The following is a 576716-nucleotide window of genomic DNA, read 5'->3' on the forward strand; positions in this document are numbered from 1 at the left end:
GCAAGACCGTTCACCTCCAGCCGTGGCCCCAAAGCAAACATAAAAATGTTTTAGAGGGAGGGGGGGCACCCTCATCTATGAGCTGAGGGCTCTGGACCTCGGATGGGGTGGTTCCGGGTGGGGCCCAAACCTAAGACTCTGATTCACAAGAGGGGGAGACACAGACCATCCACGCTAATGGAGACACTGGAGTCCTCAGGCCGAGAATGTTTTTATTCTACCCACCACATCTCATAGAACGGGAGGTGAATAGTAAAAAGTGCATTTTTTTTAAAAAAAGCAGGATTCTAAGAAGTAAGCTAAGACCCCGCCTGTTGCGGGAACAAGAGGTCCTCAACTGTGGTTTCCGCAAGCGGTAACAAGTGCCCTCGACACTTGGGGACGTGGGGGAGTAGGACCTTGCGGATAAAGCCAGGATCCCCTCCCCTCTTTTCCCCGGGAGGGGATTCCAAACCAGAAGGTCACTTTCTCCGTGCCGCTGGCTCCCTCCCAACATTCAGGCCACAGAGCGGTCCCAGAGGAAGGCTGGGCACCTGCACGGGGTCAGGGAGTTGGGGGTGTGATTCAGGGCAGACGCTGACGGGCACCGGGTCCCTGCATGAATCCCGAAGCAAAGGGGCGATGCGACGTGGGCTGTGTGGGAAGTCGATGCCTAGTCTTTCCGGAAGCAGAGGACGCAGAGGAAGGGGTGTGTGTGTTTGTGCTGGGAACGGGGGTCCTGTATTGCTGGTGATGCCGGTCGCCTTGCCCCCCCAAAGGGGGACGAGGGGAGCCCCATCTGGCCACCTGGGCGGGGACCGTGGAGGAGAGAGCCACCAAGGGTGCCGTCCCGCGGAGAGCCTGGCAGGCCCGCCCCGTGGCGTCCAGCCGCCGCGTGTCCCCTAGAGCTCCTGGGCCTGCGGCCCCACCGCCTGCTCCTCCACGGGCTGCACGGCCTCCTGCACGTAGACGATGAACTCCGAGGCCTCCCCGCCCTGAGTGTAGACGGTCACCGTCTCGATGCCCTCCACGTCGTCAGAGGACACCACGAGGTGGTGCTCCTCAGCCAGCTCCACGGAGGCCTGCTGGAGGGTCTCCTGGATCATGACCGTGTGGTTGGAGCTGGGCTCCTCGTCCGTGACCTGTGTGAGGGCAAGAGAAAGGTCACACGGGTCCTGCTTCCGGGTCGAGCCACGACAACAGAATCACAACTACTGTTGACAGAGCGTCTGGTAGGTTCCAGGAGCTCGTCCCCACCGCTTGCTCCCGTCCCTGCTTTATGGACGAAGAGAGGGAGGCTCCACGCCGCAGAGCGACACGGCCAGAGGCCCCAGCAGCGGCAGGTGGCAGAGCCCGAGCTGACACCCAAAGTCCAGGCTCTTCTCTTGACGCCAAGCTGCCTCCCAGGGGCGCGGGGGCGGCCAAGGGTGTGCGGGTTGGAGGGCAGCGCACAGATTATGCACTGCAACCGTGTCGAGGGTTGGGTGGGCGGCTCCTGGAAATTCAAAGCTGGGCCATTTGGAGCTGAGAAAGGGGCCTAGGTTTATCCCGGGTTTTCTGGCTTTCCACACACTGTGGGAGCCCAGCCCCCTGTACTGCAGATCAGTCTCGCACTGGGAAAAAGGAGATGTTCCTGCAAGACTGATTCCCCCCAGATGCAGTCCACCAACACCAATGCCTTAGCTATCCGGGGGAGGTGGCCGGTGGAGGTAGCCCCCGCCCCCCGGGGCTGGGCAGGAGAGTCTGTGGGGACATCTGTCAGTGGAGGGCACCTGAATTGTACAGCCAGGCCACTGTCCGGAGCTCCAAGCAGGCGGGTTCCAGACAGAGCCAATTCCGGTAGTGCTGATGCCCAGCGTCCCTGACCCTGCGGGCTCTGGCCTGCTTTAAATAACAACCGTCTTTGATCTCGGGAAGAAAAGTCATTGAAAGAACACGGGGAAGGTTTAGGAGGAGCTGGGAGCCTGAGGCCGCAAAAATAAGGGAAGGGTTGGAAGAGAAGGAGGGTATGGGGTTGCTCTCTAAGGGAATCGGAGTCCTCAGACGTGTGCAGGGATGTGAGGCAGGGGCTGGTGTCCGAACGGCAAGGCCAAAGGAGTCCCTTGGTCAACACGGCCCTTTGTCCTGCGCTAAGCGGGGCTCGAACGGCTGCTCGCCATGATTAGCTGTGAGGCCACACACCTACCCTACAACCCTCAGTTTTCTCATCTGTGAACAGGGGACTAATGCCCACTTCAGGGGGCTGGAGGAAAGATAAAGGACATTCTACACGCGAAGTGGGTGTTTAACCACACCACGGCCCTTCCGGCACCCGCAGTATTCGTCGGACATGACTTTCGTAAACACCGGCTGCCTGAAAGGTACTGCGGCCTGTCCGTCACTTGTGACTTCCTCCCCTCCTCCAAACCTCTGTCCTCTTCCCACACCCCGCCAGACCACGCTGCGCTCCGTGCGGGCAGGGGCTGCGGAGTCCAGGCACAGCTCTCCCCCGGGGCCAAGCTGGATGATTGGCACACACGAGTACGTATTTGCTGAGCGATGCCCCACCAGGTACCAGAGGCCGTGACAGGCGCGGTGGAAAACCACAGCCCAGCGGGGCAGACACAGGGGCCGAGGGGCCGGCAGAGCCTGGGGGGTGGGAGGGGCCGGTGGCCAGGGAACACTCTGGAGGAGAAACGGGGAGGGACGCCAGGCAGGGCGGGTGGAAGAAGCAGTGACTCCAGGGACTGACGGGAAAGGCGGGTGCGCTCAGGTGGCCTCCGGGGGCTCCCAGTCACGGCACCTGACTCCTCTCCCAGCTGGTGTCTAGAGAAGCCACCTTCTCCCTGCCCGTCCGTCTGCAACAACCACGACTCCATGCTCCCCTGGGACTGACCCAAGTGGCTTCCGGGGGTCCCCCTGCGGCCCTGTGACAGTACTGTACCCTGTGAGCAGGTAGGGCTGTGTCAACAGGGGGATCGATTATGTTGCACTTAGAGGAACGGGAAGGCCTTTCTGGGGAGGGCACCACACGAAGCTACGATCAGGAGGAACTGCTAATGCGGACTGGAAGAATTCACCAGAAGCAGAGACCTATCCTGAGTGGAAACTCTTAACACATTTAGCCCGATTTGTTTTTCTAGAGTGAATCACGACCTTTTCTTTTTTTTTTCTTTTAGTGTTTGCTTCCATTTCATTTAAATGGGAAAATGTACTGTGCACCCAGACTTTAGAAGCAAATATTGATTTATTTCACACTGAAAGAGAGTGCCTGGCAGAAGGCTGGGGAAAGGAGGGGAACAACAAATGCTTTTTTCCCCCTTAACTGTCAGGAAATTCTACACAAAGGAAGAGGTGCAGGGGCGGGGTGATCCGTGCTGAGGGCCTGGGACCTTCCACGTGCCAAGTAAGCCTGCTGCACCTCAGGTAAACGGATGATGCGATAAAAATGTTGAGATCAACCAGCACACGAGCTCTGAGACACACACACTCCTGGGCACGGGAGACGCGAGGCAGTCACAACAGCGAGTTTCCACTGGCTAAAAACGCCTGTCCCTGTGAACGACGCGGACACCGCGACGGCCCCGTACTGACGAGGGCCGCAACCGGGGCCGTGGACACGGGGAACCCTGCCCCCGCGTAGGCCGCAGCCTCCCGCGTCCATGATAGTGGGGTTCTCCGGAGCCAGCCCAGGAGGAGGGGCAGGTCCCGAGATGACCCAGACACGGCCTCTGCCCACAGACGTGGGGAGGAAGACAGGCAGAGACCAAGTGAGGCCGCCGTGCTTGGAATAACGGTAAACCAAGTGCTTATTACCGTCGCGTGGGGGCCCGGGGGCTGCGTCGTGGAGGGTGGTGCTGTCTGCGGTGGCGGCAAAAGGCTTCGCAGACAGAGAGGGGCTAGTGAGCATCTCCCAACCAGCAGACCCACCAGGCAGAGTTGTCTTCACCTTTCCAGAAGGCTCTGCGCCATCCCACATTGCTGAGCCAACCTCAGCTTTACTCACTGGGACACCCTCTTTGCTGCTTCCACACCCTCACCTGGGCTCTGTTCTGAGCCCTCTCGCACACTCCAGGCTCCCCGTCCTCGGCCTCTGCTCTGGACCCCTCTCTGCATCGAGGCTCTGCTCCCGGCTGAGCCAGAGGCGCCGGGCCCCACCCTGAGTTGCAGGCCACGGGGCCATCTGCCTGTGGGAGGCCCTCCGGGGGCATCTGTCCAACGTGCCAAAGTCACAGGACGGAGAGAGCACTGGGAAGGAGCGGCAGCGAGGTTCACGGTCGGGTCCGGAAGGGCTTCCCTCAGCTGAGGGACTAAGACTTCGTTTTACAAAGGAAGGCACGAACAGTCTTCCAAGAAGGGCCAGCATCACCCCATCTATGAAACCCCACCAATCAAAACTTGCCTAACGTGAGAGGTCAAGACTCCCTGAGTGTTACACTTGTCTCACTGTCCCTTTACATGTATACGTGCATTTGTTTGTATCGTCTTCTCGAAGGATGAAGTCTGTCCAAAGACAACCCTTTTTCCTTCCTGTTTCTGTTTTGTTTCTTCAGTTTTCAGCTCCAGGGTTTTGTGCGACACAATCACCATTCACTCCATCCACTGCTAATGGTGAGAGCACACAGTACACCTTCCCAACACGGGCTTTCGGGCTTAATTCACCAGGGAGAGAGATGGCGACGAAGGTAAATGTGACTTTTGCAGGAGTCCTGCAAAGAGCGTCCTTCTGGGGGGGGCACAGGCGTAAGAGGGTCCGCGTGCCGCTGCTCCATCACCTTACCGAGTCCCGAAACCTAACTCACGACGGCCACGGTTCCCGAAGCCTGCCTGGGTCTGCTGCAGGGCAGTGTTAATGTTTTCAGGAGCCTTTGTGAGCCAGGGGCCCTGCCAGCCCAGCTGTCATTGACCTACAGCTGATCCAGGAACGGAACACAGCGGAGGGAGCCCCTCTCCACTCTCCACGTCCCACATTTCATGTTCGTGCAAACCGTGGACCTTCCGCGTCCCATGGGGCCCGGCGTCCAGCTGGCCGGCCCTGGACGCACAGTGCCTCGTGCTGGGGCCTTTCTGAATGAAATCTTCAGTAGCCCAGTGACTCACCGGGGGTCAAACAGCTGGAAGGCAGCAAGAGCTGGACCTCGGTCTGGGTGACCCCCCCTGGCCAGAGACCTTCCTCGGCTGGTGTGGTGTGACAGCGACTAATGGGATTCCGTGTCACCGATCAATCGGGTTACATGATTACCTTCCACAACCCAAAGGCCTTACAGCTGCCCATAGAGCCCTCAACCATTTCCTCCATTCAGAATCATCTCTCGTAGCTTCAACTATTAGCGCAGGCTTAAAATTGTTCCCCACGGTAGACATAATATGGCTTCACAATGTCATTATCCCCTGAGATGGGTTTCCCCAATTCCGTATCTAACACATCTTCCAGCTAAATTATTAGCAGCAGAGATAGCTTAATAGAAAAGCTTAACCCACGGGACTGTACAAATTACTCACTAAGTCAGGCTCCGAGTTCTGCAGCTCTAGGATCTACACCAGCTGGCTGTCTGCTGGGCTCTACTCCTGCCAAGGACGCTCTTCCCGCCGAGGCCCAGTGCTCCTGTGGCCGCCAGCCCCCTCATCCGCTCGAGGGCAAGCGCTGATGGGGATGGGGTGGGCCAGCAGCCCAGCTGCCCCACTGTCTCGCTTTCTCCCTATCCCCCTGCCTGCCCTGTGTGCTCCCTTTGCTCCTGGTCCCCCGTCCGCTTTTCTCTGTAAAAACCGTTACGGGCAGGTTGTCCGTTCTCATTCCCAACGTTCGAAAAGCGGCCCCAGCTGGGGGAGCCCTCAAGGGAGAGGGGTTCCCTGTGCTCACACGCGCCATACGGAGCCTGTGCAGAGCCCTCACCCGGCTCTGTATCACAGCCCGTCCTGCACAGATCTCCCCGATGTGCCCGCAGCTTCTGGAGAGCAGGGACGGGCTCCCGCGTCCCAGCCCGGCACCACGGTCTGAGCGGACACACGGGGGGCGCCGGTGCCACCTACAGAACTATCCGGGGGTAGAACCTGGAAGCCATCGCAGAGAGAACAGCTTGGAGCTGCCACCACCCCCAGGCCAGGCCACTGCTGGCCCTGGTGTCTGTCTGACGGGAGCCCTCCCAGACCACAGGGAGGCTCAGAGGCAAACTGTCCACACAGGGATCCCCTTTGGCTCCGCAAGTCCTGAAGGTCCACCCCCTTATTTTACGGGAGAGGGGCAGGCTCAGAGGGGAAGGAAGCTGCCCAGGTCTTCTGACTCTTGGTCTGAAAACTCTCCAGCCTACACGAGGTGGCCTCACACCGGCCACGACGCGGGGGTGGTTCCTGGGAGAACACGGTCGGCCCGTCTAGCCTGGGGCCCGGGCCACGGGTGAACACCGCAGACACGTAACAGAGTGAGGACACACATGAAAACAGCTCTGCGGCTCCCGGATTCGGCTGCCGCTCACCGCCAAGGGCGGTCCCAGCAGTCTGTGCAGGGGCGGGGGGAGGGGCACGCGCGGATGCCGCGGGAAGGATTTTGCTTCTGCCGTAGCGGCCGGTTGTCACAACACCTTCGAGGATTCAGTGCCCAGCTCCAGAGGCGCGTGGGGCTCAAGGGAGGCGGAGAGCTCTCTCTCAGGGCTCTGCCCCCGCGCTCTGCCCCCTCCCACACCCACGCGCTTGGACGCCAGGCCAGGAGATACTTCGGTCCGGGCCACACAGCGGCCCCCCGGGCTGCCACGCCTTTGACGGGCAGACAGATGATTGGGGCTCCTCACCCATGGCTCGGGACCGCCCCTCTTCCTGGTTCTCCCGCTGGCCTCCCACGTCCAACCCTGGCATCATCCATTTTCACAGCTCCATTTCCGCTTTGAAAAGAACATACCGACGGGCTCCTCTGTCAGAGTGTCCCCACGCCTCAGACATAGATGCTCCCAAGAACGCCCCTGGGGGACAGTGACGGCAAGGACACCTTGTCCTCAGGAATCCCTGACACTGGCCAGGAGAAGTACGTGGAGGCGGCTGTCTTGCCAGACGGGAAGGCGTCCGGGAAAGCGGTGTCCCGTGGGGAAGCCTGCCCCGGAACAGCACGTCACCTCTGTGCACAGCCTTCCGTGCCCTGGAACACGTGCCCAGCACACGCCGTCCTGTGCCATGCACCGCACCGACCACAACGCCCCCGGGGCACCAGAAGAGCCCAGAGACTTTCAAGGACATCATATGACAAACAAAGGCCAATGAAGGGAAGAAAGAGCTGTGCCTCACGGCTGAATCCCACAGAAGCAGCAGTGAGAAAAAAGGGAAAGCTGTTACTAGCTGGGTATTTAAACACACCATTTCTAAACACGGCTGGCGGATTATAATACACAACACGCGTGCATCACGCCTCCCACCCAGAGCTTTCAGAACAGCGTGGATAACTTCCTGGTGCCCGAGTCGGCCATGAGCTCGTGCGGAGGGGCTCCAGCCCACAAAACCCCTCAGAAGCTCAATCAGACCTCTGCAATTTCAGTCCTGGCGGGCACCGGAATTTCCAGGCAACAGTCGGGCTCCGTCGAAACCTAGCGCCTTACTTAAACTTGGCTCCAAGCTCAGAAATAAACGATGAGTAACCAAAGGTAGGTTTAAAACCTCTGCTGGCCCTAGAATGAAAAGAGTTCAGAACCATACCTGTCGGGCTGGCATTGCTTTAGTGTCTATTCGCTTCATAACCCTTTGGAATGAAAATCGCACCAAAGCACCTCCATCAGGATGCGGCCCACATGCCATCGCTGTCCCACAAGCTTACTGCCCCCGGCGGGTGTGGGGAAAATACTAAACACCTTCACGTGGGAGATTCTGGTCTGAATGTCTCCATGACAGGGATCTTCCTTCACGTTTTCAGGGGGAAGAAAGCCCTCGGTCACCTCTGCCGCTGCAGGGAGATGGCTTCAGGCCTCCTTCACACCTCCATCCACGTCCCCATATGCTGAACCAAGTTCCTATTTATTACACTGAGTCTCCGGGGGCACAGCCGTTGAAAGGGAGACCCCCAGGGCTGCAGGCCAGGAAATGAACGGGGGAGCCCCACCCACTCTCCTCCTGTTGGTGCCTCGGTCATTCTCAGGACCGGCCGAGAGCCGGCCTCACCACCGGCCCACGGTGGTGCAGGGGAGGCAGACAGGACTCAGACGCCATCGGGAGGGCAGAGCCACCGTCCAGAGCATCGACTCACAGAATGGAATGATCGCCCGTGATGGGCAGGCGGAATGAGGCCAGGCATGGGAGACACGAAGAACCCAGAACAACAGCTGGACTGCCACAAGGAGGCAAACTGGAGGTGTGTCGTAAGTGTGTGTGTGTGTGTGTGTGTGTACGTGAGCATGTGGGCGTTGGTATGCATACGTCTGTGCATGCATGTACAAGCACATGTGTATGTATGAGTGTGGGCATGTGTGTGTGTGGTTGTGTGTGCACGTGCACACGAGCATGGGCACGGGGGCAGAAAGGCTGCCACACAGAGGAGCCTAAACTCACGCTGCGCCACTTCTCTGTCCTTCCCCACCTTCCTTTTCATACCTCCTCAGTCTGCATCTTCCGACACCACTTGCTTCCTTGCACCACCGTCCCTTCGCCCTGTGACCTTGCGGGCAGCCCCTCCACCCCACCCCCCCCGCCAGTTTACAGAGTGTTCCCACACTCCTGACCTGATGCTATTGAGATCCCACAGCCAGTAACAGGGGATTCTGGAAGGCGAGGCCAGGTGAGACCCTCCAAGGCCTACAGTCCTTCTAACTGCCTCCGTCTACTACTGGGTGGTAGCCTTGCGGATGAAGCCCAGCCCCCCAGTGGGAGGGACAAGAATCTTCCCGCCCCGGTCCCTGCCTCCCCCATGCTCGGCTCTGCACCCTGACCACACACGTGTTCTTTCCTGCCCCTGAACTCCTGTCCTTGCTGCCCTGCTTGCCTGCACACCCACCCCACCCCCTTTCCTTTGAGAATCGGGTCTATGCCCTGTCATCCCGGGAGCCCCCCGCGCCCTGAGCTAGCATGCCCAGCACTGGCCCCCATCACACCTGGCAGACAGTAAACAGTGAGTGCCTCCTTCTTGGATGAATCACTGAGAAAAATGAATGCAGAGGAGAACTCTTAAGAAATGTGCTACCCTTGCTCAGAACCCACCAAAGACAGCAGAGCTGAGACCGTGCAGGTGCCACAGTCAGATGGTGCCAGTCATGAAGAGGAGTCACCTGCGACCGCGGCAGAGGCCCCTTAGAAGCCTGTGTCTCCAAATGCATGAGGTCACCAAGGGTACTCACCGTAGCCCCTGTGCTTTAGGCCACATCGTGTGGCATTAAAGGAGACCTTTCATTACAGAGCCAGGGCTAGTACCCGCGGGTTTGCGCTCTGTTTAGGGGAAGGAGGCAGGCGGGGCACTCATCCTGGACCTCTGGGGGCAGAGCAGGAGGTTTCCTGAAGGACAGGGCCCTGGTCCTGAACACTATGGGATACCCAGACTGCGAACACCTTTCCAGGGTCCCTTCTGCCGCAGGAATTCGCAGATTTCACGGCAAGGTAAGAGAGGGCTGCAGATAGAGATCCAAATACAAGCAAACAACAGGAATGATCCCAATACAACCAAACGACAAGAGTGATAACACTGCAGTCTGTTCTTGTAGGTGAAACAGTCCCCTGCGTATGTTTAAGCTCTGAGGAAGGAGCCTCATTTTTCCCAGTAATTAGGGTTTCACCCACTGCTGAACGTATAACCGAGCGAGAGCTTACAGGTGGGGCTGGCAGACCCATGTCCCAAGGTTAGCAAGCGAGCACGTTTGCCGTCGATTAGGTGTGGTGCTGTAAATGTCAGAAACAAAGGGAGGATGGTAAATACCATACCAAATTTATAGAGGAAAGAAGAGGTATAAATGAATGTGGTTTGTTAAAAAAGTATCGTAAATTTCCAACTCTAGAAATATGTATGTATATACAGGACCGAAATAAGGATATTACGAGCAAGGAACTTGTAGAAACATCAAAAGATATTCACAGGCAGGGAGAAACCATTTCGTGCATCAATGAAGATTTAAAGCCTTTCAAAAAGGACAAAACGCCCAGCAAGTGAGCAAGGCCGTGACTCATCCTTCCTGGGGAGACTGCATAATGCCTCCCCTCCGCCCTACTTTTCTCTTGGTTGTAAATAGACAGTACTCTTTCTTTTCTGAAAATATTGATCCTATAAACAGTCCAAAGCCCAGGTTATAAAGACTGCTCACTACAGGCGGTCACTGCCATCCCCAATCAAGTCCCGGCGCTTGGGGGTGCTGTGGGGTCTGGCCGGTCAACACGGCAGCCTGGTTCCTAGACCCCAGGGCCTGGTGAGCCCTCCTGCATGGAGCAGACTTGTCCACAGGGTCCCGAGGGCCGGTCTGCGCAGAAGGGAGGGGCCAACTCCCTTCGCTGTGAGAGATGTCTGGAAACAGAAAGACGCCCCCCTACTGGCCCTGCGTCCATCACAGAACAAGGGTAAGAAGGTTTGCGTGTGGGCCAAATTCACTCAGCCGGTGGAGGGGGGTTAGAGACAGATGCTCGGGCAGCAAAAAGGGCTAAGACATCTGATGTGTCTCGAATTTCTCAAGAGTCCAAGAGCAGTTCAGTGTGGTCTCAACAATCAACTGAGGAAGAAAGAATCCTTGTCTTGGAAACTGTGGTAGAATGGGGTGGACAGAGTGGTCTCTCTTCGCACATGTGAGGAGTGATGACGGGGCTGGTGCAGGGCAGGTGGTCACACGCGGTGCTCATGACCGCCAGCAGGTGCCCTCCCCTCCAAGGGCAGGTATCTGATGCCCTGACCCCACTGCCCCGCCACGTCCCCCTTGTAGACCGTGCCCACATGGCAGCTGGCTTACAGCAGGTGCTCGATACCCATCTGAACGGAATTATTCAGGAGATATTTTTAAAGCTGAACTCAAACAGAAGCAGAGCACATGCACCGTGACAGGGAAGGAGGAAGGAGTCTGGAAACAGAAAGAAGCTGGAAACAGCTTCTTACTGGCTAGGAATATCTTTTGCTATTTAGACAAGTTTATTGTCCATAATGCTTTACTTCCTTGGCCTTTAAGCACACAGGTACTGAACTTCTGTTTAGTGCCAGGTGCTGGCGGGGGGGGGGCTGTGCAGCCCCGTAGGGCACCTCGCACGGGAGACATGTTTCTCCCTACAAGCCTCACCCCTGCCTGGGAACCCGTCCACAGACGGCAGCTCTCAGGGTCATTCTTCTCACCGAAGCCCCCGTGCTGCACTCTGAGAACATTTTCCTCGGCACGCTGCTCAGGAGAGAAGTCCTCCACCCTCGTGGACTTTTCTCAAAATCACCCCAAGTGACCACCCTTGCAGCCCCCGGCCTTTTTCAGTGCTGACCTGACAGACTCGATGTTAATCTACACGATGCAACTACCCGTTTATCTGTCTGGACCAAGCAACAAACTCTCCTATGAAACCCTGGGACTCCTAACGCCAAGCGCAGGCCCTGGATAGCTGTGTTAGTACCTGTTTGCTGAACAGAAACTTCCAGAAGCAGAAACTGCTATGGCTGAATTCCACAGGCACAGAAAGGGGACAAGGAGCTATGTCACTCCTATGGCAGCAGCTAAGATTTATTGAGGACTTAATCACGAGCCAGGCACTGCTAGCTGCTTCATTTGCATAATCACGCAATCTGTACGTTAGCCCCACGCAGTAGGTTCTATTACTGTCCATTTTACAGATAAGGAAACAAGTTCAAAGAGGAAAAGTGCTTGGGGCGCCTGGGTGGCTCAGTCCATTGAGGGTCCGATTCTTGATCTCAGCTCACATCATGATCCCAGGGTTGAGGGATCAAATCCTGCTCTGGGCTCCGGGCTGAGTGTGGAGCCTGCTTGGGATTCTCTCTCTGCCTCTCTGTCTGCCCCTCCCCTACCTGCTCACTCTCTCTTTCTAAAATACAAAACAAACAAACAAACAAAAAAACAAAGAGAAGTGCTTTGTTCCGGGTCACATACCGTTAGGTGACGGATGTGAGTTCAAGCCCACATAGGCTGACTCCCTTTTAGGCACTTGCTCCCTTCCCGGCTGTGCCACGGGCTCCTTCTCCACCTACTTGACATGGCCTGGGGTGACCGTGCTGTGTGTCTAGGGAGGCCTGCAGCTCCCCGGGCTGGGCACCCACGGCAGCTGCAGCCCACGGCGAAGGGAGCCCGAGCCCGCCCGGCTCAGATGCGTGCCATCCGATCCTCGATTCCTGATGCCGGGCACGAGGGAAGCCTCCAAACACGGCAGGCCCCAAGCTAAGAGCTGGAGACCCCACAGAAGAAGGAGAGCAAACCCCACTCTCAGCGAGCCCCCATTTGATGGGGAAGGCAGAGGTGAGTCCAGGCACACTAGGGTGTGGTCTGTGACAAGGGCCCAAGGACACTCGTGAGAGGGGCACACCCCCATCCCACCTCCTCCCATTTCCTCCGCTGCCGGAGGACAGAGAGCTTTGACTCAGCCCGTGTCCTACCCCTTCCTACTGTCCTGACTGGGGAGGAGGCCCCCGTTCTGCCCACAGATGCAGGTGACGGCCCCTGACAAGCCCACAGGCTGGGCTTCCTCTGCGAGCGTCTGCCCCCAGGAAGCCGTTTCCCCCAGCCCTCCCGCTTCCCACGGCCGCTGTGGGCAGAGCAGGATGGCCACTTCCTTGCAGTTACAAATAGCAGGGGTGGGCGTGGACCCGGAAGCAAGAAGGCCCCCAAAGCCTCCAGGCCTCCACTCTGCCCAGAGGCCCGCACGGTGCGGCCGGCCTGCCTGACGGTAACAAAGGGGTGCTCCGCTTCTCATCTGGGTTCGGTGGCTGGGCTCGCTTCCGATTTCTGCCCAAGAGATGACCACAAGCGAAGTGGCTGAAGACACAAAGACACAAATGCTTCTGCTTCTCATCTCGCCGACGTCTGCCACCAGGTGAGGAAGTTCTCTGCTTTCAAGGGCTCACGGACTAGACACGGCCCGACCTGGCTACTCTTCCGATGTCAAGGTCAACTGCACCACCTAATGACACAGCCCGAGGAGGACCGCTCATCCCATCCACGGGTTCCGGAGAAGGCCCGACGTGGCCCGGAGAGCTCGAGAGCGGGCCTGACGGAGAGCGTGGCCCTGCAGCTGACCCCGCGCGACAGAAGTGAGCCCCGTAAAGGCTGGTGATGAGTGACCATTCTGGGCAGAGGGCGCGAAGGTGCGAAAAGAGGACCAGCAGGTCGCCCAGCGGGCGGACGCACTATAAGCAGGGGGCAGAGGGAGGCAGGGGCGCCAGACTGCTGTGGGGAAGTCCTATTCCCAGTTTACTGAACACTTTCTAAGTTACCGGAGGGTTTTAAGTGAGGGGTGCTGGAATCCTTAGAGCAGCAGGAGGGAAGGTAAGGACATCAGTGAAGAGAAGGTCTGTAAACCAGGGTGGGGAGACCAACAGTTTAGAGCAGAGCTTCTCGGACTCGGCCACGCACACAAATCAGTGGGGACCAGGGACGGTGCTACGTGCCGCCTGACTTGGGGGGTCTGGGGTGCAGCCAGACACTCTGAGCTTCTAACAAGCTCCCTGAGACTGATGCCACTGGTCCAGAGACCACGTCTGGAGTAGCAGCTGCCTAGATGGAGCGGGCGGCTGTTGGACACGGGGACACGTGAGGTGTGTTGTGGGGGCAGATGCCACAGCAAGGGGAGGACATGCTGACAATCACACGTGGGGGTGACACGTGAGGACCCCCTGGTTTCGGGCTGAGCACTGGAGTGGAGAGTGGGCATTCACGGCTAGGGAAGCTAACGGGGATGGGGAGGGAGGGCTGTGGAGTCCCCAGCGCTGGGTTAGGGGAACTCCTCAGAGCAGGACAGAGGGGACTGCTCCTGGGGGGGAGGGGGGGATGCAAAGTGGAACCAGCTGGCCGCAGCCCTGCCCCGGGGCAAACTCAAGGAAGGCCAAGAGCACATATCCTTCAGATGGGGCCCACGGCTGTGGCTCCCTCCTATCAGGGCTGTTGCGGGGCGAGCTGCAGAGACAGGAGGAGGCCGATGAAACCCACCTGCCCCAGCCCAGGCTGTGGATCAGGAAACAGGCCCCCAGGAGCAGTGAGAAAACCCAACAATACTGAAACTCAAAGTGGGATTCTGCAAACAGTACCAGCCAAGCCACAGCTTCCGGGGGCCCAACGGTAGGAAAATCAGGGCTCAGGGAAAAGGGAGAGAAAAGAGGAGAAAAGTTCAACAGACTGACATCCCCAGGCTAGCGAAAGATGCTTTATATGAACAAGAGGGCCGGAATGAGATCGGGAAACCTTTATCCTCTATTTTTTCAGACAATTTCCCACATGGCCACAGAGAGATCATGGCACTGATTTTTACTTTAAAATCTCGCAAAGAAGTGGAATTTTCCATCACTGCCAGGGGATGAAGGAGCTCAGCAAGTAATAAGAGAGGTGGGAACAAGGATGCAATTCTTCAAGTCATCCTCCCGAAATCACAGCAGACACCGAGGTCTCTGAAGGAAGTTTTATTTAAAACAAAGATAAAGATTCACAGGGCAAGGGAGCACTAAGGAAGGCTCACAAAGGACAGGAGTTGGCATTAGGTGACAAGGGAGCATAACCCACTGCCAAGACCCTGAATGAATGTTTTGAATCTGGATCGACATCGTGAAGGTCGCCCTGCAGCAGCGGTAGAACAACATTCTAGAAGGAACCGTAAGTCCAAAAGCATTGGAAGAGGCTACCTGTGTGTATAATTAGGAGCCTGACAGAATTAAAACTGGCAGGGCCCCAGGATCAAATAAATGGTACCATAAAGTTCTTTAGGCGAGAGCCAAACCTCACTACCCAAGACGTGTAGCTGGCAACCAACCCGTTCTCATAGTACGGGATACGGTAAGGGGAAAACAGAGAAAGTCATCAGTGAACTTCGTGCTTCTATAAAGCTCAAAAGGACTGGGAATAAAAGGAGATGTCTATCTGGATTGCAGGCATCCATCAGGGCCCTAACAGAGAGGCCGGTGTTAGACCCTCCCCCACCAGCCCCCGCCAAGAGTTGGGAAGCAGTCACACATATGCCCTCGGCCCCTGCAACATGCAATGCATTCGGTCGCCTGCAAAAGACCCATGACTCCCCTGCGTGGGCCCTTCCAGGAGGCACGGGACACACAGGACATTCCCACCACGCGAGGAGGAACAGAACACGCGAGCAGCTGCACATACTATCAGCTCTTTTAAAGTCATGTATGCCTTTTCCCAATCTTCTGGAAAGACGAACGACAACCATGGCAAAACCACCACAATGGCAAAGGAGAATAAACAACAGAACTGAAGACGCCAGTGTTTTATCGTGGTGTAAGAGGAAACGCTGCAATCGTGATGTCTCCCGCACTCAGGCAAGTGCTCTGAAGACAAAGGGGGTCCCGGAGGGGAGAGGAGAACAGAGAGGAAGCGTGAGAGGCGCTCCTGTTATTGCCACGCTGTGGGTGGTGCTGGGAGTCAGGGACAGGTCTGCTCACCGCATGAGTTAAAAAGTACCTCCTGCGGGAACAAGAAAAGTCCATCAACTCACCAGTTATTTGAACTTAAGTGGAAAACAAAACAGAAAGGGCTTCTCCTGGTCCCTTTTGTGGGCGGGATAAGGGGACAGATCTCGACTCGGTCCAGCTTTATGACAACGCAGATGGCCAGGATCTTCTCTGACCTCTTAAGGATTGCAAGAGTCTCCAGGCCAATGCGATTCTGCCGCCAGGTCTCTTGCCGTGCAGTTGAACAATCATATTAATAGAATGCAGTGACTGTTTTAAAAGAACACTGAAAACAGAGTTTGAAGCCTCACACAAGTCACCTTCCAGATCCCTGTCCCCCTTATTTTGCCACAAGTATCATGAAACGCTCAACATCCACCCCCAGAGGAGGCGGCCCACTCCGAGCTCTCCTTCCAGCAGGATCGCACGGCGTGAGGCTTCTCCCAGCCACGGCTGCGCTTGAGAAGCACCTTCTGCAGAACAGCGTCTCCTACCAGATGCCCTTGGACACACGGACAGCACAAAAGGGCATCAGGAGACCGGATGACTCAGGGCCTTCAATTAAAAACAGGACAGGCTGCACCTGCACTTTCTCGCAAGCAGGCAAATGGTATACGTGGTCAGCCATAGACATGGACTGCGTTTCCTTGCAAAAATAATGAACTGCAAACAACAAGCAACAACTCTAGCGTTGGCTGGCAACCAACACACGTACTACCCCCCGAACTGCTACCAAAACTGCCTCTCAGACTGAGCGCTGCACACCGAGCCCAGGGGGGCTCTGCGCGCCCCTCTCCCCCAGACTAACACATCAACTTCACCCTCTGGCTCCATCCGCCACAGGTGACCCGCCAAGAGATGGCAAAGGGCGTGGGAAAGCAGCTGGCAGAAGATGGGTTGCTTTGGGCAAATATGGGATTTCTGCTTTTGTTTGTTTGTTTTTCAAATCAGCAGTGAAAGCATGTGGTAAGAGCATTTGGGATTCTGAACAAGAAGGTGGCAGCGTAATTCTGCACCGTGCCAGCGGAGGGTCTGCATGAGGGAAGTAGGCAGGGTGCCTGCAGGTCAGAGACCGTCTTATTAATTGCTCCTTTCAGCTGCTCCCTGCCGCGGGGGCCCTGGCTGACAGCTGGGAAGCGCCCAGCACATCCAGGGAAAATCGTGAACAGAAGAGTGGCAACTCTAGGGTTGTAGAGAACCAGGAATAACGAGTGGGTGCACCACCCCTGATCTGGGAGCGTGACTCCTTAGCTGTAAGCAAGATGCACGGTGTGGACAGATCGGGCCCTGCCAACAGAGTATTGCTAATCACAGTCACCAGTGAAATAGTCACTCAGCGGGCAGAGGTACAGTAACAACGATCTAATTGCTCTTGACCTGGCAACTGAGGTAGAATATTTATGTTCAGTCGATGACCCCCACCCTGGGGCTGGTGTGGTTCTGCTGGCCTCTCCTCAACTGTGACCCCCTCAAGAATCTGCAGGATGGGAGCTCATTCCTGAGCCTTGAACTGAAACATCAACTGTGAGAGACATGTACATCTACCAAAATATGTATGCTTTCCGGAAGCTGCCCAAACTCTCTGAAATCTGTAAATCAAAGTCATTTCTGTGACAACTGGGTATTTCACTAAATAACTGCCTGGAGCAAACAATGACCTTCGGCTGACACTGTGAAATGCACACAGACATGTGTGATGGTTAATTTCATGCGTCAACTACACTGGGTCACCAGATGCCCAGATATTTGGTCAAACATTATTCTCGATGGTTTGTGTGAAGGTGTTTATGGATAAAATTAACATTTAATGTAAAGGACCCACAACTATTTGGTCAACTAATCTTCAACAAAGCAGGAAAGAATATCCTACGGAAAAAAGACAGTCTCTTCGGGGCACCTGGGTGGCTCAGTCAATTGGGCATCCAACTTCGGCTCAGGTCATGATCTCACAGTTCGTGAGTTCGAGCCCCGCGTTGGGCTCTGTGCTGACAGCTCGGAGTCTGGAGCCTGCTTCAGATTCTGTGTCTTCCTCTCTCTCTGTCTCTCTGCCCCTACCCCACTCACTCACTCACTCTCTCTCTCTCTCTCTCAAAAATAAACAAACAAACAAACAAAAAGATAATCTCTTCAACAAATGTGTTGGGAAAACTGGACAGCAACATGCAGAAGAATGAAACTGGACCATTTTCTTATACTATACACAAAAATAAATTCAAAATGGATGAAAGACCTAAATGTGAGACAGGAAACCATCAAAATCTAGAGGAGAATACAGGCAGCAACCTCTCTGACCTCTGCTGCAGCAACTTCTTACTAGACACTCTGCCGGAGGAAAGGGAAACAAAAAGAAAAATGAACTATTGAGACTTCATCAAGATAAAAAGCTTCTGCACAGTGAAGGAAACAATCAACAAAACTAAAGGCAACCGACGGAACGGGAGAAGATATTTGCAAATGACATATCCTATAAAGGGCTGGTATCCAAAATCTATAAAGGATTTACCAAACACAGCACCCAAAAAACAAATAATCCAGCGAAGAAATGGGCATAAGACATGGATAGACACTTTTCCAAAGAAGACATCCAGATACCTGACAGACACATGAAAAGATGCTCAACATCACTCATCATCAGGGAAATATAAATCAAAACCACAATGAGATACCACCTCATACCTGTCAGAATAGCTAAAATTAACAACACAGGAAACAACAGGTGTTGGTGAGGATGTGGAGAAAGGGGAACCCTCGTGCACGGTTGGTGGGAATGCAAACTGGTGCAGTCTCTCTGGAGAACAGTATGGCGGTTCCTCAAAAAATTAAAAATAGAACTACCCTACAATCCAGCAACTGCATTATTAGGTATTTACCCACAGGATACAAAACTACAGATCCGAAGGGGTCCATGTACCCTGATGTTTATAGCGACACTATCAACAATGGCCAAACTATGGAGACTGGGCAACGGATAAAGAAGATGGGATATACACATACAACGGAGTATTACTCGGCCATCAAAAACAAGAAAATCTTGCCGTTTGCAACGACTTGGATGGAGCTAGAGTGTATTACGATAATTGAAATAAGTCAGTAGGAGAAAGACAACTAGCATATGATTTCACTCGTATGTGGAATTTATGAAACAAACAGATAAACATATGGGAAAGGGAAGAGGAACAGAAGAGAGGGAAACAAACCACGAGAGACTCTTAACCAGAGAAAACAAACTGAGGGTTGATGGAGGGAGGTGGGGGGGGGGAGGGCGAGATGGATGACGGGGATTAAGGAGGACACTGGTTGGGATGAGCACTGGGTGTTGTATGTAAGTGACGAATCACTGAATTCTACTCCTGAAACCGATACTGCACTGTATACTAACTAGAATTTAAGTAAAAACCTGCAAAGGAAAAAAGAAAAAAACAAAAACATTTAAAGTAAAGGACTAAGTAAAGCAGACTGCCCTCCTAGTGTGAGTGGGCCTCACCCAATCAGCCAAAGCCTGGACACAGCCAAAAGGCTGGCTCTCCTTGAAGGAGAAAATTTCTCCTGCCTGCTTACCCTGGAGATTGAACACTGGGTTTTCTCCCTGCCTTTGGACTCCAGCTCTTCCCAGGTTTTGAGCTTCCTGGCTTTCAGACTGGAACATCAGTTCTCCTGGTGCCCCGGCCTTCAGACGCAGGTGAACTACACTGTCAGCGCCTGGGGCTCCACCTTACAGAGAGTACATCTTGGGACCTGTCAGCCTCCATACCTGGTGAGCCAATTCCTTATAATTAGTCTCTGTATACATGCAGATATACACGCGTGCACACGCACCCACATACACACATACACACACCATTGGTTCTGTTTCTCGGGACAACACTAATACAACGTGCTTTTTCATCAAATCTCAGCAGAAATGGTAACTGAGTCACAGAGAAGCGAGCTTGGCAAAGTGCATGCCCCCTGGACAGCCTTGCCTGGACTAACCCTGTGACAGGTCAGTCCCTGGGTGCAGGGAAATGCTCCAGACAGGCCACAAATACCACATGGACCCTGAAAGGCTTCTGGATTTTAAAAGCAAACAGATGAATGAATAATACACATCCACTCCACCTGCAGCTCAGAGGTCCTTTCCCAGACAGATACCCCCCCGCCCCAGAGGGTGATGCCCCGCAATGCACCCACCCTCCCCAACTGCTGTCTAGGGGTCACCCTCAACAGTAATAAGCAACACGCTTTTTTTTTTAAACTCAAAAAGACCCATATCATAAAAACCACCTGTTCAGTCATCCTGACCTTCTTAAAAGGAAAATGCTGAGTGATTATAAAGTCTCCTTACTATTCAGAAACATGGAAGAAAGGGGTGTGGTGCACGTGCTGGCCTGGGGACCAGGCTCTGAGGCCATGCCCAGGGTCAGTGACAGTATCAGAGAGGACAAGGGGTTCCTCTGATCATCAAATGGCAGGAATGCTCAGAGCAGATTCACTGCTTGGGTTCTGTGACTGAATGGAAAAACCTGGAAACTATGATTTGTCAAAAATGCCAACATGCCTTCAAGAGGGGTAACACAGGTCAAGAAGCCCATGGAGAAAGGACATCTGGCTCCGAGAAGTGACAGGAAGCTGTGGGCTGTCTGGACTCAGGCTTTCTTCGCTGGCCTTTGAGCAGTGGGAAGGGACAGTGAAGGGAGAGACCAGGCTGAGGTCCTTCTGGGCAGTGACTCCTCTGTCACCACTTGGTGCTTGCAAGAGGGCCCATCATTCAACTGAAGTGGGGCCCCGCCTGCCCCCGCCCCCTGTATCCAGTCACCCAGCACTGACCACCAGCTCCTGCTCTCTCCTCTGCCCGGAGCCCCGTGCCCACCCAACTCCCTGCTACCGTCCAGAACTCCCTTCGGGCATCATGGCGTCCATGAAGCCCTTTCTGCCCAACACGTGCCCCTATCCCAGACCCAGGTTCAAGGTGGGCAGCCCCCTGGTGCTCCCACAGCACCCATGGGGCACTGGCTGACATCCCCAAGGCGTTCATTACTCTCGGGTAGAGCTGCCTGTTTAAGGTCCGCATTTTTCAGACCTCTTGAATTCTGCTGGTTCTATTTTCCCCTTTCACCTCCAACATACCATGTTATTTATCGTACATGTACCCATTAGCTATCTCCCTCAATTACAAGGTATGTTCCTCGGGGGGCCTGGGGGGGCAGGGTTCAGTCGGTTGAGCATCAGACTCTTGGTTTCAGCTCAGGTCATGATCTTACGGTTCAGGAGTTCGAGCCCCACGCTGGGCTCCATGCTGGGATTCTCTCTCTTCCTCTCTCTCTCTGCCCCTGTCCCGCTTGTGTTTCCATTACCACCCAAAATAAATAAATTAAAAAAAAAAAAGAAAGAAAGAAAGAAAGTAAGCTCAAGCGTACCATTCGTTTGTTTTGTTCAGTGAAACAGCCAAGAACAGCACCAGGCTGGTCGAAGCAGCTCAGGGGTGCTTGCTGAATAAAAGAGCGAATCATTTCCTTCACTAGGTTTATCTGCCTCTTGAGAGCAGGACCTATCTTAACCTCAGAACCCAGCATGGTAGACAGACTAACGCGCCCCCACCTCAAAGAGGTCCATGCCCTAATCCCCAGAATTGAAGAATGTTACCTTGCAGGACAAAGGGGACTTTGCAGATGTGATTAAGTCAAGGGCCTTGAGATAGGGAGATTATCCCGGATTATCTGGGAGGACCTAATGTAATCACGAGGGTCCTTATGAGACGGAGGCAGGAGGGCCTGACTGAGCGAAAGCAACGAGGCGAGAAAGCAGAGGCCAGAGCGATGGGGTGTGAGAAGGCTCGCTCTGCCCTTGCTGGCCCTGTAGGTGGAGGAAGGGAGCCTCAGGTCGGGGATGCCGGGGCCTCTAGACGCTGGAAAAGGCAAGAGAGAGAATCCTTCCCAGGAGGAACGCAGCTGTCGAAGCCTTGATTCTGGCCCAGTGAAATCCATTTTAGACTTCTGACCTCCAGAATTATTCGGTAATACATTTGTGCAGTCTGAAGCCACTCACTCGGGGGCCATTTGTCGCAGCAGCAGCCAGAGGAGCGAGGGAACCATGATGCCGCACACGGTGACGGGTGCACGGCAGATGGGCCGTCTGCTAAGCGGATGCTGTACATCAGTACATAAAATGTTAGCTTTCAGTCTCGAACATACATTTTGATCCAGAGAAACAGCAAACGGGCATTTAAGCCATGAGCCACAGAGGTGGTGGTGGTGCATCTGTTTTTTCTTTAAGTAACTGACTGACTCAGAGATGCTTATGCTAATATTTCCTGTGCCGGCAGGTCTCACCCTTCATCTACTGAAGGCAGTTTTATTAATCAAAGATAAATTTCCTCCTCATAAAACCCTAAATCAAGATTTAACAAAAGGCGGCGGGGGGGTGGGGGGGGGAGAAACCAATTTATTTATCGAAAGCTGTCTGGTCTTCACAAATGCAATTAGTTGCACTAAAAGCTCTCGAGCATCTCCCCGGGCCCGGCTGGTGCGGTACGCGTAAGGACTGGTCCTCCTGAACACTTCGAGACACTCGATCCCCGTGAATCTGTTTCTAATGCTGACACTTGAGAAAAAAGATGTGACAGGAAATCGTTGAGGACATGTTTCTGTGTCCAACTGAAAATTTAAACGGTCTGAATTATGGGCGAAGTCTTTTCCATGTCTCATTTAAGAACAAGAAGAAAGCAACCCAAGAAACCATTTTTTCTTAGCTCTTTGCTTCCAATACCCCCAGCCTACCCACCAAGCCTGCCGGTATTTTCAACCCAGAAACTGAAAACCCAAAAAGACTGGAAATTAACCACTTTCAATGATCGCTGATTCACTTTCATATAGAAAAGATCCTTTCTGGGGCGCCTGGGTGGCTAGGTCGGTTAGGTGTCCAACTTTGGCTCAGGTCATGATCTCACAGTTCGTGGGTTTGAGCCCCGCATCGGGGTCTGTGCTGACAGCTCAGAGCCTGGAGCCTGCTTCAGATTCTGTGTCTCCCTCTCTTTCAGCCTCTCTCTCTCTCTCTCTCAAAAATAAATAAATGTTAAAAAAAAATTGTAAAGAAAAGATCGTTTCAATCAACATTAATAAACTGGGAAAAAATAAAATTAGGAACAGAGCATATAACTATTTTTTCACGTGGGAAAGAAATCTTGAGATTTTTAAACCTCCAGAATCTATTCACACACAACCCGGAATGTTTTTGGCCCTGTGGAAGATATGTATAAAACTGGAAAGCTGAAAAAGATCTCAAAATAAGCTATCCAGTAGCAACCTGAAAACCTTTTTTTCTGCAACACATGCCATGCACTTTACTGACAAGGTGATCTTGCTTTTTCCTTTCCAGTACTGTTCTACGGGATATAATTCAAAAGGTGAAAACCAGAGCTCCCTCCATCCCACTTAATAAACATACACTGAGCAACTACTACGTGTGTTATTATTTTGGGTTGCAGCAGGACGAAATCCCCAGCACCGAGGTCCCCTGCACGGGGAAGGAAGGGAATATTTTATGCCAACAGGTACGCTAGAGTCCACACCGCGGTGGTGCAAGCATACTCGTCATGCAGAGGTAATTCCTCTGCTGAAAAATCCTAGACCAGAGTTTCAGAAAAGAAGAAAAATATCACACCAATTTCTCTACTAAAAACAGCCATCTCGACATTTCAATGATAGGATAACTGAGTTCAGAGGGCATTCTTGAACACACTGCCACCCCTTTGCCAAAGGAGGGGGTGTTTGCTGTCCGCTCACCGGTCCATCCGTCCATCCTCCACCCATTAAGTAGCAACAGCCCCAGCCAGCGAGGTCCCAGGCCAGACAGGCAGGATGGTGACGAGGACACACACTCTTGGGGAACATTTCCAAACGCAGCTGCTCCAGACCGTGCAGGACACGGATGCTCCTCCTCGCCCTGAGTTTCCAAAAAACCACAAGATTCTCTAAAGGATGTGACTGTTTTCTGCCACCAAAACACACTGTACCTGTTTACACTGGTCGGACCGGAGGCTTATCTGCCTCATCCCACGTGGTGCTGGCAGCCTGACGCCTTGAAGCACATCTAAGCTGTATCCCACACTGCCTGCGACGCTCCATACATCGCGTCCCGGAGCAGTGGCAAATCACCGTCGGGAGCACCTTCCTATAATTCTCAAAAGAATTTGGCAGGGAAACCGGCCAGACCCTTCCTGAAGCGCCAGGCCCAGCTGAGGACTCCACAGGTCACGGTGCGGAAAACCAGTTTCAGAAAAGCTATAGTAAGACAGTCGGAAGACAGCGACCTAGTAAATACAAAAGGAAGCTAACAGAGTGGTTAGCAACAAGGCGTGCGGGTCTGTTCCCAACCCACCGGCGCCAGGGCCCTGCAGACCGAAACGCCACATCCCACTGCGCGACTTCTGTGCAGGATCTTGTTGAGAGAAACCACACCAACCGAGGAGCGTTTCTGGGATACGCGGTCCACACGTTCACCTAGACATGCTGAGTTTTGTCTGCAGGTCAGGAAAGCCGGAGTCGAACCAGAACGTACTAACTCCACAGAGAATTCTGCCACCTGGGTTTCATGCTTTGCATTGTGGCCTGGGCACACTTGGGGGCACCGGCGTGGAGACAGCTCGGGAAGCATACTTCCCATTTATCAAAGGGAGGCTGCTGGGGGCACGGCACCCACGGGTCCTCGTGTCAGAGCCGCACTAAGAAACATCTTTATTTGTCTGTGCCAAGAAAACCCACTCCTTCTATGAAGTTCGTGTTGCCTGTTTCCTGCTTTACCGTTCTACGATTCAGTACCAAATTCACAGTCTAACATGCATACCTCCCATAACACACGCCTCTCCCAGGGCTCTGCTCAAACATCAGCAATCTACCCGACAGTCCTTTCTAAATAGCCCCCAAGCACACTCCTGGGCCCACAGGCCTCCTCCTCCCTTTACTTTCCTCCTCCGCACTTATTCGCCATCTGACACCCTTTGTGTCTCACTCGTTCATGTGTGTCTTACTTTTTTCCCACGAGAGAGTAACCATGTTGATGGCAGGCACTGGTTCTCCCCTGGAACCCCAGGCATGCTGCCCAGTGAGAGGGGGGTGTTTACGAAGTACCTCCTGAATGAACGGCTACAGGAACGGTTACCTGCATAAAACTCTACAGTGTGCATTTCACCTTACTCCGTGAACTTGAACTTTGCCCGAGTCTGATGTGTTTATTGTTGTTTTGCTTTTTTTAAGTGCTTGGGTAAGCTGGACTAAATCTTTTGTAAAACAAAGCAAGAGGCAGTAGAGAGATAGGTACAGACAGAACAAAAGGATGATCTAATTCCCAAACACACTGCATTTTAACAGCTGGTAAGGTCTCTGGGGGTGGAAATGAGCCAAACTGTTTAACTGTCAATTAAGGAGAGTCACCGTGATTCAAAAACGGATGATTTCCTTCCCATTGGCTCAGCCATCGGCCAGGTGACGCCGCATATATAATATGGCCAGTCCGTGGTCCATGGGGTCCACGGGGAAGCCCTCCTGGCTTCTCTGCCTGTCCCCACGGTCCCCACGGTCCCTACTCATTCTGCTCGCTGGTGCCTTTGGCACCGAAGGCTGCTTTTCGTGACAGATGTGTCCAAGTGTGTCCACATCTGCTCATTTTCACTCTGGGATTCTCTGAAGAGAGATGAATGAAGTTTCCACAATTTTAAAAACTGTATTATTCCTCTCCCCTAAAACATACCTCCACACACGGAGCTCCTGAAGACACGAGCCCATAATAATCGGAGGCAGAGTAAGAAATGCGTGAGACTGAGCTCTCTCTTTCCAAACCCCACTGTAGGTAAATTACGCCTTGAAAACCCACGGGGAAGGAGAGAGAGAGGGCGTGTGGCGGTGTGAGGGGATGACACTTAAGAGGCAGGGGAGGGTCCTTACCTGTTTCACGACAGTCACTGTCCCTGGAGCCATGGCAACCACCGAGGCCACAGCGGTGGCATCATGGGCCTCGGTGCCCAGCTCGATGATCTGCTGGAGGATGTTCACAGCCGTGGGGTCAAGTCGGTCCCCTTACAAGGAAGAAACAAACAGGACACCATTAAGCCCAGGGGCACTGGAGGGCACTGAGTGCAAAACTAGACCTTAACAGAGGCCATTCTTGGGTGGTGTCTTCTTCGGGGGAGGCATGGGTTCTCAGCAATCGCTCGCTCTAACAACAGAATAATCCGTGTGGTCCTTGATAGCTTTAAAGCACTTTCTATAAGAACATCTCAAAACCCCAAACGATCCTGTGGGGAGATGACATTGTGATGAGACACCCACATTTCGTGGATTGGTTACCTCTGCACAAGAAAGACAGGAGACTTGCCTGGGGTCACTGGGTCAGTCACAGCCCAAAGCCAGAGCTGAAGCCCAGATGCTCTGAATCCACACTTGGTGACACAAGCCTGCTTCTCCAAACAGACCCCTGAGAAGTCCCAGCCCGCACAGCAAACGCAAACAGGGTCCCGTGAGCACACGCACAGCAGGTGGCCAAGAGAGCGTGCCAAATAAATCACACACGCTAGGACAGAACATCCAAGGATGTCTCAATTATTGAAACCGGTAGGCTTCAGAATGCCAAACCAGTTTAAGCTTGGGGTTCTATTTTAATCATCTCAGAAGATTGGAATCCGTATCATCAGGGCAGCTACGAGTATAGACCCTGCCTGCTCTCACCATCTGCTTGGCCATCTGTGACTCTTCTGAACACGGCACTCTGACCCTGATCGCTAACTCACTAAAAGGGAAATTACCGCATGATCTCTGTGTTAGCATCATGTTACCAAGTCTCCGCGCACGTCTGCATCCCCGTGGACCCATTTTCCTTGGGCCACGGCCCAATGTGAGTCCGTCAGTAAGAGACGGAGGAGGGGAACGTGATGTGTGCTATGTGGAGGGCAGGCACTGGCATGGGACTGGGGCGATGACAGCGTCAGCGACTTGTATGTATTCACATTGCACCACCCTGGCGTTCCCCTACACACACACACACACACACGCACACACATGTGCATGCAAAGACACCAGCACAGACACACACAGACACACGTGCACACACACTCTCTGCTTAAGGGAAATGTATCAACTGTGCCTTGCAGCCAGCCAGTCTGAACATCCAAAGACTAAACAAAACATTTACCCGAAAACCTTACTGAGCTAGAGTAAGGTTTAATTCCTCATGCGCTTGCTCCCTCAGTGACCATTTATCAAGCCTGTCACCAGGAGCGTGGCTCCCAGCAGGGAATCGGCCTCCATCTAACACTCTCTCCCCTCCTCCCGGGATTCACGGGCTCCTGAGACAGATTTGTAAGCAAATTATCACCACACCAGGTTGGTCCTGTATTGGGGGGCAATCAGGGAACACAGCAGAAACGTTGCATGGGTCCCGAGCAGGCGACATATGATCTGAACACTGAAGGTGCAGGCAGGTGGCCAGAAAAACCATGCAGGGAACAGAGTTCACACAGGGCGGTGCACAGAGGAAGGCCGTGCCTGCACAGCCCATGCAGGACAGCAGGCACAGAGACAGGAGGCAGGCGACACAGGGCAGGGCGCCAGGACCCAGAGCGGCCCAGCCTGGCTGCATGGGTGCAAAGTCTGAGCTTTAGTCCAAGTGCCAGGAAGAAACCCCAGAGAGGCTTTAGAAGGGGTGTGTGTGTGTGTGTGTGTGTGTGTGTGTGTGCATGCGTCAGGGATGACGACAGACAGGCCAAGGCCAGAGCTTGAACAACTGCTGAAGTCACCAAACACGAAAGCACAAGTTCAGGCCGGGCCTCCGCTCTGGATGCCCCATTTATCAGCCAGGGCCGGGCCACCCTGTCTGCTGTCTCCTGAGTCCCCGCGAGCTTGGCGGCCCAGTGAGCACAGCCCCGAAGCAACAGCCCCAAGGAGTGTTCCGCACAGGCTTCCTACAACCTGCTCTTCAGGGCTTTAAGAACTGGGAAAAAATGGCAATTTCCCATCCTGCCTCTACTTAATGCCTTCCTCCGAATGCAAATCGGGCTATGGTCACACATTAACTGGGGTTCGTGTGCTAGACAGGGCGCTAGGAAAACATCTCTAAGCTTCATGCCCCAATCACCACCAGGCTGGCAGAGTGGTTTGAACTTAAAACTGATCTGGCATTTCAGAGTGATGACTGTTGACACAGAAATCCTGCTTCGGGGCTTTTCAGGTGGCTGGGAAGCAGGCAATGCTGGGCTCGGAGCTCTGCAGGGCGGCCCTGGCGAGGCCGCCGCTGCCCCTGGAGCTGGAACCAGCCCCCTGGGAGACAGGCCCACGAGGCAGCCAAGGATGGGACAGAAACCCAGACGGCAGGCCCAGCTCCGGGGCTCAGCCGGCCACTTACAGCAAAGCCCTCTTCTCACGGTACGTGCGGAGGCCTGGCCGCACGGCCATCAAGTTCTGCCTCTGCTGAGCTTCCTGGGCTCCTATCAGGGGGCGGAGGCCTCCCGGTCTGACGGCGGGGCCCCCTGCGGTCCAAATGGTGGGCCAAGGATGCTGAAGGGGACCGATTCACGGACACCGCTCCCTCACAGATTCACTCACTCCGCCTGCCTGCTGCAGACCAGCTGGAAGGCAGCTCGAAGGTGCGCAAGGGGACCGAGCGCGAGCTCTCACCGCTCTCGGAAGTGTATCTCAGATCCTGGAGCGCCGCCACGGCTGCCTGCGTGCCCTGAACGTCCTCTTCGGCTTCTGTGATGTGCACGTACTGGGTGGAGGGCTCCTCGGGGGCTTCTGTTGCTGGCTAAACGAAAACAGATCATCTGAGTGATCCAGAAGGCCACCTGTTACTTACCCACAAGCCCCAGGGTAACGTACTGAGACCAAATCAATACGCACGAGGAGCCCCTGTGGCACCTCATGCACCTGGCGTCCCTGAGAAATCCGCTGTTCGATAAAAACATACTTCCCAAAAAGGAAACTTCTCCTTGCAAATACCAAGACGATTTTATTATTTCATTTTATTTATTTTGTTTTATTTAACGTTTATTTATTCTTGAGAGAGAGAGAGAGAGAACGAGCAAGCAGCGGAGGAACAGGGAAGAGAGAACCACAGAATCCGAAGCAGGCTCCAGGCTCTGAGCTGTCAGCACAGCGTCCAACGCAGGGCTCGAAATCATGAACCGTGAGCTCATCACCTGAACAGAAGTCAGACGCTAAACCGACTGAGCCACCCAGGTGACCCACCAAGACGCTGTGAAACGGAGTGTGCTGTTCGTATTTAGAGATTAGACATGCGCGGAGAGTCTTGTACGTGCCGTTGTCTCCTCCCACTGCTGTCAGTGCTGCCGGAACCTGCTTGGGCCCGGGGCCTTGAGCCATCAGGCTGACGGAACACGTGCTGGCACCCAGCGCTCAGGGAGCCTCGGCTATTCGGGCCACTCTCATTTTCATATGAAGGATACGATAAACAACAGACCACGGGAAATGTACCTGCAAAATCAGGAGTCGCGAGGGTGGGAGGGGCTGGAGTGACATTCACAGGTACCTTGTGCCCCAAGGAGAGAAGAGGAGGAACAGAATTTCCACAAGAAATCTGCATCAATAACGCTCTCTTTCTGGAAGAGGTGGGGAGTGTGGGTGAGCTAGAAGGCAGGAAACACGAACGGCACCAAAAAAGAAGAACAAAAGGGAGGGCCTTGCACAAAATTTATAGGAGCTGAAGTTCCCATGCTCCGTGAGCACTTCGTGGTAACTGATACAGCTCAGAATGCCAGGTGGTTATTCCTTTCCAGGCAAGGGGCCAAGTTCATGTCAGGGTTTCCAGCCTGACCTGTAGCAGACACCCAATAAGTATGTGTTGAATGCACAGATGAACAAAATAAAAAAAGCCTACTTCCTTTACCGGTAAGCCACGTGTTGCCTGACAATGGCTAGATCCAAGCAACGTCTTAGCCTGTGAAAAACAGGACCCATGCACGATGGCTTCTTTCTCATGGGGGGAGGGGGGTTCTGCGTCCCAACCACAAGTGGGGAGGACCCGACCAGTGGCATAGGCAGCTCGTCACCCCACAGGTAACCCAGCACCTGAGACCGGCTTCTTGGCTGCTCTTCTGTCTTGCTTCTGGAGTCGAGTACGTGGCTTTGTGCCAACGAGCTGTGTCGGATTCGACGCTCTGCGTAACGTGTTGGCATCTGCAAGAAGCACGGCCTTCGGAGCAGAGGGCCATGACCACGCGTACTTATGGAAGCACTAACTGACCAGGAGACGTGGGTTTTAGGTCAAGAAATGGCATTCCAATCCCTATGAACAGAGAGCAAATCCTTGCGGCATGAACTTGAAACACCAGAGGACTATACGTTCTCCCCTCGATGAGGATGTGAGGTTGGCCACACATGCCACCACCCCCACCAATAACCACAGTAGCTGCCGAACCCTGGGGGCCTCCCAGGGACCAGATACAGACCTCAGCGTTTTGAATATCTTGTCTTTCAATCCTTTTGACCTGCTGGGTATTACCAGCCTCACTGCATGGATAAGGGCACTGAGGCCACTGAGATCAAGTAAATAACGGTTCACGGTCCAGCCATTTATTTATACGGGATGGCACCAGGGTTCGACATCAAGTCTGCCAGACTGCAGTGCACACACACCCTACGTGTTCTCACAGGAAATTTCAAACATACACAACAACAGAGGGATGAGCCTTCCGTGCACACGTCACCCAACGTGAATGATCATCAATTCACGACCGGCCTTATCTCCCCTCCGTGCCAACACACTCCACACTCTTCAACTGGATTATTTTGAAGCAAACGCAGGGGTCACAGCATGTTATCTACAAATATTTTAGAACGTATCCCTGGAACACGAAACTCTTTGAAGACATAAGCACAACGCCACTGGGACACTCCAACACCCAATGGTAAGTCCTTAACATGACCACACATCCAGGCCGTGTCCTCAACCTCCCCAGTCGCCACATTTCTTAAAACTTACTCTTCAAACCAAATGTGAGTTACTGAATCCGTGGATTAGAACTGACTGACACGTCTCCTAAGACTTCAATTTCTAGGTTCTCCCTCCATTCCAACTGCCCACCCCCCCCCCCACCACCATTTATAGTTCTGTTGGGGGAAGCGGGCCATTTGTCTCCAGACCTTCCAACGGTCTGGACTTCGCTGATCACACCACCATGGAATCCCTGAATGTGCTCTTCTGTCCACCGTGTCTCCTGCCCGTTGGCAGATGTGGAAACTCAATCGGATACCGGTTTCCTTTGGAGCAGGAACGCTTCGAGGGTTGTGTTGTCCGCTTCCCGCAGGAGACACGTGATGCCTGGGTGTCTCTACTACTTCTGTGATGTCAGTAGGCAGCGGTCAGCCACTTGCTGGATCCGTGACATCACGAGAGGATTGCAAAATGGTGATCTTGTCAATCTTCGTTTGTTAGCTGGAAAATTTATAAATAGGAGCTTCTCCTCATCAAATGTGTGGTTATGCTGAGGTATATAGTTTGTTCAGAAAATGGTTAAAATAATTGGACTCTTGGTCTTTACTTACCAAATTGATGCCCTAATATCCTACAAGGTGCCTGAGCGTCTGGCCCAGGATCAGTATAAACCCACGGACTGAGATACGCTGGATGTGCTTCGCTGTAGTTACTAAATACCAGCAAAAGCCTCAGAGTAATAGTATCAACCCTCCCCCAACAACAAATAATTGAACAGAGTAAGTGTTTCTGCAGCTCTTTTCGCCTTAGCTTATGCCCCACGAGGGAGGAGCGAACTCCTGCCTTAAAAGACTGCTGAATAGTTCCTCTGTGTAGCTATGCCACCGTTTTCATATACAGTTAGAAGCATTTATTTCCCTTTACTCTCAACGTTTAAGGTCTGCATTTTTTAAACGTTATTTTTTTTTAATATTATATAAAATACATCCACGGTTTCAGAATCAAATCTGCACAAGTGGATGTGCTAAGAGGAATCTGGCTGATTTCTTTGTCCTCTCCATCTTGGTGTGTCCCTACCCTTCCACAAAAGATCCCCCCCTTTGTTTTGACTATTCTATTTTGAATTATTTTTGACTTCCAGAAGAGTGCCCATACACCTTTGCCCCAGCCTCCCCTCGCATTAACATCTGACACAACCACAGGACGATTACCAAAGCCGACAAGTAACGCTGGTATGGTAAATACTATGAACCGCAGACTTCAGGCAGTTTTCTCCTTGGTGTCCCGGTTCTGTCCCAGGACCCAGTGCCGGATCACAGTCTCCTCCGACTGGTGACAGCTCTCCAGTCTCCCCTTGTCTTTCGTGACCATGATACTTTGAGGAGTACTGGTCAGGTGTATGACCATACACATCAGCAACATCATTTGGATACGTGACAGTTGCTCATGATTGGATGGAGGCTGAGGCTTTTCTGAAGAATGAGCGTCCTTCTCATCATCACATCCGGGGGCACACGAGGTCACCATGACTCCTGAGGATGCGAACTTCCGGGTGCATGGTTAGCCCCGGGTCTGCCAGATGCCTCTACTGTACAGACACTACTTTTCCCTCTGTGATCTAGTAAATACTTGGGGGCAGAGATTCTGAGGCTATGTAGTCTGTTTTTCCTTAAGTTGTGTCTACTAGTTGTAGCGTTCATGGATGGGTTTGTCTGCAGCAATGATTACTGCAGTGTTCTAAGGGGAATTCCACTTCCCTCATTCCTTCTACATGTATTGTTCAGAATTCTCCCATGTGGAACAAGAGCTCCTTCCCCACCATCCATTTATATCAGTATGGACTCACAGATATTATCTTATCTGTTGGGTTGTAGCACAACGCTACCGTTGTTTGCTTTGTTATTCAAGTTGTTCCCACTCTGGCCATTGGTGGTCTCTTGTCCTTTGACATGCCTCCACCTTTCTGGGGGGTTGGGAAAGATGCAAGATGCTACTTTCTAGGACCACAAAATACTCTAGGATCAGCTTATATATTTTCTGCCTCGGCCCTGGAATCAACCACTTTTCAAAGGACCCTGGTTCCTTTTATTGGAGAATCCTATCAGAAACCGAGATCTAGGTCCCCATGTGCTCACGGCCACGGGGTGCCACTGCTTCTGGGCTCTCTCAGCACAAAAGGCTTCTAAGGAGCACAGGTATGTAAACTAGCTGTGTGTGGGCACATGTCTGGAATCGGCTCTGAATCTATCTGTTGGTGTGTATACAAACACACGCAATCTATTCATTTATCTGGACCTACGATGTATAACAGGACTGCAGTAAACAACCTTGTGCAGACAGACACCTTTTCTCTTTTTTGTCAGTATTACTTTCGGGTAGTTTTCTAGCAGTGGAATTGTTTAGTTAATGGATAAAGAAATGCACAAGTGATTTTACTAGATATTGCTAATTTCCCCTCCGTAGAGGTAGTAATATTTTGCATTCCCACCAGCAACGCGTGAGAGTGCATTTTCCCCTCAGCCTCTCCAACAGACAGGATGTCAAATTCTGGATTCTAATAGGTAAGAAATTCTCTCTCCAGTTTTTTTTTTAAGTTTTTAAAATTTATTTATTTTGAGAGAGAGAGCGTGAGAGAGCGAGCACAGGAGGAACAGAGAGGGAGGGAAAGAGAGAATATCCCAAGCAGGTTCCACGATGTCAGTACAGAGCCCGACGCAGAGCTCAAACCCACAAACTGTGAGATCATGACCTGAGCCGAAACCAAGAGTCAGATGCTTAACCGACTGAGCTGCCCAGGCATCCTGTTCCAGTTTTAATTAACATGCCTTATGTGTGAGATTGATCACATTTTCAGATATTGAAGGTCATTTGCATTTCTTTTTCTATGAACCTTTATCTCTTGCCTACTGGGTTGTTGATCACTATTTTTTAAAAAGATTTCATAATGTAAAAGCACTTGTCCTTTTTCCACGGTATGATTGAAAATATTTTCTTTCGTTGTTATCTGTCGGTCTCTTCGCCTTGTTCATGAGTTCTTTTCCATAAGTCTTTTTAAAATTTTTTCATGTGGCCAATTGTTCTTAATCTCTCCCTGTAGTGAATCTGGATTCTGAGGCATAGTTAGGAAAGCCCTCCACACCCTGAACTTACAAATGAATTCATTCACTCAGGTTCTTCTTCTGGTATTCCTAAAATATCACCGTCTTTTTATTTTTATTTTTTTTAACGTTTATTTATTATTGAGAGACAGAGAGAGACAGAGCATGAGCAGGGGAGGGGCAGAGAGAGAGGGAGACACAGAATCGGAAGCAGGCTCCAGGCTCCGAGCTGTCAGCACAGAGCCCGACGCAGGGTTAGAACTCACAAACCGTGAGATCATGGCCTGAGCCGAAGTCGGCCGCTTAACCGACTGAGCCATGCAGGCGCCCCCAAATCTCACTGTTTTTACATTTAAATCTCAAATCTTTTTGCTCTTGCCTCTCTCTACATGCAAGCTATTCATTATTTTATGTTTATGGTTCGATCTGATGCTTATTGTGTGCAGTAGTCTTTCATTCACTCTTTTGGATTTTCCAAAAACAGAATCCTGTCATCTTCAGATACAGGTAACTTGATTTCTTCTCTTCCAATTCTTAATGTCACCATTTACTTTGTCTTGTCCAACACACTGGCTGATGCATCCCAACTGACGTTAAAGACTTGGTGACCTAAGTCCCAGAGCTTCTGGGACATCCTTGTCTTCTTCCTGATTCAACCAAGAAACCCTCCAGTGTTTTCTCACCAAGTAAGAAGACACCGGCTTTGGGACTGAGATGCATGTATAGACTGTTTTTGTCTTAAGGATGTACCCAGCCAATTGTACTTTATTGACTATTTTTAATCAGCAGAGGCTTGATTTCGTCAAGTGCCTTTTCTGAATATGTGAAGATAATCATTTCATTTTTCTCCCTAGTTTTATTTTATGATGGATTATATTAAAAGATTCCCTCCTATCGAACTATCGTTCCCTTGCATTCTGGAATGTTTCACACATTGTCATGACGTATGATTTTTTTTTCAAAGCCCTTACTCTTAGCCCCTGGATACTCTGATGGTCCTCCAGAAAGTCCTTTGATAAGTGGTTTTCATGTGGGGGTGACTTTGACTTCCAGGGACATTGACAATGTCCATGACGTTTTTGGTTGTCAAAACGGGGGATGCCACTGACATCTGGTGTGTGGAGGTCCATGATGCCACCAAACATCCCGACATGCACAGAACAGTCTCTATATACAAGTGATGATACTGTGGAAGACCATAATGTCAGCAGTGCTGAGATCAGGAAACCCCGCCTTAGGGAGAGACTGCAATAAGTCCGTGGTCGTGACACTTGGTACTTGAAAAGAGAGCTACTGGCTTTGAGAACACAGATGTGTTTCCAGCCAGTGACTGGTTCTAACCCCGAGGGTAAAACAAAGATGGCGGGAGGGAGCACAGGCCTTCAGGAACAGGACAGTAGGGCCTAGATTCAGAAGACGGAGACCTTCCTGGTTCTCCTGGTGAGGACTCACAACATATTCCTTGCCTTGCGCTCTTTTTTCAGATGCAATAGTTGAAACTCTGGATTGGTGAGTCACAGAAGTGAAAGTGCCAGTGACACCAACACAGACATTCACAAAATGGTCTAAACTCAACTCCGGGCACGAATTTAACATGCACAGCCCAGGTCTCACCCCTCAGGCAGGAGACGGGATTCGAAAAGACTTCCTAGCTTCCCGACCAGAAAACCCCATCCTCTGAGAAGGACCCACGCCTGCTCCATCTGTCATGCGCATCTGGAAATGTCAAGATCAATACCGTACTTTAAAAAGTTACCTCCCACTTGGGATCTCCTTCGTTTTCCACCAACTTCAGGCCATGCTTGTTCTTCAAGTGTCTGTTGAACTCCCACTTGGTGCCATACACAAAGCTGCACACAGGGCACTTCAAACCACCTGAAGGCACAGAGGAAAGAGGAGCGTTCGCAGCACATAAAAGGGCCCCAGGGCGCCTCCCTCCCGCCCCTCAACTCCAGGGAACACACTGTTTGTCTCCAGTACTTACATCCAGTCCCAGCTCCCCTCCGTACTAGAACAGAACAGCGACAGCACAGATGTTTTTCAGGGCAGACATTTCTAAAGCTTAACGTACTTCTTTTCATTTTCCAACGAGCATTGCAGAAAGTCTAATATAGACGTCATATTTTCGGTGCCGGAGGAACAGAATTCCTGTGGCCAAGTGAGTAGGTGGCCTCAACCATTCTTTCATTTTTGTTTTCATTTGAAAATAACAAGTTACTGAAGGACAAGGCTGCTTTCCTCAACCGCCTGTGTCCCAAAACATGAACCAAGAGCCAGGCTCCTTCACACCAAAAGCTGAGCCATTTGTATAAATCCCCATTTGGATTTCCCAGTAAAGACCAAGTGAAACGCCGCTATAAAATCTTACACGTGTTGTGGGAGGCGCGGATGCTTTAAGAGCATGTACAGCTCTAGGTAAAAAGACATACAACAGAAAAACCCCTCAGAGTGACACAAAAGACTATCTTTCTAAAATTCTATCAAGAGCAGCAACTAAATTAGTGACTGGACAAAAATCACTTTTCACAGGCTGTGAATTCAGAAGCAAACTCTAGGGGCGCCTGGGTGGTTCAGTCACGTAAGCGTCCGACTTCGGCTCAGCTCATGATCACACAGTTCGTGAGTCTAAGCCCCGCATCAGGCTCTGCGCTGACAGCTCGGAGCCTGGAGCCTGCTTCAGATTCTGTGTCTCCCTCTCTCTCTACCCCTCCCCTGCTCACGCTCTGTCTCTCCGTCTCTCCCCAAAATAAACATTTTTTAAAAGTTTTAAAAAAAAGAAAAAAGAAGCAAACTCTAGCCTCAGGAACTCTAGCCTCAGAGGGAGTTGTCCCGGCACCAGGTCTCCAAATCCACACAAACGATTAGCAGGATTAGCAGGCCAGAGTCAGGGTACCCACTGGCACCATCAGGCCAGCACCCCAAGCCAAGCCGGGGTGGCGTCGTGGGCACAGCTGGTCTTCCTGCAGCCACCGTCGGTCTAGTCTCCACCCCGCACACAGAACGGGCTTTTGAATTTTTTTAAGGTTTATTTTTGAGAGAGAGAAAGTGAGAGAGTGTGGGGGAGGGGCAGAGAGAGAGGGAGACAGAGAATCCCAAGCAGGCCCTGTGCTGACAGCAGAGAGCCTGATGTGGGGCTCGAACCCACAAACCGTGAGATCATGACCTGAGCCGAAGCTGGGACGCTTAACTGACTGAGCCATCCAGGTGCCCACAGAATGGGCTTTTTTTTTTTTAATTTATTTTTTAACACTTATTTATTTTTGAGACAGAGAGAGACAGAGCATGAACGGGGGAGGGTCAGAAAGAGGGAGACACAGAATCTGAAACAGATTCCAGGCTCTCAGCTGTCAGCACAGAGCCCGACGCAGGGCTCGAACTCACGGACCGCAAGATCATGACCTGAGCCGAAGTCGGCTGCTTAACCGACTGAGCCACCCAGGCGCCCCCAGAATGGGCTTTTAAAAATAAACTAAATCACATCCCTCATAGGTATAGAACCTTCCATCAGACCCAGAATAAAATGCCAGCTCCAAGAGGTAGCCTGCACGACTTTACTGTCACCCCTGTGACACTGATCACCCCTGTGTGATCTTATTCCTGCCTTCTCTCTGGCCTTGTCTCCTCCCCACCCTTCCCGCAGTCTCTCCTTTCTCTGTCTCTGGCATTGACCAAGCTCATTCCCTTCTTGGCAAACCTGGTGTCATGGGGTCTACGGCCAGTCCTTCTGCTGTCTCTGTCCCTGTCTCCATCAGACTTGCTGTGCTCTCCTGCACCCGCCCAGGGTCAGAGATTTATTTCTTGCTCACTGGGGTACTGAGGAGGGAGAAGAGGAATTCTGTACTGATGACGAGGCTGTCTTGACAAATTGCATAATAACAGGCAAATCTCATGAAGACGCGGAACGTAATTGAAGCATCTCCCAGACGCAAGTATGATGTGCTTGATTTTCGGAATCAATTCCAAGTCAGTGGAATCTGACAGTGTACTCTTCTGTAACTGGGGCTTCCTGTATACAACCTGAGGTGGTGCGTTGATTCCCCACACAGTCATGGGCAGAAAAGGAGGCCAACCCAGATGGCCAACAGCACGTCCCCTCGCGCCTTCAACTCACTGCTTTACAGCCTCGCCACGCTGGGAGGGCGCAGGAGAGCACAGCAGGCCCAACAGAGACAGGACAGAATCAGCAGAAAGACTGGCAACACCAAATTATAAACTTCCAGAACACTCTACAGAGGAGGCAGCTCAAACAGGGGCTTATGTTTTCCAAAACTTATACGTTGTGCACTCTTTTTTTAGGCCAAACGAAATGGGCTTATTCTTTCCTACCTAGCTGAGAATTAACTTAGATTTTAGCTTCCTTTGTTATCACTTATTAATCATCTAAAATGATGTATTTTCCTAGGATCACCTTTTTTAAAGCTCTCCAAGATGTGAGGACCTCTGCCTTTTTTCAGTTGGTTCAAGTGAGATAGGTCCTCCTGTAGAGACTTAGCAAGAGGCAGCAAACAAAAGCGACCTAAATGGAATTAAAGACTCCTTTCGGGGTGCTCTTAAATGGAAACTAATTTAAGGAGAAAAAACATCCTTATATTATGTTTAAATTAAAATTAATATGCTAATGCCCCGCATTAATTAAAACCTCAACCTTTGCCACACTGCCCTTAATTAAAGAACAATACATTGGAAGCATGTGACCCAGACTAAATGCAGAATGCGACCACTTAATTGGCATCAAAGCCGAGAGAAATTAATTTCCAGTTCAATTCATTACGTTCTTAGGCAATGCACAATAAAGGTCATGGGAGATGTGGCGAATTTACTTGTGGCCCTGGTGTATAAAGTGCACACCATGAGAACGGCCAACCCCAAAATTGCAGTTTCCTCAGAAGGCGTGATGAACCAGGCAAGAGCACAGGACGTTAGGAACGATTTTAAAAATCGATCATGGCACCTTTGCTCTTTTTGGAATGCAATGTATTCTGGAAGAGTCTTAGGCATTAAAATATCTGCGCTCCTTTGTGGTGGGTGACCTTACTGAAAATTCAATTTCATCTCCAATAACATTACTCCCAGGGTGGTGCGGAACGTGAGGCTGGGCAGTCAGGTACCTGGAGCTGGCACTGACATGACCCAGGAGCCACTTCCTGAAACTCCGGGCCTTTGTTTCCTCTAAGATGAAATGCTAAAGCTCGTAACTTTAACAAAGGCACTCCAGTAGACAGAATAATGGACGCCCAGAGATATTCACATCCTGGAGGGAAGGGGATCCTTGTGCACTACTGGTGGGAATGTAAACTCCGCCACGTTGGAAAGCAGTGTGGAGGTTCCTCAAAAAGTTAAAAATACAACCACCCTATGATACAGCCATCCCGCTGCTGGGTTTGTATGGAAAGGTAATGAGAACAGAGTATCAAAGCAGTATCTGCAATCTCATGTTCACTGCAGCATTATTTACAATAGCCAAGATATGACCACAACCTGTGCCCATCAGTAGACACGTGGGTAAAGAAGATGTAGTGTGTATACACACACACACACACACACAGGAGTATTAGTAAGCCATGAGAAGGAAGGAAACCCTGCCAGTTTTGACAACACGGATGGACCCTGAGGGTATTACGCTAAGTGAAATGAGTCAGACAGAGAAAGATAAATACTGTACGATTTCACTTATAGGGGGAATCAAAAACAAAAACCAAAAAAGTCACACTCATAGAAACACACTAGAAAAGGGGTTGCCAGGAGCGGGGGACCACGGGAGACAGGGAGAGGCTGGTAAGAGAGTGCGCACTGGCAGTTATAAGATGATTAAGGTCTGAGGGTCGGATGTGAAATGCGGTAACCACAGCTGATAGCTGAAGCTTGCTAAGAGGGTAGAACTAACACATTCTCAACAAGAGCCAAAGGATTAGTGTGTGAGGTGATGAATGTGTCAGCCGACTGGATGATGAGAATCCTAAATATCTTACAGCTTTGTGAACGATACCTCAGTAAAGCTGGAAAAAAAAAAAAAAAGCAGTGGGGACCTGTCTGTAAACTGGATTAGGCCCTAGGGGCACGTGAGCCCACACTAAACAGGTGGGGGTCCTGGCCCCCAGGAGCTGACGGTCTGGAATGGAATGTGCCCGGATACACAACAAAGACAGGTGTGTGAGGTTTTCATTACCATGAAAAATAAATAAACACAGAGAAAGAAAAAAGAAAGGTTCACATCCTGATCCCTGCAACATGGGAGGGTCACCTCGTGTGGCAAGAAGGGACTTTGAGGTCGTGATTCATCAAGGCTCCTGAGACGGGGAGATCGGCGTGGATTATTCAGGCGGGACTAATGTAATCACAAGGGTCCTCCTGTAGAAGAGGCACAAGGAAGGTCACAGAGAAGCCTCTACTGTCACTGGCGGCCGTGATAGTGGAAGAAGGAAGGGGCTGAGGCAAGGAATGTGAGCCGCCTCTAGAGGCTGGAACAGGCAAGAGAACAGGCTTTCCTCTGGAGACTCCAGAAGGAATACATACGTGTTAGCAAACTCGACCTGAGCCTGTGACACCCGTCTTGGACTCTAACCTTCAGAACCTTAAGATAATCAATCTGTGTTGCTTTAACCCACCAGCAAGTTTGTGTCCATTTGTCACAGCTGCGGTAAGAAACTGATACAAGCAGCTAGACAGTAACTGTGACAAATGAGCTTAATTATCAAAGGAAACTGGATACAGAGCAATGTGATGGTACAATATTAGGAAGCAAAATGTGGACCCGGACTTTGTTAAAATCCCCACTTCTTGCTGTCTCTTAATCCAGTGCCTGTCCTGAGACCCGGCAGAGCCCCAGCCCAGAACGAGGAAACGCGCCCAGGACAGCAATCTAGTGGAAATCCTATGCAAGCATGATGTGGAGGCCCCTGGTCACACAGCATGCTGTCAGAACACTACCTGGATCTCTCTCAAACCCCAGATCAGCAGATCAGCAGCTAGATCAGCAACTAGACCTGGAGACAAAAAAACTCAAAGTAAACGGCAGCCTGTGTGTGCGAGACCCTCTGACACAGGATCATGTGACCACTATGGAATGCGAGCCAATCACTGTCCCAGAACAGGACCATATGCTTCCTCCTCCTCTTCCTCCCTAACAAGTGCAAATGTGAGACAAGCTTCAGGGGGGACCAGCTGGGCCCTCGCCCACTCTGTGGCCTGGGCTGACCACTCTCCCACCCGTGTTTCCTCTCTTGAAAACAGGAATGACGACGCCGACCTCACAGGGCCTCTGAGAGAGAAAGGAACGCAGAGCAATAACACGGTGCGATGACATCACATCACTGGAAGCACCTGCCAGTCAGGTATGGAATCCGGGCCCTAATAAAAACAATTTTAAAATTAAAATGTCTCCAAATCAAATCAATGACTTTTGTGTAACCTGGTAGTTTCTGGATTTTCTTCTGTGCTCTTTGCCCTGGATTTGGTGTGAAAAGCCAAGGTATGGATCTCTATCCAAGGTGCGTATGCACATACTTTTACACTCTTCTATTAGGGTAGTTCAAAATCACGCCAAGATTTTAGCAGATGCTGCAAACGCAGCCTTCTCCTCGAGCCCTGCTCTTCCCGCTGCCCCTCATCCCAATCGCCACCCCAGCCTCAATGACCCTCGAACAGTGGGGCCGGGGAGAAGGGTCAGCACCACAGAGAAGCAGCGAACTCTCCTCCTGTGAGCAGCGTGGGTAACTGTTGGAAGGAACACGCATTCTGTTACAGCCAGAACACGGGGCCTTGGAGGAGCTTCCCAGCCTTCGTCCGCAGCCCAGGCCACAACACCATAAAGGCCACCACATCCCAGGGTCCAGCACAATGTTGGGCACACTAGGAGCACAAGAGACACATGGTGACCAAGGAACGTGGGAATAAACACGACAGTCAATCTGAACCATTTATCAAGCACTACGTGTCAGGCACCTCCTGGGACCTTAGAGAGTGAGATCTAATCTCTACAACTGCTGTTGAGCAGTATCAGCACCTCGTCTTCGAAGACACGTAACACGACGTTCAGAGAAGTTAAGCGAGTCGTCCCAGCGCCACGGCGATCGGCCACCCCGGCTCCGGGCCCCGGACTCCCATGCCTGTGCTCACGCCAATAACCTGGAGTGACCTGGAGTGACCTGCGGGGCCGCTCTGAGGTCACTGGGAAGTAGGCAGCCTGCCAGTCCCACCTGTGTCCTGCGGTGAGCTCAGGACGGAGCTAACGGCCTGTGAAGCGAAGCCAGCCCCCAGGCCGAGACCTAGGGAAGCGGCCCCTGAGCTACTAACTCAGGCAGATTCCGAGAGGAAACAGGGCCGGGCCCGCTGCAGCCACACGACGTGAAAACGTGTGTTTGTGTGGGAAAATGCCTCACGCCCATATTAACGAACAAGCGACGGGCTAAGAAAATTAGCAAGAGATTGTCCAATCTGCCTTCGAAGTATCAGAAGAACACCAAATATAAGCAGGGAGTAGTAACACATCGACACGGCCTTCCGGGCAAGTCTCATTACCGAAACGCACCAGAGTTCTCAGGGGACTGTGGGTCCCAAAGGGGTGCCATCGTCACCCCTGTGCCCTGGGGACCAGTGGCGGGCGGGAGCCAGCTGCCACCAGCTCGCAAGCCGCTGTGCGCATCTCCGTCCAGTTCAGTGACATCACACTGATAGCTTAAAATTGGCCACAGCACAACCATTTCCACTACAGAAGCTGGCGAACGCTGTAAACCAGCTTCCCTTCTCCCTGCCCCTGAGACAGCCCGTTGGTAAACATTTACAGAACACGACGGGTGGACGCCTGAGCAGCCGCCACTCCAGAGGCCTTCGGGAGCCCACTGAAAATCACCCCGACTCCACGGAGACCACCGGGGAACCTTCCCCCAGAAACCGGCAAGGAACAGAAAAGTCTGACCTGGAAACATCTCTGCCTTTTAGGCCTTCCTCCCTACCTCCTGCACAGTGCCACGCGTGGACATCCTTCCCAAATCCCTGAGCATCGTAGGTAAGAGAACCTTTGCCCACAGCTGATGGCTTTGCCTGTGTCAGAGCATGGCACTGCTTACGCTGGGCTGATGGACAAGGAGTCCCTTCCCCTGTGGGGAAGCCGTAACACCACTCTGAGAAGGGTACATTTTGTTCACAGCTTGTTGTCACGTTACTCTAACACATATTTCTCTATACCAAAACAAGAAGTTAGTAAGTCCCATGAAGATATTTTTTGATGAGGGACTAGAAGAGAAAAACAAAACCAAGTGTGGGGGGTGGGGAGAGGTTGGGGAGAATTCTGTGAAATTAATCAAAAGAAGACGAAAATTTCCAGTGGTACCCAAGCACCCAGCGTTCCGAACACAGCAACTGTGTGCATCCCATGTTGTCCCTCCATTTTCCTGCCTGCTCTCAGACAGAGGAACAGTGGGAGCATCGTGCTCTTAAAGATCCTAACCTGTGTTCATACTCAACCAGCTGTCTCATTTCAGAGACTATTCTCCCGCCAAAATACAATGGTGTAATGTCTCTTATGAGCCAAGAGAGGCATCTAGTTGTTTCCTTCCTCAGTTTGTCCCTTGAAGGGGGCACTGGAAATATGTGTGTGTGTGTGTGTACATATGTACGCGTGTATATATATACACATACACATATATACATATACGCATGTATATGTATACATGAAGACACCAAAAATGCCCCTGCGAAGATAAAAATTAAAACCCGGCAGACCCTGTCAGGGAATGCCAACGGATGACAGAGCGTCTTAGAAAGGTAACTGAAAACGTAGGGCAGGAAACAGTTCGGCACCGGCACATTCTCCGCAAGGCGATGATGAAAGTTTGGAAGCAGAGAGCAGTGATAGTGTCATCAATCAGAGCCCCATGCCTGTCCCAACAGCCGCAGTAAAGGTCTATTTCCTGCCAATCCAACCCAACAGCGCGAAGGATAATAAAAGGAATGTCTAGCCTGCTTCTCGAGCAATCTGCTGTGACTCTAAGGCAATCGGTTCTCTCCTCTGTGATTCCTGGACCGGGGCAGGAGGGGCGGGGTGGGGGGCAGGGGGCATCAAAAATGATGCAATGGCTCTAGAGCTCTAGAGGGCGTAGATGTTTTCAGGAAAAAGGAAACAAGTACGAAAATGTATTGCGGGCCACTCAGGTGCTCGCTCAGGTAACCCCGTCCGCCACCAGGAGAGAAGGCTGCTATTGACTCCATTGTCAGGCGAAGGGCCTGAGCTGGAGAGGCTGGTTAACGTGCCCCGATGGCACCACTCAAGGAGCAGAGAGCACAGACTCGAGCCAGGGCCCCTGCACCCCCCACGGCACCATCCCGGTCTTCAGCTCTACGAAACGGTCATTAAAACACGAGGCACACACTCCCCGTTACCCCTGATGGATGGCTCTAAAATTATCCTGAGTTTTTATGCCGTTATCTACCTCCATACATCAGCCCTGTCACTGAAAGTGCTGAAGGATTCGGTCAATTCATTTGTTTTATATGAAGATTCATTCAAGGCAATCCCAGCGAGCGGGGACTTCACGCCGCACCGGAAACCTCGGAGCGCCCGCACCTGCAGCCGGGAGTGCCAGCCCGCATCTCTGTTCACTGGGGGCAGGTTTCTAAAACAGTCTCTGGCTTCAAAGAGTCACAGGACTCAGGAAGTAGTAAAAACTGATGGACTGTATGCGGCAATCATTTTTTTAGTTGAATTACTGAGGCACGGATATAAATACAGCAGCACTTCTCTGTATGGCAACAGCTCATGAGCTCAACCTTCTCAAGTGGGAATATGCGATCATTTACTGAAAAAAGCAGCAAAAAAAAAAAAAAAAAAAAACAACAACAACAACAAAAAAAAACACCTCTCAGGCTTTTCAAGAATATGAGAGGTTTGCATCCATTCTGTTCAGTTTAAATGCTCTAAATGGTTTATCCTTTTCAGGATGAATAAGCAATCTGAGCACTCAATAAATATTTCTGGATAATCTAAAGAAGCTCACCTACAAATATGCTTGCCACGGCATGATTCATAATTGCCACAAAAGAGGAATCTGGAAACCCTACCATGTCCAACAGGAGCAGGGCAAAACAAAATGGGCCGGCCACCTGATGCTGGACCACAAACAGCCCTTGGGAGTTACACTGAGGGAGACAACAGAATGTACACATGAGCAGGAACTTTCATGCAGGAGGAAGGTACACGGGCCAAGAACACAAGGCAGCCAGCGCTGGCAAGTGAACGTCGTGGGGAGGGTGGTAAATTAGGATTCCTCATCCTGGATTTCCATGGAGGCAGCAAGTAACGCTGAGACATACCAACGGGGGACGTGGAGCACAGTCATGACGACAGGGAACTAACAAAATGCTCAGGGGTCAGGGCTGAGCTGCAAGACGTCCCAGCTCCTCTCAAGGGGCACACTGCCTACCTTGCTGGACGAGTGCGTCGGCCGCCAGCTCCCCGGTGCCCACGTTGGCGTATTCCTCGTTGGGGTGCTTCCTGTTGTAGTGCCGTTTCAGGGAGCCGGATATGTTACAGGAGTAATGGCAATGGGCACAGCGGAAGGGCTGTAGGGACAAGGACTGAAGGTGAGCCCCAGGGGAGGTCGAGCCCCAAGCGGAAGTGGCGCAACTTGCCCCAATGTCCTCCTCCACCGACCCCCCACCCCGGGGTGTCTGACACCCCCAAAGCCTGATGAGCAGGCTGCCCCCTAGGATGCGCTCCAGGGAAAAACGCAACGTCGGGATGCTGAGTCCTGCCTCGGCGGGGACCAAGCAAGTCATTGCACAAGGTGTCCCCTGGGTAGGAAGGGTCTGTGCTCAATGTGGTCGCTTTCATTTCTCATTTTGTCCACTTCTTGTCCAAGAAGAAAATAACATAAGAGGAACACAGCAATCTATCATTTTCCTTTTTTTTTTTTTTTTAAAGTGAATGTCTTCCGGGGCACCTGGGTGGCTCATTTGGTTGAGCATCTGACTCTTGATTTTGGTTCAGGTCATGATCTCACGGTTGTAAGATCGAGGCTTGTGTCGGGCTCTGTGTGCGGAGCTTGAAGTCTGCCTGCTATTCTCTTTCTCCTTCTCTGCCCCTCCCCTGTCTGTGCTTTCTCTCTCTCTCTCTCATAAATAAACATTTATTTTTTTTAATTTTTTTAAATGTTTGTTTATTTTTGAGAGAAACAGAATACGAGGATGGGAGGGGCCGAGAGACAGAGACACAGAATCTGAAGCAGGCTCCAGGCTCCGAACTGTCAGCACAGAGCCTGACACGGGGCTCGAACTCACGAGCCGTGAGATCATGACCTGAGCTGAGGTCGGACGCTTAACCGACTGAGCCACCCAGGCACCCCAAAATAAACAAACATTTAAAAAATAAAATACAATAAAATAAAGTAAATGTCTTTCAAAGTAGCTCCCCTCACAATTAATTCCCTGTTGTACCTGCTTCTCCAAGTCACTTTCTCCACAGGACTCACCTGCAAGCCTGTGCACAGACACAGGCATCAACCCACAGCTGTCCCCCATTATGGAAATCCACCTGGTAAATGTATTTCCAGCCCCCACCTGGGCAGGATAAGGCACTTTCAAGATAAGGACGCAAGGGGTCATGCGGCCTGGCTCCCACCTTGCATACTGCTTTGAGGGGTCCAGAATGAGCGGTGAGGAGAAAGGGGTGCCTGCTCAAGCCCCTTAGGGAACCCAGTGAGGCCATGCCATCGGCTGAGTGAAGGATGGACGTCTGGATCACTGTTCCATCCCCCGCCCTGATGCACAGGCAAGACAGTATCAGTATCCCTCTGAACCGTGAGCCCTACAACTGTCCAGCAGAATGCCATGTGAATCCCCAATGTGCATTCAGGGCCCATCTGGGAACACAAGCAGCTCGCTGGCCTGGCAGAAACAGGAGAGAGAGAGCAGCCCATGGTGGTAGGAGCTCTGGGAATAGTCCGGGGGAGCTGGATGGGACAACGGGAAATGCCGGCTTTCTCTGAGCTCTGTCCAGGGCCTGTCTGCTCTCCTGCGGTAGACCCAGTGATCAGTCTGACAGCGTGATATATATCCTGTTGCGATTGCGCCCAAACCACAAACAGGGATGTCCAACTGTCTTCCCGGTTATCTCTATGGGGATGCTCTGCAGGCACCTCAGAATAAACGCACACAATTTCAGACTCTTCTTTCTGCAAAATCAGCTCATCACCCAAAGGCAAACCCCTGAGTGTCACTCTAGACTTTTTCTTTTCTCTTACTATTCGCCTAATTACTGAGTCTTGTCCAGGCTTCCTCGGAAACCTCTCCAGAATTCGCTCCTGCTCCTTTCTGTCCCAGCAGCACATAGGAAGGGGCCATCCCGGCCTATAAAGCAAATGCTGTTACCCCCAGGAGGGCCATTCTTGGAGAGAAAGACCCACGGAAGTCAATCCAGTGAGAAAACCTGAAATGTTCCCTCCACCCTACGCAAGGCCACTCTGTGGTCATAGGATGCTCTGGGCCACACTGCATGTGCTACATTCAGTCCCTTGTGCAAGAAAACCCCGTGGCTTGGCCCACAAGGATTTATTAAACAAAAAGACCCAGAAAAAAGGCAAAAATTAGCCAGGCTCTCTCATCCGTCTACTGAGCAGAGAACAAGCAATCTAAAATGCCACTGTGTCATTATTTGCAGAGTTAAAATAGAAGCTAAAACATTTTCAAATGCTTTCATCTCCTAAATATGCAAACGTTATAAAATTACTTTTGGAACACTAGCACTTACATAGAAATCAGAAAGAATAGAAAAATACTCCATTACCAGGGCTGAGTGGTCAGTGGGCATAAGAGGCAGGAAGGGGCAACTACAGAAATGGTCCTGTGGACCTAACTCCATGCCCTAGAGCCAATTTCGCCCTTCGTGGGGCCAAGCGGGTTAACTTCCCCGTGAGAGTTTCAACTTGTATTCCCATGCCCACTCCTCGACAGAACTGCGAATGAGGAGAAAAACTGCCAAGATGTGAGCAGACAGGCCAAAAAATGTACAGGTAGGCCCACCTGTGACTGACTGACCACCAATTTCTACCCAAAATCTTCAATTCTTAAAGCTGAAAGAGACGCTTTCAGAGGCTAACCAACCTTCACTCCACGAGGGCACGTTCTCCTGTGGCCTCTGGCAGGCCGTGATCGTAGCCGCTGGAAGATGCGGGGAGGTGAGAAGCCGCTCAGCTGCTCGACGGCACCAGGGGTTTAGAAAGATCTGTCCCCCTGCGGCCTCTTACCCTCAGTGCCCTTGCACTGTGTCAGGCCCCCCGCAACCTCTCAGTGACATCAATCACCAGTGAACCTCCGTTCGGCATCTTCTCCCTACAACTGCGGTCACTGGGCCGCAGCTGGGCCCTTCCAACAAAGCAAGTTCAGACCTATGAGGAGGTGCTGCCGCTTGTCAGCAGGGCGTTCTGCTGGGGCTGTCGCAGGGCTGGGGACAAAGGCGGAGGAGAGGGCACGTGACATCTCTACGTCCACGGCCAGACACCAAGTCCGACTGCATTACTAATATTCCAAGTCTTGAGGTTTCAGTGGTGAAGCATGTACTCACTGACCGCCTTTGGGGAGCAGGTGGAACTGTGCTCCACCCTGGACAGAGAGTGATGGACAGAGAGATCTGTGATCCTCTGAATCCACATGAGTTCGGAGACATAGATGCTATCTGGGCAAGAAAATCAGAAAACTCGGGGTCTAAGTCAGACGTTGGTAGTTGGCAAGGGACAGTAGATCTTCAAAGGGAAGTTCTTTATCGAGAGCTTTCGGGCCCAAAGACGCCCCAAAGTCAGGAGGAACATAGAAGCAGCTACAGCAGCGGAGTTCGTGTAAAACAAAACATCCACGTTCTTACTGTGGCCAAAAACTAAACTGAATCACCAGCGAGGCATTCCTGCTATTCAGGGTTACACTGGAGTTATTAAGAAACGCAATCAAGCATAAAAATTATTACAGTTTTACCTGCCACAGGCCAGGTAGTTCTCAGTGTTTTGCAGGGATTAATTCCTAGAAGTCTCAGAACCAACTAATATGCTAGGTACAATTATTATCCCCATCTTACAGATAAGGAAACTGCAGTCCAGTTACGGAATCCACCAAAAGTGTCACACGTTCCCAGCCTGACCAGTTGGTCTGCACTGGATTTGGGGATCCAGGCCCCGCCAGCAACAAAGAGATGACCTGACTTCCCATTTGCCATTATTTCCTGAAGAACCAGGTCCCCTGGGAGCTCCATCAGGGAAGGCATGGATCTCCCAGACATAAAAAAGCCCAGAGCTAACCAACAACTCCTAAAAACGAGGAGCACCCAGTGGGCTGGGAGAACTGTAGGCAGTTCCTGGAGCACCATAATGGGGGAGGGACTGCTGGGGGTTGAGAAGACGGCAGGAGACAGTCGCCAGATCACAGGGGGACATGCCAGCAACGTGGCTTCAGGAACACAGGTCTCCACCAGGTTTCTTCACACCTAGAATTAACCATTCTGGAAACTGATGGAAGGTGGATTTGAAAGGAACAAGACTGGAGGCAGGGAACACATGTCCAGTTGTGGCTAGAGGTGCACACAAGAGACACAGACACATCTATAACACACACATATGGATTATAGATTATGTGTCTTTACACAGGTAGGTATGTATATTACAGATAAATGATACAGATATTTGTATAAGCCCTAAAATGAGAGCATGGCACAAGAAAGTGAAGAGAGGCTTTAAGAGAGATGGGGGAGGTAAAACCAGCCAGACCCAGTGACTCAGAAGCAGTGTGAAAAAAGGAAGGTGGGCCCCCAGGATGACCCCAAGTCTCCAGCAAGGAAGACACAAGAGGAAGGCATTGCGCCAGCTGTGGAGGGAGTTCTACGGATGAGGAGAAAGAGGGGTGTGAGTACAGAACTCTGGATACCCAAGAGGGCATTTCCAGAAAGAGGCTGGAGAATGAGTCCTAACTCAGAGGAGAGTTCTGGGCTGTAGACACAGATCTGAGCACAGGCGAGTAGCAGAGGCCCACAGATGGAACGCACCCATCATGAGAGGGTGTGTGAGGTGAAGAGGGCAGCAGCATGAGGGTGGCATCTGGAACAGGAGAGACAGACCAGAGGATGAGCTCACGAAGAAGGACGAGAAAGAGTGACAGCAGAGGAACCAGGCGTGGGTGGAGTCACAGGATCTATGGAACAATGCCCTTCACGGAGGCAGGGATGGCAGGGACAACACACTAAGAAACCCGGTAAGGTAAGGCCTAACGGGTGTCCACGGGACCGGGCCGTGGCCCCGGTGGCTGTACTAAGAAGAATTCCAGTAACATGGCCAGTCAAGGAGAGAAGGCGAAGAGCAGAAGCTGGGTTTGGGGCCATGTTTCAATGATGTTTTAAAAGTCTTTCTCAAAGGGTGCACCAAAGATCAGCCATCTGAGTTGAAAGACAAAGGGCGGTTGACTTGGTGGAGGCTGAAATCGATGTTCTCAGACTTACATCAGGGAAGTAGGTAAAAGACACTTTTTCACAACTGGAGGATTTATGGCTCTGGTTCCTCAAACAGACAGGGACAGGAAGTCCCATCTCACTTGTGAAACTGGGCTTGGAGAAACTGATTAGAAGGCATCTAACTGCATGCAAGTGAGGCCAATCCAACTTCCCGTCAGCACCAAGAGGAATGTTTTAAAACAGATGAGAAGTTGGCGATGAGGCGATGTCCCAGGTGGTAACACTGGTAACCAGCTGCAAAGCCCAGGATAGCTTTCGGGTGGAGTAGAGGGTGCCCTGCTGGCCCGGCAGGCAGGAAGGCCCTCGCCACTCGAGCTCCCGCTGTGGTCTGGGTAACCATGGACGGCAGATGGCCGTGCAGCTATGTCAAAAGGCTCAGGGATGGAGATGTGAGCCTGGCCCTTGAGTTGGGCCCACCCCTCTCTGGAGAGAATGGAAAAAGATAATGACCTGGGAGAAGGTTCTGGATAACTATTGGGGTGAAACCTACAACCACCAGTGAAGACTTTATAACCTTAATTTAAAAAACCAGCTAAGGTAGAGACAGAAACAAAGACGAGGTAAAGAAGGAGACAAACCACAAGTCTAACTGATACCCAAGTGACTTTGGATTCCAACTGCAGGAAGAGACAGTACGACTGTTACAACCCCTAATATATGGACTGGTTGGTACAAGGCAGTTTCGACAATGCTTGATGGAGACCAGGCTATCTGAACGTGGACACCTTTGTGGCGCAAAGGCCCTCGTAATGACCCAATAGCATTTTACATCAAGCGTAGGTCGAAGCGTGGAGTCAGAAAGCATGAATGAACCAGGAGCTAGGGGATTGAGGTTCAGGTGCTGGGCACACCACTGATTGGCTGGGATACCCCAGCTAAGACATCATCTGTGAAATGGAAAAAAAAAAAACTTTCCCTATTTACCTGACAGGGTTTAAATGATGTATCAAGAAAGAGTATGAGTCTGCTTTGAGAAATAAGGCACATCAGGCCTCATGACTGTTACACTTAATTAGTACGTTAACATTTGTTACTATCATCCTCTGAAGCACCTCCTGGTGGGGGTCACCCCTCTTTCCCTCCTTCCCTCTTACAGAAGCCTCCTCCTTGGTGCAGCCTGTGACCCTCCCACGGTGCCTGGTCATAGAGGGGATGCATCCAGGAGAGCCCGGGGCTCGAGGCTGGCCCCCCACCATAAGGGTTTTGTGAATGTTAACTATTATTATCTCTAAGATCATTTTCAGAGTCAAATGTTATAGCGTAAAATAACAGAAATAAATCAGAAAACTGACCATAAAAAATAAACACTAGCAACAAGAAAAAACAACCTCCCAGGGGTTACAAAGAACAATTAAGTTTTAGTTACACAGGCAAAGAAGAAATGCTGAAGAGAGTTGCATTTCTGTCTTTTGAGGCCAGGTTACGTGGGGCAAGTGCACTACACTCCCATTGCTTCCCTTCTGGGGGACTGCCCAACCAGGGACACCAGGTCGACAGCAGGCCAAGGGAAGCTCCGTGAAAGTAGCAGTGGGGCCACAGAATGCAGCCGTGGCCAAACTGCAGAGGGAGGAAGACATGGCTTCGGAAAATGTTCTGAGCACGAGGAGGGTAAGGCGGTAGGAGGCACTCCTGACGTTGGCCCTCAGCCAAGAGCTAAAACAACCACTGTCTCTAAACGCCAACCAAGGTTGAGCGAGTACCAGTCGTCAACAAAAGCTGTGGCTAGGACAGCCGTGTCCACCTCCTCACTACACAAGGGCCACCATCAACTAGCCATGTGGCCTCAGGCATAGACCTGAACTTCCGGCGTCTCGGTTTACTCCTCAGAAATTGGGACTGGGAAGACAATGACAGCACAGAATTACTGGGTGGGACCAAAGAAGTTATACAGATGAAAGGGTGAGTAAATGTTCAAAATATCTGCTCCATCATCACCATCACCATCATCATCACCATCACCATAAACATCATCATCACCATCACCATCACCATAAACATCATCATCACCATCACCATCAACATCACCATTGCCATCACCATCATCATCACCATCACCATAAATATCATCATCGCCATCACCATCACCATCATCATCACCATAAACATCATCATCACCATCACCATCAATGTCATCATCGCCATCACCATCATCATCGCCATCACCATCAACATCACCATTGCCATCACCATCATCATCACCATCATCATCACCATCACCATAAACATCATCATCACCATCACCATCAACATCACCATCGCCATCACCATCATCATCACCATAAACATCACCATCGCCATCACCATCATCATCACCATCGCCATCACCATAAACATCACCATCACCATTGCCATCACCATAAACATCATCGCCATCACCACCGCCACTGCCACCATGCAGAGATGCTATAGTATCAGAGCTCCACTGTGTGGAGCTCTCAGAAAAGATCCACAGAAGGGTAGGCTAACCCACCTGCACCCCAGGCTCTCCCAGATGCGTGCCCCTTTGAAGGTCTATGCAACCTGAGGTCAAAGAGGTCATGGTCAGATGTCACTGTTCCTGTGAGGCCTCCTCTCTCTGTCCCCGGCGCCCCTTACAGCTTTGAGCTGGTTTGCATTTTATGGCACTGATTACCTTCTAATAGAAGACAGGATTTACTTACTTATTCTGCTTATTGTCTATTCCCTCCGTGAGAATATAAACCCCAGGAGGGCAGAATTCTTTTGTTGCTTTTTGGTCTGTTTTGATCATTGTTACTACAGCACCTAGAACGGTGCCCGCAAGCAGTAAGCTCAGTACTAACTGAATTTAGCTGACCTGGGAACACTCCCTCTAGACCAGCTCTTTATGTTGAAGGCTCCCAAGTCTAGATTCCTGTAGACCCGGGGGAGACAGGAAGGAAATACCGAGGGGCGAGCAGCAGACACTAGTAGGCTATGGAGACTTCATAAATTTCGATGTTTTCTAGGATTTCTAGAATAGAATGCATGTTTTAAGTAATTAGAGACACGTAAATGGGAAGTTAAATAGATTAAAAAAAAAAAAAAAAAAAAAAACTGGCCCAGGCCCTGAGCTTGACTTTGGCCCAAGACTCAGTGAGTGTCAATGGCTCGAGGCCTAAGTCTGGGGACCTTGTTTCCTGCCAAATCCCACGAGATGGGAAGTGACAGCTTCTTCCAACTGAGGCCCTACCTGGATTTTACTTCTGGAAAGCAATAATCACAACTGATGCTTCCCCACCATGTGCTTTGGAGAGCTCTGGGGCCCAGGACCTTTCTCACCACCACCTTGGAGTGGCAGGGCTTTCTGGAGCCAGACACACCTGCGCTCAGTCGCGGTTCCGCTGCCGAACATTTGGGTACCTTGGGCACGCTTCTTCATTTTCTCGCAAGGAGGAGTGATCACGCGAAAAGAACAGCCTGCGTGGAGATGCTCATCGAATTGTTATCATCGACTGTTCTGACACCGAAACTCTGGGCACACCGCATCATTCAAAGGAAAGGTAGGAGTGGTGTTCCTGTTTGCACGTGGGATTTTAGAATCTCCATGTTAGGGGCGCCTGGGTGGCGCAGTCGGTTAAGCATCCGACTTCAGCCAGGTCACGATCTCGCAGTCTGTGAGTTCGAGCCCCGCGTCGGGCTCTGGGCTGATGGCTCAGAGCCTGGAGCCTGTTTCCGATTCTGTGTCTCCTCTCTCTCTGCCCTTCCCCCGTTCATGCTCTGTCTCTCTCTGTCCCAAAAATAAATAAAAAACGTTGAAAAAAAAAAATTAAAAAAAAAAAAGAATCTCCATGTTTGCCTTTGGAACAACGGAAGACCGGAGCGAGGAGGCGCACCAGAATGCACTGGCGACGAAGACTGTGACCCCTGGGTCTCTACCATACGCCTCACAACCGCCTTGGGAAGACACGTCGATTCTCTCCTTACAGCTGGGGACGCAAAGGCCTGGGAGGGTAAGCGGTTTGCTCCCCGGCAAAAACCAGGGTGTGAGCTAAGGTAGGTCTGACTCCAAAGCCCAGGTGCCCACCACTCTCCTCAGCACAGCTGGTGCCCTGCCCACCGCAGGCCTGCAGCAAACACCACTTCTGGGCAGTCTCCCTGCTGATGGACTGGATGGATGGTTTCTGCAACTTTTCCTCTGAGATTTTCAGTGTGGCAAAGGACTTTGGTTCCGCTCACAGGATCAACAAGGTGATGCTGTTTTCAGGGTAGGATTTGCAGCACACGAAGTTCTGGTGGCACAAACCACTCACCTTGTCTTGCCCTGGCCTCCCATCGGTCCTGCCTCAGGGCCCTGGCTCTGCACAGTCTGCAGTGTGGACAGCCCGCGGGACTGCCCGCTAGCAGCTACCTCCGAAACTACAGGGTAGACCCAGTTGAGAGCCACTGTGCCTGTATTTCCACAGATTTCTAAAATGCACACCAGATACCCACACTCCCTCTGAACGGAATCTCCACTGAGAGATTTCTTGAACATAATACAATAATGAAGCAAGGCTTTCTGTGCCCTACATAAGAAAACATTTACAGATATTAAATCTGCTCTTTGCTAAAAGAACAACTCCTGACAGGCTGCGCGGAACCTCCCCGTCGTACAGGGCCTGATTCACAGCAGCGGGCCTACGGCCTCGGGCGAATGTAAAAAATCCTCTGCCCTTGGGACCATGCTGGGCTTCCCCGGGACTGAGCATCTCAGTGCTAAAGCACGTACACGTGTTGTGCCCCTTCTTGGATTCACTGGCCCTCACGACACTGAGAGAAGGAGAGCCCCGTGGGCTGGAGGCCAGGCAGTGAACTCAGGACAGAGTGAGGACCCGAGCTGGGCTGGCCCAGCAATGCAAGAGCCGTTAAGCCCCGTGTCTCCGTGGCTACGAGCCTTCAAAGGAGCTCAGAGTTCCACCTCCACCTTGCTGTCTTCCATGATGCAGCTATTACACCGAAGTTCCATAGCATTTGTTATTTGCTCACTGGTTCGCTCAACAGATATTTGTTAAGGGCTGCCTACGTGCCGAGAACAGAACAAAAACTAAAACACGGGGCCTCCCGGGGCTCGCATTCTAGCATCACAAGCAAGTCACACGTGACCTGCCAGATCAAGCATCACGGAGGGAAGCAAAGCAGGTGAACCCGGCCTGGGAGGAGGTGAGCGAGTCGCACGGCCTTCTGGGAGAAGAGCAGTGGGAAGACGAGGAGCAGGTGTGAAGCCGGGCGAGGCGACGGGGTGCAGGGCAAGGTGTGCAGCAGAGACAGGTGGGGAGCGTGGGGGGGGATGGGGCAGGCAGGGAGGCGCACGGAGCCCTCTGGAAGATCTGAGCTCCACCTCGCAGTGGGCTCAGAAGCCGCAGAAGTGGCAGGGACTGGCCGGGGACATCGTGGCTTTTTTTTTTTTTTTTTACTTCCGGAGTCTCTGATAACCAGTATTAACCAAGTCGTTCCATAAAACCCAAATGCTGGGAGGTACAATGGGGATAGAAAAAAAGAGAAGGGGGTTCTGTGATCAAATAAGTTTTGTTTGTTTTTTTCAAGTTATTTATTTTGAGAGAGAGCGAGCGAGCAAGCAGGGGAGGGGTAGGGAGAGAAAGAAAGAGAGAATTGCAAGCAGGCTCTGCACTGTCAGCACAGAGCTCGATGTGGGGCTCAAACTCATGAACCAAGAGATCATGACCTGAGCCGAAACCATGAGTCAGACGTTTAATTGACTGAGCTGCCCAGGTGCCCCGGTCAAATAAGTTTAAGAATCGCTGCATGCCATATCCTGTCCACACGACACCTAAAGGATCCCAAGGAAGGAGTGTCCCAAGGCGCACACTCCGGAAAACCGTGTTTATGCCACCCTCCACCCTCCACTCTCCAATGGTAGCTGGCGTCACCTCCCAGGCTGACCGTGAGCTCCCCAAGTTCAGGTGCCGGGGCGTACATCCTTCCATTTCTGTTGGGTCGCCCACTACAACCAACGAGAGTACTGGGTCCCCCAGACTCGCAAAACAAAGCATGCAAAAGCAGAAGCCTCTGACTGGACGGCTGCCGACTTAAACTCCCTACCCAGTGGTAAATGTGCCCGTGAGAAACTTTCTACTCAGAGAAACTTCATCGCTTGGAATCTATAAACTGCCAAGTCCCATTACCCGCACAGGGTCATCCAGCAAAGCTAGTGGCCCTTCAAGAACCTTCTGGATGATGACGCGGGCTGGGAGACTGAAATGTTTCATACGTACGCAAAGACGTGCCCACAGACTGCTCTGGGGGTCATTCCAGCCGAGCCACGTGCAGGCCCCTCTCCCTGCAGCAAGAGAAACACCGGGAGGGACCATCACCGAAGACTGCACCTGCACCTGGGAGTGGGAAGTGAGCCACTCAACAGGAAAAAGACGCAAACTCGTAAGAAAAAGGAGCAAGACTGGCCAGCACAAGACACGTGCGATGTTTATAAGGGAAATGCCCAAAGAGCATTTGCCCCCAGACTGACACACACACAAAGAGCCTACCGATGCACGGTCACAGGGGACGCACACAAGGGCGAAAAGAAACACGGAGGCGGAAGTGAAGACACACACACCAGAAAGGAAAAGGCTGCTCCCCAAGGAGCAGGCAGCCTTCCACGGGCTTCTGTCCCTGACGGGCAGCCTCTAAAGAGGTTTGTAGCAGGGATTTCAAAGCGACGCTGTCTGTGCGAATGAGAGTATGGCGCCCTCTCCTCGTCCCGCGGGCGGCACACAATCCTGGCCGACTGGGTACTCCGCCCATGGCCTGCAGTCTGAAGCTGCAGGCAAGGCCGCCCTGCTCCGCCTGTGCAGGAGAGAAGAGTCCTGTGATCTCTGTCTCCGTCCCCATCTCTCCAGGATTTACGGGCCTGAGCGCACGAGGTTGGAACTTCATTCCAGGCTCAGCCGTGACAGGGACAAAACCAAGCCTGGGCTTGAGGAGCCGGAGAGAAGACAGCCAGGTCATCACATCCGTTAAGAAGCGTGAAGCCATCTCTGTTATAAAATGAGGCCAGAGATAAATTAAACAATTTAAAAGAATAAATGTTTCTAAACCGTGGGGTACCACAAGTTCAAGAAAGGCTTGCGCTGAGGCAATTACCTCATCACAATAAATAACAGTAAATCAATCCACACTAATTGCTTTTCTTGCCAGAGCTTAGAAGACTCTTCAGCGTTCTTGGATTATTGATTTTTTTGTAATCGCTTGTGCTGTCAAAAATGTAATATTTCCAAAGAATATACCGCTCACTGCTAGACAGACAGAATTTTAATTTAACGTAAGACAACCCAATTTCCATTTTTTCCCCCCGAAGTGCTTAAAAAATCTAAAATACCAGGAAGCTGAAGAGAGCATTACAGGTTTTCAGCAGAGACATTTCAGCTCAAACAAGTTAATAAATGGCTGACCGCCCCCCTCCTCGTCTTGGACCTTCCTCCTCCTCACACACCTACACACACACACACACACACACACACACGCACGCACGCACACACATACAAAACTGCTTAAAGAAAAAAAAAAAGAGAGTAATCCCAGATTCTTCACTTTCATGCAAATTAAGAACTAAAAAGCAAAACAAACACCAGAACAGAAACCCTACCCTTCACTTCGTGCCTTCTTGATCCCACGGGTTTGGCAATTGCCACTGAATGTGGGAAACGTTCCGCCTCCTAAATTTGTACTCGGTCAGCACCTTGCTCACAGATCTTAAGTTCTGACAGCTACAACACAGAGCTACAGGCTTATATAATCAGAGCAGTGAGGGCAAAAAAGGACAAGGGGGCAAAAATGTCCCTCTGCTTGGGATGACAACGAGAAAGGCGTAGAGTCCTGGACAAGAGCAGCTTTGTCTACCAAGAGGCAGCTTCACTACTTACTACTGCGTCACTCTTGAGTGTGTTACTGAGCTGGACTCAGGCCTCAGTTTCCACATCTGTGAAATGGGAATATCATTCCTACACTATAGGAGTTCTGGGGCAAAATAAAGTAACTTTTATGTATAAATTTTATGTCTGTTACATAAAATACTGCTGTAATGCCCAGCACATGACTATTATAAAAGGGACCAGTCCACCTGCCTTCTTTATTCTGCCCCTAGATACTTAACTAAACATGCCAACTTCTGCTGGAAATTTCTACAGAAAGGTGAAACCATCTCCCGGGTAAGAGAAGTTATAGTAGAAAGAAAGCCACGAAGCCATAAGCAATGCCAGATGACTCAGCATTCTGAAGGACACTGAGAATTTCAGACTGAGGACCGATTTGGACTCTGTAAATGTGTGGTTCTGAACATTCAGCCTGTTTGAGATCATTTCCATACTTTTACTCCCTTGCTCACGAAGTTTAGACTGGAATCTGGGAGTAAATTACTTACATAGCCACATCCTGGCTGACCTCATCCAAACACCACTTTTGTTCAAGTTAGCATCTAAGCCCCTTATGGATTCTGTGGTCTCAGCTGCCTGGTGTCCTCTTCTGGCTTCAAATGGACACACTGTGAACATGTCTGGGACTCATCCCATTATCGGGAATGCAACATAGGATTACACTATCTCCCTCTGACTTGTGGATATCAGGGAACTTTCTGGTTGCTACAGGTTTTCAAAGCGATAGGTTTTATATAACACGACGATACTATATGAACGCCATTGAATCATGGCTTTTACAAAATGACAGAATTGGAATAATTAGCTGCTCTTCAGGGCTCTCACGGCACTTAGTACATAACTTTCTCGTAGAGGTTAATACACTTGCTGCTGCTTTTTATACACATTGGGCTCTCCACAGACTTGTGAGCCTGGCAGACAGAGGCCTGGCTTCATCCTGACATCCCCCGCCCCTGGCATAATGCCTGGCACAGAGTGGGTTAAAGAAATGTCTAAGGGGCGCCTGGGTGGCACAGTTGGTTAAGTGTCCAACTTCAGCTCAGGTCATGATCTCGTGGTTTGTGAGTTTGAGCCCCGCGTCGGGCTCTGTGCTGACAGCTCAGAGCCTGCAGCCTACTTTAGATTCTGTGTCTCCCCCTCTCTCTGCCCCTGCTCTGCTCATGTCCTATGTCTCTCTGTCTCTCAATAATAAATAAACGTTAAAAAAAAACGTAAAAGAAATGAGTAAACATTTCAGGTTTTGCATCAAAGATTCAGATGAAGTTTAGTACGTTTCATACTTCCTGTCTCTTCAAACTCTGTGTGTTAAATTGTGAGGTGATGTCCTCCTCAAGGAATCCTGAGGGAAAGCTCATCAGTGATAACAATATCAGCCCTTGAAATCTTCCTTACTCCTCAAGAGTTTTGTGAAAGTACCTTGGTTATGCAGATTTCAATTTCACAATAGACCGGCCCTTCCTCAGGCTTTTCATAACACAATTTTTTTAGGATTCAACTGGCTTTAGATTCCTATCAAATATCGATGAAGTTGAATAGTGTCTTTTCAAGATAACGATCTGGCTGGTTCCTGTTTAAAAGAACATACTGGTGGGGCACCTGGGTGGCGCAGTCGGTTAAGCGTCCGACTTCAGCCAGGTCACGATCTCATGGTCCGTGAGTTCGAGCCCCATGTCAGGCTCTGGGCTGATGGCTCGGAGCCTGGAGGCTGCTTCTGATTCTGTGTCTCCCTCTCTCTCTGCCCCTCCCCCGTTCATGCTCTGTCTCTCTCTGTTCCAAAAATAAATAAAAACATTGAAAAAAAAATTAAAAAAATAAAAAAAATAAAAGAACATACTGGTTAGGCCTGAAGGTCCTCTGGCCGCAGGAGAGAGGGCCAGCCCTCACCTTCGGAAGGCCAGGGCAGAGGAATGACCACAGCCATTTGTCAGACTACCCAAGGCCGTGTTTCAGGAACGAGAGCGTCTAAAGTGAGAAGGAAGGGTCAGTAGTAAGTCACACTGAATGGTTTCCAAACTGTGCAGATAGTGAAAACTGCTGATTTCAGACTAATTTTTTTTTTCTTTGCAGACGTGGCAAATTCATGCACCAAGTGTTTCACTTGCTTTTCAGAAGTCAGAAATCCTTGGTGCACTTGAAGCCACACAGAGCAAAGACCCAAAGGAAAAGCTCCCTCTAGCATGGGGCCCCGTGACGTGGCTCGGTGTAATGCAAAAAGTGGGTGGGCCCCACGTTCGGGGAAGTCAGGCTCCGTGAAAGCTTGGACGGGTCTGGCAGTGCAGGGCAGCACCATCCAGGAGAGACGCTCACTCTGCCAGCAGGGGAACGTATGAATAACTCTACTCGGGAAATGCACCTGCTAAAAGGTTCTCTGTGCTAACTGAGGTATCCATGTGGCCAAGTGTGTTTTAAAGGAATGTACCAGGGGCGCCTGGGTGGCTCAGTCGGATGAGAGTCCAACTTCAGTTCAGGTCATGATCTCACAGTTCGTGGGTTCGAGCCCCACGTCGGGCTCTGTGCTGACAGCTCGGAGCCTGGAGCCTGCTTCAGATTCTGTGTCTCCCTCCCTCTCTGCCCCTTCCCTGCCTCTCAAAAATAAATAAACATTAAAAAAAATGTTTTAAGAGTAAATAAAAAATAAAGGAATGTACCGAACCAGGGGAATTAGGCAACTGGACACTGAATTAGGCAAACTGAATTAGGCAAACGGAACACATCACAGGCACCAAGAATCTTAAACGAAGTATGATAAAGAGGACGACACTGTGCACATACGACAATCTTCAGATGAAAAGAGACAGGAAGAAAACTGGGACGGAGTCTGGGCAGAAGGAACATTGGAGAACAGTGCCTCAAGCCCTCCAGGAAGCCTGCAACTAGCACTCACAACCTGTAAGTGACAAGAGGCACTGCCTCATCACCACGTTACCGGGAAGTTACAGGGGCGCCTGGGTGGCTCAGTCGGTTAAGCATCCAACTTTTGGTTTCCGCGCAGGTCAAGACCTCACAGTTCATGAGTCTGAGCCCTGCATCAGGCTCTGTGCTGGGAGCACAGAGTCTGCTTGGGAGTCTCTCTCTCTCTCTCTCTCTCTCTCTCTCTCTCTCTCTCTCTCTCAAAGTAAATTAAAAAAAAAAAAAAAAAAAAAAAAAAAAAAGAAGCTACAGAGGTTAGGTGTCTTGCCCAAGGCCACACAGGTAGTAAGTGGCAAGTCTGGATTCTAAGAGCGTCTGACCACAAAGCCGTGACGCATAAAGTCAAACTAGAAAGTGCTTAAGCTGCAAGGCAGGGGCTTGTGCCGAAGCTGCCTGCCGTTGTTTCTCCCACTGACACGCTTCCAAGGGTCTGAGAAGCCCCGAGGTCTCCCCGGGCCTACTTGTGAGTGATGATGTGTGGAGAAAACCCTCGCCCGAAGCAGGCAGAGCTCCTGGTGACTGTGACTCCACTTAGATTACTCGTGACAGCAGCAGTCGGCCGCCTCACACACCCTCCTGGCTCCAGACTTCCAGCAAACTCCCACACATCCAGGGTGCGTGGGGGAGGGAGCCGACAGCCACGCTTACTGGGCACCTGCTCTGTGCACTGTCACAATCACACGGTGGGGCGTTCCTGCTTCCAGTCAGGGTGTCGAAAACCACAAGGGGCTGTTGCTCCCACGCAAACAACGTCAGACTGTCGGGGCACGAAGAGACGTAAGTGAACCAAATTCCAGAAGTGAGCAGACACTGCCTAGGAGAGAAGAGCCCGGTGGCTGCTCTCATCCCCGTGACCTACTCACCTCTTCCCTGTGGAATGGGGAGCTTCAGCAGGTACAACAAGGGAGCAGAGCAGGAGAGGAGGGAGAGAACCCACCCCAGCCCTCAGGGACTGGGTCTCACACATGGCAGTGAGGACCCCTGGCCCAAAGCAGGTGAGGGGAGGGGAAGTCCAGCACCACCCTTACGAAAGTGCAAAAGCCTTCACCGGGTACCCTGGCTCTCCCGAGGCTGGGCCGGGCAGAGAGGGGAGAGAGCTTCCCCAAGGAGAATGCTGGAGAGAAACAGGATCATCCCAGCACCTCGAAAAGCTGGCAGCCTGCCTGTAAAGCTGATAGGGAGCCCACGCGGTTTGGAAAGCCAGCAGCTGTGCTGTGAAACAGAAAGCGAATCCTGGAGCCTCTCGCTGTGCTCAGATGCCCAGCCTTGCTGAAAGGAAAGACCCGAACCTTTTCCCAAAACATCTGACGACAGTGGAGAGCCGGCTCTGGAACTGCGACAGACTAGATTTATTCACTCCTGTGCTAGGAGAGACCCAAGACCACCCCCACGTTCCATGATTGGGTAGGAGGGCTCACAGGGCTCAGCATACAGATACTCACTGCTATCATTCCTTACAGCCAAAGGATGCAAAGCAAAATTTGCAAAGGGAAAAGGCACGCAGAGTCCAAGGGAAACCAGGCATAAGTTTCCAAGAGTCCTCTCCCAGCAGAGTCCCACCGGGCAGCCGAAATTCCCTTGCAACGAGCTGTCACAACACGTGTGAAATGGGACCAGCCCGGTAAGTTCATTAGAAGCTCCGTGCCAGGGGGGCGCCTGGGTGGCGCAGTCGGTTAAGCGTCCGACTTCAGCCAGGTCACGATCTCGCGGTCCGGGAGTTCGAGCCCCGCGTCAGGCTCTGGGCTGATGGCTCAGAGCCTGGAGCCTGTTTCCGATTCTGTGTCTCCCTCTCTCTCTGCCCCTCCCCCGTTCCTGCTCTGTCTCTCTCTGTCCCAAAAATAAATAAACGTTGAAAAAAAAAGAAGCTCCGTGCCAGGGTTTTATGGGGAACTAATCACATGGGCAACTCTCTGCCTAGCACATACCAACACTCCAGACTCCCGGAAGGAAGCAGATATTCGGCGTGCACGATGCCATCTGGACAGGTTAGGCACAGGAAACTTCTCCTGTCAATGAGGGTTATGGGAAACCTTCCTATGTCCAAGGTCCAGATGCCAGCCAAGGGCCAAGCTTGTGAGCACACCTTTCACAGGCAGCAGTGAGGTCTGCCTGTCAGCTATCTTCTGGACAGCCCCCCACACTACTGTCCTGGTGTGAAAAGAGGCCAATTATTACTTAGCTCAGTCTCTAATGCTGTTTCACAACCTATCATTCACTTGAAAATGATGAGACAGGCAAAGAAGAAAATGTGATCCCAAATCAAAAAAAAAAGTCAACAGAAACTGATGCTCAGATAGCTCAGATACTTACATTTTTAGAAATAAATATTTAAATAATGATGACAAATGTGTTCAAGGCTCAAATGAAAAACATGTGTGACCAGTTGATAAATCTTAGCAGAGAGACAAAAACTATAAGAACCCAATGAAAATGCTAGAAATTAAAAAAAAAAAACAGAAATGAATAATTTGAGTATCTAGCAGATTTGAGTATCGGGAAAAGGATAAGTAATCTTGAAAAAAGATCAGTAGAGATCATATAAACTGAGGGATACCTGGGTGGCTCAATCGGTTAAGTATCCAACTCTTGATTTCGTCTCATGGTCATGAGATCAAGCCCCAAACAGGCTCCATGCTAGGCATGGAGCCTGCTTAACATTCTATCTCTTAAAAAAAAAAAAAGGGGGGGGGCGGCGTCTGGGTGGCTCAGTCGGTTGGGCGTCCGACGTCAGCTCAGGTCACGATCTCACAGTCCGTGAGTTCGAGCCCCGCGTCGGGCTCTGGGCTGATGGCCCGGAGCCTGGGGCCTGCTTCCGGTTCTGTGTCTCCCTCTCTCTCTGCCCCTCCCCCGTTCATGCTCTGTCTCTCTCTGTCTCAAGAATAAATAAACGTTAAAAAAAATTAAAAAAAAAAAAAAAGAAGAAGAAGAAGAAGAAGACTTAAAGAAATCATATAAACCGAAACACAAAAAGAAGATTTAAAGAGAGAGAGAGATCATTTGAATGCTGTGACATATCTAACAGGTTAATATATGATGTGTTATCATCCTGGAGGAGGGAACACAAATAGAGAGGAAGTAATAATAAAGAGATAATGGCTGAGAAGAGAATGGTCTGAAACTGATGAACCATATCGATCCACAAGATCCAAACCTCAACAAACCCAAGCAAAGTAAACACTAGGAAGCCATACCTAAACTTACTGATGTTAATATGATGAAAACCAAAGGAAGAGAGGAAAGTCTTAAAACCAGAGAAAAAAGGGCCCATTAAATATGGGGAGAAATGCTGAGGATTAGAAATAGCGAAGGACAAAACATAACAGAACAACATCTTTAGAGTGATGTCCCCCTACAAATCTACAGTCATCAAAATATTCTTCAAAAATGAACACGAAGATTTTCTAAACAGACAAAAGCTGAGATCATTTAACTCCAGAAAAAAGCATATAACAAATGCTAGAAGTTCTCCAAACTAAAGGAAAGATAATCAGATGGAAGTCTAGGCCTGCAAGAAAATATATAAAAAAAAATAAAGAACACCAGGGGCGCCTGAGCGGCTCAGTAGGTTGAGCGTCTGACTTCAGCTCAGGTCATGATCTCACGGTTCATGAGTTCGAGCCCTGCATCAGGCTCGGTGCTGACAGCTCAGAACCTGGAGCCTGCTTCAAATTCTGTGTCTCCCTCTCTCTCTCTCCCCTTGCCTTCCCCTTCCTCAAAAATAAATAAAAACATTAAAAAATTTAAAAGAACACCAGAAAACTAAATATATAAGGAAATATAAGACATTTTTAAAATTATATTTCCACATATATATTTTCAATATAACTGTATAAAGCAAAGAATGATAAAGCTGTATGGAATTTATAACAAGTAGGAGTAACATACATGACCACCAGAGCACAAAAGGTAGGAGGGAAATGATACGAATGACAGTGTTGCATGCTTCTTACACTGTTCATGAAATAGTGTATCTGGAGCTAGCTAGAATGTATTACAATATAGATGCATAATATGATGTGTTTAGCAACCGCTTAAAAGAAAATAAATTGTAGCTAAATACCAAGATGGCACTTTTCAAGTGAGATATGTCAAAACTTACATTAAATGTAAATGGACTAAGCACTCCAATGAAAGGGCAGGAATTGTCAGACTGGTCGTGTGCGCACACACACACACATACACACACACACACACACACACACACACACACACACACAGGCACAAACCAAGATCCAGCTATACGCTATTTACAGGAACACACTTTAAATACGCAGATTCAGACAGGACGTTTGCTTCCGAGTTCAAAAGCCAGCGAGGTGGCTGGTGGATTATGGTCCATGGACCCCCTGCACCACAACCACATGAAAATGTACTGCATTTGAGGATGCCTGCTGGACTCCAGGCTCAGTGAGACTATCTCCTGGGCTTGGGACCGTTATCTGCACATTTGTCAAGGTCTCAAGGTGGTCATGATATGGAGTAAAGAACTAATCTGGTAGGAAGGGTGGCCAGAGGCCAGAACTGGCCGTTAACAAAAGAGCAAGCCTGAGATCCTCCAGCAACACCCGCCCGCCTCGTGCTGGCCAGCACAGGGCTGATGGGCCAGGTCTGCCCCAAGCCATGAGGACACAGCCATTCTGGTCTCCTCCTTCAAATCAACCCCTCCTTCTGAAAGTAGCCTTTGAAATAATGACATCACTGTTCCCATTTTCCAAATAAGGAGGCAGTGGCCCTAGAAGGCAAGGGATCAAAATCCCGAGAGGTCATCTAGTTAGTAAGTAGCGGCCATCAAGATTTTAATCCTTCTCTGCCACTCCAAAGCCACAAATAACAACAATGGAAATAAAATAACATCAACATCCAAAGATACATACGAAGAAAACATAATACCTAGAAAATGTTTAGAATAAATGACTTGCAAGCATAAATTTAAGCTCACTAAAAGGAAAATAAACCAAGATCAGGCTGGGTTTTGTTGTTGTTGTTGTTTGGCTTATAGTTTTTTTTTTAGAAACTGGGGTCATTTTTAAAGACAGGGAAGGGGAAAAGAACCAACATTTTATCATCCACCATGCACCATACCCACTACTCATAAAACAGTATCACTTTTAGCATCTCCAACACCAGGGAAAGATATTACTGTCAGCACTTTTAAGACAAGAGAATTATACAGAGAAGTTAAATTAAACAGACTGTAAGTGGTACAGCCAGGATTTGAACCTGAGTCTGTCTGGTTCTAAATCCTGGGTTTTTCTGCAATACCTCAGTGCTCTTGGAGATTTTCAAGACCAAAACAGAATCTCAATGCACTACCAAAGAGCAATCTGTCACTGCCTTCCCAAGACAATGTGAGGGTGACGAGCAGGGTTACCATTCTGCTTTGACACTGGGTCATTTCTAAAAGATCATTTTTATTTAAAGGTTTGCTTCTTACTTAAATTTACTGAACAGGCAAAACATTCAGTTCACCCAGTTCAAACATTACACACAGGGAAAAGTCCCACCTTGAGCCTCGGCCTCCCATCTACCCAGTCCCAGCCCTCCCTACCCAACCACACAGTTTCTTTATTTTGTGCATAAGCCTTAAGAAGCTTTAAAGTAGACATAAATAAATACAAATACATCTTTGCCCTTTCTTACCTCAAAGGCAGCATTACTATGTCATTCTAAAGCTTGCTTTTTCTACTTTGTTATATAATATCTTTCCAGGGAAGGAAGTCAAGGGCCTCCTTATACTGTTTTTGTAGCTGTGCAGCATTCTGTTGTTTGGATGTGCCCCTGTTTATTTAAGTCTTACTCTATCCACAAACGTTTCACTTATCTTCAATGAATAATACCACGTAGCCATCATTTCGGGACGTCAGCAAGTGCATCCGTAAGATCAGATCGCTTCTTACAAGAGGCAAGACAACAGCTTACGCCACCTGCAGCTGGGACCCTTTACAGCCCCAATGGCAAGGCATGAGAAAGGCTCTCTCCTCACGGCCTTACCAACAGACTCCGCTATCAAACCTGGGAATGTATACTCATCTGATAAGCAAATCGATGGTATCTTAGTATGCTTTCACTTTATTATATATTTTTTTTATTATCAGTGATGTTAGACACCTTATCACATACCCAAGAGCTATTTGACCTGTTCTCTTTACCTATTTTTCAACTGGGCTTCCTGGAGCAGTTTATTTTTAATATGAGACAATCACTGATACAAGTAAGACAAACATTATAAGGCCAATTATCATTAGAACTCCAGGTGCTCGGGGCACCTGGGTGGCTCAGTTGGTTGGGCGTCCAACTTCAGCTCAGGTCATGATCTCACAGTTCATGGGTTCAAGCACCGTGTCGGGCTCTGTGCTGACAGCTCAGAGCCCGGAGCCTGCTTCGGATTCTGTGTCTCCCTCTCTCTGTGTCCCTCCCCTGCTCATTCTTTGTCACTCTCTGTCTCTCAAAAATAAATAAACATTAAAAAAAAATTAAAAAAAAAAAAAGAACTCCAGGTGCTCAATCAATATTTTCCTTCTTGGGTTTGGAAAAATACTACCTTCAAGAACCATTCTCTGGCTTTGATAGCTAACAAGTGCACTGAGAAAAATCAGGAATAATTTCCTAGAATGAATGGGTGAGTCAACTAGGATAGCAAACAAGCCAGGGAGAGAAGAGTGACCCCAAACCAGCTAAAATAGTGGATTTGTGGCACCATTTTTATACAGGGTTGTGATGCAAGCCCCAGCCTGCCTTTCCTCTGACACTCATCTAGCCATTTCCTTCCTCCTCCGTCTCCTGTCTCTCCTCCCTCTCTCTCCCTCCCTCCCTCTCTCTCTCTCTCTCCCTCCTCCCTCCCTCCCTCATCAGCACCTCCACCCCAACCTCAACATCTTTCACAACAGGAAAGAAAATAGCACAACTCTGCTTTTTAGAATCAGTAATTACAATCCAATTTCAGAGGCTCCATGAATGCCAGCATGTAACTCTCAAGTGCAGCACATAATGCTACATACAGGGCTAGCAAAAACAAGCATCCTCTTTAAATAAGTATCCCTTTAAACAAAAAGGTAAAACTTTATTTAAAAATAAAGTTATTCAACAGAATGAAGAGATGAGCTGCAGACTAAGAGAAAATATTTGCAAAGAAGTATCTGATAAAGGACTGTTTTCCAAAGTACATAAACTCTTACAACTTGGCAATAAGAAAATGGACAACCCGAGTAAAAAATGAGCGAAAAGCCTGAACAGACCCATCACTAGAGCAGATAAACAGATGACGAGCAAGCACAGGGAAGATGCACCACTGTGTATGTCACCAGGGAAATACAAATTAAAGCAAGACTGAGGTGATACACCTCACAGCTGTCAGAGTGGCCCAAGTCCAGAACACTGACAACACCAAATGCTGGTAAAGACGTGGAGCAACAGGAACTCTCACGCACTGTTAGAGGGGATGCAAAACGGTACAGTCACTTTGGAGGACAGTGTGGCCGTTTCTCGCAGAGCTAAACATACTCCTACCACACGATCCAGCAATCACAGCCCTTAGTGTTTACCTAAAGGAGTTAGGAAATTATGTCTGCACACACTGTTTAAGCAGTTCTATTCACAACTGCCAAAACTTAGAAGCAACCAAGATGTTCTTCAGGAGATGAGTGGGTAAACGAACTGTGGCCCGTCCAGATAATGGAATATTACTCAGCACTAAAAAGAAATGAACTCTCAAGTCATGAAAAGATATGAAGAAACCTTCAATGTATATTACTGAGTGAAAAAGCCAGTCTGAAAAGGCTACAGACTGTATGATTCCAACTCTAGGACATTCCGGAATAGGCAAAACTGCGGAGACAGTAAAAGAGTTCGTGGTTGCCAGGGCAGAAGGGAGAGGGAGGGATGAAGGGAAGAGCACAGAGGACTTTCAACGCAGCGAGATCACTCTGCATGAGAACCTTAATGGTGGATACGTGTCATGATACATCAGTCAAAACCGAAAGAGAACACCAACGCTGAGCCTTAATGTAGAGTATGGCCTTGGGTGAGCATGATGTATCACTATAGATTCATCCACTGTGACAAGTGTACCAGTCTGGTGGGGATGCTGGAAATGGGGGAGGCTGTATGTGGGGAGCAGGGCCAGACAGTATATGGGAACTCTCTGTACTTTCCTCTCAATGGTGCTGTGAATCTAACACTACTTTAAAAATACTTTATTAATTAAGAAAGAAAGAAGACTGGTAAAATCGAACTGAGGCCTGCAGTTTAGTTTATAGTAGGATACCAAAGTCCATTTCCCAGTTTTGACAGCAGTCTATGGTTAAAGAAGACATTATCATCGAGGGAGAGGTGGGGATAGGTACCTGGGAAATCCGCCAGACTTTAGGGGAGTCTAAAGTTATTTTAGGAGCGCCTGGGTGGCTCCATCAGTTGAGCATCTGATTCTTGATTTCGGCTCAGGTCACGATCCCGGGGTCGTGGGATCAAGCCCTGCGTCAGGCTCGCCACTGAGTGTGGAGCCTACCTGAGATACTCTCTCTCTCTCTCTCTCTGTCTCCCTCTCTGTGTCTCTATTTCTCTCTGTCTCTCTCTCCCTCTGCCCCTCTCCCCTACTCTCTCTCTAAAATAAAATTAAAAGTAAATAAATAATTTTAAAATAAAACTTTTTAAATGAAATAAAGTCACTTGTTATCACGTGTAAGGAGATCACCACTGGGTCACCTAGCCCCATCATTGAGAACATTTCTCTCAACAGAGTTGTGGGTTCACGCAGCTCAACGGAGAGAGAGAAAACTGAACGAGGGGAGTCCAGCCCGTGATCGCATCGCCTTACTGGGCAGCATGCCGGCTTACTTATTTGCAAGGAAGCAAAGAGTTGAGCAGCTAGAGGGAGGGAACGAGCCCATTTTGTTTGGAGGCCCCTGGCTCCATGGCAGCCCCACCCCAGTGCAGGCATCTTCCTGGGCAAATGCTTAGGACTGACAGTGTCGGTTCCACCCCTGGGAATGCATTTTAATTACAGCTGCAAGAAGCACATGTAACACCCTGGCTGCCTATGAATTCTCAGTGGTCTGATGGGCTTCGTGCCATGTTTTACAGTCCTTTCGATATCACGATGACCTGGAAATGCTTTCGGCATGAAGACGTCCATCGTGGAGTTACTTTTAACGGCAAAAACTGGAAACAACCAAACTGTCCAGTTACAAGGGGAATGGGTAATTAAACTGTGACACTCATCTTTAAGCAGCCGTTAAAAGTAGTTTTACAGTAAGTATATTTTCATAAAATGGGAAAATGCCTATGAAGTGATAATTTAAAAAAGGCAATATTTATAATGTCCTAATCAGGCAGGCTCTCCAGCCCTGCCTTCGACTGGGAGGCTATTCTAACTCAAACGCAAAGTATTCTTAGCAAACCATCTGGCCACTCATTTAAGCTGCATTCTCTAATAGAGCTTTATCGGCGGCAAAGCTGATGTTTTAATCTCCACCCAAAAATGCTCATTTACAGTAAGACCTCAATTACGTCTAAAAAAATTAATATATCCAAAAATTCTACAAAGAAAGGGAACGAAAAGCACTTTCCAAATCTTATTTAGTGAACACATATTATTCTTAAAATAAATAAATAACAACATGCAATTTTAAAAGGCAATACAAGAGTTTGCCCTTATTACAGTGTTTCCTGACACAAATTATATATTGCAAATTATACATCTAGATCTAGAAAACCAAATTGGTTTCCTTTTGAAAGTCAACTGCAATAGATTAGTAGTGTCTGCACAAAGGCTTTGAGGCCCCATCGAGGACTGATAAAACAGAGGGGCCTGATTTCTTAGTAATGTTTGCCACTGGTAAGGCAGAGGGAGTGTGCGACCACACATACTGTGTATTTTTGGATTTTGATAGAAATCTGCCAGGGAGCAGATGCGAAAGGAAGGAAACAGAGCAGGGCGGGGCGGGATACAGCGGGGGGAATAATGCCTCTGCAAAGATGTCCAAGTCCTGATGTCTGAAAGCTTGCACGACAAAGAGAAGTTAAGACCACAGGTAGGGCTGAGACTGTTAATCATCTGACCTTAAGGTATAGACCTTCTCCTGGGCCATCCACGTGGACCCACAGGTGAAAGGTCCTCACAGGTGAAAGGCGGAAGGGAGGCAGAAGAGAGTCAGAGCAGAGGTGGGATGCTGTGTTGCTGGCTTTCAAGATGGAGGGCTGAGGCCAGGAGCCGAGGAGTGCAGGTGGCCTCCAGAAGCCAGAAAAAGCACGGGGATGGATTTTCTCCAAGAGCCTCCCGGAAGAACGCGGCCCTGCCGTCACCTGGCCGTTCGGTGAGACCCGTGCTGGAATTCGGAACTGCACGATAATGCCCGGTGGTGTTCGGCTGCCAAGTTGGAGGTGTGGGTTAGAGCAGTGACAGAAAACTATGATAGTGACCAAAGGGAAGGGTGATAACCTGTCAGCGTGAATAAGGGTGGCTGGCGGGAACCAGCTTCATTTTGCTTTGTCAGTCCCAGTCTCGTGAGAAACACCAGAGAACCCAGCCCGGAGGAGGAGAGAGACCAAGGTCTGAGCGGTTCTCGCTCCAGCGGGGGGAAGGGCACCTGAAGCCCCAGGAAGCCCGTAGGAACCGGAGTTGACCCCAAGGCCAGCTTGGCCCCGTGACTCCCGAGGTCCCAGCAGCGCATGGTAGCTGTGTGACATCCAGAAACAGTTGAGAACTACATAGGAAGGGACACCTGAGCTCAAACGATCCTCAAGTCCACTTCCTCTGCACACAAGCCAAAGACGCTACAAAGCTGAGAAAGAAAGCAGTGAGGATTCCGGGGCAGAGAGACCGTCCAGCTGCACCTGCTTGGTGAGGGAAAAGGTTCCGCACTGAGAACCAAGGAACAAATGAAAAATCTGGTTCCAATCCTGGGAGAGTGAGGACGGTAAATAACCTTGCCTGGTCCAACTTTCTTGTCTCCAGAGCGAGGGCCACCCCAGCGATCTGTTCCCAGCACCCAAACTGCGCTGTCTACGACAGCCCAGGGTCCCCCAGAGAAACACATCTGCGGCTGTGAAACCTGAGATGACACTCTTCACTTTAATCCTGTTCAAAATCTGCAGGACGCTCATGAACCTCCTGCCACCCCCACAAGTTGATGTGCCAGTCCTGCCTGTGAAACACAGGTCCACTGAGGCCACAGTAGAGTAGCTAGGCAGGCTACAGGTGCGGGGCCCTCACGGTTTCCTGTGTGCCCCCCCCACCGAAGAGAATTACTGAGAAGACACGGTGGGAGAACCCCATGCCTTGGACTCGGAGGCCAAGTGCAAGTTCTGGCTCCTTCACTTCCTGGATGTTTAATGCACAAAAGCCCATAACCCCTCTGAGCCACTGGGTTTCTTAACTAAATGAGGCAAGATCCTGAGAACTCCTCTCTCGCAGGGCTGTTCTGAGCATCAGAAGAGTTTGCCAGTCAAAGGGAGGGGGGAGGGGGCGGGTCCTCGTCCCCTCAGAGCGGTCACGACACAGGTAGGTCAGTCTGACAACAGTGACTGACATCTGCAGATACGGGCACGGCAGACAAGCCTGACAGGTGATCGCATACCTTCTCTGGGTGGGGTTCTATCAAACAGGGATGATAGTGCCCTCTGTCGGGGAGGTGCGAGCTGATGCAGAGCGCAGGCATACAGTAGAGGCTCAGTAAACGCAGCCTGCCGGTGTGGCGGCCCACAGCCCCTCCCACGTGCTACATTCTCCGGGTGTCGGGGTGCACGGTCTCCACAAACGTTTCAGGGCGCCCTGTTTTCCATCACCATGCGTACATGCGGGAGTGGCAGCGGTTTTCAGGTTGAGTTGCCAGTGCTGAGCAGAAGTCTCTATGGGACAAGTTCACCGGACCGCAGTTCTTGTGGCCGTAACCGTGGCACGAGCAGCGGCAAGGTGGAAATCAGCGGGCACAGTAAAGAGATATCAGCTACAGCTATGAAACGAGCCCCAGAGCCGCGGCGACCCGCCGGGCACCGCGTGGACACCGAGTCTAGCTCCCCGGGGGGGGCACCGTCACACCTGCTGTGCCGGGGACACACGGGAGGCCAGCCAGGACCTGAAGCAGCCCTCCTTACAGCGCACATCCTCTCCTCTAAAGCGCTGTGGGTCCCCACAGTGAGAGCAGGCCTCTTCCCCGGCCTTTGCAGCCTCACACGCGGTCCCTCCCTGGACCTGGTCTCCAAGGGGCACAGAAATGCCACACTTCTGGAAGGGGGGGGGGCACACCATGACATGAGTTCTGCCCCAGGCTCCACGTGTACGAGCTACGGGGGCCCGGGAGCGAGGGGAACCCCCAAAGAGTGACTTCTCCACTCTGCTGCGCGACGTACTCGCAGCGTGAGCACGGGCCCCACGTGCCGAGTCCTCTCACCTTGAAGGAGGCGTGCTGTTCCATGTGCCGCAGCAGCTGGGGCTTCTGGGCTGCCGTGTAGTCGCACACCGTGCACTTGAACTGCTTCCCTGGAAACAAGGGAGGACAAGGTGAGCGAGTGCGTCAAGGGCCAGGCACGGAACCAGGTGCGCGAGGATGCCCCTTGCCGTGTGGGTAGTCCAGAACCTCCGTGGGGACAGCCTGCACGAGCACAGACACAAGGCAGCACAGCACACTCTGTTCTCACAAGTGGCAACGCAGAGGGGCTGGCCGTGGAGGGAGGAAAACAGCCGGCCGTGCCTGGGGCGGGGCGGGGGGGGAACCCCACGAGCAACGACATCTGAGCAGGCTCCTAAAGGGAAGGTAAGGTGTCTAAGGTGTGTCCGGCCGACTAGAGAAAAGAGGTGCACACGGCGAGCACAGACGTGGGGACCCTGGGTGCCCAGGACACCGGAATAGCTGGGTCTTCCTTCCAGGACCTAAAGCGCAAGGTCTACGGTGGGGCAAGCGCTGGCCCCGGAGAGGCTGTGGGGCCGGAGCACCGAGGGCCTGTGGCACGTGACCGAGAGCGTCGCACCGTCCCCAAGAGCCAGGAGAATGCAGAGCCCCTGAGCGAGGCAGCAAGACGTGTGTCTGGAACCCCTACCTTGGTGGGGACATGAAAGGCAGGTCTGGGGGGATGCTAGAAAGAAACTGCACAGAAGCAGAAAACACTGCTCTTTGGGCGATAACGCAGGCATTCGTTACTGGGGTGAACCAGCCCACAATTTATTTGTGAAGACAAATGAATGGATATACGGGCACACTACCTTTTTTTACCCCTGGTTAGCAGAAGTAAAAACAGTGGCACAGACGCACAACCCAATATAAACCTGACCTGCTTCTGGTGGCGGTCAGTTGCTCACCCAGCGGTTTCTAAGGGCACGAGCCCATCGGGGAGCCAGGAGCACAGCCACGCCACGTGGTAGCACAGAGCCACCGGCCCCTCCCAGGAGCCCGGCGCTTCTCTCCTTCTCAGACGAGCCGGGTGAGGGTTCCCTCCCCCTGCAGCCTGCAGCCTCCCGTCCGATGCTCTCTCAAACCAAGTGAAAATGCCTCACGGCACCAGTCACCGGAAAGCCGTTCTCACCAAGGAAAACCCGTGATGCCCAGCCAGTGGCGGGTCTCAGTCCATCGGACTGGACTCTGCTAACAGGCCAGCATCCTCGGTGTCGGCGGCGAGGCATTCTCTCCCAACCACGCCTTTTACACACCCGCATTCCACAACAACGCTCTGGCCCACGCTCCACTCTCCTGCTACAAGCGTCCCTGCGTAGAACCTTCCCCTGTGGACTTCTGCAAACCTTTAATGCCAAAATCTGTACCTTCCACTCTGACTCTTCTTCATTCTTCTGCGTCTTCGACCCTTCCCCGATCTTGAGACCTGAGTATCCAACTGTCTGCCGGACTACTGCTTAGCTGACCCAAAGGTGCTAAATTGGACATATTCTCTTCCCCATCAACTGGGTCCTATCTCCAGCCTCCGTAGTTCCTCGCCGTCACCCCACCCCCTACACCGATCACTAAGTCAGAGGCCTGGTAGCCTTCCACAACATCTCCGTGACCCCAGCTGCGCTCACCTCAGTTTTTCAGCCCTGATCTCACCTCCTAAATATTCCTATTTCTCTGGTGCGATACCTCCACACTGGTGGAGGCCCTCCTCATTTCTTCCCTGAACAAGGGAAAAGCCTCTAACCCGGTGTCCTTGCCTTCAGGCAACTCTCCCGTCCATCTGTCATCCACCCATCCAGCTATCCATCAATTAACCGCTCCTCCCCCCACCTACCCAGCCTTCCTCCTCCTCCCTCCGTCCGACATCCATCCAGATGATCTCGCACATAAGCTCTCCCACAGCCCTTCCTGCATACCCACCAATGACTCCGAAAGGCAGAACAAATTTGAAGTTTCAGACCGCGGCCCAGAAGACCCCACAGAACCGAACTAACTTCCCGGACCTGACCCTTCTCTCTGACTTCCACCCTGCATGTTAGGAAGTCTTTCTGTTCTGGTAATGTTCTGCCGAGCCTTTGCTAGCGATTTCCGTGCCTGGGGTGCACTGCCTCTCGGCATCTGGCCATTCTCCACTGTAACTCACAACTCAAGTTGAACAACATCTCTGGCAACGGGGCTAGGAGTGAGCTCCCCGCCTCCTTCTCCCACACACCCTCTCCACATCCACATGCTCCTGTCCGTGCCCGACTCTGTGCATCGGCACTGCCTGGCCACAAGCCTGGGGCTGCCTTGGCTGCCCCCAGGGACCGTGTCTTCTCCATCCCGGCACCCCCAGGGCCTGAGTGCACGGCACACAGCAAACATATTCTGTGCGTTTTACTGAACTGAACCGGACAAGGAACAAAAAGGAAATTTTGTGTATCTTATGTGAGCAACACAGCAGAAACGGCAAAAGGAAACAATACTATAAACAGGTGAATATAATTACAACCTCATTCCAGGGGAACGCACCTCAAATTCTAGATTCCGCTAATGTTGCAAGTCCTCAGTGTGGGGAAAACCTTTCCACATGACAGGCAGACAAGTCATAATCAGAGACCAATGGCTACTTGTTCTTAAATGTAGCATCATCTTTTTTCAAACACAGAGACGCCCATTTCTACACACCTTGGATAGAACCTCAGCCACACATCCTTCCACGCGGACTCGTGACTCACATAAATGCATCATTACTGTGCTCAGGCAGCCTGCGCAAAATGGTGCCGGGTTCCCCACTGCCACAGAAGCGGGAGGAAAGATGATACAGCCATTCTCCAAAGTGATAAATATTTTCACTCATTACCAATACACTTGGCTCCAAGAGTAAAAGATTAAGTGGTAAAAAGATGCTCTGCAATGAATAAATGGAATAATCACCTCACTTGGGATCAAGAGTCAGCCTTTTATGGATATACTCCCAGGGCTCTGCGAGAGACAAGAAAGAAGGTGGCTCCTCAAGCCAGCCCTACAGAAGTCTCGGAGTCTGGGAAGCAGTTACGACGAGTGTTTCAGCAGTCCCTCACACCCCGACCCACAGGCCTGGGAGAGCACTTGACATAATCTTTTGCTGCCTAATTAAAATAATGCAGTGTAGATCCATGACTAATCACGAAAGAGCAATGCTTTGAGACTATCTTGTTTTCGGTCAAGATACTCCTGAGAGCTGCAGGGAGAGTCGGCCGGAAAACGTAGTATTTACCCGAGGCTAGAGTGACCTCGAAGGGCCGGCGGTGAGACGGCTGTATCGGGCTCACACCACAGCCCAGGAAAAGAAAAGACTGATGACACAGAAAGAAAGAGGTTGCTTGCGTAAGACGTTAATTCGTTCTTCCCACGAGTACTGGCAAGGTCTACCCACTGGGCCACTGTCCATCAGCAGCTGTGCTGGGACTTGATGTCTGTGATCTCAGCCGGGCACCCCAAAACCTGGGGAGGCAGGCAGTGCTAACCTCTCTCCGGGACGAAGAACTGGGATCAAGAATCTGAGCAACTTGCCGGGTTATCAGACCTATCCCCGGATTGTCCCAGAGAACGCCGGTGAGGCCAAAGTGATAGGACCAGAGTCGCTCTGGAACGGCCATCCCGAGCGGCCGAGGTGGGGCAGGGCCTGCTGCCGGCCGCCTGCGTGGACCCTCAGACTCATCTCGTCGGGGCGGCTTTTCAGGCGTTTGCCACCCAGCGTCCGAGTCCATCCTCGGAGCAGACAGGAGTCATCTCCCAGCCCGGATTTGGATCCCAAGGACCCCATTTAGAGCCACATAACAATCTTTCAGCTAATGCGGGCAGGACACAGATTCCCCAAAAGGCACAGAATTTTTAACAGCAACGGACACGTCTGCACCATAAAGGCCATGGCACAGGATGGTGGTCCGTTAGAAAGGGGTGCCCAAGAAGGGTCAGTGGAAGGCAAGAACATTCTTTCTGGCTCTGCCCAGCTCGCCCTGTGTGACCCTGGGCTCTTTCTTCTCTGCCACTCGGTGGCTTCATTAGAAGCATGGGGAGGTAACCCCTGCCCGCTCCGAGGACGGACTCAGGCACTGGGCTGCTATTTTCACATCTCGATCGTGCTACGCCATATCTCGTTTATTCACGTCGCTTCACGACAGTGGAACCTTTCAGCTTCTGTCCGTTGTTCTTGTATCGTCCACTGCTGCATCCCAGTGGCTCATCGAACCTTCTCTGGCTGGTCTGGCTGGTCTGCTGGCCCCCTCGCCGGTTGTGGGTACTCTGAGGACAGGGACGGTGTGGCAGTGAGCACATCCTGGCTGTAGGGCCAGCAGCGAGTTACAACAAAGCCCCAACAGGGTGTCAGCTCAGCCATGCTCCCTGTCTCCCCACAACAGACACCACGAAATGGAACGGAACGGAATGAAAACAGGTTTCTGTGAGGAAGTGACAGTCAAGCTAAGCCAGGAAGATGAGGCGGACCAAACAAACCACATGAGGAGGAGGTGAAGTCAGTTCTGGGAAGAAGTCACCAAACACGCAGAGACCTCAGTCTCTACAAGATCCCTCGGTACCATTACAACAAAGGCCCCTTTTCCGCTTCAGCGACCTCGAGTGCAACCGGTAGAGTCCCAACAAACGTGGCTGCCGAATGAAATCAGTGAATGCAGGAACCTAGAACGCCGAGACTCCAGAAAGCAAACAGATGAAAACAGGACGTGAGCAAACAATTCATCAAGAGGGGATTACTTCATTTCCTTTATCAAAGGAAGGCCCACTAATATCAAACACATCTAGCACCACGAACCAGCCAATGTTCTAAACGCTTCCTGCAGAGCAACTGACTCCGTCCATTTAATCCTCCAGTTTACCTGTTCAATTCTGGGTTACCAAATAATTGAAAATTACAGTAACATGGTAAGATCTGACACACATTAATCCAAGAAACGGACCATTTCCAACAACATGGGGAACTAGCCTGGGAGGGCTGAGCCAGAACACTGCCTTATTTCTGGCACAATGCTTTGAAAGCATTAAGTGGGCAGTGTGATGCACCGTTAAAACACCCGAGACACAACAGCCATCCCGTTCCCAGAAATGAGTCTTAAGGAATTAGGTCAAAAGAAGGAAAAGTTCACATGCGAGAAAGGGTTTCTTGCCACCTAAGTTCTAGTGGGGAGAAAGCGGAAAATGCTGCCCTGTCCAAAAACAAGGGACGGTTATGCCGCTCACGGATCACCCACCACCTTCCTGGGACATCACACACCCCCTCACTGTGCCACTCATGGACTCTGCAGCCACAAACAATAATTACAATTATTAATTTTAAAGCCATAAGCACGGTGTTTATACTGTACCAACTATGTTCCATAAGAATGTGAGAAATGATTGGAAAAGAATTTTTAAAAGAGTAATTTATTTATGAGGTGACTGAATTCGGAGCACACGTGCAGGAAAGGGCTAGATCTTTGGGGCTGTTGTTTCCGTGTCTGCTGTACAACGGAAGAGCATTTCGGATAAATTAGCAGCCATCTCTGAAAGGCCATCAACTATGACACACGATTTCAGAAGACAGACCTTTCGACGTGGAACCTTTACGGCATCGGCGGTTCCGAACCTGAAGTTCTAGAGAGTTCGCTGTCTTTTAAAACATCACCTGGGCCCTGCTGGGCTGAAAAAGGCAGTGGCCTAATTTTGCCAATAATCCCAGGCCACTTCTTGTCTGCTGAGGCGGCATTTAACTTCTGTAAACAGTCAAAAGTCATTCTGAGCCAAGTCCTGTCAACGAGGAGGGCACAAGAAAGCGGAGTCCTGCCACCTTCTGGAGAAACACTCGGGAGGAGGGCTTGCCCGGCTTCCTGACAAGAACAAATACCACAGCGGAAAGGGGAAAACCGCAGGGGCAAAGTTACAGTCTACGGAATTTAGAATCTCAGCTACGCAGGAGTTCCTTCCTATCTGACCCAGAGGCCCAGATGTTAAAGGTCGAAATCCCAACAACCCAGATGAACCTCACAAATAATGTTGAAGGGAAGAAGCCAGACACGAAAGCGCACGTATTAAATGAACTAGTCCACACAAAGTTCAAGGACGGGCCAGATCCAGCACAGAGTTACAAGTGCGGCCGGTTGCTACCTTGAGGAGGAAGCAGGGGATGGCCGCGGGGGAGGGCAGAGGCCTTCTGAGGGACTGGCAACGTCCTGGGTCTTATCCTGGGATGTGGTCACTTGGCCAAGCCACCTGCGATAGCCCAGTGCGCCGTACCCTTACAAAGCACGCACTTTTGTGCACGGGTATCGTACCTTAGTTTTAAAAAGTTAAGGGGGGAAAAAAAAGCACCACAACAAGAACAAAATAGGGTACTTCCCCCAGGAGGGACTTGGGAACGGGCACCAGATGAGTTCAAGAAAGAGAGAAAAGATGTGTCGGGCGGCTCAAAGATGAAGTCTGAGGGCAGCAGGACCGTCTGTGGATGATGCTGGCGGCCGCTGCAGGGGGTAAGAAAAAAGACACCGTCAGCACGACTCACCCCTGTGACCTTCGGTTCGGCATCTTTGCGAGCGCCGGGCTGGCGGGAGGTTTCCTCTGCAGACCCCGCAGCTCGCTCTGGAAGCACGACGTTTTACCACCGGCTCCCATTTCCCTCAGAAGGTGCGATCTGGTACCACTCCCCTTCAGAGATGGGAGCGTGGGGGTACAAACGTCACCTCCACTGCTTCTGTTCAGCCCTCTGGGTTTCCGTTAGGAGGAGTCTCCTAACACGAGCTCCTCAGCCGGCAATCCACGGCCGACTGGCTGACGGAACAAAGCTGACCACTGACCTGGGGGGCGCTGGCTGGGCCTGGTGACAGGACGTGGACAGAACTCAAGTGCCACCGGGCAGTAAAGGAAAGCACAGGGTCTGGTGTCCGGTGATCCTGGGAACTGCCCTTTACTCAGGCCTTACTCAGCGTGTCATGTCAGGACAGAGGGGACAGGATTTAGCGGTAGGGAGGGGGAAGGAAGGAACAGAAATCCGTTCTCGCCTGGCGTTAGACAAAGAGAGATCCCCCCGCCCCAAGGGATCTGGGAGTGCCCTCCGGCCGAAGTCCTTTCTGCTGTGGGGGAAAGATGAACGTGCAAGACAGAGGGCAGGACAGCCGGTGGAACGGCTGCCTGGCTGTGCACCCCGTGCTCAAGTAGGAGGCTCTCCCAAGTAGAGGGGAGCAGCAGGAACCCCGCACTTGCTGGCAGCTGGGGCGAGGGACTCACTCCAGGATGGATGTCACCCCCGCCAGGTGACCAGCACCTAGAAAACACACTGGTGAGGGAGCGCCTGGGTGGCTCAGTCGGTTAAGCGTCCGACTTCAGCTCAGGTCACGATCTCGTGGTCCGTGAGTTCGAGCCCCGCGTCGGGCTCTGGGCTGACGGCCCAGAGCCTGGAGCCTGCTTCCGATTCTGTGTCTCCCTCTCTCTCTGCCCCTCCCCCGTTCATGCTCTGTCTCTCTCTGTCTCAAAAATAAATAAACGTTAAAAAAACACACACACACTGGTGAGGATATGGGGGAAAGGGCACGCTGGTGTCCTGTTGGTGGGAATATAAATTGGCTCAACCACTATGGAAAACAACATGGAGGCTCCTCAAGAAATTAAAGATGGCTCTACTAAACCATCTACAATCTAGCAGCCAACGTACACACCCGGAAGAAGGAGCAGGATTTCCAAGAGCTATCTGGGTCATCAGAGCATTATTCACAGCAGTCAAGGCACAGACGGGCCAAATGCGATCAACGGGTGAGTGGATAATAAAGATGGGGTACACACAAACAACAGGATATTATTCAGCCGCGAGAAAGGAGAATATCTTGCCACTTTCAACATGGACGGACCCTGAGGGCATTATGCTAAGTGAGCTAAGTCAGAGGGACAAAGGCAAGCACCGTCTGCACTTCTATGAGGAATCTAAAACTGTCAAACTTGAAAGAAAAAAAAAAAACAGAGTAAAATGGTGGTTAGCAAGGGAAGAGGGGGATAGAGACTGACGTTGCTGAAGGGTTCAAACCTGCAGTGAGGATTAAATAAGCCACGGCGAGCTAGTGCACAAGAGGATGGATACAGAAACAATACTGTACTGAACGATGCAATGTGATAAACACTGCGACAATGGCAACACATCACAGCCATGTAGCAAACTCTCTGAACACCTTAATTTTACACAAGGCTGTGTGTTAAATACATCCAATAAAATAAGAATCCTAACAAAAAAACTATGTGATGTGATCGACATTAACTGAACTACTGCGGTAAACGTTTCACAATATACACAACACGCCAAATCCGTGTTGTACGCCTGAAACCGATACAGTGTTACACGTCAGTTACGTCTCAGTAAGACTGGAAAAATACGCTTAAAAAAAAAAAAGGAAAAGAATACAGGCACAGCACCTGTCAGCTTCCTTTGTCTCTTACTCCACCCTCGTCTGTTTGACGGGCTTCCCTGAGGATGGCTCCAGCTGCTTAGTCACTTTAAATAGAGCTCTATAGAAAACCAGGGAGAGGTGGAGTGGTAGAAAAATCTAAACCATCGGGTGAAAATAAGACCATGCCCTGTCTCCTGGCATTTGGAGTCCATCGGCACACAAAGGAGACAAGCGATGGAAAATTCCTTCCGATTTAAGGCACTTTGCTTGAAATACCTGTTAAGTCACTGCTGCCTAATCAAATTTTATGTGGGCCCCTCAAACTTGAAGAGGCACTAAAATACTTAAATATTACAAACCAGACTATTAGTAGTAATAATATCTAGAGGCATGAAGGTGAAAACACCTGATTATGACTGTTTATCCAGTCTTACTGCGAAAGGTGATATTTTGCATAAGTAAATTTATCAGAACACTGACTTTACCTTTTTCAACACTGATACTCTTTAAATATTAACTATTGCACCGTGCCATCCTAATGAGAGAATATCTGAGAGAAGAGAAATGTGATCTTTCCTAAATGACAGAGATGGTGCAGATTAAGCATTACAAATAGCCATCCCTATGCTGTGTCCAGAGTTACTGAGAATATGAGGACACTGACCGCCAGGGGAACAGGTATATCTACCCAACATTTAGAATGAACTGACACACTTAATAGGAACCCAAGTAATCTTCCCATAGCCCACAGTGGGAGGTAATGCCCTCCCCCAAACATATCTGGGTCCCGATCCCCAGAGCCTATTACCTTCCATGGCAGAAGGGATTTTGCAAATGTGACCCAGTTAAGGATCTTGAGATCAATTATCCTGTACCATTCAGGGGGGCTCAGTGAAATCGCAAGGGTCCCTATGGCAGACAGGCAGGAGGGTCAGGGTCACAGAGGAGCTATGATCGTGGAAGCAGAGGGACAGACAGATTGGCAGGGCTCTGCTGCTGCCCTTGAACGTGAAGGCAGGGGCTCATGAGCCAAAGGATACCGACAGACTCTAGAAGCTGCAAAGTCTAGAGAAACAGATTCTCCCCTCCAGCCTCCAGAAAGAATGCAGCCCCTACTTGCTGACAACTTGATTTTAGATTTCTGAGCCCCACAACTGTCATGTAATAAATCTGTGTAGATTTAAGCCACTAAATTTGTGCTTGTTTGTCACTGTGGCCACAGGAAACTACCAGGGCTGTGAAGACCGGTTCACGGTCACACAGGCGGGATGTCGTTCCAACCTGGGTCTGCCCTCCGGAGTCCACCATTGCACCCACTCTGCCTACTGCCTCTCCACACAGCCTGGCCCATGGGGGTGTGCTGCCTAATACAAGAAAAGCTCCCTGGAGCGCCTGGGTGGCTCAGTCGGTTGAGCATCTGACTCGTTTTCGGCTCAGGTAATGGTCCCAGGGTCATGGGATTAAGCCCTGCACTGGGCTCTATGCTGAGTATGGAGCCTGCTTAAGATTCTCTCCCTCCCTCCCTCTCCCCCCGCCCCGCCCCGCCACCTTCTGCCCCTTCCCCCACTGTGTGTGCACACACTCTCTCTCTCTAAAAGAAAAAAGAAAAAAACAATTTAAAAGGCAGCACAGCACACTCTGCAGCAGGCATGTCGCAGAGCGCTGTCCCCACAGTCCCAGCATCGGCAGTAATCTAGGCAGTGGCAACTCAGAACAGAAACAGCTACCGCGACAAAAATACGGTTTAAAGAAGTCTCTGTACTTTTAAGACTGAACTTCAGGCAACTGCAGACTGAAGAGACGGATGGCTCTCTGTAATTAGCACATCAGTTCCGATACAAGGAGGGATGGGTCAGCGTTAGACATGGAAAGAAACGGAGGGCGGCACAGAGCCAGAGAAAAGAGCAGGAACGGGCAGGGCGCCACAACTGGGTTGAAGTTCCAGATGCTTTGCCAGGGATTTGCAATTTGTGGCTTGAGAACCCTGTACCCTGGTGAGGTTTTAGGTAACCAAGCCTTATTCAACAGTTAAATCTGTGTATTAGTCTAAGCTAACTATTCAGTGAGCTGTCTGGTGCATTTTATTCTACGGGCTGTTACTCCTATGGTTTATAAAAAGCTGAGAGAAAGTGTTTCGGGTGCACCCAGGCAGGGTGCACATATAAAAAGGCACCGCAGTCGGTCCTCCCTCTGTGGCCCGTCACCCAGACACAGGCCAGTAAAGGCCACAGAAACCCACCGAGCCCATGCCCACCCCTGGCCCTTAACCTTTAACTCCAGGGTGAGCTGGTGAAAGGGTAAGAGTGACGAGGATACTGTGCAGGGACCAGTCGCAGTGGAGCCTAGGACATGAACTTGGAGGGATCAACCAGCCCGTTGCTCAGGCACCACTTTCCATTGGTTACCTTCCTGGCTCCAGAGTGTATGTTTTTAGAAGTAAAGAGACCCCGGATAAGCGGGGCTACTTTATCCTACGATGATTCCGCCGTTAGAGGAAAGACGAGAAAAGGCAAGTGCACACTCACATCTCCCAGAATATCTCCGCGTGTAGCCATGGCATCTCTTATTATCAGCTGAAGGAGCGAGGGGAAAAATGCTACGTCCTCCACTCAGACCTAAGTTCCACACTCGACTCTCCACTTGTCTAATTACGACACATACAAGAGTGCTTGAAGCTCGGATAATTCCTCTTTGTAAGTTTTGCCAGAAAACTTCTTAACTCAAGTGCATGAGGGCAGGTCAGATGGGGCGGGGGAAGGGGGGGGTACCCGAAGGAATTAGCATGGAGCTTCAAAGAGCTTTTTATTTCATGATTAGAGGATTCCTGTTTGATTACCTAACAGTAAGGCGCTGCCCCATTTCACCTTCCCCATCTGCTAGGGGAGGCGGAATCCTGTAAGAGCCTCTAGACCGCACATGTGTAGGCCGCCTTCAAAGTCAAAAGGGAGGAAATATGCTACGGCATGATTTTTGCATTAACTTCTTTCATACCGTTGGCCTACACGCAAAGGGCTTAATAAGGCCCTTCACAGATCAGTGTCCCTCTTTGTACATACTGACCGGCAAACCTTTCTAACTGAGACCTGCACCCACCCTGACCTATCCCTTCTGAGGCACAGTAATGAGCCCCTCTGGGAAACAAGAATGAATAAACAGGGACACATCACTTTAAAGAAGCCAATAAATGTGAAAAATTGGCCTTGCAAGCAGGTAACAGGAGAGGGTAACTACTCAATTCCTTTTCACTGAAAGATACCCAAAAAGATTCATTTAATGGTGAGTTCCTCTACAGTGTTTTAAAACATCCAATTCACAAGCACTTGATTTAATAGAACTATCCAAGAGAAAACATGGGGGAAATAACACACTGAGTGCTTCTGTATGCCAAGCACGGTATGCCAGGTACTTTACATTTTTTTCACTCATTCAACCAACAAACATTTATTGAGCACCTACTACACACACACACACACACACACACACACACACGCACGCACGCCAGGCACTGGTTTAGGTGCCAGGGCTACAAAACAAAGCAGATGTAAAAGGTCAAAACTCCTGGGGCACCTGGGTGGCTCAGTTGGTTAGGCATGCGACTTCGGTTCAGGTCATGATCTCACGGTTCATGGGTTTGAGCCCCGCATTGGGCTCTGTGCTGACAGCTTGGAGCCTGGAGCCTGTTTCGGATTCTGTGTCTCCCTCTCTCTCTGCCCCTCCCCCACTCATGCTCTTTCTCCCTCTGTCTCAAAAATACACATTAAAAAAAGTTGTTTTTTTTTTAAAAAAAGGTCAAAAATCCCTGCTAGAGCAGCTTACAGTCCAATGGAAGACACAGCAAGTCGAGAATAAGGAAATTACAATGCACGTTAGAGACAGAGGACAGTAAGAGACACAGAAGAGGGGTACCTGGGTGGCTCAGCTGGTTGGGCGTCCAACTTCAGCTCAGGTCATGATCTCACAGCTTGTGGGTTTAAGCCCCACATCAGGCTCTGTGCTGACGGTTCAGAGCCTGGAGCCTGCTTTGGATTCTATGTCTCCCTCTCTCTCTGCCGTTCCCCCACTCACGCTCTGTCTCTCTCTGTCTCAAAAATAAATAAACATTAAAAAAAAAAAAGAAAAGAAACACACAAGAAAGTACGAAGGAACTGGGAAGAGTTCAAGCGGCAGAGACAAACACATGTTCGTCACAGAAACGACACAGGACACCTGAGACAGAGAAGGCAAGAAGAGGCACCTCAGGGCCAGGAGGGCTCTGAAGGATCTGGTGGGCTGCTGGGGTTTGACACACACCCAGAAACTGGGAAGCCTTCCACATAAACGGTTGGAAGCACGGGGAGACCGGGAGACGCCCCAGGAACAAGTGCGGAAATCTGTGGATTGAGCACTGTGAACTCCCAAGAGGGAGAAGTCAGCGCGAAGGTGGCCCCAGGAAAGCAGACCGAGAAGGAGCAGCGAGACAGCAGGTGAAGCGCAGGTAAGTGGGCGCTCCTCTGTCATCTGATCCCCAAGGCCATCAGGCACGGGGGTGTAATCATCCCCATTCTACTGCTGAGGAAACGGAGGCTCAGGGAAGTAACGTGACCCAGGCCACGCCAAGAGGCGGTGGGAGAGGAGAGCGGCTCGGGCCTCCACAGCCCTGCCTACCCCACATAGCTTCTCTGTGAGACAAGCTACTGGATCGCCACCGACACAACAGAGTAAAAACCGAGTCATTCCAGGCAGGTCTTAAACGTCTGTTTCCAAATAAAGAGCTGGGGCGCCAGGGTGGCTCAGTCGGTTAAGTGTCCCACTTCAGCTCAGGTCATGATCTCACGGGGTTCATGGGTTCGAGCCCTGTGTCGGGCTCTGTGCTGACAACTCAGAGCCTGGAGCCTGTTTCGGACTCTGCGTCTCCTCTCTCTCTGCCCCTCCCCTGCTCATTCTTTCTCTCTCTCTCTCTCTCTCTCTCTCTCTCTCTCAGATATAAATAAACATTAAAAATAAATAAATAAGGAGCTAATTCTAGGGTTACAGGCTGACAGCCTCATCAAAGCAGCCAAACCCCTGATCCCAGCACTTCTCCCTGAGGAATTCAAAGCACGTGTCATGTTGTCACATGGCTCCCAAGGGCATCCCTGGGGAGGGAGAGAGTGTCCTTCTTTGGTGGAGGGTAGGTTATTTTTCTTAATTTGACCAATCAGTTTCAAAACTTATCCAAAAGGATAATAACTGAGAAAAGCTAAGAGATGTCCAGAAAAAAAGAAAAAGGAATAACATATGTGTGCATACAATGATTTATAAAAATAGCACCTTATAAAACCATACTCTAGACACAGATTATCCAAACAGACAAAAATCTCAGAACATGCCCAGCATCTTGAGAAATTCAAATTTCAAAACAAAATGAAAAGAACAGATTTCTCTGTAAATATGTTAATTGATAACTGTTAAAAAAAAAAAAAAGATCCCTATCACACACCACACACCAAAATAAATTTCAAGAATATTACATTTAAAAAAACATTATAAACCCCCAAAATAAAACTTGAAGAAAATACAAAAGAATTTTCCCCTAATACGTGGAGGGTTTCTTTCAACACAGAGAAATCATGAAGAAAAAAATAAAGGAAAAGACGGATAAATTTACATATGCAAAGTTATTTTACCTCTGTACATAAAAAACCGTGACAAACAAAATGTCAGTGCAAATGGTAAGCTGGAGGGAAATGTTTGCACCATTATGACAAACCACTGATATGCAAAGAGCTTTCAAAATTCATCAAGATGCGAGTGCCACGGAAAAAGTGGGTAGGAGATGGAACTAAACTTTTTTCAAAGCTTTTTTACAATTGCAAAGAAAAAGAAGTGCCTATAGTTTGATCACAGGTACAGAGCAGACTGTCCATGAAGCTGGGACATCTGGCCTGTGATCCAGCAATCCACACATCAAGCTGGCCTTCAAGACAACACGAGACTGGAAGCCCTCGGGAAGAAAAGACCGGCCCAGACTCAGACTGGGTGAAGCTACCCTGCCCCACGGAGTTCCAGATCTTCACCAGCCACCTGCCTCTGGCCTCACAGAGCACAGAGGCGGAGAGGGACCCAGGAAGTGTGACGGTCTCATGTCCTTGTCCTGACGCACCAAACTCGGGCCCAGGTGGGGCAGACAGCTGGTGCACTTCAGGAAGGCTGTCTTCCTGCTTTCACTAGACGGCACCTTTGCCTCTCCAAATTCCCTTTCCTGCTGAAGAGCTCGGGGAAGCAAGTGACGTGACACGTGTCCTAAGCTGAGTATGTCACTGCCATGCCCGCCCTGACACGCTGCCCACTCCAGCGGTCCCCTCCGCATCTGACGGTGGTCGGTCCACAGCCCCTGATTAGACACGCCCCACCTCCCCAAAGCCTTTCAGGCCAGAACCCAGACCTCAGAGCCCTGCATGAGGCCACAGTGTCCCTCCCTGGCCCCAAGAGTGCACCCCCAGACCCTGACACCACAGCCCCGTGGACACCCCAGACCTCCCGGCACTGAGGACGGCCGCTCCTCATTAGTGACACTGTGTTATTAGGCATTTCAGTGACTTGGGTGCTTCCATGTCAAAAAATAACAGAGGCACAGAACTCATGAATAATTACATGACTTAATGCTTTCATTACTCAGGATAAGACTGCTTTACTGTCACTGCATTTTTAATTATTTTGCTTATGGATTTTCTTATTTATAGCACAGTGCTGAAGTCTGAATAGTTATGGCTCTGGCCTCCACTGAGCCTTGGGCAAGCCCTGGATCTTGAACTCTAACGAAGCCTCGCTGAGCATGCGGCCTCTCCACAATCCCCCAGCTCACCCAGATGCACACACACACCAGCATGGGTTCCCTGGAACATTCTACAATGAAGGTGTCACCTAATGGCTGTATCGCTCTCGAAAAGTAACTGTTGAAATCACTCTGATTGTTACGGTGAACTCCAGTTTTTGTATATGATTGTGCTTCAATACCCATATACTTATAAACATGGTTTGTAATCTTGTTGCATGGAATAGTCACAACACCCTGCGACAACTGGGGTTTTTAAAGGAAAATAAATAAAGGTTAAAGGCCTTTGTGGTTTAGCTGCCTGGCTTCCTATAATGATTCTGCATGTCTTCCCTCTATCCCGCCCCTCTCGGGGAGACTCTCCTGGACACTGTGACCACTGCCCACCACATGTCCTGCCCACGGCGACTCACACCCTCCTCCTGGGGCTGCGAGCCGCCTTCCATCACCGCATCCACCTTCAGCACAGCTGTGTGTGGTTCTCCCCCCACCCCCACCCCCCCCACCCCCACGCTGGGCTATAAACTCCCCAGGGCCGGAGGTTGCTCCTTACTGACCCTACACCCCAGGCACAGCTGGACCGGAGGAAGAACTCGATCCATGGTTCTTACTGAAGGAATGAAAGTAGAAATCCACTGAAGTGTATACTTCACCAAGGTCAGATTTGCCCAAGCATTGTGTGTATTTTAAACTGAGCCCCCAATTTGGGGCTGAATATCAACCCCTGCAGTGGCTTAGCTGATATGCATCCACTTGAGTGTGAATCAAGTGGACCAGGTGTGATCAGGTCGAGTGTGATCGTGAGCGTGGCTGCCACTCAAGGTCCTCAGGCTCAGGTGGGGGTGGAGGGCTGAAGAAGGTTCCAACTTTGAGATCAAGGCCTCCCGAGGGTGCCTTGTTCCCTGAAGCAGCGTCCCCTCCACATTCACTGCCCTATGTATACACACGAGTGTGTGTGAGCGTGCGCACACACATTATGCACACACACACACACACACACACACACACACACACACACACACACACAAGGTTCAGCAAGCACTGGTGGAGGTCAGGCAAGCCTCCGACACCGAACCCAGGGAAAATGAGGAAGCAGGTGAGTTCTGTCCTCTCTCTCCCAGGACTGAAATTCTATAAGACACAGCTCTGTCTTGCCTGTAGGCAACACATCCACAGTTTCTGCTGAACTTAGAATGTCAGCTTCAAGCCACACTTTTGGGTGTTTGTGGGGTTTTTTGAGAGACAGAGAGAGCACGTGTTGCCAGACACGGGGCCCCATCCCGCTGACCGTAAGATCACGGCCAGAGCCGAAATCAAGAGTCAGGCGTTTAACCCACTGAGCCACCCAGGCGCCCCTCAAACCACACTTTCAAGAGGGAAACAAACTCACTGTGGTACAGAGTCCTGGACTCACCGTCAGCAGTGTGAAGCAGCTTGTGACTCTTCAACGTCCCTTTTGATTTGAATTTCTTGCCACACATGTCACACAGGTGGGTTTTCTCAGTGCTGTGACGGTTCATGTGAGCCTTGAGGTTACTCTTGCTGCGAGTTGCATACTCGCACAAAGAACATTTGAAGGGTTTCACACCTACCAGAGGAGGGGAAAAAAACACACAGAATCACACACACACACGCGCACGCACCCCTATCTGCATCTGTGTGTGCATCCCAAGGATACATGCGCACATCCACTTTGAACAAAGCAGTGCACCCGCCTGTCCCTAAATGTGGCGCACACCTGCCTCGCCCTGCTCCTCCACACCGTTCCTTCGGCCCGCCACACCCTTCCTCCCGGCTCTGCCAGGGCCTCCCCTGGGCGGTCTCCTCTGGCCCGCCCAAGCGAATGTCCTGGACCCCTCCGCTAGCTGTACTGCTACAGTGCATCACAAGTCGTTCACACTGCCGCTCCCCGCGGTCTGGGAACCCCCTGAGGGCACGGACCCCGGGCAGTCCCTGCAGCACACGTTCACTCAATCCAACGGGACTGAGGTGAGCTGACAAAAATTCAAGGAAACAAGGGTCTGTGTGCAAAACCCAACGTGCTCGGGCACCTAGGATCAGATGTGAAAGCACATTTTCATACACCAAACAGAACCCTGACATCAGCTGGTGTTGGGCTAATGGCCTGGACTGTGGGGCATCCTGGCTGCTCTCCCTTCACTCAGCAAACACCTGCTGAGGACCTGCTCCGTAGCAAGCGTGGGGGGGGGGGGGGGGGGGAGGGTTCTCTGAAGCGGAGAAGCCCCTGCCCCTGCGGCCTCTGTCCGGGGGGGAATGTAAAGTGAAACAGGCTGCGACACCTGGTGCCATGTGCATGGGGAAAGGGACGCTGTTCCCGACACCGAGCGCAGGGGGAACCTGCCACACTGCGCGCCCGGCAGATTCAGCCCCTGTCTACGAGGCCTGAGACTTGGCAGTGGAGGAACCTGAGGCTTCAGGGAGGCTGCAAGGTGTGCCCGGGGCGCAGAGCTGGGGTGCACCCGTGCCGGTAAACAAACGCACCTCCCCCACCGCGGCTTTGACCTCAGCTCCTTCTGCCTGGCGTGGGCCCTGCTGCATCGCTGACCAACCCGACCGCCTCTCCCTTCCTGACAGCACTTCCCCCGAGGCCTGAGAGCAGGTGCTTCTGGCCACGCGGTAGAAACTCTTCATCCTCCGTCCTCCCCAGGAGCCCTCTTGTTTTCCTGCCCACAGCTTCCCAGTTTGCTAATTCACAGGCAGGACCTCTGCAAACATCCAGAAGGGCTCCCCCTGTCCCCACCACCGAGCCTCACCCCCAGGAGAGCCACATCCCTACAGTGGGAGGCAAAGTTGGTGTCCCACTGTCTCTGGCAGTCTCCCGACCTCCAACTGCCCAAAGCCCCAGAGTGTGCTCTCCGTTCCTCCCCTCCTAGGCAAGCACCCCAAAAGCACAGCCTGTGTTCCTCCCGCCTCCTGGATTCTTCCTCCACGATGCTGGGACCAGACGACGTTCTGCTGTCCTCTTCGCCTTTGCTCATCCGTGCAACACCAACACTTCCTCAGCACCTACCGAGCCAGCGCACCACGGCGGCCACCAGTCACCTCCGTGACTGAGACAGTGCTGTTCCTGTCCTCCTGAAGCCCGCTGCCTAGTGCAGGGGTCGTGCGGATTTATTTCGCTGCAATCCCAACGAAAGCTACAAAGAACTGCATGCCTCTGCTCACCGCACTTGCCACTGAACAGGCAGTGACTGAAATCACGGAGCTCAGCTGGATTCTGCACACGTTTCTGGGTAAGTGGAAGAAAGTCTAACTGCAGGGCGCATGGCGACACGGCTTCCCCCTAAAGCACTCCCGCGTGAAGCTCAGAAGCACGACATTGAGAGGATGCTCCATCCTGAGAGATGAGTACTCACCTTCATGAGCCCAAATATGACGCTGAAGGTCTGAGCCGTTCTTCATGAAATAGAAATCACAATACGGGCACTTCATGGCTCTCTTTCCAATCAGCCCTTTCAGCTGAACCCTCCTCCCGAGAACCTCAGAAATAGTGCTCATGGAGACCTCTAGATGAAAAGCAGGGTGATCATCAGAAGCCAAAGGAGATCAGCTCATGGAAGATGGACGTGAACCTCATGACAGTGCCCGAACCCCAGCACTAACGTGACAAATCCAGATGTGCCCCATGGAGTCCAGCAATAGAATTTCGGCCTAAAAGTTAAACCAGAATCTACAAGTCTCAGATCTAAATATCTGTGAGCATAAAACGTGAGGGACAGAGAAACAATGCCACAAGGCACCGTCACACAAATGCAGGACGTGAAATCATCTACAGGAGAAGTGACCCGGTCCCTCCAACAAATTGATGTCACGGGAACAAAAGTGGGCTGGGGTGTCCCACAGAATACAAGACACTCGAGTGACGGGACAACTAAAAACAAAATGCCTGAGTCTTGATTCAAACAATCTTCGGTGGACTCGGGAAATTTTAAATGAACTAATGGTAGGTAATGATAAGGAATTACCATTAATTCGGTTTGTTTTACCTGATTTTACTTTTGTTTTTATTTCACGTTTTTATTTCAATTCTAGTTGGCTAGGGGCGCCTGGGTGGCTCAGTCGGTTCAGCGTCCGACTTCGCCTCAGGTCATGATCTCACGGTCCGTGACTTCGAGCCCCGCGTCGGGCCCTGTGCTGACCGGCTCGGAGCCTGGAGCCTGCTTCGGATCCTGTGTCTCCCTCTCTCTGCCCCTAACCCACTCGCATTCTGTCTCTGTCTCTCTCAAAAATAAACGTTAAAAAAAAAATTTAAAAAAAGATTCTAGTTGGCTCACATAGAGGGTAGAATTGGTTTCAGATTTAGAATGTAACACATAGCACCCAGTGCTCCTCATAACAAGTCTGTTTTAATGGCGACCCAGTGGCTGTGTTCAGAAGACGCCCTTACTTGCTACAGATGCATCCTAAGTTCTTTTACGGGGAAATGGCACGCGTGTGGGACGAACTTGAAGATATTCTAGGACAAAAGTCTGGAGGGTCAGTACAGGAAACAAATCTGATAAAGTGCACGTGGGTGCAGAGGCCAGGCTGTTACGGATCCTTGGGGTCCCTCCCGTTACCCTGTTTTGTAGACATCTGAAGTTTCAGCCAAAGAGAAAGAACAGCTCACACATGTTCATGAGCAAAGGTTGGGCATTTGTTTTTTTTGTTTTTTTTTTTTTTTTTAACGTTTATTTATTTTTGAGACAGAGAGAGACAGAGCATGAATGGGGGAGGGGCAGAGAGAGAGGGAGACACAGAATCGGAAGCAGGCTCCAGGCTCTGAGCCATCAGCCCAGAGCCCGACGCGGGGCTCGAACTCACGGACCGCGAGATCGTGACCTGAGCTGAAGTCGGACGCTTAACCGACGGAGCCACCCAGGCGCCCCAAAGGTTGGGCGGTTTAAATGAGCATCCCCGGCTCACACCGGATGCGGGTGACACGGGACACAGGCCGACACGGGGAGGGCAGGACGAGGCCACCAGGACACCACGGGTGAAGGCCTAGGGCTCCATCTGCTCCCGGACAGAACGTGAGAGTTCGTGAACTCTGTGATCTCTCTTTTCCCCATTATCATCGGTAATCAGGCAGTCGGTGCTCGAAGACAAGAGCGGACACAAAACAAAGAGAAAAGGGACAGGGACGCAGGGGAAGTGCACCGGCTTACCTGTCCCTCACTTCTGCCACACACAGCACCCACGTCAGCACCCACGCCTGTGCCCCCGGGCCTGCCCGTGTGACACCCAGATCTGGGGATGGGCCTTAACGGTGGCAGCCCTACCCCAAGGCTCTCACGGGGTGGCAAGGAGGTGGCAATGACCTGAACACAAGGGGTCAGCGTCCCCAGCCAGGGACCCCTCACATCCTCCCCAAGGAAGAACACAGAGAACAAACAGGAATTAACGGGGCAGAATGGAGGAAATGTGTCCCGGTTGGCGAGAACAGAAGTGTGGCAGGCAGTGGCCAGGTGGCTCGTGCTCACACCTCTAAGTGGCTAAGGAAACCAGTGTGAGGAGACCCAGGGTGACAGTCACCCCGACTCGCCAAGGCTCCTCAGTCTGGGAGTGCACACCCGTCATGAACCACCCTGCTGGGGAACAAGTGTTTCACAGGGGCCAGGCACCGGCTTCCAGGGAGTGGAGTCTAGGGCAGACCTGCATTGTAAGTGACCCATCTGAAGGCATTCAAAGTGCACCTGAAAAGGGGGGAGGGAGATGACAGTGTGGGGAGAGTATCCGGAGGCCAGATGAAAGGATAAAATGAAGTAAATGGTTATAAATTCCCAACCTTAAATAAAGGTAATCATATCCCTTAAATTTACTCATACCTCCGGCCCTCTTTATTTCCATTTAGCGCAGTTGACACGCAATGCTGTGTTTTAAAATAAACATAAGCATTTTAGGGGTGCCTGGGTGGCTCAGTCAGTTAGGGGTCCAACTTGGGCTCAGGTCACGATCTCACGGTTCAGGAGCTCAAGGCCCGTGTTTGGCTCAGAGCCCGCTTTGGATCCTGGTTCCCCTTTCCCTCTACCCCTCCCCCGCTCAGCACTTTCTCGAAAATAAATTAAAAACGCATTAAAAATAAAGGAATGAATGAACGAATAAATGAATGAAACATAAGCATCTTAAAGTTAATTTCCTCTCCAAAATGCATAACCTTACCAGGATGGTTGGTCTTGATGTGCGACTTGATCAATCGATCTTCTGAAAAAGACTTTTCACACACAGGACAAGAATAACTCCTTTTGTCCTTAACAGAAAGAGAGCACAGTCAATTGAGCGTCCCACTTAAACCTCGGCTCCATGGAACGTCCACCACCACCGTCACCACCACCGCCACCACGGCCAGACCACAGTGCACCTTTGCAAACGTGTGACATGCCCCTGCACCTGGCCCTCACAGCCCGGGAACAGTAGCGGCTCCGCGTCAGAAGGGAGGGACGGGGCTTACAGACGAGGGTCCGGTGAAGGTGGCCGGGCCAGCAGAGGGCAGGGCTGGGCCTCGAGGTCTACCACGCAGACCGGCGCTGCTCCGCGACCCAATGCGTATTATGTCCTCCAATGCTCTCTGCGTGGTGTGGGGGGGTTTCACAGAGTTATTTTACTGGGACTCACAACCACTCTCAGTGGACAGGCATTACTGTGCTCACATTGCAGATGAAGAAACCGAGGCCCAGAGGGATGAGCCCCGAGTCTGAGAGGAAGAGCTGGCGTCTGAACCTGAACGCACACAGGCCCACCCGGCCGCTCCTGCTACTCCCCAGGCCGCGTCCCACGGAGGTTCATGCTCCTCGCTTCGTGGATCCAGCTCCCACGAAAGGAGAAACGCTTGTGAATGATGAGGCTCTAGCTCTGCTCATCTGCCTTTTCCCTCGGCTCACTATTGGGCTAGTTCATGGGCCAACTGTCCCCGGAGGGTGGGTGTTATGGGTTAAACCGTGTCTCCTGCAAAATCCACGTAGTGAAGTCCTAACCCCCCAGTACTTCGGAATGAAACCTCATTTGGAAAGAGGGTCACTGCAGCTGTAACTAGCTAAGAAGAAGTCATCAGGGCGGACCGCCAACCAACAGGTCTGGTGTTTGGACAGGGACATGCACACAGGGGGATCCCACGTGGAGACGAAGGCAGAAATCCAGGTGGTGAGTCTACAAGCCAAGAAACGACAAAGATTGCTGGCGAAACGCTGGAAGCTCAGAGGGAGGCAGAGAACAGACTCTCGCCCATGGCCCTCAGGAGGAAGTAACCTCGCTGACACCTTGGTCTCGGAACGCTAGCCTCCAGAACTGCGCGACCAGAAACATCGGTTGTTCATGCCACTCGGTGGTACAGGGGCTCGAGGGACGAGCGCGAGGGGTAAGCCGAGGAAGGGAAAGGTCGGCCTCCGGACTCCACCTGCTCTGCAGGGGCTCCAGACAGGTGGGAGAGGCAGCCAGACAACAGAGAGCCATGCGTACGGGTCTCACTCGTGCTCCCACCCTCGGCGCCCCTGGCAGGAAAGACGACCGAGTGAGGCTGCACACGAATCACTCGGAGAAACGCCCGCAAAAACCCACGAGAAGCTTCAGAAGCGTGACCTGTGTGAACAAACTTCACAAGCCTGCGAGAGCCGCAGGAGTCGTGACCGCAAGGATAGTTCCAGAAGGTGTTCCCAGTCCGCGCTCACTTGCATTTACAGAACGAACCCCCACCATTTGTTGAGCACCTGCTAGGAGCTCAGCATCCAACCAAGTGCTCTCATGTCTTAGTAAACGAACACAATCCTCAGAGCCACCCAGAAACACAGTCAACTCAGACTAATAACAGCAGCAGCAACAGCGACCATTTCTTCCAACCTTCCTCGTCCAGAGTGCTGTGTGTTACATGCCACGACCTACGGGGCATTTAGAGCCGCCCAAGGCCACACTCCCCGGAGGGCAGAGATGGGTGTCCAAAGCAGACCCCTGTAGTCCAGAGTTCCTGCTCCTATAAGACAGTGACCAAGAGCACAGACTCAGGACTCACAGACCACCCCGAGCTCAAATCCTGGTTTCACCACTTAGCTCGGGAACCCTGGGCCAGTGGCTTAACCGTCCGTGCCTTGGTTTCCTCATTTGTAAAATGGCAATAAAAACCGCCTGTTGCTAGGAGGAAAAATGAAATTACAAACACATAAAGCAGACTCGCAATTTCTAGTCCAGCACGGGAGAGGCTCAGACGTTTCTACTCCATCCTAACAATAGATGAATACGCTGAGAAAGGAACAACCCTTCTTAACCCTTAAGACACGTGACGTCACAGGGGCAAGCCAGTGCCCCCCAACCTGAAGAGAAGGCAGAGAATCACAACTTACTGGAGCAAAATCCCACAGGCAGACACCCCCCCCCCCCCCCGAAAACCAGGACCAGAGTAGAGCAACCAAGACTGGAATTGATAAGCTGCTGGAAATTCACCAGGGCCAAGTAGGAAAGTTCAGCATTCCAGGGGCACCCACTTTTGTGAGTTTTACCCCTAGGGCCTCCACCCTGTACTCACAGTGAGCTTCAGAGAAAAACCCATACTTCTGGCAGGGAGAAGGGAAAAGGAACCATTCTGAAACACGCTGGAACATTCTATCCTTGACAACACCTGCCCCCCAGAGGAAACCAGTTCACCAGAGCCTAGCTTGCCAGGGTATTATTGGAGACTAAGCTACCTGGAGGAGGAGAAGTACCCAATTCCGGCCCCCTACAGCCTTCCACATGGGAGAAAGGACAGACCCAAACCCGGCCCACTTTAGCCATCCTTACCCACCTCAGGGAGTTGAAAAAAAAAAAAAATGAGGAACACTGGTGAAGTTCATGTCCATAGGCAGAGGCTCCTGAGAGACTGAGCCCTAATCACAGGGTTACGGAATGAGTCTCCTCCCCCACACCTTACCAATACATTCCTACACGCCTATTTACGGCCAGTCCTTGTACCCAGTACATCCTGTCCAGCTATGAAGGAAGAATAATATCACAAGACTCACGAAAAGGCAAAAAGCACAGTTTGAAGAGACAGAGCAAGCGTCAAAAGCAGATTCAGATATGGCAAGGATTTGGGGATTCTGAGACCAAGCATTTAAAACAACTTGGATGTACACACTAAGAGTAAGAGCTGTACTGGACAAAGCAGACGGCACGTAAGGGAGAGGGGGCAATGGAAGCAGAGGCGAAAATTCTCAGAACCAACAAAGAGATGCTAGAGATCGAAACCACTGTGGCCGAAATGAAGAAAGCCTTTGATGGGCATGTTAGACTGGATACAGCTCAATCTCGGAGTCTACGGATATCTCAAAAGAAGCCTCTAAAACTGAAAAGCAAGGGGCGCCTGGGTGGCTCGGTCGGTTAAGCGTCCGACTTCAGCTCAGGGCATGATCTCGCAGTTTGTGAGCTGGAGCCCCTCGTCGGGCTCTGTGCTGACAGCTCAGAGCCTGCAGCCTGCTTCAGATTCTGTGTTTCCCTTTCTCTCTGCCCCTCCCCCGCTCGCTTGCTTGCTCACTCTTCTCTCTCAAAAATAAATAAATATAAAAAAGAATTTTTAAACTGAAAAGCAGCAGAAAGATTGATGAACACAGAACAGAGTATCAAAGGGACGTGTGTGTAGTAGGAATATGAGAAGAAAGAGATAAAGAAAACAAAGAAATACCTACACCAATAATGATTGAGAACTTCTGTAATATGATGTCAAACACCAAGCCACAGATCCCAAAAACTCAGAGAACATCCAGTAAGAATGATACCAAATAAACTACACCCATCATTTTCAAACTACAGAAAACCAAAGATAAAGAAAAAATACTGAAAGAAGGCAGAGGTAAAAAATAAAACCAAACAAAAAAACACCTTGCCTATAGAGGAACAAAGATAAGAATTGCACCCAACTTCTCAGAAACTACACAAGCAAGAAGAGAATGGAGTGAAATGTTTACATAAAGGAAAAAACACCAACTCAGAATTCTGTACCCTGCAAAACTACCCTTCAAACATGAAGGAGGGGCACCTGGGTGGCTAGTTGTTTACACGTCTGACTCTTGATTTTGGCTCAGGTCATGATCTCAGAGTTGTGAGATCAAACCCCTCATCATGTCAGTGCAAAGCCCGCTTAAGATTCTCTCTCTCCCCTTCCCTCTGCCTCTCCCCAGCTCACCCATGTGTGCTCTGTCTTGCTCGTTCTCTCTCAAAAAAAAAAAAAAATAAAATAAAAAATAAAGAAAGGGGAAAAAAATGAAGGAAAATACTTTCTCAGACAAACAAAATTGAAGGAATTTGTTACCACTAAGACCTGTCTTACAAGAAATATTAAAGCAAGATAAAGTTAAAAAAAAAAAGCAAAGAGGAAAAAGTCAAAAGTTGATCTTCATAAAGAAAGAGCACTAGAGAAGGAAGAAGTAAAGGTAAAATAAAAGCTTTTACTTATCTTAATCTTCATTGATCTAACAGAAAGTTTGTTCAAAATAGCAACTGCAACAATGTATTCAATACACATATATGTGCTTATATACAAGTGAATGAATACCGGCACCGATACACAGGGTATGAACAAGGAATTAGGATTATTGTGTTACTACAAGATACTGACACTATCCACAGTGTAGAACAGTGCTATCTGAAAGCTAACTTGGATTCTATGTAAATGTATGCTGCAAGTTCTAGGGTAAACACTAGCAAAAGTTAAAAAAAAAAAAATTGTAAGTGATATGCTAAGAAAGGAAAGAAAATGAAACCATATAAAATGCCCAGTTAAAACTACAAAAGGGGGGCGCCTGGGTGGCGCAGTCGGTTAAGCGTCCGACTTCAGCCAGGTCATGATCTCGCGGTCCGCGAGTTCGAGCCCCGCGTCGGGCTCTGGGCTGACGGCTCGGAGCCTGGAGCCTGTTTCCGATTCTGTGTCTCCCTCTCTCTCTGCCCCTCCCCCGTTCATGTTCTGTCTCTCTCTGTCCCAAAAATAAATAAACGTTGGAAAAAAAACAAACAAACAAACAAACAAAAAACTACAAAAGGCAGAAAAGAACAAGAGTAGAAGACAAGAAACAGAAAACAAGGGCAACAAACAGAAAACAGTAACAAATATGGTAACTATTAATTCAACTGCATCAATAATCACTTTGGACATCAATGATCTAAAATGCACCAATTAAGAGATTACCAAACTGGGGTGCCTGGGTGGCTCCGTCGGTTAAGCGTCCGACTTCGGCTCAGGTCACGATCTCACGGTTCGTGGGTTTGAGCCCCGCGTCGGGCTCTGCGCTGACAGCTCAGAGCCTAGAGCCTGCTTTGGATTCTGTGTCTCCCTCTCTCCCTGTTTTCCCTCTGCTCGTTCTCTGTCTCTCAAAAATAAATGAACATTAAAAAAAAATTAAAAAAAAAAAAAAGAGATTACCAAACCGGATCAAAAAACAAGATTCAGCTATATGTTGGCTCTACAAAGCCCACCTTAAATTTAAAGACACATACAGATTAAAAGAAAATAGACGGAGAAAGATATACCATGCTAACACTCATCAAAAGAAACGGGAAGTAGCTTACTAATTTAAGAGAGAGCAGACTTCAGAGATGGTTATCAGTGATAAAAAGGGGCATCACCTAATGTTGAAGGAATCAATTCTCTAAGAAGACAGAATCATCCTTAACATGTGTGCATCTAACAAGAGAGTCAAAAAGCATGAGGCAAAAAATGGTAGAATGGCAAAAGGAGAAAGAAACAAACCTACTGTCTTAGCTGGAGACGTCAACACCCCTCTCTCAGAAACGGACAGAGCCAGCAGGCAGAAAGTCAGTGAGGACATGGCTGGACTCAACGACACAGTTGAATTCAATCAATCAACTGGGTAAACTGACATCCATAGACTACTTTATTTAACAACAGCAGAATACACGTTCTCCTCAAGGTCACATAGAACGATCACCAAAACAGACCACATTCTAGACCGTAAAACAGCCCTCAACGAATTCAAAAGAACAGAAACCATATGGTGTTTGCTCAGAATGGGCTAAACTAGTAATCAATAAAGACAGCTAAGACTATATCAAAATATGTACATATTAAATAATATACTTTTAATAACACGAGTTAAAGAAGAAATCGCAAGAAAAAAATTTTTTTAATATTTTAAACTAAATGAAAATGAGAACACAACTTCTCAAAATATATGGAAAGCAATGAAAGCTGCACTTGGAGGGAAATCTATATAGCACTGAATGCATAATATTAGAAAAGAAGATCTAAAATCAATCATTTAAACTTCCACCTTAGGAAAGTAGAAAAGATGACTAAATTAAACCCAGGTTAAGCATAAGAAAAAAATATGAAAAATCAGAGCAGAAACCAATTAAATTAAAAACAGGAAATCAATAGAGAAAAATCAACAAGACCAAAAGTTGGTTCTTTGAAAAGATCAATAAAATCATTAAGCCTCTAGCCAGTCTAACTAGGCAAAAGGGAGGGCAGAAGCCACTAACATCAGAAATGAAAAAGGGGACATACTACAGATCCCATGAACATTACAAAGGCAGTAAAGGGATACCATAAACAATTTTATGCCCACAAATTTGGCAACCTAGATGAAACAAACCAATTCCTTAAAAGACACAATCTGCCAAAATTCATCCCAAAAGAAATAATCATAATAGGCCTATCTCTACTGAAGAAACTGAATCAATAATTAATAATTTTCCAACAGAAAAAGCATCAAGACTAGATGTGTCTACCAAACACATAAGGCACAAATTATACCAGTTCTCTACAATCTCTTTTAGAAAACAGAAGCGAGGAATTACTTCCTAACTCATTCTATGAGGCCAGCATTACCCTAATAGCAAAAATAGACAAAAACATTGTAAGAAAAGTAAATTACAGACCAATATCTCTCATGAACAGAGAGGCAAAAATCCTCACCAAACCTTAGCACATCAAACCCAACAATGTATAATAAGATCTGTATACCCCAAATGGGATGGGGAGCCCAGGTAGCTCAGTCAGTTAAGCATCTGACTCTCTGATTTCAGCTCAGGTCATGATCTCCTAGTTTATGAGTTCAAGCCTCACATCAGGCTCTGCACTGACAGCATAAAGCCTTCCTGGGATTCTCTCTCTTCCTCTCTCTCTGCCCCTCCCCTGCTCATGCTCTCCCTCATTCTCTCTCAAAATACATAAACTTTAAAAACAACAACAAAAGAACTATACACCACAACCAAGTGGGATTTATCCCTGGTAGGCAAGGCTGACTCAACATTCTAAAATCAAATAATATAATCTATCACACCAACAGGCTAAGAAATAAAAATCACATGCTCATATCAATAGTAGCAGAAAAAGAATTTCATAAAATGCAACACCCATTCATGACAATCTCAGTAAACTAGGAAGAGGGAGGAACTTCCTCAACTTTAGACAAAGATTACCTACAAAACACTTACAGCTAACATCATACTTAACAGTGAGTGGAACTGGATGCCTTCCCACTATGATTAGATTAGATTAAGGCAAGAATGCCATCTGCCAATACTCCTTTCAACACTGTACTGAAGTCCTAGCTAAAGCAATAAGGCAAGAAAAGGAAATAAAGACATACACGTCAGGAAAAAAGAGATAAAACTGTCTTTGTTTGCAGATGACATAATCATCTATGTAGAAAGTCTGGAAGAATAGATAAAAAAAAAAAAAAAAAAAAAAAAAAAAACAACTCCTGGAACTAATAAGCAATCATTACAGCAAGGTTACAAGATAAAAAGTTAATGCACAAAAGTCAATTGCTATTCTATATACCAGCAATGAATAAGTGGAATCTGGAATTAAAAATGATACCATTTATATGAGCACCACGCACAACTGAAATGCTTAGGTATAAATGTAACAAAATATGTACAAGATCTATATGAGAAAAACTACAAAATGCTGATGAAAGAAATTAAAGAAAAAAAAAAGTAGAACGCTATCCCATGTTCATGGACAGGAAGACTCGATATGGTTAAGATGTCAGTTCTTCACAACTGGCTCTATATATAGATTCAATGCATCCCCAACCAAAATCCCAGCAAGTTATTCTATGGTTATGGACAAATTGCCTGTAAAGCTTATACAGAGAGGCAAAAACAAAAACAGAATAGCCAACACAATATTGGAGGAGAAAAACAAAGTTGGAAGATTGACACTACTCAACTTCATGATTTATCATAAAGCAACAATGATGAAGACAGTGTGGCACTGGTAAAAAAAAAAAAAAAAAAAAAAAATAGACAGCAGATCAGTGAAAGAGAATAGAGCCCAGTCAACTGATCTTTGACACAGCAGCAAATACTATACAAGTGAGCAAGGACAGTTTTCTCAACAAATGATGCCAGAACAACTGGACAGCCAAAATGACAGACACACATCTTACAGTCTTCCACAAATATTAACTCGTTGTGGATCACAGACCTAAATGTAAAACACAAAACTATAAAACTCCTAGAATGCACACAAGCAAACCTAGTTGGGGGCGCCTGGGTGCCTGGGTGACTCAGGTCATGATCTCACAGTTTGTGAGTTCAAGCCCCGTGTCAGACTCTGTGCTGACAGCTCAGAGCCTGGAGCCTGCTTCGGATTCTGTGTCTCCCTCTCTCTCTCTGCCCCTCCCCTGCTCACACTCTGTGTCTCTCTGTCTCTCAATAACAAATAAACATTAAAAAAAATTTTTTTTAAAGAAAAAAAAAAAAACCTAGATGGCCTTGAATATGATAACGACTTGTTAGATACAACAAAAGGCACAATCCATGAAAGACTGAATCGATAAACTGGGCTTCATTAAAATTAAATTTTCTGCTCTATGAAAGATGGTGTCGAGAGAAGAAAAAAAAAGTCACAGAATGAGAGAAAATATTTGCCAAAGATATATCTGATAAAGGACTCTTAGCCAAAATATGCAAAGAACTCTTAAAAGTCAACAATAAAAAAAAAAAAATTTTTAAACAAGCCAAAGACCTAGACAGCTCACCAAAGTAAGTAAATGAGAAGACGCTCCACATCGTATGTCATCAGGAAATGCAAATTAAAGCAAGAATGAGATACTACTATAGACCTGTTAGAATGGCCCAAATCCATAATACTGACAAACAGATACACTGTGGTACAACCAAACAATGGAATACACTCAGGACTAAAAAGAAATGAGCCTTCACGCCATGAAAAGATGGGGAAGAAAGTTAAATGCGTGTAACTAAGTGAAAGAAGGCAGTGTGAAAGGCCACATGCTATAGGATTCCAACTGTATGACATTCTGGAAAAAGAACGATGGAGAAAGTCAAAGGGTCCACAGTGGCCAGAATGCAGGGGGAAGGGAGGGATGAACAGGCGGGCAAGGAGAATTTTAGGTGAGTGAAACTACTCTGCATGGTGGACACACGTCATGATCCATTTGTCCAAACCCTCCGAATGTACAGCACCAAGAGGGAGCCTTAATGTAATTAACTGCAGACTCTGGGTGTGACTAGTGTGTCAATGCCCGTTCACTGATTACCACAAAGGTACCACTGTGGTATGGAATGTCAATCGTGGGGAAGGTAGTGCACGTTTGGGGACAGAGAAACCTCTGCACTTTCCGCTCAATTTGCAGTGAACCTAAAACCGTTCTAAACAATACAGTTTGAGGCAACACACATAGAGTGCTTAGAACAGAGCCTGGCCTATGCTGAGCACTCAATAAATCTGAAAGACTCTGCCGCTGTGGCTGCAGCATTGCTATCAATGCAACTCAGCCTCAGACACCAGACCTTCTTGGGGGCTAACGCAGCCTGGGAGTCTCCAAGAGGGAACTGAGCCAGCACCCTCCCAAATTCCTTTGTGGTTTAGTCGCTGCCATTGCAGAACCTCTCCTGAGGGTGGTGCTCCCCAGAGCACACTCAGGAGAAGGGTATTTAAAAACAAAAACAGAACCTAATAAAGTCCCCCTGAACCACCGAAAGGTCTGGATGCACTTCCCGCAAAACACCTGGGTTCCAAGTAATGTCTGCCAAGCTCAGGGGTCCCAGGGGTCCAGGCAGCTCTAGGGAAGCTGCCCTGAGCTTTGCACACAGCCAGTGCCACAGACTTCCACGCAGGCTACATCGTGGGCTCAGGGCTGCTCGGGATGTTTCTGTCACTGTCCTCCTCTGCCCTTGACCCTTCCAGGTCACTCCATCACCCCCTGGGTCTGCACACAGGAACTCGTGCTCACAGACTGTTTGGAAAGACGCCACTGGGCCTGGTGCACGTCCTGGAGGAGGCCTGTCAGCTGCCCCCAGTGCCCTCATCAGCAGAGATGATAGAGGCGTTCAGAAGGGCTTTGAAGGAGTTTACAGTGATCTCCCCTGAGTCCTTGCTATTTGATTTTTTTTTTCTTTTAATCTCTGATAGTCTGAAAGCAATTTATCTTAGAGCTTATCAGGGCCCCTCATTTCTTGATGTCTTTGAAGATTGTCAGAAGGACACAGGCGGTGGGAAAGGGTGCTGGGAGGAGGGCGCACTCTTAGGACTCATTTATTTCTTTTTTCGACCTCAGTTCCGTGCCGGAGATGAAAACCAAAACTGACACAGCAAACTTAAAAAGAGCGGTTGTTAAAAGAGTTCCCGGCAGAGGCGGAGAGGGAGAGGCCCATGCGGTAATAATGACGGTCAAGGAGCCCAGACCTCGGAGTTTGTTTGCTCTGGTGGAAACGGCTTTCAAAGCAACACAGGACCCTTTGAAAGAGGAAAGGCATCAGCTAGAGTCTGTGGCCACAGTGTGGAGCGCAGGAGTAGCCCCAGGGCTTGGGCGTAGGCTCAGGCCCTGGCTCTCTGCCTGGGTGAACTTCACCTTGGTCAACAGCTCTACAGCAGGTGCCCTGGCCCCCAGAGCAACTGGGCAGTTCTCAAGTCTGAAACTAGCAGTGGGTGGAGAACAGCAAACCTGCCCCTGCCACCAAGGGAATTCACTATCGCATAACTACCACTCCTATAAAATATCTGACATCGGGACGCCTGGGTGGTTCAGTCGGTTACGTGCCCGACTTGATTTCAGCTCAGGTCATGATCTCAGGGTTTGTGGGTCGAGCCCTACTTGGGATTCTCTCTTTCTCTCTCTCAAAATAAATAAATAAGCTTTTAAAAAAGAACAAAAACTAAAATAAAATATTTGATATCAAGTTCAAAAAATAAGGTGGGAGACTGCACTCTGACCAATTTCTCAGGAATAAAAGGCTATGGTTATGGGATCTGCTGTCCTCCATGGACTCACTCGTTCATTCCTCAGACGTTCCAAGGGCCCCTGTTACGTGCCAGGCCTTGCGTGGAGGACAGAGGTGTGAGGCACTGGCCCTGGTCTCAAGGGGCCCGTGAGCCACTGAGAACTGCCAACACACAGAGGCAGAAGGTATGACAAAGGCAGAAAAGGTGACCCTGAAATGGGGACTGATTTGAACAAGCTAGATAAAAGCCCCAAACGTGCTCCATTTAGAAGTTTGACTCCAGGATCACCCTGTCCGCTGAAAGCAGTTCTGTTGTGCCAGGCCATGCCCTCCAATTCTGCACACTGGCCTTGCTCACGGAAGCTGCGTTTTCCACCCAGGAAGCTCTGCCAGCCCTAGGTCCCCAGGGCTGCGGATAAATGCCCAAACACGGCGACACAGAAACAAACGGTCCGCGATCACAGAGGAAAAGTCCATCTGGCTCCCGGCCCTTGGAAAAGGAAAACCTCATATCCAATCGCTTTAGTTCAATAATATTTTCCTCCACTAAAAAAAAAAAAAAAAAAAAAAAATGATAAATCCATTTATTTCCAGAAAGATCCAGAGGGTGGGTTCCTCTACTTTCTCTGTGTTTTCTTGACAAGATATTATTTTACCTTACCTCCAGCAAGTACATGCAAGATGTTTTAAACATGTGTACCCTTGTAGCCAAAAACAGACCAAGCACTTTTCAAAGACCGGGCAAGCACTCATTTCAAACATGTGCCAAGAGACCACCACGCCCTGGATGGATGGACGGATGCGTCCTCCACCGGCCCAATACTACCGCTCTCCTCCTCCTGCTACTGGGAAGGACGAGCTAGCTCAGACCCGCCTCTCCCCTGGACACCCGGACCCGTGCCGCAGCCCTCACATCCGTCATCCCCGAGTCCCCACAGCAAGCCTGGTGCGCTTCGCAGAAGCGAACTCTCAGAGAAGTTCGGAAGCGAAGCCACAGCCTTGCGAGGGGCTGAGTCAGCACGTGACACCAAAACGTGCCAGTTCCCAAGGGCGGGCGGGCGTGTGGCTGCCACAGCGCCCTCAGATCGGCTGGATACCTGTGAGGCATTCTTGGAGAGCGCCCAAGCTGGAGATAAAGGGAAGAGACTGACATATTCTGAGCAGTCACCATCTGCTCTGTTTCCTGCCATTTCAAACGTGTCCATCAGGAGGGACTGAAGGCACAGATTCCCAGGTCCCCCTCAAATTACAGTGGGGGCAAGAGCCCGGCGACCTCTCACCCCATGTGATTCTGATTCAGGGTGTCATGAGTTACAACAGCTGGGTCAGCAACTTACCAACTTCTTTCCTGGGACCCACGGGGGGCCACCCGTTTGGCAACGTGGAAACAAAGGCCTCAGAAAACAAAACTTAACCCTGGGTCAGGGTGACTAAGACTGGTGATTTCTATTTTATTCTACCAAACTTCATTCTTAAGATATGCTCACTAGTTGTGCTCCACTTACTACTTGAAATCCACTGATTTCACAACTATCCAAATGGACCATGACCTAGGGACTGAAAAAACTGACCTGAGTGTTCTACATGCATAAATACTTTTTCAAGTTTATTTATTTTGAGAGAGAGAGAGCCATGGGAGGGGCAGAGAGAGAGGGAAAGAGAGAGAGTGAGAATCCCAAGCAGGCTCTACACTGTCACAGTGCAGAGACTGATGCGGGGCTTGAACTCACGAACTGTGAGATCGTGACCTGTGCCGAAATCAAGAGCCACCCAGCACCCCTACATATATTTTCTAATTTACTCGCCACAACCCCAAGGGGCAGGAGATGGTACCTAATTTTCACGTTACAGCTGGCTCGGCAAACGCCCCAGATCACAGGGGTGGATACGAGGTCTGAACTACAGCACATCACAACCCAAAGCCCGTGGCACTTCATCACCGCCGGGTTCTCCTAAGTCTCCCCTGCACAAAGTCTGCACAGTGCCGTAAAAAGTGGGCTTGCTCCGGCAGCATCATTAACTGCCTCCCCTGACTGGCTCTCCACACGACCTGGATGCCAATACATCCTGGATGCTAAGTCACACCATCTGGTTGCTCAAGAGAAGGAGGGTCTGCAAGGAGAGCTAAGAAATAGTGGAGAGTAGGGGCGGCCGGGTGGCCCAGTCGGCTGAGCGTTCAACTTCGGCTCAGGGCTCAGGTCATGATCTCGCGGTTCGTGGGCTCCACCCCGCGTTGGGCTCTGAGCTGTCAGTTCGGAGCCTGCAGCCTGCTTCGGATTCTGTGTCTCCCTCTCTCTCTGCCCCTCCCCCACTCTCACTCTGTCTCTGTCTTTCGAAAAATGAATAAACATTAAAAAAAATGAAAAAAGAAAAAAAAAGAAATGGTGGAGAGTCACAGAAATAGGAACTCAGCCAAACTATCCCAGACTCCTACTACAACTGGGATGGACCCGGATGGAGGCCCATTTGCGGGGGCAGGGGGTCAATCTGAAATCTCCTTAATTTTGCACCGCATGGGAATCTGTGTTGAAAATGCATAAGTGTTGGGTCAAATGCAAAAGCCCAACCAGACTCTTGACACACCTGGCCCATCTGGGTCACAGGTAAGGGAACCAAGCCCCAGGCCGAGGTGAGGTCACACAACACCACTCTCCCAACTCAGGTAGACCCTTCCCTGACCAGAGTCCTTGGCTCGGCACCTTTACATCACGAAGCTCACTTGTGCTATCTTGTGGGACCCTCACCGCGACCCTGAGAAAGCACGTATGTTTATATATATGCAAAGTGCCAGCCAGGCCGAGCCACAAACATCGAAAGCAGATTAGTGGCTGCCTAGGGCTTGGGGAAGGCAAGGAAGCAGTGCAAGCTAATGGAAGATCTCCCCACCAGGGCAACGTTGGCCTCATTACAGAAATAATTTACAGGCTCAAAAGACAAATGGTGTCTACAATCAAGATACTGGAGCCCGTTTTCATACATGATGCCATCTGACCACATCGGCAATATAGTCCCAGTGATTCACGGGAAACGCTGTCAATATGCTGGTGGGAATACAGAAGGCTTCCCCTTGGCGTGTGCTGCCTCTCTGCTTGCCTCTCTCGTGGCCAAAGCCTGCTCATCGAGCTCGGAACCCCTCCTCCGGGCAGCCCTCTACCTCGGCCGGGACCTCGCTGGGGCGGAGTGGGAGGAGGAGGGCGCTCTGTGTTCGCCTCACTTCCCTCCCTCATTGCCCTACCGCCATTACTGTCCCCTTGCTTGTCCTCCCGTGCAACATAGAGCACCTTGAAGACAGACCCCGGGTCTCACTCACGACCGAAGCCCCAGCGCCCGGCACGTAGACTGCGGCGCCTCTGACCTGTGTCGCGAGCTTCAGAGCAGCAGTAGCACATTTACCTCCAAAAGTGTCTCAAACGGGGGCTCCCATGAGGCTTAGTTGGTCGAGCATCTGGCTCTTGACTTCAGCTCAGGTCATCGACTCACGGTTCGTGGGATCGAGCCCCGTGTCTGGCTCTGTGCTGACGGCGTGGAGCCTGCTTGGCATTCTCTCTCTCCCTTCTCTCTCTGCCCCACCCCTGCTCGCACACTCTCTCTCTAAACAAATAAACATTTTTTAAAAAGTGTCTCAAATGGAAGAACTGCAAATACTGGGGGGGAGGGAATGAGATCAAACATCGACAACATCTAAGAAAACACGAGTGTTCATGAGAATCACGAGAACACGCTGTTTTTATAAGGTCAACAGAGCCACGCTCCCTTACTCCCGCTCCTCTCTTGCAGTAACGTTCAGGGATGTTTCGTTGTTGTGGCACAAGACACAGCACGGATAGTATCAACACAGCCCCCGCTCTGATGGGACAAAGTGTACCCCCACCACGTTCCTTCCAACGGTGTGCAAGTGTCCCAGGGGCCCCTCAGAAGGAGGTGGCTGCCGTTCATGACCCACCATGCAGCGTGGGCAGTGACAGGAGCGTGGCTCACAGATAAGCACGCAGGCCTGAGCTCCGCCCACCCTGACGGCCAGCGTGATGGGGGCAAGCTACCGAATGACCCCGCAGAGAGGGCTCCTGATCCGCCCCGGGGAGGAAAGAATCCCACCTCCCGGAAGAGGTATGAGAGTAAAGATTCGAGGGTCCAGACCACAGGACGAAAACAGAAACCGTTCCTTCCCTTCCCCAGCACCCACTTCCCCAGCTGCCTCAGGTGTCCACAGTAGAGAGAGAAGCCTCTCAGAAGGAAGAGTCGCAACCACAGGGAGTTGGAAAGAGAAGCTTCTCTAAGTGCAGGATTATCAAGATAAAGGAAAGCACGTGATATTGGGGCTTAAGATCTCAGGACATGTTCCCGACATGGCCCTGCTGACCCTGAGGACCAGGGATGTGGCCAGAAGGCTGAGTACCAGCATCCAGAGGCAAGAAAAGCCTGGGCTGGACCTGGGTCCCTGTGACACACGCGACAGGCAAGGAAAATGGGCACAGGATAAACAGGCGGCCGCACACACTGCCGAGCTCTTTCCCAGCCTCCTCCTCGGGGTCGACCTTCAGCCTCCATTTCAAAGTCTCTCAGGGCAGAACGACAAGACCCAACATGATAATTACAGTAAGTAATAGCAATTGTTAACACTCAACGGCACGCGGTGCTTACTCCACGTCAGGCATTGTTCTAAAACGTTTACGCATGTTCTCTCACTTCACCTTCCCCTGAGGATGGGTAAACCGAGGCATGGGGCAGTTACATGACTCATCCTGAAGTCGGATGCACGGTACATGGGGGAGCCAGAGTTGAAAACACACGGTCTGGTTCCTGGTCTCCACTGCTACCCTCCAAGGCTGCCCCCAGCACCCTGTCCTCACGTCGCCCTCACTCAGCTCCTGGCTTCATGTGCGTTTCTAGCAAAGTCATAGCCACGATTTCTGCCACCCCGGTTTTCTCCACCCTAAGATGGTACAGGAATCAACACCAATCTGACGGCTATTCTGGAAGGAAACAGAAGGGCGTGCCTTCATGCCCTATCCAGAAAGAGGGACAGAGAACATGTGCTAAGAGGTCCCAGGTCACATGTAGTAGCGAGCACACAGTCAACAGCACAATCACTGCTCCAGGTTCTTGCTCCAGAACTTTCCACGTTATCCTCCCAGTAACCCTAGGAGATCTATATACATACACAAACACGTGCGTACATCTGTGCTCTGCATTTGCAGGCGTGTGTAATACACACACGTATACGTGTGCGAGTTTAACACGTGCAGTCTGTGCACGTACGTGTATGCACGCATGTGCGTGTGTGTGTATAAAATGGACATACACTGGGGCGCCCGGGTGGCTCAGTCAGTTAAGCATCCAACTTCAGCTCAGGTCACGATCTCGCGGTTCATGAGTTCAAGCCCCGCATCGGGCTCTGTGCTGACAGCTCGGAGCCTGGAGCCTGCTTCGGATTCTGTCTCTCTCTCTCTCTCTCTCTCTCTCTCTCTCTCTGCCCCTCCCCACCTCGCACTCTGTCCCTCTCTGTCTCTCAAAAATGGATAAACGTTAAAAAAATTATTTTTTAAATGGACATATACTTTTTCACAGGTATTTTATACAGAAAGGCTACCAAATCTCAGAAAGGACAAGTGACTTGTCCCAATACCCACAGCCAGTGTGAGTGCTGGAGACAGTGTCGGAAGCCAGGCATCTAACCCTAAAGCATGGGCTCTGACCCACCCACTATACCTACAGCACCCTGACTTCACCCTTAGTGACCAACTGCTACAGCATGGGAGATCTTTGTGCCCGAACAGAGTGGAAGCAGGCCCAGCTTCTGAAGCCTCCTTCTGAGCCAAGCCGTCCATGATATAAAAAGGAAAGCCATTAACGCGGAACCACGCCTGAGGCCAGCTGTGCCTCCTTTATCACGTGAACAAGATCAAACCACACTCGGGTGTCAGCCCCTTGAGTTACATGAGAATTTGCAAAACTAAACAGTCATTCATTGTGTTACGTCACTTTCCACCGAAGAATTAAACACACTTCACCATTATGAATCTGGACAGCATCTTGGCTTAAATGATCGCCTTTCTGTTTTTAAATAAGAGCGCTTCACAGACAATCCCTCACAGAGAGTCGACAACAAGTAACACAAGAGGACACCAGCGTCATCGACATTTACTGCGCTCTCCCCGTGAACCAGACACTGCCCCCCGCCCCACAGGCACCACGGCATGTAACCTCTCAACGGCCAGGGGCAGCCCTTCCTACTGCCACTTCTGTTGCTGATGATTCTTTACGATGTCACTTAAGAAAGCCTTGCTTGGGGCGCCTGGGTGGCGCAGTCGGTTAAGCGTCCGACTTCAGCCAGGTCACGATCTCGCGGTCCGTGAGTTCGAGCCCCGCGTCGGGCTCTGGGCTGATGGCTCGGAGCCTGGAGCCTGTTTCCGATTCTGTGTCTCCCTCTCTCTCTGCCCCTCCCCTGTTCATGCTCTGTCTCTCTCTGTCCCAAAAATAAATAAACGTTGAAAAAAAAAATTAAAAAAAAAAAAAAAAAAAGAAGAAAGCCTTGCTTTAGTTCCACGCTGTAGCTCTTCCTTCTGGAGATTTTCTCTGATGCTGAACAGTGGGCCCAGAAAGCAAATCTGTTCCGCCTCATCATTTTGCAACGTATCTGAGACTCTGCCTGCGAAGGGGGTCCCGGGGCGAAGCCTCCTGGGAAGGACGCTCGCGTGCAGGGCTCACGGGGAAGCGGGGCACCTTCCCATGCGCACAAAGGTTAGAAAGCAGGGGGCAGCGGGGGCAGACAAGCTGCTGCCCGGGCTTACTACTTACCAGTTCCGTGTGAACTTTAAGATGTGCCTGCAGCTTGTATTTATCTGGAGTTGAGTAGTTGCAGCCATCGGTGGGACACTTCAGCAGGACGTTACTGTGTTTCTGAATAACGTGGCGTTTAAGGCAGTTTTTGGTGATGGAGGAATAATGGCACTGGGAGCAGTGATACAGGTGCTCCCGGGTGTGGGTGCGCACGTGCATGTCAAAGTGCACTTGGTACCAAAAAAGTTTGCCTAAAAAAATATCGTCACGTGAGAACAAGGAAGTTTCTTTCAGACTGAATTTGATTTTCTCATTATTATTTTTTTACTACTATATTTGTCTCCCTCTCCGGCCTGTCCGGGTCACCCTTCACGCTTTCCTCACTTCTGCCTGGAAATTGCTTTTTAGAGGCGGGAGGCTGTAAACTTTAAGGGTGCTACGCTGTTTGCGGGACATCAGAGCTAGGACAGGAAGAAACAAATGTTTCTTGAGGACCAATTACGGCACCAGATGCTGACTGTGCACTCGCCTAAATCAGAGTCTCTGACCCCTGCCGACACCTGGGCCAGAGCTGGGCTCTCCCACCACCCGCACTGCCAGCTCTCGGGGAGCCTCAGGGGCCGTGCCTGCACGGAGAGCTGCGAGGGCTCCAATCGGGACTCTCTACAAGGAGCTGCAGGAAGAACAGGGCCACGACTCAAGCTACACTTTGAACTTGTCACGTGCCAAAAGAACCATTCTTCTTGGTTCAAGTTCCAGCAGCAGCCGTGAGAGAGACCACTGCGCGTGCCTGCCCCAGCTAGCGTGGCTACCTGCCCCGCCATCCTGGCCACCTCCACAAATACGCCATATGCTAAACTGTGACACAGGTGGCCGCCTCCTACTGTCTACAAATGATGAAGGACAGCTCGTTGACGAGTGGTTCTTTGCAAAGAGACACGAGCTCAAGCCAAACACGAGGTGACCCAAAGCAGGCTGGGGACGGGCGGGGCTGTAGCGAACGAGCGCTCAGCCAGCTGCTCGCCCAGTGCCGCCCTCCTTACCGCAGTATTCACACTCCAGGTCCCCGTACACCTTCCGGATCCTCTCGCACAAGCCGGTGTTCATCCGTCTCTTCTGTAAGCCGTCCAGGATCTTCATGAACGCACTGATGCCGGCCCGGTGCTCGGAGGCCGGACTGCAAGAGTCAGGCTGGGGCGGGGCCACGTCCCCTCCACCTGCTACCGGAGGAAGGTCCGAGGCCTCGCCTGGGTTTGACCTGAGACACCTACTAGGATCCGGTCCCTCGGACGGGAGGGCAGCCATTTTCTGCCCTGCCTCTGGGGGGCTCTCGGCCCCCCGCGCGTCCAGGTTCGCTCCCGCACTTCCGGCCTTGGATGGCAGTGATGGGACTTCTTCACCCTGAGTCTGGGAGGAGGCTCCGCGCCGGGCGTCCAAGGTCTCCTCGGGGGCGGTGCGAGCCTCAGCAGAGGAGGGATCATTTTTCAGTAAAAACTCCGCGGAGACCACCGCCTGCGAAGGAAGGTCCGAGGCGTCGGCGGCGGCTTCCAGCCCACAGGGTGGCAGGGCGGCCCCCTGGGCCTGGGGGACGGCCAAGTGCGCGGGCGGGGCGGGCTCCTGCGCGGCGGCCTCCGGCTCCTTCCCGGCCCCCTCCTCGGCCCCCTCCTCGGGCCCAGCGTCTGCGGGGCGGGCCGCCCCCTTGGGCGCATTCACGCCCGGGAACACGAACTCCTCCTCCGCCAGCTGCGGCTGGCCCCCCAGCGCTTCCTGCTGGATGTCCCCGCCCGGCTCCAGGAGGCAAAAGCTCTGGTTGATGGAGCTGGTGAAGAGCCCGCCCTCCTGCGCCGCGCCGTGCGCCTCCCTGATGTGCGAGCGCAGCCGGATGGAGCTGACGAACTTCTTGAGGCACAGCGCGCACACGTACACAAACGGGTGCTTCCGCACGTGCAGCTCCAGCGCCTGGTACTTGGTGGCCCCGTGGCCGCACAGCTCGCAGGCGAAGGGCCACTTGTCCCCGTGCACCAGCATGTGGCGGTCGCGGTCCAGCTCGTTCTTGAACTTGCGCTCGCAGATGTGGCAGTCGTACAGCAGCTGCCGCTTGCCCTCCCTGGTGAGCAGGCAGAGCTCGTCCAGGGCCTCCTGCACCTTCCGGTCCTGCGGGTCGTGCGCGTGCCGGACGTGCTTGATGAGGTTCTTGACGTCGGAGTACTTCTTCTTGCAGAAGCGGCAGTGCTGCTTGACCTTCTTGTGCACGCGCTCCACGTGCACCTTCAGGTGCCCTTTGCTCAGGCAGGTGAAGGCACAGTAGTCGCAGGCGAACTTCTCGCCCGTGTGCTTGCGCAGGTGCACGTTCAGGTTGGCCTTGATGGCGCTGGCGTAGCTGCACTGGGGGCACTTGTACGGCTTCTCGTTGGTGTGGATCCTCAGGTGCGCCTGCAGCGAGTGCTTGAACTTGAACACCTTGTTGCAGTACTCGCAGGTGAAGATCTTGAGCTGGGTGGGCCCTAGCCTGGAAACAGACGACAGCACCGTTACCCTTGGAGACGCCGCACCTCCCTAAGGACCGTGAACTCCTTCTTGGGAACCGAAGGACAAAGGCTCAAAGTGACCCAAACGGCCCTGAGGCTGGACGGAGGCATTCATTCGGCAACAAGCGGGACCGACCGGAGGGCCGAGTATGGACCAGGCGCGTACAGAGACTGGAGCTCACGGTCTGGGGGAGGGGAGACAGGTGAGCACATGCTTGCACGACAGTGGGGCAAGTGTCCATGGGAACATGTGCGGGGTGCCGGGGTGGGGGGGGGGGAGGGGGGAGGAGAGAGAAAGAGACATCTAACCTGGATTCAGGTAGTTGGGAAACTTGCTAAACAGGAGATGTCTGAGTTGAGGCTTGCAGAACGAGAAGAGGGAGGCAAGAGGAGAAAGAGGGAAGAGGGATGTGTCACTCACAACGTACACAACAACCAGCTGTGCTCCAAAGCTGACCTGTACGTCTTCTGGCTACATGACCCGTCATTAACGGAACGAGCTCCGTCGGCTCCGTGAGACCAGATACAATCTGCTTGGGTTTGTCCACCAGCTTCAACAAGCCAGACTTGCTTGTTCATTCAACCAGGTCATCCCTTGCTGCCACCCGTCAGTGAAAAGACTCGCGTCCCTATGTCCTCCCAGGGCAAGTGAACGGGCCTATCTGACTGGTCACCTGGACCTCATGAGCTGAGCTCCAACTTTCCCCTTCTGGCAAGGACGGTCTGCCCGTGAACAGCAAGTGGTACAGTGAGTACTCAGCTAGGTGGGCATGCGTGGGTCTGGCCAGCAGCGGTCAAGGACTGCAGGTGAGGCAGGTGCCCAGGAACGGGAAGCCCCGTGCTGATGAGCACCACGCCGTGCCCCCCGCAACTCCATCAGTAACAGAGATGACGCTCCAGTCTCCATCGCCCTCCTCCTTTACGACGGCTAATTTAGAGCTGAGACGGGGAAAAGAGGGCTGCTGTTCAACTGCCGTTTATTAACCTCATGAATAATTTATTAATGCTTGTCATTTATGAATACCTGCCAGTGTGTTTCAAGCGCTGTGTCAGATTTTGTGTGTGTGACGGAGAATAAAAGCATGGTCTGCCTCATGGATCCTTTCTCTTTCAATATGGCCATGTGTATGAGATGGTAATAACAGCTATTAATAATCACTAAGGATGTGTGAACTGCCCAACCCTACACTAACTATATTTATTTCTAGCCTTGTTACACCCATTTTGCAGATGACAAAACTGAGTCTGTGCCCAAGATCATACAGTTAGTAAGCGGTGACACCAGGATTTGACCCCAAGCAGACTGTCTGCCTCTAGAGCCTGCGTGTTCCTCCTCCTCCTCCTCTATAATGCCAGCAAACACCACATACACCAGTCCCCCTCCCCAAAGTAATTGTATACACAGAGAAAGTCCCCTGTACGGGACTTCCAGTGCCGTTGGAATAGCCCTGCCTTGTTTCTGAAGTCAGTGAATGATGGCCACTAAAGTACTATAGTATGCACCAGGGACAGGAATTGACAGATGACACACAGGCAGGTGAGGCCTCCTCTCCTCTCTACCTATACTCCTGCTGGACAGTATGTCGAGGTTGTCCATGAAGGTCCTCAGAAACACTGATAATCTCACTCAATGCTCTTGACCAGAGCCCATTAAGCTGTATCCACAGGAACTGCAAAGTCTGTATATATGGAACTACCCATTCAACTATGCTTGATCAACATAGGTTGCCTTGTCTTTAAATTAAAAATATTTAAATCGATTGTAGTTCATAAACACCAGAGGGTACAATTCACATAATGTAATTAAAATATTCAAATGTGAAAGTTAGCACTCTGCCTGCATGCTAAACCCAAGGCTAATGTCAGGAAACTAATTTGGATCTTTCTCAAATGACAAAGAAATCCAGAAGGTGATAGATTTTATTGGTATCAAGAACACTGGAGAAAGAAACCCAAGATTCAAAACGTTAATTAAATAAACAAATCACAGTACTTTCTCCTCTAATGCAAGATCTAAATGGTCTTAGGAGAATCTTTGGCTCTTTTTTTTTTTTTTGTATTATTACACAGAAACCTGATAAAGCCCTCCGTGCCCTGTTTCCTGCCAAGGGGAATGAATCTGATGAAGATTCCAAGGAGCCTACGTCAGACTCTCAAGCGCAAGCCTTACTCACTAGGACTGTGAACTGACACACAGGGCCGCAGTGTCCATATGACTGTTTTTAAATTACTTCACTCCAAATGTTCCCCGTGCTGGGAGAGAAAAACTCTTACCAGTGCATTTTAGAAAGTTATTCACTTCTGGGAATCAATTAAAGGAAAGAATACAAAAGGTACTCGAACAAAGGTGCTCACAGTGAAAAGCTGCTTGAAGGTCCCAACATAGGGAACTAGTTTCTTAGCACATCTGTTTTTTTCATTCATCCATTCATTCATTCATTCATTCATTCATTCAAAACAAGTATTCCAGGCACTGGGGACACAAGAGGGACAAAAACAAACACAACTCATTCTCTCCTGCAGCTCACTTTGTGGAGGAGGTGACAGGCCAGACTAGCAACCATGAAAAGGAGCAGATAAAGACTACGGCTCCCTGGTGTGATGGGAAAAGGCAGGATGCTCCATGAGCCCAGATCAGGGCCCACTCCAGGCAGGCTGTCCCGAGCACTGGGCACTTGAGCAGAGAGCTGAGGGGGGAACAGGATAACCAAACCAGGGAAAGGGGAGGCATCCGAAATGAGGAAGAGGCATTTGCAAGGAGAGGTCAAGGAAGTACAAAGGGCCCAGATGGCTGGAACACCTGCTGGGGCCCAGAGGCCACAGGGAGCACACGAGAGGACAAGTCTAGAGAAGAGGCAGCCATGGAAGGCCCTGTAGCCAAGTTCTTCTAACATCTGTGAGGTCTTACAGGATACAATCAGATGGACCATTTTACCAGGTCTTATTCGCTTTGATGTGAAGAGCTGAGGAGATTACAGAACATCCTCATGACGTTATAGCGCCGTCACCACAAAATAATTTGTGAATAACGTGAGTAACGGAGGAAAGTAATAAGTACAGTGAGTAGGTCTCAAAGCCAGATATAAAATTGCATATGAAATATAAACTCCATTTTATAAAACATACGGGCCCAAAAAAAGGCTGGAAGGAAACACATTAAAAATATTAACAGTGGTGGGGCGCCTGGGTGGCTCAGTCGGTTAAGCAGCCGACTTCAGTCCAGGTCACGATCTCACAGTTTGTGAGTTTGAGCCCTGCGTCGGGTTCCTTGCTGACAGCTCAGCCTGGAGCCTGCTTCAGATTCTGTGTCTTCCTTTCTCTCTGTCCCTCCCCAGTCGTGCTGTCTCTCTCTCTCTCAAAAATAAACATTAAAAAAAATATATACATGTATATATATGTGTATATATGTATCTATATAGATACTTATCTATGTATCTATATACATATATATGTATACATATATATATGTATATACATATCTATGTATCTACATACATATATATATATGTATATATATATAAACAGTGGTTATAGTACAGTAGTGTGATTACAAATGATGTTTTTTCTTACAGTTTTCTGGACTTCAAAAATTTTCTACAGCAAGCACCAGTGTCATATTTGTGTGAAAACCTAACTGATCTCTTGGTGTAACCTAGAAGTTTGTGTCTATATTTTACAAAGCAACATCATCATGCCAAAAAAAAAAAAAAAAGCCTCTTTCATAACAATTTTGTAATTTGTGCTACACTACTAGAATGCATGACAGCTGAAATACAGCCAAAACCTGTTGATTAAATATTGCATAGATTTGCTGGCTAACTAGATGACCAGTTAGCTGAACCCCTCCCCAGCAGATTTTGAAAGAGCGTGAAAATAATTAGCTAGGGTCTACAAATCAACTTAAGTTGACACCAGAATGTTCTTCAAACTTAATTCCATGACAGTTTTGCCAAAGGAATGAGTATTTTTACAACTTCATCAATAAATTCAGTTGCCCACAGCTGCAAGCACAGAGGAATGAGGCTACGAATCAATGAAGCATCCCACATGACACCATGTTCATATGGTTTATCATTTATTCTCACCACTAAACTAAGTCAGATTGTACTAGACGATCTTACGGCTGGAATAACAGAGGCTCAGAGGCACATCCACTTGAGTCAAATACAACAGAGCAAAGGCTTCCTCCACGCAACAGGGCGTCTGTCCTGTTCTCTCTCATCCCCAGTGCCTGGCACATAACGGGCGTTTAATCTGTCGAGCTGACCCGTGGAAGAAAAGTCTAGAGCCAGCCCAGGTCTGTTTGGCACTAAAAGCGATGCTCTCTTCAAGAACGCCTCATTTCCCCTCTTCTAGAAACAGAGGAAACCCACTGGCAACTGGCATTTTCTTTGTCTTTCGTCTCGGCTGGAAAAATGCTTGCAGAGCTCAGGTGCAGTTTGCTAACCCCCCACCCCCACCCCAGCAGGTACCTATCACAGGTGGTGAGACCGAGACCCTGGGGAGGGTATAGAAAAGGCACCTGGGCATTCACTAAGGGTTGTCAACTGACCCAATGTGTGTGGAGGACGGTTTTCAATGTTGGTTACAGTTATAAGTTCTCTACTATTTGAGACAGCAATTTCAATGCTAGCAATTCACCCCACAGGAAGTCGTGAAGAAGAACCGAAAGACGAAGGTCCGAGACCCTTGAGCACAGCATTGCCCATCAAGCAAAACCTGGCTACACAAACTACAGTGCACCCTATTCAACAGCAGATACTTTTTTAAAACTATGTATCAAAAACATTTTTTAAGGTGTGGTAAGTTTTGTGCTTTTTTTTTTTAATGTTTATTTTTGGGACAGAAAGACAAAGTGTGAGTGGGGGAGGGGCAGAGAGAGAGGGAGACACAGAATCAGAAGCAGCCTCCAGGCTCTGAGCTGTCAGCACAGAGCCCGACGCGGGGCTCGAACTCACGGACCACGAGATCATGACCTGAGCCAAAGTCAGACATTTAACAAACTGAGCCACCCAGGTGTCCCTAAGGTGTGGTTAAGTTTTAAAAAAAAAAAAGTTGATAACAATGCACTTGGTATTTTGTATTAGAAAAAAGTAACATAATTAAAGCACTATGTTTTAGTATATCATGAAAAAATTACAGTGGCAACAGTAGTTGCCTCTAGAAGAAGAACGATGGGTTACTTTGATTAACTACATCATCCAGGGTGAAGGAACTTTCCACAAGAAAATAACAAGTGTTACTTTTTTTTAATTAAAAAAAAATTTTTAATGTTTATTTTTGAGAGAGAGACAGAGTGTGAGCACGGGGAGGGGCAGAGAGAGAGGGAGACCCAGAATCCAAGGCAGGCTCCAGGCTCTGAGCTGTCAGCACAGAGCTCGACACGGGGCTCTAACTCACAAACCGTGAGATCAGGACCTGGGCCAAAGTCGGACACTTAACCAACTGAGCCACCCAGGCGCCCCAACAAGTGTTACTTTTGAAAATGGGGAGGGAATAAAGATTTTTTTTTTTTCATTATAATATGTGCAACTTTAAAAATCAGCAAACGTGGGGCGCCTCGGTGGCTCAGTCCATTGCCTGACTCTTGATTTCAGCTCAGGTCATGATCTCACGGTTCGTGAGTTCAAGCCCCACATGAGTGCAGAGCATGCTTGGGAGTCTCTGCCCCTCCCCCCGACCTGTGCACATGTGCGCACATGTTCTCTCTCACTTTCAAAATAAATAAAAACCTTAAAAAAAATTTTTTTTAATAAATAAATAAAAATCAGCAAACGTACTAAGTAAGGCCTTACTTACACCTCTTTTTATTAAGGTCAAACATACGTCTGACGTAAGTAAACTGCTCCCCCTTCATTAAGCCAGTCGGTGCTCAGGTCCTAGAGCAAGTGGATGTGCCACGCATTTCCCAGAAGCAACCCGGGCTCAGTCAACACACAGGCACCGTAACGGAGAGTCCAACTCCTGGGTTACGTCAAGGAACCCATGTCCTCTACAACCCAGTCTGCAAGCACAGTCCTGGGACGCTAACATGCTGGTCCTCTAGCCCCCACAGCCATCACCAGAATCCAGCTCTGGCTGAGGTCACACGGGACACACACTTTACCTGCTGGACTTCATGGGCTGCTCGTACGGCGTCTGCTGGATGGCGTACTCCTGGTACCCTCTCCGAGGCACCAGGTCGGCCGGGGTGGCCTCGGGGTTTGCAGTGCCCGTCTCCGGGGGCCCGGCCTCCACTGGAACGATCTTGGTGGCACCTGACATGAAGCACAAGGCACCACACATTGAAGGGGCACCGCGGAGGTCCCGGATCCCACCCCTTACGGGAGTGGAGCCCCAGAAGTGTTTCCTCACTGTATACAGCACCCTTACCAGGTACTGGTTTTCCTGCAGTTCACACGTTTAACGTGTGTGTGTGCGTGTGTGTGTTGGGTGGGAAGGGCAAGTTTCCTAATAATCTACCAGAACACCTTTCTGAGGTAATTCCCTGTGATCTATGAAAAAGACAAAAACATGTAAGACGGGGACATACATACGTATGTGTTTACCTATCGGGTTTTATACGGGACCACCTGTAAGCGGTCCTGTATAAAGTAAATAAGGTAAATCCCGTATAAAGGCAAATAAGCGTAAAACCGCACCAAGACAGTATGGAGCAGTGGCATCGGCCGTGAACAGGAATCCGAGCTGCCAAGGGTCCAGTCCCAAACGTGGCATGACCTTACCATCAGCCTCCGTTTCCACCCTAGCAAATGACGGGTCTGGAGTGGAAAACCTCAAGGGTCCCTCTGCTCGTGCAATTCCGTGACGCGAAATGATCAAAGACCTTGCACAGCAGTGGACACGTCACACGTATGTGGACGCACGCACACGCACGTATCCAGTGCAGTGAAGAAAAGGCTCCAATCCATCCCTGGATCTAGAACAGCAAACATCCATCACACTTCTACCCCCCTTGCAGAAATCTTGAAAGCCTGCCGCCAATTTTAAAGACGTTACTGTGGGAACTTCGTCTAGAGACGGCTGAGAACAGGAGCCACCCCTCTCCGAGGTTTCTCTTCCCAGACTGACACTGCTCTGAAGCAGGCTGGCGCAGATGAGGTGAGCTTCCAGAAGGTTCCTCTCACCCAGTGTTTTTATTTCCTAATGATCATCGTACTCCGCATCGAAGTGTAAAGAGGCACTTATCTGGCCTTTTCACCTTAAATAAGGAGTTACTATTTCCACTGGAAAGGACTGTTTAAATGGCTGCAGCTGCTCTTAAAATCCTACACTCGATTTTAAAATACATTTGACAACTAGCCCCCGAAATGGATAGGGAAAAAACCATTATTATACTTTAGAACCTACTATCACATCATACTGCTTTTTGTCTGAAGTATCCCTTCCTGAAAGAGGCCTTTTTTAAAAAAAGGTACTGTAATATCTCCACAGGCTGCTTTATGTGAAAGGAAATGCAGACAGAAATCTCCAGCATTATAAAACATTTGATGGAGACACTAAAATGCAGGACAGAAGTTAGGCGGAGGGAACCGGAGAACATGGGTTCCCGGGAGCGGGCTGCGTCCCTCTGGTCTCGGGAGGTCTGTCTCACACGGGGGACGCACCGCTCAACACAGTGAGCAGGGGGGGGGGGGGGGGGCACACCCAGGACAGGGACTGGGCCAGGGGAGCAAAGGAAAGACACGCTCCGTGGCCGCTGCTCCTCTGACCGTGTCTGCGGCAGCGACAGCAGCAGCCCCTGCCCGGGACCACGGGGTCCAAGCAGTGAGACTGCCCAGTATGGACTCAGCACAGCATTCCTCTCTGGCCCCGTCCCGCTTGCTGTGCTCACCTGGAATAGCTTCGTGCGCCGTTAAAACCACACTTATGATGGGCTTCTTCACTCCGGAAACCTGCCCGGCCTCCTTTCCCGAGGAGATCTTCTGGACTTTCTCCGTCCTCTGTGTCCGCGGCCTCCTTGGAGTCTTTTCTCGATCATCCTCCTTATACTTCCTTTCCAGTTCAAGGTCAGATTCATCACCTGAAGGTCAAATAATACCGAGATGTATAAAATACCCTTTTATATCAGTGATAGAATTGGAGCGCGCACATAACCTTTTTATGCGACAGTAAAAGAAATATATGTGTGTGATCTATACACTTGGGTCCTCACTGCTACGCAGGCCTCTCCAACACATCGTCTTTGAGTCTTCAGTCTCTCACCTGACTCAGTAAATTCGGCACTGAGGCCACAGGCCACCATCGAGGCACTGGGGATACAGTGTTGATAAAGCGGGCATGACCCCTCACCTTGTTTGCATGACGCCTACCAGACTTCAGAGTCATTAAGGAAGATAGAGTCTCCCAAGATTTATAGCCCAGGAAGAAATCATTCAAGCTACAATTACTAGGTACCGTCCGTGGGGGATACGAAGACCAGCAAGCCACAGACCCAGACCCTGCCCTCAAATGCCCTGCAGTCTGGTGGGGGCCGGGGGTGCGGGAGGGGGGCAGTCAGCCGCGCGCCAAGTGAAATGAGAAGGGATGGTAGGATCCACTCGAGAAGTCAGGAAAGGCTTTCTGGGGAACCAACCCTTCCGTTAACTGTAAACACAAGCGTCTGTGAAGTGATGGGAACGCTGGGGAACAGGTCACGCAAAAAGGGTGTGAAACAAAGGAGTGGGTATGGTAATAAAAATGGCGACATCCCATGGGGCGCCTGGGTGGCTCAGTCGGTTAGGCGTCCGACTTCGGCTCGGGTCATGGTCTCACGGTCCGTGGGTTCGAGCCCCGCGTCGGGCTCTGTGCTGACAGCTTGGAGCCTGAAGCCTGTTTCGGATTCTGTGTCTCCCTCTTTTTCTGACCCTCCCCTGTTCATGCTCTGTCTCTCTCTGTCTCAAAAATAAATAAATGTTAAAAAAAATTTAAAAAAAAATGGCAACATCTCATTGTAACAAAAGACAGCAAAGACAAGCAGGAAACCATTAGCTTAGTGTGCGTGCTGTGTGGCTATAGCTCAATGGAGAAGCAGGGAGGTGGAAATAAAACCAGTGGAGGGAGTGAAAGTTAGGTTCCAGAGGGCCCGAAGGCCCCCGAGAGGTCTGGGACCCTCCTTCAGGGAGAGCAGCGCAGGAAACTCCAGTGCCCACGGATGCCAGTCTAGCGGTGTGGTCAAGGGAAGCCGCCAAGCAGGACTCGGGTGACGGAGCACAGGCCCCAGCTGCGGCTGGGGCCACCCTGTCAGGTCTTAGGACAAGGTCATCAAATCTTTGGGCTGTTCAGAAAGAGACCGGGAATTCCAATTTTTTACATGAAATCTTTAGATGCTTCAAGGTCGGCCCTAATCTAAAAGATCTTAAGACAATGGGAGAGCCAAGAGAAACACGTTTGCGGCCACATTTCACCCACAGCACCCCCCTGCCACCGAGGAAGGCAACGGTGAGCCACAGTTTATGTGGGAGGAGGGCTAACCCGTATCTGTGCTTTAAACATCTGCCGCCACTGGGGAGGGTGAACTGGGTGGGTTCAAAGGACACTTAAACCCACTGAAGAACGGAGACGGCAGCCACAGAAGGAACGGCGGCCGACATCGCACGGCGACACTTGGCAGTAGCCTGAGGGGGAAGAAAGACTTCAACACCAAAGTGAGGAATAAAAGGACGCGTGATCGCTGGAATGCATGCGGTTCCGGATTCCAGAGGAGATACAGGAGGGAAGGGGAAGAGTTTTCGGTCTTGGAATCACACACAGACCTGAACGAACCTGCCCGAGAATCCCTTCTTCGGGACGTCATGACAAGTGGAAGGAACACAGCCCTTTGGCAGAGACGCACGCGGGGCGGGTGCATGGCTGCAGGACAGACGCACAGGCGGACGGACAGTAGGGCCCCGGAAAGCGCTGGCATGGGGCATCACGCAGGTGAGGTCGGAACCGTGCAGTGATAAGGCAGAAGCTGGAGAAAACGGGAGAAACCAAAGGGGAGACGGCCTGAGGCAGCTCCGTACGTCCCTGCTTCCCATGATGCAGGTCGGCCAACAGCCAGCCCGCACATAAATGTAGCAACCAACGGGACAAGATACAATGCGGAGACACAAACTCTTGGGGAAGGCTGCTGGGGGGAGGAAAGCGCTCCCAAGATGACGCCAGGAAAAAAAACGTGGCTAATAGGGCAGACTGATCAAGACAAACACTTAACATTTGTCCCCACAGACCGAGTACTTGGAACATGTTTCAACCTGGTGGAGGCAGTCTTAGGGAATTTAATGGACCGGAGCAGGTCCTTAGTCACGTAATTAGTGTCGGTACCAAGCCTGTTAACATTGAAGCGAAGAGAAAAACCAGCAGATGAGATCGTGAATCACACAGACTGTGCATTACTCTCCAAGGCCAAAGGGGAGAAGTCAAGGACCATCATACAGGTCCACCCCTTGAAGAGCATGACGACCCCTGAGGAGCAGAAGAAACAGGGCAAAACGAGTGACCTGCGAAGTCACTGCCAGTGCTTACATCCTGTGACGTCTGACCTGCATCAGGCCTGACGGGCATGTTTTTAGATCATTTTTTAGTGGCTGTATTAAAAACATTTCAAAGAGCCTAAAGTTGCCTGCGTCACAGTCACGTGGGTGGCACGTGTGCATAAGCAACAGGAGAATATACTGGATGCTATGAAGAGGCAAGAACGATTTACCGAGGGGCTGTTTGCATTTAAAATCATGCTTCACTTTATAAACAGACTCACCAAGGGACACAATTCAATTCATGAGCGGCACAGCAGGAAGAGATATGTTCACATACGACGACAACAAGAGCAGCACCCTGTGAATTTGAGCCTGCCATAAGCAGAACCCGGGTTAACAGCACGAATCAACTTAAAAAACCAAAAGTACGCACACAGCGTGGGCCCGCACAAGCAGAAGGGAGCTCCTGGCTGTGCCCCGGATGAGCTAGATCCTGACTCTGCTGTCGGCATCCTACGTTGGAACGCACTGCAGAGCTGAGCACCATGAGGATGGTGGACGGAGCACATAAGGATCTGGAAGAGGCTGGGTTGGCCCAGGGGGAGGAGGGGAGAGGGTAAGAATTTCACCTCCCCCATCAGTGCCCTCGCTCTGGCCACCAGACCCACCCCCGGTGCCCGTGCCTGCCTCAAGGGCAGTGCCCCTCCCGCTCCGGGGACAGCCACCCGGCCGCTGGGGCTACAGGACCTCAGTGTGGTGAAGGGGGTCTGGGGGAGAGGCTGCCAGGGGGCTTCTGGGAGCAGCTTTCTTCCCTAAGAAGAAAGAAACGTCCCTCTTCTTCGGCCAGGCATTGCCGTGTGCACTGCTTGGAAAAGAGGTAAACACCCAGGAACTACAGGAGAGCAAGCGAAAGACGGGTCGATGCCTCGAGGATATCAAAGGGAAACACGGCCCCTGAGACTGTGATGGCAGCTGAGCCCGCCCTGGAACCACTGGTCCCCAGATGCCTCTTTACCCCAATGAACAGCCGTCCTCATCCTCAAACACGTCTTCAGTTGGTGCCTCTGCTAAAAGTCATCTTGACTGACACACCTCCAAACCATTCTCCTTCCTGATCCCAGAGTGAATCGCTTCAAAATCCACATCTGTCCCTGTCACTGACCCCCCCTTCAAACCCTTCCGTGGTTTCCCTCCCGTCTGCACTAGGAGAAAGTACTAGATAAAGCACTCCAAGATCTGCCATGAATCTTCTCTCCCGCGACCCCTGAACCCTCAAGGCCATGACTCAAATACACCCCCACACGAGTACTTACTGCTCACCCCTTTGGGCTACAATACTGGGTGACAAGTTGACCAAATACCCCTCTGTACCTTGCACACAGGTAACACACAACACCCCCACGCCACATCCTCTGCTTGTCCGAATGGCAAACTGAAAGGCACACACACGCACACACATAACCAACATACCACTACAGCAATGGCTGGACTTCCCACACTGCTTTGCGATTTTCTATTCAGATGCCTCACTGTGCTGCGACTCTCCTGCAGGATGGGTCCATGCCTCCTTATTTTATGAGCCTGACGTAGGCCTGTAGCAGAGAAAGGGCCTACCCCAGGGGACAAAGGAGACCTGCACTGCTGTGCTCCAAAAAGCCAGGCGAGAACCAGTGGGTACAAGTCAGCAACAGATTTCAGCAGAAGAGAGAAATTTCCAGCAGTCAGAGCTGTCCAACAAGGAAAGGGTGGTTTTTGGTGATGCATTTCCGATGACGGTTTTCAAGGAAGCTTCAGATACCATTTGTCACACTGTGGGGAAGAGTCTGCAACACCTGGGAAATCAGACTAGGCAACGTTTGCATCTCTAAACTCGAAGCCCCTCCCAGGGAGATAGAGCCTTTCCTTGAGGAGCATGGCTGTGGAAAGGAGGCGCCAGGGAGAAAAGGGGGTGGAGGAATGAGCAACATGGGGCAGCGAAAGAAAAATATGAGTAAGACAGTGGGGGACGGAACACTACGCACCCTCCTCCCTCTTGGACGGACGCCAGAGACCAGTTTGTGCTCTGGGCGAGTTCTGGTTCCCTGACTGAAATGCCAGTGGGGCTCTCGCTGTGTCCCCTTGGCCCACACCTGACCCTGGCAGCAGCTACAGAGGGCAGCTCACACTCACCTGGTCTTCCAGCCTCCCACCTCTGCTGCACAGGTGTCCTTTAGGCGTCCTAGCTGAGCCCCTGCAGCCCAGAAGTGAAGACGGTTCAATATGGCGGAGGGCAACCCTCAACCAATGAGGGATGGGAGCCAACACGTGACCACTCTGGGCTCCTGACTTGGGTGGACAATTCTGGACGCCATGTGAAGCTTCAAGATTCTGGAAGAGCCGAGGTTTCACTGACTGAAGGAGTGAGCCCAACAACAAACCCTTGGCTCTCTTCCGTCCCTATGGCACCTCCCCACTCCCTCACTTCTGCTGCCTGGGATCACCATCCCATAAACTGTCCACAGCCAAGGCTGCATCTGGGGGAACAGATGCTAAGATACTCCCCATTGAAGACATCCCCAAATGCACATCCTTTATCAATTCTCTGTGGCCTCACCCAACATGGAACCACAGCCCATTCAACTACATTCCATTCTTGAGAGCTTCCAAAGACTCTTTTCCCATGGACTCGGGCACCACACGGTGAGCACTGTCCTCAGCAGCCTTGGGAATGATTCTTGGGGATGATGTGACATGATCCCTTGGGCACTGGAGCACTATGGAAAGAACAAGGCTCCCACAGAAAAAGCAGCATGTGCATTCAGGGAGGAGCAAATAACTCCAGGTAAAACACCATGCATGAGAGGGGCAAGCCGGTAGGCTGAATAAAGACCGGCAGACACAGGCCACAACCCTGGACGCTACCCAGAGATTCCGGGCTACGAACACAGATGTCTACACGGAGAAATCCTGGGTTGTCTGTGGCGTCCCCGGAAGCCATGCGTCTTTCAGCCCCCAGCCCGGCTCTATCATGGCCGGCACTACCACCTAGTTTTCATTCCCAGCCACAGCTCTGGCACACAGTAGGTGCTCACCTTTTATCTGCGGAAAGTGGCACTAGGCACGTCTGAGGGTCTCCCCACTTCCTCCCCTGCCGCCTGCTTCTCAAGTCTCCCTCCATCCAGTCTCCTGTTGTTTCTGGATGTGACGTGTAGCATTTGTGCAGCATGGCGGGGGCGGGGGGGGGGGGGGTCCTGGTTCCCAGTCTCTGGCGGTAAAATCATAGGCGGGCCCTACGGCCGACATCACGGGTCCTCTGGGAGTCGAGAGAGGAGAGAGCTCCAAGACCTCACGAGGAAACTTCCCTGAGAAGTCCCGGCTCTCAGCCCACATTCGCCACCCAGTCTCCCAGCACCGTCCTTCCTTCAGGCACAAGCTTGGAGACACTCGCTCCAGACCCAGCATGTCTGGAAGCCGAGGCAAATTAAACCACCAGGCTCCATGGACACGTTCACTTTTATTTTCAGGACTCCACCTGGCTGTGGACTTGGGAGGGTCAAGTCAACCTTGGCCTGACTTCAAAGCCTGTCTCTTCAGTTTCTCTGCCTGCTTCCTAGTTACCCTCTCCTCACTCTGGTTAAGTATTCATGTCAAACACTGCTCTTCTGAAAACAGAATTTCTATCTCTAATAGCAAGTTCAACAATAATTTTCTACCACTTAATAAAACATTCTCTTTGGAAGCTGACTTCTTCTCGTTCTCCTCCTGTTTCCAGATTTTCTCCGTGTCTGTGCTTCTTAAACAAAACATCATTTATGCGCAAAAGAAATAAGTAGTTCCTTGGAATTATCAAAGGACTACAGAATGTATTTGTTCTTTACGAGCCAACAGTTCACTCCACGGATAATTATGGAGAGCCGCGCGCTGTCCTAGGCATTTGGGACACTGTGTGTACGGAACAGAGAAAGACCCCTGCCTCCTGGAGTTTACGGCTAGTGGGGACACTCAGGATATTGAAGACTTGACAAATAGGTATATCACAGAGTAAGCTAGAAGGCAATCAGGCACGCGGGAGCTGGGCAGGTCCACAGCGTGGAGTCTAGTGAGCTAGTTCTGATCTAACAAACACCACTCACACAACCATTTCCTACCAGTGAGGACGGTCACTGTGACACGGCTCATTTATTTGCTTGTCTGCCCACCCCTCCCCAGGGATCTAAGCACAATGAGCACGGCAGGATTTAGCCCATTGTGCAGGAAGCCTATCAGTGCCTGACACGCTGCAGGGACTCGATAAAGTAGAGAGAGGGCAGGGCCTCACGCTTCACAAGGCAGCAGAGTCGGCCATTTGTTAAGCAGAGAACAACAGAGGGCCCCTTGGGGGCCTGGCCCTGTGCCAGGCTCCGGGGACCCGAGAAGAACCAGGCCCGTTCCTACCCGCAGAGAGCTCCGAGGCTCACCCACTCGACAGGTGAGCCAACACTGACCAGCGCCCCCGCCCTCAGCATGCTACACTGTCATCACCGTCTTTGGTCCTCGGCCCCTCATGAAGCTGCTGGGTCCCTAAGCCCATCATAAAGACAAGGCTCGGGGCGCCTGGCTGGCTCAGTCGGCTGAGCGTCCGACTTCAGCTCAGGTCATGATCTCGCAGTCCGTGAGTTCGAGCCCCGCATCGGGCTCTGTGCTGACAGCTAAGAGCCTGGAGCCTGCTTTGGATTCTGTGTCTCCTTCTCTCTCTGTCCCTCCCCTGCTCATGCTCTGTCTCTCTCTGTCTCAAAAATTAAAAAAAATAAAAAAATAAATAAATAAATAAAAAGAATTAAAAAATAAAAAAGACAAGGCTCAGTGAGGGGGAGAGGTGACAGGACCAAGAGACCCTCCCCCATTAGGAGGCAAACCCATTATCATCCCTGAGTCTGTCTGCAACAGAGTGAGGCCTTCTCCCTGCCCTCTCCTGCCCCTGATAGAGCACATGGACAGAAACCAACCAAACAGCCGGGCCCCACAGTGGCCAATGTTGTCTTCAGATGGCCGTGAAGGACACACAGGCCTGGCCCTCTCTCTGCTCTCTCCTTGGAGAAAGTGCTTGGCTTATAGGCGCTCACGGACCACGGCACCCGAACACCGCCCTTAAACAACCTCTTTCCCCCCAGCCCATTTCCCTCTAATGGGGGCCTGGCCCATCTGTGTGGAAGGCTAAGGGGGGAAGTAAAGGCTGGCACTTGCTCAGTGTGCCCTCGGTCGAGTCCCCATCAGCGGTTCAGAGGCCTTGTGCTCCCCATCACTTCCCACGCCCCCTGCCAATCTGCCGGCCACACTAAGGCACACGGCGCATTCAGCCGCACAGCTGGAGACCCTAGCACAACAGGCTGCCGGGCCAGCCTCTGCACCCGGGGCCCGGCATCGAAGATCCCATCCCAGCTCGTGGGGGGCATGCCCAGCTCCTCCGCTCTGCAGCCAAGCTCCTCGTTGGGAAAAGGCCATTCTTGGTAAGCAAGGAAGGCAAGAGTTTCAGCACTGCTCGCGCAGGTAAAGGTCTGTCTCCCCTGCACTGAGACAGACTGAAGTCTCTGACGGCAAACGAGGCACTAACAGTGGCTCTTCTGAGACAGAGACACTCAGGGAAGCCCAGCTGCCAGCAGGGCGCCCAGCCTGACACCAAGGGGTAATCTGGGATCGTTTACTCACCCTTGTTTCAGAGAATGCCCAGCTCACCCCCTGGGCCTCCGCAGGGTGCCTGACAAGGAATGGCTGGAAAATCGATGTCTCTTAATAAATAGCATCCAGTGTGGGAAATAAAGACACTGATTGGGGGCTGGGGGAAGGAAGTACCCAGGTTACACCCCAAGCTTCCTGATGCTGCTTTTAAGGTGAACCACCTTCCAAACGGCCTGCTTTGTACACAGGTGTTAATTACACAATTCACCGTAAGGTCATATTTTACCTTCAAATTGCACAAGATGTCTAAGATATCTTCACCGAGCTGTTTCAGAAAACACACTTGATCTAACAGAAAACAGGATGTAATTTTAGTGAGATCGATAGCTGAAATCTGCCCGAGGTGCGTAAAAGGCAGACTGCACTGGCTCCCATCAAACCCCAGCGGGTCTTGGGGGGAGGCCAGCCAGGCCGCGGGAGGAAAGGTCAGCACTGACCCCATCAGCAGCACTGGGGCTCGGACGGAAACATCTCACGGTGGTCTGTGTCTGTCTGATAGTTTTCCTCCGGTCAACAATCTGGAGAGACAGAGAAACTACACCGGTACTTAGATAAGACCACCTCATCTTCCGCGTGGTACTTTACAGTGTGCAAAGCGCTTTCCTGAGCATTAACTTAACGAGCACCTGTAACTCGACTACCGTATGCGCCGTGTGCCCCTGTAGCCAATCTTTTTATGTTTCACTTTTTGCTCCAAGGCTCTAATGACCGTGCTCTTCCGGAACATGAGGCCCTCAGTTGAGGGGCCCCTGTCCGTCAAATTCACACCACGCTGTGTAGACATTCACTGTCTGAATCCCAGCATGACTCTCACTGCAGCAGGAAGGTGCTCATCAAGGGTGTCCAGCGGCAGGACCACTGTCAGGTGAATTATTTAAGCAATTTCAATGTAAACAGTCAGCAAAGGGGCGTGATTTCTCTGGCTGAAACGGGTGGGGTCCCCCTCGCCACCTCCCACACCAGCGCCCCCACCCGTCCACCCTGAGCCACTAGCACCTCTGCAGGGCCCTGAAAACACCTTGAAAACGAGCGGATGAGGACGCACACGGAAGGGCTGTGCCAAGTACCACTTCGACGACGGTCGTTGCCCTGAATGGCCAGGGCGGAGGGCGCGGGGCGTGAATGACACTCTGTCTTTCAGCTGCATAGGTCGGGAGCTCTCTAAACTTACGGTCTGTGCGTGCAAAGCGAATCACTGTTCAAGCAAGGGAAAGGCTGCACAGTGAAGCACGCACAGCCGTCCCTCTGGCCACGCGTGCTGCCGTGGGGCTGGTGCCCGTACGTACCCACCCCCGGTCTGGGGCCGGGACGCCCAGTCCCCGTGGTTCCGTTGGGTCTGTGCTAACACAAGAGAGCTGCAGCGGGAGCGTGCCTCACCTGCCCCCCCGGCCCAGTGTGCCCTGTCGAGTCACTGACGTTCCGGGAACTATAACTTCTAATTTCCTGACATCTGTGCCTTATAGCTCTTCAACCCCAGCACATTGGCGTAATTCTTTATATTTCATTTCCTTTTGAAAAGACGGTGTTTAAAAGAGCTATGGCACAGTGCAAGGTGGAATGCGAAACCTAATGTGGAAGCAGATGTTCCCAGAAGGGTGTGCACGCCCACAGTGCTGAGACCCACCCCCCACGGCAGGGCCTGGTGCCCTCGCACGCAGGGGGGCGCTCTGACTACAAACCTGAGGCAGGGAGCAGACACCCAGCATGGGTCCCATTTTAAGAGTAATGAGCGGGGTGCCTAGGTGGCTCAGTCGGTTTAGTGTCCAACTCTTGATTTTGGCTCAGGTCATGACCTCATAATTCGTGAGATCTCATCAAGCTCTGTGCAGAGCCTGCTTGGGATTCTCTCTCTGCCTCTCTCTCTCTCTCCCTCTCTCTGTCCCTTCCCCCATTCACTATCTCAAAAACAAACTTAAAAAAAAAAAAAGGGTAATGGGCAAAACTCCAGTGTCCCCATGTTCTAGAAAGTTCCCATTTGCCCCTCCAGGCCCACCCTCTGTCCTTCACCCAGGGGGTCCACTGCCCTCTGGCTTCCCGCTGGGTTTGGCCAATGGAGGAGGCAATGGCAGGAGATCTGGGCTCCCTCCTGGTCACCAGCTTGTCTGAGGTTGCTTCCTTGGCCACAGACTGGCCTTGGAGTTCAGGGGCCACTCTCCCCCTCTGTCTCTATACCTGGGGCGTAAACAGCACCCCACTACTGAGCTATCCACAGTCTCCCCCATGACCACACTTTGATGGGGAATCCCTTTATTAAACCCTCAGGTTGCCAATTCAAGTGTGGCACCTGCTTCCTGGCCATGTCCCACCAGCTCCCCGCAGAGATCCTTTCAGTCACCCTAGATGGCTCCTCTTTCTGGCCCCATGTCACCTTCATGTCGGCATGAGCTACACTCCTCAGACCCAAGAACAATGGCCTCTATCCCAGCTTCATCTCATTTCGTCTCCCTGCCTCACCTATCATCGCTGACCCGTCCTCCTCTCCCTTAGAAGTGGCCTTCCTCAGGAACTTCCGCCCAGTCCCCTGATGACCGTCCACTTGTGCCCTCATAGGCTGATGGCCCCAGGGCTAGGGCTCCAGCCCAGCCTCCTGCCGGCTCCACGGCCAGGTAGATAACATCCCCTGGGACACCCACCGTCTGCCAAACTCAATGGGTGACCACGAGGAACCTGTCCTCTCTCCCCCAAACCTGCTTCTCCCTGGGGTTCTCAGGTTGGCAGGGCCCGTCCTCCACCCTAGCACCCAAGCCAAGACCCAGGCCACCGCCCACTCACTCCCTCTTGCCTCTCGCCCTTTCCAACCTCTACCAGGCCCTGGGAATCCCATTTCCGCCGGAGCTCTGGACTCTGTCCCCTTCTTGCCACTCCCACGGCCACTGCTGAATTCGGATACTGTAGACCCTCATCGGGACTCCCCCACACCCTCTCCCACTGACTCCTCTGAGCTCCCTCCAGACCCCGTGTGACCTCGGTGGGTGCTCCTCACGCGTACCTCCAAGTGCCGGTCTGGTTCTCCGCCCGCACCACCGAACTCTGAGCAACTTTCCTGCGCGAACGCTGTTCTCTCGCCATCGCATCACCGGCAACAACCCTCACAGCGCCCCCTGCGTGTGGTAAGACTCACACCAGGCAGATTGACTTGGCAAAGGGCAGATGAAGAGTTAAGCGTGCTTGCAATCACACATTTGAAGAAATTAGCTCATAGGCACTCATGTATAATTAACACCGCACTAATATTCCAAAGTACCTGTTCTAAATTGCCCAAGAACTAATTAAATCTCAGAACACCCCAGAGAGTAAGTGTTATCAGCCACATTAATAAAAAGCTCAGAACAGTCGTCAGAACAGCAGACTGATAAGGGATTATATTCTGGGACTCTGGCACCAATTCGCTCCACGCTGCTAAGACAGCAGTTTAAGGAACTTATTAGCCCACGACAATTCCATCGGACCTGCTGAATACGCATCACTCTCGCTTCTGTTCTTCCCCTCAGGCTTTCTCGCATCTTCCCGGCTGTCTGGCTCCGGAGGAAAGCCAGGCAGGCGCCTGCTTCCAGCAGCGGCCCCGTGCAGTGACAGCCGTGAGAAGCAGCACAGGAAGGGCAGGAGGCCTCTGTCTTCCCCGTGACCCCGGTTCCCGCTATGTTACCGCACCCGCAGGCTTGTGCTGGAGCCACAGGAAAGGAAATGCCTGTCTCACCTCCTCTCCGCACACATAAACGCCAGGTCATCCTCAGACATGGAGCTCATGGCCCCCTCCTCAGGAAGCCCTCCAGGATGTACGCCACAGACATGTGGTCCTGCCCTGCCCTGCCTCTGCTTTAGCCAGAAGCACCAGACTCAGCCCCCTGCTTTAGCCAGAAGCACCAGGCCCAGCCCCCTGCTTTAGCCAGAAGCACCAGGCCCAGCAGTAAGTCTGGCCACCCATCCCACGACTTCTCAGCCATTGGGGGTTTTCCCGGGAGAGACCGAGCTCCTGTTCATACGGGGTCACAAGGCACAACAGCTCCTTGTCTTGGGAAAAAGCATTAAGTAGCAGGAAAGCCCAGGTGCCGCGGCCTCCATCACACCCTCTCAAGTCCCTCCACGCCAGGACACAGCGGGCAGCCCACCGAACTTCACACATCAAGACACAGTGGGCTGTGCCCTTGGCCCTGACACAGGAGAACCGGCTTCCCCAGCACAGTCACTCGCAGCCAGCACGGCCCCAGGAGGCCGCCAAGGTGCTGAACAAGAACGCCTCCCTTCAAAAGTCCCGGCATAACGTCCCTCTTAGGTGGGATTGTGTGTTCCTCCTCTGCTCTCTCCTCCCACCGCAAGAAAAGGCACTGAGCACCCCTGGTTTGCCCAAGAGACACAGCAAGTCAGGAGGAGGGATTGCGGGGTACCTGGCGTCAGCCCTACTTTGTCTCACACCTGGAGACTTCATTCCCACAGGACCGGAGGTCTGAATTCAGGTGACTCTGGGCCAGGGCAGGGTGGCGAGTCGGAGGGCCAGCATCCCAGAAGATAGCTTGATCCACATGACCAGAGCTTGAGGTCAGAAGTCTAAGGGATTCAGGTAATCACCAGCTGGCCTTGGACAACTCCCTCCAGGTGGCAAAGCCTCTTTTTCTTCATCTGCAGTGAGATGGTTGCCCTACCCTGGCGTCTAGCAGGAGGATTAGAACAGATGCTCAGGGCCCTGGCAGCGGCTGGGCGCGGCAAGACGAGGCACCTCCGTGGAGCCCAGCCGGGGCCAGTGAGCATCACGGGCCCGCTCACCTGGGTGTGTCTGCTACTGACCAGTGGAAGCTCTGGACTAGCTCGCCTCTGGAAATTCTGTGAGCATGTAAACACGCATCTGTAGAATTTCCCAGCCTGATTCACACTCGTTGCTGGGGCCCGACAGAGCTCCCCATGGGCTCCCAGCTATAGGTCTCATGCTTTCTTCCTCCCCTAAAGCAGTCTGATCACCTACCCATCTGAACTTTATTTAAAAGCTACCAGAAGCTACCAGAGTAATGAAGGTCACACTCAGGTATTTTCACTGGGCAGCTGTTTACCAGCTGCTGGCCCTGAAGAGAGAGAGCTGGCGGGCTCAGGGGGTGGAGGGGGCTCCCTAAAAAGAAAACGGTGCCTGCACCAAAGGAGCCAGGAGACAAGTAGGCACAAGTGTGCAGAGCGGTGGTCCAGATGCAGCATCTAATCTCAGGGCAGGGGGGAGACCCCTCCTCGCAGGGACAGGGAGGCCACAGAGGGATGCTCAACAAGAAAGCAACGGGTCACCCTCGTGCTGGGCACTGCTCTGTGGAGGGGCGGGGTTAGGGGGCCAGTGGAGATGTGGAGCCACCGATCCAAAGGCTGTGGCTGACAGTAGCTGGGAGGTCCCACGGGCACCTGACTCCGAAGATCCAGAACAGCGCTTGGATCAGGGTGGGAAGGGAACCCCAAACCCCACAGGGGCAGATTTGAGTCTGTGCCTGCCCCCCATCTTCTCCCCGCACCCTCCTCACCTTCCCTCCAGCCCAACTTTTCTCCAGACTGTTTCTTGTTTCATGACTGTAAACACAGTGCCTTATTTTGTTAATAATAAGATAACGATGAGTAACTTAAACAGCACACTTGTGTTCAGAAAGAAAGAAAGAAAAGAAAGAAAGACAAAGAGGAAGGTAGACCTGGGGCAGGGAGGAAGGTCAGGAAAGAGACTGGGGGCCCCAGGGTGGCTCGGGGGGGGGGGGGGGGGAAGGGGGCGCACAAAAGCCAGCAAGGCTCAATGACAGTGCAGTCTGGGGTGAGATTAGAGGAGGAATTAAGCGCAACTCAGGTTTCTAGTTCAGAAGACTGGGAAGCACCAGCAAGTGAGAGGTAACTTTCCCAGGCAACCATCAAATATAGGTGAGAAAAATGAGAGATGAAACCCAAAGTGTAAAGAACACAGAGTCCAGAAATGACCATTAGCAGGTGCGCTGGCCAGGCAGCCAGCAGCACGTACTGGGGCCGATCCAGGTCACCTGGCCCACACCACGTAGAAACGTACAGAGAAGTTAGAAAAACTAACTTTGAGTTTCCTGCTCATTAGAGACTTTGTAGTTCCTGTTTGTGCTCTAAAGGATCCGTGCATTTACTGAGCACTTTGTGTGTACCAGGAACCATTCTGAACACTGGAGACAGAGTAACGAAATGACATACCCACACGACGTACGTAACACAGTCTTCCTTATGCCAAATCCATAATGGAGCAGAGTTTGGCTCTAGATTTTGGCAAAGAAAGGACAGTGATGAGTGACTCCATGCCATGTGCAGGGCACCAGGCCCTGGGACAGCACGAGATCCTGTCTGCTGAGCTATCAGCACGTGGGGATATAAACACACATACGACACTCCTAACACGAGGAGACACGCATGGCACGGGGTGAGCAGCCTGGGCTGCCGGGAGGCAGAGGCTGAGGACAAGGACGGGCACGCTGAGCCAGCCTGAGACAGCAGTGAGGCCAGGAGCTGCAGGAGGGTGGGCATCTGCTGGCACACAAACACCAGACGGCCCTGGCGTCCCAGAGAAGGGATGGGCGTGCAAAGACAGAGGGATGGGCAAGCGCCTGGGGCCAGAGGCGAGTGTGGCTACTCAGAAGGCGGAGGGGAGGGGGCCATTCCACAGGCAAAGGGAACAACGTACAAGCGACAAGCGTGTAGGGTACTGGCACCACCAGAAGTCTGTTACAGAGTCATACACGGGCAACATGGGAGGGGGTCGGGGCGGCGGGGGGGCAGCTGTCAGGCTGTGCAGAAACAACCCAGCAGGCTCATGAGGAGCTCGGACTGTCTGAACAGCAGCAGGGAGAGCTAGCCGGTCCTCGGGGGACGGACGCGAGCAGCGTGCACTTGGCCCCAGCGGCAGGGAGAGCCAGAGTGCACGCACCCAGGGCGTGTCTAAAACAATCCACTGAAATCCGGGGAGAACATGGGAGAACTCCTCTTTCCCTTTCTTACCGCATCCTTGCGAATTTTATACTTTACGTGTGTTTTACAACAACCATAAACACGTTCTTACAGCAAATGGGGATGTGAGCAAAATGCCTGGGCTCCCATCCCAGGCCCACCACTTACTACGGGGTAACACTGGAGAGGGTGCTTGTCTCAGTTTCCGAATCTGTGAAACGGGGACAAAATCAGTAAGTACCTCATGGGGTTTTTAATGAAGAGGAAATCAATTAATATTTCTAAGACACTCAGTACAGTGGTGGGCCTACAGTAAGGATGCTGTAGTTAGTTTTTTAATTTTAAAAATGCAATTTATTGGTAAAAAATGAATATTTATCAGGGACGTGTATGCAAATCACTGGTCGACACAGAGCGTGGATGGGAGTAGGGCACAGACCAGAGCCATCAAAGAGTCTGTGGAGGGAATGATGGGGCCTGATCCACACGAACGTCAGCCGGATAGAGAGGAGGACTGGAGAAATATCTCACAGGAAAAGTCAACTGACCATGATAAATGACCAATGTGAGAGGTGACATCTGGATGGTGGGGCCAGTCACCAAGTCAGAATATGGGGGGACCATTTATAAGGAGCTAGTCAGTGAGCTCAGCACCAAACAAGCCCACAGCTCAAGCCACCGGTGGGTCACCCGAACGGATCTGGAGCCCAGGACGGGGTGGGGGCAAGGAGGGCGTCTGCAGGTCACAGAGCACAGCTGGGGGGTGAGTCCAAGGAAGTGGATGGGAGCCATGCAGCAGTCACTAGTGACAGTCATCAAACACCTCCAGCTCTCCCCCACCCCAGGCACTTTCTGGCCCCTTGGAGTCGGTGGGCCACGACATCAGCTCTGGCCAACGAAATGCACGGGCAGAAATGACGGGTGTCACTTCGAGGCAGGGCTCTCCTCCCCTCCTGCACAGCGACCAGCCACGTTCGGGGCGGGGGACTGCTCTCTCAGTCCAGGACCCCGAGTGAGCAGAGCCCCTGAGGACCGGCAGCAGGTATGGAGTCCGAAGGAGAACGCGAGCTTGCTTCTTCCGTTAGGCCACTGCAGTTTGGGAGAGGCCTGTTGTAAGGGTGTGGCCTGGCCTCCGCTGACTGACAGACATGGGGACAGTGACGGGGCGGGGGGGGGGTGACGTGATGAGAGGAGGAACAGGAGCTCACCGAGCAGGCGGGGCAGGAGCAGCTGGAGAGAAGCGGGGGAGCTGGGAGCACAAGGTGTCACCGCGAGGGAATATTCACAGTGCGAGGACACACGGCCACACTTCCCAGCAGGCCGAAGGCTGGGTGTGCCTGGAGACATGACCTCCAGGCTTCCAGTCACCTGATCGGTGCACGGGTGAAACCAGGGTTTACAGGCAGCAAGAGGAACCAGCCGTTACCATTACTCAGCTTTCCACGGAGAAAAATGTTCCATTCGAGAGACTGACGCTGCTCCGCCTTGCCACCTGCAAAGTTTCAAACACAGCTCACCCAAAACCGTTTTCGGTCAGAGCAGCCATTACGGAGTCAGCGTTTTGCTAACACAAACGCAGTAGAAGGCACTTGAAACATTGTTACAAAAAATCTCCATGAAGATTACAGGGGCATCTTGGGGAATATCTTAAAATAAATGCCTTGTCTTCTCGAGGACAGATTTAACAAGAGTTAAGAGCCCATTTCTGCAACTCTCCTTGCAGAAAATGACCCCAGAAATAACAAGCTAAGACAGGTTCAGAAGTCACTTTTATAAAGTTGACATATTGATTTCTGTAGGCCGCAAACTGTTTTTTCAAAAACACCAGCTGCTCCACATAATGGCATTAAAAAAAAACATCTCTTTTCCTGGTTTCTTTTACTATTCAAATGCAGAATAAAATAAACAAACGTTGAATACACATCAAAAGTATTATTTTAACTTGCTGTGGTTCAGGGAAGGGAAGGGCTTGTTTTGTTTTCTTGTAATTGTTTTAGCAAGCTAAAGAGTCAAGGTCAACTGTTTGAAATGTCACTAATCTGCTCTTTGCAGACCGTGTATTAAAACAATTATGCAAGAATTTTCCAAATTGTAACGTTGTGCTTGGCAAACTAGGATCCGGAGCAGTCACACGGACACATGGACGGCAGCCACAAGCCAGTTGGGCAGAAGGTCATTTCTGCATATTTCAGCAGCTTCGACAGGGGCCAGAAAGGGAAAGACTCCCAGAACTTCTACCTTTCCGTTTGGTATTTGTTAACTTAAAGTCCTTTTAGGTCATTCAAATCAATGGAACACGAGTCCAGTTTCTCTACGGCTATTACTGGAGGCCGCTGATAATCTTATTAGAAAGGACTGCTCAAGTCTGCCATTGTAGGAGACGTGGCTGAACTAATTACAGAGCAGAAGATAAACATGAACCTCGCAGGGTGGAGCCTTCATTTCTTATAAGATTAGAGACAAAGCTCACAAAGGTATGCTGAAATGAATAAAATCTGCCTCCATGGAGTGGAAATGAGACCGGTTCCAAGACACGGCCGTGGCACAGCAGGCTGGCCAACGGGTGGGGGTCAGGAGGTGTGGGACGGCACCCCAACCCTACCTCGGACGAGGTGTGGGGCTCCGCCTGATCATCATCACTTCTGGACTCAACTTCCTCACCTATAAAATTATGAAAGTGAGGCTGGAAAGGGGGTTTTCCAAGCCAATCTTAAACAGTCACACACCATGTGATTCAACTGATAGAAGATCCTCAAATGACCAAACTACAGAGCTGGAGGACAGACCTGTGGTTGCCCGGGGTGGGGGTGGGTTGACATGTCTACCCCTGTGACACGTGACACGGAACTACCCACACACGTCATCTCACTGTCCACGTCCCCATCCTGACGTCATGCGTGAACCTCTACACGATCCTTAGGGGAAACAGGGTCAAGGGCACGAGACTTCTCTAGACAATCTTGGCAACTTCCTATAAATGCGCAATTATTTTCAAAATACGAAGTTTTACTCTTTTAAAGTATTTCTTAGACGTTGCACCAGACCCTTATTCTTTCCTCTGTGGACCCTTTGATGTGAAATAGCTTGTCTACCAAACTGCATTTATTAAGCAGAATTCTTTTGCCCATGTTTAGTGATCAAATACATAACTGTCTTACTTTAAACTTTTTACAAAAATACAATTTCCAGATGGATCAAAGACACAGGTAACCAATACAACCGTACAAAAATAACAGAGAACTACATAGGAGCACGTCTTTTATTATTTGGGGGTAGAGGTAAGTGTTCTAAGCCATGAAGAAAAGGGCAAGAAATTCAAAAGGAACATGTAGTGACAATACAGACATCTGAAACTCCAGCAAAGTGCGAAAGAAAACAAAGCAAGGCTGCAAACGACAAGACAGTGATAAACGTGGAAAATGCCCTCGGCACATATGTGTCTGGGAAGTATCCGACAGATGCTGCCTACGGGGCGCCTTGGCAACAGGCGTATGTGTCAAAAGGTAAACTGTACCCTTATTAGCCGAGCAATTACATTGCTGGTATCCATCGAAGATAATAATAGCATAAGTGCAACTAATAAAATTAATATGCATGCTCAAGACCACTCACCTGTGGACTGTCGTTGTTATTGTTTAAGTAGGCTTCAAGCCTGGTGCAGAGTTCGGTGCAGGGCCTGAACTCACAACCCTGAGATCGAGATTTGGGCTGAGATCGAGAATCAGTCAGATGGCTGGGGCACCTGGGTGGCTCCGTCAGCTAAGCGTCCACCTCCTGATTTTGGCTCAGGTCTTGATCTCAGGGTCTTGAGCTCAAGCCCTGTGTCCAGCTGTGAGCTGACAGCACGGAGCCTGCTTGGGATTCTCTCTCTCCCTCTCTCTCTGCCCCTTCCCCATGAGCACTCGCTCTCAGAATAAATAAACAAACATTAAAAAAAAAAAAAAAAAAGAGTTGGACACTTCACTGACTCAGACGCCCTGAGTAGTGGTTTTCTTTTTTGTAATCAGGGAGAAAAATGAAAAGCAATCTTGGATGTCAATCAACTGGAAACCGATGAAGGAAAATATATGGCCCACACATACGATGAAATGCTGGGTGTCCTTTAAAAATGACAAAAATCCGCATTTACTGAGTAGTTTGGTCAGGAAGCATAGCACAGCTGCCACACCGCGGTGGGTTCAGAACCCAGACCCACCACATACAGGCTGTGTGATCTAAGCAAACTCCTGAACCTCTCTGTGCCTCAGTATCCTCTCCTATAAAATGAGAGTAACAATAATGCCTACTTCTTCAGGTTGCTATGAGAATTACGGGAGCTAGCAGCAGTAAACACGGAGTATCCAGAAAGTGCTACGAAACAGCTTGTTAAACAAAAAAATATTAACATGAAAAATGTTATCGGCTATATTGGTGAGTAAAAAAAGAAATCACAGAACATGATACATGACCCCATTTCTAAAAAACATGTGTACACAGAATGGAGAAGGATTTTCCTTCTCTTTCTTACACGGTATAGTAGTCAATACACCTAGGCAGTGAAATTCTGGATTATTGTTACTTTCCTCTTAGTACTTTCTGCATCATTTCAGGTATTTAAAAAGAAAAACAAGATAGGTACTGTGAGACACTTCTGGAACCTGAACTGGTGTGAGCTTTTGGTGGGGAGGGGGAATTCGGCAACATGTAATATACATCCTGACCCAGCAATTACACTTGTGTAGGAATTTATCCTATGAAAGTAACAACGTAAGTCCACAAATACATGTGTGCCCAGGCACATATGCACGCACGTACATACATATACGCCTGCACACAGAAGTATTTATGAAAGCAATATTTACAACAGCGAAAGACTGGCAACGACCCTAAATTTGCTCAGCTGACAACAATACGACACAGAAAAACAATGCTGTAGAGCTCCGTGGAAAGATCTTTTTGGAAAGATCTTTTTGGAAAGATCTTTTTGGAAAGATCTTTTTGGAAAGATCTTTTTGGAAAGATCTTTTTGGAAAGATCTTTTTGGAAAGATCTTTTTGGAAAGATCTTAAGGGCCTTCAATGCCCAGGAGACGACTTGGCACTTGACTCTGAAGGGGAGACACTGAAAAACTTTGTTTTAGGAAGAAAACCCTGAGGGCAATGCAGACAATCCACAGACCCGACTGAACTCCTCAGGCTGCATCCAACTTAGATCCAGGTCTGACATCTGAAGGAAGCAGCAGCAGGAAGGTTTTGCAAAGGAGAACCCTGAGTTCCAGCCGTAATCGCACAGAAAGCCCAGGGGTCTCTCAGGAGGAGACTGGCGGGATAAATCACGTGAAGGCACAAAAACAAACCAGGTCCTCAAGAAGACAGCACTGAATGACCCCAAAGATTCAAATTCTCGGGACTCGGGCAGGTACACACAGGGCTCTCTTAACGCTACAGCCGGCCCCACTCATTAAGAGGCAAGGGCCACGGGGAACGCAAACTGGTGCGGCCCCTCTGGAAAATGGTATGGAGGGTCCTCAAAAAGTTACAGACAGAACTACCCTGTGATGCAGGAATCACACTGCTGGGTATTTACCCAAACGATACAAAAACACTAATTCAAAGGGACACATGCCCCCCCTACGTTTATAGCAGCATTTCCACAATAGTCAAACTACGGAAGCAGCCCAAGCGTCCATCAACTGGTGACTGGATCAAGAGCTGGTGTGGTGTGTGTGTGTGTGTGTGTGTGTGTGCGTGTGCATGCATGGACACATACGTGTATGTGCAGTGGAATATCAGTCAACCATAAAGAAAATGAAATCTTGCCATTTGCAATGACATGGATGGAGCTAGAGGGTATAACACTAAGTGAAATAAGTCAGAGAAAGACAAATACCATCTGATTTCACTCTTAGGTGAAATTTAAGAAACAAAACAAGCAAAGGAAAAAAAGAGAGAAACAAACCAAGAAACAGACTCTTAACTACAGAGAACACACCGATGGCTACCCGAGGGGAGGCGGCTGGGGGGATGCCATTGAGGGCTGCACTTGTGATGAGCACCGGGTGACATGTGGATGTGCTGAATCACTACACTGTGTGCCTGAAACTAGGAACACTATACAGGGATTAAAGTAAAACACTTAGGGGCGCCTGGGTGGCTCAGTCGGTTAAGCGTTCTACTTCAGCTCAGGTCACGATCTCACGGTCCGTGAGTTCGAGCCCCGCGTCGGGCTCTGGGCTGATGGCCCAGAGCCTGGAGCCTGCTTCCAATTCTGTGTCTCCCTCTCTCTCTGTCCCTCCCCCGTTCATGCTCTGTCTCTGTCTCAAAAATAAATAAACGTTAAAATAAATAAATAAATAAATAAATAAATAAATAAATAAATAAAGTAAAAAACTTAACGAACAAATAAACAACATGCAACCACCATTAACTATTTGTGTGAGAAAAAGAGAGTGGGGGTGTGCAGGGGGTGGGGGCGGGGGGGGGACAACCCATAACCCAGGGCCAGTGGTTGACAAATGCACCAGAAATCAGCACTTTATGGGCAGGGAGGTGCATTCTAATCCTTCCTCCCTCAACCATCTCAGTTCTAGAAGTATCTTTATTTGCCAAAAGGGCATCAGGCTCTGAAACAGGAGGCCAATGGCTCTGAAACCACAGCACTCCCGGCCTACGTGCCTCCCACAGCAATGACGTGCCCTCCGCTTCGGGACAGGTGTCTTCCCAGTGGCCTATCCTGTTTGAGCGCTAGTCCATTATTGGCATTAGCCCATGCAGCCTAGAAAGTCACCTCGAGAGCCGTCCTTCAAAGGAAAGAACGTTTTATATTTTCTACAGTTTGCGCAGATGTTGGCAATGAGCCTTGGCCACCAACCTAGATGTCTGGTAAATATCAGTTACTCAGTTACTCAGTTACGCCCCCGATCTGCGCTAGGGTCTTGCTTCCCGGTTGGGAGGTGTTTACCGTAAAGGGACTTGAGGACTGAGGTTCAGAGGCTAGGCTCCCTTGCTGACTAAAGAACCCTGGACAAACACCTGATTGCCCAGTCTAGCTATCCTTACGTACACAACAGGAAGGAAGACAACAGTACTGCTCCCACACTGCTACGAATAAGTTGTAGCTAATGTTTGCTGAGTCTGAGCACTTCAAAAGTCCTGCCTTATTCAATCCTCAAAGCAACCATATGAGATAGTGCTGTGTTTTATTCCCATTTTAAAGATACGGAAACTGAGGCAGAAGGAAGCTATTAAGGCCTGGAGGAGCTGGGATTCAAACCCTGGCTGCCATATTCCAAAGCCTATGTTTTGACCAGAACTGGTTACTCCCATGTAACAAGCTTAGCACAGTACAAAACACAATGAGAACTCAAAGTCTTGGGCAAAGTCTGAAGACTTGACAAGCGGTACAAGAACCAGACAAGAGCAGGGCCCACAGCAGAGGCCCTCCCCTCTCCAGTGCAGTCCTGCTAGTTCATTCCTCCCACAGGGTCACCCCCGAGACCTGCCCCACCACAGAGACAGCACTCCTTGCTCACCTTCACTGAACCTCCTTCAGCCTCTTTTAGAAGTTACTTCAGGCGCAAAGTCAGCGAAGCGCCCAACTTCAGCTCAGGTCATGGTCTCACGGCACGAGTTGGAGCCCCACATCGGGCTTCGGAACTCTATCTCCCTCTCTCGCTGCCCCTCCTCCACGTCCCCCCCTCACTCTCAAAATTAAGCAACTATTTTTTAAAAAGCAAGTTACTTCAGATGAAGCTTAGCCAGGAACATCAGTGGAGGAAGCACCAGTGTTCTTTCCTTTCTTCCAGAATGCCTGCCACAACCTAGCCCCCCAGCCACTGCTGGCTCAGCAGGTGCCTCACAGGGGCCCCGAGCACCCTAACGTCTGCACTTCTGCCCACACCTCCCTCCATTAATGCCAATGTCACACACACCATGACTCCAGGCTCCCTCCTGACCCCCCCGTCAGAAGGCCGCCTCCCCTCCAAGGGTACGTTCCCTGTTAACATCTCGTGATGCACAACCCTGTTGTCCTACCCAGGACGCAAGCTCACCGAGGGGACGCTGTGTTTTACCCTCTCTGCAGAGCCCAGAGCTCCCGTGGACGTGCCCCCGTGACTCGCACTCCGTGGGCACCGCCTACCGGACATGTCACCGACAGTAACAGTCATCGGTTCCCAAACACAGACTTTTCCAGATAGGTAGGCCGCATATAAAAGCGCTCGATCTCCATGCAGTAACTGACCCAAGGCAAACGGATGTCTGCAGTTACACGTCTTCGCGAGAAACTGGCGCGTCCAGCCCTTGGGCAACGTACCTGCGTCTCCATCCTCCTCACCCCAGTTCAGCACGATGATGCAGACGTGCTTCCTCAGCTGGCGCGGGTTAGAGAACTTTCGACGGCACTGGCCACACTCCAAGCTGCCCGGAGCCAGGCTGCTCCCCTCCTCTGGGGCCGGCGGACTGCCCTCCTGCGGACTGACGACGCTCTCTGCCAGCTCCTCCTCGCCGCTGGGCTTCTTCGTGGACCCCTTCGGCCTGCCTCTCTTCCTCTTCATGACCGAAAACTCTACCAAGGAAATAAGAGGGCACAACGGAGTCACAGGAGGCGACAGTGCACAGCACGCACTCAACTTCCAAATGTGGAAATGTGTTCAGTTTCGGGTTTTATGAAAAACAGAAAGTCTGAAGCCGTTCCAGAAATTAACAGCTGCAGACGTACCTTTAGTGCTCAGTTTTGCATCCACATGCCAACGTACAACCAGTTTTCTAATACTCTCCTTTAAAAATACTATGCGATCAAACCTTGGCACAGGCTTCCTCCGTAAAGTAGGGACGATTTTGAACTGTGACCGGCAGCCGCCCGGTTCACAAATCAGACTCCTAGTGAAGCAAGCAGCAGATCCATTTATACCCAGTTCTCGGAAAAGTGCTTAAGGACTTCTTTGCAAAGGATTCTCAAAGGCCGCTTAGCCTTTCGTGCTCATAATGAGCTGCACAACTATTCAGATTATTTCAAGACGTCATAATTATTACAGCCAAATTGTTCTGATAAAACAGGGAAAAAAGAATTACAATCTCAATCTACCAATTACAGGACTAAAGACAAGAGCAACGTGCTTCAAGTTTCCAGGCGACCTAGCGGGTTGGATGGCATGCTCAGAGCCGCTCTGGAGCAAGCTTCAAATCATTTGTCAACTTGTAACTCTGGTTAATTGGCGCTCGTGTTTAAGGCAGTCACCTCCAGAATGCGGGTAGGAAGTGAGACTGGCGAGCGGGGTCGGGGAGCATCCTGCTGTTGCTCGTGTGAAGGTGGAGGGGCGCGGGCTCAGGTGATGTCACATGACAGGTACCCTGAGAGACGCCAAGCAGGAAGCCAGCACAGTGTGGCCGGAGCCCCAGGGCCAGGCGCCTGCAGGGCGCCATCCTCTCTGACTCTGAGCAGCGGAGGAGGGGAGGGGTCCTAGGCTCCAGCAGCCACCCTGGGAAAATGGTCACGTACCGAGCAGTGAGGTCTTCGGGGCCCCTCCTGCTCTCTCCAAGGCTATCGCCCTGCACAGGAAAGCGTCACCCACCCGCCCTCGGCCACCCCCATGAGGACCCGTGAAATGGGCTGCGGTGCTCCCAAGTCAGGCAGGGAGACCACAGGGGAGAGGAGGGCAGGACGGTTCTGGGGCAGAATCTGCCAGGAACCAGCGAGCGGCTTGACAACGTGGGCCCTGGACAGAGGAGACTGCTCCGACGCGGGGTCCCCAAGAACTCGAGGAGACGGAGCACTGGAACGGGGGAAGAGCTGCGGGGGGAGCCCTTGCAGGGGCAGGGCTTCTGTGGAGCTGCAGGGCCGGGCTGGGTCGGCCCCAACCGAGAGCCACAGCGGAGCCCTCGTCGGCCAGGGCCACAGGGAGGCATATAATCCCTGCCTTCCCACTCTGTCCGGGGTGTGTTGGAGACGGGGGGGCCGGGGAGGGAGCACTTTACAACAGGCAGGCAAAGGCAGAGACCAGGTGGCACGAACGAGGGCACAGGACGCTTCGATCCTGTGGCCCACACCACGTTTTACCGAGCAGAACAGCTGTGTAGACACAAGGCCCAGCCGACGTGTATGGGAGGCCGGAGGGGGCAGCGAGGGAAGGAATGTACACAGTAAGGACAGAACTGTTTACCTCACGGTCATGAGAACAGTTCTCCTTGTTTTCCGTCACCATGGCATGATCTTGTGCAAGTTACTGAAGCGGCAAGGAACAGCAGAGAAAGACTGGCGGGGAGGCTATGAAACACGCACCGCGTGTCACGTCGGCTGAGCTGCAGAAACGTGTCTCGTGACAGTTACGGACGTCTGTGGCCCGGGCGCAACACCGAAGAGGGACCCTGAACCCTGCCATGCAGACGGCCTGATGCTCCTCTCTGAAATGCCCTATGAGGGACGCAGCCATGTAGACAAGACGTCTGGCCTCTGCCCCTGGCTACTGGGGGGGACCTCCAGGCCCTCAGGAGGTCCTGCCCGACAGGGGTGCCTGTATGCCTGGTCTAACAACGTGATTTATGACGGGCCCGGTGACAAGTCGGACCGGCCCTGACCTCTGGAGGAACCGGAGAACAAACGTCTTCATCTGAACCTACAGGACGAGCATGGGACCAACGGCCAGCCACGTAGGCAGTGGGTCACCAAGCCCCCCATAAAACCTCTGGACACCGAAGGCTGGGGTGAGCATCCCTGGCTGGAAGTTCTTGGGTCCTGTCATGTAAGACAGCTGGAAGAAGGCAAGGCATCCAGGACTCCACAGGGGGAGGAGGGTGACCAAAAGGTCCACACCTCAAAGCCTCCAACCCCAGACTCGGCCCCTGCATCTCTCCCTTTGGCTGGTTCTGACTCACACACATTTTATAGAAAATGGTAATCGTGGTATGCTGCTTTCCCGAGTTCTGTGAGTCATTCCAACAAACCACGGAAGCTGAGAGAGCCCTTGGGGTCCCCCGGATTCGTAGCTAGCTGGTCCCGGGGATCCCCAAACTTACGGCTGGGGCCAGCAGTCTTGTGGGCAACCGTGCCCCTCACCCGGGGTTCAGCACGCTCACGGCGGCAGGGCACCCCACCTTCCCTCCTCGGAGACAAGCCGGAACACGTGCCACAGTGCCACGGGGTGCAGGGCTCTGCCTGCCGCGGTCTGTGCACAGGGGACTCATGGCCCTGGTCCTGACTGCCTGTTGCCCCCCCAACACCTAACCTGGTATCCCGCAGGGCCGGCAGGCACTGATAAATCCCAGTGAATTAAACTGGTGAGTGGTGCATAATCTGGCTGTCAAGGGAGAGACACAAAATCAGCCCTGAGAGCCTTGGAAAACCTCTAACACGACGGTGACAAAACTCATCTTACATCTTGCCACATCCATAATGCAGATGCTCAAGACCAATTAGTTAGCAAAAAATGAAATATTCATAAGTGAACTTGGAATAACTGAAGAGCACTGGGAACAGGGGCAACCACGGACGCCCCGCAGAAGTGCTGAGAACCCGGGCCCCAGGCAAGCGAGGTCCTAGAACGCCGCGGTCCAGACCTCGGCATGGGCTTCCTTTCCGTCCCCTTCCTCCTCCGTGGGTCCCTCTGTCCGGTGTCTCTGTGATCTGTCCCAAAGACATCTGCCCACAGAACCCCCTCTCCATTCCCTGTCACCTAGATCCCTTCACACGGCCTCCAGCCTCCTGCTCCCGCCCTCCTCCGCCTCCACCCCTTGTCTCACTGCTGTGCCCTTGCTCTGGAACTTTCCATTGTTTACAACACTCAGACCTGACTTTCTAGGTCCTTTCTCACAAGGCTCAACACACACACACACACACACACACACACACACAGAGCTGTGCTCTCTCCCTGCTGCTCGGCAATGTTCTAGACCTCCCGAAATCTGCACAGGTAAGCCCAGTCTCTTTTCTTATACCCGCACTTTGCCCCCTGCCTGTGCCCACCTCCTGCACCCCAGGCCCCAATTCAAACCCTCAGAGCCTCCTCCACGAGGCCGCCCCAGCTGGTCTCACGCTGACAGTATGAGACACACGTAGCATGTAAGTCACTGACACAGCCTCCGACTGCATGTGTCCCTTTCTCCCCACCTCTGTCACACATCCCAAGGTTGAATCCCCAGGGCCCACAGGATCGCAGACAGAGCTGGAGATGTCGCAGCCACCGAATAAGTAAATACACGTCCATCAGTTGTTTGATGACAGGAGGCCATTTCCTGTGTCCACAGTTTCCCAAAGGAAGAAAGGGGTGAGCCAGCATGCATCATTTCAACCCTGTCCCAAAGCTGTAGTTGGGGGACAGCTTCCTCACAGTCAGAAGATCCAAGGCCAAAACGAGCAAGGGACAGGAAGCCTCTGCCAAGGGTTTTTAAATTCAATCAGAAGACAACATGGGCACCATGAAAAAAAACAGCTCCACGCTACTAAAAATCTAATAACGTGAGCCCTTTATTTGTACATCACTCAAGTGTGCGAGGCACTTTCCCAGTTATTATCTCATTTCATCCTCATAAAAACCTTAAGAGATGGATGTAGCAAATGTAATTTCCTCAATAGGAAGAGAAATGAGGGACTCAAAGGTTCGAGGCACTCAGCACATTTTCCAGAGCCTGCTGCTGAGCTCAGAGCCAGGATCCAGGTTTCCTTCTCCCCGGCCCAGATCTTTCCACTGAGTCACGTACCCCTCGGGAGGGTGCTCAGCATGTTCAAGGCACCAGTGTGTGTGGTGCAGAGAACACCAGCTGGGAGACAGGCCGCCTTGAGTTCAATCCCCGGAGCTTCCATTTCCAATATGAAGAATAAACACAAGACTGTTTTATGGTCACTTATAAATAAAAGCAACCCATTAAGATGTTGAGCGTAGTACTTAGAAGGTGATGGATAAGTGACAGCTGCTTATTACTACGGCCCTGCTCATTAATATTCTGACATGGACAGTCTCCCTGAAGGAACTATCAGCCTCCCAGCCAGGCCACCATCACATCACGTGATTCGTCAATGCACACCCGTTCTTGTTCATTACTGCACTTTTCCCTTGATTTCTTCATTTAGAGTTTCTCACACAGCAAGAAAGCCAGGGCAGAATTCGGGGCATCCACATTTCGCTGTGCTGAAGACTAAGGAGAAAGCCAGCACCCTCACTCCGTGGCTTAATCGTGTCACTCCAACTCAAGAATTTAGGAAAATCCTGAAACTCTTCACACAGTTGGGCCTGACACTCAGTCTCTGACATTTACTTCCAACGAGCCCAGGAAGCAATGGGAAGACGATGAATTATTTATCAGAAGCGCGGGAGTGTGAGCCTTCTAGGCTTATGGGGAACGTGGCGTCCCCTTCACGGGACAGACTACGGCTGGCCCTGGAACACGAGGCACCGGGGAGGCAAGGCACCCCAAGCCTGCTCCCCGTGGACTTCCCAGCAATGATGCGGAAATGTCATGCGAACAACGGCAACAACCAGCGATCATTAAGCACGTACAGCTCAGCATCGCGCAGAGCACTTCACATGCATTTCCCCATCAAATGTCTGGGAACCACTGGTGTTATTCCCATTCTTCAGAAAAAGATGCTGAGGTTTAAGAAGATTGCTCAATTTGCCGCAAGACACAGAAGAGATGAGTGGCAGAGCAAGGCTTTAAACCCACTGTTTGCCTCTGAGTCCGTGAGCTTCACTCCTGTGTCGGCTCAGTTCATTCCCGAGCGCAGAAATAATACGATCTGACCTGTTCTCTGCACTCTGCAGGAAAGTGATGACAGTGTCACCCAGCTACAAGCCTTGGAGCGCTCTGACTCCGGGGCCGTGAAGTGCTTCGTGCACTCACCACGTACTAAGGCATTAGGTATTAACGTGTATTTATCCCATAACCTCTTCAAAAATAAAGGCCGGCATCTTATCTCCCTGTGACAGATGCCGAGAGCCACTCCCGTAGGCCAGCAGCAGGGCCTCCGCAGCTGTGCCCGCAGAGGGCAGGCGGGGGGCCGATCCCTGGGCCATGCTCCTCGAGGCAGGTGGGCACTGCGCACGGGCTGCATCAGCCCTGATCACGGTTTCGGCTGGTTCGCCCAGAAAGCAAGCCTGCTACCTCTAACTCACCAGCCCAGAACGGGGGCGCCTTTTCGTAATCTGCACAAAAGCAGGCTGTGGGCCACGGCAGCCATGGCTGTCACGTGACCAGTCCACAACTGGAACGAGTCTATCCGAGGTGGGTGCTCTTTAACCACCCCCATGCTGCCTACCAGAGCAGAAGAGAGGGCTCAGGTTTCGGTGGCTTCTGGAACAGCAAGTGCAACACGCCTACGGACACTCAGCGCGACCTTATGGCGGCAGCTGTCCAGAAGAGACGACACAGACATTTAAATTTAGATGCCAACTTCCTGTGGGAAGCTTCCTCTCACCCTCAAACTAGACTGTGTGACCCCCTCTTTAGCAGCCTGCACTTGGGCCCAGAGAAGTGCTTTCCCCACTGCACTGCACAACCGCCTCTCTGCCCACCAGCCACCCACCAGCCAGGAGGCGGACCCACAGGAACAGCGCCCCCTGCGTCCGGCACCCTGCCCCCAGCACGGCACCCAGGCAGGTAACAGGTGCACAGCTACTGAATAAAGAAGCGAGAGGCACCTGGGTGGCTCAGCTGGTTAAGTGTCTTGACTTCGGCTCAGGTCATGATGTCACGGGCTCTGTGCTGACGGCTCGGAGCCTGGAGCCTGCTTCAGATTCTGTGTCTCCCTGTCTCTCTGCCCCTCCTCCTCCACTTGTGCTCTCTCTCAAAGATGAATAAACATTAAAAAAAAAAAGAAGCAGGATGGGAGGGAAGGAAGAGATAAGAAGGAGAAGAGTTTCTATGGAAGGTCTGAAAGAGGAACAAGATAAAAGAGCTCAAACAAGGCTCTCTGGTGACCCGCTTGAGTTCCAGCTCCAGGAAGCCCGCCTGCCCCAGGCGCCATCAGGACGAAGAGATGTGGGCACACACATGCTCACCCATCACTGACGCCCAAACACACACCCACACACATTCACCGACACAACCACACACTCACACACGCACACGTTCTCTCCACGAGGCAGTTTTTTCCTGGACCACAGCCAGAGACTTGATTAGGAAGAGGGGAGAAAATGAAAGGTTCTAATGCAGACCACTTCCTACATGAGCAAAAAAGATTAAAAGGCTATAAAATAAACCAAAGGATTTAGGAACCTTCATGTTATAAAGGGAGACCAAAATAATAAATCAATTACTGCTCAGTTAAAGGTTTAATTAAACCATTTCAAGTATCTCTCAACTTAAAATGAATTGTGAAGGTTAAGCCTGAATAGAAATCATTAGAGAGAAACTAAGCTTCTAGAAGCCTCAAATAGTATGGACTCGCACAGAGAGAAAAAAGAAAGACTCGGAGTTCTTAATGAAAGACTTTTGAAGAAATTTGCTCGTATTAAGAATCCGAGTTTAATTAAAGTCTTAAATACTTTTAAAAATTAAACTGTACAGGCAACTAATCTTCCAGTATACATACACCAAAAAAGAGAGAGAGAAAACGTGTTCAAGAAAAATTTAGGTCGAAGGTAAATTCGTTAACAAAAGAAAATAATTCCTTTTTTCTTTAAGTTTTTATTTATTTATTTTGAGAGAGGGCAAGTGTGCACATGAAAACATGCAGATCGGGGAGGGGCAGAGAGGGAGGGAGGGAGAGAATCCCAAGTAGGCGCTATGTCAGCACGGAGCCCAACGTGGGGATCGAACCCACAAACCATGAGATCATGACCTGAGCCAAAACCCAGAGTCGCCTAACCAATTGAGCCACTCAGGTGCCCTGGAAAATAATTCTTAAAGCAGCTTCACAGTAAGAATTTGATTATACCCACATCAGTGTAAGAACAAGCAAATGCCACCAGGGCAGCTGGGTCCAATCCCACTCTCCCACCTACTGACCAGGTAACCTTGAGGGTGTTGTCATAATTCCCCCAGTCTCTGAGCACATATTCCTCAATTATAAAATCTGAGCATCAGCAAGGAGATGGAAGACGTGGACCGCACTGTAAAAACAAAGCCTTAACACCACCATCAGCGGAACATAAATTCTTCTCAATTGCACGTGGAACGTTCTCCAGGACAGACCACATGTTAGGCCATAAATCAAGTCTCAATAAATGTACAGAGACTGAAATCATACAAAGTATGTGGACGGAAATTAGAAATAAAAAAATCACACACGTGAATAACAAAAAACAACAAAAAAACCCGATTAAAAAACGCACAGAGGACCTGAGCAGACATTTTTCCAAAGAAGACCTATAGATGGCCAACAAGACACACGAAAAGATGCTCAACATCACTCATCATCAGGGAAGTGCAAAGTCAAAACTACACCTCACGCCCGTCAGAATGGCTAAAATCAAAAACACAAGAAACAGGCGAGGATGTGGAGAAAAAGGAACCCTCGTGCACTGCTGGTGGGAATGCAAACTGGTGCAGCCACTGTGGAGGGCAATATGGGGTTTCCTCAGAAAGTCAAAAAAAGAACTACCCTATGATCTGCCAGTTCCACTTCTAGGTACCGAAGAAAACAAAAGTACTAATTTGAAAAGATACATGCATATCTACGTTCCCTGCAACAGTATTTACAATACCCAAGATACGGAAGCAACCAAAGTGTCCATCAATAGATGAATGGATAAAAAAGATGTGGGGTGGGGGTGTGTGTGTACATATATATGTATATATACGCACATGTGTATACATATGTATACACACACAATGCACACACACATACACACACACACACACACACACAGACATTAGAATATTACCTAGCCATAAAAAGAGAATGAAATCTTGCCATTCACAACAACACAGACAGACCCAGAGGGCATCATGCTAAGTAAAATAAGTCTGAAAGAAAAAGATAAATATATATGATTTCACTTATATACGGATTCTAAAAAACAAAAGAACAAACAGAACAGAAAGACTCATTGTTACAGAGAACAAACTGGTGGTTGCCAGAGAGAGACAGCTGGGGAGACAGGTTAAATACATGAAGGGGATTAAAAGGCACAGACTTCCAGGGACAAAGTAAATAAGTCACGGGGATGAAAAGTATGGCATAGAAAATATAATCAATAATATTGTAATAACTTCAATACAGCCACAGATAGTGACGGAGAGTAACCAGAGCCATCATGGTGATCACTTCCTAATGTATAAAAATACAGAATAACCATCTTCTTACATACTGCATCTAATGTAGTAATGTATGTGAATTAAAATTGAATTTAAAAAAGGACGGAAAGAAATTTGAAAAACTCATAAATACATGGAAATTAAATGGCACCCCTACGTAACCCATGGGTCAAAGACGATATCAGAAGGGAAACTAGGAAATACACTGAGATGATCAAAAGGAAAACACAACATGCGAGCATTCATGGGACGCAGTGCAAACAGGCTTCGCAAGGCAGTTTATAGCTGTAAAGGCCTATGTGAAATACAGAAAGATCTCAAATCAGTGGCCTACTCTTCCAACTCAAGAAACCAGAGAAAACAGAAGCAAACCAAATACACAGCGAGCAGGAAAAGAAAAAATAAAATGAAAATTAAGAGTGTAAAGAGGTGAGACAGAAAAACAAAAGATAAAAAAAAAAAAAAAAAAAAAAACCTGACAAACTTTTAGCTAAACTCACCAAGAAAAGAGAGGGAAGACTTAAATAGCTAAAATCAAGAATGAAAGATGGACAATTAGTATTAATCTTACCAAAAAAAGGTTTTTATAATTCTAAAGGAATACTATGAACAATTAATTATATGCCAACAAATGAGATAACTTTGAGGAAATGGAAAATTTCCTAGAAAGACACAAACTACCGAAAAGAATTCAAGAAGAAACAGAAAATATTCGTACACCTATCACAAGCAAAAAAACGGAATCAGTAATCAAAAATCTTCCCACCAAAAACGAAAAGCCCAGAATTAAAGGGCTTCGCTGGTGAATTCTATCAAACATTTCAGAAGAACGGACACTAACACTTCAAAAATCTTCCAAAAAAAAAAAAAAAAAAAACAATGAACAAAACAAAAAACAAAAGAGAAGGGAACACTTCCCAGCTCATTCTGTGAGGCCACAAACCATTTTGATTCCCAAACCAAAGACATCAGAGAAACGATCCTACCGTTATCTCTGCATCTAAACATAAATGTCTTCATCAAAATAGTAGCAGACCAACTCCAGCAGCATATTAAAAAGGACTATGCGGCGTCACCAAGCGGGGTGTATCCCAGGAAGTGACTCTGGGTATGCAAATCCATCCATCCAAATCACCACATTCAGAGAATGAAAGGGAAAAAGAACCACACGGTCATCCCCACAGAGTGATGGACCACGACTGCAGAGCAGGTAAGAGGGGGAACACGGGCCTGGTGGGCTGGCTGTCAGGGAGACGAACAGGAAGAGGGATCCCTAGGAAGAGGGGGGCCCGGGATGGCCTCCCAAGCAAACAGTCATCTCTTTCACTAATATCAGTAACGAGGGCAAGGGTGGTGGAAATCAGCACACGTGTGTGTTATAAAACACTGACACGCAGAGTTCCAGAAGATCTGTTCTCTGATCGTTTATTCATTATTTAGAAATGAAATGAAAAATTCAGATTCTTTTACCTCATTCACATTTCATTTTAGTGGAAAGAAAATCTTAATAAGCAAAGCTGAATAAAAATAGAATTAAGGGTTTGTAACAAGCTTTCTCAAAGTTCTCGACATGTTAACCCACGTGACTTCTCTCTGCCATATGAATTTTACAGAAGAGTTTATCCATTCTTCTGAGTCTATAGATGTTCAACCCCAGAGACAGGGGTTCTGATTAAATCAGTTCCTGAGTAAAGTTTTGGTTCCATCTGTCCGTTAAGCTACACTCCTTGGAAAGCCAAAGCGTCTTCTTCTTTCTTAAAGTTTATTTTCTTTATTTTTGAGAGAGAGCGAGAGAATGGCAGAGAGAGAGGCAGAGAGAGAATCCCAAGCAGGCCCCATGCTCAGCGCAGAGCCCAATGCAGGGCTCAAACCCACAACCCATGAGACTATGACCTGAGATGAAATCAAGAGTCAGGTGCTCAACTGACTGAGCCACGTGGGCTCCCCAAGCCAAGGCATCTTAACTGCTCAACAGGAAGGCAGCCGTGGGGAATGTGGAAGTCATCAGGGATCCTCCAGTGAGGTCTGGAAGGATGAGCCTTACTCACTCCCAGGCTGGGTGGCAGAGGGAGGCGTGGCTGAACTGTGAAGGCCTTAGCATTAGGCAGATTCTTTTTTCTTTTTTTTTTTCCAGCTTTACTAAGGCATGATTGATAGCCAAAAATTGCATATACTTAGATTACACAATATGTTTTCTTCAAGGTGTACAAGATGATTTAATGTCCATAATACCCTGTGAAATGCTCACCACAATCAACGATAGTAACCATTTTTCTTCTTTTGATGAGAACACTTAAGATTACTCTGTCTGCAAACTTCAAGTATACAATACAATGTTGTTTGCTGCACCTTAGATCCCTGGGACTTATTCATCTCAAAGTTTGTGCCTTCTAGACTATCATCTCTCCATCCCCCACTGCCCGAGAGCCACTTTTCTATTCTCTCATTCTATGAATTCACCTCTTTTGGATTCCACATCTACGTGCGATCATACAGGATTTGTCTTTCTGGGTCTAGCTTATTTCACTTAGGATAGTGTCTTCCAGATTTGTCCATGTTGCAAATGGCAGGACCTTCTCCTTTTTTATGGCTGGATAATATTCCTCTGTGTGTGTGTGTGTGTGTGTGTGTGTGTGTGTGTGTGTGTGTGATTTTCTGTATCCATTCATCTGTTGACAGATACTTAGACTGTCCATTGTGAATAATGCTGCAATGAACACGGGAGTGTGCATATCTCTTCAAGATCCTTCATTTCTTTTGGATGTATTTCCAGAAGTGAGATTGCTGGATCATATACTAATTCCACCTTTACTTTTGTGAGGAACCCCCAAAGCGTTTTCCATAGTGGCTGCACCAATTTACATTCCCACCGACAGGACCCGAGGGTTCCCTTTTCTCCCCATCCTTGCCAGCACCTGTTGTCTTCCTGAGGGCAGCCATTCCGAGGGCCGTGAGGTGATACCTCACTGTGGTTTTAACCTGCCCCTCCCGGATGGGTGGTGACATTGAGCATCTTTCCATGCACCTGTTGGTCGTCTGTATGCCTTCTTTGGGAAAATGTCTGTTCAGGTCTTTTGCATGTTTTTAATCAAGCTATTGGGTAGATTCTTAATGACAAATTGACTTCCCTCCCCCTCCTCGTCCCCAAAGCAAAGAGAATCAAACGTGCGCTATCGGCTGAGATGTGATCATGTGTGACTTCCCACCTCAGTCCTGCTTTCTCGAAGTGGAAAGAGCTCACGAGGCCAGTGATGGAGCTGAAACACCGTGAACACAGCACTACCGGCTGCCGGTGACGAGGACACAAATTCTCCTGCTCCTCCTCATTCGCCATCACCAGTTTCAGGTGCTGGGTTCTCTTGGTTTCATCTTCCGCCACTAACAGTGACTAGCAGAACTTCCCTTAACTTCTCAACAACTTATTCCTCTGTCAGGTGTATTCCTCTGAGCTCCCTGGGAACGGCCAGAGGGACTCATTAACCAAAACATTTTTTTGTCTGGACTCTCTCCTTGTTAACGACGCCAGACAGATGATCAATAAGCCAGTCTATTTAGAAATGCCAGCCTGAATATTCCCAGGAAAGAGCAGTCGGTTATCAGTGTGGCTAATGAATCCTGTGATGGAACACTGATGGCCACAGAGTGCACTTCTGCACAGGCGACTGGCCGTTGTCCCTCATCGTATAAAAATAGTTTTGTGGGCTTTTTTTCCCCACTGTCGTTTGCAGCTACTCTTACTGGGCTACACATTGTCTTTGTCTGTGGGGACCTAATTACGGGGCCTAGATGGTTTCTCTAATCCATCCACCTGCCCCATCTGACGCCATTCAGTGGGAGATGTCTGGACGCTGCAGACAAGACGTATCTCACTTCACACACCGACTGTGAACCTGATGGAGTCCGTGCGAACCAAAGCTTTGCAATTTGGATCCTTGTTCCAGGGTTACAAGCTCAGTCCAGAAACGCGGGGTCTCAGATTATATGTTCTTACACATTCATCACGTATGTTGTCACAGCTTCCCTTCATTGTCTCCTGTGCCAGGCGTCACCCAATCCTCAGCGCCCACCCGGTGACAGGCCTGTTCTCTTCATTTGTCAGGGGAGCACGGTGAGGCTCAGAGAAGCCATCTCATCTGCCTCAGGTAATGCAACTGGTAGGTCCTAGAGCTGGCTGGGACCCCCACTCGTCCGACAATAAGCTCACGGTTCGTTTGTTTTTTTTACGCTGTTGGACACTATCCCCGCCTTTCATTCACTCAATCATTCATTCGTTCCTTCGTTCATTCTTCCTTCCAAAGCCAGAGAAGCACCTGCAGAGGCCAGGTACAGTGAATTCAAAACCACAACCTTATTTTGAACGGACCTACAACTGGACAACTGTTAACTGTTGGAGACGGGAACCTTCCGGGTTTCTATGCCCAGCAAACAGAAACCCCGCCTCGAAGGGCTGGCAGGCAAATCACAGCCATCGTCACCAGCAGGCACATCCGTGGCCGTGGCCCCTCACCCGGCACCCCGGGCCCCTTACCATCTCCGCTTTTGTGTGGGTTGGTGGGTTCAGGAGTGCTCAGAGGCCTGAGGGGAATGATGATCTCGTCCGCACTAACCCCTTCTCCTGCGTGCTTCTCAGAGACGTGGGAGAGGAGCTCCGACTGATTTGGTGAGAAAAGGTTACAGCATTTGCACATGAAGATGGCCGTGTTCTCTGTGGGGGGGGGGGGGGGGGGGGAGAAAAAGCAAACTGCGTTATTTCCTCTGAACAAAAACAATGATTACTTCCAGTCGCCAAAGGAAAGTATTGAAGGCTGCCCTTTTGAGCAACGGCCAGCCTCCACCTGACTGCGTCCCTCTCGTGGATACCTCCACACCAGGCAGCTCACTTCTAACTTCAGGGGGCCCCAATTGCCAGAAAATTCTTTCTTCCGAAATTCAAAACCACCGCCCTTCCGGATAGCATCTGATACGGACTCCCCCCTTACCAAAGCCTACCGGACAGCCCAGATTCCGGCATCGACGTGGCAACACGAAAGAACGAAACCCAGCCTTCAAATGAATGCACCGCACTGACAGCAATGAAGTGCTCCAGCGAGGCTCTCTCCAGTTAGGTACCAGGAAAAATTTGATCAAAATAGCATTTCTCAAGAGCCGAGACACCTTGCACTGGCCGGCACAGGGACTGGAAACCAGAAGAATGGGAATCTTTTGATTTTTTTAAGCTACTTAATTCCTATTTGAAAGCAGTACCACCATTCACAAATATTTACTAATAGTCTATTAGAGTTCATCCCAATATACTAGGCAGGAAGACATAACGGGAAAACGCTCATTTTTAGTCGGATAAGATAACTGTAGGTACACATAGGAATATTAAATTTAGGATCAAAAAATAATTAGAAGCTGGAATTTGTTTAACGACAAGAAGAACTGGTACAATGGAAAGGACAATGGCTTTGAAGCCACAGGGACCCAGATTACATGCCCAGCTCAGCCCGTGAGTGCTGTAAAGCTGGGCGAACTCCGAGGAGTAGTGAGAACCCCTCGGTCGCTGGTACGAAACAGGACACACAGCTCACGTGCCCACTCAGCGGTGGGAACACAGCAGGCACTCAGGAAACCACAGCACTCCACCGACCACGTGCCCGCGCCCACGTCACCCACACGGCTGGGCCGTCACCATCACTAGCCCCCCGGGGCCTCTCCGTGCCGCCTGGCAGGCACACACGCTCCAGGCCACATGCTCTCCGTGGAGGCTGGACGGATCTACAGCGATCCTAGGCGATCTCTTGGCCACCTGCTCTCCGTGGATGGTGAACAAATGTCTCAGACCCCTCCATTCCCACCGCCCATCCTCACGCGTGGCCGCTGACCTTGGTTCCTATTTCACGTGTAGCCACCGGAAGACGGCTTCCAAGGGCTTCCTCCGCCACACCTGCCCACCCACCTGCACCTTCACCCACCCACCCACCCGGCCTGACTCCTGCTGGTATGAAGGCTGGCACCAGCAGTGGCACAGAATGGGGGGGGGGGGAAGGGGACCCATGGGAGTGGGCTACCCCAGTGCAGGCAATATCTTTACCACTGACACTGTTTAGAATTGGTGGATCAGGGAGATAGCAAAACAAAAAAGGAGACCAACACTTAAATGCTATGACGTCTGGGGCGCCTGGGTGGCTGGGTCGGTTAAGCATCCAACTTCGGCTCAGGTCATGATCTCAAAGTTCATGAGTTCGAGCCCCATGTCGGGCTCTGTGCTGACAGCTCAGAGCCTGGACCCTGCTTCAGATTCTGTCTCTCTCTCTCTCTCTCTCTCTCTGCCCCTTCCCTGCTTGCACTCTCTCTCAGAATAATTAAACTTTTTAAAAAATGTTGTCACTGCTTTAAAATTCTCCAAAGACAGTGCATCCTTACAGGTGCCTGCACCTGGTAAGAGGGTGCCACAGCCCACCCTGGAAGATCACTGGACAGAGGGGCAAGGCAACGGCCCCTCCCGCCCAGTGACCGAGTTCCAGTAACTTCTTTCTCCAGCACACCAATCCTTCCTCTCTGCCACTTGCCATATGCTTACTTCTCCCATCTTAACCCCAGACTCTCTCCTGCTCTCCACCCCCTTGCCCTCCCCCACCCCTATTTTCCTCCTCCTTCTCCTCACAGCAAGACTCCCCCCCCCAGAAGGAGGAGACAGGAAAGGAAGGCATTGAGCCTGCTGGCCACCGCCACAGTGAGGACGGAAGCCCGCCAGGCACCGGAGCTGCACAAGTAACCCCCTCTGGATCCAAAGGAAGGGCTTCTCCACGAACGAGCAGGAGGGGTGGCGGCCTAAGAGAACTGCCCCCGACCAAACAGCACCAGAAACAGAAACGTAACAAAGCAGAACACTGCTTCTTCGATGGCACTCTCGTCAATAGTGTCAATCGATATTTTTTTTTTCCAAGAAATGCTTTATTCCTAAGGAACCCAAAATGCTTCCCATTCAAAGAGGAAGAGATTACAGCAACACTTCTTGTCTCTCTACGAGGCCACGTTGTTTTCAACACGCTTCCTGCTGACCCAACAGCGATCTCATGACTCAGGCAGAAAAGGGTTTGCAATCCCCCTCCCACCGGTGAGGAAACCGAGGCTGAGAGAGGACAAGCAGGCTGCCCGAGTCACGGTCCGCAGGAAGGAGACACCAGACAGACTCTCTGCGACCCGCTTCTGACGTGAGCTGGTTCGGCTACACCCCGTGAGTGGAGTTCCTTCAAGTCAGGCTAAAATCATCACCGTTGTAACCAACAGCGTCTGAACTGAAAGTCATTCCAAAGAGCATAATCCCCAAACCACTGATCAAGTTCTTCCTTGTTCACTGTAGTACGTCCTGAGCAGCAGGCACAGGTGCGCCCCCTGCAGGCCCCGGGGCAGAGAGGACTCTGGCGGGAGCCCCCCAAGGAGCAGGCCCCAGCTGCCCAGGGGAGGTGGACACGTCAGGGAACAGGTGCATCTCACGGTTTTTACGAAACTACTACCCAACAGACCTGTACATATTACTGGTTTCTGTGATGCTTTCAGGAGAAAGGGAATTCTGTGACATTTCACGCAGCAGAACTTTCAGGGACCACAGAGTTATGGGGAGCGGTCTCCACTCACAGGCATACCAGGCACTGTCTAGAGACCAAACAAATAAGACTACTTTTGCATCTATGTCTGGCAAGTGCTGGAGGCTGCTGCAAGTCAGCCACCACCATCGCTTAGCGGTCGGGCAAGTCTGCCGCACTGTAAGGCTGGCACCTGACCTCGGCTGCCTGCTGTCAAGGAGCACGCTCGTGCTTCCCCAGAGCCTGCTGCATGTCCGCTCCACGAGGCGGGTGGAGGCTAGACCTGGAGATCCCAAGGTGTGGGCAGAGGTAAGGACACGTGACCCAGGAGGTTCAGAGAGGCTGCCCTCCCCTCGGCCACCCAGCCAGGGAAGCGCAGAGTCAAGGTGGAATGCAGCCTTACCTGACCTGGGCCCGGGGTCTCCCGGAAGCCACGTGGCCCTGCCAAGGTCGGCACCGCTAAGGAACGCAGCTGTGGAACAGCCCACAGGCCCACGCGACTGCCCCGAGCTGCACCAGCGGGCGGGCTCTATTTTGCCACCGACCAGGCAACCTTGAGTTTTTTTTTAAGATTTTCTTTTTAAGTAATCTCTACACCCAACGTGGAGCTCAAAGTCACAACCCCGAGACTACAAGTCGCACGCTCTACAGACTGAGCCGGTCAGGTGCCCCGATTCAACCCTGGATTTAAGAGTGGCTGCTTCCAGAAGCCCAGAGAGAACACACCGTGCTCCCTCTTGAACGCCCCACAGGCCTCTGAGAAGGAGGGAAACTGTGCCCTCCGTAAAGATGCTCACAAAGCAAAATGCCAACACGTGGGAAGAGAGTGGCACATCAGACTGCCTCCCCCCAAACATGGAGAACTGCTATCCCACCAAAATAACAACAGGGGAGCTATTTTCATTTTTTATAGTGGACGAATATGAAAAAATGTATCTTATACCCTGAAAAACAATCATAATTATGTTGTCAGCTCATTCTGATGAAGATGCTATAATTTGGATGCATTTTTAGGTCCAATTACTGTGCACTCCTCCTCAACAAAAGGATTCAGAGAGAAAATCACATGTTCGACACAAAGAAAATCACAGAAGTTTGGGGTTTGAGTGTTCAATTTCTATGAAGTATTTGCCAGTTTTGGCCAACTACTCTATACTATTAAGAAGGAAAATCTCAAAATAATTGCATAAGCAAGTCCCCATTTCTAAACTCTGATGTGCAAACACTCCAAGCCAGGAAGAGCCACATCCTGTCTGTGACCTCTGACTCCACCTGCTTACCACCACCCTGTCTGGGGACCTTGGATAAGCAAGCCTCTGACCCCACTCCTTGAAGAAGGTCATGAAGTAGAATGGGCTTGTAGGTCCTGGGAGGTTGGTTAGGCCCCTGGGACGCCGGGAAGGGTCACTGGGAGCTAACAGGTCCCACCTCTTACTCTGGCCACAGGCAACACACGGGTGAGCTAAAGCTGGCCTGCTCCCAAGGGGACTTCCCCACAAATCTCAGGCCCTTGAGTAAACAGTCTGTTCAGCCTTGAGCTGAAGTCACATGCTCCAGCCAGCTCACAGGCTGCTCCGGCCCCAGCACACAATCAAGGGCAGGCTGTCCCTTTTGCTGCTGTCCTTTGTAAGTCCATCTCCTCTGGGACACTCAAGGTGGGATGACCAGAGCAGGACAGCATTCAGGCATCCCAGGTCCCCTGGTCCTACAACAGAGTTTTTCATTTCATTTCATTTCATTTCATTTCATTTCATTTCATTTATATTATTATTATTGTTATTATTATTATTGCTATCACCATCATCATCGTAATACAGCTAAATAGTACAGAGCCCTGTAGAACAGAGACAGCCCCCTTATCTTCCCCTTGAGGATAACGGCATCACTGAGCAGTTTGCTGTGCATCACAGGAGACAGAGAGACAAAGAAACATCATGCACGCCTATCCTTTCCCTCCCCTCAGGGGCCCTAATGCCCTGGCCCCTCCACCCCGGTCCCTCTCCCAGCACTGAGCTCAGGACGACAGCCACCCTACAACAGCCAAAGCCCATAGACCACACTGCTGCCCACTCCCATCCCTGTGGGCAAAGGCCAAGCAGGAAGTCAAGACTTCCACCCGGACCAGGCAATTAAGGAAGCACCCCTCCCACTCCCTGCTGGGCTGGGGTCAGAGGAGGCCCCGCGGGGAGCCTGAACCCCCATCCTGCCCAGCAGTACTGGGGCACATCTTCCCGCAGGCATCAACGGAGGCCGAGGAGGGAGCCTGGAGTTCTACCTACCCTCCCTGGCAGTGACGAAGCAATACCCCAAGTCTGCACCAGAGCAGTGTCAGGGGGCCTGCTAAAACAGAAGATTCGGAGAGGATCCAGACTCTCATTAACTCGTAAAATGCTCAGAGTTCAAGAAAAAGTCATTCCTCATAATTTTTCAAGCATCAACACAGAATGGAAAAGACAGAAGAAAGAAATCGAGGACCTCAAAGAAGGAGCAAGGAAAAGCACACAATCTGATTAACAGGGCAAACAGACTGAAAAACCTGAACGGGGCCTCAGGGAAGTGTGGGACTATAACTGAAGATCTAACCTGTGTGGCACCAGGGTCCCAAAAGAGGAGAAAGACAGTGGGGCTGGGAAAGGATTCGGGGAAATAGTGGCTGAGAATTTCCCAACTCTGACAAAAGACATAAACCCACACGTTCAAGAAGGCCAGCAAATCCCAAACAGGATAAACCCAAAGAAATCTACGCCAAGGCACATGATAATCAAAACTTCTGAAAACTGGAGACCGGGGGGGGGGGGGGGGACCCCAGAGAACAGCTTCCCATGTGGGAAACTATCTGAGTGACAGCAGATTTCCCAACACACACAACGCGGGCCAGAAGGAAGTGGCACTTGTTCGAGTGCAGCAAGGAAGCAAGTGATCACCTCGATTCTACATCCAGCAAAAACGTCCTTCAGAAATAAAGGGGAAACCGAGACATTCCCAGAGGAAGGAAAACTAAAAACGCTGTCCAGCAGACTTAACTTCTAAGAATGGCCAAAGGGAGTTCCCTGAATAGAAAGAAAATGATAAAACAACGAATCTTGGGACATCAAAAGGGAAAAAAGTACAAAGGAACGTGTAAAAATACGGGCAAATGCATCAGATTTTCCTTTTTCTTTTAGTTTCCTGAAGCATTTTTGACAGTTGAAGCAAAAAGCAGAAGTCTGTCTGATGTGGTTCTCAATGTATGCAGAAGAAACATTTGCGACAATGACAAGCGGAGGGTAAAGAGGGTATACAGGGCGGTAACATCTCTACTCACGCACGCCGGCAAAATGTCAACCCGACTTCTGCCTGTGGACTGAGGGGGTGGCTACACGAACCCACACACGTGATACGAAGGGACCAGAACTATGCACGCACATCGTACCACACCAACTCCTTGCTCTGATATTGCACAAGAGTTACATAAGACGTGACTCGGGTGGGGTTGAGCTGATGGAAAGCTCTGGAGCTGCACAGTGGTGATGGCTGCACAGCACTGTCAGTGTCCTTAAAGCCACTAAGCTGTATTGCTAAAAATGGTCAAGATGATAAATTTCACGCTATGTATATTTTATCAAAAAACAAATGGAGTAAATCAGGTAAAGGGTATACGAGACTTCTCAGTACTATCTTTGAAACCTCCCAGAAGGTATTTCAAAATACAAAGTTAAACAAATAAAAAGTGAGGCGCCTGGGTGGCTCAGTCGGTTGAGCGTCCCACTTGGGCTCAGGTCACGATCTCACGGCTCGTGAGTTCAAGCCCCGCATCAGGCTCTGTGCTGACAGCTCGGAGCCCGGAGCCTGCTTCGGATTCTGTGCCTCCCTCCCTCTCTCTGCCCCTCCCCTGCTCGCTCTCTGTCTCTCTCTCTCCCTTCTCTCTCAAAAATAAATAGACATTAAAAAAAATTTTTTTAATAAACATAAAAAAATAAATAAAAAGTACCGTGGCAGACAAAACAGACCTCTGCCTACCAGTGTGGATCCTCCAGAAAGGACATTGAACTTGAGAAGCGGCGTGTATCCTGCCTGACGTATCCACAACCCCATCCAATCGCAAACACCCTATGAGAAATCTAGGGCTCAGGAGGGTGGGGTGAGGTGGCTGGGCAGAAAGGGGTCAGTCCAGGTCCCTGTGCCCACCTCTGTGGGATAGCGGAGTGATACGGGCTCTGAAGGGCTGGCATCCCACGTCTATGTCAAGTACCTTCCGCCCCCGGAGCCCCCATTCCCTGTAGCCAGAGCCCCACCCAGCCCAACGCCGTCCATCTTACCCTCAGCAACGATGCCGCTGGGGACACAGTAGGCACTCAATAAATGTGAGATGAACTGATGATTCTAAACATGCTTAAACATTTATCAATGCTCACAAGAAGACAAAATGCTACATTACCAGACTATTAGATTACTCTATTTAAAAGCTTTAGTTTAAAAAAAAAAAATCTCTTTCCTCTTCTGGGTTAGTATAAATCACCCTCTGCTTTGTAACTATCTTCTACTCAGATTGATGAACTTCAAAGAGAGTTCAACAGCCAAAGCTCAGATCCTATTAAATTATCTATCTTATGAAAACAGTAGGGCTGGCAAATTCTTTCAGAGTTAAATATTTTTGTTTTCTTGTTTTTCACTCGCCCTTAAGTTATTAAATTCGTAAGAGCTGGCAGCTTTCCAATAAGAGTGGAAATATTTTAACAACATAAAGCCAGATTGCTGTCACAGCCAATGTGACGAAAAAGGCTCATTGCGCAGCTTCGTACAATCAAAAATACCTCTTCCTTTTATCTTCAGGAAAAGAGGCTTGGGTCAGGACACGACATTCTCTCCCATTTAGTTTATTTTACAGAACCTTCCACCAGCTGTGGATGCGCCACATACATCATCATCGTCACCACGATGACCGGGAACTTGCGGTAACCAAACACACAGGCGATTCGATGAGGAAGAAGGAAAAGACCAGGGAGCTAAAATCAATTAAACCCTCGCCACCAGCCGCACCACGCAAGGCTCACGCTACACTTAATCTTACAGCCATCCTAAGAAGTGGGTTCTATTATTGTATTTCCTCAAATCGAAGACAACACCCATTTTAAGAGGCACTGATACTTTACATTTCCACTAAAAAAGATGAAAACGCTGCCAAATAAACTAAGACACACTGGTTTCTTATCACACAGGCTGTAAGACAGCTCCTGATTTTAGCGATGCTACAACGCGAGTCTTTGAGTCAACGGGACTCGGTAACACTTCCAGATTCCCACGGAAGCGCAGCTCGGTCTCAGTGCCGGGAGGGAGGGAGGGTGTGAGCCCAGGAGAGCCTGACTCGAGCCTCGCTCTTGTCCCAGCACCCCCAACACACCCTGGGGTTGGGGGCTCCACTTCCGGGCTTACTTCCGTGACAGTATCTGAAACCCTGCTTTCCAGAAAGAAGACAAGACAAACATTTTCTGAATGCCAGCACTTTCACACTCCGTCGCGTGTGATCCTGACAAGCAGGGCTGTCGCTAACAGACGCCTCCAGGAGAAAGGGGGGAAATGTACCCCTTCCTCAAGACGCTAGCTCCCCCTGTCAGAAAGTGGTCACAATATACCGATTTTCTTGAAACGTGACACTTTCCTACCATTTGCAGAAAGGTGCCATAAGGAATACACAAATATATGAGGTGAATGAGTCCCCTTAGATGTGTTGCCCTGGTGCAGTGTGCAATCGACACAGCTGTACAAGGCGGTCCTGCTACGTGAAGACATCACTATCCCCTGTGACAGATAAGAATGCTATCACTTGTACGAGAGGATCAAATTCAGACCTACGTGGTTCCAAAGCCACTCGGTCAGTGCAAAAGAACCGGACAAATTAGGAAGGAACACATCTTGTACATGCATGCATGTGGGCATGTGTCTATACAGGAACATACTAACCACACGCCACAGGAAAGCACGTGGAGGAAGACTTCGCGGGAGGGGAGGCAGAGCTGGCCCAGGAGATGGTAGGACAGCGTGAGGCAGGAGAAGGGAGCTGCCACAAACGAGGACTAGAAGCCAGCCGACAGGGGCAGAGCACAACCCTTGAAAAGCCTTCAGAGTAGAGAGGGGGGGAACAAATCCAAGGTAGGGAGGCACAGGAGGGTGCCTTTGGAGGCGGACAGCAAGTCCTGGTCCTCGGAAAACCCACCTGGGAAGCCTGCCCAGGAGTGGCGAGGCCACCGGCCTCCACGACAGGAGGCCCGTCCCGAGGGAGGCAGGAGCAGCGAGGCACACAGGACGGCTGCCCCATCAGAAGGGGGCCACCTCCCAGCTCGAAGGGGGCCAAAAAGCTGAATCTGTATTTGGAATTTCTGGGGTTTTAAACACTGGCAAGTGGATGAGATTTTCCTGCAAAAACAAAACAAAACCCAACCTGTGCAGGCCAAACAGATCACGTCCGTGGGTTAGGCCTGTCCGGAGGGCTTCCAAATGCAACCTCTGAGAAGAGGTTTTTCCGTGCGGGTGACCTGAGGGCTGCAGCCAGCCTGCCGGGGAAAGCCGGGGAGCCCTGTCCGAGGAAACAGAGACGGACAGACGGAGGCAGAGTGCGGGCTGCAGACTCTCTTCCTAACCAGCCAGCCCCCAGTACCCAGGAACACTTCCTGGCTCTGGGCAGGCAGATTCGAAGGCCGGTTACCCTTCGTTTCAGAGATCTCCACAGTCGTGATCACACGGGTGAGCATCCGAGAAAGAAACGAAATTTTAAAAGCCCACTTAGATGGGTATTAGAAATAAAGGGATAGCAAGGGACAAAATAAGGTCTCCCTCTTGGGGGGAGGTAGACATTGACCCCAGGCAGTTTGGGCCAAACACTGGCTGGAAGCAGCAGTGAGGCCACAGCTGCGGACACTGAGCCGGAGACACAGGCTCTGGACACGGGATAAAACGTTTCCCACGGCTGATGATCTGTCGATATTTCTCTCTGAGGTGACTAGACACGTGGCTGGCCAGGCAAGGGTAGACGAGACGTTATGCCTTATGCCTCTCTGCCATTCTCTCCAAATGAAACGTTAGGATGACAAAGAAAAGCGCACAGTATTCAGATAACAAAAAAGAAGAAAGAAGGAAAACAAAAAAAAAGAGGAAATTGGTTTAACCAGCAGAGCAAGACAGATTCCGATTCAAAATCAGTAAGAAAAAGGCATTCTCTCCACAAGAGTTATACCCAGCACAACACGATGCCTGGTGGGTGTGGACAGCCCAGCCTTGAAGTGCCACATTCCAGAACCACACATGGGCGGGCCAGGTGAGCAGAGGGCCCGGGATCAGGGGAGGCCAGGCAGAAAAAGGCACCAGAGCTCCCAAAGCTGGGGGTTTGAGGAAAGTCCTCACGTCAGCCATGAGAGGGGAGACACGAAGACTTCGTGGCCCAAAGTAGCACCCTCAACCTTCCCTGCCCAACCCAGCCACAGAATAATATTATACCGCCTCCTTCGCTCACACAGAGCTTCATGTCTGTGGGCCCTTGATCCTCCCCACCCACCCGTGAGGGAGCGAAGTCGATGCTCCCACCCCAATCGTCATCACCCTCATCATCCTCCTCCCCATCATCATCCCAATTTATGGAGGAGAAAGCAAGGGCTCAGAGAAGTTAGCGAGTTGCCAAGGAAACCAGCCCGATAAATCACAAGGTCAAAACTTGACCCACACCTTCCAACGGGCCACTCGCCTGGTGGCCAACATGTGCCGGGACAGCACGTTATTTCCTGTAACACGACAGCAGGTCACTGCGAGGAGCCCAAGCCCCGGTCCCCCACCCACAGCCCGCATCAAGGTTAGAGAGACACTTCCAACCGCTAATTACAACTAAGAAGAGGAGCTACACCAAAAGCGGGGACTTTGCCCTCTGCGTGTCTGTCATAATTTACTACAGCAATTCACTCCAGGGAGCGGCGAGCTGGAAAATGAGAGCTCCAGACGTGGGTGCTGCCCACCCAGACCACACACTGAGTAAGCGTGTCCACTGCACGGCTTGGCAAGAGGTCTAGAACTAGGAAACAGAGGGCCACCACATACAGGACAAACAGCTTTGTTAGCAAATCACAAAACAGAAAACAAAAACATGGGTTGTTACCAACAGGCAGGAAACGAGTGGCCGCCATACACGTGCTAGCAGCACCCTCTGGTGGCCGATCAGGGCACTACAGCCTCCGTTCACAGGACGGAAGAAGTTGGCCATAATGAAAACGTGGCTAGCATTTACTGATCCCTAATTCTGCCAGGCGCCGTGGTTTGCCCGTCACCCACTTAACCTGCACATCAATCCAGGGAGGGAGGGGCTGCTGTCCCCACTTTAGATGCACAAACTGGGCCTAGGGAGGTGACCACAAGGCAGGCGGCAGGTGAGCACACGGCAGAAGCAGAGCTCACCCCCACCCTAACCCCAGGCCGAGTGCCCATCCTACGTGACTCCCCATGTGACACTGCTGGTTGTCCAGTGGGGGCTGGGTCCATCCTGGTAGCCCAGCAGGTGAATCAGACCCAACTGCAGCCAGCCACGGATTCTCTGTCCTCATCACCATCAGCCACTGCCCACCCAATTCTGAATCTGCACAAAAGTTATTCTCATGTCTTACGGTGCCTTCCCATTTACAGCCACGTTTCTGTGCAGCACTGATGCTGAGCCAGAGAAGCCGGACTCCGAGGACAGGCGAGCCTCCGGTCACACGAAGTAGAAAAGCAACATGATTCCTTCCTCGCACTCTCTGAGTCAGGCTGGGGTCACCCTTACTCGAGGTCCTGGGGTCGAGGCTTCTGGGGTATGGCGGGGTTCTGTTTGGGCACACGGCGAATTCAGTCTGTGAACATTTCCTGGAACTGTTTGTCTATTCCGGACATACCTTTCTACAGGGTGCTATACATCAACTTAAAAAATTTACACAGCACATTTTAAAGGTAAAGACGTAAGGTAAAACGTAGACTCTGATTCACAAGTGAATCTCTTATTTAAAATGACACGAGGGGTGCATGGGTGGCTCAGTTGGTTAAGCATCCGACTTCGGCTCAGGTTATGATCTCACAGTCTGTGGGTTCGAGCCCCGCGTCGGGCTCTGCGCTGACAGCTCGGAGCCTGGAGCCTGCTTCAGATTCTGGGTCCCACCCCCCCTGCTCCCGCACCTCTCTCTCTCTCTGTGTCTCTCAAAAATAAACATTTAAGGGGCATCTGATTGGCTCAGTTGGTTGAGTATTTGACCTCGGCTCATGTCACAATCTCACAGTTCGTGGGTTCGAGCCCCGTATTGGGCTCTGTGCTGACAGCTCAGAGCCCAGAGCCTGCTTCGGCTTCTGCGTCCCCCCTCTCCCTCTGCCCCTCCCCCGCACATGCTCCGTCTCTCAAAAAGTGAATAAAGATTAAAACAATTAAAAAAATAAACATTGACAAAAAATGTCTTTAATTAACAAAAGAGAATAAAATAAAATAAAATAAAATAAAATAAAATAACACATGAAATGAGAGAGAAGGGCAGCCATGAAGCCCAGACCTAGACGTGAACCCACCTCTGCCCAAGCAGCCACGTGACCCTGGCCCCTGTGTGTACTTGGGCCAGTTGGGCTTCTGTCTCCTCGTCTGCTGTGGAGGGACCACCTCCACATGCCTCCACCATGAAGGCAATGTGCCCAGCTCGGTGACCGATACCTCGGTGACCAGCACAGCCCAGACCGATACCTCCAAGGGCGGCAGAAAGGGCAGCAGGCTAGTCAGGGCCTGCGTCCCCCAGCCCCTAACGGGCTCCCACCTCCAATATGACAGGTTCTGTGTAAGTCTCTGAATCTCTACAGGCTCGAAACAGAAGTGGCCTTCAAATGTTTTAAAGTGAAACCTGGTCTTCAAGCCTCCTCTGAAGGCTAATGTGCAGAGAGCCAGCCAGAGTCACCAGCCACCGGGGCCACAGTCACCAGCCACGGGGGCCAGAGCCAGGGAGGAGACAGCCCCGCCCAGCGACTGCCTCCACTAGGCAGGCCCGCCACACCCACAGATGATCTCCAAGGTGCCCTCCCAGCCCTGAGGGTCGGACGGCTGAAGCTCCCAGCCGCGCAGGCGCTAATTTGTGGCATTATCGTCACGCGTCTCATAAAATGCTGATGAACACACCAGCTTCTGTGACTCACAAAGTTAACGTTTTTATTCAATGCAAGGGAGAAATCCCATGGGTGTTCCTTTGCTGAAAGTGGATTAACAAAATAAAATGAGAAATGCTCCAGATCAGCTATAATTAACGTTGGGCCAACAGTTGCTCTGTAATTTTATGCGTCCACATTTCTTCCATGTTGAAACTTGGCAGAATTTTTTTTAAGCTATTTTTAAGCACTCTCCAAGGGAGAGCCTTGGGCAATAGAGTATACGTGCACTGAACATAATCCTATGTGAAGAGCTGGGCCCCTTCCTCAGGACGGCATCACGAATAATGTATGTGAGCGGGAACCGCCCCCCATCGCCCAGTTCCCCACCTCCAGGTCGCAGCGCTATCCCCACCCCAGCGGATGGGTGGGAAGCTCTGGGGAGGTGGGGAGTCCCCCGCAAATGACCAAGGCGGCTCGGGAACTCTCAGGCCACGCCCCGAAGGTGACCGTGTCTCTGGGATCGTTTCCACGTGAAAAACAAAATGTGCAAAATCTCACAGCGTGTTACAGTACATTTGAGCACAGTGATGCCCGCGGCCACCGCCTACCAGGCCTCTGACTTTCCGGTGTTTGGTTTTTTGTTGTGTTAGTTTATTTTGGTTCCTTTGTGTGTCTGAGGAGCCTTGTACCTAACTTGTGAAGGGAAAGGGCTGCCTTAGGCCAGCTTTCAGCACTGGGCCTCAGGTCTGAAACTCTGGATTCAAACCCCACATCTCAGCGCAGCTTCAGAGTGGGTAGAGGCCCCTTCACTTCTAAAACCTGCAGGCACTCAGGGAGAAAGGGAGACAATCGAAGCTTCCTGGTGACCTCGTAAGGACAATATGGGGGTGGGGGATGCGATCATGGGGTAAACAGTGGGAAAAGGGTTTTGTCGACAGCTAAACGGTGCAAATGCAGAACAGAACGGGCATCTCTTAAGTCCAGGGAAGTCTGGCTGGTTGGCTGAATTTACCGACCATGTTGTTGCTTGCTCTGCTATCCACCTACCACTGGCAGTATCTGGTAAAGAGAAGCCAGTGTGGGGGTCCTACATACACACACACATGCACGCACAAATGCACACGTGTGCATAATGTGTGTGCACATACACACATACAAGCACAAATATGCATGTGTGCTTAACATGCACACATGCATACACACACATGCATGAATGGAAACGTGTGCATAATATATGTGCACATAAACACATAACACGCAGGCACAAATGTGCGTGCATATACACATAACATATGTGCACAAGTGCACACGTATGCGTAACACACATGTGCATATACGCACATGCATGCACAAATGCACAGGTGTGCATAACATGCATGTGCATACACACATAACATACAGGCGCAAATGCACGTATGGGTAGCATGTGCGTGCAATGTGCACACATATACACACATAAGATACATGCACAAATGCATGTGCACGCATAATACGTGCACATACACACATTACACACGTACATACGTACCACACACACACACACACACACACACGCGCTTCCCGTAGGGAAAGAAAAGACAGGCCATTCAGAAGTGTTCCGAGGAATGGATATAAACGCCCCAGCAGGAATGAGGACAGCGAGCAGAAAGCCAGGCTCTGAGAAGAGAAAGCACCACAAGGAAGGGGAGAAGGAAGGTGGGGAAACAGGGGAAGAAAGCGGAGCCAGAGTGTGAGACAGGCTGGCACTTGGGGGAGCAACGGGGGGCCCTGGGCGGCAGGAGCCCAGCCGGGGCTTCGGTTCCCACAAGAAGATCGCAGACCCAGCTGTGGAGGGACCACTTACTCGGAGGCCCCCAGACTCATCCCTCTCCAACAGGGGTTCAAATTCTCCCCACACTTCCCACAGTGTCTTCCTGCCGCACCCCAAGTCCTCAGGGGAAGGAAGAGCCAGGGCCCCAGGGATGGGGTGATGCCAGGTCACCGTAGCCAGTGTATCATGACCGGACCTGTTTGTTTGGGTTTTTTTTATTTATTTTGAGAGACAGACAGACAGACAGACAGAGAGAAACATGCGCACAGGCATACAAGCGGATGAGGGACATAGAGAAAATCCCAAGCAGGATCCACACTGTCAGTGCAGAGCCTGACGTGGGGCTCACACCCACAAAGTGTGAGATCATGACCTGGGCCGAAATCGAAAGCCAGATGCTCAATGATGGAGCCCCCCCAGGGGCTGTTTATTAACTGGGCATGGCCAGCCCCTGTCTCCTCACTCTGCCGCCCTGGTTATTTTAATTTTTTTTTTAACATTTATTCACATTTTGAGAGACAGAGTGTAAGTGGGGGAGGGGCAGAGAGACAGAGGGAGACACAGAATCCGAAGAAGGCTCCAGGCTCTGAACTGACAGCACAGAGCCCGACGCGGGGCTCGAACCCACGGACCGCGAGATCATGACCTGAGCTGAAGTCGGACGCTTCACCGACTGAGCCCCCCAGGCACCCCCGCCCTGGTTATTTTAAACACTGACTCAGTTCCTTCGGACATCGCTCCAAGGGTGCCGCCTGGCACACCACGGTGGAGATGCCACCAGCCCGGTCCCCAGTTCTGCAGTCTAGTCACACACCCCATGACGAGCAAACCAGGCAAAAACAAAGCCCTTAGAAAAGCTGGTGCTCGCCCACCCCTTCTCCTGACTGGGCACGGTTTCGATTGAACACACACGTGATGCGCACCTGCCTGCACAAAGCGGGGTACGAGCGGCCGGGAGGGAGAGAGGCACGGAGCAGCTCTTCCAGGGCTCAAGCCGGACAATCGCGGGGGACAAGCAGGCCTGTATAAGCATGACCTCTTGGGCAGGCAGACGTGGCTCGGTGCACACACTCTGTGCCTACAACGTGTCGGGCACATTTCCCGCCCAAGGAGCTCTGGGATGGACCGCCACTCAGCCGCCAGGGCTCAAGACGCCCAACCAAGCCCACACTGTCCTGCAGAAACAGGGCCACTGGCAGGATCTCAAATTCTCCAGCAGCCACGGTGAAACAGAAAGAAACAAGTGAAATCAATTCTCACGTGTCTTCTGTAATACAGTCTATCCAAAATACTACCGTTTTACTTACAATCCATTTTTAAAAGAGCAATGAGAAATTTCACATTCTTTCGTTTTTTCTTTTTGCACCACACCGTCGTAACCCAGTGTGTATTTTCCACTTACAGCAGACCGAAGTTTGCACTAGCCACGGATCCAGTATTCTCTCTGTTTCCAGAACACCAGGCAACTTTCCCACTGCAGGTCAGAGAACTGTGGCATGCATGCTCTACTCCCCCACGTCCAGGGGAACTATAGACGGCCTCCACCACTCCCCGCAAAATCCTTGGAACCCACCGAGTTAGGAAAATCGACACAAGGAATTGGAAAATCTAGGCCTTGCCAAACAGCATCCCTGTCCACATCTTTACGGGAGAGGGAGAAGACAGAGGGACGTTTTCATCACTGTCACAGGCTGCTCCAAGCTCCTGAGGTCGCAGAACCGGAGGCAGATGTGGGAAACATGCAAATTCAACTTCAAACTTTTTTTTTTTTACATTTACTTATTTTTGAGACAAAGAGAGACAGAGCGTGAGCAGGGGAGGGGCAGAGAGAGGGGGAGACACAGAATCAGAAGCAGGCTCCAGGCTCCGAGCCATCAGCACAGAACCTGACGCGGGACTCGAACTCACGGACCACGAGACCATGACCTGAGCTGAAATCGGACGCTGAACCGACTGAGCCACCCAGGCGCCCCTTAACTTCAAATTTTAAACGTCTGCTTTACGTAATATGAAAGCCTGAGACCGGTTTCAGTTATGAAGTACTCTAAACCTGAAGATGAATTCTAGGAGAAAGAACTACCCTCCAATTCCCAGACGGGTTCAAGGTGTTTTCGAATTTCAGAACAGAGCTTTACATGAGGCAGGAAGAGCCAATGGGAAAAGAATTCTCCAAACCCCACCAGCTACCCACCCCAGCCTACCAGAATGACCTGCCCCACTGTTCCTAGTAACTAAGACATGAAATTCTCCAAATGCCTGGGCCATTGTGGGGGAAAGTAATTGTAACTTACATTCATTACCTTCATAATACAATATTCAGTAAGTGCCTAATACATGTGACATACTATTCTAGGCACGTGTAGAAAGGAGTAAGGTACAGACCCTCCCATTTTGTTCACGAGAGAATAATTTAAAGTGACTGTGGTTTTATATTTGTGTGGCCTAATCGCAAAGAGTCTTGCCTTGGAAGGGACAGGGAGGTGCCTACATTCAGCTCCCCAGCCAGTGTCCAGGAGACAGACAGCCCCACCTGACCCTACCCCTCAGCGTCTGGGCAGCTACCACTTATGTTTAGACAGCTGGGAACTTTAAGAAGTCAAGCAACTTCTTCCCAGCCTGGCTTCAGGTGGTGCAGCCTCAGGGTGACCCTGGCAAGGCCAGCCCCTCTGGCTAGATCTGAACAGGCCGTCAGATGTCCCCGAGGTCCTCTCCCCCGCAAGCCTGGGATCCCAGTCCTTCAGCCATACCGGATGGGTCCCCAAGCTTGGCCGTGGCCAGGCTGGTCCTGCCCACGGCCCCAGGGTCTCTTAAACCACCTGCCGCAAGTCCAAACACACACGTGTCCCCTAGGGGGCGATAACGAGCAAAGGAGAACTCTGGCCTCCAAGAGCCGGTTCAGCGATGTGAGCTGCACATTCTACAAAGCGCAAAGAGCTGGCAGGTGCCTGGGATCTCGTCAGCAAACTGGTTTTGGTTCAAGAACCTCATTCTTCAAGTCTCAGCTCCAACCTCACTTTCTCAGACAGACTTTTCTTAAATCCCCTTCAATATAAATTAGGTCTCTGTTACTTTCTCTTGCCCTCCCTGTATTCATTCACCTTAGCAGCAATTACCACAATGCGTAATCATGTATTCAATGGTGTGTTTGTTTAACTTCTGTCTCCCCTAATAGACTGTATTTCATTCAAAATACAGTTAAAAGCTTAAAAAGAACAAAGATCTCTACCTAGAAACAGAGAAATGCTACATCTCCTTTGTTGTGAGGGCTAGAACATTCCAGAGTGCTCACTTAGGAAGGCCTGAGAACAATGTTAACCGAGTCATTCTTCACTCACGCTTCCCAACAGAACGAGTCAGACCTTGTGCCAGGGAAGCAAGGCGAGCTCTGGGTGGGACAGACACCAGCCCACCCCTACCCCTCCGGGGGAAAGCACTTTGCTTCTCTGGTCCTCCGACTCTGTAAAATGGGAACAAATGCAGCATTTGGAATGGTGGCCTTGAGAGAAACCAGACCCAGACAAAGGGCCTGGGAGTGAGATGCCCAGGGAAAGGCAGAAGAGTCCAGACAGGTGCGGAGCACCCCACATCCACCAAAAAAAAAAAAAAAAAGCAGAACTCGGTCCTTGTATTGAAATACAAGAAATACACGCAACCCAAAAGTTCACACACTTAAAGTAGGAAAACAAATAAGCAAGTATGGGGATCATCCCTCAAATGAAATACAAACAAATGAATGGAAGCAAACTTTAAATGAGCAACTATAACTACGCGGAAGTGGGAGGGAAGAGCGGGGAGGGCGAACCCAAATCACCTGGGAAGCCAGTGTTCCCACGGTATGCCTCAGGTCAACGGGAAACAGATCTAATTAAATACTGAACTCGAGTTAGTAGGCTTCTTTCCCAGAGACACAGGTTAGCAATTCGGAAACTATTTTTTGTATATCCTAGGATTGAGATAAGTAACTTGCTGTGGGTACTGGGAGGCAGTGTCTCGGAAGGGGCAGGTGCCGCTGGGTTGGAACTGGAAAGATCCGCAGATATGGACGTGTGCCGGCCATGTGTGAACTCCTGCGTGTCTGCATGCTGCGTGTGCAGGTGTGCGCCCATTTCCCTGCTGTGAAGCGGAGACACTCCAGCAATAATGAGCTCGCCTAGTCCCACATCTCCTTTTCCAAATACCAGTCGCCACCTCAACCGTCATTCTCCTCTAGAAATAGCTGATTCCAGAGCCAGAAAAGGAATACCTCATCGGACAGAAACCAAGGAGGTTCTCAAAGAAAGAGGGGGCATGTCAAAGAGGCTTCAACCAGCCAAATATGGGGAAATGAGATCAAAATAATGGTAAAGGACTGCAAACCACTGAAGAAAGAACTCATGAGTCCACAGTAATACAGATAGACAGATTTATTTAAAAAAGGAACTCTTGGGGCGCCTGGGTGGCACAGTCGGTTAAGCGTCCGACTTCAGCCAGGTCACGATCTCGCGGTCCGTGAGTTCGAGCCCCGCGTCGGGCTCTGGGCTGATGGCTCAGAGCCTGGAGCCTGTTTCCGATTCTGTGTCTCCCTCTCTCTCTGCCCCTCCCCCGTTCATGCTCTGTCTCTCTCTGTCCCAAAAATAAATAAACGTTGAAAAAAAAAATTTTTTTAAACAAAAAAGGAACTCTTGCTCGCATAGAAAGACAACTAGTAAATGTGGAAGAAACGCTGGCATTAGAAACTCATCATCCGGCAACCATCAGTGATCACGGATTCTGGCAAGAAATCATCAACGGATGCTAACACCACGAGCGAGGGAAGTTTGAGGAAGGAAGAGTAACACAGTAAGTATGCAGTCTCAAAATGTCTCATCACGAGACGATTACCAAGGAGAAGAATAGTAACTGTATCTCGAAAGAACCCGACCCCCTCAAATGGGCGTCACACACCCCCCCTCAAATGGGCATCCTGTCCTCCCGACAGGAGGGCTGAGAATCGGGCTCCCCTGCTGTGGCATCCCCCGTGACCCCCGTGCCCGAACTGCAGGATCTGAATGGAATCATGGCGAAACACGGCCCAAGGGAGGGACACAGGTTACAGAACAAGTGCCCCGCACCCTACAGTGTCGTGGGACACAAAGACGGAAGAGCCATCTTTAAAGGGTAAAGGGACACAAGGACTGAACGCAGGGCCTAAGGCAGGGCTTCCTTTTGCTTCTATTGAAAATTACCGGAACTGGTGAGCCTGAATTTCAGTCTGTGAAATCTGCACTATAAGCATCGTGTTCTCACTTTGATAATCGTGAGGTGCTTGTGTGGGAGACTGACCTTGTTTTTAGAAAACAAACACTGGAAATCTTCAGGAGTGGGTGAAAGGGCACTATGTCTGCCACCCGGTTTCCAGTGTTCTAGAGAGAAGGCAGAGGGACAGGGCGGGGGGAGGCTCATGACAGGCTCTGAGACGTCCTCAGTCAAGAAACACCAGTGATATTCACACGGCCGGTCCTGAACCACAGAACCCTCATTTCACAGCCGCCCTCTCGCCAGCTCAGACAGCACACGCCGGGCACAGTTCGGGAGCCACGGGGATGAGGCGTCACCAGGGCCCGTCAGGAACACACGCAGACAGTCGCCCGACTAATGGCAGTAGTGCAAGAAAAGGCAGAGAAAGTGGGAGCGATGGAGAGCAGCCCCAGGAGGGGCAGCGGAGGGGAACAGGGCGCGATGCTCAGACCCACAGAGCAGGTGTGCTGAGGAATCTGTTTAAGATAGAAACAACAGGGGCGCCCAGTGGCTGATTCGGGTAAGCGTCCCACTTCGGCTCAGGCCATGATCTCACGGTTTGTGAGTTCGAGCCCCGCGTCGGGCTCTGTGCTGACCGTGCTCCTGCTCTCAACAGCAGCAGCAAAGAATGCCCTGATCACAACTGTGCACCTCACGGCCAACAATTCCAGACATCAAACATCCGCCCAACTCTCTCCTTCCTTGAGCCACTCTGGCCAGAGCCCCCGAAGGTCAATGGGACCATCGTGTCCAGCCCAGGACTCTTCTCCCACCCAACAGGACCGGCCTCCTGAGGGCCGCCAGGGGTCAAGGGCACAGCGCCCTCCTGCCTACCCACTTACCCCAGACCTCGGCCCGGGACTCCAGCCAGGAAGCAGTCCCCATCCCTTCCTCCCGGCCCCTGCTACAAAAGCTCTCCTCCCGACCCGTGCCCCTCACCTGAGCACCTCTCACATGGCCTCCGACTAAGAAAGCAAGACTCGGGAAAATTCAAAAGGAAAATTAGAGCATGATGACTTGGTTTCCTTCTAAAAACTGACAAGAGGAAGAAAGAGGGGGAGGGGGGAGAGACAGACAGGAGAAAAGCAGAGTCAGAGCCTGGTGTTCAGGGCTCCTGGCACCTCGGCGTCCAGAACCCCACAACCTTCCCTAAAGTCCAGGCCCCTGACGCGGCCCCCCGCCCCTGGCCCCGCAGGGCGCAGAGGAAAGCGAGGACAAAAGCTGGGTCTGCCGGAGCGCAGGGCACACCCACCCCAGGGCAAACCGCAAAATCTGGCAGGCAACGGGTTAAACGCCCGCCTAAGGATGCTTCTAGACTCTGCCAGAAAAGCAGGAGGACCCAGACTAGGAGGACCACGGTTCCCCTGCAGAGAGCGAGGCTGCGAAGCGCTTCTCACAGTGCCGGGACCGTAGCGGGGGGGGGGGGGGGGAGCAGTCGTCCAAGGTGAGGTTCGGGTCCAGCCGTCACACAGCCAAGGTGGCAGTCGGGTGGCAAACGGAGGACCAGGGACAGCCTCTGAGGGTGGAGGCCAGCAGCACAGCCAGCTGGTATTAAGGAGGGGCTTCCCTGAGTCTCTGCTGAGCCCCTCGAGCCCCCCCCCCACCCCGTGCTCGGCTGGGCTTGCTTGCTCGGTGAGTCCTCAGGGCCCCCCCGAAAGCCCCGGAGTCAGCACCAGCCTCAGACCTCCCCCCTCATCGGACTCCACCCTCCAGACAATAAACTCCTGGTGGATGTTGAGCTCCCCCGGGTCACCCAAGTGCCGACGGAGGCTCCAAGGAGTCCAAAGAACTGTCACACGATGGGGTGGAAAATTCGAAGCCAGGTCTCTGAGACTGCAAAGCCGGTGCTGTTCTCCAGAGCCTACATTTCCAGGGGACCTCAAGGCCACCCAAGCCGGTGGCCAGGCAACGGGATGGGGACCCCAGATTCAGGCAGCGGACAGGCAGGGCCAGGGAAGGCTGTCCGGGCTCAGCGCTCAAGCCTGGCCCCGGACCCCGAAGGCACGAGGCTGTGGAGGGTCAGCGAGGAGGGAGGGCAGAGGCTGTTCACCTTGCTGGGCTCCTTCATGCCCCCCTGCCTTCACCCCTGCTCTACACTCCCACTGTCCTGGCCACGCCTCCAACATCACCCTCAAGGCTTTCTGGAGCCCCTCACCCAACCCCAGGCAGCAGCGACCATAGCGCTGTCCCCTCCATCTACCCTGTACAACCTGTAGCACTCCCGGGGCCCTGCACAACTCAGTGACTTTATTTATTTTTGAAGGAGAGAGAGGGAGAGACAGAGTGCGAGCCGGAGAGGGGCAGAGAGAGAGGAAGACACAGAATCGGAAGCAGGCTCCAGGTTCTGGGCTGTCAGCACAGAGCCTAAAGTGGCTCGAACCCAAGAGCTGTGAGATCACGACCTGAGCCTGAGTCGGATGCTCAACTGACTGAGCCAGCCAGGCGCCCCCCCAACTCCGTGACTTTAAACACGTGCACGCGGGTGTGTAACCATCACCACAATCCAGACACAGAACAAAGTTCCCCCAGGACTCCGCGGTCAATCCCTCTCCCTGACAGCTCCCGGTAACCGCGGGTTGTTTCCTGTCCCTGGCGTTCTGCGTTTCCTACAATTTCTGAAACTTAGAATCACGCTCTCTTTCAATCGTGGTAAAATAACATAAAATTTATCATCTTAGCCATTTCTAAGAGTACCGTTCAGTGGCCTTAAGTACATTCACACTGATGTGCAACCACCCCTACCGTCTGTCTCCAGAGTTTTTCATCTTCCCCCAATGAACCTCTATTCCCATAGAGACTAACTCCCCAGTCCAACCTCCTCCGCGCCCCTGGCAACCACGATTCTACGGAACGTCTCTACGGATCTGACAACCCCATGTACCTCACACAAGTGGAATCACACTATCCAGTATTTATCTTTCTGTGACTTGCTTAGTTCGCTTAGCATAGTCTTCAAGGTTCATCCAAGTCGTAAGGATGTGTAAGAATTTCCTTCCCTTTTTGAGAATGAGGGGCACCCGGATGGCTCAGTTAAGCTTCTGACTTTGGCTCAGGTCATGATCTCGCGGTTCGTGGGTTCGAGCCCTGCATCGGGCTCTGTACTGACAGGTCAGAGCCTGGAGCCTACTTCCGATTCTGTGTCTCCCTCTCTCTCTCTGCCCCTCCCCTGCTCACACTCTGTCTCTGTCTCTCAAAAAAATAGATAAATGTGGAAAAAAATTTTTAAGAATGAATAGATTGCCTAACGTTTCCTTCTGTAAACACATCGTAATTTATTAACCATTACGTTAGCTAACATTTTGCTGCCCTAAACAACTGTAATAAACATCTTTTAACACACACACACACACACACACACACACACACACACACACAGAATGAACAATATCCCGTTGTACGTACAGACCACATTCGGTTTAGTTATTCATCGGTCAATGGACGTTCGGGTTGTTTCTGTCTCTAGGCTACTGCCAATAATGCTGCTGTGAACATGCTGCACACACAACTTTCACTTTGAGTCCTTGAGTTCAATTATTTCAGGCATTACACAGAAACAGAATTGCTGGATCATAGGCTGGTCCCATTTCTTAATTTTTTGAGGACCCTCCATACTGTCGTCCGGCGTGATGGCCACCCCACCAACAGAACGCGAGGGCTCCAATTTCTCCTGGTCCTCGCAGTAGGTGGTCTTTTGTGTCTGACTTCCTTCGCTTAACAGGCTTTTGCTTTGCTTTGTTTTGTTTTAAGATTTTATTCTTAAATAAGCTCTACCCCCACGTGGGGCTCGAACCTACAACCCTGAGATCAAGAGCTGCATGCTTTAAATTTTTTTTTTTTAACGTTTATTTATTTTTGAGACAGAGAGAGACAGAGCATGAACAGAGGAGGGGCAGAGAGAGAGGGAGACACAGAATCCGAAGCAGGCTCCAGGCTCTGAGCTGTCAGCACAGAGCCCGACACAGGGTTCGAAATCACGGACTGTGAGATCGTGACCTGAGCCGAAGTCGGATGCTTAACCGACCGAGCCACCCAGGCGCCCCAAGAGCTGCACACTTTAACAACTGAGCCGGCCAGCATCCCTCGCTTAACACGTTTTGGGGATTAAGCAGGTTGTTGCCTGCATCAGTAGTTCCCTCACGGACGAGCAGTATTCCATTGGACGGCTCTACCGCAGGAGGTTTAGTTATCCATCATTTGATGAGCATTTGGGGGTGGCTCCAGTTGGCAGCTACCAGCAATAAAGCATGCGTGTGGCACGTATGTCCGTGTTCGTGCCACGTGGACACACGTTTCGCTTATCTTGGGTGATCACCCAGGAGCGGAACCGCGGAGCCACCCGGCAAGCGGATGCCTGACGTTGTCAGAAACCCCCGTTCTCCTTCCAAGGCGGCTGCCCCGTCCTGCATCCCCAGCGGCGACGCGTGAGTGTTCGAGGCGCTCTGCTTTCTTACCCGCCCGTGGTAATGTCAGTCTTCTTAGTTTCGGCCACTCTGGTGGACGTGCAGCGGTACCTTGTTGTGGCTTTAAGCTGCGTGTCCCCAGTGATGGTGACATCCAGCGTCTTTTCCCAAGCTTCCTGGACACCTGTATCACTTCCTCCGTAAAGTCTCCCGCAAACCTTTTGCCCATTTTGTAATTGATTTCATCTTCTCCATGGCTGGAGCTCCCTGAGAATAGGACTCTCGGGGCCCCTCGAGGCCCAGCTTCCGGGGGCATCACACCAGAGCCCAGTGGGGACAGTCAAAGGTGCATGCCTCAGCTGCTGCACCCAGCCCAGCCAGGGCCACGTGCACACAGTAGGACTGCATACGTGTCAGCAGTTGCAGGAAGAGGTTCCTCTTCTCTCTGGTGACCCAGATCTCCCCCAGCTGCCAGGCCTAAAGAGCAGACCCCGGACCTTCACCCACAGCCTGGCCCAGGCCCACGTTCTGGAAGTAGGCAAGGTCCTAACAGAGCACCTGGAAGGAGACTCTCCAAGGGGTCACAGGCCCAAAGTATGCCCTGCTGCTGGTCCAAATGCTGGGTTACCCACTCAGCTCCCCCTAACAAGCCTGGGCCTCTACTTCCTCGTTTGCAAAGCAGAGAGAACGCGGCCGCTTCGCATGGCTTTTGTGCAGAAAAACTGTATCAGAGATGTGAAGCACCTGACTGAGCAGGTCTGCAGAAATGACTGTTATCGTTACCAGATCCCATCTTATTCCCCCAGCAACTGCACGATTAATAGAGGATCAAGCCACTGTATCATGTTTTATTGTGGATTATTACACAAATATTACAAACCCCTCTCGTTATGCATTTAATTCTCAATGACACTATTGGAACGTACAAGCCGCTCAGGGGAAGAAGGTGAGGCTTGAGAGAGGAAGAGTGGAATGGAAAACGAGGAGAGAGGGAAAGAACGAAAAGATGGATGGTGGAAGAAAGGAAAGCAACCTGCCGTACGCCAGGCGTGTTCCCAAACCTTCACGACAGGAACCACGTTTATACAAAGAGACAGGGGCTCAGTGACTTGCCAGGCTCCCTGTCCCTTGAAGAGCAGGGAAGGACTTCCACTCACTTCAATCCCAGTGCCCCCACTCCCTGCATTACCGAGCCTGGCTCCCCGCCTGTGGCCAGGGGAGGAATGGCGGGGGCAGGGGGCAGGGCTCACTCCCGGGCAGGACAGAGTCCCAGAGCCCCCAGAGGCTCCCAACACAGAGCCACAGGGCCCTCCTAGGGCAGAGCAACCAGGGCTGCACGTGACAGTCTGCCTCAGGGGACTCTTCAAAGTGGGGGGAGCAGGGACTCAGTCCCCAGGAAGGGTCTGCACCAGCTCTGCACCAGCCCCCCGGCCCAACTCAGAAATAAAAACAGGGAGAATTCAAAAGGCCTTCTCTGCACCACCACAGGAAGGAACTGAAAATCATGAACCAGCACTGCACGTACAAAGCCTGGGAAGTTTCACATCCCTATGCCTGGTAGGTTCTTTACTCCTCCTTCCCTAAAAGCAAACACAGAAGGAAGGCTTATTGGTCTCAAAGGTAAAACCTAATCAATCACCAGTCCCAAAGGTTTTCCCTCTCAGCTATTTCGCTGACCTGCCCTAACCTCTATTCCCACAGCCACTGCCTTGGGGTGAATGAGTGTCATCAACCCTGGGCCTCACGACAAGGGCACCTAATGACGGGTCTCGCTCTGGCCTGCATTTGACCCTCCAAAATGTCCTCCTTTATATTCTTTCTAACTTCAAAAATTGCTATACAGCTATGGTAATCCAGACAGTGTGGTACTAATGGAAAAGACCAGAGAGCTCAGAGATGGAACCACATATGATTTTCAACAAAGGAACCAAAATAATCCAATGGAGAAAAAAAAGTCTCTTCTAACAAAGGAGTCTGGAAACACTGCACATCCACAGTGGGAGGGGGAACCGGGGGATCAGGATCCCTGCCTCACACCATACACAAACTAATCTGAGATAGACGGTACACCTAAACCTAAAAGAAGTATAAAGCTTTAAAAAAAGATAAATAAACAAACACACCTAGGAGAATATCTTCATGATCTTAAAGGAGGAGAACATTTCTCAGAGAGGATACAAACAGTACTCCCTATAAAGCAAAAATAATGGTAACTCAGACTTTATTAAGATTACAAGCTTATGCTGAACAAAAGATAGTATTGAGATTAATAAGCAAGCAGAGCTTGGGAGAAAATATTCACAACACATACGTAAGACAAAGGACTCATTCAAACTCCCACAAGTCAACAATTAAAAAGACAAGCAACCCAATGCTTGAAATGGGCAAAAGATTTAAACAGACATTTCTTCAAAGAGGGTATACAAATGGCGGATAAGCACAGAAAGAAAAAAAAAAGTACTCAGTTATTACTGATCATCAAGGAAATGCAAGTTAAATGAGATGTTACTGCACACCCTCTAAAATAGATCAAAGGAAAAAAAATTAAACACTGAATGTGGCTGAGCCTGTGCAGCAGGCGTATTTCTCCTACACCTGCGGACAGGGGTGCAAAATGGCACAATTCCAGGAGGCTATTTGGACATTTCTTAAAAAGTTAGATATACCTCTGCCCTACAAGCCGGCCGCTCCACTACCCAAAAGAAATGCAAATCTGCGTCTACAAGAAACCTTATAGAAGAATGCCCGTGGCAGCTTTTTCCCAACAACCGAAAACTGGAAATGAGCTCAGACGGTGATCCTATAAACAGGCCGTGGCACATCCGTACGACGGAATGCTAGCGGAAAACAGAAAGAGACAAAGCCCTGGGTCTCAGAAACTTTATGCTGAGTTGAAAGACACCAGATACCAAAGAATTCTCGCATGTGCTTCAAAAAGTAGTTTATCTCTGGCAACATTACTCAGACCAGTGATTGCTTGGGGTGAAGGGCAGGAATCGGGTGGGAAGGGGCAAACGGCAACTTTCTGGGGTGAGGGAAAAGTTCCGGATGTTGTCAGGGGCGCGGGTAACATGGGTGGTCACAGCGCACACTTAAGGTCTGTGTGTTCACTGTGTATTTCTGCACCTCAAAAACACTGACCTCAGGCGGCTGTTAACAGGCAAACCGGCAGGCCCCCTTTGGCTCTCATTCTCCAAAGTTTCCACCGTCAAGTCCCAACAGCTTTCTGCCCCTCCAAAGACCATCACCACAGACCTCAAGCACCCGCACCCCGGGCTCCGGCCCCGGTGCTCACCTAGTCACCCAGAGCACGCCTGTGGCTGGGTCACATCTGTGTCTCTGTACCACACAGCCCTCTGCGGAACCCCTCCGCTCACCCGGAAAGTTGCAGCTCAGGCACCTCCTCCTTCAGGAAGCCCTCCCAGAATCCCCTGGCTGGGCCGGGGGCACCCCTTCTGAAGCCCTGATTCTTGGGGCTCGCTTCCGTCGTAGCACCTGGCACTTTCTCCTAAGGGAACGGGTTTTCCAACTGCTAGGACTGCGTGAGAGCCTCAGAAGGAAACAGTGTGTCATACTTTACGTCCCCAGCTCCTGGCACAAAGTTGGGCACAAACATCTAAGTGGACCCAGGAATCCCCTGGGCAGGAAAAGAATTTTTAATTTTTTTAAATTAAAAAAAAAAGAAGGAGAAAAAAAAAAGGGGGGGGTGGAAGGAAAAGAAAAGGTCCTAAGGGGCAGAGAAGCAAAGAGAAGGTCTGACACAGAGAAGGAAGCCATATGGAAGGCACCCTACGAGGTGCCAGGACATCCAAGACCCCATTTCCAGAACGCTGCTCCCAAAGCCTTCTGCTCCTTCTTTCCAGGGGTCGTGGCTGAGCGCCCCCCCCGCCCCCCCTCCCCCCCGCCCCCCCCCTCCCCCCTGCCCCCCGCCAGCAGCAGCTCCAAAGCCAGGCCCCCACCCTGCCCACCCCGCCTCAGCCCGGAGCCAGTCTGGGCACCCAGGGGCCAGATTCCAGAGTCCAAGGCTTTGCAGCTCCAGTTGTTACACGATGTGAAAGAACAAAGAAAAGTCTGTTACCAGATTTGAAATCCTTTTTACGTTAATATGCCGAGTGTGATCTTTTCACCAGCAAATCTGAGTATATACTTTATGTTCACTGACAAAAAGAGAGGGACTTCAAATCTGTAATAAATGGTTAATATATCTATGGGCTTCACTCGCAGATTATTTTTTTCCTTTTATTTTTTTTAAGTTTTTTTTTTAATGTTTATTTATTTTTGAGAGAGAGACAGAGCATGAGCGGGGAGGACCACAGAGAGAGGGAGACACAGAATCCGAAGCAGGCTCCAGGTTCCAAGCTGTCAGCACAGAGCCCGACGCGGGGCTCGAACTCATGAACTGTGAGATCATAACCTGAGCCAAAGTCGCATGCCTAACCAACTGAGCCACCCAGGTGCCCCACTTTTTTTTTGTCCTTTAAAAATCAATCAAGGGTGCCTGGGTGGCTCAGCCGGTTAAGTGTCCAACTTTGGCTCGGGTCACGATCTCGCGGTTTGTGAGTTCAAGACTCACATGGGGCTCTGTGCTGACAGCTCAGAGCCTGGAGCCTGCTTTGGATTGTGTCTCCCTCTCTGCCCCTCCCCTGCTGGTGGGCTTTCTCTCTCTCTCTCTCTCAACAACAAACATTAACAAAATAGATTTAAAAAGTTAAAGCCTACTGGGCCTTTCCAACCACAAGTGTTGTCAAGCAGCAAGGAGATAACAAACAACACGCTAGGCTTTACAAGGGAGAGATGGGGTCTGGGTTGAAAAGGGATAAATACCAGAGTTCCACCAGCAGCCACAAGGCACCAGGCCCTGAGCAGGGGACAGGATTAAGTCTCCTTTTGCAGGAGGAGGGACAGCACAGGGGTTCCGAGAGTCGTGTGACTTCCCTCAGGTCAGGAATCTGGCGACTGACAGATCTCGGGACTCTGTTCTTCCCACCCTCCCAATGGTTCCCGCTCCTAAAGTTGACACCTGCCCTTGAAAATTTTCAAAGACAGTGAAATTTTAACAGGATAAACAGCTGAGAATAAAGAGAAAACTTAACTCTAAGCTAAGTCCCTTCTACCTAATTAAATTGGCCCAGCTTGATGGGGAGATTTTCAGAGGTGGCAAGGATGAAACTATAAAAGGAAATGCAATTAAGGAGAGTCTTTTTCGATATACCTAATTCTTGGACTGCCCTTGCCCTAGGCAGAAACTTAATTCTACTTAAGGACAGCTATCTTTGAAAAGTTGTTACGTAAATTATAAGGTAAGGGGAGAAAAGAAACAGGAACCATTTTACCAGGTAAATGAGAAAGGCTGAGAAGGGAGCGATGTGTAATAGATCTGCAATTGACCGCGATGACAATCTCAGCGGGTGTACACCAAAAGCCTGCCCAGATCACAGGCAAGTCCATCCTGGTATGCATCCTGCTATCATTTATTGTACTGCTTCCCCTAAATTAACCTAAAAACCAGGCAAAACAGGAAACTCTCTTCAGAAATTAGCTGATCATGAGGCGCCCGGGTGGCTCAGTCTGTTGAGCGTGTGACTTCAGCTCAGCTCATGATCTCAGGGTTCATGAGTTCAATCCCTGCATCAGGCTCTGCGCTGACAGCTTGGAGCCTGGAGCCTGCTTTGGATTCTGTCTCTGCCTCTGTCTCTGCCCTTCTCCCCTGCTTGCCTACTCACGCACTCTCTCTCTCCCTCTCTCTCTCTCTCTGTCAAAAATAAATAAAACAATTTTAAAAAATTTTTAAAAGAAATTAACTGATCACTAGTTGACATTGATACATTTATAAACATGATCTCCTCTGTTTATTACAGCTGGAAATTGAAGGAAACTGCAACAGAGGCCCAGGTTTCTTTTCAAAGACTGTTAGGTCAACTCCAAAACAGGAGACGGGCAGTTCGTTCTGTGCATCAGCCCAAGCGGAATTATTTGGGAGGTGACAAACCAAGCTGTCATCAGGTTAAGAAAGCATGCAGGCGCAGTTCGGGGGGGCCTGACCCCACCACTCACTCTGGGTCCACTGCACACACCCCAGGATCTGACACAACTACAGGATGAGGAGGGGACCAAGGGTCTACGGCTCTCTACCCAACCCTGGCATGCAGAGAGTGGTGCCATGCAAGGCTCTGGCTTCAACCGAAGAAGCCCGGTAGAGTGCCCCGGGGTGCTGGCGGAGCGGACCCCACGGCCAGCACACATAAGCTCGGGTGTCTTCTCCAGCCTCAGCTGGGGACGCTCACTACAGATGCTTCCGTACGAGCGGCCAGGCTCTGATGAAGCCAAGAGGGGACAGTTGTGGAGCGTAAGCCCCTCGCCATTTCCGAAAGGTCACCGGGCTCCGCAAGGAAACAGGACTGGAAGAGGCAGATCTGTTGGCTCATTGGCTAAGTGCGGCCGGAGCACGGACCGGAGGCCAAGCACCGATGGGGGGACGGAAGTACAGCCTGGCAGGCACGCAGGAGTCTGGATTGCATCCCAAACTGGAGGAAGAGGACTTTTTTAAGGCCTCAACTCTGTCATTCTCAAGCTGTATGCAGTTGACCTCTCTGATCCTTTGTCCCTCATCGGCAAATGACACACGAATTAGAACTGCCCGGAGAACCGAGCAGCAAAAAGCCTGAGGTCAGCGCCGGCGTGTGGACCATGTTGTTAACCACAGGTGCTCAAGGTTAAGGGTCTCGTTAGATCCGACACCTACCGGGGCCAGTCTGCGGAGAGGCTGGTCCGGCGGCGAAGCCACAGAGGGCTGCCTGGAGGAGGTGGCAATGGAGTTTAACTTCAGAGGGTGAGGAACAGGGCCCCTCAGGAGCTGGGCGGCAGGTAGCGGGCAAAGGATAATCTATCACTGCCTGCCACACCGCTACCAGCCGCAACAACGCTACTCCCTGGCGTTTACGGCTCCCTCTAGAGGGCACAAAGCTTTCCTGCAGCAGCTCGGTCGAACCCTGTCTCTACGTGGGTCTAAAGGAGCTACCCATTTCACAGGGGAGGAAACTGAGGCCCGGCAAGAAGGAGGCCCCAGCCAGGCGCCGCTGGCCAGAGTTGACAGGCCGGGATTCGAACCTCCCGCCAGACAGGACGCCTGCGCTCCGTCTCCGGGGCGCGCGCCTGGCCCTCCCCGTTGCCCTGGAAACGGCCTCTCGCGCGCGCGCGCGCAGTTTCCCCTCGCTCGCTCTCCGGCTGGCTCTCTCGCGACTTTTTCTAAATAAAACCCCGAGGCGGCGGGATACCACCAACGACTGAACGTGCTGTCGAAGCACGCCGCTACGTCCGCTCTCCGCCCTGGGCCGCGGATCCCTCCGCCGCCCGGCGGCCCGCGCGCTTCTTCCCGACTCCAAACTCGAAACGGCTTCCCGCGCGCCGCGCCGTGCCCCACCCCCACCTCATCCCCACCCCAACCCCCAGCCCGGCTCACCTGCCGCCCGCGTCTCCATGGCAACGCCCCCACCGCGGAGGAAAAAAAAGCCTCGGGCTCTTCCGGGCCCCCTCCCGCGCCGACCGAGAAGGCGGGGCGCCCCGCTGATGCTTCGCTTTTTATTTTTATTTTTTTAAGAAAAGAGCCGGCGAGGTTATGGCGAATCTGCGGCATCCAACATGGCGGATGGAGTCTTCGCCCTCCTCTTCACGGGGCGCTGACGCCGGCGTAGCGGACGTCAGCCTCGGGTGACCCTCCCCCAGCGCGGAGCGCGTCTAGGCTGGGCCGGGCCAGTGCGCATGCTCCGGGCCGGCGGCCGCGCTTGGCGCCCCGCTCCGCGGATTCCACCGCTCCGCTTTTTGAGCCATTCCTGGGAAGGAGCTAACGAGAGGCCTGGAGTGCGGATCGCAGGATTGGGAGTCTTCCCATTTGTGCCGGGAGCCAGCAGATCTACCTGCTTGTGCATCCTTGGACTCACCTGACGTGGAGCCACCGGGCTAGACGTGCAAGGAGAGTTCTGGGTTCCTGTCCCCGTTCTGCCCTTTACTAACTAATCTGGGACAGCGGCTTAACTTCCCTGGGTGAGAGTTTACTAAATTGTCAGTCGGGGAGGTTACAGCCTGCCTCCCTCTCCAGGCTTGCTTGCAGTGTCCCCGTAGCAGAGCTGGATGCTCTCCGCTGGGGGTACCCGGCTCCACTTAGTCCGGGTGGTGCAGCCAGAATTCAGCACCCTGGAGCCACCTCGGGAAAGCGACTGCCCTCCGACCTGAGCGTCCCGCACAAAGTCTCAGTTGCGTGTGAGCACGCCTCGCTCCCGTTCCCGAGTCTGGCGCGCAGCCTTCCTTCTGCAAGCAGCCTGTCTGCTTGAGATGTGATGACCTTGTTTTCGGTTTCTGATGCGGAGGGGACCCGCTCTGCCGCTTGCCTCGGATCAGTGCTCCGGTGACATCTCCACGGGGGCCCTCCCCGACCACCCCGTCCAAAGTAACCATCCTAAGTCCCTGTTTTCTACATAGCAATGTCACTGCCTGACATGAACTTAACCTCCATCTCGCCTAGGTCGCCCCTTGGGCTCCGGAAACTAGAAAAGACCCTGACAGTTCTTTATCTGTCCGTGAGCTACACCAGGTGCACAGAGGCCACTCGGAGCGCTCTCTCTCTCTCTCTCTTTCTCTCTCTCTCTCATGCTGGTTTCCCAGCTCCTACTGCACAGTAGTATTGAATGAGCAACACATTCGTTCCCAGGGTCACCTGCGTTTCAGTAGTAAAACTCCCAGGGACCTTGAGCTTTAGGGTGACGCATCAAATTTCTCCGGAACCATGTGTCTTGCTCCTTAACCCTGTTCTTGAGAGATCAAGAGTCCTTATGAGACCCCACATTCATTTGCCCAGTCCATTAAATACATGTTCAGAGATATCTCCTTCCCCCACCCTTTTCTTTCATCATTATAACAACCAGGGATGTTAAATTGGACAGACATGATTATTGTTCTTTTCTAGGTGAGGAAAGCAACGCTCAGAGAGGTTATGTGGCTTTTTGAGAGCACACAGCAAGCCAGTGAAGACCCAGGTGGGGAACTAGTCTCTCCCCACCCGGTGTTCTTCCCATTCTACCACGTCACCACCAGAGGCGTGCCCGAACTACCCACCGTGCCCCCAAAGGGTCAATTCCAAGACTCTTGGAAGGTTACTGCTCTTCCAAGGTTGCTGCAACACACCCATCGCATCCTACCTCACAAATAAATGGCTAGGTGGAGCCCATCACCGATTTCATTTGGAATCTCAACACGCTGCATTGATGAGCTTTTCCGTTTAGAACTATAAATATTTACAATAATCGCTATTTTGCTGTGAATCAATGTCTGTCAGGAAACTAGGGTTGTTCTGGTTGCTGACAATATTGGTTTCGCGCTGGGTTGCTTTCTTGCAGGTGCATTTAAATGTCAGTTATTGATTAGAAGATGGATTGTTCCTGGATGTTGTGACCAAAATGAATTTTGGAAATGAAGCAATTTAGAATTTATCTGAAAACCAAGTTGCCTCAGAATATTAACAATGTCAAAATAAAATAAAAAAAAAAAAAAAAGAAGAAGAAGAAGTTGTGAGTTACGGGTGACGGTCCCGAGTTCATTATTTGGACAGCTACGATTTTCTCTATTATTCTCATGGCATTTTCTTCCGTCTCTATCCAAAGAAAATTCACTGAACATGTATCATTACTGAAAACTGGCCTGGCCACAAGCATATGGAAACAACAAAGACTCCCCTTTCTATGGGACCAGATTTGCAAGTGGAGAAATCAGTCCATCCCAGCAAAACCATCACTCTGCTGGATTTGCACATTTTCAACGAGCAAACATCTTTATTCTTCTCATTTGCCAGTAATATCTCAAAATGGCTTCAATTATTGAAGAAACACTAGTAGAATTAAGTATAAATTGCTCAAAATTATATAATTAATGGCACCCTACTTCCACAATGGTTCCCAGAGGCGATTAGCTTCCCAGCTGGCCCTTTGGTGGCAATCAGCCCCTCGAGGCTGGCACGTGAAAGAATTTGTGTCAAGAAGTTTATCAGCGAACATGAAATGGCTTTTAGTTACATAATAAGTAATCTCTGTAATTGAATATATTTGTGTCAATTTTATAATTATATCTCATATCTACATGACAAATATCCATTTACATGAAAAGAGAATATATACACAATTTTATGAGACGCTTCTTGAAAGCAGGGTTAGATAAAGGATACATACAGGTGACCTCCAAATAATGGGCCTTGAGGCACACAGCAATGATAAAATCAGAGCTGGGGATAATCACAGTCTGAGTGACGTATTAAAAATCTAAATAGGCACGCCGTAGAGAAAAATCCATTTAAAATTGTATAAAAGAAAAGGGGGTAGTAATATTTAGAACGATATGAGCAGTCTCAGCGTGAACAAAATTATGACCTTAGGAACATGTTTTCTGAGTTCTGCCTTTTCCGTGGCCATCGGGTGCTGCCCCCTCACCAGTCAGCCTGTACCCTCAGCCCCTAAATATTGATCTCAGTATTTTTCATTAGCAGTAGCCAGGGCTCCCTCAAAGAAGCTGAGTCTGCGTTTGGGAGCAGGGAAAATTGGAACGTCCTGAAACACCATGCTATCGCCAGAAAACCAGGATGCCGCAAAAAGTGTGCTGGGCTCTTGCTGAAAGGCAGCGGTCAGCTCAGAGAACGAGGTGGTCCCTCTTCCCTGCACGTCACAAAAAGGAGCCAGGTCTATGGTGGTTGACCTACGAGAACAAGTTGAGCCTATGAAAGGCGTGAGACTCTAATGATAAAAAAGGAAAAGTCAGGTGTAATTACAAAATGTGTTATAATTCAAGAAAGGGTAAAAATAGAACAGTTTCATAAGTGGGTGCATTTGGCATATATGGGGTTCTGTTCTTACTTGAAGTTCTCCACATCTGTTTATGAAGTGATACATCTGTATAAGCAGGTAAGTTTACTACGAGTGTGTTAAAAATTTCCAGAAAGAGTCAAAACTGTACCCAAACCAGGAAGGGCTTAGTCAAGGCCAGCGAGTCAGTGATTGGTGTCGCACGTTAATGGATTAGGCAAATGTCCTAGGAGAACGGCTAACAGATTCTGCTGCTATGTGGCCCTACCCAGTACATCGAAATGCTAAGGATTCGTAATGAAGTTAGCTGTAAACTGAGGCAGAACATGATGGATCTGAGATTTTCCGTACATGAAGATCTACTGTGCAAGAACTGGCTGGCAAGTCCTGCTGACATGACAGTTGAACCTGATCTGAGAGAGGGCACCCCAACCAGCAAACACCTGCTCCCCTTTGAGCCACCTTGAAGGATTCTGTGTTCCAATTAAAAATCCCAACAGTCAGGGACCCCAAAGCTGTGATTTCAATGCACCTGGGAAAGAGATAACCTCTCTTGGGTCTGATATCGCCATCCTGGAAAAGTACAAAAATAAGTTTGATAGCAATAAAAACAACAACAAGAAAAATCAGTCAAATAAATCATCACGATTTTTACAAATAGGCCGAGGGTACAGTAAAAACTTTTGTGTTCAAAGCATTCAAGAGAAGTTACATGAGACTTATATTAGAAGTTATACTGAAATGGTAATGTGGCTAAATGTGTGCATGTTTAAGGAGATACGATTTGTAAGGTTTTAAGTTTTTATCCGTTGTGCTTGAACAGTTTACAAAAAAAGTCAAAGGCTGGATAAGTATAATAAACATCCTTCCAGCCACCCACAAGCAGCAGTAACTGGGCCATGTAGAAGACGGGGGTATGTGTGGCCCTGGATCCCAGCAACAAGAAGGGAAAGCAGGAGCACTGCCACAGGCTAACAGAGTGCCAGGCTCATCACAGGGGCCCAATAAACAGCTGTGGAGTGAAGGGAAGGGACTGGGGGGAGGGGTGCACACTGGGGGTGGCCCCAGGAGGTGAAGCAAAGGAACAATGCATAATTAAACCCTTCTTTTGTGGCTGTGGTGTGAGCAGCACTGTTGTAGATGTTTAGAAGAGAGAAAAAAGAGATTCTGAAGAAGCACAGGCATCTTCGTGTCCTTGACTACAGAGCTGGCTTACCCAACATGGAAACACTGTTTCAAAGAATGAAAGAAGAGAGAGAGAGAGAGAGATGGGTAAGGGGTGCCCTCCGAGATACACCACTGAGTGAAAATCAGCGTGCAGGACGGTGTGTGGACCAGGCTACCATTTGTGAACAGTTTCGGTAAGATCTGCATGAACACGATGACACATGCATAGAGAATCTCTGCAAATACGGCAAAGAAACCGGATGCAGCGGACAGCGTCGCGAGGATGTCTGTGCCTAGGGATCTGGGCTCACTGGGAGACTTAGTTTCCACTGAACATTCCTCTGAACCAGTTTGCATGTCCGTCCATGTGAACAGAATGCTTTTTTAGGGAAGAAAGGAGAGGGAGGAGATTTGGAGGCCCAGCTCTAAGTTCCGGTCCTAGCTGTGTCAGACAGGAGCTGTAGGACTTGGGACACATTTGCGCCGTGCTGTCCTTCTCTGGGCAGCAGAGGTGTTGATCCCACATCGGAAAATTGTGAGAGGCAAATGAGGCAAAGGTCCGGAAGTGCCGTGAGCACCGTGGTGGCTGTGCTGGGCCAAGTAGCTTCGGTCCATCTGGGACAAAAGAAAAAGCAACACCAGGCACCGGGCATACAGAGGAACGCACTGGACAGAGCGTCAGGGGCTGGGGTGGTGATCCAGGCGTTGCCACCAACCCACTGTGTCACTTAAGGTCTGTGGATTTCAGCTCCCTCGCCTGTTACATGGCGGTGCTGGGGGACCAGGGATTAACTAGATGGCTTCTCGGGCCCACGTCAGCAACAACGACGAAAGATCCTAATACTGTTTTGAAACTCCTCATAACTGAGGCCTGAAAAAGCCCCCGGAGGAGGTTCCGGTACACAGCCATCACTTCCAGCCGCAAATGTGCAGAACGTCTTTGTAGAGGGGCTGGCCCTTTGTGCAAGGTCTTGTGGGGAGGAAAGTGTAGCAAGGAACCACCGAGGCTAAGCCACCAGACCCTGGAGCCACACAGATATGCACTGTTTTCACTGTTCTTGTAAAGGCCCAACAGAAAGGACACTTGTAGAGTGTCTGTGGGAAGTCCTCCAACAGTGGCCCCCAATGAACCATGCCTCCCTGCAATCACATGCTCGTGTGACCCCCTCCCACACTGACTTTGGGATTGGCCTTGTGACTTGCTTTGACCCACGGGACACAAGCGAAGGCCTGATCGGCACTTGCCCACCGGGTCTCCCTGGATGCCAGCCACCAGGCTGCAAGGAAGCTCATGCTAGAATACCAGACCCGGAGGTCACGTGGCGAGAAAAGCCAGAGGACAAGAGACTCTGCTGGACATTTGAGTCCCAGCTGCACCCCAGCCAATGCAACCACGTGAGGGACGTTGGCTACTGCACGTGGCACAGAAGAACCACTGGCTGGGCCTAGTCAGCCCACGAAATTGTGAGAAACTGGAGGTTTTGCCGGACAGCAATAGATTACAGACGTGGGACATCACCCACCTTTGCCTGAGGTGGGGCGCAGAGCTTGCTTCTCAGAAGCAGAAGGGGAATGAGAGAGATAGGCCTCTGGCTGGGCTCCGGGCTGTCTTCCAACCAAGGGGGGCTTATTGACGAAGAAAGAAGGAAACTGGCAAAGGCCTTCATGGTGACTGAAATCTGGATCAGAGCAGACAGGCCAGGAGGCAGCTCCAGAAGCAGCAGCAGGAGCAAACGACACCAAGAAGGACGAGCCAGGGAGGGTCTGACCGCAGAGGGCATCACGCAGGGGCCCCTGGAGGTGGAAGGAAGCAGGTGTTCCCCCAAGCATCCCAGAGTCAAATATTCCGTGCAGGCCTTCGTCCCGGTGGTCCGTGCGCCTCTCAGACCACACGCGCCCTTTGGGGCTGTTAACCTTACAAGTAAGACGGCCTTTTTTACCAGCGAAAATGGTTTGTTCAGGAATAGCAGAGAATTGCAGTTCGGGATGAGCAAGCTCCGGCCAGACCACAGGCAAGTGCCACAAACGGAGGAGAGGAATGTTATTTTTCGGAGAAGAAGGAGGAAGTTGGGAGGGGTCTTTCTGAAGGAAGGTCCACGGGAGGAAGGCAGGGGGTTCAGGGCTCGTGAGGGTCTCTCAGGGCCGCGTTGAAGCCGTGGCCGATCTCCCGTGGGAGACCATGCGGTCTTTCCCTGTAACTGACACTCCTTTGTAACCGACGTTGACCTGTGTGGCTCCCCCTTCCTTGCCCCCCCCCCCAGTCCCCTTTAGTGACCCTTCTCGATATCAACTTTCACGAGCCCCGGAAAATATGATCACCAGGGGGACGCGCTGTGGACGTGAAGCTTCTAGCTGCTGCCAGAATGGTGGGAATGAAACCAAGTAAATGCTGGTGACAACATGGGCCCGATCTTCTAGAATTTCCTAAGCCCTCTGAGGTTTATGTCTCACGCAGCCTTCACCACCCTCGTAGGGCGCAGGGAGACAACAGTGAACAAAGCGTTAAAGGACTTCCACAGTGTCGTCTCAGGATTGGAAACAGGGCCTTGCAAGTATCCCAGGCCTTTCTGCATGGCCTCTCCATCATCCCCTTCGGCTTCTTCTTTTTTTTTTTTTTTAATTTTTTTAATGTTTATTCATCTTTGAGAAACAGAGAGCGCAAGTGGGGGAGGGGCCCAGAGAGAGGGAGACACCGGATGCGAAGCACGTTCCAGGCTCCGAGCCATCAGCACAGAGCCGGCCCCGGGGCTCGAACTCACAAACCGCAAGATCATGACCCGACCCGAAGCCGGACACTTAACCGACTGAGCCCCCCAGGCGCCCCCTCTTTAGCTTCCAAAGGACTCTCCAGGGAACAAGTGCCCAGCAGCGTCGGACGGGGAGAAGCCGTCGTTCATCTGAGTCCCCGCGGAGTGGACAGAGCGGGCCGGGCGGGACGAGAAGCAGTGGGCTATGTGTTTAGCCCGCAGTGTGGCGCGAGCGGCAGTGGGAGAGGAAACCTAATTAGTGAAAGGTCAAGGCTGGAGCCGCCCCGCCCAGAGCTTCGCTGTGAGAGGCCACATTCCACTGACTCTGCCGGCCTGAGCGACCCCGGGGCTCTCGCCGAGGCCCCACGGTTTCGCACAGCATCCGCGGGGCGGGCTGCGGAGAGCCACGGCCCCACTGGAAGCGGCTGGCTGCTTCTCTGTGAACGCTGAGCCCAAGTTCAAGTGCCAGGACTAGGGCCGCCAGCTCTCTGCCTTGCCTCACTGGACGCTGGAGGGAGAGGAGGAGACAGGAGACTCCCCGCTCTGATACGGTTCTCTCCATTTCTCACGGGCACCTTTTCAGCCGCAAACCCAGGCTGGTTGCTCACAGGCTCACAGCTCACGTGCTGGTGGAACGGGAGGCCCCAGAGGGAGGGGTGGAGGTCCCCCCAGTGCACCTGTCGTTTCGGTACAAGCGACCACTTCATGTCACACAGGACCAGCTTCACCTCACCTAACCAGTCACCACTGTGCTTTCCGTTTCATTCATTTATTTCGAGAGAGAGAGAGAGAGGGCAAGCAGAGTAGGGTCAGAGAGCGGGAGAGAGAGAACCCCAAGCAGGCTCCGAACTGTCAGCACAGGGCCTGACTCGGGGCCCGATCTCACGAACCGTGAGATTCCGACCTGAGCCGAAGTTGGACACTTAACCGACTGAGCCACCCAGGCGCCACCACCCCCACCCTCCCGCCAACTCGCCATTTCTTAAGGAAGCCAGGCCTCTTTAGAACTCTCTCAGGCCTTTGTAAATGTCTAGAATAGTTTCCCCACATTTCTCCACCCGTTGGACTCCTTTACATCCTTCAAAACCCTGACCAAATATCCCCTGCTCTGTGAAGCCTTCCTTACTCCGCAGGCAGAGTTAGCGACTCTCACAGCCCTTTGCCATGATTCTTACGTGTTGTGCCATACCTGCTAAGGCACCTGTCTTCCCTGTGGAACAGGGCACTCGCACAGGCCAGCCGCAGGGCCTGACTCACCTCTGTCCACCTGCCCCGCCCCTCCCCGCCCATCATCCCCCCGTCAGAGGATGATCTGAGCCCACGTGGCTAAACCAGTCGGTAGCGCACCGACCATTTATCGTAACGAAGTGAAAGGGCTGTCAGGATGGTTGCTGAGTAACACTTGGGAGGAATTCGTCATGAAAAAATGGTCTGTTCCTTCGTTCACTCCTAAAGCATTTATGGGGTGCTCGCCAGTGGCCAAAAGTGTTCTCTAAGGGCACACGCAAGACGTCACGGCGTCATTCCTCCAGAATGTCATAACCCGGAAGAGGGAACGGTGCCTAAGGAGGGGAGCATGGTACGTGCAGCGCGCGGAAGAGAGAAGAGCTTGGGACTAACAGCCAGGAGGACGCAACCCAGCGAGAGGCGTCACAGAAGACCACGAGAAGGCGTGACTCAAGGGGAGTTGGGGTGTTCAGCCGGCAGACTGCTCCAGGCAGAAGGAACAGCCTGGGCAAAAGGCGGAAGGGCAGGAAACAGCAAGGCTAGACACGCGATCGTGTGGTCGTGATGAGAGACGAGAACAGAGGGAGATGGGGGTCGCCCTGTTCCACTCAGAGCTAACTCTCCCGGACCACTCTCACCAGGTGGCTGTTTTGGGTCGTCCCTCCGTAGCTCCAAGCAAAGGTGAAAGGTGACCCACGCACAAGCTCTCACCTGGCCAGGCCCCTGGGACCGGCAGCTGCTTGGATCCTGAGATGGAGCATGGCCGTCCCCAAAGGCAAACAGGAGAAGGGCAGGATGTCACCTCGTCCCCTCTAGAGGACTGATACAGGCTGAGAGCCCTCCCCCACCCTGCAGAGGAGGGATCTCCGGGGGAAGGGACTGGCTTCAGATGACTCAGCAAAAGATAAGCAGGAATTGGGCACCTGGGCACACGGAGCTTCAAGGACGCCGTCCCTGACCTGAAGGGGCTTACAGCCTCTCATGGGCTGAATTGTGTCCCCCCGAAATTCATATGTGGAATCCCTAACCCCCAGGTACCTCAGAATGTGACTGTATTTGGAGACTAGTCTTTTAAGAGGTAAAGTAAAATGATGTCATAGGGGGGGCCCTAATTCAAGAGGGCTGGTGTCTTTTTTTTTTTTTTAAGTTTATTTTTGAGAGAGAGAGCACGAGCAGGGGAGGGGCAGAGAGAGAGAGAGAGAGAGGGAGACACAGAATCGGAAGCAGGCTCCAGGCTCGGAGTTGTCAGCACAGAGCCCCACAGGGGGGTTGAACTCACAAACCAGGAGATCATGACCCGAGCTGAAGTCGGACGCTTAACCGACTGGGCCACCCAGGTGCCCCAGTGGCTGGTCTCTTTAAAAGGAGACTAAGACAGGGGCGCCTGGGTGGCTCAGTCGGTTGGGTGGGCGTCTGACTTCAGCTCAGGTCACGATCACAGTCTGTGAGTTCGAGCCCCACGTCGGGCTCTGTGCTGACAGCTCGGAGCCTGAAGCCTGCTTCGGATTCTGTGTCTCCCTCTCTCTCTGCCCCTCCCCTGCTCGTGCTCTCTCTCTGTCTCAAAAATAAATTAAAAAAATGTTTTTAATTAAAAAAAAAAAAAGAGGAGACTGAGACACAGACACCCGCAGAGGGGAGACAAGGTGAAGACGTAGGTGGAGAAGATGCCACCTACAAGCCAGGGAGAGGAGGGCAGCCCCAGAATGAAACCAACCGTGCCAACAGCTTGATCTTGCTTCTACCTCCAGAGCTGAGAACAAATGAGTTCCTGTTGCTTCCGCTGCCCGCTCTGTGGCACTTTCTCGAGGTGGCCCTTGCGGACTCGGCTGCCACCCTGGGGAAGCCGGGCATGGACACTGCTCATTAGCTCCTGGAGTGACAGCGGTTCTGACCGAGCTAAATGGTGCTGTGCAGGCGTCATCACAGACACGCCCCGTAGCCCTTCGGAGCACCTGTCCCCCCACACCTGTCCCCCCCTCTACAGCTCAGCTCCTTAGCAGTCAGGCCCCCAGCAGGACTGGGTAGCACCCTCAAAACGGGAAATTTAAGGACAATCTAATAAAGGGACTCTTTACAAAGGTGTGGGCAGGGCTTAAGGGGGTAGGAGAGAGACCGCGAAGCGCCTCAGGCCCCCCTCCCTCGAGCCTGCAGGCACAGGGGACGAAGTAGCAATGGAACGGCCAGGAGACAGCACCTCTGGAAAGTCCACGTCCTGATTGCGTGGCCACAGGTGGCGACATCGCCAACCCTCTACAACAAAACAGAGGAGACAGAATAAATGCCCAGATCTTCCTCTCCTCGCCCCCTCCCGATCTGCGGGGGTGTCCCCTCGGCTGAACCTAACCTGAAGTCTCCCCTTGACTGTGCCTTCACTGTACTGGGAGAGCCGTGGGTCCCAGGGGGCTTTGGGATGATCACCCCCCCCCCCAACCCCACACACACGGAGGAGGTCAACAAATGCGTATTTCCCCGTGTAATGGCAGGTGCACAAGCAAACCTCCTCCTCGGAGCACGTTCGTAGAGTTCCCGCAGCGACTGGTTAGAGAGAGATGCGGAGAGAAAACCAGTAAGCCTGAAAGAACAGTGGCCGTGAGCACCCCAAATATCGCCAATTGGTAAAAACCAAAGTGCGACCTAAAAGAGGCGGCTGGTTGCCCTTTTCAACGTGCTGCCTCGAGCCGCCCAGGAAGAGGAACCACGGGGTCGCTCCCAAACTCATTTACAACCTGGCTTTGTTCACTTCCATTCCGAGGAGTCAGGGGCTAACATTTGCTGGACTTCACGAGGTGGAGACTCTCAGTTTCCATCGCTAGGCTCAGGCCACATCCTGGTGGGCACTCCAGAGGGAGGACAGTGAAGGACCCTCTGGGCTGCGCCCTGTTCGCCATCTTTGACTATCACCCTGCCCCCCCATACCCGGCCCACTAGGAGAGACAACAGCGGCTCTACAAATTGGTAGGCACGCATCTTGACAGGCAGGGGAGGGGCAGCGAGCTCCAGGCCTCACCAAGCCGTCGCAGAAGGCGGGACAACAAAACCATTTGTCGATACCTACAGCGTGGGCACTGGCCAATCTGAGAGAATGCCCCTGCTGTGCCAAGGTCACCCCTTTAGTTCTGGGGTTCAAGGGATCAGGTCCTGGGGAATGCTGGGCAGGCAAGCTGGGCCGACAGAGATGTGGGGACTCGGCACAGGGGCTCAGGGGACCGTTATCTCCCAAGCCACTAAGAATGGAAATATTTCATACTTTTTTTTAAGTTTATTTATTTTTGAGAGAGAGAGAGAGAGTTGGGCAGAGACAGGCGGAGAGAAAGGATCTTAAGCAGGCTCTGTCCACACCGCCCCCGGAGAGCCCCAAAGAAGGGCTCGAACTCACAGACGGTGCGATCGTGACCTGAGCTGAAGTCGGATGCTTGACCAACTGAGCCACCCAGGCGCCCCAAGAAGTATTTCATTCTTTTAAGAACCACCGTGGCCTCTGGTGTGCAGGGCTCCAAGGGGCAGGTTGAACAACTAGTCCCGATTGGTCGGGGACCTTCCTGGTGTTTGCCGGGCGGGACCCGCGGCCCAGGGACCTCCTCTGTCCGGACCTGTGTGTTCCCAGGAGATAGCTGCAAACCGGAACGAGAGCTGTCTCTGCCAAGGGCAGGCGCTGCCTTCCTTCCCCTGCTGCGACCGCCCCGCGTGGAGGGGTCGGAGCAGAGCCAGATCCGCAGGGGCTCACAGGGTGTCTGTCACCCCACGCTCCCCTTGGCTGGCCGAAGGCTGCACCCTCCAGGGCCCTCCGGAGAGCCTGGGGGACAGGACTCGCCCACTCCCCACTAGCACTGGCCTCAAACGCTGTGGCGAAGGCCTTTCTGAAGTTCCTCAGGTACCACCGCGCTCCCCCGCTGGGGAGGACCGTCCCCTACCTGTCCCTGCACTGCCGCTTACATTTTTCCCACCCTTCAGGCCTCTGGTTGGAAGTCCCCCTCTCAGAGGCGGCTCCCCACGCGGGCAGGTGAGGCGAGGTGTCCTTCCCGAGTGTTTCCTGGGCACGCTGGACGGCCCCTTGGCACACGCAGTTCTTACGGGTTTAGTGACTTTCTCCCCCTGAACCGTAAGTTTCCTGAGGGCACAGGCTCTAGTGCCCGGCCAATAGCGGACATCCCCCAAATTGATAGGAGGTAAAGAAAATGATTAGGCTGTGAATAGCTGTCCCCTCAGCCTTTGCCTTGATTCTCTGCACTGTGAGCCTCAGCAGGTGGGGACAGGAGCAGAGACCTAGGACTTAGTAATTGTCATGTGACTGCTAATTGCCCATTAATTCACTCCACATCCTTTCCCTTTGGGACCCAGGATGTGCATAAGGGCACATGATGAGTGAGACACACGTGTCCTTCTCTCCTGGTGTTTGGAGTGGAGATCATTTCAATTAAGGAGTGATGTAAAGAAAATAAAACAAGGGGTGATGTTTTCTAGGGTGTGTGTGTGTTCGCATGTGCGTGAGTGTGTGTGTGCATGTGTGTGTTTTGGGAGTAGGGAGAGGACAGTCAGGAACGTCTTCCCAAGGAGGTGACAGTTGACCTGAAACCTGAGTGAGGAGTAGGAACCACCCTGGTTCCTGAGGGAAAAGTCCGTGCAAAGGTCCTGAGGTCAGAACAAAGCTGGCGTGTTTAAGCAGCAGAAAAGGGCAGAATAGGCAATGGGGCAGGTTTTTTTCTGAGACAGAGGACAGGGCCTTGTTGCTACTTCATTCCCTGTCTTCTCCCACTGCTTCCTCTTCTTTTGATCATCACAAGACCCCTCCTCCCCTCTTCTCGGTGATGTGTCTTCCTTTGGGTTTTCTATAAACTCTGAGGTTTAACACCAAATGAAAAAATAACGCCAACAAAATATGCTTTTTTTTTAAGTTTATTTATATTGAGAGAGAGACAGAGAGAGAGAGAGAGAGAGAGACAGAGAGAGAGAGAGAGAGAGAGAGAGAGAATCCCAAGCAGGCTCCACACTGTCAGTGCAGAGCCCAACAGGGGGCTCGATCCCACGAACCGTGAGATCATGACCTGAGCCAAAATCAAGAGTCAGACGCTTAATCAACTGAGCCACCCAGGAGCTCCCAGAACGCTCCTAAAAGTGCCACTCATTTTAGAACTGATAAAAAACACAAGGCAAGCCAGTCCCATGACTTCAAAGTGAATGGGAGTTTTTTGAGAAAGTAGCATGACCAGAAACTGAAGCTGTCTGTGTCAGGGGTCAGCAAGCTTTCTGCAAGGGGCCAGAGAGTTACGATTTGGGACTTTGCAGGCCACGGGGTGTTTGCCACGGCCACTCTGCTCTGCAGCTTGTGAGAACGGACACAGGCAGTACGTGAAGGAATGAGCAGGACCATGTTTTGGTAAAATTCTGTTGACAAAAACAGGCAGCAGGGGGATTTGGCTCCTGACCCCTGATCTACTTCATGATGATAAATATCATTAATCAAAAACACATTGTCATTTTAGCTCTAACTGTGGGCCATGCGGTCGGGACTCTTTTTCGGTGCTCCTGTCTCCCGGTACTAAGCAGACACGCTGTACCGGGCACAGCGATGAGCAACAGACCCCGAGTGCCTGAAATGTGCCCCATCTGTGTCTAGGGGTGCAATTCTATTAAATTTGGTATTACAGTAGTAACATGTTTTTTTAATTACAAAATATTTCTCCTAGGGCCAAGCCTAAACCAGTTTGGCTTTTTTTTTTTTTTAATGTTTATGTTTAATGTATTTTTGAGAGAGAGAGAGAGAGAGAGAGAGCGAGCATGTGTGTGTGTGTGGGGGGGGGGTGTGGGTGTGAGAGAGAGCAAGAGCGGGGGAGGGGCAGAAAGAGAAGAAGACACAGAATCTGAAGCAGTCTCCAGGCTCCGAGCTGTCAGCACGGAGCCCGGGGCTCGAACCTACAAACTGTGGGATCATGATTTGAGCCGAAGTTGGACGCTTAACTGACTGAGCCACCCAGGTGCGCCTCTACCGAAATATTTTTAAGTAAATTATACATATCACATACTTCTCTCTTACTGAATTTGTGATTCTTAAAAGTTAATTCCATTTTTCCAGTTACTTATTTCGGATTTTATTAAATGGGAGGTAAAATAAAATACATGACTTTTATTTTCCATTTTGAAATCGTAGAATCCATGAATTTTTATACACCAATAGTCATATTTAAAAGTTTAAGACAGGAGCGCCTGGGTGGCTCAGTCGGTTAAGCGTCCGACTTCAACTCGGGTCATGATCACAGTCTGTGAGTTTGAGCCCCGCTTCGGGCTCTGTGCCGACAGCTCGGAGCCTGGAGCCTGCTTCGGATTCTGTGTCTCCCTCTCTCTCTGCCCCTCCCCTGCTCATGCTCTGTCTCTCTCTGTCTCAAAAATAAATAAAAACATTAAAAAAAATTAAAAGTTTAAGACAATCCTTAAACACTTTTCTTAGGAGAACTCTATTATAAGAAAAGAAAACCTGTCTGTTCCATCTAAGAGCTCCATTGCAGCTAATATCTTTGTAAGGAATGATGACCTACAATTTACAGACAATTGCAAACACAAATGCAGGAGATGGACTGACCGCAAGCAGTCTTTCTATCACAGCAAAATCAGGACATGGGCTTAACCAGAATGTAGGGCATATGAAAACTGAGAAACAGAAAAGAGAAAGTTTGCCATGTTGCAAAGCCTGTTTGCACAAAATTGAAATGTATGTCGAACAGTTTGGGTGGATCGGGTCGCAAACTGGGGAGCAGATGACTTATTTTTACCGAACGAAAGCGGTCAAGGTGGTGACACCGATTTATTGAACCGAATACGTGTGTGCAACGCTCTGCAAGAGATGCCAAAGAACACCTGACCCAGTTAGACTTTGCTGCATACAAACAGCCCAACGCTCAGTGGCTTCAAGAAACAGCCATTTGCCGTGATAGCCCCGCGCTGGGCAGGGGCAGGGGGGTGGGAGGGTTCTGAGGGGCAGGATGCTCTGCTCGTGCATATACGGGGTGGATGGGGACTCTGCTCTGGGCTGAGCCTGGCTGGGACGTTAGCCGTGTCCGCTCTGCTTCTTGTGGCTTTCACCTGCCTACGGGGACAGTGGGTTAGCCGAAGCAACGGCCTCTCAGGCAGATGGCAGAAGCCAGAAGGGTAAGTAGAAGCATAAGTGCTTTTTCAAGTCTATCCTTCCATCCCATCGACGGAGGCAAATTATAAGGCCAAACCCAGAATCAACAGGTAGGGCAACATACTCTGGTCTTTGGGGAGAGAAGGTAAAGTCACAGGACAAAGAGAAGAATTGGGACCGTTGATGCAATCCATTGTTCATACCGTCGTGAACCCAGAAAAAAGCACTAAGTATGCCCCGAGAATTTGCTTGTTTTCTTTTAAAAAAATTTGTTTTTAATTTTTATTTATTTTTGAGACAGAGAGAGAGCACGAGCAGGGGAGGAGCAGAGAGAGAGGGAGACACAGAATCCCAAGCAGGCTCCAGGCTCCAAGCTGTCAGCACAGAGCCCGACGCGGGGCTCTGACCCACGAACTGCGAGATCATGACCTGAGCTGAGGTCGGACGTTCGACCGACTGAGCCACCCAGGCGCCCCGAATTTGCTTGTTTTCTAAATCACTGACCAATTGCGTGCCTGGCTGAGTGAGAAGGAGAGAAGGCTCTCTCTCAGTCAAGGTTTGGTATAAAATGATGATATCCCTTCCACCCTGGCCTTCGAAGTAAGGTGGATTGGAGTTCGGGTTTGATCCTGCCATTCGTTGGCTATGTGACCTCGGGCAAGTTGCATTTGCTCCCTGGTGGGTCCCTTCTCCTGGTGACGGCATCCTGCTTCTTCTCAGGAAACTTCCTTGTCCTCTGGAGTGATTTTTTTTTTCTATCGCTATTATTGACATTATAATTGGCATCGGTGTGCTCGGTGACCCCGAGGCACTCGTTTCTGGGCCCCTCGGTAAAACCGGAGGAGAGTTAGATTAGAGAGCTCACCATTCCAGCACCAGAGTCGGCCAAGCTGCCGTGCCTTGGGTTCTCAACCTGCTAGTGTAGGTTTTCCGGAAAACCTCAAGCCCTTTTGTTCGGCTTACAGTGGCGTCGTGATGGAGAGGGTGCCTCTAGGGGTAGACTGCCTGAGTCTGTGGTCCTGGCCCCACTCTCACAAGCGGGAGCCCCCGGGCAAGTCCTAAAACTTTCTGTGCCTTGGTTTCCCCACTTGCCAAGCGAGGCGTGCATCACCGCTGCATGGGCCTGTCGTGAGGCTCAAATAAAGTAACACACGATACCAGGTTTTCTCCTAAAATATTCAAAGCGGCGTTTCTACGAGGCTCCGAGAAACGGGACATCTCACAAACGTAATCGGCATCTTTATTTTCTCCTCCCTGCCTTCGCACTGTGACAGCGTTTGGGTCAGTGAAATTAGGCTGGTCTCTGCACGGTGGAAATTTTAGAGGATTCCCGCCATCCAGACCTGCTGACCTGCCCTTTGGTCCTCACACGCTAGTGACACTTACGTCAGAGAGAAGGCAGAACGACTAGTAGTGGCCTGGGAATTATTTGCTGCAACCGAAGTGAGTCCTGAGAATGTTGAGGGGTGAACCTGCTGCCCCCTGGCTCCGGAGGGAGCGATGCCCTGGCCACATCTCCCAGTGACCGAACACAGGGTCAGCTCCTCTCTTCCTCCAGCCACGAGCGATGTTCGTCAGCATCGACATGTCCCACGACTCTTGTCTTTTTCTAGTGCATGTGGGACAGTTACAGCCTCCCGTGGACGCTGCAGGGTCCCCCGGACACACAGTCCTCTCCCCCCTCCAGCTTCCTGTCCGACCTGTCTGTAGCAGGACAGACCGGGGGCCGCCCTGCCATCCCGAACTCCCTTCTGCAGCGCCGGGAACATCCTTGGCACTCAGGAACTACTAGTTGGAAGAAGGAGGAATTGGATGAATAAATGTCTCCGTTCTCTACTGTGAGCAGATACATGTTAACAGGCACTTTTGGGGTCCAGATCCCTGATCTGAAATCGCTGTGGGCATCTCTGCAAGAGTTCGTTCCCAAGATTACATTTAGCACAGAACACTGGAGTTAAAATGACTTCAAAGATCCTTTTTTTTTCCTAAAAACTTTTATTTATTTGAGAGAGACAGAGACAGCGTGCAAAGGGGCAGAGAGAAGGAGACAGAATCCCAAGCAGGCACCGCACAGTCAGCACAGAGCCCGACGCGGGGCTCGAACTCAAGACATAGTGGGGTCATGACCTGAGCCAAAACTGCTGCCTTTGAAACATCTGACGGGGAACGGTATGGAGAAGAGCTTCTTAAGGGAGCAAAGGTGTCCAAGGTGGAGTAGGAGTAGGTGGCCCTAGACGCCGTGAGTGCTGTGTCACTGGAGATGTCAAGCACAGGCCGAGATGTACCTGACGGGGGGGGGGGGGGGGGGGGGGGGTGGGGGGGGTGGCGCGTCAACACAGGGGCGGAGAGAACGGCCAAAACGACAAAGGCGGGGGAAACCCAGTGTTGAGAAGACGGGGAGAAACTGGAACTCTCAGACGCAGCCACTGGCAGAGGTAACGGTACGACCACTTTGGAAAACGGGTTGGCCGTTCTCACTGAGGTTACTCTTACGGCTACCCTGTGATCTAACAAATTCACTGCTAGGAACGGACTCAACAGAAGCGCACGTGCACACGTTTCACCAGAAGACGGACATGAGACGTTCACAGAGGATTATTCATAATAACCCCGAATTAGAAACCAGAAAACTTTTCTAGAAAGAGAGAGAGAGAGAGCGTGCACGCGGATGGAGCGCAAGCGGGGGTGGGGCAGAGGGCGGGGGGTGGGGATGGGTGGAAACAGAGAGAGACAGAGAGAGAACCTCAAGCTGGCTCAATGCTCAGCACGGAACACGGCTCGGGGCTCAAACTCAACGACCTTGGCATCGTGACCTGAGCCGAAATCGAGAGTCAGATGCTCAACCGACTGAGCCACCCAGGAGCCCCAGAAACCACAAAACCTCTTCCCAGTGAAATGAACGAGTACACAGCGGGATGCCCTACAGAAGGGCTCAGAAAACTTCTTCTGTGAAGGGCCAGATAGTATATTCAGCTTTACAGACCGTGCGGTCTCCATCTCAAGTTCTGTCACAGTGGCGTGGCTCAGCCACGGGCTTCTACGGAAACGAGCGGGCACGGCTGGGTTTTAAACAAAAACTTTACTTGCGAAAACAGATGGAAGGTTGCGTTTGGCTTGCCGGCCCTTGAACGCCAACTGCTGCACTACAGTAATGAGAACGGACAACCTGGAACCACAGGTAACGATACAGGTGAATCTCACAAGCACGGTGTTGGGCAAAAGGAGCCAGACCCCCGAATCCGAACTGCACGATTCCCTTTATATAAGGCCCCCTGCAGGGGAAGGGACTGGAAGGTGCAGTGAGGAGGCTTCTGGGATGCCATCTCTTATCTGGGCCCTGAGGACACAGCATATTCAGCTTTTAATAATTCGTCAAGGTGCACAGTTGTGATATGGGTGCCGAGTGTATAGAAAACGATTTTCAATTTTTAAGAAAGGTTTGCAATAAAAAAGTTTACAAATAAACAGGAGCAAGGCCGCCGTTGGCTTGTCAGCCTCTGATTTAGCACTAGCCCCTGGTCACAAAGTTAGATAACAACACTGGGGTTGAAACCCAGGTCCCCAGCTCCCAGTGAGGAGGAGGAATTGATTCTTAGTGAATGTTTCCTATGGGCAAGGCGCATATAAACATTCAATCCTTGGAGTAACTCTCAGAGAAGGAATGATTGCGTTCATTTCTGGTATGAATTTAACTAAGATCATACAGCTAGCTGCTGGGAACACAGATGTCATCTGGGCCCCGGGCCTGTCTGACTCTGAGCCCGTGTTCTTAAGTTTTTCCACAGGCTTTACATGCAAACACGGTTCTTCTTACATGAGCATTGCAGGAGCGTAAAAATAAACTATACGCCCCGCACTAAGAAATATTATCCAGTTATCACCGGCTTCGGCCAGTTATCACTGGCCAGGGCTGCCAAATCTTATTAGGGGATGGCCGTGCTGGCTGCTTCTGGCCATGGGTATAGCCGAGAGGACACCGACCCGGCCTCCCAGGGCGTTTTCTCTGAAGCAAGCAGGAGGAGGTTGTGGTGGGGAGAGGACGGGGCGAGGGAAGGGCGACATGCTGGGTAAGGTGAGGGCCCAGAAGCTGGAGGGGTTTGTCTCCAGCCCTGTGAGCTGGAAACCACAAGCCACGCACCCTGCATGAGCCACCTGCCTCTCGCTCGCGCTTAGTTCTTATTGGAGATGATCCTCTCCCTCGCCTCCGCGCCTTGCCTCCAAAACCGGCTATAAAAGGCCGGAGGCAGGTATATTCCTCATCCAAGGAAGAGAATGAGATAGGGTGAAGGGCTGCCTTGCAGTATTTTGTGACGATTTCAATTCAGTCTCAATAGTTGAGCGCTGGGAGTTACACGAAGGAAACTTAGATGCGTGAGGCTAAGTGGAAGGAGCCAGTCTGAAAAGGCTACATAGTGTGTGGTTTGGTTCCCACTGTAGGACACCCTGGAGAGGAACAAAGGCAGGAGAAGATTGCTGGCGGGTAGTGAGGAGGGACAGGCAGCGCACACTGGAGTTTTAGGGCCGGGGCAGGGCTCTGGAGAATGCTGTTCTGGTAAACACAGGTCGTGATTCATTTGTCCAAACCCACAGAACGAGCAGGCCCGTCATTGTAACAAATGAGCTCACCGCGTCCATTAATAAAGGGGGAAACTGTGGGGCAACGGCAAGGGAGTCTCCGGGAACTCCCTGTACTTTCTGCTCCATTTTTCTGTCACCTAAAACCACTCCAAGAAATAAAGGCCATTATTATTTTTCCTTTTTTTGTGTTTTTTTTTTTAAGAAAAGAAGTAGGTAGGTCTATGGAGAATTCTGGATTTCTGGCTTCATTGGGAAAATCTGGGAACATGGAGACTGCATTGCTGGGTCTGCCAGTCGCTTCACGGAAGAAACACAGCTTCTTTTCTGGGGCTCCCTCCATTAGAACACCCCCAATTTTGCCACAGCCAGAAGGAGCCCCTGTCACCCTTTAATGTTGTCCATCTGGCCTCTGGGGTCACTGGCGTCTGGGATCCCTAGGGGAAGATCCGCAATTCAGTGCCACGGTTTTCCAACTGGGTTCCTCAGGGCCCCTCCTCCCCGGGGTGTTGGGACCCGGGAGGAGCACTGGGCTCCTGACGGCTCCTTCCCCTTATCTGCGGGAACTCCTGGACTCTCTGAACTCCAGTAAAGTGGAACTAAAAGAAAACAAAAGCCTAACAAACAGCAGGTCTGCAAGATGCGTTTGGAAAACGAGACCCCTGCACCAAAACCTTCAACTTTCTGGCGCTCGCTCCAGTGAGAGAGTGTGGGAAGGCAGACGGGGCCCCCTGGGCACCTTCCTGCTTCAGGAAGCCATGCGGGGATTGTGCTGCAAAGCGGCTGTCAGGGCTCAGGTCCCAGGCCCCGGGCACTCTGGCCTGCAGGTGGGCCATCTGCGTCCTGCTTTGGTTGCTTCCGCATCTGGCGGCTCCCACCGCCGTAGGCCGCTCGTAGAGCCTTGTGACTCATCTCCATCTTCAGGAAAGATGTTCTCATGAAATCGGTGCCTCTCCAGAGGGTCTTGTCCCCTCTGTGTGTCCTGTAGCGATCGCTGTCTTTCGGTGGGTTGGCCATGTGTCGTCCGGCGGTAGGTAGCGTCCCATAAACGTTTACGAGCAATCGTGACATGCCAGACACTGTGCAGGAAGCTGGTCTTTGTCCTCAGGAAGCTCGTTCTCCGGGTGGAGGTGACTGTGAACCAACAGCTGCGGGACAGCGTGGCGCGCACAGAGGGCGGGGTGAGCATGGGGCCCGAGGGCGCGGGAGGGAGCGGTGGACCCGGAAAGAGGGATGGCGGCTCGGGGTTGAGACTGAGCGGACTCTGTGACCCGCAGGCGGGGCGTCCTGGCAGAGATCAGGGCGCGGGCCCGGGGGGCAAGACCACGGCATGTTCGCCCGAGAGGCTGTTGGCCCCGGGGCGCTGGCCCGCGGCTACTGCCTGGACGGAGAGACGGTTTCCAACCGAGAAGGAGTGAGCTGGTGCAGCTGCTTAGTCTGAGGGCATTAGGGGTGGAGGAGGGAGGAGAAACCTAATCCTCTTATCAGATCAGCAAAGCCCCGTCTGGCCTCCACTTCTGTCTGCTAGTCCTTCTCGGGTTTGTCGGCAGCTCCCCGTGCGGGCGCGTGAGCCGCACCTGCCATTTGTTCCCTGCTGGAGCGAAGTCACGTGGGTACAGCATGTCCATATCACCTGTCCCTACTCTATGATTTATGAGGGAAGGCTGTCTGACTCGCCTCTCCACACCTTCGGTGTCGGGGCTGGAAAGACTTTCAGAGCAAGAGTTTTGTTTTGTTTCCCCAGACCCATAGTTTTGGGGGATAGACGCATGTTGCAAAATTATACCGTGTTATGCCCAAAGTATGGGTGGGCATCTTTCCTAGGGAAAGGCTCCCAAGCTTTCATCAGAGCAGGTAAGGTTAAGGCCCAGCCATACCTTCTAGAAGGAAACAGAGATGTCAGGAAGCTGTAAAAGCAGGCTGAGGAGTAGAGATCAAGACTGCTGACCTCAGACCTCAGAGTTGAAGTTATTAAGCTGTGGGGGTGGGGGGGAGGGTGACAGTGTTGGGCACAGCCCCGGGGCCCCAGGTACTAAAATGGGAACATCAGAGAAGGGAGAGAAGAATTTAAAATCAGCACATTCCAGCAACCTACTGCAGGTGGCCTTGTTTGCGTATCCCTTCCACTGCTGACCGGTCCTTCCTTCATGAGTCACAAACTGACCCCTGTGACCACTGTCCACATGCAAAAGTAGACAGCTTCGCATACTGGACGTTTGGGGGGCCACAAGCAAACATTTCAGGGTATGCCACGGTGGTCCCGCACGCTGTGTTTCTCGGACAGCTCAGTTTCAAGAGGGTCGACAACTTTGCTGTTCCAACCTGGCCGCCTGCGGGATTAAGTGATTATCTGCGAGTGGTCTCCTTCCCCCGAAACCCTCCACCACCAGCGGCACTGGCCTCACAGGCCTCTATCCTGAGGCTCTCTGTAAGATTTCATTTGAAGAAAAGGCTTTGCTGTTACATGTTGTTGTTGTTGTTGTTGTTTTAATTTAAAAACACAGTCCCATTGTACTTTTCCATAATTATGTCATGAAAACGAGTGGAGAAGGATAATGACAGCACTGGCCCTGATCATAGGCAGCTCAAAGCAGCAGATTCTTAAGCCAAAGACGGACCGTCTTCAGACTTAAGCCCGGGCTCTGTGTTCCATCACCAGGAAACACCAAAGTTAGATACGAAAAGCTGCTGGGGGCGGGGGGGGGTCACCTGCATAGACCCAGGGGGTTTGCAACGTGCAGATAGCTACTAGAAAATTACTCTCACCTGTTCATCACCTCACCTTATCACTGGTCAAAAAAAAAGGAGACAAGTACGAAGCCTCTCCAGCCTGGGGGTCAAGGTGAGTTAGGTGTGTGTGCTCTGCATGCCGTGCAGTCAGGGCAGCAAGCCTCGGACGGAGAGGAGAGTCGTCGGCAGCATGAGAAGAAAGAGCATCTGGAATTGGGAGGTCCGAGTCTGCCGTAACCTACAGCGGGTCGCGGCCCCCCCCTGCGCCTCGGTCTCTTGATCTGGAGGGTAAGAGCAATCTCACCCTGGGGGCGTTGCGAGGGGCAGAGTCACAGCATCCTCCACTCCTGGGAGCCCGACCACACCCTCCGGTGAGGTACGGAGCTCAAGGGTCCAGCCTCTGCCCTAAGGGGGGCTCACAGTCCGGGAGGTAGGCAATTACAGACAGTGTGATGGGCAGGGATCGCGGGGACACTGCATCACGGGGACACGGCATCACGCACGATGGGGCTGTCGAGGAGGCTGGAGAGCAAAGCAGAGGCTGCAGACTCCACAGCCACGGGGTGTGTCCCTGCCCTTGTCCAGCTCTTCCCACACTGCCTGCCCTCCTCCGCCCACTGGAGCCCACTGCTCCTGGCAGGTGGGAAGGAGGAAGGGCCGGTGCCTCCCAGGCAGCTCGCAACCCAGAAATGACAGCGGCGTGGTGGTAACAAAGAGCTGCCTTGTGCCCTGGCTGGGGAACTCGCGGGCGAGCATCCTGCCTGTTTCTCGGAATTTCCCTGCGAGACAAGGCCGGTTGCCCACATGGTGACTGCCCAGGCTTTTCTCCCTCTGTTGACTCCTTCCATTACCAACACTTCCCGGGATTATTTCCCAAAAACTCCTTGACACTCAGACCCTGGTCTGGGCGCCTGCTTCCGAGGAAGCCCGCTGTAAGATGGTAGGCACCCAATCCCGCCAAGCGAGAGCCGGGAGACCAGGTCTCCTGGAAGAAGAGGTATCCGAACGGAGCTCTGAGCCCCGCAAACGCAAAGCAGCTGGCCACCCCTAAGTGCGGGGCCTGTGCGAGGACTCAGGACTAGTGTCATCGTTACTAGGGGAAATGGGCCACAGCGTGGTTCTCAAACCAGAGCCGCTCCAGGAGTCATTTGCTACTGGTCCAAAGACGGAAACGACGGTGGCATCAGGCTATGGCATGTTAGAAAACAAAACAAGCAAACCTTGACTTCAGATAGTCCGAAGTACACGCTCAGAATGCCTCGTTCCCTTTCTTACCCACGTCTTTTCCGTTTGTTGTAGCCCTCAGGGCAGGTCAACCTTGAGAGAAAATGAAGCACAGGGCCCCTTGCCTGGAAGCCAGCCTCAGGCCCCCGGAACCATGGGATGCCCACGGGGCTCTGGAAGGACCTCCTCCAGCCCCCAGCTTCACAAGGACTCGCGCCCACGCGCTGCCCCTCAGGAGGGCTGGGGGGCTGCCTCTGCACAGCCTAGTCATCACCCTTCGCACGGCCAACCAACAAGGTCTGAGAAGCCAACTAGTGGAAATGGCGCCTAGGAAGACTGAGCGACAAATCGCATCGGGTGAAAGAGAAGGCGGTATTGCACCTACCAGAGCCAGCTTGTCAGCAAAATTTTGAACGTATTTCTAGGAATAGGCTGCAACATCCTTGAACTTGACATGCAACCTCTCTCCTCACCACCCGTCCCCACAACCCCTGGATAAGGGCCACCATAGCATAGTCCGGGGTCTGCCACACAGTAGGTGCTCAAGCAAATGTTGAAGGGCGTAAGTGGAAAATATGTTATGATTTATAGTTTGAGCCCCGTGCCTCTCCTATATTGGCTCCTTCCCATCAGAATTCAAACCCCAGTTCCCACCTCCCCCAAATCACAAGCCCCCACTTGGTTCTTCCTCCTCCTCCCCATCTCGCTCCTGTGCCTCATAGACAGAGTTCTTGAAAGCATGAGCCACTATCCTTACTTAGTATTACCTTTACCCCTCAAATCGCCCGGCTCTGGCTCCCATCCCAATCTTCCTGTGCAGGTGCTCTGACCGACGTGTCCAACAACCTTCTCAAACCTGTATCACACTTGCCTCCTCCGCCCTGTTCAATACTTACTGACACCCCCTATTCTCTCCGATGTTCCTTGGCTCTCATGACGTCACCTCTGTGGGCTTTGCCAGTCTCCCTTTTCTGGCTGTTTCATCAGCGTAGGTTTTCCAGGATTCTTTCCCAGGTCTTCTGTTGTTTCTATACACACGGTGATGGAAACATTTATCACAGATTCGATTACTATCTATATGCTGATGGCTCCTGAAGTCATGTCCCAGTCTGAACTACTGTTCTTAACTCTAGACTCAGAAGCTTCTAGGTCTAGACTAGTAGGGAGGGTGTATGGGTCTAGAGCTAAGAGCCTGCTTCTCCTTGACCTCGACATGATGGTGATGGTAATGGAATCCACCAACCACCTCCTACTCGAGAGGCGCCTGAGGAGGTATGCCTGCCAAAATTTAGATGGCCTTTCCTTTCTGGGCAAAGAGGGACATTGGGTTTTTAATTGCAATGTGACAGAAAACGCAGGCTATCAAGAAAAACTGACAGGGATGAGCCAAAAGCATTTCTTGTTCCTGCGTTAGTTTTCTGGGCCTACAGAACATATGACGATGAATTCAGTGACTTCAGCTAATGCAAATGTGTTACCTTCCGCATTTGTAGATCAGAAGTCTCGGGGGTGTGGGTTAACTGGGATCGCTGTCAGGGTCTCACCAGGCTCAAATCAAGGTACTGGCTGGCTGGGGACCCATCTGAGGCTCCAGATATTCTGTGATTCTGGATGCTGGCGGGATTCACACGCTTGTGAGTTGGGGACTTTAAGTCTTTTTCAACTATACAGATGTCAAGATCCTCTCAATCCTGAATCTTGTGTTGCCGAACCTTTTTAGCCTACTGACTTCCATCGTGTTTTAGTCCTCTTCTGGAATGCATTTAAATCCCTTTACGTGTGAGTCTCCAATGTAATGGAAAAGCACTTCTAGTTCTGGGTCATCTGTGTAGTTGATAAGTACGTTTTCTTCCTCTTCACCCAGATATTAATCAAGGCTTTAAGGGACAGGCTGACGAATTGAGGTCTCTGAGGTTGGCATGGCAATTTCAGTAATCTGACCGTTTTTAAAACCTTATTAACTTAATTGAACTAGCACCCATGCCTTGTGAAAACTGAGATATGGTATGTCTGTGACATCTTCTTTATCCAGAACCTAGTGATTCTCTGAAAAATGGAAATGAGATTAATGAGAAATAATCTTTCCTTAGGAAAACCATGCTGATCCTTAGTCATTACTAATGATCACAAACTGTCCGCTAAATTCATAGCCTAGTGTTTTCTGGGGGAATTGATGCTATTATAATTGTTCCTGGAACACCTTCTCCTTCCTAAAGATCTTTAGAGCGTTTGGAAACTTTGTTTGAGTATCCTTTCTGGGGACGCCAGGGTGGCTCACTTCCCTGAGCATCCGACTCTTGATTTCGGCTCAGATCATGATGTCACGGTTCATGAGCCTGAGCCCCAGGTCGGGCTCTGCGCTGAGAGTGTGGGACCTGTTTGGGACTCTCTCCACCCCTCCCCTGCTTGTGCATGCGCTCTTTCTCTCTCAAAATAAATAAATAACCTTAAAGAAAAAAAAAAAAAAAGGATCCTTTCTGAAGTCTCATTTATGTAAATAATTGACTTATATGAATACTCTTCCTCACAGATTTTCTAAAAAATTTACCACTTCTCCAAAACGGCAAATCAGCAAGGTCCTAACAACGTTCCCAGCTACTATTATTTATAACTCACATGCCTGCAGAAGATAGCTAAATATACCAAGCTTGTGAAATACATTTATGGAACGTGTAACTGTGAAGAACAAAGACAGGTAAATCATGACCTCTGGGTCAGCGGCAGCGATGGAAACGAGGCCACCTGCTTTTCTTTGTTCTTATTTTGAGGCAATCTTTTCCTCACCTTTTCAGAAGCCCCTGGAATTTCGTGGTCCTGCTTCCATTTTTATTCTACTGAACGCCTCTTCATTATGGTAAGGTCTGAGCAGCCCAAAGGAGATGCAAATGAATCTGAAGCATCTCTGGTCTCTGGTGCTGGGTGAAAGCCCTTTGGGCTTTGGTCTCGATGAAGACCGGAATTAACGAAATGTAAATCACAGGAATCAGAGCTTATTTCTGATAATAAATGTGCACCGTCTGTTTGAATAGTTAGATCTGTCCGTTTCATTTCAGTATCAAATATTCATTGCATCTTAGAAATATCTGGGGTTTGAGTTAGTTTTTTTTTTTAATGTAAAATATAAAGCAATTTTTGGGGTGCCTGGGTGGCTCGGTCAGTTAAGCGTCTGACTTCGGCTCAGGTCATGATCTCGCGGTATGTGGGTTCAAGCCCTGCTCGGGCTCTGTGCTGACAGCTCAGAGCCTAGAGTCTGATTCGGATTCGATCTCCCTTTTTCTCGGCCCTCCCCCTCACACTCTGTCTCTGTCTCTGTCTCCCTCTCAAAAATAAACATTTAAAACACTAAAAAGTAAAAAACAAAAAATAAAACAGAAAGCAATGTTTAAGTTACGAAGCAGTTTTAACATAAAATACATTATGTAGACAAGGTTAACAAAGGGTTGCAAAGTAAATACCCATCCATCATGCCCCGGGGCCAAGAAACAGCCCGCAGACAGTCCCCCAGAAAGTCCCCTCAGTGCTCTTTACCAGTAACAGCCCCTCCCTGCTCTGGCGAGTGACCACTTTTCCTTTTATAGCTTTTCTAATTTCCTCGATTTCCCTTGTAGTTGTACTGCCTGTGGATGCATCCCTGGTTTTACCTGTTTCTAAACCGTTTGAAAATGGAGCTCTATTGTATTTTTCTAGGTGACTTGCTTTTTTTTTGCTCAACACTGCAAGATTCATCACATTGTTACATGTATCTAAAATACTCCTTTTCTTGCTGTATGTGCACTATACGGTGAGCGTTTCGTTTTCTTCTGTTTCTTGGTAATCGTGAAGCACATTGTTATGGACATTCTTTGATTTTATCTTCATGCACACAATTGTGCAGATCTCATGGGAACATGTCCTAGATAATGCAACATCGGTTTTCCAAAGCATTTGCACCAACTTACCTTCTTGTCAGGGGTATAAGTTTCTGCATCTCCACATCCTCGCCAACTCTTAGTATCGCTAGTTTTTCCATTTTACCAATCATGTTGGTGTGTAACTCTATCTCATTGTAATTTTATTATTATTTTTACATGTTTGTTTATTTTGAGAGAGAGAGAGAGAGAGAGAGAGAGAGCATGAGTATAAGAGGGGCAGAGAGAGGGGGCGGACAGAGAATCCCAAGCAGGCTCCACGCTGTCAGCAGCGAGCCTGAAGTGGGGCTTGAACTCACGAATTGTGAGGTCATGACCTGAGCTGAAGTCAGACACTTAGCCAAGTGAGCCACCCAGGCACCCCAATAAATAAACATTAACAAAAAATAGTTTCTCATAGGGACACCTGGCTGGCTCAGTCAGTGGAGTGTGCAATTCTTGACCTTGGGGTTGTGAGTTTGAGCCCCAGGTTGGGTATAGAGATTATTTAAAAATAAAATCTTAAAAAAAAGACATTTTCCTATAGTATCTTTGGAAAGCTTAGTATTTGGCCTTCCATATTAGTTCTTTAAGCCACCTGGAACTGATTTGACATACAGCATGAGAAAGGGGTATAATCTCAATTTTTTTCCCAATATGAAGATCTTCCTCTCCCATCACCATCCACTGAAACACTGCCCATTCCTACTGTCACCTCTCCCACAAACAAGCCCAGGCATGTGAGGTCTGTTGCTAAGTTCTCTGTTCTCTTTCACTGGCTAGTTTTTTATCTTTGTATAAATGCCACACCATCTTGTTCACTAAAATACTATAATGTCTTGATTCAGATTTAAAAAAAAAAAAAAAAAAAAAAACCTCTTACATTTTTCTTTTTCTTCAAAAAGCAGCTTGTCAACTTCTACAAAATAAATGTACGGAGATTTTGATTGGGATTGCACTGAGCCTGTAGCTCAGTGTGGGAGGAACTGACATTTTGAAAATATTGATTTTGTTCAATCCAAGAACATAGCATAGCTGCCCTTTAAACATTGCTCAGTATTTCTCGGCGAGCTTCATGTTTTTACTTTCAGAATCCTTGCACGTCTTTCCTAGATTTGCTCCTTAAGTAATTGATGCTTTTAAAATCATACTTTAATTCATATCCTTAAAAATTCTATTTTTAACTGTTTTCTGCTAACATAGAGAAATATAATGATTATTATGTTCTTTTTTTTCATTCAGTAAAGGGTTTAAGACCCTTTAGGATTTTTTTTATGTACACATGATGGTCTTTGAGAAAAATGACAGGGTTTTTTTTTTTCCCCCTTACAATCTATGTGCCTTTTGTTTCTTTGTCTTCCTTGTTGCTCTGCTGGGACCTTGCATATACTTCAAGTGCAGACTCGCTCCTTCTCTTAAAAGGGAAATCTTCTAATGTTTTACCATTTAGCGTAAGGTTTTGTTGTTGATTTGGTGTGGATTGACTTTAACAAATTAAGCCTGGGAAAGCTCAATCCTCAGAAGAGGCAGGGGCACAATTTGGAGCTCATGTCTGGAAACAACAAATGTGTTGCTTGGTCCAGTCCGTCTACACTGGCTCCTCCCAGAGGAAGCAGCACTCACTCAACAGCAGCTCTTCTAGTTGGGACCCCTGCCTCCTGATCCTGCTCACACTCTTCGAGAGTGCATGCTAAATGTCAGACCATGTTACTCCTCTCTAGAAACCTTCCAAATACCAGGCTCATGGGTCCAATGTCAAAGTCCTGAATCTGACAGAGAAGGTCCTTCATGCTCTGGGCTCTTTCCACCTCTGGAGTCCCCCCATCCGGTGACTTCCCACACACAGCACCCTCACCCTTGAATCATCTTGAACCACTTAGAGTTCCCCAAATGTCCCTGTTGACCTTTATTTCCTACTAAATAGGCATGTTTATAGGGCTGTCATGAGAAGTCCATAAAATATGATGTAGAACCATAATGAATTCCAGATGACCTGTTTATTGTCTATCAACATTACAGATGTTAAGACTGATGGAGGCTGAGTGTATCAGTTGGCTTGGGCTGTTATAACAAAATACCGTAACTTGGGTGGTTTAAACAACAGAATTGTTTTTCTCATAGTTCTGGAGGCTGGGAAGTCTAAGACCAAGGTACTGGCCAGTTCAATTCCTGGTGAGGGCCTTCTTCCTGGCTTGCAAATGGCTCTTTCTTTCTTTCTTTCTTTCTTTCTTTCTTTCTTTTCTTTCTTTTTTCCTTTCCTTTCCTTTCCTTTCACACGACATTTTCTTGCTGTGTCCTCACGTGGCACAAAAAGATGGAAGGAGGGAGAGAGAGGGAAGGATAAGGGGAGAACGGGAGAAAGGTCTCTGCTGTCTTCTTATAAGGACATGAATCCCACCATAAGGACCCCATCCTCATGACCTCATCAAAATGCAATCACATCCCAATGGCCCCACCTCCATCACATTTGGGGTAAGGGTTTCAGCATATGAATTTGGCGGGACGCCATCCAGTCCACAGCACTGAGCAAAGAGGGTAACGATTTATAATGGATCTTTGTCCATGTGTCCGGCATTCTGCTGCCATATGGCACCCACGAGAGCAGAAGTTTTATGTGCAAATCAAGATATCCTGCACATAAAACACTAGTATCTACACTTTGGGCCGAAGTGAGGGAGATGGAAAGTAGGGAAAGGTTAAGAAATGATGGGGAGAGACAGGAAATTCATGGAAGGGTCCTGTATTTAAAAAAAAAAAAAGTATGGATTTTATCTTTTGAATGAGCAGGATCGAGAGAAAACAGATGCAATGAAACATTCACACACAGTTGGCTGTTAGCTTTAAGAGCTATAAAAATGCTCAGCCTAATGATCCCATTTGGGGAATTTATCCTAAGAAAATAATCCAAAAGATAGAGAAAGGTATATGCATAGAGATATCCATTCCATTATGTACAATAATAAAACCGGGGAGAAACCCACAGAGGAATACTTAAGTAGTTATTAAATAAATGTTTGTTGAATGAACCAACAAATACTGACTGCATATAAAGCAGCAATTAAAACAGGGAAGTCCAGGTTAATAGCGTGGAAAAATCATTGAAGTAAGCAACAGAAACAAAATATAATATTATAACTATGCAACACTATAACTCTATAAATACAGTGACCAAAGATGGACCAAAGTAGATGCAAATACAGATAAAAAGGACAACAGATGACTTCTTAGGTTGGTGCAATTATTTGCCATCGACATATCATGTTTACAGAAGACACTGCCATTTTACAAACAAAAAACGACCAGTAAAAGGTAATCTGGCTCCCTGCCCTCACAGTCTCACAAAGTAGCTTTTGTGTGTAGCCAGCCTGAAAAAAAAAACACTTGGCTTTCAGTGACAGTGAATGGATGAAATATTTGGGATCAATATAGTGGAAAGCAGTATTTGTTTTACTGCAAAGCACGGAACAATGGTAACTTGGGGGAGCAGGGTAAAAGAGGAAAAGGATTTGGCCTGTTAGACGAACCACACGCTTGCGGCCAGAGCGGCCGTGATCTCCGACGCAGGATGGGAAATGGGGCCCTCGTGCTAATAGGCCAAAGGGACCCTGAACAGTACGGCGATGTCTGAGCAGACCTGTGCTTATTCGCACGTGAAACAAATACTCAAAAGAGAATGAGGTACTCGGCAATAGGTATGCCGTTACTGGTTTTGCCATTATAGTTCACCTGGAAATATGTTCTTCAAGGTAGAGTCGTCGAACCTCAGAGCTGGATGAAGAGAAGAGGTTGAGGGTGTGAGGTGATTCAGCCGACGTATGCAGTTGGTGTGCAAGAGAAATGCAGCCTTCAGTCATGTGGCCCAAGTCTCCACCTCCAGAACCACCACTTTCCAGCCGTGTCTCAATCACGCATTCCCTCAAATGACAATTAAGAGAGTGTGTGTCCTTGAACAAGTTACCGAGTCCTGCCTGGCACCCATCTTCTCACCTCTACAGTGTGGTGAAGGCCTCTGGCGTCACGTGTGGGTTTTGCTGCTCAGTGTCTGCGCACTCGACCTTCCTCGTAACTGCTCGCTCCCGAAGGACCGTCTATTTCCAGCTCCTTAGTCCTCGACTCTGTGTAGGCCCCGGGTCCTCGGGCACATCAGGTTCTCCCAGACGTGGGTTCGGAGTAGGGAGGGAGTGTGACCCATGAGAGGTGCTGAGGGGGGAGGTCTGGGCAGGAATGGAGGGCGAAGTGACGCAGGTCCTCTCCCACCCAGTGGGTGGAAGCTGGGAAGGAAAGGCTTGAGCTGCCGCCATCTTGGCCGACACATACACACCGAGAGCAAAGCCAGTGATGTGGGAGGCTGCGCTGTGAGATGGAAAACAGAGAAACTGGGTCTTGGAGACACCATTTAAGCCCCAGAATCAAGCAGTTCTTGAAGCCAGCCCTTCCTTCTGGTTTTTGGGCCAATACATTCCTCGTGCTTTTGTTCTTGTTGGTTTGTTTGGCTTTATTTAGTTTGAGTTCTCGTTCGCTTAAGATAGTTTGACTTGGATTTTCTTTCACTTGCTATCCAGCCTCTCCTAACAGAACAACCTCTCTTGCCGAGAGAGAATGTAGACAGAAGGCCAAGCATAGCACCCGGCCCCGAGTAGCTGGTTTAACAAGTGTTGGATTCACTCTCCTCTCTTGCCTACTCATTCCATCTCTTCCTTCTTCCCTCTTTCCTTTCCTCCCCATGTTTCCTCCTCCCTTTGGGGCCCTATCCCTACAAGTCCTCTTTGGCTTGAAGCACAGGAACAAGGGGCACCCTCCTCCGCCTCCTCATAAAACTCGGCCACCCAAAAGTCTGGCAAAAGCCTCAGTGAGCTCCACCCTAGAACTCACGTCTGTCGTGCATTTCTTTCAAGTAGGACCATGTGAATGGTGACGCCTCACATTTGTACAATTCTATCATGGGCTCTCCCATCCAGATTTTCACCTGATTCAACTTTAGCTGCGTGCAGTGGCAAGATGTTCTTACGATCATGCCCATTCCTCAAATACAGAATCAAAAGTTCACAAAGGGGAAATAACGTCAACACAGTAAGTACACGAAGCTGGACACAAACAGTGAAACCCACTGTTTTTCCATCTTCCAGCTATTTCCTTTACTTAAAGTAAAATGTTCACGTGTGTGGATCCCGTGGCACTCCTCTGCAGGGTCTATGCAACTGACGCTGGAGACATTGGTGCTGATTGACAGCCATGTCCCTGGCTGGGAATTGCTATCAGGAGCAGGGACTGCCCCACCCAAGGTCACAGTGCCCATGGCCACTGACTGGCCTCCTTGCTCCAGTTTGGAACAAGTGAAAGGCCACTACAGCTCCCGAGCTCCCTGTAGGATCCTGAAATCTGCCAGGATTAAGAGGGTCAGAGTAAGAGGCCAGTTTCTGTGCAAGTGGCCCTTAACTCGGGCCACAGAAACCAGTCAATCTGAAGGTGCTTAGAGCACGTGTGGCGGGTAGGGGTGCCGGGTGGATGGAGCCTTTGGGTCGGCTGAGGCTTGTGACAGCCACATCCCAGGCCAGCTTCTCCCTCCGCCCACTCCTGTCCTCCTTATGGGAATCTCCAACACCTTCCCCAACAGACTTTGGACATGCAGCTCTCTGTCTCAGAGTCTATTTGCAGGGATCTCCATCTAAGCCAGCTGGTACTGGAGGTGGTCCTAGGAAGCAGACTCTAAGATGGGATTTTAGAGCTGGAGCAGTCGTTGGCCGGCTGGCAACGAGAACCCCTTCACTGGTGGGGGCGCGGGGAGTACCGACAGCCCTTGGCGTGTTTTCCTGGCGCACCTGGGAAAAATGTCAGTGGCGGTGAGTGGGGATGGGATCCCAGTGACGGGGGCCACACTCCTGGTGTGTTATTTCCAGCACTAGAGAAGCAGGAGGAAAACGGGAATTCAAAGGACAGTGGACTTGGTGGCTGTCGCAGAACACTACTGATTTGGCGCATAGAAATGACAGGCTCAGGATGGAATAAAGGGCTGGAGCTACGTTGGTGGCTGCTTCCTAATTTTGCTGGTCTCCCTTGTGACCAGGACAGTAGTACTGAGGCTCCACAACAGAGAGTTCAGGGCAACAGCTGTGGCTTTGGTTACTGTCCCTGGAAACTCACCCGGACCTATTTCTTCAGCATTCCCAGCACGTCCACAACCGAATGCTGGTCAATTCCAACCTAAGCCTGTCTGATTTCAAAGCCCACGTTCTGTGCTCAACACCACATGGTGACTAGGAAGACCAAGGTGCAATTCCCTAAAATGAATTAAATTGAGAGAAGAACGAATAGCTGGAGGGAGCTGAAGGGAGAAAGGAGCTCAGCTTCAGGCCCAAGGAAGCTGGCGAACTTAGTGGAACCAATGGGACCACCCAGCAGAAATCTGAGGGTGAAGGGACACACGCTTACTACATGCAGATCCTGGGGCGAGAAATGTCGATTTTTGAATTCCGTCCTAGAAGGGATGATTTCCCTAACAAGCATTCTTTGTCACTCTCCATATCCTTACTATGCCTTATTATTTTCTATGGCACTCATTGATTGATTGACTGCCACGTTTATTTATTTAGCGACTTGAATAGAACTTTACTAGCGTGTAAGCTCCACGGGGCAGGGATTTTGATACACTGGCTACTATATCCTTATGCCTAAAACAGTGACTGGCACATAGAAGTTGCCTCTATAATTCTCTGTTGAATGAGCACATAAACGTATGAATGAATGGTCCTTGAAGCAGCCACATGAGTCACATGAGCCACATGAGCTATTTTCCCCTTTTATGACTGAGGAAACGGGAGCTTGGGAATGTCCAGCAGCTTTTCTCAGCGTTATAGCTAGTTAATGGCCCTGTACCTTTCTAATCTATCTTACTCTATTAAGCCACACCTGGCCTAAGAGCTAGGCCATAGTGCGCCATGTCCTGGCTACGTGGCAAATTTTCTGGGTGACCTTGGGCAAATTAGGAAACTTGCATTTTCTAGGCCTTATCATTCTGATCATGCGATTAAAGGCAAAGGGTTTTCTTAAACCACCCAGGTTCTTACCAGCCTTCCCTTTACTTACATAGAAAATAATTCACACTTGTAAGTTAATCAAGTAATAATTGGAACCTGTGCTTCTTGCCTTAAAACAAAGACTGCAGGAGAGAGTGAGCCTGATGGGGTTGTGCAGCCCCGTGATCTCACACTCACCAGCAAAGTGCGCGCCGACCTTTCTTCTCCCCGGCAGCACACCAGGTGACTCCTGTGTTTTCTGGGCAGCTGCTGTCCTTGTCCTTGCAAAGCCCTCCCCTCTTGGGCAAAACACTTGGCCTCTCCAAACTTCAAATCTTATTTTGTGAAGATTAAGTGCAATAGTATACATACGACAGAGTTGAAATGGCTTGTTTCTCTGCAGCCGTTATAACAAATACTGCCGACACACAAACGGGCCATCCTGGTTTTAAGCTTTGGTGACTGCTCTGTGTAGCACCTACACTGAAAATATTGCTTATCTATAGAAATACACTAAACACAGGATCCATGTAGTTTTTCTGGAAAATGTATCATTTAAACACGCAACCTTGCACAGTTCATTAAAGGCAGGAAGAATACAATCTTGAATACCACCCATAAAATTAGCATAGCTTTTGCTGGCCAGGGATAAGAAAAGAGACCGAGTGGCAAGTACCGTGTTAGGTGCTTGTAGATATACTATTATTCCATTTAATGCTCAATAAGTATATTTTTTAAATGTTTATTTTTTTGAGGGGGGAGGGGCAGAGAGAGAAAGAGAGAGAGAATCTCAAGCAAGCTCCATGCTCAGCAAGGAGCCCAAGGTGGGGCTCAATCTCATGACCGTGAGCCGAAATCAAGAGTGAGACATTTAACCAACTGAGCCACCCAGGCGCCCCTACTGCTCAATAAATATTGTCGACACAAGAAATCCCTCCCTTCCATGGGCAGCCATCCAAATATATCTGGTGGACACTTTTTTAGTTGTACATCCTGGGGAAAAAACTCTACTGTTTTGTATGCATTTAAATGAATAGAATTGTGCTATAAATCTCATTCTGCTATTACTTTTTATCACTCAGCATTACGCTTTTATGATCGGTCCCCGTCCCAGGAGAGACGCCTTGCTGCTGCTTCACGCGCTGTGGTATCACAGTGTCCAGCCACATCGTACTTCTCCGGTGATGTGCCTGGTCAGAGGACCATGGGAACCCTCAGATATGGCTGCTGGGAAGCCGAGTCGATGTGGCCATTCTGGGGAACAATCTGGCAGTGTTCTTGGTCACATTCCAGTCATATGTCCTGTGATGTGGGTATATATCCTGGAGAAATCTGCTCATTGCAGTGTTGTCTGCGAAATCCTAGGTGCTGGAAAGGGGCAGTTGTATGCTGGAAACTGGTACGTCCAGTTCATGAGGAATTTCAGGAATGTGGTGAGCTGGTTTCCATATTCAGCCATTATTAAAATCAAATTATATACATTAATATACTGTATTTGTTTTAGAAACAAAAGAAATAGATACTTACAGCTCACCATTTCCTATTATTTCACTATTGTTTTTTTTTCCTAAAGTTTATTTATTTATGTTTGAGAGAGAGGTCAAGTTGGGGAGAGTTGGACAGAGAGGAGAGAGAGGGGAGAGAGAGAGAGGGAGAGAGAGAGAATCCCAAGCAGGCTCTGCACCACCCGTGCAGGGCCCGATGCGGGGCTCAAACCCATGAACCGTGAGATCATGACCTGAGCCAAAGTTGGCCGCTTAACCGACAGCCATCTATCTCACTATGATTTACCATTACCCGGGCCCCAGAGGTCACTGACATCTAAAACACCTGCAGGCGGGACTACTCTTTAATGGTGTGCTACTTCTGCACATTTCTTCCTTACTCTGTGTCCAAGGACACAGCACTGGCACCTGGAAATAGGCCATCGTGGGAATAATTACATCATGGACGTCAGCAAACGCTACAAATGAAGGTTATTCCCCCCCCCCCCCCCCGCCCCCCGAAGAACCAACTGTTAAACATTTACCGGTTCGCTGGAGACTGATATTAACTCCCTTTTACAAATGAGGAAAATGAGGCTCAGGCAGGTTATAAAACTTGCCGAAAAGCATACAATGTACAATCTCTGTCTCAGACCTTGTACTCGGACACTCGGATGGAAGTTAGAAGTTGTACCACCCGGACTATACTGGTGTACCAACACCAGTACTCATGCGTTTTGTTAAAAAAAAAAAAAAAAAAGAAAAAGAAAAAAGAAAAAAAAATCTGTTGGCTGCCAGCACCTGGGTACAATCAAGACAAGCACAGTTTTTAGAAACATCTGTTTACCGAGTGAGCTTCATTAACTGCTCTTGAGGGCCGTGTCCCGAAGCAGTGTGAATAACAAGATAAGCTGCGTTTTCGTGAGGCCACGCACACCGATCAGGAAGCAGGACAGCTAACGTATTTTAGCCACCGTGTGACTTCACAACACTCATTATAGATCATGCTGTGTGGCACCCTGAAGGTCTTGACCTTGTCTCTGCCCGTGTCGCAAGCCCTGGCGTGCGTTTACTTCCATGTAACTGTGTAGCTCTGCTATTTCCTAAACATTTCTTGGAAAGCGAGTTGAAATTCAGCCACATTTTCTTCTACCAAAAATCTATTTTCTTGGGGCGCCTGGGTGGCTCAGTCGGTTAAGCGTCCGACTTCGGCTCAGGTCATGGTCTCGCGGTTCGTGGGTTTGAGCCCCGCGTCGGGCTCTGTGCTGACAGCTGGGAGCCCAGAGCTGCTTCGGATTCTGTGTCTCCCTCTCTCTCTGCCCCTCCCCTGCTCATGCTCAGTCTCTGTCTCTCAAAAATGAATAAAGGCAAAAAAAAATTTTTTTTTAATCTATTTTCTCACTTGTTCCATCCTACAGTTAGTTATTGATGAACATTTATAAAGCCCCTAACTGTGTACAGGACACAGGAGAAATAAGGTTGGGTAAACTATGTCCCTGACTTCCAGAAGCTAATAGGGCAGCACGAGAAGTACAGTTGAAACACGGATTCTGGCTGAGGCCCACATTAAGGCGTGTACAAAGGCCAGGGGCATGTCTTAGTCCATTTGGGCCGCCATAACAAAGTACCACCTACTGCTTATAGACGCCGGAAACTTACTTCTCACAGTTCTGGAGGCTGGGGAGTCCAAGATCGGGGCACCAGTGTGGTGGGGGGCCAGCGAAGGGCAGCTTCTGGGTTTCTGGGCTTCTCGCCGGGTCCTCGTGTGGCGTAGGGAAGCCACAGGACGTCACACTGCTCCCCCGAAGCCCTAACTTCTCATCTGGAGTTTCCACGCTAGAATTGCTCCTGACCTGGTTTTCCCAAGATCAACGAATAGGCATTTTTCTTAGAACACCATTCAGGTGGTCCACCCTCCCCTAAACAAAACAACAATTTACTCAAAGCCACATTCTGATACCTTTTTGTAATTTTGCCACGTCAAGATCCCTTGCCTTCTTTTCTTCTTCTTTCAACTATGATTCATCAAGGTTTCACTAAGTGTCCTGAACAAGATTATACCCTCTGAGAGTGTTTACACTTAACTAATTTTGTTCTGATTAATTAGCTTATGTGAAGTGTTTGATACAGCGACTAGCAGAGAGGTTACTATGAATATTCATTTCTTCATTTACTCATACAGCCACACACAGTAGGTTGGACAGGCACTATTAATCAGATCTGGCGCATGAACAAGCCGAAGGACAGAGGGGTCGCCTTTCCTCAGCAGTTCCGTAAGATCCACTCCAGCATGAGGTCTCCTGGCTCGTGCTGGTGCAAACGAACCAAATCTTGCAATTCTGTGGGTGTATGCAACCTTTCTTCCTAGAGAAGGAGCTGGTTTGCTCAGCTTGCGCTGTGCTGGCCTGACTCCATTGGTCTGGAGGAAGCAAGGGAGGCAGAGATAGGTCTTAGGACAAACATCGTCTGGAGAGGCTTCTGCCTCGGGTGGTCTCTACAGTGCCTGCCAGCAGGGAAAACCCCTCTTCTTCCCCCAGGAGGTAGGAGGGCGCAGCCTCTTGGGGCGTTCAGGGGAATCTGTGTTCAAGGTTCTCAGGTCCGTCCGTCCAAATCTCCCGGTCCCACATCTCAAGGTCTCCAGTTTCCTTATCTGGGCCTGGACTCTGACATCAGAGATGGTGAAGGCTTGTATTCATTCTCCTCGCCAGCTCTCCTGCATTCACAAGGAAGCCCTAACACGGAGTGTCAGCAGCCTCGGCTGGCTGTGGGAAGAGGGGAGGCTTCCCTAGGCTCTGAAAGAGCACTTCTTGAGGCCGGTAGTTGGCTAACCGAGGCTGCCACTTTCTCTTCCTTTTACAAGACTTCTCAAGCCCAGTAACCAAACTCAGCTAGTTCTATGTTCCTTAGAGCGAACACTGACCACATACTTTTTGTTACCACGAGCACGGAAGCCAAAGCTTCCTTCCGCCTACATCCTTCCTCTCACCACTGGGGAACATCTCAGTGACTGTGACGCTATCGCATGCCAGGGTTGACATCACTCCACTTAGCAGCATTCACGGGATCCCAACCCCTGACTGATCCAATAGCGGAATCCATCGGGAAAGCGTGTGCAGGGCTGAGGGTGGTATCCAGTGTCTTAGCTTGGGTACCTAAGTAGTGGGGTTCAGAGAGGTACTTGCATGAAGAACTTACTTTGGGATATGATCCCACGGAAAAAGAACAGGGCCAGGGAAGAGTAAAACAGGGAAGGAGACCAATCCAGGTCAAGGGCCCTTTATTGAACTGACCACGGCTTACAGAAATCGGGGTGTTACTTTGTCGGGACTCTCTGAGGAGGCACGTGGAATGAGCCACTTGAGGGTGGATGTGGTGGATATTTTTCTACTGGCTCTCATCTCCTAGCGGGTAAGGGTTGCCAACAGGATTTTAATGTTACAATCTCTGTGTTTGTAGACTTATGTATTTCTCCTTGTGGATGTTATCGATTTTTGCTTCATGTATTTCGAAGACCTATTATTAGTAGACACAAATCTACAGTTTGTATATTCTGCTGGTGATTTGGACTTTTTATCATTACAAAGTGACCTTCCTTATTCTCAGTAATGCCTTTTGCCTTAAATTATATTTTGTGATAATACCTGCGTTATAACTTAATTCCATTATTTTACTTTCAAACTATCAGCATTCATGTGTTTTTGAGGTGTCTCTTGTAAACAGCTTACACTTTGATTTTTTTATTTTTATTTTTTATTATTTTTTAATGTTTGTTTATTGGCGAGAGAAGGGATAGACAGAGAGAGCAGGGGAGGGACAGAGAGAAAGGGAGAGGAGAGAGAATCCCAGGCAGGCTCCATTCTGTCGGCACAGAATCTGACGCGGGGCTCAAACCCACAAACTGTGAGATCATGACCTGAGCTGAAACCAAGAGTGAGACACTTAACCAACGGAGCCACCCAGGCACCCCAACACTTAGATTTTTTTTTTAAATTCAGTCTTACAATCCTTGTTTTGTAACTGCTGAAGCATTCGTTCCACTTACATTTGATATAAATGATATATTTCTATTGAAATCCACTCTTATGAAGCGCATTTCCTGTCTCACTTATGTTCCACCACCCTCTAGACTTTTGCCCTTTTCAATCATTCCATTTTGGGCTATTAGTTAGAAGCAATACAATCTTTATCCTTGTAGTGGTCATGTGGAAGTTAGACATGCACTGTTGACTTATCAGAGTCTAATGTGAATCCATACCCTTACTGTCTTCTCAGTACATAGACATTAGGACACTTTTAACTTCATTTACCTTCTTCCTGATTTGTATCCCAGTGCTGTAATGTATTTTAGCTCTCTCTAAATACTTTTAACTCCATATTAAATTTATCAATTCCCTGTTTTTATCAATTTCTCTGTTCTTCATTCATACATCGCTAACCTTCAATCACTATGGAGATCATTAGAATTTCCTTTGTGCAGGTTTATCTGTGATAAATTCTCTTGGTTTTCTCATCGGAAAATGTCTTTATTTCTCCTTCACCCTCGAAGGGTATTTTTGTTAAGTGTTGAATGCGACTTTGGCAATTAATGTCTTTTGACCCGTGTCCACTGTCTGTTGGTTTCTCTTATTGCTGTTGAGATATCTACTTCTCATATTTAAAATTTTTCTAATGTTAATTTTTGAGAGACAGACAGACAGCGCATGAGTGGGGAAGGGACAGAGAGAGAGGCAGACACAGAATCCAAAGCAGGCTACAGGCTCTGGGCTGTCAGCATAGAGCCCGACGCGGGGCTTGAACTCATGAGCTGTGAGATCATGACCTGAGTCAAAATCAAGAGTCAGATGCTTAACGGGCTAAGCCACCCAGGCGCCCCTATTTCTCATTTTTTAAAAGATAAGTTCTCTTCTGTCTGCCTTTAAGATTTTCTCATTGCTTTTTGTTTTCTACAATTTCATTCTGTCATGGATTTCTTTTTATCTTGCATAAGTCCTGAGCATTGACTCTGTACCGGTAGCCCCAGAATGCCAAGAATATTTACCTGTTACTTTCAGCTTCCTCTTTAGGTTGGCAAATACTCCTAAGACAAAAGCAATGATGAATGCTAAGCTTATCATTCTAAAGTTTGCACCTTTTCCTGGATCTCAGCTGGCAATCCCTTGCTGTCGTATTCGTTCTTTTTCATTTTAAAACATTATTTTGTTCCAGATTTTTTGCTTGTCTTCTCTAGGAAGATCGGTCTAAATCATTGAGTCTTCCATTAGCAAAAGAAGAGAATCCCTCCATCATTCTTCTTCTCCTTCTCCTTCTTCACTTCCTCCCAGTGTACTAGATGGTTAAAATCATTGAATAAAGAACTGTTCTCTATGCCAAACAAAATAACAACAACTACACATCAGAGTACACATGTCCAACACTAAGGGCAGCAACAGGAAATGGAAGGATCCTGCAAGAAAGGATGGCCTGCAAGAAAGAGATGCTAGACTGTAGACTCAGCTTGTTCTGCCATCTTTATCGTTATGATAAGGTAGCCAAAGCTATAACCTGAAGAAAGCATTTGGTTAAAAAACATTTTCCAATAAAACAGAAATTCGAAGATCTTTAAACCAACCCCTCCTACTCTTGATAACACTACCCCCTTCTCTGCTGTGGAGAGATCACACTTCCTGATCTTCTATGAATGTGTTCTAGTTCCTTCTCAGATTGCTGCTCTGTCTCCTTACACAAAACACAAGTTCCCCTGTCCATATACTGTCTGACCTAATACGCTCAACAACACCGTGTGGTATTCGGATCCTCCTTGTACAGAGAAGGGAAGTGAGGCTTCAAGTAGCAGACTGCTTCTGTGGCCTTTCGAATCCAGTGTTCTTCCCATTCTGCCATTTGACTTGCTCACTTCGGGCAAACCATTTTCAGGCTCACCCTCCTCCTCCAGCTTAATTTTATTAACGAAGAATGAGGAAATGACACCACAGAGCCATTACAGTCCCCCTCCTATTCTGGCATCTTCCGGAAACGTTCGCCCTGTTCAGCTGATGGACTTTTGTAGCAGTTGTGTAAGAAGTCATAGGGAGAAAAGTGGGCCGGAAGCTCTCTTTCAGGGTGGAATTCTAAGCCTTCTCTCTCTGCTGTGCCAAGGACCACCCTCATATCATTTGGAACAAATAATGATGGTTTAACCACTTGGATGTGTTCTTCTACACCCATGCGTGGAATGTTTTCGAGAGTGGTATCGGCACATCCAGATAATTACAGCAGGATATGGAGCAGCTTGTGAGTGCCTAATATGTTTCATCCCTTGCAAGGATAAGCTGGTCTTGAGAGAAGAAAAGAAACAAATGGAGCTCTGGAGAGTGAAATCTTCTACATCCTTAGAGAAAAATCACACATGTTCTCACTTGAGGATATAACGGAGAGTCTCTGGAATCAGGAATTCTGGACTTAGTTAAAATTCCTCTGTTGTTAATTAGATATGCGACTTTGGGTAAGTCACAAAGCTACTCGGAGTTTAATTTTCTCTGTTGTAAGATGAGGACGAAAAGAGACATCACAGACTCTTAAACTCTTCAATTACTATTCAAATGTACGTTATCGTCTTTTTCTAACATCAAGCTTGGCACTGAACAGTGAAGGGGGAGCCAGGGATACAGGTCTTCTCATCCGCTCTAAAGGAGAAAGAATGAAAAGGCAAGAGAGGAGGACATGACCACCTCAGGGCACTCCCTTTGCATTTACTTGCAATAGCCAGATTTCTTACTGCATGGCCCGTGCACAATGAAAAGTGGAAAGAAAGTAAGAGACTTAGGTCGGGTGAACCTACCTGGGCCAACCCCTATCTGAGCCACATGCTGTGTAGGTGGTATAATGGCCTAAGCCCTCCAAGACTGTTATCTTTTTCTGTAAAGTGGAGAGAGCTTTTCAGGTTAATTGTGAGCATTTCCTGAGATACCTTGTGAAAAGGTGCCTAACAGTGTTTTGGACATGGCAGGTGCTCAATACATGCGTGTTCTATTCTCTCTCTTATCGAGGGGAATTGCTTGTGTTTCTGAATTTAATTCTGCTAATCGTTTATCGAGCGTTCACGGAGGCTCACTGCTGGAATTACATATGGAAAAGAAAAACTTCAGTAGGAAACCTCCATAGAACGTTGTGCTCTGCCATAATTACCTGAGAGAAGTTAACGTGCCAACTAAGCTATAAGGAAAGGAAGCTTAGATATTATCTAAAAGTGATTTTGAAAATGTTAGGCAATAAAATTATATTAAGTAATATTGCTACCAATTCATTCCAGTCCATGTTTTATTGACTCTCACCATCTTGCAGCACTTAAATGTAAAACACTCTTCCTTTCAAGGATATGGTTTGCTGTTTAAAAGAAAAAATAAAAGCAAGCAAAACCAAGCATCACTGGCCTTCTTCCTGGCAGCTTTTAAATTACCCCCATTTAACCTCAGAACAATCCACAGAGTGGTTCCCTTAGCTGAAATTTCAGCTTCAATGTTTCTATAGCTTCCCAGTTGATCTGTCAGTCGTAAGCCTTTAAAAATTAATTATTAAAACCATTTCCATTAGTGTTTTATTTGGCCTTCATGCAACCATTTTGCTTTTGCTGTTTAACAAGTGAAAACCCGTCAGCATTAGCTATAAATACACAGCACCAGATATGGCAGCAGGCACATGACTCGTGCCGGACTGTTCCCTAGGGCTAACCAAGTGATGGCTGCATTCTGGGAAGTGGTGTTAGGTCCATTCTTAACCTACAGGCAAATTCCAAACCAGCCAGCCACGTGAAGAGAATTCTCTTGTCCGTTCCTCTTTCTTTCATGGCTCAAGGTATCGGTTCACTTGGTCTATTGGTAAATTCTTTCTTGTCTGCCCATCCATCCAGTGAATCTCATTTTTATTATCAGTCACGTGCCTAACATTGGCGGCAGACTATCAAATGTGTTCCTGCCCTCAAAAAGAGCACAACTGCAGTGCGGGAGGGAGAGTTGGACAGATACATTATTATAATGTAATACCTCCTATGGCAGAGGAATAAAATGAATGATCTGGAAGCCCAGACAAGGGTCTCGAGGAAGATTTCTAGGAAAAACTCCCATCGATGACAATTAACTGCCGTTGAAATAAAGGGTGAGTGGGCTGGGGGAACATGCCCAACAGAAGAGCATAGGCAAAGGCACAGGGTTGCAAAACAGGACCCTCTGGGGAAGTACACATGGTTAACGAGGGCTGGATTGGAGAGGTCATGGAGGCTGGTGGCCAAAGATGAGAGTAAAGAAGGTGGCCTTCCATCATGACCTTCAAACTGGGCCCTGCCCGTGCCATGAGGGGTACCTGGGGAGGCAGCTCAGCCGGTGGGCTCACGTGTGCCTCGCACGTTGGGCTTTGGTGAAAGGGTTCTTCTTAAAGGCTAGGTTCCACTATAGTTGAAAACCACTGGTCTCTGTTCAGTCAAGGAGTCTGAACCTTCTTCTCAGACCGAGTGATAAAGACTCTCGTTTCTGCTTCATTCCCCACAGGACGACGTGGGTCTCACCAGGAGGGAGTTTAGACCATGAAAAACCTCTCCACTGCTTTAACTACAGACTTTAAGAAAGACTTTCTTTTTTTATGTTGATATTCACCTGTTTTAACTGTTGTGATTTTGATGTATGAAAATAACATAGGTTATTTATTTGCTGCATTTTTAAATTTTCGACTAAAAGAAACTAAATCGGAGTCAACTGGCTGGAGGGAAATGGGTAAAAAATGCTGCACCACAGTGCTGTACCCGTAAACACAGATACACTGAAAGTGCAGGGGTGTATGTGTCTGGTGACTCTGGCAACCCGGAGGGAATGCGCAGGTAGGGGAAATTTACATCTGTACTTTTATTTATCTTGTTATGAAAAATACGAAAATTAAGAACAGCACAGTGTCTCATATCCAAAACAAGGTTTCCCTGGCCTCTGGTCACCACTTTATTTGCAAAGTCTGGCTACAAGGACAGGGTTTAGTTCTCTTTAAGAATAATTACCAACAGAAAAGAAAAAATATATATAAATATCTACTTTATAAGTCTTTTAAAGCCAGGGGGAAAAGCCTTTAAAACTATATTAGAGCAAATGTTAGGATCAACTTCCTATTATAATCTTCACAGTAGTAATGATGTCAATGCTGCTTGAAAATGAAACTCATCTACACCAATCTTGATCTTTTTCAAAGTACTTCTATGTCAACTATCTTATATTCACAACCCAAAAGGTAGGTGGTTGACTTGAGGCTCAGTGTGGTCACGTAAGTGGACGTATCAATGAATGGTGTTCGGGGACAAGGTCTTCTTAGTCCTACCCCAGTATATCAAAGCCCCAACCCCCTGTCCACCCTACCTCAATGCCTACTTAAGGATTTTTAAAAATCAGGTGGCGGCCACAAAATGTTTAAACAGTTTCCTGATGCGGTGTGTTTACAAAATGGAAAATGTTACAGCATAGCCTTTATCCTGACCTTGGGGTTGGGTCTTCTTGAGTTCTGGAAATGAGTGGAATCTTCCATCATTTCCAGGCTTTGTCTCCCATCTCCATGCTGTGTCGGGAAGTCCTCCACTCCCACACCCCTAGTTCTGGTCCTGGGACCAAATGCCTCCCAGAGGCAGCACAGCCAGAGCGTGTGATCTCTAAGACATACACCTTTGGGCTCAACGAGGTAGGGACCCCAGGAACTGGTAACCAGTTATCACTTCCCCTTGCCAACAGTGTTCATTCTTCTTTACCCACGATTCTAGCTGTCCTTCAGGGCCTCCTTCAAGAAGCCTCCCCTACCTGCTGCAGCCCACATTACTGTGTCCTTCCACTTACCCGCTACAAACAAGACTACTTAACACTGAGATCCTAGCTCTCTTGTAATGTTGATTGCTTTGTGCGGCGTATGTTTTTTTTAAATTTTTTTTTAACGTTTATTCATTTTTTTTTTTAATTTTTTTTTTCAACGTTTATTTATTTTTGGGACAGAGAGAGACAGAGCATGAACGGGGGAGGGGCAGAGAGAGAGGGAGACAGAGAATCGGAAACAGGCTCCAGGCTCTGAGCCATCAGCCCAGAGCCCGACGCGGGGCTCGAACTCACGGACCGCGAGATCGTGACCTGGCTGAAGTCGGACGCTTAACCGACTGCGCCACCCAGGCGCCCCACGTTTATTCATTTTTGAGACAGAGAGACAGAGCATGAATGGGGGAAGGTCAGAGAGAGAGGGAGACACAGAATCTGAAACAGGCTCCAGTCTCTGAGCTGTCAGCACAGAGCCCGACGCGGGGCTTGAAATCGCAAACCGCGAGATCATGACCTGAGCTGAAGTTGGATGCCCAACTGACTGAGCCACCCAGGCGCCCCCGTGCAGCGTATGTTTTGAAGCCAGAAATCAAAACAGTGGGCTCAAACTCTAGCTCTGAGCCTACTGGATTTTAAGTTATTTAACTTCTCTGAGCCTCAGGTTCCGTATGAAAACTGTGGGTAATACCTTGTCAGGCAAATGTGAGGACACTTAATATATGTGCTTCACTCCCCTCCACCTAACACATAGTAGGTGCTCAATAAATGCTGAAATGAAAAAAAAAAAGACAGGAACAATGTCTCATTCTTCTCCTATCTCTCATATAACCTGGTTTGGGCTACAAAGAAAAAGCCAGATGAATGTTACTTTTCCTTAGGTCTAGCTGACAGAGCTCACCTCTGGTCTCAGGAAACCAAAGACAGTATGTGTTTTTCCCTTCACAATGATAATTAGTCCACATGCGTGTCATCACAGAGTGACAGTAATACTTTTTAGAAGACTCATTTACATAGTATCTTAATGTTTATAAAGGGTCTCTCTCTCTCTCTCTCTTTTTTACATTTATTATCTCATTTGATTCTCCCAGTAACTCCTGGAGTACATGTAGGAAAGGTGTCAGTAAATTTTATATACCAGAAATCTGAGTTCCGTGTGTTTAACATCAGCGGTACCACTTTTAGCCTAATTTACAGTTTACAAAGCATTTTAAAAACCACTGTCTTATTTGATTACTAAAATATTCTAAAAGTACTTAAATTTTAATGCCCTTAAAATCTTCTAGATATCAAAGGGACACTAGCCTTGGCATGATCTCTGTGCTACAAAGAGCAAAGAATTGTTTTTTAAAGAAAATACAAGTTAAGAATATTGACTGCATTGTAAAGCTACCACGGATTTCGTGGCCCCAGCTTGCAGGAAATTAACCCCTGAGACTGCAATGTTTTACTATTTGTAATAGAACCAGTTGTTTGAGTTCTCAGCAAGTTGCTCTTTCTTCCTTCCTCACCTAATCTCTCCATGTCCTTCAGCTTACAGATTACAAAATTAAGAGAGAACTTGTTAGGTCTCTGGAATGTATAGTATACCCCTATGTATTTGTTTCGAGAATCAACTTTCAAGCCTCCACAGTTCAAAATAACAAACCTGCCAGCACGAACAGCTTTCCCATAGAATGGCCTCTTTAATCAAACAAGGACTCGGCATGACCTTGGGCAGTTCACCTGCCCAGGCCTGTTTCTTAGGGCATGAAGAATTTGTTTGAAGCAGCTTAAGTCTTCAACACAATCATTCTATAATTCTACGAGAAGATGACTTAAGGAAATACATCTAAAAATTAGTAAAAACAATTTTTTTTCACTTGTTTTATGAGGCCTGGGATGTTTCCCTGAATCTCTTTTTAAAAATGGAAATGTAACAGATAAGCCTCACCTTCCGTTCATATCCCCCCCCCCCCCCCCCCCCCCCAGAGCTCACCAGCATCCTAACACCTGTGGATCTCCCTCCTACGGAGTTTTTATGTTTTTCAAACATTTACTTGTAACAATATCCTAAATTACATAATACCATCAGATTTTTTCATACAGATATTCACCCATTTTAACTGTTACGATCTCAACGTATGAAAGTCACATAGGTTATTTATTTGCTACGTTTCTCCATGAGTTGGCAAAAGTTTTCTGAAAAAGGCCAGGTAGGCTTTGTGGGACACATTATGGTTTCTATTGCATATTCTTTCTTTTTTAAAAGAATTACCCTTTAAACATGTAGTGTTGGGGTCCCCAAGACCACCATCTACTTCAGTGACTCATAGAACTCAGAAAAGTGGCTATGCTGACGGTTAATTTCTTGTAGCAAAAAGAGTTTACAATCAGCAAACATAAAAGGCACATAAGGAAGAGTCCAGGAGATCAGGTACAAGCTTCCAGTTGTTCGAAGAGAAGAAGGTGCATAGACAGAATTTCATTCTTCCAGATATGATGTGGGACAACACGTAGGGAATATTGCCCACCAGGGAAACGCACATGAGACTTGGTGTCCAGGGTTTTTACTGGGAGGCCCATTCTCAGTGGCATGCAGCGATCACATGGCTGACCCGACCCAGCTTCCAGTCCCTCCAGAGATCAAACTGATAACTGCACGGGACAAGGTCAGCACCACAAATCATTGTTAGCATAAACTATCTGATGTGGCTCAGAGCCTCTGGTAAACAAAGGCACTCACTCATAGGATGCAGAATATTCCAAGAGCTTAGAGGTTATCTCCCAGGAGCTGGTCAAGGGCCAGACTTATCTTTGGAATGTGCTGGATTTGAAGAAGCCAGACCTGCTCAGTCAATCCTTCATTGCACACGTCAAAACCAGTCTTAGTTCACAGGCCATGGACTGGATTTGACCGGAGACTCCAGTGCTAAGAATATGTAAGTTACTTTCTTTTCCCCTGTTAATTCAAACATTGCCATAGGAAACTTCCTCATACATGCTTTATTGTATATACATGCAGTACATTGTGGGAACAATGATATAGGTACCTTACCTCTCCTCAGAAATAAAAATGTGAAACTGGAAATATGTAAAACATGTGACTCTCTTTAAAACAAAATCAATCTACAATGTTAATCACAAGGACTTAAAAATCATTTATTCACTTTATTTACTTATTAATTTTTTTTAACATTTATTTTTGAGAGAGAGCAAGCGGGAGAGGGGCAGAGAGTGAGGGAGACACAGAATCCGAAGCAGGCTCCGGGCTCTGAGCTGTCAGCACAGAACCTGATGCGGGGCTCAAACCCACGGACCGTGAGATCATGACCTGAGCCGAAGTTGGAGACTTAACGGACTGAGCCACCCAGGCGTCCCAAAATCATTTATTTAGATGCAGGACTATAAAATCTCTTTCTTAATAAGAAAACTGAATTTACAATGTGAATTACATATAAGATCTGTGTCAGATTATTAAAGCAAAGGTCTCAAGAGATATTAAATTTGAATAGCACATTTATCATAAGCAGCAAATTGCTGTTGTGTTTCGCTATTACATAGAAAGAGAAAGGAATTTTATCGAATTGTTTTATTACACATTTTCTCCTAATCTGAACTGTAAACTGTGTGTGAATGAACGTCAAGGTTATGAAATGTCTTAGATAACTGTGGGAGTCAAAACATGACCGATGTCGGAGACTGTGGTAGCTCACAAACTGTGCTTAATATCTTCTAACGTGGCTCAATTTAAAACAAAATAATTGGATTTCTTTTCTATCTAGAGCCAAGACTTTGTTTTACAATAAAAATATCAATGTGATTTTCTAGTTTTGGGAAAAAACAATTCAGTCTTTTAAAAAATTACTATTAGTTTTGATTTTACAGAGTGAGCGAGCAAGTGAGCAAGCCGGGGCGGGGGGTGGGGGGGGGGTGGGGAGGGAGGGAGGGAGAGAGGGAGAGAGAGAGAGAAAGAGAGTAAGAGAGAGAGAGAGAGAGAGAGAGGGAGAGAGAGAGAGAGAGAGAGGGAGAGTTAGAGAGAGTGAATCTCAAGCAGGCTCCATCCAGGCTGAGCGTGGAGCCCCACAGGGGGTTCAATTCCACGACCCTGGGATCATGACCTGGGCTGAATCCGAGATGGATGCTTAACCAATTTTTAAAAAAATTTTAATGTTTATTTATTTTGGGGGGGGGGGAGAGGGAGAGAGACAGACAGACATGGAGGGGGGAGGGGCAGACAGAGAGGGAGACACATTTTCGAAGCAGGCTCCAGGCTCTGAGCTGTCAGCACAGAGCCCGATGCAGGGCTCAAACTCAGGAACCGTGAGATCATGACCTGAGCTGAAGTCAGACGCTTAACCAAGTGAGCCACTCAGGGACACTAAGTGTTCAACAATTTCTATACCTAAGCATGATGCAGAACTTTTTGTAAAAAGGCTGTTAGAAGCAATGTAGGATTTCATTTTTACTAAAGTGCTAAAAAAAAAAAAAAAAAAGTATAAGTTGAAAAAAAATACTTTTCTCAACATCTTTTTCAATCTTTGCTATTATGTAACTGGGTATGAAATGGTATCTAATTGCACTGATTTGCATCTTTTTGATTAAAGACCTAAACATATTTTTGTGTTTAACTGACCCTTTGGCCCTCTTTGGTATAGCTCCCCCCGCCCCCACAACCCCAGTAATCCTTTATGTCAATCGGACACCTCCTTTGTTGGTCACTGGTAGATACACTGCGAGTACACGGCAAGTCTCTGGCTTTTTTCATATTTAGCGTCTTCTGTCATACTTAACGATCTAAGTTTGATATAGTCAGACGCATTGATGTTTTCTTTATGGCTCTTTTTTTGTTACGTTCAACTTCTTCCTTACACTGGGTCACATTTTCCCGTCTGTCCTTCTAGAATATTTTTAGATGGTCTCTGATCCACTTTCTCTTTGCATGTGGTGTGAGAACGGTGTGTAATTTGACTTTTCCACACGGACATGCAGTTGTCCTCGTATTTATTGGAGAGTCCTTGTGTCTCTATTCTCAGTCATCTCAAGGGCTTCCGCACCTTCACTCTGAACCACAGACCCGAACGTCTGTGTGCACCCACTGGAGTTCTACCATCACGGTCCTGTGGCCCTATGACAGGTGGTCCTCTCTTATTCTTCCTTTTTGAAAAATGTCTTGGCTCTTCATCTTCCCAAATTTGTTGGGCTTATCGAGTTCTATGAAATACTCTGTTGAGGATTTGATTGGAACTTCAGTGACTTTATAGATAACTGACACTTTAGTATATTGACTCTCCCCACCCTCAAAACACGGAATATTGCCGCATTTATTTCAGCCGGCTTTGGTAAAATTTGTGCACATCTCTCACTGGGTGTATTGCCAGATACCTTAGAGTTTTAATTGTAAATGAAACTCTCTTAAATGTTACCTGCTAGTAGACTTTTGAGTAGAAAGGGACACCACTGATTCTGGCATATTTGGTCTTATATCCAAATACCCCTCTCTTATTAGTCCTAATACTTTGTAGTTTCCCTTGGACTTTCAAAAAAACCCAGTTATCTTGCCCACTACTACTGTTTCTTACGTTCCAATCCTTATGCTTATTTCTACTATTATTGCACTGGCCAACATCTCTGTGCAACATGGAACAGGTGCACAACAGCCCTCCTTGTCTTAATGCTGACTTTAAAGAAACTTCTCTAAAATTGTATCAACTTCTGATGTTAACCATGGGTTTGTAGTAAATTTTCACTTATCACATTAGGGAAGTTTCTGTCTACCCATAATCTATCAAGAGGATGCCTCATTTGATTGGTTTTTAAAACCATGAAAGAGTATCGAGGTGCCTAGGTGGCTCTGTCAGTTAAGAGTCCAACTCTTGATTTTGGCTAAGGTCATGACTTCACAGGTTCGTGAGATTGAGCCCCACGTTGGGCTCGGTGCTGATAGCGTAGAGACTGCTTGGGATTTTCTTTTTCTTCATCTCTCTCTGCCCCTCCCTCAAGTGCTCTCTCTCTCTCTCTCTCAAAATAAATGGATAAACTTAAAAATCATGAATGAGTGTTGTATTTTGTTGATTTTTTCCTTGTACATTCATTGAAAATAATATGGCTTTTCTTTATTAATAATGTGGCATATTACATGAAGAGATTTCCCAATGTTGTACCAACTCCCATTTGGTCAGTAAGCTTTACTTTGTCACAACTAATTAATTTAAAGGTGTATTTGAATTGTAACATTTAGGCTAATTCAGCTGTGTTCATAGAGAGACTGGCCTACCCTTTTCTCCCCCTCACACATCCCATTTGACTTTAGTATCAAAGTGGGGTTTTCCCATTTTATTTATTTTTATTTAATTTTTTTTTCAACGTTTATTTATTTTTGGGACAGAGAGAGACAGAGCATGAACGGGGGAGGGGCAGAGAGAGAGGGAGACAGAGAATCGGAAACAGGCTCCAGGCTCTGAGCCATCAGCCCAGAGCCCGACGCGGGGCTCGAACTCACGGACCGCGAGATCGTGACCTGGCTGAAGTCGGACGCTTAACCGACTGGGCCACCCAGGCACCCCTATTTATTTTTATTCTTTAGAACAGTGATTACAAAGATTGTGTTTCTTGAAGGTTTAATAGGCCACACATAAACCATCTAGATCTGGTGGCTTACTGGAAAATTTAAAAACACAGAGATGTATTTAATGAGAATTTGTGCATGCGTGCATACACACACACACACAGATCCACATTTTAAAAAATATCTAGAATTTCACATTTATCCATATAAATTCACCATGGCTTTATCATTTCAAAAAATCTTAACTATACCCTTATTCATATCTTATTTCTTTCCTGATATCAAGTTGTCTTTTTTATTGAAAAAAATTGTCAGGATCATTATAACCTCTATCCTGATTCTATGACCATAGGTTAGTTTAAAATTTTTTCCTTTTATGTTTTTATGTCCTTTAAATTATTGCCTGCCTCAAATCATAAAGATAGTCTACGTTTTACTATTTCCCTTTTCATATTTAGACTATTTTCCATAGGAATTGCTTTTTCTATCTGATGTAAGGAGGTGGTCTCTTTTGTCCTCATGGATATCAAACTCTGCACTATTAATTGAAAAGACCATCCTTTTGCCCATTGCAATGGCGTCCCTTGGTCATAAATCTGGTGACCCATATATGTGGATTCATGTTTAGACTTTGTATTGTTACATTAGTCTTTGTCCTTATGCCAACCGTTATAGTCTTCTTTTTTTTAGATGTTTATTTATTTATTTATTTATTTATTTTTTTGAGAGAGAGAGTGAGAGAGAGAGAGAGAGAGAGAGAGAGAGAGAGAGAGAGAGAGAGAAAGCATGAGTGGGTGAAGGGGCAGAGAGAGAGACAGACGCAGAATCCAAAGCAGGCTTCAGGCTCTGAGCTGTCAGCACAGAGCCCGACGCGGGGCTTGAACTCACAAACCATGAGATCATGACCTGAGCCAAAGTCGGATGCTTGACCGACTGAGCCACCCAGGCGTCCCCCCCCCCCCCCAAATACAGTCTTATAGCTACAGCTTCGGTGAAAATTGTTCAGTTTTATTGTTGTTCAAGGTTACCTTAGATAGCCTTGGTCCTTTGCATTTCTGTCAGCTTGTTAACTTCTTTCCATACTGCTGGGATTGTGATAGTATTACACTGAAGTTAGGTAACAATTTACAAAATTGCCTTCCAAACAATCAACGTAATATATCCATACCTTTATTTAGATCTTTTAAATTTCTCTCAATATGATTTTTTCAAAAATTTATTTCTAGGTATTTGATACTTTATGCTAGTGTATACAGTATCATTTTAACAATTTCAATTTGTTTCTGATATTTAGAAATACAATTTATTTTTGTATATTGACTTTGTATTCAGTGACCTTGATAAATTCCTGAATATTTTGTAGAGTCTTTTGAATCTTCTATGCACAGAACTAGTTGTTTAGTGTTTTCTCCTTTCAAAACTTTGTCTTTATTTTAGGCCTATCTCACTGGCTAGGATCTCAAATTTAATGTTAAACAGCAGTGGGTATTCTTATTGACTTCAAAAAGCCGACCTTTGGCTTTGTTGACTTTCTCTGTTATTTCACTGATTTTGTCTATTATTTCCTTGTTCTTTTTCTAGCTTCTTGAAATCAGAAGTTTAGGTCATTGATTTTCAGCTTTGCTTTGCTTCTAACCTACGCATTTAAGGCTAAATTTCCCACCATGCATTGCTTTCGCTACAACTCAGAAGTTTTGGGATCACCATCCACCTTGAAATATTTTGAAATTTGATTTATTCTTTGACCAAGGATCTGTTCAGAAATTACTACAGAATTTCCAAGCAGTTGAGGGTTTCTTCAGTGATCTTTTTGTTACTGGTTTCTAGCATAATTCCACTATGTTAGAGAATATTGGATAAAGGCTTTTGATCTTTTAAAATTTGTTGAGGTTTGTTTTATGACTCAGCGTAAGGTCAACTTTGGTAAATGATTCATGTTTACTTGAAGATGTGAATTGCGTCTTTTTTGATCAAGTGTTCAATACATGTACACTAACTACAGTTTAGAGGTTGTTATCAGCCAGATCATCTATTTCATTTTTGTTTTTTTCTTTCTTTTTTTTTCTTTCCTTTTCCTTTCCTTTTTCCTTCCTCTTTCTTCTCTCTTTCTCCCCCCCTTCCTTTCTCTTCCTTCCATTCATTCATTCATTCATGCATTCATTCATTCATTCATTCATTCTTATTTGGTCCGAATACTCTATTAGCTATCGCAAAAGCTGTGTAAAAGTTTCCAGCTAAAAGTTAGGGATTTATTTCTCTTCTGTCATTGTTGCTTTATATATTATAAATTTGTTTTGGCACATAGACATTTAGGATTATTTGGTTTAGGTGGATTAATTCCTTTATCATTAAAATGTCCTTCTTTAGCTCTAGTGATGCTTCACGTCTTATCTTTGCTTGGTAAAACTACAGTCCTATTATTCTCATTCAGCTGTGTATCTTTCCCCGCGCATTTACTTTCACCCTTTCTGTGACCTTGTAATTGTGGCTCTTATAAGGAGTACATAGGAGGGTATTCCTCATTCAGCTGATAACATTTCTACTTTAATCCAGTAATGAATCACTTAAGGTGTTTGGGTTTATGTTTTGCAACTTTAGAATTTGACCCAGCTGTTTCATGTTTCTTTTACGTTGTTCGATACACATTCTATTATTCTTTGTGCTTAACTCAGAGGATATAACCTGCATCCCTGACTTTACAGCCTAATAACTATTAATTTTACCACTTACCCAGTGCCAGAACCTGTGGGTACTAACTCCATGTACCCTTCTTGTGCCTTATTATAGGATGTGTTTTAAGTCCACAGCTGTTTTAACTCCACACTTTTAATGTATCTGCAGACATATTTACCATTTCCACTGCTATTTCATCTGGGGTCATTTTGCTTCTGCCTGAAGAATACCCTTTAACAACTCTTTCAGTGTGTGCCTACTGGTGACAAATCCTTGTCTTTCCCTGAAAAGTATTTTGCCATCATATTTGAAGGGTGTCTTGCCCTTGGCCCTTCTTTCCAGTTATCTGGAATGGGATCATTACAGCAGCCATCTTTGGATGAGGACAGAAGCCACCTGCCAAAGATGGTGGGTCATAAAGAACAGAAAAAGCCTATAGCCCCACTGGCCTTTGGAGCTACTGTACTGAGCTCTTGACAGCCGACCCGACAGATTAAGCACCAATGTGACTTTGGTCTGTTCCTGATACATGGTCTTTGATCAATTCTGGAAACTTCTTAGCCATTTAGCTCTTTCAATATAGCTGTTAAGGTATCTGCAATTTACACTGAAATACTCCAGTATATGTGGCACACGTGTGTCACTTATGTAAAGTCCTCACTTGTATCCTGCTAACATTCTGATCAAGACAGCACTATCCAGGATGGTCAGCTCACAGTGTAGTCAGAATCCGTATTCCAGAGGAAACATTTCCAGGTACTGTGGTGTCTTGAAGAACTCTAAATTTGCTAATGTACACACTAAATGTCAACATTTTATTGATGAAATTAGTGGTCTGTTAACTAGAATGATGAACTTCAAAAACTGGCTCTGATGTTGAAATTAAAGGTGGTCAAGGTTATATGGAATGGCTAGTTGCTCGCCCCGCCCTTGCAAGAAGAGGTTAAAGAATCCAGCTTGGCCTGCAGCCCTTGGCCTTTGGGATGATGTCCTAATCCGATCCTCTAAAAGATCCTCTGTCCAGGTTTCAGTAAGGGTAACAGAATTCTGTTTCCTGAAGGAACCTTTTAGGCAAGGTGGTGGTCAGAACATCTCAAAGGGCCAAGAACCACTTCCTTGAGCCTGCAAAACAGGCTACAAGAACTGTTTTCTTGCTTAGTACAGTATCTGTACTTGTGACAGAAGTTGGTGTGAAACTGTTTTCATTACAATCTGGCTGTTGAGGGTGATTTGAGGGGAGGCGCGTACGTGGGTTTTTGTGGGGAGGGGTTCTGCGCGTAACAGTGATCTACCAACGGCTGTACCCAAATACATTAGCTCGAGTCAGTTCATGACAACTGCCTCGTCCCAGCCCCTTTTCTATTTCCTCCCTTCTTAAACTCCTGAAGTCCATGTGTACACTGGATCTTCCATGGGTTAGTCTTCCATTCTTTCCATCTCTTTTGTGCTGCATTCTAGCGTATTCCTTCTACTGTTTCAAAAAATTGGTCAAGTGTGTCTGACACATTAGTAAATTTTTTCCGATTGACATCAGAGTAGAGGCACCAAGAGGGCAGAAACCTCTGTGTTTTATTCATTGCTTTGCTACCAACCAGTAGCATTGCTTTGCTATTGTGCTCGCATATTAAGGAGACGCTCCCAGTAATTTTTAAGCTGAGCATGGATACCATGAGAGCAAGACTGTAACGGGCATTTTAACTCTTCCTCCTCCTCCACCTAGTCTTAGGCTCCAGGGGCTGCTATGTGGGGAGCTCTGCTCCCTGCTTCCTAGGGCACAGCACCTCCTAGGGTTTTGACTCCACGCAGGGGTCTCCGTCCCAGCCTCCCTGAGTTTTGTCAGGTCACGCCTCTTGCTCTTCAAGTCCCACAGTCCGCTGGTGAGGCTAACAGCCGAGATGACGGTAATCTCCTGGGTCTGAGTAGCTTCCAGCTCCCAAGTTTACCACCCTGGTTTTGTGTTCTCTTCATTTCTGGCAGTTGAGACTTCTTTCTTTTGCAGTCAGCCGTGTGTAATTGTTATGTTTTATCTGACATCTCTAGGAGTTGGGGGCTATCGGGTAGTGGTGGCAGGAAGGTTTACACTTAGCTAGTCTGCCATGACACCAAGATTCCTGGAAATGTACTCTACGTGAGATGGGAAAAACCAAACCACCGACTTGTTTAAAGCTACGGTTTTAGAATTTTCTGTTACACTGTAGTGAAATTAGATCACTGACACACTTTGAAAAGCAGATCAAACAAAGACAATACAAACTGAGAGAAGAAAATGTTTAGTAAAAAGGTATGAAGGTAAAAAGCAAGAACAGGGAGAGGGGAAAATGCAAGTGGGACACGTTGAGGGGTTCCTTTAAAACACAGGAACTGGGGAATGATCTGGACAAAACTCTCATAGGCAACGAAGGTTTATATACCCATAATCAATGGACTGAAAGGTACCTAATAACCAACTGATTTTATTTGTACTAGGAGTATTGAGAAGAATTCTTTCTACACTTCCACCTTTTATAAGGAGAATGCAACCAATAAAGACCTATACTGCCCTAATGCTTTCAGTGTCTCCAGTTATCAATGATTCACTGCGGCAAGCAGGATGAAGCAGAGACCTGCCTTTTTGTGTTGAGAAAATATTAACTTTTAATTATGGGACTTAATTCCTGGCTGTACCGTTGCCATTTGGTCTTTGTCTGCTCTCGCTTACGACATTAGCATGACGGCAGTAAAGCTGGTCACCATTTAACATTTTAGTTCCATTTTTCAACATCTAACCTAGAGTACAACTAACTTAACGTTTCTAACGGCACACAATTGCATTTTGAATAAAATACGTTGGCTTTTCTCAAACTTAAAGGGTATAGTAGCAATTTACACTGAGACAGAACATCTCCATCAGGTGGCTCTAGTTGAGTTATCCTGTTGCAAGGAGAGTGGCTCGGGGGCCACCTTCCATCTCTCTGCTCCTACAGAACGTTTCCACCCCAAACCTCCGCTTTCCCACTGGGTCTGCCCCCGACCAAAAGAAACGAACTCCAAGAGCTATGTGAGTGCCTTCCTTCAAGCAAGCACAGTGCTCGTACCAGACGAGTATTCCCTCACGTTAATCTTCTAACAACCGTAGCAAAGAGCCGTACTCCGGTCTACCCAGAGCACGGTCTCCAACCCTTCCTGTAGTCTGTTTTGTCTGTTGCAACATATGATATGAAGCAGCCACGCCTACTTTGTGGAGAAAATAATGTGATTCCTGTCAGACGGCACAAAACGGCAGCGCTGCAACATGAACCCAGAGCTCTGATTCCGAGATCAATACTCTCCTCTACTGTCATTGTGATGCCGTTAGACAGTTACCGATCAGAGTACTTTAGTTCTATTTAGTGGACAGCTGGCTCCACCCAGCAGTATTTTCTTTATATTCTTATTCGTAGGCAAACACTGTGAAGTAGTAAAACATCCTTAGGAATACAATGGCAATTCAAAGCTGTTTTTTAAAAAAAAAACTGTTAAAAATAGGGGTGCGGTGGGAGGGGGGGTAGGTTGAGAACACGACCAAGATTTTGAGAACATGTCTCCTTCTCAGCTTTGCTCCAGATTATTGTCCATTGAGGGGGGAGGGGACTCGACTTAAAAACAAGAATAAAATTTTATTCTTTGAACAAAATTTACCATGTCAGACACTGAACTTATGCAGATGAATAAACCGGTCTCTGTCTTCAAGGGGCTCATAATCTCAAAGGAGAAGAAGACACGTAGATGAATTAGAGATACGTTTAGTGCCAGTAACAGCGTTGGAGTTGAGTGCAAGACACGTTTATGGCACAAAGACAAGACTGATTTTACCTAGGAGGTCCAAGATCTAAATCCTGTTAAGACTTGACATCTGAGTTTTGAAGAAGGAGATATTTCCCGAGTACTTAATATGTGCAGGTAGCGTGCTGAGTGGTTTATCTGGATTACCTCATTAACTCCTCATTACAATTTAGGAGACAGGTGACTCCAGTGACAGGTGCGTCCGGGCGGTGGAACCTGGCACTCACTCTGCTACACACTGTGCTGCACTGACACGCCCACACCTACAGACGGACCCCCTGGATGCGGTCGCCCTGGGAAAGGGACTGATGGGACTGTAATGCTCTCGCTTACACACAAGGCATATGGGGTCAGAATGCTTCAGGAATCAGCCAGAGGTCACATAATTTACGGAGATACCCTTCCTTCTCTCGGGGGCCTGGCTGGTGTACGATCACTTACTCCTGAAAATTTCTTCTCTTCCTGCTCTCCCTTCGGCTCCTTCAAACACTCGACTGGCACGGAGAACTGTCTCAGATAGCTGACCAGAGGGTGAAGTCCTTAAATGAGTACAGCACAAGGACACATAACTTAACAGGGTTAGCTTGCATTTAAAACAAGATATTTACTATAAATATCGGTGTTTTATAAGCAATGACCTGAAAAGACTGAGAGACCAGGAAGACGGGTCTGCCAACTTTCATGAACACTGCTTCTTACGTACTCAACCTATGACATATAGAAATAAACACAAGGCATGGATTCAAATCCCAGGCCACCCCACACAATGTCAGCAAAGGCTCGTACTCTGCCCTGTCCAGAGCACCAGCTCTCCCCTCCCCCTTACAGTGACACGTCCCTGTGCGGCACAGCCACACGGAGTTTGCGAAGTGCTCGGACTGGTTCCTAGTGTCAGCACCCTTGGGAGCCTTCCACCTGCCGTGCTTGAGCTGCCTGAGGGATGTTCAGTCACTTTTTAATATATAACCAAACAGTGCAAACTATCCTGTCTGTTCAGTCTGAAGCTAAAAATCTTGACCGCTTGTGTGAAAATAAAGTCCGAATAACGTCCTTTGGTCCATAATAAAAACCGTCGTTCTTACTGTACGTGCAGTTTTAAAAACATACTTTATGCTAAACGTTCATGGTAGGGGGCTAGGATTCCGATGCGGATAACATTGCTCAAGGGTAGCGTGCACTACAGTATCTTGTGCTGGTTCAGGTTTAACACACAAATACAGACAACGGTTCTGCAATTTGCCTGGTATCACTGCATTTGCTTCCCATCATGAAGTGAAGGTCCCATTCTAAATCCTACAGACTCCAGAACGAAGACAATATGAAAACTGACAGGAACCAAAAAAATACCAGCAAACTTCTCGAGGACAAAAGCGAACATTTACCTGGCAGCACAGCACACGGTGGTTCTGTGAAGGTATGAAAGTCAGAATCACACGCTCATCACACACTTCTAAACGATTACAGATGTTTCATTCTAGACTGACTGTGTACTTGAGGGCAAACCGGTTCCGTGTATTTATTGTCTCAATCTCCACAAACGACTCAAAACCACCTCCTGAATACGAACCACAGCACGCCCTCCGCACTCAGGAATCTCCTTCACTTTAACTGCTCGGTAACTACAAGCAACTTAACTTCCCTGAGTCCCAGGCTCCTCAACTGCAAAATGCACTAGTAACAGTCACCTTGAAGGGCAGCTACAGGCTTACAGGAGAGCACATATACCTAGATAAATGCCTAGATAAATCTCAGTACAATAGGTGTTTCACAGACACTGTGGTCTTTACGAATACTCAACAGAGTAATAGTGAAAGACATATTTCAATGAGTGACAAATTCAGAACACCCAAGGACTAAGGTTTTTTTTTTTTATTTTTTAAATGTTTATATTTTTGAGAGAGTGAGAGAGACAGTGTGCACACGAGAGAGGGGGAGGGGCAGAGAGAGAGGGAGACACAGAATCCGAGGCAGGCTCCAGCCTGGGAGCTGTCAGCACAGGGCCCGACGTGGGGCTTGAACTCACGAGCTGCGAGATCATGACCCGAGCTGAAGTTGGACACTTAACCAACTGAGCCACCCAGGCACCCCAGGACTAAGGTTTGTTAATGCAAAAACGAACTGACAGACTTTTTAATATATTTTACAATTTAAAAAATTAATCTGAATAAATGTCTAAAAGAGATCAAGTAACTATAAAATAAAATTTGAAGTGGTGAGAAAGTACGTGGTCTGTTCCTCAAAGTCGTCTTCTTCTTTCTCAGTATATAAAGACTGATGTCATATAATCAATGGCATTTCTCAGCTTTGATGAAATCTAACTTGAAAAGATTAAAATGTAGTATATTTAGGATAATGTACTTATAATACTGAAGATGGAAAGGGCCTACCTAAAGAAAGACAACAAAACCCAGAAGTCACAGAATATTATGTAACAGTTTTTTAAAAAATTTTTTAATGTTTATTTTTGAGACAGAGAGAGACAGAGCATGAGCAGGGAAGGGGCAGAGAGAAAGAGGGAGACACAGGTTCCGAAGCAGGCTCTAGGCTCTGAGCTGTCAGCACAGAGCCCCGATGTGGGGCTTGAACTCACAAGCCATGAGATCATGACCTGAACCAAAGTCTGATGCTTAATCGACTGAGCCACCCAGGCGCCCCTACATAACAGTTTTAAATAAAGTTAAAAAACATGGACAGATAAGGAGGAAATATTTGCAACGCATATGACATAGCAAGAAAAAAAATGTCCCGAGTATATTAAGTCTCTAGAAAGCAGTAAGAACAAATTAGGAAACCAGAAGAAATATGTGCAAAAGATATGAATATGCAATCCAAAGGAAAGACTGAAAGAAAGAAGGTGGGTGGTGAGGAAGGAAGGTAAAAGGGAGAAAGAAAGAAGCCAACACAGGTATGAAAAGATGTTAACTTCACCTTTCGACGAGGGAATGCAAACAGGAGACACAACTTTGCAACTATCCACCCGAGCGGCAAAAATGAACAAGACTGATGACGTTCTGGCAATGATGTGAGGAAATGGGGGCTCTTTTATATTGTTAATCAAAGTATAAACTTGGCACAGATTGAGATTAACTCAGCAAGATGCGTTAAGTATTTTAAATAGACGTCTTCCTTGACACCGCAACTGTACCTTTACCAGTTGCCCTGCAGAAACAGTTACGCCACGCATCAACATATCGGTATTTTGCAGGACTGGTGCAACAGAGCAACCAACCTCCACGTCCACCAATGGGGAAGCAAGTATGTTACGGCACATTTATATATGGAACTAAAAAACTAGTGACGCAGAGATGCGAAAAGTTCTCTTAAATGCAGGAAAAAAAGGCACATGCTACCAACAGTAGGATTCCATGATGTCAGAAGCCCCACCCACGCCCGTAGGGTGTATGTGTGTAAAAACACGGAAAGAATTTGGAAGGCTGTGCACTGCTCACAACCTAGAGTGTAACAGAGGAAGGTGTGCCACCGGAGTGTGAAGACAGCGAAGGGGCACCTGCACATTTTACTCTAAATAGACGGAATGAATGGCCAAACATTTAGAAAATTATCTGAAAACAAAAGATCTGCCAACACCCAGTTCCCAAACTCTATTTCTCATTCATACTGACAACCTCACCTAACAGTAATGCAGTATTCTGGCTAATATGGAATCTTCCTGTGCTACTGACTATGTGCAAGAGAGAATTTTAAGCAAATGACTGTTCAATACAAATTGGATACCCAAAACAAAAATTTTCACAGATAAGCTATAGAATAAGGAGAATTTATAAGGTCAAAATGAAGGCTAACGTTTACCTTTAGGAACCTTTTATACTTTTTCAAAGAAACCTTATGAAGATCTTTTCTCCCCCCCCCCGGGGAATTTGGACTTTTATAAAATTTGCATGGAGAACAAGTAGCAAAGGAACTTCCTCAAACTACTTTTAAAAAACAAAACCAACAGCTCAAACCCTGTCTTTAAATATTTTTACATGGACAAATACTGAACACAGCTTCATAGTCTTTAAAGAATCACTTTGAAATAAGCAAGGAAAAGGTCAGAACTTTTAAGCCAGTTATAATTACATCTGGTTAGTCCCAAGACAGTTAAGTAGTTGAACAGGTTCTACGGCTAAGATTTTGATTCGTGGAACAGTTTTACTTGGTCTCATAGAAATAATGTGTATTACATTATAAAAATACCCTTGGGACTGGTTCTGTTCCATAAAATTAAAGGAAGTTAAAAGTAATATAAAAAAGTAATCCTAATTTATATACTCATAAAAATCCTAAATGTGAAACTGGTTTCATAATGTAATGGCAGTTTTATGAAGAATTAAAAGTTATTAACAAAACCTACCTTTCATGTAATCCAGATTTTGTTACTAGCGTATTTCTAGTGTAAAAAAAAAAAATCTCAGTATGCTTTAACAATGAAGAAATTATATAGTTGGTTACTATCATTTTGCGTAAGATTTTGTACTGAATAACAGTTTGACCTTTATCAAAAAGTAAAATCACTTTTTAAACAGAACTTAAAGGAAAGCTCTCATATATCACAGATTCTGCATTTTAACTGTCATTTCTTGATTACTGAAGTCGATAGGAGACATTATTGGCTCAGAACCCTACATTTCTACTACTGGGAATCAGTGAGATAAGGAAAGACACAATGAAATCAAAGTTAAATAATTGATGCCAACTGCTTAGCAAATAATTATGAGGAGATGGATCAAATCTTCAAACTGGACAGAAAATGGTCCAAGTTTAATGTCAGGTCATATTCAAATTTATCAAAGACATCCACCTCTGTATTATATTCCCTATCCATCAATTAAATAATAAATAGCAACTGTTAAAAAGGGGAAGAAATGGGGACATTTTCACATTTATCCAGATGCTGTGATGTTTCATACTTAAAAGCACATATTCATCACAATAGAATTTATATTACATTTCTAATAAATACATAGTATTTAAAGAAATCACAGCATGTATTTTCCTGTAAGGGTGGAGGACAGCTCAGTGCAACTTAGAATGTTTCACTTCATTAAGTAAAACAAGATACACCCTCAAATCTTAAGTGTAACTCATCTTTCACACAGAGTTTTTTCTAAGTGACAACATGGGACACAGCTGGCAGCCCACATGAGCAGAGGCTCTGTTATATAGTCAGGAAGGCAGGTGATACTCACAGGCAAACACATGACCATTAAACAAAGAAAACAAAACAATGAATTAAAAAGCACAGCCTAAACCACACGACATGCTACATATTGTTTAATATCCGAGCATATAAAAGAAAAATTCTGTATTTTAGTCCCTGAGGTTCAAAGGTGAATTGATGGAGAACTCCCAAATACACCTTACTTGAAAATCACATTTTATAAAACTACCTTTAGATTAGACAATGCTTCCATAACACACTGCAAGGTTTTACCTGATTGTAAGTTACAATTGAAGCATTTGCCAAGTTTCAAAGGAACATGTAGCACTCACTGAAATACAGGTTTTGTATCCAAGTACATTAATAGCTCTCAGTAACAAATAATGAAAAATCACCCTATTATTTTGAATAAAATGTAATTGGACAAACAGCACTCATCTTTTCAACAGGTTCCATGCTTTAATTTCACATTTTTATTTAATTGTGAATTTCTCATGACAGGTAGATACAGTCCATAGGAAAAGCATCCAATGTGGATTCTAACTCAGGATTTAGGCAAAGACAAGGGTTTACAGACACCGGCCAAGCTGCTAGGGAATAATGTGTACTTCTCAAGCAATTTTGGTTTTGGGGTTGTTGTTTGTTTTTTTTAACTTACCAAGAAATGAAAACTTCCTGGAATTGAAAAACAAAGCTACAGAAAATTTTAAGTATTTTCAATAGAAGCATGAAATGTAAAAGTATCATTTAAACCAAGCAATACATACTTAGAATTAATTATTAGGTATTAGCTGATCTTTAAATTATTTGAAATGTATGACACAATTACACTCTGGGGAAAATAACAGATAACAGACATATTTTTAAAGTAATAGTAACGGCTACCACTTAACGAAGAGCTCAGCGAGTACCAGGAATTGCTCTAACACTCTCCTGGTATTAACTCATTTGGTGTAACAGTCCCAGTAGGTAGGTACCGCTATAACCCCGATAAAGCAGACTGCCGCAGGCGGGGCACGGGGACAGTCTTAACCTCGGCGCGGTGGCACAGCTGGCCGGCGGCAGGCCTAGAACAGTTCAGGAGGGTGGGCTTCAAAACTCTGTACCACTAAATTACAGTCTTGTCAAAGATGCGAACCATTTCCATTAAACCAGAAAGTTGGTGTCATCGTTGCTGCTAAAATAAAAACGAGTTATGTCTAATTAGACATAACAGCAATTACTTATCGAACACCTAAAATGTGCTATGTACTATTACGAGCACTGGAGCTACCATTAATAACAGCTAACATCTTAGCAATTATTCAGTGCTTAATGTGACAGGCACTGTCCTAATGAACCACTTTACACCCGTCATCTAGATCAATCCTTACAACAAATGGTCCTGTGAAGTGGATGCCGTACCTATTTTGCAGATGAGAAAAGCACCGAGGTGTGAAACAGTGCCTTTCCCTCCTCCCAATCACCTAGCAAATTCACTGGTACAGCCCAGATGGCTACAAACGTCTGATGTCAAGGCCACGTTTGTTAAAGCACACTGCAACACCTACAGATCTGACCCCAACTACCACACGAGGACATTTTTTTTGTCCTTTTACCTAGAGTCTTATGTCATGTTAGAGATATAACAGCACAAAATTAAAAGACATGACAGTAATTTAAATTTATAGTAATTACACTAAAAAAAAAAAAAAAAGAAAAAGAAAATCAAGCCTCTCTGTACTGTTCTTGCCAAATCCGACATCAACGTTAATGGTTGATATTCCAAGTCAGCTGAAGTAAACATCCACCTCCCAGCCAATCCGTGTATTACAGCTGAGTGTAGGATGTTTACATGAACTACAACTTGGTTTATGAAACCCTTTACTGTGTTTACATTGGCCCTTTACCTGACCCTCAAATTTATATTAAAGTAAATATGATGACTTATTATATGTTTTAAAAAGACAATTTTGTAGAATCTGTTGAAAAAAAGAATTGGTACAGTGATCCACATAAATGAGGCAACAGTCGGAAGGTATTTTGAGACGAAGTTTAGAATCCAAGGGACAAGGCAGAAGTGATATTCCTTACACTGAAATAATTTATGGCAATGTATGCAGACATCCTGTGAATGTTCCAGATCTAAATGTGGCTGATTTTACAGCCTCTCATCTTCCTATATCCCTCTCTTCAAAACAAGTGAACTTGCACTTATAGGAACCCATTTGATGGCCAGTACGATGCATCAATCACCCATTCTTTCTCATGAAGAAGAGTCCCATTTGGGGCAAAAGACAAAATTAATAAAACACCTCCGAGGAGTCCCAAGCTCACTGGTGGCCTTTCTCGTCCTCATTTCTCTTCCTCTCCCTTGCCTCTCTGCATCTCCCCCACGTTCGCAATTCAGATACTTTCACCGCAGGAACATCTCTCCCACACTCTCGCATCTCTCCACCTTGCACTGTCCCAACTGCTATGGAGTTGCCCACGGAAATCGCTTCTCCTCTCCCTGCATTCCTCTGATTAAACTCATATTACTGCAAACATCTCTACTGAGCATTAAAGTGGCCTTACTGATACACTTGCATTAAAGAGGAAGAAATCCTCAAATTTGGAAGTAAAATGAAATTTAAGAGCCACTGCAGGCAAACTAAAAATCCTTGGAATTTTACAGGCATCCGAGGATGTTTTGGAACCTCCTGAGTCTCTACCTGGCCTGGCCTCTTGTCCCCTTCGGGCTACTTTTCAACAAGTATCAAGTCTCAAGATTAAACACACACACACACACACACACACACACACGCGCGCGCGCGCGCGCGCGCACACACGCACGCATGCCTTTCTTCTTCCCCTCTAGTATTGTTTTTCTGTTGCAACTACTCCTACTGCAACAGTATTTTTTTTTCTTCTGCTTTTCTTTGCAAATATATTCAAATAGCATTTCTTGGGCTGGGCAATTAACATGATACTTTCTCTGGGAGAAAAATGGGCCTCAGGTTTCTAACAAACCTGTTTAAAAAAATAATCAAATTTTTGGATTACTACAGATTTTTAAGTGGGGGATTTCATTTTTTTTTTTTTTTTTTTACTCAGTCACTCAGTGGGCAAATACCAAACAGGGAAAAGAATGTTAAGATGAGCCCCATGGCTCTGAAAGTATGGAGCCAGAACAGCAGTGTCTGTAGCACCTGAGAATTTAGGGGGAAAATGCACATTCTCAAGCCACACCCCAGACCTCCTGCGCCAGAAGCTCTTGAAGGGCCCAGCAATCTGTGCTTTTAATAAGCACTCTAAGTAATTTTGATACACACTAATATTTGAAAACCAGTAGACTAATTGTTTCACCAAATATGTTGCAAAGTCAAAGCAGAAACAGCAGGGAACGGCAATTATTTGGAAGTCTGTAACATGCTACAGATAAGAAAAAAGCCAACGTCAAAACATGTATCATATGTCCACACATAATTAACTAAGCTTAGGAAACTGTGACAGAGACAATCTGAAACAGCATCATTTTAAAAAGTAATTAAGCTCAGACTGATATTCAAACTTAAAAAAAAAAAAAATTCCTGAATACATACAGCCTGAGAAGCACATTCACTCACTGAAGTTTTTGTCAGAGGGGTGAAAAGGAGCCAGATTTGGAATGTGCTCCATGCAAGGAAGAAGGCATGTTGGGAATTAAAGTCTACCATTCACTGCTGGGCCACCCCAAGCCTCTGACTCTGTGTGGAACGAACTCAGATACAGAGACCAGTGAGGACCCATCCACTAATGTGTTGTTAACCAAGAAAATTTGTACACAAGCATATCTAATCGGAAATGAACTTGACACAATTCAGTAGTTTAGCTTGTTTGCTTAACAAAGTAATCCCTAATAAAACAGACTAAGGAAAAAAACCCTGTCATTTTCAGAATGGTGTTCCGTAACTACCAATGTTTTGCTTTTAATATTAATTTGATCAAAAATCTTAAGTAGTAGTTTCTGTGCTAAGACCTGTCAATAATGACCACACACTTCTCCCCAAAAAACTAAATTAAAAGCTAGGGAAACAAGTTGTTACAGGTTTACCGGAAAATACTGACAATTTAACATCTTAAGGCATTTGTTCTAAATAACTGCTAAAGTTGCAGGCCAATGGGAGTTTGTGGGTCTTCAAAATTAAAACACGAAGAAGTCATCTGCAAATGACTAAAAGGCTGCACGCACGTACACTGAAGCAAGGGCGTCCAGGATTAAAACTGACATGGTCTCTGATCCACCTCATTAGGGCAGAATAATATAGAACAAATGTTATGTAACGCTGATTGTACCATTAATCCTGCAGCATCACGGGATAACTCGACTAGCTGGGAAGAGTAGAACAACTCTGCCCCCCTTTTAGCTTGGATTTGGGCTATCATTTTGAAAAACCTGCCAAATGGAGCTGTGCAAATGATTAAAGCAGGCAGTTTCTATCCATCTTGCTGAATCTGAAAGCAATAACCAACTTTTTCATAGCAATTAAACAATGTCACCTGCTTTAACAAAATACTCCTGTTACCAGAAAACTCTTTCTGCCTTTGCCAGGGAGCACTTCTAGGGCTCTCAGAAATAGTCCTATCCATTTGCAGCTATCTGGAATCTAAGGCTCTCAACGCACTAAAATGGAGAGTCATGGAATATGCAATAAACCTGCTTCATGAAGAGTTCAGTGGGGACGCCTGATGCATGCTAATTGTCAAGCTGGAAAATTATACTTACAAGTTGCCAGGCTACTTGGGTCTGAAGCAGCGAACTACCCTCCCTCCCTCCGCGCCTGACCAAATAAGTCTGGTAAACCACCACTCTAACAAAGAAGCCTTTAAAAATAAATGCTGTAGTATGGATACATCTGTAATAGCTGCATTTTGACCCAAACTTTCATTTGCTCATCTGCATTAAAAACATAAGAAACAGCAGATAGTTCTGCAATAATATAAGATTGTTATTAGAATCCTATACATGCAAGGTGCGTTACTCGATGGCGGGAAAACAGAGTTCTATCGAGTGTGTCCCTGCCCTCAGAAAGCTTGCCACACGAACAAAAAAAGACATGCATTTAAAATGAGATTAGCAAGAACTTTATCTTTTGGTTTAATTATGTACTGAACCTAACACGGTATGATGGTCAGCAGTAATAAATAATAAGTAGGAAAAAATACCAATGCTTTATTGAAGAGAAAAATTTCAATACAACACCTGTTTCCCAGGATCTAAAGGACAGATAAAAATAAGAAATCATATATTTAGAACTCGGAAAAAAAGCTGCTATAAAATTATACATGATCGATTAGTCACAATGAATGCCTTCTGTGAGAAAAGCCCTGTAACATTCAGCTCTGTGGGGAAACACAACACATAGAGAGCGCACCTGCTCACACGGCATCCATCCATACTCGGGTGAGGAAAAGGCACGCGAGAACCTGGAAACACTTCTAACCACTGGTAAACGCTGTGCACAGGCTCCGTGGTCTGCAGTCACGCACACTTCCGACAGCAGTGTTCGGACAGGAGCTGTGACATCACTCAGGGTGAGGAGCGCAGGCAGTTGGTGGGAGAAGAGGGAGACCAAGTTCACGCACGTAACACCTCTTCAGTACAGAGAAACTGAAACTTCTAGGTTGTATGTCGCTGGGGGGTGGTCCTGATACATCCAATCTGCAGAATTTCTAAGGGAGGAGATCAGTCTCCTGAGCTGCTGGGAAGTTAAACTCCAGCCCACCTGGAAAGGCCATAAGGACCAGAAGTTCACGGATAGGGCAAAAACAAACCTAACGACCCCCAGCGAAAACAAAGTTTTCCCCTAAGTCCTCTCTGGCCCAGCAGCAGCCTGGCTCAGGCAAGCTTGGGCCTGCTGTGTTGCAGGGTGTCCGGTCATCAGGACCACAGCCCACACTGACCTCTGTCACAACACGGGCGGCCTCCCAGACAGCGGTAAACGGAGGAATCGAAACATTTCTGGTGTTTCCCATGCATTCGCCAGCCTCGTCAATTCCACTTCTTAGGTACAATGAGACCAAATGATGCCTGTGAACAGCCGGTAGCAGCAAACATCTGACTGAAAGCTTTGCTGTGTCTTACAGCTTCCAGTCGGGGATGTTTACAACAACAGGCTTTCTGTAGAGCAAATGCACAGAAGGAATAGACACGCATGTGGCCTGTCACCTTCTTTATCTAATGATTTACAGGCTCTTTAGCGCTGAATGACATCTGTGACATTTTAGAAAATAATAAGGTTAATGTTATCAACTAGTTAGCAAGAGAATCAGCTGCAACTCTTCCCAAACGGACTAATTAACAAAGCAGATGCACATTAAAAAGTTAACTGGGCAAACATGCAAAATTAAATATATTGCACCCAGTTCCCCTACATGAAGATCTATGTTTCTACTTAAGACATGCAAAAATGAGTGTTTCTCTCTGTAAACCTGGAGTTTCAAAATCAGTAAGAAACACAGCAGAAGGACAATCCTAATAATCAGAGTGACCATCCATCCATCCAAACCAGTCTCAATTTGCACCTGTTGCCCCAATACTGTTATGAAAAGTGACTGCCTTCATTAAAGGAAGTGTCCTAATGTAGACCGCGAATACAGAGGGTTTTACTTGGCAGGACATCACACCAAGAGTCTAATGTTCTTCCCTATCCCCATTAGATTTAGGTTAGGGATGGACAGTCCACGGAAATGAACAAAGCGAAGTAGAAAATTAGAGGAACAACCTCATGAGCTTGGCTTTGTTCATAAAGCAATACATCGAAACCATTTTGTTTTCCACACTACTTACCTGAAAGAGAGAAGGAAGACAGGAAATCTGCATTCCATCAAAACCAGACTTGCTTGAGTCTAAAATAAGCATGTGTACATACATACATACATACACAGACACACATACACACACACACCCTTTAGGATAACTATTGAAAACACCAATATACACAAACGTGCTAATTCTCTAATATCAATTTTTGGAGTTTGGGTTTTTCTGGAGCAATGGTTACTGGTATCTACCCTGTGATAATATCTAAAGGTTGCTCTTAACAGTTTTTGTTTGTTTAAATGTTATAAATAACTCTTCTCCATTATAGAATATAGAAATAATGAGGAAAGTGCATGTGGTCTCTATGGATACAAGATGACCTTCTTTGTTTCTGAAGACAAATACTTAAAAAAAAATCCAGTGACGATTTACAACAAAGACTATTCAAGCTGTTCTACAATTGAAAATTTGCAGATTTAAATTAGAAAAATAATTATTTCATGCCGAGGTAGGCACGGGATGCTTGACTAACGAGGATGCTGCACATTAAGTGGCCGTGAACCAGTTACTACCAACTCCCGCCTTCAATTTCCCTCTCTGTTCTCAGTTTAAGCCTTTGTTATTGTTGTTAATGCTTATTTACTTTTGAGAGCAAGCAAGGGGGGGAGAGGCGGAGGGGTTGGGGAGGGACAGGGTATCTGAAGCTGGCTCTGTGCTGACAGTAGAGGCCTGACACGGGGCTCGAACTCACGAACCACAAGATCATAACCTAAGCTGAAGTCGGACGCTTAACCGACTGAGCCACCCAGGCACCCCTCTCAGTTTAATCTTCTTGGAGGCTGATCACAAGAACGACACTTGTATCAGAGCTACTCTATTTAACTCAGACACATAACACATAGACACTTTTCTTCAGGGTTAGGAGGTGACCCTGTCAAGTGCCACACACTTGTACGCGACGTAGTCTTGAAGGCAGCTGAAAAAGAACCGTGCGTAAGCGGGATAGAGAAGCACGCTACAAGAAAATCGATTACAAAATACCTTCTATAGACACCATCTTCAGTCATAACATATAACCTGTACTTTATAAATGTTCTTTAATTCTGTTCTTTTATTCACAACCAAACGCACGTACGCTGTGGCTCAAGGTTTGCCATTTTTGACACACTGACTTCCAGCTGTGGCAGTGTACTTTTCAGTAGCTGAGCCGCCCTTCTTACCACCAGCTCTGCCACTTCTACTCTTCTGTTCACAAGTCTTCATAAAAACAGGCAAAGTATACACTACATACGTACAAACAAGCTATTTTAACCTCCAGAAGTTATCCATTTACATCTAATTCGAAACACTGTTTTCAAAAGCAGGAACTCTACTTAATACTGTACTTGAGAAAAAGAATCCTCTTCTAAAGATAAGAGGTGTAAATGACTCTCCTACTGCCTTTCGCAAAGTCTGCTTATTACATAGTCTCCTCAGAGGGATCACGTCTGTTCAAACAAATCCTTGCACTTCAGCTGACACACTAGCTGTGTGACCTTGAGTAAGTCACTTAACTACTCAGAATCAGTTTCCTAATCTGGAAAATAAGAAAACCCTATAATGGAATTACAAGCAATTTTCAGAGTGATTGTGAAGATTAAGTAAAGAAAATTACGTGAGTATAAAAGCATACTATACTGGAAAAATAAAGCGCTACATGATAGTAATAGTGTTTACAGGTTTGTACTCACACTTTCTTGGAAACCTGCCCCCTGAAAGCAAAAGTCTGCATCTGAAAGAGCTGACACCCGTGAGGGTGTTCATCTGTGTGAACACAAGAGTTCTACAGGATTCTACTTGACATGGCATTAACTAACTCGGGCAAAAAACAAAGCAAAACTCGGGCAAACAAAGCAAACCAAACCACTGGCTTCCTCCACACCAGATAGGCTAACTGGGCTCATCTATAAGTGATGATATAACGACAACGACATTAGAAACACTATTGGGGCACCTGGGTGGCTCAGTCTGTGAAGCGTCTAACTCTTGATTTCAACTCAGGTCAGGATCTCATGGTTCAGGAGCTCGAGCTCTTCACTCAGAGCGTGGAGCCTGCCTGGGAACCTGTCTCCTCCTTTACCTGCTCCTCTCCTGCTCACTCTCTCCCTCTCCCTCTCTCAAAAATACATAAACAGTTTTAAAAAATATTAGAAACACTATTCTTTCTTACTTTTCGGTTAAGAAAATCTTATTTAAAATGTTAATTTAAACAGCACTTTAAGAATTACTGTGCAAATTAAGCCATAACCAAACTATACTTTATCTGCTCAAATGCAAAAACAAAAACAAAAACAAAAACAAAACCCAGTTCTCTTAGTCATTCAAACAGTTGCGTTAGTTAAAATTACATTGTATTTAAAGATCCAAAAGGTCTTCTTTTTCATTGGCAAGTACTCATCAAAAATCCTTGTGATACGTGAACAGGTCTCAAAGCAATCGGAACATTCTTGTATCAAGTTCAGATCAATGTGCATCTGTGAGTTAAAAATCACTTGCAGGTGAACCTATGGAGCTGGACTGCTCACCCCACAGCTAACTTGAACGTCACTGGATGGGAATGGCAGCCACGAGTGCACCAAAAGTCTCCAAAGAACGCAAAGGCAGGCTGGAGACTTGTGTGGCAAGCTGGGAGGCCCTGGCTGGCCTCTATCGTGTCCTCCTCCCATTGCTGACTACTAACACCACATCGGCCGTGACGGCTCCTCGGGCGTCAGGAACACAGATTCTCTGGCGTTCTGTGGCCCCCCCCCCACCTGCAGGGGGCAGGGGCACGCTCTGAAGTGGGCTGCTAAAGCAGATAGGCAGGGTGTGGTCCGCCTTCTAGCCTGTGCTCAGCACGGCCCCGATCATCACGCAGAGATGTCAGACTCCGTCCACTCTCAGTGGAGCCCCGGGTGGGCCAGGCTGCCCCACTTGGCCATCACAAAAGTGGAGAACACCCACCAGTACTTCTCAACAAACCAGTAGTAACCTACGAGAGGCACATCTTTGGGGAAGCCCTGGCCTCGACTGTTTACGGAAAGAATAACTGCTTTAGGCACTGATCCAGGTGTGGGGCGAGAGTGGTGGATAAAGCTGGTAAGGTACCTATTCTCATAGAAATTACAATCTAAAGGAAGCTACAGGTCGGATGAGGTGGTGAAAGGAATTTACAAGAACTGCTGATGATTTTTTAAGACACAAAATAAGATTAGATCCCTGAGTAAAGATCAGACTGCTGGTAAAATAGATGATGATCTGAAAGGCAGGAGCAGGGAGGTGGCAAGGATAAGCAACTGATGAGGATAAGGCTGTTGCAGTAGTCAGATCATGAAGACCTGCCTCATGATGAAGAGGATGATTAAAAAAAGAAAGTACAGATATGAGATTTACTTAAAGGTAGAAATCTTCATAGTTTCTCACAGTCTGCATAGCAGGTGTTAATAGCTTGTTGACAAATCCCGAATGTTTTTTTTTGTTTGTTTTTTTTTAATCTCTGGCATTTGCTTGTCACCATATAATGTTCTTTTTCTCTTAAAAGCAGAGGCAAGGATACATTCTAGGGGAAGGTACTAGTTCATTTAGGTCTTATTCTAGTTTCATAAAGGCCAGCACCTGAGTTGTTGGTTCCATCTTCTGGACTGGGGAGTTTTATAGTTGAAAAAAAGAAAAAAGGCATTAAAAATAAAAGAGGGGAAAACCAACTGTCGGCTACTTAGTGGAAGGCAGGAGTACATGGGAGACAGAACAATTAAAAATTTAAGTCAAGGCCAGTGAGATACTTGAGAAGAAAAAGTATAAGCACGAACTTATCAATTCCCTCAAAGTTTCAAAAGAAAGAAACTTGTCAAGTAGCTTGAGGAGGGGGAATAAACAGTAATAGAATTAAGATCACCTTAATTGCATTCCAAACAAACCCCATAAACAGGAATCCATACAAGCTGAAGACTGGGAAGCAGAGGTAAAGACACCCCTCTGATGTTGGGAACTGAAAAGGGTACTTATTCAAAGAGCCATCGATTCTAGGCAACCAAAATGTGTGACAAGCACTGAAGAGGTCAATCAGGATGCCATTGGGGGAAATTTGCATAATTCACAGTAAGAAAAATAAAAACTTTAACAACCAAAATACTGTCATTCTCAGTTCAGAAAAAACAAGTACTTTCATGCAGCTAGAATGACAGGGGAAAACCGCTCAGCAGGCACTGGCACGCACAGTTCTCTTCCATCTTTTGAAATGACGAGCATACACGGTACCCGGAGTCTCTGACTGTGACAAAATGATCACACGCATCCCTAATACCGTAATTCTGTTCGTGTCTCTACAACTCCAACCATGGAGCCGTCACCCTTTTAAATAAGTAAGTAAATAAATAAATAATTTTTGGCATCCTCTTCCGATAGTCTCCTCTCAGGAAGAAGTACTGGACAATACTAAAGAAATGTGAGAGCTTTACGATCAGACAGAACTAGGCCAACATTTAACTCTGTGACTCTGGCAAAGTGACTTAACTTTTCTGTGGCTACTTTCCCATCTGTAAAACGAGAACTGAAAACACCTATCTTGCGGGGTTATTGTGAGGACTGATTAAAACAACGGAACGTTCGCCAAATACAGAGCTCAGCAGCAGGCACACAGCTAATATGCAATAAATGGAAGGAGAACAGGAGGGAAGAAGGGTCTTTACCTCCTCTTTCAACTTTGTTCACACAGCTTTTCCCACACTCAGTTCCTTAGATTTCCCTTTTACGAGTCCTGCTTCTCCTTCAAGGCCCAGTTCAAATGCCAAATTCCTCGTGAAAACTTCGCCAATCAAAGCAGCCACTTACACATCCTGCAGCCGTGCATCCGTACTGAGAACTGTTCACACGCACCCAGCGCTTACTGTGTTTGCGGCCGTGTTCTTAGGGTGTCACGTGCACGAACTTACTGACCCTCGTAACAGCCCCGCCAGCGAGGTACTGGTCTTGTTCGGTTTTGTACACGAGGAGTTGGGGAGACAGAAAGCAGTCGGCCCCGAGCCCCACGGCAGCTGACGGACCGGGCCCTGCGTGCCGCAGCCTGGCCGCAGAGCCCGTTCTCACCCAGGCCACACGCCTCCACGGTCAACCGAGAAGGAGCAGCAGCCATTACCGACACCCTCAGAGAGCTGGTAGTTTTATAGTTAGTGCAGCTGGAGATGTTTTCTACACCAGCTACAATCATTCACAATAGACAGCTTATTCATCGTTCGTAGGAAATGCCTCTATGGTTCAGCTCCTCAATCTGCACAAAATAAAGGGGGGGGGGGTGAAGCGGTGGAACAGTTACACAAGTTGGTTTGATCATTGTTTAGACTGTTAAGTCCAATTTTTTCTGTTCATATGTCCAGAATTCTACCTCTTCCTCATAAGGCCCAGGAGACAATGGAGATGGGTCATTTTAGCCTCATGTGACCCAAGGGAGGGAGAAAGCCAGATCACCTACTATATTAGACTGTCAAAACCGGTTGTTTTCTAATATTCTGTGAACACAGAGTACAGTCATCAGGAACTCATCATCTAATATTCTTGACAACGTATGTCGTACCTGCAGGCTTTGATTTGACACACACTCTCACACGTGCAGTGTCTGAAGGTGCCTCTCGCAGGTGAAAGATACTCACGTTCTTCTTCACACGAAGGTAGGCTCAGGGGTATGGAACTGGATCTCATCAACGAACGAACGAATGAACGAATCACCCCCTGCAAATAGGCACATTCTCTTGTGTGGGAGACACAAAGTTCGCGTCTTCCCTTTTTAATCAGACTTTATAATACAGAACCAAGGGCAAGAATAAAACATACCTGCCCAGGGCATATGTTTTGGTTATACAGAAGATAACGAGCTCTTGAAAGGGAAAGACTTAAAAGGAAACTACCGTTACTCCTGTAACTACCACAGTGCCATTTCATCTACCTGTTCTCTCAATGCACGTTGGCGGCTTTAAGATTCAGAGCATGTTATAACCTCAACGACGAACTTCATACGCCAGTTTTCTTAGGAATGGCCATATTCCCAAATGAAATACAGTAAAAAGGTAAACGGGTCAAAATAAACAAAAAACGGCTGTTTCTATTTCCTTTGGGAATTTTTCAAAAATTAAGAATTCATGAAATCTGCATCACTTGAAGAGGGACACAACGAGACCGAGTGTTCCTATGGATTCCTGTGTGAAAGACACGCTGCCATCATGGTGGCTCCTCATGTCTGTCCATCTGTCCTTGGGTACACGCTGGGGCCTCAGTGCCCTCAGGGGCAGGAGCAGAGCAGAGCAGAGCAGAGCTGTCCAGTCAAGTCTTCCTGGTCGGACAGGGCCTGCCTGACACGAGGCCTTCAAACTGGCTTATGTGTAGCCCACGGCTATGGCCGGAGGGCAAAAAGGACAGAAGAGGCCACACGGCTGGGGCCACGTAATGTATACTTTACGAAGGGGCCAAGCACCCAACCTGCACGTACACGGACTCCGCACTTGGAGTCGTTCAGACCCGCTCACCACTCACACCCACAGCCCACTAAGCTCCTCTTACGGTGGCACGTACCACGCATGGCAACTGGTCCCATAATAAGGGAGGGCCTGTCGGATCCGTCTCGGTTGCCTCAGTTCAGGGGTAAGGGGGAAACGGTACAGGTGTCAACCAAGTAAGCGACAGAGAAGAAGACAGCAAGTGTAAAGCAAACCGATGTCACAGTTTTTCCCTGGTTCCACATTCTGCCTCAAGAATCTCTCATCCTGCAACTGGGGGATCATAAAAACCAGGTGCATTTTATTTCTTATGTTAACATAATGGGACCCATTTAGCCTCTCTGGATCTGAGCTGCCTCCTCTATAAAAGGAATTAAGACTAAAAAATTCTTAAGGTCCGTTCAGCTCAATAAGTCCATGATTCTGTGAAGGAATCCTATATAAAGATTTGTTAATATTTACCAAAAGTTTCCATATGGTAATTATGCCCACGGACGAAACCAAAGATGTGCCCTTTCCTGCTACACTAGTCAACTGCCACTCGTACTTAAAAAGAAAAAAAATCCACAAAATACTATTTTTGAAAATATATACAAGTGCACAAGGAATCTTAGTAAATGTTAACAGATATAAAATAGTATTTGCTTTCGATAACCCAGACTTGGCTTTCATAGAATCTGGCTGGGATTTTTATATCAGAAAAGAAATAAGTAGTTTACTCCGATGTTTCTTGGGCAACTAGGAATCCCAGTCACGCTAAAGCACACAGCTGGCTCAGCTAGGTTCATGTTTTCAAAGGTCCATGGAACATTTCCATCAAATAATCACGCTACTTTTTCCCTGAAAACCCTCCAGTGGCTTCCCTCTGCACTTAGAATAAGATCCAATCTCCTTACTGTGGCCCATCAGGCACTATGCAGGCTGCCCTGACTTCTCTCCTGTTCTCCAGCGGCATCTCCGGGCTCCTCTCCGCATCCCCAGTGCGCCAACTCTCCCCCATTTTACAGGCCGTGCACTCGCTCGTCTCTCTGCCAGACACGTTTGCATGTAGATCATACACCTGGCTCCTTCGAATCCTTCTGGGGTCTTTACTGAAACACCACTTCCTCTAAGAGGTCTCTTTCCTACCCGGGCCTCTTGGAAGGGGACTCCCCACCCCAGTAATTCTGTGTCACATCTCTCTGATTTTCTTCTCAGTTCTTATCACAACCCGAAATTACGTGGTTTGCTTATTCCTTTACTTGTTTACAGCCTGCCTCTCCTGTCATAACCTGCCAGACAGAAGCTTTCAAAGAGTAGGAACCTCACTTATCTTTTTTCCTCCTATAATTCTAGAGCCTGGCACAGTGGCTGTAGGCTTTTTTGGAGAAATTGACAAAGTTCTTCTAAATTCATAAAAAAAAACTAATACCGTTAAACATTAATAAAGCAATACAGTAATGGGAGCTGTTCTGTTTGAAAGGACTATTCCACGCTCTTTATACAAAGCATCCTACTTTATGATGGCTCCATGAAATAGATATTCGTCCATTTTACAGATGAGGAACTGAGGCTCAAAAAAAGTTAAATGACTTGATCAAAGAATGGCATAAAAATGTTTCCTAAGATATGAGCTTGTATCTTTTCTCCCAAACTTTGTCTTTCCTTTTTAAAAGGAGATCAGCACCTCCACTCTGCCAATTAACTAGGTTCTACATTCCAAATCCACTACATCCTTAATCTCTAAACTACGTAAGAATGGCTTAATCCTGTGATACTAAAAAGAAACTCAAATGAGGTAAGATTCTTACAATGAAACTGCCATTTCTGTCATGTGATTCTGACAAATAAGCAAAGTGGGAGGTTACGTAATGATAGTAGGAAGTGTCTAAAATAATTCCTATTTTTACGTATTTTTTATTTTATTTTTTTAATGTTCTTATTTATTTTTGAGACAGAAAGAGCATAAGCCGGGGGGGGGGGGGGGGGGGCAGAGACAGAGACACAGAATCAGAAGCAGGCTCCAGGCTCTGAGCTGTCAGCACAGAGCCCACCGCAGGGCTCGAACTCATGAACCGTGAGATCATGACCTGAGCCGAAGCTGGATGCTTAACCAACCGACTGAGCCACCCAGGTGCCCCTAAAATAATTCCTATTTTTAAAAGGATAGGTCTAAGGGTGCCAGGGTGGCTCAGTTGGTTAAGCATCTGACTCGATTTCGGCTCAGGCCATGAGCTCACAGATCCTGAGACTGAGTCCCACATAGGGCTCTGTGCTGACATCACAGAGTTGGCCTGAGATTCTCTCTCCCTCCCCCTCTCTCTGCCCCTCCCCTACTCACTGGTGCATGTGTGCACTCTCTCAAAACAAATAAACAGTTAAAAAACAATAAATAAAAGGATAGGTCTACAAAGAAGAAAGTAATCTTAACCTAGAATGAAAACACTGCCATTCAACTGTTTTAAGAATTGTGAAAAGGCTAGTTAAAAAAAACAAACAACTGGGGCACCTGGGTGGCGCAGTCGGTTGAGCGTCTGACTTCAGCCAGGTCACGATCTCGCGGTCCGTGAGTTCGAGCCCTGCGTCAGGCTCTGGGCTAATGGCTCGGAGCCTGGAGCCTGTTTCTGACTCTGTCTCCCTCTCTCTCTGCCCCTCCCCCGTTCATGCTCTGTCTCTCTCTGTCCCAAAATAAATAAAAAAAAAAAAACGTTGAAAAAAAAAAATTAAAAACAAACAACTAGTGAATTAGCAACAATCAAAAACTCACCTTTAAAAATATGTATCCTCTATAACCGTATTAAAAAAATAGAACACGCTTAGCCGCTGTGAAGGTTAAATTTTATGTCAACTTGGCTCGGTTTTGTGCCCAGCTATCTGGTCAAACACTAGTCTAGATGTTGCTGTGGACGTATTCTGTGGACATGATTGACATTTCCAATCAACTGACGTTAAATAAAGGAGATTATCCTTCATAAGGTGCCTGTGCCCTATTCAATCACAGTTGAAGGCCTTCTAAGCAAAAAACTGAGGTTTCCTGGGGAAGAAGGAATTCTGCCTCAAATCAGGAACAGTAATCCTGCCTGAGTTTCCAGCCTGCCAGCCTATGCTACAGACTTTGCACTCAGGACCACAACCTCAACTCTTCTGCCTGAGGTTCCAGTCTGCTGGCCTGTCCTACAGATTTCAGACTTGCCAGCAATCGCGTGAGCCTATTTTTCAGTGTCTGTCTCTACGCGCGTGCACACACACACACCCCTATACCTAACATAAGACTGATTCATCCACTCCACTCTTAGGTATTTACCCGAGAAAAATACGGACATACATCCATACGGAGACATCTACGTGGACGTTCGCTGCAATTCTATTTGTAAACCCCCAAAACTGGAAATAACCCAATGTCGATCAAGAGGTAAATGAACACACAAACTACAATATACCCATACAATGGTATCCTACTTAGCAATGAAAAAGGAATAAACTACTGATGCATGCTACAACATGGATAAATCTCAAAATAATCATGCAGGGGAAAGAAGCTGGACCAAAAGAGAGTATATGCTTTATTCTAGGACATGCCAATGAATGCAAACAGTGGTTGCCTGGGGAGTAATGGGGGCATTACCAAGAGACTTCTGGGGATGATGGATATGTTCAGTATCTTGACAGTGATGATGGTTTATGAGGATACATATATGTCAAAGTTTATTAAACTGTACACTTTCTTTTATATATATGTGTGTGTGTGTATGTGTGTATATATATATATATTTTTTTTTTTTTGAGAGAGAGAGGGGAGAGAGCACGCAAGGGGGAGAGAGAGAGAGAGAGAGAGAGAGAGAGAGAGAGAATATTCAAGCAGGCTCTGCACTGTCAGCATGGAGCCCAATGTGGGGCTCGATCTCACGAACCGGGAGATCACGACACAAGCTGAGATCAAGAGTCAGACACTTAACCAACTGAGCCACCCAGGTGCCCCAAACTGTACACTTTCAATATGTGCAGTTTACTGTGTAACAATTATATCTCAGTAAAATTGTTTTTAAAAAGGTAGAAATTTGTTAGAAGTGCTAAGAAAAATTTTAAAAAGACTTAAAAAATAACAAAGGCCGACTTCCTTACTTGGGATCAATTGTCAACAGACAACCTAAAGGACTGCTTCACTCCCATCTGGACTCAGCCTTTTTAAACAAGAAGAATGATCTTTAATCTGGGAAGGGTAAAAAAAGATTAAGGGGAAAAAAGGAAGAAAGAAAAAAGTAACTCAAGCCCAAAATAAAAAGGAGACAGAAAAAGAAGAAGGAATTGCTTTAAATTCGTATTTATAGATCAAGAAAAATTGTATTCTAAGACATTAAATGTATCTGCAAGTTTGGTAACTTCTAAGGAATCATGAAGAAATACCATGAGGGTGGATGTAGAATTCATGCAAAATTCCAGAACAGATTAAAAAACTATGACTAATAAGGAGCTGGCTTCTGTAACATTTATTTGCTCCTGGTCCTCAACCCTTTCCAATGATTCCTTCTCAGCTTCCCTTCTGGGTTCTTGTCTCCCCTGCTCCTTACATACGGGCATTTTCCAGATCTCTGTTCAACTTCTATTCTCACTCCACAACGGGGCTGGTAACCTGCCAGGGGAATCATGATTCCCTTTGATAATGTGATGAAAACTACAGCCCACAACCATGCATATTCACATGATTATTATTTCCAAGGCTTCAAGTGCTCCCCCAAACCCCGGGCACGTATTCCCCAGCTTCTCCTCGCAGAATCCCAGCTGGGCTCTGTCTCGCTAACATCCCCACGCAAAGGGAGATGTACAGACAGCTGTGAAAATGGGAAACCTGAAAGCTCGCAGACATAACTGACATGGAACCCGGGACCCCATCTCTCTGCGCATGCTGGAGAAACGGTTCAACCAGGCAAATTCTTGGGTTACTTCTTGAGTGCTGATGGATGCATTGATGAGAGAAGTTCCTGCTGACTTTCTGTAGAAGCCCATCCTCTTAAACATTTTTGTACAAAAGGTGGATTTGAATGAGGATTTAGAAAACATGCTGGTCAAATTCTGGATGAGAAGAAGTTGTGGCAGTGGTAGCTGGACCAGAGATGTAGGATTTCCAACATGCTGACTGACTCAGCCTAGGGGTGAGGCAAAGGTCAGCAAAGAGCCCCAACTTCACGGACCTTTCCATATAGGTATTCTCCTTTTGCCCAACTACTGATAACCTGTGGACATCTAACGCACTCACCAAAACTGCATTCTCCTCGAGGACAAAGCCTGCACCTTATGTGTCTTCAGAGATCACCTCGAGTGACGTCAGCATCACACTGTTTGGGCTGTACTATCGTGTCACAAATGACTCCGACGTCACAGTGCCTACAACACGAGGGTTTCTCACTTACGTTAACAATGGCTGTCATGAATCAGCTCTCGCTCTGTTCCATCGCTCTGGGACCCAGTCCGAAGCCTCTCTCACTCCGGGACCGGCCCTAGCCAAGGCATACTGGTTCCATGGCAGAGGGATAAGAGCCACTGCCAGAACCACAAGATGGAAACATCTGCTCACATAAGCAACAGGTCACTTCTCCTAATGTTTCATTGGTCAAGGAAGGCCTAGTGCCCCAACCTGATGTCCATGTAGTGGAAAATATAATCCTCCTACGGAGAGGACCCTGGTAAAGATGGGCAACAGAGACTTTGAACAATAACGCTATCTACCGCAGTGCCTAACCAACACAAAGTGCTCAGTAATTGCCAGTAATTATTTATGTGCCAGGCCACGAATACCACAGGGCAGAGCCTGTAATCTGTCTTGCTCGCTGACGCACCAGCCCCACATAGCACTGGCCCCATATTAAAGGGCATGCTAAATGCTTACTAAGTGAACAGTGATAAGATGACCATGGGATCTGGAATCAAAAAACCCGTGACGAAGTTCCCTATCTGCCAATTCCTGATTTAGTGGAAGGTCGTTTTCTCTTGATTCTCGGGTGGTGGTTATGAAGATTAAAGTCGACGTGAAAGCACCACAAAAACCGTTCTGCTGCACACAAACGTTAGCTCGTATCTCCCGCCAGTTAAATGGAATTAAATCTGATAGACAAATTCATTTAAACTGTTATAGTAATGCAAGACCCCATAGTCTGCATTTACTTTCAAAGCATCAGCTGGCAAATAAAGGAGAAAGATCAGACTTAGGGCAGCTCACGTGAGAAGGAGACAGGGTTTTAGCTGACCAGAACCTCAATATGATCAAAGGGTAATGTGGCTGCCAAAAAATGTAATGCAAATTTCAGGCTGCTTTAACAGAAGTACAGTATCCAGATAACAGCTTCATTGTATTCAGCCATGGTCAGACCACATCTGAAGCAGTCGGTTCAGCTCTGGCCACCATATCTGAAGAGGTATGCTGATGAACAGACTTTGTCATGAGAGCGATGTGGATGGAGAAGGGTCTGTAAACCGGGTCATGTGCGTTTATCTTTTGAGAATCAGGGTTTCTTCCCTTATTGTGGCAAAAAGATGGTTCAAGTAGGATTTAATAGTTGTTTTCAGACACTTGAAAGAGTTATCGTGTGTAAGAAGAGTGAGTTTCACATATATAGCCCTAGATGGCCAAGAACCAGTAACTGAAAGTTAGATGGGAAATGGACGGAGATCAAGGAGTTCTCTCCCAACAATGAGAAACCTTCTAAGTCCATGAAGGGTGAAGGTCAGCATGGGGGAGGTGCTATTGGGAAGACCCAACCGGGAAAGTCATAAAACTAACTTACTCCTGTACGTAACCAAGCATTTCTGAGGCTTCTGAAATGCCCAAATAGTATTTCTCTTTTCTGATTAAATACTACTAATAATATTAATACTAATAGTAACAATGAGGAACAAGAACTGAGACAATAAGTAAAACAAGAAGTTGTTTGGCCTGACAAACACAGAAAGGCATGCTGTCGAAGGGAAACGAAATTTCAAGGCTAGATAACATTAAACACGAACAGCGTCCTGGTTTGTACAGAGGAAATCGGTGTAGTCAAAATCGTATTTCTTCTAGAAGTTGTTTTTCCTAGCGTGACCTGCCTCCTGTAATTTTCAGGGAAGTGCAAAAAATATTTTAAGTTTCTACAATGGCACGTCAGCAAAAATTTGCTAACATTAAACTAGTGTCCTAACTACAAGATGACACGAAGGGTACCAGTCTGTGCAAGCATTCAAATTTCCCACAGCACACGGTCAACGCTGCACACCCCTGGCATTTAAAAACGGCCCCCTTGCTCTTGTCTCATTTTGCTTGCTCACTCTATTCAAAACCCAGCACTCTTCCAGTCTTGTTTGCAGGGTTCAATTCCCAAGTCTTCTCTTCACCCTCTGGTCTCACCAGCAGGTCATAAAACAGTACATAAACACGATGCCTGATTTATCTTTACATCATAGCTCCTCATCTGCAAATTACTCACAGCGCAGTGAACACTCAAAATTGCTTGCTAAAGTCCTTCCTTTAGTGAGACGGTTTTTAAAAAGTTACCCATGATATCTTGCTACACGGAAGACAGAAAGTCAAGGACGCTGTAAGGACACATTGGATATTATTTGTTATGAGAATAACCACTCTTGGAGCATCTGTGCGGCTCAGTTGGTCTGGCGTCCAACTCTTGATTTTTGCTCAGGTCACGATCTCACGGTTGTGAAATCGAGCCCCGCGTTGGACTCTGTGCTGAGCATGGGGCCTGCCTGGGATTCTCTCTCTCCCTCTCTGCCCTTCCCCTGCTCTCTCTCAAAATAAATAAACATTTTCAAAAAAACCACCCTCCTTTATAAAACATATTGGGATACAAACTTCTTCCTCCTTCAAAATTGTCTTTGCATCCTGCATGGGCATATTTAACGGGATCTCATAGTACCCAGCACTAACATAAATGATACCCTACTGATTTCCCTCACTGCAGGCATGTAAATGTAAAAAATGAGCTTAAAAAACAGGCTCACTGACTAATTAAAGTAAATATGTATGTACCTTTCTGGAATAAATGTATTTTCAGATTTAAAACAAATCTATCTTGGGGTGCCCGGGTGGCTCAGTCGGTTGAGCGTCCAACTTTGGCTCAGGTCATGATCTTCCATGTGTGAGTTCGAGCCCTGCGTCGGATTCTGTGCTGACAGCTCAGAGCCCGGAGCCTGCTTCGGATTCTGTGTCTCCCTCTCTCTCTGCTCCTCCCCCGTTCGCGCGCTCTCTCTCTCTCAAAAATAAATATTAAAAAAAATTCACTGTAAAACAAATCTATCTTTCCAAGCCAAAATAGTAAAGGAAAATGTAAACAAGGAAAAAAGCTGCTGCACACCCCTCCTCTACTAAGGAGTATGAAAGTTTCCGACTTATTTGGTACAGGTTAAGGCTTGTTTAAGAACCTGCTGCTGGATTCTTCTACACGCTGTTTCTCTCCCTCCTGTCTTGTGGGCACTAGCAAAAACTGCACAGGTCATGGGAACAAAAATGCTCTGCTGTAGAAACGAAGAGGACATCGTTTCAAATCTCCCATGTCTTCATTGATCCATCTGACAGAAACAGTCTATACTCCACTGGGAGATGGGAGAATGAGTCAGTAAGGAGATCAAACGGTTGCTAGGCTAAAGATATAACTAAAAATGTTAACTTTCTTTTCAATTAGATACTCCTACAGTAAAGCAATTATTTTTAAATGATGCACAATGCACATTCATTTGTTTCAATAAGGAGCCACTAGAAATTAATTAGAGCTAACATTTATTGAGGGTTTTCTGTGTGTTGGGCATTCTCTTAAGTGCTCAACATACATAACTCACACATATGCTTCATCACAGCCACATAAAGCAGTATTATCGACACCCTCGTTTTACAGAGAAGAAAAAGAGGCACAGAATGGTTAAGTAACTTACAGAAGATCACACAGTATTGACAGGCAGGCGAGGGATAGGACTTCAGGCAGGGCAGCTCCAGGGCCCGTTTTTTAACCTCTATGAGAGGGTGTCAACACACTGTATACTTTGACACATGGAGGTCTTTTTGTGTCTATTAGCTTAAATCATAATGAAGAAATTGTTTCGTGGGCAATCAAGACTGTATGACATTTATGGGTAAAAGGCTTTCACACCCAACTTTTAGGATGCGATAACTGAATCCAGTATGACACTTCATTTAAGACACTAGAACTTAATCAATCTAATCTTTTCTATGTATCTTTCGGCTTTATTATACTTCATGGTAAGTGCAATGGGATGCCTGCCTTTCACATACTTAGCCTGACACTATGTCGTTAAAAATACTTTGCATGGACTAGATCTGGGATGTTTTATTCACGTGAGTGTGCATTAAAGTAATTCTACTACTTCTCAAATTCTAAATGCAATTATCCAACAGACATTTGAATACTTAATGAACACCAAGTTGTATGGATACAAAGATAAATTAGATGGTCTCTGTTCTCGAGGGGGCCATAGTTAAAAACAACGAAATAAATGCTTTTATGGAGTTATGACCAAGGTTCCAAGGGAGCAGAGTCCTGCCTAGCATGATAAGGAGAGCAGCTCCATGTGCAAAGGAATGGACCTGTAAAAGAACATTTTCTTCTCAGGGACTATCACGCAATTTAAGTAGGACTAGAATACAGAGTTTATATGGAGAGCGAGAGAAAGACTGACAGAAGAGGTGAAGAATTAAGTTGACGCTGGATAAAGAAAAGTCTTAGAAATCATATTAAAGAGGCCCAACCACTGTAATAATTTAAGCAGAACAGTGGTAAGATCAAATATGCTAACAATCATGGATATCACACTTTTTATTTTAAACAACAGAACCTTGCTCTCAAAAGAAACCTTATGCAAACTTCCATACTTAAAACTGATCAAAGTAAGACTGCACTAGTTGAAATTGGAATGAACCTGCTTGACTTCCTCTAGAACCTTTTACAGAATAGTTTCAAAACCACTGCTTTAGAAAAAAAAATTAGTATATCTATACAATTATGCTCTATTTACCTCATACCTCTCTCAATGTGGTTCTAGCTTCTCAAGGAATCATTCCCATAATTTCTCTTCAATTATAGAGCTAGGCGTACATAAAACTAAGCGAATGGTACTAGGCCTGAAAAAATTAACAACAGGGACGGCTGGGTGGCTCCGTCGGTTGAGCGACCAACTTCGCCTCAGGTCATGATCTCACGGTTTGTGAGTTTGAGCCCCACGTGGGGCTCTGTGCTGACAACTCAGAGCCTGGAGCCTACTTCGGATTCTGTGTCTCCCTCTCTGCCCCTCCCCCACTAGTGCTCGGTCTCTGTCTCAGAAATAAACATAAAAAAAATTTTTTTTAAATTAACAACAAAGTGTTGTAATACAGAAAAAAGATAAAGATTATCAGCTTTTTCATCCTTCAGTTAAACTCTAACTTTTTTAAAAAAAATTTTAATATTTATTTATTTTTGAGAGAGAGACAGAGCATGAGCAGGGAAGGGACAGAGAGAGGGGGAGACACAGAATCTGAAGCAGGTTCCAGGCTCCGAGCTGTCAGCACAGAGCCTGACGTGGGGCTCAAACCCACAAAGTGTGAGGTCATGACCTGAGCTGAAGTCAGACGCTCAACCGACTGAGCCACCCAGGCGCCCCAAAACTCTACTTTCAGTGACCAATTTTCTAACCTAAATTAGGATTTATGTTTGGACACACACTAGGGTGTTTATGGCCACAGGATATTCAAAATTGGTACAGTGTTAGAAAATATTATAATTGATATAACGTAATTTTTTTTTCAAGATTGGTAACCTTGAATTTTCTCAACAATGACTTCGAATCCGAAAATCCTTCCCCACCTTTCACCTGAGCATCTGTCCTCCGCCTTATAAAATTTGGAGCTCTACCTGTGATCACGGAAAATGATCATCAGTGTGAAACTGCTTATCCTCAGCCATCAGCAACGTTATGTAAACTGATTAAAGATTCCCATATGCTTCTCCTGGCAGTTTGCTCTTCTCAACTCTTTATAGTCACAAGTGCTAATAAAAAAGCCAGGTTACACCCTGAAGGAAAGGTATGCAATGATGAATATAGCATGCTTTATATCAAAACAAGTATATTCCCTTCATAGACCTCATCGAACTCCTACAATGCTTCCTTACAGTTACCCTCTCTGTTCCTCACAATAGAGTTAGGGGCCGGAGGAGGGGCGACGGGGAACAGAACCACTTATATCGTCTCAAGAATTTTTAAAGTGTTTCCCCCTTTATACAGACTGACTGATTAAAACCAAACATTCTCAACAATATTTAACATGTATTAAGAGTTACAGGACCATCTCCTTGTTCCCCATCAGACAAGGCACTAGGAAAAAACCACCACCACCCTGGGCCAATCAATCATGCATTAAAAGCTCCCTCATAGTATGTGGCTAAAGGCCAACAACTGACAATTATTAAAAGGCGGAAGAGGGGAGAGAAGCATACGACACAAATTAAACCCTTCAATACATCACGTGAACAACATGTATAATATATTTACTTACAGACGTGTTTAAGAAAGCATCCTTAAACAGGCATACTATAAATGTCTTTATAAGGTAAATATCATTTCCATAGGATATTGTAAACTTAGTCCAACACTTTGCATTCAAAAGATCATTTCTGGGCACAGTCTACCCTACCTAAATTTGTCCAAAGAGCCAACTATTATTCTATAAATTTGTTTAGGATAAAGACAACTCTCTGATTATAGTAAAAATAAACTACATCACATGCTCCAATTAATTAATGCATTTTATGGAAAAGGCTTAATAAATTACTCATTTCCAGTTCTTTCAAATATAAAAGTCTGAGGACTCCTGGGGCACCTGAGTAGCTCAGTCAGTTAAGCATCCGACTCTTGATTTTGGCTCAGGTCATGATCTCATGGTAGTGAGATCAAGCCCCATGTCAGGCCCCATACTGGGTGTGGAGCCTGTTTGGGATTCTCCCTCCCTCCCTCCCTCCTTCCCTCCCTCCCTCTCTCTCTCTGTCCCTTTCCCCTGCTTGTGATCTCTCTCTCCCTAAAAAATGAAATAAATTAAAAATAAATAAATAAAATAAAAGTCTGAGGACTCTGAAATGGTCATTAAGAATAAAATGCCTTTTTTTTAAAGAAAAGTTTTTTTTTTAATGTCTATTTATGAGAGAGAGAGAGAGTGCGCACACATGCAAGGGAAGGGCAGAGAGAGAGGGTGGCGGGAGAGAGAGGGAAGGAGGGAGGGAGGGAGAGAGTCCCAAGCAGGTTCCACATTGGCAGCACAGGGCCTGACCCAGGGCTCTATACCCATGAATCAGGAGATCATGACCTGAGCTGAAATCAAGACTCGGGCGCTTAACCGACTGAACCACCCAGTCACCCCAAAGAAAAGCTTTTTAAAAAAATAAAAAGTACATGAAAGTAATCCTAAAGAAACACACAAAAAATCCTCATATGTAAGATAACAATCAAAACAATGCGTGATATCAGACATTTACCTATATATTCAATTAGAAGATTTCAGGGTGAAATTTTCATCTTTTGCCTATTTAAGGGCAAGTTTTTTTGAAAAACATTCCCCAAACAGATCTTTTTAAATGAGACTGTATACCTACTATTACTGACTTTAATAATGCATCAAATGAAGCTAAGTTAGAACAAATGTTAATAACAGTGAGAAACACTAAATTATACATACTATGTTTAACTGTCCCTGCAGTAACATAAAAATGTTTACAAAATATCTTAAGACAAATTTATATTTTCCTCTAGTTTGTGAAAACTGCAATAACTTTTCTATTTAGTAGTAACTTCTGATTAAAGCACATTCGGTAAGTGAAATTCAAACAATCCTCAGAACAGCTGGAAGAAGATACAGAGGGCAGTTTTTACAAGTGAACTTTCTATTGATGGTATAGATACCATGATCAAACACTAAAAACTAGCATGATTGGCATCTAGAAAATATAAACAAGCAAGAGTGAAAGAAAATCCTTCAAGGAAAATGAGGAAAATACAATTTACAACATCATCAGTGACTATAACTCTGAACTCGGCCTTTCTTATTTTTAAAATTTTTGTCCAAATTTTTGCAGATTATAAAGTCAAAACTTTTAAAAGTCCCATACAATAGATTTACATACACATATTAGCATTAGGTAATATTTTATGCTTAAGAAGTCTAGCAAACATTTAAAAACCCAATTTTACATAGAGTATGTTGCACTACTGATTGCATTTTATAGGAAAAGAAAACTGGGAACAGAAAAATAAAATATTTTTCAAGTGACACTGAGTTGAATAATGAAGTTGATAACATAAATTGGCCTTAAGTTCCAATTAAAATTTCTGATCATTATCTCTATTCTTACAGATCTTGGCACAAATATTTTAAATTTGCAGCAGTCTACTTACTTGCTGCATGTGTTTAAAAAGTTTTTTTTTTTAATTACATACCCTCATTAATGATAAATCCAAATATTTTTTTTAACTTCACCATACTCAAAAATTAGCAATCCTTTGAGACAGCATCTTGAAATTAAAAAAAAAAAATTGAAAAAATTTCTTTTAATATCACATCTTCAATTCTCATTTTTACTCATTTGTTCAACAGAGGAACTAAGAGCCTGTACTAAGAAATCAATGGCATCATTCAAGCTGCTCTCTCAATTTTTATAATATTCAATTACGTTAAGAGGAACAAAACTGTGCCCATTATCCCAAAGTTGGGTTCTCAACCCATATTCAGCATGAAAATAATTTCTTGCTTTCTGCCTGATGCACAAAAACAAAAACTATTAAAGCACTCAAATACTCTGATACTCTGAATGCTTCTATACACTTAGCTCTTATCTAAAGTCCGTCTCTAAAAATAAGACTTCTCTAAAATCGCGAAGGAGTGTCAGTCTTATGAAGCCAGGCATGAACAGTATAAGGAAAAGTAAGTTTGATTAGTTATCCTTAATAAAGCCTGTGCCCGGTTCCTTCCTTTACCCCATATCCCAACATAAAGTCTGAGCTAATCCATAAGCAAGTTCCACTCATATTAACTCACATTCCTTTTTTTGTTTTTACATCGCCCAAGCAAAATGATTGCAGAGAGACAACTCCCCGAGTACCTCACTCAATATCCCCTGTGATTCCAAATAAATCCAACTGCACTAACAAAAAGAAAAAAAAAAAAAAGCTCCCTGGAAAGTTTACAGAGTACGTAAGTTGTTCTTTTATCAAAATAGAATTTTTCACAAGTGACCCAAACAGAATTACAGCTTAGGAAAATCAAGCCTTTAATTCTGAGGAATAATTTGTACCTAGAGAAAAATTCAAGGTAATGGTTTTCACTGCATGTGGACTTTGGACCTAATCTATTTATTTTGATTTTGCTGAAGTCTGGGTATAACCACTTGTTGGCCTATGCTACCAGACCACCGTCCTACTAACAGGATCCGATGACAAGGTGCTTTTGATGCTTCAGTAACTACACCACCTTGGATGGACTTCCACACAAACCTGACCATAACATTTTGGCATTTTCACTAGGTTTCAATGTGCTCCTTAGATGGCACAGCACAAATCAGATGACAAGTTTTCCATTCAGTTAAAACATTAATAGGTAGCATACAAGCAAGCAATACACTCGAATTTAAGGAGCCCATAAATATTAACTTTGTCCTCACTTTTCAGAAAGGGACAATTCAAAGAACCCTGATAAATCTTACATAACGCCAAAATCCTATCCCTAAATCGTTGTATGCCAAATGATTTTTTATAAATCAAGTCCCGTTTGGTAATTACCATATAAAAGGGATTATCTGAAGGCATCTTTTAATGAATTCTTTTTGTAAAAATAGAGAATTCTCATATAACATAACTAACCACTACTTAATTTGTTATCTTACACTTGTAAATATCAAATTTCTTGGAGCACAGCTGCTTTCCCAGGCCAAATTCACCCCAGCATTACTGCCCTTCTCCCTAGTTCTCAAGCTTTAAAAAGGTCACCCCAAAAAACATTTGTCAGTGGTAGAATATACAAGCAATACTAGAAAAGTTGAAAAAAGAAGTAATTTTTTAAATGTAAAATAGAAAAGTATGTATTCTCCCAAAAGAAATCAATGAATTATTTTTGGCAATGATCACAATAAATTCCCAATAAAAACGACTTAAAAAAAAAATCAAGATATGCATATCTCAAATCTCTTTCCCATGTGTCTTTACCATTTGGTGGAAACTGTTCAAGCACAGTTTATCTCCATGAACACATGACCTCCATGATGCTACCAAGGTCAATGAGACTCACACGTGGGGCATATGCTGAGTAAGTGCTGATCTGCCCAATTCTACAGTTCCCTTTCAACAGAGAGAAGGAAGGATGGGCAATAAAAAATTATTTCTGTAGTACAGGAAATGATGCTTTAGGTTGTAACAGTCAAACAGCCCATTACAGGATTGTATGCAGACATATGTCAGCAACAGCCAATAGGAGCAAGCCCTTTAAAGGGTGTCACAGCACAGAGCCAGGTACAAAAATTGCTGCACAGAAAGAATTAACAAGATCCCAAACTGAATGATCCTCCTCTACATCTCGCACTGAAACTCTTTGGTGCCTCGGGTTCATGCCACAACGACTCAATTTTGAAGTGAGAGTTTTCTGTCGACAGAACTTTCTGAAAATGACAAATAACCAAAGGTCCACAACCAACAGAAGTGGCTCCCATGTGTCAGAAATGCTCAAGTAAGGAGCAAGTTTGCAAGGGGAGGGGGGGGGGGGGACACCTGCCGGTTAATATCAAACTCACCAGGTGTCCTGGGTGTTCTCTTATCCTTCACAGAAGACTCCTTCAGACATCTCCTCTGTGACGGCAGCTGTCACAACCTGCGCCGTTCACAAACCATAAGTTTTCTTGGATGAGATTTAAATTTTAAAACACGTCACCGGCTTGGTGTATAATCTGTTTAAGCTGGACTTATACTCAAAAAAATCCTTATCAAGTTGAAGCTATTATATTTGAAATATCCAAACAACTTTCAAACACGGGGCGAAAAAAGACCCGTCAGAGCTAGCGCCTGAGAATTTAAAAGTGATTTAGTGGAGAGGAGTTCAACTGGGTAATTCATTGTAACGTCTGCTAAATGCAAGGTAATAGCGGAAAATTAAAGAGGAAAAAAAAATCCAGCCGAACCACTGGTAATTCACAATCAGCACAGTCCTGGGCTGGTAGCAGTCTTCCAAGTTACACTCAGGGAAGCTCCTGATTGGTGGGTGGCACTGGGTCAATGTGATTACTTAACCCTGGCAGTTACAACTAAACTCCCCTTTGATGGGCTCCAAAGCTTATTACAAAAAGGCGACTGCTTGAGCATATCAAGTACTACGGTGTCCTCCTGTTTTTCTCCCACGGAACACGGAGCCTGACACCTGAAACTCAGCTGACAAACACTGCCGGGTTTCGGGGGCTCCAGCGTTTTGTATTTATTATTGTTAAAGCCCACTGGGCATGGATTCCGTTGGGGGGTGGTAATGTGAAAGATTTACCCATTTCCTGCATACCCAGGGAAGAACTCATGACCATCCAAGCAGTTCCCTCTCTCCCAAGTAACTTTTTTTTTTTATCATTTAGTCCTAAAATAACCACAAGCAACAAACAGCCAAACATTGGCATGGCAACGTCCACACATCATGCCCCAGTGCTACCCACAGGCGGATTTCTTCATCCCTGGTGCCCATCCAGGCGGGTCCTCCCGGTCCCTCTCCCGTCCGGTCCTGCCTGGCTTCCCTGAGTTTCGCTGTAAAATCCGCCACTTTCGCTGGCCCGGGCAAAAGCACAGCGCCTCGTCCCAAGGGCAGAGTTTCTCCCAACTGCCCGAGGACCACGTCCGGAAAGCTTCCCGCGGGCCCCCCGCGCGCACCTTGCCCGGCCCCTCGCCCCCTCCCCGCACTTTACCAAGCCCCAGAGAAGGGCCCACCTGCCTCCAATCGCCTGTCCCCACGCCCGGGTCGCCCTGCCAACTCCTACCCGGCGGCTGCACTCCCCCTGCGCGGAGCCCCCTACCATGCCGGGGCTCGACCTCGAGGGGCGGGGGCGCCAGAAAAGGCCCCCCGACAGGCTGACCCTGCGACGCCCCCCAGAGGCCGGGTCCCGAGAGCCTGTCAGCGTCCCCGGAAGGGGTCAGGCGGGGGGCTGAGCGCTCCCCGGTCCTCTTCTGACGCCCTCTGCCCCCCGCCGCCGCACTCACCTGGCGGGCTCTCGCCCAGGGGACGGGCGGAGGGACCGGGGGTCGCGCGAGGAGGCCGGCCGCCCGCCGCGGCCCCCACCCTCCCGCACCCGCGCCCGCGCCCGCCCGGCGCGCGCCCCAGCCCGACGCGCGCCCGGAGCGCCGTGGGGAGGGGGCGCGGGGACGCGCGAGAGCCGGGGGGGGGGAGGGGGGGCACGGGGGGCGGGGGCAGGGGGCGCGGCGAGAGCCGCGGCTCGGCGGTGTCGGCGGCGAGAAAGCAGCCTCGGCCGCGTCCGTCATGGCGCGCGGCGGCGGCGGCGGCTCCCTCCGGCCTCCCCGCTCCCTCGCCTTTAGTTTGACCTTTCCCTCCAGTGTGTCTGAGGGAGAGCGGCGGTGCGCGCGCGTGTGCATGTCTCTGTGTGCGCGCGCGCGCGTGGGGCAGGGGCGGGTTCGCTCTCCGACGCCTGACGTCACTGCCATGGCAACGGCGGCCCCGCCCCTCGCCTCCCGTTTCCTGCCCCCTCCCCCTGTGCACGTTCCGGGCCCTCACGTGCTCACTCACACGCACGCACGCACGCTCGGAGCGCGCGCGCCCAGGGCGCTTGGGGCGGGGGGGTTGGGAGGTCATCTGCGCCTCCTCGTCTACTTGCTGAATTTGACCAATCCAATGAGAAGGAGCCGTGGGCGGGGCGGGCTCGGCCTCCCGAGCGGCGTGAAAAATTTCCCGAGGCCGAACGGAGATCCTTCGTGAGCCACTGAGCATGCCCGGTGGTGGAAGGGGCGCGTTCCCCGGAGTTCAGGGAGCAGGAGGGGGAGGTGTCCGGTGGTCAAGGGAAGGGGACCCTGGGCGCCTTGGGGGGAGATTAACCCCTATGGGACTGGGATCGCGTGGTGGTGGAGTCCGGCATTTTCGGAATGCGGTCTGGCCCTGCAGCTATTGCTGTGTGACCTTGGACGTGTTACTTAAGCACTCTGAACTGAATGTCCTGAGTCAAATTGGGTTAGTAAAATTACCGCGGTGGTTGTGCGGATAAAGAGAGAAGTGGAATAAACAGTATCGTCATTTATAATTATCATCATATGTAAATATTGTAATATCCTCAATGTTGTAATAATGTTATATGGTGACAGATGCTAAGTACAATTATGGTGAGCATAGCGTCATCACTGTTAATATACCTGAAGCTAATATAACACTGTATGTCAATTATACTTAAGTTAAAAAGAGAGGAAACGCCTGACCTGACATATGGTCAACCCTAAGTACTTAGCTATTAGTATGGTACCCACACAACCTTAGTTTACAAATGGAGACATGGGATGCAGAGACTGAAACATTAAATGTCTGTTCAGTGTCAGGGTCAGGTAGTGGCAGAGACCCAGGCTTCAAGTTCAATATTCTGTCCTACATGGCCTTCCCTTAGGGAGAATGGGGGGGGGGGGGGGAACCATCCAGAAACACCTGTCAAGACCCTCCTTTGCTGTCTGTGGATCCCTTCATACTCCCACCGGCCCCACTCTCACCGCTAAGAGGCTTAGAACTCTGGACATAAGGGCCGATAGCCTTTGTGCAACTTTTGGAGGCCAGTTATTCGGCTTCTTGATTTGCGCCTGAACTAGCAACAGAATGGCGCTTTACTCAGTTCCCTTCGGGGCCCCTACACTTCAAGTGAAGTTTTGGTTAAAGTGTGCACACGGTAGCAAGGAGCTCCATGCCCTCACGATTTCTGGCTAGCTGAGGAAAGATTAACTCCGTTAACCCTCGTCATTTACCCAGCATCGTCCCGGTAGGCAAGAATGCCTTTCCAGCCCACACGGAGCCTGTGACCACAGGGCTGTGCAGGCACCTTGCGATTCAGACACACTGATGACCTCACCGTTCATCAAACCTGTGCTTCCAGCCTTTGCCTCTCGCTTAGCTCTTCATCGCTTACTACTTCATGGTATTTCTTGAATGTCGTAGTACTTTTTAACTCGATTTGCTGTTAACTTTTTTTAATTTTAATTTTTATGATTGAAGTCTAGTTGATATACAATGTTGCATTAGTTTCAGATGTACAACGGTGATGGACAATTCTGTACATTGCTTAATGCTTACCACCATAAATCTAGTCGCTGTTTGTCACCATACGTTATTACAATACTATTGACTATATTTTCTATACTGTAACTTTTTAAAAAGTGTATGTCTGTCTCCTTGTGTCTTATAGCCCCAAACCTGATCTTAGTGAAGGACACCTCCCCATTCCCCAAACACGCCCTTAGGTTTCCTCCTTTGCTTGCAGGAATTAATTCACTTGGCCCTTCCAAGATCTAACTAAAATGTAGTGTCTTCCCAAAACTCTTGCTGGATCCACTGAGTCGGAATGAACTTGTCCGGTTTCCAGAGCAGTTGGTGTATACCTTTCTTTGGACGCTATTCCTAGTAGACTTTGTATTCTGTGATTTATGGACATGTCATGTACAGAAAGCTTCTCTGAACATCTAGATACGGGTTGGCTGTTCCTATTCCGTGCTCCCAAGGCATCTTATGTCTAATATATCACTTATCACCCATTGCTCTAAGGCTTGATTTATTCGCCTTCTCCATCAGACATAAAACTCTTTAATGGCAGGAATCGTGTCTAGTTCCACTGCGCATTTCCCACGTCTCCCTTAGTACCACAACGCTACGGAACAACTAGCTATTGAATGGCTGAATGGGCTCCCTGCCTATTTCATAAAGTTCTTGGGGGCAGACTTTATCTTGTTTATATTTATAACTCAGACCCAAAGACTTTCTGGGAAGTTATGAATTCTCAATAAATCTTGGACTACTCTAAAATGCACCAGAAATTACATGGTCACACTCATGCAATGAAAGAAGGCTTTGGCAATAGCACAAACTATTGAGCAGAGTTGAGAAGTAGGAAGTCTAGGGAAGAAGAGGTCACAGTTTCTTAATAACTGCTGCTATGGACCTAGAATGAGATTTTCAGCCGCTGTTAAGGGATAACAGGGAAATTACTCCAATGTGTATCAGCGAGGTTGCTCCCAGACAAGGGGGGAAATTGCGCAAAGAGGAATCTTGAAAAAAGAGTTCAAATATTGTTTGCTTAACCTGAACGGATAGCATCTGTTCCTTTGTCTAATTTGGCACAATAACCTAAAACCCAGTGGTGTTGTATATGTAGTACTGTTCTCCTCTTGATATGCTGTTTAACTCACTACATGTGTGCTAAGTCCTCACCAAACCCAGTCCTCTGATTCCTGATCATGTTTGAGGCCCTGCCAAACACCCAGGAGCATGAATCATTCTGTTTACCCCCATCTCCATTCTGTCTGTTTTGTGTTCCGTGATCTTTCTCCTAAATGGCAGTGGTAGCTATGGAGGCTCCCCACCGCCTCGGCCACTGCCTTGCTGTGAGCCCTCGTCTCTCTCAGCTGGACAAAAACGGAACTGGTCTTTTCACCTTATCTCGGGCTCATCCAGCCCAACTTCCACCCTACCCCAGACTCCAGCAGGATGTTTCCAAAAGGTAGAAAAATTGAGCACATCCCCCTAAGTAGCTTAACTGTCTTCTTGGCTCCTCTTTGCCTCTTCGGGAAAGAGACCTCTTCTGCGGTGGCTCTTGATGCTTCATCCTCAACTGGTTTCTTTGGCCGTGTCTCCCACTGCTTCTGCAAGAACTGTTTTGTTCCACAGGTATTGCAAAACCGCAGCTTCTCCTGCCTGTCATGTTCTTTGCGCACATAGGTTCACCTAGCTAGAATTCTCTGCTCAGGCCCCTCTACCAGGCTAATCGCATCTACACTCTCTAGGCCTATGGGAACAGCCAGGCCACACGCCTCTGGTGTAACCCTTCTTATTGGGTGTTGTAAATACACTGTATGTATTGTCACCTCTTACCTTCTCCACTAGAATGTGAGCCACTTGAGGGCAGGGGCCTTGGCTTACCTTAGTCACGTGTGTTACTCTAATACCCACCACGGTGCCTGGCACATAATAGACACTCAATAAATGCTTATTGAGCAAATGAGTGTATTATAAGCTCCATGAGGGAGAAAGCTATTGCACCTCTTTGAGTCTTCACAAAGCCATGCTCGGAATTACAGAAATAGTGAGTAGATACTTAAAATAATAACGAATGATGAAACGATAGTAATGACGTATTAAAAACCAAGCATGAATCAGGGACTAAAGTTCATGTTTTCCATTGATTCTCTCAGTTAGTCCGCCAACAATCCTATTTAGTAGAATGTTATCTACATGCTGCAGATGAAGAAGCCAAAACTTCAGGAGGGCAAGTGACTGGGCCAAGGTCACACACACTATTAGCTGTTGGCCAAGCCAGGATTTGGTGACCAGCTCATCCAATTTGGAAATAGACTATTATGGGAGGTATTCTGCTGCCACAGATGTGATGGTGGTGCTCCTGCTGGGACTTCGATCTTTCCTTATCTCACCTGTCTTGTCATGACCAAAGGCTCCTACTTTTTAGCAGACAAATTGGTACTCCCTTTGCTCCACCAAGAAGAAATGTGACTGCGTTAGGTGCAGTGAATATGCACTAGTCGGCCTAAACGGAAGGGCCGTATTTTTCCTTTCTCTTTGTTTTTCACACTTATTTTTCCATAACTGAAATCAAAATTCTTAGTTTTAGAATACACATGTTGTGCATATAAGGATAAAATGGTTGTTTTCTTTTTAATTTTTTTTTTAAGCTTTATTCATTTTTGAGAGACAGAGATAGAGTGTGAGTGGCAGAGGGGCAGAGAGAGGGAGACACAGAATCCGAAGCAGGCTCCAGGCTCTGAGCTGTCAGCACAGAGCCCGACACGGGGCTTGAACTCACGGACGGTGAGATCATGACCTGAGCTGATGTCAGATGCCCAACCGACTGAGCCACCCAGGTGCCCCCTAAAATGGTTTTCTAAAAATTTTTGAACTTTATTTTTGAAAGAGAGGGAGAGTGAGTAGGGGGCAGGGGCGGGGGGGGGGGGTGGGCAAAGAGAGGGAGACAGAGGATCCAAAGCAGGCTCTGCGCTGTCAGTGCAAAGCCCAATGCAGGGCTCAAACTCACAAATGGTGAGATCATTTTGAATCTGAATTCTGAATGGTGAGATCACCTGAATCAAAATCAAGAGTTGGCCATTTAACCCACTGAGCCACCCTGGCACCCCAAGGATAAAATGTTTAAAGTTGGCCTTTGGGACATGACATCCCCAGCTGAGGCCCTTATGGAGGCTGCAAAACAAAAATGTCTATGAATAAGTGACATTGTCAGTTCATGAAAAGCTAAGCTGAATCTTGGCATCAAAAAAGGAATGCGTAAAAAGTTGGGTTAGAAAAAAGCCATTGGGTGAGCATTTGTGTAAGTGCCTCATTACAAAGAGGAGAACATTCAGTTCCGATCTTGAGGGACTCTCTTGCTCCAAGATTACGGGGAGGCCCCTGGTGTGTGAGTAGGGCTCTACCCGGGCCATAAGCACGGCCTTGGTTGGAGGGCACGCTCCCCTCTCTGGGAAGGTCAACATCTTTGACCAGAACCTAAACTTGTAGGGAGGGGGGATGGTGAATGAGGAAAATGTGGGGGGAAGTGAGAGCCCATGTCTCTCCAGTTGGCCAGACTGGCTGCATCAGTCCTGGTGATCAACAAGGTGAATTGGCTGTTCTGTCCTCACAGCCTGTTGAACGGATGCATTGGAGTCAGTGGCCGAGCTCTCACTATGCACTTCACAACCCTGGGGGGGGCTATTAATACAGAAGTCTTATATGAATGAAACCCCCTGGGGCTGTATTCAACCTGCATAAACATACCTAGCAGTCCTGAGGGACATGTACCAGGCACATCTCTGTCTACTTTGGCAATTTACGGTATCCCGATTTTATCTTTGATAATATGCATAAATAAATATGTATTGAACGGCTACCAGTTTATCTCAAAAAATTTCAATGAATTTTATCGTACAGAGTTGTATCTAAAGATGTGGGCGTATTTCAAAGTGCTTATTAGATCAACATCACTATCATGCATTTATTTATTCTAATAAACAACAACTGAGCATCTAAGTTCCAGACATGATTCAAAAGGGTGTATTCAACAAACGTATTGAACACTAATTATAAATCTTAGGAAAAACATTAACTGATTCCTCCAAAAATAAAGGCTTAGTTTATTTATGACACTTTACATATGAGCATATTCTCCAAATCAAGTTTCATTCATAGACACTCACCCCCTACAACCTAGAGATGACATCTGGTTCAGACACTTCAAACAATCCAATATACTAGGATGTCCCAGTGAATATAAGGCTTTCATATAATTTTTTCTTGTCTTTTTTTTTTTTGGTCTATTTAGCTCTATCAGGAGAGGTGCCAGAAAGTTAAGCTGGCTGCTTTAAGGGTGTCCTGGGAGCCCAAGGGAAATCACCTTTGGCAGGATAAGTCCATAGTCCATTGTCCAGGAAAGAGAGTGTAATCAGGCTTGGATCCCTGGATCACTCTATGGAGGAAAGCTGATCTCCACCTAGAAACATTTCTCTTGGAGCAAGAAATTCACATTTCACAGAGCAAGAAATAGGTGAACATTTAGGGGTTCATCTGTTATAGCAGCAAGTGTTACTCAATGACTTAATTGGAAAAGTAAATAACATGGCCATATTTGCACCCCAAATTTTTGGAGCTGCTCATACAGGTAGCATTAAATTCTTAATTTTGGGACACCCAATTAAGTGAGCCTCTGTCTCCAGAAGTCTTTATTAAATTGCTTCCAAGCCTTTGATGGCTTTCCTATGTGTGACTGTTGCTGCTAGAGCATTGCTATGTGCAATTCTACAAGCTGGTAATTGGCTTAAAAAAAGCCACCTGGGAAGAACCAATACACAGATACATACATCGAATTACACACACACACACACACACACACACACACACACACAAACACACACAGTAGAATGCAACTTGCACCATTTTTATTTACTATTATCATTACCAGCATCAGCATCTTCCTCATCATTATCTTTTTAAGTTGAGAGGCGTAAACAAATCTGGACTATTTACAGCAACTCATGAAGAATGAATGAGTTGACCCCGGAAAGATGGTGGGCTGTTCATTCTATGAATCACCATCACGATCTCTTTGGATGCCTGTCCTGTGAACCTACGCGGCATGCCAGGCATCTGTGTTTGACCGGCCCTTCAGTTCCTCCAGAATTCTTGTGGAGTTGGTGGCAGAAAGTTCCTTTTGTTGTTTTACGTCCGAATCCGGATGAAAGGCTGAGCCATGGTTGAATGAGCCTTCCGTTCTCTTTGAGGATGGGGCTCAGGATCCACACCCTTCAGGCCAAGATTTTGCCCCGAGGCAAACCATTACAGTCTTTCCTTTTAGAAGGACAATTTGGGCCAAGCTTGAGGCCAGTAGATATAATGCATTAGCAACTAAAGAGGTGAGTTCTGTCACATGACAATGGTATCCAAGCTTCCAGGAGAGCTACAAAAGTCATTCCTGTCAGATGCATTCAAAATCAACGGTCAAATTACTCCTGCCAAGTTCTCTGAGGCTACAGAATTAAGGCCTGCACAATTTAAAATAGTGACTCAAGCTCTCTGGTCCCATGCCTCAATAATAATTATGAGAATGCTTATCAGTATTCTTAGTAATGTGTGATAATAAGTATTTATCAAGTGACCGCCGTGTACAAGGTACTCTTTGAGGTGCTTTATGTATGCCAGGTATTTAAACTTGATAACAGTCTTACAAGGTAGGAGTTGTTACCCTATCTTATGGGTGGGGAAACAGAAATTCAGAGCTTGCAAGGAACTTGCTCAATGTCACCACAGTGGTGATGCCAAGGTGCTTAAAAAAAGTATCTTTGGAAAAAAAAAAAAACCCACAACTTAGAGCCTACTTCCAAGCTCAGGGACATTTTCAACAGACAATTTACTGGAAAATTGTAAGCATATACAAAAATAGAGAGGAATACTCACCAAGCAGCTCCTATCAGGAGTCATTTGGAATGCAAGAGTTCTGAATGATAGCTACCTTATTTTTCTTGGAGGAGAGCCAAGTCCTTAATAAGAATTTCTGCAAAGGAGGAACCTGGGGCTGAATCTTATTTATAAAGGCAAAAGATGATTCTTATTTCAATCTCACGTTCTTCCTCTCCACTTGAATTTACCGATTAATTGAGGAATAGCAAATAACATGAAGACTTAATTTTGAGTGGACTAAGTCCTCAGCCCTACTGCAAATCCTTAGTTTTAGCTTCCATTCAGGTGTATGCTGAGTCAAACAATATTCTCCTTTCGTGCCTTCCTTCCTGTAGCCCACAGCAAGATTTCGTATTTGTATTGTGGCACAGGTATGACTGGACCGTCTGCTTAGTAACTGATATGAAAGGTAGCTTTAGTTCCGTGCAATTTCCTGCTCACACTACTCATGAGAGCTCGTTACACACACCTCTCCCTAATCCATTCAGGGACACTGGTAGCTTGAAATTGGCCATCGAGGGAGTATTTACACCATGGAAATCGGCAAAAGCTACAAGTCAAGGCTTTTATTCCCTCAAAGGCAGTTAAACGCTTACCAGGACACTGCTGGGTAGGTTGTATTATTTGTTTAAAAACATTTGCTGTCTTCACCATGCGTCTCTATGCTGCCTTTTCCTGGGAGAGAAGATTTTTCACCCATTGAAGTCAGGCTTGACTCTACAACTTGTTTGGGTGAATGGCATGTGACTGGAAGTACACATGCCATTTCTAAACACAGGAACATGTGCCCGATTTTTCTTCTTCCTCTGCCACAGGCTGGCCTGTCCCAGCTAGTGTCTGTGTGTTCAGTCTGAGTTCTAGAATAAAGAAGACAGGAAATTCATGCTTTGTCTCTCTCTGTCCCAAAAATAAAATAAAAAACGTTGAAAAAAAAATTAAAAAAAAAAAAAAAAAAAAGAAGACAGGAAGCAACATCACAGCCCATCACCAGAGGACATGGGCATAAGCAAGGAAGAATCTTCCCTATTGTAAAGATTTGAGGCTTATTTGTGGCTACTCCAGCCTACTTAGGCGAGGCTGATTGATACAGCAGTTGGGACTTACAATTCAGGGGCTGCCATTGCAGAAAACCTAAATAATGGGGACATTACCTCTGGGGCTTGGGAATGGGACAAAAAAACTATGTTATTGAAGGGTGGAAAAATGGCACCTCTTGTTATCTAGTGGTGAGGCATGGGTGAAAGTGTCCCCTGTGATCACTGAACAAGTTTGTGGCTGTAGGCCAAGAAGTTTTTGAAATAGAATGTGACTCACACGCCTATGGTGCCATACGAGAGAGTTGGGCTTAGGAAAGAGTGGTCCATTTTGGGGAGATCGAAGGGAGTAGAAATGTCCAGAAATGTGAGGACTGAGCAATAGGGGATGTTCTTGATTCTGATTTCCAAACAATGAAAGATAAAACTGAGGTCTTTAAGGTACAAAGTCTGATTAAAATTCAGCCTTGTGGCAGGGACCAGTAAAACCTCTGAATTGACTAAGGTGGCACCAATTAAATTTTTTCAGTCAGACAAAAGGGCTCAGGGAAAAAGAGATCGTAAGTGTGATTCTCCTACTGAAGCCAGACACATTCAAGATACTCACAATTAAGTCTAGAGAGAGTCGTAACTAGAAGAGAATTGTGGATGTGGCCATTGGCACAGGATGTTTGGTTTTGGATTCCACCACTTGCAACTAAAGGCATTCTGCATCATAAACTGGATCGCAGGGTTATCGACAGGGTAAACGGAGGTTGTACACGTAAAGCAGTTAGCACAGTTCTTGGCACATAGTAAGTGTTCAGTAAGGAGAAATTTTTATAAAGTATGCTAGAAACTGAGAGTAGTTCTCACAACTAACATGAGCCAGAGAGCAGAGAGACGTAGCCAAGGAATCTCAGTTAAAAAGTTCAATGCTAAGCATGTCGGCAAATGGAGACGATCCCAGATTGGGTTGTGTGGTGTGGTGGTAAGAAGTTGGGTAATAGAATCAGACAGACTCCAGCTTGAAATCCACCTCTGCCACTTGACTACCTGAATGACCATGAGCAAACGCACAATGGTTCTGGGCCTTGGTTCTCTCATGTATCACGTGGGGATAATACTATCTCCTTGTAATGACTGAAATAAATAATGAAGCAATGGTGCAAAAATGCATCACTCTTGGCACCTGGACATTCAGTAAACGCTGGATACTTCCTTCCTCCTAAAGCACTTGCTACCACCACCACATGCGACTCCTCCTTACCGAACACAATTACACCTGCCAAGGGAGAGCAAGAGGGCTTCAGCCCAAAAATACAAGGTTAGGAAGGCTGTTGAAGAGTTGTAAAGAGGGGATCATGGTTTTATATCCTAGCTGCTCTCTAGTGAATATTTTATGAATTTGTCAGTATTTTATTATTTTGCTAGGGTTCAAACAGATGAGGAAACTTGATTTGCTTTAGAAGAAAAGGGAGAGGGAATCACAACAAATAGTGGAACCCATTTGTCCTGGGTAGCGTAGAGTCCTGACTTGGTTGGCCCCATCCCTAATTCAGGGGTAGGTCCTGAGTAATCAATCACAATCAATTCATAGTATTCCCCTTGATGGCCCCTATTGTCTAAGAATGGCCATTTGCCTACATTGGTACAATAAAACTGCATTAAAGGACTTATATTCCAGTATATCCCGTGCTTAGGGCAAAGATTTCTCTTCCTTGTTGGCCATGAAAAAGACAGCACAAGGCTTCGAGACTGTTAGCCGCCGTCTTGGAACTATGAGGGGGATCCAGCTTTAGGATAAACCCAGATGCTCAGGACAACAGCACACAGGAATGGAAAAACTTGTATCTGTGATGACATCTTTGAGCTGATAATGATGCTGCCCCTGGATCCCACCCTACCTCTGGACTTAACAGTCATGTGAGATAGTGGATTTCCTTATTTTTATGGCAGGCCTTTAATCAGTAGAAAGTAATCAGTCAGTCAGAAGAGTGGGGCGGCAGCAAAGGCTAGAGACACCAGAACAACTGAGGGGCCACAGCCCTGAACCCTGGTCACCTGGGTTCATATCCCACTTCTACCTTGTGCCAGCTGTGTGGTCTTGGGAAACTTACTCAACCTCTCTCTGCCTCAGCGTCTGGATCTGAAAAACAATGATAATAATAGCTCTTACTTCATAGAGTTCCTGAGAGAATAAATTTGCATATCACTCACAGTACAGCGGCTGGCACATAGTAAGTTTCAACATAATCTGTCTAATTATGATGATTACCTCCAGCTGTGAAGGTCATCTCAGGATCCACAGAATGAGCCCATGGAGGGACCTCTGTTCTCTCCCTCTCTGTCCTTGACTATGTCTCTTTATTCCTTTGCGTTCTGTGCTCTTCCCTTTCTGGATCTTCTCTCCTTCCCTTGTTCTTTAGTGAAAAGAACATAGCCATAAGTGGCATTGATTTATAGCATTATTTGCTGTACTTTAAAATATGCAATTTTACATTTCTTCTTGTTAATTTAAGGAGTCAAACAGAAGAACATTTTATATTTCCTTCAATAAAAAAATAACATTTTGATTTGCTTTTTATATATCCCCATTACGTTTCATCTTCTTGGCGTTTGTCCAGTATTCCACTCTGTCAAGATCATTCTAAATCTTGACACTATCGGTTATTGGCTTTGCCATCCTTTCTGGCTTTATATCATGTGCCTTTTAAGCCTTCACCAAGTCCTTGACAAAACCTGCAATTTAGGACTACTTTATCAGCTATCAGTTTAGGTGTATGCGCTGGAAAACTCTAAATCGGTGCCTCTCAAACTTTAGAGAGCACAAGAATCACCTGGAGAGCTTGGTAAAACACAGACTTCTGGGCCCCAGAGATTCTGATTAGGGAGGTCTGTAGTGGGAACCGAGAATTTGCATTTCTAACAAGCTCCCAAGTGATACTGAGTAGGGCTGCCTTAAATAATAGTGGCCTAATCAAGTTAGTTCACTTTTCTCTTACGTTAAAGAAGTCCATAGGCAGGATTGTCCAAGGTTGGCACCAAGAGGTCAAAACATAGGCCCCTTCTCTCTCTTTTCTGCATTACACGGCATGTGGGTTCCTATTCTAAAATGATTGCTTGAGCTCCAGCTATCGACTGTGCATTCAAGCCGGTAAGAATGAGGAAGGGGGGGAAGGGTGTCCCCTCTCGTTTTATGGACATCTCTCGGATGCTGTACATGATGCTTCTGCCAATGTCTTCTTGGGCAACTTTGTCACATAGCCAAATCACACTACCTAAAAGGAATCTGGAAAATAGAGTTCTTATGTTGGGTAATGTGCCTAGCTAAAATTCAGGGTTCTAGGACCACACTGGAGGAGAATGCATTTCTTACACACTGATTTTCAGTGTAGTTACAACTGACCTTGTCTCAACTCTCCGGCTAGAGGTTTGCCATTAAACTCCACTGTATGCTAGGCAGCTAATGTAAAATTCTGAATTTCCAGTTCTGATCATCCCCTGTGTCAGTCTTCTTGGGCCACTATAACAAAATACCACAGAATGGGTGGTTTAAATAACAGAAACTTATTTCTCGTGATTCTGGATTCTGGAGAAATCTGGAGATTTCTCGTGAAGTCCAGGATCAGCGGGGTTGGGTTCTTCGTTAGAAGCTCTTCCAGCCCTTCTCACCTGTCCTCACATGTCCTCACCTAGTGGGAGAGAGTGAGAGGGGGAGGGGCAGGGGAGAAGGGGAAGGAGGGAGAGGGAGAAAGAGAGAGATTGTTCTGGTATCTCTTCTTATAAGGACACTAATCCTACAGGATCAGGGCCCCACCCTTATAATCTCCTTTAACCTTAATTATGTCCTTATAAGCCCCATCTCCAAATATAGCCACACTGGGGGTTAGGTTTCAATATGATTTCTGGGGGGACATGATTCAGTCCATAATGATGAGGGAGCATAAGGCAAGTTGAGGGCAAAGCACAAGCTAACAACATCCCCTCCCCCCACGAGGTATGATACGTATGATATTTCTCAGACATTCCTGGCTACCCAAAAACAAAGGAAAAACTGATAGTCTCCATCAATTTACAAATATCTTATCAATAGCCTAATCTCTAGGAACTCGATAGTGTCTTAATGCTTTCTTAGAGGGAAAAAGAGCCTTAGCTTGGTGATAGCTAGGCCTTCAGGAATCCTTGAGTCTTCTTTAGCATACGAAAATCCCTTTTAAGAAACTTCCTTTTGTCTTTTCCTGCCCCGACTCCATAGTATATAACCAGTCACTCCTCACAACCCCAGTGCAGCTCTTTCTGCCCGTGGGTCCTGTCCCCGGGCTTTAGTAAAATCACCTTTTTTGCACCAAAGACATCTTCAAGAAATCTTTCTTGGCCGTCAGCTCTGGACCCCCATCACTCCAAAACGCCATCACATAGCATCCCCCTATAGGTAAATACTACTTTCGGTTCAGAGTTTAGGAAATCGAGTCTCAGCATTTTAATGATTTTCCTGAGATCCCAAAGTCACTAAATAAATGCCCAAGCCAAGATTCAAATTAAACTCTGCCCAAGCCTAGTCTCCTTCTAGTGCAAAGTTTTGCATCACAGGGATTTTGTGCATTTGTTTGCAGGACGAGGCCTGAGCCACTCAACTACTGTGGCATCATATGCAATTACACAAATCTCAGAGACAGGCATTTATTCCACTCCTGTGTCTGTGCGTCAGCTGGGGACCGGCTGATCTAGATGGAGCGGGACTAAGTGCCTCTAGGCTGCAAGTCTGGGTCTGGGTTTGCTCCATGGGTGTCTCATCTCCCTTGGACCCAGGGGCTCTTTGGGTTAGTGTCTTCTCTCGAAGGCAGAGCATGCCTAACCATGAAGGCACACTTCTGTCTCTGCCTGCAGGTCTGCTTCTACTTAATGGCCAAAGAAAATCACGTAGTCAGGACCAAGGTAGGCAGTGTACTCTTCCCAGGTGGGAGTAAATATTTTTGAGCGTATTCTGATCAACCTGAAGCCCTTAGGCAGAAGCATTGGTGTGGAAAGAGCTGTAGACTGAGAGTCAGGAGTCCTGAGTTCTGGTCCCAGATACGCCGTTAATGGCTTATGTGACTTTGGACACATCACTAATCCTTTCTAGATCTCTCATGTGTATTCGGGCTTTGACTTAAGAAGCTGTGGCTCAAAATAAACAAAAACAAACCAGCGCCCCTCAAACCTCCCATCTCCTCTGAATGTAGCTTAGTCTTTACCTATTCCAAGCAAAAATGCACTGCACGAGAGCCCCTTCCAAACTGCTGGGCTGATGTTCATGACTGTTAATGATCAAACTGGAGCACAGTGTAACTGGTCCCGCTGGTCCCAGAAAGGCTCAGAAAGAAAGGAAACCATCGGGAAGCCGTTGATGCTGTGACCCGCTCCTGGGGCTCCAGTGCAGGCTTCGCCTCTGCTCAGACAGGTGAGCTTTGATTTTGGTGATTGATGATAACGCCTTTGAGTGCAACGGTAAACACACCATGGTTTATTCTGCAGAATTAATGAAGTCTGATTAATTTCCCGGTCCCCAGCAGACTCTGTTCCGAGAAATAGGGCGAGACTGCCAGGCTTTTGTGTGAGTTAGGGAGGGAGGACTCATGGGATGGCAATGCTCTGGCATCCTCACAACCTGATCTTTCTAATTCCGTGGATCTTTGGGTGGATTCTTGGCCATTGGACCAGATGGCTGTTGACTAGTGACAGACCCTTCTAACAGCGTGGTTGTGGGAGACAGTAACAGCAGCTAAAGTTAACTGAGCTGTTACCGTGGTCAGGCGCCCTCCTTGGTCCTCCGCATACACCGTCCCAATCACTGGAAACAGGCCACACTTTCCTCTTGGTTCAAATTCTAGCCTCACAATTGACAAGCTGTGTGACCTTGGATATGTGGGCACTGTTGGTGTCCCTCCCCATATACTCCACCCCCGACTTTTCTGCCCACCCAAGTTCTGCAGAGCAGTTTCAACATTTTGACCTCTCACATTTTGGTAGGAGAGATAAGTATGTAAAGAGACAAATTAAATTAAAAATAAAAACCATAGGAGGCTCTAAGCTTATCCACAATACTGGGGTTAATTCCCTCTTAAAAAGAATTGAAAGTTGTAAAGACCTGCCTCAGAATTTAGGGTCGCTTGCGGTCATTGAAATTCACAAATGGGGAAGAGCATGGCAACAGCAATCGGGAGCCTTGACTGTGAGTCCTGATTCTCCGTGCAAAGCCAGTAAAATTTCCAAGTCTCTGTTTCCTTACCTGTAAAGGGGGAATGACAATTCCTCTCCTGCCTGTTGCACAGACTTCTCGCAGAGATCCTAATAGATAAAAGCTGCTGATGGTTAGTAACTCCATTTTACAGATGGAGAAACTGAGGACAAAATTATAACAGGTGGCACAGAAGAAACATGGGTCCCTAGCATTTCTTTTTTTTTTCTTGCTAAAATTTTTCCCATTTTTAAAAATGTTTATTTATTATTGACAGAGAGAGGCAAAGTGTGAGCAGGGGAGGGGCAGAGAGAGAGGGAGACACAGAATCCGAAGCAGGTTCCAGGCTCTGAGCTGTCAACACACAGCCCAACGCGGGGCTCTAACTCACAAACCATGAGATCCTGACCTGAGCTGAATTTGGATGCTCAACCGACTGAGCCACCCAGGCGCCCCCCCACCCCCCACCTTGCCCCCTGTCCCCCCTCCGCCTAGCATTTCTTTAAGCTCATCTTGTTCCACTATTTTCCCCACTCACTCTGTTCCTACCATGCTGCACTTGACCCTTTTCTTGAATAAACCAAGCTCATTCCTACCTCAGGCTCTTTCCTCTCCCTAGAATTTCCTTCCCCTATATCTTCGTGTTCTTGTCATTCAGTGAAAACTGACCGATACAAAGTACAACTTGGAAATGGAGCTTCCATTTTACAGTAACTTGGCACTTCCTGTGGCAAATATTAAACATCTCCTATGGCAGTGATAGCAGAGGACTAATTAAACTACAGTTGACCCTTAAACAATACGGTTTAAGCTGCATGGATCCAATTATATGTTTGTTTGTTTGTGTGGCCAATACAGTATAGTATTGTAAATGGATTTTCCTTACCATTTTTTTTTGTTTTTTAATTTAATTTGTTTATATTAGTTAATTTTAGGAAAGTTTTTATGGTTTTATAATTCTAGTTAGTTAACATACAGTATTATGTTAGTTTCAGATGTACAATATAGTGATTCAACTCTTTCGTATGTCAACCAATGCTCATCACAAGTGTGCTCCTTAATCCCCATCACCTATTTCACCCATATTCCCACCAACCTCCCCTCTTATCATTTTCTTTTTTCTTTTTTAAATTAATTTTTTTTTTATTTTTAGAGAGAGAGAGAGAGGGAGAGAACACTAGTGGGGAAGGGACAGATAGAGAGGGAGAGAGAATCTCAAGCAGGCTGCACACTCAGTGTGGAGCCTGACACGGGGCTCGATCCCATAACCCTAGGATCATGACCTGAGCTGAAACCAAGAGTCAGAAGCTCAACCAGCTACAACCCCCAGCCACACCCCGCCTTATCATTTTCTTTCTCTAGATGACTTTATTGTAAGAATACAGTATATAATACATATAACATACAAGCTGTGTGTTAGTTGACTGTTTCTGTTCTCGGTAAGGCTTCCAGTCAACAGTAGGCTATTAGTAGTTAAGTTTTTAGGGAGTCAAAATTTATGTGTAAATTTTCAACTGCATGGGGGGGTCTCAGTGCTCCTAACCCCCTGTGCTGTTCAAGAGTTAGCCGTACTCACATTCACTCTGTGTGGGTTTCATTGGTCCTTGAAGAAAGCATAGGAATAGGTGAGTCCTAGGTACGGAAAGTAATACTACTTCCGGAAAGTAATACTACCGGAACAGCATGAGCAAAGAAGAAGCAATGTGCAGGACCTGTTCTAGGACCAGTGAGCAGGTCAGAGGGCAGGTCACTTGTTGAAGGGTATTGGACAGAGGCAGATGCTCAAAGATTATTTGAGTGAGAAAATATGGAGTTGAGGAAGGCAGGTGTAGCATTTACTCTTAGCTAGGGGCCCCAGCAATATAAGAAAGAAATATATGCTAGCTGATATAAAGGAATATTAGCTACAGGGCACCCTGGATGCTAATTGTATGTCAACTACCGACTATAAGTTGCTGACATTCGGAGGTCAGCTACAGAATGAAGATTCAATTGAGCGTGCCAAGTAGAAAACACTGGAAGATACTTTCATTCATAATTTTATTATTTCCATTTGGACCATCATTATTAACTAAGCTGTGTTTAACATACTTCCAGGCCACATTTTTGCTCCTTCAATATCATGTGAATGTGGCTTTGTCTTCACAGAAAATAGACATCAATTATAGCACTCAGAAGTCATCCTGAATGCGGCCTTGCACGTATCCTCTTTTTGGTAGAATTCATTTTAGACAATGATTTTGTGAGCAGTTACTGGTGTTTATCAAAGACTTTCTGCTAACATTCACGCATCCGGTTTTAAATATTTAGCAGCATGAAAAGTCATATAGGTGGGAGTTTGAATCCCACAGTCAGCACTTAGTGGTTCTGTGACCTTGAGCAAGTTCCTTCATTTTGATGAGACTCAGTTTCTTCACCTATAAAATAGGGGAAATAAAATCCATCAATAAAGTTGCTGTAATGTTTACATGAGTTAACGTGTATGAAGCACATAGCATTGTCCCAGGCCCAAGGTAGGACTCAATAGATGCCATCTACTATCATTCAGTTAAATATTTGTTGAGGAGTGAGAACCAACCATGAAGCAGGTATGTGTGGGCACGGGGGAAGAAACAGGATCCTTGTCCTCCAAAATCTCAAAGATCAGGAATAAGCAAGGCAAGATTGGCTAAACAAAACAAGAAGTGAAATGAGGGATGTGAAGTTAGTGTAGAGGACCTCTGACTTCTGTCTGCCCGTTGTAGAAGGATTTCCAAGGGTAGCGGTCATGCTTCAATCACATAGCTACCCTTTTGGCTGCCATATTGTTCCAACCCTCAAGGGAGATTGACCCAAGGGTGAGCACCTGATCCTAGCTGGATCCATCAGTCCTTCTCTGTGATTTCATAGTTATAATGGATGGCAAGGGAACTTAGTTCATGCTATAAATCACTCCATTAAAAAAATGTAATGTTTTGGTTAATAGCAGTCTCATACGCACACCATGAAAACAGAGAGGATCTTTTGCCCCTGGTCCCACCTGTTTCTCCATGAAGGGGTGATGTGCATTTATGGGTTGGACCCCAAAGCACAGAGTAGGCTGGCTCGTTACCGAGTGGGTTCACTGTGTGTCAAAGGATGTGGATCAGTTTTCCTGACTGTCCTCCACCTTCCTTCCCCCCCCCCCCGCCCTTCCCCAGAGGCTGCTTGGGTAAACGGAGCCTTGCCTGACCCTCTGAGACAGACCATTTATCTCTTGTCCTGTTGCCTCCTCATGGTCAGGGTTGTAGGATGTGATTTTCTGCAAAGATGGAAATGTTCTACATCGGCATGGTCCAATATGGTAGTCACTGGTCATGTGTGGCTGTCGAGCACTTGAAATGGTGGCTTGTATGACTGAAGACTTGAATTTTTAATTTTAATTAAAATTTAAATTTAAATATCCTCCTGTAGCTCATAGCTACTGTACCAGACAGCAGAGCTGTACCAAATAGAAAAGGCTGGCAGGCAACTTCATTTGTAAATTGTATTGCTTCCATTTAGAAAACCGGTATTAATGAAGCCATGTTAACATAGTGCCAGCTCCACATTTTGGCTCCTTACATGTGGAAGAAGCAAGTGGGAGAAGTCAAAATTTGGAGGTGGATTTTTTGAGAGATGCTATACTCAGTTTCTGGTCTAACCTGTGTTTTAAATTCATCTTTAACAGAAAATGCTGAACTCAGCTGCTGGCCACTGGCCCCGCCGATCATTGTAAGATATTTAATTTTCTAGATGGCCACTCTCTCTGGTAGATCTATCTTTCAGGACCTCCATATGGGAGAGGGGTGATTGGCAGGGCAGACACTCAGGGGCTCCAGAAATACTACATTTGTATCTCTATCCCAGTTCCCAGCACAGATAACAGTGTGGCTTAGAGAGTGTCACTCCATCTCAGGTGTGGCTTTCTCAGCTGCAATGGGACCAGGCATGTGGGATGGAAGTACTGGCCCAGCTTGGGTTGTGCCCTGTCTGCACGTGGGTTGAGTGGGTCAGGCATCTTTTGTCACTGCCCATAGTGCATCTCCAAGTGAGGTGACTAATTTGTTCAAGGGCAAGCCTCTGGAGAAGGTTACAGGAATGAGGTGTCAATGTTATTATCTGTATAATTTCTACCTCTGTTGTCTTAATTTCATCCACCTTTGCCAAGTTTGACATAAAAATTTCCCAGGATGGACTTCTGCCCTAGATGTGAGTTCCTCGAGAGCAGGGATCTCGTTCTCCTTTTCACCTCTCTGTTGCTGGTGTGTAGAAATGTGCCCTGTGAAATGCTTGTGTGCACTTGAGAAGAACGTGTGCTCTTCTGCTATTGGATGGAACGTTCTGTAGATGTCTATTAGGTCCACTTGGCCTAAAGTATATTCAAGTCTAATGTTTCCCTGTTGATTTTCTGTCTGCACGGTCTATCCATTGGTAGAAGTGAGGTATTATGGTCGGCTACTATTATGTATTGTTGACTCTTTCTCCCTTCATATCTGTTAGTGTTTCCTTAATATACTTAGGTGCTTCACTGTTGGGTGCATATATATTTATGATTGTTGTATCTTCTTGATGAATGACTCCTTTATCATTATATAATGACCTTCTTTGTCTTTTGTTACTGTTTTTGACTTAAAGTCTCTTTTGTCTGATAAAAGTGAACTTACCCATGCTCTTTTTTAAATTTCCACTTGCATGAACTATCTTTTTCCACCCCCTCACTTTGAGCCTATGTGTGTTCTTAAAGCTGAAATGTGTCTCTTATAGGCAGCAAATAGCTGGGTCTTGTTTTTTAAAAAATCCATCTAGTCACTCTGTGTCCTTTGACTGGAGAATTCAATCCGTTTTCCTTTAGAGTAATTATTGCTATGGAAGGACTTACTAACACCATCTTGTTTCCTAGATGTTTTGTAGTCCCTTGCTCCTTTCTTCCTCTCTTGCTGCCTTCCTTTGTGAATTAATGATTTTCTGTAGTGGTATGCTTTGATTCCCTTCTCTTCACTGTTTGTGAATCTATCTTTTATTTTTGTTTTGTGATTACCTCGAGGCTTACATAAAACATCTTACTAATACAGCGGTCTATTTTACACCGACAGCAATTTAACTTTGATTGCACAAAAACGTTACCCTTAAATTCTACCCTTTTCGTAAATGTACTCAAATGCCATACGTTCCCTGAATGGGACTGTTTCAAATAGATGCAAACACTCGACCGTGTCTTCTGAAGGAGCTGTTTACTTAATTTGAGAGACCAAGAGAGAGTTAGGTGGCTGAGAGTTTGAAGCTAAGGCTGCCAAGAATTCCATTCTGTTGCCAATGAAAAGTGGCCATTTTTTGGATGGATTGTTCTTGTTTTGTTTTACCCAAGAGATCAACTGTTTTTCAGGGGAGGTCCTGTATTTTTTTTCAGTTTTTGCATCTCAACACCTACTGCAGTGCTGGCGTAGAGTAAGATATTTCATTTTATGTAAGTAATGTATTTATTTAATGGGGAATGAATATTGGAATAGTTGGGTTGTGTGTACTTCCTCACCATTGTTTGCATGTTGTAAGGCAGGGGTTCTCATCCTACTTGCACATTAGAATTTTCCAGGAGGCTTCAAAAAATACAGGGCTCGGATGTGCATCCCTGGACATCGGAGAACCTGCACATGGTGATCGTGAGTGGCCAGAGGTGAGCTCCACTGGGGAGGAGGGAGGTGTAAGGGTAGGCTGAGTCAGCAGAATTGATTCTGTTCCGTGTTCTGTCACCAACTGGCCATGTGACCTGAGGCAAGTTACTCCCTCGACTTGACTCTTGGCTTTCTCATCTGAAAAATATGAGCACTGGATCAGAATGGTCAGTTTTAATCTTTTTAGTTCAGGAACTTGTTAAAAACACAGATCCTCTCTCTGGGAAAATATATCTATGCGTATTTATATAAAATTTGCCTACCGTTTCAAGGAATTCATGAAATCTCTTGTACTGGGCAGGATTCTTTTGGTCTCAGATGATAGAGACCCGGCTCACAGTGGCCTATACCGAAAGGCAATGTAATGGTTCATAGTGCTCAAAAGTTTTGGAGAAGCTCTAGCTTTAGACACGGCTGGACCCAGGAGCCCAGAGGATGCCTTCAGGAGCCTATCTCTCTCTACCTCTTAGTGCTGCTGAGTTGTTTGCTTTCTTTCCAGGAAACATCTCCCCAGGTCATTGCAAATATGTCCATCTTCTGCCAGCTGAGCAACCCCACCAAGGAGAGCACAACTCTTTCTCATGGTTCTGTTAAAAGTCCAGGCCAGAGCTGAGGCCATCCCTGTGGAGAGATGGTGGGATGGATGCTGGACTGGCCATGCGCCTGTCACTGTAACACGGGGTGGGTAAGCCCCACCTGAACCATGTGGAGAGTGCGACAGGGATGGCTCCCCTCAACGAAATTAGGATATTGTTGTCATGAGAAGGGGCAATGGATACTGGGAGGACAAATACTACAGGCATTCACCTCACATCTGAAGGCTGCTTGGCTTCGTATGGAACTTCTAGAACTGCTTGGCTCCAGGTTGAAACCTTCCAGGCTCATAAGCCCTGAAGTCCCTCTCAGCACTAATAGTCCACAGTGATAGATAACATGGCGCTCTTATGAGTTCTATATTTGAAAGATATGGATATGTATATACATTTTATATATAATGTGCGTCTTCTGTATAACATGTAAGAAGGGTATTGATTTTTTCCTTCTATGTTTAATTTTATATTCCACTCACGTTTTCTGGAGTGCCATTTTTGCGTTAAAACTGTTAGCCCCATTTATTTATTTGTTTATTTTTTTGGTGGCAATAGTGAAGCTTAAGGTGGATTGGGAACTTGCAAAAAAACCCATGGAGGAGACGTAAGGGCCTGGGGTTTGAATCGTGGTCTCCCGGTTCCAAGCATGATGCCGTTTCCACAAAAATACTGCCTGGTAGCTTGTCTTAACGTATTTTTTCTGTTTTGAGAGATGGGCCCCATGTACTGGTTAACTCGAATGAACAGTTCCTCCTCCATCATTTAGGTAGAATTACCTTTCTAGTGTCAATAGCCTTGCACCCATCATCTTATGAAACAGGGTAGTTTTTGTTTGTTTAAAGCGGACTCTTTTATGTAAGAAAATAACACATACAGCGATTTTTACCTACTTCGTGGGTCTGTACTTATCTAGCTCATATTATTTCCTGTTATCCCGGATGTGAGCCTCAGGCCCGGGGACATGTCTGTCATCGGTGAGTGTGACAGTTAGGGCTGTGTCCAGAAAACCATGGGGGATCGTTAGGTTTGGAACACTGGATCATCCTGGGATTTCTGAAATAGTAAGACCAGGATAAATGATCTGTCTTTTTTAAGAGTGTCATTTCAAAGGCAGTGGCCCGTCCCAGAGGAAAAGACATGATTTTTGCCATAACTATCAAGTAATTTAATTATTTTATAATCTAGGACCCCTGATGGTGATGTAAGGGGGAAAAAAAAAAGATTCACTTAAGATACCAAAGATTTATTTCTTAGCTTCTACAGATATTTGGAGGGCGATTCTGAAGGATGAACAGAACATGCCTTCTTAATGTGTGCAGAAACTTTGCTGAAGAAAAGGAAGAACGTGAAGGATCTGGCAAAAAATGCATTAACTAACTTTACTTGATTATGCTCCATGGTGAAATACGTGACTGATAATAGCGATAGCTTCTCTACATAGGTTCTCTGGGTGCACGACACAATTCCAGTCCTCTTGTCTTTAAGCTCTTCAAGTGCTGGACATTTGTTGCCCATGCTGTTTCTCTAACAACTCACTCACATTCTTTCTACCTGGGTTTGAGTCCCAGCTCTGGCACTTAGTAAGCTGAGTCAATGAACATCTTGTGGCCTTTCCTTCTAGTCTTTGTCTTACATATTTTTAATTATTGAGATATTATTTTGCATCCTTCTTTCTCACCTAAATTAAGCTCTTTGCTTCTCCATATTACGGAAAGCTCCTCTTTTTAAAAAAAGTTTATTTATTTACTTTGAGAGACAGAGACCACATGAGTGAGGGAGGGGCAGAGGGAGAGGGAGAGAGAGAATCCCAAGAAGCCTCCACACTGCCGGGGTAGAGCCCAATGCAGGGCTCAAACCCACAAAACTGTGAGATCACGACCTGAGCCGAAATCAAGAGTTGGACGCTCAACCAACTAAGCTACCCAGGCACCCTGAAAGCTCCTCTTTATACATCATTTTCTTTTATTTCTTTTTTAAAAATGTTAAGTTATTTATTTTGAGAGAGAGAGAGAAAGAGAAAGAGAGAGAGAGAGAGTCAGAGAGAGAATCCCTAGCAGGCTCCATGCTGTCAGCACGGAGCCCAATACGGGGCTCGATCTCACAAACCATGAAATCATGGCTTGAGCCGAAACCAAGAGTCAGACACTTAACCAACTGAGCCAACCAGGTGCCCCTATACATCATTTTAAATGACTGCATATTATACCTTTGCATGAACCCACCATGATTTTCCTGGCCCTTGCTCTGCTATTGGAGGAGTTTCAAACAGTGAGTGAAATGATTTGGCTTATGCTGGTATCTGTCTGGAGGGGGAATGGGGGAGGGTGAGGGTTGGAGGGACCAGGGTAACTGAGAACTATTCTTATTAAGTGATTATTTTAGGTGAAGTCAGAGCAGCATCGCTGAAGGGGACCCTAAAGGTATTTTAGTCCAACTCTCTCCTTTCACAGTTGAAGAGTTAGTGACTCAGGCAGGTAAAATGACTTCATCAGGGTCTCCCAGCCCCACCAGGAGCTTCCTAACACTCAGTCCATTGCATTTTCTATTCTAGCCCAGTCTCTAACCACGGCCACATGGTGCCTGAACATCAGCTAAAATCCACTCCTGGGGGAATGTTGCATTAGCAAATAGAGATCCAGTCTTGAAATACATTTGGCAGTTCACTTTTTACAAATTGTCAGTGTGATTAGTGATTACTGGCTGCTGGCTGAAAATAATTTCCTGCCTACCCAAACAAAGCAAATTAAGGGGAACAAATGATGTCACCCTGTTCAGAAAAAAAAAAAGCCATTGAAATGTTCCCCAAAGAGAGGAAGCTATTATTATCCCAGACTTATAAATGGGAAGATTAGAACAGGGAGGCTGGGCAACTTGTCCAAAGTAATCAGCCCAAATTAGAAGTCAGAATTCCTGATGGCCACCCAAGGGCAAGAACTATGCTGGCCGTTTGGCTTTGCAGGCTCTAGGGAAGTCCAAGTTAAACAGGATGTAATTGGGATAAAAGTTCCCATGCTTTCTCCTGCTCTGTGACCCCCTGACCAAGAAGCTCTTGCCAAGTTTCTTGGCTGCCATATCAACTCTCTGACCTCTGTGCAGTCAGTAAGAGGGGCAGAAGCAATTGGGAGTGGAGAGCCTTTCCACGGCTTCCCAGCCATGCCCTACTGGGCAAGTGGCTTCACCTCTTGGACTTTAGAAGTCCCGTCTGGAAAGCGGGATGAGAGCTAATTGTCTACCCAGCTCAGTGATCCAAGAGGTCACGTGAGAAGTACATTTCCAAAAGGTGCTTGCCCGGGCTCTTTTGGTGGCAGGTGATAGGATAGGATGCCCCAGTTCAAGGGAGGTTAGGCAAAGGGGACTCAGTGTCAGCGGTCCTTCCCCTGCAAAAATTAGGGTAATAAAAAAAATAATCCTTGCTTACAACCCTGCCTAGAGAGGGATCACAAGCCTTGCACGACTTATCTCATTAAATCCTTGCACGCTGTGACGTGACTTGTCTTACCGACCCCTGTTGGTTATTGGGGAAAACCAAGGTCTGAAGAGCAGGATGCCACTAGGCAGGCTGGTCTCCCTGACTCTGACCCCAGGTGCCAGGCCCCCGTGCCTCTCTTCCTTCTGGATGTGAGGAAGGAGGGACAGGTAAAGCGCTCGCGCCCTGGCATTGTGACAGTTGCCTGGGGGGAGGTATAATTACCCTGGAGAGCAGCTGAGAAAATGCGACCGCCTCTGTGAGAAGAAAGTACCTGTCCTGGGCTAGGAGTTTGGACTTAAAGGAGCAGGTGCATCATCTTTCTTTCCTTGTGTCTATGGCTGGAAGGAGAGCAGCTTGACCTTAGTCGACTTACGCTGAAATCCTGCAAGCCGAGGACGGGGGCTCCTCAGGCCTTGAGTGTATCCGGCTGAATAAATAAGCAAGGGGACACTCACTGAGCCCCCTCTGTGGGTTCAGCCCCCATGCAGTTCAGTCACGTTTGCCGCCTCTTAGAAGACTCACAGCAAATCGGTGGGGTGGTATTATTTCCATCTTGTGCCGTTTCTCGGAGGCTTCATTCTCAATGAACACCGAAAGCTCATTCTAGGTCTCTGGTTGGTGGGAGCAAAATGACCCGCAGAAATGCTTCTGGTACCGCTGAGTTACAGACTAGCAGAGCAGGGATGGCTGTCCAAGCGCGGGGAATTTGGTGGTCCTCGCGTTTTTGTGGGGGAGGGGCTCCAAAATTCTTTGCCCCTTTTCTCCAAAAAATGCACATAGCACAGATACACAGAAATTGCTTACAAGTCTGGCGGGGGGCGGGGGGGGGATTGCCCTTTCTCTCATTTTCCTGAGCCTTCACATCAAATGTGAATTGAATATAATGAAGGGAGTCGCAGTCAGTATATTTCGCAGCAGACTCCGAGTTTCTGTATTAGTTCTCTAGACAGACGGAACCAGTAAGGTATGCGTGTCTCCCTCTCCTCCCTCTCTGTCCCCCACACCCTCCTCTATCTATCCATCTGTCTATGTATTGGGGAGAGAGTTATTTTAAGGAATTGGCTCATGTGACTGGGGAGGGAGGTAAGTCCAAAATACGCAGGGCTGGGTGGAAGGCTGGAGATCAGGGAAGAATTGGTGTCGCAGATTGAGTTCAAAGGCAGTCTGGAGCAGTGTGTTTGTTCTCTTCTTTCAGGGACCTCAGTCTTTTCTCTTAAGCCTTCAACTGATTGGATGGAGCCCACCCACATTATGGAGGGCCTTCTGCTTTTCTCGAAGTCTATTGGTTTAAATATTAAGCACATCTAAAAAATACCTTCACAGTAACATCTGGCCTTGTGACTGATGACATACCCGGGCGCTACGGCTGATCGAAGTTGACACATAAAATTGACCACCACAGTTCCTCGAAGCAGGGCCTGGGTTTCACTGGACTCTGTGTTCTCAGGGCTGGCCGCTGTGCCCTGCACAGTGGGTGCCCAGGATGTGGAGGTCCGTGAAGAGGTCAAGTTCAAAAGCTCTCAGAGAGTTTTTGCTTAGAGAGGTGAACGTGGCAGTGACGTGCAGGGACCTTGGCAGGTGTGTGTCAGCGGGGCAACCCCGAGGGGCATTCAGGCCACTCAGATGCTGGAGAGCAAGGGCTAGGCTGAGCCTGGCCACCTAGAGGCCCAGTCCCTGTGCTGTCACCACACCAACAAGCCGTGTGTCCTTGGCAGGTGGCCTCAGTTCTCTGGACTCAGACCTTGCTTCCATGGGATGGTCATAAACTGGCGACCTGTAGGCAGGATCCAGCTTGCAGTCAGGTTTGTTGATTCAGGTAAAATTTATTTTATTTTATTTTATTTTTTAATTTAATTTAATTTTATTTTATTTTTTACTTTTTAAATGTTTATTTAATTTATTTATATTAATTAAATGTATTATTAATTTATTTAATTTATTTAATTTTGAGACAGAGAGGCAGAGCGAATGGGGGAGGGGCAGAGAGAGAGGGAGACAGAGACTCCCAACGCGGGGCTCGAACTTGGGAGTCCTGAGATCATGACCTGAGTTAACCGACTGAGCGGCCCAGGCACCCTCAGTTGCATTTTAAGAGCAGTTTAAATAAATTGCCAATGTTTTTAAACGGGTGGATTTCAAAGAAAAGTAAGGATTTATGGCTTCTCTGAAAAATTGGGAAGAGCTGATGGTTCTGGGCCTTACTGTTCCCGGGAACAACCATGCTGTCAGGTCAGCTGCTGCTTCCTGAATTGGGCAAAGCTTCTGGGCTTTCCTCACCGGGCTCCCGATCTCTCCATGGGCTCCCTGACACCGTGGCTGGAGTCAGCCGCTGGCAGCCTGTGTGACCCACAAGGACTCTGATGGCTTGCAGCGGGTGGTCCTTGTTCTAGATGCCTCTGAGGTCTTTTTTTTTTTTTTTTAGAGGTTTATTTATTTATTTTGAGAGAGAGAGAGAAAGCGAGCGGGGGAGAGGGAGAGAGAAAGGGAAAGAGAGAGAGAGAGAATCCTAAGTAGGCTCCATGCCATCAGTGCAGAGCCCAACTTGGGGCTCGATCTCACAAACCAAACCGAGAGATCGTGACCTGAGCCCAAATCAAGAGTCATGCTTAACTGACTGAGCCACCCAGGGGCCCTGCTCTGAGGTCTTTTTACACTAATGCCAATATGTCCTGTTGACAGGTCCCACTGTGTGCCAGGCATGGAGCTACGTAGTTGATGTGCGTCCTGGAGGCCGCATATCAAGATTCTTTTTTTTTTTTTTAATTTTTTTTTTTCAACGTTTATTTATTTTTGGGACAGAGAGAGACAGAGCATGAACGGGGGAGGGGCAGAGAGAGAGGGAGACACAGAATCAGAAACAGGCTCCAGGCTCCGAGCCATCAGCCCAGAGCCTGATGCGGGGCTCGAACTCACGGACCGTGAGACCGTGACCTGGCTGAAGTCGGACGCTTAACCGACTGCGCCACCCAGGCGCCCCTTTTTTTTTTTTTTTTAATTTTTTTTTCAAGATTCTTAATGAAAATGCTGAATGGGGGACACTTGGAGAGCTCAGTCAGTTAGGTGTCCGACTTCGGCTCAAGTCATGATCTCACGGTTTGTGAGTTCGAGCCCCGCGTCGGGCTCTGGGCTGATAGCTCGGAGCCTGGAGCCTGCTTTGGACTCTGTCTCCCTCTCTGTCTGCCCCTCCCCTGCTTGTACTCTCTCTCTCTCGAAAATAAACATTAAAAAAAATTGAAAATGCTGAATGGGCTCAGTATGGAGCTAGCACAAGGGGGGGCTGGAACAGGGCAGGGAGTGAATAACCTCAGAGACAAACCTCTGGCTGATCAGATGGCTCGCAGTGGGGATAGCACTAAAATAATTTTCTCCCGTTCTCTGACCGTGCCGGAGTTCTTATATAACATGCTTTTTAAGTATACAACTAGGCATCTTATCTAAAAGAGTGTGGGAGAATTTCATTTATTTCCCTGAATCATTCATATGCCTGGGCTGGGAGTTTGCATTGACACTTAGCCACAACTATCCCCTTGAATGAGGATGTCCCAGCTGCAGCCGGCTGTGGGTGATCGTTTGAGCCTCTCTAGCTCAAAGATCTATGATTATTCAGTAAGAAGCAAATTTCCAAACGGGGTTTCCTAGGAATCTTTTGGTGGTGACAGAAACCCAATTTGAAATAGATAGGCACATAGGAAAACTTACCAGAAGGAGTTTTGCTCATATTTTGCGGTGAGTAATTCGGGGGACATGGGATAATAAGACAAAGAGCTTGATCTCAAGGAGTGTAGGCTCTCTCCCAAGGGAAAGAAAAATGATTACATTCATGGGGATTAAGGAGCACACCTGTCTTGATGAGCACCAGGTGATGTATGGAATTGTCAATTAACTACAATGTACACCTGAAACTCATATAACCCTGTTCGTTAACTATACTAGAATTGACATGAAATTAAAAAAAAAAAATTACATTTGATTTTTTCATGGAAAGCACATGGGATCTGGACCCAGGAAGACCCTGGCTTCATTTGCTGTGTACTGGCTTAGCAAATAGTGTGAAGTCTGCTTTCTCGTCGTTAAAGTGGGGACATCTTTCCTTGCAGGATTGTTTTGAGGCTTGCACAACGTATATACGATGCTTACCGTGTTCCCGGCACACAGTGAGAGCTTAATAAGTGGCTGCTGTGGTTGTTATTGTTCTAATAGCCGACGTGGGTTCTGGAGGTTCTGAGATCCCCGTGGTCTAGGGGGTCTGGGGAAGTTTCTGAAAGAGGACTGCAGCTGGGCCTTGGAGGGCGGGGAGGAGGTGGGTGGGCTGTGGGCAGAGCGGAGTCATCTCAGGGGAGGGCACAGCGTGTGCACGGGGAGGAGGGAGGAATAAGCACGGCGTGTTCAGGGGACAGGGCAGACTGGCCTGGCTGGAGAGGAGGGTTCACGCAGGGGCAACCGGTTAGAACAACACTCAGCCCTTGTGACAGCTGGTTAGAATTGCCCTGTAATCCTCTCTGAAATGTCTGCCCCTGTGCCAAGTGGAAATTGGCATCCTTTGCTCTGGCTGGGGACTCTTTACTCCCCCGTCTGCTTACATGTAGGCTCGGGCAGTGGAGCCAACGAATCATCCTCGCTCTCTGCCAAGTGTCCAATTAAGAGATTGCGTACCTGGCATTTCTGTGCAGCTGGCCTTAGGGGTACGTCCCGGGAGGAGGTCAGCCGTGCTCAAGGAGGGCGATGTTCAGCGACCGTGGAGCGGGGACCCTCTGACTGGGGATGGCGGCTTCCCAGCCTTCTCTCCCCTTCTCTGAAGACGCAAGGGGCTAGAATATCAGAATGGGATTCAGCCGCTTTGGTGCCCAGAATATTTGTCCTGGGAAGAGCCCAGAGAAGCCCTCCAGTGCCTACCAATTTCATGCCCAACTGTCCCTGCGGGGAATGCTGAGGCGCTTTCTCAACAGACGGCTGCAGCTTCTGTTTGCAAACCTCCAGTGGAGGGGCTCACACCTCCCGCATCTGCCTTGCCTTCTGCTGAGAGCTCCTGTCATTTGCAAGCCTTAACATTGAATCATGTACCGACATTTTTTGTTTCCTTGTGCTGGTTTTTGCTCCATTTTTATCACAGAGGTACGGTGAGGGATGGCATGGTCTTAATAGTTGGTAAAAGGGCTAAAATGTAGGAGGGCAGATGTGAGGGGGAGGGGCTGGCCGAGAACAGAGCACCAAGCCTGCCTCCCAGCTCCAAACTGGACACTTGTGTTCAGGGGTCTCTTCGATGCAAGACCAGAGGGAAAAGACCACTCAGGTCTTGGGACGGGCTTGCTGGAGATGGCTGTTCTTAGCTTTTCCTCCTGTGACAACCACCCTCTCGCTTTTCTCAATCTGGAGCCATAGAATGAAGGATTGCTGGTTGTCCATGACACCTCTTCTCTCCTTCTGTGGGGTGAATAAGACAGTCTGTGTCAGCAAGGGGATCACAAATGAGTGGGGAAGAGAGATCTAGAAGGACAAGTGGGCTTAGTTCTCTACCCCAGGACAAGGGTGTCCTGCCCACCACCCCCAGCCCCACCTCTGGTGTCTCCTGGACTCGGCAGGTGAGATCAGCGTCATTTGGGTCTTTCCCACCACTAGCAGCTCTGTCAGCAGTACTTTACTGAATACTCACCACGCTGGGTGCTGTTCTAAGTGCCCTTCGCCCATCACTCCAGTCAACAATGCACGCAGGCAAGGATCGCTCTTACCCTCCCTTCACGACCGGAGAAAGTGGGGACAGAGTTGGGGAGTGACCTGCCCCAGGTATACAGCTAGAAAGCATCAGAGTCAGAATTTGAATCCCAGCCCCCTGACCACACAGCCTACGCTTCTATCCCCATGCCACGCCATGTGCCCGATAGACAATACCGCATCAGGCCTCCCCTGACAAATGAGGGTTGGCTTTGGGAGGGTTATTCATAAGGAGAGGAGATGAGAAGAATAGATAAAATATTGGGGGAAATTGTGAAAAGCCTTCTAGTTCATGGCTTCCGTTTGGATGTGACAATGCAGGGAAGCATTGAGGTGTTTGAAAAGAGCAGCCATATTGGATTTGTACTTAAGGACTGTGTTTCCCGAAGTGCCAGGGAATCAATTGCATGGAGGAGAGAGGAGGCAGAGAGGCCCCTGGGAGGCTGGTCAGGTTTTCCAGGCAGGCAGTGCAGGTACAAGGAAGACAAATAAATGATGGAGCCGGACTCACATTTCCAGACATGGCACTGAGCGCTTTCCTAAAAACTGTATTTGATCTTTGCAACAGTTGTGTGAGGTAGGGATGATTGTCCCTATAATCGCCTGTGGTCTCCAAGTGTGGAGGTCACATTGTCAGCATCAGCACCCCTTGGGACATGCTTAGAAATGTCAATTCTCCAGCCCCACCCCAGACCTAGAGAATCGGAACCCTTGCAGGGCGGTGGGGTGGGGGGGTTGGTCCAGTAATTTCCGTCTTAACAAACCCTCCAGGTGATGGTTTGGAGCTCAGATGTGAGAGGTTAGGTGTCCCCTCTGACCTGAGAGTGGGTCACATTGCCCTACCTCCTTCTCCCAGTGAATGGTTGATTTGATGCTCTGGAGACTTCCATGGAGTTGCTGGACTCCTGGAGAAAATGCTGGAAGGAATGCTTCCACCAGGAATTTATTAAGTGCCATGTGAGTACTCAGTGTCTTGCTAAATGCTCTCAGGCATTCGAAGGCCAGGCTTCAGAGTTTAAAATGTTCTATTTATCTCCTCATTCAATGAACATTTCTTAAGCACCAGTTATGGGACAGAAACCGTATTGGGCGTGGGATGCCACTGTGACCAGGGGCAGACAAGGCTGCTGCCTTCAGCATCTTAATTGTAGGTGGGGCAAATAGAAAGTAAACAGGTCAAGAAATAAGTTAGAAACAGTGATACACACTGTGGAGATGAAGCAGGGTCAAGTGCAGAGAACCCGAGGGAGACGCGGAGAGCAGTGGTGAGTATCTCCCCGAGAAAGGAATTCGAGCTGAGACCTGAATTTTGTAATTCAGGCATACACAGATCGGCAGAGGGCATTCTAGACAGAGGGAAGGAGGTCTGTGCCGAGTGCCCGAGGTCGGGGGCTGGGTGGTGTGAGTGAAGTCAGCAGTGGGGACAGCGTGGGAAGGCAGTGGGGCCCGGCTCAGCAGGTGGGCTCAGGCATCCAGCTATGAGAACAGGAGGCACTCAGGTGTCAGCCTCCTCCAGTGCCTGGCAGGTACACCCAGGGCTGAGGGATGATCCCCGGGCTGTGATCCCCACCTGGAAATTGCACGACCTGTCATTGACCTTGAGATGCAGGGAGCCCGTGGGTACCTTTGATTCAAGCTCAGCCTCCAGGAAACCCGTTTAGGTGTCTGTTTCTCTCTCTCTCTCAAAGGAAAATAAACCAGGGGAAGACTTCTTTCTAGAAGAGGATACCAGAATCTCACTGAAGTCTTTACAAGGGCCGCACACTCAGAAACTGCAGTGTTAGAGATAAATGCTCTAGTGCCCGAGGTCGGCGGTCCTGCTTTACAGATGAAATTGTGGTCCAGGGAGCAGAAGGGATTCAGCACGTTGGAGGGACATGGCTGACCCTGACTATAGCTTTAATACCCTTTATCTGTTTTCTGGTGCTTGACATTGTTATTTTTTTAATGTTTATTTATTTATCTTGGGGGGGGGGGATAGAGAGTGAGCAGGGGAAGAGAGAGAGAGAGAGAGAGAGAGAGAGAGAGAGAATCCCAAGTAGGCTCCATGCTGTCAGTGCAGAGCCCGATGTGGGTCTCAAACTCACGAACCAGGAGCTCATGACCTGAGCTGAATGCTTTACCCACTGAGCCACTCAGGTGTCCCTTGACATTGTTATGGACTCTCATCTCTAACCCCGTCCCCTCCCCCACTTTTCTACCCGGCTCTGAGAAACAGGGGCTGAGAGTCTGAAAGCTACATTTCTGTTCCATCCATGCACGGGCTCTGCATGAGGTTTTCTAATGGGGGGGGGTGCTAGAGGGAGTTGTGAGGACAGGGGAGGAGGGAGTACTTGTGCACGTCTGCTTCCTGCTTCCTAGCGTGACCCCAGCAGTTTCTCCCCCGTTGTCACTATGGTGGCCTCCAGGAGGCACACGGGTTCCAGGTAGCAGGTGTTCCACAGCCCGGGATCAGCCCCATCATGTCCCCAACAGCGACCCCAGTACTAGCCAGCTCTAGCCCCTTCCTCAGATGTCCGTGTTCCAGCCCCACGGGGGCACCGCCTCGGAGCGTCTACATTTTGGGAATCCCAGCCTCTGCTTGTCCCCAGCTCTGGCCGGTAGTGGCTTCTGCAGTTGCTGTTCCTGGGATTTCCCAGAGTCCTCTTCTCCTGCCAGGTCTCCCTTACCTGGTCAGTGATTCTTTATGTCACGTTTTCTCTGTTAAAGTAGCTGGGGGAATTCCTGTCTCCTGATGGGACCCTCATCAGCACACTACTCCTTAATTTCAAGCATAGTTTAGCCCTTTTGCATCCTTTTCCTCCTCTGGTCCCCTCCTTTGCTTTTTGTGGAGCAGGGTTCTTAATGTTATCAGGGAAACTGAGGACCAGGCAGCTTGGGCCATGCCTCCAAGGTCCCTCAAGTACTCCACTGTGGAGGCAAAACTTGACCCAGTGTCTCCTGCCACCAAAGGGGCTGCCCATCCTTCCGAAGCCTGGCTGCTTGCCTTGGCTACAAGCGAAAAATCCAGGATTCCACCTTGACTTGTTGAGGTTCAAGTTGAGGTTCTCATGCACTCTGTTACAAATATTATAAAACCTATGCTTTAAGCAATATATTCCTTGGAAATACGAAGGAAGCACTAGAATTGTTAATAAGTCCCATGATAAGTTCCACAAGGAACAAGGAATCTCAGTAAAATGGGGTTTTTACACGAGGCTTACCATTCCAAAGGGGATTTACTGTGAGATGACGTCGTTTCTCGTTTATTTCTTGTTCTTCCCTATGTCACATTTAATGGGTTGCATGTTTTACAGAAAGCATTTTGGTTGTGCATTTTTCTCTATGTCTTGCATTTATAAGAATTTTGAAGCACAAAAAGTATTCATCCATAGTATCAGGGAACAGAGTTTCTCCTTACTTGAGGGTTCTGTTGCAAGGACTGTAATCTTTACACCAATTTATATTGATTGCATTAAAGGGGCGCCTGGGTGGCGCAGTCGGTTAAGCGTCTGACCTCAGCCAGGTCACGATCTCGCGGTCCGTGAGTTCGAGCCCCGCATCGGGCTCTGGGCAGATAGCTCAGAGCCTGGAGCCTGCTTCCGATTCTGTGTCTCCCTCTCTCTCTGCGCCTCCCCTATTCATGCTCTGTCTCTCTCTGTCCCAGAAATAAACGTTGAAAAAAAAAATTATATTGATTGCATTAAAGACAGAATATTGTGGCAATGATATGATATGGCAAGTATATGACATTTACAAGGTCCCAGGCTCTGCTCTAAGTGCTTTATTACATTAACTTTTACAATGTCCACCACAACCCTAAAATAATCTCTGTTATCTCTTTTTCAATGATGTCATTAAGGCATAGAGAGGTCCGATACTTGTCCAGGGTCACACAGCTGAGAAGTATTAGAGCTGGGACTTGAACCCGTGGTATCTGGCTGCAGAATTCTTGCCTTTAAGTACACTGACTGTATTTCTTTTTTTCAGGGTTTTTATTTATTTTTGGGACAGAGAGAGACAGAGCATGAACGGGGGAGGGGCAGAGAGAGAGGGAGACACAGAATCGGAAACAGGCTCCAGGCTCCGAGCCATCAGCCCAGAGCCTGACGCGGGGCTCGAACTCACGGACCGCGAGATCGTGACCTGGCTGAAGTCGGACGCTTAACCGACTGCGCCACCCAGGCGCCCCTTCTGACTGTATTTCTAAGCTCACTTCTGTTTTGACTCTGCAGTTGCCAGCATAGGCAGGCTGTGTATGATCTCTCAAACATGAGAGGAAGAAACCTGATCCCAGGTTGTAGATAGAGCATGCAGTCGTGTCCGTGTGATGTCACTTTGACAAAGTGCTGCCCGCATTGGCCCAACCCCCTCTGGTGCTTGGAGAATGTGACGGATGGAGTGCCTTCATGGCCCGGATTCTTCAGGCCTCCTGGGGCTCATCTCAGAATTCTGCCTATCACGTGGGTTTTGGCCAGAGGGATAATAGCAACTTTGACACAGGCAGAAGCTTGGAGGTGTGCTGGCTTGTGTCGGCGGCACCCCTGGGGGGCATGGGTGGTTTACTCTGAGGCCGTGCCTGGGCTAATTGGCTGCAGGGAAGTGTGAAGAGCTGAGTCATCCTAGCTTTGAAAGCTTAGACCAATTTAGAGCCAGTCCAACTCCAAACATATGAACGGGCTCAGCCAAAATCTGTGGAGTTGACTGTCCAGCTTGCAGCTGACTGCGGATGCATGAATGAGCTGTCAAGACCAGAACTGTAGATTCATGAGCAAGAATAAATGGTTGGTTTAAGCTGCTGACTTGAGGCAATTTGGTAGGTAGCACAGGGTGATTAATAATAGATACAGAGTTACCACTGATCGTATAACCAGGCTTTGCCAGGTGCCGTGTTAGTTTCTCCATGTCTTTTTCCTCCTTTATTCCTCAAAACAGCTCTGCTGGAGAGCCAGAATCTAGTTAGTATTTCCATTATTGATGTGGGTAAGGATATCAAGATTCTGATTCCTAATGGATGACAAGACACTCACCATCACTAACCATTAGGGGAGTACATATCAAAACCACAAGATAACATGTCACATCCAGTAGGATGGCTACTATAAAAACAAAACGAAACACAACAACAGAAAATGACAATCACTGGCAAGGAGGTGAGGAATTGGAACGCTTGTGTACTGTTGGCGGGAATATAAAATCATGCAGCCGTTACATAAAACAGTGTGATGATTCCTCAAAAATTTAAACATGGGATTACCACTTCCGGGTATGTCCCAGGAAGGACTGAACGCAGGGCCTCAAAGAGATTATATCTGTACTTCTGCGTTCACAGCAGCACGATTGACAATAGCCCTAAAGAGGTAGAGACAAACCCAAGTGTTCGTGAATGGGCGAATAAAGAAAGTGAGGTATGTGCCTATCATGGGTGTTCAGTCTTAAAAAGGAAGGAAGTTCTGACACATGTTCAATTTTGGTTATATGTTTTTTTAGCATATTTTTTTTTGCACATTCCTTTATTTATTTTGGGAGGCGGGGGGAGAGGGAGAGAGAGAGAGAATCCCAAGCAGGCTCTATGTTCAGAGCGGAGCCGGATGCGGGACTTGATCTCACGGTTCGTGACCAAGCCAAAATCAAGAATCAGACGTGCAACCGACTGAGCCACCCAGGCGTCCCTGGACTCAGGTATTCTGATACAGGCTACAACGTGGATGTACTTTGAGGACATTATCCTGAAGTGAAATAAGCCAGCCACCAAAGGACAGATACTGTAGGATTCCACTTGTATGAGGTGTCTGGATAATCGGGTTCACGGGGACAGACTGCAGAATGGTGATTGCCAGACGTCAGGGGAGGAGGAAATGAGGGATTACTTGTTCGTGGGCCAGAGGTTCAGTTTTGCAAGATGGAAAGAGTTCGGTTAACGGTGATGGTCACACAACCCTGTGAATGTATTGCATACCCCTGAACTGTATGCTTAAAAATGGTTAAAATGAAATATCTTATGTTACGTGGGTTTTACCACCAACGAAGAAAAAAGATTATGCCTAGCGTCTCATCTGCTTGTAATGCAAATCCTGTCAAAATCCTACTATTCTTTAAGCCGCTTCCTGTAAGGAGACATCCTTTCTAGTGGGCTTTTTTTTTCTTTTTTTTTAAATACTGCAGTTTACCTTTTGTGACCTTTTATTTAAGGGCAAATGACGCGAGACAGGCACTGTCGCCTCTGCCGGGGGACTCGCTGGCTTCACATCTGGCCTCCGTCAGCGATGCGCCACAGCAGCGTGCTCCCGGCAACTTCCGGAGACCCTCGGACGTGCAGTTGTTTCGTTTGCAAAATCAAGACAATAATAGTTCCTGCCTCCTGGCGTTGTCAGGATCCAGTGATGGGATGTGCAGAAAGCGCTGGGCGCGAGGCCTGGCAAGGAGGAAGCAGCCAGTAGATGTCGGCTGTTGTTGGTACTTGATGAATGGTAGCACCTACCTAGGGATCCTGAAAATGACACAATAGGTGCTCATGGGTTTGCAGAACATAAGGAACATGATTAAGAATCTTGGCAACCGAGAAACATAGCATGTGGTTTCGTACCTACTGTGTGATCATAAGAACAAACGACTTGTTCTTTTCCTTTGGGTCAGCATTCAAAATGAAGGGAAAATTGCCCACAGTCAGAGTCTGGGTATGATAAAAATGGGGCACAGCACAACGCCTTCCACGGTCAAATGGTTCAATTAGTGTTGGAACCACCACCTCACAGCACTGGATCCCTTCCCCGCTCCCCCCCAGCTTAGGGACACCTGTCCGCTCTGAAGCTCGTCTGGGAGGTCTTGGTGTGTGGCATCTTATATCCGTGGTGCACAGGCTTTCTCTAGCTCAAAACACGGTGGGGCCACATCTGATTCACCCTCCAGATATCCCTGTGCTTGACACAAAGAAGGCTCTTGAGAGGCCCAGAGCCATGATGTTGTGAGCATTTGGGGGACAGAGTTAGATGTTCCCCGAAAACTTGGAAATAAGTTTGCATTTTGAGAATTCAACTTTAAATGCCACGCATCATGGGTCATGAAAAGAGGTGCAAAATGTGGCCGTTTCACTGTGAAGACGCTGAGGGTATCTAGACCTTAGTATCACCACCTAAAGAAAAGTGTGTTAATCAGAAGGCAGCACTGGCTGGTTGTGTCAGTGGTGGTTGGATCAGCTTTGGAGGAACCATAAAGGCAGTCACGGATGCCTGGACCAGCCCCGCATTCTCTGGGGAAGAAGTTACCATGGCGCTGGGGTCCATTGGTAAGGGCGTGCCTATGGTGGAAGTGACTGTCTGGACACTGTGAGCCTGGCACCATCGTGGTTCCCCTTCATGCTCACCAAGCCTATTGGGTAGGCTTGCCTACAGGAAGTAGCGTATTTGTTATATGGCCTTGAGTGTTCTTGTTCCCACGGGTGGTAGGCAGAATAATGGTTCTCCCCAAAGACACCCATGCCCTAATTCCTTGAACCTGTGGATGTTATGTTACACGGCAAGGGCAAATTAAGGTTGTAAATAACATCATAAGGTTGGTAATCAGCTGACCTTGAAATAGGAAGATTAGCCTGGAATATCTGGGGGGGGGGGCGGTGCTCCGTGTAATCACAAGGGTCCTTAAAAGAGGGAGAGGGGGGCCCGGAGAAGAGTGAGGGTGGAGTGACGTGATGGGAGACAGACTCAAGCCAGTGTTCCCAGTTTGCAGGTGGAGGACAAGGACAGCAAGCCAAGGAAAGCAGCGGCCCCTGGGAGCCGAAAATGCAAGGACCCAGATTCCGCTGTAGCGCTTGCAGAAGGGACTCAGCCTGCCGACGGCTTGACTGGAGCCCAGCGACACTCACTCCAGCCTTCGGGCCCACTGAATTGTAAGATAAGAAACCTGCGTTGTTTTAAGCCACTGAGCTGGCGGGGATTTGTCACAGCAGCAGTAGGAGACTAATACGCCACGGCAGTGATTTCTCAACGCGAATGAATAAATTGGCATTTTGATTTATGCTTCGGTTTCAGGGTATGTGGTTTAAACTCTCCACGGGCTGACAAAATCAGATTTCTGACTTTGCAGAGCTAAGCAGACTCTGCCCCCAGAAGTCCTCCCCCCTAACAGAGTGTGAGAATTATTACCGTGTCCTGAGAACTTCTGTTGCATTGAGTGCTTTGGGTACACAAGCTCAAATTCCCTGTCTCGCCCTAGGAGCTAGGAATGGTTATGTCCATTGTACAGACGAGGTAACCGTGGTTCAAGTGCAGCCACACCACCTCAGAGGACGTGATCTGGATTTAAACCCTGTTCTGGGTGCCGAAACGCTCATGCTCTTTCCAGCACCCCTGGCTCTCCGGCCAGCAGGGGGCGCCCAGAGAACAATCTGCCTGGTCACGGTGCATGAAGAAGAGAAGTTAGGGAGAAGCAGGACAGCAGGGTTCCCCAGCTTCGTGCTCTGCTGGGGCTTTTCCCATTCCCTAGGGACAAGGGGATGCAGAGAGCTCCCCCCCCCCGCCCGTCTCCACTGTAGCAAAATGTCACCTATATACTCCAAAAGTCTGTTAGCTGTTTTACAAACTATACGGTTCCCTTTCCCTACGCTGTGTGTTCTATCAAAGTCAATGCTTCTTATTATGTGAAGTATTTCTCAATGGATGAGCTCCCTTAATTAATTTCGGCCAGGTGGGTTTAACCTGAACCAGGTGTGGTGAACCCGAAGGAAGACAAGGCAGCGAACAGATGGTCAGAGAAAGCGGACTAGGAGACTAACATCCCGAATAGCAGGGGGCCTCCTAGTCTACATAAAACCCTCCGTGGAATGTTCCTACCTGTGTGAAATCAGCACCAGCAAACTCGCTCAGTTTCTTCGTCTGCCTCCAGGAATGTGATCGATCTGCAGAACACAGTTGTTTTACCACGGTCTGCTACAGCGGGGCCCTATGACACGCCACGTGTGACTGCCACTCCCTGAATCCCCCCAACTCATGTGGTCACAGTGGGAGCTGGTCCCGAGGGTTGGGGTGACTTGCCCAGAATCGTGGGACTGCCAGGTGGCTGGCCTAGAATTCATACCCAGGCTCCAGGGGCACGCCTTTCCAGCTGTGCCCCAGCTCCTTCCTCTGTACCCCAGCTGTGCACGCCCTTCCAGCTGTGCCCCAGCTTCTCGATTCTGCCCCGCGCTTAGCCCAGGGCCCTGCATTTCTGACAAGCCCTGTTGGTGCTTCCTGAATAAAGCTGAGGTTCTGCGCATGAGAACCATGGATGCCGATCTTTGTTCTCCAGATGTTCTGCAGGGAACACCCCACTTTCAGCGCCTGCCGAGCGGGGACACTCACCTCTGAAGTCATTCCATCACTTACGTTCTCAACCCGCCCAACAGGTGGCCTGCAGAGGCCTCGCAGCTTTGTTCCAGATTTTCCATTCAAACCACCACACAGGTGGAGAGGCCCCTGATTCCAGCCAAACCCCAAATTGTCCCCCTCTCTCCCCTAAAGGAAAGAAGGAAAACGTGTCCTGTACTGAGGGCTGCCTGAGCAAATGCTGGAAAAAATGCACTGACTGCTTTCAAGAGCGGGAGCTTTATAGCTTCCGTCGTTTCATTTTCTTGCCAGGCTTAAGGAGACTCAGGGTTTATTGCTTTATCATGAGCCTCAGCAGAGATTTTGGCCTCCGGATCTCCCCCATTCATGGTAGGTCCGGTGAGTTCGGTTCAGTCTCAGGAACACGGGTTATGTGCCTACCACGCCAGCCTCGAGCCAGGGGGCAGGAGTGCAGAGGTGGGGTGGGAATGTCTTGCCCCAGGGAGGGCACACTGTCTGGCCTGGGGGGTTAGGTGGGGGGGGGGGGCAGGGCACCAAACTCAAGGGTGCACTAGGCCGTTGCTGAGGGGCCTGGGGGCCCAGGGCACGGAAGGAAAGGCAGTGCCTTTCGGAACTCAGGCCATGTGAGCCCTGGTGTCAGTGGCCAGATGCTCTCCGTGTGTTGCGTGCACTGTCTTCTGCTCGTCCCCCCCGGCAGGGCAGCATTCTTCCCATTGCACAGAACGGGCACTGAGGCTTGGAGAGAGGAGCCAAGGCACCTGGGCTCAAGCCCCTCCCCGCCCCCCATTTCCTGCCTGTGTGATTTCGGCCACTTTCTCAGCCCCTCTGAGACTTAGTCATTCGAAAATGTGACCATAAGGGCCGTGAAGCTCAGTGAGAAACGCAGGCTCTCAAGCCCTAGGCCCCATGCCCACCGAGGTCAGAAAACCCCAGGGACGACGGAAGCTCAGGGGCTTTAGGCTGAGTCCCAGTTTCAAGAGTAAAGGTGGGTTTTCCTGTCCCCCAGAGGAAATGCCTGCACGGATTGTGTAGGGGTATGTGCCATGGGTGTGTTCTTCATTACTAACGTCCCCGGAGGGATGAGCGTCCAGCCCCGGTGGGTTCTGGGGGGGGGGGGGCGCCCGCACCTGTGCTATTGCAGCCTTCCAAGCCCCGATCCCGCGCCCCTGTCCCCCGCTGTCTCCGGAGGATGTGGCTGGAAAACTCATTGTCCGGGCTCTAAGAGACCCTCTGGCCCTGGGTTCAGCGAAGGTGCCAAACGGCCTGCGTGCGGGGGATGGATGTCTATTGATTTGGGGCGGTTTTTCTTTTACTTCTTTGTTTCTCTCATTTTATTTTGTTACAGCGATGGGCTTTCTTTCCACTGCCTCCGAGAGGACCCTCGGGAGAGGCTGGCTCGGGGTCTTCCTTACTAATGCATGTCTAGCTCGGGGCTGCTTTGATGGATAGAGGCAATTTTCCTTGGAAATCGGCTGAGATATTGGCAGTTCTGAGGGACATACGTTCGTTCTTCTCGGAGGGCTTTTCCACGGGGCCTGGAGAGGCGGTGATGCCGTTCATAAGGGGGTGGGGGAAGCCGGAATAACAGGCAAGGCAAGGCATCTCTTTTAGGTTTCTTACAGAGCTGTCCCCAACCGTATGGGTCTAGCCCACCCTCGGGAAGCCGCTCCTTTTGGAACACAAGGGACGTTGCAAACGGCTTGTTACAATGGAGGGTAAATGGAAGCTCACAGGCCCCCGGATCCAAGATGTCTTGGTTTTCAGCTGAGAGAGCGAGACTCCTGCTGATCGTCCCAGGCTGTGCCACCCACTGTGGAAGGTGCTGGGCAGCCGGGAAGAGGGGACAAGTCCCCAGGCCTGCCCTCTCAGGGTTGACGGCTCTGTTAGGGGGATGTGCACAAGAATAGCCCTTTTGGGGCAACAGAGCAAGTTCACGGTAACACCTACCATGTAGGCGGGGCTTATTATATGGCAATAGTACCTAACAAGCATGTAGTAATTCAAGTTCCCCCAGAACCCAGTGATACAGATATTGTGGTCATCATTTCCACTTTGCAGGAGAGGAAACTGAGGCAGGGTGGTGAAGTAACCTGTCCAAGGTCATCACTAGTAAGTAGCGGAGCTGGGATTCAAATCCAGGCCCTCTGGGTCCCGTGCCTACGCTGTTACCGCTCTTTTCTCTGGCTCTGGCTCACCTCGGGAAACCTGGAGAACCCGGAGCTTCGAGTGGCACATTTGCTGGTACATTTGCCGCCTCTTAACTCCCAGATCCTTGTTTGGTCCGTCTTGTGCCCTTGCCCCGCCTCACTTCTTCTTGAAGCTTCCTCCTCCTTGGTGGCTCACGTCGTTGTGGCTGAAGGCAGGCAGGCTCTGCAGTCAGCAGGGTGCGGGCTGGGGAGCAGACGCCCTGGTCCAGGGCTCACCGCGGTCTTCGTCCCAGAAGCGTGCGCTCAGCACACGTGGGCCTCCTCTGGGCTGGGCCCTGGGGAGACACTGGGTCTTCCAGATCTTGCTGTGTAGTTGGGGCATCAGACCATAAACCAACAGGCAGATGTGTAGGTGGACGTGACATAGAGCGTTAAAACTGGCTCAGGTGGTCCACGGCGAGGGGCATCTGTTTTGAGTTCGATGACGGGTAAGCTCTCGCAGAGAAGTGATTTTGAAGCTGAGATCTGAATGTTAAAATGGAACCGGCCATGGGACGATCAGAGGGAAGGGCGTTTCGGGGAGAGACGCCTGCATGTGCCGAGGCCCTGCGGAGGGCTAGGTGAGCGTGTGGATATGACAGTGGTCGGAGCATAGTGGGTGGGAGTGTGGCAGAGATGAGATGAGAGATTGGGGGGGGGGGGGTCATGCAAGGGCTCAGAGGTCATGCGAGGAGCAAGGGCCCTTTTTAAGCGCATTAGGAAGGCAGCAGGCAGGGGAGCCCCTTTGCTGCGTGTTAGTGGTCCCAGCACGTGTAGGGTAAGACTCATAGGCCAGATGGTACAGCCTACGGTTGGAGCCTGGATCCCATAATTGGAACAGGCATTCTACTCATTCACTCATTCTTCGTCCAGCAAACGTTTCTGGGGGCAATGGCCATGCTAAGCACTCTGCTGGGCACCAAGGATACAGAGTAGCCTGGGACACATCCCTGTCTTGAGAAGGTCCCATGCTATGGGGCCACGAGGAAACTACTGGCCAGCACCGATCGGCAGAAGTGTGAACGTCGGCTTCTCCCACAGGCACAGGACACAGGCAAGTTGGAGTCCTTTGCTTTTTCTTTAAAAAAATTGTTTTTGGGGAGGGACAGAGCACCCGAAGCAGAGGCTCTGTGCCGGCAGGCTGACAGCAGTGAGCCCGACGCGGGGCTCGAACTAACAGACCGTGAGATCATGACCTGGGCTGAAGTCGGACGCCCAACCGACTGAGCCACCCAGGTGCCCCTGGAGCCCTCTGCTTTTCACGAGATGTGCCTGAGACAACTTAGAAAATAAAAGTACTTTTTTGACAGTTAAGAATTCGTGATTAAAATAACAAATGATTACAATCCCGTGTAATACACATTAATGGAACCACTAAATTTGGTTGGGGGGGGGGTGTCTTAGAGACAAGGTTGTCCTGGAAAATGAATAGGTTGTCATGGGGAGAAAAGACTTAGGGGAGGGAATCTGGGCAGAGGGAACAGAGGGCTGCTTCACCTGGGTGTTGGGAGCCTCTTAGTGGGAGCAGGGGTGCAAGGGAGGGCGATGAAGTCAAACATGGGAAAGAATCCTGTCGTCCCTCCATACAAATATTACAGCCTTGCATTCCCGCCAAGACCCTTTCACGTGCAGGCCTGTGCGTCCTGAATGCGCACAACTAGCCAAGTCCCCAGAAGCTAGAAATTTAAAGAGCCTTGCTGACAACTGGACCCCCTAGAGAAAAAAACGAAACCCAAACCCAAACCCAAACCCAAACCCAGACCTACTTTCTTCCCTTCAACATCAACATGTGTTATCCTGCCCTCTGGTGGCCAAATGGGAAATGGCACGCCCCCAGGCCTGGAACACCACGTTCTAGGCTTAGCTCTGTGTACTTAGCAGTGAACATGTTTATTGCGCTTACTTTCTGTACCTGCCGTGGAGACCTGGAAAAGGTCACCTCTTTCACGATGTTCTCCTATACTTCCATCCACAAATAACTTCTGCCTCCCCTGTTATTACTCATCCACTCCCTTTTTCACTGATTCACCGAGAAACCACTTACTGCTGGGCTTTTCAACACCTGCCTGACACTCAAGGTGTCTGTGAGTAGTTCCCTTCTTCCCAGGCACACCATGAGTTTCCGGAAGGCAGAGAATCAGGTTGATTCCCATTGGTGTTTAACAGGCTTTCCATCAGAAAAACCCAAAGGTGGCCACTTGGGTCTCCAAGCGGCAACTCACACAAAAGGGCACGTACATTTCTTTCCCGAGCCTTTGCCTTTGCTGAGCTTAGTGGGGGAAGCAGAAATCGGGACGAGGTAGAGTGGGTGCTGCCGTTGCTGATGCAGAGCCAGCTAACAGGTATTGTGTGCTCCATAGACCAGAGTGCGCTACCTTTTTGCACTCGATGTATTCACCTGTCCAATGCAGATGATCGGACCTACCTCACAGCCAAGTATCTGAGCATCAGCTGAGTCACCGCGAATGACGTGTGGGCTTAGCGAGCAGCCTAGGACATGGCCTGTGCTGCCACTGCCTGGAAAGGGGAATATGGGAATTCCTCCTTTTGTGGGAATGTGATATTATAGCGACTGCCTTACCCGTTTCCTGTGCAGATTAAATTTGATAATGCCTGGAAAGTGCTGGAATGGGGCCTGACATCACATGGGTGCCATCAGCCCAGCTCAGTGAGAATGAGAGGGGACGGAAGAGCCGTTAGAGATCGGGATGCTGAAGACGTGCGGACTGTCCACTGTGAAAACACGTTCTGAGACATTTGGGGTCAGGTGAACACGGACCGGGCATTGGAAGATGGGAAAGGGAGACGCAGTCCCCGGGGCCATCAGCTCGACCCGGCTGTTGTGATGACCTTCTGCCCTTTGCCTTCGTGGCCACCGAAGTCTCGGCTTGGTCAGCTGCGTTGTCAGCCGCGAATCGGACAGTTATTTCCTGAAATGCCGGGACCAGTGCTTTTCCCAGATCATGCCAAGGGGCTCCCCGTGTGGGCTGGGGCACACCTGTAACCCCACTTGCACAGGAGACAACTCTGCCTTAGCCTTCGTTTCCTGCTTGCCCCAAACCCCAAGGTCAGCCAGAGGTGAGTGTGGAGGGTCCTCTCGGGTCTTTCCTGGGCCTGAGCACAGCCCTGTGCACACGAGTGGTCCTCTGGGTCTCCAGGAGGGATCTCAGAACTTTTCGAAGCCATCTGTGAGCATCGAATCCCCCTGATTTTCCTTTTAAGTTACTGGGTCCGCGTGGTGTTTCCCCAACTGTAACCACCCGGTCAGGCAGCCATCACGTTGAACAATTGCCACCATTCTTTCCCACAAACGCCCCAGAGAAACGTTTCTCCCCACTCGGCAGCTCTGAGTCTGGTCAAAGTAAAGACAAGTCCTGGAAATGGAGAGTGACAATTCTCAGAGCTTTGGAGGAACTTCAGTCCCGCGCTGTCCCTCTTGGTGGCATATGGGATGCTGCTTTTCACTGTGATTTAGGGCTGTTGGTGTTCAAACCTGCTGTGGAGCTGGAGGGACAGGGCGGGGACAGGGCAAGGTAAGATGCCACGTGGCCCCCCCTTTTTTAAAACTGAGATTGAGCCATTTCTTTTTAAAAAAATTTTTTTTTAACGTTTATTTATTTTTGGGACAGAGAGAGACAGGGCATGAACGGGGGAGGGGCAGAGAGAGAGGGAGACACAGAATCGGAAGCAGGCTCCAGGCTCTGAGCCATCAGCCCAGAGCCTGACGCGGGGCTCTAACTCACAGACCGCGAGATCGTGACCTGAGCTGAAGTCGGACGCTTAACCGACTGAGCCACCCAGGCGCCCCCAGCCATTTCTTTTAAACACAGGCGTCTCAGGTTGTTGCGAGCCTTTGGTTATTTCCAGAATTCTGAAAAAAGTAGATTCTGACCATTTTGCTGGTGCTCTCATTGCTTCTGTGGAGGGGGTGGATATTGCCCACTGATGTCATTGTCCCAAGTAATTTTTAGGAACAATTAACTTATCCGTGTTGTGCTGGTGCGACCATTTGTTTCTTCTCTCCTCAAATGCCTAAATATTCTGCAAGAACATGCCCGTGCAAATAAACCTCTTTGGACAAATCAAGAGAAAGGGTCTAGGGGGAACATCTCGGACGAGAGGACTTAAACAAGGGACAAGAGGAAAGTAAAAGCTACTCTTCTCTCCTTTGCTGCCCACCTCCTCCCCCCCACCCCCCTTCTTCCAGATCCTTGGAGAAATTGCCGTAGATGCGGGGCTGAAACTAATTTTGCTTACATTTCAGAAGACCAAGAATGAGGCAGATATGGGGGAGATCCCAGAAGAACGTTTAACGAGTACACACTGTAGCCAGGGGGAGGGTATCCAGGGTATCCTCAAGCCGGCTCTTGAGGACCTCACGGCTTAGAAGTAAATTTAGAAACAAAGGTATGTGATTAGGGTACAGGATGCAGGTGGTCTGACAGAGAAATCCTCAAGTCTCAGTGGCTCAGCACACACACGTTGCTTTCTCCTTCACCTTTCTGATGCTGCCGTGGCGGGGCAGAGGCAGGCTCCTTCCTTGTGGCTCCTGGTCTCTGTGGGTCCTCTGAGTCCACTCCGCGTGGGGCGGTGAATGGGGAAAGCGAGTCAGGACTGTGGGTGGGACGTCACAGTGGGTCAACTCCCGAGGGCGGCGCTGGTTCGCTCACTTGCCCCCGGCCGGAGGCGCATCATGAGGGCACACGTACGTGCAAGGGAGGCTGGCACTGCAGTTTGCATCTGTGGCTGGGAGAAGAGGAGAGAACATTCTCCGCCCCCTCGGGCAGGTCAGCACGTGGCCGTGAGGCGGGCTCCCAAGGGCTCAGTATCTGGGAGGGATCTCGGGAGGTTCAGAGTGGGAACATTTTCTGGAGTGACCCTCCTTCCAGCTCTGCCCCAGTGGCCCTGGGCTCATGCTGTAGACAGGGTTACGGGACTTTAACGTCCAGCCTAGGTATTGTCTTCTCTGGGAGAGTTTAGATTCATGCCCCTGAGCACTCATGGTGTCCAGGGCTCAGCAACACCAAAGCACTCTCAGTGATTACTTGTGCATGGGTGCGGATCTCAAAGGCAAGGAGCAGAAGAATAGCCAGGGATGGGCAGAATGAGTGAAGGTGGACAAAAGGTACAAACTTTCAATGATAAGATAAGTCACGAGGTGTAACCTACAGCTTGGTGACCATACGTAATGATACTGTATCGTGTATTCGAAACTTGCTAAGAGAGAAGATCTTAAAAGTTGCGACCACGAGAAAAAAGTTGTAACCACGTGTAGTGATGGATCTTAGCTAGACTTGTCACAGCGAGCATCTCACAATATGTACAAATATCTCACGAACCGTGAGATCATGACCTGAGCCGAAGTCAGACCCTTAACTGTCTGAGCCACCCGGGCACCCCATGTCCATCCTTCTTGACAGAGGACCTTAGATTCTAGCTCCATCCTTATATACACATATTGTTGGTAGATTTCAAATTGAATTCAATAATTCATGTTGGAATGATTAATTCAGTACTATCATGTGTCAGGAAGTTAGGGACTCAGGGGATTCAAGGACGACCCGGGCAGGCGGTCCCTGTCCCCATGGACTTGTGGTCTAGTCGGGAGACACGTGAACACAGACTTAGGACACAGGTAGGTTCTAAGTGCTGGAGCAGTCAGAGAGGGCTTCCTGGAGGAAGTGTCAGCTAAGCTGAGTCATAAGCAATGAATGGAAGTTAATCAAGAGCAGAGGTGGAGAATGACAGGACGGGCATTCTGGACAAGAGGAACAGAAGGTGCAAAGAGTTGAAGGTAAGAGATAAATAGGAGATAAACAGCCTCATTTCTTTGCTTAAAATCTTTTAGGGGATTTTCTGTGTCCTTATAGTTTGGTTCAAGTTCTTGAGCCTGTTCCCTGGGGCAGCTCACTCCCAAGAGGAAGAAGGGGGGAGAACTGAACTATGCATATCCGGCATTTCCCTCTAATTCACCAAGCGGGAGGTTCTCCCACAGCCCTCCCTCACCCCACGCGCAGAGAGGTGAGGTGAGGGCTTAGGAAAGCCCCTCTTCCTAGAAATCCCTTCCAACCAGCCTCCCCCCTGCCATCATCGCTTGGGCTCCCCATCTCCTGTGGGGGCTGGCTTGAACAAGGCACCACACACCCTCCCACACAACCCCTCGGGGGGCAGGGGGGCCCAGCCCCAGCTGAGGCAGAACCCGAACAGAGTCAGCTCCACTCATAACGAGGGTGGCTGTTAGAATTTGGTGAATCGCTGTGGCTCATGCTTGGTCCATTCCAGACAAGGATGCTTGTCCCACCTTTGCACAGACATCATTATCATCATTATTTTCATTAGTACGATTGCTCTTAGCATTTGGTGGCCGTCCGCTACCAGGACGCCATCTGTAGGGAAACCCAGTCTCCTATAGTTTTGAAACAACAGCTTCCTCTCGCTCTCTCCTTCCCTTTTCCCCCCACCTTCCTTCCTCCCTCTCCTTTTTTGTAATAAGGAAAATTTCCAAATCTGCAGGAGAGCAGAGAGAAAAACTTAATGAGTTCCCAGGCACCTACCAATCAGCTGTAACAATGATCACAATCGTGGGCCCCATTTATCTACCCTTCGCACGGCTTTGTTCTTTACGCCCCATGCTGGGATATTTTATAGCAAATCTCAGACATCAAATTATTTCATCTGTAAATGGTTCAGTATAACAGATGAATTCTTTTTTTTTTAAATTTTAATCTTTATTTATTTTAGAGAGAGAGAGAGAGAGAGAGAGAGCGAGAGAGCAGGGGAGGAACAGAGAGAGGGGGAGACACAGAATCGGAAGCAGGCTCCAGGCTCCAAGCTGTCAGCACAGAGCCCGAAGCGGGGCCCGAACCCACAAACCGTGAGATCATGATCTGAGCCGAAGTCAGGCGCCTAACCGACTGAGCCACCCAGGAGCCCCAACAGATGAATTCTTTAAAGGGTATAACCATGCTACCATCATCACTCCTAAAAATTAAAAATAATTTCTCAATATCCTCAAATACACAGAGAGCTTTCAAATTTCTCCGATGGACTACAAAGAAATCTTTTTACAATTGCTTTTGTTTCAATAGGTGCACACATCACATTTGTTTGACATGTTTCTAAGCTTCACTTCATCTTGGGTGATTCCTGTCTCTCGTTCCTGACTCTTATTCTTGTCAATTTCTTATTAAAAAGAAGCCAGGTCATTTATCTTCTAGATTTTTCCATGTTCTGGATCTGATGGATTGTATCCTCACATATTCCTTTATCCTCCATATTTCCTATAAAGTGGGAATTAGATCTCGAGGTTTGATCAGGTTCACATTCAATATTTTGGCAAGATAAAATGACATCCCCTTTCAGTTCTGCCCATCGAGGTTTTGCACGGTGCACAGCATTACGCTGGTTAGTGCTCTCGAGAGAAGGGCGAATTGGGTGGCTGCTGCTGTATTTATGGCGGAGGTGAGTTTGTGTGAGCACAGGCTACGGGTTATACCAGGCTGGTAATGAAGGGCAAAGCCAGGGCTGGTGGGCCTGCCCGTACAAAACGAACATGCGTTTCCCTCCGTGTGTGTCTTCTCACTGGGCATGTCTGCTCATGACCTCCTGCAGACTGACCGCACTGGGGGGACAGAGGCAGAGGCGAGGCTGAGAACCTGGCATATACATCTCCAGGGATAATCAGGTCTTTGCACTATGACACTGACTGAAGATCTTGCTGATGAAACGAAAGTTGCTGCAGAGACACGGGTGCCTGTGTCCATCACCATTTGAACGTTTTCCTTGGTCCGAGCCTGAGTTCCTCCCGAATGTGGATCCTGAGCGTGAGCTTGTGTGCACGTAGTCTGTTTAGGAAAGTGATCCTAAGGGTCTGGAGTGGGGAGGTGATAAGACTAAAATGGGAAGAAGGAAAAGCCAAAGCAAGTGAGGAACTGGGCTGATTGGTGCTAGGGGCTGTCCAGCTCAATCTGACTCCTAAGGATCCCCCTGGGAGAACCAGGTAGGGTGCATTTTGCAATTTTCTGCCCAAGGTATGAGAATAAGAGTGGTTTATCCACTGGCTGTGGTCTTCCATTCATGAAGGGTCAATACAAGGAAGGGGTGTTAACACGCATCTTCGAGGTTGCACGGGCACCAGAATGGCTAAGTCCTCAAACACGCCCCCTAGAGGAGGACATACAGAAAACGAGAGTTCCATGGGTCAGCCGGGGCAAAGCACTGTCCAGATGCACCTGTGGGCTTGCTGCTGCTGGCTACAGCGACGTCATGAGTGAAAAGGCGGGCCAACGCAATATGGTGGGTGTGCTGGGGAACCCCAAGGCCACCCTCAGGTTGGATGACTCATCGGAAGGACTCAGAAAAGGCGTTGCAGTCACAGGTATGGGTTATGACAGTGATCAGATACAGATTAAATCAGCAGAGACAAAGGCACCGAGGGCAGGCAGCAGGAGGGAGTTTCCAGTTCTCCTCTCCCAGTCGAGGTCCACGGACAGTTTAATTCTCCCAGCCACGTGTGATGGGGGACGACGCACATGCCCGCTGGCGAACCAGGGAAGCTCATCTGAGCCTCCGTGTCCAGGGTATTATGGGGCCGACGTGCCTGCAGGTCTGACGTTCACCGCGCACTCCCCAGCCCCCTGTGCTAACTGGACTCTGGCGGCTGTCAGACCTTCCCAGCCATTGTTCAGGTTTTAGAGTATTTTCCTGCGAGGCTTTAGGGTGGACGCAAAGTCCGAAGAGAGACAACCACGCTGCCTGCCAGGACTGCCACCGGGCTGCAGGAGCTGCCCACCCCCCAGAGATTTCCCTTCTCCTCTAATTGTTGGCCCTTCATCTGGCTTCAAACCTGCCCAGGTCGGGAACAAAGACGCATAGTCATCCCCGCCCCCCCCCTTTCCTTTCTCTCTTTCTTCTCCAATGCTATGCTATGCGATGGCTATGCTTGTATTTTCTTCCCAAAATGCCTCCCCACGTTTCTCCTCTCCATTTTCAGGGGCAGGCCCTGTGGATACCCTCTAACCCGATCTCTCTTTTTCCTCAAACCCTCCTTGCTGGGGTCCCCGGGGGGTTTGCAAACAGACCAAAGCATGGTTCTGTCTCAAAAGTTGCAGTGGCTTCCTACCACTACCCAGCTAACTTCAGGTTCTTCAGACAGCCTTCTAGGTCCTCAGCGATCTGGTCTTAATCAATTTCCGTAGGCTTAGACTCACTTCCCTCCCAAGCTTCAGTGAGAACAACTTGCCCTGTGCCTGAGACCCATGCTTCATGTTGGCCACTCTACCTTCCCGGGCATCCGTTTTCTTCCGAGCCTGTTCAAAGAGTGGGGGGGGGGGGGTCTCCCTGGTGGCTCCGTGTCAAACTAGGTTTCCTCCTGTGTGTCCCTGGAGAGTGTTGTCTTGTTTGTACTGAATTTGGACTTTAAAAGGAAAAACACACTTGCTTGTGTGGTTATTCTTCTCACCAGAGGACCCTGTATGGTGGGCAGGTGTTTTCAGAGCACAGAGCAGAGTTTGGGCTTAGCTCTGGCTGTGACACTGGGCTTTGCCACCTGAGCTCTCTGTGACCTTCCTCGGGTGCCGTGCCCTCTCGCAGGCTGTAGTGTCCTTCCTGGGAAGTGGGGAGAATGACCCGTGTTACAAGGATTCGTATCTGTATTTACATGCCCACCCTTCACTAGACCATGGGCTCTTCAGGAGAGAGACTGGCACCATTGAAACTCCAGGAACTTGTTCATTCCCACACGAGCTGCCGTGCTTATAAATGGCAGGCAGAAAGGGAAATGGAGAATTGGATTAATCCATTGTGGGGCCATGGCATCTGGCTGCATTGTTCTGCCATGGCTAGCAGTGGGTGCCACACGGTCTGGCACATTGTTGCCCACTTCTGCAATAACCTCTCTGTGCGTCCAGGTCCCTGCGGGCCAGGGCACAGTGGTTTCACGATGTGGACGACTCACTCTCTCCAACTCGGGGCTCCCTGGAGGACGTTCTCCCTTGGAACCACGTTGCCCCAGCATTCCGTCACGCTGTACCTTCCTTTAGCTCTCTGGGTGGCCTCTCCTGCCAGGAGATCCCTCTGCAACCACCCCAGTTTATCAGAGAAGTTCCAATGACGTGGAATCTCTAAAGGAAATGCATGGGAATTTCTGGTCCCTTTCCTTCACGAGGCCCCTTTGTTTCTGTGGCATCGCATACCTTTTCTCCCAGCCTGTCTGCAGAGAGGGGCAACCTTTGTGAGGTCACGAGGCAGTGCTGGGACATCAGTTCTCTAGGGACTCTTTGCATTACAAAGAACAAAGACCATTTGCTTCAGACCATCAGGCTGGTTCTGATGCCACCTGGACCACAAAGCAAGGCAACTGTTCAAAAGCTATCCTCTCTCTCATCCTCTCTCTCTCTGTCTCTCTCTCTTCAAGATCTACAGCTGGACTTCTCAAATGTTAAAACGTCTGGAAATTACCTGGGAATCATGTTAAAATGCAGATTCTGACCCGGGAGGTCTGTGCGGGGGCCCTGAGATCTTGCATTTCTAACGAGCTCCTGGATGACACTTTTGCCACATATCCTTGGGCCAAGCTTTGGAAACCAGAGTCTGGCTACCCAGCCAGGCATCTGGCCATATCTGTGTCCTCAATACTTAGTATTTGTTGCCAGGTAAACAGTGGGTAGCGGGTAAAGTGTCGCTGGATGGATTAAAGAATTAATTTCTCCTAATTATAATGTTGACAATCAAAGCCAGTGTTTGAGCTCTTAGTATCTGTCAGGCGCTGTGACTTATATTAAATCTAACTAGCGCCGTGAGAAGGACTTCTAATCATTTCTCCATTTGGCGGGCGGGAAACCCAAGCCCCAGAGAGGCTGAGTGACTGTGGTGAGGGTGAAGCCGGCATGTGGACCCCAAGTCTGGGCCTTGAACATCTGTGGTATCCAGACTGTCATAGGAAGGGGAATGGGGTACCGAGTTGCAAAGGAGCATTTTCGAGTGCATTGTGGGTGCTCGGTCATTTCTCTGATGTCACTGATGTCCTGCATCCACCTCGATGTCAACGATATAGCTCCCTAAGTAGAAAGGGTTACTGTTCTGTGCTAGGACATAGATTTCCAAGTGATCAGGAGGGGACAATCTTGGGGACCAGGGACTCTCAGTGGGGTGCTCGCAGGAACGTGGCTGAAGTGTGTGGCTGCATATGACATCGAGGGCGAGCCCACAAACTTCACCAGACTCTCTGAGGGCATGCGACCTCAGAAGAGCCAGGAACGACTGCTTTAGACAACCAGAACTGTCTCTATCAAGGGTTCTCCTGCTGGACAGAATTAATTCTTCAGAATTGCCAGGGAGAGGAAATAAGCTTGAACAGGTGGCAGGAGCTTGCTAAGACTTGGCCTGGTTTTGGACTGTTGAGTCCTTGGGCACTGTGGCCCCTCTCTTCCCATCTCCATTAAATCCTGCGGGGACCTTTGTGTCACATCTCTTCTCCCCACGGGGCGGGAGCCACATCCTATCCATCATCAATTGGAGGAAGTGTGCCTCTGTGTCTGGCACAGAGCAGGACTCTGAAATGCTAGTGGAATTGGTAGGTCTGGGCAGCAGGGGCTAGAATTCTCTAGAATTCATTTCCCCAGCCAGTGGAGGCGGTCTCCTCTGCCGGGGGAGCAGGAGAACCCGGAGGGACCAGGAGCGGAAGCTGTCGTCTTTTAGTTGGCCACGAGGCGGCGCTATTGGTTTGCACTCGGGTCCAGGCCATTGTCTCCGCCGGCTCTGCGACAACGCATTATTCAAGAGGGTGATCGCTACCAACGGCTAGACTCACGACGTATAATGTCACACAAATGGCCGATAATGAATGGGACGGGGCAGCCGATTAGCTGCATCCCAGCCCCCTCGGACCTGCTTTTGCGTGGACGGTACCTGCAGGACCGACCCCGCCTCGCCTACGCTCTGAAGGAGTCCCAGATCCTCGTGAAAACCCACAGGTTGCTGCCAACTCTTTCCCAGGGCGACGCCTTCCTCGCTCCATATGCGCATCAAGAGGCGGACGGAAAACGATCCCTGTCGCGCAGGCCGCACCAATTTCCAGCCTCACTTTTAGCTGGGCAACCGTCGATTGTGCCCTGGAGGGGTGTGCGGGGAGGTTTCGGCGAATTGGGCAGCGGCAGCCGCAGCAGCAGCGGGAGGCAAGGCCCAGGCGGGCTCGGCGGCGGGAAGAGGGGAAAGTCGCCTCCTCCGTGCGGTCCTGCGTCCCGCCGGACCTGCGTCCCCCCCCTCCCGCGGGCCCCAGTCCAAGCTCGCGCCTCTAGGCGGCAGCACCGCAGCACGGAAGGCGCTCCAGAGCCCGGCCCAGGCCCGCGGGGTTGCAGCTAGTGCTGCTTTTGCCTGCGACCTCTGTGAGCACACCAGTGTGATTTGGGGCACGTGGCCTCCTGTCCTAGGCCCGGCCTCTGTTTTCCCCTCTGTAAAGTGGGGACCTTAGCACCTGCTGCACCAGGTATGTGAAGGCTCTTCAGACACTCTGACAAGCACGCTCAGGGGGAAGCACCTCGAGCATTAGGGGAAACCCAGGGCCTGGGTCTTAAGGTGCCGCGCGGGCAAATCTCTTAACCTCTCCGGGACTGAAGTGGCCGGTCCGCAGAAGATGAGGTTGGAGCTGGTGACGTTGGAGGTTTTTCCATCCTGCACCTCGACCTTTGACAAAACACAGCTATCCCGCGTACTACGCCTTCGAAGCCCCGATCTGGCAAACGATCAGAAATGATGCAAGCAAATGCATGAGCAGGCAGGTCGGGTGATCTGGATGATTCATCTCGCTTAGTTCATCTTTTCCCAGGGGGTGAAGGGTCCACGATACTTTCTTCTCCTGGCCTTCTGGTCTTACTAGATACAAGCAGTCTCAGAGATCACCTCCCTCATCCCTCCGGAGCCTTTTGTAGCATCCCCAGGCAATGCCAAATCTTTCTGATTCTGCCCGGGCTCATTGCACCTGAGAACACAAAAACGATACTGTTCTTGTGCTGGTCTTGGAATTGAGTCTATTTCCCCTCCCCCAGTCTTCTTGGTCTGTGTTAAGGTAAAATGGACTCTTTGTCGTGGTTGTGTGCACGTGCCTGACTCACGCTCTCTCTGCAAAGCAGGTGTCTGTAAGTTCTGCACTTTAGGCAGCTAACACAGTGCCTGGCCGGTGGTGATCAGCTGAAGAGACTCTCAGGTGAATGAATGAAGAGAGTAGATGGGAGATGGAATGGATAAATGAATGAATGGGGGAGGCATCTCTCATAACAGGGTTTCCCACTCTGTGGCAGTGTCATGGGTAAGGACGGATTTGGAGGAATCGTATCATACATTGGGCTGCCTTCTCTATAACACGGATGAAAGTAATCCTTTCTATGCTGCCCGAACAATGGATGCCAAGGTCATACGTCTGCAATCCCAAACTCAGTCTTTTTTTTTTTTTTTTTTTGTATTGTGTGTGTTCAAGTATAGACTTCATGTTCCCTTTTATTTTCCTTGAAGGTTAAACTCTTGCTTTTTTCATCTATAAAGATGTTTTAAAACCCCATCTTCAAGCTTTAAAGATTTTTCTCCCAGCAGCTAGCTATAGGTATATAAAATCCACCCACCTTACAAATGAAAATGATTGATACACATCAAAAAAGTTATCTGCATCAGATAATAAAACCCAGCTTAAGTCTCTCTTGAAATGCTCACGCTAGGAATTTAACTGAAGAGACAGGTTCCCTACCGACTCAGCGGTGGGGACTTTAGGAGTGGGGAGGGTTCTAGGTGGAAAGGGAAACTCACATTTATGCGGGAGACATCCTAAGCACTTTATATAAGAGACATCATTTAATCCTCCCACTACAAGGAAGTTAGCACCAGCCCGAGTTTTGCAGGGGAGGGAATTCAAAGCTCTGGTGTGTTAAGCAACTTGTCCAAAGCCGCACAGGCCAGTTGGTGGTACTCTCTCTCAATTAGGTTTCTGAACATGCAGACCGCCCCCTCCCCCACCCCAAACACACGCACTATGATCCCACCATCGTGGGACTCCGCGAAAAGAGACACTGGTAGGAAAATAACTTTATGTAGAAATTAAGTACATCTTGTGGCCGCAGACTGCTTCTGATCCCTCCTTGCCCGAGGCCGAGTCCTAGTGTACCCATGTCAGCCGCAGAGGTTCAGAGTGAGGACTGGGAAATCAGGCAGATGTGGGCTCAAATCTCAACTCCTCCACTTATCAGTTGTACAGCTTTGCACAAACTACTTAAACTAATTCTTGGTCTCTTTGTGAAATGGGGATCATGGTGTTGCCTACTTTATAGGGTTGTTTCAAAGGTTAAGAAACATAATGAATATAAAGTATTTAGAAGTGTACCTGGGCACAGTAGATACTAGTAAATGTTAACAGGACATGTTACTGAGGCGTGAACGGTGCTTTGACTTTTCACCCTTGGCTCTGTAGTGGACCACTCTCAGCCTCACCCATAGCCCAAGAGAAAGTCCTCCCTTTCCCCAGGACACTTAAGTTTGGTCTTTTAGAAATGGTCTTAAGTAGGGGCGCCTGGGTGGCGCAGTCGGTTGAGCGTCTGACTTCAGCCAGGTCACGATCTCGCGGTCCGAGAGTTCGAGCCCCGCGTCGGGCTCTGGGCTGATGGTTCAGAGCCTGGAGCCTGTTTCCGATTCTGTGTCTCCCTCTCTCTCTGCCCCTCCCCCGTTCATGCTCTGTCTCTCTCTGTCCCAAAAATAAATAAACGTTGAAAAAAAAAAAAAGAAATGGTCTTAAGTATTTAAATCTGTGATGACTATTAGTATGAATGGCACCTCCTATAGTAACACAGTGCACAACGTGTACAACAGTGCCCCGTGGCCCTGGATCTCTTTGGAAAAGAAAGAGAAGTACTTTTTTTTTTTTTTTCCCTCCCTAAGAGGAAGAGGAAGACTTCATGCCTCTCAGGGATGGACCGCCCTTGCCCCAGTGGGAAACTGACCGGCAGATGAAGGCTCAGTCCTTTCCTAGTGGGCATGGGGGTGGAGGCTGATTTCACCACCAGAGGGGAAAGGGGCAGGAGCAGGATCTCAGAGAAAGGTAACTGAAATTCCTGAGCCACCAAGAAGAGGAGGTGTGGGGGTTACCCAGGCAGTTGAACCTTGAGCTGGGAAGCAGTGGGAGGGTGCTGGGCGGACTGCACCTCCAGTTCCACTGTGTCCTCACTGCGGCCCATTTCTCCACTGGGGAGCGGTGGGTGCTGACAAAGCCCTTCTGCTCCAATGGACCACACGGGGCTTGACAGAGAGGACCAGGAGTGGCCGCCATGGTGCTTGGGAGACCAGAGACCCTTCCATGTTTCGACTGTAAAACCCTCCGATAAATTGCATTACGGTGTATCAGTTAAGAATGAGGGGTTCAGAGGCACACGTCTCTCTCCATCACTGCCTAGTTGTAAGATCTTGGGCGAGTTCCTCAGTTTCCCCATCAATAACATGAAGATGCTAACAACACCTAACCCAGTATGTTGCGGAGGCCGGATGAATTAATGCCCATAAAGTGCCTAGAACGGCATCTGCGTGCAGTGAGTGCTCGGTGAAATGTGACCTGTTATCATTTTAGAGTTTCAAGAGAGATGGGAGGCTCCGCAAATCTCAAAGTGGGTTTTATTGCTGATCTCGGCTGACAAGGCTGAGGTGGACTTAATCGGATTTAGCAACATAGGGAAATGGGACGTTTCTTGTAAAAAATAAGATAAAATAAAATAAAAGAGAAACATGACATTTCTTGGACCAGAGAGTTAGCGAAGCAATTCACCTGTGTTGCGGGTCTCATCATTGTTGTTGGCGTGGGTGGCGCTTCTGCAGGCCCGGGACCCCGGCTGGTCCTTGCTCAGTCGCTGCTGTGGCTGCCCTACAACGTAGCGTTGTCCCCTTACTCTCCCATCCCCACTCTTCCAGAATATGGCCCCTTCTGCTTCTGCACCTCCCTCCCCTGTGGCCCTGCGAGGGGGTCTGTAGGTTGTTTTCATGGTGTAACGTGACTTGGTGGGGAAAAGTCAGGGAGAAATCACAGGCAGGTAAACACGTTCCCAGAGGCTCATGGAATTATCTCCGCCATTTTGCTGGTTTGTGGTTCCCGATTCCCTTTCTGAGGGATTCGGTTTCCTGCTCCTCTTTCCTATCCCTGGACACAGGGCTCCGCAAACCTCCCGTCCCTGTCCTCAGCGACTTCTTCCCCCTGAATTCCCCTGCTGCCTGCAGATCCAAGAAGGCTCCTCCAGAGATGTCTTCGCCATCCAACGCGGAGCCCGAGGCAAAGGTGACACGCTCAAGCTTTGTGTGAGGCGCAGTCCCAGGGCAGCGAGAGCGAGGGGAAAGGGGGGTGCCACAGACAGGGGAGAACACAAAGGCAAGGGGATGCATTGCTGAGGCCACAGCGTCACAAGAGGACACCTGCTTGCTCGGTGGAAGACACCAGCTCAGAACAATCTACCCTGGGGAAGAAGGGACAGCTCCTTCTCATCTCCTGTCTCTCGTTGGCCAAAGTTGGCTCCGGAAGGGTGAACCCCTCTGCGCATCCTCTGGATGTGGGGCGCAGACCCCGGCTGATGGCTCACAGCACAGTGCTCCACCTGAGCCTGGACGTGGCAGGGAGCCGGAGCCTGGGTCTGCTCTGGTGGGACGGGGGTGCCGGAGCTGCTTCGGTGCCCGCTGCCGAGGGTGCGATGGAGCCTGTGCGGGACCCCAGACCTCGCTGCAGGAGAGCTGGCACAGACGAGAGGTTACGGGGACAGCGGCTGGCGCTCTCCTCTGAGTAGATGGCCAGGTCGTCTTCGGGGGAGGCGGGTCGGTAGTGGCGATGTGGGTTGTGGGGGTCTGTCCTCTCTCTGGTTACTCAGAGACTTCCATGGACTTCATCTTGTGCCATCACCATCTCAACCTGTGGCTTCCAAGGTCACTGCAATAGGGGAAATGAGGAAGGAACGAAGCTCCGGGGCTTTTTACCTCCTCCGCCATAAGGGGACACACTCGCTTCCGCCCATCTTCCATCCACCGGAAGGAGACGCACTCACTTCCGCCCATCATCCATCCACCGGAAGGAGACACACCCGCTTCCGCCCATCATCCGTGTGGGGAGCTCAAAGGCCCCAGTCTGACTTCAGCTGGAGTGAGAAATGTAGAGCTGCACCTGCAGGGGTCTTGTGATCTCCGCCTGGCTCTCTGCACCCCCACCTCCTCCCGCTTCCCTCTCCGCATCCTGTACGGGAGGAGTTTACACAGGTGGGCAGTGTTTGCTGTTCACATCTGTTGGGATCCCCGGCGGCACCCCCTTTGGAACCAGCCCTGGATTCCTGCAGCAGCCCCTGGTCAAGGACAGCCCAGCGTGGGCACAGATTCGACCCCCTGTGTGATTGGATACCTTTAGTGGGGGACTTGGCTGGACGGACCCCCCACCCCCAGTGTGGGCAAAATTTTCGTAAGTTGACTTTCTGCCTTTGCAAGCGTCAGGGCGGTGTGACGGCTTCCGTCTGGCTCTGGCTCCCTCCCCACTTCCCTTCCTAGGTGTTTCCTCCAACAAATCTCATGCACATCTAATAGCACCTGTTCCTCAGGGAACCCAGACTAACACATACATCATGATGACGCTATAGATAATTTCCAGCCCTGCTTTAAATAGTGCACTGTATTTTTTTTTCTATAAGTAAATATCGTTTCCTGTATTTTATTTGTTTACTTTTCTAGGGATCTTTTGCTTATTATTATTATTTTTTTCAAATCACAAATGCACTCAATCCATTTTATTTTCCTGAAGAGGCCTCTCCAGGAGCGCTCTGATCCCTCCTGCAGCCTGGAGTAGGGGTGGGGGTGGGGTGAGGGGTGTCCCCTGGGCCTGGATGCCACCTAGAAGCTAACTTTTTTTTTTTTTTTTTTTTTTTTTTAGTTTTTTTAGAAGCTAATTTTTTCGTTTTTGGACTCTGTAAATGTTTTCATTTTGGTCCTTCAGGTGGAAATAGTCCGATGGTATTCTGATTCTGGTTCTTTTGTGTGTGACCTTTCCTTCCCCTTTTCTTTTCTATCTGGAAGCTGATCGGATCTTCTAATCACATGTCTTAGTGTGGGTCTTCTTTCCTTTACTGTGCTGGGCACTTATGGCCCCTTTCTGTCTGCAGAGTTGGAAGTTCCGAGACAGTGAATGATAAGAAGGGAGTCTCCTTTCACCACCCCATCTGCTGGCTTGTCGCTGTCTTCCTAAAGACATTGTTGTTACCGGTTACTTGTGCACCTTCTGGAGATGGGCCGAGATGCAGGGGCGGCTTGTAGGCTGACATTACATTCCCATTATCAACACTGCCTCAACCCCCTGCCAGGTCTCTGGAAACATCCTTTTAAGAGCACGACAGGATTCTAATATATGGATATACCGCGAAAAGGATTTAATCAATTCACTCTGGTGAGGTTTTAGGCTGTGTCTACTTGTTGGATTGTGAGTGGGGCTGTGATAAGTGTGCTGTAAATCTTTGTGGACATCTCCAATTAGTTCCTCATATTCTGTTTCCTAAAGTGTGTTCGCATGTTGCGTCTCGCTTCTGGGTGAGACCGGACATGGTCTTGGGTGGTTTCCTATTCTTTCTTCCCCGCGGATGGTTGAGGACGGGACCCCGTTTCGCCGGTAATGAAGCATGAATGCCAGGGAACATTTGGTTGCCTTTTGCCCACACGCAGAATACAGAAATTCCCTTCCTGCAAATCACTTTTTGCTAAAGGGAGGCTTTCTCACTCATGCCAGCTGACACCGTCTTCAAGCCCAGCTGTCCACACAAACTCAAAGCTGTGAGCTTTGGAAGTCACGATTTCCCCGTCCCTCTCTGAGTTTCTGAAGCAACAAACCCAGCAGAAATTACACACCTTCTCCTTCTCCACAAGTCCTGAATGCATGGAGAGTTCAGACGCTTCCAGCACATTCTGCCCTCAGTGAGGCCTGATGCACACAGGAGAAACACCGCCTTACGTTGGTTGGACAGTTTCCCTCTTTAAACTATTTTTATATCTGGAAACAGCCAATCCCTCTCCACCTAGGCGAGGTTTCAGAGTGTCTTGATGGTTAAATGGCCTCACAGGGGTCAAGGTCACACAGTGATTTCAGGGCAGATCTGGGTCCTGATCCTTGACCTTCCAAGCCAACCTAGAGCTGATTCCACTCGGCAACATGACAGGGCATGTTTTCAGAAAACCGAAAGAACCAGCAGAGAGTCAGAAGGAGACACTGGCGAAAAAATGGAGGCACGGGAGTCAGGGGGACATGACTGTGAATCCCAGACACTTCTCTTCTCTGAATCTTGGATTCCTCTTCTGCAATATGGGACTAGTGTATTACCCCTCAGTGTTGTCATGAGCATTAAAACATGGACACTAAGTCTAGGAGGCTCAGTCGGTTAAGCATCTGACTTCGGCTCAGGTCATGATCTCATGGTTCATGAGTTCGAGCCCCACATTGGGCTCCCTGCCGTCCACAGGGAGCCCGCTTCAGATCCTCTGTCTCTTTCTCTCTCCCTGCCCCTCCCTTGATTACTTGCTACTCTCTCTCTCCCTCTCTCAAAAATAAATATTTATTTAAAACAATTTTTTAAATGTTTATTTATTTTTGAGAGAGGGAGAGAGACAGACTGTGAGCAGGGGAGGGGCAGAGAGAGGGAGACAGAATCCGAAGCAGGCTCCAGGCTGCGAGCCGTCAGCACAGAGCCCGACGTGGGGCTCAAAGTCACGGACCGTGAGATCATGACCTGAGCTCATGTCAGACACTTAACCGACTGAGCCACCGAGGCGCCCCTCAAAAATAAATATTTAAAAAATTTAAAAAAAGAAAAACAAAACACAGACACAAACACATCGATCACAGGCTTCTGCACAGCAAGTTCCTGAGTACGCGAATAGAGCTGTCGTGTGCTGACTTGAAATGCTGTGAAGAGATGGGTCAGAGTCTCCAGAACCACGGATGGTCACGGTTAGATGGACCTCCAGGAGGACAGTCCAGATCTAGAAAGGGAAGGGGATGCTGAGGGCAGCGCCACAATTTGAATCAAGAGTCTATCTTCCCACTGTTGTTCTGTTTACGACCCCACCGAGACGGCCCCGCCCAGGTTCCCCATGACCTTGTCCTTAGCAGCACACAGCCTAGTGAGGAGCACCCAACTTGTGCTTGGGAAGACCAGCACGGGCAGCTTTCAGAGGCTCTGGAGAGACAGATCGGGGACAGCCCGGAGTCCGGGAGGGTGGGATGAGTCAGGGGTGCGCAGGAGGCTGACTCAGTGTGGGGGCCCAGTGACAAACTCCAGCAAGAGCTCAGGTTTGCCTGGGAACATCTCCGACAAGGCTTGGAGGCTGCTCAAGTCCTGGAACTCTTCAGCTGGGAGGGAGGGAGGTTGGATTTCATTCTGGTCAGTTACCTGTTTTATGGCGTCACAGCTCTTACGGTATCATTTCTGCTCTGACCACGTTAACAGCGGTAACAAGCCAGCCCCTGAGTCTCTCATGTTAAATGTTGACATTAACGTTAACATGTCAACATGTTAAATGTTTCTTTCTTACTCACACTAAGTCTTTTGCAGGGGGTCCTGGCCAGCCAGTGGCCTTCTATAGGGTTACTCAGGATCCCGGGCTCCTTCCATGTTGGGGCTCTGCCCGTCCCAAGAGGCTGCTGCCGGACCTTCTGGATTCAGCCAGCACAGGAGGAGGAGGCTATGGGAGACTTTTTTTTGTGGGCCAGGCCTGGCAGTGTCCCCAGCACGTATATCCATTGGCCAGAGCTCAGTCCCATGGCTGACAGTGCAAAGAAACCAGGAAACGTAGACAACTGTGTGGCTTGGGTGACGTGAAATGGGTTTTGGGAACACGACGCATTCCCTGTATGTGAATCCCTCTGCGCCTAGAAAATGAGTTCTTTAGGAGGCTGGGACCGTGTCGTGTTTGCCCCACGTTCCTGGACCCGGCAGGGTATGTGGCGTCGGGAGGGTACTTGACACGCAGGGATAGAAAGCATCTAACGCTTTGGCTTTGTCCTGGTTTGGGGCTCTGTCCCCCCTCTCCGGACTCGGTGACTAGCCCCAGCTTTCTCTGGGTGAGTGGTCACCCTGGCTTTTCCTGTTTCTGGCTTCTACCCTGGCTCTGATCTCTCCACCTTGAACCTCAGCCCTGGGCCCATCCACCCCCTGCAAGGGACAGGAGGACCAGACAACCAGAAAGAATGCCTCCCCCCATTCCTCCGCACCCTCAAATCACTCTGGTTCCTGTAGCTATGCCAGCCTTCTAGCTCGAGCAGGCCTCCACCCAAAATACCATGTCTGGAAGCTTTTCCAGCAAGAAGACAAGCCTGGCCTGTATCAGGGCTGTCCGTGTCGGATCAGAGATGGCCCGGCTGGGAACTGACCATCAGTCTGACCCACAAAGCCGACAGGGACCCGAGGGCCCCGCAGCTGCAGCCTGGGCCGGGCAGACAAGGTCCCTCCCAGGCCCGGGCCCGCGGGCAGCCTGTCCTCATGCTGGTCCCTTGTCAGCCTCGGATCCAGATAGAGCGACTCCAAGGGTGAGAACGAGAAAACAAACAGCTCCCAGCACACCGCCCGATGTTTTCCAGCTTGGAGAAAGAACGCCAGTTCAAAGGGCTGCCCTAGTTTCCAGCAACGAGCTTTCCCGCAGGGAGGTGGGAGCATGTTGTGTTGATGGAGCACAGGGGAACATCAAAAGGGATGTTTTGGAGACAGAGATGAGAGGTGGGCTTTTGATAAAGAACGTTGACTTCTTCTCTGGAAAAGAAATAAGGGAAATTTGGGATAGGAAAAGAATCAGGATGGGATAAATAATAATCGCCATTTTGGGGTCTAATCTATGCCAAGCACTTTACCTTTTCTGCCATCGAAGTCATCCACCGGAGAGCCTGTGAGGTGAGTGTATTGTCGATATTTTATGGATGAGGAAGCTGAAGCTGAGAGAGGTCCCGTAACTTGAGCGAGGTCACACGGCTGTAAGGGGTTGAGCTAGGAGAGAAACACAGGACTTCGCTGATGGCAAAGCTGATTTCTGCCCTGCTGTTTCACAGTCCTGGATTCCAGATTTTTCTGCCATGATAACAAAGTCCCTGCCATCCCCGCTTAGACTTTATCATCTGGGGTATTTGTGCCCCGAACCATTTTGCATTGCTTCTCAGTTAAGGCTCACAAAAATCGTATGGAAAGGGCATGATTATTTTCCAAGTTTTTTGAGGGGGAACAAACCCAGAGACGTTAAGTAACTTGTCCAAGGTCCTGGGGCCCGTAGGTGGTCAGAAGAGCACTGGAATGCCCCCGTCTGACGAACCAGGGCTTGTTCCTCTCCGATGGGGGCTGGCACGCTACAGCCGGATCCGGGCCGGATCGGGCTGGCCGCCTCTTCTTGTAAGGGTCGCGAGCCCCCCCTCCCTCTTTTCTTTACATTTTTAAGTATTGTTGTTACATTTTAAATGATTATAAAACGTCAAAAGAAAAATGCTATTTGGTGACATGTGAAACTTACACAGATTAACATTTTAGGGTCTGTCTATAAAAAAGTTTTATTGGAACGCAGCCATTTCTGTTGTTTCCTTGCTGTCTACAGCTGCTTCTGTACTCCCGTGGCTGAGTTGAGTCATTGTGATAGAGATCGTGTGGCCGGCAAAGCCTCAGGTATTTACTATCTGGCCTTTTACAGGAAGAGCCTGCTGTCCTCTGCTCTACCGCGTCCTGTGGGAGAAGACAAAAGGGGGGCATCGCCACTGACTACAGAGAGCAGGGCGTCCAGTCTCCGTCTTGCAGGAGGAGCTGGGCCAGGCTGAAGGGAACATTGGCCTCTTTCCTGTTGATGGTACACAGCAGGCCCATCCTCCAGAGATGCCACCCGGGAGAGCCCAGCGGGGGCAGCTCTGAGGTTGCCGGCATGGCCCAGCACATGGCCACGCAGGGAATCAGGTGCCTGGGGACTCAGGGGCCGCCTCAAGGTAAGGGACAAGCAGGAAGGTGGTGAGAGGGCCTAGGACGTAGGGGGGACCAGAGTGTGCATGTGCTGAGTTGGCAGGAGTTGGGGGTGAGGTGGGTCGGGGCCGGCAGATGGCCCACGAGGCTGACTTTGGGTGGGTGATGGGGTTGTGGAGCAGACGTCACACTTTGTCCTCATGGTGACGGAGGAGGACAGACTGACCATCAAGGCTTTAAGTCCAGTTGTAGAGCGTTCCGGAAGCTTTGGCCCCATGCCTGCAGACGGGTCGCTGGCCCGCACCAGGGCGTGGTGATCTGAACTTGGCCCCCGTCAGTCTCTGGCGGGGAGGGCTGTGAGCACTGCAGGGCACGGTGCGTGCCGGGGCTCTGTCCTGCCCTTCTTCCGTGTGCTGGAAGGATGCGCCACACGTATTTCCTCTGACCTTCTAGGAGGGCTGAAGACGAAACGTCCCTTGCCCTCTGTGGAAGGGGACCTTTTCATTCCTGTAAAAGGTTGAGACTCTGGGTCTAATGAGTGACGAAAATCCCCACGAAAAAGTAAGAGTGAGGCTGGCGTCTGAGGGAGGAGACCGTGCTCTTGGAGCTGGAGGAGCTGGAAGGGAGGGGGGGATGCCTGCCACCCGCAGCACATCCCCGCGAGCAGGGTGCCGTGGGCACAGGAGGGGTCCGAGGGTCTGGGAGCTTTGAAATCTGGTCCTGTTCCTTGGCAGGGCTTAGAGAGAAGGCGGAGCGGGAAGGCAGGCGAGAAGGTTAGAAGAGGGGACCCCGGGTCTTGGGGGGCTCGTGCTGTTCAAGGTGTCTTAGTGCCCAGGTTGTTCAGGGACAGCCCCAGACCGGAAGAGGCCCCCTGCTCTCTGGGAGCTGCCCGGGGCTCCGGGATTGTGCGCACCTTACAGTGTGGACGAGCCCCACGGCGAGCAGGAGGGAGTGTGCCGCGGCCCCACGCGGCAGGGGCACAGAATGCAAACTAGGCTGCGTGCAAAGAGTGGAAGAGTGGCATTTCCTAAGCCTCTGAATCTTTGGACTGATGGTCGTGTGTGCTACACAGGGGGAGTGCTCCGCACAGCTCAGCAAACCCAGGACACTCATGCTGGCTCCTCCCTCCCCATTGTTCCTCCTCCCCCTCCGCCCCTCCCCCCGCTTCCCCTCCCCCTCCTACTCCTCCCTCTCCTCTTCCTTCCCCTCTCCCTCCTCCCCATTCTCCCCTTCCCCTCCTCCCCCTCCTCCCCTTCCTCCTCCCCCTCCCTCCTCTTCTTCCCCTCCCCCTCCTCCCCTCCTTCTCTCCTCTCCCTCCTCCTCTTTCTTCCTCTCCTCCTCATTATTTATTTATTTATTTATTTTGAGAGAGAGAGAGAGAGAGAGAGAGAGAGCAGAGGAGGGGCAGAGAGAGAGGGAGAGACAGAATCCCAAGCAGAGCCCGATGGGGGCTTGATGTCATGAACCGTGAGATCATGACCTGAGCCCAAATCAAGAGTCGAACGCTTAACTGAGCCACCCTGGCCCCCCCCCCCCTTGTTTTCATCATGATGACAAGACAAGGCTAAGTTTTGACTCCCAGTTTTCCTGATGGTGTGACTCCTTGTAAATCAACAGCTATTAAGAACTTTCTAGGTGCTCAGTTCTTTGGTCGGTCCTGCTGGGGAGAGCTAAATACAGACACGGTTTTGGGGCACAGCAGAAACTCAGTGAGGAGTGACACAGAGAGTGTAGAATTGTGCGCCGTAACCTAAGAAGCGGCTGTCACAGGAGGGACGGGTCCACGGGGGCTGGGGCAGATCCTCAGCATCAGGGGCTGAAGAAAAAAGCCAGAGATCACCAAGTGCAGCTCCCTTATCTTATAGGTGAGGAAACTGAGGCCCAGAGACGCCCAGAAGGGCCTGGTGACCGGCCTGAGGTCACACAGTAACTTGGTGATAAAGGTAGAACTTGAGTATAATTGTCTGGATATTAGACTATGATGCCGGTTAAACTAATAATGGAGATCATGGTCAACGTGTACGGAACACGCCCTGTGTGTCATCCATCGTGCAAAGCACTTCATTTGAATCACTTTACGTGACTCTTCTGTGACTGCCCGTGCTTATGGACACAAGCCTGCTTTCCTGAGCAGGAGCCTGGCCGGCTGACCCCAGCCAGCCTGTGTGGGCGAATCTCCCTTCACTCCAACCTCTGCAGTCTTCACTTGTGTCAACTGTGAGCGTTTCCTTGCACACCCTCCTTCTTCCCCACATCCCCCTTCGTCCCGGTTTACTCTCCCTTTTTCAGCCACTGCCACCTGGGGTTGGGATTCTCCTTGGAAGCCTGTCTCCCAGGACTTGGCACTTGGTCCCAAAGGATGTGTGGGGACGCTCGCGGGAGGGTGAGTGAATGGTGCCTCCATACCGAGTGGGAAGGGGAGAGCTGAGGGCATGGGTGGGAGCCTACGGGGCCCCTGGGAGCTCGGTGGAGCACCCAGTTCCCTGTTCATCATCTGGTGCTCCCAGGTTTATTGAGCAGCATTGGCCGAGGGCCGGCAGGTGGGGCAGAGGGACAATGGCACGAATGAGTATGAAGCAACGTAGAGAGCGTGAAGAACCATGGGGGAGGCGCACTGGGCGTGAGAGATGACGGTTATTCCCACCCATGGCCATCAGGAATGGTTTCTCACGGGATCCCTTCTGGGTCTGGAAGGCGGGAGGTTGAATATGTGCAGAGATGGTGAGAAAAGGAATCCGTGCCCAGGGGGTTATGAGAGCGTGTGTAAGGTGAGAGAGAAGTTGAGAGGCAAGAAGGAAGACCGGGGGGCCGACTTAAGTGTGAATAGACAGAAGGCATCTGTGGGGTGGGGGTGGTAACAGGGACCTCTAACCCTTACCGAGCACCTGCGACACGCCAGACTCGCTTCTGAGAGCTTTCAGTGCCGCGACTCGTGTTTTCCACGCAACATCACCCCACTTTACCACTGAGGAGACTGGGACACAGAGACGTGAAGTACCAGCCTAAGGTCACACAGCCCGGAAGCAGTAGCTCGGGAGTCAAATCTGCCAGGCCGGGTTTTGGCCTGTTTCACTCCGCTGCCTCTTGAGCGGACTGGAAGGGAACGGAGAGCGGGGGGCGAAGCGGAAAAAGGAACCCTGTGTCGAGGAACTTTGTTTTTTTTTTTTTCAACGTTTATTTTATTTTTGGGACAGAGAGAGACAGAGCATGAACGGGGGAGGGGCAGAGAGAGAGGGAGACACAGAATCGGAAACAGGCTCCAGGCTCCGAGCCATCAGCCCAGAGCCCGACGCGGGGCTCGAACTCCCGGACCGTGAGATCGTGACCTGGCTGACGTCGGACGCTTAACCGACTGCGCCACCCAGGCGCCCCTAACTTTGACCAATTCTCAGATGGCCAGCGGATCTTCTCATCCACAAAACGCCCTGCCTGTCGTTGGAACCACGAGCTCACCTGTGTCCCTGAGGGGACGCTCCCAGCTTGCAGCCCTGGAATAAGTCAGGTGGGGTCTCCAGGGCCCGTGGGGCAGGGATGCCTGCAAGATTCTTCTGGGTCTCAGAGATCTTCCAGAAATGCAGTATCTGATGTAGCAACAGCCTTCCTCCCACTGGTCATCCCTAGGCCCCTGCGTGTCTCCTTTTGTTTATGATTACTGAAGGCATTTGCATGAAAACAGGGTTTTCTTAGTCTTCTGAGGGTTCCGCTTCCTGCTGCCGGTTCTTACCTGAAGCCATAATTCTCCATTTGTGGCTCAATAACCATCTCCGGGGGGGGGGGGGGGGGGGGGGGGGGGGGGGGGGCTAATTATGGGCCATATGCTCCTGGGGCTGGTGTGCTGGAAAGGCAGACTGGCAGGCTCGGTGTCCGTCTCCTGTACTTCTCTCTCTTTTGGACTTGCTGGCTCAAACCTGTCCCCCACAGTGTGTCCCCAGGGCCCCTCGAGACTGTTTGCCTCCTCAGGTGGTGTTCCGTTTTGCAGACGACCCCGGCTGGGTTTAACTGGGCCTTCACTGGTCTGCCTGCCAGCATCTCAGTGTTGACCAGTTGGCAAAAAATCAACAGAAGGGCAGATGACGTCTGCTGTCTAAACCCCCTCCAGGTCGGGTGATGAAGTGGAAAGAGCTCTGGCCTGGGATCAGGGGAAGTGGAGAGCTCCTGGCTCTGTTGGGAAATCGCTGTTATGACTTTGGAGAAATCTCTTTACCCTTCTGGTTCTTCGTTTTTTCCTTATGTAAAGGAGTGATTTCAGTTCGATCAGTGGTTCCTAACCTGATTCCTAGCTGTCTGAAAAGATAGTGATGGGCGCAGGGGGGCCTTGAAAACAGCTTTGAACTCCCTCTAACCACTAGCTCCTAGAGAGAAGGGATCGCTGCCTATTCACTGAGTCTCCGTTATCTAGGACACTGTTTGGCACAGAAGGTGCGGACAATGAATGTTTGTTGGAATATGAAGGCCTTTCAGAAAGCCCAACAAAAATTGTCCTTTGGTGCTGACGAACCTGGGCAGGCTAACAGAAACCTTGGACTCTTTAATGACCAGCATGACGTTAAAGATGAACTACTCATTTTTTTTTTTTGTCTCTGCATAACTGCCTCTAACTTAAGCAGGGAAGGAATCTGTGGGAGCCAAGGCATCTGAGAACACAGGTGATTTCAGCGGTCAAGGTGGGAGGTGCGATGGGTGGAGCTGAGGTGATGTGACTGCCCAACTGCCTGCTGGGAATGGACACTATCTAGCTCTCTTAGGCTTCCATGGACTTTGTCCCCACCAAGACTATCACAGACTTGGGGATTTCTCCAAAAACAGGAAGGAAATTTGGATTCCAGGCAGCCAAAACGTGACAAAGGACCACTGTGCCTGTAACCCTGGTCCTGTCGCAGTTAACTGGATCTCTGCTCCGTAGCCGGTGGGTGGCTTTGACGAAGGGAATGAGAAAACAAACTTATGTCTGCATTTTGATGTGGAAAAATGTCTGTGTGCCCGCAGTCTATGTGAAAGACATTATAACGGGATGCTTGTGGATGAAGATGGGCTTATCTCTCATCTACAAATCTGGGGTTTTCCACCAAGGTAAGTAAAGACATTCCCCTGTTGAGACACAGACACCGGTGCTAAGGGAGACTCACCTTTTCTGTATCTCTAGTTGTTCTGGGGGAGCTCCAGGGACCAGTCTTGTCTGGCTCCCCATCTCGCTGGGCCGCATAGTCCCAAACTGGTTTACTTCACCGGGATTTTGTGAGCTCAAGTGAGATCCTGGTTTCGAACGTTATCTCTAATCTTAAATGTGCTCATGTTGCCAATAACAGTCCACAACAATGCCAGTGATCACCAATATCTGTCTTGGTGTTTATCTGGACAGTGTGGGTTAGCAGCCGTCCACGAGGAAACACCTTCCCTTTTCCTTCTTCTTACTGGCGTTCTTTGTGTTCCTTTGATCTGTGCAGTGGACATACGTCATTTACAGCTGTCTGATACCTTTTGGATAGTCTCGCTACCTCTTAATTATTTTTAACATTATGACTTCCGCCTTTGCATGGAAGAACCCAGAAAATTTGCGTCCCGAGGATTGCTTTGAGCCAGGATAACGGCAGAGGACCTAGGCCCCTGTAGCTAGGTGAACTTCTCTGAGACTTGGAATCAGAAATATGAGGTCCTTGTCCAGAAAGTGTGGAGCTATTTGGTTGTTTGGGGGCAGCAGTGGTGGAATTTCTGGCTGCTAGTTGTGGTCGTGGTAACTGCTACATAGTGATGTTTGTTAGAGAATCCTCACAGGGGTGTTTGGACTCGGCAGAGTCAGATTCCATTTTTACTCTTCTCAAAGATATTCTGAGTTATTGGGTACGTTTCATATGTTCCTTTCCTGCTTACATTAGGCAGGCTGTTTGCAGCTAAAAATCCTTCCCAGTGTTGGAATTGCATGTGGAGTGGGTTCCAAAAGTTGCAGAACCTATGCTGTGTATAGAAGGGGCTTAGCGGAGGTGGTCAGGCATCAGGAGGCAAGGATTCACCCAAGGTCAGCTAGAGACAGGATGGCCTCGTGTTCCTGTTGGCAAACCCACATCAGCTGCGCCCTACACGGCTAACCTTTGCCAGCTCATCCTTGGGACACTGACCTCTGCCAGTGGAAGCGGCAGGGTTGAGGGCAGTAGTTTGGGCGTCTCCTTTGTCGCTTTGACTCCTGCTGATACCCTTGCCCTCAGGGTCTTTGCTTCTATCCCTTCATGGAGGCTAGTTGTGAGATCAATAATGATTTTACCTTTTCACAAGTAGATGTTACAGTGTTTGAAAATGTGTGGAAAGGTAAAGACTAATGGTGGAAACAAGTGACAGAGGGAGGCATAAAGATGGAGAGAGAGAGAGAGAGGGAGAGAGAAAGTGACAAATAAGAAAGAGAGGGAGAGACAAAGACGCAAAAAGTGAGAGAGATGGAAAAAGGGCCCTGTCTATGTCAGGAATAGTCCCTGGTGAGTTAGCTTCTGTGGTAACCAGCCTCTGTGATGGCCTCAATGAGCCCCGTTTCTGGTTTTTCACTCCCCATGTAGTTCTTTTTCACGTTGTATCGGGCTGGCCTGTGTGACAAATAGAGGATGGTGGAGGTGACAGCGGTGATTCCCAAGGCTAGGTCATAGAATACATTGTCGCTTCTGCCTTGGCCTCTTGGATGGTCCTCTCTGCAGGAAGCCAGCCGCCATGTTGGAAGGACACGAACACGGCTCCGTGGAGAGCCCGCATGAAGAGGAACCAACTTGGCAGTTGCGACTTGCTGGCCCCGGGAGCGAGCCTCCTGGGAAGTGAGTCTTGTGGCCTCAGTCCATCACTGAGATGGCTGGACACCAGCTGGTACCTGGCAGCAATCACCTGAGAGAGCCTGAGCCGGAGGCGCCCCACCAGGCGGCGCTTGCTCCTTGATCTGAAGAGCTGAGGGAGCGAATGAGTGATTACTGTTGTTTTGAGCCATTGGATGTCAGGTTATTTGCCACGCAGCACTAGATAAAAATGCTCTGGAGTCTGAGGTAGGGGCAGACAATGGGCGTGTTCGGGAACCTCTCATCTTCTTCCATGGGTGTTATTGTTCCGCTTCGTAGACTCACTCATTCGTCACTTAGTAGAAATTCCTCTTGGGCTCTGGTAGATAACGGAACATTATTTCTGCTTCTCCGTATTATTGCACCTTTAATTCTCCTGGGTCTATTTTCGTAAGCATTTCAATGGGAAGGTGGATAAGGATGAATCCCAAGCTGTTATCTTGCTGTTCTCTTAGCCAGGGAATCAAACATCTATAACTGCTTCTACGGTTTTGCTTTTGCATTCCATCACTGCACATTTTTGAGCACGTATTTCCAAACCATTTTTTCTTGCTCGTTTCTTCATTTATTTATTAGTCACACGTACCATTGGATTGTTTTATCATATGTTAGAAAGCCTACGTAAAATACGCATTTAGAAAGTATGAGAGAAAAATACATAGAAATTCTAATATTTTCTTTTTTCTGCTTAGATGGTTGTCTTGGGCACCGCTGGTCAATGTGTCCCTTCTCCCACTTTGGACACCACTGGTCTCCCATACGGTTAGCTTTTTATGTTCATGTATTGCCTGTATGTTATTTAAGGGAAGAGGTTTTACTTTATTTATCTTTTCCAAGATTATAGGGTTCCTGCTTCATTCAGGCTTCTTTTTAAAAAAATTTTTAAACATTTTTATTTATTTTTGAGAGACAGAGTGTGAGCGGGGGTGGGGCAGAGAGAGAGGGAGACACAGACTCCGAAGCAGGCTCCAGGCTCTGAGCTGTCAGCACGGAGCCCGACGCGGGGCTCGAACTCACGGACCGCGAGATCATGACCTGAGCTGAAGTCGAATGCTCAACTGACTGATCCACCCAGGCGCCCCCATTCATGCTTCTTAAAAGAAAGAATAATAAATGAATGAATGCATGAATGGACGAATATGTAAAGACATGACCGAATCGTGGGATTTAATCTTCTCCAAGTTACAGAGCCCCTCTCTGCCACATTTGCTGGGAACAGCCTCTGTGCTAAGTACACCCTTGGAGGACAGGTCTGGACTTCTTTCTTTCTTTCTTTCTTCTTTCTTTTTTTTTTTTTAATGTTTTTATTTATTTTTTTGAAGGAGAGCAAGAGAGAGAGAGAGAGAGCATGAGCAGGGGAGGAGCAGAGAGAGAGAGGGAGACACAGAATCCTAAGCGGGCTCCAGGCTCTGAGCTGTCAGCACAGAACCCGATGCGGGGCTCGAACTCACGGACTGCGAGATCATGACCTGAGCCGAAGTCGGACGCTTAACCGACTGAGCCACCCAGGTGCCCCTGGACTTACTTCTAAGACAAATTGTGTTCTGTTTTCCCTATCCATTCCAACCCGTACCGTGCCATACGCAGGCCCCCAAATCACACCCCCGCACACCATAGTTTTCTCCCTTTCCTTCAAGCTGTCTTCCAGGCCCGGCTCTCTGGCAAATAGCCGTCACCAGCGAAGACCTTTCTAGTGAGTACATATGTGGGGGAGGATTTTCCTAGCCCTTAACTAGCTTGCCTCACCAGGACTCAGGCCGTCTGGGTTTCTGTCTTCTAACATTTCCTGGGGCCAAGGAGCTGTGGCAGACACAATTATAACCAGCCCGTCAGGTCTCTTCGTTTGGCTGGGCATCTCTCTTCCGCATCCGTCGGCTTAGATCCTCGTCCCCATTTATGCCTTCCGCGTGACCTAGTGAGTTAGAGTCAATGTTGCTGTTTCCCTGCTGCAGCCCCATTCTCCACTGCCCTGGCTCTCCTGGCCTGGGGTTGTGCAAGCGACTGGGCACGTGGAAGAAGGCGCAAAGGGCCAGCTTCTCTGGGGGCACAGCTGGCTTTGTTCTCTCCGTGTGCACGTGCGTGCGAATGTATTCAGAGAGTTACGAGAGGGATGTACTTAGCGGGATTTAGAAAGTCTTAGTTTGAACTCTGATCCCTGGATTCTTTGTTGTTGGGCCTTGGCCAAGACAGCTCATTCGGGACCAATGGCTGGGAGTCTTTGGGGACATACCTGGGGACATAGAATCACAACGGGGTCTTGTGCTGGACATGCTCCTGGCCGCCCTGAACTTTTGAATGCTGGGACGATCTCGGTTAGGCCCCCAAATCTCGGTGGTTGGAAACAACAAAATTTATTTCTCACTAATGTCTCTGTGTCCATCATGGGATATCTGGGGGTCTGCTTCGCTCTGGGACTCAGGCTGCCCTAGGGGCCACCAACTGCCAGGACAGGGAAGAGAGAGCGCAGACAAATCACACGGTGCCACCGATTTTCACAGATGTTTCAGTCACTTCTGCTCCTGTTTCGATGACCAGAGCAAATCACAGGGGATGGCGGCTTTCCAGGAGGGGCTGAGATGTACCATATTACCACGTGACCAGAAGGGAAAACCGTGAAATATGTGAACAGTGCTCGTGACGGTCCATATCCTTTCCTTCTTCTGGAACCTTTCCTGGTTTCCGAATTCTGCGCTTCTAAGATGGGAGTCGGAAACTCACTGTGGTGGACAGGATAATACTCCACACAAAGATGTCCACGTCTTAATCCCCAGAGCCCGTGAGTATGTCCTCTATGACAGAAGAGGCTTTGCAGGTGTGATTAAATTAGGGGGCTTGAGATGGGAAGATTATCTGGGATTATCCCGGTGGGCCTGATGTAACCACAGGGATCCCTAGAAGGAAAGAGGGAGGCGGGAGAAGCAGAGTCAGAGATGTGAGGATGAACACAGAGGTTGGAGCGATTGCCGTAAAGAGGCTCGTGGGCCCAGGAATGCAGGCAGCTGGGTTCTAAAGAAGCTGGGAGAGTGGAGGCTGGGTGGTGGTCGTGGGGCTCCAGAGAAGTGACACGGGCACATCTCTACAAGAAGGCTGAACTGGGGGGGTGGGATAACATAGTTCACTCTGCTTTTATGATCACATTGAATTGTTTCCCTCTGCTGCCCCACTGAAGACATATTTGGATTACTTACCCAACACAGGATCAACAACCCCCTTTGGCCTACGTGGTAATGCCTCCGAGACTTTCACCAGCGTCATGACTTCGGATTCAGAGCATGGCGCCACGAGTTCACCAGAACTGGGCTGCCCCCACTGGTGAGTATTTCAGTGTCTTTTTGCTACGTGACACCCAGCGACATACGGCCACGGCATTTATCCCGTGTTCACCGGCCTTCCCGGGGACTGGGTGTACGATGGCCAGGCCGATCTGGGCTGCGCTCTGCTGGAGGTTCTGGTTCAGCCTGCGGGTCGGGCTCAGGTCCGGGTTCCGGGCCGGAGGAACGGCAGCTCCCGCAGGGACGCTCGGGTCACGGTGGATCACCGGAGCACAGAAGCCAGCACGATGGCAGCCAGGCTCACTTTGTCTCTGCTCCTGTTATGACAGCTAACACCCCATGGACTAGAGCAGGGCACGTGGTTAAGCTTGAAGCCAGGGTGTGGCAAAGAGGGGGATGCAGGGCTGGCACTGGGGGTGCCAAGAGTTGGTCCTAATTCAACTGTCACAATAGAGAAGGAAGTGTAGGCTCGGGGAAATTCAGGTTATTTTCCTGGATCTCATGGTAAGTCAGTCGTATGGGTTGAGGCCACTTCTCTATTCGTTACCCTACGTTGCCAGCACGGCAGGCTCACGGAAACTTCCGGCAGGTAACCTTCTGTGCACTACCCCCTCATCTTGCCCTGGCCTTGTCTTTCTGTTTCGGGGGCTTGTCTGTTTCCAAACTGCAGCGTGTCACCAGCTCAGCTGTCGGTCCATCCCTCTGGGGGAATGCTCTTTCTCTCTCCGGTGAACTCCATACCCCTGGCTCGGATGACGTGTCTCCCTTGGGGCCTTTGTCTATTCCTCTGTAAAGAGATATAGTTGTCTGTCACATGACGAAGGGTGGCAGCGGAATCGCCTTGCTAGCAATTTGCAAGCCGTTCGAGCCCCTCTTCTGTGGCGTGGCGCCCTGCTGGCCCTCAAGTGCTGGGGCGATGGTGTGGCCAGGAACACGGGCCGTGCGTCAGGCACATTCAGAGCAGGGGACTGTCTGTGAGGCAGGGGCCGGTCCTGCTCTGAAGACCCCGGGCCGCCCAGACCCGACACGGGGGTCGGGTGACATGGGGTGACCCTGTAAGTGGAGGCTGGCATGGGGCAGGGGGGTCTGGAGGGATCGTGGGGACCGGGTGGCTGAGGGTATTCCTGTCACCAGATGTAGTTCACTTGCATAAGCATTTCTTGAGCCCGGCAATGTGCCAGCACCTCGGCCGGGAACTGAGCCCTTAGGACACAGGAGAGACAGCTCCTGCCCTCAGGAAGCTTCGGGGCTAGTAGGGGGAGCTGAGGACATTAAATGAACGGTTGCGTTCTTCAAACGTGGCAAGAACCATGCAAACGAGAGAAGAGTTGTTTGAGCGTACTCTAACTTTTTTTTTTAAGTTTATTTATTTTGAGAGAGAGAGAGAGAGAGAGAGAGAGAGAGCAGGGGAGGGGCAGAGAGAGGGAGAAAGAGAGTCCCAAGCAGGCTCTGCATTATCAGTACAGAGCCCCATGTGGGGCTCTAACTCACGAGCCGTGAGATCTTGACCTGAGCTGAAATCAAGAGTCGGATGCTCAACCGACTGAGCCCCCTGGGCGCCCCAACAGCTGCATCCTTCAAGCGTGGCAAGAACCGTGCAGACGAGGGCAAGGTTGTCGGGGGTACCCTAAACAGCTTTGGGCTTGTCTGAAAGGGGTAAGCGATTCTTTACCTGTCTTGCTGCAAATAACGAATCGCTGTGTTGCATGGGAACTCTTATTCCCCGTTCGTCGTGTTTCCGTAGGGGGAAAGGGAAATCCTACTTCCCAGGAGGGAAAGATTTGGGAGGAGCACTGCTGGCACCTTCCTCCATACCTACGACCCACTCGTCCCTCCCCAGGAAGGAGAAGGGATTCTGATCCGATTAGTGACTCTGGGGACCTGAGTGGGGTCCAGAGTTCCTGGTGTTGTAGGATCTCTGATGAGAACTGGAGCCTGTTTGAGACCTGAGGTTCAAGGAAGTGAGGGGACTTGGCCTCCTTTGTCCCCTGGGTGTGGCAGAGACCAGAGGCACGGCCATCGCTCTTGAGGCTGTGTCCGCACAAAGGGAAAGCCTGGTGGCGGGGTCCAGTTAGCGGCTGTGGTAATGACGGCGGCAGAGGTGGGCAAGGAGCAGGCAGAGCGGGGAGGGGCTGAATCAAGGCAAGGCCCCCGGGGTAATGGATGGGAATTCCAGAACTATCCAATGGGACGGAACCTAAGGGAGGAGGGGTAGGTGGTAGGCTCAGGTTCCCGGCTCTGGTGAACGGGTGGGGTGATGCTCGCACCTGTTGCCTCGAGAGGGAGCCGCGATCACTCAGGTTTGGACCCGAAGAAGTCATGACCCTGGATTTGGGTTCTCCTTGAGCGGCCATGCAAACATCTCACCAGGAGATGCTAGAACACGATTTACCAAGGGGGGGACCTTCGGTCTCCTGAATCTCCTGGATTCTCCTGAATCCAGCCCGTTGGTGTTGTTTAACCGATTTTAAAAGCTCCGACTTAGCTGGAGAAAGCACAAAGTGAAAGATTATACGGAAAAATCTGGATTTCGATGTTTTCTTTAAAAAGAAAAAAGAATCAGGAATCCTTGGGCTCACCTTCTTCGAGAAAAAGGGTTCCTCAGTTTCCTCGAGACGTGTCACTGGCAGGGGCACTTTGCAGTTTACAAAGTGCACCGCTTGTCCTCGCCAAGCGTGCGGTGTGCCCCCCATCCGCCCCAGCTCGTCTGTCCACACGCTTCTCATCGCCCTCCCTCTGTGGGCAGCGGGGCAGGAGAATCGGGGTCCCGGGGCTCTGAGCGGTTTAGGCTGAGCTCACAGCCGGGAGTGGGGGCCTGGCCCCCAGCTCCGCCCCCCCCACCCCCATTCTCAGCTCTAGTCTTAGTTTCCTTTTCATTGTCTTCCATTTGCCAGTCAGTTATAAATAGCTCAAAGAAGATTTTATTTCCAGCTTCCAAGTGACATGTGCTGTCAGCAACACCACAAAACACTTCATTGATGTTTTTAAGGGGGTGGGGGAGAGGAAATAAACTTGCTTATTTGCCCAAAGCAGTGTTCAGCAAACTGAAATCCCTCGACTCCCATGGGACTCTCTGCTTTTCCCGAGTGAATGGATTTTCAAATTTGGAACACAGGTGGCCTTCAGGCTGAATGGCCGCCGTCTGCCTCTCTGATTAATTCAGTCAATGCCGCAGCCCGAGGAGGGTTAGAGGTTGGATCTCCCCTCCCCAGCTTGGGCCGGGGAAAGCCAGGGGAACAGGCGTGGGGGTGGGGGAGGGGAGGCAGCTCCTAACAGCTTTGGGGGCCTTGTCTGAAGCCGGTAGGCAATTGTTTTTCTATCTCGCTGCTTGTCAGGGCGGAGACAGGAGGGAGAAGGCATTTCTTCCCAACAGGAGAGGAAATCACAGCCAAACGTTTGCAACCCCAGAGCCAAAGGCTTGTGTCAGACATCGGGGTGAGACTGGGGTGCCTTTCAATGAGATCATGGCCAGGAATAGACAGGAGCAGTGGAAGGACGGCCGGGCGCAGGCCCAGAAGAGGGAAGGGACGAGAACCTGTCCCTGTTAGCTGAGCCTTCGACACAAAGCCCGGTGCGGAGGGCTGGTAAATGAAGAGATTGTTCAGGCCATCTTAATGGTCTAAGAAGCTTCCTTACCCCGAGCTACTAGAAACAGCCTAGAGTAGCCCGAGCTACGAAAACAGCTGTTTCATGTATGCAGCAGTCTTTGAGCTGCTTCTCCACCAACCTTTGAAATGAAAATCATTGTTATGCGCCTGTTGGATGGACAGAGCAAACTGGATGTGCGAGGCTAAGCCACGTGGGGAGGCCACACAGCAAGTGCTCGAAGGCTGAACCTGGCAGTCTGGCTCTGGAGCCCTTACCATGTTGCCTTATTGCCTCTGTGAGCAAAGCAGAACAGAGAGAGCATCGCCCCTGGAGAAAAAGGAAGCAGGGAGATAGAGGGGGAGACAGAGAGAAAGAGACAGAGACAGAGAGAGAGGCAGGAAGAGGCTGTCTGCACAGTACCTAGCTCTGAGTGGGCTCGGGGCACCTGACTGAGGAAGAGAAATCCTCAAGGGAGAGGAAGGGACGGTGAGGCCAAGCTCAGGGTCCACCTTAGCTCCTGTCCTTCTGGACTCTCAGAAGGTGGAGGAAGGAGAGGTTTTCTGGCCCGACTCTGGAATCTTCGCTGGCAAGTTTGGCCCATTGTCCTGGCATTAGCCAACCGGATCAGCCTTTCTCCCCCTTGGAGAAGGGGGACAGGGCAGGAGCAGAGACAGGCCTGGCAGGTAGCACAGAGACACTGTTTCTAGTCCTGGGCCTGCCTTCACCCCGTCCGGGAGACATCCTTCGTGTTAAGCCAGGGTAGGGAAGGGGAGGAATGACAGCGGCTTCACCTCGCTCATTCGCCGGACGTTGTGCAGGCACTTCTGTGGGCTCGGCTCCTTCAGTCCCGACGTGGGGCTCGAACTCACGAACTGCGAGACCAGGACCTGAGCCGGAGTCGGACGCTCCACGGAGCCACCCGGGGGCCCAGGGGCCCCGGAAGTGGTGTTTATATACTGGTTTGTTTGTATCCTCCACACTGGGATATGAGCTCCGAGTTCATATTATTTGTCTTATCCCCGGCTGTGTCCCACTGAGTCCCTACTGCTCCCGGGCGTTCAGGAAAGCTCTGGAACGCGTGCGTGAAGTAATTGCCCGACACGGGGCGCCGTCACTGGAACCTGGGCCTGTGTGGCTGCACAGAGAGTAATGAGCTGCCTGGACTGATCCCTGTGCGTTCATGAAGGTGAGCCGGCCGGATGCAGGTCTGGAGGGCTTCGTGGAGGCGACCGCCAGCACGCCGGGAGCCGGCAGGGCGGGGGCAGAAGTCCGTGACCTGTCTCATTCAGTTCAACTCGGTGTGCACCTCGTGGGCTCTGACCATGTGCTCGGCCCTGCCGGTGCTGTCTGAATCACACCGAAGAAACACAAGTCAGGGGATCGTCCTCGAAGAAACTTCAGAGGTGACAAAGCCAGGGGCCATCCCAGTCTCGGCCGCCACAGTGTCGTTTGCCTCCTTCCCGTGAGGAAGAAGCGGGCAGACCGTGGGCCTTGGAGGCTGCGGTCATGGGACTCAGGGAGGCAGGTGGCATCGAGGAGGACTCTGTTCTGGGGCTGCTTCTCCTCACCGTGATCCCCGGAGAGATGTTTTCCTGCTCCGAACATGGTTCCGTAGTTGGGACACGGACCCCATCACCTCTCGTCCCCCAGGGCTGTCCCGGAGACCAGAGTGCCGACGAATGAGAAAGTGCTTTTTCAAGGTCATGCGGGACGTGGGCACGAAGGGCATTATTACTATTTGTGGTGCTGTTGGTATCCATTTATTTGAGGGCCTAGCAACCCTTACTTTTCAGTAACATCCCCCAGACTTTCCTCCAGACAGCAGCCCTCTCGCTCTCAGCTCATGAGGTTTGGGACAGGCCACCTCACCCTCCTGGTGGCAGGAAGAGCCCAGGTCTGGCCAGCTGCCAAATCCTGTTTCTCTGGACTTAGCAGTTAGCTTGGGGGTGAGTGTAGATCCCAAGCCAGTCCGATGAGGTCTTAGGTCTTAAGATGAGCCAGGTCTTAGGATGGAATAGGCAGGAAGAGGGATTTTCTTCCTTCTGTTTTTAAAGTTTATTTATTTAGGGGTGCCCGGGTGGCTCAGCCCATCAGGCGTCCGACTTTGGCTCAGGTCATGATCTCGCGGTCCGTGAGTTCGAGCCCCGCGTCGGGCTCTGTGCTGATAGCTCGGAGCCTGGAGCCTGCTTCGGAGTCTGTGTCTCCCTCTCTCTCTTTGCCCTTTGCCCACTCGTACTCTGTCTGTCTGTCTCTCTCTCAAAAATACACAAACTTCAAAAAAATTCATAAAGTTTAGTTATTTATTTTGAGAGAGACAGATGTCATGAGTGGGGAAGGGGCAGAGAGAGAGAGAGAGAGGTAGGGAGTGAATCCCAAGCAGGCTCCGCACTGTCACCTCAGAGCCCGACCGGGTCTTAAACTCACGAAACCGTGAGATCATGACCTGAGCCGCAACCAAGAGTCAGATGCTTAACCGGCTGAGCCACCCAGGCGCCCCAGGAAGAGGGGTTTTCTGCTGGGACTCCAAGCCGTGAGGCTCACGTAGGGAGGTGGATAAGGGGTTGGCAAATTTGTGTGGACTGTGGCAGCAATCTTGGGTTCTTATTCCAATTTTGCCATTTTGTAGCCGTGTGACTTCGGGTCCAGTGCTTAACTTCTCAGTGCTTCGACTTTGTCATCTATGGAAAGGGGTTAAAATAGCACCCACTTGGTGGTGTCATTGAGAGGTTTAAATGACTAGATGTTTAGAAATTATTTAGGATCCCGTCTGGACCAAGGGAGCAGTTGATAGTGTTTGCTAATACCGGCTGTTGGGTTAGACTGGAATTGCCAGCAGGCACCATGTGACGACGGTCTGTCTGACACTGAAGCCAGTACAGACACAGGAAGACTGAGTCCTGATGGGATCGCTTGAGCACCTGGATCCATCCATGCCTGAAGCCAGCAAAGCTCCAGAATTTATTTAAGCAGGTTAGAGTTGAGTTTCTGTTACTTGCAACTAGGAAATTATTATTGCCACGTAAAAATATTGGTGGCGACTGGCATAGCTCGGCTTTTTGCGATTCCCCTTTCTCTCCAGGCTACAGTTCAAATCTCTCAGCTAGAGCCTCCAAGAGTTCATGACCTGTCCCCTGCCTAACTCACTGGCCTCCTTTGTCTCTGCATTCACCTGTCTGCCACTTTCCAGCCTTTCCAAACGTGCAGGGCCCTACACCCGTCCTGTTTGTTCGTCCTCCTCCGCGACTCTGCACATGCAGTTCCCAGCCCTGGAAATACCCTTCCTCACTGGGCTGCCCCTTCCTCAGGTGTCTTGCTCTGAGACTGGATTAGGCTTCCCTCCTGTATCCTGGCTCAACAGGCCGTGGTGCCAGCAAAGCTCCCCACCCTCACCCCAAGACCGAGATTTCCTTGGGGGCAGGGACCCTTTAGACAGGAGTAAAATAGCTCTGTATTCCCAGGGCCTGGCATGGAGTCTGCTACGTGGAAGGTGCTCGGTACCCGTTCCTGGAAGAACTGCCAAACACCGCGTGAGTGGGGAAGAAACGATGACAGGCAGAGACGTGAGGTGCCAGCATTGTGATATGCTAAGAACCCCTAATGTGATTTGTTAAGAAAATTAAGCCTTAAGGGGACCAAGGGAGGCAGCCCTTTCGAAAGCGCTCGAAGTGGCTGAGGTCGGATACCTGCTGATGGCTGGTTGGCCACATCATTGACGGTGAAGTAAACTTCCCCCTGACAGGTGCTTGATTTAATAAAAAAAACCCCAAACTCATATCAGTCTTGACATGCCCAGGGAATAAGACGGCAAATTAGAGAGATGGAAATCCCACTCTGGTGCAAGCCAAGATTTAAAAGGCCCTGGTAGCCCTTATTTATGGAGTTTAGGTTTTCCTTTAGCCCTTGGGTGAAAATGGGGGGTTGCCGGGGCCCTAAGTACTAATGAATTTTGTGCTGTGTTCTGCCTCCTGGCATGAAGTGCTTAATAAATGTTCCCATCTTTCTGCAGGGAAATCTCTCTCTCCGCTAATTGCTGTCAGCATCCATCAGGATCACGGAGAGAGCAACATCCCAGCCAGAGGGCCTTGGGTTTGAGCTCCATCACCAGGAGATGGTCTCTTTGGGAAGGCCGAGCGACCCGGAAGGGGCTGCACCTACCGGGCATCTCCACCAGGAGGCGCACACAGAGGGAGTCTGGACCGCCAGTGGGCAAAGGGTGCCCTGGGGCCCTGAGCGGCCACCTGGGGGCCTGGGTGTGGCTGAGCTCTGGGGCTCCGGATTCCATCAGCCTCGGAGACCGGCCCCCGTTGATGTCTTTCATATCTCAGACCAGCCCTAAAGGTTTGGTCACAGGGGTTCTGCTGATTTCGAAAAGAAAGGTTTGGAACACAATCCAATCCTCACTTTTTACAGGTGACACAGCCCTGAGGCGGGAAGGTGGGGGTGGGGGGGTGGGCTGGGGGTGGGGGTGGGCAGGAGGACGTGGTTCAGACCTGGGACGTGAACCCGGGTCTCCTGATCCTGCAGGCAGTGTTTCTGTTCTGTTTGTGCTGTAAATTTCCCACGGCCCTTGTCTGTCACCGCCTGTGCAAGCCCCAGGGCTCTGTGTGTAAACCTCAGAGACTGTAAATGAGGGAGAGGCGTGGGGTAGGAGCGAGCCCCCAAAGGGCAGGTGAGCTCCCACCTGCCGGGCCCCGGGTAGGAGCCTCGCACGCCTTTTTGTTCCGGGAGTATTTGCTGAGTGCATAGCAACGTGCCGGGGGAACAGCACAAAACGAGACTCGGGTCCTGATCTTAGCGTGTATTCCGGAGGGGGGAGGGTGAGGAAGCAAACAAGCGAACACGGAGATGCGTGCTTATCTCCTTCTGTTCTTCCGCCTGCACTCACGGTTGCCCCCCGGGCCGTGGTCCTGTGCTCCCACCATCTCTGGAACCTCCGTTTGGCCACCACATGCTTCTAGGCCACATCCTTGGTGTCCTAGCTCCCAAACGGCATTCGTTCTGAACCTGCTGTGTGTGTGGTTGTTTTTTTTTTTTTAATGTTTATTTATTTATTTATTTTGAGAGTGAGAGAGAGCGAGCGAGCGGGAGGGCCAGGGGGAGAATCCCAAGCACTGTCAGCACAGAGCCTGATGCGGGGCTCCAACTCGCGAACCGTGGCATCGCGACCCGAGGCGAAATCAGGAGTGAGGCACCGAACCAGGTGAGCCACCCAGGTGCCCCCGAACCTGCTCCTGCATTGCCCTGTGTCGGCGGGTGGCGGTCCCCACTTCTGTCACTTCCGCTGCGGTCTGGGTCATGGACTCTACTCCTGTCCTTGGATGATTCGCGTTCTGATACCACCCCTCCCCGCCACGTCCACGCTGGCTTCTGCGTTGTCCTCTGCTCTCCTTCATGGGCTCCCTTCCCGTGTCTTCCTACTTCCTCACCTGCCGTCTCCTCTGCTGCCTACTCCCTTTGGGCTGAAGCCCTAACCCCACCCACAGCATCTGCCTTGCCTGGTCGCCGTCAGACCCCAAGCTGGCAGGACCGGGGCCTCTCCCCTGCCTGCCCCTTTCTTTGCTAGTCACGGTCACGTGGCCGGTTACTTCCTCTTGAAGCTTCTCTGGCTTCACTCACACTCCAGCTCTTCCTCCTCCCGTCCCAGGCTGCTTCCATCCCTCTCCTCTGCCGGGCCCCCTCCCCTGCCCTGGGTCTGACTGCCGGACCACCCCACGGCTCCGTCCTGGGTCGTCGTCCTCTCCTTACGTGACCTCATCCGCTTCCACGCCGTTAAACATCATCTTCACGGTAATGACTTCCAAATTTCTATCTCTAGCACTAACATCCTAAAGCCGCACGCTCGTGCATCCTGCTCCTTGACATCTCTACTTAGATGACTAATGGGCACCTCAGCTCCAGACCGCAAAAAAGTCTTACTTTTCCCACCTTGGCTCCAAAGCTGCTCCTCCCTCCCCCCCCCCCTTTTTTTTTTTTTTTTGCCATTTCTGTGACTGTCACCATCTTCTCCCGACTGTGGAAGCCCAGGTCCCGGGAATCATGTTGAGTGCGTCTGAACGCTTCACCCCGCGCCCGGCCCACACGTGAGGCCGGTGGGCGCCCTCCCGAAGAGAGATCCTGAATCCGCCCACTTCTCTCCCTCTCCCGGCTGCCACGTGAGCCCCCCACCCCTCCAGCTCCCTTAGCTCCTCGCAGCCATCCCCACTCGTCTCCATGGTGCCTCTATCACTTTCTAGGATCTAATCTGTTCTTTACACAGCACCTGAGTGCTCTTTCGAAAACATCAATCGGATCTCATCACTCACCCACTGAAGGACTTCCAGAAATCCCCGATTGCACCTGCGCTGAACATTTGCTGTGCCTACCAAGTCTCTACGCGAGCTGGCCCCCGCCTCCCTCTGCCTCTGCCTTCATCCCACATGGCACTGCCTCTCTCACATTTTGTTCACGGTGCCCTTCGATTTTCCTCCGTCCCTCCCTCCCTCCCTTCCTTTCTTCCTCCTCTAAACACAAAGTCCATTTCCACCTGACAGCCTGTGTTAGTTTTCTGTTGCCATGTAGCAAATTGTCACAAACTTATCAGCACGCACAGTGGCTCCATAGCGCTGGCTGCCTCCGTCCCCTCCTTCCCAATTTGTCATGGGGAATCAGCCATCTTGGGGATGTCAGGTGGGGACAGGACAGCCTAACAAAGGAAACTGGGAGGGAGCAAAAGAAAGCCATCTAGGACCTTTGTCCTGGCCCAGCCTCTTCAGCAAAAATAGGATCCTGCGACTGATCAGGGGCTGGAAGTCACAGGGCTGTGGAGGACACAGGGAAATATACATGTTCCAGAAGGACAATAGCGCTGATCTGAAAGCCCCACGGTGAGGAGGAGTCACTCTTACCCTGTAATTGTCACCAGCCAGTGTCAGCTCGGGGCAGGGAGTCACTTTGGAGGGCCTGACAGGAGGAGGGCTGTCACATCCACGGGGATTCTTGCACACGGGTCAGTCTGGAAGTGGTGACAGGGCCAATTCTGCCACGGGCGCAGCTCTGTGCCAGCGGCTGGCAGGAGCAATGGCATGGGGAAGAGGCGGGAGGAGACCAGCCTGCCTGGCGCCTTCGGGGGTCCCGCAGGGTGATGGGCGTGCCACCTAAGTCTCAGCCCCCGTGCTGGGTGATGTGCTGATGTGCGGCTCTCTGACGTGACCAGCTCCTGCTGGCCACCTGCCTGGAGGACACTTCTTCTCCCCTGTCCTTGGATAAGCCTGGCGGGTTCTTCTAGCCTTGGCTCAGATAATGTAGCCTCCAGAAAGCTTTCCTCTTCCTCACCAGCCTAGGAGAAGTGCCTCTCTATGCTCACATTTCCAAAACTTGCTTCTCTCTTACTACAGCATAGTTTGCTGCGTATGCTTTCTGAGCCCTCGGAGACCAGAGACTATGTCTCTGTTTTCCCATCCCTATTGCACCAACACCAAGCCCATCGCTTGGCAATTAGCAAGCACTCCCTTTGTGCTAATGTAACGAATCTCTGACCCAGCTCTCATGGGGAGCCTGACATACAGCCTGTGAAATAAGCATCGTAACCTTCACATTTCCAAGGAGGAACCGACATGACGGCTGTGACATAACTCCCCCAAGGGCGTGATGCTGATGAATCATAGAGCTTGGTTTTGAACCATTATTATTGTATTGGTAGTTTCAATTTACTGAGCACCTACTGCGTGTCGGGCACTGTACTCGGTTCTTCATAGGGATTATCTCTTAGCCACCTTCGCGTTAATCTTGCAAGTTGTGTATTATTCTCATGGTATGGATGGAAGATTCGAGAATCGGGGAGGGTTATTACTTTCCCAAGATTATGATGGTGTAGTGATGAGAAGGGTCAGGATCCAGGCGTGTGACCCCAACGCATTTCACTGTACATACCTGCTCCCAATCTACTAATGGGCGCCCAGGTGGATACAAAAAGGGAACAGTAGAAGATGTGGGTGATGAGTTCACACTATGACAGCTACGTGTCCTGTGATGTGAAGAAACAGAGCGTCAAATAATCTTTGCTGACAATGACTTGACCGTAGCTAATCATTAAAGGATGCATTCCTCGAGGGGGTTGGGTGGCCGCCACAAGAATAATGGAGACTCAGAGAAACAAAATTGGTCAGTGCGTCGGGCTGAGACATCATGCTTTCGGGAGAGAGTGTGAATGCTGTTTTGTTGTCGTTTCTCGTGGACTTTCTCTGCTGGAGTTTGGGCTACCAAGGGCAGGGCCTTCATTGTCCCTAGCATCTAGCACATGAATGGCCGACAGTAGACAATAAATAAGGTTTAGGGACACAGATGCACAATTAGCCACAGTCTTTCTGGTCACCAGAGAGGTGTCCTTTGGTCTGTCACCAAAATAGTCTAGTGGGTTTTTCCGAGTGGAGGTGAACTGCTTTTGACCTCTGGTAAACCATTCTATATTTGGTGGTGTTTTCCCATGCTCGATGTTGCTCAAGTAGCTTAAAAAAAGAGAGCTTTACTGAGGCATAATTGGCATTAGTGAACAGCACATATTTAAAGCATACAATCTGATAAGTTTTGACATATGTATACCCTGGGAAACAATCACCACAATCAAGATAGCAAGCATATGAATCACCCCAAACGTTTCTTTCTGCCCCTTTGTCATTTTTCTCTCCTGCTCCTTCCTGTCATCTTTCCCTCGCCAACCACGGATTTGCTGTCCGTTACCCTACATTAGTTTGCCTTTTCTCAATTTTTGCGTAAACAGATCATACAGTACGTGCTCTGTCTTGCCCGTCTTCCTTCGTGTAGCAGACTTGCTTTGAGATTCGCCCATGCTGTTGGGTGTATCAACAATTCATTCTTGTTCATTGCTGGGTGATATTTCATCGTATGAATGTACCATGATGCATTTATCCACTCAACTGTTGATGACCAAGCGTTTGGCTTGTTCCGGCTTTCAGCTATACAGGTCAAGCTGTGTAATGTCCACACACAAGTCCTTGCGTGAACCTATGCTGTCATCTGTCTTGGGTGAACACCTAAGAGTGGAGTGGCTGGGTCACATGGTGTGCCTATGTTTCACTTTTTGAAAAAAACTTCCCAAAGTGCTTGTGCCATTTTATAGCCTCACTAGTGGTGTGTGAATGCTCCGTTCCCCCACCTTTTCACCAACCCCGGCAAGGGTCGATTCTCACTATTTTCTCCATTGGAATACAAGTGTGGGGGATCCCACTGTGGTGTTAATTTGCGTTTCCTTACTGACTGGTGCCGTTGGCCACCTTGTGACCATGAGGGTAGCTAGTAGGAGGGACATGCCATCAGAATGAAGATGAGGTGTTGGGAATCAGGGGAGATCTTGGGGTCCTTGATGAGGTCACTGGACTGTGACTTAACCAGGTCTGGAAAACCTACCTTGGGACTTTGGTTATCTGGATGGATACACTTCCTCGTTGCCTGTGCTGTCGTGACTCTGTTCCTTGTAGCAGGAAGAACTGTCACTGGTTCGCTGGGTTGAGCCAGCCTCACGCTCCACATCTGGAAAGCACGGACACAGCACTGGCCTTCAGTGTCCCTGGTGAAATGTCATCCTGAGGAACGTCATTTTTTTTTTTAAGTGTATTTATTTTTGAGAGAATACAAGCAGGGGAGGGGCAAAGAGATAGGGAAACAGAAGATCTGAAACAGGCTCTGGGCTGTCAGCACAGAGCCCGATGGCGGGGCTTGAACTCACCAACCGCGAGATCATGACCTGAACCGAAGTCAGACGCTGAACTGACTGAGCCACCCAGGTGCCCCCTGTGATGAGCGTCAATCCTTAGATTCTGGTAGCCCTCTTCAGCCCCCTCTCCTACATTCTGCCATCATATATCTTCACTCTGCCAAATTGTGGCATTATCTTTGTTTTATAGATGAAGAAACTGGTATTTCATTCACATCAAGATGTAACAGCTTTGAGATAACAGCTTCTCGTCTGACTCTGACCGGGGTGTTTTTTTGGAGCCACAGTCAAAGCTCTGGTGGAGAGACTTCCAGCATGAGCCTGCAGGGGAGGTGGAATTTGAGGGAAAATAGGATTATTTGTGAGTCCTTGAGAACAATTATCGAGGACATTGTGTATCATGCTATAAAGGTGGCTGGGGGGGGGGGGGGGCAGAATCATGGGGATTTTCCCAGCCCCTTTTAGGCTCTGTGGAGAATGATTTTTTTGTAATGTTTTAGACTGTAATTTCACAGAAAGCCTGAGGATCTGGATCAGAAAAGAGGTTGCCTCTGATTTGGGGAGAGGCAGTCCAGTCTGACCGTGCCTCCTTTGTGACGATATTGCCAGCACCCATGAAGGGGCTCTGGGGTGAGGGGGTTTAGGGACACAGAGGCACAAATGCACCAGTGCTCAAGGTTCCGCAGTTGCAGACCTTGAGTCAAGGACTCGTGTGCAGGTGATTTATTAGGAAAACGCTCCTAGGAGAAGCCAGTAAAGGAGTCAGGAGGCAAGCCTGCCTGGGAAGGGAAGGAACCAAGTAAAGGCATGATTTCAGCAAAGTCCTGAGGAGGGCACCACGGCCTGACCCCTGGTGCAGCTCTGGAGAGGGAGGGTGACTGCCCTGGAGGGCTCTACCCTGACACCCCCTCGCCCCCTCCATCCTGGCTGAGGGCCACCTGCGGGGAGGCACGCACTCAGGCACTTCCCGTTGTCCTTGTGCTCTGGGTAACGTTCTCCAGCACACTGAACAGGGTCCTCAGTGAACAGTTTCAGGTTTGAGGTTGAAATCAAAAAGCACAAGAAGCCAGGGAAGGGGGAGGGGCACCGGAAGGAGATCTGGGCAGACCCCCTCCTGGGGGGTCAGAAAACTGGGAGAGACGTGCCCCACTCCCCCTGCAGGTGTGAGGTGACAATTCAAGGACAGCTGCACCTGGAAGGTCGAGGTCAGTGTCTGAGCCTTGGCCCTCTCACTCCGGAATAGACCTTGGGCCAAGTTTTTAATCTGAGCCTCAGTCCCTTATCTGTCAAATGGGGACAGACACATTGACCTCCTGGGGCTGCTACAAGTATTAAGTCAGATTAAGAGCCATACGAGCCATTGTTTAAATGTTAGGTATTAATGTGTTCCAAGCAAAAGACAGCCTTCCCGTGATATTTGTGACCATTTCCGGGGGGAACGTCTGGGTGAAGGGGTGTATTCTGATTTGGAGCAGACTCAGAGAAGTGCAGAGTATGGGAGAAAGGAAATGCAGACACTGGCTCAAGTCACGTGGCCAGAAGAGCTGGGGTTGAGCGTGCAGCTCAAGTCCCTCTTCACGTCTGTGCTTTTCCATGACACGGGGGGACTCGGGTCTGGGCTGGGCCCGGTCGGCTGTCAGCACACCGATGAGCCAGAGAAGACCGTGATCCCGGGAGTCCTGTTCTTGTCTACACCTGACGTGTCCTTAGGCCCAATCAAAGTGGCGAAAAAAAAAAAATCATTCAGGGCAAAGGAGAGAAGACCTGGATGGGACGCAGTGAGTGTGACAGATGGCCTTGCCCGGGTCGCATCTGTGAAGCACACGCCTTCCCAAGAAGGCTGCCGAGTTCTGAGAGGGGGATTCCCTGGGGGGGGGGGGGGGGTCTGCCAGCTGTGGGCATCAGCGGCTGTAACAGCCAGCTGACCTTTGCAGGGAGCCCATCAGTTAGTGCAGGACGCGCCCACCCTGGCTTCCCTGCCCCGGGTGAGCGTCCTGCCTCTGGGGTGTGCAAGAGGCAGAGCCCGTGCTGCGCTGGCGGGGGGAGCTCAGCAGGAGCAGGGGGGCCCCGGGAAGGACTGGAAGAGGCCGTGCTCCGCATCCGGAGGACTGTGTGTAGGTCCAGATACCCAGGAGCGGGGCCGAGCAGATCAGGAGAGCCCCAGGAGGAAGGGTTAGGGCCTTTCTACTCTCTCATTACTTGAGACCCAGCAGGTGTCTTTGCCCTTCAGGGAACATTCCCTCCGCACAGAGAAGGAAAAGGGATTTTAGGGGCTAAGGGAAAGCTACCATCACCTAATGATGCTGGTGCAAACGTATCTATTTTTTCAGGGCGGGGTTTCTCCCCCTCCTAGGGAACTAGCTTTGACCTATAAAACAGGAACTGAGTTTATGGGTGTGCATGGAGAGGGTTTGCAGAGGGGCACGACGACAGAGGAGGGGGAGAGAAGTGGACAGAGAGAGTGGCAGAGGCCAGATGGCCAGGACCGGGATGGTATAAAGGTACTTGTCTGGGCGGGTGTGGGGGGGGGGGAGCTGACCATCTGCGTGGGGAGGCCCAGAGAGGGGGCTGGGGTCTCAGGCGGGTAGGCCCAGCCCGGGGCGATTTCACCGCAGGGACTCTCAATTTAGCTTGAAGGGAGGGGCCCAGAAGACCCCAGGAGAATATTGCTAAAAGCAGCTTCGTAAATTTGATTTCCTGAATGGTTTGGCAAGTGTCACAATTTCTTGAAATGTCACACACCCCAACATTTTGTAAAGGCACTCCCTGTCCTTTCACTGTGCATCAGCTGAGAGAGAGCAAGTTAGAGGCAGGTATCACACCTGAGAAGCCACCCGGGCTCTGGACCTGGCCTGAGGCTCGGGGCGACCGAGTCTGGGCAACCTTGGACTAGCTGCTTAGTTTCTCTCAATCTGCTTCATCCTCAACACTGGGCTTCATGAAGAGACACCTTGGGGTGTTGCTACGAGAAGTGAGGTTGTCGGTTAGGTCCGCCGGCTCCCTGGGAGGGGATTCTTCCTCCTTGGGGTTTTGTGGGTTCTGTCCTTTTGCCCCCAGCCCAGGCGGAAGCACGAGACAGAGCAAAACGGGGGCCAAGGCTGGAACACTAAGGCACCGTGCAATGTGCGTCTTCACTTGTCTCCGCGGTTGGGGTTCTGACTCCGTGTACCCACGGAAACCAGAGGTCGAAAGACAAAGTACAACTCTGTGACTTTAGGCAAACGCTGTATAATTTTGGAAATAGTTTCTAGCATCCGTTAAACTGATCTGGGGATATGGCTTCTAACTGAGGCCACAGCTGGTCTTCCTATCCCTCTCCCCTGAACTGAAGAAAATCAGGCCTTCAGAGGGGACTCAGTAGTCCCGACATGTGTGCCCTTTGGGGGGCCAGGCAGAGAACCCACCCAGGGCCGGCCGCCTTGGGGACGGGGGCCTGTTCATAGGCCCCCTTGCTGGCTGCCGTCACTTGGTTCCCTCAGTGTCCAGACAGAGGGTTAGGGGTTGGGGTCTAAATCATTTTCTTCTCAAGAGGCTCTTGGGTCCTTAGGTCAATGTTCCCGTGTCCCTAGAGGACCATGGCGGCTTTCATTAAGGTAAAAAGCCCCCGTGTGCCCTTCCCCGAATGTGGTTCCTACTTGTTCTGTGTGCATGTAATTCAAACGGCCACTGACACGGTTTATCCAAGTTGGTTGTGTTCACTCTAAAAATAGAGAAAAGCAGCAGACGACTCTCAAACACTAACAGCTTCTAACATTTGCACTTCAAGACAAAAAACAGACAAAGACGCGGAGGTGCCCCCATCAGACCCCGGGCCGCATCAGCTCTACACGACTTTGGCCGGGAAGGGGCCACAGGAGGATCTGGAGGACAGAGAACTGACGTCTGGAAGGAGACCCAGGTGGGATGGGTGTGCCCTGAGGTTGGCTTCCTCTGCGGCAATTCTCAGAGGTGTAAACGCTCGCTTTTGTCCAAAATGGAGGGTTCGGGGAAGTACACGCTTTGGTGCTGACGGCAGGGGGGCTGGGGGAGAAGGACCTGTTGTAGTCCATGACCCCTGTATCTTCCACCTGACTGATCCACCTGGATCCACTCATCCCCAAAGCCCGAGCCAGCCCTGCACCTTCCGGGCATAGGGGCCCGTGAACACCCTTTCCGTGTACCTCGCTTGGGTTGAGTTCATTTTCTGTGCAACTGGAATTTTTTGAATCATTTACTTATTTAATGTTTATCTTTATTTACTTTTGGGAGAGACAGAGCGCAAGTGGAGGGAGGGGTAGAGAGAGAGGGAGACACGGAATCGGAAGCAGGCTCCAGGCTCCGAGCTGTCAGCACAGAGCCCGACGCGGGGCTCGAACCCACAAATTCGTGAGATCATGACCTGAGCCGAAGTCAGACGCTTAACCGACCAAGCCACCCAGGCGCCCCTGTTCTAATCATTTAGAAACGACTGTAGAGTGCAGGAGGGTATAAGGGGGCTTCGTGGTGGTGGTGGGGGGGGTGTCCGTCTTTGGGTGCAAACAGCACACAATTCTAGGAACATGGAGTTCATTTCCAATCTCCCCGAGTCCCACCGGGGGCTCCCTGGGGAAGCCAGTGCCATCCATGGTAGAGCCTCAGTTTCCCCCTTTGTACAGTGAAGGAAATACCGGTAGTGCTGGGGGTCCGATGAAATGACACGTGTGAGTGAGCCGTGTGCCCGCACAAGCACTAACCCAGCGGGCTCTGCAATTTCCTTCCCGGTAATACCTGCTGTTTTCCATCCTGTTTTCTCCCGTGGTAATAATGGTGATTACACCTGACACACTGGAGTTTTACTCACCTCAGAATGCTATCACAGGCAGTGTCTTGTTTTCTTCCAGTGCATTTCCTTTTGGATTCGGGGGCCGCTGTGCCGAGGGCAAGTGGCTGGGGAGACGTGGAACCGACACTTAAAATCATCTGTTCTGGGCCAGGCTTGGGGCACCCTTGAGCTCGTTTAATTGTCTCAACGACCTTGCGAGGCTGAGACGGCCATTGCCGTCTCTAGATGGGAAACTGGCTTTCTGCGAGGTTCACAGCCTGGGGTCCTACCGCTGGAGGAGGGCGGAGCCTGGGTTCCAGTCCAGACTGGGATGGTACCAAAGGCTCACCTGCTCTGGGAGCCTCTGGGCTTCACCCTGAGGGAGCCCCTGGCAGTGTATCAGGAGAATGATCCCCCTCTGCTCGGTCTTCAGCCCTGCTGGGCCCCCTCCCTGGTGCTCCGATGTGGGGTTTGCATTCCTCATCGTCCTCCTCCTCCTCCTCCTCCTCGCCTCCACCTGTGTGTGTCTCCTGCGTGCCTTCCCGGAGGCGGTGGGAACGGCCCAGGCTCTGGCTAATTCAGGCTTTCTTTTCTGAGTTTAGACCCTGGCAAATCTGCTTCCTCTTCCTCCCACCTCTCAGGAAGCCTGCTTAAAAGCAGTTGAGTTGACAAGTCAGAAGAGAAGACGAGTCAGGCAGCAGCCAAGTCTCCCTGGCAGCTCCCGAGGGGCTCGCAGCCGCACGGCTGTCTATACCTGTAAGAACACCACATACTCTCCAACGGGGTTTTTTTTTTTCGTTTTGTTTTGTTTCTTAAAAGAAGGGCTTAAACAAGCCCCCGCACATCCTCTTCTTAAATGGCATAAAATTATAAATGGATAAACTTCCCTTGGGGGATATGTTGGTGGAGTCTCTTCTGTACTATTCATATCAGGACCGTTTTTCTAAGTTGGGAAGTGGCCTCTGCCATATATAGATATACACACACAGATATTCTAATATTTTATGTACATGTACTGTATCACCTGACTACACACTGGGCATTGTGGAAGCTATTGGGGAAACGAAACAGAGTAAGATTCAATTCCTGCCTTTAAGTGGCTGCTAGTTCCTGCGGCTGTGGATTAAGAGACCACGAAAGTAAGTGGGAGCTGCTAGTGAAGAAAGTTCTGAGGGTCATACAGGGCACCGTGGGAGCACAGAGGACAGGCGAGGGTGTCCCCCTGCCCTGGAAGGGAGCCTGGGGGAAGGGGCATCTAAACAGCAAGAGCATGAGAATCAGGACACAGACAGGTGCAGGGCTTGGGGCAGGAGGAGAGAGAGAGGGTTATTGTAGAAGAGGCAGTCTGTCCAAAGCTCAGAGACAAGAAGCACATTGCTCCAGGGAGACCTGGAAATACCTTGATTGGTTTTCAATGTATCACTCTTTCTAAATAGGGTGATACTGACTCTGGGAACTTTGTGGTTAAGTGTGTATGGAAGGCAATGGGATGATGCTATCAGCCAGCAACTTGATGGCATTTAGTAATTTGCAAATGCTTTTGCTGCTAATACCCCGCTGGGGTCTCCCAACCAGGAGGTGTGTGTGTGTGTGTGTGTGTGTGTGTGTGTGTCTGATCTTGTTCTAGTTCTAGCTTTACGCCTGGGAAAACCAAGGCTTCGAAGAGGGCCATGTCCTTTCTGAGCTTACAAGTGGGTTGCCTCACACTTTATATTGGTTTTTAATTGCACAACAAATGAGCACACATTTGGCAGCTGTAAACAACACATGTTTTTTTATCTTCATGGTTTCCAATGGCTCAGGAGGCTGGGGCACGGCTTGGCCGGTACTCTGCTTCAGGATCTCACCAGGCTGCAATCCATGGGCTGACTGGGCTGCACTCTCATCTGAAGGTCTGACTGGAGAAAGATCTACTTCCAAGCTCTTGGAGTTGTTGACAGAGTTCATTTTCTTGAAATGGCAGGAGTCACAGTAGCTGGCTGGTTTGAAGTCAGCAAGGAGAACAACAGCCTACAGGGGAATCTGCTGGCAAGACAGAGTCCTATGTGACGTAACACCGTCACGGTGGCATCCAGCCCCTTTGCCATGTTTCGTTGGTAGGAAGAGGTCCCGCCCATATTCAAGGGGGAGGATATTACATGAAGGCATGAGCACCAGGAGGTGGGGGTGGTGGGACTTCCTTCAAGCCTGTCCCCACACACTTGTAGCCTTTGCCCACCAGTGCTCCCTCCCCTGGCTCTGACAAGTCCCTCCTACCCTCCAAACCATGGCTCAGATGTGTCCTGCTTCCCTTGGGAGGCCTCCCAGAATGCCTCTTGCTCCTTCCACATGCTGCTGCCCTCCTCTCCCCGCCTGGACCGCAGCGGTCACTGTGAGGTATTGAACCCTCACCCCTGATTTGCAAGCCTCTTTCCCTCCAGATGGGAACCAGAACTCCCCACTTTTGCATCCTTGGCGCCCGATGCATCGTGGGTGCTCAGCAAGTATTTATAAGGAATCAAACTGATGAATGGAGCGATGTGCTTCGAGCCCCAAGTCTATTCAGGAACTTGAGCACAACTCCGGGCCTCATTCCATCATACCTCTCCATTTTCTCAATAACCCAAGACTGAAACCAAATTAGCACTGTGCATATTCCTGTTGGAACCAATTCGGTTTAAAGGACCAGCTCCCCCTAGGACAGATGGATGATAACACACAGCATTTTAATCAGGTTTTTTTAATTTTCCAAAGCGCTATCATATTCAATATTCCCACTAATTCCTTCCATATCCAATTGGGCTTGGTCTCCTTACATACACTGTAAGTAACTGGGGTTTGGAGAGATGAGCTAATTTGCTTAAAACTCTGCAGACCGGGGCACCGGGTGGCTCCGTCGGTTGAGCGTCTGACTTAGGTTCAGGTAATGATCTTGCGGTTTGTGAGCTCAAGCCCCGCGTCAGGCTCTGTGCTGACAGTTCAGAGCCTGGAACCTACTTTGGATTTTGTGTCTCCCTCTCTCTCTGCCCCTCCCCATTCTCTCTCTCTCTCTCAAAAATAAATAAACATTAAAAAAAAAAACCCTATGCAGATAAAACAATTGCAAGGCTGTGACTCGATGCAGGGCTGCTGATTCCCATCGTCCAGCACATGCTGGGCCAACGCTGTGTCTGTCAGACCTCCCTGGGGATGGGGACGTCAACAGGATTGCCATCGTACCCACGGACGGTTCGCGCTCCCGTGATGGAAGCAGAGAACTGAGACTGTAAATATAAAATGGGTTCACAACGGCACTGATAGAGTTGTGTGCAATAAGTTTTGGGGAACTAAGAAGAGAAATATATCGCACGGGGTGTGGGGGACGAGGGTCCTCAAAGTGCATGGAAAGTCACTAGGAAGTAGCAGGCAAGGAGAGAAGGAAGAACGTTCTTTTTAAAAACTTTTTTGATGTTTGTTTATTTTTGAGAGACAGAGTGAGTGGGGGAGGGGCAGAGAGATGGGGAGACGCAGAATCCCAAGCAGGGTCCAGGCTCTGAGCTGTCAGCACGGAGCCCGACGCGGGGCTGGAACTCACGAACCGCGGGATCACGAGCTGAGGCGACGTGGGATGCTTCACCGGCTGAGCCCCCCAGGCGCCCCAAGCACATTCTCGACAGAGAAGAGCCAGCGCAAAGCCTGCAGAGGAGAAGGTCAGGATGGCACGTCAGGTTGCCTTATGAGCAGCGCACAGTGCATTTGAGACCGGGGCCAGGAAGGGTGCGTGAGGGCACCCTCCTCTCTCCTGTGCTCCTGTGCTCCCGTTTCTAGAGCATGTTCCTCTCCTCAAGGGCTCCTCCCTCTGCTTGTTTTCTGGAACCTGCTTCTCACAACCTCACTCTGCCGTGTTTCCTAGTTCTTCCTCATCGTCAGCCCGTCCCTCGTTCTCAGGGACCCCCCACTCGGCATCCCCACCGGCCTCAACCCCCATCGCTCTCCGGGACCCCCGCCCCCCGGATCAGGCCGGCAGCGGCCTCACAGTGTGCAGCTCGCTGAACACTCACAGAGCCCTGTCCCCTGTGACCGCTCATCAGGCCGTGGGGTCCCTTGGCCCTGCTTCCTCACATCACACTTCCCGTTGTTGGCCCACATTTCCAGCTCCTCGCTACTGCCCCCTTTGTTGTGGGCCTCCCACTGCTGGTACGAATCCTTCAGGGTTTTGTCTTCTGCCGTCTTCCCTTCTCTTCATCTGAGAAAGAGGGAAAGGCTGCCAGTGCAAAGGCCCTGCGGTGCCAAGGATCTTGTTGTGTTTGATGAGTTAGAGGAGGCCTGTGTGATGATGAAAGGGGCTCTCCTGGCTGATGTGGGCAGAAGCCAGGCAGTGAAGGGCCTTGCAGGTCATTCATAAGAATGACATTTGTTTGCTGTAAGTAGAAGTCTTTGAAGAGCAGTAAATGGGAATGACACGATTCTCTTTGCATATCTCAGAGATTGCCTGGATTCTGCTGAGGAAACTAGACAGGAGAAGGACAAGAGTGGAGGCAGAGAAACCAGATGGTATAATTTTAAAGAAATACATGACAGTATTTGCTGATGATGAATTAAATGTGGGGGGAGTCAACAGAGAGCGTCTTTCCTTTTTAATTTACTTATTTTGAGAGATAGAGAGAGGATGCAAGTAGGAGAGGGGCAGAGAGAGAGAGAGAGAGAGAATCCCACGAGGTTCCGCACTGCCAGCACAGAGTGCAATGTGGGGCTCGAACTCATGAGCTGCCAGATGGTGACCTGAACCGAAGTCAAGAGTCAGACACTTAACCGACCGAGCCACCCCGGCGCCCCTCAACAGAGAGGCTCTTAAGGTCCCTCCTGACACGGTCAGTCCCTCTGTTCTTCTGTTAATTGTACAAAACACTTTCCTTCTCTTTGTTAAGCACGAGGCCAAGACTGAGGCCTGACAGATTTGTCCAGTAAGGCTACAGCGATCCCTGTTTAGATGGAGCTGGTTCGTCATGCACGTAGACAGTGGAAGGAAGACAACCCAACGGTACCAGCTCCCCAGGTCCTCGTCCCACACCCCGAAAGGAGAATGTCGAAGCCACCGGGGCCAGAGGGCCATGCAGCACAAGTTGTGGGACGGGCCTGCTGAATGCAGCCGTGTGGTTTTACAGTCTCTTCTACCCTTGGGGGTGGGGGTGTGGAAAGCGTCATACCTCATCAGAACTCCAGAGGTCAGGAGAAAGTCTTTCCTGACTGGGGACGTGGTAAGGGGGTAGGGATGGATTTGTAGTGGCTCCTTATATTCTGGGAGGATCATGAAGTGTTCTACCAAGACTCAGATTGGCGACGGTTTGAGGCTTTGTCTTCCAGGACCACTTGCTGACTGCAAACACACATGTCACTTACTGTGACCACTTACTATGTTCTAAGTACTTTATACATATTAACTCACACATGTAATGTTCACAACAATCCTCTGAGGTAGGTGCTATTTTTGTCTCGATTTCTCAGGGGAGGACCCTGAGCCACACAGAGGTAAGCACCTAGCCCAAGCCAGTAAGAGATGGGACTGGAAATTAATTTGAACCCATGAGGACAGGCATCGCGTCCATTTTGCCCACCGTGCTCCCCAGGGGCTAGAATGTATGGTTCGTAAAAAGAACTCAACTCAGGGACGCCTGGGTGGCTCAGTCGGTTGAGCGTCCGACTTCGGCTCAGGTCACGATCTCGCAGTCCGTGAGTTCGAGCCCCGCGTCGGGCTCTGGGCTGATGGCTCAGAGCCTGGAGCCTGCTTCCGATTCTGTGTCTCCCTCTCTCTCTGTCCCTCTCCCGTTCGTGCTCTGCCTCTCTCTGTCTCAAAAATAAATAAAAACGTTAAAAAAAAAAATTAAAAAAAAAAAAAAAAAGAACTCAACTCATATCCAGGAACAGATTGAAGACCAAGGCGAAAAAATGGAGATTTAGGGCTGATGGATGTAGGTCATGAAGGGATTGGAGGGGTCAAGGGTAACTCCTTACTTTCTCCCTTGGTGATTAGGGTATTTGTGGGGCCACCGATCGAGTTGGGTGTTAGGAGGAGGAACAAATCTGAGGGGCAGGTAAGGAACTCACTCTCAGACACTTTGGTTTAAAGATGTCTGCAGACCACCTGGGTGGTGATGCTCAGCAAATTATTGAGAAAATAAAGAAAAATGAGGTACATTGCCTTCCTTCCAGACACTCAGAGAAGTAGCAGAGACATAATCGCAATTCGACGGTGCAATGATGTTGGGGGGAGAAGAGGAGGAAGGTGAGGACAAGCAGAGTGAGCCTCACGTCGCGTGTAATCCTTTATCAATCTCCCCCAGCGCATCTTCACCGTGTCCGGGAGGAAGTGGAGTCATTGATCAGGTCCCCGGGGGACTATTCTGGTCTTGACACTTGAGCGGTGGGGTGTCGGGAATTGAATCTATTCTGGATAATAGTTCTTCCCTGATTGTTCTCCCAATGAGGCGATGTTTCAGCTCTGTCATACCGGATCTCCTTAGTTTTTGAATAGTCTCCCCATAATAACCTGCTTTCCTTAATCACCTTAAAAGGCTGTTCATCTGGCCCCTGGCTGATGTCGATGTGATTGTGGTAGTCAGTGTACGATGAGGGTGGCTGTGGTGGGGGGGGGGGGAGCAAGAGGTCCACTGAGGCACAGATGGAGACGGTCCTTGAAGGATCCCTGGGTGGGCGACAGTTGTCATAAGAGATCAGACCTCCAGGGACAAGAGAGGCCTTGGAGGATAAACTGTCTGAAATTAGGGTGAGGATTGCATGCGTGTTTACGCCTGCCGTCCTTCCTGTGTTCTTTTCCTTCCTTTTCAAAGGAGGTGGGTTTTTAGGACAGGCGATTTGGAAATGGGGAGGGAGCTTGGAATAGTTAAAATGGGTAGACACAGACTGTTCCTATGGATCCGGCTCCAGAAGCTCTATTTCTGTCTCTGTGTTGGTTCCTTGCCTCTGGGAAGATCACAAATTCTCCCCTGTTACTGCAGGCCTGATGACTATTTATCTTTACGTATCACCCTGGCGACCCTGGGGACATCATCTGATAAGTGGGAATAACGTTTCCACTAATGTACAGAGTTCCAAGTTCTGCCACACAGGAAACCTGTGGGGTGAACTGCCGTCTATCCGATTTTATTGCTTTAGAGATTGGAGGCTCAGGGTTGACAAGATCTCCAGGATCAGACAGCCAGTAGGTGCAGAATCAGAGCTGGTTCCCAGATTTCTGGATTCCTGGTCCAAAGCCTATTTCCACCACACCGTAGTGCTTTGGGGGTCTGCTCGCTGACGAACCCTCCCTCCCCTCTGCATCCACATTTTCTCTTTCCTTGACCTCCAGGGCTTGTTTATCTGAGCGGGTAGGTCAAGTGTCTGATACGCGGTGTGGCGCTTAAATGACACACGAAGCCCTTCCCCGTGCCCACACGCAAATTTGCCCGAGACGACCTGACACGTGGGCAGGTCTCATTCACACTGCATGACAACTGGGAGACAAATGCACGTCCGAACCATGCCCGGGAAAGGCGAAAAGAACACTGGAAAGGAAGTCAGCAGACCTGGATCCAGGCTTGTTTCTTCCCCGGTTCTAACTGTATTTGTAAGCCAGGGAATCTCCCTGGGGCTCAGTGTCCTTGTCTGTCAATTAGGAAAGCCGCCCTGCCCGTCGCCCAGGCATGTGAAAGAGTTGGGTAATGTGTCAGGCTCAATACAACTCTAAAGCCGTGCTGTAATTATCCGAGAGGCCCTGGAACCTGAAGCCTGATATATAATTGCTTCTCTCCACATGGGAAATATGATGAGACACTTGCTCACTTCTTTCCCCCACAAGGGAATAGCAGTTATCTAGGGGGCATTTGGTTTGGCTTTTAATCATGCACAGGTGTAAGATTCCAGCAGAAAAGAGCCTCTTCGGGTGCCCCTTTCCAATCTCTGCAAGTAGAGACAGAGATAAGATTATTTACACCCCCTTCCATTATTCACAGCCTCTTGGAATGTAGCATTAAATAATTCAGAGACCATACAAGCTTGAGGATTGATGGTGAAGCTGATAGTTCTTCCCAACACAGCATGCGGCAGCTGCAGAAAAGTCCAGATTCCGGCTCAGATGCATGTGGGAACAGTGGCTGGATGCCCCACACTCCTCAAGACCTTGGAGAAGGGCCTTCCTTCTGGTCTAAAAGTGACTCTCCATCACAGGGGTGGGGCGCCCTATCTCTGGGTAGGAAAATGCCTATCCTGGGGCTACCTTCTAATCTCATCTACCTTCTTGAAGACCACTCTACCCGTCATAGGTCCAGACCCACGGTAGGTGTCTGATGACTAAAAAAAAAAAAAAAAAAATGAATGCTCTTGATTTGTTAGCATCTTGTTATCTATACTACAACATATATAGATCAGAGCTATTGGGAGTTGGAAGACCTGTGTTCCAATTTGTCCGCTGATTAGCCTTATTGGACACGGAAACGTCGAGGGAGTAGAGGAGAGAAGCTTCAGACCGAATCCAGGGAAGAAGCAGATAGCTAGAGGGATGCGAAGAGGGGGAATTTCCGGGGAGGAAGTGCAGTGTGGCATTTGAGGATGGAGAGTCCCTGGAAGTGGCCACTGGGTGTGACAGTGAGGAGGTCGTCCAAGTTCATCTCTGGCCTCTTGAATCCGGCCTTCTTTCTCGGGCAGTCCACCGACACAGGCACACGGGCAGCCCGTCGGAGCCCAACACCTAACTGTCTGGCCTCTGACTCCCTGCATTTGGCTCCTGGGCCCTGGAATCCCTGGTCCGTGTTCTGGCTCTGGAATCTTCTCCTGGCCCTCCCCTCCGCTGGACAAGCTGTCCAGACTCTCCTCTGGCTCACAGAGCGCTGTTCTCCTTCCTGCTTGACTCCGAATCTGCTCTTGCTTTCAGAGCTGCCTGTAAGTCTGGACGAGAAGGCCTGCTTCTCTGTCACTCTCCCAGCCCCACGGAAGCTTGCACGGCCAGGATGGCTCCTTGTTTCAGGCTTCACGTGGCCATCACTGGTGACCTCCAGAAGGGAAATTGAGGTGAATCCTGAGTTAAAATGCTATGTTTTAAAGAAGTAGGAGTATAATAGCATTTTTAAAAACAGTTTATTTGTTTATTTTGAGAGAGAGAGAATGTATGAGCACTAATGCATGCAGGGGAGGGGCAGATAGAGAGGGAGAGAGAATCCTAGGCAGGTTCTGAGCTGTCAGCACAGAGCCCGACACTGGTCTCAAACTCAACAAACATGAGATCATGATCTGAGCCGAAATCAAGAGTCAGATGCTTAATGGACTGAGCCACACAGGCGTCCCAAAAGTCAGCACTGAAAAAAAATTTTTTTAAATATTTATTTATTTTTGAGAGAGAGAGAGAGAGAGAGAGAGAGCGAGCGAGCGAGCATGAGCTGGGCAGGGGCAGAAAGAGAGGGAGACACAGAATCTGAAGCAGGCTCCAGGCTCTGAGCTCCGAGCTTTCAGCCCAGAGCCCAGAGTTTGAGGCGGGACTCGAATTCACCAACCATGAGATCATGACTTGAGCCCTAATCAAGAGTCAGACGTTTAATGGACTGAGCCACCCAGGTGCCCCAATAGTCAGCATTTTTAAGTTACAAGTGCAAGAATCCTGGCAATGGAAGAGGGTCCCGGATTAAGCACAAGAGCCCTGCTGGGACTCTCCTCACAGGGCGCCCAGACTCTGCCGGATATGCGTGTTGGGGAGTGGTCAAAGTAGGCTATGGCGGGCGGTGGGGCCAGAGGAATTGAGCATCTCGGCCAGGGTGAAAGATGGAGACAGAAAGGAAGAGGCTGGAGGTACAAACCCAGAGGAATTCGGCTGAGCTGCGAGAAGCAGGTTCTGTTGTTAGCAAATAAGCTGCAGTTGGGGAACTTGGAAGGCGATGGGAACTTGGAAGGAGGGGCCTCCGAGAGAATATCTGCCTCCTGGCTGGCTCCAGAGGACAAACCAGAGCAGGTAGACCTGGTCTGTACGGGCCTGGCCCGAGGGCACTGGCTGAGGGGGCTGGTCCTCCCCCGCAGAAGGGAAGCCTCTTCTGAGATGGAGAAGGAGCCCTGGGGGGCCCAGGAAGGAGGCAGAGGTTGGAGGAATCCCAGAGGTGAGCTCGATTCTTGGGAAACGCTTGGCTGTATGAGGTCCCTAAGAAGCTGGGGAGTCAGGCTTCCAGATGGGCAGGCAGGGAAGCCCGTGTTGCTCACCAGATGCACAGCTTTATGGGGCTCGTCCGATGGTTCAGACACCCGACATGGGCCGTCTCAACTCCTCAGAGCGCTGTGCTATGGAGAGTGCATGGCTTTTCCCCATTCTGCGAGGCTCAGGTTCATGAACATCACCAAGTCCACACAGCACAGAGTGACTGAGATGGGATTATACCCCTGGTGTCTCTGTTCTGCCCACAGTAAGGGAAGCACGCGTGACTTTTTCATCAGCCCGTCACCACCACGATTTATCATAAACCCCATTAAAAAAATTTTTTTTTCAACGTTTATTTATTTTTGGGACAGAGAGAGACAGAGCATGAACGGGGGAGGGGCAGAGAGAGAGGGAGACACAGAATGGGAAACAGGCTCCAGGCTCCGAGCCGTCAGCCCAGAGCCCGACGCGGGGCTCGAACTCACGCGAGATCACGCGAGATCTCGCGAGATCGCGACCTGGCTGAAGTCGGACGCCTAACCGACTGCGCCACCCAGGCGCCCCATAAACCCCATTTAAAAACACGGGCCCCGCTCCGACGATCATAGTCATGACTGTTGGAAGAGCGGTAATCACGTCCCCCCGGATGGCTTTCCACTGCTTGTAATTGACTTGTTTCATCAGATTCTGATCTTCACAGCATTTGTCACCACGGGACAATCGGAGTACATGCGACTATCCTGTTGGAAGGTGGAGATAAAATTGGCCAGAGAGGCCGAGGGCCGCATAGGAAGTTGGGCCCGTGGGTGTGGCCAGAACCAGATTTTTTCTGTGTTTTCACTGCACCTCTTTGCGCCTCCTCCCGTGTCCTGCATGCTGTTGGGTTTGCTATCCTTGCAAGGGACTGATTAAGAGGGAGGGGCGACTCAGTAGCTGTGTGAGTCCCAATACCTCTCCAGGCTCAGGCCTTGTAGTGAGACGCCAGTGTCGTCGCCTGTCCTCATGGACTCAGGACAGGTGCAGTTATGGACTGAACACCTACTATGTGCCAGATTTGGGACAGACATGCCCTCATTTAATTCACAAAAGATACAAATTCCAACAAACCTGGGAGGTAGTTCCTGGTAATATACCCATTTCACAGATGAGGAAACATACGTCTGATAAATTGTGGAACCTGGCCTTGTCTGAATATAAAGTCTCTCCTCTTTCTGTGGCCTCCTGATCCTGACCACGCTGATTCCAAAATGCTCTCAGGCATTGGCTATAGAAGATCTGCTTTCAACATCCTGGATAAGAGTTAAAAATAGGGGTATCTGGGTGGTCAGTCGGTTAAGCGTGCAACTTCGGCTCAGGTCATGATCTCACAGTTTGTGGGTTCGAGCCCCACTCCAGGCAGTATGGAGCCTGTCTGGGATTCTCTCTCTGTGCCTCTCTCTCTGCTCTTCCCCTGCTCTCTCTCTCTTTCACACACACACACACACACACACACACACACACACACACTCTCTCTCTCTCTCAAAATAAATAAATAGAAATTAAAAAAAAAAAAGAATTATAAATATCACCCCACTACCCCGGGCTCTAAGAATCATTCTTCCTCTGACTGAATGCTTATCAAACTGACCGCAGTGGTTGATTTCATTGCTTTCTTTCCTGCTAGATTGTAGATTGTATGAGGCGAGGACCAGCTTCATTTCGCTGACCATGAATTCTATGTGTCTGGCACATTATAGGTGCTCAATAAATATGGTGTTGAATGGATAAATCCCACTTTATAGCCGAGGGACCTCTATTCCCGAGATGTTAATAAAATGTGATCTAGGGGTTCAAATTCCCTCCCCACTGCAGAGTCAGTCCACTTTCCACTCAAAGAGATTTAGGGGTGGGGTGTTGTCGGTGTTTGTAAACGGCGAGGAAGAGGCAGAGGTGGGGATAAATAATTACATTAAAATGCCCCGCGGAGACCCTTGTGTGGGCCGGTGTAGGAGGATAGTGCTCGTAAGGAGGAGAATTTGCACCCGTGCTGCTGTGTTGGTTGACAGGCAATCCCCAGGCCTGTGTGGAGGGAAGGGGAGAAAGCACAGGTTGGAAATGTCACTTGAGGCTGTGGGGCTGGCTGTACACGGCTCACTGGGGCCACATGGTGGGGCGGAGAGAGCCAGAATGTTGGAGAGCCCCACCCCCAGCCACCAGTTTGGATGCAGCCTGGTATTCTCTGTGCCTTTTGGCAGGGCGGGGTGGGGGGGGGGGTGGTATTAACTCTTAGAAACTGTGTTCTTAGCTCCAACCTCCACTGCCCCTGGTTTCCACCCCGTCCAGCCCTTTCCGGGAGGGCAAAGCAAATACATTTACCACGAGTATGCCATTGGGATCCTTTGGGTCATCACTTTGGACCTCAGATACCCCCTTGGTCTCCTGGGGATTCGATCCCCGTCTTCCCAAGACCCCATGAATGTGCTTTGCTCGGCACTGTCTCCCTTGGGTGGCACACGGAAGGTGAGGAGTGTGGTCCTTGGAGTCAGGCTGCCGGGGTGGGAATCCTGGTTCTGCTCCGTGACCTGGGCAGGTTAGGAATGGCTGCAGCCTGGGACTCCCATTCTGCAAAATGGGGACAGGAAAGATATTTCCTGCAAATTTCTGGTGTGAAGATGGAATGAAATTACGAATGCTGAGTACTTACCCGAGTGCCTAGCACATGGCGGGTACTTAGCACCAGTACTGGCTTCACAGGCTTTGGGATATTTTAGGGATCGAAGGAGACAGAGAGACAAAAAAGCACTTTGCACGAGATCACAGGTGCTGTTCTCCACCCTGTGGACCACAGGAGCCCATCGTCGATCACACAGGGTCGCCTGAGGGAACCGGAATTTTCACACCTGCGACCAAGTATTACCTGTGTTCTCTGCTCATAACAACAATCCACTACCGTGTCTGGGTGGCAAACTCCTACTCATCCTTCAACATCCATTAGTGTCACCTCCTTCAGGCAGACTTCCTTGACTGTCCCAGGTACTCTGGCTGTTCCCACTTCTGCCTCCATCGTGCTCAGTGTAGATGTCCAGACTTACATAGAGATGGATTGATCGTTCTGTGATGATCTGGTTCGGTGTTGGCTTCACCACCCACAGGCTCTGAGCTCTTGGAGGCCTCACTGACTCACTGACCAATCCTACTCCCCTCTGGACCCTGCGTGGGGGCTGGTGCATGGACAGTCTGAAACTCACGTGGCCTCGAGTTGAAGGTCTGGTGATTCGCAGGAGATAAGATGTCATTTGTGAAATTTGAAAAGGGTATCTGATCTTTGGCCAGGCTCAACACGGAAATATAACTATGCCATGAATTGAGATTTAAATTCCTTACTTTGTTTTTTTTTCTTTTTAAAAACCTTTTAATGATGGAAGAAAACCCACCAATGAGTTGCGTAGATGTGTGCAATTTCTTCCTCCAAGAATTCGTTTTCTGCCTCATTAATAGAAACTCTCCCACATGTTGCAAGAAACTTTCTTCCCCTTTGCAGGGAAGGACGGTGAAGAAATGGCTTGTGCTTGATTTTTTCATGGCCTTGGGATAGATAATTGCTTAAAGCTGACTTTTGGACCGCTGATAATCCAATTAGGGTCTCGGGCATAATTGTTTCTGTGTAACCTGGTGCCTCTTATCTTCCAAGGTTCTGACTTCTGAAGCCGGTTCTCCTGGCAACAGCTTATCTTCCTGTGCGAGACAGTGGCACGGCCATTTGGAGGTGCACTTTGCTCAGCAGGTAAGAGGGAGGTCGCACCTGAGAAAATAGACAGGGAAACGTGGGCATGATCGGAATAATGATTGAGGCTTTTGCGAAGATGCACATACGTCAATGTCTGAAACAGAATGAAATCTCCCCGAATCTGGGAGGTGAGTCCAGTGCCCTTTCCCCCTCACTGCCTACCCCCCAGACAGAAGACCAGGAGGTGAATTATCTCTTTTGTGCCTTCTGTGCTGGCCAAATGACCCTGCCAGGGGTGGAAGCGGGGGGAGCTGAGGTTTGCTGCTGGCTATGTTGAATTTATAGTCCTCCCTTTCCGGCCCACTCTAGCGAATCAAAGGCAAAGCAGCCATGTGCTAGGGAAGAGCCTGAACTGGGTAACAGGACACTTGGATTCCGGTCCTGGAGGTGACAGGCCACTCCATTAACCTGCCACTCCATTAACCTCACAGAACCTCAGTGTCCTCATCTGGGATGGGAGGGAGATGGTTCAGAATCAAGGGTCTTGAACCATCAGCCCAGGGCCAAACCCAGGCCTCAGAAATGTCTGTTTGGTATCCAGAATGATTTGAGTTAATTGCCAGCATTTAGAACCCTGAGTAGGTTTCATGAAAAATAAAATTCCTGCCTGCTGTTGATAATGGGAAAAATCTAGACGTCTTGGGCCTACATTTCTGCACCAAGCTGGAGCTCGACAATTCTTTCAGTGAGGGTCCCTCCCTTACCACAATCCCTACCACCCCCTATTGTCTGACACGGGGTTTATTTCGCCCACGGATACCATCTGCCTGGCCCCTGTTGGCATCTGAGTTTATGACCCCCCGACTTGAGGGTCTTGAATTTCCTACCCTACTTTGTTGGTATCTGGTGAAGACACTGGGGGCCGATACTATTTTGTCCTTATTTGAATATAAGTCCCATTTTATGGATGCAGAAATTGAGTTTCAGCAAGGTCAATGACGGTGTCTGTGGTCACGAAGGGGTACGTGTAGTGCAGCCAGGAATGGGATGATGGGCTTCCCGACTCCCAGTGAGAGGTTGTCTCTAGAAGGTGTATTTCCCACTTGCTGTGCAGGACCTCGTGGGTCCAGTGAGTGCCTATGCCAAGACCATCAGATGCTCTGTGTGCTCAGAACTATAATCAAGTGACCTTTAGAAACCGCCTGGAAGGAGTCTGAGTTATCACTTTGCAAAGTAGTCTAGAGAAGAAACTGCTGACTCAGATTTCGAATCTGAGAAAACCCCCAAATACAGTGGATATTTAGGAAGAATGGTAATTCCTTACCTTTTGACCACTTGGCAGTTTTTGTAGTGCGTTTAGTCCTGATTCTAAAAGTATAAAGAAGCAATCTGGGGGTATTATAGCGTTCAACGGCTCCAACTCCTGACTTTGTAAAACGTGTGCGAATTTCGACCCTGCAGCTTTCCAGCATTGTTGCTTTGCCTTCGAGGTCTCTAACAAAGGGACAATAGCAACTCCTGACCTCTCGTTCAGGGTGCAGAGACGTATGACACGGGGGTGTCACCTGCTTTGCACAGGGTGTGACATATATGGAGATCTGATCACATGCCTAGCATTTGCCTGGTATTTTCCAGACATTCGCTCCGTGGGACATATTACCCCCATTTACATTTGCAGATTTGAGTCTCAGTGGTAAAAAGACATTCACGTGGCTTGGAAATGCTGGGATTCTGTGTAATCTCAAATCGTATAATATTTTGCACTACACCCCCGTTCTTCTTCCTCACTTTTGTTTTTGTGTACCCTCCGTACTAACTTCTGACCCAACTCAGAATTGAGCCTCAGTTTCCCTTCTAGGAAATGTAAAGGACTGGACCAGAGGAGCTTGTAGACCCCTTTCAACCCTGCGATTTGATGGTTCAACAAATGAATGAAGGGAAAAGGTAGCATTAAAAAACAAAAACACAGGGGCCCATGGCTGGCTCAGTCGGTTAAGCATCTGCCTCTTGGCTTTGGCTCAGGTCATGATCTCACGGTTCCTGAGTTCGAGCCCGGCGTTGGGCTCTGTGATGACAGCACAGAGTCTGCTTGGGATTCTCTCTTTTCCTCTCTCTCTGCCCCTCACCTCTCTCTCTCAAAATAAATAAATAAACTTAAAAAAAAAAACGTAAAAAAATACAAGCCTTAACTCCATTTTATTCCATTGCTTAGACACGATCAGATAACTAAAATGCTTAGCTTGAGTATAAAGAAAATAGGTTTTCCCCCTGACACCGACTTTTCATTTTCTTTCTCTGTCCCCTTTGAAAGTTCACTTGTGCAGGACAAACACTGGGGGTCGATCAGAAATCCTCCTCCTTTTCCAGGGCTCCAGTTTTGATTCAGAAAATAGTTCCGACAAACCATTATCGGTGAAGATAAGTCCAGGGTCATGGGAACAAAAGCCCAGCTCCTGGTATTAGCACCCAGCCGGCAGGAGACAAAAGGGGAGTGAGTATAGAGGGGAATTTGAGCACATCCTCCGATTGTAAAATTAGTCACAGGATCTGTTCTTTTTTCTTTTTTTCTGGGGAGATGATTACAGGGCCAGCGACAAAGGGTCCTCAGTGACTTCCTTTCTCTTCCTTTTCTTTGTTCGGTGGTGACAAAGCCGGACCAGATGATCCCAATGTTGGCGGTAATGTCCCAGGCACCGTAGTCAGGGGCCCATGGAACATATTCCTCTTTGCTCCATCGAACCCCATCAGGGGGTTGACCTTGGCCGGTCAAGTTCACTGAGCCTCGTCACCGCTGTTTGAGCCAGGGCTTGCTGGCCTGGACGTCCACAGTGCGCAGAGCCCAGAGTTCTCTTTGATCGTCTTCAAGGCCGAATCCGTCCTCAGGGGAGTTTGAGGGCAGAATGGTGATAAAGCTTGTCCCATTGGGAGGTGCTCTAGAGGGACGCCAGTGTCTCATCTGCTGGAATCTGGGTGACTTCCAGGTCTCTTTTTGTTTGTTTGTTTTCTTTGGAGTAGAATAGATGCCTTTCAGCACTGTCTTCTTGGCCTTCAGAGTTGTTGCTTTGGCTTCGGTTTTGGGAGGGACAAAGACTTCCTTCTTTGCTTTTTCAACACTATCTTGGAGAAAATGTCTTTTTCTTTTTAAAAAGAACCTTTTCCCTGAATAAAAATAAATAAATAAAATACTATGTGCGGCAGACATTTTAGAAAACACCGAGAGTTATTTTAAAAATTGTAACAGATATACACACTGTTTTATATATATTATGTGTGTGTGTATTTCATTTTCCCCCCTAATGAGTATATATATTCATGCTGAATATAGACTTGTATCTAGTGTTTTTACTTAACTTTCTGTGTGAGCATTTCTCCCACGCCATGGTATATTTTTCAAGTGACATTGATGGCTGCATTCTCCGCGCACGGATCTGCGGCTCGGAACTCGCTCTTTTGTCCTCATTTAACTTGTTTGTGGCCTTTCCACCTTCACAGATGACGCTGCCCTGACTCTCCTCGTGCGCTTATCAGGGCTCGCATCTCTGGCTCTTTCGCTGGGTGGCATTTTCCAAGACTTTTGAAGTGTGGGACTGAGTGTCCCATTTGCTCCACCCCAAATCCTGACCACCTGTCTTCTCCTTGATGTTCTGCCCACAGGAGAAATCCCAAGCTATTCAGTAAGTCTTCGAAGCCTTGCATGATGTGGTCCCTTCCAGAGCATCCAGACCCTTCCCCACCATGGCCCCACACCCTGTTTACGACTCTGCCGGTTTAAATTGCTGCAGTATTTCCCTGCCCTGTCCTGCTTCACCCTCCGCCACTTCCAGAACTTCGGGTATTCAGATACCATTTTCACAAATTTTCAATTTTTCCATACCACCTGTATCATCATTTAATCTTTATTTTTAAGATTACCTGTTACTTAAAAAGTGGATTTTAACTTAGCTCTAATGGGTAGCTATGAAAACCCATGAAAATACGGGTTTGAGAGGCTGGACACACGTGCATGGGTGCATGTGTGTGTTTATAATTTTTTTCGAATTCACATGAAAATAAATTCATAACTATTGAAATAAGAAAATAAAGATTCTCCCAACATTACCTGAAATTATCTTCCATAGTGACACATGTTCCCTATTTTGGGAAACACTACATTGGTTCCATTTTCCTGGTACATGATTCCCTCCTTTCTGATAGACTAACCCCTAGTCGTCTCTTGAGTCCTAGGGAGACTTGATTATATAAAACAGCACAAATAATGTCTTGTTCAGTTAAAAAGATAGAATAAAAAAACACAAGCATGATAGAATATAAGTTGAGAAGGGAGCAAAGGGAGAAAAAAATGTCCCAAGAACTTAGACTCTGAAATAATAGTGTGCCAATTCAGCATGCTGGAATTTCTAGGAATGGCCCTTGAAGAATAGAAATAGAGGCTACAATTTCCAAACCAGTAGATGGAATATGTATGGAATAAGAAAAAACATCGGTTGAAAAAATGCAAGTTAATATAAGAAAGAAGGACAAAAGCAACACACACACACACATATATATATATTTAATTTTATTTTTTGTTTTTAAAAATTTATATCCAAATTAGTTAGCATCTAGTGCAACAATGATTTCAGTAGATTCCTGAATGCCCCTTCCCCATTTAGCCCATCCCCCCTCCCACAACCCCTCCAGTAACCCTTTGTTTGTTCTCCATATTTAAGAGTCTCTTCTGTTTTGTCCTCCTCCCTGTTTTTATATTATTTTTGTTTCCCTTCCCTTATGTTCATCCGTTTTGTCTCTTAAAGTCCTCATATGAGTGAAGTCATGATTTTTGTCTTTCTCTGACTAATTTCACTTAGCATAATACTCCAGTTCCATCCACATAGTTGCAAATGGCAAGATTTCATTCTTTTTGATGGCCGAGTAATACTCCATTGTATATATATACCACATTTTCTTTATCCATTCATCCATCGATGGACATTTGGGCTTTTTCCATACTTTGGCTATTGTTGATAGTGCTGCTATAAACATGGGGGTGCATGTCCCCCTTCGAAACAGCACACCCGTATCCCGTGAATAAATGCCTAGCAGTGCAATTGCTGGGTTGTAGGATAGTTCTATCGTTAGCTTTTTGAGGAAACTCCATACTGTTTTCTAGAGTGGCTACACCAGCTTGCGTTGCCACCAACAGTGCAAAAGAGATCCTCTTTCTCTGCATCCTCGCCAACATCTGTTGTTGCCTGAGTTGTTAATGTTAGCCATTCTGACAGGTGTCAGGTGGCATCTCATTGTGGTTTTGATTTGTATTTCCCTGATGATGAGTGATGTTGAGCATTTTTTCATGTGTCAGTTGGCCATCTGGATGTCTTCCTTGGAGTAGTGTCTATTCATGTCTTTTGCCCATTTCTTCATTGGATTATTTGTTTTTTTTGGGTGTTGAGTTTGATAAGTTCTTTATAGATTTTGGATACTAACCCTTTATCTGATATGTCATTTGCAAATATCTTCTCCTGTTCTGTCGGTTGCCTTTTAGTTTTGCTGATTGTTTTCCTTTGCTGTGCAGAAGCTTTTTATTTTGATGAGGTCCCAGTAGTTCATTTTTGCTTTTGTTTCCCTTGCCTCTGGAGACGTGTTGAGTAAGAAGTTGCTGCGGGCAAGATCAAAGAGGTTTTTGCCTGCGTTTTCCTCAAGGATTTTGATGGCTTCCTGTCTTACATTGAGGTCTTTCATCCATTTTCAGTTTATTTTTGTGTATGGTGTAAGAAAGCGGTCTAGCTTCATTCTTCTGCATGTCGCTGTCCAGTTTTCCCAGCACCACTTGCTGAAGAGACTGTCTTTATTCCATTGGATATTCTTTCCTGCTTTGTCAAAGATTAGTTGGCCATACGTTTGTGGGTCCATTTCTGGGTTCTCTATTCTGTTCCATTGATCCGAGTGTCTGTTCTTGTGCCAGTACCATAGTGTCTTGATGATTACAGCTTTGTAATACAGCTTGAAGTCCAGGATTGTGATGCCTCCTGCTTTGGTTTTCTTTTTCAAGATTGCTTTGGCTATTTGGGGTCTTTTATGATTCCATACAAATTTTAGGTTTATTTGTTCTAGCTCTGTGAAGAATGCTCATGTTATTTTGATAGGGATTGCATTGAATATGTAGACAGATTTGGATAGTATTGACATTTTAACAATATTTGTTCTTCCTATCCAGGAGCATGGAGTCTTTTTCCATTTTTTTTGTGTCTTCTTCAATTTCTTTCATAAGCTTTCTATAGTTTTCAGTGTATGGATTTTTCACCTCTTTGGTTAGATTTATTCCTAGGTATTTTATAGTTTTTTGTGCAACTGTAAATGGGATCAATTCCTTGATTTCTCTTTCTGTCGCTTTACTGTTGGTGTATAGGAATGCAACCGATTTCTGTGCATTGATTTTATATCCTGCAACTTTGCTGAATTCATGAATCAATTCTAGCAGTTTTTTGATGGAATCTTTTGGGTTTTCCATATAGAGTATCATGTCATCTGCGAAGAGTGAAGGTGTGACCTCCTCCTGGCCAATTTGGATGCCTTTTATTTCTTTGTATTGTCTGATTGCAGAGGCTAAGACTTCCAATACTATGTTGAATAACAGTGGTGAGAGTGGACATCCCTGTCTTGTTCCTGACCTTAGGGGGAAAGCTGTCAGTTTTTCCCCATTGAGGATCATATTAGTGTTGGGTCGTTCATATATGGCTTTTGTGATCTCGAGGTATGCTCCTTCTATCCCTACTTTCTTGAGGGTTTTTATCAAGAAAGGATGCTATATTTTGTCAAATGCTTTCTCTGCATCTATTGAGAGGATCATATGGTTCTTGTCCTTTCTTTTATTGATGTGATGAATCACGTTAATTGTTTTGTGGATATTGAACCAGCCCTGCATCCCAGGTATACATCCCACTTGGTCGTGGTGAATACTTTTTTTAATGTATTGTTGGATCTGGTTGGCTAATATCTTGTTGAGGATTTTTGCATCCATGTTCATCAGGGAAATTGGTCTATAGTTCTTTTTTAGTGGGGTCTCTGTCTGGTTTTGGAATCAAGGTAATGCTGGCTTCATAGAAAGAATTTGGAAGTTTTCCTTCCGTTTCTATTTTTTGGAACAGTTTCAAGAGAATAGGTGTTAACGCTTCCTTAAATGTTTGGTAGAATTCCCCTGGAAAGCCATCTGGCCCTGGACTCTTGTTGTTTGGCAGATTTTTGATTACTAATTCGATTTCCTTACTGGTTATGGGTCTGTTCAAATTTTTTATGTCTTTCTGTTTCAGTTTTGGTAGTTTATATGTTTCTAGGAATTTGTCCATTTCTTTCAGATTATGCACTTTATTGGCATATAATTACTCATAATATTCTCTTATTATTGTTTTTATTTCTGTTGTGTTGGTTGTGATCTCTCCTCTTTCATTCTTGATTTTATTTATTTGGGTCCTTTCCTTTTTCTTCTTGATCAAACTGGCTAGTGGCTTATAACTTTTGTTAATTCTTTCAAAGAACCAGCTTCTGGTTTCATTGATTTGTTCTACTGTTTTTTTGGTTTCAATAGCATTAACTTCTGCTCTAATCTTTATTATTTTCTGTCTTCTGCTGGTTTTGGGTTTTATTTGCTGTTCTTTTTCCAGCTCCTTAAGGCATAAGGTTAGGTTGTGTATCTGAGATCTTTCTTCCTTCTTTAGGAAGGCCTGGATTGCTATATACTTTCCTCTTATGACCACCTTTGCAGCGTCCCAGAGGTTTTGGGTTGTGGTGTTATCATCTTCATTGACTTCCATATACTTTTTAATTTCCTCTTTAACTGCTTGGTTAGCCCATTCATTACTTAGTAGGATATCCTTCCGTCTCCAAGTATTTGTTACATTTCTAAATTTTTTCTTGTGGTTGATTTCAAGTTTCATAGCGTTGTGGTCTGAAAATATGATCTCAATCTTTTTGTACTTACTTAGGGCTGATTTGTGTCCCAGTATGTGGTCTATTCTGGAGAACGTTTCATGTGCACTGGAAAAGAATGTATATTCGGCTGCTTTAGGATGAAATGTTCTGAATATATCTGTTAAGTCCATCTGGTCCAGTGTGTCATTCAAAGCCATTGTTTCCTTGTTGATTTTTTAATTAGATAATCCGTCCATTGCTGTGAATGGGCTGTTGAAGTCTTCTACTATTAAGGTATTACTAACAATGAGTTTCTATATGTTTGAGATTAATTGATTTATATATTTGGGTGCTTCCACTTTTGGCGCATAAATGTTTACAATTGTTAGGTCTTCTTGGTCTATAGACCCCTTGATTATGATATAATGCCCTTCTGCATCCCTTGATACAGTCTTTATTTTAAAGTCTAGATTGTCTGATACAAGCATGGCTACCCCGGCTTTCTTTTGTTGACCATTAGCATGATAGATGGTTCTCCATCCCCTTACTTTCAATCTGAAGGTGTCTTTAGGTCTAAAGTAGATCTCTTGTAAACAGCATATAGATGGATCTTGTTTTCTTATCCATTCTGTTATCCTATGTGTTTTTTTTTTTTCAACATTTATTTGTTTTTGGGACAGAGAGAGACAGAGCATGAATGGGGGAGGGGCAGAGAGAGAGGGAGACACAGAATCGGAAACGGGATCCAGGCTCTGAGCCATCAGCCCAGAGCCCGACGCGGGGCTCGAACTCACAGACCGCGAGATCGTGACCTGGCTGAAGTCGGATGTTCAACCGACTGCGCCACCCAGGCGCCCCGTATGTCTTTTAATTGGAGCATTGAGTCCACTGGTGTTTAGAGTGAGTACTGAAAGATATGAATCTATTGCCATTATGATGCTTGTAGGTTGGAGTTTCTGGTGGTGTTCTCTGGTCCTTTCTAATCTTTTATATATATAATCTTTTATATATATAATATAAATATATATATAATATATAAAAATACATGTATATAAATATATATAATTTATATATATATAATATATATAATATATGTATATATATTATATATATATATATTTTTTTCATCTTTTCTCCCCTCAGAAAGTCCCCCTTAATATTTCTTGCAGGGCTGGTTTAGTGGGCACAAACTCCTTTAATTTTTGTCTGGGAAAATTTTTATCTCTCCTTCTTTTTTGAATGACGGCCTTGAGGGATAAAGTATTCTTGGCTGCATATTTTTCTGATTCAGCACACTGAATCACCACTCCCTTATGGCTTGCCAAGTTTCTGTGGATAGGTCTGTTGCAAACCTGATCTGTCTTCCCTTGTATGTTAGGGACTTTTTTCCCTTGCTGCTTTCATGATTCTCTCCTGGCCTGAGTATTTTGTGAATTTGACTATGATATGCTTTGTTGATGGTTGGTTTTTGTTGAATCTAATGGGGGTCCTCTGTGCTTCCTGGATTTTGATGTCTGTGTCTTTCCCCAGGTTAGGAAATTTTCCCCTATGATTTGCTCACATAACCTTCTACCCCTATTTCTCTCTCTTCCTCCTCTGGGACCCTTATGATTTTGATGTTGTTCCTTTTTAATGAGTCACTGATTTCTCTAATTCTTACATTGTGCTCTTTTGCCTTAATCGCCCTCTTTTTTTTCTGCTCATTATTCTCTATAAGTTTGTCCTCAATATTGCTGATTCTCTGTTCTGCCTCGTCCATCCTTGTCGCCGTGGCATCCATCCATGATTGCAGCTCAGTTATAGCATTTTTTATTTCATTCTGGCTATTTTTTACTTCTTTTATCTGTGCAGAAAGGGATTCTAATCTATTTTCGACTCCAGCCAGAATTCTTATTATCATGATTCTAAATTCTGGTTCAGACATCTTGCTTGTATCTGTGTTGGTTAAGTCCCTGGCTGTTGTTTCTTCGTGCTGTTTCTTTTGGGGTGAATTCCTTCATTTTGTCATTTTGAAGGGAGGAAAGGAATTAATGAGGTAGAAAAATTGAAATGAAAAAAAATTAAAATTAAAGAAATATTAAAATTAAAAATTAAACACACACACACACACACACACAAATCGAATAGATGATGCTAGTTCCTAGGTGTGTTTTGGTCTGGGTGTTGAAAGTGGTTTGACAAATTAGAGAAAAAAAAAGTGGGGGGGAGAGAAAAAAAGGAAATCGTTTGAGAATTTGAAAAAATGAATACACTGAAGTAGATTAAAATGAGATGAAGGGGTAAAATAGAATTTGAAAAAATATACACAAAAGTAAAGAATATAGTAGAAAAAAATTAAAGAAAAATATTTTTAATTGAAATTAAAAATAAATGAATTTTTTCATTTTTTCATTTTCTGCATTTTTTTTAAATTTTTTTTTTAACGTTTATTTATTTTTGAGACAGAGAGAGACAGAGCATGAACGGGGGGGAGGGTCGGAGAGAGAGGGAGACACAGAATCTGAAACAGGCTCCAGGCTCTGAGCTGTCAGCACAGAGCCTGACGCGGGGCTTGAACTCACAGACTGCGAGATCATGACCTGAGCCGAAGTCGGACGCTTAACCGACTGAGCCACCCAGCTCATTTTCTGCATTTAAGAAAAAAGAAAAAAACGAAAAACAAAAAAGATAAAAAAAGAAAAAAATCGTTTGAAAATTTGAAAAAGTGAATACCCTGTATTAGACTAAAATAAAATGATGGAAGTAGAATACATTTTGAAAAAATTTACATAATAGCAAAAAGTATAGTGATAAAAATTGAATAAAAATATTTGTAATAGATATTGAAAGTAAAAATGAAGTGTTTCTCTTTCTGCATTCAGTAAAAGAAAAGAAACAAAAAAGAGAAAAAAAGAAAAAGAAAGAAAGAAAGGAAATTGTTTGCAAGTTTGAAAAGGTGAGTACACTGAAGTAGACTAATATAAAATGATGGAAGTAAAGTAGAATTTGAAAAAATTAACAGAAAAGTAAAAACTATAGTAATAAATCTTGAAAGATATTTTTAATAAAAATTGAAAATAAAAATGAATTTTTTTATCTTTCTGTATTCAAGAAAAAGAAAAGAATTGTAAAAGACAAAAAGGAAAAAGAAAAAAAAAGAAATAAAGTTGAACAGATGAACCTGCCAACAGATGGAAGCAGGACTGAAATTGTTTGGTTTTCTCTTAGAAGTCAGTCCATGTAGCTCTTTGTAGTCCATAAAGTAAGCAGGCGGTAAGACTTGTGTTCCTGAAGAGCGAGGTTGGCCCAGTTGGGCGGGGCTCAGTGTAAGGGCTCCGCTCTCCACTAGATGGCGCTGCTAGCCTCCTGGGGTGGAGTGCTGTGGGGCTTGTGGGTGCGCCTGCGCCTGCGCGGGAGCGGTGAAAAATGGCGCCACCCAGCCACCCAGTGTGTTCTCCCGGATCAGCAATCGCGCGCCGGGCCTCCGTCTTCACCTCTCCTCCACTCCCCGCTTTTTCCCTCTCCGTGACCAGGCCCCGGGCAGTACCTCTCTCCCGAGTTTTGTCTGGGATGCGGCTGTTTTCCCCGGCCCCTTACTTCCGAAGGACTGCGGCTTTGACCCGCTCCGCCCCTCTGCGGGAGGGTCTCACCGAGCAGCGGCTGAATGAGCAATGGATGAATGCCCGCTGCACCCGGGAACGCCCCCTGGACCCCGTTGTTGCCGGTGCCCTGAGACTGCGGCCAGGTGCCAGCCCGTCCCAGAAAATGTTCACGAGACAGTGTAGAAGCAGCGTCTCAGGGATGATGGAAAATCACAACGCACGTCTGGCACCGGGCTTCACCCTTAATGGCCTTGTTCCAGCACCAGCGAATGTGGCCTCCTTCCGGGGTCTGCCGGGACCGGGAGGCTGCCACAGTCTCCACCAACTGTCCTTCCAGCAGTGGAACCGCTTTTCCCCGTGTGGCCCGAGAACCTCCCGGACCCCACTCTGCTCCTGGGGATTCGCCCTTCCCACCAGAGCACCGCCAGGTAGGGAGCTGCGGGGTTGCAGCCTTTGCGCTCCCCTCGCTTATAGTCTTAATGGGATTTAAGCCCTCTCCTTTCTCCTTTCTCCCTTTTTAGTTTAGTCCCTGCGGCGGTTTCCAATTTTCCGCTTTCTGTCCAGCTGCTTTTGGGGAGGGCTGCTTGTGCTGTATTCTTCCCCCCTCCAGTCTCTTTCCTCTCTCTGTTCACAAAAGCACCTCCCTTCCTGTGCATTCCCGCTCCCCAAGTTCACCACTCCGCGCCGCCTACCTGCTGAATTCTGTGGTTCAGGTTGTGCAGATTGTTGTGTTAATCCTCCAATCAGTTTTCTAGGTGTGCAGGATGGTTTAGTGTTGGTCTGGCTGTATTTCATGGACATGAGACCCACAAAAAACTTCCATGCTGTTCCGCCATCTTGGTTCCTCCCCTATATATATATTTTTAATGTTTGTTTATTTTGAGAGAGAGAGAGAGAGAGAGAGAGCGAGCTTGAGAGGGGAAGGGCCAGAGAGAGAGGGAGACACCGAATCTGAAGCAGCTCCAGGCTCCGAGCTGTCAGCACAGAGCCCAAAGAGGGGCTCGAACTCACAAACTGCGAGATCATGACCTGAGCCAAAGTCGGACGCTTAACCGATGAGCCACCCAAGTGCCCTGACAAAAGCAACATATAAAAGAGGGTAAATAGGGGGCACCTGGGGAGCTTTGTTGTTGAGCGTCCAGCTTTGGCTCAGGTCATGATCTTGCAGTTTGTGGGTTTGAGTCCCCCTTCAGGCTCTGTGCTGACAGCTCAGAGCCTGGAGCCTGCTTAGGATTCTGTGTCTCCCTCTCTCTCTGCCCCTCCCCTACTCATGCCCATGCTCTCTCTCTCTCTCTCTCAAAAATAAGCTTAAAAAAATAAAAATAAAAAAATAAAAGAGGGCAAATAGTATAGAATATGATGACAGAGATATCTGAGGATCTCAGCAAATGTAACTCAAATGTTCCTGCTAAACGACAGCGATTATCATCCTGGCTTTAAAGAAATCTATCTACATGATATTCATGAGGTTCTCAAGTATAAGGACATGGAAAGGTTGTAAAAAAAAAAGTCAAAAATTACATTCTTGGCAAATATTAAATAAACAACAAAAACTGGGTGCCTCTATCTCAATGTCGGGTCAAAATTAATGTAAGGCCTTGCATGTTATGCCTTATAACTTTCAAATTGTGAATATTCTTTAACATGTGAAAAGCAGATAATCTAAAGCAGATAATCTAAAAATAAAGTGGTCCCATTGTAGTGATCTGGAATATGTATCTGTGAGGTAAATGAATTAGAAAAAAAGGCTGGTACGCGATTCCATGCCAACACCATTCATGTGTTCAGAAAGTCCCATGTCTCAAGCAGCCTTGCCATACGGAAGAGGATGTGTTTGAGCATGCTGTGATCAATGGGTCTTGTGAGGACGGAGACACTGATGCAGGGGGTGCTTAGGAAGAGTCTGTATAATACTGTTTCATTGAATATGAGAGAGGATTAGTGGGTGTTTGTTTTATACATGATTTGAAATATGTATACATAACTGAATGTGTCAATCTTAGAGAATAGGTAGATGTGTGCCTCTGTGTCTTTATCAGAAATATACATGTCTATGTTGCCTTCACCATTCTGTGGATGTGGTCATCGGGAAATAAGTTAGAGGCGATGGGATTGTCCTACATTTGGGCACTTGTAGCATTTTGTCTTAAGTCACATGGTTGCTGAGAGATAGAACCTGGTACCAGAGACTGGGAGCTTGGCACTGACCACTCTCCCCTCGAAAGGGCCCTTGTTGGGAGTCAGGAGGATGGAAACAAGAAACTGTGAGTCTAAGTGATGCCTGTAGGGCAGGATGTGGCTGCGGGTTTGGGTTCAGAACTGCAGCCTTTGGAGAACTCTGACTTCAACCAGCCCTGTGGCGGGAGGTCCTGAGTAAGAAGCCCAGGTTCTAGCTCTCCACTCATGGGCTGTGTTATTTTGCCCATAATTTAATTTCTTGGACTTTAATGTCCTCACATGCAATAAAAAGGGCTATTTTAACCACCCGAGTCTGTTATCTCTGTAAAATGGGAATAATATGCCCTGGCCTTACCCCCCCAGTGGTATCCAGGCAAGCATGTAAAACCAGCTTTCTAGAAGCAAACAGACAAGTTTAAAACAAAACAAAACAAATTAGTTTATAGAGTTTTTAGCACTTGCCACTTTCTGTGATGTAAATACGTCAACCGTGGCCAATTTCAGCCTACCAACAAGAAGTCACTGCCTACAGGATTGGCGTGAAGTGTGCTCAGCCAGGTGTCACGAGCTGCTTGGGGCCAGATGCGTCTCTTCACGCAACTGTCAGGGGCCAATATGGCTGCTAGCAGCTCTCGCTTCCAATGGCATAATAAGGATCGCAGAGTTTGAACCTCTAAGTCAGACAAAACTGAGTCTGAATTTCGGCTCTGCCTCTCCCTCATTGTATGATCCTGGTTAATTCATTTTGCTCTCTAAGCCCTAGTGGTCAAACCAAGAAACTGGCAATAATAGTACTCACAAAACAGAGTCCATTCAGAGTCATTCATTCATTCGATTCATTCATTCGACAAGTGTTAATTAATCAAGATGATGATTACGTCTAAGAGCTTAGCCAAATGCCAGATGCCTTAACTTCTGTCCACTAAGAGAAGATTTTCCCTATATTTTGTCCTTGGCTTCTTATGCTGCAAGTTTTTTCCTTCTTATGCTGCAAACTTTCCTATGTGGGGTCATCTCCATTGCATAGTCTGGACCTGCCTAGACTCCCTAATCACAGTCTCCCAAGGACCCTTCTCCTCTGAGCTCCAGATGCTTGTATCCATCATCTGATGCCCACCTCCTGTGAGACGTGCCATAGACTCTCCAACTCAGCCTGTTCCCAAATAAACTCCTTAGCTCTTTCCGTCCACTGCATCTGCTTCTCCTGTAGTCCTTGTTCCTTCTCTCGGAGGATAGGGCCGCCAGTCTCTCAAAGGCCAGGCCTTCTATGGCTCGGTGCTTTTCCATATGAGGAGCAGCTCCTCCAGTGCTTTCTCAGGTGGGCATGCTAGACGGGGTCCAACTACGACTTCGAGTTTATCTCATATGCTTCTTGTCACAATCAATATTTGTTGAATTAAATGAGTAAACTAATGGTGAGAATTTCATGCACCGTAATGGGATTTGAGGGAAGCTATTTCGGGGCGTGGAGAGAGTTATTGATCTCTCTGAAATCACATCACTCAGACAACTATACATTTTATCATTCCTAAGCTGAGAGCTGGGGCTTAATAGATGATGAGATTGGCTCAAAGCCGATTGATTGATGGATTGACTGATTCTTTCATCACATACAATTTTGAATACCTGCTTGGGTGCCAGACGCTTTTTCTGGGGGGACACTAAGATGAGCAAGATAGAAGTCCAAGCATTTCGCTATCTACTTGGGGGAAGACTTGAAAAATGTACAATGAAATGTGGGCTTTGAATGAAGGGTTGTAGAAATGCTCTGGGTGCATGGGAGACAGTGGGACAGGCTCTGCCTCTGAGAATCAGGGACAGCTTCATGGAGGTGGTAATATTTGTTTCAGGCCTTCTTTAGGGAAGAAGAGTTTGGCAGTGGAGAAAGGAGTGGGGTAGAGGAGGAAAAGTAGATCCTAGGCAGGGACAGCACGTGTAGAACTGGGTCATGGGCAGCGCGGTGGAATTTGGGCACGGGTGAGAATTTCTGTGCCGTTGACTCGTTAGACATGGTGAGTGTCAGGAACACTGTGGTACAGCACTGTTGGTCCTGCCCCCTCCTGGACCCCACAAAGGGACCCCACAAATGGACACAAGTACTGACGGCCTCGGAAAGGCAGCGACTTCCCTTGTCTGTCTTGATGTGTGTGCTGCGGCTGAACCCAGAAACTGGCATGCTCCCCAGCCTCACGGTTCCTTGGATAATGACAAATCCCTTTCATTTGCTCCCCATTATTTCACTGTAAATGAGAAAGTAATAAGGAGAGCTGGCAATTGGACTAATTAAATTGGCCATTTCGGTGCCATTGATCCAGGGCCGGAAGGGAGTGAGGCTTCTGATGGAGGATACATGGAATGTATTTCTGTCACAATGTGGGGGCTTCAGGCGGTACAGCAGCCTGGGATCGGGGTTGTGAGCTGTGCTGGGGACAGGGGTTGTGCCCGCGGATGGAGGGGCACCCCACCTCTCCTGGAGGACACCTCCGGGGAGGCTGCCCATGGAACTTGGGGACAAAAACCCCTTGTTTCCTTCTCTGGACAGGAGGCAGTGTGTGAGAACAAAGGTTGGAGGTGAGAATGTCAGTCTTTGTTCTGGGAAGTCAGTGGTGGGGCATGAATGGTCGGTGCCTAAGGTGGCAAAAATAAATACATGAATGAATACATAAAAACTTAACAGGAGCCCTGCAGACGGCCAGCTGAATTGGACTGACCCAACGCTGGTCAGCACTGAGTTTTATGAACCGACCCACTGACGCCAGTCAGCGCTGAGTTTAGAAGTTAGCTTTTCCATCCTATTCTGTGGAAGGTCACTTTTGTCGAGCAGGTGGATGAGCCCAGTTCCTCCCCAATTGTGGTCCCTGGGTCACCTCCCTGTTTTCCCGTCCTAAACTACTTGCATTTCCTAACAGACACCAGAGTGATCCCACCTTCTTGCCTTTATCCATGTTACACCCCCTGTTCTTCTTCCAGAATTTCCCAAAGTGCCATCTGGGCACCATTTGCTTTGGAAAAATGTGGGGACTTCACTAGAAATGTGGAAGCCAGACCCCAGCACGTTCCTGCTGACTCACTCTCTCGGGGCTGGAGCTCAGAACTGGGATTTTAGCAAATACGGTGGGAGATTCTTCACACCATTGGGGTTTTAGAACACTGGCCGCCTTTTTCTCTCTGTGTGGGAACACCCATTTGTCTCTCTCTCCACAGGGCTAGTGTGCTGAAATATGAACAGGGCTCCCTGTTGTTTTAGGTTTAGACATAGCCAAAAGCTTTTTTATTTGATTCAAGGTTGTTGTAGACTTCTGCAGAAAGGAGACAATTAATTGCAAAGTCCATCTCAAAAACCACAAAAATCTCAACCACTAACAGACTTTATAGTGATTGGAGAATAACCACCTAGAGAAGAAGAAAAAAGAATTTATTTTAAACTGGGCAAGCTTGAGTTCAGTTGTGCCCGAAATGAATTAAACAGTAAGTAGAATTTGTGAATGATCATTACCTCTTACCTTAGCCACATTTTATGACTTTTCAAAGTAAGCTAAAACATTTTATGAATTTTGTAAAATGGTTTCCTCGCCTTGTGAGTTTCCCATCCCCAGTGTAGAAACCAGAAATCTCAAATTCATAGCCTCCCTTGCAGCAAGGATGCAGACCATCTGTCCTTTCAACAAGTTGTGTTGGTTACTAACACCCACACAGATATAATGTGAAGGTGAGCAATCGGGGCGGTTTGACTCCTGCAGTGACCCATTTTGCTACAGAAGTTGGTTGGAGAAGCACCCAGGTTTGAGAGGGTCTTGGGAGCAGATCAAATTCCTGGTGCAGAGTTTCTTTGCCCTGGAGGCCATCATTTCCTAGCAGTTCATAAACTATGGTACTTCTTTTTTTTTTTTTTTTTTTAATTTTTTTTTTCAACGTTTATTTATTTTTGGGACAGAGAGAGACAGAGCATGAACGGGGGAGGGGCAGAGAGAGAGGGAGACACAGAATCGGAAACAGGCTCCAGGCTCTGAGCCATCAGCCCAGAGCCCGATGCGGGGCTCGAACTCACGGACCGCGAGATCGTGACCTGGCTGAAGTCGGACGCCTAACCGACTGCGCCACCCAGGCGCCCCTAAACTATGGTACTTCTAATGAGCTCCAGGGCTGGTGTCTTTACCAGTTAGAGATGTTGCTCCTGAAAGCTGAAACTCATGTCTGACTCACCAGCTGTCCCTGCAAGTCTCTGAGCTACCCAGCTCTCCACTTTTTCTAATATTACCCTTAGTACAATGACCAAAATTGCAAAATCCACACCAATATAGTTCTATTCACCCAGTCTACAGAGCTTAATCCAATCTCACCAGCTGAATCACTAATGTTTTTGTGCAAGAGATGAAAACATTATTTTCTGGTCCAGAATCCAATCTAGGAATACACATTTTATTTAACTGTCATACATCATTAATCTTTTACAATCTGGAACAGTTTCTCAGTATTTCTTTTCCGATCTTGACCTTAACATTTGCTAAGAGAACAGACAGGCATTTTACTTTGTAGTAGGTGTCTCAGTTTGGGTTTGTCTGATGTTTCCTCATGATTAGAATGATGTCACATGCAGTTTTGACAGAAAAACCATGGAAGTGCTGTTGTGTCCTCCTCAGTGCATCATATCAGGAGGCATGTGATATTAATTTGTCTTTTACTCATGATGTTTCTTTGATCACTTGGTTAAGCTGCTGACTTCTAGGTTTCTCCACTGTAAAGTTACTATGTTTCCCTTTGTAATTATTATGCACCCCGATTCCTTTAAATCATTTCTTTCCTGCTTTATCAGTCAGAACAAGCTTCTGTTTCTTGCAACTAGGAACCCCAACAGTGACATCTCTATCCATGCTTTTCATATTCATATTCACTCACACAGTGAGTCCTCCAAAATACTGTGGTGATTTATGCAGGAAGTAGCATGATTGTGTCTCGGTTTTAGGCAACATCTTTGTGGCTGATTGGAGGAAAGATGGGAAGAGGCAAGACTTAGGCAGGAAGCCCATTTGGGTGGATTCTTCTGTAGTTCAGGTATGAGGTGGAGAAGGGCAATGAAAGGAAGGGATTTTTTAGAAGGTAATAAAAATGCTACAACTCATCAGTGACCCACTCTGTATCAGGCTCTTGTATTTTCATTTCATTTCATTTCATTTCATTTCATTTCATTTCATTTCATTTCATTTCAGAGAGAGCAAGCACATGCAAGTAGGGGAGAGGGGCAGAGGGAGAGGGAGAGAGAATCCCAAGCAGGCTCCATGCTCAGGGCAGACGCTGACGAGGAGCTCAATCCCATGACCCTGGGACCATGACCTGAACGGAAATTAAGAGTTGGATGCTCAACTGACTGAGCCACCCAGGCGCCCCTGTACGTGGCTCTTGTATACATTGTTTCTGTTCTTCATAACAAGCCTCAACACTGTGTTTAGCACTGCCTCTCCTCCTAAGGAAATGGAGGCTGCTGGATTTGTCTACAAACACAGAGCTAGTGAGGCCGGTGTCCCCAGCCAGAAGCATCTGGCACTACAGTGCAAGCACAGTCCCGTGAGCTTTACACCTCACCTGGATGCTGATGCAGTGGCCTCACTTGTGCCTCTGCAAACCCCAAAGTGGCAGTGACAAAATAGATGCAGCTCTTCCAGGCGTGCAGGTCCTGAGTCGGCTCACAGAAGGGCTAGAGCTCATGCACTGCAGCTTAAATGCATGCTGCTGCTGAGGGAGAGGAGTGCACCTGAGGAACAGGTCTGTGGCATTGCTTACACAGGACGACAGCTGGGGGAGGATCTCTGCTGCTCATCTGCCTGGTGGAGGGCAGGTTTTTGCAAATGTGGCCGATTGGAAGTTGGGTGGTCTCTGCAAATCCAGATGTACTCTGTGAGCTGAGGTGGAGCCTGGGGTTCTTGCCTCACGGTTGTTCAGGCTTAAACAGAAGAAAGAAAAGAGAGAATTAGATACAACCTCCCACATTTTGTCACCCCTGCGGGGGCTGGGAGGGAAGTGGCTCTGTGAGAGACACACTCACCCTCCTCTGCTCCACATCGCCTAGGATTCTTTGCCTACAGGGCTCTCGGCGGGACTCGCGGCCCCTGGGGCACACAGTTTAAAGAGCTCCCAAAGTTGGAACACTTTGGTGGCTCAGTTGGTAAGTGTCTGACTCTTGGTTTCAGCTCAGGTCACGATCTCACGGTTTGTGAGTTCGAGCCCCACATCTGGCTCTTTGCTGACAGTGCGGAGCCTCCTTGGGATTCTTTCTCTCCCTCTCTTTCTGCCCTTCCCTCACTCTCTCTCCTTCTCTCTCTCTCTCTCTCTCTCTCTCTCTCAAAATAAATAAATAAACTTTAAAAAAGGAGCTCTCAGGGTTGGGGGCCTCTTGGATCTCTCTTAGTCCAGGTTCTGCTGGACTATCGCGGTAACCCGTGCCACGGGGTTAGGGACGGACATTCTGTAAAGTCCCTGCCAGTTGAAATTCTAGAATTCTACAGATCCACTTAATATCTCCCCCTTCATTTCCCACTGTATTGCTTCTTTTTCCAATGGTAATTAATATTTCAGGAAACCTTGGTGTTTGAAGCTTCACCTTGTGATTTTGACTATTTGGCAGAGTCTCTGAAGATCCGTGTCGTATGTTAATTTGAAACTTCGTTGAAGCAAAGTTTGAATTTCAAGGGCTGCAAGACCGCCTTGCCAGAGCGGGCCCTTAGCTGGTGCGCGAGCCGCGGGCAGCCTCGTCCCCCCTCCCCTCAGCCACGTGGCATCTCTGCGTTATCATGTTAATAATTCAGAACAGCCGCCACTGGCCCTCGGGGGTGTATGCTCGGCCGGACACTGTCTTCTGTGCCCCTTGTGCATCGTGTCATTTATCCCTCACAAAAACTTTGTGGAATGGTGTCTCATTTTGCGGAGAAAGGGGAGTTCAGCCGTGTTAGGTATGGTTCCCACGGTGTCACGGCACTAAGTGGCCGCGCTGGGATTCGAACCCCGGTCTGTTTCCCTTCAAAGCCCGTGTTTCTCACTGCTGGAGAGGTCTCAGAGGTGAGGTAGAATGTGCCGGAAATGCACAGGCCCGGAAATGCACAGGCCCGGTGCCTGGAGGGTTCACGGACAGCCAGCAGGCCTGCACGACCGGGGTGCGAGCCTGCGGGGCGGCTGTGAGGAGACGGGGCCAGCCGGGCCGCGGGCACAAACCACAAGAGTTTCCACCGACTGCAGTTTCTGCTCTGAGGGGGACGGGAACCGCCGGGAGGGCTGCCGCAGACGCGTGACTTGCCCTGGGGGCCGTTTGGAATCACTCCGGCGTGTGGAGAATTGACTCAGTCGGGGCAAGGACAGGAGGGAAGCGGGAGTACCGGTGGGACGCAGTTGCCGGCGTCCGCGTGAGTCACTGGACCCGTGCTCTGGTGGAGGTGACGTACTGGGCAGACTGTGCGTGCATTTTGAAGGCAGAGTCGACCCCCTTCGCTGACCAGTGGATGCCGAGAGCGATGCTGAGTTTATTTCAGTGGCAGAACTTAAATAGCTTTTTAAATGTCCTTTGTGCTGTCTTAAAAGGATCCCTAAAGGTCTAACAGAGGTTCCTTAGATATTTTGATTATACCGCATTTAGAGGAGGAAAGCACTTGCCACCACAAATGTGGAGATTAGCCAAGATCTTGGCTTGGGAGCCTCACAAACGTCTAATGCGTATATGACTCTTACCTGGTCCTGGACTTGGATTGAGAAGGTGCCGCTAGAATCTTCTCATCTCTGTGGAGGTGAGAAGCCAGAAACCTCCCTGGGAACAGGCTGAGGTGGTGACAGCAGCCTTCTGTGCTGGGAAAACCAGGAGCCCGTTGTTCCAAGGAGAAGGTGCCTGTGGAGTGGGCGGGGGGGCCCATCTTGGCAACACAGGCCCGCAGATGTCTGCAAGTTTCAGAGAAGCAGACTGAAGGAGAATCGTGAACCTCAGAGCAATGAAGGCAGTCCCGGGGAGCCCGGCTCTCAGTTCTGCCGGCCAAGCTGGCTGGAAGGAAAGTCCTCTGAAAGGGCACTGTGGTTATGGACTTGCTCAGAGCGGTCAGTACGTGGAGCCCCTGTGCGCAGAAAGTGTGGGTTCTCCTTGGCATCTGCTGTAGCATTTCCAAGCCTGACAGGCACCTCAATTCACTTCCGGTCATGACGGCGAGTGCTCTAGACTTAGAAGTGGAGGCCTTATTCTAAATCTTGGATCGGGGCGCCTGGGTGGCTCAGTCGGTTGAGTGTCTGACTTCGGCTCAGATCATGATCTCACGGCTCGGGAGTTCGAGCCCCGCATCAGGCTCTGTGCTGACAGCTCGGAGCCTGGAGCCTGCTTCGGATTCTGTGTCTCCCTCTCTCTCTTCCCCTCCCCTGCTTGCACTCTGTCTCTCTTTCTCTCTCAAAAATAAATAAACATTAAAAAATTAAAAAAAAAAGAAATGCCACTGGTTGCTTCTGGGTAAAATCATTGAAGAGTCAGTGTGTGGCTTTTGCCATGCTTTCCTCCCCTTGTCCCTGTGACTGTGGACGTGTGGCTCTAGAGGGAGCCTCCCTCAGCCTGGGTTCCAGAGGAGTTACCATGTGCAGAACCCCTAGTCCACCTGTGGTGCGTAAGTAAGCCTGAGAGAGAAACAAAGTTGTTCTGCTTTGAACCTTTACAAATTTCTGGGTTGTTTGTTCCTACGGCGTAACGTAGCCCGTCCTGACTAACGGAGATGGAAATGATAATCTCTCTTCATGTGCATAGCACAGGATTGTCCTGATGATTGAATGTAATTCTTCCCTCTCTCTGGAAACTTCCCTTTCCTTCTCCACTTCAGGCTAACTCTTATTTGCTTTCTAGGTGTCAGCTGAAATGGGGCTTCTTTAGAGAGACCCTTCCCTGGAGCCCTCGTGGAGTTACCCTCTTCTGTTGTTAGAGCTTCTATGTAGTACCTTCCCCCTCCTTTTCTGACCTTCATCTCCTCTCTAATCCCTTCTCAAACAGCCTGTCACACCACTGTCTTTCAACCCTGTTAGGGCAAGCCCTTGCCTGCCTTGTTATTTCTGTACCCCCTCCTTGAACAGCGCCAGGAATAGGGTGAGTGCCTGGAGACGAATGCATAGGACCAAGAGAGTGCCCGGCACAGTAATGGTGGCCTTTTTTTCTCTCTTCACCCCCAAAGAGCCCTTTATAATATTGCTCTTCTTCCCTCAGGGGCTCCCCTTTCGGGAAGATTTCTGTCCACCGAACAATCTGCATTTATACAAAGCAATTCATTTGACTATTTCCCATTACTCAAAGACACGTGTAGCTGCTGATAAGAGCTACTGATCAGCAGGAGATAATCACTGTGACCACATCAATGGATTTGATTCCAGCCCCAGGCAAGGCAAGCACATGTTTGTGTTTGTGCCGCTTTACAGAATCCTGAACAGTCGCCTCAACCAAAAGGGCTCATAATGTGTATTTAACAAGAGGCCCTGAGGGAGGCACTTCTGAGGTTGGTCCGGCCGCTCATCCATGACATCAAGGACTTGGCTCCTCCTGTCTTTTGCCTCTGCCTTTCCTCAGCCTTCTTTTCATGCTGTTGCCTCTTTATCTGCCCAAGATGTCTCCAGCTGGTCCAGGGATGAGGAGGGCACTTAAGAGGGGGTAAAGGGATCACGCCAGCGGACTCTCCCTTCCTGCCCGTTGCCTTCACCGGGGAAACAAAAGCTTCCTTGGAAACTCCTCCTCATGTGTCCTTTGTCAGAACTGGACTGCATGGTCTCCTCTAGAGGCAGGGGATGCTGGGAAAGTGAGTATCCATCAAAGGATGCTGAGAGTCATTCTGGGCCTGGCATATGGCCATCCTGGATGAAATGTGGGTCCATCAACAAGAGAGAAAGTGGGGAGAGTGGCTTCTGGGTAGCAATGAAGTGTCTGCTGTGTCTCCTGTAGGTAGTGAGAGCTCATGGGCACATTACCTTTTTCTCATTCATTTAGTCAAGCCCACTTCTTTAACAGAGGAAGAGAATGAATACCCAACATGGGAAATGTCCAAGGTCCCATCTTGCTTTAAAGGCAGATAGGGATTCGAATATAAGTCCTCAAGATCTCTTCACTCTATCTATCTATCTATCTATCTATTTATTTATTCATTTATTTTTATTTTTTAAATTTTTAAAAATATTTATTTTTGAGAGAGAGACACAGAGCATGAGCAGGGGAGGAGCAGAGAGAGAGGGAGACAGAATCGGAAGCAGGCTCCAGGCTCTGAGCTGTCAGCACAGAGCCTGACGCGGGGCTCGAACTCACAAACCACGAGATCATGACCTGAGCCGAAGTCGGATGCTCAACTGACTGAGCCACCCAGGCGCCCCTCTTCACTCTTTTTAAGAAATAATGTAAAGGGGCCCGTAACCCCAGCAAGTGGTACAGCAGAAGCAGAGGGGCTAACCTTGAATGTCTGTAGGCAGGTGACCCGGATTCTGCCCCGATTTCCACCTCGTCTGGCCTGTCTTTGGGCAAGTTATGTACTCAGTTGAAGGCTTGGTTTTGTTTTGGCCATCTTTATTTAATTTGATTTTCCAGATGAGGAAATTGAGACCCAGAAAGGTGAAGTGACTCTGTCAAGGCCAGACAGGTGTGAGTGGCAGGGCAAGGTTGGAGAAAAGTGGGAAACCTCCTGACTTCCTGTCTGATGCTCCCTCCCTGACAGATCTGTCTGGAAGAGTTTCAGGTGCTCCCTGAGTGAGGGGTTAGGGCCGTGCACCCTCTCTGTTGTCAGGACATGACAATTTACTGTGTTGGGGGGGATTGTGGACCAGTTTTAGCTATTTAGTCATGGACTTACAAACTTGGCTCTCAAGTTGTGTCTATAAAGTGGCTCTTGGTAAGTGAATAAATCTGGATGTCATGCGTGATTGCAAACATCGCCCCTGTCAATCTGTGAGTCAGTGCATTTACCCACTGCTGTGGTAACAAAGGACGGTGAGAACAGGACCATTTTGATTTTTAATAAGAATAAAGGATAAGGAATCATCCCTAACCCTGGCAGTGATTCCCTCCATTGTACCATCATCCCAATCTCATGGAGAGATTTAAAAAAAATACAGATTTCAGGGCCTCATCCCTTGGAATACCCGGACAGGTCCCTACAAATGTGTGTCTTCACAAAGTTTTTTTGGGAGATTCTGGTAATCGGCCTAGTATTTCAGTCACTGAGTGGACAGGATGGGATTTCTTGAGGCAGCCTCTGGACATCTTTGAAGTGTGGCTTATTTGCTTTGCTTTCAGACAAAATGTGTGTTAGTGCCAGATGGACGGATATCACTCAGTGATGACCAGATGGTCCAAACTGTTGAACTTCTCAGAAGCACTATTAACCTGCGAGTGGTTTGCTTTTGCCTTAAAATATATAATTTGAAAAATATATGTTGTTCATTATTTAGGAAACTAAAGGTAAACATTGAATATTGTTAGTATTCCAGTCAACTAGAAGATGCCGTCAACGCGACATTAAAAAAACAACATGGGGCGCCTGGCTGGCTCAACCGGTTAAGTGTCCGACTCTTGATTTCGGCTCAGGTCATAATCTCACGGTTCAGGAGACTGAACCCCATGCCGGTCTCTGCGCGGAGAGTGTGGAGCCTGCTTGGGATTCTCGCTCTCCCTCTCCGCCCTTCCCCCTGCATATGCACCCCCTCTCTCAAAAGAAATAAACTTAAAAAGAAGACAAAGACTGACCCCATGAGATGTTGTCAATCATCACTTTAGATCAGTAGTTCTCAACAGCAGTGGGAGGTACATTTCATAATGCCTGGAGACACTTTTGGTTGTCCCACTCGACAGGGATTGGGGGTCCTGATGTCCTGTGAGTAGATTGGGATGCTGCTATACATCCTGCAATGCACATGACAGGCCCCCCCCAGTAGGGAATGACCGGGCCCCCAATGTTGATAGTGCTGGATTGAGAAATCCTGCTGTAGAGGCTCTAACTCAGGCTTGAATAGAATTCCTTCATTGCTAATCTTTTAGCTTAGTGTATGTGTTATATACGTGTGTGTGTGTGTGTGCATATTGTGTATGTGTATACCTATATGTGATGGGGCCAAGGCAACCATGATTCCAGGACATTCTTTCTGTGGATGCCTGTGTGAATCTTCTGCCATCTTTAAGGCCTGCTGGGGAAGACTTTCAGGCACTCCTTCATTCATATGTGTCCATCATAACCACCAGGCGAACAGTTGTCTCCTCTTTGGGTCCCTAGAGCTGCTGAGACCCCCAGGACCACAGTGTGCTCCTTGGGCTTCCCCACCCCAAGGTGGGTCACTAGCTCTCTCTGACTCCTCCTCCTCTTCCTCCTCCTCCATTATGCCGAGAGGCCTCGCTCTTGCCTTGCCTTCTCGGGCACGGTCAGTATCCACTTACAGTCTTGTCAGTCACCCTCTATTGGAAAACCCTTCTTATGTTAGAAAGGTTTAGAAGTTGCACGGCAGAGTCAAAGTTGCTCTGCATGGGGGGCGGGAGTCTCAGGTTAGAGCCCACCTTCACCACCAACTTGCTGTGTGGCCTTAGGCAATTTGCTTCCCTTCTCTGGTCCTCACTTTACCCTCTGTGCGATAGATGGCTAGTTAAGAAGGGTTCTCAGGTCCCTTCCTGGTCTGACACTGGGAACTCTGAAGTTGGCAAGGCCTTTCCCTCCACACAAGGGCCCGCAGATTGACCAGACAGAACACATCTTGCGAGCCACACCTGCACTCATGGTTTTTCCCTAAATGCTAAGCGGAATGTTCAAGCTTATCATTCTGGGCAGCATCCTACACCCACACTGACGGATGTCAATTTTGGCATTTATTAGAATGCCAGTAAATCTTGAAAACAATAAATATCTCATTACTTTGCTGATGATGTGTCTTTAAATGCTGCTTCAAAATGCCTGTCGTCACCGTGCTTGATTTATAACAAGGACTCGTTTTAATCTTGCAGTCTCTCATCTTTTGCAAGCACCTTGCTGGACCCTAATCAGATTTCTGGAACTTCCTTAGAGCAAGTGGCCAGGAGGCCAAAGTGGGTATTTCAGGGATGATGTGGTTTGGAGTCTGATTTCCTGACCTATGGTTGCCAGTTGAAATGATGCAGACTTTGAGGTCCGACAGCCTCCGATTAGTGTCCCATGCCCCATCCTCTCACAGCTGGCTGGGTCATCTTGGACAAAGCAGTGCGACCTCCATTCGCCCCAGTCTCCTCGCCTGTAAAATGGGGGATCGTGGTCCCTTTGCAGAATTGGGGTTAAGAGGGAGCGAGTTGATGGATGAACAGCACCTATCCTGGTTTCTGGACTAGAGGAAATGCTCTGACGATGGTGACCTATTAAAATGATTATTACTTCGAAGAAAGCCCTGGAGGCCAATGTCAAGGGCTGTACATCAACTCCTCTTCTGTTTTAATACTGAATTAACAACCAGGCAGGGGGAAAAATGGAACATTTAAATATTTAAACCAAACATTTAATTTTTAAACACGAACATTCTTTTTATAACTTGGACTGCTCTTCAAGGCCTGTGGAAAATTCCCCGAGCCTCTGCTACCTGCCCTCCTTCCAGGGTGTGTGCTAGGAGAACACTGCTAACCTTGGATGCCTCTGAACTTGGCAGGGAATGATACATTTGTTTTATTCCGAATAAGGTACATTTGTGTCCCAGTAAAGATATTCCTGACAAGTTTCTATAAAGAAAGAGGAGCTAATCCCTGTTTAATAGAAATGAAGCTGAATCTAACAGGAAGGGAATGATCTCACGTGACTCTGTTGATTCGTGCTCTCTGCCAGACCCAGTTCCAAGCGTTGTTCATGTTATCGCTTTCAAATCGCACTAAAAAAACCCATGGTGAGGTTTTTGCTGTAATTGTGTGTTCATCCATAGGAAAGTGAGGTTCAGGAAGGCTAACCAAGGACCCCAGAGTAGACATTTATGCTTCCACATCCTCTTTTTCTTGCAAGGACCCCTTGGTTTTGCATGGAGATCCACTGTCTGCCCCCACCCCCAGGTTGCTGCTGTTGCTTATGGATTTAAATCCACCTGCACTTTGTGTGTGCTCTTGGTTTCATGACACTGCTGCTCACAGTGGCCACAGCCCCTGGATTATACGTGTGGACCAGTAGAGGCCATGTAGATGCATCAAAATGTCCCTAGGATCCTGGAAGAGGACGTTGATGCCCCAGTTGGCAGTCTTGCCACCAGGAAGGGAGAGCCTGCTGAGAAAGAAGCTGGTGGAAGAGATTATAGCTGGTCTGGTTGAATCTCTGAGGTCATCACTTCCCTTTAAGGAAAGAGGTTTGGGGGCACCTGGGTAGCTCAGTTGGTTAAGCATCGACTCTTGATTTCGGCTTTCAGGTCATGATCTCACAGTTTGTGGGTTCGAGCCCCGTGTCAGGCTCTGTGCTGACAGTGCAGAGCCTGCTGGGATTTTCTCTCTTCCTCTCTCTCTGACCCTCGCTTTCTCTCTCTCTCTCTCAGAATAAATAAATAAAACATTAAAAAAAAAGAAAACAGGTTTCTCTCCCCTTGATGGCTTGTTAGGTATTCATGTGTTACTTTCACCTTGTTACTTAACGCAACAAACTCCCTTCGAACACTGATTATGTTTGGGGTGCTCTACTCGAGCCGTTGTGTCCAGTCCACCCCAGGTCTCACCCATCTCTGACCACAAAATGCTTTGACACTTTCCATTAATAACCAAGCCTGATCAGCCCTTCTCGTATGTCTTTGGTCTCCGCCAAAGATCCACAGGCCGTCACCACTCTTGGGGTGCAGTGCTCCTTGAGGCTGATCAGCACAGATTCCCATCACAGCTCTCCTGCCTGGGTTCCCCCTTGAAGAGTAGCACAAACACTCCATTGATGCCCGAGGGCACTGTTCTCGGGGTCCAGAGACCTAAATCCCATCTTAGGATCCCCGATGCTGCTGTTTCCCACCTCCCTTCTAGATGCCCTACAAGGCAGGGGAAAGCTCCCCCAAACCTCCATCCAACTTCTTCTTAGCTCCTCCAGGCATCTCTGAATCTCCTGGACCCTCGTGAGCACTAAGCATAGTTTTTGTGAGAACAGTTGGTGGGTAAAGACCTAAACTTGCAAATCTGTGAAGATCCTTCCAGAACCGGGGGCAGTTTGCCCCAAACACAAATTCAACGCTTCAACCTAGAAGGTAGGAATTGTTCTAAATTTGAAAATCGGTCTTGATTGCTTCAAAACAAAAGTCAAAAGAAGAAGGAAACTAAACCAAACAGCCACAGACATGAGAAGAGGCATAGGCAACTGTGGTCCAGTTCCCAGCTTTGCATTAACACCCACTTTTCTCTGTGGATGGGACTTCTTTCCCTCCTGTGACTTTCTACACCTTTCTTGCAAGGTGTGCCCCCAAAGTGGTGTCTGAGACGTAGGCACAGAGCTGCCTTCTGTGAGTATGGTTCTCTCAGTGTATCATACTTCCTTTCCTGCTATAAGTCAGTTTGTTGCAAAACATCTCTGATCTCTGCCTCCCCCAGGGAGTTTTTGGTAGCTCTTTAGGCCTTAATCACATTGGACCTTGATTTTGTGTGTGGCTTTGCTCTCCTCCTCGATCGAGCCTGAGTATCTCCAAGCAAGGGCCATCTTTTTAAAAAATTTTTTTTTTCAACGTTTATTTATTTTGGGGACAGAGAGAGACAGAGCATGAACGGGGGAGGGGCAGAGAGAGAGGGAGACACAGAATCGGAAACAGGCTCCAGGCTCCGAGCCATCAGCCCAGAGCCCGACGCGGGGCTCGAACTCCCGGACCGCGAGATCGCGACCTGGCTGAAGTCGGACGCCTAACCGACTGCGCCACCCAGGCGCCCCGCAAGGGCCATCTTGCTGGTCTTGGGGACCCTCCAGCAGGCTAAGCAGGATGCTGGCTATTTTGGATTTAGAGGGAGGAGTCCAGGATTTCTGCCCCACCACTTCTCCTCGTGTGTCGTGTGGCCTTGGACAAGCCACCCACCTCTGGGAGCTCCAGTCTCCTCAGCTACAGAGGTAGGGTAACATCACTGTGGCACAGTGCAAACCAGCCATTGTTGTTCTTCCTCCTATGTATTCATGCCTTTTGAAATGTGACTTTGCAACTTTTCCCTTCCCAATTAGAGTCCATTTCCCTACCCCTCGAGTAGGGGCAGGACCTCTGCCTTACTTTTGCTAACAGGATGCAGTGAAAGTGACAGTGCACCAGGTAGGGGCTTAAAGTTCAAGGAGCCTTGCGTGCTTCAGCTAGCTCTCTTGGACCCCTGCTTCTGCTGTGTGAATAAGCCCACATGACCCTGCTGGAGGATGAGGACCCATGTGGAGCAGAGGCGCCTTATCCCAGGGGGAGCTATCCTAGGCCAGCTAGCTCCCAGCTGACTCTGCAGCCCACTAGGCTCAATGAGGGCGCCTAATAAAGACAGACGAGCCACTGAGCTACGTCCAGTCCAAACGGCCAGCCTTCAGGCTCATAAACTTAATAAATAGTTGTTGTTTTAAGCCATTAAGTTTGGAGTGGTTTGTCACACCGCAAAAGCTAATACACTCACTCACTTCTCAGATGGTTGCATTAAACGGGATGATACATGTGAATGCTTCGTCAACTGAAGCATTATCTTCCCCATCTCTCCCTCCTCACTCTCAGGTACCCTTGCTGACATCAGTGGACTCGTAGTCCCCTTTCCTTAGCATTGGACAGCATCTCTGAACAGAGGGAGACATGGCTACAGAATCAGGGTGACATCAACACCTCCTTCCCCTGTTGCCAGGAGCCGACTTCTCTATTGGATGGAATTTTGGAAGCTCTGTCGCCTCCAGACTCTAGAAAATGCTCAGTCTTTAATATCTGCTTTGTTGGACGGATTACCCAAAACTCTTGCCTGTCCTTGGGCCCTGATAACTAAAAGCATAAAAAAAATATTCCAAGAAGTATACTCCAGAGACTTTTGTTCAAGTTTGCAAGCTTAGGTGGTCTTACTAGCCAGCTCTGTGACCTTGAGTAGCCCTGAGACTTAGTTTCCTCATAATCAAAAAAATGGTAACACACTTCTTACCCATCCTGCACGGGGGGGGGGGGGGGGGGCTTGGAAATTGTGAGGTAATCCTGTATGTGAAAACACTTTCTCAACTACAAAGCCTTGTACAAATTTACGGTACTTCTGGCCCATTCCACTAATACTTATTGGGTGCCACTGTCTCCAGGCACTGTTCTAGAAGCTTGGGAGATTTCAACGAGGGAAGCAGAACAATCTATGCCTCCCTGTGATTACGCTACATTATTCGGGGCTACCCAGCCCTGCCGTGACCCCATGACATTGATGTGTTTGTTACTAGAGCTTACCTTTGTCTTAGCATGGGTTTCTTAGGAAATAGAGCCTGAGGAAAATACACGTGTTAAGGCTCTGTCGGTGGGTAAGATCCCCAAGAGGCAAGATTATGGAGTAAAGTGGGAACTGAGGCAGGAGAGGGGTGACAGTGAGATGCCTGCACTTCACTCCAAATAGCCATTCTCTGGGTCCTGCAGGACCGCTTTGAGGAGGCCAAGTGGACACCCTGTGTCTTAGAAGAGCCCCCTCAGGAGAGATGGGGAGAGGGTTCGATGCCCGCTCCTTCGCGTCTGCCATCTCTCAATGGGCAAAGGTTGTGTGCTGAGAGTTAGTTCTGCCTGATGGGTTACCTAGAGAGCAAGGGCCATTGCATCAGTGGCAGCGTGGAGTGGGTCCAGTTGGGCGAGCCAGTGAGTATGGAAACCTGCTGTCCTGTGCTTTATGTGTTGGTGTTGACGGGGCCACCCTGCACATGGGGCACAAGGCCGGTGGTATAAGGCTGAGGTGGGGCACCACTGGGCGCACCTCACGACACGGGGACCTGCGGAGGGCTTGGCTGGTTGAGCGGGGGAGTGCATCCACAGCATGCCCACTGTCGGAAAGCTGGTAAGGAGCACACAGCCTCTCTTGAATGAAGCCGGACGTGTCTTTTGGTCTCCAAGAACATGACTGGGGCCAGATGACCTTTCTAGAGGCAAAGCATGGGTGACAACATTTGGGAAAGGCATGAAGAGGGTCCATTTGAAGAAGGCTTCAAATGTCTTGAAGAAGCCATTTGAACAGAATTTCGCAAAGCTGGGTGCAGCAGAAGGAGGAATGGCTTCAAGCTAGGAGCCCCCGTTCCTCCTGTCCCACTAACCTGCTTTGTGACCTGGAGCATATCCCTCAAGCTCTCTGTGCCTTGGATTTCCTCTGTGTGAAATGAGAGCGGTCTCTAGGCAGCTCAGCCGTTGTTCTGGAGCCCTGGGGCCATACGCAGATAGATGCAAAGCCATTCTTCCTCCCCCCCACCCCCACCTGTGTCCCCTGCTCTGTGTGTGCAACAGGAAGCACCGGTGACCAGAGGAGAGGCAGGCTCACCAGGGGAGAGTCGCAGAGGGTAATGAATAACCAAGGTCGCGGGCAACTTCCTCCTGCTGGCACTGTTACAGTCCGTGTTATATATAGCCATCAAGGACTCCCATCCGGGGCTGACCAGCTGCAAATATTTAACACATCCCGTGGTGGAAGGAATGGCCACCAATCACCAGCAGGTCTTTGGCAGTGACTCTGAAGGAAGCCAAGGGCGAAATCTCACTGGTGTCAACCTTCTCAGTTGGCGTCTGTAATGACCAAGAAATGCCTGAAGCCCCTGCCGACTGTATGTTTAAAGGTGACCCTCGATTTATTTATGAGGCAGTGGAGTCCTTTAACTTTTGAACTTTTTGATGGGTTGAGCCTGCCAAAATGTGATTCCAGAAGCAGTTTGAGTAAGTAATTATTTTTCCAAAAGAACTAATGTCACCGACTAATGATGATTGTGTGCTTGCTGTGCTGGGCATGCATTTAAAAAAATATTCTTAATGTTTATTTATTTTTGAGAGAGAGATTGAGAGAGAGAGAGAGCAGAGAAGGGGAAGAGAGAGAGGGAGACACAGAATCGGAGGCAGGCTCCAGGCTCCGAGCTGTCAGCCCAGGGCCCGATGCGGGGCTCGAACTCACAAACTGTGAGATCATGACCTGAGCTGAAGTCGGACACTTAACTGACCGAGCCACCCAGGCGCCCCTAGGGTATGCATTTTTATGAGCATCTCTCCTTCACCTTCACAATGACCCTGTGAGGTGGGTCCTAATTTGTCCTTACTTTGTAGATGAGGAAACTGGAATTCAGAGAGACTAAGTAGTTGGCCCACGGTCACCCAGTTATGAAGTGACCAAACTGTATTAACTCAGAATCCAGAATTCAAGCTTTTGACAACGTCATGATTCAGTGTCTCTTCATCCAAACCCTGAGCAGGTCTGTCTGGACGGAGGGCGATCAGATAGCTTATCATCCAAACCAGAACACCCTGAGGAGTAAAGGGGGAACCATTAACTGTCACCCCAACATAGCAGGACTGAATCAGGGCTGTCCCGGCAAACAGACACATCTCATCGCCCCAGGACTCAGGGCAGTAGAATAAAAGCTGGAGTCCATTTATTCTGACCTTATCCCTCCTTCTCACTTCCCAGTTGGGATTAGTCTCAGGCCACCGACGTCCGTCACTTACTGAAACCATAGGAACTGATGTGGACGTGAACACCCAATGTAAACTGTAAAACACTACCCAAATTTGATTAATGCATGCGAATTGCATTGATTAACCCTGGGGATATGCTGGGCATGGTCACTACACTTTGCCTGGCTTTATTTGCCTGGGAACAATCACTTATTCCTCACAGCAGCCGTATTGTTGTGCCTCAGTGCTAACATTTGATAGGTAAAGAAACGGAGGCTAGGACAAGTTATAGCGGATGGAAGGGGTTGGCAGCCGTCTGAGGCAGTTTCCTGTGTAACATCTAGTGCGTGTTGTCTGAATAGCTCGCGCTTATTGTTGGAGGGGACTGTTGTGTTTGCAGTCGAACAGCCCGGGCCATTTCCAAGAGCCTGGCTTCTCTGACCCGACGGTGGTGCCTGCATTGGGCCATGAGCCCGTCCCCACCAGTGTGTGGTGGTCCCTTGCCTTTCCCGGGGAGCTGTGTGTTGTGAGGCTGAAAGATGGCTCCCAGCCTGACATTGGCTGGGAGGGTTTCAGGAAGAGGCGAGAAGCTATTGTGTCCTTCACGTAGGAGGTGGCGTTGGACTGAGGCTCTGATCCGGTGGAGGGAACTGGCTGCCCTCCCGGCCCCATGGCAGAACGGCCCTCCGGTCTCTCAGATCTCGTTTCTTCCATTGGCCGCAGGAACATGGTGGCACAGAGCTGTAATCGTTGCCGCAGGAACATTTGGGCAAGAGCTGTAATCGTTCGTAGCCTTTGACTCCATCCCTTGTTTCCTGAGCATTTACCCCCTGGGGATAGTCCTGACTGTCGAGGTAGTTTTCAGCACGAAGAGGGGGAGGAGGCCAACAGCGTGCAGGAGAGCAGGGGGCCCAGTGATCTGGGTGACAGGGTCCTATTGCAGTGGGAGCGAAAGGACCCTGGGGTCAGCCGGACGTGGGTCTGAATTCCACTGCTGCGGATGATACTTGTGGGGTCTCACTGAGACTCTCACTCTTTGTCTAAAATGGAGACAATGATGCTTTCTTCCTGGGGTCATTGGGAGGATAAATGGAATTACTGATGGATCAGTATCTACCTTTACTTCACAAAGTATTTCAGGTATTCTGTCAGGGTTTATATAGTAAAAGAGAAAAGGAAAACAAAGAAAAAAGTGAGTTTTCTATGTGCAGCGTCATGTCACCTGCAAATAGTGGAAGTTTTACTTGGGTGGGGGATGGGTGGGACGGGAAGGGGGTAAGGGTGCCCTGATCACCACGTGCGCCGTGTGATGTATAAAAATGTTGAATCTCTAGATGGTACACCCGACACTAATATAACCCTGTATGTAAATTACACTTCCATAAAAAAAAAGTGAGGGGCGACTGGGGGGCTCAGTCTGTTAAGGGTCCGACTTCGGCTCAGGTCGTGATCTCACAGTCTGTGAGTTCGAGCCCCGTGTTGGGCTCTGTGCTGACAGCTCGGAGCCTGGAGCCTGCTTTGGATTGTGTCTCCTCTCTCTGCCCCTCCCCTGCTCATGCTCTGTCTCGCTCTCTTTCTTTCTCTCAAAAATGCATAAGCATTAAAAAAAAAAGTGAGACAAGGTTGAAAGAAAGAAAATATGTAAATAGGCAAATGTAGGGATCCCAAGCAATCATTACCGTGGGGCCACGATTGGGTTGTTTGCCTCCTGCTGGCCAATGCAAGTGAGAAAGACCTCACTGTCATGACTCCTTTATTTAGGGGGGGACATAACAAACAAGCATGTGCCTGGCACAGAACCGGTACCTTTGATCGATAATTTCTCCTCCCTTTTCCCTATCTGGTTCCCGCCTACAAACACCTTGTGACCACCGGCATATTTATAATAGATTAGGGTTCTGTGGACACGCAGTGGGGCAGGGAGACTTAGGAGGGTCCCCCGGGTCTGTTTTCTTCCATGAGCCTGCCTGGGATGCCTAACAGAGGAACTAGCCTCACCTCCCACCAACAGGGAGGCAGGGATTGCTGTCGTGTATTTATTTTTGTGTGTTGAGCTCCCATTGATGGAGCCCCCACCCTGTATCAGGCTGTAAGCGAAACCAGCAGACGTGCTCTCCTTGTTACTCACAGCAATCATTTGAAAGAGGCACTTTTATCTTGAAGAGCGTAAATAGCACATTTAAAGTCACATGGCCGGTGGATGACAAAGCTAGGGTTCCGGTCCAGGACTCCCTGGTCAGAGGCCCTTATGCTTAGTGTGTGAACTACACTGCCTGTCTTATGTGTTAATTTGTTGAAGGCAGGGGAGGGAGCCTTACTAATGGCATATCTTTTGTGTTTCTAACCTACCCCTGGAAAAAAAAAAGAACCACACTCGCGCAATCCATTACTCCAGTGACCTAACAGTTGTCTATCCATTGATTAAACAAATGTTTATTGTTCTCGATATCCAGGCTCTGGGAATACAGCAGTGAATAACACAGACCAAGTTCCTGCCCCCTGCGCAACTCACATTCTATTCAAGAGACTCATTTCAGGAATGGCTTTCAGGAAAAGTCATTCTTGTCCATTGTTCCTTAGAAAATACCCATAGCCCCTGCTTCTAATCACCACCTCTGTTCCCACACTGGCTCTATGAATAGTATAAAAGTTATCTTCTGCTGAGTACCTCCAATGTGCCAGGAAGTCTGGTAGGTACAATATATATGTTATCTCATTTAAATACCACAATGACCCTATAAGGAAGGTAAGCCAGGGGGCACCTGGGTGGCTCAGTCGGTTAAGCGTCCAACTCTTGATTTTGGCTCAGGTCATGGTCTCTCAGTTGGTGGGATCGAGTCCCACATCGGGCTTTGTGCTGGCAGCACGGTTCCTTCTTGGGATTCTCTCTCTCTCTTTCTGCCCCTCCCTTGCTCTCTGTCTCTCTCTCACCCTCTCTCTCTCTCAAAATAAATAAATAAACTTAGAAAAAATCTTAAAAAAAAGGGTAAACCAGGGCTTTTAAAAAGATGAACAAACTAAGGCACAGAGAGGTTGGGTATTTGCCTAAGGTCACACAGCATAACGGTGATGTGACTGGAATTTAGGTCAGGTTTTGTTGACTTAGAGACCATGCCTCCTCTGTTACACCATGGTGCCTTCGTCCAGGTTCCAACCATGGTTCTGTTTCTCACTAGCTCGCAAGCTTTGGATCAGTAGACTTTTTCTTGGGACTTCAAGTGTCCCTTCTATAAAATGGTAGAATTGGATGAGGTAAGTATGCAGGTCCTTCTGAGTCACACGTTCTCTGAGGATATCTCTGAGAGGGGCGAAGGTGGGAGTTTCAAGGGATGCCCCAGGGGCCCGTTTGGCTGGAGAAGTGGAGAAACCTGATTCTTTTTATGTCAACCTGGGCCACTCACTCCCAGAAAGTGAAGGAAATTACAGTCTCTCCAAGAAGAGGCCTGAGGCCCCCTGAGTGACGTGGGGTCACCACCTTTCTGTCAAGGTCAGCCGACATTTGGAATTCAAAGTCAGCTACCTGACAACTCAGGTGGAGGCAGAATAGCCATCACCCGGGTAACCAGGAAGCTGAGTCTGTTGCCAACAACGCCTGGCTCCTTAAATTACTCAGCTTTTGGGTTTGTTGTGACCTAACATGAACCATGCATCTAATTAGAACTAATTAGGGAGGTGACTCCATGTCTGATGAATGAATCCTGGAAAGGAGCAAAATAAAGCTGTTTCAACTCTTCAGCAGCCTTGAAGATGCCTTGGATAACGAGGGGGGAGAACAGAAGTTGTCCATCCATTTGCCGACTTGAGGAAGTTTGCATTAAGATGTTTTTATTGATTTCATCAAAGCTGTTTTATTTTCCTGAAAAGCAGTATTATGGCTCCTCAAAAGAGCTCTGATTTTGACGTGAGTCAGGTCTGGAATTGAATCCTGGCTCTGTCATCACCATCTGTTTGTGCCCGTACTAGTTAAGGTGACACCAGCTGCTCTACTGTAGACTGACTGCAGAAAGGGCTCGACTCTCGACCCCTCCCAATGTCATCTTTCTTCTCCTCCCATCGAGAGACGGCTCTGTCCCCTCACCCCACGAGTACGGCTGGCCTCATGACTTGCTTTGGTTAATAAATGTGGCAGAAGTGATGTTGGGCAATCCCAGTCCCAATCCTGGACATTTAGGAGGCCATACTTGCTTTACTGGGTCTTTGGACCTCTGTCACCACCATGAGAACCAGCCTGGACTACCTGGCCGGAGTAAGAGCACCCGCATGAAAGAAAGTGGAATTATCCCAGCCCAATCCATTCCAGACCATCCAGGTCACTGCTGACACGGCAACTGACCTCAGATGAATGAGAGAGCTGAGCTGAGATCAGATAAAGCCGTCAAGATAAGCCACAGGCACACAGGACCCATTAATTGGGGAGAGAGAGCAGACGGTTGTTTCGAGCCACTGTTAGTGAGTTTGGGCTGTTACAACAAGATACCACAGACTGGGTAGGTTGTAAACAATACAAAGTTATTTCTCATGGTCGTGGAAGCTGGGAAATCTGAGGTCAGGGTGAAAGGATGGTCAGGTTCTAGTGAAAACCTCTTCGTGGTTTGCAGGTGGCTGTCCTTTTGCTGTGTCCTCACGTGTCACAGAACAGAGAGAGAGCTGTCTGGTGTCTTTTATAAGGGTACTACTGCCATTATGAGGTTTGCAACCCCCATGACCTAATACCATCCTATAGAACTTGTGTGTGTGTGTGTGTGTGTGTGTGTGTGTGTGTGTAATTTATTCCACGGCAGTCACTAAGTGTGGAGTGGTTTGTTTTTTTGCAATAGGTGACTGACACATGCAACAGAAACAAACTTCCGAAGCTCAGTGGCTCGACCACATGAGAACACTTCTGCTCATGTGGATCTGGTAGAACTCCCTATACCATGTAGTCAGAGGCCCAAGCTGAAGCCTTCCAAGGCTGCAGTGAGTATTTAGGGCAGAAGATGGGTGTGAAAAAAGTGTGGAGCAGGTCATGGGAGTTTACGGGGAGCACCCATGTGGTCTGCTCGCTCCTTTAACACAGTCCTCTTACCTGGTTTTTACAACACCTGTATGAGGTAGGCATTGTCTCCATTTGACAGACAAGGAGACTGAGGCAAAGAGAGTTTCAAACAACTAGCTGAGGGTCTACAGCCACCAGTTGGCCCACCCATCTACCTGATTCCAGAGCCTTGTACCGCTGCACCTCTCTTGAGGTTGACTAGGCTTTGGTCCCCACCCCGAGTGTCTCAAAGAAAGAAAGAAGGGAGGGAGAAAGGCATTGGTTTGTTCCTCCCCCCCTACCCCCCACCCCTTCCACCTCCACCCCCAGCCCGCCCATAACAGGTAAGGTGGAATCACCTGACTTGTGTCCACAGGACCAGAGCATATTGAATCTGTAAAACCTTCTACAAATAGTATCTGGGAAGGTGCTGTTATTAACCGGCACTCATTCCTGATGAAGGCACTGGGGGGAGCTTAGGGACTGTCTGGGCTTCTGGTCAGACAGACTGCCTGGCCACCTGGCAATGCCTGCTAGACCCACAGCCTCCGATCCCAGCAGGGGCAGTTGGGCCTTCCTCCCTTGGGCAGAAAAAGTGATACTAATGCACGGCATGCAGCCGGCCTGGGATACGGCTGGGATTCACCCCCAGGTCTGCTGGACCCCAAGCCTCTGCTCTTTCACTCCATCGCACTGGACTTGGACAACCCGGTGCCTTGGGAACCGGGATGTGACTCCTACCCATGGCCGCCCCGCGCCTTCAATGCCATCTTGGTTTCCCCTCTCCGGTCTCCTTGACACTGTCTACCTGAGCGAGGCGTGGGCAGTGGGAGAGACCTGCCCGAAGAGTTGTCACTAATGTTCAGAACTACGGTGGGGATGATGTGTAAACGTCCTGAGAGTTGGAGGACCCCAAGTCACCTTGGTGACAGAGGGCCGGGCAACTCGCAGCGAGAATCTTCACTCCCAGATAGTTAGTGAATTCAGGTGTATAGCCAGGGCAGGGCAAATAGCTCACTGTGCTCTTGCCTCTATTTCTGTCTATGTCCTTTTTCCTACTTTCCTTCTTCCCGAACCTTCTACCTAGAGAAGAGTGGCTCCTGCCACAGTCAGTTGGGGTTGGAGGTGAGAGGGGGAGGAATAAGGTAGAAAGTCTCTGTGCACATTGTCCTAAATATGGTCTCATCTGTGGCTCATCTGCTCAGTAAGGGCTCTCCTGCCGTGTCCCCAGGAGGCAGGAAGTTTGCAGGCATTTTGCTGCACTAGGCAGGGACAGGTGCCAGCAAAGTGTTGTTCAGAGTTAGGGCAGCTTTACGAGTTTTTCATCCAAACAGGAACAGAACCTTTTGAAAACAAAAGAGGGCACTATTACTAATTATACCAGGACACAGGTATAAACTAGGACTGTCCGGGGCAAGGTGGGACATATGGTCACCTTCTTCACGCAGGCTTCCATGGGCCCAGGACTGAGACACCTTGCTGAGAAGTGGGAACATCCTGACAGGTTCACAGTGAGCTCTGCTGGGATGGACAGGAAAAGTTCCGGATTTGGAGTCAGTCCTAATGCCTGCTTAGGTTCTTAGCAAGTCACGCGCCCCCTATGAACCTCGGTTTCCTCATCTGTAAAATGGGGTTATGATAATTTCCACATTAGGGCCGTTGTCAAGATGAGGAGAGAGGAACTGAAAAAATATTTTGTAAATGTAGCTACTCTCCAAATATTCTCTCCCACCTTGAGGTCCTCTCTGATAAAATTATTGCTTTCTTACTTTCTGAAATTCCTTTAGCGTTTTCCAAACGGACTACGAGGTAAGGATTTGTATATATACTGGCCCATATTTTCCCACAGTTCACCTCACATATTTTTGGCTTTAATAATAACCCTACAAACGCGATAACCCTTTTCTAGAGTTTAGACAGCATCTTAAGCCCTATTATTCTGATTAATAGTCCTTGCTGCTTAATAGCTCTGTTACTTTCAAGAAGTTACTTAATCTCTTGTGCCTCGGTTTCTTCACATTGGAGGAAACAATAATACCTACCTCGAGGGTTAGAGGGAGGATTAAATGAATTAATACATGTAAAGCACTAAGCACAGTGCCTGCCCCAGGATTCACACTCAAGATATCCCGGCTTTGGTGTTTGCTGTGAAAATGAGATGTTCTCGTCTAGAAGATGTTCTATCCCATGACTTCCAGGACGCCCGTAGCAAGCTACATGATCTCCAGCAGTTCCCAATGTGAGAATGACCATTCCACATCATGCCTATGCACTACACAATCTCCTACTAATTTGCATATTAGCAGGAAATATGCCACCAGAACCCAGTGACAGAGGAATGTCTGCAAAGTCTGTTGCCCCCTCACAAGCCTGCCGTCTTTGTGAGGTACCAAGTTCGTAAGTAAGGAGAGCAGAGCAACGAAGGACATGACATTGGAGGGCCAAGTGGGACCTCACAGGAGTGATTTGGTCACCAGCAACTGGGGGTGGTATTGCGATTATTTGGATGCCAAGTCCCAGCAGAAGAACCCATTTGGCTGGTTAATTACCCTTGAAAGAGTAAGAAGGTCAGAGGAGGGCATGGCTGACAAAGTCCATTGAGCCTGCTGGATGGAGGCCAAATCAATCCACATTGACCTCCTCTTTATCCTCTGGAGGTGTCAGTGGCTGCTTAGGGGGTGGGCACCAAGCAAGCATCCTGATGCCTTAGAGAGACCAGTCTGTTGGGGAGGGCTCTGAGCTTGGAGCCGGCAGACCCTGGTTCTGCTTCTTTCTTTTCTACTCCCTCAGTGTGTGACTTTGAGCAGGTCCTCTCTTGATCCTAACTTTCTCCCTTAAAAATGAGGGGCTCATCCCAGATGATGCTGGGGGGCCTTCCTGCTCCAACACTCCTTGGCTATTAATTTTGGGAAAGCTGAAGCAGCTCATTATCAACCATAGGTTTGGGATTCATCTCTTAGAAATCTGCCAAGAAATCAAGATTGACCATATGCTGAAAATTATTGAAGTTGGATGATGGGTACATGGGGGTTCATCATGCTTTTTGCTTCATTTTTACATATGTTTGAAACTTTTCTATAATAAGGAAGGTTTTAAGAATCTGCAAAAACCTTTTAAAGTTAATGGCAAAATGATCAGATTTAGTTCACTTGTTAAAGACCAGAATTTCTCATGCATCAAGTCTGGTGGAATGTGGTATAATTTAAGGAAAGCCCACTCGATAAAAACCATCTCTACCACCCACTTTCATACTGCCTGGGAGCCTTCCAGCATCAAATCTTTCAAGAGGGAGTATAGTGTTGTGGAAAAGAATTGATTTTTGTCTCATTTGGCCTGGATTTGAATCCTGAGCTTCAGGTTTTTTAAATCTGTAAGATGGTAATAATTGTGCTGACTTAGTGGGTGTTCGGTGAGGATCAGGAGTGGTATATGAAGTGCTAAGAAAATAGTAGCTCTCATTATGACATCTTGGCTTCCAGGACATTCTTTAAAATGCAGCCACTACAGGGAAAGGCTCAGCCTTATGAATGAACTTTGATGAATGCATTTGCAAGCCCAGAAAACGGCATCTCTTAGTGGGATTGGGGTCCCTGATTTCTAGGAGTGGGAGGGCAAGGAAAACCAGGCAAGAGAAGAGAGAAGCAGCTAGTGGGTGAGGGGGTGGGGAGGCTTTAGAGACACTTCCCAGCACCTGCTGCTGCCTCACACCTCCTTACAACAAACATTTATTTTAATGCTGAGCCTGCGTGTGCCTCTGTCCCTTCGATCCTGAAAGAGCCTAGAAGCAGCAAGTCATAGTGTCAAAAGACGTGGATTTTGGTATCAGAGATCTGAGGTTCAAATCCCAATATACCATTTCTTAGTTCTGTGAGGTTGATTGAAAGCACTTAACTCCTCTGAGACTTACCTCCTTGTCTCTAAAATATGGAAGGGAATGCATTTTTGAGAGCATGAAATGGAAAGTGTTATACTATCTGGTCTGTTGTAGGTGCTCCGTGTTTGTTCCCTTTCTCCTTACCTATAATGGGAAGCTCCAGTGTTTCAAATGTTCTTCCTTTTGCATCATGTGACTTGTGCCATTACCATAATACTTCCATTTGCATCTATTCAGAACATACACAATTCTTCTTAGCCATGATATCTCTTTAAATTCTTGAAAACAGTGGTCATGTTTTATGAACCCCCGATTTCTTCTGCCATCCTCTCCCTGCCGCATGCCCCAGTCTTGACTTTCCACAGCAAAATCTCAGTGAATTTAAGCTAATTCCCATGTGTCTAAATGTGGTAGATGGTAAAACTGGCCACAAAAATTTCCACTTCCTGTGTCTTCATATTTGTATCACTTTTTAAAGCTCCTCCCCATCAAGAAGTGGGGGTCCTTCTCCATCCCTTGAGTCTGGAGTGACCAAATGACGTGTTTGGCCAATGGGACAATAGCACCATGAGATTTGGAAAAGCATCTGCTCATTGGCACTCACTTTCTTGGGATCTCTTTTACCAACATCTGAACACTCCTGGACTGTGGTCTATGACATGTACAACTAAGATTAGCCATTTCAGCCAAACCCCTGCAGATGAGAGAGTCCAGCCAAGTCCAGAGGAACCATCCAGGTACCCTGACCCAACTTGCTGGCCCACAGAGTAATGAGCTAAATAGGTGGTTGTTGATTTAAGCCACTAAGTTTTGAAGGGGGTTGTTTTGCAGAAAATCTGATAAATCAGGCTTTCAGAACATTGATTCTCCTCTGCCTCCTTGGATATGCCCATTCTACCCCCAATTGCTTTTTGGCAATTTTGAACCATCCATTTTCCTGGAACTTTCTAAATTACTGGGTGCTTGGCACAAGCGGCTCATTCTGTCTGTTCCTGACTTCTTCCTACTAAATTCAAACCATATGGTATAAAAGTACAGATCAATGTCCAAAAAGTCTTTAGAACCTCTCTGGAAGCTTAAAAAATCCCACCAAAAACTTTTGCACGGAAATCGTGCTTGGCCAAAAAGAAGGGAGCTTGAACAGCTTGAGTTCCGCTCAGTTCTTCCTGCAAATGATAAATAATTCTATACTTAGAAGAATTTCTTCTCTAGCTTTGAATTAATAAGGTGGCCTCTGCATGACATTCAGTGGGTCTGCATAGAATTTTGAAGCTGGAAGAAGCTTCAGATTTTCTTTGGTCCAACTCTATCTTTTTATATACGGAGAAACTAAGACTATGGTAGTAGACTGTTGGAGTGACACTGTAGTGGAAGGACCACAGATTCCCTGAGGCAAAGATTAGTGCTTACGATGGTCATATTTGAGTGTCTTTTGATGTAGCCTCCTACTTTCTGGAGTAGTAGATGCAACTGTGTATGTAAGGGTCCGGGAATGAAGGCATGGAGGGAAGGAATATGGCATTGTTGGCATCCTGTTGGCCATTGACAAAGCGACTGGACCCAGCCATGAGCTGTTTACGAGAAGGGGTGTGGTTTCATTTTTTACTGCATCTTAAGGTCTGTCAAAGCGCTTGCCAAAACGTAGATACTCAGAGTGTTGAAAGAAGACGTAGGTTATGGGTCTAATTCTGAGGGTCAGAATCTTGGAAAGGTCTTGGTAATCCTTGGATCAATAGGTCCTTTTCATTTACTCTGCTTTAGACCCTTTGTAAGTCAGGTGGAGACTCATTCTGGATGCAATTATGCTGTGGATGAGGAGATGAATAAGACCTGACTCTTGACATGGAGGAGCTCATAGTCTACTAGGGAAGACAGACGTATGAACAAATGATTAAAAGGGACCCTTGACAGAAATATTGCATCTGAAACCTTGAGAGTAAAAATCTCTCAGGGCAACTGGTGAACAGTGGAGAGCTGTTCAGCCCCTCTTTCCTATATGTAGGTACTCCCATCATGTCTCTGAGACATCAGTGAGGCCTGGGAGTTTGGACCTGATGGAAGCCACCATAGGCTGGGGAAGCATGAAAAGGAGAATGAGTGAACTCAAAGGCAATCATAATGCCATGACTGTTCTTAAATCTCTATTTCCATAGTGGGTTAAATATCATTCCTGAATTTATTTAAAGAAGCACTTGTTTTTGAGACAAGTCTGAATTCGAACCGAGATTTTGGTGTACACTCTCCATCTGAGTTTCCTGAGCCTTGATTCCTTTTTTAGTAAAGTGGATGTTGATGGTTGGCTTAATCAGTTCTTTAAAAATGTGGTTAATGAACCACCATCTATCTGTTTTGATATCCAAATTCCTGAAAAAATGCCTGAGAATTTATTAATAAAGAATAAAGATCCTGAGAACACACTATAGTTTAAAAATACTGTTGTGGTAATGGTTTTATTGGCTGAAGAAGAAAGGATAAAGATGGGTCGGATAAGAATGTCTGCTTACAAAGGAATGAATATCTGGATGAGGAAGGGAAAATTCATGGAAGAATCACCAACTGTACTATGATAAACTGTGATGGGATCAGGGTACATCACCAGGTTATGAACATGAGAGGGACGTGGTGATATTTGTGCTTTAGAAGGAGCACTGGGATGGAAGGATGTGTGGCAGAGAATGTTGATACGCATCAAATATCCACAAGCTATTCTATACTTCTAGCCTTCTGTGAAATTAGGTTGGGCCATGTAATGGGGTTCTGGCTGAAAGGATGTGGGCAGAGTGTCAGCCACTTCTAAGATTTACAGTTCTAAAATCCTCCTTCTTCTATGAAGAGCTTGGAGGTCATGTGTTCCAGAGGACACAGACAGAAGATGGAAAAAGCCAGCCGACTCACATGAGATGATGGCATAAGTGAGACTACTCATTGACTCTGTTGAGTCACAGACATTCCAGCATTTATCTGTGGCCACAGCAGGGCCTCTCCTACCCTAACTCAGGGTACCAGACTAGAGACACAGAGACCAGTTATGAAGCTCTTGTAACAGCAAAGTCTAGCAATGACAAGGGCCTGGACTGTGAGAGAGACAGTATAGATGAAGCCACAGCAGATCCAAATACATTGTGGAAATGGCACAGCCAGGTTCCGTATCTCCAGGAAACTTGCCTGCGTTAATAGCTCCCAGCTCGCACCCCAGTTTTCACCTGTCCTCTTTGACAGGCTATTTTTTAACTCAACAATAAGAAGTATCTGGTGATTTCATTGTTTTCACTCATATGTGGATCTTGAGAAACTTAACAGAAGACCAAGGGGGAAGGGAAGGGGAAAAAATAGTTACAAACAGAGAGGGAGGCAGACAAACCACAAGAGACTCTTAAATACAGAGAACAAACTGAGGGTGGATGGGGGGGTGAGGGGAGGGGAAAGTGGGTGATGGGCATTGAGGAGGGCACTTGTTGGGATGAGCACTTGTTGGGTGTTGTATGGAAGCGATGAACCACGGGAATCTACCCCAAAAACCAAGAGCACACTTTACACACTGTATGTTAATCAATTTGACAATTTCTCTATAACATGCAACACTGCCTAGAATATTATATTTCTACTTATTATTTTATTTACTATCTGCCTCCACCCACTAGAACATAAGCTCCAGAAAGGCAGATTATTCCTTCTCCTTCTCCTCCCTCTCCCTCCTCCTCCCCCTCCTCCCCCTCCTCCTCCTCCCCTTCCTACTCTCCCTCCTCCTCCTCCTTCTTCCTCTTTCTTCTCCTTCCACACTGCCGTATTCCTAACGTCTACAACAGTGCCTGGTACACAGTTGGCACTCAGTACTTACTGGATGAATGTGGACTAAATGAAGACACAAAGTCCGAAGAATGTTGTGGGCATTTAGGCATAGATCAAAGAAATACACCTTATAAATACAGAATACACAGGGGGTAGGAAAAGTATAGGGCAACACTGGGAAAGCTTGGTTGGCCTTCAAGGATATTATTTTGACAATTTCTGTCACTCAGCTCCACTTCCTCTCTTGGCCATTTTGGGCCCAAGTGGCCAAGAGATCAAACCTGTTACTCCCTTAAGTTACTTTCATCTCTTCCTTATATTAGCAGCTCCAGAAAGATCACTGATAATTGGTGGTGGTGGTGGGAAATCTATATGAGAGAATGTATGGAATCTCATGCCTATAACACGAGACCCATTAACTTCCATTTCCTTCCTTCACACTTTCCTTCATCATTTCTTCCTCTCCATTGACCTTATTCTTGGTATTATTTCAGCCACTTCTGGAGTGAGTGAATGGATTGGACTATACTTGCTCCCAGATTAAGAATGGAGGCTGACGAGGAGGGAGAAAGGAGAGAAGAAAGGTTGGAGGGGTAATGGGGGTGTTGCTCATGATTAACAGTTATTTGAGTGTCGTTTCACTGGGTTTAGCTGAATTTAAGCCATACAGTCATGGTTAAAAAGACTTGCTTCCAACTTTAGGAAGACGGCTGTATATTCCCCAATTGCTGTGACACTCAGCCTGCTCAGACTATTGAGAAACCCCACTGCAGTGTTCATTGAATTATCCCAGTCCTGATAAATTCTGCCACTCCATCCCAGATTCAATTTGGAGGTTGCAGATGCAGAAAAGATGATGAATGGGGGGACGAATCTAATTTCATTAACTGAAGCCTTCATATTTTGCGCTTCCAATAAATATCGACATAGGGTGTGATGAGAATGTGTGTAGCTGGTGGCATTTTCCCAGGCTTGTTTTGTCAGTGCTGTACAGAGAAGCCACAAAAAAAGAAGCCATGCTGGATCTAGCTCAGGAGGCTTTGGGTTCAAGTCCCGGCTCCATCAGTTACTGGCTGGATGACTTTGTATGACAGAGCCTTAATTTTTTCATCTGTAAAATAAGAGATCATGTCAGTTCATCAGCAGATCCGGTGACAGAAGGGTGAAAAGTACCAGAGGTCTTGGTACCTCGTTGCATCCCTTACGATGCCTTCGATGGTGCCCACTTCATCTAATGTTGGCTCTTTTCTTGGCCCCAAGGTGGATGCCTCTACATCTTAGGGCTTCCATTCTCCTTATGTACCTCCAGCAAGAGAACAGGAGGCTCACTCTCCAGGATTCCAAGGAAAAGTCATACAGTCCAATGCCTAACCTGACTCTAGGGGGTTGGAATGTTCTGAGTGGCTTAGCCTAGCTTACGTCTTCCACACCTGGAGCTGGGGTCGTCTTCCTTGGAGTTGTCAGAAAGGAGGGGAAAATGGGGAGACCACCCAAATGGGGAGACCACTAAAAAGTCTCTACTGAAGACATTAAAATTGTTTCCTTGTCTCTAAGTACCTGGTTGGGGTACAGGGAGAGGAGTCAGTCACTGCCTTTCTCCACCCCCATCCTTTCCTTCCCTCCCACCTGCCTGTTGGAAGGAACTGCCAAACAGTGAGGTCCAGACAAGGAACGTCATGGGAAGGCAGGGAGGTAGCCTGTGTGGACCGCTTTGGTAGGCTCGCTGCCCTCTGTCATAGGGTGGGGCTTGGCCTGAGGAAGCTAGGCGGGAAATTCGAGGGCAGGAGGACAGTGAGATTGGGCACTCATTGGCCTGGCAGTCTCCCTGTCAGGTTTGCACACTCACTGCGACCTCTGTTCCTGTGGGGAAACCCTCTCCATGTAGCTCCCCTCTCTGGATTCCAGTAACTTCTGCCCCCTTTGCCTCTTTGGAGTGGTAACTGCCCCCTGCTTCCATTAGCCCTTAGGCTCTGCACTACCCCTCGCTGGTTTCCTTCCTGAAGGTAGTTCTGTTATGAAACCCTCATGTGTCCATCCAGCTTGTACCTGCCATGGCTTCCCCGTCAGGGCCCTGACTGACACACACCTTCATTGTTTTATAGGGGTGTCTCAGGCGGGTCGAACATGTGCGGTCCATTGCTGCCTTCTCCCTCTGCCTCGGGTGTTGCTCTCCTGTCACTTGGTCTATCCCCTTTCTTTGTAGCCTTACCGACACTGCAGTCTTACTCGCATGGGATCTTAAGTTACAAGCTACAAGGGTGCCACTTCAGAGAATGTGCCGCTCAGGTCGCTGTGATTACCGGAACCCAAGCAGTTATCCATGACTGGCCTTCAATGGCCAGGGAGGCTCTGTGATGTGAGTGGTTGTCCACTGTGGCCGAGTGGACCCAGGAGACGCACATTTGGATATTTCAAGCGTTGAGATCCGGCTAAAGCCTGTGCTTAAAGGGAAGGCAAGGCAGCCCACGTCAAGGATGGGGCCTCCGGTTTCAAGCTTCCAGTTTAACTGGTTTGACTGCAACATGCTCATTTAAAGGAGCAAGACTTCCTGGGCGGGGGCGGGGGGCCGTGTGGTGAGAGGGGGAGGCCAGGGAAGCCGTCAGACTCCTTCAGCCGCCATCCCACGGGTGAGCCTGGCGGGCGCAGCCGGGGCCCTCGGAAAGGTGGCACTTGTGCCTTTGATGCTCGGTCCCTTGTCACCAGAGCTCGTTGTCTGCTCGGTGCGAGTCACTCTGTCCCACTCAGCGGCCCCCACAGCCATCGCTGAGGAGGCTCTGAGAGCCCTTCCTGGTAGAAGGACGTGGAGCAGGGAGGGCCCCACGGGACCCACGGAGAACGTCGACTCTCTCTTTCCTCCTCTTTGGAGAGGCCCGTGGAAGGAGGGAAGGCAGAGGTGTGCTTCCGAGTGGCAGGAAGGGGTTGGGAGAGCAGCTGGCCTGGTCCCAGAGACCACAGGCCTGCCTGGACCCTCGTCACACTGCTCACTACAAACACAGCCTTGTCTCCCACCCCACGTCCTGGTCGCGTCCTGCCTGGCTGTCCCCAGCATCCTTTCCGTCCCCTCCAGCCTGCCACCCCTCTTTCCTGTCTGGGCTGTTCCGGATCCTTCACCAGCCCCACCCTGCCTGTCCATCAATGTCCCCACTGCTGGGCACAGGCCCACGTCCTCTCCTGCCCGGACCGTGGCCGCCACCTAATCCCACCGCTTGCTAGCTGACCCCTCCCGGCCAGGGAACGCACTTGGCTAGCAGCAGATTATCCCACGGGCCGGCTGCTCTCCCGGTCACACTCTTGCCTAATGGAAGTATCTGTGCCCTTACACTGGGAGCTCCTGGGACAGGCCTGTCCCATCCATCTCTGCATCTCAGTGCTTGACATACAGTTAAACCTGACCTTCTTACCTGGTGCACCTGTGCCTACCGGGGACCCTGGATAATGTGGGGAAACATATTCGGTGTTAGAACCTGAGACGGGGGGACACTGGCATCTAGCGGGTAGGCCAGGGATGTGCCAATCCTGCAGTGCACAGGGCAGTGCCCCCTTCCCCCACAAAGGGTCTGCAGCCCCCATGTCAACAGTGCCAAGGGGGAGAAGCCCTGCCTGAGCCCACGGTGGTTACTCAAGCGATGTTTGCCGAGTGAGTCCGTTATGTAAAAGGCTGCGAAATATCGGGTGCTTACCATCTGCCACGTGCTGTGCTGAGCACTCGCCCTGCCTGCCTTAAATCTTCCTTTCAACCCACAAAGTTTTAATCACCGTGAGCACGTGGGTGTATCCTCCTTACACCCTGCCCGCCCCGCATCTGGCACCGTGCCTGGCACATACAGGGGCTTAAAACGCGCTGGGAGAAACTGAAGCCCAGAGGGGTCCTCTGCCCTGAGAGTGGCCCGCTGGGGCTCTGACACTGTCATGTTCTTCCCACAACATCACTCCAAACAATAACTGCCTGCAATTTCCAATGTCTTTTACATCCGCGGGTTCACCGACCTTTGGCAGTGCAGGTAAAGCAAGTTTTATTCAGCCTCTTCAGTGATGGGGACGTTGAGATACGGGGGCCTCAGTGACTTGGTTCAAGTACTGCAGGGAACGACAAGTGGGCGAGTGGGTGGCAGAGAGGGGGTGGGGTCTGTACGTCTTGATGTTCAGAGGAATAGCACTTTCTCCTTTGCTGAGGCCTCGTGACGAGAATCTAAAGTAACTGCTCCAGGGGCGCCTGGGTGGCGCAGTCGGTTAAGCGTCCGACTTCAGCCGGGTCACGATCTCGCGGTCCGTGAGTTCGAGCCCCGCGTCGGGCTCTGGGCCGATGGCCCAGAGCCTGGAGCCTGGTTCCGATTCTGGGTCTCCCTCTCTCTCTGCCCCTCCCCTGTTCATGCTCTGTCTCTCTCTGTCTCAAAAATAAATAAACGTTAAAAAAAATTTTTTTTTAAATAAATAAAAAAATAAAGTAACCACGCCAGCGTCTGTGGTTAATGTGTTGGGGGGGCTTTATCAGTTAACTGGGGTTTCATCAGCATATCACGCTTCAGAAGTGAATTAGAAAGACTCCTGAATTGGAGTCAGAGATCTGTGGACAGAGGGTCCGGCTCTGTCACAATCCGGGAGATCGTGGCCACATTCCGTAGACGTATCTCATCTGTTTCCTCTTTGGCTAAGAGGACGTGTGGGGACACGAGGCTTGGAAACGCCCCACCTGCCGAGAGCTCTAGTCCAGTGCCTGCCCTTGGCGTGATGGGGTGGCCTTCGCATTAAACGTGCTTGTTGGTTACGCTAAGTGAAGGAAGCCAGACACAAAAGGACGAATGCTGCGTGATTCCACCTCCGTGAAAGTCTCTAGTCAAATCCGCAAGCCAGGAAGCAGAACAGCAGTTTACAGGGACCGGGGGCGAGGGAGGCAGGATCAGTGTCTCATGGGTACGGAGTTTCTGTTTGGGGTGATGACAACCCTGAAAATGGGTAGTGGTGATGGCTGTCCAGTGTTGTGAATGTACTTAGTGCCATTGAATTGTACACTTAGAATGGTAAACTGTATGTTATTATATTACCACAATAAAAAGAAAACAAATTAAAAATTGATTCCTGCTTTTTCCAAAGGATTTGTGTTTGGTCTCATCAAATCAAGTTCTTTTTTTAAAAAATATTTATTTATTTATTTTGAGAGAGAGAGAGAGAGAGAGAGAGAGAGAGAGAGAGAGAGAAAGCACATGAGCAGGACAGGGGCAGAGAGAGAGAGAAAGAGCGAAAGAGAATCCCAAGCAGGCTTTACACTGTCCAGCAGAGCCTGACTCGGGGCTTGAACTCATGAACCATGACCTGATCCCAAACCAAGAGTCAGGCGCCTAACTGACTCAGCCGCCCAGGCGCCTCTCCGCAAATCAAGTTCTTAATCCAACTTTGCTTTTACAAACGAGGGCATCCAGGTAGAGAGAAACCAAATGACCAGCTCCGGGATCCATACGTGCTAGGCTGGACCATGAGGAAAACAGGACCCAGGCTGTGTGAATTCCACCTGGCTGCTTTTTCTCATTGTCCCATGTGAAGCCTCTTAGCTTTGGGTGGGTGGCCGGGGGTCAGAGAAGATGCCTGCAAAGATGTTGGGACACCCTTCTCGCTAAATAGGAACCGGGGCAAAGGGAAAGGATATTCACACAGTTCAGAAACCAAGCAGATACAAGTGTTCGGGGCATCAATGCACTTGCCGCAAAAAGCGACGTGCACCTGTTTCTGTGTGCGCTGCATCCACACTGGGGTGTTTGGATCGGATGAGCGATGGCTAGACAGGGTGCATCAATCCCAGAACCACATGTCGGTCCACCCCAGTGTCGGCGGCACCCAAGGGTTTGCTGAGTGAATGCAAAAATAAACAAACACATTGAATAGAAGGAGCTGGTGTCACACCGAGTATCGATTCCCAGATTTGCCACTTAATGCCCGAGGCCTGGGTTCAAGCCACTTTCTCTTTCCAACCCTCGTTTTCCAAGCATAAATAATAATGGTGCTCGACTCAGAGGCTTGCCTCAAGGAGTATGGAATGTGATAAGCTTACAACAACGTATTGCTCATCACGTTATTACCAGGCAATAACAATGTATGAAGCATGGACTTTATACTCCAGAGAGAGAGAGAGTCTTCTCTGTCAGATGAGTATCAAAGCTCCAAGGTGCTTCAAGTAGACTGGGGCAGTATGACATCCAGAGACGGAATGGGTGGGACGTGATCCAGGACCTCACTTGACCATGGCCGTCTGAGGTGATGCGTGCAAAGGGCCTTTGGCTCTGTGATTTCAGGGGCGTCCCTCTTATGTAACTCTGCCCAGCGTCGGTGTCCTTAGCTGTCAAGCAGGCCCTATGTTCCTCTCCCTGCTCAGGCTGCCCTTTGTACACTGTTATTGCAATTTCCACAGGGATAAAACCTGCCTTTGTGAAGGGCGAAGTGTTGTGCAGGGTGAACTGTAGTCCCATTAGGCGCCGAGTTAGGGGCCAGGCCACGCGCCCCTGCCCGTGTGCCTCTGGCATTGTATGCTCGCCATAGGAAATGAGTGGGCGCCCCCCCCCCGCCCGGGGGGTGGCTGGGGGCCCAGCTGACATCATCCCCTGGGGGCTGCTGGCCCCGAATAGCAGTCTCCGAACTTCTCGGAGAAAGGCTCTGACTGCTTACAAGACAAGTCTATAATTATAATTTTTGATTTAGAAAATAGCATGACTCAAGCTTGAAGTGGTAGGCCATGTGGGCAGTCATGCCTTGGTTTCCTTCCCAGAAAACCCTCAGCTAGGTGAAACACACCTTTGATTAACGGACGCTGGAGTTTTCTCTTTAGGTGATTTCGAACACCTCATTAAGGCGTTCAGAATATTAATTCGTTCTATTTTCAGCCAGGAGAAGCTGAAACTTTTCTGGATCTTTCCCACTCCGAGTGACTTTCTTTACCAGCCATCCTCAGCTCAGTCATATCAGCACAGGTGAGGCTGTGTCACCAGGGAGGGGAGAGGACTCACAGGGAGGGAGGGCCCGCTGGCCATGTTATTTCTTAAACTCGCAAACAGCCTGGAAGATGGCCGTTCTCAACACCGGTTACAGTCAGGCAGGCAGAGCTCAGGGAGGTGAAGTAACCCGCCCAGTGTCACATAGACGGAATGGCCTGGAACGCGGGGTATGTCACACATACACCACACCCTTTTCACTGCACTTCATGGGCTCCCGGGCCTCTGTGGCAGGTACAGGAGGGGGTGGGGGGGTGGGGGGGGGAAGGGACGGAGGGGAGGATGAGAAAAATGGGATGATCTAAATGAATGGCTGGCAACAGAGACAAAGTAGAAAAGCACCCCAGACAGTCTGGGCTCAGCTGCTTAAAATAGGCAAAGAAATTCTTTGGCTAATGTATAATCACCACAGGGATTAATGCAGGTCTGCTCCTTGGGGTTAATTTATACTCCATGAGCCCCCATTAGATGAGATTTCTAAAATGCGTAAGAGCACAGTGCTCGTTAGGGACTTTCATAAAAGCCTGGTTCGGGGAGAGGAAAGGGAGCCTGGTGCCATGATGCTGGCCCAGAATAACCGGGGCGAGGCTGCCTTTGTGGGCAGGTGCCGCAGTCAGCTGCTGACCCGTGGGGCTCTGCCTGCCAGCGGGACCCTCGCTCCTGGCCCTGTTTCACTTGGCAGACAAGCGGCAGCGGGTGGAGAGCGAAGAAGCTGGGGGCCATCCTCAAATCCCAGAATAGTGGGGGCAGAGGGGTCTTGGAGAGCCTCTTGTCCAATGCCCCTCTGCCACCCGCTCCTGGGCAGGTGGGGAAACTGAGGTCCGGGGGGGGGGTGAAAGCTCATTGTCAAGTGCGTTTCTTCTCCCCCACTTCTGGGTACAAGCAAACTCCCTCCAGTTCTGTCCAGCGTTCCCCGGCAATGTCTCTTACTACCCTCTTCCTTCCTTGGTCAGCACTGATCCTGTTCTCACTCTGGAGAGGGAGGTTTCCTCATTACCTCCTTTCTCACTTGGAGTGAACATACCCACCACCTTCTTGCCCGGTGCCGGGTTCAGCTCTGGAAAAGGCATTACATGCTACGTTTCCCCTGAAAGGGCTGTCGGGTGCAGGGCAAAATGACAAGCCGTGAATTCTAAGCTTTCTTCTAGCTCTTAGTGTCCAATGAATCTCTGCAGAATAATGAAGGAATCTCCTGATTGGTTCACCTCCTCCGGTCTCTGTCTGTCAGTTCAAGAAACACACCCCGACAGATAATTCTTCCAGAAAACAACTCTGATCGCCCAAACGCCTCAGTGGTTCCCGTTGCCTTGGCAAACTCCACACGCCCAAACCCCTTTGGATTGCTGATCACTCACACCCGGACAATGTAGAGTCGGGGTCGGTTCTGGAAACTGCCGTCTGCTGTTATGCCCTCGACAGGAGCGGTGGGTTCCTGTCGGTTCACCGCCTGGCAGGCCTTCCTCCTTCGTGTCTGCTGCGGGAGTCATACTCACTTTTTAAGACTCTCATGCCATGTCACCTCCTCCAGGAAGACTTCTCTGAATGCTTGCCAGAGGCAGGGTCCCTCTGAACTCCTCTCAGAGCTCTTTCCAACTGTCGGTTTTGTAATTACTTTGAGTTTTAGCTCATGAGTCAGCCCCAGGTATTACAGTTTCCACATCTGTAAAATGGGACCACACCCATCCCGCCCGTTGCACAGACTGAGTATATAGTTACGTAAACTAGCCGATCGACCAGGTCAATAGATGTTAGTTATTGAAATGATTTTTTTCTATCACTGTCATGGAACTTTTTGAGAGAGTGGTATCTCCATTTACTGTCAGACTCCATAGCACCTGTGGCTGTTCCTTCCAGGTAAGTGAGACCTGGTACCTGAGTGTTCAGTGAACTGTGTTATTCATTGAACACAGGCGTACTGGTTCCTTCTGAGGTCCCAGGTCCCTGGAACACAGAGGAGGCACAGGCCTGCCTTCCTGAAGCCTGTGGTCTGCTGGGGAGACAAACACAAGGGTCAGAGAGGGGACGGAGGCCGGGAGACCCATGAGTTCAAGTGAAGAGATTCGTCGTGCTCTGGCTAACCTAATGGGAGCTTAAACAGTGTTTTTCTTCCTTAAATTTTGGCCGAGCCTCCAAAGTTGAGAACAAAGGGTGTTAATGGTTTATTTATTTATTTATGTGGGGGGGGGCGGTGCAGAGAGAGAGAAAGAGAGCATGACTGGGGAAAGAAGGGACATACAGAGAAGGAAAGGGAGGGAATCCCAGGCGGGCTCTGTGCTGTCAGCACAGAGCCCAAGGCGGGGCTTGATCCCATGAACTGTGAGATCATGACCTGAGCCGAAATCAAGAGTTGGACGCTCAACTGACTCAGCCGCCCAGGCACCCTAGGTGGTCAGAGATTCTAAATAATGAAGGTGGATAACCTATGAAAAACTGTTAAGGTGTGGCCTTCAAATCAGTCCAAAGGCTCTGGCCCTTCACTCCCTGGCAGGGGGTCAACAGGCAGAGCGTGGAAGGTGGCATTTTCTGAGGCAGAGAGTGCCAGCATGCTGGGGCGTCCTGTGTCCTCCCCCATGGGTAGACAGGGCAGGTGAGAGAGGGTGGGCTTCCTAAATCGCACCATTTCTGAGCATCGGCGTGCTTGGCCTGGGACGTTTGGGGGAATGAAAGGGTCACTGGGTGTGGGGTGAGTGACACAGGAGGCTGCAGGGCAGGGAAGCCAGCCATGAGCTGTCTGGCCACGGCCCCGGGGTGCGTGGGATAATCAGCTGTAAGCCAGGGGCTCCGGCTTGTGGCGGTATAAGCCACAAGCCAGACACAGCCTCACCCAAGCTAGGGGACTGCAGTCAGAGACCCCCTGTGGAGCTTCTTCGATGGGGGTCCCAGAAGAGCTCCATGCAGAAAGGGGTTAGCATTTAGACACCTGCACGCCCGTGGGATGTCCCATGCCGGAGGACAACCTCAGGAAATCAGACAGTTCCCGCCCCTCGTTTCGCCCCCTCTGTCCTCGCACTGCACCCTGGAGGACCCAGAGGCAGGCTGGAGGAAGGAGGAGACAAGGAGAGCTAATGATGAGTCCCTTCCCGGGAGCAGGAGTCCCAGCTCAGGACAGGAGGATGCTGGCAGAAAGACGCTTTGAAGACGGTGAGGCTTTAGGCTTTGGAGTCAGGCTGAATTGCACAGTTTGAAACTGCAACATGCTAGCACCTAAGAGTTGTCTGGAAAGTCAGGGTCCTTCCTTCTCCCAAAGTGGGGGGGCGAGATTCAGTCCAGGGGGGACGAGGCACGGGTGGGGAGGAATACAGCTGCCTTCTGTGTCAGGGGTGAGGATCCCCACAGAATGAGTATCCAGGAGCTCAGAAAGGTTGAGTGACTTGCCTAAGTGGACAGAGCAAGGAAGTGTGAAGCAGCGTCTGGAGGCCAGGAACGAGTCCTAAATTCTACTGCACACGGCAAGGAGACAGGACCACACGGTTCCCAGGGAAAAACCAGCTCCTTCTGTCAGGCTCAGAATAGGACCCGGTGTTGGCATCAGGCATCGGAGCAGAGAGTGATTGCAAGGTGCCCGAACAGCAGAACACAATGGGGGCAAAGGTTTGAATGGGCTTTGGAGGAAGAGTCCTGGAGCCCTTGGCCTCTGCGGTCAGGTCGGCAGGGTCCCTGCCCAGAGGCCCCCGGAGAGAACTTTCCTCTTTAATGCGGGGAGCTGGGTGGGGGCGGCGGCTGCTGGGGAGCGATTTCCAGGGATTTTCCAGCACTTCCCTCGAGCAGCGTTTTCACTCGAGCAGCACCTGTTGACCTGATACCGTAAGCACTCAGTGCTCTGGTGCCCGGGAGCCCAAGTGTCAGAATCTGGGAGAGCAGAGGTAGAAGGAAAAATGCCCACGAAAGATGCAGCTGGCTCATCCTGGCGGTGCTGAGTCGAGGGCTGCATTTAGAGGCGGCTGGAAAACGAGGCTTCAGAGGGTGCAGGCAGGAGGGGTGGGGTGAGGGGAGCGGCTCCCATGCAGGGGCTGGCGGGGACCAAAGCCTGACACAGGTTTCCCAGCCAAGCAGGAGACGAGGGGGGCTGGAGGGGGAAGACAGGCCTTGAGGGTGAGGTGGGGAGTCAGGAAACTGAACAGAAATTACAGTCCCGAGCCAGAAGGAGCCCCATAGCCGGGGCTATGGAAACCCAGAGGAAGTGTAATTAAAACAGAGGAACATAAACACTTCTCAGCCCTGTCAGCATATGAAAATCACCGGGGGAGCTTTTAAAAAACAGTGTTGTCCAGGTCCCAGTCCTAGATCAATTAATTCAACTTTTTTTTCCTTCCTTCCTTCTTTCTTTCTTTCTTTCTTTCTTTCTTTCTTTCTCTTTTTCTTTCTTTCTCTTCTTCTTCTTCTCTCTCTCTCTCTCTCTCTCTCTCTCTCTCTCTCTCTAAATATTTACTTATTTTGGGGAGAACACAGCAGATGAGGGCAGAGAGAGGGGGACAGAGGATCCTAAGCAGGCTCTGTGCTGATAGCTGATGTGGGGTTCGAACTCACAAACTATGAGATCATGACCTGAGTCGACGTCAGAAGCTCAACCGGCTGGGCCACCCAGGTGCCCCTAATCCGGTCTTTCTGGTGGTGGCACCCGAGTGTCAGTATTTTTATTTTTAAAGCTCCCCACGGGGTTTTGTTTTGCAGCAGAGACTGAGAACAAGATTGGACTGGGGATCTGGGAGAGCTTCTCAGGAGGGCAGAGTGGGTCTTGGGCACGAGTGGGGGTTGGGTGGGGCATTCCTGGAGGAAAGGTGAGGCAGAGTCCAGAGGACATGGCGGGGCATGTAGAGGGGGGACAGGCGGTTCTGTGTGACTACAGAGAAGAGCCCATGGCAGGGGCCCGTGGGAGGCTGGAGCTGCACCAGGAAAAGCCTCGTGCTCAGCTCAAGGTGAAAGCGTCCTCGAAGCCATGGGGACATGACATGTGTGTTTTTGGCTGGGGATGACTTCATCAGAGTGTCAATGAGGGAGAGAAATGGTGGGTAAACACTCTTTCCCCATGTCTCCCAAGGGGAAGGTTCTGGAAGGAATTCTGAATACATCAAATCCAGCTCCTATTAGCCACAGCAGCACCCCGAAATGTACCCTGACATTGACTTTCCCCCGCCTTTATCTCATTCTCCTGGAACCCTTTCTCCTCCTTCCTGGAATCATCTCCCAAACAAACTTCCTGCACCCCAGCCTTTGTTTTAGGCTGTTTTGGGGGATCCTACACCAAGATAAGCCTCAGACAGCATCCAAACATTGTCCTCAAGGGGTTTGTGGCCCCTGGTGGCGAAGTCAGATGAGGACAGAGGTAAACTCAACCCATGAGACATACCTGGCGATGAACTTCAAGAAAATAAAGGAGGGGCACCAGGACCTCTCCTGGGCGTTGTGGAAGGCTTCCTGGAGGAAGGGTTATCTATGGTGAGACCTGAAAACTAGGAAGATATTGGCCTGGCAAAGAGCATCTGTGGGTGTGGGGAGAGGCCAAGGATGTGAGGATGAAAGTCAGTGCGGGCAGAGTGGCAAATACCCCAAGACTGTCTGCGGACAGCGCGGCATCGGTGGGGAACTGGGAAGAGTTACGTGGGCCCAGAGTGCAGAACAGGAGGGCACGAGTGGCCCTAGGTTGCGTGCTGGGCACTGCTAGGCAGGGGCCAGCTCAGGCATGGCTTTCTTGGCCACGGTAGGGGTCGTGACACCACTTAATCCTGAAGGCCACCGGGGGGCACCACGCAAGACAATAATCCTGTGTGCGAGCCCTGTTTGCAGCGCGTGAGGTTCTAGAACAGGGCCTGCCCCAGACACGCCTAGTAACACAACCATCACTTGTCAGTTTTCATCCCGGGGACCCTTTTCCCTGTTCCCTTTGCCCACCATTCCTTTTCCTCCTTTACAGTGTCGTCTTTGTCCTCAACCTCTTCTTTCTGCTGCGTAGAAACACCCAGCTGCCTCCGAGTACTTAACACAGACAAAAACTCATCTTGCCTAAAGAGAGCGTCTGTGTATTCTGCCACCTGGTTCCTGGCTCCTTCAAAAGCAGACAGGATTGGTGGAGAGAAAGGAGGTCCGTCTCCGACAGGGAGGTGACATTTTATGGGGAATAATAAGAGGACTTCCGTCGAGCAGTCGTGATGGGTCCTAGCACATCGGGGTGTTTATATTTGGGCTAGTATAGTTATGGCAGAGTCCCCAGGCATGTGAAGTTTCTGGCTGGCCGTGGGGGGCGGTAGGCATGTCTAGGGCAGGAGACTCTGGTTTTCCTCAACAGGTGTGATGCGCTGGCAGCTAGGGTTTCTGGGTGGGCGCCCAACACCCATAGGTGCGCATCAGATGTTACTCTAAGCCTTGTTATACCACTTCTTTCTCTTGTCCGCCCAGGGGGCATCAGTTCCAGCGAGCAACCACCCTTCGCATCCATTTCGCCATGACTTTGCCCCATCCCGAACCTTGAAGGCATCTACTTTGCTTGTCAGGATTTTCTCCTCACGCTGGCTTTCAGGGCGCTCCGGAATCCCGCTGATCCCCCTGGAAGAGGGTCTGCTTCCTTCTTCTCCCGGGGACCCCAGGTTCCTTCTTAACTCTGTGCCTCCATGATCATGGCTGACATAAACCCCCTCCCACCACCACCGGTTGGAATCACAGGATCCCCTCCCATTAAGGTGAGTTTGCACTGGCTGTTTAGGGCTGATGACGATGCCCTGAAAGATACAGGTGTCGACCTCTTTTCCCGGGGCTGGCCCCCTCTTCCCATTAGGAAGGCCAGATGGCCACACTAGCTTCAAGTGTCACATTCTGACAAGACACTGTTTAGAGGAAGAAGACTGTTCCCGCGGCTCTCTCCCACGAAAGAGGAAGTTTTGCAGAAGCTTCCCATAGGCCCCTTCATGTTTCTGTGGCCAGAATCAGGTCCTGTGCTCATCCCTGCGCTTGGCAGGGGGCTGGGCAGACCGTGCTTCTGGTCCAATGCTGTTTACTCTTCAGTCCCTCCCTTCCCCCGAGCTCCCCCGAAATCCTCCAAAGATCTCCCTCCTCCTTCCCGATCCCCCGGTGCTGAACTGAAAGGGGGCCGGGAGAAAAAGGAAATGAGGATAAGGACATCTTCAGAGGCAAGACAGTTTTCAGAAAGGGTGTTTTTCTTTTTTCCTTCAGTTTCAGGTGAAGTAAAGCCAGTAAAAGGTGAGGTGGGGAAATGCTTAAGAGTCACTTAAGAATATCTTCCTGGGGGGTGGGAGGGAGGGGAGGGCCGGGGATGGGTACTGAGGAGGGCACCTTTTGGGATGAGCACTGGGTGTTGTATGGAAGCCAATTTGACAATAAATTTCATATATTGAAAAAACAAATAAATAGAAGAATTACATGAGGAAAAAAAAAAAAAAAGAACATCTTCCTGACTGTTTCCATTCTCCAGAGGTCTGCGCACCGGGAGAAAATGATCTGTTAAAAAAAAAAGGAAACAACAATAACAAGTAAAGAAAAAAAAAAAAAAAACCAAAACTTTTAGCTTCAGTCAGAGCTATGAAGTGCTCATGCTCGGTAGCTGGCAGGAAGCTGGAGATCTCTCTAGAAAAAGACTTGAGGCCACTCAACCTTAGGAAACTGGGGACTTGGTCAGGTTGATCTTTTTTTTGTTTGTCTATGAAAGTTCTTGAACCGGGGCGCCTGGGTGGCGCAGTCGGTTAAGTGTCCGACTTCAGCCAGGTCACGATCTCGCGGTCCGTGAGTTCGAGCCCCGCGTCAGGCTCTGGGCTGATGGCTCGGAGCCTGGAGCCTGTTTCCGATTCTGTGTCTCCCTCTCTCTCTGCCCCTTCCCCGTTCATGCTCTGTCTCTCTCTGTCCCAAAAATAAATAAACGTTGAAAAAAAAATTAAAAAAAAAAAAAAAGAAAGTTCCTGAACCATTGTAGAAAATTGGTAATGCCTTTAATCCATAATGCAAATTTTTATCCCTGCCCGAGTCTGGGATGTACTGAACTTGAGCTGTCGCCTCATCTCCCGGCGTAGGGCTGGACCCATCACGGGGGTTAGCATATCGTAAATGCGCAGTAAACGTTTCCTGGGAAATCAGACCGAGGAGAAGGGATAGGGCTTGGTACTCCCAACCCCAGCCTCTTACACGTTCCTAGTTCATTGGCACCTTCCTTAAACCTGTCGGAGGTTCTCTGTCCTCCGCCCCACCTCTCCTCCCGCCCCCCAGCCCTGCACACATCCCTACGGGAAACGTGCACCTCATGATGGAATCAAAGCCACTTCACTCTAAAGTATAAATGGCTGGGTGTAGCTTCTGTTTGTCCTTCCTACTGTGGTTTGCGGAGCTATTTGGAGAAGCGTGTTCTGTGAACTCTGGGAAGCAGCCACTCAGTAAGCAGGGTATAGACTGGGCGGGGTTGGGGGGGCAGTACATTTGGGCTCCACACCCGTCTGGATGTGAGCTGTGAGGTTATGCCCAGGTCTCGACCTTCTCACCTAAAAGTTGGGTGCTTTCCTCCTCTGAATCACTGCAATACATGGGTTTCCTGCATTCCCCAAAGAAACTAGTTGCCCTCAAATCGTTGCTTCAGGGCCTGCCAATGGGAGGATGCTCATAAAAACCCTGCACGCTGTTACTAATGCAGGTCAATATGCCAAGCTGCACTGCTGACGTCTTGATTGGGCTTCAAGGCCTGGTCTGAGCCAGAGGCAACATGGCACGTGAGAAACACTACAAGGGTCCTGGGCTCTGCCTCTCTGCTCTGTCCCTCCTTGCTGAGTTATCTGGGACTTTCTGCTCAGTATCCTTAGCCGGTTGGATTCATGTTGAGGCCCCCTCTTCCAGACGGTTCGCTTGTGTCAGTGAGTTCTGGGGACGAAGTGTCCAGTGAGCCTTCCCTGGGGCAAGACAAATCCTTCTGCTCCTAGGTGGCAGCTCTGGGACCCGGCTCACGGCAAGGCTATGGGACAACGTGTGCTGAGATGAGCCTCCAGAGGGTGAGCCAGAGTGAAGGAAGAAATCCAGCCACCCTGCTGCCCCCCACCTCTGTCTCTGTCCTAACTGGGAAAGGCACAAGGCACACCGGGATCTCCACCCTGCTGGCCATCTGGGAGGGAGAAGAAGAAAGCCAGACTTTAGGGCCAGGAGGGCAGAAAATGCTTCCCTGAAGGCTGGGAAGGGAGGGCAAGGGGAGGAATGTCCAAACAGAGGTGCAGAAAGAGAGACGCACCCATAAACAAGTGAGCAAACAAATTAGTCTGTAATTACAAATTACAAGGTGGCGTGTGAACAAGAAAGGGGGTCTTTGCAGAGGAAGTTAAATTGGAGCCCGGGCCCGAAGGATGAGAAGGAGGCATCCACGCACCTGCTTTTCCACGCACGTTCACTAAGACCCTGGGCCCGGGGTGGGTGGGGGTGGGGGTGGCGGTGGGGGAAACGTCCCAGTTTGCTCCATGAGCAAACTGCCCGGATGCTGGGGCGGCAGAGCTGATGGGTGTTAGAGCCAGAATTTGTCATTGGTTTCCTGTTCCTCCCACTCTCCCTGCATTTCCTCTAGAAGGTGTGCTGCGGGCAGATGTGCACACAGGCTCCATCCAGTCTGATGGTACCAGGGGGCTCCTTAGCGGCTTCTCATCACGGCTTGTCACACAGCCTCCCTGCCCCTTCGCCAGGAGCCCGGCTTTCTTCCCCACAGCCTGCTCTCCTGTTACTGTCTCCTCTCCCCTCCCAGAGCTGTCTCCTCTCTGGTCCTCAGGAGTCGGAAAGGGATGGAGAGAGAAGACCAGGGGTGATAGAACAGGTGGCGATAAAGGAAGCCTCACCTGGAATGGCGTGGGGAGCCCTGAAGGGGGCGCTGTCACGCAGGTACCGCTCCTTGCGGCCCGCAGGACCGGCTGGCCAAGGAAGAGAAGAATCATCTTCCCGAGAGAGGGCCCTCTTCACATAGGTGTCTTATCTCCGGCCGTTAAGAAGGGGCAGGAAGGGCTCTCCTGCCCCAGTAACAAAGCAGTAACCACACCTTGCAGCCAGTGAGATACCACCACTGCCTCGCACTCCTGTTCTTCTCCAGTGAACTTCTGTTCAGAACCATCCTCCCCAATCTCTTCCTCAAACCTAATAAGAGCTGACCTTCCCCTTGTCCCTTCGAACTTGCCTATGGTTCCCCATAGTTGCTTGTCCCAAACTGTATTTCTTCGGCTAGTCTGGAATGAACTCCTTTTGCTGGTATCATGACTGGCTGTTTTATTTTTAAGGTTGACAGGTGTCACGGAGATAATAATAACTGTCCCTTTTGGAGAGCCTGCTAGGAGCCCCCTGAAGGGCTTCTTCTCACTGAATCCTCAAAGAACCTGGACGGGGAGTTATTGACACCGTGTGTTAGCTTTATCTCCTGTGTGTGCAGATTGTAGAAGTGAGGTCGAGTTAATTTAAACCCCAGAAAACGTGGGGGGTGGTTATTATGAAAATAAAGGGGCATCTCATGCAGCCCAAGAGCCAGAATTCGTGAACTTCAGCGAGGTTCTCAAATCACCGCCCGCAAAGCTGAGCGGATTTTCTCCCTGTTGTACCACCTCTGGTCCTGGTGTGTTTGTGCCTCTCTCCCTTTCCCTCCCTCTCCCCGTCTCTCCCTCTCTCTCTCACCCGCCCTGCACCCCACTAAAATAAACATGGCAGCAACGAAGCTGTCCCAAGCTTCCACGTCATGGATTCAGTAACTCAACAGACCCTTTTCTCTGTTCCAATTCAAGCCACCCAGGGAAAGGGACCGATCGACTGCGGCTGTGGGAGAAGATACTGCACCAACTATGTGATTTCTGTAAGCCTCCTGTGGGCGGAGGTGGCAGGAAGGGGGAGGCATGCGGTCGTTCCCGGAGAGTGGACCAGGCAGAAATGGCAACAGGTGTCCATTACGTTCATTATACAGGGGAGAGATCTGAGCCTCAGACGGGCCAACTCTGCAATGTCATACAGGTGGTCTGCCAGTGGGGTGGGGACGGGAACACACGACCGTCTGATTCCCCAGAATATTTCCTTTGTGTCGTCCCAAGGTTTCTCATGGTGTGAGATGCGTGCCGAATGTGGTGTTTGAGGTGATTTTTGGTGCTACCTAAATGGACATTGAAAATTTAATGTGTGTTAGAAAAAGAATAACCACGTAAAACTCACAATATCGAATTTCTTTAAGTTTATTCATTTATTTTTTTTTGAAAGAGACAGAGACAGCACAAGTGGGGGAGGGGCAGAGAGAGAAGGGGAGAGAGAGAGAGAGAGAGAGAGAGAATCCCAGGCAGGCTTTGTGCTGCCAGGACAGAATCCCAACGTGGGGCTCAAACGCACAAAAACATGAGCCCATGACCTGAGCAGAATCCAAGAGTGAGACACTTAACCTACTGAGTGCCCCTGGCACCCTTAGAATTTCTTTTTTTTTTTTTTTTTGTAAGTTATTTTATTTATTTATTTATTTATTTATTTATTTATTTATTTATTTATTTTTCAATATATGACATTTATTGTCAAATTGGTTTCCATACAACACCCAGTGCTCATCCCAAAAGGTGCCCTCCTCAATACCCATCACCCACCCTCCCCTCCCTCCCACTCCCCATCAACCCTCAGTTTGTTCTCAGTTTTTAAGAGTCTCTTATGCTTTGGCTCTCTCCCACTCTAACCTCTTTTGTTTTTTCCTTCCCCTCCCCCATGGGTTTCTGTTAAGTTTCTCAGGATCCACATAAGAGTAAAAACATATGGTATCTGTCTTTCTCTGTATGGCTTATTTCACTTAGCATCACACTCTCCAGTTCCATCCACGTTGCTACAAAGGGCCATATTTCATTCTGTCCCATTGCCACGTAGTACTCCATTGTGTATATATACCACAATTTCTTTATTCATTCATCAGTTGATGGACATTTAGGCTCTGTCCATAATTTGGCTATTGTTGAGAGTGCTGCCATAAACATTGGGGTACAAGTGCCCCTATGCATCAGTACTCCTGTATCCCTTGGGTAAATTCCTAACAGTGCTATTGCTGGGTCATAGAGTAGGTCTATTTTTAATTTTTTGAGGAACCTCCACACTGTTTTCCAGAGTGGCTGCACCAATATGCATTTCCACCAACAGTGCAAGAGGGTTCCCGTTTCTCCACATCCTCTCCAGCATCTATAGTCTCCTGATTCGTTCATTTTGGCCACTCTGACTGGCGTGAGGTGATATCTGAGTGTGGTTTTGATTTGTATTTCCCTGATGAGGAGCAACGTTGAGCATCTTTTCATGTGCCTGTTGGCCATCCGGATGTCTTCTTTAGAGAAGTGTCTATTCATGTTTCTGCCCATTTCTTCACTGGGTTATTTGTTTTTCGGGTGTGGAGTTTGGTGAGCTCTTTATAGATTTTGGATACTAGCCCTTTGTCCCATATGTCATTTGCAAATATCTTTTCCCATTCCGTTGGTTGCCTTTTAGTTTTGTTGGTTGTTTCCTTTGCTATGCAGAAGTTTTTATCTTCATAAGGTCCCAGTAGTTTAATTTTGCTTTTAATTCCCTTGCCTTTGGGGACATGTAAAGTAAGAGATTGCTATGGCTGAGGTCAGAGAGGTCTTTTCCTGCTTTTTCCTCTAGGATTTTGATGGTTTCCTGTCTCACGTTCAGGTCCTTTATCCATTTTGAGTTTATTTTTGTGAATGGTGTGAGAAAGTGGTCTAGTTTCAATCTTCTGCATGTTGCTGTCCAGTTCTCCCAGCACCATTTGTTAAAGAGACTGTCTTTTTTCCATTGGATGTTCTTTCCTGCTTTGTCAAAGATTAGTTGGCCATACGTTTGTGGGTCTAGTTCTGGGGTTTCTATTCCATTCTATTGGTCTATGTGTCTGTTTTTGTGCCAATACCATGTTGTCTTGATGATGACAGCTTTGTAGTAGAGGCCAAAGTCTGGGATTGTGATGCCTCCTGCTTTGGTCTTCTTCTTCAAAATTACTTTGGCTATTTGGGGCCTTTTGTGGTTCCATATGAATTTTAGGATTGATTGTTCTAGTTTGAGAAGAATGCTGGTGCAATTTTTATTGGGATTGCATTGAATGTGTAGATAGCTTTGGGTAGTATTGACATTTTGACAATATTTATTCTTCCAATCCGTGAGCATGGAAAGTTTTCCCATTTCTTTATAACTTCTTCAATTTCCTTCATAAGCTTTCTATAGTTTTAAGCATACAGATCTTTTACATCTTTGGTTAGATTTATCCCTAGGTATTTTATGCTTCTTGGTGCAATTGTGAATGGGATCAGTTTCTTTATTTGTCTTTCTGTTGCTTCATTATTAGTGTATAAGAATGCAACTGATTTCTGTACATTGATTTTGTATCCTGCAACTTTGCTGAATTCATGTATCAGTTCTAGCAGACTTTTGGTGGAGTCTATCGGGTTTTCCATGTATAATATCATGTCATCTGCAAAAAGTGGAAGCTTAACTTCATCTTTGCCAGTTTTGATGCCTTTGATTTCCTTTTGTTGTCTGATTGCTGATGCTAGAACTTCCAACACTGTGTTAAACAACAGCGGTGAGAGTGGACATCCCTGTTGTGTTCCTGATCTCAGGGAAAAAGCTCTCAGTTTTTCCCCATTGAGGATGATGTTAGCTGTGGGCTTTTCATAAATGGCTTTTATGATCTTTAAGTATGTTCCTTCTATCCCGACTTTCTCGAGGGCTTTTATTAAGAAACGTTGCTGAATTTTGTCAAATGCCTTTTCTGCATCGATTGACAGGACCATATGGTTCTTATCTTTTCTTTTATTAATGTGATGTATCACGTTGATTGATTTGCGAATGTTGAACCTGCATCCCAGGAATGAATCCCACTTGATCATGGTGAATAATTCTTTTTATATGCTGTTGACTTCGATTTGCTAGTATATTGAGAATTTTTGCATCCATATTCATCAGGGATATTGGCCTGTAGTTCTTTTTTTTTACTGGGTCTCTGTCTGGTTTAAGAATCAAAGTAATACTGGCTGCATAGAATGAGTCTGGAAGTTTTCCTTCCCTTTGTATTTTTTGGAATAGCTTGAGAAGGATGGGTATTATCTCTGCTTTAAACATCTGGTAGAACTCCCCTGGGAAGCCATCTGGTCCTCTTATTTGTTGGGATATTTTTGATAACTGATTCAATTTCTTTGCTGGTTATGGGTCTGTTCAAGCTTTCTATTTCCTCCTGATTGAGTTTTGGAATGTGTGGGTGTTTAGGAATTTGTCCATTTCTTCCAGGTTGTCCAGTTTGTTGGAATATAATTTTTAATAGTATTCCCTGATAATTGCTTGTATCTCTGAGGGATTGGTTGTAATAATTCCATTTTCATTCATGATTTTATCTGTTTGGGTCATCTCCCTTTTTTTTTTTTTTTAGAGGCATGGCTAGAGGTTTATCAATTTTGTTTATTTCTTCAAAAAACCAACTCTTGGTTTCATTGATCTCCTCTACAGTTTTTTTTAGATTCTATATTGTTTATTTCTGCTCTGATCTTTATTATTTCTCTTCTTCTGCTGGGTTTAGGCTGTCTTTGCTGTTTTCCTATTTCCTTTAGGTGTGCTGTTAGATTTTGTATTTGGGATTTTTCTTGTTTCTTGAGGTAGGCCTGGACTGCAATGTATTTTCCTCTCAGGACTGCCTTCGCTGCGTCCCAAAGCATTTGGATTGTTGTATTTTAATTTTTGTTTGTTTTCATATATTTTTAAATTTCTTCTCTAATTGCCTGGCTGACCCCACTCATTCTTTAGTAGGGTGTTCATCAACCTCCATGCTTTTGGAGGTTTTCCAGACTTTTTCCTGTGGTTGATTTCAAGCTTCATAGCATTGTGGCCTGAAAGTATGCATGGTATGATTTCAATTCTTGTATACTTATGAAGGGCTGTTTTGTGACCCAGTATGTGATCTATCTTGGAGAATGTTCCATGTGCACTCGAGAAGAAAGTATATTCTGTTGCTTTGGGATGCAGAGTTCTAAATGTATCTGTCAAGTCCATCTGATCCAATGTATCATTCAGGGCCCTTGTTTCTTTATTGACCATGTGTCTAGATGATCTATCAATTTCTGTAAGTGGAGTGTTAAAGTCCCCTGAAATTACCACATTCTTATCAGTAAGGGTGCTTATGTTTGTGAGTAATTGTTTTATATATCTGGGGGCTCCTGTATTCAGCACATAGACATTTATAATTGTTAGCTCTAACTGATGGATAGACCCTGTGATTATTATATAATGCCCTTCTTCATCTCTTGTTACACCCTTTAATTTAAAGTCTAGTTGGTCTGATATAAGTATGGCTACTCCAGCTTTCTTTTGACTTCCAGTGGCATGATAAATAGTTCTCCATCCCCTCACTCTCAATCTGAAGGTGCCCTCAGGTCTAAAATGAGTCTCTTGTAGACAGCAAATAGATGGGTCTTGTTTTTTTAATCCATTCTGATACCCTATGTCTTTTGGTTGGCACATTTAGTCCATTTACACTCAGTGTTATTATAGAAAGATAGGGGTTTAGAATCATTGTGATGTCTGTAGGTTTCATGCTTGCAGTGATGTCTCTGGTACTTTGTCTCACAGGATCCCCCTTAGGATCTCTTGTAGGGCTGGTTTAGTGGTGACGAATTCCTTCAGTTTTTGTTTGTGTGGGAAGACCTTTATCTCTCCTTCTATTCTAAATGACAGACTTGCTGGATAAAGGATTCTTGGCTGCATACTTTTTCCGTTCATCACATTGAAGATCTCCTGCCATTCCTTTCTGGCCTGCCAAGTTTCAGTAGAGAGATTGGTCACGAGTCTTATAGGTCTCCCTTTATATGTTAGAGCACATTTATCCCTAGCTGCTTTCAGAATTTTCTCTTTATCCTTGTATTTTGCCAGTTTCACTATGATATGTCCTGCAGAAGATCGATTCAAGTTACGTCTGAAGGGAGTTCTCTGTGCCTCTTGGATTTCAATGCCTTTTTCCTTCCCCAGATCAGGGAAGTTCTCAGCTATTATTTCTTCAAGTACACCTTCAGCGCCTTTCCCTCACTCTTCCTCCTCTGGAATACCAATTATGTGTAGATTATTTCTCTTTAGTGAATCACTTAGTTCTCTAATTTTCCCCTCATACTCCTGTATTTTTTTATCTCTCTTTTTCTCAGCTTCTCCTTTTTCCATAATTTTATCTTCTAGTTCACCTATTCTCTCCTTTGCCTCTTCAATCCAAGCCGTGGTCGTCTCCATTTTATTTTGCAGTTCATTAATAGCATTTTTTTAGCTCCTCCTGGCTGTTCCTTAGTCCCTTGATCTCTGTAGCAATAGATTCTCTGCTGTCCTTTATACTGTTTTCAAGCCCAGAGGTTAATTTTATGACTATTATTCTAAATTCACTTCCTGTTATATTGTTTAAATTGTTTTTGATCAGTTCGTTAGCTGTCGTTATTTCCAGGATGTTTTTTTTGAGGGGAATTCTTCCATTTTGTCATTTTGGATAGTCCCTGGAGTGGTGTGGAACTGTGGGGCACTTCTCCTGTGCTGTCTTGAATAACTCACGTTGGTGGACGGGGCCGCAGTCAGACCTGATGTCTGCCCCCAGCCCACCGCTGGGGCCACAGTCAGAATGGTGTGTGCCTTCTCTGTCCCTCTCCTAGGGGTGGGATTCACTGTGGGGTGGCGTGGCCCATCTGGGCTACTTGCACACTGCCAGGCTTGTGGTGCTGGAGATCTGGCGTATTAGCTGGGGTGGGTAGGCAAGGTGCACGGGGGTGGGAGGGGTAGGCTCAGCTCGCTTTTCCTTCGGAGATCCGCTTCAGGAGGGGCTCTGTGGCACCGGGAGGGAGTCAGACCCACTGGAGGGATGGATCCGCAGAAGCACAGCGTTGGGTGTTTGCGCAGTTCAAGCAAGTTCCCTGGCAGGAACTGGTTCCGTTTGGGATTTTGGCTGGGGGATGGGCGAGGGAGATGGCACTGGTGAGTGCCTTTGTTCCCCGCCAACCTGAGCTCTGTCGTTGGGGGCTCAACAACTCTCCCTCCCGTTGTCCTCCAGCCCTCCTGTTCTCTGAGCAGAGCTGTTAGCTTATAACCTTCCGGATGTCAAGTCCCGCTTGCTGTCGGAACACACTCCGTCCGGCCCCTCCGCTTTTGCCAGCCAGACTCGGGGGCTCTGCTTGGCCGGCGGGCCGCCCCTCCTCCCCGGCTCCCTTCCGCCAGTCCGTGGAGCATGCACCACTTCTCTGCCCTTCCTACCCTCTTCCGTGGGCCTCTCGTCTGTGCTTGGCTCCGGAGACTCCATTCTTCTAGTCTTCTGGTGGTTTTCTGGGTTATTTAGGCCGGTGTGGGTGGCATCTAAGTGATCAGCAGGACGTGGTGAGCCCAGCGTCCTCCTATGCCGCCATCTTCTGAGAGAACCCACAATTTCTTTTATAAAAAGATTGTAAATGATAGAAAAACGAGCCAATTAAAATATGCATTAGGTAAATCATATCCTAGGTAGCATAGTACATAGATATGACAAAAATTGTGAAGGTCATTTGCAAAGGACTAGAGTTTGATAAGTATCAGCAGGGATATTATCATTCTGCTACTGAGGCATGTTTTCCCCCAAAGTCCAAGGATCCTACCATATTATTCCCTAGTTCTCCTGTCTCATCTTCTCTCCTCAATAAAAACAAAGTGTAGGGACTCAGTTATCATTTCTGCTTGTGCTTCCAAAGCAAAACGACAGAAATCTACTGAGCACCTGTTCTCTGTTCCTCTGTCCACATACAGCACGTCCGGGCAGGACAAACCTCTGTGTAGACTCCATTCTTCATAGGAAGGGTTTGGCTTGGGTAACCAGCTGGGGTGAAATACATCTCCCTATTTTTGTGTTTGAGCATGAGAGCCCCCACACTTCTCGGAAAGTCTGTAGTCCCTTACGAGGTCTCCAGAGTCAACCCTGGGGATCTATGCTGTCCTGTGAGGCAGATCTGCCCATGAATTCGAGGGAGAGGGAGAACTAGGAGGTTGGACTCCCATCTGCTTCTCCTGCCACCATCAGAAGGTGCCATCAACAGAAACTTGTATCCCCTGTCATCATGGCTTCCTGGCTGGTCCAGATCTCCATGGGAGTCACTGGGGCAAACACCCAGGGGAGCCAGAGGCGGTTGCTGGGGAAGCGGATAGTGGTGACTGATCTGGAGTGGCCTCCATGTGTAGTTATACTGTGGCCCCAAGACAAACACCTCTCAACTTCCCCTTTCCAGGCTCTCTTCAGGACACTCGTCCAGTCCTTTCTGCTGTCATCGTCGGAATGAGAATCCACCTCAGAATGAGAAGGCTTCCTTATTGGTCAGAAGACATTGGCTGGGACTCTTCCATTTTAACCCAACACGTGTCTTTAACTTTTTATTTCTAGCTGGGGTGAGAGTTTGGTTACTTCTTTCCAGCTTGTTGTGCGAAATATCCACCTTCCATCCCAGACCTATGCAAACTTCAAAGTGTTTAAAGCGGTCTCTCGTTCAACTCAGTGAAAATCCATTCACTGAGATACAACTCCATGGTTGATCATCTTGTCGGAGGAGCACTTTAGTAATTGACGAAATCTCCTGATTAACCAAATGCTGGTTTTAACGGTTTGAAGTGGTTTGTGGTGTGTGTGTATGTGTGTGTTTGATGGGGGCTGGAGGTGTTGTCTCCAAAGCTTGTTTCTTGGGAACCTTAGTTAACTGGTCTCTATCTGGTCTCAGAGCAGCATTTCAAGAAATGTTTTATTGAAGGGGATTAAGAGGTACAAACTTCCCGTTATAACATAAATAAGTCACAGGGATGAAAAGCACAACACAGGGACCGTAGTCAATAATAACTGGACCACACTTATCGTGATGGATGCTTCATAATGTATATAATTGTTGAATCACTATGTTGTACACCTGAAACTAATTTAATATTACATGTCAATTCTACTTCAAAAATAAAAGAAAACTTGGAAACCGTTTCATTTATCCAAACTTTAGAGCTGGAGGTCAGCTCAGACTTCTTATAGGCACATTTACTACATGACCTTTTCAACATTTAGCTTCAGCTTCTAAATAGATCTGGGGAAATCTGATAGGTTTACAAATACAAAATAAAAATACCCTCTTCTGGATGGAGACTCAATCAACCCAAACCATGGAACCGAAACTATGTACTCTGTGATTTTTCTCACTGAAACATGATCCTATACTTGGGAGTATATTCATATACATAAAGCTCGATGTCAATTGGCCCAAATGTCGAATATGGGTTTTTTTTTAATACAAAGTATCACTTGAGTTTGGACCTTTCATTTTGTGAAGATAATACAAGTAACACAAGGCCACGTGAAACGAATAGAGCAGCATCGTTTGTTTTTTGTTATGTAATATACACTTCCCACCACTGTAGAAGGCTGATCCCCGGGGAGGGATGAGTCCACCTGCTGAGAGGGTCTGAAGCCAACACTTGTCCCTTTGTGGCCAGCACCAAATATTGCAATCAGTCAAAGAACCCTTTCCTGCCAAGCCTGGAACAACTTTAAAATACTTCTCGAGCCTTTGATCCAGGCAGCGCAGACCAAATGGTGAGCTTTGGGATGGGATAAAATCTATTTGCCATCTTAACTCTGGTTCTGCTGGATTATAATCTTTCATTGACTTGGTTCTGTTTGCTGACATTCTTCCCCACTGTCCCACATGCTATTTTTCCCTCTGCTCTAATGGATGCTTTCTGGCTTCAGACTAGGTATTCCTATCACAGAGAATTATCCATCATTCTACCAGCTAATCCTTCTGAATTTACCTACAGAGAGTTTACCACTCTATTTCCCCCCTTCTTCCTAACTTGTTCCTGAAAAAGGCAGACCTGACCTCTTCCCCCAGCCCAGTGTGGGAGCAGGCTGGCTCAGAGAGCTCACTTCCACTGGTTTTATGACAGGTTCATTACCAGTGTGTCTTAGCAACATCCAAAACCAGAGGTCTCTGGACACTGCTAAGCCGTTAACTTGGCCACAGCCTACACCTTGGATTCCATTGCGCTCCAGGCTCTGGACCTTTGGTATTTCCATTTACCAAGAATCTGAAGCAGCAGAATTACCTGCCTCAATGTCCAAAGAGTCCCCTCAGGGGTAAACAATCTTAGGAGACAGGGATTTATTTTCCTGGTCCTGTAGAACTACCCACCTGCCCTGGGCAATCTGTCCTTCTGGCAAGCTTATGAAAGTCTTCAAAGCTACATTCAAGGTTATTTCTTTATAAAATCCCAATGCTTTATATATACCTCCAAGTGTGAGGTGGTACACTATGATTTTATTTCCTTTCTTGTGTAGTTTTTGTCTTGTTTCTTTATTCCTAAAATTTCTAGTTCTTGCAAATCTTCTTTTCATACTGCAATATCTTCTTTATAATTTTCCTCCATGTATTTTTTTTCAAGAGCCTCAGCCAATCCAATATTCTCCTTTTTATTAAAGTCACTGTCCTCCCTTCTGGACTGAATCAATTTCTGTTCTGGATGGCATAGCCACCATCCTGGACACTCACCTGGGTGGGGGCCTCTTTTCCTATATTTTGCATTTTCCTTTCTTGGGTTACTCTCTTAGTTTGCTAGAGCACACCCTTCTTTATGTCCTGAAAGGTAGATATGTTTTTAGAGCTCTTGGATGTATGGATTAGGTAAAGGCTGGAAGTGGTTTGACTTCAGTATTTACAACAAGCTCTCTGATCTTCCAGCATTCAGTGTTTCTGGTAAGACATCTGCCACCATTCTGAGTACCCTTCCTTTGGGGGGAGGGGACTATTATGCGTTGGATTGTGTGCCCTCAAAGTTATATTGAAGTCTTAACCACCGGTTTGGTGGAATGTGACCTTACCTGGTAAAGGAGTCGTTGCAGATGTAATTGGCTACAGGAAGATGAGGTCGTCCTGGAGTAGAGTGGCCTTAATGCAATATGATTGGTGTTCTTAGAAGAAGGAAATTTGGGACACAGAGACACAGAGGGAAGGCCACCATATGAACATGGAGACAGAGACTGGACGTGTACTGCCCCAAACCAAGGAGTTCCTGGACCCCCCCCAAAATGGAAAAGGCCGGCCTGGGTCATTCCCTGGAGGCTTTGGAGACTGACCTTGCCAACACCTTGATTTCAGACTTCTGGCCTCCAGAACTTTGAGAAGAGAAGTTTCTATTGTTTTTAATTAATTAACTAATTAATTAATTAATTAATTAAATTCCAGTACAGCTAACATACAGCATTGTATTAGTTTCAGGTGTAAAATATAATGATTCAACAATTCTATACGTTAACTCAGTGCTCATCATGATATGTGAACTCTGTTTTTAAAAATTTATTTTAAGGGGTGCCTGGGTGGCTCAGTCGGTTAAGCATCCGACTTTGGCCTAGGTCATGATCTCACGGTTTGCGATTTCGAGCCTCGTGTCGGGCTCTGTGCTGACAGCTCGGAGCCTGGAGCCTGCTTCAGCTTCTGTGTCTCCTTCTCTCTCTGTCCCTCCCCAATTTGTGCTCTGTCTCTCTATGTCTCTCAAAAAATAAATAAATGTAAAACAAATTTTTTTAAAATTTATTTTAATTCCAGTATAGTTAGTATCCAGTGTTACGTTAATTCGGGTGTATAATACAGTGTTTCAACAATTCTATACTTTATTCAGTGCTCTATACTTTATTCAGGAAAAGGGTGCTCTTAAGCCCTTTCACCTATTTCATCCATCCCTCTCCCCCACCTTCTCTCTGATAACCACCAGTTTGTTCTTTACAGTTAAGAGTCTGTTTTTTGGGGCCACCTGGGTGGCTCAGTCAGTTGAGCATCTGACTTTGGCTAGGGTCATGACCTCACAGATTGTGAGTTTGAGCCCCACATTGGGCTCACTGCTGTCAGTATGTAGCCCGCTTTGGATCCTCTGTCCCCCTCTCTCTCTGCCCCTCTCCCACTTGTACTCTCTGTCTCTCTCTCTCTCAAAAATCAGTAAAACGTTTTTTTAAAAAAGAGTCTGTTTTTTGTTTGTCTCATTTTGGCTTCTGGAGTAGAACCTGGTGAATCACCTCATATGTGACACCCAGTGCTCATCCCCAGAAGTGCCCTCCTTAATGCCCGTCACCCATTTCACCCCTTCAGCAGCCCTCAGTTTGTTCTCTGTACTTAAGAGTGTCTTATGCTTTGCCTCCCTGTTTTTATCTTCCTTTTCCTTCTTTTCCCCTATGTTCATCTGTTGTGTTTCTCAAACTCCACATGAGTGAAATCATAGATCTGTCTTTTTCTGACTGACTTATTTCATTTTTTACATTCTTTGAATTCCACATATGAATGAAGTCATTTGGTATTTGTAAGTTTCTATCATTTCAAGCCAGCTTGTTGGTGGTATTTTGTCATGGAACCCCCAGGAAGCTAGTATATGGAACTTTTTTTTTAAGCTCTTCAAAAACTTGTACTTTCTTTAAAATTTTTTTTTCAAAAAAAAAAAATAAATAAAAATAAATAAAAATAAAAATTTTTTTCTAATACTTATTTATTTTTGAGAGAGAGAGAAGGGCACAGAGCACAAGCGAGGGAAGGGGCAGAGAGAGAGGGAGACACAGAATCTGAGGCAGGCTCCAGGCTCTGAGCTGTCAGCATAGAGCCCGATGGGGGGCTTGAACTCACAACCCACGAGATCATGACCTGAGCTGAAGTTGGACACTCGACCAACGGAGCCACCCAGGCGCCCCTAGAAACTTGTACTTTAAAAATGAATTATTGTTATCAAAGTATTACATTTAGACAGTTTTAAAAGAAAAATAGTCCTTGATTTGGGTCAAGTTCCCTAGAACTCTAGAGGCAGAGCCCAAGAAAGGGATTCTCCTGCCAGTGATTTACTGAGAAAACGGCTGCCAGAAAAGGCTGCCAGAAAGTGAGGGAGGCAGGAGGGAGCAGGGAGGCACGGGGCAGGTGTTTCAGCTGGAGCCTAGGCTCAGCCTGCTCCTTGGAGAGGTTGGCAATGCCCCAGAGCTGGTCCTCCCAGAGACAAGCATCTCTGTACAAGTCCGTCTTTGGCTGGGGTCCGCCCCCTGCTGCCGGTGGGACCTGCATCACCTCCCAGGTGTTTTCAGGTGAAGCGGCTTTTACCAGCTGAGAGCAATTCTCTCTGCAGGGATTCAGCTGGGACTGCTAGCCACTGGCCATGATGAGGATCTGGGCAGAGTACCTCCAGCATCCTTCCCGGTCCATGTTTCCTCTGCCTAGACGTGTTGGCTTTTCACAATGGATTTACTTCATCCATAAACAGCTTTTCCAGCACTCTGACACTCTGACTGGTCGTGATTTCTGGGGAGACTTCAATGAGGAAGGTCAGTGCGATGGACGATAGTTTTCCCCCTGTTGCAATTGGACCCAGACCGTATGGATACTCATCGCCCCTTCTCTGCCCCCTCTAGATACCCTGTCACTCAGGTAGCACTTCTGCTGGGCCAAGTGGCCTCCTCAGTGGGGTGATGCAGACACCCGACTGTACTCTTTCCGCCCCCATCTTGTACCAGCGCTTCCTCCTTAAGGCTAAAGACCTCCAGTTGAATGGTCATGCCATGCTCGTCTCCTGGCCTACTATTATTAGGAGCTCAAACTGACCAGGCAATAGCCAATGCTTTAGCTTTAGGAGGATCTTACTCGGTTCTTATCTACATGTATCCCCTCCTCCACTTGGGGAACGTCTAGTCCCACGGAGCTTAAATTTGCAGGGATTGGCAGTCAAATCCCCAAGTGGGTCACTGAGCGTGATGCTGACTGGGGCCACTCTTACTTCCTCCACTTGGTTTCCGGCCCACGTATTTGAACTACTGGGGACACACGCCACTCAATGGCCACTGGTGTACGTGTACCTCCCATCCTCACAGGGTGTCATCTCCAAGATGGCGTTTTAGCTGCTCCTTCAAGAGGCCATTCCACTGGCATATCTGGCAGGCAGCTATTGGATGGTATGGTACATGGGATACAGTGGGTCTGTCATGTGGGCACCATAACTTCTCTACTACATGGTACGTCTCTTGGTCTGAGGCAGTGTTATGCAGAAGATCCCATGTCAGCAGTTCAGGCACCCCGTGAGCCCTCAGACAGTGATTCTAACCAAGGCCCTGTGGTGTGAAAGCCAAGCTCGTACTCAGCATACATGTCCATCCTGTGGGATGCATATGGAAAAAAAGGACAGGATAAATCACTGCCTTTTCCAGACTGGTGGGGACTGAGGTGTGAACAATTATCAAGAGTTTGGGGGTGCCCGGGTGGCTCAGTCAGTTGCGTGCCCGACTCTTGATTTCAACTCAGGTCACGATCTCATGGTTCATGGGATCGAGCCCCACATCGGGCTCTGCGCTGAGAGCATGGATCCTGCTTGGGATTCTGTCTCCCTCTCTCTCTGTCCCTCCTCACACTCTGTCTCTCAAAAATAATTAAATTAAAAAAAAAAAGAGTTTGGGTGGTCCCCTTGAGGTTCTATCAAGGACTCAGCATGAGTCTCTGCTGTTTGCAAGACAGACTTCCAGCGTGCCCATAGCTGGATCAGGCTCAGTGGGCAGAAGCCCATGCTGTTGGGCCCACCCATACCTCCGTCTCTGCTGCTGAGGCTCCTTTGTTCACGCACACATCTCATAGAACCGGGGTAGCCAGAGGCAGAGGCTGATTGACATGTCCTGGCAAGTCATCCTTTCCCACAGTTGTTGTTTAGTGTTCTTCTGCAGGGTTCTCTCTAGCGGGCTGTGACAGACTTCGTGAAGATTCTCTCCCATAGATTCATCCACATGCCTCATCTACGGACCTCTTTATCTCCAGTCTTCTAACATTGCTCTTTGTTGGCCCTTGACAAGCCAGCCAAACCATCTGCCCTTGCTACGAATTTGTGTATGTACTTCCTCTGGACACTTTTCTCTCCATGCTAAGTGGACGCACTCATCCTGCAGCTTCGTTGATGTATAATACCTCTCCTTATTTAGCGTATGGAGCACATCCCATCCACTAGAGTCAAGAAGAGATGTGATCCTAGTTATAGGTCTGGTGGCCAGGAGGAGAGGGGGAAGGCGGGGACAGGTCTTGTGGAGGGCAAACACTGTCTTATGAAGACACCAGGACCCACTGAGCATTTAGTAGAGTGGTCAAGCAAGTGGGGGCTCTGTCCTTTAATAAGGAGGTTGGCCCTCTTCTGCAGGCCTAGTGGATCAAGGGAAATCTTTTAGTTCAGCATTTAAAAATGTGTCTCCTACCAATATTCCACCTAAAACCAGTGATGGCCGGTTAATAGCTGGCAGGTGGTCAAGTGTTATCCGTGGCTTCACAGAGCCACTGGCACCAACTTGTCGAGGCTGAGTTCCTTAGAAGCAGAGCCTGTTACAGGGATTCTTGTGCAAGTGATTTATCGAGGGAGTATTCTCAGAAGTCTGTCAGGAGGTGAAGGAAGCAGGACAGGGCAAGGAAAGTAGTTGACAAAGGGTAGCTTCCGCTGAAGTGTAAGCACAGCCTATCTCAAGAATGATTGGAACCCTGACGTTTTCTCACCTTGAGGAAAGGGGGACAGGATTCGTGCTCCATGCCAGGCAGCCATCGGCTAATGGCTGTCCTCAGAGGGAAGTCACAGCTTCCCCACACATTTCCAGATGAGGCTGCTCGTGTTGGCTGAGTGAAATTTTCCGGAAAAGGATGCATTTGTGATCATTAGCGACCACTGATTAAAGCAGCTATAGGATGGGTGTACTTCCCAGGTAAGGGGGTCTGGGCAAAGGACCAACAGTATCTATCATGGCACTAAAAAGCGTATGTCAAACCCCCCATCTATCCCCATCCCTGCAGGCTGCCACTTCTAATTCTTTTAGTCATTTCTTCTTCTTTTTAATTTTTTTTTTTTTTGAGAGAGAGAGAGAGAGAGAGAGAGAAGGCGGGGGAGAAGGGCAGAGGGAGAGAGAAAGGGAGAATCTTAAGCAGACTCCATGCTGAGCGTGGGGCTCCACCCCAGGACCCTGGGATCATGACCTGAGCTGAAATCAAGAGTCAGATGCTCAACTGACTGAGCCACCCAGGCGCCCCTAGTCATTTCTTCTAATAGATAGCTTCATAATTCTAAATTTTATGTTTATTTATTAGGTCAAATCTTAGGCATTTTCTACTGATTTTTCTCTTATGGTAAGTAAGGAATTGTGCTATTTCTAAGTGTTTCTACCTTATTCTCTCAAGATAGTCATGTCACATCTTAAATTCAAATTTATATTAAGTGTTTTATTACTATAATTACATAAACACTGTCCACTGCTGAGCCCAGTAGTGTGTGCTGACTACACTTCTTTCTTTCTTCCTCTCTTTATCTCTCTTTCTTTCTTTCTTTCTTTCTTTCTTTCTTTCTACAAAATTTTAGGGTTTTTTTGAGTTAGTAGTTGCCTATTTTTTATTTACTTAGTTTCATATGTGTAAAGTGATTGGAACAGTGTCCAGAAAAGCACTATTTATGTGTTTGTTCCTATCATTTGGCTAAGTTTTCCCACACCCTACTAAACTTCCCATGCTGTGCAACCTGTCAAGTTCTCTATCCATTCTACTTTTCTCCTAGAGCCTCCTGGTGCCTCCATCTGTCTATCTTTCCTATATTTCCTCCATCTTTCCTATCTAATGCTAATCACTCTGTAAGTGAGCTCCTTAGTATCCCCAGACACCCGCCAGCCATCATCCTTGCGGCTTTCACCCCCACTCCCCTGCAGTAGGTTTTCCATTCTCTGGTTTGCTTCTCTGTTGTGTTGGAATCCTTCCTCCAGCAGCTTCCTGAGGAAGGGTGAGTGAGTGGGATTCGTGTTTTTGAGACTTGACATTTTTTCCACTTTATGCTCACACTTGATTTACAGCCTATGGAGCTATAGATGTCTCAGGGGTAAATTAGTTTCTTAGAATTTGAGGTAGTCAGTCCATTTTCCTAGCTACCTATATTCCAATGGTAAAGTGCAAACCCATGCATCACCTGTACCTTTTTATGTAATTTTTGATGGTTTGTTTTGAGATTTCACAGTGATATATTTTAGTTTGAGACTTTGGACTTTTATAATTCTTTTTATTTTCCTGAAAACTCAGAGAGAATTTGTGTACCTCCATTCTAGGAAATGTTCTTGTATTCTTTTTGTGCGATAATGTCCTCTCTTCTATTTTCTCCGATCTCTCTGGAAATTCTTATTAGTGGAATGTTCCACCTCCTGGATTGATAATTCTAATTTTCTTTTCCTTTCTTTTCTACTGCTGACTGCTTATCTTTTTATCCTACTTTCCGGGAGATTTTCTTGACTTTATTGTCAAGCACTTATTTTGAATCAAGTATTTTTTTGAGTCATCGTATTTTTAATTTCTAAGAACACTCACTTATTCTCTGAATGTACTTTCTTATGATTGCGTTTTTCTTGTTTTATGGGTTATAATATCCCCCTTTATTTCTCTGAGGATATTAATTACATTTTCTTTGAAGTTTCTTATGCTCCGTGCATTAACTCTGTTGCCTCTGTGTTCTTTGCTCTTTGTTCATTCTTTTTTATCAAGGAGGGCGACTTCTCCAATTTTTAGTAATTCTTAATTGTTTGTTCATATTAACAAGTAAGACGCTTAAAATTGGATGCAACTCCCGAGTACATTGGTGGCCTCCACTGTGGGGCAGCAGAAGGCCAGATGGCATTTTCATTAGAGATTTGTAGGTCTTTTCCTGGTATAGGTTTATTTTTTGTAGGAAGATCTTCAAATCACGGGGCTGTGGATCACCACCCCACCCAGCTATATATAAAGGCTTTCACTCTGAACTTGTTTTCAGTGAAGTACAGAGTCAAAACTCAACTCAGCACTCCAGGAGAATAAACCTAGGGAACCCTGGAGGGTGGGACAGGGGTTGGGATGGGGACCTAGGGTTCCAAGTTGTTATTTAAAATTTTCACATAGGTATTTGGTTTGCTCCCATCTTCTTTTATCAGCGCCTGGTTTATTTAACTAAGTAATACCCCTTCTGTCGACGAGCTACCGAGAGCCACAGTACTTTGTTTTCAGTCTTGTTGCATTTGAGTGGAGACAAACCTCTTGTCTGTAAGATATATGAAGACTGTAGATGCAAAACAAGAGCAAAAGGTCCTCCCTCCCAAGACCTTACAGTAACCACACTGCCTGAATCCCCAGGGACATTCCATCATTGCAGCAGCTCAGATTTTTGTTCCCGTCCTTTTCTTTGCATACCAGCTCTACTCTTTATAAACTGTAAAAGGCTGCCGTTATGGACATTAGGTATCCCAACATAACCATCTGGGTTGTGTTCAGTTTGTTCTTCAGTTTGTTTTCATTTGAAGCCTGAGTTTTTGCATCAAGTTGCACGATTGTGGACTTGGCTGTTTTGAGATGAATTTTTTTTTCACTTGTGTTCTGTGCCATGTCGTTAAAATGAACCACTGCTATCGCGAGACGGATTTTAACTGACCTATTAGAGATTTCTTCCGAATGGCACTACTTTAGGGACCTTCTAGTATTCTCTTCTATTGTTTGGGCCTTGTGGATCACGCACGGATTTAAAAACAGATCTTGTGGCTGATTTGTCCATTTCTTTCCCTGCTTTTTGCTGCATCTGGGGCACAGTCTAACTCATCTGACTTAATACGCATTAAAAAATGCCATAACTATTAAACACATTCTTTACAGACAGATGAAATAAATTTATCCCAACAAAAAAAAATGTGTTTTTCGACCAGTTTTCTGTATTCAGCTGCCTGCTCCACTCTTCCATCCCCTGCCAATTTTGATACCTAGTACTTTCAACTTCTTGGCCTTTCTCTGTTGCAAGTTGGGTTGATTCCTTCTTTGCAGGCACTGAAGGCTGAAATGTTCTCTCTGCTAGGTCATTTTTTCCCCCTCTGTGGTCCACTTCAGCATATAGTGTGTTCATATGTCTCTCAGTTTCCTTGAAGAGGAAAAACATTTTTTTTTTTTTAGTTCTTCTTGTTACTGGAGGACATTTGGGAAGGAGAAGGCAGCAGAAATGTATTTACTCTGCCGTCTTAAAATGAGAAGTTTTCTGTAGAAACTTTTAGAGACTTCTGTTTATTGTGGTGTTTTAAAACGTAATAGCGTGGTGGTAAACTATTAGACCACGTTGCTATGTCTCTCTTCTTTCATAGTTTCTCTGTTTTTGTATTTCTAGATATTATGCTTAAAGGAACCCAAATTCCCAATCAGGGATCCCGTGAGAGGGTCACAATGTCTTCGGTTAGAAGGAACACCTCAGATGTTCTGCTCGAAGTGGAGGAATGAGGTTTAGATGGCAGGTTGCACACCCGGCTGATGGTGCTCACATGGCATGTGTCTGGGGAGGAAGGAAAACGACTTGGGGTCTGGTTTTCCAGCTCATTCCCATGCTTCCAGGCTTCTATCTTGGTGAATCTTTGTTGCAGCCCCTCCCCTAGCCGGGGGTGCCCTCCCCTGGCACCCCACAGTCTTGCCCCTCTCCAGAGTTTTGTGTTACAAGATGTAAAATTTTCATGCACGTCTCACACAGGACTGAGGTTCCAGGTACCCTGTGAGGTTCTCTGTGCTATTTTCTGGAATGTGATGAAATGTCTCAGCTGCTAATGCATTTTCTGCAGATGCTATTTTCATTATGGGTTCATTGCTACTGTTTATACTTTTACAATCATCAGTTTTAAGAGCACAGGGTCCCAAAGAGACAGTAAGTGGGAAACGCCACTATGTTTTAACTGTATATCTTTGGGAAAGCTATTTAGTATTCCTCTCTACCTCAGTTTTTGAATCTGTAAATTGGTAATAATGGTAAGACTTTCCCTGTAGGATTTTGTGACCGTTAAAGGAATTAATCAGGTCAAGAGTGGTACCTGCTTTATACCGAGCTTTGTAGTAAGCTGACTTGTAGCAACCGTTGGAAATGTCATTCACTAGTATTTTGGTGCACTATTAGGATGGAGAGAAGAACCTTATTTCAATCCTCTGTTGCTAACTGGAAGTCCGATTGCCTTTCCTGAGATTTACCTATTTCATGCAGTTGCTTGAGGAATAAATGAGCTAACACAGCAGGCATACAGTTGTTATTAGTGGCAGGCAATTAGGAGATATTTGCTGAAGAAAGACTGTCATGCCGGGGCGGGGGGGGGGGGGGGGAGAAAATCCCCAGCCTGCATGTGCGGTGAGCTGCATTTGGGACTGGTTGCTACTCTGTCTTTCTGTGACTCAAACAAGTCAATGAACCTTTCTGAGTCTCCGTTTCCTCATCTGAGAACCTGAACGATAATGGCAGGTACTTAACGATGATGTCTATATGTATTATACATAATAAGGCGGATGTGGGTGTGCACACCCACTTGGGAGCCTGGGAGTCAAGCATTCCAAAAGACAAAACGAGAAGGGAGACACCCACATGCTGTTGTCGCATGGATGCCAGGAAATTCCCAGTTCTCCAAACTGTTGCATTTTGTGGATGTGGTAACCCAGGCCTCTGTGGCCCATAACAGCTAATTGGTGCCAGGGTCTCTGACATGCAGTTCTGTGCTCTCTCGTTGGCTCTGGCTCCCTTTTAGTGAGTCCCATCAACAGTCAAAGGCTGCCCATCACTATCAGAGTGAAGACAGGTCACTTCCTGCCGAGTTGTTTCTTTCCCTGAAATGCACTAGACATAATTTTGATGAAAAGAAAGGGACAAGAGGCTGCTATCTTTGAGTCTTTGCGTGGAGACCCAGGATTACAAATCAGTGCCTCTGAACCAGGAGAATTCTGCCTTTTGCAGTGTTCCCAAAGATGGGTTTTATTTTTGTAATTTTTCTCAATCGGTGCTAAGCGATGTTCAGGAATGGCGGGTGAGAGAACAAGAGAATGAGCTGGAAATCAAATCTCCAAGCAGCTCCCACCAAACTGCTCTGAAATGCTGCTTATGTTGACTTCTGAGAGATCCCTTCCTCACCTGCCCCATCCCTCTCCCCTCAGACAGACCCGTGCACTGACTTGCTCCATGGAACCTGTTTACAGGGAAGCTAATTATTTTCCATGGTGAAAAAGCCCCTCTTTTGACTTTGCAGCTGGGCTCAGCCTCCTGGGGAAGAATGGATCGGAATTTCGGTGCTCCTGAATGTACATCGCATGGACTAAAAATACTCATAAATTGGTCTTCACTTTCCTAACCAGGCTGGGCTCTAATCGAAAGGCAAATCTTCTGAGAATTCTGGGGGACTATTACTTCCCATGGATGGCATCATCTATAAATAGCAGTGCCTCACAGGTAGTGAGCTGCTGGCTGGCAAAGCCCTGTGCTTGCATTATTCCAGGGAAGATTGAATGCTGCCGGAGGATTCTGGGAGCAAGAGGGCTGGCTGGGGACGGAGTGCTTGCAGAAGTCACAGGAAGCCTCCCCGGAGTCCATTCTCCATACCAGATCCTCCCACCCTGGGCCGGCACTGGGGAGACAAATATACGTAAGATAAGCTTGAGCTTTTCAGGATCTGATGGTAGAGAGCAGCACTGCCCAACAAAAGTGCAACGCAAGCCATCTATATAATTAAAATTTTTTTTTCTAGCAGCCATATTTAAAAAAGTACAAAGAAACAGGCAAAATGCATTCTAATAATGTACGGCATTTAACCCACTAAATCCAAAATATCATTTCAACATGGAGGCGATATAAAAAAAGGCAAAGGATGGGGGCGCCTGGGTGGCTCAGTTGGTTGAGCATCCAACTTCGGCTCAGGTCATGATCTCATGGCTCATGAGTTTGAGCCCCCCGACAGGCTCTGTGTTGACAGCTCAGAGCCTGGAACTTGCTTCAGATTCTGTCTCCCTCTCTCTCTGCCCCACCCCTGTTCATGCTCTGTCTCTCTCTCTCTCTCACAAATATTAAAAAAACTTATTTTGGGAGAGATGAAGAGACAGAACACGAGCAGGGCAAGGGCAGAGAGAGAGGGAAAGAGAGAGAGAACCCAAAGCAGGCTCTGCACTGTGAGTGCACAGCCTGATGCGGGGATCAAACTCACAAAACCGTGAGATCATGACCTGAGTCTAACCAAGTTGGATGCTTAACCAACTGAGCCACCCAGGTGCCCCTAAAATTTTTTTTTAAAAAGGCGAAATATTTTGCATTCTCTTTTTATACCAAGTTTAGGAAAGGTATGTATTTTATGCATTTAGCACATCTCTATTTGGACTCTAACTTTTCATTGGAATGACCCGATTTGTACTGAAGTTTCACAACATTTGCTGGAGACAGAGTGGATTTACGACAACTCAGGTTGTTCCAAACATTCTTAAATGTTTTCTGATAACTGAGTTGAACGTTGGGTTTTAAATTTGTATTTAAATTAATTAAAATTAAAAAAAAATGTAGTTCTTACAAGAAAAGGGAAGCAAAACTAATGTAAAAGCAGGGAGGGGGACAAAACATAAGAGACTACTAAAGCTAGAGAACAAACAGAGGGTTCCTGGAGTGAGTGTGTGGGGGGGGGTGGGCTAAATGGGGAAGGGGCATTAAGGAATCTACTCCTGAAATCATTGTTACACTAGGTGCTAACTTGGATGTAAACTCAAAAATAAAAGATGTAGTTCTTCAGTTGCACCGGCTCCCTTTCAAGTGCTCACCAGCCATGCCTGGCTGGGGTTCACTCCCTGCACGGGTGCAAGGAGAGGCTGGAGCGGGGAACCGCTTGTGTGGGGGCACACCTGCGTCCTCCCCCGGCCTCCCCGGCGCAGACACGTGCTTTCTCCCTCACTCTGCTCCAGCCACGCTGGTTCTAGAAATTTCTCATATTCCAAGCTCACAAGCTCTTTGCCGCCTCAGACCTTTGCATACACTGTGCTCTGGGCCCACGCCCCTCTTGCCGTCTCCACCTCCCAGGCCTTCCTTCTGCCTCTCAGCCGCTCCTCGGGCGAGGTGGCTTGTCCAGGCCCCCACCCCCCCCCCAGGCCAGGTCCCCTTTACAGATGATTCTCAGCACCTGCTTCCTCCTCCCTCTGGCTCATTTTCACTTCACAAGCCCAGTGACTGCCTCCTGCCAAGGGCCAGGACCTGTTCTTGTGCTTGGGACACCTTCAGGAGATGAAAGGGACAAAAATCCCCACCCCCATGGAGCTTAGGTTCTGATAGGGGGAGACAGAGAACAAACAGTACATATAATAAATGAAGGTGTACGTGATCTATGGAGGAAGTGCGGGGTGCTGTATTTAAAACAGCAAGGAAAGGAGGAAGGGGAAGGCGGAGGGAGGGCCGGTGGGCATAGAAGATGGCTGAGCTCATGTGAAGGAGGTGAGGGAGGAACCAGCGCTGAAGGGCTGGGTGGGAGGGCTTCTGGCCTGTTCCAGGGGCAGCCGGAGGCCCTTGAGAGCCAACCGGAGAAGCATGGATGGAGATGGGTCATGTGAGGCCTCTGAGCCCTGGTGGCGATGTGGGTTTTCTCAAGTCGGGTGAAGACCACGGGGTTGGTGGGGGGGGGTGTTGAGCAATGGAGAGTTCCCACTGCAGGGTTCATTCATTATTTCCCCCTCCAGTCTCGGACTCTGCAAGGGGGCTGCTGGGTACCCCTGTCTTGTTCGCCGTTTTCATTCCTTAGCTCAGGCCGACGTACAGGAAGAACACTCAGAAAATATTTGCCGTGGTCGTTGGAGGTTTTTCTTTTAAACTGTGAAGCGCCATCCACAGGTGAGGAGTGGTGGTCCTCCTGTCCGTGCCAGTCTACAGAGACTCCAAGAGCTGAACATGAGGGGTCAATGCAGCGGCCCCTAGGTGCAGTTGGGGTGGATTTAGAACCTCCGGGTGAGTAGAAAGGACCGGATGAGATGGCAAACAACAGGAAATGAAAGCTGTCAAGTGGCGTCAGCCTCACACTTGGGGAACAAACTTATTTCTGCCCCAGAAGCAGTGGAGCAGGGCAATGCAGCAGGAAGAACACAGGCTTTGCTGTCCCAGCAGTTGGGTTTAAATCCCGGCTCGGCCGTTGACAAGCTAGCTGTGTGACCAGGCACAAGTTACTTCACCTCTCTGAGCTCCAATTTTTTCCTCTGTGGAAAAGGCTAGAGGCCCATTTCATAAAGCCGCTGATGGCACGTCTCACAGACCCCACGTGCCTGGTAATTCTGGAGTTAGGTACCGTGTGGGACGCCACCTGCGTCCCCCAGCAGACGCTCTCGGCCTCCCTGTCCCGCCCATGCTCTGCACCAGCAGCACAAACCAGCTTCGTTTCCAGCAGCTGCAACCCAGCATGGCTTTCTGCCTCTTGCTTTCTTTCTTGGTCCTTCTCTGGAAAGCCCGCGGTCACCTGCTCGAGCTGACATGGGCAGGCGAGGTGTCCCCTTTGAAGTTGTCTGTGATGAACAGGAGAGGAGCCAATGGTGGTCACGCACCAGAGGCCCTGAGCGGCGGTCAGTTCGGTGACACGCCTTGTAACAGCTTCTCCTCCTCCCGACTTTCATCCCGGGGCTAGTTACCTGGGGCTGCCATAGAAAACTGGGCAGGGCCACAAACCAGGTGACGGAAAGCCACGGACGTATGTTCCCTCAGAGGCTGAAGGCCACAGGTCTGAAACCAAGGGCATCGCCAGGGCTAAGCTCTCTCTGAAGGCGCTCAGAGCGGATCTTTCTTTTTCTTTTCCTGCTGCCGGTGGTTCCCAGGGTTCCTTGTCATTTCGGTGTCAGCCTCCCTCTTCACCTGCTGTTCGCGCTGTGCCTCTCAAATTTCCCTTTCCTTTCTTGTATAAGACACCAGTCAGCAGATTTCGGGCCCACCTTAAACCCTCGAGGAACTTAACCTGATTACATCTGCAAAGACCTTATGTCCAAATAAGGTCACGGCACAGGCACGGGGGTTAGCACTTGGATGTGTCTTTTTGGAGAACACAGTCCCGCCCGCTGCAACCCCCTGGCCCCTTATCCATTCTCCTCGGAATTAACTGAATGCACTTGAGTTGTTGTCTTGGGCTCTGCTTCCGGGGACCCCAGGCCCTGGCATTTAGGCTGAGGAGATTCCAGGTTTTCTCAAATGGACCACGGAAGACAGATTGCGTCTATGTTGGTGTGCAGTTAAGGCCAAATTAATGGGAATGACAGAAAACAGTTTTCGTTCATTATAGATTCGTGCAGCAAGTATTTACTGAGCAGTTACTGTGTAAGATGCACCATTCTAAACTCTGGGGTATAATGATGAACAAGGAAGGATCAGCCACCCTTAGCCTTTTGAAGGAAAATTTCTCAGCATAAATGGTGCAGACTTCTTTAGGTGGCAGTGGGCTCGTCGTGGACATCATCCAGGGAATTCAGGCATAAGCAGGTCTTCAATGGCCTTTGTTCCTCATACCTCTGTTTTTGCTTCTTTGTTTTAAATCGCTGCAAGAGTAGGGTAAGTGGGTGTCTCGGAAGGAATTCCCAGTAAGAATCCTTTGTTTCAAAATATCTTCCTTTCTTTGCCAAGTTCCCAGAAATATCACCATTATTGTATTCTTCTTTAAGGTCTAAAAGATGTTTAGGCAATCAGGAAGCTTTTCTAAAGGCAAATGTTTCCAGTAGATGTTGGCGGGGGGTGGGTGGATAGAGGGCTTCCTCTTCTTGGTTCCTCTCCGGCATGTCAAGCACAGGGAATGGTCCTCGTGGAAGCTCGCTGATGAGCCGGGCTTGCAGCCCGAGAAATTTCCTCTCACCTCCTTCCCTTCAGAGCAGTGGCCGTTTAGTGGTGGTGTGGTGCCTGAAGTTTGCTTCTCTGACAGTTCTAATCACAATACACTTTCTGCATAACACGTCTAGACTGGCTGTGTTTGTTATAACTAAATGCAGACAGAAAGAGACATACAGTATAACCTGAATTGAAGGATGGAGGAAAGGAAGGCTTCATGGAGGAGGTGATGTGAGTAGAATCCTGGCAGTTGAGTAGGTATTGGCAAAGGAAAGGAGGTGGGAAGATGTTCTGGGCAGAGAAGGATGAATGAACCAATGCTGGGGACTAGCAGAGAACACGGAATGTGGAGTGTGGATATTGCCTATCAGTTCAGTTGTATTAGAGCGTAAAGGACGAGACAGAAACAGTAAGATATGAGCCTAGTAGAGCAGGAAGGAGAAGGATCATGAGCCCCATCATTTGGGGCTTGGGTCCTTCTACTAGGTAATTTCTATGGTGTCTAGAGTGAGCTGGCAACTCCCATATATGGAAAGGAGTCCATTGGCTTCTATTCTGGAACAGACCCACACCCACAGTGGCACAGAGACCTCAGTGTAGCTAGAACTCACCTGTGGGCTAGAGATTTGAAATTCAGTATGCTTCCTGACACTCCTCCCTATGCCAGGGTTGCTAATGGTCCCCGGAAATTTCAGAGACCAATCAGTGCATGACAAGATTCAAGAGCAGGAAGCAACCAGAAGACTTCACTTTTCATAAATGGAAACTGAGTCTCAGACAAAATAATTGACTTATCCAAAGCCATGCAGCACTGGGGACCCAGGTATCCCAATTTTTAGTGGTCTTTCTTCCCTGATGTTTGTATTTCTGGCATCATTGTGGTTCTCTTCTAATCCTCATGGCCTTGGGAGGTAATTCTGAAGAAAAAGGTCAGGAACATCTGTTCATCCACAGATCTGGAGTGAGGGATATGTCTGACCCCCTTCCCACTGTCTGCCTCCTTCCATCTGCCCTCACTGCCTGATCAGGGGATAGCTCCAGTTAGCCTCCTAAAAAGGGCAGCATAGGGCAGAATGCAACTCAACTTCTCTCTGTGCTATTGTCAACAAGTCAAGGAGAACCAGTCCAATGACAAACTGCCTTTCTTAATTCTTCCTTAAAAAAGGGGGGACAAAAAGAGTTTTAAAGAGACACATGGACCCCTGGGAAAGCATCTTCCTCATGTCTCACTTTGAACCTTGATCATTTATAAGGACCTAAAAAGCTATGGCAAGAGAAAAAAACCTCTGAGATGAACTTGATATTTCATGAGCACCTGCTATAGGTGAGGGCTTGGGGAGCTCTTGGAGCTGAAGGGGACAAAGGAGAGTAAGACAAAGAGATATTAGCTATGGGGATCATGATAACCTTGCTCAATGCAGGGATTGGGACTGATGGGGAAGAAAGAGATTTCTGAAGATGTTATTGGCTGGCTATCAGTCATGTGGACCTCTCCCTCCTCCTTCTGTTGACCCAGTTGTTTAAGATATAGTTACTTTGGACCCATCAATCACATCTCAATTCTGAGGAAACATCCTGATTTTGTGATAAGGATTTAATCTTATCGTATTTTAGGCTCAGATATCTCTAATCCTTCCCACTCTTCCTTCCTTGTTCTCTCTCTTCCTTATTTCCATCCATCAGTCCATCCATCCATCCATCCATCCATCCATCATTCTTTGCCATTAGACATTCATTGCACCTGTGTGGCATGCCACACGTGTGTGTGTCTATCTATTACAAGAGAAGCATGGTATGTCCAAGGACTAGCACCCCCAGGACCAGTTGTACCTGAGTTAGATTCTGGCTCCCTCATTCCCAGCTCTGTAAAATTGGGCAAGTTATTTAGCAATGAGCAAGACATAGAGTAAGACTGTGAGATTCTGCTTTCTTCCCTCCCTGCCTTGATTCCTTTGGAAAATAGTCTGAAGAACTTGAGGTGGCATCATCTTCTTGCTTGGGTAGAGATGCCAGCTGACTGGGGACAGGAAGGCCAGCTGGCAGGAGGGGGAAGCCGATGAGGGAGAGGTGAGGAAGGGGGACGGTCGCACAGTCTGGGCGTGCTGATTCTCAGAGGTGGGTGAAGTTTGGCCAAGAAGCTCACTGTGGATGTCCTAAAATGACAAGTCCTTCTTATTCTGCCTCCAAGACATGATACAGTGCGGGAAAACCTACAGATGGAGTCCCAGTCATTCAAAGAAAGGAAAGGGGCCAGAAATTGGTAAAATAGCCGGGCTGCATCAGAACAGCCAGAGCAAATACCCGTGCTCCTCAGGAACCACTGCAGAGCCGCCTCTTTGTGGGGAGGGCACAGTTGAAGCCCCTTTTTTATTTCCTTTCCTTTGGCCAACTGAATATCTCCTCATAATTGAAGATGGAGCTGTTATTTGCTGAGAGTGTCAGGCACTTTATACGCCCTGATCGTATTTGTTTCTGTCTTTGCAATAACCCCAAGGCAGGTATGATTGTTTGCATTTTACTCATCAGGAAACTGAAGTTAATAGCCACCCACTCAGTTAGCCAGGTTTGAATCCAGGTCTGTCTTACTGCACAGCCTGTGCTCTTTTAATTCATTTGTTCATCCATTCATTCACTCCCAGGGTTAAGGAAGACACAAATGTCCTGCTTCCATGGAACTTTCTTTAGAGTAGGACAGGTGAACAGACATTAAACAAAAAACATAGAAACATAGAAGTCAGGGCTGGGAGTAGCCTTATCTGCCATTTCATCCCATAAAATATCACATTTCTATGTAAGGCTTTGTAATGAACAATTGTCGTATGATATTCAGAAGGGACTTGTGAAGTAGGAAAGTCTATATTTCCCCCCCGATTACCCAGCTAACAAAGCAGTAACAGAAAGATTCTCCTCCACCGAACTTTGACCTTTTCAGGGCAGTTCTTTGCTGTTACAATGCCTTTCCTACTGGGCAGGGTCTGCACTTACATATTGTGCCTGGCAAAATTACACCAAGTTCGTAGATACAGAGAACAGACTGACTGTATCTGTGATTTCAAGAAGTGCGGGGTGGGGGATGAAAGAAACAGGCGAGCTGGTTTCTATTTATTTTTAATTATTTAGCTTGAATAAGTTGCACACAAAATTTTGGAAAGTAAATATAGAGTAGGGACTCTTGAACAAGGTATAAGAGAAACCACATGCTAATCCTAAAGGAATTATCTCATTGTCTTTTCTCCTGTTGATGAATATGACGAGTCCACGTAAGACTAACCTCCACTTCTGTTTCCTGGATAGCATACTCCCTTGCACATTTCACAAATTCCTCTTCTTTCCAAAATCATCAATTTTACCTGTTCAGTTGGATCACTCACATCAGCATCAACTAGGCTATGATTTTTGCCACCTTAAAAAAAAATCCTTTCCTAAATCTATATTCTCTTCCAGCCACTGACCCTTCTTTCTGATTTCAAAAAAGAAATCAACCCTGTTTAGTGCACACACATTTGGGATTCACCAGTTTCACTTTATGTAATGTCCCTTTTATCCCTAATATTTCCCCCTGTTTTGAAGTTGCCTGATATTAGTCAGATATTTGTCTGGTATTAATATAGCCACGATATATTTGTATATTTGTATGGTATATATTTTTCATCCTTTTAACAATAATTTTTAAAGTAAGGTTCTTTTTGTAGACAGCATATGGTTGGGTTTTGCTTTTAGAATCGATCTGATAAAATCTGTTTTTAAGTTGTGTGTTTAGACCATTTATGTTGACATAATTGTTGAGATGGTTGAATTTAAATCTGATAGTTGTTTTCTGCTAGCTCCATCTATTCTTTGTTCTTTTTTTCTGTCTCCTTTTGCATGAATTGAGAATCTTTTGTGTTTCCATTTTATTTGCACTATTGGCTTATTATTAACATCTTTTAAAAAATGTTTTAGTGATTGCCCTGGTACTTGAAATATACACCCTTAATTTATCACGGAATAATTTCAAATAATATATTTCTTCACATATTGTGTTAAGATCTTAAAACAATTATCCATCTCATATTTTGTGCTGTTTTGTCACATATTTCACTTTTACATGGGCTATAAACACACAATACATTGCTGCTAATTTTGCTGTAGATAATCAGTCATCTTTTGAGCTAGTGAATTGGAAAAATACCCTTTTATTTGCCTTTATTTAACAATCTCTAAGCTTTTCATTTCATGTATATGCAAATTTATGTCAGATATATGTATATGTATACATAGAGAGAGATATAGGTATAGATATAGATATAGATATAGATATAGATATAGATATAGGTATAGATATATCTTTTGTATGATGTATTTCCTTTTACATTTCTTGTAGCACAAATCCCCTGGTAATGGATTCTTTTAGCTTTTTTTTTTAATTAAAAAAAATTTTTTTTAATGTGTATTTATATTTGAGAGAGGGAGAGAGACAGAGCGTGAGAAGGGGACGGGGGTTCAGAGAGAGGGAGACACAGAATCTGAAGCAGGCTCCAGGCTCTGAGCTGTCAGCACAGAGCTTGACACAGGGCTTGAACCCACGAGTCGTGAGATCATGACTTGAGCCAAAGTCAGACGCCCAACCGACTGAGCCACCCAGGAGCCCCTTAGCTTTCATTTTTATTAAGAAATCCTCATTTCACCTTCACTGTTGAAAAATATTTCCACTAGGTATAGAATTCTGGGTTAACAGATTTCTTTTATTCACTGAGTATTTTAAAAGGGTCATTCCATTGCCTCCTGGATTTCATAGTTTTTGATGAGAAGTTGGCTGTAATTTATATCTACTTCTCTTTATATAATTTATCTTTTTTTCTCTTTATCTTTGGTTTTCAGCAGCTTGAATGTGATAAGCATGGTTTTTTAAGAAAACATTTACATTTTGGGGCTTCTCTGAGTTTGTTAGACCATGACTTGATATAATTCACTATTTTGAGAAAGTTCTTGCTGATTATCTCTCCTAACATTTTAAATATTCTCTTCTTTCATTCTTCTACTTCAGGAACTTTATTACACAAATATTAGACCATTTGGTATTGTGCTATAGATCTTGGATGAGTTGATATGCTTTTATTTTTTATTCACTCTTTTCTTTGTGTTTCTGTTTGGGTAATTTCTATTGACCTAACTTCAGGTTCGCTGATTCTTTTTTTTCTCTTAGCTATTTAAGTGCACTAATGAGCCTATCAAGAATATTCTTCAGATATTTTACTGTGTTTTCTTTTCATTCATAGCATTTCAGTTAGACCCTTTATTATAGTTTTATTCTCTCTGCTGAAATTTCCCAGCCATCTTGTATATTGCCCAGTTTTTCCACTAGAGCCTTTCACATATTAATGAAACAATTTTAAATATCCTGATGGTTATATCTGGCTCACCTCTGAGTCTAGTTTTGTTCATTAATATGTCTCATGAGAGTTGGCTGTTTTTATGTGCTGTGTGTGTGTGTGTGTGTGTGTGTGTGTGTGTGTCTTAAGTTTTGGTTGAACACCAGACATTCAGTGTAGCATAGGAGGAACAAATTTAAATAGGTTTATGCTTAGGAATGGTCACGTCTTTTCTGCTAAGCCCTGGGTGTGTGGTATTGAGTTAATACAGTCAGGAGTTGTTGCTATGGTTACCTTCAAGGCATGAGTGGTTTCAAATTCCTCAGATATTAGTTTGTACTTAGGTTGGCATCTGGGATCCTGGAAGGTTTTTCTCAGTGTTCCTGTTGTATCATTAGATGTTGGCTTACCCTGCATGCTTATGTGATGAGGTCTCTTTTCATGTGCTTGTCTTTTCCACAATGCTAGATTGCTGTTGTTTGTTACCCAGTGTTGGTTAGTCTGCTGGTGGATAGTGGGCCTATTATCTAGGCCCAGTAGGTTTTATATCCTGTGGACCTGGCTTTCTGGGTCAGGCTTTCTCACCTACCTGCTCTTCCTCCCCATGGCAGCCAGACTCTGCCTGTTGTCTTTGGTGATTCTTCTGTGTCCATTTTCTGCTTTTTCCTCAGCGGTTGGTGGTCTCCAGTTGCATTGGTATAGGATCCTGGGCTCAGGACTATTTTCTGCCCCTTTCCCATGGTAGAAGTTGTATTATTGAATCTTTGTCCAGCAACGGAATGTCTTCATCTGTGCCCTGGGGCCCCAGGCTTGCTGTCTTTCTCAAGGATCTCAAGGCTTTGGTTCATGGAAGACCTTGGGGGGAGTTTGGTTCATGGGTGGAGTTTTATGTCTTTCCCTTAAGGCAGTTGCCCTCTTCCTCCCACAAGGCACCATGGAGGAAGGCTTTCTCCTATCTCGTGCCCTTATTCCAATCTTTCTGTGAATACCCATTGAAGGTCTATGGAGAAAACCCTGAAAGTGGGTGCAAACTCCTCTTTTATTTGTGGTTTCCAGTGTTTTATACTCTCAAACTAGCTCACATTGAATCTTTAGCAATTTGTTAGACTTTTTAGCTGCTTGTATGGTGCCCAGAATCTCTTCCTTCTGTGGTCGGCCATAGGTAAACTAGGTTTTAAGGTTTTTCTTTTTAGATTTCAGGTTACTTGTTAGCCCCGTGCCTTCAGCTGTCTGATAGTTCAAGCAAAGTAATAATTTTGTAGTTTACCCCACTTTTTCTTGTCGTGAAGATTAAAGTGATGTTCTTCTTAGCTTTTTACATTCTAGACCTGAATTCTCTGATTGTTTTTATAGTGAAGCAATTAGAAAAGGATGTCTGTATTCATAATCTCCACAGTATCTTCCTTTGTTCGTTCTTGAATCCACTTCAGTAAGGCTTGTACCCTTATTTCTCCACCACAGTTTTTTTCAAGGTCACTAGTGAACTCTGTACTGTTAGTTCTTGTCCTCACCTTATTTCATTTATCAGCATTATTTTGCACAGATGATCTCTCACTACTTCCTCAGTGAAATACTTTAACTTGGCTTCTAGAGCACCACACTCTCTTGGATTTCCTCCTACATCAGTGGCTGCTTCTTGAACACCTTTTTGAGTTCATTCTCTTTTCCTGACCTCTAAACATTGAGTATCCAAGGCTCACTTTCTGGACCTCTTTTCTTCTTTAACTATACTTATATTCTTTTCGTGATCTCATCTAGTCTCAGGGTTTTAAATATCATCTATCCACTGACAACCTCCCCTGATCTCCAAATTTATATACTACTAGACATCTAATTTGAATGCCTAAGAGACATCTTAATTTAACATGTCTAAAACCAGATCTTCCCCCAACAAACCTGTTCATCCTCCAGACTTCCCAAACTTAGTAAATGTATTCTCAATAGAAGTCCTTCTATTTGCTCAGACCAAAAACCTTAAAATCATCTCGATACCTCCTTTCAGATCCAATACAGTGAATCTTGACTATACCTTCAGCATATATCCAGAACTAACCACTTCTCACAACCTCCACTGTTACCGCCCTCACTGATGCCACAATCATCTTTGGACTATAGTATCAGAACTCTAGGTTTTTTCCTTGCATGCTTTTCCTATCTAGTCTATAGCTGCTTTAGTCAGCATGGAAAAAGCAATAGCAATTATAACTAGTAATGTGATATTGGGCAAGTCATAACCTTTCTATGTCTCATTTTCTCCTTTGCAAAATAGAAATGTGGGCAGAATTCTAAAGATGTCTTCCCAAAGTTTCAGTTTCCTAGTTATTCAATAAAATATTAATCTAGGTATTTCTGTGAAGGAGTTTTGCAGGAATTAATGTCCCAAATCAGTTGACCTTAAGATATGAACATTAACTGGGTGGGCCTTACTTAATCAGTTAGGCTATTTATTTATTTTTAAATTTTATTTTAGAGAGAGAAAGCATGACTGAGGGAGAGGAGAAGAGAGAGAGGGAGGGAGGGAGGGAGGGAGGGAGGGAGAGAGAGAGAGAGAGAGAGAATCTTAAGCAGGCTCCATACTTAGCCTGGAACCCAATGTGGGGCTTGATTCCATGACCCTGGGATCATGTCCTGAGCCAATATCAGGAGTCAGATGCTCAATGGACTGAGCCACTCAGGCACCCCACTTAGGTCCTTGAAAAGCAGAAAGTTTTCTCCAGCAGTGCAGTCATTCAGAGATTTGAAGCATGGGGGGAATTTGATATGCCATTGCTGGCTTTGAAGATGGAGGGGGCCAGACATGAGCACTACTTGGAAACTTTAGGAGCTGAGAGTTAGTCTGCAAGAAAATGGAGACCTCCTTCCAACAGCCACAAGAAACTGAATCACCAATAACCTTAATGAACTTGGAAGTGACTGCCTTCCTTGAACCTCCAAATAAGATCTCAGTGTGGCCCATGTGTTGATTTTAGCCTCCTGAGAACCTAAGAGAGCTCAAATGAGCTGGCCTGGAATTATGACCCACGGAACTGTGAGATGTGGGTGTGCTGTTTTAAGCCACTCTTTTTGAAGTAATTGTTATGCAACAGTAGACAACGATGGTAAGAATGAGAAACGTTCTTTTGGTGATAATTACTCATTTTCAGAGATAAGTCTGATCATGTCAGTCGTCCTTTAAGAAAACAGCTCACCATATCATATTGAATAGAAGCCAAAGATGTTACGGGGTTCTGTAAAGCCCTCCTTCATTTTGCTCTTTCACTTCCTTGACCTAATTTACTACTTTCCCTCCTGTTCACTCATCTTTGCCCAGATTAGAATCCATGCCCCGGGATGTTTACACTTGCCTTTACTACACCCAGAGCATTCTTCTCCTAGATATCCTCCCTCAGCTATCTCAGACCTTTGAGCAGGAATCTGTGCTTGATGTGTTCTGTTAGCTCATGAGTTGTCAAAAATCTTTAGTCCTGATCTCTTCAAATACTGCCTTTAACTGATTTTCTCTGCCCTCTCTGAGACTTTAATTAGTGTTAAATATTTTGATCATGTGTCAGATGTATTGTATCCTAACTTCTGTGCTTTACACCTTTTGGTCTTACTATGATTTAGTCTGAATATTTTCTGCTGATCTATCTTGTAGTTCATTCGTCTTTTCTTCTCTTTTGCCTCATTTTCTGTTAAACGAGTCCATTAAACACTTAAATTTAGATACCGTATTTTCAGTTTTAGAGTTTCCATTGATTCTTTAAAAAAATACTTACCAGTTTTCCAGTCAAATTTCCATTTTAGTCATTTATTTTCTAGTACACGTTAATCAGTTATTTAAAAATTCCCTTCTGGATCTCTTTTGGTTCCATTTCTGTTGCCTGCTTTTTTCTCTTGGTGTTGGTTATTTGATTCTGTCTCCTGGTATGCCTAGTAAATTTCACAGAATTCCAGCCATTATGCATGAGAAAAGTGTAGAACTAACATGAGACTCTGGGATGAAGTTATCTTCTGGCGGGAATTTAGGGTTTGGGAGATAATAATGAACCAGTCTGGAATTGAGCTGAATTGAAGCTGTGTCTTCAGTCTTTGTGGAAGCTGATAAATATCCGGTTTGCCCTTATTTGGGGCGTGTAGAACCTCAGTGGTCCCAACTTAAAGGCTGTGGTATTTACCATGTCCTTTCCTCTGTGACATGCCCTGAATTGCAATTTTTTGCTTCCACAGCCCTTTGAGATGGCTGAAGTCTCAGCCTTTTACCAGTTTCTCCTCAGTTTCTTAGCCTCTTGGTCACCATTTACTAATCAGTAAATACCTCAAGTGAAGACAGAATCTAGGGCTCACTATTCTGTGCTTCTCTTATCCTTGAGATCTTGATCCTTTAAGTTAAATAGCTCTTTAATTCCTTCAAGCAGAATATTTAGAAGATATACCTGGTTTTTTTTTTCCTTGTCTTCAGGACGAGGTTTGGTATGATCCAAGCTAGCTAGACTATAGCTGCAAATGGCAGAAATGTCACCTTCTTTATGACACCTTTCCTGACACCCTGTAAAAATTGCAACCTGTCACCTTCCCTCTCCTATTCTGACACTCCAGTTTCTCTTCTCTGCATTTTTTTTCCTGTGTAACATTTATCAGTATTTTATATGCGATATTTGTTTATTATTTATGTGTATTCTCCACAAAATATAAGCTCTAAGAGAGAAGAGATATATATTTTTCTTCCATTCCATTCTCCCTAGCCCCTAGAACAATGCTTGGAACAAAAGGTAATTAATCAGCCAAATTAAAAAAATTTGGTTAATGAGTGAGAAAATAGATGAATGAAGGAATAATGTTTTTGAATCACTTAGAGTAAATTTGGTTTAGACGGTTTTTGGTGGTACAGACAAAAGAAACTGTGATCGATTGAAATGCTCTTATTATCTGTTAGAAGAAAGGATACCCATTATTAAAGAAGTATAAACTTACTTCCTGTCACAATATTCTTAAAGGAATTTATTACCTGATACTGTTTGTAAAAGCCTTTTAATGATATAATAAATAGTACATTAAATAGTACTTTCATAGTAAACGCAGAAGTGATTTTGGTTCAATTCTTTTGGTTCAATTATCAATAAAAATTGAGAGAAACTAATTTAAGCCATAAAGGTAAGGACTGAAAAAAAAACCCAAGGTAATTATAATGGCAACATTTGTATTTTATAGGTAATTCTCAGAAATGTAATGATTGAATCCAGTAACATCAGCAACCATAAAATGTAGCAGTGACAAAGGGCAGGTTAATTGCCTGCCCGAGCCTCAGTGTTTTTCTTTCTTTCTTTTTTTTGTTTAAAGGGTAACAATAGGAACCTTACTCTTTCCATAAGAATTGTAGTGAATATCAAAGATAGAATTCAAAATGCTAGCTAACTGACAGCTGAATCAGTTTTCCACCGATGACAAAATTCTTTTAAGAGCATTTTCACACTCACATAAGCAGTCTGTGATGCAAATATTATCATCACTCTGTTTTCCAGATGAAGAAAGCAAATACAAGAGTCCCAGTTGGCATAGCCAACAAGCAGCTGAGATATAACTCATCCCTTTGTCTTTTGATTCATGTGCTCTGTCTCCAGAACCATATTGTCTCTCCAAAGGAAGGATCCTCAAGTGGTAGAAACTCAGATATCAGGGCAGACATAGGGTCTGGTAGCCTTTCTAACGCGCCTGTGGTTACCTCACATTGACCGGATCGTCTACTGTTGGAGATGTGGAAGCGGATAAAATTCCCAAGAGCTGGTTCCACTTCAGTACTAAACTCCAAGTTCTTGGGACCGGACAAATTCTCCAAGTTACGAGAAATCCAGACAACTTCAATTTTTTCTTAGGTATGAGGAAAAACATTTCATTTTTTCCCCTTAAAAATCAATATTTGGTCCTTATCTGGAGCTGCATATAAATCCCCTCTTAATGTCTGATTCAATAAATTGACTCTATCCTTCAAACTTTGGAATGGCCTCAGGCTACCAGAGTGTGAGAAATGCCTTCACGAATATCAAAGACACAGTAATTGTATCTCTCTAAATGTTAAGACTAAAATAGCTACCACCTTGGGGGAAGAGACTTCCTTGCTCTCCTGTCTCCTTGCTAGAGGCCATGGTGCTACCTTGGGCTAATGGACTCGTCTTTTCCTGGAAGGAAATGGGAGGTCGTGTAGGCCTGGAGCCTTCCAGGAAGATTTTGAGCTCAGGATGTGAGACAGCACATACTTAGAATTTTCTGTAACACTCAGGACCTCATCCATTGGCATTTTATCTCTTGTCCTAAGGTCTAAGAAACTGCGAGCAGATGAAACATTTATTTTATGGTCTAAAAGATTGGCCAGTATCTTAGACAAGCCAATTCCTTAGGAAAAAAAAAAATATGCCAAGAAAATGCAATTACATTTAGCTGGAGCTAAAACCCCACACAATGCAATAATGATACCAGCATTTATTTTTCATCTTCCTTTGTGCCAAACACCACATGTGCGTTTTGTATCCATTATTTCATTTATGTCACTTAGTTTCTGTACAAACCTTCTGTTTGCAAATTAAGAACAGAGACTTTAGAGGGTAAGTAACTTGTCCTATGGACCCATGTTAAGTGAATCCTAGAGTTGAGATGTGAATCCTTATTGTCTCTGATTTCATATGGATCACTCTTTCCCTTCACCATTATTATCATTATTTATTGGTAGTAGTGATCATTAGTACCTTATCTTTGGTGATAGGTGGCCTTTAAGATGGCCCCAGTCATTTCTGCCTCATGGTGACTGTGGGCTGGACCCAGTGACTAACTTTTAACAAATGAAATACAGCAGAATTATGGATGTTACTTCTGAGATTGGGTTACGAAGAGGTTGCAGCTTCTGTCTTGAGTACTTGCTCCCTTCCCTTGTCTCTCTCTGGGTGAAGCAAGATGAATGTTGGAGAGGCCCATATATGTTGGAGAGGTCATATATGACATGAGCACATGACCTGCCAACAGTGGGTTGAGCACATGACCTGCCATAGGAGTGGGCTGGGAAGCAGTCGTCCCCCAGATGAGCCTAGAGGTGAACACAGCCACAGCTGAGCATTTCACTGCACTCTTGTGAGAGACCCAGAATCAGAACACTCCAGCTAAGCCCAGATTCATGACCCACAGACACCGTCAAATAAATACATAAATATGTTATTCTTAGCCACTAAGTTTTGGAGTCATTTATTACACAGCAATGGGTAGCTAATACACCATTTTTCAAATACTCCTTTTTTAAAACTTTTATTTTTGAGAGAGATAGAGAGAGAGAGAGAGAGCGAGCATGAGTGGGAGAGCGGCATAGAGAGAGGCAGACACAGAATCTGAAGCAGGCTCTGCACTGTCAGCACAGAGCCCGACATGGGACTCGGACCCATGAACCAGGAGATCATGACCTGAGCCAAAGGCGGACACTTAGCTGACCGAGCCACCCAGGTGCCCCTCAAATACTCTTAATACTAACACTGCTGTAACAATAGTCATTACTTTTTAATATTTTACAATGTAAAAAGCACATGCTAGGTGCCTCATAGGTGACGACTCATATTATCTTTTCAACGATGCTGTTGGGTATCCATATTTTATAGATCAAGAGCAGATGCACGGAGAAGTTAGGGCACTGGGTCCAGGGACTCATACATCTGAGCTCCATTTCTAAGAGTGAACTTGTAGGTGGTCTGCAAGAAAGGCCATAGTGAAAGGAGCCAATTGTGTCCCAGAAGCCACCCCACCATCCCTTGCTTGTGCTGTGCCAAGGGCAGGGCTGGGCCCCACGCTTCAGGCTGTAGTTGTTGTGACTAGGTCTTCTCTGCGGGTCTCTTGTCCTCTCCGGGACGGTGGCTACTTAGAGAAGACGGCTTCCTCTATGGATCTCACTCTCAAGTCAAGCTGAATGGATGGCGGAGCATGTTCTTCCAAGGAGGGAATTGGAAGTGGCCACAATGGCGAGAGGAATCCCATGAGACCTCATGATATCTGCCCTTGGAGCTGGCACGCTGATATTTGTGTCCAGGTCCCATTGGCCAAAGCCAGGTCTTGAAGGATGAGATGTTATCTAGGCAGAGAGGAGTGGAATGAAATTTTAGGAGGAGTCAGCATCGCGAAGGCGGGAACTCCTGTGGATTTTTTGGGGAGCTGCATGGCAGATGGGGAGTGTGTACATGGAATGATGAGAGAGGTAACCACCCACCTGAATGATTAAACCAAACCTCCTACTCACACCTCTCCCTCACCCCTGCAATCTGGGGAGCCAGAGGGAAGAGTCTAGGAGGAATCGTTTAAAAGAAGGACAACTTTGTTGAGTTTGGTGGTCATGCTTGCTGAATTCACTCCTTCTTTAATTTATTCTCTCAACACACGGTTTTGAGCCCCTATCGTATGCTAGATAATTAGCCAGGAGGGCGGGAGGATATAAGCCCAACAAACCGGATGCAGGTCTTTGCCCCAAGGAGCCCAACATCAAATGGGGAAAATATATGCAAGCAAACAGTAGAACGCACAGTAGCAGGTCCTGGAATAGAGGTGAGTACAGAGTGCTGGGGAGGAGTGAAGCAGAAGTGAGGGAGAGTTGCTGGAGGGATCCTGGAGGAAGTGACTGACAGAGAGCCCTTGCAGCTGAGGAAAGGTGTGCGAAGACGTGACAGCTGCCAAGGGGAGGGCGTTGCAGCCAGAGAACACAGTGTGCAGAGGCATGAGAGGTCAAACGGGTCGCAAGAGTGATAAGCCCGGTGATCCCGACCAGGAGATGGGGTCAGCGACTGAGTGGCAGCAGTAGAGCAGGAGCAGGTGGGAAGGACAGCCGTGTCCCCCTCTGGCTTCCCACCCCTCCGCCCCAGGCTTCTCCTTGTGGCCAGTGTTCCTTGCTTTCCCTTTCGCCTGTGAGTTTTGCGGCTGCAGCCGAGTCCCTGGATTTTTGATGCACCTTATGGCTGATGGTCAGCATCTGATCTGATATTCCATCCCACACTTTGAGGCAGTTATGAGGCCCGCTGAAGCCCTCTCTCTATCGGGTTAAGTAAAGCCAATTCCTTTCATTTTTCCTTGGGGCTTTCGTTTTATTAGAAATATTAATGAAAAATATAGTTTTTTTTTAAATGCAAATGTCCTCTTCCCTGGGCCTATGACTCTTTCAAAGGTAAGATTTTATTTTAATCTTGTCTCAAACATGCAAGGTCGGCCCGAGGGGGTGTTAGGAGGCCTGAACGACTCAGGAAAGGGGAGCCTTGAGGCAGAGGAAGGTCATCTGCGGGGCTGCCTGCGAGGTCCTTGCGATAAGTGATTCTCCATAATCCTCCCCAGCATCTTCAAGGGGGACCCCTCTCCCCATTGGCAGAAAAGCGAATGCAGGCTCAGGAAGGTTTGTGTGATTTTTTCCAAGGTCACATAGCTAGGGAGGGGCTCAGAGGTCTGAACCCACGTCTGTCTGAACTCAGATCTAAGTTCTCCTCCTTAAACCTTGCTGACTCTCCTTCATTTGTCCAACAAAAGCTGATGTAGCTTCGAGTCACTGGCTGCTGTCAGGAGCTCACAAGTATGGGCCGAACAGCAATCATCACGATGGCGATGAAACACATCCTTTTGACAAGAGGCCGCCCAAACCACTTTCATTTTGCACCTCCCCAACCTTCTGCAAAGATACCAGGGCTGTGATAAATATTTATTTTGGAGAAAGAGAGAGAGAGACAGCGCGTGAGCAAGTGGGGGAGGGGCAGAGAGAGAGGGAGACAGAGAATCTGAAGCAGGCTCCAGGCTCTGAGCTGTCAGCACAGAGCCCCACGCGGGGCTCGAACTCACGAACCACGCGATCGTGACCTGAGCCGAAGTTGGACGCTCAACCGACTGAGCCACCCAAGTGCCCTTGTATTCGGTGACTTTTTAAAAAGTAGGTTGAGGTCACAGGACCTGCAGAAAGCAGCCTATTGAGAGCAGTGTGGGCTAACGGAGAGCTGAAGTTAGGAGCTGTGTGATCTGTGGTTAAGTCACTGACCTCTCTGATCCTCGAAGTCCACATCTTGTAAAGTGAGTATAAAAATAATTCCTACTTTGCATCCTGACACACTCCAACAGGCTTGTGAGGCCGGCAAAGAAATCTCAGCCCACCTTGGACCGGAGAAGGAACAGAGCTTCGAGTCTTTCTTTCAATGGGCAGCACCTGGGCACCTGCCTTCTCCACTTCCCCAAACTGTTCTAAAAGGAAAGTAAAGAAATACAAAAAATATGTATAAACCCACAGAAAGGAAGGTCAGGAGAGGTGATGACGTCACGTTGTTTCCGGGAGACTCAGAAGCGCCCTGGAATTAGAGGCACGAGGCGCAGAGAAAGGTGAGGCCGAACACGAGGCACCGGTGAGTATGCAGGAGGACCAGAGACCCCCTTCCCGGTGCCGTCCCACCCACACGGCCAAGTCACCACATCCCCCTCCCTGGAAAACAGGTCTATCCCGCTCTAGACTCCAGCCAGCAGGGAAAGCAATGCGGGGAATAAAGGCGCCAACACCCACACCTCCTCCGTTGTTGGGCTCCAAGAAGGTGGAGGAGACTAACTGTCCCAAAAGGAAACCCCCCTGGACACCGGCATCCTCAGTCACCCAACATGGTTCTGGAACTGGACTCGATCATCCGATTCTCGAAGTGGAGAGACACAGCTGTTCAACCAGCCCTGTCCACCCCCATAGAACTGTCAGAGCCCCCAGGGTCCCTTCCTTTTTCAGTATGAATGGACAAGGGGCGCCTGGGTGACTCAGACTTCAGCTCAGGTCATGATCTCACCGTTTGTGAGTTCAAGGCCAGCATCCAGCTCTCTGCTGACAGCTCAGAGCCTGGAGCCTGCTTCAGATTCTCTCTCTCTCTCTCTCTCTCTCTGAGAATAAATAAACATTAAAAAAAGATAAAAAATAAATAAATATGAACAGACCGGACAGAATCGCCATACACTCAAAGAAGACCCACAATGGGAAAGCTAAAAAACAGACCAATAAAGTAACTCAGGGGGAAAAAGAAACAAGAAAAGGAGTAGCGTCAAAAACAGAAAACAAAAACCAACCCCCAAAAGCCCAGCTAAAGCAGAAGGTTTGGCTGTGCATTGGGAGCCCCTGAGGTTTAAAAGCTCCTGACGCCCTAGGCTTATCCCAGACCCACTGCACCTTGGTAGCGGTGGGGTGGGGGAGGGGGGAAAGGGGGTGTTTAGGACCCAGGGTCTCCCCAGACCTCCCCACATGATACTTAAGTGCAGGCAAGGTTGAGACCCGCTGCCTCCCCCCCCCCCAAAAAAAACTGAAGACATACAGAAGTAAACAATTTCAAATCCTGTTAAGTGTAATGTAGGCAATTTAGCTCCAATGATAATTAGAGACAGACATAGAGATCTAGGCAGTCCCAGGCAGGAGGGCTTCTCTGAGGAAGTGATATTGAATCTTGTACCCAAAGAGAAAGGATCTAGAAAGAGCATTCAAGGAGGAGAGAGGACAGAAGATCCATGAGGCCCAGAGAGGAGAGCTCTTGCCTGGGCCTGGTCCCCGGAGGCTGCAGGGTAGTGAGCCTCTGTCTTAGGTATGCAAGGGGCTCCTCTGGGGATTGTAGAGATGGCTTTACAGATGACAACCCGGAAACTTGGTTTATACTCTGGAGAAGGAGAAGAAAGAAGGGTGAGGGAAGGAAAGAGACAGAAGGAACCACACTGGAGGAATGTGGAGGCAAAGCTGTGGAAAAGGCTGAGGGACGTCCCCCCCCCCCCGCCATTCTCTCCTCCTCCCCTCGCCCCGCTCCCTCACCTTTCCTCCCCCTTTCTCTCCCTTCCCTTCTTTTTCTTTTAACAATTAGCACATCAAATGGGAAATTTTAAGGGATCTGGGCCTCTGTGGTGCCAGTCCCCTGACTCCAGCAGGCCCCCAGCACAAGCACACCTGCGCGGGCTCTGGCTACTGCTGGCACTACCTCTGGAGGGATTCACGAGAGCGCTGTGGCTCCCACTCAATCCCATGCCAAGTGGACAGAGCCAGGCCCGGAGGTGAGCTAACCCTGTAGACACAGAGGCTCGCAGTGGGCGTGGTCAGCAGAGCATGTGCCTGTTGGAAACACACAGGACTTACAAAATCCAAGATTTACAGAAGGCCACGCCACCCGTGGAGGGGTTCATCTCTCCCCTCTAGTTCCCCCAGGGCCCTGACTTCTCTCTCACTCAGCTCTTTGTGCACATTCTCTCTCAGTCTCCAAACAGCAGCCAGACAATCATCTAAAAAGATTGACACGATCATGTCTGTCTCCTGTGGAAAATTCTTCAGTGAGTCGTCCGTGTTGGGCAGGTGAGATTCACATTTCTTTCCTGGCCCACAAGCCCATGCGGGCAGGTGCACCTGTCTCTCTACGAGCCTTGCCCGCCTCTCCCTCCCCTCCCTCCAGCTCTCTCTGCTCCCTTCCTGCTGTCCCTACAAGCGCATGTGGGAAGTACATGCTTTTCTGAGTCCGATAATGCTCTCAAATTACTTAGCCTCTTGGTGTTTCAATTTCCTTGTCTGTGAACTTGCAGCTGTGACAGTCTGTAAGGACTGTGTTGGACCTCTTGGGCTGCCACGAAACCCCAGACAATGTCTGGAAATGTGTGGATGGATCCTGAAAGGGGAGGTACTATCAGAGGTATTGTTATACATCATCTGGCCTTCCTCAACTCTGCTGTGAAACCCTGAAACAATGCATTGTCCAGCTGGGATGCCATATTGGGCTACAGAGGAAAGTCATGTGCTAGGTAAGCTTCTTATCTCTATGAAAAGAAGGAAGGAGAATAGTAATTCTTAAAACTAAAATAATCTTATCTACTATAAAATTACTCTAGGACCATCATTAAAATGTTTGAAACCTTAAAAAAAAGTCAAAGATATATATATATATATATATATATATATATATATATATATATATATGTAAAAGCTACTCTTGATCCCACCTGCAAAAGGTAACCATTATTAAGACATGGGTTGTATTCGTTCTAGTTGTTTTTCAGGGCATAGACTTTTAGTTTCCTGTTTTCTTTGGTAGTTTTCAATAGTGATGATCAAACTGTCCAAAACATATTATCCCTGATTTTCTTTTTTTTTCATTTACTATTATAAGCCTGTGCTTCTGTGTGTTTGACAGTAATAATAACTAGTATTTATAAGATGTTCACTACCGACTGGGAACGACCTTGAGAATAGTATGTAAATTATCTCATCTCATTTCAAAATCATCCTACAAGGTCTGTGGATATTATCTGCAGTTTGGAGTGGATGAAGTTGAGGCTCAGAGGGGCTCAGTCACATGCCCGTGGTTTCGTGGCTTATAGGTGGCAGGGCTGGGTTTGAAGAAAGGTCTGACTGAAAGCGGAGCGCGCCCATTCCCTGCCACCTGCCCCCTGCTCTGGTCTCTCGTATGCGGGGTCTCACAGCGCAGGTCCAGAAGAGCACATAGGGAGCTGGGTGTTGCAGAGTTCCAGAGAACAGCCCCACTTCGTTTCCCTGGTTTCCCTGGCTCTTTCTTTCCTCCTACATTCCCTCTGGGTAAATTCCAAAAGGAAACATTCCTTTACAGCCCTCCTTTTCTGCTGCCTGTATTAGAGCTGCTGAAAATTAGAGCTCAATTAATGGTAGGTAGTGGGGCTGATTCGACAGCATGGTGCTTTTACAATTATTGCTTTTCTGAGAGTTCCTTGAAAATGTCACTATAGAGGTGCATAGACATTCTCTGGATCTCTGGTGGCCCAGGTAATGCCTTTGATGTGGTCACATCGCCTGCTGGTGCCTGTTGTCTCTGGTCTTTAAAATATATCTGGCCCTTCTCCACCCACATGCAAAGGATCAGGGACAAAAGCCAACTGCAAGTCAAAGTTCCTGTCTTGTGTTCAGGACAGTCCCAGGACAGGCGACTTGTCTTGTACCTACTCTCTAATGACCCTCGTTCTGAACACACACCATCCACCACCGCCTTGGTTTATTAGGACTCCTTTTGTTGAAAGTGACAGAAAAAAACAACCCAAATGAGCTTAAGCCAATAAGGAACTTATTAGGCTACATAACAGTAAAATATAAAGCTAACTTCAGGCACAGCTGGATCCACGATATCAGACAATGTTCTCAGGGCCTATCTTTCTCCTGGCTTCAGCTCTAGATAGCCTGTTCTGAGAGTCAGAGTGGCTGAAGCCATCCCAGTTCTGGGTCTAAAAGGAAAGAGAGAGAGCTCTTGCCCAAATTAGGGTTAGGAAACTTTTCCCTTTTGGTAGTAAGAACATGTGTTATGAAAGCACAGCTGTTGTCTGTAACTCCATTTGTATTTTGAGAGAGCAGTAGAATTTGCTTAAGCTATGGCCGGGGCCTTCCCTAAAATGTTCTGGACTTTCCGGATATGGCATCATAAGTTTGGGATCTCAAGGAGCTTTCTAGTTTGATCTCATTGCTCTGAGGGAAGAAGGAGAGAGAGAGAGAGAGAGAGAGAGCGAGCAAGGAGGAAGGGTAGGAAGAGAGGAAGAGGGAAAGAGACTCGGAGAGACCAAGCTTTTACTCTGGCCAGGTTTCAGGTGCCTGACTCATGTCCTTACATTTAACCCTCCCGGTGACTGTGAGGGGGAATCATTATCATCTTCATTTCACACCGAGGAAACCAAGGCTTGGCCACGAAGTCGAAGAGCCTAGATTCGAACCCATAACTGCCGATGCCGTAGCTTATGCTCTGAACAGTGGATTTCCCGCTACATGGGAGACTCTTGGCTTGAAGAGCAGCCTCAACAGAAAGGTGGTTACTAGCTTCAAAATGCGACGATGGGATAAAGATGTGTGGGCCAAGGGTGGGTGTTATTTACTCTCCACACTTGGGCAGCTCGGGGGCTGAAAGGTGGTGCCTTTCACGACGTTACCAGGAGAACAGGCATCTTTGGGGACCATCAGGAGCAAAACTGGGTGCATGGACTTTCTAAGCAAAGGCGAGTGTTGAAACCTAGGAGGGCTATCTTGGGCTCATTTTTACAGACGAGAAAGCAGAGCCTGCAAATCACAGAGCTTTCTCACCCAAATCTGTAGGATTCTGAAGTTCGTGCCCTCTTTTCCTTCACAACATCCTGCCTCTTGAAGCCTTTGAATTCCAGTTCTTGAAAGTACAGCTCTCCACGGGGGCTGGTGGGCAGAGGTGGGCATTGCCAACAGCACCCGGCTGCCAGCGCATTAGGGACACCGCTTTCTCAAATCTGTTATTCCCGGAGACATCTTGTCCTCACTTCCCCATATGGAGGCTCCCTCTGCTCCCAGCCCTGGGGACTGGGCAGGAAGAGGGGTGCTTTCCTTTTGCCAAATGAAGGAAACTTCTGCAGATCGCAGGGTTCTCGTTCCCATCTAACTGTCCCATGTCTGTTTTTCCTTCACCCAGATCCCTGTTGTCGCGTTCATTTGTCCATCTGTTCCAATAACAGTTTATTAGTTGTTGCTTGAATTCACTTCACATGAATTGAGCAATAACTCTGGGCCAGGACCTCTGTTAAACGTTGGGATGAAGCAAAAAGGCACACACTCTCTGTTTTCAAGGAGCTCGCAGACCACTCTAGAAGGCCAAGAGTCTCCATTATCCAATCAAGAAAGTTTCGGGAGTGCAAGGAAGTCATGGCTATTGCCACCTGGGAATTGAGAGCCAGGGTTATGGTCTTGGATGAAGAGGTAGCAGTGTTGGGCAGTTTATCCATTTATCTGCCTGTGACTCACTTGTCTATGCATCCAACAATTGTGCTTAAATCCATCTGTGCCTCACGGGCCCTGACTGCTCAATGTAACGATTTCCCAAATATTTAGGGTTTTCTGTGGATCAGCTTCTGCGCCAGGCAGTTGGAGGAGGACTGCACATGTTTACTTGGAACTTGGGCATCTCCTGAAGTCTGGTTCCTCATGCTGTTGAGCATAAAAGTCACCTGGCCATTAACAATACAGATTCCCAAGCGTACCTCTAAAAATCTGCATCATTGAGTCAGGAGAGCAATCCCAGAACCTTCACTGTTATGAAGCACCCAGGCGAATTCAGATAGATCACACCTTCCGAAACAGTGGGGTCTAGTGGTCTTGAAAGGTGAGAAGTTAAGAGTAAGTAGCAATACAGCATTAAAAGGAAAAAGTAGAGACCCAGAAGTACAGACATACAGGGGGGGTGTTTAGGGAAAGGAGAGCTCTTATTACTGGATACTAAGGTGAATGAGGTTGGGGACAAGCGGTGGGCAGCGTGAGCTGAAAATTCTGGAAGGTGGATAGAAGCTAGATTTTGATTGCAGGGTCAGGACTGCTGAGGAGTTTCAGCTTTATCTTATAGGCAACTGCAAGTTGTAGAAGGTACTTTAAGGAGTCAGGGTTTTGAAATAAAACAAATGTTTTTTAATGTTTAATTTTAAGAGAGAGAGAGAGAGAGCACGAGCGAGCACAAGTGGGGGAGGGGCAGAGAGAGAGGCAGGCACAGAATCCCAAGCAGGCTCCAGGCTCTGAACTGTCAGCACAGAGCCCGACACGGGGCTCGAACTCACAGACTGTGAGATCATGACCTGTGCTGAAGTTGGACACCTAACTGACTGAGCCACCCAGGTGCTCCTTAATTTTTTTTTTTTTTTTTTTTTTTTAGTGTTTGTTTATTTTTAAGAGAGAGAGCACGAGCAGGGAAATGACACAGAGAGAGGGAGACACAGAATCCGAAGCAGGCTCCAGGCCCTGAGCTGTCAGCACAGAGCCTGACCTGGGGATCGAACCCACAAGCCGTGAGATCATGACCTGAGGGAAAGTCGGACACTCAACCGACTGAGCCACCCAAGCTCCCCAAGGTGTCAGTGTTTTAAAATCCCCATGAAGTTACACAGCTGGGACCTCACAGTCTTTTCCCAAATTTTTACGAGTTTTAGTGTCTCGGTGAATGGCAGTTTTCTTCATTCGGGAGAAGTAATGTCTACCTGTTGGGGCAATGTTAGGACCTGAACGAGATAAAGTGGCACACGGACAGCACTCGTAAACAGAAGTGGCTTTATTCGTACTGTCATTTGGGTGGGCATAGAGGTGGTGATCATTCCCGCCGGACATGTGGGACCCCAGGGACAAGACGAGAGGGGCTCGGGGCGTTAAGTGTAGTCCGAGGAGCTAGAAACCCGGGGGCATTCTTGCTCCCAGGGCCCGGTGGTGAGAAGATGATGAGATAGAAGAAAGTCAGAATTGGGGGACACCTAATCTACGCTGGGCTGTTTGTACGCAGGCTCAGCCAGTCTTCCTGATGTGACTTTAGACTTCATAGTGATGAGCCTTCCTGATAAGAACAGCCCCAGTAAAAAAGAGATCTGCTCCCAATGCTGGCCTTTACGCTGCCCCCTCCTCTCTGTCTACTGTCTCCCTGCCCCACCATCCTCCCCTTCCTTCCACACCTTTCCTGGCCGCAAACCTGTTCCAGCCAAGGTCCCCCAGGAGAGCTGGCTGGTGCACACAGTCTCTGAGCCCCTGGAGGGCAGGATGGCCTCCCAGGAGCCTTCCCTGCCAGTTGGCCTCCAGAAGCCCTACCTTTTCCAGCCTTGGCCACCTCTTCCTGGCAAATGCCCTGGGCTCTCCTTCCCTGTCGACAGGGTTCTGGGCTCTGAGAACAGCACCCTCGCTTTTAGGGTCTGCTTCTCTCACTAATGAATGAGTTGGGTGGGTGCCTAGAAGTCTATTACAGCTGTTGATTCATTAATTTCTTTCCCTCTCCCTTGACCTAAAGACTCCAGAATAATCACATTTTGATGTGGTGGCTGCACCTGGGCGATTCAGTGAAAGGGGGAAACCTGGATGCAGGGGGCAGGGCGGGGGTGGGGAGCTCCCGCTGCGGGACGTTCCGTACAGTCGCCCTTCTGCCCCTCCTTTCTCTGGATTCAGGGGCCACCTGTGGTGGGCCGAGCAGAGCAGGTGCAGTGTCAGGACATGGTCCTTGCTCCCGTGGAATCCACGGCTCCGTGAGAAGTCCAGGTGAACGGGTGCACGAACGCAGGCATGAGTGAATACCTACCATAGGACACGGCCGGTGGCACCTAGATGCTCTGGGCGTGCTCCCCTCCCTCAGCCAGGACCTGTCATGCCTCAGAGAACAGCCCTTGGGCTACTGGAGATGTTTTGCTTCTCATGCTCAGGGGACTGGAAGGGACTGGGCATTTAGCTGCCCTTAGTCTGTGACTGTGAGCCCAGCTCCCTTGTCTCAGGTTGGGAAAACTCTGAGCCCACCCTCCCCAGGACTTGGCCTGGGATCACACCCTCACTTGCTCCTTCTGGCCCCTGTCTTACCTCCCTTAACTCCAAGCAGTGTCTCCTCAAAGTGCATTTATAAATGACCCCTCACGTACAAGTTCTTATCTCGGGTCTGCGTTAGGGGAGCCCAGCCGAAGACAGTCACAGCCAAGCATGCAGACAAGTACATAAATAAGAAGGAAGGAAAAAATTCCAGAAGAGGCAGCATCCTAGCCCCATCCTGGGGACTGGTTAATATTCCCAGGAGGAAAGACCCTATAAGGCAGATTACTATTTCCAACTGTGTATTCTTAGTATTTTCTCTTTTTTTTTAAGTTTATTTATTTATTTTGGAGGGAGAGAGAGTGTGAGCATGAGCAGGGGAGGGGCAGGGAGAGAGAGGGAGAGAGAGAGAATCTCAAGCCAGTTCTACGCTATCAGCATGGAGCCTGATGCGGTGCTCGAACCCATGAGCCGCAAGATCATGACCTGAGCTGAAACCAAGAGTCGGACGTTTAACCGACTGAGCCACCCAGGTGCCCCTGTTCTTAGTATTTTCCACTCTGAGTCCCACCTTCTCCAGGTCAACACCGGAGGTCAATCTCCGAGGCTCCCTGGAAGCCTGGCCACAGGTGACCTAGATGTGGCCAGTCCATCTGACCTCCCATCCCCATGCTGGACTTTCCCAGGAGCAGGAGCCACAGGAGGCAGGGATGGGGTCTCTCTCCCTCTGGCTGTGCTGGCAGCAGCCGTGGTCTCTTCCTCGGACCAGTCCCACTGGCACGAGCCTCTCCTGCAAGCCAGACCTGAGCCTAATCCTCAACTGTGACCATTTGCATAAACTCTTCTTCCACTGAGTTATTCAGCTTTCATCGTCTGCAAGCAGGTTCAGAGGGAGAGAAGGAAGGAAGGGATCCAGACAGGAAACAGTCTGGAAACAGCGGGTGCAAAAGCCAAGAGGTGTGTGAGAGAGAACTGGCAACACAGAGGGCAGCTCAGAATTGCCAAACCTGGGGACGCATGTCCAGGGACCAGATTACTGTTCATTGTTCCGTGCTTGTCCCCGACTCGGCCATTTTCTCCCTGTGTGACCACAGACGAGTGGCCCCTCCATAGGTTCCAAAGCAACATGTAACAGGGCTCACTGCGTGCTCCTTGTCCAGGGCAATTCCCCCTCTGAGTTGTGAGTTGTGAAGTTCAGCCCTCACCTGTGTCCTTAGCTCCAGAAGGGCAGGAATTCTGCTCTGTGGCCAGAGAAATTCCCATCTTTAAATTTTTTTTTTACGTTTATTTATTTTTGAGACAGAGAGAGACAGAGCATGAATGGGGGAGGGGCAGAGAGAGATGGAGACACAGAATCCGAAACAGGCTCCAGGCTCTGAGCAGTCAGCACAGAGCCCGACATGGGGCTCGAACTCACGGACCGCGAGATCATGACCTGAGCTGAAGTCGGCCGCTTAACCGACTGAGCCACCCAGGCGCCCTGAGAAATTCCCATCTTTAGATGATTAGGTGGATACACCCTGTCCAAAAAAAGCTGCAAAGAGTCCTTAATTCTCCCCTCACGTTGCCCTTCCGTCCGTGTGTGGAATGGATATTGGGGTCACCTTCCTCTTTCTCTTCTCTACCATCCCCAGCTCGTGCAACGCCTCCATGTTCCCCTGGCGTCCTGCACCTGCACCTTCTCACTCACTTCCCTTCAATCAGTTCCCTCCAGCCTCCTCTCAATGGAGCTGGTGGCAGGTGAGTCATGGAGAAGATTCAAGCCCTTCAGTCCCTTCCTAGGAGGAGGGTGTACGGGGCAGGACTGGTTCCGCAACATGTGAGAAAGCCAAGGGGATGGTGACTCGAATGAGGTGGGGCTCGCTTCTCTCTCATGGGCGTGTGCCCTGCAGGGATCAGTGCAGGGTCCGTGTGCAGCAACCCGGTCATCAGAGACCTGGGTTCTTGTCTGGCCATTGTTCTGCCCAGCTTGGCTTGCAGCTTCATGGTTCTAGAGAGCTCTTTGGGCTCCAGCCATCATGTTTGCATCCTTGCCAGCTTGAAGAAGGAGATGCTTAGGAGGTACACCCTCTTCCTTTGAAGAGCCTTCTGGGAAGCTCCAGAGGACAGCTCTGCGGTCAGAATTTAGTCACACAGCCACGTGTCAAAAGGGAAATGTGGTCTAAATGTTGGGCGTCTCATGCCTACCTAAAAGTCGGAGGTACCCCTAAGGCAGGAAGAGAGAGTAAGATTCAGGGCCAGTTCAGTCTCTACCACGGTGGGGGAGGAAGGATAATGTTCTTCGCTGGTCTAGCCTCAGAGTGAAGTATTCACCCAACAGAGAGGCTTTTCTTGCTCATGCTAACCAGCTCTTGCTATGTGCCTGATGGCATCATGGAGACAGTTCCTGGGTCTCTCCCCCAGTGACTCAAGACTTAATCCATCGGCTTGGCTGGGCGTTGGCCAGGTTCTCCACTGGGGTTGGAGGCAGGTGCGAAGTGTCCTGCACCAAGAAGCATTTGGAGGAGGGTTGAGGAAGGAAGAGGCAAAAACACATCTTATCATCTTGAGAAGTGATCACTGTAGTCCTTCCACACAGCAGCCCAACCTGCCCTCCTTGGCCTTCTGGGCACCTTGGCTCCACATACAAAAAAGCCGAGTGCACTGTTCCCTGCTCCAACCCAATTCCTGACTGTTGTTTTTAATCTGAGTGAGGGGGATGGCTTCTCCCTCATCCAAAGTGTAAACCTAGGCACACCTTCCCTCCGCTCTCTTCCTGAGCCCTCTGTCCGCCCAACTCCCACGCCATTGGACACCAGGTTATGTCTGTGCTATCTCCACTTATTAGCTTCCCGGGGCTGCCACAGCAGAGCGCCACGAACGGGGTGGCTGAAAACCACAGAATGCCATCGTCTTTCAGTTCTGGAGATGGGAAGTCCAAAACCGGAGTGTCAGCAAGGGTTGTCCCTTCCAGAGGTCTGAGAGTAGGGTCTGTTCCGTGCTCCTCTCCCAGTTTCAGGGGACTGCCAGTGGTCCGTGGCCCTTCTTGGTTTGCAGATGCATCACTTTGATCTCTGTCTCCATTGTCACGTGGCATTCTTCCCCGTGGGTCTTCACATGGCTTTGGTATAAGGACATGAGTCATTGGATTTAATCCAGTATGACCTAATTTTCAGTTAACTGATCACGTCTTTGGAGACCCTATTTCCCCATAAGGTCCCATCACTCAGAGCTAGCACTTGAACACACCTTTTTTTGATAACACTCTGCAATGACACAGTGGAGTCTCCTCTGCCCTTCCCTTCTGCCTCTGCTCTGTGAGGCCTCTGTCACACACCGCCTGCTCAATTCTAAGAGCCTCCTGCCAGGTCTCAGTCCACAGCCTCGCCTACCTCTATTTTATACTCCACAAGCATTTCATTCAACTTTTCAAGGCACGTGTGACCATGTAGCCTCCTGCAGAAAACCCCGTGACGATGTTCACAGTCAAGTTCAGCATGAGGTTCAATCCCTTCTTTGGCAACCAGACTTCGACTCTGCTGCCCGGCATATACCCTCTCTTGTTTCCCTTGAGCCTATGTTAGGTCAATTGCTCATCATGAGACTCCTCTTCCTTCTGAACCAGCCCCTGGTGCAGACATGACTCCACACCTTGTTGAAGGTCCCCTCCGTCTGAGGTGCTTTCCACCTTCTCCAGACAGCCATCTCCGTCTCAACACCAGAGCCTGGGTGTGAGGCCACCTGCCTTCGTCTCAACCCCGAACAAAGCAAAACGCGATTCATACATTTTCTGGGTTCCCCTGAGCTGTGGGCATCCCTGATAAAGCTAATGCTATGCACTATGAAATGAATGCCCATCTCTGTCTGGCAAAGCACGAACTCCTTAATTTCAGGGACTGAAGCGCACTCATTGCTAAATCCCCGCTTGACACATGACAGGCACTGTTGATGTTTAGGGTATGAATGAATAAGCAAATGGATGGGTGGATGAAGACAGTCCTGAGCAGTTTGACCCATTCAAATCCTGCGTTTACAGCACAGATTCTGACTTATGTGGTGCTGATATCATTTGTTACCACTTTCATCATTTTATTCAACATACAATCATTACACAGGTCCAGTAGATCCCAATGTAGAAAAGTTACAAGACAAGACACAAGGTGACAGTCTTGGGCAGCTCAGTGAAAGCAAAGATAGTCTGAAATTCCAGCCACTTCTTGTTCACTTAGAACAGTGTGAACAGCGCCCAGTAGCCAGGGTGATTTGGAAGCTCCTGGGATTCACTGATGAGAAGTTCTGGAAACCTCCCAAGGGTGAGTGACGCAAAGTTTGAGCACTCTCTACCTCATGAAGTTAATTGGTTCAAAGTCCCAGAAACCTCAGGAGGCTAATTGCTGGCAAGAGCTACGTTCACTTCCAGCCTTCAGAGGTCTGATAAGCAAGGAGAAATATTCATGACCAAAAGTGTTCATGAGAAAACTAATGGATTGATTGAGGGGAAGGAAGGATAATTAAGGGGTTGGAAGAGTCGTCAGCAAAAGGCTTGGAATTCAGCTAGAGTGACATCAAGGAATCAGGGAGAATAGAGATGCATGCCAAGAGCAGAGGTCACCTGATGAAGTTTAGAAGGAAAAATTGGAGTTTATTAACAGGGAACTTTTCTCAACTTCACAAGCCCCTGGAGATCTCTCAGGAGAGAATATTTCAAATTGAAATTATATTTTTTCCTTTATGAACATGACTCGTTCTATCTAACATTCCCCCTCCCCTTCCAATAACTAATTTTCATTTTGGCTTTTCCAAGGAACGCTTACAGGTATTTTCAGATATTGTCCCCATGGAGAAGCTGAGGTATGGAGGTGAGGTGGCCTAGCCTGGGAGACCCAGCCAGTTTGCAGACTGCACTCTTCCTGTTGGCCAGTCAAATCCCTTCCAACTTATTCTCAATGAGAACACCATTCTCAGAATGATTTGGCTCCAGACAGGAATATGTCTTTTTTTTATAATGTTTTATTGAAATCTGGTATACCTATAGAAAAAGGCATATATCATAAGTGTGGAAGTTGGGTGAATTTCACAACCTGAACATACCTCTGTAACCAGCACCTGGATGAAGAAACCGAACATAACCGCACGACGAAGCCTCTGGTGCCCTTGCCAGAGTGACTGCTGTCCTAATTTCTAAATTAGTTTCTCTGCCTTAGATATATTGAATAAGGCGAGCCCTTTTGCTCAACATTATGTCTGCGAATTTCTTGCATGTGGTTCGTAGGTTGTTCCTATTGTCGATAGTATTCTACGATATGAATATGCCACAATTTATCCATTCTACATGGATGGGCATTTCGGTTGTTTCCAGTTTGTGTTTACTACAGATGGTACTACCACGGAACACTTTCCTGTTTCTTTGGGTAAAGATATGTATGCTGTTCTGCGGGCTTCACGCTTGGAAGTGGGATCACTGGATCGTGGGATGAACCCATATCTCCCTTCGGTAGACGATGCCAGACCGATTTCCAAAGGGGTTAGACTATATATCCCCCCCGGCAGTGCATGACCATTCCCATTGCTTGACCACCTTCTTAACATTTGCTATTTTGCATTGTTTTAGTTTTAGTCAGTTTTGTAGGTTGTAGTGGTATCACGTCGTAATTTTAATTTGAATTTCTTTATGACTAATGAGGCTGAGCACATTTCATATCTTTATTACGTCCTTGGTTAGTGTCTTATCAGCTGAGGCTGCTATGACACAATACCACAGGCTGGGGGGCTTAAACAAGAATTTATTTCTCACAGGATCAAGGTGCTGGCAGACTCAGTATCTCATGAGAGTCCTCTTCCTGGCTTGCAAATGGTCACCTTGCTGTGTCCGAGAGAGAGAGAGAGAGAGAGAGAGAGAGAGAGAGAGAGAAGTCTAGTCTCTTCCTCTTCTTATAAGGACACTAATCTCATCATTAGGGTCCCACCCTCATGACCTCCTCTAAACCTAATTACCCCCAAAGGCCATCTCATCACATTGGGGGTTAGGGGTTCAACAGATGAATTGGGGGAGGGACATAAACATTCATTCCATAACAGACAGGAAAGGGCCTAGTCTACCTTCTCTGGGCACCAAAGTCTTGACTGCAGTCGTCAATGGGAACCACCCCTTCCAGTTAGCAATCCATAAGTGAATTTGTAGTAATTCTTCAACAGAGGAACACAAAAATGTAAAATAACTCATCAAATTACCTTTCGGAACATCAGACTCATCAAATGACCTTGACTCAATTTGCTAACATTTGTTTAGCCTTGACTCCTCACCAAGGTGCTGGGTGGGAGTCTTTATTTTGAGCCGTACCACAAAATGGACTGAGTGCAGCTTGTTAAACAGGGAAATTAAGTAGATACCGTGTACGTGTCCACAGGCAGGAATATGCATTTGCAGCATGCACTGCACGTGCTCCATTCCTAGTGCTGGCTCCCTCTCTTCCCTATCTGTTCTCTGACCCCACTCAGCCTCTTCCATCCATCCATCCATCCATCCATCCATCCATCCATCAATTCATTCATTCAACACAGCATTGGACACTGTCTGATGCTAAGCAGGATACAACAATCAACAGCCCAGGCAAGGTCCCATCCCCACTGACCTTAGTGTCTACATTTTCATAACTGTAAGAAGAACAAAAGTGCATAGGAATGATCACAGAAGCCAACCCAGGCGCAGCGCATCTGAATTTTCCAGGAAAGCATAAACCTGTAAACAGCCAACTCCAAATGAAGCTAGATTTAATCTCACTTTCATGGTGTGGGAGGTGACTCATCCGCCATCCCTCCTCCCAAACCTCTTCCCACTAAGCCAGGGCTCCTCTGTGGACATAGGTCTTTCATGACTCGAAATTCATGTGCTTTTTGTCACAGCAATGAAGTAAGTACTGGAACAAAATACCATTTTGTTTTCTTTTTAATATGAAATTTATTGTCAAATTGGTTTCCATACAATACCCAGGGCTCATCCCAACAGGTGACCTCCTCAATACCCATCACCCACCCTCCCCTCCCTCCCACACCCCCATCAACCCTCAGTTTGTTCTCAGGTTTTTTTTAATTTTTAAATGTTTTTATTTATTTTTGAGACAGAGAGAGACAAAGCATGAGCAGGGGAGGGGCAGAGAGAGGGGGAGACACAGAATCTGAAGCAGGCTCCAGGCTCTGAGCTGTCAGCACAGAGCCCGACATGGGGCTTGAACTCACAGAATGTGAGATCATGAGCTGAGCTAAAGTTGGACACAAAACCGACTGAGCCACCCAGGCACCCCTGTTCTCAGTTTTTAAGAGTTTCTTAGGTTTTGGCTCCCTCCCTCTCTAACCTTTTTTTTTTTTTCCTTCCCCTCCCCCTTGGTCTTTTATAGCAACATGGATGGAACTGGAGAGTGTTATGCTAAGTGAAATAAGTCATACAGAGAAAGACAGATTCCAAAATACCGTTTTAAGGTGAAGCCGTGTTCACAGAAAGAGAAGTGACTGATTGCGGGGAAACAGTCTTAATGTTTGTGAGGACCTGCGGGCAATTATTTATGGAGTTCTTGGAAATCTTCCTTTGCTAATGAACAACACAAGGAGGGAACTCTCATAGCTCATCTCCAATGCAAGGTAACATCATATTTTTCCTAATCAAATGCTTGGGGAAGATAGGTAAGTTTCATTTTTAAGAGCTGTAGGATTTTAGAGGTGGGAACTTAACCCAATCTTGGGAGAAGGAAGCACGTTCTGTGTGGGGACCTATATGTGTTATAAATCCATAAATGGAAGGCAATATCCTCTCTGCAGTCCCGTTCAAATACCATGCTGTTTTGTAGTTAGAAGAAAAAAAGCTTTCCATTGCTCAATTTCCTCTTGGACTTCACTAATTTGAGTGTTTCGTGAATTGGGTCCTCCAACCCCTCCCTCAGAGACCTGCCATGACTCCACTTTGTCCAAAGAATAAAGTGCCAACTCCTTAGAGTCACATCTGAGACCCCCAAAGACTGACCTCCACCTGCTTTTCTGCCATAACCACCTGCTGCCCCACATGAACATGGGCATGGCAGAAGGGCAGCTAAATACTATACTGGCTGGAAAATTCCTTCTGGCTTCTAGTCACTGTACCTTTGCACGGGCCCCTCTCCCCACGTGGGGCAGCCTCCCCAGCACATTTGCCATTTGTTTTTTTTCTGCCATGCTTTGTTTGGGATCTTTCCTGTGTTTCCCTCTTCTGCTTGTAATATGATTGTGAACTCTCCGAGGAAGGCGTTTCTCCTCTGTAGGATCCAAATAAAAATGTCCCGCAGCATGTTTTGGTAGGAGCACCTGGGATGGCTACAAAGCCAGCCAGAACGGAACTTTAGTCATGGGTTTTGACCTTGGGAGAGTTCTTTGACAATCACAGAGCCTCAGTTTCTTTATCTGTAACAAGAGCACAGTAATGTCTTATAGCTCTTGTGAGTATTAATAGGCCAGAAACTTGCAGTATTTAGCACAGTACTAGCAGGTTATTAGTGGCCGTGGTGACTTCTTCACTGAGACCCGGATTACGAGTGCTCTGGGATGTAGTCATTTACCTATAGTACAATATCCAGAATAAAATTTTACATTTGTATTTACTTTACTTTTTTTTTTAAGTTTATTTATTTTGAGAGAGAAAGAGAGAGAGAAAGACTGAGGAAGGGGCAAAGACAGAGAATCCCATGGGGCATGATCCTATGAACCATGAGATCATGACCTGAGCTGAAATCTAGAGTCAGACACTTAACCAACTGAGCTACGCTGGCGCCCCTACATTTGTATTTATTATTATTGCTTATAAAGAGGAAAAGCATTATAGAACAGAAAGTGGAGGTGTGGCATGTGGGTGCCATACAATTTGAAAATTAGACAGAACCCCTGAGCTGAGAAAACACCGCTATGCTCAGAGAATCCAGATTCCAGTGACTGGAGATAAAACTCTGCATTGGGGGAGCAGGAATTTTCTCCCTCATTCTTCTTCAGGCTTGAGTCTGTAGAAATGGCACTTCGCTGAGGAACCAGGCAGTGCCGATGCTTTGGAGGGTTTTCAGAATGTTCTCACAGGCTGTGAGGGTGGGGGGCAAGGAAACCAGCCCGAGAGCACATTAAAATCATCAGTGCCTGGGGCCTCAGCCAGGCGGGGCTTTTGGTCTCGCTGGATGAGTTTTGATCATCCAAAGGCAAGAACTCTGCCATTTTGCTAGCTTGGGAAAGATGTTAAGGGTTTCACCAAAGTCGAAGCAGAAATAAAGACTTTCTTTGCCTGACAAGGAAGAGTGACCCACAGAACTGAAGACAGAAGGTGTGCTCTGCAGGGGGCATCACGTCTGGGGGCAAAATTGGGAAACTGAGCAACTTTGACGGTGGCTCCCCACACCCCATTTAGAGGACACTGTCAGAGCTAATCTGAGACCAAGCCCGTGGGAAACTATGTGCTATATTATTCGATCACTGTGGGGAAGGGTCTCCAACCAACGTACCACCTTCATTGTGGATTTCCATCATTGTAAGTCATGCCCTTGATGCCCATGTGATTTAGTAACTCATTTAATAAATGTGTTTGTTCCTGCCAGGCTGCATCCCATAAAGAATGTTAAGTACCTAACCAGAAGCTAAGGCATAAAGAAGAATTAGAAGGGAGCAAGTAGAAATAAAAGGTAGAAAGTTACAAAGAGAAGTAAAGATAATATAAGTGAGAAAGGCACTGAGGGTACAGCTAGTGCTTTCATTGAATCTAAAATTTGTCTCTTGGTTGGGAAAACAGAATAAAAGACCTGGTCAGTGACATAGCGTTTACCCTCTGGGAGGAAACACGTGCATGTCAGCACGGTAAAGGCTCTGGGATGTCCTGCAGCAGATAAGAGCAACAGCAGTACAGGAAGGCAGTGTTGTAGCACATTGCACCTGTTAGCCTCATGATGACCCAGCATGGAGTACTGGCTGTGGTCAATGGGCACTTGGCACCTCTGACCCCTCCTAGTTGTGTATCTTCCTGAAATGCAGAGGTTGGGACTCTGAAATGGCCTGTCCATACCTCCTACACATAGGATTCTAGTTAGGAAAAAAGTGCCACCAGCAAGGTGCCCTGTGGTGAGATGGGGAAGGTTGAAGCTATGCTCTTGAGTGTTGGCTGTTTTTACTATCCAGTGGGCCTGGTTGTGGGGCTGCTGGTGTCCAGCGACCGACTTTGGGCACAGGGAGGCTGGGGTGCTGGGGTCAGTGGACTGACTTTTTCATAGCCAGGCCAGTGCAGCAATGGCATTGGAGGCTTCCTGGGCATGGCCCAGGCTCTTCAAGCATGGCCCAATGAACCCTCACTTTTCTGATTGTGGTTGAGGTTGGCAAGTCAGTCCTGGCAAGTCAGTCCCGCTTTCTTTTTCTTCTAGGACTCACTCCTGTAGGCACAGCCCAGAATTTTCTCCTCCAGCCTTTTCAGGGAATTTTGTCAATACCTAAATTCCCCATGTTGAATCCTTTCCACTTAGAGAGGATTTCCACTTTTCACATCGTTGTCTATGTCCTGCATCGAACCATGACTGACCCAGGCAGGTGCCAATCATTCCTATTTCGTGATGAGGAAACCAAGTCACAAAAAGCCTAAAAAGTTTGCAAAGTCACAAAGCTAACAAATAGCCAGGCTGGGACGCATATTTGGTTCAGTCAGGTGGCAAAATCCACTCTCCCATCTACTTAATTTTGTTTAACTCAGAATTTTCCAAACTAAGGGATTCCAAAAACTTTCTATGCAACATTGGTGGATAGTCTATGGGAATAATTTTCAACAAGACCACCTTCAGACACTGTTTCTTTCAGGTAGTACATTCTGGCCGGGCGGGAACTGGCTAAATCAGTGGTGGGAGAAGAAAGGGGGTGTTTCCTTAACCAGAATCTGGAAAAATTGGAGCTTAGGAGCTGGGCAGAAAAAGCACAGTCTCTTCAGCACAGCCCAGGAGCCTTGGATGGGCAGAACATGAGGTCATCGTGGTGTATGTTTGAGGACAGGACTAGCAGCACGTCCTGGGGGTCCTTAGTCACTTTTCTCCATCTGTGAAATGAGACCAACCATGCCATCGACTCACTGGTATTTTGTAATGGGATGTTCTCATCAGAATTCTTCCCGTTGTGACCTCAGAAGTCCAATTCAAACTAGCTTTAGCAAAAGACAAACATTTGGTTTTCAGCCTCCACCTCACACCCTCATCCTGTCTGCTAACTTAGGGCAGCATCACTGTGTTGGTCCAGAACTCTCTCATCCTTCAGAGCAGTTCAGGGGCTGCTTTCTTCTTCCGTGGCTCTGGGTCTGAAGTAAGTCCATTCACCTGGAAGCCTTAACTCTGAAATCTGGAAAGAAGAGACAGGGTCTGGTTGATCTCTTTCAAGAGACATCTGGACACGTGCAAATGAACTCCCTTCTCCCCAGAGCTCTGCATGCCCAGAGGAGGAGCGGACTTTGTTAAACTACGCACACTCATGCATCAGCACACATGTAACCACACGCACATGCACCATCCTATAATTCATGGGACATTGGAGATGTCCCATGGAGATGGGCTTTTTCTTACTGAGGGTGGAGGTTGTTAGGAAGGGCTTTGAGGGGAGAACAGAAAAGGGGGCAGATGTGTTGGCAAAAGGGGCGGAAGATCCCTTCCCTCCCCCTAACCTTGGTCTTGGGAGTTTCGGTTATAAGGATAAGACTGATGTAAATCAATGCTCAGTGATAGAGGAATTCTGAGGAGGGCCACCTGTTTCCCTCCAGGTCTTCTAGCCACCCCTTCACACCGGTTGTGTCTGCTCTCCCTCCGTCCTTTGTACCTTCTGGGATTCATGGTCATTATGTTTATGGTAAGTGCTTCAGGAGTTTGCAGAGCTTGACCCAGGCAGGAAGAGCCATAAAGTCTGATGCTCCCTCTGGGAAACTGGCCCACACTGGTGCCTCGAACCTTCTTGGTGGCCTCAAACCTCTGCCAACTGGCTGGCTGGAGCTGGGGCCTTGGGGGCTCCATGGCAGAGAGATGCCTGATTTCCCATCAAATTGGAACATGCACTAGGACATCTGAAATGAGGGAAAAAAACGTGCGAGCATGGTAGGGTGGGAGGAGCACCGTCCTAAAAGGAAGGAGACCTGAGCTTGCTCTGTCATCTGCAAGTGGTGTGACCTTGGACAAGTCCTTTTGCCTCCCTGGGCCTGGATCTGCTCCTCTGTGAGATGATGTTGTGGTTGGAATGACTGAGGTACAAAGTGCCCTTCAACCAGAGGCAGGAGAGATTTCTGTGAAATAATGACTCTATTTTGGACCCTTCAAGAACATAGCCTCCTCCAGACTTTGCAGAGAGCACCTGAGCTTCTGGATCCCTACTTCTGAGTCTGTTTCTCTGTCTCAGGACACCAGGCCAGTGCATGAGTCAGGAGGGGTTCACAGGGCCTTGCAGGATCGTGGGGCCTGGTTATTAAGCAAGGACTCAGCACCCCCTGGAATATTCCTACAGTCCCACATAGGCCTTGCCACATATCTCGATGTCCTACACTGTATTTACTCAAATGTCTCCTCATCCAGACTGTGACTGATATGAGGAAGGAGACCAAGGGGAGTAGAAATATCAGGGTGCCAGAACTTTAAAAAGTTTCCATGGTCTGTCTTGCCTGTGGCACTTGGCTTCCTTTTGCCACAGTCCTGAGTAGCCGTGTTCTTTATTTCTGAAGGTGAGGTTACCACCTCTCCTACTCTCTTCGGCAGGCAGCACAACAGTCCCCCAAAGGTGTCCGTGTCTAACCCCCAGAACCTGTGTATACGTTAGGTCACATGGCAAAGAAGAACAAAGTTGCAGATGGAATTGTTTATGAATCAGCTGACCTTAAAATGGCAAGATGGTTCTGGATGATCTGGGTGGGCCCCCTGTAAATACAAGACTCTTTAAAAGTGGAAGAGAGAGGCAGACGAGAGGGTGAGAGGTGCAATGCAAGAGGAATCGGCCCCATCGTTGCTGGCCTTCAAGGTAGAAGAAGGCGCCACGAGCCAAGGAATGCTGGACGGAGCCCCAGATGCTGGAAAATGCAAAGAAATGGATTCACCTCTAGAGCCTCCGCAAGGAACACGGCTCTGAGACACCTTGATTTTAGCCCAATGGGGCCCATTTTGGATTTGTACACTGCTGAATTGTAAGATGATAAATGCGTGTGGTGTTGAGTTGCTGCACTTGTGGTGATTTGTTACAGCGGCCACGGGAAACTAATACACTCTTCCTGCCCTGCTCCTGACAGAGCCTGGCCTTCCTCTTCCCCTCTGCACATCCCCTAGCATGAAGCAGTAACTGGACAGAACTACCTTTGGGCCATCCCAGGAATGGTGCCCTCTAGGCCTGGCCATCAGGGCTTCCTTCCTTCCCATCTTGCTGCCCGCCCTGGAGAGTACCACCATCACCCAAGGCTCACAGAGTCTACTGCTGTGTCTGAGTCCCGCTCCCCGCTTCCCACCGGCAACCCGACAATTTTGGACAGAGGAGAGTTTTGTCAGAGGAAATCTATAGGTTTTGTTTGTCACAACTCATTTGCCTTTCTCTCGGTGTCACCTCTCCAGATTCTCCTTTTCTTTTTTTCTCTTCTGCCTAAGATAAACATTGGGCTTATATGACTGGCAAATTGCATGTTGTCTCGATTTCTTCGTCTTCACCCCCTGAAGCAAGGAATCCTTAGAAGGATGATCACACCTAGGCCAGATAGACTTTTTAAGAGTATAAGTCAATTAATTTAAATGTCAGTGTCAACTTCATGTCAGGCTGCACAGTTGGTATTTTTCTCCATTCAAAATGTCAACCACTCCTTCCAGATGATTGGTAGGAAATTGGAAATGACTTAACTAGATAAACATGCATCCAAGGTAAACTCCTAGAGAATTCGATTTAAGAGTGGGGTGTGTGTGTGGGGGGGGGGTGCTCAGCCAGAACTATGACAGAAAGTGGGGTAAAACTGAATGTATCAAAGTCATGGTGATTCTGTGTATTTGGCATGTAAAGGACAATAGCCATTATTATAGGGAGTGAACAATTCCACCCCCGGTTTCCGTGTGAGTTCTAGAGTTGCCTGGAGTTGCTGACTGGGTCTGCCTTCAGGCAGAAAGCTGTGAAAATGGGAAGCTCATCGATGTCATCCCCCTTTGCTACATGTAGACTCCTGTCTAGTCTCTGCCTGCTTTCAGTCCCCTTCCAGCACCTTCAGATAGTTGTTTCATATATGTTTTGCTTACGTGTGTGTCTGTGTCTGTATCATCTCTGTCTCTGTCTGTCTATCTATCATCTGTCATCTATCATCTATCTATCATCTGATCCTCAGAGGATATAAACTATAGGAAGATTGATCCAACATGAGCTACTTCACCATTTTCACTCAATTTTCCTGGGCAGCAAAATGTTATGCCCGTGCCAGGAAAGGACCAGTTATGGCCGCGCGCATGTGTTTACTTACTGCTCGCGGTTATTCTTATGTGCCAGCAGCAGAGCTGAACATCTGGAATAGAGATGTGCAAAACCAAATGGTCCACAAAATCGAAAAGATTTACAGTTTGGCCCTTTGCAGAAACAGTTTGCCAGCCCCCAATCTACAGGAATGGATAAACTGTGTAATCCTAGGCGAACATCCATAAATATTATTTCTCGTTAGTAGGATTTTGAAAATAATTAGATGGGAGGATGTTTGATATTCTATCTTCTGGCAAGAATTTGGGCTAGAAACAGTATGTGTGGTTGGCCGCATGAAGGTCTGTGCGCACTGATGCGCTGAATTACAATCAGGGGTTGAAATTCTTCACCAAGTTCACACGCTAGTGAGGCCAGGCCCAGTCAAAGCTTGGACGTATTGCTCTAAGGGTTTTACGCTTTCTACTATACCCGCAGAACTTCCCCGACCTCAGGGAAAACATTCTTCTAACTCAGCCTTTTGTGAGGCTTTGTGGAGAGACAGCAATTAAGATTCTGACTCGGAACTACCCAATGCTCTGTTCTTTTGAATCATCTTCAGGCTCAGAACCTCTTAAGGTCAGAGGCCAATTGACTGGTCCCTTCCCTCTGCTTCCTTTTCTTTGTCCGTTTTCCTCTTATAAGATGGTAACACGGCTCTTCGCCTCCAGCACGGAACTTTCCACTCCAGTCAGGGCTGCCATGGAAGATGCAGGCTGTTATTCAGGCATGTGCAGCTCTGTATCTGCCAAGCCAGACCCCGCCTATCTTCTACCCCCTGCAACGTTTTCTGCTTGTCCGTGAAGTGGGGTCAGCGACTGCCCCTGTTTAAGATCAGGAGTTTGTCCAAATTGCCTTGTTCTTACAAAGCAAAGGAGTGTTTTCCAGAAGAGTAGGCACACGGCTGAAGTTACCGGTCCGCTTCTTGGCAGTCTTCATTCTTTCTCCGGAACTGTGTTTCTTGATACTGAAATACGATTCGTAATTTATCGCTAATACTGGTCGTTGATGAGGACGACGGGAAGCAGAGACAGGAAGAGGGTGAGTGAAGTGGTCGCCATCATGACTTCACCTATGGCTGTAAGAAAGGAATCTCAAAAAGCAGCCGAGTTGAATCAGCGAATGGGACATTGCATTAGGAGGGTTTCTGCATCTTTATGTGGGAGAAATATTAGCATTTGTTAACTCTGGGTGGGGGATGCGTGGTTGCTGTATCTTTCTCTGTTTTTCTGGGTATGTTCCATTTTATTTATTTATGTATTTTTTAAATGTTTATTTTTGAGAGAGAGAGAGCGTGGGGGAGGGGCAGAGAGAGATGGGGACAGAGGATCCGAAGCGGGCTCTGCACTGACAGCAGATGTGGGGCTCGAACTCATGAACTGGGAGATCATGACCTGAGGCGAAATCAGATGCTTCACCGATTGAGCCACCCAGGTGCCTGAGTATGTTCCAAATTTATATCCCCAGCCAGGCACTCTGCTCTGACATCCAGTCTTGTGCATACAGCCACCCATTAATCTCCACTTGATATACATCTAGCATAAAATCAACACAAGGAAAAAGGAGATGAGAGAAAGAAAGAATGGAAGGAGGGAAAGAAAGGGGGAAGGGAGTATTCATTCATCTGCCACCATTTATAAACTGTTCCACACCTTTACTCTGGGTGCCGTCTCAGGGACTGTGATGCCTGTCCCCCAGCTGCTGGGGGATCACCTGTTACTAAGCCCTAAGAGCTAAGCAGCATCATGTATGGAATTCCTAGCCTTGCCACCACATCCTGGCCTTGGCACATGGAAGAGGATATTCTGCCAACATGCCTGGTCACTCTCCCCTCCTCTAGCCCTCCTTTTGCGATGGGGGGATGCTCAACCGACCGAGCGACCCAGATGCCACCTCCCCCATCCTTACATTTCTAACAAATAACATGTGAAATACCTGAAGGGGAGAAGAAATTCACCCCTGCTGTGAAGCTGCTGTGTGCCAGGTACTTTATACACATTGCTTTGTTTAATTCTCAAATAATGCGTATCTCGGCTGTGTGAAAGTGTTTTTCCCATGTAATGGAAAAACTTAGCTTCATCTCATTGCTAAGGGCAATAATAATTCTCGTGGCGGTGGGCACTGTTCTTGTCCACTGTACTCTGAACATACTCACCTTGTGTTTTCCAAATGTGTCCAGCAAATCCCCCCCATAGGACCTCCGTGCTGTGCGCCTCTCTGGCTGATCCCCCAGAGATTCTCCAGGTGGGTCGCCCCTTCCGATCTCTTTCTCGGGCCTCACCATCTCTGCAAGACCTCCCTGATGGGCCTCTGTAAAACTGCCAACTGCCTGCCCTCCTTTGCCTATAGTGACAAAGTTCCTCCCTCTTAACCTACTCTGTTTCTACTGTTTTTCCATGGCATTATCACCTTCTTATACACCATATCATTTATTTATTTTAAGTTTATTTATTGTCTGTCTGCCTCGTCTGAAACGCAAGCTCCAGAGGAGTTAAGATCTTTATTCTGCTTACTGATGGATCCTAAGTGTTTAGCACAGTGTCTATGTAGACCATAATAAGTGCTCAAAAATATTTGCTGAGTGAATGCCTGAGTGGCCTCCCCCCTCTCTTTGGACCACGAGTGCTGTCCCCATCTCTCTGCTGTCACTTTCTCCCCACTTTGACTTCATCTCCCACTTAGGCCATAGATGACCACTTCCTGATCTCCAGAACTACCTTCTTTCCCTGATGCTGTGCTGGGACCATCCCATGGGCTTCACAGGGGGAATTACATGCGTCCCTTCGCCTCCACACCTTGGGCATGTACGTCTGCAAACTTTAATTTCTCCAGGGCACCAATAATCCAGGTTTGCTGCATATATGACTGTAAGTGACCATTGGAGGAGGATGGCGGTAACACACTCTGTAGAAATCAACTTTAGATCAAAGGTCCAAGCTCATTCACTGATGCAAAACATCGACCAGTCATTCCTGGTACACAGGAGATTTCTCTTTGCTGAGTTCTCTTAGACTCCAGCCTTCTGCCAGTCCCCTCTTCTTTTATTTATTTATTTTTAATTTTTTTAAAGTTTATTTATTTATTTTGAGAGAGAGAGAGAGAGCAGAAGCTGGGGAGAGGCAGGGAGAGAGGGAGAGAGAGAATTCTAAGCAGGTCCTGCGCTGTCAGTGCAGAGCCTGACGTGGGGCTCGATCTCATGAACCTAAGATCATGACCTGAGCTGAAGTCAAGGGTCAGAGGCTTAATCCACTGTGCCACCCAGGAGCCCCCTGAGTCCCCTCTTCTTTCGGCGATTATTCTCTCCTCTCTCCTCTTTCCTGGGTTTTCTGGATCTGCCAAATTTCATCCTCTGGAACGATCAGCAGACAGGTCCCAAGTTCATCTTACATTCCTGTACAGAATCATTTCATTTTCGCTTTTTATGTAGTCACTATCTTCCCCATCATTGTAGGGCCTCACTGTCCATAATCAAAATGCCACCTTGCTCAGATCTTCACCCAGTGACATGAAGAATAATAGGAACTTTGAAGCTCCAACTTTGTTTTCTGAGTTTTGGCTCAGTAGGTCCAGGTCAAGTGTTCAGCCACATCTCCGAAGCATCTCTCTAAGAGGAGAGCATCGTCGGGATCCTTGCTAGATGACCCAGGATCAGCGAGCATTAGTGTCTTCCCTTTACATTGGCGGTTCTTAACCCTGGCTGGACATGAGGGTTACCTGGAGAGCTGTAAGAAATCTTCACGCTCAGGCCATACCCCAGGTCAGCGACATCAGGGTCTTAATGGGGGGACTACTCTGCCGTTGGGTTGTGGGCCGCTGTTTTACACTCATGTCAATGGCAACATGGAAATCTGGTTTAGGAGTGTGGAAACGGAGGTGAAAGAAGCCTGAACTGCTGGTTCCTCGTAGAGGGGGTCACACATGGGGTCTGCTCTCCACACTCCAGAGCCCAGGTCCTTCCCCGGGGAAGCAACACCTCATCTCACGGGGCGGTCACACATGAAGACAAACCATTTCAATTTGCGGTGACAGTAGAGGCATAGAGATGCTTCACAGTTATGGAGGGAAGACCATCTAACTTTATGTGAGAGGTCAGGAAAGGGGCTTTTGTAAACTTTTCCCTGCTTTAGGGCAGCCCAGGGATGTTCTGCCCTAACCTGGTTTTACCTGGATAAGCAGGTTGGGAAGCAAAGGGAATTGGGGACATAAGGAATGAATTAGTGCAAGCCTTCATCCCTCAAGAGAAACATTCTCATCAAACTCCCTATGAGCTTGTAATCCCTCTCCTGTCATTAACCAGGGAGGGGATTTTCCCTGCTTCTGCTTCTGCCCTTGTAGAACGGTCCATTAGTTCTAAGCAGTTCTCCTTCCCCGGGGGTCTGTTTCGAGATGACTCCATCAGGCTGGGCCTGACTTCTGTAAATGGCCACTTGGGAATATGGGCAGTCAGTGGCATTGGGGGCTTTTCACTCTGCCAGCAGGTCAGGGAGGATGCTGCTAAGTTCTGTGGAGGGTTGTGTTTCTTTGTGTGTGTGTGTGTTTGGCGGGGAGGGGGGGACAGGTGGTGTTGCAAATAGAAGAGACAGTGTGGCAGGGGCAATACTAGCTGATTTCCAATCTGTTTCACTTTCTTTTTATGACTATTACTTTTAATGTTTATTTATTTTTTGAGAGAGAGAGAGAGATGGAGAAAAAGCAAGGGAAGGGCAGAGAGAGAGAGAGGGAGACACAGAATCCGAAGCAGGCTCCAGGCTCCGAGCTGTCAGCACAGAGCCCGACACGGGGCTCGAACTCACAGACCGTGAGATCATGACCTGAGCCGAAGTTGGACGCTTGACCGACGGAGCCATGCAGGCACCCCTTGTTTCACTGTCTTATGTCTTGGCGCACAGCGGTTCTCAGTCTCTGCTGAAGTTAAATCACAGGGTCAGACTGCATGTCCGTCCATGGGATATTTAGAAATGATGAGCCACTTCCTTAAAAATGCCCCCTTCTGGCACTCCTGTTCTCCCTTCCCTTGTTGTAGCAGCTTCGCAAGTTGTGTATCGGGATGGTGGCATCACGAGACGGGGGCATCTGGATCCCTCGAAGAAGAATTGTACCGAAGACTCTCCTGGCCTGATTTGACTTCACTGAGATTTGGGGGGCAGCAGGAAGAGGTTACCTGTCCTGATGAACTCTACATAGACATAACACACTTCAATTCATGCGTGCAAGGACAGATAACCCTGAAACATATTTGCACACACACACAAATACAGAGACGAGCTCAGGGACGCGGACTGAAACTCACACACATGTGCAGAGGCACGCACACGACACATTCTTCGTGCACACACAGTAGAGTTCCTCCACCCACGTTTTGCTCCACTGTGAGACGTAGACGTTGACGTGGCTACAGAAGGAAGGATATTCATGCAGAGCGAGCCTGACCAGCTGCGTCACCTGTGGCCCAAAGCTTCGACGGCTTTAACTCCCCACCAATTTACTCCACCTCAAAACTCTGCCAATCTCCCTTGATTGGCAAAGTCTCCATCATAGGAGGTAGAGAGACCTCAAATTTTTCTTCTGTGGTTTCTTCAGGTTGAAACCTACCTGGGACATAAATGCGCTATGAGGCCACATCTTATTCATGGTGTGAAACGTGCCAGGCTGAGGGACAGAGGCCGCAGGAGTCCTCAGGGGCAGCACAGTTGCCCAGAAAGGGCTTATTGTCTGACATCAGAAGACCTGGGTGGGATCTCTGGCTCTCTCATTTACTGGCTCCGGTCTTGGGTACATCACTCAACTGTCTGAGCTTCAGTGTCCTCACATAAAAGCAGGGATGATGGGATTCCTAGCTCATAGCTTTGTGAGGATACACAGAAATCATTTTTGTGGAAGTCCACTGTTAGCACTTCGACTCGATAAGCGTGGCTTGAGTGCCTTCTGTGTGCTTATCTCTGTGCTAGAGACTGCGATTACAGAGGTAAGGAGGCCCATTTCTCGAGCTCAAGGGGCCTTCAGTTTAGGGAAGAGACGTATGTGTACGTCAATTGCCACGTTGGAGGCTATGCAAGGTACAAGGCACAAAGCAAGCTTTGGAAAAGGGCACTGATATGGGGGAGTGAAGGAAAGTTTTGCAGGGGAGAGGATGTTTGAGCTGCCTCTTGAGAGATGAGGAGGAGTGTGCCAAATGGACAAAGAAATGAAGAAATTGTGAACAGAGGAACAGCATTCACAAAGGCCCAGAAACGTAATGGTATTGCCTGCTCTGTGGGTCTTTGTGGCTAGTTGGTCTTATCTCCTCAATTTCCAATGCATGTTTTTCATATTTTAGTATTTTTGAATCCCATATGGATCTTAAAACTAAGGAAATACACTGGAAAACATAAAGACCTGCATTCCCAAGTATAAGTTAAAAAATGTGCCTTGCAAATAAAATAACAAAGATCGGTGACCCAAGAGGTAGAAATCCCAATTTTTCTCTGACAGTCCATTTGATGTGCTTTTGAGGCCGATTTTGCAGACTTGGATGCTTTTAACTTATACTTTTATATTAAGCTGTTGAATAAAGGAATCATTTCTGGACCACTCTATCACCTAACTTAGAATTCAGGACCACTTTTTCCATGAGCTCAAGGATTTAAATTTCAAAGCCTTGATTTGCGAGTCCCTTCTATTGGGTATAATTCTTGAGAAGAAATATTAGAGAGTTTGCAAAATAGCAGCTCAATCATGTCAATTCAGCAAATAAAGGTATGGCTTCACTTTGTTATTGGCATGAACAGTTATTTCTTTAGACAGAAATAAATGCCATTATTTCTCACAGATTTTTGACATTTCCCAGTTTTTTTCTCAACCCACTGTCCATGCACCCACATTCCTCTGCATTTCTGGAACCAGGGCGGGACCTGGGAGGCAGTCAGGACCTTCAGGGTATAAATTTCAGAAATGCATTAGACAGTCACATAAGGGAGCAGGGCTAGGGTGAGGGGGTAACGGGAAGGCCTCCTTGATGTGAGTGTTATCTGTAAGAAAGCCTGAAACATTTTTGAATATTTCACTGGAATTTGGGAATATGAAATCACTGAACATTTTTCAGCAAGGAAAGGTTGTGAATGGTATAGATTCATTAGAACAAACAGAAGAAATGTCATTGTTGTCTTTTTTTGGTATGTTTTTGGTGTACTTTTGTGAAGTTAGCCCTATTTGTTAGGGTTCTCATGGGCTCACTGGGAATGCTGCCTCCTCTGGTCGTCCTTCCTCACTGGTAGACCCATTCCTAGGGAACGCTTGCACCACACTGTGATTCCAGAAACTTACTTTTTGGATGGAAAGGACTGATAACATCCCAAACTCCTGGTCTGTAGCTGAGAAAATTGTTTACATACTCCTCCCCACCCCTGACAGTTTTGTTGTAACTCTGTTCTCTTCCCAAGAGCGTTGGGCATGGCCATATTTTGATAAGATCTGAGTCTGCTTGTTTTAAAATGCCAAATCCAGTTTGCCTGTGCCCTTCTTCCCATTCGCACGATCTGCTTTGCTTTTGGCAGTGGACCATCACCTCCTGAAACAGGAATTGTCATCTTTCCTCATTCTTGACATCTTCCAGTTGTCTGGCAACCTATTTGGATTTTGTCTCACTTCTAAGCTATGACATGAGCCTGAACACTCCTTCGTGTTGTGACGTGTGTCTTCTCTGAGGAACTTGGCTTTGTGACAGCCATCATAAGAGAATCATTTTAAGAGAAGAAGCACTTGACATTAGCACAGAAACTTCTTGAAGGCTGGGGGAGTCTGGGCATTGGCAATCATTTGCTCATTTTGACTTAGATAACTTGATTATATTTATTTTTGTGGACTTTTTTTTTTTTCTTCAAAACTCCAAAGTAATGAGCTGGGGTAAGCACCTATGTACCAGAGAATTTACAAACAGAATATCAGGTATCGTTCACAGTAATGATCTTGCTGTGTTGGTATAATTATAATAACCTCTCTTTATGGATGAGGAAATCGAGAGCTACAGAGATTGGCGATCTTGTCTAACTCCCTATCCACAGCCTCTGATTAAAGCATCAGCAACTGAAGGAAAGGAATCAGCTCTCGAGTTTTGGAAAGAGTACCACAAGTCCTTAAATGACAGTTCCTCCTTATTTTCATGTTTACTTGTGCTGATGACTGCTTCAGTTTTCTCGTTTTGTAGTAGTTACAGTAAACGTTAAGGCCAAGTAACAGGAAGCACAATAAGAACAGAGTTTAGAGAATGAAGATTTTTCCTTCTCATTCGTGAAACAGTTTGAGGAAAGAATCCTACTCAATGGTTCTTTTGCTCCACGGAGTCATTCGGGTACCCAGGCTCGTTCTATCTCGGAGCTCCTTCACCTCCTACAGCACTGCCCTCAGCTGCACAGCCACATCTGGGTCACTGCCACATCTCAGTTCCAGCCAGAGAGGAGGAAGAATAAAGGAGGTAGAGGAGGTCCCCGCTGTCTTAAGGCACAGCCTGGAGATGGCATGTGTCACTTCCATTGTAGAGCCAACCACGTGCTTGAGTATACTTATTACTACTGAAGAAGAGAGAATTGATTCGGGGGGATATGTAATATTCTTATCCTAAAAAATATATATATATTCTAGCACTGAGCGCCTCACTCATTTACTCCGAGTGGGTTAACTTTAGAATTCATTTTTCTGGTATGTTTCGCCTGTGTAAGCTCAGTGAAGGCAAGGACTGTGCACCCCGTGTCTAGGCCCCAGCATGATATCCTGCATATAATAGATATTCAATAATTATTTGGTGATGATCCCTGAGCCTAAAGAAGAGGAGAAGTCAGCATTGTCTTTTCAAGGGCAAAGTTATGGTAATGTCCACTTCCTTTTCAATCTTTGGGAGAATGGGGACAGATGTGGGTACAAAGTGGTTGGTATCAGCTACCCCCTCCCCTCATGCTGGACTTGAGAGGAGGCCCTGGGGCTTCAGGCTCTATTTGAAAGGAAATGGGATGACAGGGTTTTCCCTTAAAACTCAAAAAGGAAGAACAAGAATGAGACGAAGGTCACCAACACTCAGATATATGTTAATTATGAATGCCTGAGAATTCTGCCCTAAACGGCCATCTCAGTATCCTGGCTTCACAGCCATTGATAACCCTGGAAAGTCTGCCCTTGTTTGGCAGATGAGGACCCCTCTGACGCTACAGGTGAGAGCTCCGCAGGGGCCTGGAGTCAGAACTATTAACTGGATTGGTCTTGGCCTTGAGGTCTCTAGAGATCATCAGTTCAATCTTAAGCTCAGAGTTGGTTTTTTGTTTTTTTTTTTTTTTCTTGTTAAGAGAATTGTTTCACATTATATTCTTTAGGTTGCAGCTGTGTTTGTCGTAAAAGCCTCCGGATGCTTGGGAGAACCAGCTCGTTCCTGACTGTGCTCTCCCTGCATCTGCGTTAAACTACAGAGCCTGAATTGTAGCAGGTACTAAATAAATATTCATGGCATTAATTAACTGATTACTTACTGTGAGAACCTGACAAATATGGAAGGATGTCTCAGTTGAAGTGCATCTTATTCAACCCTCTGGTTTTATAGATAATCCCAAGGAAGCCTAAGGACATCAGGGGTCTTAGCCAAAGGTTTCGAACAGGGACGGGGACCCAGCTTCTCTGGATTCTCCAGCCCCAACCTCCATCCCTCTGTATCAGCAGCAAATACTGGTGATTTGCCAGCAGGATTTTAGTCTGTGGAAACTACATTCACACCTGCGTCTGGTGTCATTGTTTATAATGACCTGTCTTCCTACAACATGGCTTCTCCTCACCTGTGCCTTCCAGGGACCCCCTTTACCCTCTCTCTATGGCATCTGCTCACTGCCTCATCCTTCTTGATTCTCTCTCTCCTTGGACGTGGGGTCTCTCTCCTGGTTGATTCTTAGGGTTACACTTGCTCTCTTCTCTCTCACCACCTTGACTGTTGGTGTTTTTGTTTTTGTTTGTTTTGCAGGGGGTGGGGTTGGATTATTGAAATGCATGAATGACAAGTAAAACAAAGGATCAACTAGATCAAATAATTTATATCTGCGTATGTATTAGTGTCTGCTTTTATGATGTGAATTTAAGCACCTCAAGGACAGGGACCGCTTAGCACTGGACTAAGGTCATGGTAACCCTAGCGATTTGTTGAAAACGTGACTAAGCGAATATGATTTAGAATTCTCTGAGTGCCTATTGTTGATAGGGTTTATGGACATCTCTCATTTCACCTTCCCAGTTTCATACAAAGGAGACAAGTCTCAGCGGGACTGTGTGGCTTAGACTCAGTCGAGTCAGGCCGACAGTGCCTGAATCCACAGCCCCGATGGGTCTCTCGCTTCCCATCGGCAAGAGAGAACAGAGGAGAATCAACAAAACAGGGGCCACCTCTTGCATATTCTTGACGAGCACACCAAGCCCCATGCTCCAGGGGGAATGATTAGGGAAGAAGTGAGCATGGGGTCCTGGCTGTTTCTGAATCTGTAGGCTCAGGGCCTCCATTTCTGCAGTCTTTCACCATCTTTGCTGGGTGGCTGTAAGGGTGGGGCAGAAGTGTACTGAAAGGGAAGATAAAGATCTCTTCATGCTCAGCCACTCCATTGCGGAGAAAAGAGGCATCCTGGCAAGTGGGATCGAATAGAGCTTTGGAGGGTTCGAAACCAGACCCGCAATTTCTGTTAAGCTAATTCATGTCATCAAACCTTTGCTTCTCATCTCGAAAACAGGGGTTATCACAGCTATCTCTCAGGTTTGTTGGGGAACGAGATTATGGACGTAAAATCTCTGGAAAAGTGGCTGGCTCATAGTAAACTATACATTATGGCTGTTACTATTATTACTCCTATGCATTTTCCCAAACTTTTGCAATGAATATGAATTAGGTTAGTCAACGAGTATGTTTGATACTACAAAAGGGGTGTATACATCAGAACAGAACCAAGCCTTACTATACGAAGTGCATGTTCTAGTTCCTACAGGGGGGACTTCCCTTAAGAAGTTGCGTTGCTGAAGGAAGTCTGAACTTGGCTTTCTCCTTCCTCCCTCCCTCCTTCCCTCCCCTTCCCTCCACCCTTTCGTCCTTCCTTTTTGTGCTCTCTTCATTTATACCTTATATTCACCTATTTTTGAAAAATTCAGGCAGTTTGCATCATAAAAGTAAGCATGTGGTGTGTGGTTTACCCAGAAAGGAAGACCGCGAATATTTTAAGAGACAAGAAAGAACTGGACTGAGAACATAGGTTAAGAGTCATTCACTCATCAGAACTTTCAACATTCATTGATCGTTTTATCAATATAGAAAAAAAACAAAAAACAAACCAGGGGTAGGTGAAAGAGTCAGACAGTCTCTGCCTTCCAAGAAGATACTGTCTAAGGAGAGACAAAATCATTAAAAAACACTTATTGCCATTTTAATATATGCAAAGTCCAATGCCCGGGATTGCAACTGCGTTCTAAATTTAGCTGTGTTTCCTGGTAGCCAAGGTAAAAATGTGCATAGAACATAGTTCAATCCTTCCTTTATCCAATGAAGGGCACATGTGAACCCTCCTGGCAAGGAAGCTAGACCTGAGTTCACACTTTGCGTTACCAACTAGCTGTGACTCCTGGTTACTGTGCATATGTCACTTATGAATAATCTCTATCTCAGGACTGGTGGTTACAGCATGTTCTGTGGTCATGGATGAGGTTATGCAAACGTAGTGTGTGTGTGGAGGGGGGAATCATAGCATCTAACAAAAACATTGGCAATAATGATTGGTTCTAAGTAGTCCAATTTGGCCTTTGGAGTATTTCTGTCCTCCTTTCCTGGCCTCTCTTTGCCTCTACTTTGGCTCCCATCTTTCTCTAAGCTGCCTGTCCCCTAGTGAGACGCCCTCTGATTTTCCAGAGCTGCCCCCTCCGCTGCCCTTGTGGGCTGCTTTTAACAGTCGTCACGTTCTCAGCCTCATTAGTTCCTCTCAGGTCCATCAAGGTAGCCCGGTCCCCGTTGGGTTCTCTACAGTGTGTTCTTTCCCCATGCTCCTTCTGGAAGGTGGCCAGCTCCACAAAGAAACTGGATGGGTGGACACAAACGGGCACGCAGTTCTCCATCTGTGCCCTGGGTGGTTTCTTTTCACAAGCACCCACTCTTCGTAGACATCCAACTGCCCTCTGACCACCATATCGCGGTCAGAACTATTCTCGACAGGTACAGGAGGCTTTGCAGTTTACAAAGCCCTTTCACACATTTCATACATGCTAACTTGGTGAGATTGTGTATATTTTTAAATGCTGCTTTTTTTTTTTCTCCACTTAACTTTATATAGTAAGTATTTTTCCATGGTTTTCTTTGGAAACATCACATTTGAATGTTTCTATTATAAATATGCGGCAAAAAGTTCTCTATTGTTGGGCAGCTAGGGTGTTTCCAGTCTTAATTTGTAAAGATACCTTGAGAATCTTTGTGCAGAAATCTGGACTCCACACCTCAGATTATTTCCCAAACTTAGATCCCTATAAAGGGGATTTCTGACTCAAATATTATAAGGTAGTTCAAGATTCTTGAGAAGTATTTGATTTTTGCCTTATCGGTTGTATTTTCAATGGGTCCCCATCCAAATACCTTAAAAATATCAGAAGGAGTTCTCATTGAGGAATTGGTAAACTTTCCTGTCAACTTGCCCAAAGAAAGTAACTTCATCCTTCCAGAATTCTTTTCTTTGTTCGCCTCTGTATTGAATATTAGTCTTCTTCCTCATTCAGTCTGTCTCACAGTCCAGGATTGTCTGTGTTTTAATGGCTTCGCCTTGACTCAAGGATTTCATGATGTTTCATATGACTCTTCTCTCTGCCTGCCTAGAGTACAGGCTGTCCCGCCCCTGTCCCTGGCTGTGTCCCTTCCTAACTTGCTTCGGCACCCATGTGTGCAATGATGCCACCTAAGGAGGCCTGCCACCTGCGGGGAGGGTGCTGTAGAACTGCTGACCCTGCAGTCTGTGTCCGTGAGAAGCCACTCGCCCAGGGTCCCGTGACATGTGTGTTCTGAGACCCTCTCCACTGGTCCAAATAGCTGGTAGCTATCCCCCTGTGCATGTGCCCAAGAGGCTTCTCTCCTCCCAAGTACGTCCTGTCATCCAACCACCTACTGGTTTGCTGTGAAGCTAGCTCACACTCACAGGGCTTTGCTGGTGGGGAGCAGGTTTGTATGAGCCAGGTTTGTTTTTTTCTTTTCTTTTTTGATTACTTTTTAAAAGTTAAATCCAAGTTAGTTAACATACAGTGTAATAATGATATCAGGGATAGAATTTAGTGATTCTTCACTCACACATGACACCCAGTGCTCATCCCAACACGTGTCCTCCTTAATGCCCATCACCCATTTAGCCCATGCCCCCCACCTGCCTCCCCTCCAGTAACCCTCAGTTTGTTGTCTGTGTTTAAGAGTCTCTTATGGTTTGTCTCCATCTCTGTTTTTATCTTATTTTTGCTTCCCTTCCCCCATGTGTATCTGTTCTGTTTCTTAAATGTGAGTGAAATCTATCCGTCTTTCTCTGACTTATTTCACTTAGCATAATACACTCTAGTTCCATCCATGTTGCTGCGAAAGGCAAGATTTCATTCTTTCCGGTCTCCGGGTAGTATTCCATTGCGTATGCACATACCACATCTTTTTAATCCGTTTGTCAGTCGATGGACATTTGGGCTCTTCCCACCCTTTGGCTATTGGAGACAGTGCTGCTGTGAGTGCTGGGGTGCACGTGCCCCTTCGAACCAGCCTTTTTGTATCCTTTGGATAAATACCTAGTAGTGCAAAGGCTGGGTCGTGGGGTAGTTCTACTTTAATTTTTATTAGTTGCCCAGTTTGGGCGTACAGGTAACTTTAGCACAGGCACACGGTGTCTTACCAGTTTTCGTGATCCTGAGTACTGGGACACGGGTTGTTTCTTTGCATTTTCCGGCATTTCTTGATGATGCGTTTTGACCGCCTCCAGGTCTCAGGACAGTGTGAATGTGTGAACGTCCAGGGACTGCAGGGTTGGGAGCGGAGCAGCAAGTGATAAAGATATCAGTGCCAGCACCTCTTATTTTGCGGGGAGCGGGAAGCACAGCATGTTAGAAACCGAGGGGAGAATTTAGCTGATGTGTTTGGAATCTATAACAAGCTAATTTGTTCCCCAAAGACAATTCTGTGAGAAAGAAAAGTCGGTCTGAGCAGAGGAAGCCGATTTCTAGGAGGTAGAGCTCTTTGCTCAAGGAAAGTTGTTTGAGAAGAAACCTCTGGTGGAAACCAGTAAACACTAGCTTTGCACACATCACCTCCAGCTCGCTGCCCGCTCAGGGCTGGAGACACAGAGAAGGGCGGGGGGGCAGCCCCCTGGGCCGCTCGGCGAGGTGCCCACTGGAGCCCAGAGGGAAGGCTTCATTCCTTTGAGACTTCGTTGGCTTCCATGGGGAAGCTGAAGGGAAAAGCACACCGAGGAGCTCATGTGCTTTCATGCAAGTTTAATTCGCTTTCGTGAAAAGGGAGTGACTGGTATCCAGGCTTGCTGTGTTTAGCATTAAATAAAGAAGGATGAGAGCCTAGGACGTGGATGGAGCTGGTAAAACTGGAATCCCAGAGATAGAGGGGTGTGTGTGTGTGTGTGTGTGTGTGTGTGTGTGTGTGTGCACGAGCGCGCGCGCACGTGTGAGAGAGAGGGGCCTAAGGAGGGGGTGGGGGGAGGATCAGGGGAGGATCAAACCCAGCAGTGGGGAAGGGGCTTGGGCTCAGGCCCCGGATCCACAAAAGGCCTCAAATGTAGCCTTTTCTCCAGATGACACCTAACAGACAAAATAGACAATCACTGGGACATCTTGAAAGGACTGACACCTGTCCGTTTCCTCAAATAAACTTCCATTTATTCATTTATTTTAAATGTTTATGCATTTTTGAGAGAGAGAGAGAGAGAGAGAGAGAGAGAGCGAGAGCGCTTGCAAGTGGTACAGGGGCAGAGAGGAAGGGAAACAGATGATCCGAAGTAGGTTCTGTGCTGACAGCAGAGAGACTGACTCGGGGCTTGAACTCACGAACCTTGAGATCATGACCTGAGCTGAAGTCAGATGCTTAACCGACTGAACCACCCAGGTGCCCCAATTTTCTCATATAACCTTTTAAAACTCACTGGGGCCTGGAGTGTCCTCCAAATTGATGCTTTTGTTTTTGTTTTGTTTTGTTTTCATGTGAAATTGATTGTCAGATTGGTTTCCATACAACACCCAGGGCTCATCCCAACAGGTGCCCTCCGCAATGCCCATCCCCCACTCTCACCTCCCTCCCACCCCCATCAACCCTCAGTTTGTTCTCAGTATTTAAGAGTCTCTTATGATTTGCCTCCTTCCCTCTCTGTAACTTTGTCTTCCCCTTCGCCTCCCCGCTGGTCTTCTGTTAAGTTTCTCAGGATCCACATAAGAGTGAGAACATATGGTATCTGTCTTTCTCTGTATGGCTTATTTCACTTAGCATCACACTCTCCAGTTCCATCCACGTTGCTACCAAAGGCCATATTTCATTCTTTCTCATTGCCAAGTAGTATTCCATTGTGTATATAAACCACACTGATGTTTTAAAATAAACTATGTAGGGGAGCCTGGGTGGCTCATTCAGTTGAGGATCTGACTTCAGCTCAGGTCATGATCTCATGGTTCATGAGTTCGAGCCCCACACTGGGCTCTGTGCTGACAGCTGGGAGCTCAGAGCCTGGAGCCAGCTTCAGATTCTCTGTCTCCCTCTCTCCTTCTCTCTCTGTAAAATAAATAAAAATTAAAAAAAAATTTTTAAATAAACTGTAATTCTTCTATGTAAGTGATAACCATGTTGCTTTGTATTTTTGCATGCTAAAAGTGTTACTTAACTAAAAGCAAACATTCAAGGCGCCTGGGTGGCTCAGTCAGTTAAGCAGCTGACTTCAGCTCGGGTCATGACCACAGGATTTGTGGGTTTCAGCCCCTCGTAACAGCTCACAGCCTGGAGCCTGGTTCAGATTCTGTGTCTCCCTCTCTCTGCCCCCCACCCCCAAACTAAATAAATATTAAAAAAAATTAAAAACAAACAAACACAACTGGCCACAATTTCTGCAGGCCCATTTTGGCGGTTTCCATCTTTTCAATATATTGAGAAATTCTTGAATGAGAAGCAGCCAGGGTTGCCAAGGTACCCCATGGGAACCAGAGCAGCTGTCAAAAAGCTAGAAATTGCTGACCAAATGGCCACCACAACGATAAAAGTAATTGCTAATAATAACAGTGATAAGAGCAATTACCAGTGAGTCTGTCAGTAGAGCACGACCCTTGATCTCAGGGTTGTGAGTTCAAGCCCCATATTAGGAGTGAAGCCTACCTAAAAAAAAAAAAAAAAAATCCTTCTTTCAGAAGCCCACCACATGCTAACCAGCAGGTCAGGGTAGTGGACCACTTTCTACTATGAACAGGCACTTTTTACTACTACGTGTGTTTTATGCTTATTAAGAGTCAGGTGTGTTTGTTCTCAAACCTGTTTATGCCAGTTGTCCTTGTTATCGAATATTTAATTAAGTACTAGACAGTGTGACAAAATATGATGGCAAAAACCAAGTTACTATTGCTATGAATGCCAACTTGAATGCTTTGGGAATAATTTATTAGGCACCTACGATGAACGATGCTCTCTGCTAAGCAGGTTGTATATGGATTATTTCCTTTTTTTTCTTATGGTAGCCATGCTAAAAGTTAGGCATTATCCTTACTGTAATGATAGTCAAAATGAAGTTCAGAGAGTTTACATAACTCACTTGAGGTTACACATCTAATAAATAATGGAACCAAAATATGAACCCAAGCTGTCAGACTCCAAAGCCCGTATGCATCTGGCCACACTTTAATGACGAGCCAACCCCCTGTCCATGCCAGAGACTGCTCCGGCTTCAGGGATAGGGCTAAAACATACACAAGCCGTAACCTTGTGTAGCTCACAATCCCGGGGGCAGCTAGGCAAGGCAATTGATCACTACCCTGAAGAGTAGGTCCAGCTATAAGAGAAAGACCTGGAACTCAACTGGGAATGCCAATACAGAACATCTGACCTGAGCTGGGGAGAAGGAACTGGAGAAAGCTTCTGGTAGGGAAACCAGGTTGAGCCTTACAGCATGAGCAGGCAGTTACCAGACCCATGAGCTACAGATTCTGCCCCAGATTGCAGAAGCCCATTTTATTAGAGTCTTTCCCTGGTGAAACTCAGTCCTCACAACCCAGCCTGGGCCGGGTGCTTTGGGCCCCTGCTGGAATGATGGAGGGGGCCTAGGGGAGCCAAGGTGGGCCTGTGCCCTCCATGCTTGTGGGTCTGGATGACATTGGTGTCCCCAAGGGCTCCCCACATACCACTGTATTTTCTACAAGGTAAATAGGGCTTTGTTGAAAAGCTGGAAATTGCTGACCTTGTCCCGTTCATCAGTTTAAAGGCACTGAGTGAAGGCGGGTAGGAGAGGGGGTGGGTGGAGGCTCCAGGGACTCTTCCAGGCTCATTTGAAGTGAGAAATGCTAAGCCTGCCATATTTAATGGCAGGCCTGGGAGTGTAGTTGAAAGCGTAGGCGCAGCACCTCCCCTTGACTCTCGTGTGCCCTGTAACACTGCCTCCGGGCCTTGCTAAGTGGTGGTTCCATCTCTCACCATGTACGGGGGCCAAGGGACCAGCAAAGATTCTCAGACAGCCCCTTACCTGCCAAGCCTGTGGATTTCTTTCTTTCTTTCTTTCTTTTTTTTTTTAAAAAGAAATTGGCTTTTCTTCTTGTGGGGTCTCTGAGGTTCTTTGGAGACTATGAAAAGCTTTAGCAACTGTTCAAAAAACATACACTGATGAGAAGATAGGGGAGGAAGGGAACTGCCCTAATGGAACCTGAAGCCACAGTAACAGCTTGGGGGCCCCCAGACCGCATTCCCCTTATTTTCAGTTGCCTTTTGTACAGAAGAAATCTTAATGACTGGTCAATATGGCTAATTGGAAGTCATCCCCTTACACGACATTCCTGGATTAAAAGCTTCCTTGGTTCCCCGGGATGGTGGCGTGTTTTGATCCTTTGATTATGTTGGAGCTCAGTACCAGGTCTTCTGGGAAATGCAGAATGCCTCACCCAGCTCTCTGAGATCTGGCAGCAGCTGGGGTCTGGATCCAACAGGGAAGATGTTTGCTTCTCTGCCTACTGACATCTGATCAAAGTCTTGGCCATCAATTACTAAATAAATAAATAAATAAATAAATAAATAAATAAATAAAGTAGAAGCTGCAGAATCAACACTTTAAAAAAGCCTTCCTCTTGCCTTTCCAGGATGTGTAATTAATGATGTGAGTGGGTAATTTGCTGTAGACCTTGCTGATTAATTTATCAAATGCCAAAGCCTTTGTTGTTCGCCTCTCAGTCCAATTAGTTAAGTGTTGGATGCGACGGTCAAGGCAGTATCTCTGGGAAGGCCCTCGCCGCTCCCTCCCATCGTCCTCCTCCCACCCTGCTTCTAGGGTGCTACTCCTCTCCCCCTTTCTCCTGCATCTTTGCCTGAGGTAGGTTCCTAACAGCCCAGCCCCAGAGCTGTCCGGGGCAGCCTGTGGCTCAGGATGAAGCCAAAACTCATCAGCTGTCCCACAAAAGCCACAGTCAGAGACTTGCTGCTGGTACTTCCCAGCCCACCACTTGGTTAGACTCAATTTACCTCTTCAGAACAGACCAACCTTTGTTGTCCAATTAATAATAAGCAAGAGCTCACATGGGCCTGGCCTGTCATCATTTGTGAAGTGGCTTTCGCACCTGTTGTGATGAAGAGTTTAGGGTGGTAATTATCATAATCGCCACTGAGCAGAGGACAAAGTGGCTGCTTGGAGAGGTGGATGCAAATTGCCCAAGTTCACTGAATCATGTATCTAATTGCTGCAATTGTGACACACAACACACTATCTTAAAACTCAGTGGTATATGAGAGGCGTTTATAGTGCTCACTCACGTATGCTCACTCATCTGAGTCTGCTGGTGTAGAGTGGGTTTGGGAGGTGCAGTTTGGTTCTGTTCCTTGAGTCTGTTATCTTCCTCCGGGGACAGAGGGCTGTCGTGTGCTCTTCACATGGTGACAGTGGAGACATAGAAGCCTAGACTTGGAGCTGGCATACAATTACTTTCATCCTGCTCTATTAGTGAAAAGAAGTCATATGGTTAACTAAGTGAAGGATTGGGAAAATATACCCAATTCCTTGTAGTGGAGGTATAGCCAAGTCACATGACAAGAGGCACAGATCAAGAAGGAATGAAGAATCACGGTCAACAGTACAATCTACTATAGTGACATGGGAGGAAGAAACAGCCAGAAATGTAACCAGGGTTTTACTTTAACTATACATTTTTCATGGTACAAGTATTTCGGGGGTAATATCAGTATGCCAGGAAGTTTATAAAAATGTGGACAGAGCAGCAAACAAACAAAAGACAAAGTCTCTGATGTTATGGCACTTAATTTCTAGTGAAGAGAGACAGAAAAGTAGCTAAATCAGAAAATAATCAGGTAGAGACACGGACAGTGTAGACGAGGAGATAGATAATGTCTGTGAAGGACCAGGTGGTAAATATTTCAGGACTGGAAGCACCAAACCTGATCTCTGTTGCAGTTATTCATCTCACAGATGCAGCACAAAAGCAGCCAAAGACCGAAGAGGTATGGTTGTTTTACAATAGAACTTTATTTACAAAGAGAAGTGGGAGTATGATTTGGCCCACAGGCTGCATTTGCCAACTCCTGATGTACAGAATTAAATCAGCACCAGGATACAATAATCAGGAGTGGTTACCTTATGCTGGGTGATCACAGTGATCTTTCTGGGGCCGTGATGATTAGACTGGGGTCTAAATAACAAGACAGAGTAAGTCAGGTGGGAGTAGTGTGTAAGAAGGGCTAAGCAAAGGGAAGAGCCAGCACAAAGGCCTCCAGATGGGAAGGATGTGATTGTGTGAAGAATCAACAGAAGGCCAGTGTGGTTGGAGCTGGGGTGGGGAGAGGAAGTGAGAGGAGATGATATCCAGGTTAATAAATTCAGGGTTTATTCTACATGCCATAAATACAAAAGAAAAACTTTGAACTGAGCATGTGTTCAAAATGACAAGACATATTTTATTTGAGCTACTACAGTAGGGGAGAGAGACTTCTCTATAGAACTGAACTCAATTCCAAATACAGCAGAGATTGCCAGGGACCTAGAGCCTAGGGATGCAGTGTGGAGGTCAATGGCTGAAAAACTACTACGAAGATCTTGAGTAGACATCAGGGGTAAAAGGATTCTTGCTAAAGGCAGGTCAAGGACTTAGATATCAAGGGGTACAGATGAGGAAGTCAGTCATATATCAGGGTTGGGGGAATTCTCATTAAACCAACTCAGAAGGCTTTTTTGCTAACTGGGTTTGGCAGGCCATGTGGGGAAGCAAGCCAAGGCCAAGGTCAGTCAAGAGAGGGCACAGAAGAGTGTGACTGAAGTTTGGCCAAGGAGGGAATCTTTGTTGGAAGTCACTGCAGGGTGTTAAGCAGAGGAGTGACGTGATCTCATTTCTAGGTAATCGGATCAGCTGCTGTTTCCAGAAATGATTTCAAGGAGACAAGAGTAGAAGCAGGAGACCAGGTAGAACATCACTAGCCACCCTAGCCCAGGTGAGAAGTGCTGGTGACTCAGACCAGAGTTGTATTAGTGAAGATGAACAAACGTGTATGGAATGGGAGGTGTCTAGAAGGGGGGTTAACAGAACCTTCCAATTAGTCAGATATGGGAGGTGAAGAAAATGGACAAATCCAGTATCTCCCCTAGAATTTGGATTGAGCACATAGTAGGAGGGCTGTGATGCTCATTAAGATGGGGAAGACTGGGGTGGGAACAGTGTTGGGGATCAGGAGTGAATAGAATTTTGTGTAGGTCAGGTAAGTGGGAGACAAATAGTAGACATCTACCTAGCAACACAAAGTGGATAATGGCTCTAGGAGTCTAGAGTTCCCTGAAGGAAATCTTTCTAGAGATACATATTTGAAAGCCACCTGTGTATAGATAGCATTTAAAGTCAGGATTTGTTGAGATTGCTTAGGAAGAGAGCATCTGTAAGAAAGAGGAGTCCACCAAAGATCGAGCCCTAGGGTGTCCTGAAATTTAGAGGTTGGGAAGAGAAGAGGAAGCCAAAATGAAGACTGAAAAGAACTGGCCAGCAATGTGGAAAGAAAAGCAGGAGAAGAAGATTGCTGCAAAAGCTAAAGAAAAAGGGGGAGGGGCACACCATCATGATTCCTGATGCCGAGAAATCTGGAAAATGCAGCCAGAGAGGTTCTTCCAGCCTCCAGCCATCCGCTTCCAGTGAGTGACAAGAAAATCATTTGTATTTCAAGCATCCCACAGATGATAAAGGTGGAATCAAATCGGTATTATTTAGTGAAAGATGTTGGGAAAGTTGGCTCTTTATACATGACCAAATAAATTAGATCCCTACCTCATACCAAACAGAAAGCTTTTGTTTTCATAAAACCTGTATATGACAGGTAGGACTATAAATATATTAGAAAAACGTGGGGTATTATCTTTAAGGTTTTGAGGTGGAGAATTATTTCTTTAAAAGTTCTTGAAAGGGGGGACACCTGGGTGGCTCAGTCGGTTAAGTGGCTGTCTTCAGCTCAGGTCATGATCTCAGTTTGTGAGTTCGAGCCCTGTGTCAGGCTTTGTGCTGATAGCTTGGAGCCTGCAGACAGCTTCGGATTCTGTGTCTCCCTCTCTCGTCCCCCACGCCCCCCCCCCCCACGCCGCTGCTGCTTGCTCGTTCTCTCTCTCTCTCTCTCTCAAAAGTAAATAAACATTAAAACAATTCTTGAAAGGAACTATAAAAGGAAAAATATATGGATTTGACTACATCAAGTAAAAGATTGCTCTTCAATTAATTAAACCATAGCCAAAGTTAAAAAAAAACTAGCAAAAGACTGAAAGACTATATTTTAAAAGTACACAACTGACAAATTATTTTATTTTTATTGCCTAAATTCTGAAAATCAGCAAAAAATGTCAGACACCCCAGACTTTCCCCTGAATTTTAGAAAAATAGAAACAGGTAATTTAAAAAATAGTTTCCTGAAAGGCCAGTGAGTATATGAGTATATGAAGGGTTGATTGAGTTAGTCAGATAAATGCAAATTAAAATAGTAGTAAGCTGTCCCTTTGTTTACCGACTCAGCATAAAAAGCACCACAATGGAAGCCTGCAGACTATTCAAAGCTGGTCCTGAGGAGGTGATAGGTTCCATGTGGTAAGAGCAGGAAAAACCTACCAGGAAGTGACATCTGAGCTCAGCTTTGCAGGATATATGGAAATCCAGCAGGCAGACAGGGATGAACAGAATCAGGAAACGGATCGGAGAAACAGAGTTGTAAATGTGCCAATAGAAAGGATTGTTAGTGAAGCCTTTGACATAAATTGCCGGTCACTAGTAACTCCATCTCAGTGCCCTCAGGGACTAGTTGGAAGGCCAGCTGTCCAAGGAGGACTTCTGGAAACAGCTAACACATGGAAGAAAATCCTAAAGGCGGATCTCCAAGGACTAGAGATGGTATTGTGAGTCCTCCGGCTGATGACCTTGAAACCACTGCATCCATGTTCCACCTTCCGGGAGACCAGGCAGGCAGATGCTCCTCCGGGTCACTGGAGGGGTTGCTTAAACGATACCCCAACCTCTCCAAAATCCCGACAAGGCATTGAAAGTCTTCTCTGATTTGTGCCACTGTTTGATGTTAAGGCCCTGGTGCCCTCAGTTAAATATAAGCAATATCTAAAAGGAGTAAGGCAAGGGCCTGTTTCAAATTGTAATGGAAGGAGAGTGTCTGAATTTGATGGGGTTTGTGTCGATGGGGCTGGGGAAGATCCAAAGCTGCTGCAGACACTGGGAAGGCAGCAAGAAAAACCTGCCACAGGGAGAGGAGGGGCTTCTGGAATGTTCTGACTGAGCAGAATGTTCTGCTCAGAATGTTCTGAATGTTCTTGAGTAAGATCTCTACCGACTTCAGATTCCTTCTTTATTCCTTCTCCCATTCATTCCTCAGTCTATCTACTCAGGTATCATGCATTTATCCAACACCTTCTGTGTTCAGGCAGTTTGTGAGGCATCTTGACCCACCCCCATAGGACTTGTGGTCTAGTGAGGAAGGTCCGTAAAGGTCGCATGATTACCACCATGAATGAACACTGCACCTGGGCTGCGTGACTGGGCTGCGAGGGCATCATTCTCACATGGAGCTCTCACCTAATAATCACTGCTATCTGGGAGGCCCCCATGAGGAGGTGGCAAATGAGCTGAGATCCGCAGGACGGGAAGGGCTTGCCTAGGTGAAGATGGCGGGGAAGAACCTCCATGCCCAGAGCAGCGTGGGCGAAGTTGCCGTGGCTAGAGGAAGGCTGCTGCTTACCAGGAACAGAAGGGAGACCAGGGTGGCTGGAGCAGAGGGAGTAAAGGATTATGAGAGAGTTGCAGAAGGAAAAAGGCGCTGGGCGCCCCGGGAGCATTGTGGGCCATGCAAAACCCATCTGCATTTACCTCAAGCACCAGAAACCACCCAGAGAGCCGAGAAGTGACACAAATTCACGTGCATCTTGAAATGGCTGGTTTGCTGCTCTGCAGAGAGCAGCGAGGAGGGAGCCAAGGTGGGAGTCAGGTGAGAGGGCCCCAGATTGTTCAAGGACAGAGGATCGTGGTGGTCTGAACTAAGATGGAGGCCGAAGAAGTAGAAGAAAGCAAGTGTGAGGAATGCTTCACGGGTAAAAGTCGCCAGGACGTGGGCACGGGTTGGTGAGGAGGAGAGAGGTACCGGAAGGAGGACTCAGAGCTTCCGGCTTGTCCAACCAGGTGGCAGGGAGCAGGGTGTCCTGGAGGAAGTCTCGTCATCTGAAAGTAGGGGTGCCCTTGCCAATCCCGTGTCCCTCACAGAGTTGCCGCGGAGCCCCAGGGAGACAGTGTGTGACAGCGCCTTGTGGGTCGCGTGGTGCTGCCGACTCCCTGCAAGCTGTTATTATTGTCCCCCCTTCTGTCCCTAATGGCAGGGCAGTGCCCCGCAACCATTGCTTTTATGGAAATCTAAGTTCTCTCTGAGGAGCAAATGACACAAATGCATCCCGTCTTGGCAAACGGTGGGAAAAATCAGGCATGATAAAAACCTTGGGACAAAAAAGCGTCTTTTGCCAAAACTGCAGCCCACTCAGAAACGTCAAGTTCCAAGTTTCCAACTTGGCTGACATCTCTCCCGTTTCTAATTCTTATAGTTGACAAATGGCCAAACAGTGAGCGGGGGAAGTGTCCGTTATTATTATTAGACTTTTTGGACCCTTTTGCTCTTGCAAAACAATATTTTGAGCAACAGCCAAGTGGTTCAGAAGTGTGAAGTCAACTGGCTTAGCGATACTGTGGATACAACGTGCAACGTGTGCCATGGACCGTTCCTCCACCCTAATGAGACATCTCGCCATCGTTCCTGCCTTGGAATAAAATACAGCTTAGGGATCTCATGGTGTCTTCCTTGTTTCCACAGATCATGGCATCTGAAGATACTCAAGGGCACAGAGGCCACCACTGGGTTATAAGCCTCAAATTTCCAAGTAGGTTTGTTACTTGCATGGAAAAGTCTCTGAGTCCACCTTCCGGGTCCTCTGGTGCCTCATGTTTCTGAGAACAAACACTAGACTCTATGGCATCACATGATGGGCCATCAGGACGCAACCCTGCTTTTTCCTCTGCTGTTCTCACTCAACACCCCCCACAGCTGCAGATATCCTATCCTCTGACCCTACAGAAATACTCCTAACCACAACCCATGCTGGCACACTGTCAGATTGGCTTCTGGCTAACTTCATGTTACTCTTCCGGATTCAGCAAAGGCATTTGCCCTTCTTCTGCCTCTTTGAACAAGCATAACTAATTCTCAACTTTGGGCCATCGGGAGCTATTCCCATGGCTTGGAATTCTCTTCTCCCATATTTCTACTTGGATGACTCCTTGTCTTCTTGTCATAAAGATTTGTACACAAATGTTCCTTTCTCGGAGCGCTCTTTCCCAGGATTGTTACCTATTATTGTCCATGTTGGGCACTGCACATCTCCAGGGAGCAGAGCATAGTTCCCATCACAGTTCATGTTAATGGCATCTGCTAGAGTTGTACAGACACAATCAACATAGCCATCCTGGGTGGCCCTTGTCTTCTCTGACATGCAATCTGATAACCTTCCAACCCAATCTCAGTCATTATATATATATATATATATATATATATATATATATATATATATATTATATATAACCTTTTAAACATTTTATTAATTGTACTTACCACTATCCAAAATAATTTCATTTGCTTCTTTACTTTTATTATGCTCACACTAGAATGCAACCTCCACAAGATCATTGGTCCCGACTTTCTGGTGCACACGGTAGCCCTTGTGTCTAGGAGGATGGATGCCTGGGGCATTGCAACTGGTCCATAGATATGTAGTAACTCCAAGGGCTGAAGTGTAGAGAAGCAGAAAGGACAGCATCCAGGAAATGAAGAGTCACAAGACCATAAAGGAAGCTCTGTCTGTGTCTCTCTCTCTCTCTGCCCCTTGTCTCTGGGTCTCCCCATTTGTCCAGGTAATTTTTCTTAGTTTTGTGGTCCACTTGCTGCGCCATGATAGCCGCTCCCACACTTCCAGATTCAGCCACAGGAGGTAAAACTCAAATGTCTCCTGAGCCTGATTCCAAATTTCAGCAGAGGGAATGTGATTATTTCAGTTTGAGCCACGTGTCCATCACTGGTCCAACTGGCTGTGGTCTGGGGAGAGAGGCCATGCTATAAAACATGACTGCCAGGGAGGGACAGCCTATGGAAATTCCTAGAAAAGAGGAAATTTGGACAGACTGACGATTTTTTTTTTTTAATATGAAATTTATTGTCAAATTGGTTTCCATACGACACCCAGGGCTCATCCCAACAGGTGCCCTCCTCGATGCCCCTCCCCAACCTTCCCTCCCTCCCACTCCCCATCCACCCTCAGTTTGTTCTCAGTTTTTAAGAGTCTCTTATGGTTTGCCTCCCTCCCTCTCTGACCTCTTTTTTTTTCCCATTCCCCTCCCCCATGGTCTTCTGTTAAGTTTCTCAGGATCGATTTCTAATACAAGAAGATAGTGGAACCTCAGGTTCATGTAAGAGCTGATGAGCCCAAATGCTCAGTGAAGGATCATGTGACAAGGCTGAGATTCAGGGAGATTTTGGTAATCAGCAGTATGATACTGGACAAGCATTTAACGTTAGTTTCCTTTTTATCTCAGAAATGAAGGCACTTTCCAGCTCTGCCATTTTTATGTCTTGTGACTTGCTAACTGCCCAGGTTAACCTGCTCTCTCACTGGGTTAACCTGATTTCAGTTCTATTCTCTAGTCCTGATCTACCTAGTCCCACCGGCAGTGGCAACATATCTAGGAAAACTTCAACTTTTATACCATCCACCAGAGGCCAGAAAGTGCTGACAACTATTGGAACTGGGGACAAAAAAAAAATCATGTTAGGGTCCACAAAAAAAAGAGATTGCTGTCTCCTGGGACATAATAAAGACCACAAAGGAAGACCAATAAAGAATGTTTCAGACCTCTAGACCCAAATAAAGTGAACACCCTTGAGGGAAAAGTGGGAAACAAATTGTCAGAAATGGTGAACTGGCTGACAATGATCAAGTTGCTTGAATGGGGATTATAAAGTTCCCGGATGGAGACACTCGACAAATGGACTGATGTAATCCATTCCCCCAAGTTAGGAAGACCCAGCCTTTAGAGAATGTGTTCTAAATCCTCCAGACATCCCCAACCATTACCCCATTAGTACCTTGGTGCGTGTGAGTGGGCTTTGAGACATCTTTTCAGCCGAAAGACCGTTAAACACAGAGAGCTTTGTGCAGCCTCAAGATCCGAGGCGGCTCTAAGGCTCAAGGGGGGCAGGCTGTGATCAGCAACTGTGCAGATGTCTGGAATCAGACACAAAATTAATTAAACAGTGGAGAATTGAGAGGGAATGGGGAAGAGGCACAAAGCAGGTGACATACTGGAGAAATGCTAATTCTTTGGTGAAACTTCCCATTTGTTTGCTCCCTAAGGACAGGGACTTACCATACAAACTTCATTTTTTTGTCCCTAACAGCCGCTGGCCTGATGCCAGGCACAGAGGGGGCATGCTTGTGTTTGCAGGCGGAATGTCCGTGTTGGAACAGGGAAGCTCAGTGTGTCTGCAGAAGACCTCAGATCTTCAGAGCCTTCCTTTGTCCCTCTCTTGGTTTTATGACTGCCACCCCTGCCCCCACCCCTAAGCCAAACTGAGATTCTCTAAAGGTTCACTAATTGACGTGCGCTGCTAAAGTCTTGATATCTGGGATAACAAATTGCCAAAGAAGTTTCTTTTAACAACTTTCTCAGGTGTTAAACTTTCTCAGTTCTCTTTGGAAATGCTTTAATAGATCTTATTAATCTTCAGGGTAAAACCCAAATATCATAGTGTGGTGGCCAATGCCCGTCACACTCTGGCCTTTGGCAAACTCCTCCAGCTCAACTCATGACACTTTTCCGTTTTACACCTTGAAGTTCCCTCCACCTGCCACACTTCTCCTAGCCTCCAAACCTAGCTCTTTCCCCTAGTTCTATTCCCCTCTTTCAAGGAATCCTCCCTCTCCTCCCTCACCTGCCCCATGCCTTGCTAATTCCTTTAGGATTCAGCCCAGATGCACGTTCTTCTCTGTCTTGTCATACACTCTTCATTTAGACCTCATTCCAGTGCTCATCATTCTTTGCCACAATCTATCCTTTCCTTTCCTTCTACTCTTTACTAGAAGCTTCTTGAGGATTGGACTTCCATTTTATTCATCACTACTCCCCTCCGTTCATATGACCATGCCTTGTATATTCTTGGTATTTAGTAGGTATTTCAGTATTTGCTGAATGAATGAATACACGAGTGAGGTAATGGGCTAAAGATCAATCTAGAAAGATGGTGTAAGAATCTCCTTGTGTTAAGGACCCCATTCCCTTGACTTCTTCATTGATGGGCTCCAATGAATCACTATGATTGAAGCCACGCTCAATCTCAGAAATCCACAGCCATTATCACAGCTTATCCAGGGAAAGAATCAGAACCAACTGGAAAGCCCTTAGAGAGGGCTTTCTATGTGCAATGTGGAAGCACCTTAGAGGGGCCACAGGGTAGCCTCCTGTGCAGGTGGAGGTTATTCTGCCACGGCTTTCTTCTCAACCCTGGACTCAGGCTACACACTGATGATACTGAGAAAGAATTCAAAATAAATTAAAGAAGTAGCTGATCTTGTATCACCTGTTGATGTTTGCCATTAATAATATACAAGTTAAAAAATCTCATACGCTGAAGCTCTTCCCATGATGGGGTGTGGGGTTGGAGAGCCCAGCCTCTACGAAAGTCGTTTCTCATACAGTTTGAAGTCCAGGTTAGGCATTGGACGTCTGGGGTCTCATGGCTCATTATGGAAAGGGTGTTAGTGGTATATGGATGAATAGACAGACTGACAGAAGGATAGGTACATGCGCGTATGGACAGGTGGGAGGAAGAGCGAGAGGGAGGAAGGACATTGAGATAGAAGAATTGATTGAACTCAGTATTTCATTACGTCCTGGGGACAGAGGAGGCAGAAAAATTAAACACAATGAATAGTTTTCAGCCTAGGAGACTAGGAGAATATTGACAAACACCTAGTGGAGAGACAGGTGCTTTCAGAACACTTCCCTGCTTCAGAACAGATGAGAAGTGATTTTTCTCTTCCCAAATGGAGGCATTTATTCCGAGTGTGGAGGCAGGGAGGTCTCATCGGAGAAGGTTACTACTGTATGTTGCCGCTGCTCCAGCAGGACCTTCAGATTTGGCTTCCACAATATTTTACTCTAACAAAGGGCCAAAGATCTGAATTGGTAGTGTGTGTGCACACAGTGTATGAATATGTAACCTGAAAATGTCGCAGGTGGACAGGAAACCAAGAAGTCTGTATTTCACTTATTAACGCTTTCTGGGGGCACCTGGGGGGCTCGGTCGGTTAAGCCTCTGACTTCGGCTCAGTTCATGATCTCCTGATCTCAGATCCTGAGCTCATGATCTTGTGAGCTCGAGCCCCACGTCGGGCTCTGTGCTGACAGCTCAGAGCCTGGAGCCTGCTTCGGATTCTGGGTCTCCCTCTCTCTCTGCCCTTCCCCACCTCGCACTCTGTCTCTCTCTCTCTCAAGAATAAACGAACATTCAAAATATAAGATCAAATAAAGCTTTCTGGTTCCCAGACCACGGTCAAGTAGGGTAGCTGGTGTGAGTGTGAAAAGTGGGTAAGATTAACAGGGAAAACTCCTCTGCATTCACTAATTCACAGCCACTGTTACAGATATAAAGAATGATGGAAATAAAATGCTTGGCGAGAAGAGTGAAGGGAGGTGTTCATTTGGAGCACGGAGATGAGGTAAGCGAGAGAGGAATTTGAGGGGAGGCCTCACTCGTTCTGTCATCCACCCCCTCGGCCACCTACCACGGTTGGCAGGCTGGCTAAGAAGTGCTGTGGGACTCATGACATACGAGTGTGTGTCGTGAAGTCATGAGGCGCTTGTGTTCATCAGAATCCACATCCGTACCCACAGGGACTAAATCCGTCCCTGCCAACCTCCAGGGCACGTCGGTATGGAGCATAAATTCAGGGCCGAAATAGTGCCGAGGGGGAAATTGCCCGTGATAAGAGCCGTTTGTCAGGTGAGGTGGCCCAGAGTACAGAGACACGGTGGACCCTGTGGCCAGTGCTCTGAGGACCCACCAGGTGGGCCTGCCGTGCAGGCTGCTGGCTGTCACTTCCTGAGTCACCGCGGCATGGAGGCTGGGGACATTGTGTGGGTCCCTCGAGACACCTGCTTGATGTGGCCAGCCAGCATGGTGAAGGGGCCAGCCCTCCAGCAGAGGACAGGGAAGTCAGGGCTGAGTTCCAGGGAGGCGGTGGCAGGTGGAAGCCTTGAGGCTCCGGAGAGTGACTCCGCAAGCAACTGTCTGTCTGCATTTCTCCCCAGCCCCCTTCACCCAGCCTGTCTGGTGCCTCTGCTGCAAGGAAACTCACCCCTCACCTGGCGGGAGCCCCAGAGACCGAGTTTTCAAGCATAAAAGGCAGCAATTCTGTCTTAAAGTTTGCGGTTTTTTAGTGGGTTGTGTTTTTATTTTGGGGGGGGGGGGTTGTTTTGTTTTCTGACAGATGAGGCAAGCTCCGTGCCTGGGGTCTCGAAACAACGTGCTGTCAGCTGGTAGGCATTTTCTGCACTGCTCCCCCCCCCCCCAACCCCCATCTCTGATAAGTAACCTCAGACCTTCTAAAAGTCGGTTCGGAATATTCTCTGTGACAAGCCCCTCTGCAGCCTGTCTGAACTCACCCCAGGGAATAATCAGAGGGACTAGCTGGACTGAGGGGCCCTGAAGGCAGAGAAAGACTCGCAGGAGAGTGAGGACTTAGATCCCTGTGGCCATTGTCCCAACAAAGGGCGAACATGCAGATGTGGAGAACGGTCCAGAGTGAAGGTTCTCCCCAGCAGTCTTGAGACCTGAGACCCTCACCACCTGCACTCACCACGCTGACCTTTTGGTGTGTTGGCATCTTCGTTGAACACGTGATGCGTGCCAGGTTCTGGAGCCATGAAGGTGAATAAAATGCCCTCCCAGAGATTCAGACTTCCTTCGAAAAATATGTGCCAGCACAACTTGCAGGACTACCTACCAGGACGCTCATGAACTTGATGGCAGTCATCTTTGATATCCACCTGTATGGAGGGAGGGCCATCAGCCCACGAGGTACCCTGTGTGGAGGGGCTGTCCACATGGAAGATGTGGAATCCCACACCCCTAGCTGATGTGGCTGTGAGACGGAGTGTTTTTAAAACGTCCTCGAGGGAAGTTCATTTGCACGTGAACGTTCACTCGCGGGTTACCTTGATTTTAAAATTTAATATTGAGTTCATTAAGTTTAAATTTTTTTTAATGTTTATTTATTTTTGAGAGAGACAGAGACAGAATGTGAGTGGGTTAGGAGCAGAGAGAGAGGGAGACACAGAAGCAGAAGCAGGATCCAGGCTCTGAGCCGTCAGCACAGAGCCCGATGCGGGGCTCGAACTCACGTGCTGTGAGATCATGACCTGAGCTGAAGTCGGACGCTTAACTGACTGAGCCACCCAGACGCCCCAATCATTAAGTTTATAAAATAAAGCAGTGTTCTTTCTTCAGCTTTGAAGTTAAGTTTCTTTTTTTTTTTTTTTAACATTTATTCATTTTTGAGACAGAGAGAGACAGAGCTTGAACAGCGGAGGGGCAGAGAGAGAGGGAGACACAGAATCTGAAACAGGCTCCAGGCTCTGAGCTGTCAGCACAGAGCCCGACGCGGGGCTCAAACTCACGAGCTGTGAGATCATGACCTGAGCTGAAGTCAGATGCTTAACCGACTGAGCCGCCCAGGCGCCCCAATCATTAAGTTTATAAAATAAAGCAGTGTTCTTTCTTCAGCTTTTAAGTTAAGTTTCTAAATCTTATTCTGTTTGTAAAAGCCTAGCAAAAATTAATCACTTGTAGGAGATCTTGACGAACACCTAGTGTCATTTATTAACTTTAGGATTTCCAACCGTCTTTGTAATTTTGATACATTCTGTTTTCAGCCTTTGAATTGTCTGATTACCAAACAACATTTCCCAAGTACTCAAGTCTTATAAGTCTAATAGATTACACTGAACTTGTAAACACGATGATTCTTATGATATTGTAAAGGTTCAAGTACTATATATAAATCAAGTAAAAATCCAACTTGAAACAGCAAGTCTAAATCAGTGACTAAATTACTCATTTTAATTGTGATCGTAAAGTTTAACTACTATCCCAATTGACCAAACTCTTAAATGCAAAAATTTCTATATGAATCATACATTGCTTTTGTAATAATAATCAATTAATTAAAAATTATACATAACGATTTCACTTTTTTTGGCAAAAATGTAAATGTTAACAACTACTAAATCTGGGTGGTGGGATCTTGCCTGATGTTTCTTTTTGTTTCTCTTTTTAAATTTTTTAATGCTTATTTTTGAAAGAGAGACAAGAATATGAGCGGGGAGGGGCAGTGAGAGAGGGAGACCCAGAATCCGAAGCAGGCTCCAGGCTCCGAGCTGTCAGCGCAAAGCCTGATGTGGGGCTCAAACCCACGAACTGTGAGATCGTGATCTGAGCTGAAGTCGGACACTTAACCAACTGAGCCACCCAGGCACCCCTGATTTTTATTTTCTTGTTCAAAACTTTCATTTTCTAATGAATCACTTTTTATTTTTATTTATTTATTTTTTTAAATTTTTTTTTCAATTTTTATTTATTTTTGGGACAGAGAGAGACAGAGCATGAACGGGGGAGGGGCAGAGAGAGAGGGAGACACAGAATCAGAAACAGGCTCCAGGCTCTGAGCCATCAGCCCAGAGCCCGACGTTGGGCTCGAACTCCTGGACCGCGAGATCGTGACCTGGCTGAAGTCGGACGCCTAACCGACTGCGCCACCCAGGCGCCCCTATGAATCACTTTTTAATCTAAAGAAGAACATAATTATAAAAAACATTGTTTTAAACATTTTTAAATTTTTTTTTTTTTTAAGTTTTGAGAGGCAGAGAGAGAGACGGAGCGTGAGTGGGGCAGGGGCAGAGAGAGAGGGAGACACAGAATCCGAAGCAGGCTCCAGACTCTGAGCTGTCAGTACAGAGCCAGATGCGAGGCTGGAACTTGTGAACCACAAGATCCTGACCTGAGCCGAAGTTGGACACTTAACTGACTGAGCCACCTAGGCGCCCCATAGAAAACATTTTATAAGTGGCTTGTTCTGGGATGGATCCCAAGCTGGATCCTGTGGGATGGTCCCTGGATTCCTAGACCCCTTGTGCGGCCTCCTTCTTGGGCCATCTGGAACCTGGATGCGCTCAGTCTCTGCAATGGGCCTGATGGAGTGTGCATTTCCTGAATCTATTTGTGCAAAGATCTTTCTTATATCAGGCTCTGAGGTTTGTTATAATTATTTTTTTAATAAAGAGAGGAAATGTATTTCAAAAGCCATACCCCATAGTATGAGCCTTTGGGACCATCAGGCAAATGCAAGTTTAACTGAAGAGAAGTACAGCTTAAAGCTGGTTTCTCAGAACCTGGTGGACAATTTGCTGTAACCAGCGAACTTGATGGATGTGCATATACTCAATTAGTTGACTGAATGGTGGCCTTCTGGAACAACAATATGGTTAAGTGACCACAATAAAGGAGAGGCTGAACGAAAGAATGAGGGACTGGGTTTGAAGGAGAGAGGGCCTCACTGTAACTCTTTTGTCCTTGAAGCTGTCCGGCCTCCATCTCAGTGCTACAGTCTCTACCCAGCTCCCCACAGTCCCAAAGACCTCATTAGGTGCAATCATCCGGGACCCTCTGGTTTCCTTTCTGAGTGCTCTCTCTTCATTTTATTTTGCGGATGAAACATGGCACCTGGCTTACGGCCTATTGTTCTCAGGATTTTCCAACCAATCTTGCTTTTTTTGGCTTCCTTCCTGTGGAATCTAAGAACATCGAGCCAGACTTGAGTCTTAGGACACCCTGGGAAGGATCAAGGTCCTAGGAATGCAAATCTCCCAGCCTCCGGAGGAAGACATTCCAACTCCAGATCTTAAGGTCTCTGTCTGTTGGGTGAGAAGTTCTACCACAGCAGGAAGTCTACTGGGAGGCCTGGATCTCCTGCTTCACAGTGTGTGGGTCCTGATGACCTGGTGGGCCTCTATTCTTAGGCCATGGGGATGCTGGGGAATGGGAGGCACTTACTTGCACAGCTTCCCAGCTGGCTGGAATTCTACTGAGGAAGTCTGACGTTTGCCTGCTCGCCATTTTACGGTTGACTCACCTGGTTTTGCCCTTATTTCTCTGGCTTGCCTGAAATAGGCTGATTCTTGAGAGAGATTTTGTTGAAATAAATTCCTCCCCAGTGACCCATTCAGGTACAGGATCTGAGAAAGAAGGAGTCCACGCCTCTTGTGCCAGCTGAAGCTGTTTCCGTGGATAGGATTCGCTAAAGAAGGTGCTGGATGTTAGCAAAGGTTTTGTTAATTGGGAGCTCCCTGTACGTCTCTCGTTCATCAGTTTCAAATCACATAGTAGATCTGTTGTCTACTTACCTTGCTTAAAGGAGCATATCAGAGGAGTATTTATTCTTAAAGGAAGGCTCAGGGGTTACCCTTGAATTTCAGAGTGAAGATCTGCCAAAATCTATGGCAAAAAGACTGAAAATAGAGGCAGTGTTTACTTGTCAGCAGCCTCTCTTGGCGTGTTATTAGCTCTTGGCAGGAAGTTAGAACATCACCTGCAGTGACAAGCTAGAATGAAGGTAGGGGCTGCCATGACCACGGAGACAGAGCCTGATGAGCGAGTGAAAAATGGTCCTGTTTGGGTCAAAGCTAATAAACAAGAGAACATTCTTTTTTTTAAGTTTATTTATTTATTTTTGAGAGAGAGAGCACAAGCGGGAGAGGGGCAAAGAGAGAGAGACACACACACACAGAATCCGAAGCAGGCTCCAGGCTCTGAGCTCCCAGCTGTCAGCACAGAGCCCAATGCGGGCCTCGAACCCATGAACCATGAGATCATGACCTGAGCTGAAGTCGGACACTCAACTGACTGAGCCACCAAGGTGCCCCAACAAGATGACATTCCAGTTAGAGGTCAACTCTTCCCTCAGGATTTGTAGAGTGGGCTTAACTTCTCAAGGACCTTCACCTGTGTGAATGCTCCCTTTGACTTGGGAGTAGGGCGGGAAATTAAACCAAGGCCATCCCTCTCTCTTTCTAGGGTGTTCTCTTGCTTCCTACCCTTCCAATTTCCATAATCTCCTAGATTAAAATTGCACATCTATTTTATTCACACTGTAGAGTGTCCGGTCCGTGATTGGTATTTGATAAATATTTGCTGATTAAATCAGTAAATGAATGAATGCCAAACTCGATTCATCCTTTAAGGCTGGGTTCAGATGCCACATCACCACATAATCACCCCTTGAACTGGCTTACAACACGCCACAACACAGGGGGAAAACCCAGAGCCTTGGAGGCAGGCCAACTTGGTTTCACACTCCACTTCTTCCACTAATTAGTTGTGTGTTTTACTTCCCTCAGCCCGTTTCTTCTTCGTCATGATCACTGTAATCATAATCGCCATCATCACAATAATGAATGCTCTTGAGTGTTTACCACGTGGATTGTGAAGCATGTGGATTGCATCACCATTTTATCTATCTATCTATCTATCATCTATTTATTTTCATCCTTTTAATCTTCACAAAACTCCATTCTGCAAATTCTAATATCTTCAATGGACAGATTAAGCAACTGAGGCACGCAGAAGTTCAGCAGTGGGAGTAGCTACCTCTTTGTAAAACTCACTGCTTGCCAGGCACTGTGCTGAACATTTTTAATGCACTCGACCATAGGAAGACCAACATGTCCCAGTTTGCCTAGAATTGCCCTGGTTTTAGCGCTGAAAGAGCCATGTTCTGGGAAAACCCTCAGTCCTAGGAAAACCAGGGTAGTTGATTATCCTATTCAATCCTCCTAACCAAATATGAGAAGGGTATTATTCCTCCCACGTACAGATGAAGGAATGAGGCGCAGACAGGTTAAATAAATTTGCCAAGTCTGTAGAGCTGGTGAATGGAAAAGCCAGACGTTTTGGTTCTCTGAGTCTCCGGGTCTGCATCTCAAAGGATAACCACCACATGGTGCTTTCTCTCTGGAAGGAATGGGGAAATGATTCTGCCCTCACTGCATGGTTGGGATACCAGAGGCTTTCTAACATGTGGTAAGAACATAGTGTATTACTTTTCTACCCCTTGTCACTCACAGCTACTGCCTTATCTTCCCCTTTCTCTTTCCTGCAAGAGCCCCAAAGAATCACATCAGGGGGGCTCCATCTCATGACTTCCATATACTGCCCATCCATCCCAGTCTGGCTTCTGCCCACATCCTTGTCCAGGGAAGAACTCTAGTCCAAGGTCATCAAATGATCTGTACATTGTTCTATCCATTGGTCTCTTCGTTAATTCTCACTCCACTTTCCTAGACTATAAGCAGCAGTCCATCTATGTTTTTTAAAATTAAAACAAATTGAAGTGAGTAACTCCTGAGGCATTCAGCACCTCTGACCTCTCCTTGACATTCTTTTCTGTCTTGGTTCCCAGGTCTCAGTTCTCTCACGTGTCTGAATGCACTTCTGTATCTTTCTTCTTAACTACTGCTGTCCCTCGGAGCCATTCCCTCTGGCCACCAGGGCTCTCACTAGGTAGACTCTCAGTAAGCCGTCTCATTCATTTCCCACATTTAACGGCCGTGTTTATGCTGGTAAAATTCCAACACATTTCCCCTGAGCTTCATACACATACATCCAACCGTATTGGCAAAGGGAGCATGGGTCGTAATGCAGTAACAGTATACCCTCAACTCTGGGGTTTCACATATCATTATTTCTTGGTCATGAGACAGGTCCAACACAAGTTGGTTGAAGAAGTGCCATAGAGTCACTCAGAGGTGGAAGCCACGTCTGAACACATGGAGCTCCTCTCCTCTGCGGCAGGGGAGTAGGGAGCTGGCTGGTTTCGCAATGGCTCTTAAATGTTTTGGCCTGGAAACAACACAGATCACTTGGGCACCCGGTCCATTAGCCAGAACTAGTCATGTGACCCTGTCAACGGTGAAGGTGCTGAGGAGGTAGGGAGGTGAAGGGATTCCGTTTTAGAAAGGCTCTGTCGCCGCTGTTCTTCTGCTAGGTCCCACTCCTGAATAAACCACAGAAGCTGTGTTCCTACTTCACGGGGAAAGCAAGAAAGTTCATCATTCTCTGAGCTTTTTCCTAGGCTCCAAACACCTGATAACACCTAGGAAGAGCCAGATCTCAGACATGTTTCGTGATATCAGCTTCAAACAAACCTCAGCTGATACTGGCATCAGTATCCCTACCTTCAGTAATTTACAGAATAATACCTATTGTTCACCTGACACTTGCCTTTCATTGGGCCCTACCTCGGATTCCTGAAGGAACACCTACCCTAGACCCCTTTCCAATGCAAAACCCTAACCCCAAGCAATGGTGAGACTCATCCTTCTCTCCTTTCTGAGTCTCCCAATACTCCATCTGCTATCCTCTCTCTGTTACTTGTGCTATTCAGTAAACTCTGTTTTCACTTTCTCTGGCTCGCACTTGATTTCTATCCTGTGTGAAGCCAAGGGCCCCCTGGGCTGGTTTTATGGGACCTTCCCCTGGTTCTCAGACCCAGCCCATCTGCATCAGTGGGAAAAAGGAGACTTGTGAGCAGTAAATGTCTTGGCCACATCAGCAGTCCCCAGACACTTTCACGTAGAGTTTACTAGGGCAGTTGAAGTTCATCGGGTTGCTCACAGAAGTCCATGTCTTCATTGACCAAACTGTTCCATCTTCTATTTTCCTACTTGTCGTAAAAGGGCCGACATCCACACTGCATCCCAAGCTGTAAGCAAGCCTGATGTGTACCTCCACTTTCCCACTTTTGGCCACTTGCGAAAGCTTGCTGACCTCACCTCCATGACTCCTCTTGTGCTTGGCCTCTTCGAGCCTGCCTGTTCTCAACCTACTGCTCCAGATCAGTTTCTTTGCTTCTTTCTCGATTTTTGTTTTAGCTTCCAGACTGCCTCCTGTACTCCTGAGCATCTTGCTGTTTATACATCCTCTCTAATCTATCCTTCCTAAGGCCGGCAGAGAAGTTCAGCTTGGAGTGTTCATCCAATCGCACAACGTGCTTGCTTAAATACCTTTCTTTCCAGGCCTCCCAAACTCACTTCCTCCAACACCTAGCTTCTTTTGCCTCAAACGTACTCCTGAAAATGTCCCTCTTCAGGTACAGGACTTCTGCCTTTCCAGTTGTGCAGCCAAAAATCTTGAAATCATCTTGAGTCCTCTCTTCTTCTCAATTCTGCATCTTATCTGCCAGCAAGTCTCATTGGCTCTGCCTTCAAAGTATGTCCAGAATCCAGCCACTTTCCACTGGCTCTTCTGCTTTCACTCTGGTATAGATCCCCAACATATTTCAGCCAGCTTAATGCAAAAGCCTTCTAATTAGTGCCCCTGCTTCCTTTTCTGCCCCCTTTCTGCCCCCTTTGTCTGTTTCCTACATATTAGCAAGAGAGATCCCTTCACAAGCAAGCCAGTCTTATCGCTCAGGTGCTCAAAACCCTCCAGTGTCTCTACATTTCACTCAGGCTATAAGCCAAAGACCTGGGGATCCGGAGGCCCTCTGCGATCCGGCAGAAGGTCTTCTTTTAGGAACATCCCCTGGAATCACTCCACCTGCTCACTGGTCTCTCTCCGCCTACTTGAATGAACCAGAATCCTCTGCTCCAGGACCTTGCTATTGCCTCACTGGAGCCCCCATCCACAGAGCTTACCGGATCTCTTCCTTTGAAACTGTCATCACATGTCATTTTCCACTGCCCAGCCCCCTGCCCAGATGATGTAAGATCCCCACCTCTCTTCTCACCTCCTTCCTGCCTTATTTTTTATACGTTGTGCTTATCATCACCTAACACACTGTATAATGTTCCTATTTATCTTGTTTAGTGTATGTCTCTCCCCAGAAGAAGGTAAGCTATATGGGGCAGGGACTTTTTTCTGCCTTGTTTGCTGATAGAGCCCCAGTGCCGTAAAGAGTGCCAGGGATGTAGTATGTGTTTAATGAATATTTGGAAACTGACCCGAGGATAATGGCAAAACTTCTTAATCCAGCCCCCACTTACTCTTGTAATCTCTCTGCTTGTCGTACTGTCTTCTTTGGACTAACCCAACATTGTGGAAATTACAGTCTAGACAAGGCCAAACCTACTTGCGCATATACCTTAAACCACGGGGTATACTCTTGGCCCATCTACTGTGCCACCAAAATGGCCAAGATTTGTAATACGTATTATATTATAAAATGTAAGAAATACTATGGGCAGTTTAACTTTGTTTCTAAGCTTACTTATTCAATGAATACTTTCAGAAGATTTCTGTTAACATCCTTTGCAATTATAGTTCAGTTTGTGTTTTTTTCCCCACTGTGTAGCAATATTGAGTCTCTTACAATTCCCAGAATGCATCAGACTGTTTGGATTCATTTTGTTGTTTCCTCACTCTTGAATTACTAAATGCCTTTCCTTCATCTCCTCCCTACCCTTACACACACTCGTGTGTGCGTGCACATGCACACACACAGCATACAATGTACATAAAACACATACCTAACACATAGCACACACATATACACACAACACACACACATACACACATATACATGCACATACATACACAACACATACATACACACAACACGTAAGACACACAACAGACATGTATACACCACACACATATACACACAACACACACATCCACACAACACACACACATACATGCACACACATACACACAACACACAGTCCAGGGCAAAGAACGACTTTCCTTTCCTGCCTTGTTCAAGTAGTCACCTCCTCCCTGAAGCCCACTCTGATCCCCCACCCTCCTAAACTATTCTTTTGTGACCCCCACATGGCTTGGACAGATATTTATCAGAGTATCTGATTAGCTAATTTCAGATATGAAATCACACATCTATTTTACTCATTAGGTTTTAGCTTCCCAAATGCCTGGGCTATATCAATTCATCCTGACTTCATGCAGCCCTCTACTTCACACATAGAAGACTGGGCCTCACCAACAGAACTGACCTTTTGGGCCTTCTGAAGCTAGGTCATAAGAAGCCATAAAAGCTTCTTCTTGGTTCTCTTTGAGTTCTTGCTTATGGGGCACTTCCTTTCATCCACCATCTGCAAGAAGCCACAAACACATAGAGAAGCCGCTTGTAGGGATTCTGGTTGACAATCACAACTGAACTCCGAGCCAACATCAAGTGCTGGCCATGGGAGTGAGCCATCCCAGATGTCCAGCCCGGCTAGGCCTTCAGATGGCCGTGGCCCCAGCTGCCATCTGACTGCTACCACATGAGAGACTCTATGTGAGAACCATCTGGTCGAGCACAGTCAACCCACAGAATCAAGAAAGACAATAATAAATCATTCCATTAGCCTACTCATTTTGGTAGTAAATTGTTTTTGCAGTAATAGATATCCCACCTTGCCATGTACATTGTATGCAAGGCTGGTTCCCACTTCCCCTTTCTGGCCAACCCTGCTGTTCCTAATGAAGGAAATTAGAACCTGAAGCCTCTCTCTTCCCATTCAAACATCTTGTAAGCTTTTACATCTGCTTGTGAGTAGTAACCCCCTTTAATCCAATTACTGTGTGGCTATTATGCACATCTTGCTAGAGTCCACACAAAAAGACATCCCCTCCATCCTCTTTCTCCAAAAGTTTCATTCCATTAGAAGAGAAGGATGTCCTTTTAGAAACCTTATTCTGTAAATATCATCTGCTCTTGAGCAGTATTGAAATGTGCTCTGTGAGCCAGTGCCTGGTGTGTTTAAATTGGTGGGGCACATTATTCTTTGTCTGTAGCCAACAAAACACAGCGACTTTCTTTCAGTGAGCTCATTTTAAGACTCCTACATGGCACATTCTCACTTGGGGAGTCTCCCCAAATGTTCCAAATATTGCCTGCCTTGTCCCCACTCGTGTACCTGCCTTCCTTCCCTAAGTGTGTGACTTCCCAGGGGCTAGAAATGTGTTGTGTGTTCCTACACTGTACTATTTACACTGCTGTTTTATCCCATCATGGCATTTGTTTTTCGTGGTCACTTGGTTTTCAATGACTTTATGGTTTAATCTCCAGAGGTCCACCCTATTTTCCTAAATCACAAGTAGTTTGTGGGCAGTATCATCTCCAACAAATCTGATCGCCCGTGTAGGGGAAGGGGTCACTATGGGATTTAGGATCCGAATAATCAGCTCTGGGGCTTCCTAGCTGTGTCCCTATGCAGCTGGTGTGACCCCTCTGAGCCTCAATTCCCTCGTTGGAAAAGAGGCAAAATAGATGTCCTTCTTCTCCACGTCTTTGGGAATATCAAGTGACATACAGGATATGAAAGTTTTGGTGACCTTGCTAGATAACCTCTAAGTTAGCCCTCCACTGAGATTCTAGAGTAGGGCTTCCACCTCAGTGGGAGGTAGAACTGGAAATCAAAAGAACCTCAAACTTACTCTTATGCTCTTTTTGACCGTGTCTCTCCTTTTCTACTAAATTTGGAGCATCTGGAGGGCAGCAATACATTTGACTTATATTGAACTCGCCTCCTCCACAGTGCCCATGTCAAACCCAAACATTTTGTAAATCCAAGAAGAAGTGGAATTAGACATGGGACAATTGGATCTATTGGCACAGGAGCTTTGGGAACAAAAGGGTAACCCCAAGACAATTGCTCACTTTTTCTGGATTCAAAGCACTCCATGATTTGTCAGATGTGTCCACTAAGGACAACCACCACCAGGAAATGAATTATTAGGTTCAAACCATTGAATAATTGAGGAAGTCAATTATTAGGTTCAAAACATAAGAGTCCACACATGCATAATCTATAAATGACCAGTTATTAAAGAATGATTATTAACATAGCCATTAAAGATCCGTGGCCCTTACTTACCAATAAAACTAACTCTCTGTTGCTTTTGCCCACTGGTCGTGGTTCTGCCCATTGGAGACCCTGCCAAGTTCTCACATTCCCACATATGAGGTTTCAGACATTTTGAGTCCCTGCCTACCCCTCCCCACCACATCTTCTCTTTTGCAGCCTGAACATCCCAATCCTTTCTTCTGTTCCTCACGCAGTTGTTTCTGAGCTTGTTGCCATGGTGGATTCCCTTTGTTGGGGGTAGTTATATTTGTTCCCTCAGTCTTAGAGCTCATCTTCTTAGCAACTTTATCATTCTGTTGCATGGGTGTAAGTCATAGCTTACAGAGAAACATACGATGGATATATCTAAGCCCTGCTGATATTTCTAGGTGTCTCTACCTTCCAAAGAGGCACTATGTTTCATCTCTGGTCTGACCCGAAGGCCCATGTGGAAGGTCTACTTAAAGCCAGAACAACCCTAAGCTTACAGGGCTTCTAGGAGCTCTGCAGAGACAAAGACCTAGAGCTCTTGCTTGGACTGTAGCACTGAATGGAAAGTCAGAGGAAGGAGGGTCAGGATTGGAGGAAAGGAAGGAAGGAGGGAAGGAAGGAAAAAAGGGAGGGAAAGGAGGAAGGAAGGAAAAAAGGGAGGGAAAGGAGGAAGGAAGGAAGGAAGGAAGGAAGGAAGGAAGGAAGGAAGGAGATGCTATCTTTTCTCAGATGCCTTCCACATTTTCAAGGATCACAAGATGATTCTGAAGTTGGAAGACCTTAAGACATTACATTTTTCTTTGTACAGGCTTTTACCGATTATCTCTATTCTGCCAAACACTGCTCTAGTCATCAAGGCTGTAGAGATCAAAAATGCATTCCCTGCTCTTTAATCTCAACACAGTACAAAAAATAAACAAGTAAATACCATTATTGTAAATGAAACAGTAACTCACAACTGTTCGGCATGAAGCAATTACATGATGCCAAACTGTGCCACTGTTGCCTTGGAGAGGGCTGAATGGTATTACCCAGGAAGTGAGTCTCCTCGGCCCCATCCCCATCCTTACTCAGCCATGGTCTCCAACAGTGAAGACAAGGCCAGTCTAGCTGGCAGTTGTTAGATGTTGCAGACTTTGTGAGACTTGCAGCCACCTCAGGTGTAGGTGACGGATATGGCCATATGGCCATAGATCCTGGTTTACCTAGGACAGACATGGTTTACACTCACTTTCCCAGCATAATTCTTTAAAAAAATTTTTTTTAATGTTTGTTTATTTTTGAGAGAGAGAGACAGAGTGTGAGTGGGGGAGGGACAGAGAGAGACAGGGAGACACAGAATCTGAAGCAGGGTCCAGGCTCTGAACTGTCAGCACAGAGCCCAATGCAGGACTTGAACCCATGAGCCATGAGATCATGACCTGAGCCAAAGTCAGACGCTTAACCCATTGAGCCACCCAGGCACCCCTCCAGTGTGATTATTAATAGCACACCTATTCACTCTCAAATACACTACAATCTAGATGACAAATTATATGGTCACCCTAGTGATAAGATATCTAAATCCCAGCAAGCTTTGAAGGAGGAAACTTCTCCAAACTTTACACAGCCCTAAATCTCATTTTACCCTGAACATCTTTCCTAATTCCCTACTGGCTCTTTCCATCATTTTTGCCAATCACACCCCACCATCAAGAATGGAGGTAGACGTTGATAGTGATTAGAAGACTACACTGTATGTTAACTAACTTGAATTTAAATTAAAAAAATAAACAAATAAATAAATAAAAAGAGAATGAGAGTTTTTGATGTTTGTTTTTTTCAGGGACTGCATTCATAATTTTTCTCCTGGGGACGTTTATCACCTTTTGATAAGAGGCTCCTGAGAATCAGTGTTGGATTTACGTGTTCCACACTGTGTAGCACCAAGGATCCTGCTTAGTTTCATCCTTGTCCTCTGAGTCACAAAAGAGGACAGCAAAACATCCTAAGACAAAATGAAATGTAGGATGTCATCGGACAAAACAAACCAGAGAGGAACATTTCAAACAAAACAAAAAACCCCCAGGCTGTTTCAGAAAATGTCATCACCGTAGAAAGGGGACAAAGAGGAACACAAGGTAAATTGGTGAGGCAGGTCTGAGACGTCCAACTCCCTAGTCAAAGAGAGTCAGGGATGACAGAGGTATCAACCATGATGAGGATGTTATCCAAGGGGATAAAGAAGAAAAGCTGTCACAGCTGCTAAGGCAACCATTTCTTGCCCATGTACATCTGTTCGGAGAATCCCCTTCCCACAACCCTACCCGCGCTGTTTGTAACAGAAACCACTCTTGATTGGCCAAAGTTGGTTGGACCAAGGGGAGACCATTGACCCCAGAGAAAACAAGTCACAGCTGGGCTTAGCTGATCTCTCTCTCATTTTCCTCTCAGTCATTTGGGGCATGTGATACACCAACCCAATTGGTTGGTTGCTTGCGTTGTGAAATCATGTGGAGTCACAGTGACTATTTCTGGTCTTTTTCTCCTCCACTGAGAAAGCCAAAAACAAACACCGTGATGACCAAGAGTAATAGAGTAACTCAGACTTTTGGTTCCAGTCCGTTATGAGGCTGAGCTGTACCTTAAGGCCTCGTGTGCCAAATGAACCCCTTCCATACTTAAAAAAAAAAAACTCTTTTTGGCTTTGCCATTTATGTGTTTCTGTTTCTTGTAAAGGAAACCCTGAATGAAGGAGAAGAGGGTGCATCAAAGAAGGTTATCTTTTAAGCGAGACAGGCGAGTGACCGGTCAGGTTTCCCTTTGGTTATTTTGGTGTTGGCTGGCAAAGCCCATGTGGCAGGTAGTGCAGCACCTTAGTGTCTCTGCTTGTCTCTGCATCTGTGAAATGGGGATCATATAATCTGCCTCTTAGGGGTTGTTGTGAGGGTTCGATGAGTTGAAATACGCAAAGCCATGGAACAGGTGATAGCACATCTGCCGAGATGAGGGCCTTTGACTGCCAAAGAACACAGAACCCCTTATATACACAGGCATTTACGTGTCTGGGTAGTTTTACTGGAGATCTGGGGAGTTGGAGCTGGACACGGAGTGGGGGATGATCACAGAAATAAAGAGACCAGTGTTCCTTGGGGTCCTCTCCCCTCCACTGGCCCCATGATGTCCCAGCTTCATTCACCCATGGCTTCTTTCCCCCTTTACTTCTCCATTAATAACACACTAGGCGGAGGAACCTGAAGATGCTTTGCCAAAGGACAGTTTTCTGCTTTCAGGGAGAATCCCTGGTCCTATGTACCTCCTCAGGAGGGTGCCAGAGAAAAATACAGGACGCCAGTTAATTTGAATTTCAGATGAACAACAAATTACTTTCTTGAAGTATAAATACATCCCCCAAATATCTTGGGGTATACTTAACACTCAAAATACATTTGTTGTTTACCTGCTGGAAATTTAATTGACATTGAAAATTTAACTGGGCATGCTATATACATTTATTTGCTAAATCTGGCAACCCTATCCTTCAGGCCTTCTATTTTGCTCTTCGCGTGTCATTTGTTTATTGCCTTTTTATTTCTGTCTCCCCAGCCCCTTAAGGGAAGTGACTGTGTGTTATTCATTTTTGTGCCCTCGGTGTCTAAACCGTCCCCAGCATTTAGTAGGTGCTCAGTAATGTGTTTGCTGGACAAAGATTCCACAAAGGCTTATTTTCTGCTCTCTCAACACTGCACCTCAGGTGCCCCCTCTCAGAGCATATCAATCACGTTCCAAGTGCAAGTGTTTCATTTCGTGTCTTAGGCACCCACATGGCGCTTTTATGCTGAGAAGGCTCTGCCCCTCCTGTCCACGGCCTCATGTCGTCCCAATGTCTCAGCAAGGTCTTGAAATCGTGAAAGGTCAGAGCCCTCCGATCTGTGCTGATTTGGGTCACCATTTCCTTGAGACTTCCTTCGCCTCTTCTTTGATTAAAGCTGGGTTTGCCTCACCTCCCGCTTTTTTAGCAATTACACTAATTAAGCTAATTTTTCTTTGTTCTCTCTTTGCAATTTGCATAAATGGCAAATTTATATATAGTGTCCCTAATTCTCCTGTAACTGCTTTGTAATTAGCAGGATGCTCAGGCTAAATATAAATAAGTACAGAAGGAAAAACAGCCTTCTGCTAAAGTACCGATAAAGGCTGGGAGACAAGAAAAGCAGAGAGAAAACAATCCTGAGCCCTGTTCTAAGCTCATTATGCCTGATTGGGTCACAGTTGGAGGAGACTAGCTAAAGGTCAGCTGCTGCCAGAGTGTCTGAATGCCCCGCCTCCCAGAACAATTTCAGCACAGATTTGGGACCATTTACTTGTAATAATACCACTGCACAATATTTCAAAGGGGCGGAGCAGCGGGGTATGAAGGAGACAGTGGTATGGCGGTCAGTGGTGCTGGTCTGTTTCCAGCCAGCAGAGTCACGCTGAGTTAAGGAACACCAACACCGAATACCTGGGTTCCTGATGCTTTCCAGTCGCCACACTCTAGAACACTCAGGAAGCCCATCATCCCGTCACTTGCCAGACGTGAAAGCATCCCAGTGATGGAGACATGCTTAAAAGATAGTATTAAATAAATACTGAAGACTTCCTTCCACAAATGTCCATTAATATACTATGACAGGGCTTATACTAGAGTCCTATATGAATCGGTTTGGTATAGTGATTACAGAGGTGGTCCTTGGATCCTGGTCTTAATCCTACCTCTAGCTGGTGATCTTGGGCAAAGTCTCTTCTTGTGTCAAGTCAAAGTTTCCTTTTCTTCAGAGTGGGATACCACAGACTCGTCGTGGGGGTGCTTGGTGAGATGAGAGAGCAGCATTAAAGCACTTGGCCCAGTGCCTGAGCCCTGCAAGCCCTAATACAATTTGATGTTCAGTTTGTTAGGTCACACAACTCAGTCTGCATTGGTTTCCAGTGAACTTCATTGGTTTCAGAAGTATGTGGGCTCAAGACCTGGAACCTTGGGTGACCCAACCAAGGAACTATGGGAAGACCTGTCTAAGAAAAGAATCATCTTTCCCCTAAATCTTGGAATTGCGATCATAGTAATTGTAACAATGATGTCAATGCTTCATGTGTATGTATTTCCAGAAAAGTCTATAAAGAGTCCCCTCTGTGACAAGTATTGCCCTAAGCACTGGGCGCACAGAGATGAATGAAACTCGGTCTTCAAAGTGGGGAGATAGATGGTTAAAGTGTCCATTCCAAAAGGGTGAGTAAGATCAATGCTGGTCTCAAGGACTCAGAAGAGGTGGTGTCCCTTTTGGTGGACCAGAGGACTCCAAAGAAGGGTATGTTCACACCGCGTGTTGACATCATTTCACTGTGGAAAGACGGTTTAGAACTCCTCTTTCCCCATTTTTTTAATGTATGTCTTTAAAAATGTATTTTTTATATTGCTATATTGTCCATTATATATTAGAATATGCATATAATTTATAAGTAGGTAATACATACACACAGGAGTGCCCGCTCAAAAATGTTTGCTAAGAGTAGAGTGAAATCAAAGGAAACAAAGAAGAATGAAGATCAAAGGAAGAAAAATGAAGTGAGGAAGTCTTCCTGGATGAGCAAGTTGAAAGCTGTAGCTCCATAAAGGCAGAGGCTGCTTCTCCCTTCTCCCTTACCACGTCCCCAGTATGTAGGATAATATCTGGCCTAGAGGGGGCATTTAGTATCTGTTGAATTTAATAGATGAAGTAAGAGGGTAGGAGAACAGAGGAGACGCCCCCTGAACTGTCCATGTGCCATGATCTGAATGTGTGTGTCCCCCTTTCCTAAATTTATATGTTGAAGGACTAATCCCTAAGGTAATGGTATTTGGAGGTGTGGCCTTAGAGAGGTAATTATATTTAGATGAGGTCATGAAGTTAGGGCCCCCATGATGAGAGTAGTGTCCTTATAAAGAGAAGAAGAGACACCAGAGCTCACTCTCTCTCACATACACACGCTGAGGAAGGCCATGTGAGGACAATGAGAAGGGGGCCATCTGCAACCTATAAATTGAGTCCTACCGAAACCTGGCCATGCTGGTACCCCTAATCTCCAGGGTTATGGCCTCCAGTTCTGAGAAAATTAAAGGTCTATATGTAAACCACCTAGTCTGTGGCATTTTGTTATGGCAACCTCAGTAAGACACCATGGTCACACGACCTCCAAGTGGCCATGACTTGTATGATTTCTTAAATCAGAGAAGGGGGAACAGGTCCCAGGAAGAAGGTTATGGGCTAAAGTGCACAGGCTGGAGACAGCCATGTGTTTGGGGAAGTGAAGCAGCTTGCCATAAAGTAGGAGGCAAGAATGAGGTTGAAGGTGCAGACAGAGCCAGGCAACGGAGGTCCCTGGGTCAGGCTGAGGGGCTTGGAAGTGACATACACGCCTTTTGGTTGGTCACTGTCCAGCAGAAGTGGAGAGTATAGGACATTTGCACTAACAAATGGCCTTCAGACCCCGAATCTCACTGGAACTGGTTTCATTTCCCTCAAGATGTATGACCAAAGGCTGGTCTGAGACAGCCCGTTGCTGTCTGGGATACAGGAAGGTGGCTATGCTGGGGGACCACCCCTAGATTTGATGATTCCCTAGAAGACTCACTCACTCACTCACAGGACTCAGCATATAGTCTACTCACAGCTATGATTCATTACTTTGAAAGAACACAAAGCAGAATGAGCACAGGGAGAAGTGCAGGGGCCAAGTACGGGGGAAACCAGGTACAAACTTTCAAGAGTCCGTCCCGGTGGAACCACCCAGAACAAGCATGGTTCCTCCTGCGATGAGTCATACAACATGTGTGAAATATTGTCTACCAAGGGAGCTTCCTGCAGATTTAGTGCCCAAAGTTTTTATCGGGGCTGATTGCATAGGCATCTTGAAATCCAAGTTCCTGGACACCAGCCAAGGGCCAACTTTGCAAGCAGACCAAGAGACAGTAGGGATATCAGGTTCAGTCATGCTGTGTTAACTCCTCTTTGCAAAGTAGCCTTTGATGTTATCAAAAGATGTACTGAGTATAAGGAGATACAAAAGAGAATATAAAAGTGGCAAGAGCCACTCTGACTTGGGTTAGAATTCCAACCTGGGTTTTTGAAAAATCGTAATAATGTTTTTATTATGTTTTATTCCTTATTGAATAACAGGTTTCATTATGCCTTATTCCTTAGCGAAATGGGATGACAGTAGTTCACGGTGTATTAATGAGAGTTAAATGGGATGATGTATGTAAAGTGCTGGTTTGTTCTGGCCTCTGTGCCCAGCATGGTGTTTGGCACAGGGAAGACTTCCAGTCAATGTTTATTGATTGGTCCAGACAACTTCAAGCAGATGGTCAGTCAGCAGGGTGTCTTTCAAAACACTAGAGTCAAGGCTGGCATTGGTGGGCAGAAATTCTTCTCCATTGGGTGGATGTTTCCAAGGATGTTTCTGAGAATCTCAGAGACACTTTCTCACTTTTCCTGTCTGATAGAATCCAAAGGTCCCTTGTTCCAATGTTACATCATTGGAAAAGTATTCCATTACAGATACGTTGAAAAATCCAGAAAAGGGTTTTTTTCACTGTGGTTGGGAGGAATATTTTCAAAAATTGGAGGGGGGTGGGGAAATTTTCTTATGAACTTTTTTTTATGAGAAATATTTTAATGGTGTCAGGACAGAAATGCCTTTTGTACCAAATGTAGCTCATTACTGGCTTCTCAAAGGAAGCCTTTGTTAGCACTCCCGGTAGCTGATGAGTGCCGCTTCAGCATGATGTGAGGAAAGAATACAGATTTTGTCTGAATTCCAGACCTACTTCAAATCCTGGTCATCCTTTGTGTGTGACCTTAGATGGGCCAGTTAAACTCTCTCTGAGTCTCAGTTCCTTCTTTTATCAATGAGAACAGAAATACTTCCTGGTGGGTTTTGTGAAGAAGGTGAAACAGGATTTATGCAAAGCTTCTATGGAGTAAGTGGCACTAAATGTTATCTCTCACTGGAGGTAAAATTCGATTATTTAGAATTCCAATTAAGCGACATTTTCCCCCAACGGCCAACTAATTCCAAGAGACCCCCCCAAGGAAATGCCTTTTGATGTTTGGTTCAAAATCATCATTGTTGGCTCTTCCCCACTAAAAGACAAAGTACTCACACTGTATTGGGCAGGTTTGCTGAGTAACAAGCAGCCCCCAAATCCCAGCGGCTTGCAACAGACATTCATTTCTGTATTGCATCACGTACTGGAAGCTGTGGTCTGACAGTGAGTGCGTGCCTCTGCTCCATGTGTCTTCTCATCTGGGGATCTGGGCTGGAGGGGCAGCCCCTCTGAAGGACGTGTCCATCCCTGAGACCAAGGAGAAGAGCAAGAAGGTCAAGCCCAAATAAGCAATTGTGTGGGAAACTCCTACTCAGAAGCGATACAGCCACTTCTCTAGCCCGTTGGCCAAAGCCCAAATCAATGGAGCAGGGGAGCACACTCCTCCCATGTGGGAGGGAACAGTGAATATTCTTGAACATTCATGTGATATGTTGCATATCTACTCTTCACACTCTTTGAAAATATCATCTTATGCTGCTCCCTCCTGATGTTCATAAACTCTTTTGGAGTGAATACAATTTGATCGTTTTTGTCATCTGAATTCAGAGTAGGCTCTGGGGCCTTGAATGCTGGGTACCGTCTGGTACAGTAGCATTTCCCGAAGTGTTCAGTTGGACATTATTAGTGTTTCCTAAGCTTGTTATCTGCCAGATCCCCACTATCCCTTTTTTTTTTTTTTAATGTTCATTTATTTTTGAGAGAGACAGGGACAGAATGCAAGTGGGTTAGGGGCAGAGAGGGAGACACAGAATCCGAAGCAGGCTCCAGGTTCCGAGCTGTCAGCACAGAGCCCGACACGGGGCTTGAACTCACAAACTGTGAGATCATGACCTGAGCCGAAGTCGGACGCTCAACCGACTGAGCCACCCAGGTGCCCCTACCCACGATCCCTTTTTACCTGACCGTCTCTTAGTCGGAACACACTCTGGGAAACAGTAATGAAGAGTACATAAGTTGAGAACCTCCGAGGTACAGAAATCCCTCACGAAATAGGTAGACAGCCAAGTGGTTGGGATCGGGGTGGATTCACAGAAGCCAGAGGCGAACATAAGGAATCCCTCCTAGGCACAGCTCAGAGTGTCTTACAGCCAGCAGCCACAGGAAGGTCAGGTGGAAAAGGACAAAGCCTGAGAAGTGGAGAGGCCACACCCAATATCAGCTCTTTGCCTGGCTCAGAGTCTGGTCAGCACGTACTTGTTGAATGACTGACTAATGAACAGAGCCTGGGACCGGTGGCAGAAACTAGGGTAGGACAGGTGTGGCAGAGGCAAACAACGACTGTGGGTGGGGAACAGGAAGAGCAGAACTGGGAGATGAGGGGGTCTGGACCCAGCTCCTCAGCCTCCCCACCCCACAGCCCGAGCTGTGGTTTCACCAGACTCACACAGGTGTGACCAGATGGCACCTCGCCTTAGGCACCTGAGATGTGTCACTTTCCTCATGTCCCAGGCTTCTCCGCTCCCAGGATGGACACTCTGGGCTCCCAGGATGTACTCCTTCTGAGATGCTTGCTACAGGCTTCTCAAATCCCACAGTTGGAACACCCGGTTGCCCTTAGTGGCTCTCTTCACAACACAAGTGTGTCGGACTCGTGTCAGCTTGAACACGAGCTTGGGCTGCCCTACTTCTCCCACCCCCTCTGTGTCTAGCCTGTGTCCGTGCTCACATTTCCAAAGAGGTCACTTCCTCATCAGTCTGAGGATCTGTTCTCAAGGAAGGCCAGGCTCAGACACGACACAGCCGGTGACTGAGCCCACTGTCCAGGACAAGTGGGGGTAGGCTTTACATCGACAGGCAGGGACGCACAGCGGTCAAGGACATGGGCTGTGGCCCGGACCTTCCAGGTTTATATCTCTACAGTGTTCCTGCGAGTGTTGAACATGTTAATTGACGGAAGGCACCTAGATCGGGGTGCACACAGAGTGCTCTGTGAGCGTTTAGCTGGGTCCAGCTTGGGTGAGCCAGTGAGATAGAGATTAGTATCTGTATCTTAATCCACACGGAGGCTGAGCTCTAGGACTCCCTGCCGAACCTGCTATGGTGTCCTGGTGCCGGGGGGCCTGGCCTCAGGGGACTTGTCCTTCGCCTCTGCTCTAGAGCATGTGTCATGTGCTTTGCGCACTTCCACGTGGCTCATCCAAGGATGAGTGGGACGCGCCAGCCGGCCCCACACGCGGGCAGCGTGGAGGCCAAGACACGGACGCTTCGCTGTGGCTTTCCGCTCTGGCTTCTGCCTAATTCACTCCCTGTTCGGTGGGGACTCTCCTGCCGTTTTCTCCCCAAACCCCGGCCTCTGCTATGCAATGCGCTGTGACAGCCAGCCTTCCGGGCCACCTGGGGCCAAGTCCTCCTCACTGCCAATTCCCAGCTGTAAAGCTGTCGGCCTCTGGGCCTGGTTGGGTTAACTCACCTATGACCTGTGGAGAGGGCCCCTTGTGAGTCTAGAGGCGGCCTGTGTCCAGTTGGTAGCATAGCACCTGCGGGGACATAACGGAAGGTCGGTATGTGGGCTTCACGCCCTCCTTCCCCACCTGGTACCCAAATTTCCCCGGACATCCCAGCGACCAGTGACTTCAGCTCCTGACCCTCCCACTCATGCCAGAGATCAGTTTCTTCTCACCTAGCCGGCCTTAGCACAGCCGTGGTTGTCTTCAGACACCGGCTGGGATTGGCCCTGGAGTCTCCCCGCAGGTGTCCCAGAACCCCACCGCTGCCCCTCCTTTGGCAAGAGCCCCGTGTCTGGTGAAAACACTTCTTGAAGTTCAATACGATACCAACGGAGTGCCTGTCAGTGCCCCTGACCCCCGAGCGACAGCAAATGGCCTGAGTTGCATCGAATGGAGAGGGACACCCATGGGTGGGAAAATGTATTGACTGTCCCCCCTTTGCACGAGGTCGGTGGGAGTGGAGACCTTCATAGCGGGAGGAAGGAGGTCACAGCGGGGCCTAGGTCGGAACAGGACGTGACAGCTCGGTCCTGGCAGGAAGGACTGGACACACACTCTGGGCGTGTGGGGCAGGGAAATGAAGATCCCATTCGCAGAGGCGTGGGCAGGGGGCAGTTGCCTGGACCTGGATGGGGCGGAGTAGGGGGGAAGTTAGCAGATCGCAGGCAGAGAGCGCCTTAGAGAGAGGACCATCCGGCAAGAGATGTGACTTTTCACGCAGGGACACCGTCGACCACGGGCAGCAGCTACGCAGCAGAGAGGACCGAGCGCTGACATCTCTCTAGCGCCCCCTGCTGTCCTGTGTGCCCTGCCTCTGTTTGCAGGCTTCAGGGCTTTAAGGGGAGCCTCCCAGCCCGCTTGTAGCAGGGCCACCCACAAGTGCAGGACGTTTCACGCCCCTAGGCAAACTCCCAATCGATAGGCAGAGGAATCCACAAGTCCACGCTGCTGTTTTGCCGTGGACTCTCAGTGGGTCAGCTCGAGGTTCATTCTGCAAGGTTCTTCAGGAAATCCTGGTGGGGTGGGGGAGGGCTCATCTGTTCACACACCATCGCCATGACCTTTCTCTCTTCTCGTCCCCACTGCTCCCATGTGCTTCCTGAGACCACCTGCCCCATGAACTCCCTTCCTTGGGGACCCCGTCCCAGACCTCTGGGGACGACTGCAGGAGAGTTGTCTGGAGGCACACACGGGATCCGGATGGATCTGGAGAGCAAGCGTGCAGGGGGGACGTTTCCAGAGCCCAGGTCTTGGGGGCACAGGAAAGGGGAGGCCCAGCTCTGGAGGTGCAGGTGCCCAGGAAAGGCTTCGTGCAGAATTGGACGCCTGAGTCCGATCTTTCGGAAAGAAGTTGTCTTTCCTCCGACTGAAAATCTTGTGGGGCCTGAAGGAGAGACCCTGTCCCTGCTCCTCTGCGGGAGAGGAGCTGATTGGACACCCACTCATTCCATTCCCCCCCCACCCCCCACCCCACTGCCCTAAAAGGCTCTGATATGAGGGAAAAATATCCTCTCCAGGGAAGTCTTGCCTTTCATGCTTTGCCAAACGCCTCCTCAGTAAGGGGACCCACAAGCCTGATGCAAGGAACTGAGATTCAGAGAGAAAATGCTTCCAAAGAAACGGTTGCAGCAAAGGCTGTTGACTGTGGCTCTGGGGCGCCCTTGGCAATCCTCACTGGAGGAATCTCTGCAGGCACGGCTACACCCCGCCCCCGCCTCCCCTCCCCCCTATGCCCTGGGACAGGTGCCTCACTCAGGTGCAGACATCTCCGCAGGAATGGGGGAAGGCTTTGCATGGTGGGTTGGAAGCTGCCTGATGCACCTCAGGGCAGCTGCCCCAGATGGTTTCGATGCTTCTCTCGACACCTGCCATCTTGCAGGGGGACTTAGAGGATGAGGGGGTATTGGGACTGTGGTCCAAATCTCTCATTTATGGTGGGGAACTGAGGTCACAGTGGGGGAAGGACGCACCCCGGGTCACCATGTGCAAACAGCAGACCGCCCAATTCGTCATTTTCAATCCTGACAGCAAAGGAGCAGAGTCGCAGCTAAGGTTTCAAGCTTTGACCTGATTTGTTTCTTCCGGAGACCTTCAGATATTCTCCTGGATTCTAATACCCTCAAGGGCAGAGATCCCAATGACCAGTCTCCCCTGAAATATGTAAATCCATTACATTTCACATGCGTTACTGAGTCCCAGGCATAAACCTGGCCCTGCGTTGCATCCTGGAAGGTGAAAGGTATACAAGACAAAAACAAAACAGACACAGAAAAGCGAACTCTGCCCTCAAGACCTGGTACAGAAGACGGGCCGGGCCCCAGCTCGCCAGTCAGGTGGGCGTCCTGCCTACACTCCTGGCCTAGCCTCCTGTCCCCATCCCCACTCAGCTCTTCTCAGAGAACTCATGTACCGAACAGCTATTTTTATTATTAAAGGTTTTTAATGTTGATTTTTGAGACAGAGAGAGAGAGAGAGTCAGAGCATGAGCAGGGGAGGGGCAGAGAGAGAGGGAGACACAGAATCTAAAGCAAGCTCTAGGCTCCGAGCTGTCAGTGGAGAGCCGGACACGGGGCTCGAACTCCTGAGCCGTGAGAACAAGACCTGAGTCAAAGTCGGATGCTTAACTGACCTAGCCACCGAGGCGCCCCCTGAACAGCTGTCTGTTAACTCTGTCCATCAACAACTCTGGGAAGTAGCCACTGTTATTGCCCTATTTTACAGATGAGGACACGTCAGCTTCCGTCCTCCCCAAGCCACATATCAGGAATCTCTCAGTTCCCGTGGCTGACATCGAATTAACGTTCTTAGGGACTTCATTCCAGGTGGGAAAGCCTGGCTATGTCTTATTTTACCTTCCCAGGTGATAGTTGCCTTCCAACAGGGGAGCCTGGACAGGTCGTGCCTCAATCTATTGCTTTGTGGCCTTGGCTATGCGCTTGTATTGCCTTGGTGGTAAAGTCAGAAAAAGATAGTAGGTTCCAGTCCAGAGGCTCTGGTTCAGTAGACTCTATGAGCTGTACTTTTTAAAAAGCTCCACAAGATTTCGGAAGTACACCAAGGGTTGCCAAGAGCTTCGGCTCCAACGACCTCAAGCCCCGGAGCAGGCTACAGTTGGGATGAGAAGTTCTGGAACAAATGGGGCTCAGAGATGTTGAAAACGCACCATGCTGCCCCCTCACCACAGTCAGAGCTGTAACATTCAAAACAGATGCTGATTGTTCAGCTCTTGCGAGGGCCAGGTGCTGTGTTTGGTTCTTTAGACACATGATCGCTAATCCTCCCAGGGACTCCGTGAGATACTTTATCTCCATTTTATGAAAAGGAACCAAGGTCTACAAAACTCCCCTGTGGCCCGCCAAAGGCTGTCCTCACCACATCCCGGCCCACGGCCTCTGTCTCACCTCCCGCGTTCCTCACTCAACGGGTGGTTTTCACCCAAAGGGTCTAGCATGGACTTCACAGCTAAATTACGACTTGGCCCAAGTCTTACAGTTGGTAACGGGGACGGGGAAGGTCGGAGCCCAGTGTCATCTCTCCCCAAACCTGATGTGCTGTCCGTGAGCGCTAAAGACTTGCCAAATGCAGGGATAAAAGACATCGCTTGTGTACCCAAAGAAAAATGTACATCGTTGGGGGTACTTGCATATTTAATCAACTGTCCTGGCTGTCCACCTGGAGGAAGTCCATTCTTCGATCAAGGGGCACCGGACGGATGACCACTAGGTGGCGCTGTTCTAAGTACTGAAAACAGGAAGGCAGCTATGACCCACTGGGGTTGGCACAGACAGTATAGTGAGACAACAGCGCCCTGGGCGCAGTGACAGACAGGCACGGGTCATCGTGGCAGCAAAGAGGGGTCGGTTTCAAGGGACCAACGGAGGCTTGCAGACAACATGCCCCTGGCGGCTTCTTGAAGGATAGTGAGGGACTGACTGCCAAGAGTGCGAGGAAGAGTTTGCACAGAAGGGACAACAGGACGAAGGTTTGGAGCCAGGAATCAGGGCTATTGTTTGCACGGGTGCATAGGTGTGTGTGTGTGTGTGTGTGTGTGTGTGTGTGTGTGTGTGAACATGCGTGTGTGAACACATGTATGCCTGTGTGGTATAGCAACAAATGGTTCCTTGTGGACTGAGAACTGTGTCTGAGGTAGTGAGGCGACAGGGGCCAGTAACAGAGGATCTTCTGTCTAGCGCTGGTTATGTTTGGACTTCATCCAGGTTGTCATGGGAGATAGGATACAAGGGACAGATATTTCACTGTCCTGTTTTTATTGTAGAAAA

At 48.4% G+C, this 576716-nt stretch overlaps 1 protein-coding gene and 1 long non-coding RNA gene across 7 annotated transcripts; one reads left to right on the plus strand and one right to left on the minus strand.

Annotated features, from left to right (window-relative positions):
• Nucleotides 1-200: 200 nt before the first annotated feature.
• Nucleotides 201-286770, minus strand: ZFAT (zinc finger and AT-hook domain containing). 6 transcript variants are annotated; one of them, XM_047841895.1, is made up of 17 exons: nucleotides 286652-286770; nucleotides 285214-285290; nucleotides 159556-159732; nucleotides 146152-146403; nucleotides 122646-122834; nucleotides 120918-121068; nucleotides 113327-114792; nucleotides 112302-112534; nucleotides 94488-94575; nucleotides 91703-91852; nucleotides 89740-89913; nucleotides 73158-73246; nucleotides 44931-45069; nucleotides 35270-35388; nucleotides 28141-28267; nucleotides 25417-25547; nucleotides 201-1121 (listed from the first exon to the last, which is right to left on the minus strand). In XM_047841895.1, the coding sequence occupies exons 3-17, from the start codon at nucleotides 159713-159715 to the stop codon at nucleotides 882-884; spliced, it is 3708 nt and encodes a 1235-aa protein (XP_047697851.1). In that variant the 5' UTR covers nucleotides 159716-159732; nucleotides 285214-285290; nucleotides 286652-286770; the 3' UTR covers nucleotides 201-881. The 6 variants fall into 6 exon arrangements, with proteins under 6 accessions (XP_047697851.1, XP_047697849.1, XP_047697850.1 ...); XM_047841893.1 differs by lacking the exons at nucleotides 285214-285290; nucleotides 286652-286770 and adding exons at nucleotides 94777-94893; nucleotides 191631-192013; XM_047841894.1 differs by lacking the exons at nucleotides 285214-285290; nucleotides 286652-286770 and adding an exon at nucleotides 191631-192010.
• Nucleotides 286771-370494: 83724 nt separating this feature from the next.
• LOC125156413 (uncharacterized) lies at nucleotides 370495-393763 on the plus strand. The gene is made up of 3 exons (XR_007148596.1): nucleotides 370495-370584; nucleotides 371029-371171; nucleotides 393673-393763. It is a non-coding gene; the product is annotated as an uncharacterized LOC125156413 (long non-coding RNA).
• The last annotated feature ends 182953 nt before the right edge of the window (nucleotides 393764-576716 follow it).

This window comes from Prionailurus viverrinus, chromosome F2 (genome assembly GCF_022837055.1).
Source record: "Prionailurus viverrinus isolate Anna chromosome F2, UM_Priviv_1.0, whole genome shotgun sequence".
In the NCBI taxonomy this organism is placed as follows: domain Eukaryota; kingdom Metazoa; phylum Chordata; class Mammalia; order Carnivora; family Felidae; genus Prionailurus; species Prionailurus viverrinus.

Coding starts and splice junctions, on each gene's coding strand:
- ZFAT (XM_047841893.1), bottom strand. Junction 146,404..159,555: donor CCCACACAAAAGCGGAGATG/GTAAGGGGCCCG, acceptor TTTCCTTGGTAG/AGTTTTCGGTCATGAAGAGG. Junction 1,122..25,416: donor CAGTGACTGTCGTGAAACAG/GTAAGGACCCTC, acceptor GCCCTCACACAG/GTCACGGACGAGGAGCCCAG.